Below are 576,716 nucleotides of genomic sequence, written 5' to 3'. Positions count from 1 at the left end.
GAGTATCGATAAGGAATAAGTAGCAACGGTATCATCATTACAGAGTATATAAATGGCGTATTGCGTAATAAACTATTCATATTGTACAACGTAACGTGCGTATATGCTTCGTACAAATAGATACAAGTTTCCCTCGATCGTTCGCCTCTCTCCTTCTCTCATTGAAGAACAGATGAAATGGTTACAGAAAGCATCTTGTAAATGAGAAAACGCGAAATTCTGAAATTCACAGCGACTTGTTTGTTCCCCTGACCCGTATGTCTCCCGAAACTCTTTTATATTCGACCGTGATGTTAATTAATCAACAAATCTAATTATTTTTATATTAAAAGAATGATTACTGTGAGAATAATATTTGACCTACCTGGTTATTAAATTCCAGAACGCAGTCGCCGAGTTGAAAGACGCGAGAAAAATGATGAACGTCGATGAAAAAAGGAAAAAAACGAAGGGAAAAAGAAAAGCAGAAAGTATCGATCGAGTGTCTGTCGAGGTACACGCGATCGAGACGATTCCTCTCGTCCCAGGACATTAATTAACCCGCCTAATATGGCTTCGACCGACTAGGATTCAGCGTCAGATCGTATATATACGGATGACGACTCGAAAGAAACGACGACGATAAATCAAGGAACCTCCTATTCATACATTTCATCGCGTACACCTCCATCAGGCTGTTGCTTAATATATTAAACGTATCTATGTAATTAGACGTTCTAAGGCTTTGGCAGTGAATTAACGTCACGATGATTGCGGTACACGTTCGCCAGTGTGATCGTCGTCGTTTCTTTCGCATTTAGTCGATGTTTCGTCCGATCGTAATTATTACTCGTCACGATTATCGCGGATCAGTCTCGTTGGAGGCAACGAGGCGTTGATTTAGCGTTTAGACGAGCATTTTCATGATGTGCCTTCGCCTCCTTTTAGACGTGCTCAGGTGAGGCCCTCTCGAAGGCAATTGGCCAGCCTCGGTACACGATCGACAACAGAATTTCGCGTAATATTTGTGCGTGCAATATCTGGCCTTCACGATCAGGTCGCACTTCGCGAAGAACGAGTTGTCCTGGCAATTGGGATGAATGAAGATACCTGGGAATGTGAAGAATACAAATTTAGAGAAGAATCGATAAAAGTTCCTTTAAAATGTTGCCAGAGAAACTTACCGGCAACTTGTATGTCCACTGAGGCAAAGGCTGATGAGTAATCGTTGTCCGCTTCGCAACGATATCTGCCAGAATCTTCTCGATTCGCGTCGGTGATTACCAGTCTATTCAAATCTGAACACAGAATTCAGAGGATTCAAGTTACTTTCATTCTTAATCAAAGAAATTATTTAACCTACCGGTAATCTGAATTCTATTGTTCGGATGAATCAAATCGTTATCCTTGAACCACGATACACGAGGAATCGGATAACCATCGACGTTGCAAGCGATGCTAACATCACTGCCTTCGGGGAACTGATTTTGTCCTATCGTTATGTTCGCGGTGACAGGTACTGCGAGAAAATGAATTAATTAATACACCTGTAAGTAACATTCAGGAAACTAAAAAATGAAATTGAAGAAGCAGTTAGCTATGATAAAAAGAAGCCCCATGAAACTTACCTTTATATCCACCTGTATAATTAATAGATTTTTCTCAATTTCACAAATTGATTAATACTCGTGCAAAGTAAGTTAGAAAAACAAGGCATGCAAGAATATTCAAGCATTGGCAATCAAGAATGTAGATATGGAAAAAAAAGAAAAAATATAAAAAGATCCAATTGCATCGTCGCTTAACATAGACAGAAAATATAATAAATAAAGACTTCATATCTATGTTTGGACGTTGCCATTGGATCATCGATATCCAAAATATCCTTTTTTTAATTACCTAAGAATCTGTGACCAGTGTCGAAACTGGTGGTTCTTTCGATAGGACTAACCGTGGGAATATGAGTCGATCTGGATACAGGTGCATAGGTGAACTGGTATTCAGGAGTTTGAGTTCTGTTGGGTCTGTAAGGATACTGAGGTCTCTCTGGTTTCTTAGGGGGCTCGACTAGGTACTTTAAGTACTGCTCGTACTCGGGTCGGACATTGTAAACGGGACCGATTGCTTGCACCGTTATCGACCAAGATGCAGCTCTGCCGATCGCATTGAAAGCTTGACAGGTGTACACGCCTAACGTCGACAGTGTGACCGAACGAATTAGCAAGGTGTAATCGGAATCCTGCTCGTAGATCTCCGAGGAGAGTGGCACCATGCGATCACCCCGCCACCAGGTGACAAACGGCCTTGGCCAACCCCATGCGTAGCAATGAAGGGCTATGGGTGAGTTCATGGTGACCGTGAGCTGAGTGTTAGACTCCCCGATGATGGCCGCGGCTAGCTCTTGCGGTTCTACACAGGATGCAAGAGAACACAGCATGCAGAAGAGAGAAAGATTTTACACACCGTCACCGAGTGCACAGAAACGAGGAAGAAGTACAGTCTGTGCATTGCTATTCTAGATCGTTAGTTCAAACACGAAACTTAGACAAGACATTTTGTTTTTAATTACTCATTTTCATTGCGATACAAGGAACATTCATGAAACACCAAACACATTCGCAAGATAAGTCGAAGTTTTTAAAATTGTTTAATAATCGGTACGTACCTGTAACTACTAATTGGTATTCCGCTCTTACCGGTGGTCCTAAACCATTGTCAGCTGTACAAACGTAAGTTCCACCGTCGTATCTATACAGATTGATGATTTGAAGGGAACCATCGAGCAGTATGCGACGTCTGTTCTCCGATGGTCCAATCTATGATTAACGTTCAATAAAGAAAATTAAGAAAATATAATTTTTCTTAATTTTTCCCGACAATTTTCCTTCTCCGAATCCACTCACCAACGTGGTATCCTTTCTCCACGTGATAGTCGGTTTCGGATTTCCATAAGCCATGCAGTGCAGAGTAACGTGTCCACCCTCTTGCGCGCTAACTTTCGGTTCTTCCGGTTGCTTGATCGCCGCTGGTTCCGCTCCAGCTGGAGGGGAAGTGACCCATGGCCTCGGCGAGGTCACAGGAACTTCTTCTGTTGCGGGTTCGAGACAGGAAGTGCCACAACCAGTGTTGCAACACTTCATTTCTCCGCTGCAATCTGCATCTGTGATGCATTCCTGTTCGCATCTGGTGCTGTTCGACACCCTTGGACAGCGACCTGGTTTCGTAACTGTTGCGCAAACGATTGTATAACAAACAATACCATAGACGTAAATTATTCAATAGTTGCGAAGAAATAGATTACACGGTTACCTGATCTACAGACGGCCTTGTATTCGGTGCCGTCTTTGGTAGCCGTCAAACTAATGGCGCATTTAGTGCCATCGGGACAAATTTGTGTCCTGCAAGGATCAACGCATCGACATCGTTCGCAATCCTGAGCATCCACGAAGGCTTCCTTGCCGTAAGGGCAACGAATTATGCTGCATTCCTCGCGAGCTTCCGCGCAAGGATCCTTCGTATCCTTTCCAGAGTCTACGTCGATCTCGTTAGTAGCTGTGATTGAACGATTTTCACGATTAAACAAACGACAGAAATGAATGAAAAAATAAAATAGAGAAAAACTGCAAGAAAAAAAGCGATATAATACACCTTCGTTACCAGCGAAATTTTAAAGCATCTAATCAATAATAATCAATATTAGCGACGAAAGGATAAGGGTAGGAAAATAATATAAGAAGCCGAGTGAATATTCTCCATCTTTTTCGTATGCTCGCGAAAATATACATCACGAATCGAAGCTGACACTGTTTGATATGCGAAAGGAAAAATAAAAAGAAGGGAAAAAAGATTGTTTGAATTTCTGGAGAACTCGTATTCTCGACTTACTGCTAAAGCAAGTGGTAATGCAAGACTCGAATGTCTTGAATCGATTACGATTCCCACCGCATCCAGTGTAAATGAAAGCTCTACAGGTTTGTTGTTCCTCGTCGAAGTAGAACCGCTTGGTAGAACCGGAAGTGCAAGACCCGATGTCGACCGGTTCTTTGCAAATCGCTGGATCATCATCGTTCAAAACTCGTTATTTCTATCTCGTGTCAATACGAATATCTCGAACATATGCATTTACGAAGTATCTCAAATTTTCAACTGAATTATTTCGTAAGCATTCCGCTTCATAATTTCCCGGCGGATGAAATATTACACGAGCGCAACGGTGGTACTTACACAAACTCGAAAGGCTGGTGTCGTTTCCAGGTGGCACAGGTTCCTCGTGATGAATGCAAATCGATACGCACTCGTTCATCGTGCTGAATCTGTTTGCATTGCCCTCGCAGCCACCGTATATAAATTCGCGACAGATGCGGCTGACCGGGTCGTAATAATATTTGTGGAAAGAGCCTCTGCAGTCGCCTGGATCCACTGGCAGGTTGCAAGTATCTGCAAAAAAGAAAAAAAAAAAAAATATTCAAAATGTTTCACGATACAAAAATTTCATAACTATATTCCTAATAATTTTACCTTTTCCTTGGAATCTTCCGCAAAGTCGTTCACACTGTTCCTCCGTCTGGAATCTATTCGCGTTCCCATCGCAACCGCCATAAATGAACGCTTGACATGCTTGATTCTGTGCATCGTAATAATAAGCGGCGATATCGTTGTTGCAAGTGCCAGGATCAACAGGCGTGTAACAGATCGGGCTCTTAGAGACGGCTTCGACGGAAGGAGCAACCGTGACGGTGACATTTGCGGCTTCCGTTCCACTCGGTCTTCTCTTGCACTTGCTTTCGCAGGATTCTTTGTCCTGGAAGCGGTTCTTGTTGCCCTGACAACCGCTGTACTCGAATTCGTAGCACAAGTCTGCTCGGTGGTCATAATAATATTGTCTGACGATTCCGTTGCAAGGACCGATGACTTTCGGTAACGAACATGGATCTTGAGAAATAAAATAAATAAAAAATGTTAAAGCGACTTTAGTCGAAGCGAGGGTGGTGTTAATTAATGAAAGGGCGAACCTTGTACATCTCCACACCGATATTCGCACTCTTCGTGAGAATTGAAATTGTTTCCATTGCTCTGGCAACCGCCGTATCTAAACTGTTTGCAAACGCCTTCCCTACTGTCGTAGTACCATTTAATTTGGTCCTCGGAACAGGGACCGTGTTCGTCCGGAAGGAAACAGAAGTCTAAAATATTATTCATTTTTTTTTTTTTAATTTTCCTTCTTAAAATTCCAATTTTTCTGCAGCGTATTGAAAATAATACCTGGCCTAAATTCGATCTCCCTTGACGGCGTGGGGGTAGTAATCGTTGTTTGACACCTATTAAGACAATCCTGTTCGGTGACGAAATTGTTTTCGTTTCCACCGCAACCACCATAGTAGAATTGTCTACATTGTTGTTCGTAAGAGTCGTAGTACCATCGTTGGGTATAGTTGTGGCATTCTCCCAAAAGCGCGGGCAAGAGACACGTGTCTTGCTCTACGTTCAAATATAGATAACATTGAAACATAATCGCGATCGAGTATTAGACAATGAAAAATAAAAAATTCCTTAAATGTTAATCAATTGATAATATTCAATTTTTCTCTTTTAAGTCAAAAATCAGTAACGCAAAACCAATCATCAAAGTTCAATTATTCAACGACATTTATAGAATTTTTCATTTCCAATTGTCACGGATTTTCACAATAAAAGCAGAGAATAACATATAAGAATCAATTTTTAAACATTTCACGATTCACGTACACAAAAGAAAGTTTCTTAAGCGCATTCAAACAATTTAGCTGCAATTTACGAATACAAGGTGTAAATAGACAGAGAACATTTGCGTATCGTGCAGAAAGTATTGTAAATAATCTTACATGATTCGACAGAGAAGGACGATCACGATCAGAAGAATAGATTGAAGAAAGTTTGATTGGCTATTGATTAGAGGAAGTCTTACCGATTTTAGCCGGGCAATCGGACTCGCATGCGTCCCTAGATTCGAAATTATTTTTATTTCCACCGCAACCGGTATAATAGAATGGCATGCATCGATTCTCCGACTGATCAAAGTACCATCGAGACTGCTTCTCCCCGCAGTTACCCTCGGCTCGAGGCAGCAAGCAACTATCTGTTAATCGCAGTGATTATTACATCGTGCAAAGTTAAATTTTTTATATTCCAATGTCAATCATTCGCGGTTCCCTTAAAACTCAACAAATTTGAATTTATAATATATCACAGCTTATATAAATATAAAATTAAAAAAAGATACAAGAACCGTAAAAGTTTGACAATCATAGCTGCTATAAAGAAAATGTGTTCCGATTTCCTGAAAATATAAGCATTATTTCCTCCAACAATCATGATGAAACCCCTTTTCAAAACAAAATCGAATGATTCAGTTAATTTCGATCGCTTTGAATGATTCACAATGTTATCAACGAGCATTGTTATCGATGTGATCGCTCGTCGAATACACCATAAAGGAAAAACCATGTTAAAAGTCCTTTTTCCTGTTCCAGGTCGGACAAAAGCGATCGTTTTCATTCGAAAATTCCTCTGCTGTGATACATGAAAATCGAACATCCGATTCGTGTGTTTCGTGCAGTGGTGCATTTTGAACAGAAATGCTTCTACGTGCATAGAGCATTAGAAAGAGGCAACAAGCGTGCTCTCTTTATCAACGACAACAACGAGAAACAACAAAGAACCAGCACCAACGATAATTGTGCATTGTGCACCCTATACAACAACCAACACCAACGAGCTAGAAACGACCCCCTTCATTTTACGTTTCGCAAGTGACGCTGTTATTCATTCAGATGTAAAGCATAGAAGCTCGTTTTTCAACATTTCATTTTTTTGGCTCGGAATTTTTTCCCCCTTTTTTTTTACTGTTCTCTTTTTTTTGTTGCTGTTTTTACTGGTACCTTTTACAGAGCAGCGCTGCTCACAGGCAGCCAGCGTACGGAATCTATTGGCGTTGCCTTTACAACCACCGTAAACAAATTGTTTACACATCTGACGCTTGGCGTCATAAAACCAGCGCAACACCGTGCCCGAACATGGGCCGGGATCTTTCTCCAAGGCGCATACGTCTGTCAGTTTTACTGGAAATATTTGCACGCATTACTGAACGGGTATTTTGTATGAGAATTGATTGTTTTGAGTCGATGACGATGCTTGATGCCGATTAATGTACAGTGGCGCGTGGTAATTGTACAAATTTATATTTCTGTTCGATGAGGTAATATTTTGTTTAAAAAAAAAATCTGTCTCTTTCAATTGCTCGATAATAAAAAAAATAAGTTTTTCTACAGACCTGTTCGCCCATTCGTTATTTCCCTATTTAATTATACCTCCCCCATTAATTCCAAACTAATCACCGCATTAGTTCATATACTATAATTAGGTGATCAACTACTTCTTTCATATTCAACGAAAACCGACTGAAAAAAAAATCATTCAAAAATGAAAAGATAAAATTAACAATCACAAAAAACTGCACACGTGGTGTGTTTCCTTCAAATTGGTTCACTACTAATGATAATCTGTAACACGTTCAAATATGTGTATTGATGGGAAAAATAATTCAAGCAGTAAACGAGCATGATACGTGCGTGTCTCGAATAAAAATGAGAATCATGTTGATTGGACATACCTCGTCGTCTTCCTGGTTGCAGACACTGTTGATGACAAGCGATTTCTGTGGCGAAGTTGTTGTCGTTCGCTTTGCAACCACCGTACCTGAGTTGTTCGCAGGCTTGGTTTCCAGCGTTGAAGAACCACCTGGTGAAGTTACCTTGGCAGGGACCTGGTTCTTTTGGTTGCTCACATGGGTCTAGGGTGAATATATCACTTCTGCGTTACTTGGCAAATTTTAACAAAGTGGGAGAATATGGAAATTTTTATTTTGGAACATTGAAAAAAAATGATAGGGATATTAAAGAAATTAACAACTCACCTAAATCTTCAGGTACAACGCAAAGTTCTTCGCACTCTTCTCTAGTCTTGAATTTATTCGCATTGCCAAGACAGCCACCATAAACAAACTGTCCACATTGTTTCCTACCAGCATCATAGTACCAAGTAGGGAAGTACCCTTCGCAGGGACCAGTGATCTTCGGCAGGAAGCAAGCATCTACGCAGCATAGTTAAAAATCTTTAGAAAGAAGCACAGGATCGAAAGGATCGCCATTTACGACCCATTTACCTTTTCCTTTTGGTTGCACGCACACTTCCTTGCACTCTTCTTGCGTCTTGAATCGGTTATCGTTACCTTCGCAGCCGCCATACCAGAATCGCGAACAACCACCGTACTCGGTGTCGAAGTACCATTTGATAGTGAAGTCTCTGCAAGATCCTCGGTCCCTCTCCAGGGCGCAAGCAGCTCCGGGAGTCGATGGAACAGTGAGACAGCCCTCGAAGTTCTCTCCCTGTGCTTCTTCCGCTCCATCGGGGCAGCATCCGTATTTGGAGGCGTCACAGGTGCAGCCAGCAAAGTTTGACCCTTTGGCTGGAGTTCTGCCGTCGGAACAACACCCGAACTCTGTGTTCTCGCAGCCGCAACCTGTTAAATATGAGAAAAGAATTTTTTTCCTTAAATGGCAACCAACGTTTCCAGACGGGAAGAGTTCGAAATCAGATACCTTGTCCGTGAGGTCCTTTGGCAATGGTAACGCCATCGGGGCAACAGCCAAACTGATAAGTGTAACACGGACAACCCTCGTAATTCGGTCCAGTGGCCGGGGTGAAACGATTCGGGCAACAGCCGTGTGGGGTGTACTTGCATCCGCACCCTTCGTTATTCGGTCCACGTGCCGCTGTGGTGTTATCAGGACAGCATCCGAATCTCGTGTATTGGCAACCGCAACCGTAGAAGTTTGGACCTCGCGCTGGTAGTATGTTATCTGGACAGCATTTGTACGGTGTCGAGAGACAGCAACCCTCTCTGTTCGGCCCGTGAGCGGGGGTGAGCCCGTCCTCGCAACATCCATAGGTGGTGTTCTCGCACGGCATGCGGCAGCCGTAATTATCGGGACCGAGAGCTGTATAATTTTGAATATATCGAATATTTTTAATTATTTATACGACTTTGAACTATTCAAAATTTGTACAAACCTGGTGAAACGCCATCGGGACAGCAGCCAAAGTACGATATGGTACAATTCTCTGTGTTGATAACTCCGCATCCTTCGAAGTTAATCCCAGTAGCTGTAGACACGCTGTCTGGACAACATCCATAGGTAGTGTTCGCGCAATCCTCCTGTACAGTGGTTGTTTCGTATTCCTCAGTGACAGGTGACACGGAAGTAATCTCCTCCTCGCAACCTGCAATTCATTCGTTATTCCACGTATTCTGCAGAATCACAAAATATAATAAAACACGATCACAAGTAAATTCAATGCACCTTCCCCATTCGGTCCGGGAGCTGGTTTGATTCCATCCGGACAGCAACCGAATTCAGTGATGTTGCAACATCCCAAATTATCCATTCCACTGGCTGGAGTTTCGCTATCGGGACAACATCCGAACCTGAAGCATTGAAACAAAAATTTTCGCCAAAAATTCTCAAAACTTTCAGCTCGTCTGCGTATCGAACAACTAACTCTGTCTGATTGCACGGTTTCTTGCATCCTTCGAAGTCGTTGCCTTCAGCAGGAGTGATTCCATCTGGACAGCAACCGAACAGGGTTTCTTCGCAATGAGATTCGGGACATCCTTGGTTCTCCGGACCTGTGGCTGGTGATACACCATCGGTACAGCAACCGAATTTCGTCTCGTTACAAGTGTGCGGCGTGGGACACCCTTGACCGAACGGACCCGTTGCAGCAGTGATTCCATCGTAACAGCAACCGAAGGGTGAACTCTTGCACGTCTTCTTCTTTTTCGGTATCTTGCACACGCGGTGCTTGCGGGTGGTCTCTTCTGGCCCGATTGTTGTCCAGATCTCTGATACTGAAGAAACAAAATAATAAAGATTGTAGATTCCACGAATCTTGCAATAATCTTCAACAACTTACTGTGCGTTTTCTCAGTCATTTCACTCTCTTCCTCTTCAGTCACCGGGGTCAGTCCAGAAACGGTTGTTTCCGTAGTTCCAGACACTGTAGTTTCACCACTTTCCGTGGTTTCTCCAGACTCGGTAGTTTCTCCGGATTCCGTAGTTTCTCCAGAAACTGTTGATCCTTCCGACGTGATTTCAACTGACTCGGTAGTCATTCCAGATTCTGTAGTCATTCCGGATTCTGTTGTCATTCCAGATTCAGTTGTCTCTCCGGATTCCGTAGTTTCTCCAGAAACAGTTGATCCTTCCGTCGTGATTTCAACTGACTCGGTTGTCATTCCAGATTCTGTAGTCATTCCAGACTCTGTGGTCATTCCAGATTCTGTTGTCATTCCAGACTCTGTGGTCATTCCAGATTCTGTAGTCATTCCAGATTCTGTAGTCATTTCAAACTCTGTAGTCATTCCAGATTCGGTAGTTTCAGTGAGGGCAGATTCGGTGGTTTCGGCCGTTGCTCCAGATTCCGTAGTTTCCGTTGCTTCAGATTCCGTCGTAGCCCCGGATTCTGTCGTTGCTCCAGATTCTGTAGATTCTTCGGTGGCTGATACTTCCGTGGACACTGATGGTTCTGTGGGTCCTGATTCAGTAGAGCCTTCGGTGGCACCCGATTCTGTGGTTCCTTCTACGGTAGATGACTCGAGCATGGTCATGGTCGATGCTTCTGTTGTAATTACTCATTAATATTCCTATTTGTCAACAAGAGAAATTATGAATTTTAATTGGACTCACCAGATTCTTGAGTAACAGTGCTCTCAGTTTCCGAGGAAGAGGTGGTTTGACCAGATTCCGTGGACTCTGTCGGACCAGTCACTTCCGTTTCTGTCGATTCTGTCACTGATGAAACCGTACTACCCTCTGTGGCTTCACTTTCAGAGGAAACTGTAGACTCTGGCGATTCGGAAGACAAATCACTCGAGTCCGTAACATCAGCTTCGGTTGTCATATCCGTTTCTGAAGCAAGCAATCAATTTTCTCAAACTAAATAGAACCAAATTTTTCTAATTCTTAATAATTTGAAAATCCCCTCGGTGCAATTCTTATTTTATATTATTCTAAAATATATCATTCAACCCTCTCGAGTTATGTTTCAATAAAAAATGAAAACTCACCGCCGGAAGGTAGGGTTTCCTCGGTCGCCGTTTCGGCTGTCGATTTATCCGTAAAATCTGTAGTCGATCCCTCGTCGGTTTCTTCGGTGACCTCGGATTCCGTGATTCCAGATACGGTGCTGATCTCACCCTCCTCCGTCGTTTCATCGGTTCCGCTACCTTCGAGGGTGGTCTCGAATTCCGACGAGTACGTTCCAGTGAGGAAATCGGTGAAATCCACGCCACTTCCTTCGCCGCTTCCCGTCTCTCCGGGAGATATGTCGCCTCTAGTTTTACCAGCATCGCCAAGCATAATATCGTATATGTCGCTTGCAGTGGAAGAGCCGGTATCTGGTGAACTCAAGGGAGTTGCTTCCGTCAGGTCAGATGCGTCACTGGATTTATCCTGTTGAAAGGATAGAATCCACTTGAATAAACATGTAATCGGTATTTCTTGAGAATCAGTCATTTTACAAAGTACCGTATCTCTTAAAATAATAATTTTATTTAAAAAAATATTTTCATTTACACTAGCTGCAAAGGTGGAAGAAACCGTCACGAAGTCTTCGTCTTCGTACACTTCGCACTCTTCATCCTCATCGGCGAGGTCTTTGATTTTGTCCGGTTGTACTGGTATCACCTCGTCTAAAAATACAAATTAAACGCTGATTTTTAAACGATTCGCGGTGTTCGATCAAATTTTCATTTACTCAAGATCGTCACCTTCTTCGCACGGTTGATCGTTGCAATCTTCCGAGGAGAACATGATCGTGCTGAAATCGCAGGCAGACGGCGGGACCGTCATGTTGTCCTTCATGCAAATCACTTTGCGGCTCATAGTGCCGCTGCCGCATGGTTTCGAGCACTGCAACATGGTAAGGTGATTAATGGAAGAAATTTGAGGCGGACGCTTCTTGCTAGGCTCGTTGCAAAGCCGTCGAAGATATTGAATTTCTTCGACGACCGAGGGAACTCGCGAACATCTCGCCGGAGAGATTCTCTTACAGCTAGTGTTAAAAAAATTTTACAAGAGAAGCAGTTGAATTATTCTATGCAAACCTGGTGCCTCGCGATCGAACACATAAAATTAATTAATTTTACAGATTATTCGAAAAATAATTACCTTGCTCCACGGACCAGCGAACCATTCGCCTTTGCACTCTTCCTCGGCGGTACAGTACTTCGTGTCATTGAATTTCTTGCTCGCGTCACACTTTTCTTCCGATACTTTCTTCACCGTTTCATCGTCGAACGTTCCGCAAAACACTTTGCGCGTCTGCATGCCGGATCCACATTTGACTGAGCACTGTAACAAAGAAATGATCGTTCATTTCCTGAAATGTTCAAAGCAAGCGAAAATTAGAAATATGTAATTAAACTAACTTTGCTCCATTGAGAGGTGAACCACAAGAATTCGCATTCCTTGGTGCTCTCGCATTCTCGGCTCAATTCTGGCTTGTTTTTCGTGTCACACTTTTCGTCCGGATAAACGGTACCATCCTGAGTGGCGCAGCGGGTCGTCCTTGTCTCTTGCGTCAGTCCACATTTATCGTCGCACTGTTTAAAATCGAACGAATACAAAAATATAGGACACTTTTTGTATAAACTTTCACAGCTGTTTGTAGGTAAAAGTAAAAAGTTGAAGTGCCTCCGTAAAATAAAAAGTTGAACCTTAAAACCTTAAGTGGTTAAATCAGAGCAGTGCGTTAAAGTTTGCATGAAGTTGCAAGAAAAAATTGTGAGCTTACTCCACTCCAGTCCGAAGTGACCCAGTCGAGGCCGGCGCAAGGTCTCAATTCGCAAGGTTTCTCACGTTTTGGAACCTCTCCTTCGCAAGTCGAGTCCTCTAGTATTTCAATCTTTCCATCTACCTTCGTGTAGCAGGTAACTCTCCTGATTTGCTTGCCAGGACCGCACAAATGATCGCACTATCGAATAATATAACAGATATTTTACAAAAACGCAAGCTGTGAAATGTAAATTAATCGATGACCTAATTTCGAATAGAAAAATCAGTTATACCGGTTTCCATGGTCCCACGTGAAACTGAGGGCACGGCACGTCCTTGTTACACTCCTGACTAGTCGGCCCTTTTGGTCCCACCTTTTCCAGACACTGACTATCGTCTACCACCGTGGGGATTCCACCAGAGATGACCTGCTCGCATTTGATCTCCCTGGTCTGTTCACCTCCTTCCCCGCAGTGCTTGCTACAAGGACCCCATTCGCCCTCCACCCACACAGGTGGACAAGGGTCCGTGTTACAAGCCTGAGTGTCGTCCGGTTCCATCTGTGGATCACAGAGGCTCTCATCCACCGGTTGATTGTCCCTTCTTCTCACGCAGGCTACGCGTCTCGATTGATAACCTTCAACAAATTATTTCAAACTAAATATCCTATCAAAAGAATATTTTCTTCATATATTGAGCAAGGTGGAAATTTTTGCTGTAAAAGAACATTCGTTGAAATATGTTAGTTGTTGAGAAAATATTTTTATTCTTATTTTGTTGGAAAATGTTTTGTTTAATAAGGGTCCTTGCGAAAAATAGACTTTCAATTACTGGTCTTCGAACATTAAGTACAGTCGTTACTTGTAGTAACATATTACTGGTCATATATAAAGTAGCAAATAACAGAGTCTGTTCTACCGAAAGGGTTAAACGGAACATAAGTCAGGAAGGTGAACAGTTTCTCGCAATTAACCAAGTCCAGAGACTTAAATTTATGACAAAAGTTACACGCGTGGTTTGATATTTAATTTTCTAATTTTCGAAATGAGGAAATTCAAAAGTGGTACATGAATTATCTTCTTGTATCGAGTATGAGAAGCGTAGAAATTTATAAAGAGATCGGATAATAATTAACAAGCCTTCGAATTTAATACAATCCACTTATCGATCCGATAATTGAACACGCGATGGACAGAGAATGATCCGTTCGGCGTACGCCGAATGGGAAGCATATTAATTAATAAACGTTCGTCGAATCTAGAGGCATCGATCGTTCGCAAATTGCCCTATCAAATTTGGAACGCGATACAGCTCGTTCGATTATTAATTACATTCGCCCTCGGTTTAGGCAACGTGATTAATTTTCGAAATATTACCTCCTCCGCAAGACGAACTGCAGCTGGAAAATTCATCGGTTATCCATGTGTAGCTGTCAGCGTCAGTTTGTTGAGAAATTCTTTTTGGTATACTGTATTCGTATTGCACTCCAACGTTATGATCTTGGTATAATAACTATTTGAAAATAAACATATTATAATTACAAGGTATTGTAATTTGTTAATTAAAAGCCCGAATTACGTACCACCACGTAAATTGGCTCGCTTGTCGGTCCCAAGGCGGTAATGGTGTCTGGTGCCGAGAAACCTTGAGGATCTCTTGAATAATGGAATATGGTCCCAGCGAACTTCAAGCTACGCGGAAAATCTATTCTCCAGTTTCCGTTCAGATAGTAATAACCGGAGGTATTTCTAATCGCTGTGAATATAAAACACTTTATTATCCCGTTAACGATAAATCATCTCTAATTTCTGTATCTCTGTGATTCACTAACCCAAATAATTATTCGATGGTTCTATCTCCTTTACCACGACGTTCGTAGCTCCCTCGGGAATCAAGATGATATCAATGTATCCTAAGAAAAATTTTATGAAAAAAATAATGATAGATGAAATACTCAGAAATTAATTTCTTCGATTTTTATACACTCGAATCACAGATCGAATTGTCATGATAATTTATGCCAAGTTATATTATATTAATTTTTTAATTAAATAGGAAATTGATGATCTACCTGCTTGCAGATCATCGGTATCGAATAAACCGGAAACGGTATTGCAATTGGACCCGTCCCCGCCGCATTCTCTGCAAGCATCCTCCCTCACATCGCTTCCTAACATCATATCGCACCCGACATGCTAATTAAAAAACAAAAAATAATTACGGATTTTATTTCAAATTTCTCCTATAATTCCCTTCTTCGACGAATCTTAATTTCTTCAACTTACCATACACTTCCCTCCGACGCAGACGTCGTTCTTCTCTGATTCGCATGGTGTCCCATCGACCACCATCAACTTGTGCCTGTAGAAGAAACGCTCGCCACGGGGCATGCAATTCAATTCGCACTTGTTCGGCCCACCGGTGTAGGGGATCCAACTGCGAACGATTTCGCCCGATTAGTTTCACCATTGAAACCACAGCGATCTCTTGATCGTCAATCTCATGGGGTAACAATTACTTTTGATGGAATTTCGAGGAATGGATTCTTAGGAGTTTCTTGGAAAACACTATCGTCTGCAATGTTCCTGACATTGCTTTAGGAAAAAGTAATTTACTTCATTCTTTTTTTTTTCATTATGGAGTACGTACGTAATTATCTCTTAAATTGTTTGTTTTTGAAAAAATATTATGGACACGATTGTACAATTTTCAACTAGACGAATTTTAACTTGGAGCGACCATTAGTGATTCCTAAAAGGGTCACGAGCCATCCGTTAGAAATGACGTCGACGATAAATCGCATTCACCATTGGAATTCCACCGGGACACGTCATGATACAATTTCCATCACGATGGCTCGATGGAACGCGACATAGGGATGTTTTTCGTATCGGATACTTACTCGTAGTACACTCCTTCGAATGGAACGCCGTTAAATTCGGCGCATTGCTCTGCTCGGAAGTCCTTCGACTCTCCTGGACATTCCTGGACAAAGGGACGTGATATTAAAAAAAATTTCTAAAATTCATTTATTAACAGATGTAGACAGTTGATTTAAGCAGGAAATTTTCAAGTAATGAATAATTTAATACTCGTTTCTCTCTGAAAAGAAAATAAAGCGAAATGAAAAGGTCTGTGAAAATCCGTTTGGTAAGTCGATGGTCGTGGAAAGAAACCCCGTCGTCGTAACTGGAGCATGGTGGTTGACGATAATTACTGGGTCGCAAGTGAACTTCAGGGGAAGAGGGAAAAAAACTGAGATGTGAAAGTACTCGAAAAAGCTTGCGGTCCCGGTTATGAGTGGCCCGTGTGTCGTGCGTTCATGAGTTTTTCTTTCTGCTCCCTTTTGCACGCACCACTGCATTTCGCCCTATACGGATGGAAATAAATTCTGATCGTAACATAGACCTGTCTTCCGAAGAAATATAAACGCGTCTGATCACGACACGTAATGCGAAGGAGGGTGAAATTGGGATACATAAATGTATGGATTTAACAGATTACACTTGCGAACAATTTACTTTACTAAAACAAAATTCTATTCTTCTTAGTAATTAAAATCAATCAATTTAGCGTATAAAATGAAACATTTCTGAGTGAAATCATAAGTAAAGAAAAGGTGTCTCTGGTGTTCAATGAAATCTCTCCCTAGCCATTGTCGAAGACAAACGCGCAACAAGAGTTCCCTCTTATCGATCCGGCAAATCAAACAAGCAAACACCATTTCGATGACCCTCGACATCGCACCCTTGGATCAAGAAAGACACGAGTTTCCGGAATGATCTTGGACGCCCTGCTGTTGGGCTGGTCGCGAAATTAGATTGAAGGAGGGGGAGATTAACGAACGGGAGGGGTGGCTTTCAGGGGAGCCAGGGTGCTCAGGTAATGTCGATAAATCTGGTCAAGTGAAAAAGAAAGAAAAAATATACCAGGAGGTCCGGTACACCTCACACGAGGATTTATGATACTGTGCGGTGTGGTAATACCGGTGATTGGGGAGGGCGAACGGAAATGGAGGCTGCTCGGTGACCGCAAAAGGAAAAAGAAAAAAGAATTTCGAACGCGAAACCTGCGTTCTTGAAACGATGCCAGAGGTCTGGTGACCCCGTTGATTTATGGTGGACCACTTTTTTATCGGGTCGCGATCGACCTTGACGCTTACTCGATTCGACGGGTCACGGAGCCACCATTTTGGGGTCACGAAAATGTGTTCATAAGTCGTACAGAACCATTTGTATTTATAAAATTTCCTTCTAAATACTGCAGAAACAAATACGCGACCCTAATAGTTTCACCATTAGAACCAACTCAATTTCACGCCTTCTTTTCCATGTGATTTATAGGTCCGTAGACAATAAACTACAAGCAATTTCTTAGTAATTTTTCCTTCGCTCGCGGACCATGATGCTAAAAAAAAAACAGCAATATCTCATGTTTCAGACAAACAAGCATATGCGTGACATCGTCTATCTGTTTCAATCTCTTCTGCACCACTTGTCTTTCCCAGGTGTCGTTCAACCCCCAAACATCAGACATCCTCGAGGGAGGAAGAGACATAGCCTTAAAAAATGTTTCCTCCAGATCATTTTTCTTCTTCACTATTAACTTCCTGTATTATTGTATCGTTAACAATTGCAGAGAATGAGAGTCATTTCTGTTAATTTCGCCCTTAACTTAAAATTTCCTTTGATTATCGCGAGAAACCTTCAGAAATAAATAAACAGAAGATAAGAAAGAATATGGATGGAAGAGAGGGTCGGTTTCATAAATCCGTCTGCAGTTTCCGCAATTACAGTGACTCGCAATTAAAGGGCAGCCTCGTTAAAGAAATCCATCTTCTTCAATTCCTTTCCGGTCCCATTTATTTCCTCGTCTCCTGGTTCCACCGGTCTTGGGTTTCGTTCTTCCAAGTCCCCGGAGAGTTTTCGTCGTTCGATAATCTTTGTTTAGCCAGCGGGCATTGTTACTAATTACGAAATGTTTCGCGGCCTCGGACAAAGGGAGGAGAACAATGAGCGGTGTTCGAGAGAATTTTCGCGGTGGTAAGCAGTTCGTAGTTGGAAACTTTACTCGGTTCTTCAACCCTGAGAAATCATACAAAGAATGAATCGCCTGTTTCTTCTGGAAAAAGAAACTTCTAAACGATGAATAATTGAATGATGCACAAGTATCAAAAAAGAAATTGTTTGAAGTAAATCGATAAAGAGGAGAAATGTTTGCTTGCAGTTTAAAGTTGATTATCTCCGGTGAACAAGATGAATCAACTATCAATAGCCGTAGGCTAAGGGTGCATAACAGGAGCGTGGCTTGCGGCTAGTTTCATTTAGTACGTCGCTTTTATACTTTGCGAGTGAGTGCTGTATAATGGCTGGTCGTTCATAAATTTTACCATCTCCGACGTTGCAGCAAGTCGGTATCGGGTGGTCCAATTTCGAAATTATAATATCAATCTTATTTAAAATATAATTGGAGATTAATTTTACAATTTAAAAAAAACTCATACGTTTTTCGAATAAAAGAAGATATCTCGGAAACGTGTCAAGATCTATGCAACTGTTACATCGAAATGATTTAGCGGGAAAGTGATACAAAGAGCGGTGAGTTTCAGGACACGATGGAAATATTTTTACAGCATCTACGTGACTTTCGGAAATACGTTTCCACCGGATGGAAATGCGTGGTTAAACAAGTGGCTCTCTGTGGAGGCAGGATTGAAGCTTCGTGGCTGGAGAAAATTGAATTAAAGCCGAGAGGATCGATGGTTCGATTGACCGAGGTGCTGTTCGCGAAAATTGATACGACAGGGGAAAGAAAAAAAAAATCCCGTTGATCGTGCGCTTCTAAAAAGAATAATTTTAACGTGGTACGAGATCCTTATTCGAACTCTCGCGCAATTTTGTAAAGTTTCCTACGCTCGTTGCAGGGAGTGTAAAAAAGAAGAAAAAAGTTAGGTTCGTTGTTTGTGCCGTGGCATCACTTCAACTGCTAACGATACATTTCGATATATTGAAGTTTGTTATTTCTGTTCGATTGTTCGAGAGGATACACGTAATCGCGAACTTCAATAACTGAATAAAATTGAAGGCAAGTTGAGGTACCTGTTGATTTAACGCTACTCGATAACAATAGGTACTTAGAAATTTTTAATTGAAAATTGTATCGATGAAAACGAGAGAAAAATCATTATTCTATATCTTTATATTTATCATTATTTCATTCGCAATGAGTAAATTTCGTAATTCAAATGAATTAACTTTCAACTCTTGCCTTAATCATCTAATTTATGCTGCTATAGTCTTAAAAAGCAATTAAATTATTCAAATGGCCGGTCTCTAATTAAACCTTCTGAGAACTGGTATAAAGTGAATTCTGTCTCGCTTTGAAAACCCACTACTTAGCGTGTGGCATAATAATAGAAAAGAAGAACGTGGAAGTAACACAATTTCAGGACGTCCTTAAGTCGCACAGAATACTCCCAGAAAATTTGCCTTGCAATTATTATTTTCCAAAAAAATTTGTCACGGATGATCCTGGAAAGGGTTAAAAAACCTCCGGCATGTCCGCCGTAGCAAATCCTTTATTTCTCAAAGCAGAACACCTCGCTTAACGACCAGGATCACGATTACGCGGTCGTATATCAAACGTTCCTTAAAAACAAAAAATTGTCGAATTCTGGTGTTGATGACCACGGTCCAACGAGGACCAGCTAAGCGTCCAGCGTGTTTACGATTGTCGTCTCGAAATCCTGCGGTGGTTTCAACCCGAACGACGTCCTTGAGTAGGATTTACCGGTGGCCCGCAAGAGAAGATCTTTACCACGGTTGTAAAACTTTTAATCCTTTCGACTGGATGTCCAGACGAACCTGTACTGTTTTCGTTAGCGGTCGATGAACGTCGCTTCGTTGCATCGTTTAGTTTACTAAACTTCGTTCTTTACGAGCTTTGTTGGGTACCGCGAGGCTGTTATTCCTTTGTAAACGTGGAATTCCTTAACCAGTCACAACGGGTAATCGCATCGTACCGGTAGAATTAATCCTTGCTCGGGACGGGTCAATCGAATGAGAAGGAATATCATCGAGTCTCATGGTTACCTGTACCTGTACATGGTACCGTGATTTTACGGCGTCCTGGTGACCTCGTATACCCTAACCAGATGGGACGGTGGTCCGGGCACGGTTCCAGGAACCGGTTGCTTGTCAGGGACCGTTTAACCCTTTGTTTCGCTTGGTTATTAATCGACGATTCTATTTTATTCGCACTCCTTGATAATAATACTAATACCGGATTAGATTGACGATTGTTGGAAAAAGTGTCATTAAAAAGAATATTAAACCTTGAATAGCAAAGATCACGACGAGTATTCCTAGAGATTCTTTTCAAGCATTCCACAATTTATCAAATGGATTTTAAACAAAGAACTCAAGGTCTGTACAAGAAATTTGGCAACGGTACCAGTCCGTTTCATAAAATTTAAGTACAATCGACAGGAAGGTTGAATGAAAAATTTCCTTCGATATTGGTCGGAAAATAAATTTTCTATAAAGAAAAGTAAATAAGAAACAATTTTTCCAACGAACGTCAGCGGAGCCGTTTAAACTACTATTTTCCTGAAAGAATAATTGGACGTTAGTGTTCGTGGAGAGTGTACGGAATAATCGATCACCGGATCAATTTGTCAAAAGCAAGTGAACAGAGCGCGAAAAAGAAGAAGGTTTGATTAAGCGGTTTTAAATGAAACTTCGACGTGGTCCGTGGCACGTGTGTCGAGGCGTTAGGAATAACGTCGGATCGATCGAGCCTCGAAAAGGAGATTCACGATCGAGAGACAAAAGTTCTTTTTACTGGGCCACACGTGAACGCGGCAGATAGTCGTCGAATGCCTCGCGGTTCAAAGTTCAACCGGGCTGTGGCTGGCATTTAACGAACCGAATTAAATAATCCTATAAATCATTATGTTGAAGAACGTCGAACCGATCCATGAGAAATTGACCGACATATTTCAAAGGTTAGAGACAGCGGCGTATTCGTGCCGGTTATTTTCTTATAAGAATCGAAGGATCTCTTTATTTATTCATAACATAGCAGAATTTTCTCATAAAATTTGGAATAATATAGTTTAGAATTAATTTTTTTTAATTAGAATATCAACTTACCTGGATATTACAGGAGAAGAAACGTCTTGTTGAACCTGTACACCTGCTGTATCCACTGTCACTGTAACAAAAGATTTTTATAATTATAGATTTGATTTTTTCAGAATAGTAAATGAAGTAATGTGGTCCGAAATAATGAAAAATCGCAAACAAAATTGATGTACATCTATTTCTTTGAAATTGAAAAGTTTACAAGGAAAGGTTTCCCCTTGATTTCAAATCAACACGTTTCTTCTTAATTGATTTCAATCTCGATTATGTGACCGAGATCCAGTAATCGTACACGGAAACGGTGTGGTTCGTATCTGTAATCGGGAATTCACAGTCCGTTGAATAGCACGTCGTTCGTTAACGAGCTTCTTTCGAGGAAACTCGAACGAAACGCCAACCGACGAATTTTCTTACCCTTTAAAGTCTAAAGCATCAACTAGAAAAAAAAGGAAAAACTAAGGAAAATGTGATTTGCTTGTGGAAATTCTAAATAATACCCAAACTCCTTGGGAAACTTTTCACGTAGAAATCAGTCGAACGATTGAAATCAATTATTCTTGTTGGAAAAATTGAAGAAGATTCACTGATACTGTTGAATATTAATATCTTTTGCATAATTCTTCTGCAGTTGAAATAAACTTTTTAATATTAATTAGGAGATAAACACAAACAGACGACAGTGGAGAATGGTGGATTTGAAATTTCAGAGAGGCAGAGAACGCTGCCCCAGGGTAATAGAAAATTAATTTTTCATTTCGTTATTTTCCCACGAAGATGGGTTTGCTTAAATTCAATCTCATCCTGTCGACACCGTCACGCTTCGACGATTTTCTTGCAGAATTTTTTTCACGAAATTTCCAGCAGGAATCGTGGTAAATCGGTGTTATCTGGAAGAGCCGGGAGAATCGAGATTAATCGCGACTACTTGTGAGCTTCTCCTATCTCTAGGAATTTCTCTCGTTCACAGAATGGAACAAGAAGTTTCAAGATCTCTCCTGAATGCTGATCTTCCTAAAGATCTTATAGAATGGACAAATTATGCATTAATCAAAAAATATTCTATAGTAAATCATATTTCTATAAATACTTATAGAAATTCTTTCATTCTTCTATTCTCACGATTTTACGATTTTCCATCTTTGAGAACTGCTTTCACAAAGCCATTACGTAAAACTGGAAAGTAGGAAAATCGGTCGGTGATCAGAGGGGAGAAAATCTGGGCATCGCGCGAGATCGAGAGTGAACAGGTCACTAATAACACGTTCGACGGAACGAGAAAGTTGGCTAATCGTAATGTAAGAGCACTTAACGCGTGGAATAACTTAATGGCATCGAAAGGATCGTGTCGTAGGTCAGGCATGATCGTAGCACGTTTACTATTCTAATATACGATCCGAACGGGCGACTTCCGCGCTTAGCCTTTCGAAATGAAGCACTTTTGCGTGCCGTGTAATTTCTAATTGTAATTTCAACAAGCGTGTTATTACATTCATTTCCAGAGCTGATCGATGAGAAATTTAACTGTAGATACGTTACTTTTAAATAATTCTATTATCTTTTCAACGCTTAAACCACTTCTTCGGTCATTAATGAAAGCCCTCCCCTCATTAAATAATGTAATCGATAATTAAACTTACTCTACGTCGAGACACTGTCTGGTTTGATGAGCGACACCACCCTCGCAGGATCTGGAACAGGAGCTGGGCGACGACCATGGTCCCCACGTTCCTCGTTCAGGCTCGTCCGTGTCCAGCACGAAACTGCTGGGCAGATAACTTTCTCCATGCTGTCGACGATGTCTTTCGTGTCTCAATTTTATATGATGCTGTAAAAAGAAAGGTAACACTCTTTATCATTGTTTTTCAACAATTTTTGATAGAACAGATCAACGCAGGGTAGCTCGAGTATCAGGGTCGCAAAGAAACGTGGGAACGTAAGGATAATCTTCGTTCGGATTAAGTGGCCTTTTATTCACCTGCAGACCACCTGCAGGTCCTGTTCACGAGGTGCAATGGGTGCACTGGTGACCTTCGTGAGCAACAACCCGATCCCCTTATCGGCTCCCTTCGATAAGGTATAGGCTTTTAGCGCTGATAAACGAGGCAACAGGACAACGTTGAAACGTGAATTACGTTATCGTCGGGTGCGGGTGTATTTTCGACGGCTTTATGGTATAGAATAGCGTCCGGCGAGCTTTATGGTGTTTATGGGTGTTTGTTCGCGAGAATGCTGCATCGTTAGAGGTGTTTTCATGGTTGTTGCAGGAAAAATAATATACCGATGCAATTAGATTAATGATATTCGATTATTGTTAACTTTGTTATCCAATTCTTTTAAGTTATTTTCTTTTATTGTTATTTATCCCTTCTTTCCGAATTTAGAGAAGTATAATAGGGTACCCTTTTAGTTAGACTGACCTAGAAAGAAAAGGTTGAGATTAATACCCAAGCAAATGGCGCGACAATCGGACGATCTTGGAAGGCCTCCCGTTCTCGTTCCCATTTATTTCTCTTCTTTCACCCTTAAACCATCCGCACAACGTTCGCCCGGTCGACTATCCTTGGCAGGGCTCCAAAGCAGTTTGCATTCGGGGGTTGTAAAGTGCATACGCCCCTGCTCCCGTTTTTGGATAAAATTATTCGTTGCCACTCTTTGTTGCTCGATCAATCCGATCGGATTTTCATTCTATTACGTGTTTTATCTACAATCTATTAACTCTATTAAACTTTCGAGATTAACCCTTTCACCATGGCGGAGTCAGATAAAGTGCAAAATACTCTCTCGGTTTTCGGCATCGATCAGGGAAGCATTTCTCTCCGGGCACACCCTTTTAAAAATCGCAAAACCAGACGAAAAAAAAAAGAAATGAAACTAAATTCTTTCGAGTCGCGGTGGATGCTTGTGGCGGGCGTGCAATTAAAAACACGCGAAAGAGTCTCTTCGACACGGCGCATCGAAGATCAAAGGGAAAGATCCCTTTTCCACCGGTTGTTCCGACAACTCCTTCGCGGAGGCTACCGAAAAAAAAAAAATATGTAACCAAGTCTGTCAGTCGTAAATAAAGTTTCGTACAGCTGTTAGGTGGATTTTTGTGGAGCGTGGGAGAGCACATGGGGCTGGATAGGCGCGAACCAGCGCAGCGGATAGGAGCTTTTCTTTTGCCCAAGCATCTGCGCGACTACGACGTGTCGCGTGGACCGTAACGTGAGAATATACAACGATAATAATGGCACGTCTGCGACGTGGGTGACTATAAAACCCGTGTACACGCGAATCATGGCTGCGAAACACCTCTCTAAGAGGTCTCCGGGAAAGGCGCAGATTAAAACTCTCGTCGACGGTTTCTTCGCAACGGCGAAAGTAATTTATGCGACGCCGAGCATCGCGCTCTGTCGCGAATCATATTTTCTTGTCTTTGAGCTTCCTGCGCGAGATGAAATATTCATGGTTGAAACGGGCCTTCCGAGCAGAGAGTCGTCCGGGATTCGTCTGAATTGAATTGATTTAAGAGGATTGAAAGTGAGAGGAAAGTAAGAGGAAAGGATAGAAACTTTCGAAGTAAGATTATCGTTGTATCACAAGAGTGAATTGTCAATTTTAACCTGTTATTAAAATTGCAAAGCCGTCAAAGTATCAACCCCCGGACGGCGGACCAGGGAGAGAGCCTGAATTTCAATTTAATTTCGTATCACATATTATCTTAATTTTGCTTTTAACATTATGGTGAAATTAGTGTAACAGCTGTGCAGATTCCACGAGTTTCGAGAATTTCTCAATGACTCACTCGTTCCTCCCTTCGATACCAGGATCGCGTAAAAGGGAGCAGCGCGTACTTACACGCGTCCGAAGGGAAAGAAATGTAGGTCCGCGGCGATTCTCACAGCAATATAAATGGTGATCGCGACTAGACCGCGATAAATCAAGTAATTAAACGGCTTCTTAAGCGGTGACTAACCGTCGCGTGCACGTCCGTCTGGTCGTAAAGCAAAGGCAGCAGCTGTGTAACGCGAGCGAGTTTACATCATCATCGTGCGACACGCGCGCGAAACGATCGGCTATTTCTGCTCGAGACCGGGATCGTGGTCCCGGCTCCGGCTAATTGCAAGGCAACCGTTTACGTGGCAAGTATCGCTACTCCTTGTCGAGTTATTACGCCGACTACCGGCTCCGTTGCCGGCTTTTTGCCTTAATTACCGAATAAAAGACTCGCTGCGTAACCCAGTTCCCGCGCGACATACTAATGCCGTTCCTTTCGTGATCTTTATTTTTGGAACGATGTCGATGACCATTGCTACTCTAGGAATTTCTTCTATTTCACAAAATATGATACAAGCAAATCGTTGCAGTAATTTATAAAAGAGGAAGAATTTCAACAGAACTGGTGAATCATTTTTTTCAATTTTTTTCTAACCCAATTCTAGACCATTTGCGAACTCGTGAATACCGTGCAGCAATTATAAGAATTATGTCATAGGATGCATTTAACTCAAGCAACGTTTACGCGTGTCGTACTGTATTAATACGACGATTGTTCAGCTGCTTCTGACATCAATGCACATACCTTACACAATTGCGGAGGTTTACGACTGCCCGCAAGGGGCAGTCTAATTTATGCTAATACGAGGTGATTATGCGTCGAACAAGTGCAACGTCCGCGACTTTGCGGTTTTACACGTCGTTGTCGGTATTGTTCACGCTTGTAAAGTGGTCAGAAATCGTCATTCAATAGTGTCTTCAAGGAGAAAATCACGAGAATCCAAGAATAGAATAACGAAGTAGATCTCGTTAGAAATAATGCAATGGTGGTTGTACATATTCAACATTCGGACGGCGGACCATGGAGAGAGCCCAAATTTTTATTCAATTTCAAGGGTTAATACGTAAGATAAGAGTTAGATGAACGAAATGAAAATTGGATAAGATCGAAGAGCAGCCATGTCTGGAATACCTTCGATCACGTATGTCCATACGATCGATCCCGCAGTCGATCAGCCGTGGTATTGGCTGCGACGCGTCGCGCGTCTGCCACGGCGAGATACGAAACGTAACCTGTTAACAGCGAAACATAATCCAATACACCGGGGGCAACGATCCGCAGGAGAAGCTTTCTGCGACCGATCGAATAACTCGACCGTGCCACCGCCTCTTCGCGACAAGATTAACATAATCTCGATGACGTTGAATTAAACTGGTCGTTCGTGTACACGCCAAGTCGAGGCAACTGTTGCCCTTCAAGGGAGCAGAGCGCGAAGACAGTGATTTCGGAAGCTGAATTCGATTCTCGCTAATTTCAATACAATTTGGAATAGTCGCAATCTTAAAATTAGAAAAAATTCAATCTAACAGTAAATCTAATTTCCAATTTAACCGTTGTTATTTCAATGTTGTAATGACCGTTTTATGTCGTTTGCGAAGGATAGAAAAAAGAAAAGGCTAAGAAAACGGTACACCACGAAACGACTCATAAAATCCTTTCGCGTTCACTTTACGAGGTGGACGCAACGCAGGAGAATGAAAGAAAGACTCTCGTAAAAGGAGTTCAATTACTTCATCCTTAATCCATGGTGCTTGATAAGCATGGAACTGAACTCCTCGTAAATCCTACGAGCGATGCTCCTTATCTATTTTTTTTTATGTGCATGGATCTCCCTTTGACATAATCAGATCATGGTAATGATAATGAACGTGATAATTAAATAGCTCTGCTTGTAACATAAATTTTTCAGATTTCTTTCTATAACTACCCCTGTCCACGTTAACAGTTTCTAATCGGCCGATTCGATGTTCATTTTCCAGTGGATTCGAAAGAATTACTCGACATCGAAGAAGAACAAGGATCCGTGGAGCGACGAGATTGGCGCGAGCATTTCCAAGATTTCTTCGCCTCCCTAACGGCCACTTAACTCAGATTAGCCACGCAGACTGGCTCGAGGGGATCGTTGATGATGGTAAAAAGACCGCAATAAGTCAGAGCTCGTCCTCTCACCCCGTTTCTCTGCTCCCGTCCTTCCGCGCTGATAATCTGGTTCCCGATACACAGATATCTCGTGTCGGTTTTTCACGTTTAACAGTCTCCGCCGTATCCCCGCGAACTTACAAACGTAATTTCCCCTGCGTCGATTAAAATATCGGCGCGCCTGACGGCCGCGTGACGGCTGCGAAACTGATGCGATTTCGAAATTCGAAATGGACGAGCGACGTGTTCCATCTGCGCTTCGATGTCCTGTCATCGGTGTCGTCGCGCGGCGAAATGTCCTTTCGAGGGATTGTAAATTGGCGTCGATCGTCGAAAAGGAATTTTGTGAAAAATTTCTGACCCATTTTTGAGAACCGTGATTATTAATTCAATATAAAAAATTTCATTCCATTTAAGATAGTTTGACCCAAGGCTGTGCACCTTTGATACTCGAGCAACCACTAATGGACTTATAAAATTTGAAGGAATGCAATTCGGAGTGTTCCGCCAAAGGCGTTATTTTAATTTTATGATCAAAATCGGCGGGCCACCTCGGGTTATAAATTTAATAACAATTCTTAAGTGAAATACTTACATGTTTCGCAAGGGTGTCGTGCACACATAGCCCTATTATAAATACGAGAAGCACCGACCTGTAACAGAGAACAATTAAATTAAATAATCTCTATCTAAATACAAGCTTAATATTAAAGTTAACAAACATCATGATGAAAGACGTGCTAGTGAATCCATCCATCCATCAATCAACCATCAAAGTGTAATACATTAACTACGAAGCGATAATAAGCAAAGTAATCGATCATTCAAGTACCTATCGAGACTACTAATTAACTCATTAGCAGTAGACGGGAACATATTCATTCATCTCTTTCATCGTCAGTAATTATTATCAATCAGCTTACAAACACTGTCAACAATTCCAAGAATATCTTTCTAAAAATATTTTATATTCCTATTGAAATATTTTCTAATATAAGTATGAAAATTTTTGCCAATTATCAGCAAATGAATTGAGCGTTGAAATCGCAAGTAAATGGCGAAGCGCCAGCCATCAAGAGCGTCGTTTCGCGCGATAAATCGAGCGGGAAGAACGTGGTCGAAGCTGGGGGAACACGGCAACATTGACCCAGACTTTGATTCTTGCGTCAACGTGCTCGTTACAGCATTGAAACAAGTTTCACCGCGAACTTGTCCCACAACTCGTTACGTCAGCTGTTAGACAGTTACATGTGTCGTTACGCGAATAAAACACTCCTCGTCTTTTTGCTCCAAGTCCGACTTTCTGTTATTACAACAAATTCCTCCGATCTCTCGATCTCTAAAAAAAAACCATTTTAAATATATGATATAAACAGAAACGTCGAAAGTAACAAAAAACAGACGGATGACGTCTTGAAAGAAGCGATGCCTGAAATCATGAATGAACGTGTTTTTGCGTTGCATCAAAGTTGTTGCGTAAGTTCTTTCAGTTGTTGGGCGTCATTCAACGATTTGGAACGTTGCCCAGCGAGCCATTCAGCTTTCGACCCCCTGCATCTAATATTCCTGTGAAAAATGACCGGCCATTGGTCGGGAACAATACCGGTCGCGGTGCGGTTCAAATGGTGTTCGAACAACGATCTCCTCCGGACGATATAAATTGCTAAAAAGCTTGCTCGTAAATCGTGTAAAGTGACTTCTTTCATTGAATTATTTTCAGTATCATACGGAGAGACTTCCTTGAAATTCTAATGTGATTTTAGTCGAAATGTCTGGGTCACGATGGTAATTAGTTTCAAGCGCGAGGTCCTCGAACGACATTGCTACATGACAGTGAACCGGCAGAAAAATACGGGGGCGTTAATTGGAATGCAGTTTTCAGAGGTCTAATTGCGTCCACGAAATCCCCGTGATATGTCTGTTCACGGTGGCAACCGGTTTCGTTGAAACGCAACGAAGGCTGGTTTATCGCGTTTCACCCTTCATGTCCTCGTGGGTGCGATAATTGGTCCCGGCTGAGTAATTTTAATTGGCTAGCGAACGTGAAATTGATGATAAGTGGAATTAAATGGGTCTACTGGGAAACGATACACGATTCTAGTGATTCCTAATACACATCTAATTATCGAATTATAAAATCTTTTGGAAAATTTTTTTTTCGTCTACGCTTTATTATGTCGACATTTTCAAATGCAACGTTTTCAGGGTGCATGTTGCACCGCGAATCGTTCGTATAGAATTGAATCTCGATAAACGAGTAGGAAAGTAGCGATGGGATCGCGGCCAAAGTGTATCCCAGAGTGGACAACGAGCTCATTAGTAGACCCGACGATACGCAGAATGCACCGAAAGTCAGAGAAAAGTGCAACCGGTGATATCTGATTGCAGTTGCGGAGACTGCACGTGGCTCTCGAGTAGATCTAGCATGCACAGTTCAGTCCAAAGTGCAACGATCCTAGTGACAGAAGAAAAATAAGAGATTTCTCTTTCTTCTCTTGCCGCGGACTTGGAATAATTTTCTTTGCTCAACGATTAACTCGTCATTTTTCACCCAACTACAGAATGCAGCTGTTCCACGGCGCGAACCTGGATATTACCGAGCAATCGAACAAGATCCTGGTGCATCCTGCTTGATGCACCACCTTTCCAACATACCCGTGTCCCGTACAATGGATAGGTGCGCCTTGTCGGCGGCCACGGTCAATTACGATCGTCTGAAAAACAAATGGCCACCATTTCGATAATTAACGACACGGTGATCGGCTCCTCGAGACGTTCCGTATCGCAACGATGAAATATTTCGCGACAATTATCGAGGCGAGGCACTTTGTAACGGTATCCCTTATTCCTTGCCCCTATTATCGTTCCTTCTACACTCCCATCAAGTTTTTACTTTCAAAGAATCCAGACCGGAGCCTCTTCGATCATTCGAAACTCGTTATTTCTTTGGTTCATTTTGAAAATCGGATATTTCCCCGGAGTTTCAAATGGAGATTTGATTTCAGCTTGTTAATCGTAGATACAGTTAACTCATCGATGATCTTGTTACAGGGTGGATCGGTAATCATTAACAGCTTAATTATTTTCAGAAATTAGAAAAATTCAACAGAAATTTTGTAATATTGCAATTGCGTTTTATCGCTCGATGACTTTATGCATCGCTTCTAAAGGTTTCCAAAGGAACCTTTGATCTGCTTGGATTTGAAGGTGTATGATTTTCGAGGTTCGATGCACACACGTACACGTGAGACGTAATTCGATCGTCTGACTGAGACGTGTAATTTTCACGATTGCACCAGGGAAGTTGATCCTTTTTTACCACGAGCTCCACCCTGTGCTTGATTAAGTGTAATTGCTGCAGACAATGCACCGCACGGTGTTAACAGGATGAAGGGTTACGTATCTGCTTCGATAAACACAGTGAGAGTTGCTTTGTAATTTATCCAACATTCTTGTGCAAACACTGTCAAACAGAAAAAAAAATTGCTACAATTTTTTAATTTCTGAATATTGTTAGTTTAACATTTCTCTTTTTCAAAACAATATTGGCAAACGCAGCAACCGCCGATTGCGATCAATCATTTCTCTGGTAATTTGCAATTTCCGGATCCACGAACGCTTTCAGACAAATTGGCCGGCAGTCATTTTTATAAAGTCGAATTTCCAGGGGACGGGAGTCGTTCAATACGTCACAGTTAATTCAAGCGATCCAAGGGTTTTTCGACGCGTCATAATACGAGAACGTCGACGATTTCTTAATGCTCGACTCCCTTAGAATTTGTCGGGAATATAAACGAGAAACGACCACTCTCGCGCTGGAAAATGGCTCGAGACGTGGCATTAGCTTCGAACTCTTAAATGGACAGACGGGAGCCCCGGCTACGTGGCAAGTTTAATATTTTATCAAGCGTTTTCTGGATGCCCGTGGTGCTCGGTTCGGTGTAAATATTAAATGCGCGTGCAATTTTTCTGTCGACGTTGATGAAACTCGCGACTGCTGTCTGGAAGGCTAATTAATAACTTCGAGAGGTATCATTCATAAATTAAAAGGATAAATAAGAATTCATTTCATTTCTTTCGGGAACACTTCAGGATCAATCTTATATTTCTTTCTCGATAATACCTTTCAAAAATTTCAGCTTGCAAAATCATCGACGTTCAACCGGTTATCAAAACAATTTCACGGTGCGAAAGGAATAAGGCCATCCTCCGAGGTAAGTTTGACCCGTGAAAATTTCAGATACCCGATTTCGTGTATCCTTATCTTTCCTAAAGTACGCGTAATCTCTTCATTACAAGGGTCGACTTTTGGTATCCCATTACAGGATTCGAGTCGAACCGGGCCCGCCACGATGATTGCTATCCTATTCGACGAAAAAGAGCGTAAACCTCGGCATTAGCCGGTTATCCGAACTGAGCATCTAGCCGCCAGGCCAATTCTTGGGAACGTGCCAACGTCGATGGCCAGAATCATAATGTCCCGTAAAATCGCGGTTAGAACTCTCTCGTTTAATCGTACTTGGCGAAAGTTCGAGTATCCCATTGGTATTTGCTTTGCAATTAAAGGTATACTTCGTTCGAACTTTTTATATCCTTCAGATCTTATACGGAGAACTACCCAAGTGTTACACTCATTTATTAATGAAACTTTGCCAGCTTGTAGAGCTCGTCGAGCTGAACACGTCTATACCCCGTTTTGTAGGCAGACGGCTAATTGTTTAAAAAATATTAATAATTAATTACATACACTGTAATTTTTATAGAATTGAAGTTATTCAAAATAGAATATAGAATTTTAGTTTAGAATTATATAGAATTTTAGTTATTCAGAAAGAGACAAATTATTATAAAAAAAAAAAAAAAAAAAAATAGGAACCTAGGATTTGAACCGAGGACCTTTAGATTGCGAGTCATGTGTTTAACCACGGAGCGGATCCATGACTCACAATCTGAAGGTCCTCGGTTCAAATCCTTGGTTCCCAACAATTTTTTTTTTTTTTTTTAATGACAATTTTTATGTAATAGTTATTCAAAAACAGACAAATTATCATTAAAAAAAAAAAAAATGTTGGGAACCAAGGATTTGAACCGTGGTTCTCTAGATTGCGAGTCGTATGTGTGAGTCTGTCATACTTCTCAATGTAAGTAGTAACTAACTTTAATTATTAATATCTTTCAAACAATTAGCCGTCTGCCTACAAAACGGGGTATAGGCATGTTCAGCTCGACGAGCTCTACAAGCTGGCAAAGTTTCATTAATAAGCGAGTGTAACACTTGGGTAGTTCCCCCTTTTTAGTACTAACAGTAGACTCTCATTATATTGCCGGGGAAGATCTTTCCTGAGACACGAGACAATATCATCCAATCCGAAAGCGTTTGTCTATGTAATTCTCTGATTTAACCGATTTGATATGAAAGTACGAGGCATGGAACAATGGTTACTGTTCGCCTAATATCGCCGCGATCTACACCAGCGTGACATCCTATTACGAAAATGAGCTCGCGAGGTGCATGCGTGCGGGTCTATCGATCCTAGTCGAATTCCGCAATTACTATTAATCCGAGCATCGTTGACCGGCATCCTCCGAGGAACAATAGCGTATCGAGCCGGTCGATGCGACTTAATACTCATCCCGTGATACAATCGCATTAGGAAATCAACAATATCTCTAACCACGCACCCATCGGGTCAGAGGATCGCGAATGGATTTGTTCTCCAAGCTTACTATCGAATATGTTCAAATCAAATCTGGCTTCGTTGTAAATGAATCCCTTGAGGTTGCTAATTGCTTCCGCTAAATAATCATTATATTGAAGATGAATTTATATTTGAAGAATTAATGCAACTGATGAATGTTTCATTGCGGTAAATACTTAAGGAATCATCAATCATCGATCTCAAGGCTCCTCGAGATGGAAAAATGGATTTTGAAGCAGGTTATAAATCAGATGGCAGACAAACTTGTCGCAAAATGGGACGTCATTATAATAAAGAAGAAGCAATTTATCAACAACACTTCTGCGACGACTAAGAGGCTATTCTCAACCCATTACAGTTTAAATGATGAGTTTCCAATTGTGACGAGTGACCAAAGGATCTTCGAAATGAACTGTATTCTTAATATTCTTAATTCCTTTTCAACTCCGTCAACTGAAAACTCAGGATCTTTCTTAGATATTACGGTACAAGCTTTGTAAACTTTCTTCTTCGAGTTTTCGTTGGTCAAAGAGACAGTGTTTCGACTTCAATCAACCCTTTAACCAGAAGAAGGATCAACAGCCGTCGTATCGGGACTGTCCACAATATTTTTACCGCGATAAAAAGAAGAAAGCTGGGAGCAGCCGGTGGAGGTTCATTGTTGTCTGCAAGACGAGACAAAGAAACCGATTCCAAGGGTTTTTTTACCGAAGGGATGAACGTGCCTCGTGCCTTCCTTTTCCAGCGTAACGCGTCGACTCTGTTCCTCCATTTCGTCCTCCTGTCACCCAATCCTACTCTGGCTGATGAAACTCTCCATTTCCATCCTTATTCCTGGCGCTCTTTGGAGAACCATCGAATCCGTCTGGTCTCGTCTGCTCTCCAGCAAGTATCTTTCCCGATTCATCAAAGATTCCTCGTGTTTGGCGAATATTCCGCAGCGAGGAAAATCGGGAACAATAGCGACGGCAGTAGTCATTATGAATATTACAATGGTCAGAGATGTCGCCGTTATTCGAACACGATAATTTTCAATTTTATTTGCATTTTTATTTATAACAAATCTTGTATATTATTTTCTGTTATCCATTGTTGGATTATTGATAATAATAACGCGTTAGCTGGAAACACTGCGTGTTTCAAAGTTATATTTTCAGACCAGATGTCATTGGACCCATAGGCCTGTGACTGTGACCTAAGGGCCTGGCTAATAGACTGAATGCAGTCCTGGTATCTTTGATTTTATAAGTGGGTAACAGACTTTCTGTCTTGTCCTTACAGGCTTTTCATCACTTCGAGTCAGATTTTCAAGCAGCGAAGACATCCTTCCGAGCCGAGTAATAAAACAGAGTGTGAAAGGAATTCACTGTATTTTGAATTTATTTAACTCATTTCCAATATCCATAATTTCAAGTGCCCAGTATTGCTAATTATGTGAGTGAAAGAATTCTTAATGATATAGATGATGGATTGGTATGGAAAGTGAAGTGCCTATCCACTTATGGATGACACGGTGGTGAATGTATCAAAGATGAAACGCACGGAGGGACGTTGGCTACTCCTGGTTGACTAGTTGCTGAAACCTGCATCCTTTCTTTTTTAAATAACCAACAGTGGCTCCCCGAGGACACGGGCAACTTCTAAGGTTTCAGCATCGTTGGAAAACCGGCTGAGAACTTTGACTTTGTGCCAAGACAGGGCGCTAAGTAATAAACTATCTTGCACCTGAAATTTCTGCCTTATTTTGAACAACATTCAATTTACCAAAAATAAAATTAATCGTTCAACAAAGCTTATCAAAGCTGTATAAAATAATATTCACAAAATGATAAAATTAATCTTTTTCATTTTATATTTCACAGAATTTGTCAATTTATCTATTGTGAGCTTTTTCAAGCAAAATTATCCAGGCAGTGTAATATCGGTTATTATAAAGTAAAAAGTAGCCTTGTATCTTTGATGAATGTTACATAGAATAAATTCAAATCAGTTCCGCGAAACGTTCATTACAGGTTACGAGCTTTTCCATTATACGAAATGCGTTCGGTACGAGGGCTTTGTAATACAGTAAAAAGAGGACACGCGGAATTGCGGCTAACATTATTCACCGGCTTCGAAAGCACGAGCAGTTTCGCGCTCGAATGCCGTAAAAACAAGTGTCCCGAGCACGCCACGTGAAAAGGAAGGAAGAACAAAGGGATGGCTCGCAAATTCTAGACTGGTCGTTGGTGAATAGCTCCGCAAGATATCGACGAACAGCCAGTTTTATATTCCAACCACCGTGAAATATTCTGTGTCTGATCGAAATATTAAAAAGGTATACGAAAATACCGCAAACTAGCGATTTTATAATAACCACCAAGAAAATCGTATTATTAAAATCATTCAATTACAATTTTTATAATTACATTCTTTCTTTGATATGATATCCTTTGAAATGGTCCACGAAAAATTGAACGAGAAACTTTGCAACTTTTGTTCCAAAACTCCAATAAATCCACTGCTTACATTCATTTTCGCTCTCATAATTTTCCCGCCATAACTCCCGTTTAATGCTCACTTTCTCACTCGAAGCTCGCCATCAGCATTTTTTTCGAGCTGCAATAAAACGCAGGAAATAGTATCAACATAAACGAGCCGGGAATAATAAAAAAACAGTGAAAGAAAATAAAAAAATTCCGGCTGTACATCAAATTCCTCGTGTGTCTTGCCAGCTATTATATCGCGTCGAGGAGAAAAAGGGAAAGGAAAAAGAATGATTAGTAGCGCTTTTCTATCAGAAGTAGACCGTCTACTAACGAAACTAGTCGGTAGTCTCTTTGTCTCTACAACGGGTTAATTGAGCGAAGCCGGGTTAGTAGAAGATGGAACAGGCTGTAGAACTTCGATCGACTTCCTTCGCTCCCTCTTCAAAATCTACAGCCGGCTTTGTTTTTTCGCTAGCCCTTTTGGAATTCCTTCGTCGCCGAGAAAGGGTCCCTAGGTTCGCCGCGCGGACCCCTCTATCGGTTCGAAGAATTTGCTACTCCTTCGAGAGGATCCTAAGGATACTTAAGGAACATTTGATTCTTCGTCAACCGAAGAAATTTATATTGTTATCGAATAAGAGATATTTAATCAGCTGTGATGTTACGTTAGATATCTATTTTCCAGCTTATCATTTTCTGTGACGGCTCGTGGAAACCGACGAGGTGGCATGATTAAGGATCTCCTTCAGAGAATTCTGTCATCGACAGTGTATCGACAATCCGGCAGAGTTGCATCTGCAAGCTGTCAGCTACAAGCCAACTGCCTCGAACGGTTCTGGTCAATTCTAATAAATTTTCCAGCGCTTGAATGTTGTCTACGTTTGCGTGCTGTGAAATATCGTAGCTGGAGATAGCGACGCCTCTTAATTGGTGGTCCTTGAAGTGGAACGATGCTTCTAAGAAAGGACCAATGGTTCCTTTCAACGACGGGTTCAATATCCTCGTCTGTGACGTAGAATTTTCAACTCAAACACACGTCACCCGTAAAATATGTCGTGTACAAATAATTGTAGTGATACAAGTCATTTGATTGACAACGCGTTAAGGGTTGAACATGTTCCCGGAAGAAACTCGTAAGTTGGGGATTGGAAGGTCCTCGCGTGGAACACGCAATGGTTCAACGTGAAACACGAAGGACGCGAAATTCCGCCATTTCGGAGGATGATGCGTAGCGAGCACGCGAGGAAATGCGGGGGAAGAGGTGATATCGCTTCAGCATCCGGGATGTTGCTATCTAAACGGACAGAAGCTGATATCGCATCCTACGCAACGCCTGGCGAATAACTACTCAATGAATCGACGATTTCGTTACGTTATTAAGCTTTCTACGCACGAATTACGAATTTCGAATATAATCGATCCGTTCAGCTGCTGGTGATCAAAATTTTGATACGCTTACAAATCGAAAATCTTTTATTCCATTTTGTCTTATTTTCATAAAGTATTCCGAAAAATTCGACAGGAAGAATGAAGGATTTCAATGTATGACCTACTTTTGATCGTTAACTCATTCACGTCGTGTTTATTCCATAAACGTCGAGGACGATGAACAGCTTCTATAATTGTCAGCCGAGGAACTGAGAACTGATAAAAATTGTAGATAAATTTCGACGTGTTTATTAATGTCAATGACGTCGTTTTCCAGATCTAATGTTATTACTTCGACATTTAATAATTAACACTTCGACAGCAGCGTGTTTGATGGAATCTACGCCGTTTATAATTTTATAAAATATGAAATTGTGTCGATTAAAAATTAACATGGAAACAATAAACACGTTTATTATTAATTGCTCCAATTATTTAATTACGAGCTCGTTAGAAAATCTCCTTCGGAGATTTGTCAGGAAAATTTTCTGACACGATTTCATTCGCATTTCGTTCACGCGGTGAAAAGCCGTAATTATAATTAAACCCGAGGCTCGTTTCGTCCGGCCATTAACATAATGACAACGGCATTAGTACGCGGACACCGTTGGACACCGTTTGAACAACCTTTAGCCTCGTGTCGTAGCCGTTGTTCCCGGTAAACAACGAATTACCGATGCACACCGATTCCCGATTTGTATTTGCAATTGCAAACCAACGTTCACCGTGGCAAATGAAATTGTTTCGCGATTTAATTAACGGGGCCGAACCGTTTTCGCGGCGTCGTGTTTTCCTGTCCCATTCATGGTCTCGCGCTTTGATTTCATCCATCCCGAGCCGTGTTTAACGCTTTGTATTCGAACGTGCGCTGCTTGTACCTACAACATTCGGCTCCTCGTTGATTGTCCGATTGTGAATCATGGATTCGATAAACGAATCTCAAGTTAATTTAAAAGAAAGCTTTACAGATGTCTTTGAATTGGAAAATTTCTGTCAACTGCAAATTCTGATATTCGCATATTTATCTATAGAATAAACGAGCGCAAATAGAAAGAGGTGTTAAAAGATCAATGAAAATAGGACGGGCTAATCGATGTCTTGTTGAATCATTAAATTACTAGAGAAAGTTAATGCGCAAACATTTCAATTTTTCGATGTGAATATAATTATACCGTGAATGAGATGTTGGTCTTCATTTTTTGTTATCGTTCAAGGTGATTTATCGATAGGTGCTTATTTGTGAAAAAGAGATCAGTTGGCAAAAATTCGTTCTTTCGTTTGTTCGCCGGTGCAATTACAGCAATTTACGAGGGACGTCGGTGTTTCAGGGACGCCGAAGACCACCCGCGCTAAACCGTACACCAGACGTGGAAGCGTCGACACGTGGGGCCCCGGGAATTTTTCATACTTGTTCGCGTAATGGCAATGAGAGATTTAGTGACGTAATCCTGCAAGACTCTCCTGGCTATTTTTGTCCACGACAGCAACAACACGTGGCGTGTATATGGTGAAATTTGGTGGGCCGTTTCAACGCGAAATCCTGCTCGCACTTTTTGCCCCAATATTCTAGCTCGCGCTCACGAGCTGACGAAAGAGGTTTTTGCAATCCCGCACGCGAATCCGCGATTCACGTTAAATCGTTGTCGCTCGCGTGTCCCGGCTTGGATTGCTCCAGCGGCTTTTTCGCAATCTTTCTTACTCACCGCCCGCGGTTTGCTTTCTTATTCAAACTGTTTGCTCCTCAATTGGGTTTCCTTTTTCCTCTCCTATCCCTTCAGCCTTTTTAGTTCTTTTAGTAATGCAAGATTTATTAAAAAAAAATTCAGCTAATTTAAAATATTTAATTTTTAAGAAAAATTCAAGTGCAGCCTTCAATCAACCGTGTCCTAATTTCTTGACGAACTTTCATTTTTCAATTACAAGTATACCTACGAGTACACGATTGATCGCAAATGTTTACTCGTCCCACTTTTTTTTAATTATTCGATACTTTAAAACAAGAGGTACTGTCAGTTAAATACGAAATTTTATATTTGAACAAAATTTCGTAACATTTTACACATCTTTTTTCAGTTTAAACAAATTCGCTATACGCTACGAGATACCGTGTGATGTACTCCTAGGTACATTTATATTTGGCGTTTTAACACGACTTGATAGCGGGTTGAATGAATTATTGATGACACTGCGGTGGATGTGATCAGCGTGTGTTGCATACGGCTCGTGTGCGTTATGTCATCTCTTTTAATGCATGCAGATGGCCGAAGAGCTACATACGTCATATCGCCGACTTAACTATGACTGAAATTCACTGGATCGGATGATGAAATCGTTCGATGAAGAATTTTTGATAAAAGAAAAGAAACTTGTAGAATATTTTTGGGGAATGTCATGATATAGCATAATTGAATAGCGCACACTCAGAGACACTGAATAATGAAAGTTCAAATATTGTAGAGAACAGCAGACATAGGTGTGCGGAGGTGTAGTGTCGTAAGGTTCAGGAATTCAATAAGCTGAATGGAAACAGCATAAAACTTTTACGATACGGCTGCCGAAAAATATTGGCCAGAGTAATGCAAGCACATTCTGTTTTATGTGTGCCATTTCTTTGCCAAACATGAACATTTCATTACACAAATACCAATACCTCTCTGTTTGTTTAGTTAGCCAATATTGCATTGTTCAATCAAATACGTAATTTACAAGTTGTTTCGCTATTTACTTCGAATTGCTTTCTCGATACTGGTAACCGGGTGTTTGCGAACGATATTGCAAAAATTCGCACCGAGTATCGTTAATTGTTTATTTACACAACTTTTACATCGACACGAGAGAGTTTGGATATTTGGAGAAACTGTTTCCAATCGTTATCGTTAGTATAAGAAACGAGTCATCAATTTAATATAAATACCTCGATTTTTATATTAATCGATTTAACAATTTTTTTTACGTCAATCTAGAGTTTATTAAACATTCGAAAGGGATCGAGGCGATTTTTGATCGAACACTCGTTCGATACTCGCTTCGATTACTCGGCCTCGAGAACAAGGCAACGTGCACGTACGTTTGGAATTAGTTACAGTCCGGATTAGGTCTGGTGGGCGTTTCAATCAGTCACCAAGCGTTTCAATGACAACATTAGCAAAGGCAAGTAACCGAGACACAATAGTTTCCGCTGTGAATATAATCTCGAGACAACACCCCTGAAGAGAATTGAAAAATTTCAAACAATGATAAATTTTAATCCAACATCGAGTACCAGCTAATTCTAATAAAAATGATTAGAATGTAACTGATTAAATCTACCAAGAAACAATTTCTCAATTAAACCATGAATTAAAACCGCAACGTTTAAACATCTTCCTCTATCATCGTATACTCCGAAAGATAAGAACTATGCGTCTCGCGAAATCCCACGTTTTTCGTTCAGAAGAAACTACGTCAATTTCCCCGAACGTGTGAGTAAGAAAAATAACCGGGTACGCTATTCGCAGAATAGGAGATCGGGAAAGGAAGAAAAACGAGGAAGAGCCGATAAATAGACACGATGTGCACGCAATCAGTGGCTGACTACGAGCTTCCGGTTTCCCGTGTCTCCGGCTGGTACTTTTAGAACACCCGATAAACAATCCCCCATAATAGATCTCGCGGTCCGGGCAGAGCCGGTAGATAGACTTTTGATCCCTTAATGGTATGCTGATGGAGTGACGCTCTGCTAACTCCGTCTACCAGCGGATTGCATCGTTCACCCCACTTTTTCCTCTCCTTTTTTCACCCTCGGCCGTACCCGTTCAACCGGACTAATGACACGTGGCACGCGCCATGGAAAACGTACCACGGTAGAACACGTCGGAATTTCCGAGTTTAACGACGTTTAAAGAGGGTTGCTCCGTCGATTTACGAGGATCGAGAATTCGTGTTTGGACGACCAGCCAGAAACACGATCCATTTCTCTGAGAGCGCGCTTTACGAGATTCCACAGATGGATAGAGTGTCTTGATTACGGAATCGAGTGGAAATTGTACATTTTATGAAGTTCCAGGTAGTGTTTGGAGAGGGTTATTTAAAGCATTGTTCGTTGGGTTGATCGATGATGCTGATGGACACAACATATTCGTGGGAAAGGTTGATCGATTAAAATTAAATCGAACTATAACCGTGTGTCTTTATGCAAAATATGTTACTAAATTACAGAATGTAATATAATAATATCTTGCCTATTCCTAAAAGCAAAGTACCGAAGTGTTTAAAAGTCAAATATACGGAAACGTTTCCTCGTTTCAATATTGCCCAACGTCCTGTCGAACCTCGCCCAAAACCGTTCGAAAACGTGCTCGATCGTCAAATAACGGGGGAATTATTAAATTTCAAGAGGTTTAACTCGTGAAACTGATGTCACCCCGGAAAGGCAGCCAAAGGGAATCGAAAGCTGAACAGAACTAGCGCGGAATTTCCTCGGGATGACGACAGTTCGCGACGCTTGCGTCAGGTCTGTTGTTTAAACAGCAGCCTACCGAAGACATTAGCCAATGGAGCTGAGAGCAAAGAGGAATTGAAAAAAAAAAGATTCGGTAATCAAAACGTTCGCTACTTCCGGGCTTTTACTGGCCCGTAGCAACGAGCAGCGTTATTTCTGGCACCCACGAATAAAGGCTCTTCCCGAACGCATTACTTCCAGCCTCGAAATACGACTTTGAAGAAAAAAAAGTGAGGATGCAGTTAAAAGTTCCTTCTGGAGGAGAAGATGGTCCCGTTGATGGGCAACGTTTGGGAAACGGGTTGTCTTGATAAAAGAAAGAGAATCCTTCAGGGAATACTTGGAAATTCTTGGAAAATTAGAAACGAAATTCATTTTTTCTAATTTTTATAAAAGTAGCTATCTGGTTTCTAATGAATACAAATTTAATCCTAAAGCACCTGCTCCAACAAATTAAAAGAAATATACAGCAATTTACTTGTCCTGATAATTTAATGTAAATTATTTAAATTAAGTAACTTTGCTGAATATTAAAATTTCGAAACAGGTAGGAAAGTCTAAAAAGAGAAGGGAGTTACTTGATAAGGTATGTCAGTCGTATCATTTCCATGAAAGCAGCAGTGTAAAAGTGAGTCCCTGAAGGATCCACCGGTGAACATCACTCGGGATGCATCTTCAGGAACGTTGCACTAGATGCGAGTGCACGTTAAGTGGATTTTAAGAACGATACTTCAGGATCTAGTAGAAATGCTTGCTAGCCATATCTGTAATAGGGACAAATGTATGCGTGTGCTCTGCTCTTCAGCGCCCATACAAACCTCGAATTCGAAAAATGTCTTCTTGTATATACAGCATTGAAACGTTTGCTGTAAACTATAAGGAAGATAGTTTCCCTGGAATCTCTCGAGAAACTTGATAAGCTCAATACAGCTTGATTGAATGGATTTTGTTATAGAAAGTTTAGGCCAACAATAATATTTTGAAGTGTCCGACAATATTGTCGAATTAATATTCTGAGATCAAAATTTATCTTCCATTATATATTATAATTTGCAAAATATTATTTTAGTATCAATATTCTTCAAAATTTCAATCTCAATTCTGAACCATCTCTAATTGATTAGCATCTAACGTTCATCTGTTCACATTCGTGTGATGTGCTGCATTAGTAATTACGCATAATGCATCATCGATTATACGCTATACCTATCGATCAGATATATTCAATGGATTATTCGAGACAGCGTCTTGTGGATATCTGTGAACAGCAGATCCTGGAGTATCATCATGAATTAATGAATACATCAATTATTCAGTGGTCCGTCGACAAGATACGAGTCAAATGTTAATTAAACGTCCTTATCACCAGACTGCAAGCTTCGTATCAATTAACATAATTGACATCTCTCACCGCATTTTAATTTGTTACCATTATTTGCCTTTCAAAGCTGTCACTTTCAATTGAGTTGACCCAGATTGAAGATTCGAGACGCAAAGAATAAATCTTATTCATTTTATTACTTAATTTCCCTTGGCTATCTAATTAGGTTAAGGTTAATTTACATAGCTGTTTAAACTTTTCTATCAGAATCTAATTTTCATCTTTACTGATACCATTCATCGAGAAGAAGGAAGTGAATTCATGTCCAAGGTTAATTTAATTGGAAAGAGTAAAGAGACGATGAAGCAAGGAAAAGTAATGATCAAAAGTCATGAAAATTTCACGATGAACTCCGTCGAATGAGACATCTCGTATCAAGCATGCATCTCTACATCCAGCTAAGTCGAGAGGAAAGTGGCGCTTGAAATTTCAGTGTTATCAAGGCCCGCGAATGCCGCTCAAGTAAGACTCCTATCTTTCGGAGGAACGTCAACAGCACTTTAGGGGTTATCCACTCTTTTTTCCCTCTTACTTAATCTACGCGTCTCTCCTCCCTTTCCCTACTTACCTAGAGAATCAAGAGAACACTCTTTCTCTTGAACCCTCAACTCGAGTGCACTCCACCCACGGGGTTATCTTTCACTCTCCATAAGGATTTACACGTGTTGGACACGTTTCACAGGTTCACCTGTTCTTACTTTCGAAGACACTCTTGTTCGTACTAAATAACGACTACTTAATCCACTGAATTTCTTTAACTAAAATTAACGAAAATTACTCTGCTTTGCAAAAACTAAGCTTAACGAGCAAGACCCGAAAGCCGAATGTTTATTTCACGAAATAAGAAGGTGTTGCACGTAAGACGGTGTAAAACAAGAAGAACGTTGTACCGGCGTGGCAGGATCACGCGATACACTTAACCCCGTCCCTTTCTTTTGCACGATAAAGAACGGTCCACGGGGACCTTCCAGGGAGAGGATTCCAAAGGACGTTCCCGGAAGAACGAGGCTCCGTGAGAAACGGGGAAGAAACAAGCAGCTCGTTCGGAAGCTTTTTAAGCTCCGAAAAAGTATGAGCCCAGTCGACCGCGTGAGAAACGAGGCACGCTTGTTTCGGTATTAACATACGCGTACCGAATTCCCCGAGGACCATAACTTCCTAAGGGAATAAAATATCGTCCTGCTCAAGAGCAGTATTTCTCTAACATCGCCCACTGGGATCGGTCTTCGTGGTCGATAAAATTTTTCGGGGCTGTGCAAGTGAACGACTGCAGCTGCTACGGAGCCTTTCAATTTCTCGAGTATCAATAACAAAAAAATAAAAAAATGCATCAAGATCGTAATTGTCTAAATACTCTCTGCTTCGCGTCAACTCGACGCTCAGTTTGCGCGAAGCGAATCCGAGTACTGACAATAAAACAATGAATGAACAAAGTACGAGCTCGTTTGTCCTAGCGTTTCATTCACACGTCGATTACGCCGTAAAACATCATCGAAAACCGGAACTTCACGGTTGAGCCGATGATTTTCCGGCCACTCCGTCGCGAGGCGTGCGATCCTCGTCGCTCGTCAATTCGAACGAATAAAATTTTCATCTGCATCGTTGCGTTTCCACTCTACCCTCTTCTTCTGTCATCTTTTTTTTTTTTTTTTTTTAACTGGTTCCTGTTTCGAACAAAACGGACGCGACTCGTTTACGGGCGTCATACGAGCCGGTAGTTCCCATTGCAATTGAAGGGCGGTCAAAGCCACACACGCGCGCACACGCGCGTATCGTTTATTATTCCATCGCGGCGGAAATTCAATTCGAGATCGTTCTTGACCACAGTTCGCGGCTAATTATTACGTGAAACTCAATGAACCCAATTTCGCGAACGTTCGCGTAATATGCGAATTTATGCAAGAATATCATTCGGAGAGGATTGACCTCGAGCGGGTATCGTTCGAAAGATTACAAGTGAAAAATGCACGTTGAAATTTTATTCCGCGATATCATGTTTCGGAGAAATGTTTGGAAACGAGGTAAAACATTGAGAATTTGCAGTGCTAAGTTCAAGAGCAAACTCTGATATCATCGAGCTTTTTTTAACTTTAACAACGTGCGAACAAGTAGATGAATCATGGTGTATGGTTGCAGAATCGGGAGAACGATTAGTGATTCTTGGATCTGGAGTTTGCCTGTTTTATGTGTTATTGTTTGAACAAAATTATTGTTCAGGATAAACAACTCATATGCAGAGGGTAAAAAAGAATGTCGTAGTGAAAATAAAATTATGTTGATTTTAAATTATTTCGAGCAAGGAAGATTCTATAATAAGATCTACTTCCCTGATTAAAGGGAATCCGTGAAAAATTCGATTCAACCGTACCGATAAATATGAGAGATATATTTCCCACTTTTTCCTGGAACATATTCAAGGCAGCAGTTGGTGCCGAATTTTTAATCAGCTACACGTTGGAATATTAATTTCACCTTTTCTTTCTCGCGCTGATGCAGCCGCTGATTTCTCGAGGAAATATACGAGGCCGGTCAACAAAGCCTTGACGAGAGCTTTGAGAAAGGATTTATAGAAGCCCACCAGAAGGGACTCGGTCGATGAAATGTTTGACAATAATCGTCACGCGGCATCTTTAAACGATATTATCTACTTTATTCTTCCATTTCTACCTGTTCACGGGCTCACCTCGGCCAACGTTTCTGATTAAAGCTCGCGATACCGTAACTGTTCATTCTCCACGAAGATCTACGAAGAAGGTTGCCCCTTGTAAAGTAAAACGGCAATGTCACTTGATATCTTTGTATGTTCGTTTAAAAATTTCCAAAGAGTAAACGAAGAAAATTTGAATAATAAATTTTGAATCGTTATTTCAAGCTATCACTCGATTAATCTTCATAATTCTGATGATATTTATATTTATCTATAGACAAGTGTAGCCTTGCTGAAACTTCCTCTGAACCAGCGATTCTGAATCAAGTCGAGCACTCGGGAATCAACGTTAATTAGATTCACGTGTCAGCGGTGAGACATCGTCTTCGGACTACTGCAACATTCTAACTTACAGGACACGTTTCCGCGGGAACGGCTCGTCCCCGGTTTCCTAGCGGCCCTCGAGGGATGCCGAGGGACGACGAGAGAGGAAAGACAACGATGGCATCTCGAGCGTTCACGAGGATTATCTCCTCGACGAGGATCCTCTCTCGCGTCTCGTTCCTTCTTTCTGATCTTCGGCTGATTGCGGCGGAAGCTCGGAAAAATTAGTCGGATTGTTTGAAACGATGGCTCTCATCCTCTTATAAAGGATTTGTCCTACTTTGTGCATCTTAAACCGGCTGCCTTGTAACGATACGCGCCTATCTTCTCGGCAAACTTTTGTCCTTTTCCTTTTTTTCTTTGCGGCTTTTTAATAAATGGAAGTGGCGAAAGTTGAGTCAACGAGGATGAATTAAATAAAAAAATAAAAATTTAACTTATTATTGTGTTTCGCAACCTCGACAAACCGCAGAATGCTATTCCTCGATACATTAATTAATCACAATTTCAGCGTAACAGTAATGAAACCACGTGTAACCGCAAGTGGAATAAACCACTCAACTAGAATTTCATTACCCGACCCGGCCAATGAAGGAATTTATTTCCTCGCCGTTTCCGATTATGATTCATTATCTTCTTGACCCTGGTACGGTATAAACCGCAGGAAATTAGACGGATTGTTTCCAACGACACTCTCTGTATCCTCTTAAAGGATTTCTCTTCGTTTCTTTTACATCTCGTCCGGCGACGCACGCGTGCTGAGATTACATTGCACATTCGCTTCGAGCCGAGTACTAAGTATTTCCTGATTGCCTCTTTAAATTTATTACACCTTCGAGTAGTGTTACTTACAACGAGGACGGTGATAATCGAGTTTGAGCCGAAGATAATTATCTAACGTCGAGCAATTAGACTTTCAGACACGGTATAACATTATCCCATTACCATGTTAATAAACCTATAAACTATCATTTATTTATGGATTCTATTTCAAAAGGTATTTGAAAAAAAAAAAAATTCCATTCTCTTCACCGAAGGACCTACTTTCCCTCTAATTATATTAGTATTAATTCCTGAGCAAGATTGAAGAGGGATTTCCCTGTGAAGTGATTATGTTCAAACGCGGATCTTTTTTTTCTCGCGCTATTTCCGACGATCACAGCAACCCTTTGTACCGTGTTTATCGCGAACAAGGGCTCGATCTGGTGGCGTGGTCGAAGGAAATTTATGAGAAACACCGTTCCTCCTTGCTGCCGAGCAATTTGCTGTAATCGCGGTGTGGTACGCGTTCGTGGGAGCCTTGTGTCGGACAACGAACAGTAAACATCGATTGGACTTTGCAGGATCGTTTGAGAAAAAATGTGATTGCATCGATGAGAGAGGATTAAAAATGAACGGAAGAGAAAAGAGGGCGGAGGTAACATGAAAGCGTGGAAAATTCATTGAATTATTAATAACCGAAGACGATATCAAAAAGCGTGAATAGAAATTACAACATTGAAATCTTCCAGGGAGAATCTTATAATTCCCGAAATGGGAGAGAAGAGGAATGATGTACTATGAAGCGAAGTCGGTAGGAAAACGAGGCAAGGCGCCGATGGTAGGAAAGAAGCCAGCCAGAAATTCCGGGGAGAAAAGGAGTAAGAAACAAAGAAAAAAGAGGGACAATAGAGTGGGAGGGAAGAAGAGGACCTCTTTAAAAAGCGGGCAGAAGAGAACGCGTTGGACCGCGCGAGCCAGTGCTGAGAGGACGAAGACCGGTCGCTGGTACACGAAGAGCAGGCAGCAACACACAAGAGGAGACAGAAAAATCAAGCAACAAAGAGCAACACACGCCGCCAGTGCTGAATATTGCATTCGCGTTCTCTCGCTGGGTCGTTTTCGTCGTCGTCGACGTCGACGCTGCCGTGTATGAATGCTGCAAACCTGCCTATCTCTCTCTCCCTATCTCTCTCTCTCTTCGTGAAGTCCGCAGTCTTATTTGCTCGGCTACAATATGCAAGCGTGCACGCGGCCGCCTACGAATGCTTATGCATTTTTATGGGAACGGAAACAACGAAAGAATCGACTTTCGACGACGTTATTCGCGTCGGGGATTCCTGAAACCTTCGACGCTTCGCTCGAGGCGGATCGTTGCGCGGAGAATTCGAACCACGGGGATGTTGGAGGGTGGTTCCGTACGGGGGTTGCATTGTTGCGCGATATTAATGTTACGGTGGAGAGAAAGAGACTTTGTTTCCGATCTTTTCATATGGGGATGAATCGGAGGGAAATAATGAATTTTTTTTTTAATGGCAGTTTCAATGATTTCTAGAGACTGATGGTGATTGTCGTAAATTCTATACGATTTTTTTTTCTTTTAATTGCAATGTGTAATAATATAAAATGGTAAAATTTTAATGAGTCGTCTTTAAAATATTGAACTTTTTGTTGTATACTCTGAACAAAAATACAAATTGCTTTTGATTGAGTATTTTAAATCTTCCGCGGCAGGAAGACGGAAAAAAGAAAGTATCTTCAAAGAAAAGCGTCGGAGATTGAATGAAATGGTTGAAAAGTCAGAAGCTTTACAGACGCAATTAGTTTAATCGCTCTTCTTTTGTCTACCGTATCGATTTTCTCTTTGAGATTTACCAGCGAAGAAGAGAACAAGCATTCTAAAGCTGTAATCTTTGACAGGAAAAGAAAAAGGTACACAGAGAATCGTAAAGAAATGACATTTCACCTTCGCGTCGGTGCAGTTAGGATCGAGCGAAACAAATAAGACGAGGAACGGGCAAAGGGAATGAGAAAAGAGCGAAAAAAAAACAAAGAGGAAGATTCACGAAGGGGTGGTTCGAAAGGATCTCTCGAACTGTAATTAATTGCACTGCTGGTATCGAGATAATAGTTACTAATTAACTCGACCGAGGATGCTGTAACCGATCGATTCGAGACCTCGGAGGAAGAGTAGAATTGCGATCGTGAAACGGAAAGGTTCTTGTAAAACTCGATAAGTTTCGAATTGGAACCGTGTCCTCGATGGCAATTTTCTTCGATACTCCATGAAACGTCGATGTCGATACCTGACTAAAATGAACAACCTATCCTATCAGAACCTTTTCCACAAATTCCTTTTCCAATAAAAGATTCTTATCTTTTCCATAATCATATTTCTGAAAAATTTAATCTTAAACGTTTGATACCTACCACTTATTTGCAAAATTTTAGAGAGCTATACCTACAACCTTCTGATACCAAGTATCAAAAATTGCAACTAATTATGTCGCCAATTAATCCAGCAGCAGATTCATGTGGATTCCTGACAAATAAAGAGCACTCACGACTTTCTACCGACTGATTCGAGGCAGTTTTTTCTACAAAGGCGTTGAAATTCCGTCCGAGGCTCGACTGTTGGCTCTTTAAAAGCGACGATAAAGTGACGGGGGGAGGCGGCGTTTGTCGCTGGCCCTTTTTAGAGGGCATCCCTTTAAGCGTCGAATCGCAGGAAAACGAAAGACGGGACTTACCTGAAACAGATAAAAGGAATGTATACGTTAGAGGGTGGCGGTTTTAATTGGGACGACGTCATTTATTGCGAGACACCGGGTCCCGGAGATTCTACGCTCTTTTGTGGCCCGTTAAAAGGGCCGAGAACCTTTTCAGGCCTCGTCGCGATAAATGACGATCGCTCTGGAGTCGAGACTCCATCGCGACACCGGAAACGGACCCTCTCCTCCTTCGATTCGTCGAAATAATGCAACGGGCGTTCGCGGTTTCGCTTATGCTACTCCCTCGGGCACGGAAATCGAATTGAAGGGATTCGATGATGATTGAAGGCGGTTTGCGATCGATTGTCGCATTGAAAAGCCATCGTGGAAATTTACTTGAATAGACATTGATTGTGACTCCTTTTTCAACGAATACCTGGTAAATTGGTATTATAATTGATCACAATGGATGCAGATGAAAAGTTTTGTTAAGTATACAGTGGGTGATAAAATTATCATAATTTTCAAAACAGTTATGATTTTTTTAAATTAATGACAAAATGTACAACGTTTCATAGGACGCTTTAACGTCGTTTAAATTATTTTTTCAATCTCTCTATAATTTTCCACGGTGTTCGGCTTACATAATCAGCGCTAATAGCACGATCTATGGTCGGCCGTAGATCAACAGGATCGATAGAACCAGACCGTGTCTACGGTGGCATTCGAAAGGTTCACGAAAACGTGAGGCACGTGTGCAACGTCCTCGGCTCTCGACGAAGCGGCTTCGATTTTTTGTCAGGGTCCGTGTAACCAAGATTTATCTCGCTACCTCTGCCGGTACGATGTGGCAATTTCAACGGACACCATCTTTCCCCTTTTCGATTAATTAAAACGCCATCTCTTCCCGTTTCGATTAATTAAAACCCGCTCGAAAAACCCACCGTCATGCTGCTTCTCCGGGCAACATTTTACGGGACCATTTTTTTGCGCTCCTATCGATTACTTCGTCACTTCGGGCAGATTTTTTTTTTTTCGACCCTCAGAATGATACCGCATTTTTTCCCCCTGCTTTGTTGACCCTTCAAAGTGGTATCGTAACAATTCAGGATGAAAGGATACTTTAAACTAACACGATTAAATAAATGGACTAATTCTGAAGAACTGTTTGCAAGGATCGGAGAGAGGTTCATCCTCCCCGGTGTCCGAGGTCACCGTAATTCCTCGTTGCGCAATGGAGGGACATGGTCGCGGACGAGCGCCATGCTGTCTGCAGCAACGAGACTGCGAGGCGGCCACGCGATGCACTTGTTGCAACAATGTGCCCCACCGGTTTATCCGCCGCCAGCTAAGTGCAGCCGAGTGATTCATGTCGGCCGCCTATGTGCAAAACCAGCCTGCCTCCGCCTGCACACACTACGGGCCGTCTTTAGCGAGCGGCTGCACGCGTTCGCGTCTGTGTGCGGGAGGTTATGCATACGCGTTACGCGCGTGCATCAGCGCCTGGACCGTAGCGGAGAGGAGATCGTGAGAATGTTTCCTCGAGCGGTATGCGCTTGGTAAGAAGCGTGCGAGCGGTGTTTCGCCGATCGAGGATACTTGTCGAGCGAGTCAGCGATTAATCTGTGGGAATCTTTAGCTACGTTCGAGGGATGATCTATCGACGAAGAGGAATCGATCGATTGAGAATGGTTTAAGATAATGAAAATTTTTTATCCTTATCATTTTTATAAATTTCAGTGAAAAGCATGAAAAATTACACAAAATCGTGTAAAGTATTGCTATTGCAAAGAAGAATAGAGGAAATGGTATGAGCATTTAAAGATGCATGTGCAATGATAATTTTACGTTATAATGCTTTCAAATGTAATTTATGTGGTGTAACGGTACAAGGTTCTGTACTCCTAGAAATATTTTCATCATCGATAACCTTTCTCCTTTCTATGGAGCATCAGTAAAAATTTGAAGCAAAGAGTAACTCGAGTAAATTGCACGTTAAATATTCGGAAATTTGGCAAATTAATTAACTTGAAATCTCATCTGAAGTACCAGTGAAGGTAACAGATACTTACTGTTAGTCGACGCATGCAAAACGCGACATAAAATCAGATCCAGTTTCGGTTCACCCGCTTCTTGCCGCTTCGTCGAGACGAGAAATTCCGCGCAAACAATCGCGACAATATACCCGCTGCACACAGCTCGACGATCCACTTGCATAGGATCGCTGCAGCTACGATTACGTGCACCGAGCTGTTTATAGGTACAGTGAACTTTTCATAACCCACGTAACCCTTCCTTTTCGCGTCACCCATCTTGCTTGCTGTCAGAAACACGTGGAACGATCTGCCTTCTCCATTATGATCCCGTACGCATCCTTCGGGATAGTGCTCTTCCTTGTTCCTCAAACTTTTCTTTGTAGGTACTTAAATTTCTTATGGGTTCCTCCTTTCTCATCCCTATCGTCTTCCTTTTCTTCAGATTTTAAGTTTGTTGGAGAACCGAGCTTAATAACTTGATCTTTAATCAATATAGCACTGATAACGCTTTGAAAATTAAAAATTTATTAAAGTATGAAGAAGTTATAATTTGGAGTTTTTGAAAACATGATTGTTCTAATTTGTTATAAATATTTTTATAATAGGGAAATAGATAATTTATGAAATTGAAAAATTCATAGCTACCTAGTTGAAAAATTATCCAAGAAATGCAGTTAACATTGAAATTGAAAAGAATCCGTCTATTCAACCTTTATCAGGATGAAGCTCTGTCCATCGATTTCACATATCTCGTCCTTTTATTCGACTAGAGGCAGACGTTCCGGCTTTATCTGGACGTGTCCCAGCGTATGTACTTTCCTTAGCTCCCTCGTTTCCATGCATTTTGTCACTATTTTCTCCGTTCCAGCTGGTCTAGCTTTCCCGTTGCATTCTCAGCGTTCTAGCCAGTAAATTCTCGCTTCCTTTTCGCGGCCATGCTAGACGTTCTATTCACGGAGACTCCGCCGCGTCGGAAGCTGGCACGGATGTAGGTTTATGGGTTCGATGGCGTCGACGTTTCCGGAAAATGGAATGCCGTACATCGATCGATAGGAAACGCGTTTTCCGCCTGTATGATCAGGCCGCGTTATAAATATTCCCACCGTGTTATCGGTAATTCGATTTCGGTTAATCTCTCCGGGCGAACGTTAATCGTTTAACTTATGGTGAACCGTTTATCGGATTCTCATAAATTGACGCGGCCTGTCGTGGAACATTTTTGCGGCTCGTTCGTTAGATAATTTATGGGATAATGTGTTGTTTATGATGTAACAGCAGATTAATTTTTATCTACGATACAGTCGATTGTTGCAAAGACACAGTTCCGTTGTTTCATTCATCGACGATGGACCATGGAGAGAGTTCCAATCGTAATTTAATAACAAACACCGCTGTTAAACGGTTAAATTCACTTAAACGAAGTCCTATTTCCACAAAGATGTTCAAAAATTCAGAGCTTGTCGTTTCAATGCGGTACATTCGTGCTTGACAAAGCGAAATTCCTTTTCTCGTCCATCTTTAGTCGACGCGAAAATTTTTATTTCGTCCGTTAAAACGTCGCGCGAATTTCTTTCTCTGTGCCTTTCCTCGAGAAACGTCCTTTTCTTGTCAAGAGAGGAAAGCCAGAGAGATGTACGCGTAGCTACGGCTGAGAATTCCATTCGAAGGTATTCTTCGTGATGCAGAATTCCCGCGTGTATCGAAATCTAGACGCGTGCTGCAAAATGCCAGCTTACGGAGGAAAATCCGCGTCGCTGGATTTCTCCTAGGAGAAAGAGTGTAAGCTTCCATGATTCCTAGATGTTTCTCGTTTCAGCCACCTTCCAGGCGGCTTTTACCACGGTCCGCGTTTTTTTTTTCTTTATTTTCTGAATAAAATACTCGTCGAGGAGGATGTGTTTCGCGAGACGAAACCGCGAAGCTATTTTCATAGCGTTTCCACGCTATGAAGAGAGGAAATCATATATTTTCTAAAGCAACATTTTAATCTTCATTTTATAGCAACTCGGTCGCACAGGTCGGTTAGTTCTGAAACAAGAAACTATACTCGACATCGGCCTCTTTCGTGGCTCACTTTTTGGCCCACAAAGCGGATCAGCAGGGAACTTGGCGAAGCCTCGTTTGAAAGCCGTCGATGGCTCGAATTTCTCGAAAGTTTCGCGAATCGACGTTCGACGAGCGGTGACACAGGAGAGCGGACCAACTTTTCATCCGATCTCGTTGAAAAGTTTCGTTAACCACGAACCATTGACGGCTCAACGTTTAATTGATCGTAATTACCGCATACCGAGATAAATAGTTAGCGTCCACCCTCGAGGAGCATCGCGGCCGGAGGTCGTCGATATCGATTCGTGGCAATCGGAAAACATAATTCGTCGACTAACGAGCCAACCAGCTCGTGTTTCCCCGTGGACGATGCGAATGACGATTACGGTAGCCCGTAACACAGATTTAATTTAATAAAATCCATAAAAATTCACGACGAGACAAAATTTTCTGCAGTGATGTATCGCAAACTTAAATTTATTTAATAATTTCGAGAACTATTTCCAAAAATGATTTGTTATTTTCCTAATGATGTATAATTACGTGTTAAAGCAGATCAGGAAAGGAATTTCGGATCGTAATATTCGATGTGGCGGCTTGCTGCGTGAAATTAAACAGGTCCCAAAGGTGTTCCTCGCTAATTGCTTTTATTTTCGTATCGACCATACACAGGGTGCTCCCGAAATAACATCGAGGCAACGACTCGTGAGAGTTTATGGAGGCGTTCTGGTGTTCGAATCTAATGAGCGAGCATCGATAAATAGGGTCACGAACTGCTTGCTTGGCACATGTAATCGTTTCTGAGTACTAATACGACGATAACTTGGACTTTGACATAACAAACGGTTCCTCTTATCGAACTGATAAGACGCAGAGAATCAACGATATTCATACGAGTAATCATACGGCAATTACTAATTATAATCAACAAGAAACGTTATACATGTTTCGTAAGAAAAGTTCCATTCATTCGTATTGAGCCATTGAAAAATATTGATGTACAGCAACGAAAAGCAATTTTTGTAATTTAAGAGCTTGACAATTTATATCGTTTATTTGGTCGTAGATTGATTATTCATCACATTTTTTGTTTTCGTCGACGTTTCGATAACTTCAACAGGAAAATAAATATTTGATGTTTTTTCATGCTTTTCCCGAACGCATCTATACATCTCTAAATCATCCCAACATCGTTATTTGAGTCTAGATCACAGTCGATCCGTACTAACTGAGCCACCGCCGTCAGCCGATTTAATCTGATTCAGTGGACACCGCGATTTATATTTTAATCAGCGAACTTCGGTCCCGCCCCAGTCTAGCGGTGATTAAATCGCCCGTGCAAATTATTGCCCGACGTATTACCACCTGCTACGTCGAACGGATCCGCTTAGATATTCGATTCGTACCATTCGAACATGTCCAACTTGAAATCATTCGATCGACGTGATGGTCATCATTAATATTCTGGTATTTCTGAACGATCGTCGGTTATGTTTTTTGTAAATAAATTTATGCGGAACTGTGAATATTCAGGGTGTTTCGAGGTATTTTATAATCACCGATGTTACAAATTTAGTTTTGTCAAATAATTGAAATAAATAAATAATTGCTCTATCGCAATGTGATCAAGAGTGACAATTTATTTTGTGACATTTTTTTGCGACCGTGAATATACATTAACGATCACGTCAAGCGCCACGATATAAATAGTTTCACGGACAAATATAGAATTCCGCATGTCTCGCTTGGAGATGTGACATCCGTGAAAGCAACGTGAACAGCATCGTCGTCGGGTCTCGTTTCCGATCGAGAACCGTAACGGGTACTATTAACTATTCTTTTATTGCTATCTCATTACTAATTAAAACGATGACTAATGAAAACTTGAATTTTATGAGCGATAAGGACCACCAAATGCGTAATATGAATTCTGACCATTCAAAAGAATTAACTTTCTAATTCGAATTGGCATGCTTTGAAACTAATTGCCAGAATACGACAGCTATTTCCAAAATTGAAATTAACACGTCAATTACCATATGCGTTATTATTGATTGGCACTTTAAATTGAATATAATGAAATGATTGGAAAAATGAAGAAAAATAATATTAAAGCAGATTGAAACAGTACTTTAAGATTCTTAATACCTATACCATCGTAATCAATCAAAACTGTCTTAATTACATTTCAGGTGCAATATTCATCGCATCGTCGATGAAATATTTCCAGTTATTATACCAAACACAAGATAACAATATTTTCTTCCAATCGATGTCACAATTTTCCCATGGTTAACGCGAAACTTATCCAGTGTCCTGAAGACTCTCGAGAGTATATTTAGGAGCAAAGGGTGCTAGGGAAGCGATAACCAGCCATAACTAGGGATCGCAATTGAGCGTGAAGTCGTGCAGTCGACGGTTTTCCTTATCTCTTTCGTTTTCCAATAGCGTACCAATGGAAGAACGGAAAATAATAAGAAGGAAGTTTCGTAATAAATCGACCGGTGGTTCCGTCGCGGCCGGAAACCGTTCCCGTTCGAACGAACTCGAGAAAATAAATTTCTCGTCCAACAGAGCTATCGTCCGGTGAATTTCAACGTAAGACGAAACTTGGAAAGATTTCCGAAGGAAAATAATCGAAATTACCGAAAGGCACGCGTTCTACACGGGCAACGTGGTCTGTGTCGCCGATGGCCCCCGGAGGAAAATCCGCGAACGGCCTCGGTTAAAGGAGAAATAAACGATGGAGTTTCGCTGGATAAAGACGAGCGTAAGCGCTAGCTAAATTTGACCATGATCTATAAATCGTTCGCAAGCGTATCTGCTATGGGATCGTCTAGCGGCCAGCAAAAACCGACCACCGTGGAGAATTCAACGTGGAGATTTTTCGTTATATAAATATCGTAGACGATCGTTGAGATTGTTCAGTTGCTAGAAATATCGGGGATAATTGATGGAAAGCATAGCTTCAATTAATTTTCTAACCAGTAATACATCTTCAACTTCAAACAGTCGTGAAAGTAATTCAATTGCAGAAGGCAGTGCAAATAAATTTTCTATTAAATTCATTTCTGTACCTACAATTCACATTATTCCGCTGCATTCCGTTTAACCAGGATTCGAAAAAAGGTCTTCGAAGGTTCTTGTTCGAATGAGCTTCAAAGTTCCATCTCACCGAAGCAACAAAATATCCTGGTCGCAAAAGAAGCTATGGGACAAATGAATTTCCATCGCAACGAAAACGTTCATTAATCATGAAACTTCCGTACTATCGGCCGCGCGAGTGGCCAACACGAAATTCGGTTAGTAATTAAGTCAGTCGGCTTGAACCAAGAACACTGACGGCTCGCCATTCGTGGCTTTGTACTTCCGGCCGGTTGCTGGCCGGGTCAGTGATAAATGGATCACGGGAACATCCTCTTCCTTATGGTATTCGGCGAACAAGGAGCGTCAGCAGCAACGGCTGCGCCAAGATATAAGATCCAACCAGCTGGACATACCCGATTGCCTCGAAACCTACGACGATTCTCGCCTCGTCTTCTACTACGCTGTCGAAGACGTCGATTTCGACTGCGAAAACTTTTTAATAAAATATCTCGAAACTCTCTGTCGGTGATACGAGATCTTTCGTACCGAAAAGTTACCGTCCAAAGGAAGATTTTCTACGTTTCCAGTTCGGGAAACTGACAATTTCAGAAGACAGTTACAGGTGTGTTATATCAAGCACGATTTCAGCCGTGTAATTTTGATGAAAGATTCGCTGTAGAAACGAGTAACAAAATTCAAATCAAATTCCCATCGATTTCCCGTCAACCACTACCGTTTGCTTTCCCTGTCAAACTGGTCCGTGTAACCTCTTCGCGGAAGACACTTTGCTGGAACAGAAGGAACGCTTTAACGCGGCTTTCCCGCCTCGTGAAAGGTGTCACCTCTTTTCGCCAAGTGTTTGACTTTTCCATTAACGCCGCGTCGAACGACGACTTTGATGTACGTACAGCGACGTATTAATTAGAGAAACCGGTGGTAACCGTACTTACGCTTAGATTTCCACGCGGGTTCTGCTAATTAACCAGTATGCTTGATTCGCATCGTTCTTAATCGAACTAATAAAAAATTTTGTTCTCTTTGGACCAAAGCAAATTTGGCAGAATTGAAATTTTATTAAAACACCTTGGACGAAATTTTTCATAATCTTACGTATCAAAATTGCGTTCTAAGAAGTATTTAAATTTAAAAAATGAAAAAAGGAAACAGACGTAGGGAAGATATTGAAATTTCGCGGAATCCAGGCAATCGAGGACCCAAAGCAGGCACAAGGGTGTTGGGTCAGTCCGAAAATGACGGCCTACCTAATTTTCAAGATTTTCGTAATGGACAGAGTCCACCCTTTCGATTCCCTTAAAACACGCCGCGGGCAGTAAACTGACTCTGAAGGTGCCGACTTGTTATTAACGTTAGCATAATCGCACGGTCGTATAGCGTGAAATTATTACAGCGCACCGAGTAGTAGTTACGAATGGCTATAAGTCACTCGGTCGTTCGTGTTTCGTGAATATTGTAATTATCGGCTTTTCGACCATCCCCTGTAATGAATTTAATCCACCTTGAATTCTCTACCGAGTTCTCGTTATGCGTTCATCGTCGAAGCCTGATTAATATCGATCACAGGATAATCAATGAGCTGGCTGAATTTTGAAAGAGACGATGTAATGAGATCTTGTAAATGATATAATATTTGCATCACCCCGATTTCAAATCACTACGCTTTCGTAATAAAATATCAATCTTATTAAACATTTATCAGTAAGGAAATCTTACGAACAGCTTTCGAATTCTGTAAAATCATCGAATCATCAATCGATCGGCGCAAATTGAACGAGCCAGTCACCAAATAGATTTCATAGAAAGCAGAACCTGTTCGCTCGATAATTACAACCGTCGAGTAAATGGAGAGAGAGGGCGACTTTTTAATACGGTTAATTAAGATTAATTAAAGGGGGTAACGTTAGCGGGGTACCTGACGGTATTTCAATCACTCGGCTGGTCGTTAGCGGTCGCGCTCGACCTTTGGATCGTTTGAAAAGTCTTTCGCGATCGCGACTACGCTCCTTTCACCGAAGCGGTTTAATAAACGTGTAGAAAGTGGCATGGGAGCTTGTCATGCACCATCGGCGCGCAAAGTAACACGTTCGCCACGTAGAACGATACAGGTAAGGCAATGTCGTGGAACAACACGTACCCTTCGTGCATGTTGAATAAATTTCGCGCTGAATAATCGAACGAGTCATCGGTGCACCGATTTCTTACTACGAAGAAAATCAATTAAATTGCACGTCGTTTATTTTTAATAAAATAATTTCAACGAAATTTGTAACTGGTAACACCGTGACAAGATAAACAACGAATATTTCGTATCTCTGACGGATTCAGTGGCTCGAATCTAATTATTCTGGCAAACTATTGCACGTGGCCCTGTTCTATTGGCCTACTCCTAGCCCTCGAATACCTCCAGTTCTCCGAATACACGGAATACCTACGATTCGTCGACGATTATCCCGCTCTATGCATCAATGTCATCACCTCCGTCCATTGTCTTGGAATTGCATCCCTATAGATACTCGTCCTGACGAGCCGCGATTCGCGATTCCGACGTTATGAACTAATGTTGAATGCAGCCCCGGCGTTATCGTTTTCACCGAGGCAGATGGTTGCAGGGAGGATCGAACGTCGACTACGAAACGAGGATTTATTGCTATCCAAAGCACGTGAAGGAATAGAAATAGTTTCATAGATTTCTACGTCAATCGTTAGACGATCTAGCGTCTAATGAAAATTAAAAGGTTTTTGAAGAATTTTGAAAATTGCCGAGTGATAGAGAAACAGCTTCGAACAGAGAAAGCTCGTTTCAGACGAACCGGCTGAAAACATAGTTTCGGAAGTTGCCCTCTCATCTCGGAACATTTGGTTAAACATACGAGCAGCTTACCGTTTATCGTGTAACCCGCAAACTACCGTCTATGATAACACCGTTGAGATAACAGAAGCCGGATTTTCATGAAACGGCTCCCTTCGAGGGACAAAAATGTTATTCATGGACCTTTATCTCTTATGGAATGGAAGAGCCTGATTTCTGGGACACGTACGAACCAACGAACCAGTTTAAGAGCCGCGAGTGGCGTTTGGAAAAGCGTTTTTTAGTTCATCAAGCAATTTTCTCTCGACTCGTTCGCTATTCGAAAGGTTTGAACTAGAAACGAACGAAGTTGCAAAATTCCTTTTTAGCATTCAATCCTTTCGCTTGCGCCCCCTTTTAGTCGCCTCCTACGACAGGCAGGGGATACCGTGGCTGTATTCTAAACCTCTCAGCCACAGGGGGTTACCTGAATTTCTTTTTTTTTTTTGTTAAAAAAGATGAGTTTCAATATAACTCAGCTATGTTTGTTTTTCACTTGGTTCTCTCAGAACACAACAGCTTTTTCGACAAAGGAAAGTCATCAACCAGCCACCTTGTTCACCAATCTCGCTTCACACGACTTCCGGTTGTTCCCGACACCAAAGAGCTCGGTTAGAAAGATCAACGTTTTCACGACGGTACTACGGATCCGAGCAAACGCGACAACACGTTTCTGGAACAAATGAAAGCCACGGATAGCTCGACTTTCTGCTCCCAACTTTTCGAAGACATTTCGACATCTTTGAAAGTACACGCGAAAAGAATTGTTGTAGGTTCTTACGGACAAGTTTGATAGAGAAACGAGAAAAAGAATCATATTTCTCTCTTTTAAAAAATAAAAATATTACACTGCAAACGATTAAGGGACGAAAAAAATTAGAAAATTAGAAATTACAGAAATCTTGACTTTTTAACGAGGGCTAATAATGTCTGATTTGGTATTCAAAATGTTAATGGTTCTTTTGAAGAAAAAAATGAATCCCTAAAGATTTGAACGTAGAATTAAAACAACCCTTATTCAGGAAAACAGAAACATTACGCTTCACAGAACTTCCGTTTTGTTTTTCCAGTTGCAGACAGTTCCTGTGAACGCGAGAGTCTTTTCCGGTAGAAGGGTTAATAAAGAGCGTAACGACGGTCGAAGAGGATGCTGTTGGCGAAAAAAGGCGCGGACCGACGCGTAAAAATCCGCTTGCACGAAAGCCGGTGATGCGCGAGGACAAAAAGGCTGCGGTTAATTTCAAGTTCGCCCGGCTAACGAGCGATTTTTCTGCGAAGCATCCCCTTTTTACCACCCCTTTGCTCGCGCGTAACGCGTTCTCTACTCAAGAGTTCTCGTAACGAAGAGATAAAGTCAGCCGGTGCACCGACCGCCAGACGATGTCTGAATTTTCCTCGGGGATAAGTCAATTACCTGCTCCAAGACGCGAATCCGCTTCGCTTAGCTTCGTTTCGAGTGGCGTTAAGAAAATTTTCGAGAAGCTCAGGAGGGCTTGTATTAATTAGACCTTCCTTCAGGTACAAGTTTACTGTACATTGCTCTCTTTTCAATCGTTCCTTTTGTTTATTGATCGTTTCAACGAAAAATGAAAGAATGCATTTAATAACAGGTGTTCAAATTAATTTGCTGCATTTAACGTTATTAAATTTCAATATTTTCTTATTTCTTTCATGAATTTTAAATGTCAACGATAATACTTGTATTTCCGGTTTCAATAATCGTCAATAATCCAGAGTTACATCGATCAGAATGGCACCCAGGTTAAACAATGGTCATCGAGACGAGTGTCGAGAACAGCGATCGGAAGAGCGAAAATGGCATCGAAATCGCGTCTGTTCGGCACATTAGTCCGTGCCAAAACACTAATTAATGAAGACAGTGCGGCGACAACTCATGCACAAATGTCGTGTGCAGCCGTGCACGCGTGTTCCACGTGTGCTTGCGCGGGCCACAGGAGATGCCACATCAATTAGATTAATCACGTGTGCCATAACCATTTGGAATCTCTGCTGGTCGAAATGCGGACTGACGTTTGTCCTGATCACCGTGTACCACCGATTAATCATCCACGAGCATCGTTTAACTCGTGTTTTTTTTTCTCCAAACAACTTATCATTCCTTCGTTATACAAATTACGACGATTGCTAGTGTGAACGTTTCTTTGGAGAACAAAAAGATTCTTTAAGATTGGCTACTGTATTCGATACAGGACACAGGATGCAACGTCTTTAAATGAGAAGTGGAAAACAGGTTTCTTAATGCCTCTTGTTTTAGACATAGATGGCCATGTGTTTTCATAATCAGTTAAATTAAAAGGAAAATATCGAGGACGTTATAATGCAAATGAGGAATATCAATTTGTCATCTATGATCGATGCAAGATTTAATAATAAATTTTAAACGAGATCCTTCTACAAGGCTGAAACCACGAAAAGCTTTCAGGATTCATAAAGTCTATCATGAAAAGCATCGTGTCTTGATCGTTTTCAAGTCGAGCATCGGTAAGAAAGAGAAAAGGTAGATGTACGTCGCGAAATGCAAAACACTAAATACACAGTCGTTCATCCTAAATCAATAGTCATCGGAAGATTTGTTTGCCCACTACTCACCGGCAGAAATCTTTTCCGTGGTTATTCCGAGGATTCAGAAGGAATAGTCATCAGTCTATTATTTCAATTCTACGATTCATTAAATATTAGTCAGTAAAAACAAAATCCAATAATCATTCTCAGTATTTCCGCGGCTCGCTAATCACGTCTCAGAGAATCTTGTAAGATTACAAAAATCTTTTACATCATTAGGACTATCTAAAGTAAATAATTTCCAGAAAATTATCAGCCCCATCGATCTATCCCTGAGATTCGTCGCGGCCGAAACCTAGCAGGGAGAACTAATTTGTAGCTAAAAGAGCTTATATCCAGGTGGTCGGAAGGGAAAGGGCTCTTTCTACCTGAAGCGAACGCGAAATTGCTCGTTCGAAAATGACACAAGCAAAATGTTGATGCGGATGAACGTGCCGGGAGGAATGGACCTGCGAAGAATGCACCTGCTACCATGAGGACGAATCGAGGAAAGTCGAGGAAACTCGGTCAGCATTGTTCTCAGCCGTGGAAAGACGGCCAAGAAAATTTTCCCCGTAAATCTTTCGCGTTTTCGTGATAGCCAGATGAGAATAATTAACGCGGCCGCGAAGGAATTAATTAGAGACGAATTTAATTACGGACGAAGAAGCTCCAAGCGAGTTTCACGTTAAACGATGCTTATTTTTCAGTGCACGAACGGGATAGTTTGCATTGAAAATTTCACGAGACTGTAAAATGTATATTGACGCTAAGCAAATAGGATCTTTTTCTGTTTATAGCTTAAATATTTTCTTGCGTGCCTTTTTGCTGTTTTCTTGCAAATTATCGTGCAACCGTTAAACGTTCCATTTGCAGTTTTCACGTCTGCATACGCTTTTTCCATCGAAAATCAGATTATCGTTGAGTTAGATGCATCCTGATAACAGATGCAAAATCTTCTTAAAATCACGTGACATAACGTTTCCACAATGGACTTGGAAATTTTCTGTGTTCAGTAATTTACAATTAAATTATATAATTGTAATCTAATTCGTACGCAGTAATCGTCGAGCACTGAAGCGAGCGGTGTCACCTTCTCTATGAAAGACTGGCGTGCTCGACAGTGTACATTACGTTACATAATTTGATTATATAATTTTTGAAAAAATAAAACAGCAATGCAAACAGCCGGTGTCGTACATTTAATTAGTCCCTCGATAGAGTTGAAGGATCGGCTGGAAAGTATTAAAGCAGGAATGCAACTCGTTCCCAGGTATTTCCCCTGTTGTACAGCCACAGGAACCGGGTGCATATAATCCCAGCGAAATCGAGGAGAAAAAAAAACCACAGACGGCGGCCAAATTAGCTTCGAAACCCTCTCTCTCTCCCTGGTCGGAGCACGGGAATGGTAAAAACGAGCAAGTGGAAGAGGAGAGACGAAAGACGGTATACACAACAAACCGATAGGAGAGGCCGGTGCATAAATCCCGCGCAAATATTGGCAGAAAAACCAATAATGTCATCGAGCCGGACGAATTGTACCATTCACGAAGAAGCCGTCTATTGTCTAAACCGGCTTCAGGGCCAACGACCCTGCAACGAGAGAGTCTTCCACATTTACGATACAACCCAGCCAAGATTTTCATTCACCAGAACCGGCCTGCTTTGTTTCACCCGCGGGCCTGTGTGCATACGGACGATGCAGTCGCGAGTCGAGGCAAATATTTTCTGCCAGTGTCGAAAGCTTTCTGCCTGCGAGGGTGCTTCATTCATGCGAGTCTTCGTATCGAAAACAACGGATGAATCGTCGACAATGCAACGTCAACTACGCTCGCGGAGCTGATGCTGGACTGTAGCCTGAGAACGACTGGACAACACCGCTTGTTTCGCGAGGATTGTATTTTTAACGATATAGTTTCCCGGGGCTGCTTCCGGCGAAACTAGAGTTCTTTGGCTAAGCTAGCTTTGCCTCGACGAGAAAGGTGTCGCTGAAGCGAGGAAATGAAAAGTAAGTCACGAAAGGGTGAGATGTTTGTAGTTTTAGAAAAGACCTCTTTAGTACCTTACTTTGATATTTACAAAGGAACGTTTGTACTATTTTTAGTAAATAATAAAGATTTCATAAAGCCTATGAAGAATCCTTTTTTTTGTCACCCTCTCTGCGAACCTGAAGTCCATCCACAAATGCTGAAACACACCAGCTATAAACTTACTTATTAACCATCGAAATTCTCGGCCAACCGTAATCCTACCGTCAAATAATTCACCGTCTTTCAAAAGCCGACTACACCTAACGTCTAACCTACTTGAGACAATTCACTTGGTCCTGAACCTCGAGGTATCTCCCTTAGCGCTCAAGTTATTATTCAAATTAGTACATACAACCAGTACCTATATGTAACAGGATAATCCGACGGTCCCTGGTGACTCGAAAAACTTTCTAGGATTTTAGGACAGGAAAGGATTAATCCGTTGGCTGGCAACGATGCATCGTAAATCTCAGCCAAATGACACCCGGCACTCGGTTCACGATGCTTTCCAACGACACTCTTCGCAGGGAGAAAAATACCAAACAAATGTCAGCCGTAGACTGACGCAGAATGACGCGAATGATTACGATGAGAGAGCTGAAAGGACGGAGGACTTTCGTGGTTGCAGTTGCAAAGAAGACGTTGCTTTGTCTAAGGCGGTTATGGCGGAAGTGTACTTCGACGAAGCCACGCTAATGCACTCTGCATACAAGAACTTGTCTTCGGGCACGGTAGTCGTGAAAAAAGAAAGTAACGAGAAGCATGGCCTTTCGCGCAAATGCTCGTTATTGCGACCTATCGCGATACACGGGGATTCGTTGGAATATGGGTCGTCACTGCTCCCACGGGACAATGGGTTAGAGACGCGGAGATGTAATTGGGCGAGCTTCGGGCTAAAAGGCACAGGAGCTTCAGGTCGTTTCGTGAACGAAAGGAAATGTCAAAGAAGAAACGAAAATGGTCTGATAAGAAAGAACGTTTAGAAGAGAGTCTTTGTAATAATTTGAATTTTATATAAAAAAAACTTCGATACTCGATGTTATATCGTAAAAAGTAGACGATTCAACTTCCTGGAAATGTTCATACAAGAAGTTACGTAAAATATTCTCATTACGAAGTTAAGGCACAATCGTTTCTTCACCTTGCATGCTTGTACATACTTGCTTTACTTAACGCGTTTACTTAAGCTGTGGATTATAAAATCCTCTTACGTCGCTCTTTCATTTTCTCATATTTGCTATTCGAACTACAACTTCCATGTATCGTTTTTTTATCGCGGCATGATTCAAATATGCGATCGATCGATTACGCGGTCGCGGTAACGGTATTCCAATTAACGAGACAAAGAAGGAAATGCTTCGTGGATATCGACGAGCGATCGGAACCGATTGCACCGGGCCAATAACGAGTTCCCCGCGTGATTTCCGGCGGGCTGGCATGTCAATGCTCTCATAAAATTCGGGAATTCGAATTGACGTCAGAACGAAAGCCACGTAACAGTTTCGATTGAATATCCTCCCAATAAACGTTCCATTTCAGACATTTTGTATCTTAGTTAAAATATCCTATCAATCTTTCATTTCAAAACATATTTGAAAATTTTTGAAATTTTTTAAACAAACTTAGAATATTCTACTTAATTTTTTAAGAATTTAGAAATCATTTCTAGATGGTTTTGATAACAGAATGGGTTATTCACGCGATAGGGATTCGTGATGGAAGTGTTTAGAAAAAAGCGTGCTTCGAAAATGTCTATTTCACCCACGCGTTTCCGTTTCCACTCGATTCGACCCAGTGAAAACGTATCGATCTTCCGTAGGACGCCATAATCCTAGACTCGATCCAAGCTACATCATCATTCGTGGAGAAGCGCACACATCACGAAGAATAGTTTCGTGGGTTCCCAGTCAACAGAATATTACACATTATCTTCCTCCTCGCGCTTTTATTTCGTAATACCATTGACATGGCCTGTTTTTTTGAGCACTCGCTCTCTAAGCCCTTTTGTGGCTTAAACGATCTTAAGTATGAGTGGCTCGCTATTGTACGAAACGTTTCTTTACCTTCAGAATTCTGGTATTTAAAAGTTTGAAATATACAAAATATGGTTGAACAATTTGTATTCGGTGCATGTAATTCTTCAGACGATACAAAAATTGTAGCTTTATTTTGGAAACAACGAATCGGCCATTCGTCAAATGAATGTTTAAAATTTCTATAGAATAACAACTGTCAAAATCGTAAGCGTTTTCATTGAATGAAAACCAATTGATCGACAGCGAATAAAACTAAAATATTGAAAAATTTTATTTCCTCTGAATTGGCTTGTTAACGCCGGTACAGAGAGATCAATCATTCGAATCAAAATCCATACTTCATCGAGATTCATGTTCCAAAAAACTACGAACGCGTGGAAAGAGCGATTATTCAACACGTGGAACAAATGTCAACCTGAAATAGCTTTCACAACTGTCCCTGTTAGCCGAACACAGTTGACACAAGATAAATGTCGAGATCACCGAAAATTGTCTAACTTGAATACTCGAAAAATGTTCAGTCGGCTTTGTTGAAAATCCGAAAACTTGGAAACTGAGTATAATGTTATTTTATCCATAAGTTCAACATCGAGAAGATCGTATTAAAGTTAGGAAATTAATTTTATAATTACTTCGAAAAGGCAAAATCTCTAGGCAAAATAAAGTAAACGGACGAAGATTGAAGGAGCAAATTTTTCATCCTCGTTACGAACGCGTTCCATGAAATGGAAACTGAAAATGGCCCCCAGTTGCCGGCCAGTTATTCGTGGAATGTCGAAAGGATCTTCGTCTTTGTTCGAAAGGATATACCCGTGCGAGTGGTTCGCGTTACAATGGGAATGGGGGTGGTTTAAACAAGTCGTCGGTCGAGTGTGCACTCGGTGAAGCATTGATTCCGAAACTGGACCACAATGAGGGACGTTTCGTGCGAAGGGTACTCGCCTGGGCACGCGAGGGATTCTTGTAATGGCACCTGTGGAATACCGTCTGCGACCACTTTCGTTTCGTGCTTCAAAACCGGAGGATCGTCAAGGACTAACGAACCCTTAAATTCAGTTATAAATGAAGAATACACGCATCCTCGAAAATTAATTAATGAAAATTAATCGAGGATTTCAATTTAATCGGAGATACATCTATAGATCCGGGTTGATTAATTTTCATTTATAATAAAAGAACAGTATTGGAGTTGCAGTTACGGTTAAGTGGTTCGTAAATTATTTATCAAGTTTCAAGTTTATTGATCATGGAATGCTTCGGTGGAAACTCGAGAGTTTCGAAAGTATTTTCGAACAACTTTATTTGTAAAATAAGACTAAGATGCTTCTTCGGTGAATCAAGTAATTTTTTGTAAATAAAAAATTTATGTATAATTCCAAGGAAATAGACAAAAATATTTTCTGACTTCTTTCAATAAAGCATTCAAAAGATCCCACCAATTCGTTTACGTAATGGTTATTTTACGAAAGTTACTTTACATTTCCTGCCTTAGAGCGTAAGTATCTCTATTTACATTTATGTAATTCTTTATTCTTTCATTCTTTATACACCTTAGAGACACTCTCATCTCACCATTTTCATTTTTAACACGTTGTCAACTATTCAAACAGATCTACCTCATTGAACAACCATTTTTTTCAGAGAATTAATATAGCATTAGACCAAACAAGCTTTATATAACTTCCTATTGTATTATAACAAACAGAAATATACAGTGTCCAAAGAGTTAACCGAATAAATTTTACAACATAGATTATTCCGAATCGAAAACACCATCTCTAAAGAGTCTAGGAATAGAATTTTCAATTTATTTATGCAAGTGCACGAATGTGGACTGTGTACACGTCGAGTGAAAAGATTTCTAAGAAAACTTCCTCTCGTCGAGAACCACTGAAAACGACTTCGTCATATCATCGGCTTACGGATGATCGGCTGTAAACCCTACAGCGTGAGTATCTCGATCGCCACAGGGATAAATCGTTTTTTCAAAGCCGAGTCGTTTCTCGATACTACAAATACCGTTTCATTTATCATTCAATGCTTGTCCCATACGCTTGATTGCTACATTGTGACAAATAATGACTTTTATCGAGGAGAAAGTTACCTCTGAAAGGTGAAACGACGGTGTCTAATAAGAATAAAATGAAATCGTTAGGTCAATCACGAAGATATCAAAGAGATAAAGTAAATTTTGCTATTCCTGTACCAAGTTTCCAGTTAATTGCATTCGAAGCAACGAGATGGAAAAGAAGCTAGCTTCGCTTCTAATCGATTGTTCCCTCGTCGAGTTTCCTCTTCGTAACACGTTCGTGACAAACGTCAATTAGGAGAATTGATTAACGGAATGAATTCAAGTAGAATGTAATGGATCGAAGCGTGCAATTGTAGCCTTACAAGTTGTGACATTTTCTTCAAATTCAATCTGTATTCCCAAAATACTAAGAAACTTTAATTATCAATTAATAACTCTAAAACAATTTAATTTGTGAAAATTTCACCGACTTATTAAATATATTAAAATATATTTAACATTGCTTGTTCGATTCGAACGAAAGGGAGGTTGAATATTAAAAAAGAAAATAGAAAATTGATCAATGTCCGACTAAAATACCACATTGCACGAACCCCTTCAACCGAGAACAATTTGATTCGAAGCTCGAGAATAGAGCCGGGTCCGTGCTCGAGGATGAAAGTTCCAGTCTGCTGCGTTCTCATCTTACGACGTTAGATGACTGCGCACCGCGGCTGCAATTGCAATCTATGCACCGGAAGTTCCGCGTAATGAGCGCTGCCTTTAAGGGGACGACGCGTACCATTAAGTACAGCGAGGGCTGAGACGTCGCGCTTCTTCAACGAGCTTCTGAAATACACTTCTACACACCTGGGCCTCGTTTCGACAGCCCATCGAATGAATCTACAAATTTATTTGATCGTCCAACCGTGGACGCTGGGTCGATCGTGACCCAGACTTACAAAAGGCGTTCGCTATTCACAATTAAAATTTTCATCAAAATTACTAATTTCTATCCCGTGATCATAACCCGATTTGAAATCCCGTGATCATAAACCGCAATAATTATCTCAAAATGTTTCCTACAAGATCCTGTTTTACCTTGTAACGTTTTCGAAAGGTAATTACGCGAGGAAGCGTATAAAAGCTGAATTTGTTCGAGGGAGGAATCCTCGTTCAGGAGTTTCGTCCAACGCTTTGGGTGTCCTGCGGTTTTTTTCACCGCAGAACGAAAAGAACAGCTTTACGCCGCAAATCGTCCCAAACTGTCCGCTCTGTTATTAGTCCTCCCGTCCCACGAATGGTCTCGTTTGCGGCGATAGGAGACAAAACTAACGGGTGAAGAATTAAAAAGAAACAAGGAAGAAAGTCGTGTCGGGACGTAGAAAAATATGACCGGTTCGTTTCGTTGTCCGACGACGATAATAATTTTTGAGCGACAGTTATGACTGACGGGACACGTGGAACGGGTATGGAAAAAGCGATTCGAGACAATGGACCAGAGCAGCTGCACATTTTTAAATATGAAATGGCATCGACCGCTTGAAACCCCCTTCTGTGGTTTATTTTCCTACGTGAACTTTTGTAGCTTTAGAGAAAATTATGGAATTTGAAAATTTCTAAATGAAACACAGAGATAATTGACTTTTTCCCATTTGATTAAAGTTTGATACGATCTAATGTACATTTTAGCCTCCATAATTGACTATAAATTTGATCGAGATCTAGGAAACGAGTTTCCAATCGACGTGTTGTAATTTTCACCAAGAATTTAACCACCTGTCCAACACCGTGTCGTAACATTCCGCATACTCGGTGAATTTACGTAAATCGATTTAATTTCTATCGCCGATAAAAATCCATCGAGCCGACACCTCTCGTAAATCGTTACACCTCGCGGTCCTACGTGTCGCAACGATTTGTTCCTGTCAGCCGATATTCATTAAAAATAACAACCGACAATATCGCTCCGATGTACGTACAAATAGTCAGGTGAATTCAATGAAACGTCAGCCACGCAACGTTTTACAACGCGAATGTAAAAATGATCGCAAAGAATTCGGCCGATAGTACACAACGTTCGTTGTATAAACGATTAAACTGAAAATGAAAAAAATTGGCTGGGATGCGCGCAATGCACACGAACTACATAGTAAAATCTTAAGATAATAAACCAGAGATCTCTTGCAATCTTAATCTCGTAGCTGAAGGTCGTAATTAAGACAAGTATGTATAAAGGCTGGTATGTGATGTACATTCTCGTTCATAAGCCACGAGACACCGCGGCAATTGAATCAGGGGGAAAGTTTAAATTGAAGGTATCGAGGGAAAGCGGAAAATTGGAAAATGGAAGGATCGTATTCTGAATAATTGCAATTACAGCGATAACTGGTTCCCTGCGGGTGCTGCGGGTCCACGTAGGTTGTTACCTTGGAAGTATGCATATTAACTGCATACTAATCGATACTAATATTATTTTTATTAATTCAATTCACCCGCTGAACGTCCGCAACCCCCGTCGCAGGGAAAGTGCGACATTTAAGCGCGATTTGTCCCACGACTTATGGATGGGAGTGTATGTAAACGATAAGAAGGTAACCCGGTATGTTACTTCCAACTTTGCACGAGCATTACTTTGAAAGGAAACATCTTTAAATTGAAAGGCGCATTCCGGGAAAGTTAACCAGATTGAAAAAAAAAAGAAAAAGAAAAAAGATAAAGCCACACACAGAGTGAGCGTAGACCGCGCTCTTCTATGGCAGGGAGTATCGGATCAAGGCAGCAGTAGACGGTGGAGGAGGCAAAGCGGTCTCGGAGCGTGTTCGACCCGTTTAGAAGCGTCGTCGTGGTCGCGGTCGGCACGCGGTCGAAAGAAGAACGAGGAAAGCGTCGCGTAGTCGCCGCGAAGAAGGAAGAGAGCGACGTCGAGAAAAGCGTCGATCGCGAACGTGGAGAAGGCGTCGGAGACGAGGCGGAGGATCGACGAGAAAGCTTGATAGGCGTCGTCGACGGTGGGACGAGGACGAGGCGACAGAACGGTGCAACAGAGTGCGACGCGTACGGTCTTCGTGCTACCAGGCGAACATGAAGCTGGCTTGCGTCAAAAGCAGACGAAGGGCGTTCTATCGTTGCCCGGAAAGAGGGAAAAAGACGAGGAACGAGCGGCGTACGAGCGGAAGAAAGAACCCGCCAGCGGGAAAGAGAGCAACGAGACAGACGAACGGGGGAGAGACTGTGTCAATGGAGAGAGAGAGACGCTGCGAACGTCGCGTCGGTCGATTCGAAGAGGAAGAACTCGAATGGGAAGCAACAGGTTGCTGGGACACCAACTACCCCTCGCTTTGGGGATGCTACCCCCGCAGAAATTCCACGCTGCGATAAGCGCGATACAATGCGTCGCGACGCGTCCGATGAAATTAGCAAACACAAGAGGACGTCTAGCTCCTGAAGAGATCGTCCGACCGTGATTACAGAGCAAAGTCTTGGGAGGTCGATTTGGGAGATCGTGTTTGGAAGATGGGGTTGTGACACCTCCGTTATGGCTGCCACGAATAGGGATGGTATCAAGTGCGATATATATATATATATTCACAAATTTGAATCAGCTTCGATTAGAGACCCGAATACTATTCCTAGAATATTCATCTTTAGAAAAGATTGAATCTTGTAAAAATAGTACTTAAATCTCTGCGATGGAACGTATTAATTGATGGTGAGGATATTTTTGCCACAAGTTTTAGAGCAGCGATCGATAATCGACTGATGGCGATGTTTATTATCGGATTGGAAATAATGTGGGGCAGGGCGAAGAAGAAAAATAGATCGAACGTAGATACTGTCTAATGAAAAATGATTTTGATTGCTTCGTAAAAATTTTTTATTCCAATAATTTGGTAGGTTTCTGTTGAAAAAATAACGAGAAAGAACAGAGGCAACAGTAGGGTTGGAAATTCAACAGAGATAGTTTCGCCGGTTCCTGTCTTTTGAATAATTTAAACGCTATCCGATCGGAATATCAGTAACGCAAATGGTTTCAGCTTGTAGACAGAACGTCTGGCTTACGGATCGTGGCTCGTCGCCACGTGAATCATATTTAATGCAACAACAGCGGCGAGCATCAGAAGCGATCGTAAAGCTTGCTGTGCTACGATGGCCAACAACGCACCGTCAATTTTATTTTATTTTATTTTTTTTTTATATGCTCCTCTCTGAAAGAACCCATAGCAGTGCGCGATTCTCCACGGTCATCTGGGTGTTCGTTTCTGATCAGTAGAACCCCTGATCCCTCGATAAACCATGAAGAAACAAAAGTGCTCCTTTAACAACATTCTTCCTTTCCCTTTTATCCGTTCACCAATGTTATATCCTTTGCTTTTAACTCGATCGCGATTGGGGCCTTTTTGTATCACGATGTAGATTAATAGTTAGGAGTCGAAATTTTTGTAATTTTTATTTCACACTGTTAATCAATTTATGAAGTGCAGACACTAATTCCAACATTTTTAATTTGAATTAAAAGTCCTTTTAATTCTATCCAATCATAGTGAAGAGTATTCGATCTAAAATTTTAGAGACTCCATATTCAAGTCTCCCACGTGCAGGATGTTCATTACACCATGCATTTTCTTTTCTCTCCATCACGATTCCATTTTTTTTTTTTTTCAAACATTCCCCTTGAACCTCGCCGAGGATAGAGGGTCGCATCCCTATCGCGGTATTTCATCGAAGTTCCTCCGCAAAAGCGAACAGTCGTTGGTGTGCACTCGTTGTTCTTTTTCCTCGAAGCATCATCATCATCATCCCGACCGCGAAAGAATCACGATGCATGCGCACAGAAGGTTCCAAAGGAACGAGCAAACATTTTCTCTTCGCTTTTATGTCTGCCGCGTGCTCTTTTACTCCCTTTGCCGAGCATCCTCGTAATTACCATGATCAAACAATGCAACAGAGAATCGTATGTTCTTACTCGCGACGATGATCCATGAACGTTGTTGTTGTTACTGTGTTCCTTTAGCAATGCTGACATCAGGAGCACGAGGGATGGAGAATCCTGAGGCCTAAGGACATTCCACGGTAGACCACCATAGAGGTTGCAGATCATTTGTGGTCCCGCGATGCTCTTTGAGCTCTATGCGATAATTCCCGAATGGATATACGGGCGAAAGCCAAAGTGAATCTTGCTGGTACACGTGTGAATTATATTGATAGATAACAAACTTGACAATTACGGAATTGTAATACCTTCGAGAAGTGTAGATTCTATTTCAGCGAAGGATAAAATGCTTCTATTGAATTCGCGATGTTCCTTTTAAAGGAAAAATTAATCTGTACCCTGATATTAATTACCGTTAATAACATTGTGAATCTAATCGTAAGCTTTCAAGTGGATTGACTTCATTACCATTAAGAGAATGATTGAATTACTTTGAACGATCATCCGGTCGAAAGTTCCAAGAATTAATTACCACTCCCTTGGTATCTGACATTGAAAGAGCGGTCAATTAAAAAGCATCCCATGCTAATCAAATTTCTGTTACAAAAAACTTTACAAACTTTTAACCCGAACTTTTTCAGAAGACATCATTTAAAATACGCGAACCAGTTCCACGACTCGTCCATGGAATAAGTGAAATGAAACGGAAGGTCTGGAGGAGGGAGGAAAGAAAAAAATAGGGAGGCGTACGCAACCCTTGACAAGAGGGCAAGAACCAGACGAGCGCAATCGAAAGGGCCATTGTTACGAAGAATCGAGGACAGGATATTACTCGTTAGTTGTGATTCGAACTTTTTATTACGACATTGTTTCTCCCATCCCACCATCCATCCAGCTATTCAAGCCTCAGTGGAAATATTAAAATGCACGGTGCATTAATAGATGGTCTTGAAATTCCTTAATTACTATGACTACGAATCGTGTGAAAAGTAATGGAAAAAATTACTTGGGATGTTAAATGATTTTGTATAAATAAATAAATCATATTCAAATCCAAAGGATCGAATAATAAATATATTAACCTACTTTCTACGTACTTTCTACGATTCCAATCACTCTGACTTGTGATTAAAGAAGAATTAGCGAATTTATGACACGGAGATTCGATATCTTAGGCAGGATTAATGTTTGAAACGTGATCGCGGATACCGAAGGGCTGGCGCACACATGAAAACACCTGCATCAATCCAGTTTTCCCACAAGCCATATCAATCCAGTTCTATAAATAATGGGGAAACTCGGTCCTTCGAGTTCATAAATAATGGAATCCCTACTCGGGCTATTGCCGCAGACAAGAATTGACTGCCGGCTACCACGTCGGAGAATTCGAGGATGCAACGGGGCCCCGGCTATTATTTCACGTGGAGGACCAACCAAGATCTCCCGTTGAATCCACCCTCGTATGTATTTTTAATGGTCGGCCGAGTTACGTGGCTCTCTAATTTATTTACGTTAAGCTATCGCATAAATTTCATACGGCTCGACGAAGAAAAATTACGTTACTCGTCAGAATTCGAAGGAAGCCGATCGGTTTCTTACCGTGAACGATGAATTTTCATTGAAATTTCGAGGGAACACGCTCTCGAATGTATACAGAGAGCAACAAAACCTTCCGCGAGCGCGCTTCGACGAGTAATGGTTTGGCAAACAGTTTTGTTCGACTGAAAAAACATCGGCTATTATGTCTGAAAACACGACGATCCTGTATACCGGAAATTGCGGGCGCAAACGATTATCGACGCGAACTGTGGACCAACGCTAAACCATCGAGAGTGTACAGATCATTGAGCCTCGGCTCGATTAACCCTCGAAAAATGAAAACGTTTGCCACACCTGAAACGGATGCCGAATGATTAATGATCCGAAGGGTGATTTGTTTCTCTTCGTCTCCTCAACTTTTATATACGACATCAACTTCATCCTATTTCTAAGAAAAACCTTATTTTGATTTTACGAAGAACGGAATAAAAATATAATTACTTCAGAAAATTTTTCATTAATTTTCTTTCTTTTTATTATTTAACAAGCCAATATTTATTCGCGATTCTCCACAAACGACACGGTATCCCCAGGAGACCGTAAATTTAATGTCGTTGAGCGTCGAGAGAAGAGGACAGCCGGAAAGGTCGGGCCGGAAAGTCCAGAATGTAATCGACGCGACGCGGCGCGGAGCGTCCTTTTCGACTGACCTTTCTTCTTCGCCGAAAAGCCTCCCTGGGACACACATGTGCGCCCGTTGGAAGTTTAGACGTCGACCGTTGACCTGGCTTTCGAAATTATTCAGCAAGATCCCGACCCTGGGCTACGTCCAACCTCCGACGCGGATATTGGAGTTGTTCCATGAACGGCGGAACTTCCGACTCGAGTAGCAACCGAAACGTGCGATACTTAATTCACGAAACTACGCTTTTATCACTTACACCTATCGAATTCAGTTACGATGCACAAGATAAGTTACCCTTCCCTGTGTTCAGAAATAAAGAAACCACGTAACTTGAACGTGGACTAGATAAAAATCGAATGAATCTTAAAATTCATACCATGGACCATTTTGTATACCGTAATTTCCTTTCGGATAAGTAATACAAATACTGTTAATTTGTATTTGTCATATTAATACAGCATGTAATGGGAATTTTAAATGAGTCAAATGAGGTTTGAATAAATCGCACATAAAATTTAACGGCAAAACGTTGTAATTAATATTCATGACGATGTTATAGTGTAATGTGATAGAATATTACGACGACTCATTAATTCGTCTATTAAGATGTAAAAGTACAGGGTATAATAATATTTCGTAGAAGAACATCCTGTTTAATCATCGTCCATAAAGAACGAAATTTACAGTCGGTTCATTTTGTGAACTTCTACAGTCTTTGTGAATTTCTTATGATACTTGAACTGTTCTCTTTAATCGCGTTTGGGATGATAAGATGAATTACAGTAATGAGTGTTCGGTGTTCATTTCGTTCACAGTGCACTCGGAGTATAGGTGGCAATTAAATGCAGCGCACACATGTGACCGTTGAAGGGACGTTTAGTCGGCTGCATCAAAGAAACACGCAGTCCCTTTTATTAATTCATGCTAATCGCTTACCCTCTAAAAGGGGCTCTCAATCATTTACTAAATCGCTCCATTGAACGTGAAATCCATTATCTTTCGAACACAATGATGCGCTTTCTTTAAATAAAATCCATAGATGTTAATTTCTAAGACCCTTTTATTTCACGTAATTCGTGTAATTTGTCGAAACCAGTTCTTCTTTTTTTTAAATCAATGCAATTACTATTTCGACGATGGTACTCAACGAACAAAGTTGAACGCACGGAAAACAGTAATTTCGCTAAGGCAAACAAGCGACCTGGAGCTACGATAAATAAGCAGCAATACTTTTGCTACGGGACGCAGAAGGAAACCGCAGGAAGGTCTGTTCCCGTGCGTATTAACTTATGGAACAGAAATAACAGTCCTTTCCCTGGGGTGAGCCAAAATAACCCAGTGAAACACGGGATTGTCCGCGACTTACCGGTCTCGTTATTTCCGAGACCGTCCTTCTCGACTTGGGAATTCTGCCTCGATGCATGCTCCTGCCCGTTCCATTTGTTTCACCGAGCTTTTGCTATTATTTATTTCGACGCTCGATCGTTCGAGAACCCTCAACGGATACCCTGTCGTGAGGGAAACGGAAGTTGGAACGACGTAAGATGCATTCGAGACGATGGAACCAAGATCTGTCAAGCTGAAGAAACAATTAACCTTGGCATTCATCGTTTTCATTCTCTCTACAGTAAAAACACGAGTTAACAATTTTAAGCGTTAAATAATTATACGTAAATTTAACATAGAATGGGAAATTAGATAGGTTGATTAGAAGAGAATCGGAATGAAGGAAAGAAATACGAGAAAGATCGAAATAACAGCTCCTTAAAAGCTTCTTCAACTTCTAAGGTAAGTGTTAATTACGGTTCCTACCGGGAGTGGAAGCTTTCAAAGGGTTTCCTCACGGATCCGAACAAGAGGCTTCGAGGATTTTATTTTATTCCACTTTATTTCATTTTATTTCGTTACCACGGTGGTCTCGAGGGCCGTGAGCCAGCACAGATGGAACACAAGCTCGTCGGAATATTACGGAATAAAACGATTCCTCGGCCTTGCCGGCGATACATTCGTGTCGTAAAGGGTACAAAATGGAACCTGTATAGGGAGAGAGACGGAACGATGATCCGAGGCGGGACAAAAATATCTTGGATTACCGAACGTAAGATGATTGATGAGCCTGATTAATGATACGGCTCGTTTGTTGGAAAAATCCTTTGTCGAATCGGAAACTTGACCTACTCCAATGGAAACAGAAGGGAATGCAAATAAAATAACGATGGAAAAGTTGTCGATCCGAGCGCTCTCGCGATAAGACAGGTGGAATTAATCTCATCCCGTGTTACACACTTTTTCTCGATATTACTTTTTTTTTTCTCTATCCCCTTTATTGCTGGTCCGCAAGCTCCGATAGTTAATCTTGCGTTCGCCGCGAGCGTGACCCGGGCTGAATTTTAAATCTGACGTATTACACGCGTAGCCGGTGTACAGCGAGTCGAAAGGACATCTACATAGAGGTAGGAATTAGCATAAGCCATTGTCCTGCCAACGGATCGGCCATGAGAATGGTATCTGAAAGCTCGCCACAATAACCCTTTATAGAGAGCGCAGGTGGAGAGTACTGTTATAACCGTAAATTGTATGAAAACGTATCGCGCGATTTAGCGATTCTATTCGAACGATTTCTCGAAATTACGATTTCCCAATTAACCGATTATTATCGCCGGGCCAGATATTGCCAGCTCTCAATTATATACCACGACGTGTCTTGATAATGCGGGCTAAGCACGATAATCGTCCACCCTCTGCTTGAAATTGATTTAAACAATGGGGCGTAATGGATTATATCGATTATTCGGAAATTTAGTCGATTGGAGAGAATTTTTTACGATTTCTCGAAACCGTTAATTAAATCGATTAATTTTTTCAACATTTATTACACGATAGGATGTTCACTTTACGAAGACGTAATTAGATTACACGAATAAATTATTGTACCTCGATAATGTTCAAAAATTCGATATCTTCTTTAACTGCACGTTATTTGTATAAACGTTACAGAGAAAAGAATTCCGAAAAATAACAGACATACGTTCTCACCGGTCAAACAGAGGAAGAGAAAGAAAACAAACGAGTTGTACCGGGAAACATGATTTGCTAGATCGCATCCAGCAGTTCGACTTTCCTTTATCCACCGTTCGAGCCTCGCTTCAAAGGATGGACGGAAAAATAAACGCGAGAACTTCTGTCACGTTTCATGAGCATTAGAACGGGAGGAATTGCGGTCGAGATGATGCTCGAGCGATTCACGGTACATAGTGCAAAAGGGCAAACGGAGCTTTTCTCGTTAATTGAAAGCGACAAGCAGCTTTTTCTTCCGTTAATCTCGAGAAGGGAAGGAAAGAAAAGAAGAAATCGGCTGGCACATGATGCAAGGCGAACGACGACCGAGTGTGTTTTGACAAATGACAAGTTCTCTCGACAGAGAAAGAGAAAGAGGGAAAGAGGAAAGGCACGCACATGTCCCGAGAGACACACCAGTGGGTCCACCCTTCTCGACATATGCGAATTGTGTGTCAGCAGGATCGTAAAAACGCTCGGAAACAATGGGTTTTTCTGTGAATTTTCACACGAGAAGGTTCTGCCCATTGGGATCGATTAAGTTTTCAAAGCTGAGAACACGTGAAACTACTTTGCCCTTCCAAATCGCGCTTATCTAACGGAAAATGCTTTTCACAGAAAAATACAGGCACGAAGAGAGGATCGTTAAGTATCGACGTTTCAATTAATTGTACCTTTCAAAGGTGTAATTGACTTTTCCATTTCAGGAAAAACAAATAAATGAATCCTAACATGATTTAAAATTCTTAAGATTGTTAAAATACATGATGAAATTGTTTAAAATTGTTTAATAAATAATTTTCTAATAATTTTAATGATTTGAATCAGAATGCAATGAACATTCTGAATATTCTGACCTATTTATAATATATTATCTACACATTATGCGTACACTCTCCGTGTATTAATTAATTAAACTACTGTTCCATTTATCATCTACACTAACGACACACGAAGAAATAATTGTCATTGAATATTATCCAATCAACAAAAAGCACAAACGGGTTCTACGCGTTTAGATGCACTCTCATCCTAGACACAGCGGGAAGAGGAGACTCTTCGAGCCGGGAAGTCTAAAAGACGGAGCCGAAAAATCGGTGAAAGAAGCGGGTAAATGCAGCTCGTTGTCGTTCATTGCCGGCCTCGTAATTATGTCACAATTGTATGCGAGTCGCATATGTGGCGTAATACTTGGATAAGAGGAGTAATGAGTTCGATAAAAATGCGTGAGATGACTATTTATAAAGTTATTTTTTTCATGAATTTTTATCAATAATGAATGAAAACTTCATATTCAGTCGACTAGTAAAAAAACTCGCAAGCTTAATCTTAGCCTAAGCCTAGAAAATAAACCCTGTCAAATGATTATTTGTACTTTTGCACTCCAAAAAATAAGTAATTAAAACTAATTAAACTCGGAAATGTATGCATTTGTAATATATCAAAGCATGCAAAAAGTATATAAAATATTTTTATAAAATATAATTTTATTTTAGACTTCGATGAAATTTCAATAAGAGCCTTATCAATGTTAAATGCATATTTGCATAAACAATCGTAGTTTAATTATAATAAATAAAAATTTTTCCACTAACCACGTGCTGCTAGTGGTCGTCATCCCCGCTGAGGATCGCCGGGGATCACGCAGAGAAACCGGAAAACCCCTCTCGACACTTGTGTTGAACGAACGAGAACGCGCACCACCTTCGCGTACGGGAGTCGGCCACTGACTGAGCGTGACTCTGATTCTCTGGAACCGGGAGGAGGCTGCGTCGACCGGTCAGGGACCACGAGCCTGCGGCCTTCTGACACTCGAGTCACCGTCAATTTCTTCCTATCCCCTCCACCCTATGGGTCTCCTTTAGACCATGTCTTTCACAGACTGTTACGTTTCATTTACACTCTTCGCTATTTCTAAACAGACCTCCTAGGTCTTCCGAGGAGAAACTGGATTATTCGGCCAACACACCATTTGATGCTTATTCACGTGCTCCGCCTTTCAGATTTTAAGAATTTATTGCAGTTGCACTAGGAATGCAACCCTTTCGGGTTTAAGATTTGTAGCCGTACAAATTTACGCGGTTACGTACACAGAATATCAGAAGGGTTAGAAGCATGGAGTGGGGTAAAAAGCGGGTAAGGGGACCGTTTCGTCATGCGTATGTAGAGCGCATGCTTGTTATCCCCTGTAAGTGTCGGATGAGCTGGGGACCTGCTTATCAATAGATCGATAATCACTCTGATCTCTCCGGGCGTCTAGACCACACGCGCTTTGAAAGAGGGATTCCGCATAGCGAAACACGGGACATAACTTAAGTCAAACTGACATTCGAGCGTATAGCAAAACGACTAATACTCGCGGTTATTTTCGCGTCTCAAACTGACGAGTCGGTGATCCAAACAGTATTACGGCACTGCTACGATTTAGAAATAGGAATTTTAATATCTGAAAGATCAGAGTCAAGTAGGGAAATTTCCCGAGTTTTTATAAATATTATGGTAATTTTTCAAAATGAAAAATTAATTGCTGATGGGAGAAAGAAGTTTGAAAAACAATTAAGGCGAGCTGGGAACACGATAACCATAAATTCCTGAGGATCGTTGTTCATTTATCCGTTAGTTAGCTGGAAAGCACTTAGAAACTAAGCTACTTTGCTCCTAAAACTTTGCTCCTTGTATCAACATAATGAAACTCGGAAAAGCCAACTATTTTCCGCTGTTTCTCAGAATATTCTGATCAATAAAATTGAAAAATTAAAAGCGTAATTACTGTCATTGATTTATAATGAAAGAACCTCAAACAACTCAGCTGTTTCTAAAATCAACGGAAACCTCTCCAAAATAAATCCATACATCTTTCATTTAAAAAACAAACTACTGAACAAGTAAAATAATTCTTAAACAATATAGAAAAGGCGGAGCTATTTTAGCAGCTGTGACCCAGTGCGCAAAGTGCACCGTTCAAGGGCGAGTGGACAGGAAGAGCAATGGTTCTGGAAATTCATTCAGCGACTCATTCACTCGCGCTGTGGACGTCTTAATGAAAAGTGAGCTCGCGATTTACGAGCGATCGGTCGGTACGCGCGTTGAAATGGCCGATGAATAATGTAAAGCGTGCTCTGTGGATAGCCCCTTAATAGCAGCGAGCGACACGATTCCCCTTGATGGAATACGCAAACTATCAAACCAGAAGGAGAACCGAACAGAGCTAAAAGCTGTGACGTAAAAAATTTGACCACGTTATATTAATTAAATTTTGATAGGTTCCCTTTCAGTCGCTACGTTAATTCCAATCTACAATGAATTATACCATTCTTACATTTCATCTTTGGTCTTGTTTTTTAAACGACGAAAACATTGAACACTCTTCTTAGAAATGACCAATTAACGTATCGAAAACATTCACGCTAAATCATTAACATCGAAGTTTCCACTGCCACGAATACATTAACGTTCCCATTAACAGGGACTTCGAAAAGCCAAGCAATAATTAATCAACGTGGCTATGAGTTTGAATTCCAACTCGAATCTCACTCTCATCGTTCTATCAAAATATCAATATTATATAGAAAGAAGAATGAAATAATTAATTTCATAGACGTTGCGTTCGCGGTTAATCGGCGATTACGAAACAATTGAAACGCAGGTAAACAAAGAGAACTGATCCATTGTGACTAACCGTGTGCATCGACGGCGCATCGTGATGGATGATAGCACCCCGTCCAGCGGGAATCCTCAACGATAAATCTCCTTTATCCCGATAATTCCTGTTGAATCCTCGACGAAAAAGCAACACCGAGTCGAATCCTCGCGGAAGGACACGCGCGTGCAACTCGCGGGAAGAAACTGACCGAAAGAAGCGCGGACCACGAAGAGAGAACCGACCCCCGATACGAGAACTGCCGCTTTCGGTTTGTCGAGAGGCAAAGCGGGGAGTAGAAGAGTGAAACAGAGAGAAGGAGATGGAATAACGAAAAGTAGCGACAGGGTGGAGGATCGAAAGAGAAGAAGTAAAGATCCAGAGAAGAGAGTGGAAGGGAGAAGATGAAATGGTGGGGGATTCTTACTCATTCATACTTAAACGCCCCCGCAAAATTGCAACCAGTGCCTCGTTCATTCGATGTACGACCAACGCTGACTGATTAACGAATTTACTGCACTTTGCTTGTTCTTGATCAGTTAAACAAGATGTGATTCATTGAGACCCTCTTTGTTTTTATTTAATCGTTTAACGGGTGTTATTATTAATTAATTAGTGACCATAAAGCATTAAAATATCTAATGCATACACATAGACCTTTTATTATTATAAAATTAACAAAAAAAAAATAACTCACCATCCACCTCATGTAGCATAGAAACCATTTCCCGCCAATATTACTGAAGTGTCACCTGACGGCTATCTTGTAAAACAGCATCTTTCATAATCATACTGCAATGACAAATAAAATTGATGAAATATAAGTAAATATAAGTAAAAAAAAAGAATTGTATAAGGAAAATATGAATGAAAATATACCGTGATCATGGTAGCAGATACGAATGTCATGTCAGAGAATGGAAACGTCGCACCAAATTTGTCGGACGCGATTACCGAGGGAACATTAACGCACATTTGGTAATTGGAACGAGCGATTCAATTTCGCCGGAGTTCGATCGACGCCTGATCGCGCACCTTTTATTAATCAACACACTGTTTTGCTAATTATCACTCATTAACGAACTGCCGCGATCGAAACAACGTCCAGCACAGTCGCGGCATGATTTCATACCGAAGGTGGCGCCGCTGACTGCGCCATCGATAAATATCGATCGCGCCCTGTATCGATGTTTCTCGATGTCGGTCGGTAAGGCGGTAAAGTGTTTGAAAATTTAACATTTGATAATCGGGTAACATTCGAGTATCTCAGCGAGTTTGATTGTTACCTGCCAATAGTTGTCGATAAGCTGAATTTAATTAAAAATCTGATCTTCATAAATATAAAATTTTAATAAAGTATCAAATGCAAAAGAGAAATTTCAGCAGCGGTGTAACAAAATTTAGAGATGTTATTTAAATAATCTGACACCATATTTCATACTATCTAGAACACAAAAAGTAACGATACTGTTATATAGAAAAAAGATAAAGAATCTGATACATTTAAAATACACAAATGTACTTGACAGTTACACATTTTCATTATTAACTACAACTACCGAATAAATGAAATCGTATAAATTGTTTGTTAAATTCTGCGTTTCATTTCGCCGGCTTCCCATTTCGATTATTGATATTTAATCAACGACGGTCACATCTCTGTCGCGTGCGCGTTGCTCCCTCGCAGGTAGCACCTGTTATATCGTTCGCGAAATTGCGAAATCTCGGATTATTAGCGATTCGATCGTCGAAAATCCACCACGTGCCGTGGTTTAACCCCTCTAACTGATCGATCTCTAGCTGACGAATTCGCTCGATGATAAATCGAGTCGCACGTCCGACTAACTGATAGCACCGCGAATTTCTATAATCCCTGCGATTCCAAAACCGCGGATGCCCGATTATCGAATGCGATTGCGTCCAGTTAATTGGTACACGCCAATTGTTAGACCGAAGCTGAAATTGTGCGATACCATTGATTTCGCGTTAACAGCAACACCGCTGAGAAAATTAAATGAACAACAGTTTCATAACAAATATTATAAATGATATAGGTTCGATTGGAAGTATTTTGAAAATCGGAATTGTTAAATAGCTTTTGGAGCAACATTATAAAGTGAAGATCGAGGTTGTTGAACTGAGACTCGTGGCTCAGGATATTGTCAAGCGTTACATAAAACTGTAAACATGCAGCTGCTGGCATACGCTTTGATCGACGAGATCAAACGTGGCTGCATCTTGTAAACAAAACAACAAAAATGATGCATAATGTTAAATATTGTAGGAATATTTGTAAACATTAACCATATGAAACTTGGTGTTCACAATATTGACGCATATTCTTTTCAACGTAATAAGTTTTTATTTCCAACGAGGAAAAATGGAAAATTTAATATTCTGCGAAGATTGCATTGATGCACCTTATCTTTGTTTGTCATATCTCAATGTGATTCATTACGATACGAGTATGTAACGTGTATCTAAAAATAAAACTGTTTAAATGACGCGTTGTATATTACTCAGTTTACATCATTTTCATAATATTGACAATATTGCAAATTTTACAAATATTACCATTTATTTCACTCGAGTGTTTTTAATAATATTGATCCTCAATAAATTTTGCAATATGATAAATGATCATAATTTGAATGTTTGAAATATTTACCAAGTTATTAATTTGTTAAGTGCTGAAATGAAATTGCTAATGTTAAATCGTATGAAATAAATCATGGTGCACGTAACAAGAGAAATTAGTCGTGTTGAGGCAAATAAACATTTCTAAAAAGGGGCTGTCCAAACAAACGTGATCTCGTTCGTAAATTTTCATTGAGAACGACGGGAGCGGTGTATTTATTTAAATAAGCGGGTAGATATTTTAGTGAAGTGTTCTCTGGAAGTTCAACGCTTGTAAGTTCGTTAAGTTCCTCTCGTTGAACTAATTTCAAAACCTTTTCGGTGACTGTACAATCTCAGTTATTTTCAGTTCTGTAATTTTCGTTGCGTAATTTTGTATTTCCGCTGTGCGCGAGAACTTTGAAGTTTAATTACAGTTCTCGGAAATTATTGCTCAATTATTGCGAATTTAATTGAAATCGAATGAAATTTGTGCTACAAAGCTGAATCAAATTGATATATGAACTTCTTTGAGGATAGAAAATCGAGTCGACCCGTTCTCTATCACTTTTTCCGAAGGAAGGACACGTGTCCTATTGCACAGAACGAGGGATGGGCGTCAGAGGAAGCAGCTAGTGACCTCGAGAATCAACGTTTCTATTTAGGGCAAACGATAGACGATAATCGTGCTCCAGGATGCAGCCTGATAGAAAGCGGCGCGTGCGATTTAATTTCATTCAGATAGATATGGCCATTCATGTCAGCCGTACATTCATTCTTTCGTCTTCAAGCTGGATTTACATGTTTATACAATTTACACAAATTCAAAGTTTACAATACCGAACAATTTTTCTAACAAAAGAAATTTTCTTAAACCAAAATTTGTTGATTAATGTAAATTTCAAATTTCCATCTGCATGTAAGGATCTACTTGTAATAATTTTTTTTTTTCATATGCGCTAAGTTATTCTTTTTCACGTGATAAAATATTGGTGAATCTTTTTATTCTTAGAATAATCATACTGACTTTTTTATTATTTGAGATACAAATGATATATGCGACATTTCCTATCTCCGTAGTTCATCGTTCCAGGAAACAGAAATCAGGCTGATCAAAAGAGACACGCTTATCATCGAGGTAGGTTTAATTAATTTCGAGTTGATTAGGGAACGTTTTGGGTTCGTTAATATATTTGGGTCATTAGATAACGCTTTCGAAACGGTAGTGATGAAGCTACGCCTTTGAAACGGATGAATGATGCTGATTATGCGTTGAAAATAAAAGAAGAGAAAAAAATAGAAGAGGATCGACATCGTCTGTCAGCGATACGCGATGCTTTTTGTGTTACGATGACAGGATATTAGAGTTCCAATTACGTTCTCGACGGATGATAAAAACTGGGGATATATAATGAGGGATGTATAGATTGTATTCTTGAAATGCATTGAGGGTGAAAATAAATTGATATTAAAATGGCGTATAGTTATAATATCGAAGAGGTACCACCAGATGACATTCCCTGCATCGATCATGATATAAGAAGAGCTAAAAAGTATCTGCAGAAACATAGTCCAGAGTCAGGTGATAGTCTGTGAGTTGACAGATTCGATTCATTGAAAAATTATCATTTAAAAAATTAATAATTTTGCAGTGTATATAGTGAAAGCTCTGAAACATAATTATCTCGGTAATTTATCTTTCATTATAAAAATCAATTGAAAAATATGAAATTGTAGGCGTCAAAGTATTAAATAACATGTTACAAGTTTATCCCATTATTTGATAACACTTCAAATCCGCTTACGAACAATTTTCTATGGATCATAGTTACGATCACTTGACGGAAGTGTTAGCTAAGATACTCGCTGAGAGACCAAGGAATGTGGTGGATATTTTCGAAGAAATCAGCAGGAAAGTGAAGGAAGAGAGGTTTAAAACTGAAGATAATCATCTTCGGGATTTATACGTACCACCCGTGCAGTATAAAGAAGCCAAGAACCTCATAAAGCTGTTCAAAGTATGGATAATCGAAATAGAATTAATGATTCAGATATTTTAATAAGAATTTGATCTTTCTTGCTGCAATTGTAGGATGTGCAAGGTATGGATGCAGGTGAACAAGAGAGGCAGGGTGAAGAAGAGGAAGAAGGAGAAGAAGACAAGAGAAAAAAGAAGCCAAATATGTTGGATCTTCTATATTATTTTGAACAAACCAATGTGGGATTACCTCGTAGCGAGATGGTGGTGCTTAATTTATCTATTAGAAAACTTATGAGCGAAGCTCCTATAGAAAACGTCAGGTACATACAAAATATATCATAAGTGGCAAATTTCAAGGATGACAGATTTTTTGGTCACAGATTTTGGGGAAAAATCCTTGGAAACCCAAAAAATTATTACGTAGTGGAGGCAGATCTGCAACCGGAAGAATTGAATAGCAGACTACAGGCTAGTATAATTCGGAAGTGTACAAAATTTCATAACATGAAATTGTAGAAAATTCATCTGAAATATTGTTAAAATTAACTACCTCGAAGAGAAAGCAAAACATTTTCTGAATCTCGTTAACGTGCCTATAGAAAATAGCAGAAGAGGAAGAACAGAAACGGCAGGAAGAGGAAGCTAAAGCGGAAGAAGCGAGGAAAGTTGCAGAAGAAACTACTGAAACTGTAGAAAAAGAAGCAGAGGGAGATGCTGAAGAAGCTGAAGCAACAGACGAAAAAGAGGAGGGATTAAAGCTTGTCTTTCCACCCCTGCCTACTCATTCGTGGAAACCGCCACCGGAAGTACCTTCAGAGAGAATAGGAAGTGGAGTGAATACTAAAGTATAAACTCGAAAAATCTTTTATCTAAAAAACAGATATAAATTGAACCAGAAACATTATGTTAAATCTTAAACAATAATAAATGTGCGTTATATCGGAAGAGGTTAATATGCAATGCAAAACACGGTGCATGTTTCCATCAAACCCGATGACCCACTTTGTTCCAGGTGTATTTTGTATGCAACGAACCAGGTTTGGACAAGTGGATCGAACTTCCACCAGTTACTCCCCAGCAGATAGTAATTGCCCGACAGATTGTTCGCTATTGCACCGGAAATTTAGATACACCGGTACGTGATCGTTACCGAGGACGTTATTCGGAAACGCTTAAACCTGACTGTTTTTCTTGCAGTTTTACACTTTCCCACCTTTTCCGGGAAAGGAAAAAAATTATCTCCGCGCGCAAATAGCCAGGATCAGCGCAGCTACGTTGGTTTCGCCGATTGGCTTCTACACCTTTGGCGGAGAAGACGAAGAGGAGGAACTAGGAGAGGAAGTTGCAGAAAGTAATACTCTAGAATTCTTTAAATAACGAGAAGATATTATGGAAGTAGTGAATTTTTTTTCCTTGGAAGTATAGCAGGAGCACTATCTGAGAATGTGCACTACGATCCTCGACCTATTAAGGACTTGATTGACCCCTCTATGTCAAACTGGTGTCACCATGCTCCTTATATTTTAAAACAAGGTCGGATTGTTTGGTGGGATCCCCGAAGAGACGATGATCAGGCTAGTCAGAGAACACATTCAACCTTCGAAACTTATAACAGAAGATGAATTAAGAAAATTTTGTATTTTGGTTTTGCTTTGGAAATTATTATTCCTAAACATCATTTCTAGGGAGAGGAAGAGGAATTAGACGAAGAAGAAGAAAGGGAAGAAGAAGAGGGGTTGGGCGGAGTTAAAAAAGAGGTTGGACCACCCCTTTTAACTCCCCTGTCAGAGGATGCTGTTGTAGATACAATAACACCTTGGACAGGAACGCAGTCTTCTCGAATACTGCCAGACCTTGCTGTCGCGTTAATTCGATCGAACATTTGGCCGGGAGCGTTCGCGTTCGCCTCTGGAAGGTGCGTGCACTCTGGCTCGTGTTCAATAATGATTTTCCATTAAGCAGCCCCGTGATATCTACGATATTTATGGCGGTCGACGAATATAAATTCCTGGCTATGTATCGAAGAAACAGAGTACAATGACCCCGCCAGGGTAACGATATTATCGTAGGACGAACTAACGGAGAAAGAAAGGAATTATGGCGCGTTAGAGGGAAATTAATGCGCGGGAAACGACGCTAATGTCAGTTTAATGATGTCGATTCGCAGGCGTGTCGCTAACTTGTACATCGGATGGGCTCAGAAATACACCGCTTACAACTATAGCCCACCATGGATGCCACCTGTCCAGGATCAGTACAAAGTTGGTCCTGAGATTATGGAGATTAAGGATCCCACCTTCGAGGAGGAGGAGGCCTATCGAATTTCAAAATTGCCACCACCACCACCTCCTTTACCAATGGGTAAGAGAATCAATTAAAAATAGTGGGTTTTATGCTGAATTACACGAGCCTGAGTTTCATTTTCAGGTGAAGAAGAAGAAGAGGCATTGGACGAGGAAGAAGAGGAGGAAGAGGATGAAGATGAATGATTCAAGTAATTGCATTACTGATGTAGTAATAATTCAAAACTGGTGGTGGAACAGATTTACATATATATTTTCAGAGAGTAACTTTAAGCACAGACAAAAACAAAGGATAAACTAATTATTTCATGAGAGTCTAAAGTTTGGGGAGGCTATTGTGGCCCTCATGATCCGGAGGATTACTTTGCTCATCAGAATTTTATAACTACTGAATTTATATAGTACTAAGGGAAGACACTATGGTATTGTAAAATAATGAATTTAATAAGCTAAATATTTCTTAAAAGGTATATATTTTAATACGTTTTTAATTGTATATCAAGGCGCGATTTTGAAAATGGTACCACTAGTGCTATCCTATGGTGAGTGGTGAAACTAACGAAACTGAGAATTGTATTTTTTGAGAAATTGACATTTATAAAATGTTTTACAATGATGCATAATGAATTAGAAGGATATATTATGTATTTCCATTTATTCTCATTATGAATTATGAAGTTGATACTTTGTTCTGCAGATTGCTGAAAGATGTCACTGGAGGTACTATTCTCGAACCGCGCGAGAGATAAAATATTTTATATTGTGCCTATGGCAGTCTATGGTACAGGATATTTCTATAGTTTATCACGTGTATTTTTATTTGTGAAAGCCATAACTTTCAGTTAAATAAGTTTAATATGCGTCGAGGCCGAACTTCAAATTCCGCATCGGTAAAACAGCCCATGTTTGATCGAAAATTAAGCTGAACAGAAACTGATTGAAGCGCCACCTCAGTTATTGCATCCAACTAACGGCATACTATACTACGTCACCTTTCACATACACCTAAATGACATGTGTATGCTACGATAGCTATATGTATAAGTACACAATTAAACAATACTGACCATGCATTAATTATTATTTTCTTTCCGTAAAATTGTATTTGCAATGTGGTACACTTCAGAATCTCAAAGGCGTAGTTCCTGAAAAAAAAATATAACAGAGATTAAATAGAAAAAAAAAGCATTTTCGCAGCCAATTTGCTCGTATTATTTGCTGCATAATTAATAAATGTGTCATAGAAATAATGATACAGTTATTAATTAGTCATCAAATAATAACGATTGCCCAGGTCTCACCACGGGGAGGTTGCTGCGGGTGGAGACCCGCCCTACCTCGTCCCATCCACCCTCCATTTATGCAAATTTTTACTATTATTCAATAACATCATCCTCTTGATGCACATTTGCAAAACGTTTCGGCTGTTGTGCAAACGAACAACAAAAGGTGCATTATTTGTATTCACTACCTACCTATCTACTTATCTATACATATATTTACGTAGATTTTTGCTTTTTATTCCTATCGCAACATTTTTTACTTTTGATTTTGATTACAGATCTGTAATTAATAAATATGCAATTGCATATTTGTCCTACATACTTATATTACTAAGAATACCTAACTATACCACCGTTCGTAATTATATTAAAAATTCGCTTAAATCTAACGCTTCCTAATTAAACACTGCAGTGTTTGACGATTATATTCATTCTACAAAACCATAAACTTACAACGTGTTTATATCAAAATTTAAAGGGATATACATAAATAAATAAATACGATGTATTTGTTGATCTTGTTGTCCTCACCAGAATACTTCCTGAAACAAACTACGAAAGATTAGATACAATTTGCAAAAATAATAAGACTCGTATTACCTTAATACTAGAATACTTTTTGAAACAGACTAAAAGGGATTAGATACAATTTTTAAAAATAATAAGACTCGTATTACCTTAATACCAGAATATTTCTTGAAACAAACTAAAAAGGATTAATTACCAAAATATGTCCTGAGATATTTCTCTGCAACAGAAACTTATTAATTGAATCCATATCAAGACAAAAAGTTTAATAGCTAGAAAGAAGATGCATTAGTACGCACAAAATTTCACAAAAATCAGAGTCATTGTTAATGATTCATTTCCAATGAAAAGAAGGAACATCAATACAATTTCAGTACCAAAATAAAGAAAAAAAAAAGATTTAGAAAAATATATCGTCACTGAATAAGTGATTTGATTTAAAAGGATTAATTATTTTTCACTTTATAGTATCTAATATTCGTTCATTTGTTAACAAACAGTACACGATACTTAATTGAAACAACTATCTTTTACTGCAATATACGTATATACAACCAAGACTCTACTTGACTTTATTGCATTATATTATTCAATACACCTTTCAATGCAAATTTATTGTAAGTGGAAAAACTGAAAAGAAAATCACGAGTGGCCTTTGCTTTTCAGGAAAAGAATTTGAAACTTTATAAAAGTACTTTAATTAGCTTCTCCGTAGCTTGAAACGAAACACCACGATTAAAACTTAAAACTGAACAACTCGAACAACAATTATCCACTACTTTCGTTTAAATAAAGTAAAATTAAAATTTAATAAGCTATCTCAAATGAACAAATATTCCTTGAAATAATTTATCACCAATCATCACAAAATAAATTGAACATCCATTTTAAATAAAACTTTGAATAAAGATCTATTTAAAACTTTATCGTATTTAATAATATTCTGAAAATATTAAATTCATATAATATTTAACAGTATTTCCTATAACCGAATGCTCAAAATTTTCAAAATTTAAAAAAGGGAAGAAAAAAGAATGAGGGCGGGGCAGTGGGAGGGAGGGTACAGGGGAACCTGAAAAGAAAAGTTTGACTGCCCATAAGAGCAATCCCTGAGCAAACCCTATAAAACAAACCGAAATCACACGCAACACTAATTTCAAAATTGCAAACATTCTGAACTATGACAAAACATCGGCTGGCAACGAAGGGTTTCACGCCCCCTAGACTTACGCCAGACGCTACATACCACCCACCCCGCCTGGACGTCGTAACGCCAGGACAGAGTGCACCCCTTCGCTAAGAGCGCTACCCGCCCGTCCAACACGTTGCATCCAACGGTGTCAGATTGACGGACGCCCATAGTATAGACAAAAGGACTACAGTTTAGAATATGGTAACATATTTTCATATGTTCCGTATTCTAAAGCTGCGCCTGCAAAGGCCTAGTAATGCATGGGTATATCTCCCAGAGATGGTGTTCACGGTCTTAGGCCGCGGAATCCTTGACTAGCAATGGACTCCCACCGAATGTGAGTCATAGTTACTTCCACTAATTTAATAACAATCGCGAATTCAGTCGCAACACTAATTTCATTAATTATATAATATGTACAAAAGCGTACGCGTGAAGGCTGCTCCATTATGCGCAACGCTAAGCTGAAAAAAAGAAAAAAAGAAAAAACGCGAACTGTAACGCAACACTACTCAAATCTACCGAATTTTGTAAGACGCAACACTAATCTAAAAAAGGGGTACAGCCAATCCACGGCTGTACCACGGCAGCTGGTCCATAGCTGCCTTATGGACCATGGCAACTCCAGTGGATGGTTTTTGGGCATTTCTAATGCAAAACGCGAATATTCATTACCGCAACACTAATTAGCAGGGAACTCTATAAACTAATGCAAAGCAATCGCGTATTTATAAGTCGCAACACTGGGAAACAATCGCGCTGATGTCATTCGCAACGCTATCTTTAACAGACATGCAATTAAAATGCAGAAAAGGGGGATTCTCAAACCGTGAATTTTTTACTCGCAACACTAATTTCATTAATTATATAATATGTACAAAAGCGTACGCGTGAAGGCTGCTCCATTATGCGCAACACTAAGCTGAAAAAAAGAAAAAAAGAGAAAAATCGCGAACTGTAACGCAACACTACTCAAATCTACCGAATTTTGTAAGACGCAACACTAATCTAAAAAAGGGGTACAACCAATCCAAGGCTGTATCACGGCAGCTGGTCCATAGCTGCCTTATGGACCATGGCAACTCCAGTGGATGGTTTTTGGGCATTTCATCATATATCGCAACTCTAATGCAAAACGCGAATATTCATTACCGCAACACTAATTAGCAGGGAACTCTATAAACTAATGCAAAGCAATCGCGTATTTATAAGTCGCAACACTGGGAAACAATCGCGCTAATGTCATTCGCAACGCTATCTTTAAGAGACATACAATTAAAATGCAAAAAAGGGGGATTCTCAAACCGTGAATTTTTTACTCGCAACACGAAAGCAATCAACATTAAAAAGCAAAACTCTCAAAAATCTTAAAGCAATCAACATTGAAAAGTTAAATTCTATTTTAAAGCAATGCAAAAAAGAAACGCGATATTTAAAGTTTGCAACACTAAATGAAAATCACGATAATCATGCATACGCAACATTAAATTGAACCGTGATCGATATTCATTCGCTACACTAAATTGAACCGTGGTCAATATTCGCAACACTAAATTGAAAACGCGATTTGCCCAAAACCATGGGGGTCACGGGCCCCCTCTTCTCCTGCAATTACAAAACTACAACTACAGACAAGCACAGTGACAAAGTAGTAACGATAATGATTTCCCATCCTTTTTTGCAAAAGGATGCAAAATCATTACTAGTTCCCCTCTTGAAAGACAGTTTGTCGGGGCGCTTCGGCATATAGCCACTTCTTTCTTCGGGCGGTCCACCCACCTGAAACTTATATCTAAAGCTCGAGACTTGCAAATTCGCAAAATAAAAAAAAAACAATCAACAAAAAAGAAAAATCGCGAAACTCTAATTGACACGTGGACGAAAAAGGACTTTATATAAGTCGTTGTTCGTGCACACGTGCCGTGCTCGAGCAGAACTTGTGCGTGTCGTGCTATCGCGATCGCGTATGACGACTTATGAAGTCGCCAAAAATTTGAAAAATTGTACAGATAGAATCGAAAGCGAACGGCATACTCCGTTCGTATCGATTGGATCGTCAATTCTTCAAATATATTCCAGGTACAGGTTGATCACGCGAAATCGCGCCTACCCGACCAAGAGACTGTGACAACCTGTCCCGGCCCTACCTACTTACAATCTATCACACACACCAGAAGGTATACTACCTACCTACCTAACGCTATATTTAAAAAAGGCAAAATCACATTCTCACAAAAATTCATTCCACGACCCCCATACACTCCACCCGGGCGCAAGAGCCTAAACTAGGGAGAACGTCCCGGGACGCCTCCGTCACCCGAGTTTCATCTCACATCACACTCTACGGTACGTACCATTTTTCACTGAAATCGTCTGGCAAGGCTAGCAATCATTGCGTATAATGATAATTACAAAATTTAATTAACTACTTTGATATAGAATATTTCATAATAATGGTAATAATCATGGTAATAGTAATGGCAATATAGTAATAGTAATGGTAATAATACTATTTGGTTTGTACGTTCATTGTACATCTTGTTGAATAAAATATTATTTCAAATTAAAAGTTAAATGAAAAAGTTATTAAACCGACGCAATCCCACAGCCTAAAAACACACACACCATATGTGGAAATTACGTCGTGCACGATATACTAACACAATGCCAGCCGCTTATTAATTATTATTCTTATGAACTAGGTCATCGTGCCCATTGCCTCTACCCATCCAAGTAGCACCTGGGCACGTGAATGGGCTTTGGCAATAAACACGGAAGGGGTTAAACCTGAAAATCCTGATCTACAAACATGATTAGTACATAAACATCTAACGGGCTAATATTTCACTATTTTAATAAAAGTGACTCGACTTTGTAAATATAAAGCTTTAAGAACAAATACTGAAAAGTAAAATTGAGCAACTATGACGCAAACATGGTGCACTGCTAATATCAGCTGGCAACGAAGGGTCTCACGCCCCCTAGACTTACGCCAGACGCTACATACCACCCACCCCGCCTGGACGTCGTAACGCCAGGACAGAGTGCACCCCTTCGCTAAGAGCGCTACCCGCCCGTCCAACACGTTGCATCCAACGGTGTCAGATTTGCGGACGCCCATAGTATAGACAAAAGGACTGCAGTTTAGAATATGGTAACATATTTTCATATGTTCCGTATTCTAAAGCTGCGCCTGCAAAGGCCTAGTAATGCATGGGTATATCTCCCAGAGATGGTGTTCACGGTCTTATGCCGCGGAATCCTTGTAACTAATTTGATTAAATAAATAAAATATTGGATTGAGTTTAAAAACCAAAAGGATTCCCACCGAATACTAGTCAGTGCATTGTCATATTTACTCTCGCGTCGGAAATTTCTCGCAACACTAATTTAATAAAGGCAAAACTCTAATAAAAAGGAATTTAATGTCAAAATTGAATTTGATATTTTATTAAAAGCAGAATTAAGAATTCTTTACAATGAAAAAAGAATTTATTCTGAAAATTAATAAGAAATTAAAACATCCTCGGGCGACTCCCTCCTCAGAGTAACTTTTCAAGAATACGCAAAATGTGTTGAAATAGATCACTCTGACTTGGAAATCTACCCGTCACGAATTGTCTTCTTCTACATAAATTGTTCATTTTTCCATGAACGTTTAAATAAGTTAAACTTCGCTATTGAATGAATGAAATTTTAAAAAATTCTCAAATTATATTTGAATTTATAATGTACAAAATGTAATTAAATCAATGTAATAACATCATTAATATGTATATCCTGTATACATATTACATAATACTATCAATATTATATTGCTTTGAATCATCGCAATAACTAAGTCAGATAGTATTTGACTTCTCTATTACAGACAAACTAAATAAAATTGTTTCGGTATTAAAATATTCTAATTCCACATTTAAGAACATTTAAGAGCATTCATGTATCATAAATATCTATTGGAATATGTGGAATTGAAATGATATTAAAACGCGGTGTACAAGAAGACCTAGCCTACACTAAATGAAATGAAACAATAAAAATGTTACTACTCATGGGTATAATCATACCCATGGTCACTATGCTTGTCAACCACGTATACAACCGGTAACCCGTGTCGATTCGGACCATTCGTCCTACGACATGATTGGGCACCAGAGGAACCATAAAACATGCGACTCACCGTTCGCAGATATACTCTTCTTCCGACAGTCAAGTAGGAGGATGGACAACACCAGGTAGGAGGCTGCCTTGTAGGGAAGTCGTGAAGAAAATTCATCTGTAACAAAACAAAAAAGAATTACGGTTAATTTTGCAAATTATCAATTTTTATTCTAATAAAATTATATATGAAATTGAATTTTATAAAATATTAGCAATAGCAATTAAGAAGAACTCTCAATTATCAAGTATTGAAATTGTAAATTATTCTATTTAAATAAAAAACAATTAAGTGACGTACCAAGACGGAAGTCGTGAAGAAAGCCATCATCAGGATATCCAGGATCTCGGCAAAATCAAAAAATTCATCTGTAACAAAACAAAAAAGAATTACGGTTAATTTTGAAAATTATCGATTCTTATTGTAATAAAATTATATCTAAATTTGGATTTTATCAAATATTAACAATGAAAAATAACTCTCAACTATCAAGTGTTGAAATTGTAAATTATTCTACTTGAATTAAAATTAATTAAATAAAGTAATAAGATACTTACACTCTTTCCTCATGGAGCAACGCCCAAGACTCCTCTTCAGTGGTGCACTGACTCTAATACCGGATATATCGAACAATTAAAAAAAAAAATTAAAAATAAAAATATAGATATGAAATACTAGTAACGCGACCGTGAATAATTTCCGGCGAACAATTGTAGTGATTCTACTTTCACGATGAAAAAGGAAAAAGCAGAGCCGCGATACTCTAGAAAATATTTTATAATACGTAGCAAACACTGACTCTACTATCGCGTGATTCCTAATCGTACAAACGCAACTCTATTCAGGGCCAGTTCACCCTTGTCAAAATCAAAACATTGGAAGTACGTGCAAACACTGACTCTACCGACCGCCTTGCGCGCGGCCACAACAATTCCTGGAAGAAAAGCTTAGTGAGCAGGGATGGGCTGGGTGGAAATATACAAAAAAAAAAACAAAACATTCTTCCTATTAAGCATTCGTTGAAGAAATACTGTTATGTGTAAATGGAAATATCAGTGTTCGTGAAATGGATCCTAGATAACATCGTAATAACGAAATGTATTAAATAATTGTTGATAATTATTCCAATGAATATTACAAGGATAAAAAATCATTGTTAAATACATATAATAGACTATTTTATTAAAGTAGAGGATTTCTGTTGTTAAAATTGTAAACATACTAAAGACTATTGAAAATTCTATTACGTTGTAATTTATAAATTGTTCAAATTCTTTTCAATAAGCAAAGTCCAATAATTAATCATGCTTCAACAGCATGTGATTTAAAAACGTAATTCTATTTTAATTTAAACTTGCATCGAAAGCTGGATATTATAATATAATTACTACGATTTAACAAAAGTAGATTGTTTAAAATAATTAATAATTGCAGATGAGAAGCAATCATTTGCAGTAGAATACGAATTATTTCAATTTTGTTCTAATTTAAAACAAATGTATTAAAATACTAGTCGAAATTATTTAATAAAATGAAAAATTAATTATTCTTCTTTTATAAATTCATTAAAGAAAAAAAGGTCTCTAATCTTTTCTTTCTTGGTATCTTGGTTCCAATTAATTATCAAAAATACTTACAATTAACAACGACTCAATGAAAAAAAAGTAATAATAAACGTTAATAATTGATTAGAATAAATTAAAACAATAAATGTTTATAAAATTCTATTTCAAACCCATATCAGCTGTCATGACGTCCTTTCAATATCCATCAAATATCTGTAACAAAAAAGGAACACGAATTTATGTAAATAAAATTTAATCAACAATAATAAAATTATTAATAAACGATCGAACTATAATTGATGCAAAATATTTTAATAAATACAATGCGTACCTTCTAAGTACTTATGCGGAAGGATGCTTTCAATACGTCTTATCACTTCGACGTTCGCGAGGGAAATGGCGAGACCTTCCTTTCCACCGAAGACCGGTCGGCACTGCTTCGGCATTCTTCGGTATATTCCGCTAATGGCCGATACCAAAGCAAGTACACGAACAGGTCTAAACAGGAATAATATTACGATGCTCAAGAACGAACGTTATTAAATTAAAAACAGCAAATTGTGTAACACAGTACTAAAAACATTCAATAATGTTTAGGAACTTAACGATATAAAAGAGAAAATAATTCGGATTCTGCTGTTCTACTCTTATTGTGCATTCGCGGCGAGAGCAAAAATGTTCAACTCGCGTATTTTTGAAGAAAACGCCGAATTAATGTCAAAGATCAAGAATTCAGACTGCTCTTCGATGTTTCTTTCAGCTTTTTGTACTTTTAACACCCGATCGGCAATTTAATTTAAGATTTGAAGATAATTTAGTCTTACCTGTTGCAGACACGTGCCAAACAGACGAAGCTTCGAAGAGAACTGTTACTCTCCACCACACTCCGCGGAACGCACCCTTTAACGATGAATCTGATTGGTCTAAATAAGAGGACGCCATAATGGAGCGACCAATCACAGGTACTGGTAGAAACTTTGAAACTTTAACATTAAAAGAACATAAAGATTCGTTGAAAATTATGAACGCCATATTGAAATAAGGTCGAGATTACTTTTTTCACTTTAAAGCACCGAAATAAGAAAAAAGATAGGAAAATACCTAAGATATTAATGGTATTTAATGAATTATCACCATAAAAGCAGAATAAATGAGAAATATGTTATTTTAATTCGTATCTGTATCGACAAAATAGGGTATAAATTTGCAGCTTACACATTTCTGAAGATATGATGGAAATGATGTCAGCAGTCGTGATTCCGGTCTTCTCTTCAACTTTGTCTTCTGTTTTTTGTATTTTTAATACCTAATACACAATTTAATTTCATACACGAGCTGCGAATGATTGCGTTGTCGAGCATACTAAACGAATGAACTGCGCCCTACAGAAAAATCGAGGAACTAAATTTGTGATCTATTTTACCTTTTTGACGTCTTTCGCGACTGAAAAATTAACGAAATCGTAGTTCTCACTATTTTTCTAAACAAAAGCTTTGTACACCATCCTCTGAGTGCTCGTTTTACTTTCTCCGACCCAAAGAATAACGCTGTAGTCTCTATTTGGACATACTTAACCGTGGCACCGACCGTGGACAGACCCCAATTTCAATATTTGATAATTTTTTGACGATTTGGATAAAATAAGGACCAGAACGCCATTCTTTAGGGCCTCCTGAACATGTCCCCCAAATTTCTTTGCAATCTGTTCAGTAGAAACGAAAAAAGGAGTGTTCTCGTTTCTAGGGATTATTCTAGGGACTGTCGGTAAAGTTTTCAGCGACGCTAGTTGTTCGTAACTGTTTAACCTCTGTGACACTCGTTTCCCGCCAAAATTGTTACACCACGTGTTTTAAATTAAAGGAAAAACAATCATGAGTGAAGACGCTAAAGAAAACGAATTCGTATTGCGACCCATAAATTGCGAATTAAATCAACTTTCTATGCCGGATGGGTCGGCAATGTTAATGCAAGGTAAATTAACTTTAGAACATTTCTAGGAAATGGATCGTTCACCGATTTTGGATACATTATTGAGGTGTTTATTTATTTTTTATTGTTGTATTTTACACTGGGTCTGTACAATAAGTACATATGTATCTCTGTAAAATTAATATAGTTAGACTGTGATTTGTTTCTGTTCATAAGTTTATGAAAAACATACTTAACCATATATTTTTCTTGAAAGTTTACAGCAAATTTTACACAAAAATGCTCCATTTGCTAGAAATATACCTTAACTTTTTATAAATGTTATTGTTTGGTAGTAATGTTTGTATTTTAGGAGATACTGCAGTGGTTGCTGGTGTTTATGGACCAGTGGAACCAAAACCTCAAAAAATGATCTATGACAAAGCATTTGTGGAGGTATCTTATACTCCTATAAAAGGACCTGCTAGTAAGTTGAAGTATCAATAATCTGATTCAAAAATAGAATACCTTATTGATTGGATAATAATCTGAGTCTTTAATTGATTTTTTAAGAGGTGGATGATAGGATGACAGAAATGTATATAAAAGAAACTTGCGAAGCTGCAATAATTGTGACCTTCCATCCAGCCACAGCTATATGTATCAACATACAAGAAGTAGAGGATTCTGGTGGGGTATGGTTCCTCATATAGTTCTATTGAAACATTGATTAAATTTGATCCTAATTTATATAAATTTAAAGTTGTTAGCTTGCATAATCAATGCAGCCTGCCTGGCGCTTATTAATGCTGCAGTTCCAATGAAATTCACTATTGCAGCAGTCTGTTGCATGATACAGGAAAATACTGATAACATTATATTAGATCCTAACAACAATCAATTAGAGGTATGCAAATTAGTATATATATACATACGCAATTTTGAAAAAGAATTCGTAATTTATTATTTTTTGATTAGGATGCTAGAGCAGAGTTCACTTATGCATTCGATAGCATGAACAAAGACGTCATATGCTGTCACACTGTGGGTCAATTCACGGAGGCGGAGTTCTTCGAAACGATGGATAAATGCAAACAGGCTAGTCAACATATATTTGATTTTTACCGAAATCTTGTAAAAAAGTATGCAAATGTAATATAACACTTACACATTTTTATGAAATATACCATTTATTTTTTCCGAAAAGAAGAACAATTAATTAATTATAAGTAAATTCTTATTTCTATAAAAATATTCAGATTTTTCTTTTGTATTATCTGCAAGTAATGTAGAAATTGTGTTCAGTTACAATGTGAATTCATAAATTGTTTCCAGCAAACTCTACAAGAGGGCAATGGAGTAATCTCCAGTAGCTTCTGCCCTCTGCAGAGCAAATTAACAAGTACGACTTGATTCAAAAAACAAAGAACATATAAAAGTTCTGCATATAAATTTTATAATTTTACATTTGCATACTTCAGTTTATCGGGTTCATTATTCAATTCTTCAGATAGAATAATTCTATAGACTATTTTTAATGATTTAAATCCTAAAGTTGGTTCGGCGGTTGTTTACATACCCGCTCCAAATATTTATTTCCAAAATCATATATCATTAGTTCTTAGTAACTAAAAACTTCGAAACTTTCCAATTTTCGTTAAACAAAATATCAAAGAAAAGGTAGGGAATAAGTGACGACTTATCCGTCACATAATAATCCCCATTCCGCGAACCTAAGTTCGTACGTTCGACTGGAAAAAAGGTAAAATTTAAACATGTCCTCGGACGCAGCGGCGTTTAAAGAGAAGCAGGATATCCGTCGGTCGAGCCACGCCCGGTCACCAATCACAGGCAGTACCGAGTATCGACGTGGATCCTTTGTGTCCTCCGGACCCTTTTAAGTCCCTCTTTTCTGGCTCTCGGGAGCTCAGGGACTCGGTGGCCATCTCTGCACGTCCATTAAATACAGAAATGAGCCTTCCAAGATCGCCTCGAACGGGTCGGACCAGATCCTCTTGGTCGGATCCCGAGGATCGTAGGAAAGAGGGAACCGAGAGAAAAATAAAGAGGGAACAAGAATGAAGAAACGAGAATGAAAGGGATAGAGAGAAAGAGAGAGGGGGAGGGGAGGACAGAGTCGGGTCAGACCGGGCCACGTTTAGCTGAGGTCGCCTCGGGCCCCCAGACCATTAACAAGGAGCGGAGCAATTTATGGACCGGCTCGCTCATTTCCACTTTATTATTATTTTCTCATCTCATAGATGGTCTTCTGCATCGTTTTGTTCTCCCTGTACCCTCGTCTCGTTCCTCTCCACGGTTGGCTCTGCTCGTTCCTTCTTCTGTTTCCGTTCGTACCTCTCTTTCCCTCCCGGAATTAATACCCACGGCGGAACCGGGAGAGCCAGTGGCGCGTCACGAGTCGTCGATGAGCCCCGAATGGAACCCATGGCCGGGCAAAAAAATTGCGGAACGCGAAATATTATTGCCTGGCACCGCCTCTTTTCCCTCTCGCCTGGCCAACCGTCGATAATACCTCCATCCCCGACGTTTCTCTTTAGCTAATTTCATCGGGTCGCCCACTCTGGTCGCCCCGGAAGTCGTCCATTTTTTTTCCCTTCGCTCGATCCTTTTCACCTCGTCTCGTACACGATCGCGAATCATCGATCTCGTTTTATCATCCGGTTGTTTGTTTGTAACACGTTGATATTCGCGGCGAGGATCGAATGACCTCTTTCGCCATGATAGCCTAGTAAATGTGACACGGTAGGAGGAAGAGGTGATTCCGTAAGCAACGTGCACGTGATGGTCGAACAGAGTGTGGCTGGCGAGGAACACGCCAGTTGGATCGTGCACGTCGGTACCCGTAAGTAACGTTTCTCCCTGATATAACCTCGCGTGACGGTGCACCGCGGCGCGCCGCGTCGCGCTATGCTCGCCCCGATAAATCCTTGGTACGCGAGTTAATTTTAAGCGGTCACGACTTCCAGCCGCGATGACAACGCGCGTACCCTAAACCTTCCGTATCCCGCTAACAACCTCGCCCTCCGCCATCGTCCACCGTCCACCACCTACGGACGGGCTTCTCCATTTTACGAGTCGCCCGTGTACTCGCGGTTGCCGTACGATACGGCCAAGCTTTCGTTGCCTCTTCACCGGGATGGAAGGTGGACCAGGCTCGTTTAGGCCGTTCGTGTTCTTCTTTTATTTCCTCGTTCGGTCCCTCGCGGCCAGCCGTGCGTCGTTTTCGCTCTTTTCTAAGGCTCGGCTCGCCCATTGGCGCAAGGGTAGTTGTTATGAAATTAGCATGAGCGATCGGGGCCGAGGCTGCGTAGGTAATCGCTTGGAGGGCACCACGCCGGGATTGGAGAAGCCGGTTGGAACCGGATGCTTTGGCTGGTGCCGCCAATCGTGCGCTCGAGACCGTACCCTCGCCACGTCTCATTGGCCTGCCACGATTTACGAGCCTATTGCCCCGAACGTCTTTGCCCCGTCGATGAAGAAGATCTTCCACTCTTTCGACGCTCACCCTCCCCCTCCGGGTGCACCCTTCGCTCGGGTTACTCGTACGGCTTGCAATTAAGACTTCCGATGTCTCAATGGAAGTTGCCGCGAGATTGCGCCGCGGACTCCAGTTGTGTATCTTTGAACGGTCAACTGATTCAAGTAACTAATTGCATTCATTAGGGAATGTCACTCACTGAGAGGATTCTTACGATAGAGAAGGGAGATCTCGCGCGAGGTGTTGGTTGCTCGTTGATAAGTGGACGAAGTGGTAACTTCATGGAACAAGTCTGCTTATGAAATGCAGAATAGCTAGGATTTCACTTTATCCGGAATATAAATAAATAGTAGTACCGTATCATGTCGCTTCACACTTAAGAAACGATATATAAGTACACGTATCTTCTATAATTATACCATTAAGGTAGTTATGAATTCTTCGTTATGTATCGTATAACCAGATTATTTCTTCATCTTAATTTAATAATTGCATTTTTGCAACATCAATACTTTCACTTGCTAGTGTTATACTTAATATGAAATCAAAGTTATCTTTGTACCGAGTTGCCCCCGTGAGCAATCAAGCATTGATCACGAACTTAAGTCCGTTCGATCCGTATCGCGCGTATTTAATTACACGTATCAATAATTATAGGGCCCACGGCGTCCGCGCGACTCTCGGTATCGCTCGTGGATCTCTCCCATCGTCGGATAATATCGTTCGACGAAACTAATTACACGCACCGTGGGCCGCAATTAATACGCGTCGCGGGCCTCGCGGATCCTCCGTCTCTCGATTGAGTCGTCGTCGTCGACGTCGTCGGTGAGCGAATTCGTTTCGCGGCTCTCGTGGAACGAAGATCGGTGAGCGTTGCCGACCCAGAAGAGGCTGCACCTTTTTTGCCACGTACTCGCACCGGTGAAATTCGTCCCGAGGCCCCCGATGGAATCCAGCCACGGGGACCACGGTAGCCGCGGGAGCGATAGAGACGGACAAGATCTCGGGAGCCGGGCGAGAGTCGTTTGACGTTTGACATGACTCGAACTGACAGCCGCCTTGTGTAGGACAGGAATCGTGCGTCTTGAAACCGACACTCGCCGGGGCCTGATCCTGGTGCGTCCGTCAGGGGCCCCGTTTGATTTCGGGACCGTCAGGGATGATGGATTCGCGTCACGTGGACGATCCTCTGCGACCAGACCGATGGAAAGTCTCTGTTGGTTGACCAATCCTCTGGTGCTGAGTTTGCGGAAGATCGAGATGATAACTTCTTCGAAGCATTTCATTTAGTTTATTAGATTCACTGACATTCTGAATAATTGCAATTTTCATCGTAAATTTCTCTTGTACTTCTGGAATCTCCAATTCTTTTTTTTTTTAATTAGTTTGATCAGTATTTGGTTTCTCTCTCAAAATGAGTGAAGGGTTAAAGGTCCTCCTAAGACGTACAGGGAAGCTGAATTTCTGGCGAAACCGGGATTCTTGGTGGCGCGACGTTATCCGAAGGTAGATCAATTAATTTCACGGTAGAAGCGACGCGTTTGACAGCTGACACGACTGAAAGCGACACGCGTACAGGCTCACGCAACGCGCGTATAGAAAACGGTGGGGAGCGTTTTTTCGGTCCGTTTGGGCCCGACGCGACGCTATCCTGGAACGAGGGGCCCGACTCGGATGATGGATTCCCGTCACGTAGCTCGTTCGCTAAACGTCGCGTCGTTCGGAGAAATTCTCATGCCGCGATTTCTACATATGTACGTGCCGCCATAAACGATGTTATTATCGATAATGTTTTATGTAATTCTTCGTCGAATCGATAGCGAAACGGTGACTTTAAAACACGTTGATTGCCATTTCAAAATGTTCTTCAAGAACCAGTAACATTTACAAACCTCGAAGACTATTAAATCACTGGAAACTTTCAAGATTTCAAACTTGCAACAGAGTATCTGAGAGCCGTCATTAATATTTGATGAACAGAGAGTATTAGCAAAGAGGTTGTCGACGCGTCTCGTCTGTCATAATTGATTCATGAATTATTGAACGCGATATCGTCTTTCTACGATCGCTAAATCTCCGCTAAGAAACAGCTTACACCTCGAAATCCAAAGTACACCGACCACATCAAGATCCCCGCAGAGTCGGACCACCCTAAGACGAAGAATAACCTTAATCCTCGTCCCGGTGACGAACCCCTGTAAGAGCGCGTCAAAATCCGTGTCCTCCCCGACAGATCTACCTCGAGGATCGTTCGTAGCCGGCCCTCGAATCCATCGTGGATCCCCGTTGATCCCTGGACCAGGACACGGGTCACGGTAGGGGCGGATGTTTACACAGGAGACAAAAAGCAAGCCCGGGCGCAATGATGACGTTACAGTTCCGTTGTCGATCTGTCAGCCACGCTCACGAGCCATAACGTTCCTTCGGAATGATTAACCGGTCTCTCGTGATCCGATCGACCGTCTGATCGGTTGGGCGAAGGTTTGGACGATATAAAAAAGAAGATCGGTCAGGAAGGAAGGAGAAAAAAGAAATGGAAATGGAAACGAGAGGAGAAGAGAGTTAAAACGAGCTCGAATTGCTTCACGAGGAGAGACAAAACGCGAGGTGGTCGAATCGTTGAGCTACCGACGGTGTTTCTGTACCTGTAAGCATAACGCTGGAAAGAAATGGTAGAAGGGAAAGGGCAACGAACGAAGGAGGAACACGGGATCAGAACCCCGCGGTGCAACGTCGGTGCTCGATCCAATCGGCGAGCAAGATTGATGGTTTCTTAATAACCGAGAAAAACCGGCAAAACGATCGACGCAAAGCGGCACCGCAGGTGGTCACAATACGTGTTACACTCACCAGCGACATGGTTTTTCGCCTGTAGACACCGGGATATTTTCTCCTCCTACGTATTTCTGTCTGGAACCTATCGTACGTTGCTCTCGACGGTGATAGGGAAGGGAGATTCATTGCGGAAGTCCTAGTCGTTTCGAGTGCTTTGTTTGTAGCCTCGTTCTTACAGATTTTCATTCCATTTGACGGGTATAGCTAAAGCAATGCACACACTCTGAGAGAAAAATATCAGAATTTTTACAAGGTTGATTGTACCTTTGATATTTTAAAGGATTCGAATTCCTATAGGGTGATCGTCTTGAAATTGAATCTTCGAAAATCGTGTAGAGCCCATTTGGTAAGATAATCGCGATGCTCGCGCGCATAATTCGTGTCGCAGGACACCGTGTCGTTATCCCTTCTTTATTTTTTCTCCACGGCGCCGAGGGAATAAGAAGAACGAGCAATTTCGTCGCGGTCGCCGCCTACGTCGGTGCTCGAAACGAGGCGGGACAGCGGAGTCAGTTTGGTTCTTGTCACATTCTTGTCAAGCGGGACAGCGTGCCACGTCAATCTTCCGCTCGCTACGCTTCGCCGCCGTTGTCTCTTCCTTTCCTTCGTCTTCGCCAGTTCAGAAAGAGAAGCTGCCGGTCCGTGAAGTCGAACGGGACGGATGGATGGACGGACAGTCGGACAAGCGGTCGATGCGTCAAAGAAAAATATAACCGGCGCCCCTGACGCAGCCAAACTGCCTCATTAGCCCGGTTTACCTGGGAATACGCACCGTTTCGGGATATCTGGTTGAACAGTGGATTCCCTTAGTTCCCTTTGCATTCATTCGAAGGCCTTGTTTATCTTGAACTGTCGCTGTTAATTGTTCCACTTACGGAAACTGTAATTAACAAGTCGAATGCCAATCTTAGGAGAAAATTTATTTTCCTGTCTCATTGAAATTTCCAAGTACTCTAATAATCTGCTATTTGCAAATTAATTCTCAACACACCCCTTCCCCCGAGTATCCATTCACCCTGGATCACAAAGGGTTCAATAATTACGTGGTCGGTAGCCTCATCAACGTGTAGAAAGTGTACTCGAATAGGCGGGGGAAGGGAGGCCGAAAAATACGCCAGCGAGCGGGCCCAATTCATCCCGACTCCTGGGACCATCGATCAATGCATAGCAGTAAGGAAAGGGTGGCAGAAGAAGTAAGGTAGCCGCGCAACGTTGTTCACCGAGGGACATTAATTGACACGCGGCGAGGGCAGGGTAGGGAACGGTGAAACAGGGGCCCGTTCTCTTCATTCGAACTGGTAGGGAACAAGAACGAAAACAACGGCCGGTGGCTGTCCGCAGCAGTAACAACAACAAGAAGAACGTTGAAGAAGAGGAAGAAGAGAGGAGAGAGTATTGTAGGCGGAGCTCGAGCTTTGTGCTTTGGTTTTGCCGCTAAGGTTTCGCATTGGTCACGTTCGAACGGACTTCCGAGCCACAGATCGTCTTCCGTCAGCCACGTGATCGCCGATTGTTTCCCTTTCGATCCAGCTTCCCCTCGTTCGTTCACTTGAAACACGGGACTGTCGTAGACGCCGCTTCTTACCCTTTTCTTTCCTCTTCTTATTCTTCTTCTTCTTCTTCGTCGTCGTCGTCGTCGTCGTCGTCGTCGTCGTTCATAGTCTTCTTAGGCCTTCTGAACTAAGATTTATGCCTGCCGCCAGTTGAGACGTTTGCGCGAAGAGATTGGACGAGATACGGGGGAGGGCCGATACGCCGTGTGCGCAGAAGAGACACCGCCTGGTAACTGGACGATGATAGTGAAATATGTACGGGTCTCCTTTCACCGGGGAATCGCTCCTGTACACCTGTAACGCTTTGTAATCGAACCAGTCCGCCGGCTCGAGATCTTGCCGGAGGTATCGATGCGAGACGTTGATCGGCCACAGTGAAATTTTGATGAACGACCGCGAACCAGCATTCCATCGTACGGTAGCCAAACACTTGCTATTAACCAGAGACGTTGCATCGATGATGTTCGTTAGTTAGATGCTGCTTGAGCTATTTAGAATTCTTCGTGACTAGATAAAGGAAACTTTGATCCAAATAAATCATTTTCAAAGGGATATAAATTTAAAAGTATATGGACCGGAAAATTGATTTTCTAATATTTTCAAATAGTATGAGTAAACGGAATTGTTGATTTTTTGTGAAATAAATACACGAGCCTATCGTATAATTATTTCAACGCCTTAACTATCGAATGATTTATGATCAAAGTAGCGGGAAAGTGATTTAATTGCACGCGAATGTAAACCGCTTGTCAGGAACGTTTAAAATACGCCTCGATTCCGTGTTACCTGGGTTTTCATCGTTTCTGACGTACGCTACCAGTTACCAGAAAATATGAAAGAATTATGTACGGATCGCCCACGGCGACTGGTTCCCATCGCGTCCGTCAGAACCGTCTAAATAACATGTTTCTGTTTAATTTCACTTTACTACTGTAAAATTGCCTGGTAATAACGAAAATGAAACTATTCCGGCCAGACCACTAATAATGGTGATCCTTCTCGTTTCTTCGTCCCGCTGTGGCAATCTTTTCGACCGGTTGCGGTTTCACCATTTTATCTTTCGATAAAAAGTTGTTAATGATCTACCGTGAAGAAATTCCCAGATCCTTCAACAATGAATCATGATTTTAGATTTAATATGGTAATCAAATAACTGCAAGAAAAGAAGGTTATAATTTATTAATTTTGTAAGCACGTGGAAAATTTAAATTGAAAAATGAAACGATTGTTCTAAATTTCTTCAAAAATCCTTCGATGGGAGGATCGAGAGCACGACAAAGGTGCAAATAACGAAATCATCAGGATGACAGGCTGACAACATTAATCAGCGGTTGTCCCGTAGAAAGACCTGAATTTCATTAAGATCTACTCGTGTAACAAACTATACCTTGTTTCGAATGGTTATTAAATCAGTTCCAGTCCGAACAAGCGTCCCATCGTTTACCCATCCATGGTCGCTCCTGTCTCTTTCTTACTCTATCTGCTCATCGATCTCTTTCCCTCGGTATCTGTATCTATAATCGCGCGGTAAACTCGGCTCACGTTCGTTTCGTCGCTAATTATTTTAATTGGCCGGCGCGCATTCAAAAGAGAACTAGCCAGAAGGTAAAGATGGAAGAAGGTCTCCCCAGCAGCGAGAGACCGCTTCGATCATCGACTTCTCCTCGTTCTCCTTTCTTTTATTCCCCCCCTCGTCTCTCGAGCATCCTCCCCTGGAAGGTACGAAATCGCTCGTTAGCATATTGATTGGCGATGACGGGATTACACTGCGGTGGGCCCTGTTCGAGAAAATTAAATGGAATCGCGAATCAATATCGCTCTTCTACTGCTCACGATCGTGATAAAGAACGAAACTGTCCGTGTGTATCAAAGCGATGATCGTAGAAGGACAGGAAGACGAGAAGGATATTTGATTGGAAAATTTCACTCCTTCCTTTTGGCTCATTATTTTCGGGACATTTTGCTAAATTATTCTTTCGTATTCGGCTTACCTCGAGTGGGGTACGATAGTTAAAGGATGCTGGTTCTTTTCAGATGTTTTTAAAAGAGAAGTTTACCGAACAGAAGGAAGGCGAGAGAGAATTTTCTTAGTTGATTTTATCTTTCAATTTACGTGGGTAGCAAGTTTCTTTGAAAACTCGGGGGGGTATGATGTTCGCGGATAATCTCGCGAGTGGTTGCTTCTCTAAATGAAAGAAAATTTTGTTGTTGCTTTTTCGTTCTTCCGATATTTTACAAACTAAAATTACCGAGCTTCGTCAGAAATAGGAGGTAGTTATAAAAAAAATCCTTCGAAAATCGTTGAAAATTTCTGTAGTGTACATTTTCAATTCTAATTACTCCTCGGACACGCGCGTTCGCGTAAATTCAGCATCGATACACGTCGATCGAAATCGACGCGAGAAGTACGAGAATGTAGGAGAAAAGAAACAGAAAGATGGAGCGGACGTCAAAGAAGAAGGAAAGGGTTGAAAACCGGCCAACTCCCTTTAGGCTTCGTTAGTCAGCCAGTGACTTATCAAAGGGCAGGTCTCGGCCGATACAATGGCTGAAAATCCTGCACCGTTGCTCTTCTGTGTAAAAGATGGCCTGGTTGTCTCGTAAATTTACCAAGGACCCGGCACCGTCTGTTTCTACTTTGACAGGCAGCCCCGGCTCTATACGTAAATCTGGCGCTGCGAACTTCCACGCTATTATCCTTCGACGATCCTTCGTGAACGGTCATCGATTACGCAACAATCCTGCCACGATTATCGTAATTTACAATTCTTCATACTTAATTAACGAAGAGCGAATAAGGGAAAGGTCAAAGCATTCGGTGAGAATCTTCGATACGAAAGGGTAAAAAATTTGTACGATCTGAAAATCAGTTCTCGTAGAGGAGAGATTGTCAGCGCTAGTCGACTCGTAGGGTTGGTTAGAGCGACGTTAGGTATATCCTAGATCGAGGGACGTTGACAGGTACGGCGAGGACGGTAGGATCGGACGGGATTCGCGTTCGTCGTCGTTTATTTCGGCGAACGCTTAAAACATTGTCCCGTTGAAGGACTGCTGCCGTTCTCCGGCGAAACCTGACTCGCGTTCGCAACGGCCAGGGCGGCGTTTCATTTATTCAAAGTAAGTTATTGCGATCGGACCGGCCACTATATTACCAACCGAAGACTCTCCTCTGCTCCATCGTCCATTTCTCTTTCACCGTTTCCGTCTTTGTCCCGCTTCTTCGTTCACGGTCGCCGTTCTTCCCGCTCCTGATTTCCAGCTAAGATATTCATCTAATTCCCCCCCGATTAGCTGGCCACGGACGACCGAATGGCAATCCGTACCGCCTCTATAAGCTTCTCAACCATTCGGACAGCTACCACTAACTTCCACCGGCTTCAACGATCCGTTATATCGCGTACGGAAAGGTAACGACAACCTTTAGAACAAACACACGAGTCTGGTGTTCTCCACTCACGATGGATGCCCGTTTTTCTGCACACGATCCGTTTAACCGACGATCCTTCGCTTTTTTCTTCGCCGTTGATTGATCCTTTGGATAGATTTGTCCTCGCAGCTTGTAATTTCTGCGTTCCCCGTGCTCACGGCCAGCCCGATTGTTTCCAACGAAGAATGGAGTTGTCGATACGGGGAATTCTGTTAACGATGGGATTTCCTTCCAGAATGAATCGTTTCGATACGGTTCATTGCGGCTAAAGAGAAGATTACGATTGCTACTCTCTGTCTGGGAGTCTGCCGAACCTTTCTGCTGTTTTGTTTTTCAAGCTGCATGAAATATTCATGAACGTAGTCGATAAAAAGCTTATTGATCTATGCATATAAAGTAGCTGGGATTGGTTCGGCGAATCTGTAATTGTTTCACGAATTCTAGACCTAATTTCAATCGATGCATAGTTTCATAACTTCTTGTGTCTATACCGAAAGGGTAGACGCGATTTTTCCCGAAAATTGTCCGCTCCAAATACGAAAGATCGTTCAATGAGACACGGATGGGAATACAATAGGCCGGACAGAAGGTAGAGCCTTTGGTGGTTCGCGATCCTGGCCTCTCAGTATGCCGGTGAGCATCGAACGAAGACCCCTGGGAAATTTCTTGACAACCGGCCGCGCACAACGTGGGAACAATTTGCAAGCCCGCGGTTCTGAGCACGGTTCGTAACATTCCAAAGCTGAACGGTAGACGGTTATTCGGGACGCGTCCTCGTACGTGCATGTACGGGTAGAACCGGCTCGTATCCCGTGACGACGACGACGACGACGACGACGACGAAGACGCCGGCTGGAATTCCGGAATTCGCCGACGAATTCCGTTCCCTGCGCCCGTCTTTCTCGTCCCGAGCTCGTTCGTCTCTTTGCCCACGGAAGACGATCCTCCCTCTCTGTCTCCCTTTTGTCCGCGCCTCAACCTACGGAACTATGCTGACGTACTTGGAAGAAGAATTTTCGGGTCGCTCTCGAATCGCGGTAAAGTGGCACCATTTTGGAGAATGTTGCGCCGTTTCGCGAATAAAAATTACGTTCAAGAGAGATTCACTTATTCTTTGATTTATTCGAAGAATAAATTTTTTTTTTTCTGTATTTAATTTCATACGTTCGTACGAACAATATAGCAGATTTTTGGCTCGCATTTACGAGCGGCGAGCAAAAGGGAAGCGGAAAGAGGAGGACTGAGATGTCGTAGTCGGGACGGAGAATTGTAAACGTCGCCGCGAGTGACGCGCGTATTTCGAGCACGCGGCAACGAAATCCCCGTCGGTTCTATTTGTGGGGTGGCACTGGTGATGTTTCACATTGACAGGCCGACGAGTCTGTTCAGAAGACACGGTGAATCTTCATAGCCGGGAAAAACTCGAGCCTCTCCCCCTTTTTGCCGATGGAATTTATTCGGGATTCGAGCGATCTACCATCACCACGATTTCTCGTCAATTTTCACTTCTCCCAAAAGAAATCTGTATTTATTATTTCTTACCGATTTTTAGTAGTATCTTCTACTAACTTTGAGTGTTTCCGACGTACTTCCAAAGGTGACGTCTACCTTTTTAAGTGAAAGAGCATTAAGATTATTTACCCACATTTCAACAGGGGGTGTGGACTATTCTTGCCGCGACGGGGTTGATGGCGATTGTTTCGAGAGAGCCGACCAACCAAAGCAATCATATGCTCGTTACGGGGCTCGTGCGGGAAGCCATGGTGAACTCACGGTTCGTATATCCACTGGTGTGAGTGACAGGTAATGCACACCACCTGCGTGGCCATCGTTTGCGTCTATGTACGCGGTTAGTTCGGTCAAGATGGCGATCGTCAGGCCTCTCGTGCCACTAGCTTGTTCATTATACCTCCGTATACCTGTCTTGTTACGCGAAAAACATTGCGCAAATAAGAATCCTACCGTCTTTCGAACGTTAATTAAACGACAGCATCATTGTCTTCGTGATTTTGAAAAATTTGAAATGAATTCAATTCATTTCGAAACCATTCCCCTAATTGCAATTGTTGATAATTAAAAAAAAAAACACACTGGCATTTCTTACAAAGTGGAACCTTTAAAAAAACGCGTATAAGGCGACGAGATGGATGGCGAGAGGCATATCGATCACTCGACTAGTCACGCGAACGTTGGGTGGAGTTCAAGAGAAAAGTACCGGTTCTTTGTAATCAACGCGTCGTTATCGTGCCTCGAATTGTTACCGTAATCCGCGATCATTATGGCGGCCGTTCGAGGTAGAACGTCGAGTTCGAAGAACTTGGTCAACCGAGCGGATTCAAACTCGCGCTCGATTCCACAGGAATTATGGTGGCACAATTCTACCTAGACAGTCAATCCATTAACCTACTCTAAAATGAACTTGTTTCACGTTTTTTGAAATAACGCGCGTGCTGGGATAAATTACTGGAATGTTAGCACAGGTAGTTTAACATCTTGGCTACCACATTTGAATCCACTTCATTTTTTTATTTTTTTTTCTTACGGCGCGATCCTAAAGATAAGATGTACTTTCGTTTTATTACAAAGGGAGACTCGAAACTGTGGTACGATTAAAATCGTTCAATCATCCCTCGAGGATCCGGCAATCCGGTCATTAAAAGAACCTTAGCACCGGTGTTTCACGAATTATCGCGGGCCGAGTGCGTAGCCGAAGAAAGTAGTACGGTTGCTTCATAAATCCGCCGCTTTTTCATCAGCGACCGGTCCTCGTAATTTCGTGGGAAGGGTGGCGAACAGCCGGCGAGAAGAAAAATTTCGGCAGATGCTTCTTTCTTATTTTACGCGGAGGAACACCGAGCTCATTGCTCGACGGAGAAAGAGAAACAACAACGAGCGCAAGTAACGAATTCAGAATTTCATTAGCCGACGAGATTATTTTAAAGAGATACGGAATTACCTGATTAGGAGGGAAAAGGTCGTTAACTTAGGTGAAACTAATTAACGCTAGGCTCGAGGAGGGTAGAACCCTTGCTTCGTTTTTCTGCTTCCTTCAGCTTCGAATGCTTCACGAGATTATCCTCGCGATGAAATCGATCCGACGGTTTGCGGGCCGAGACGTCTGGGAGAAAATGGAACTGCTTATTTGTTAAATTGCAGGGATAATAAATAGATGCTTCCGTATAAGTCGGCTTATGTCTTCTTCTGAAACGAGATTCTTGAATTCTTTGAAAGTTCTTGCTTACGTTGGATTAATTGAACACGAGAATTAATTGGGAAAATTTCATGCTTGAAAGAAAGCGTGAGACGTGGACCTTGTGAAACTAGTTTCTACCGAGTTACAGTAAGAGATTGATATTTGAATAGTTGAGAGAGTGTTGAACTATGTAAGAGATTAAAATTTGATATTGCAATTATTTCAAATGTAATCGTTCCATTTTTCAGTATCAGCTTTTCTCTTGATATCTCAATATCGCTAATTTGTTTTTTCACTTACCGAATTAGATTCGATGATAATGAAAACCATTAACTTAATAATGCATCCACTGGAAAAGCCATAACACCGGTGTGTATATTTTCAAATAAAAATAAAGTAAGAAGTAATCCGTCATAACACTTGCTCGAATAGAAACGTAACATCGTGGTTTACACATTAAGTCAAAATCATAAACCCTTTATTTTTATTCCCTTTGAGAATACTGAAAACTTGCTGTTCCACACGATGAAACAAAAAATATTATGACGTACAGGTAACATCGTGCGGGAAGATTGAACGCGACCGAACCTAATTTCCAACACGTTTCTTTATTACTTCCCGATCAGTTAGATAATCGAAGCAACGCTCGCTGAACAGCTACGGTTCGGCGATCCAATTAGCAACAAAATAAATACATCCGTGCTGGTAATGGGTGCATCAGGCGGTCGTCGAGCATGCATCGAGATTTTTCAATGTACAGATTCCTCTGTCTCTGGTATCGTGCAAACAATGTCGACGAATGCGTTCCGAGGGACTCGTGTATGCAAACCGCTCGACCGTGTCGCTAATTATTGTCTTAACACGTGGATTAACACTTTACCAGCCGGAAGCTGGTGAACAGACAGCCGGGGTCATCGATTATTCGGTGAAAATTAACGGCATTCGAATCAAGAGAAATTTCACAGTGTAGATATATCCTTGAAATTTTTATTTATTTAATGAGATAACGATTATGTAAAGTAGATGAAATAATAATTAAAACTATCGTTACTGATAGAGGAGAAATTAGGTAGAACAAGGTGTTGTTCTATTACAGACTGATCCTTTATGGGATAAATTATATATGTACATACAGAAGTACGCGTTTCCTGGACATTTACACGATTCTGTGCAATTATAACACTGCAATTAAGGGGAATTATCACTGTGAAGGAAAAAATGAGAGCGCATCGTGATGGTTAATGATGCCTACGAGATATCATTAACCGTAGTGTTATATGTAAATGTAACATCTTTATTCCCTTTCGTTCTCTCTTATTAATAACGGAAATACGAGGATATTAAAGATGTATCAGTTTAACAGCTCGATGTTTATGAATGTATCGTAGTAAATGATCCCAGAATTCTGAATATCAACGAGCATTAGTGGGATTAATTCGTGGTAATTGTGCCATTAACGATATTGCAAAATATCTGATGTTGAACGGGAAGAATAATTAATCAGTCCTTCCTCCGCGTTTAATTACCAGCCCTTCATATTTTAATTTATTTTTAAACAAAATTAAGAAGACGCTTGAAATAATTCCAAAATTAACACTTCTCAAAATTGTCCATTAATTAACCCTTAATGAAATTCGAGTGGAAAATAATCCCACGAAGACTCCATAAAATCACACGTATTAAATCAAGTAAATTTCATTCAACAATACAGTTGTTACTGAACGTGGCTTCAAAGAAGTTCGCGATAAAACCGCGCCCATGAACAATAAGATAGTCGCGTTAAGTATTTATTCGAGCTGTATGGCCACCGCAAGGAACCCCTATCATAATCCTTCGTCCATTCGCATCCGTTTCGAATAAATATCTGCTATCTGATCGAGAAACGAATGTTACCATTGCCACGGGACGCGTGTAATTCGCTAATTAAATAAAGACACGGGCCAACGCTCGTGACGGGAGCTGCACAACCTCACCTCGCTTTTAACTCTTCTACCTGGTTACGATGAAAGCAACTGTGATAATGCGTGTACGAACATCACGGCTGACACCCGGCACTCATACCGTGACCATTAACTTCACCAGTTCTAGCGGTACCAATATATTTCGCCATCGAGTTAATCAATATCTGAACTATCTATTTATGTAACGCAGAGATCAGTTAAAATGGTAACTATTCTAAATTTTCTTCGCGAATAACAAAGAAATGGGATAAAAATTTCATTTCTTTGTTTCAACTGGTAAACGAATGAAATTTTCCGCAGAACAAAGTCATGGAATGTTAAAACGTTTGTGATCCCTTTTCGGATAACAAGTAACTGAACTTTTCGAGGCACACCTTTGGACTAACTACTAATCATCCCTTCGGTGTGTTCGTTAAGCGAGAAATTTTTAGAATCTCTCCATAGAGCCCCCATAAAGTTGCGACTAAAGCCGACGACAAAAATCCTCCAAGTTATGGGCTAGCCATTTTAACGTGCAAAGCATGCAGCTCGTTTTTAGCCGTTCGTGGAAGCTCGAGAGGGTTGTTCCTCTCATCCTACCTACTCTTGTGCTTTTTCTTTGTTCCTGTCTATTCTACGCTGCTCCTCTTTCCATGAAATTTACCCTCTTTCTCACCTTCGCCTTTCCTCTTCTGCATGCAATTCCCATGCATATTTGCGCGCTTCTTTACGAGCTACATTTTTCCCCTTGTCATCGCCGTCTTGCTGGATATTCGGCCATGGATAACGCCAGTGCCAAGAGGTACACCTTGCTTACCCTCGATTCATTTTAACCTCATGATTAGGTTAAGAATCCTTGTTCTCCGGACGATTAAGTTCGAAAATACCTACTCTACGTGGTTTAACCTTCTTCTTCTTATCCCGAATGCTCGATGGACGTAACGATGATCGCGGTTACCAGTCAGCTTTATGCATCGTCGAAGCGGAGAATGCAACTTCATCGTGGCTGGCTGGCAGCCGGGCATTCCGGCCAACGTTTACGAACCGGTTTCTCTTTACGATATAACTTACGACGCCAGAAACGAACGGTCGATAAGCTGATAAACAAATCTGCTCGCTACCGAAGGAACGATTATTCTTCGCCGGGTCGCGGCTTGCACGATCGTTACGGCCTTTTAATAGGCGCGAATTTGTTACCGGTTCCCGTTCTCCTTAATTAATAAAAACGTTGATCCGTTGAAAATCACCGATATCCTGGCGGTGATAGTTGAAAATAGAAGAAGGCCATCGGTGCAAACAATTTCGTACCAGGCTTAACGTTACCCACGCTCCCTGTAATCCGACCTCCTGGCAGGGATTAATTAAAAACGGATTAAACGGTGTCTCGTGAACACCGTGATTTACCAAGCAACCACTGCCAGACGATCGATTTTTCTCCATCACTATCGAGAGCAACGCGTTAGCCGGTCCATATTTCCGATATGATTATGGCGTACGCGTGGATGTTAATGGGCTCTCGTTTAGAAACCGTATGGGTTGTTGCGTCCATAATCTAATAAATTAGATTATTCCACGAGCGTTGTACGACGAAATTGCCGCGTCCCAGTGACGGGGATTTTTCTCTGTTCCACGCGCTCGGGTATCGGTCTCGGAAAAATCGAACGGCAATCCAGACGAAATCGACGGTATTTCTCATACGACCCGTGGGTTGCGTAAACCTTCTCTATTCTATTATCGAGATTGCAATTTCGTTCATGAATATTCCATTTGAAAGGGTTAAATGGATAAGAACCTCTGTCAGATCGTTGGACCATGATTACCACAGGAAAAAAAAAAATAGAGAACCTTAAAACTTCGGATTCCTTTTTACCAAGATCATCAACTACTCGAAGGTACCGTAAGAATCCGAACCGTATGGTCCGAAATCGATACGACGCCCTGTGGTCGGCGACTCGTTACGTCTAAGGGAGCACAAAAATCGAGAAAAATCCGCGCGACGAAAGCCGGCCACGTCCTGGTGGACGGTTAAGTGGCCACTAAATATCCGGCTGCGTCGGCTGCAAGGAACACGATGCAAGTTTACGCCCGGTCATATAGGAGGCTGGCGCGTGTAACAGGAAACTTACCTTAACCTCTTCACCCAGGGCGCACTTATTTCGTGGTCGCAGCCCGTTTTCATGGTCTGGCTAGTAAGCGACTCGGAGGGACTACCAGAGACGGTGTATAGTAGCTGCACCAGGCTACGGGAGCACTCAGAAATAGAAGCCGAGCGGTGCTGTCACTGTCAACGCCTAATGAACAATATATATAAGGCGGTGGAACAGCCGGCCAAGAATCCAACATGGCTACCTGTATCCCGAAGGATTGCGAGGGAATCCTGTGATTACATTCCTGCCTCCTTCCAACGCCATCCAACCTCGTCTTCCTTCGAACCATCCTCCTACGCGAAGGATCTACTCGGCACGTTATTTCAAGGAAGACTCTCCCGTGTCCTGGATAGTTTTAGAATATCCTTCAGTGACGAGAGAAACGGTGATCCTTGTTTCACTCGTCCAGGAAATTTCTAAGAAATTATTTATCTATTCCCCGGAGAGCTATTAATAATTCTTTAATTACTGTTTAACAGACAATCGTTCGAGGAACGACTCTCTTTACCAACCAGTCGATAAATTTTCATGGACTATTGAACGCGTTAGTTACGCGATCGCAATTAAATTCTTGACTCCATATATTTATTTACCTGATGGAACGTTCGCGACTCTGAAACGGACATAATCGGTAAAACGGATCGATAAGCTGTCACGAGGAAATAATAACCATAACCGTTCATTAATATGCTGATTATCATGATTTGGAGTTCTTCTGCGATCACGGGTAATAATTGCAACGGGACACCGAATCATTAAATGAAATTATGAAACGTCGAGTTGACGGTGTAATTGATTCATTAAGAAATATGAATTTTAGCAAGGTTTCGCGTACGCGTTCGAGTTATCCTCAGTAAATTTTTCATGGCGAATACGCGACGTAAGAAATGTGTAATTGAAGTCCAATCTATTTCGCTTTTCATCGACATCGTGTCGATTTGGAGTACGATTTAATTTAATGAACTGTCAACGACCGGGTCGAATCGACAGGTGATCTTTTTTTTTTTCAGAAAGCTGAGAATTCTGTGAGCGTTGTTTATACACAGCGATCGATTACATCTGTAATGGAAAAAGGTACCTACTCGATACTGTAAATTACACGTCAACGAGTACAATAATTACAGTATCGACGAGAACTGTACGCGTTTCATTTCCACCGTATCGGATTATTATTTTATATTCTCGTCGGCATCGATGGCCAAACAAAATCGTTCCTTTTCCCTCGTCAATAATTGATTATTTCATTAAGCAGAGAAGCTTGCGCGTGTAAAAAAGAAGGAAAGAGAACAAAATGAATTTCATCGAAATGAATTTTTATTGAAAGCTACACGGCCATTCGATTTACGTGTATCGTGTCAAATCAAAAGCGTTCGCGTTTAGTTTGCCGTGTATATTAATAAATATAATGCCGGTGTCGGGTATGATGAAGCTTTTCAATTTCATTCAACCGATAACACCGTCATAAATATTTCGCATCGATTAAAATAAAAATGGCAGGAAGGAAAAGCGGGATCGAGGGAAAAAAGGAAAGCCGAAAAATAAAAAGCATTACTCATTATAATCACGCGGATATCGACGCACCACTTTGCAAATTGCGTTCATAAATATTCATCGATAACGTTGCCCCGTAACGAAAGCGGCACACCGTCGAAAGGGCTCGAAATTTATCGAACGAGCCGACTCGATCTCGAATCGAGTCGAGATCATCCTCCCCAACGTTTTATTGGTCCGCCTCTCAGCTGAATATCTATACAGTAGAATCGTAGAATATCGTGTATGCATTGAAATGGAGTCATTCAATTATTATCGAGCATGAAAGCGTGATTGGGAATTTCAATATTACATGCCTATAATTTTCTAAAGTATACTGCTGCTTATTCACTGATCCCATGTTTTCTCAAAGTTTGATTTTCGTTCTTCTTACATTAAATGAAATAATCGCACCTGATTGCAAATTTTTCATAAACAAATTCCAATTTTCATTCACTCGTTTCCTGAACAAGAGACAATTATGAAAAATAAAAATAAATCGCATTGCATCAACGAGCAATGACTTCATTGACTTCAGCAAATGTGCCCGATATGAAAAAGAAAAAAAACAAACGGGATTGCGCAAGAAATCCGTTCACCGTGCGGCATCGTCGGTGCATGCGAAAGCGTACGCGAACTGTCCGTTTCGTTTTACGCAATACTAATTATGCAAACGAGAAAGGAACTCGCCGGAAAAATGCACGCCAGGAATAATAATGCTGTCGATCATGCTAATGGCGGAAGTGAAGGCGAGGATAATCGTGGAGGTAATAACAATGGCGTATGCGTCTCCCGCCGCGACCGCTGACTGAGAGCATAGAGGTGATAAGGTTGACGTTAATACATTGCGATCGGAACGTTACACGATCGCAAACAGTTTCGTCGTCTTTCGTGTCTGGCGAGCGGCGATTTCGTCATTTTAGGCACCGCTAGCCGAGGGAAAATGTTGTATAGACGTCGTTAGCCGCGGCTCCGAGGTGACACTGACACCATTACCAACGGAATTGCCGTCGTTAATACACGCCGTCACTAAATCATGGAATTATCATCGACGGTATTAATCATTTCCTTACGCTACATCGCGCGAACAAGGATTTTTAACGATTCTCTTTCTGGCGATGCAGATTTTCTCCAATAATTCCTACTTCAGCGAGTACAAGATAGATATTTTGAAAAATTCGATTTTATTATATTTGCATCAATATTATCTCAGTCTTGTAGTGAAATGAAAAGTTTGAAAATAAGAAGTCGAAGTGAAATCAAAGCAGGCTCGTTTTTATCTAATTTCACCGAGTAGCTGTTATTAAAAGATTCCAGAGGTAACTATGCGAAATAATGCGAACGTACTTTTTTGCTCTACGTCAGATTAAAGTCGACTTTACGAGCGAGCTTGCGAGGCAAAACCGTAACAGAGTCGAAGAAGTTCATCATCATCAAGTCCGCGAACTGTGCTGCGTGACCAGCCAACACTCGAACGTAAAACGAATTTATAACTTTTACGGCTACCACTCGTTAGGTCCACGATTCAATGACCTTTGCTTCTCTTCCACCTTGCAATATTATTTTTCTTAACAAACAATTACAAATAATTTAACATAGTTTTCAGATCGAAAGACATTCGTGTCTATGTTCAATGACGAAACCCTGTCGGTTCGTTGATAGCGCGATAATTATTTCCTCGTCCCTCCGTCTCGCCATTTAAATACAGTAATCTTTGAATTTCTTCGCCGTGTTGTTTATGGTAATCCGTCGGTGGGGCTATAAATATTCCTGCAAATACAAAAATTGCAACCCTCGGCCATAGCACGATCACGATGGCCGCTGCTCACGCCACAGGAAATCACCTGTGGACGTGAAAAAAAAAAAAAAAAAAAATAAAAGAATGAACCCTGTAGAAACTCGGTTACCAGAGGCCACCATGTCGGTGAAATATTTTCGACAAGCGGTTGTTAAGAAACATTGCGAGCCTATTTTTATCAGGGCAAACGTACTGGCATTAAAATTGCATTAAAAGTGGAGTTGGGTGCAAAGTAATTTCTAATATATTAAATTTCATTATTTTTCTTTTAATTATTAAACCACAATTCGTAGTATTTCCGATTACTCCATAGTAATCAAGGTATTATTGACTAATCAGAAGAGAATCGTGCGGGTGTTATGAACGCTAAGCAATGCATATTGCAATTTTCTTTTCATACGGTTCCAGGCACCGATCGTCATTTCGCTTTCCCATTTAGAGCGAGCGGATTCGAGCTCACGACTCGAATCCGAGACGTCGGTAAACACGTTCGTGCTCGCACGATATTTGCGATAGACAGTCCTTAACGAACAGCCTGGGCGAGAAGACAAACGAGTTATCCAGTCGATTATTGTCTCCGCCCACGCTGTGGGCTCGATTCTCTCTCTCCTTTCATCGTTATCTATCCCCTTCGTTCCTGTTACCTGCCTGCTGTTTCGATTCTCTCTCGTTGTCGAGCGTTATCGACCAGCAATGTTAATGTTAGATGAGCGAGGGCACCTGGCGTTCGCGTTGTAGTTATTGTCACGAGTCGTTGAAACTTTAATCGGCTTCCTCACCTGGTTGCCTTTATACTATTTTCTTCGGAGAACGCGCCCGTCTACGTCCTTGTAACTTCAGCCACGCATCTGGTCTTCCTATGAATTTATTATTTTCATTTTCAAAGAACGGCTTCCACGAATTAACCAATTTATACAATTTATAAGAGCCATATGGACTCTTGTATCATTATATCCAACTGCAATCTCGATACCATTGAATCGAGACATTGCAATGGAACCATGGAGCAATTATAAAATTTTAATGAATTACCATTTTTCATTCGTTCTTTTTTGACTTCGAAATTTTAATTAATCAATGGCCTTTATTGGCCGCAATGATTCGTAATCGAGCAACGGATCTAAGAAACGCTAATTATTCGCCAAGGATGTCCGCGCATTCCGATCCAATTATCCAACACGGTCGACAATCTGTCTCGATGCCGGTTAAGTAATCGCATGTATTACAGGTAATTGCCGATCGCGATGTATCGTCGATTTATCGGTCGCGTTTTCAGACGTAGCGCTTAAATTAGCCTCTCGCATAATGAGATAACGCGGTCGTATCATTTGTCTCGATCGCAGGGAACCGAAGCGATGCAATCATCCGCACGCTTATCGCCGCGACCGTATCGCTTCGCCAGACCCGTTATTGGATTATCCTTCCTCGGGAGATGTTCTTTCGTTTTCTAATGATTAATCGTTACACTGAAACAATTCTGTTACGTCTTCGCTATCGGACCGTTCGATGTACACCGGCTATATTCATTCTGTTTTCCATCGATTCATTTTTCAACCGGAACGCCATCGAATTAAGTCCATTTCAGTGGAAAGAAAAAGGTCACGTTCGTCGTGGATCTTTCTTTCGCAGGAAATAAAGGCAGCCTCTTCTAATAACGTCTGCGAAAAGTAAGCTGGCTCGCACGTATGTCACATTTTTCCGCTTAATCGCGGCACGTACGGCGAGGTACGCGCAAGGGTGCCGCGATCAAGAGTGTCCCCCGTGACACGGTGGCAGGAGAGAAGTCAGCGAAAGGGTGGCTCGTTTTCGAGCTGGCGAGAATGTAATTATGAAGCTGAGATCTACGGGAGGAGATAAAGGCCGCGAGCGTGATGGATGTTTTCAGCGTCTGCTCCGCGTCTGCTCCGCGTCTGCTCCGCATTACTGACTTACGAGCTTGCGACTATAGACGCGTCGTCCTTTTTCCACCTCTTCCTCTTTCGAACCTCCCTCTGCCTCGTTCGTCGCTGTTACAAGCTTCTTCTTCCTTCTGCTTCCCCGCCGCCTCCGTCTCCTCTTCTTCTTACCGAAGTCTAATGCCGCCGATATATACGCCCCGGCAGTCGGCCATTCTATGTAAATCACGTCGTAAAAGACCCGACACCACCATCGGACCTTGAGGAGGCCCTACACGTCCTACGGTCCTCCTCCAAAGGACGACGTCGTGGCACGACATTAAAACGGACGACCGCTTTGATCGCGAGGGAAATTAGAGTGCCGCGGTCCGATACTGGGGTGTGTACTTTGAATATCGATTTCTTTTACCTCCTTCGATTGTCCTTTTTTCTTTTACTTTTTATTCGCTCTTATTTTACCCCCTTATTCCGTTCGCTTTATCGCTCCCCGTCGGCATTGTTGCCTCCGCGATGGTATTGATATTGCGGTCGGGACAAGTGGAATCGTTCGATACCTGAATAATCGATGCTCCATATTGAATATTAAATATCCGATGCTCGATACAGTACTTGAATGCTCCGCTAATCGGTATCTTAGTGCTCCTTTAATCGCTGATACGGACATTGAATATTAACGCGGTATGTTTATTTGTGAGACAGGTGAAGAATTCCTTATACGAACAAATGCCCTTGTCATTCGAGGGTTAACGATTATCATTCTGAAATACCTACGCTATTGTTCGAAACTTTTATCCCATCGTGTGGAACCCTATATTTAATTCCAAATCAGATCATTTTTTAATCTCTGAACGGTACCTAAATCATCTGCAAAGATCAGTTTGCCAGAAAATCAACAACGAACTCTGTTCCTTATCGGCGGTTCCCAATGGAACACGTGTTTTCCTGACGAGGAAACGACACGAGGAGAATACTGTGCGTCTATCGAGTCCGTACATCTCGAGCATCCCCCAGAAAGATCGTCCAGAAGGAACGAAATACATATTCCAACAGGCGATTCCTGTTCGGCGAGTCTGCCCCGCATACGCGTCACTGTGTGCACCGGACAAGTTCTCCGGGTCCCGCCCAGGTCTGCCGGCCAATAGTCATTAGCTGGGCCCATTAAACCCCCGGACGTGCACGCACGCACGCACTCGGCGAGCGGGTACGCGAGTTACACGCGGCGCGGGCTCGTTCGAAGGCGTTTTCGTCGAACGAGGACGAAGCGAGGATCGTTGGTGAACGATCGACAAGGATGAGGGAGGAGGATGGTCGAGAAGAGGAAAGGGTAGAAAGCTAAGGAACGAGAGGAAGAACGGAGAGAGAGTGAGAGAGGGGTGAAGTGGAAGAAGGGTAGAAACGAAGTTGGACGATGGAGGGAAGGAGCGAAAGTGAAGAAGCGAAGAGTCTCGGGATGTCGAGCAGTTGAAAATGGAATTGAACAATAGGCGAAGATGTTAAGATTAGCCTGAACGGTTTAAAATGGAGGAGTATTCTTAGGAGTTATCGTGATTTATACTGCCTCCGCTTGATAGATCGTTCCCTTTCAGCCTTTCCTCGCTCTGTTTCTGCATTCTAATTAATCGGATTACAAAAGAGTAGAAAAGTACTTGTTATTCAGGTGCAAACAGCAGAAGACGATAAATTAACATCGAATTAAGATGGAAGAACAAATTAGATGTCAAATTCCACATTTTCCTTCAAAACTTCTGAAATACCACTATAATTTTTTAATTTAAATTACACCCATCTAATCATTGGGGTACCATTGACTTATGACTGAAAATTCAACACCTTCGAGTCCAAGTACCTACTAATTAGCGCCGATTGCACTTAATGAAAACATAGAAAAAGGAAAATCTTCGTCCGATTGTCAGAATGCAAAGGAGCCAGTAGTCGTTAGCGCGACTGCAGAATGGCGTTCCCGTTCGGTTCCGTTTTCGAGCGTGTCCGTGGCTCGCGAACGTCCCACAGTTTCCGGTGAAGGCGAAGCTTCGTGGCCAGCGGCACAGCGGCAGCTTGGCTGACGTCTCCCAGCAAGAGACGGCGAAAACGGTGGGGGATCGCGTACAGGAGGTAGAGGCGGTCCCGAGGAGAGGCGGCTTTAACGCCCGCCTTCCATCGACTTTATAGCGGTTGATAGCGGACAGCGTAATCAAACGGCACTTGCTGCGACGCGAAGCATTATCGCGTTCACCTATAGTATACCTGTACGAGTGTGAACTATCATTGGAAGGAGTAAATCAGACGTCTGCCCGAGGAGGTAGATATTAAGTGGTAATATCTATTCTTTTACTTGATTATCCAGTACATAAATTTCTAAATATACTGGCAATTAAATTCATTGAAACGATAAAACACAAAGTTTTTCTATAAATTAAAATTTTGCTTACCGCTTAACGACTTAACGTCCGATAAAACTGACGAGTTTCGAAACAGTAATTACGTTCTTAGAGATTTCGGGGTTATATTAATTAACGTATTCATATACCACTTAATATATCTTTCGAACAAGCCTCAGTTCACACTTCGGGTAAACTACAGCTCGTACGCATCGACGTGCAAAATGAGTAGATATAATAATGGCCGAAAGTGTACGCGAGAGGAATCGCGTGTACGGGTCCTGCTGTTTTACGCTCGGCGTTAAGTCGACTCGCTTACGAGCTCCCTGTAACCACGGAGCGATGAACCTTTCGCATTGGTATCGGCGATCTTCGGTTTTACGATCCTGCTAGCGGGGCGTGACTTTCTTGCATGACTTCCACAGCTTCGAGACTCTTTCCGCTTCAGCGGCGCGGCAAGTGAATTAGGAGCTTCTTCTTTTTCTTCTTCTTCTTCTTCTTCTTCTTCTTCTTCGCTCGTCGGCTGGAATATCGTTGAATACACAGCGATCGGTTGAAAGCACACTGGAAACACTCGGGAACTCTCGGAACGATTCACGATCCAGTCACTTGCACACGCGAGCACACTTCCACTCGATCGACGTGCCGAGGAAAAACGTAGAAGACGCTTGCACCGCGAGGAACGTCGCCTCCTGGCATCGTGCGAGGAACTGCGGCCGCCTGCAGCCGGCGTGAAGCAGAAGAAGGCAAAGCAAACGGGCAACGAGCGAGCGCGGATATTTCAGCTGCCGGCTCCTGCTGAGATGCGGCGATTATGTTTGTCCATTAATATGCGCCGAGACAAGGCAGGCTCGGTCCTTTATCCGCTCGTCCGCGGCGCGGCGTTCACTGGGTCTCTGGGTCTGCGGGTCTAGGGCCTCCCGGTACGTCCTATCATTTATCAAGCGAGCTTTCACGCACACTTTTCGCCCGTTGCCCTACCTCCATACACGACAGAGACCGTTAGATCTTCTTCCTTTGCCTCTTTCAAACCCGAGCCTCGACCATCTTACCTTTCGCTCTTTCTTGAATTCCACTCGACCGGGATGAACTTTTGTTCCGAAGCGCCAGGTGATCGATGAAGATTGGTTTTCCTTTGAAACTGGCTCGCACCAATCGCAGCAAAGGTGTTGTACTTTTGAGTAATTCTCCTTTGTTTCGACGGAGTGGAATAATTTAGAGGATGAAATTTCAAGTTAAATTTATTAAATTTATACATTTTACTTTATTACCTGTCATGGAAATACAGCATTCGCGAAAAATGGTGAAAAATTAATTTTTCTTCAATATTAATCAGCTATCACTCTCAGTTGAATCTGATAGGTATCCTCTCTACGTATTTATCAAACATTCATTTATTCACGTCGCCCTGTCTGAACAGAAATTATGAACCGATTCCGAGCACAACACTGGTCGGTTTCGATGGACCCGAAGTTTCTGCGAGACCAATAACGGCATTCAACGATAACGATATTACAATAACGAACGAGCGGATAACTTGGACCGGAAGCGACGGGGGTATCGCAAACACGTCAGAAACTGTCTGACAGGATGACGCGTGGATTTCGTGCATCATTCATTATTACCGCAAGTAGCCTGTCTCGGTGGGACACGGTTTCTCTCGTTGTATTTTTATTGTCCGGTCGCAATGAATTGCAAGAAATTCTTAACTGTCACGTAGCCGCTATATTTCGCGAGCGGAAAAACACACAGCGACCAATTTCTTTCTTCGATCCCCGTGTCCCCATCTTTTTTCCCCGTTTCCGTTTCATCCGTCCTAGACGCGACGTGAATGTACGGGACGACGGTAGAAACTATAAATCATCGTTGTTAATTCCATGACAGCATGAATGCAATCGCTTTTTTACATTCGTACACTCGCAATTAGACCATCGTTGATGGAACGACAGTGATATTAACTTTGTGTTACGAAAATTTTAATATTCCTCAATCTCTCCATGCTGTTAACATAATCAGATTCTTAAATAATTTAATATATTATCTAAGAATTCTTGAAAAATTGGATTTTCAATAATTTAGCTGATGTTTCTTCAGAAATACTCTATGTATACAATGTCTGTCGTGTCAACGAGCATTTCCTTCGATTCTCCGAGCCGTTCAGCTGATAATTTACCAATTCTAAATAAAGCAAGAAAAATAATGAACGCCTTGGAAACCGACCTTCCGAATCGATCCAATCAACAGGCAGTCGTTGGAAATTAAAAAGGGACCGGCGCGGCACGGCACGGCGTCCCCTAACGAGATCCATCGTTCCTCGAGATCACAACGAACGGAACAGACGCATTCTGGAGTCGCGGCTGTCAGCTATAAGCCACGGAACGGGCCCAGGTTACCGGTATTAATAACAATTCCAGCTCGAAAACGGTTTCATGCCGGGACCACGGGTGATTTAGTAACTCGACCGTTAACTTGTTTCTTTTTCCACCGTGGCTCGGGTTAGGCCAGCGAACGAAACACCGCGTCAATATGTTAATCCACGGAATATAATCCCCTCGATAGCGGACAGGTACCCGAAGGTTATTAAAGCTCCCGAAAGATTTTCTCTCCTTTTTCTTCGAACGTGTTCCACCCGCTGTACGTCGTCGTAAATATGAAATATCGAAGGACGGATCCACGGATCTTTCGGTTTCGTTCGAATCGCCATACCAGGAGAACGGGGTGATCGTTTCTAGCGTCTCCACCTCCTTCGGTTTTCGAGCCGATTCCATCCCAGCTGCACCCCCGACACCGTTTCGAGCTGCTATGCCAATTAAAAATCTTCCTTTCGGCGATTTTACGAGAGGGAGGACTCGCTTGGCTAGAGACCGTGGGATACCAGCTGATATTCTTTACGTTTCTACGAAATTAACACGTTGGACGGGGTGGGAGACACTGTGGATTTTTTTTTTCATTTCAAGTCACGTTAATTACCTATTTAAATTGAAAATTGGAACGATCAAAGATTTAATATTACAAGGTGGCCTTAATCTTCGACGATAATGAATTTAATTTATAAAACTCCGAGTACGATGTGTTTTTCCACTGGAAAACGATCGCGATGTTGGTAATAATAAACACGAAATTATTTCCGGTCGCGAATGAAAATAGATCGCTTCTGTATGCAACGAAGCAGTGGAAATAATTCCTTATTAAACGAAACTCGAAGTGGAAAAATAGTGAAAACATTAAGACGATAAAAGGCTGTTTCAACTTATTTCTGATTATTATAGTTACATAATGCAAAAACATACATGCATATGTATGTCCTTGATTCTCATGCGATACAGGAGAAACGTATCTTACACTCCGAATGTGTGTGGATAAAAAAAAAAAGTACCGATAATTCGCGAACTCATTTCCTTTTTAATCTTCAATTCTTGAGAAATCGTCTGGCGGATTATCGTAAGCCCATCTTCACAGCGTCATTTAACGTATTAATGAATAATAAATGAATCTTCATATCCGATGCAACGAATCTTCAAATGTGTACCTCGAAATCCATCTGAAAAGAGATCGAATTAAATCTGCAGAGGCTTTGCAGTATTTCCTACGTTCGTTCGTGATCGTAATCGGGGATTAAACAAGAACGAAGCTCGCGATATCTGGCTACTTTGTGCATCGATCGCGATAAATCCCGTCCGATGTAATTGCGCCCCTTCTTCCCTTCCTGCTGCCCCCGGTGGACGGAGAGAAAAAAAATAGAGAGAGAAGCCGCGAAAGAAGTGGAAGACGAAGCACGGGAGGGATCGCAACGAGTGCAGAAGAAGGTTGCGATAATTTAAGTTGCGCGAAGAATTTCAGGCCCGCGAGCGGAGGGGGTAAAAAGTGAAAACAGCACGGTGGCACGACGATCGATAAATTAAAATGTGCAAGGAATTTGAAGGATACAGTCGGATAGAGGGAGAAGCGACTGAGGAAAGAATTAAGGGGTGTGGTATTACAGAGAAAGGAAGAATTACTGTGCACCGAGTTCCGATGGAATTCGTAACAAATTGACGTTGGTACAGAAGGAATTTGAAACGGCCGAAAGAAGAGACAACGGAAGTTGCTACCGAAGCAGAAGCACTTCGGATTCTCGGTGCTTTTATTTTAACACTTTGAGGCTGCGGACCGCGAATTTCAAGGGAATCGCTCTTGCAATTTTTAAATTGTGTACTTAAATAGATAAGTGAATGTTAGAAATTTTTTTAACATTAATACCACCGCGTTCTAAGGCCGACGGAAGTGTCCGACTTGACCAGGGGTAGTTTGTTTCCAAATTAAATATCCCACCAATCGCTATTTCCAACACGAGTAGTCGATTATTGTTCGGGACGAATAAACGCCACGTGGAAGTAATCGCGTTTGAAGAGGAAGGAGAACAGGCTCGATCGAAGGGGATATAATGAGTTCGATCACGTGATCGCAGGTGCATCCGTTGATTACAGGAAGATCGAAGGCGCGAGGGTAAGGAAGAAGGTGAGATTTGTCAAGGTTCTGGTTCTCGCTAATTTCAGATGACGCGCAATAAAATCGTCGCCGAGTGTATCTCACGAGGTAAGGAGGGTTATTTATCGTTCTGAAAATTGCCGAGTGCTTCTGCGGAGTTAATATCGTCAGAATATAATTCTATCTTTATAATGACGACGATCTTTTCTCGCGGACGAGCACGGCCATATTACCGGTAGTTTATTTTCTTCCTGGGAAATTTACGCTTTCTATGCTCTGTTGCTGCCGCTCGACCCTCGGCCGGGGAATTTTCGGTAAACAGCTTCTCGTTACATTTTAATTACTCTCCTCTCCATCCCTGGATTATGTTCACGGGCGTAGCAAATAGGTTACAATATTACTCGGATCAAGACATTTTTCATTCTAAGGTTGATTCTCTAATTATCCGTGAAATATTAAAATTAAAACTTGTCTCAGATGCAATTGAAATTTTCCCAATTTTTATCCTGTCAGTCAACGCGTTAACGAGAGTCTCATTATTCTTTTTTTTGTTGAAACGTTTGTCCATTCGACTGGTCGCTGGCACGATTTTATCTTCGAATTCCGTAACTCGATAAACAACGTCGGGATGTCACGATGCTTCCCTCGCGCTTCTTCTGTTCGAGAGCAGGCACTGTGCAACCCGGTGTCTCGTAAAGATCCCTCTTTATAGCCGCCCCTCTCGTTTCCAGTCCGCTTTTATAATTTCCTTTTTGAAAAATCTCCTTGGAATCGAGCTGACCGAACGGTCAGCGTCGCGCCTTTCTCTGTTGTCCTTTTTCTCGCCAACTTCTCTTCGGTGTTCGCGAGTTTCTTCGACGAAGGAAACGTATCCGATGGAGGCAAAATAAAGAGAGAAAATCGTAGACGTTCTATTTCATTCGAGGATTCCTCTCCATTCAGAAGATCCTCTTCGCGTACCCCTCGCAGCTCGCAGCGTACTCTGTTGCGATCGTATTAAGATGCGAATTCGGGAACGGCTGGCCTCGTTGATCCGAATTTATGGCGACCGATGCGCGCGGATAAATTCCAGTCTTATCGTTGCTTTTCTCTTTCTCTTCATCTTCGATCTCGTCCCCTTCTTCTTCTTCTTCTTTCCCTTTTAACGATTTGGATAACCTCTCTGGAGCTGACTTGTCGTCACCATTCTCTTTCGTTTTAGCTGCCTTCGCTTCATCCTTGTGGTTCTTCTGTTTCAATGTGCCCTTCCTATATTTAATCAGGATACGATATAATTATAATAGTCATATAAGTAATAAATTAATAAGTTATGTTTACACGTTACACCCCATTTGGTTAATAATTTCCGAGAAGTTGGCATGCAGGTATTATTTTCAGAACAACCCTCGTACATTGCAGAATATTCATTGCTAATGAAGAATTGAATATTCATAACTAACAGTGTAGAATATTCATTACTAAGACTATGAGAATGTAGGATTAAAATGAAATTTAATTTCTGATGTACATGTTTGTAATTAATCGCAGAATAGTAATGGGGCGTCGTTGATGATAGCCAGCATTTAACTCGTCGATAATTTGATATTTAAATTAAATAAGTGTACATCGTAGAACCTCTTACAATTACGTCTTTATGAAGAATACCGTCTAACAGTAATTAATTAATTAACGTCGTGTGTGATACCATCTTACTTTCCCTGTTCTCCGGTTAATTAAGTTTACAATATTTCAAGTGTCTTTTTATTGAAGTAACGTATCACGGGACTAATTGGTTACTTTGTCGATAAATTATTAACAAGAATAATTATCAATTAATTAGTTGGTAAGTCTATATTAGTGAAGTTGTTTTCAACTTCTCGAACGGTTATGGGTATGCAAATTCTTGAAGCACCTTTCTTTAACACCCTCTAAAGTTTAGCTTCCATGTAACGAAACAGTAAACAGCTCGTGCATGATTCTCTGGTAGTTGAAGCGACTTCTCAACGCTCGTTGTGACATAATTCTCCATAATCCTGCTTGACGTTCAATTCCTCGCGTTTTTACATCGTCATCGAAAAATTTACCTCGCGTTTCATCTCGCGATTAACGAACAACCTTGCCTTCTAGCCAGGAACGATGAGTACAAATTACAAGCAGCGACATTATAATAATTCCTCCCACAGCGATGGCGGGAACGTCGAGTCCATAAACATGCGGGAGACCTTAATTTATCGAACGATCACCAGAAACGCTTCTGCATTCCTTCGTACCTACGAGTATCGCGATTTCCCGTGTTTCATTACTACTGTTGGACAAAATTCAATTAAATTCACGATTAATGGTTACGTAATTATTAAATCTTTCATTTGCTTCTGTATTAACACAATCTGAAATTGTATTCATTCATTTTATATTATTTTATAAAGAAGAACCGAACGGCCAAATTACAATTTCATATTCGGGCAACATTTCGTTTGATAGGGATCATTTCATAGCATCTGCCCTCGATTTTAAATTCGTCTGTAAACGCGCATCTGTACTGAATTTGCATAATTCACGTATCGATGATCCGGCAATATTACAAGAAGGCAAGAGATATCTCCAAGGTGCATGTCTGAACGAAGATACAGAAAGAACGTGCGGGCAAATATTTAACTCGTGGTAATATTCCGCGTGGCGTGCGCATGGAATCGCGCGAGGAATAATAAAATGGGACGCGTACCGATGTTTTCCACGCTGGAAACATCTGTATACACACTGGCTTATTATTGACGTGGCTCATTAAAGTTTCGGTTAAACCTTACGAAGGCGTTTCCGAAGGCGTGGCTCGTGTCGCAAGCCGAACTTCTTATCAAATTGTGAATAATAAGTTTCAAATAATAGCGTTCGTTTTTCTTTATCGGCGTAATTTAATTACCATAGTAATTCAATTATCTTCACGTTCTAATTAGTAAAGCGTTAAAGATATCTACTTTTTATTATCAAATACGGAAGATTTCGAAAAATCAACCATTCAAGGTTTCAAAGTTTTTGAAAATTCTTGGTAAATTCAACACCAGCGCGTGTTGCATCGTTTACACAGCCACACGGTGGGGTACACGTGCACATGATCGAGCACGAAACGCACGTCAGTTGATTTAGTGTCAGATTGGTCACGGGTTGTCGCCTCACCCTCCGACCTGGAACTTCTCTCGCTTCCTTTCCGCTGCTCAGCCGTTCCCTTCCACTCTCAACACCCGCAATATATGTATATATATATTTTTTCGATTTTTCTATACTTTCTTTCTTCTCGTTTGCCTCTCGACCAGTTCGTAAGGGCGCAGTTCGGGGTCTTTGATCGCCCCGCCGACCATCGAGAACGACCCGATCATCCGCGGTCTCGCGTCGAAAAGAAACCGATCCCCCACGCGTTTTCTTCTTTTTTCTAGCCGTCTTCTTCTTCTTCTTCTTCATGGTCGTTTTCCTTCTTTCCGGCTTCGTGGCCTCTCGGGTAATCCGAAGGGGGCCTCGGATCATTAGTCGGGCTTTCTGCTTCGTCGGACTTTTCAGGATTGTCCAGGACGTTTGTTTACATCCTCGGAAGAATAGATACTTTTTAAGAGTTAAATGTGGAAAATTAGGAATTTTAACAAAAATAGAATTAAGAAATTTATGAAACGAATGGAAAAGCAGCATGAAACATTCTGAGTGCGATGAACTTGAACCATCTTCAGGAACTTCTAAATGTCATAAAGTAGAAGAGAATGTAGTAACAGTAGCGTGAAGGGGGTAAAGAAGCCTCGTTACAACCCCGTAATCACAACGTCGTGTTTCGAAACGACATTGATCGGCTAGAAACGTTTAAACCATCGGCGAGAGCATCGTAATCTTCGCGGTTGGAAAATTTGTTCCGTCGCGTGGCCTACCATTACCACGATTAAACGGTCGAAAACGTTTCGCGGTCGTTCGTAGGCTGCAATTTTCGTGGGGCACAGCTGTGATCCGTTCACGGACAGACTGCTCGTGCCGTGTTCGCCATCACTCACCCCCCCTTTTGTCCATCTCTTTTTTTCCTTCCACGAGGGACCGTTCCTAATGCCTAGGTGTGGAAATGACTTGTGGGATCGGCTGGTAGCGAAACGGCAGAAAAGTGGCACTTTCGAAACGATCCCCTAAATCATGAAATCGAGGGGAAGCGTGCGGCCGGTTTATCGTGAAACCAGATCGACTTTGTTTCTTACTCGAGTTTAGATAATATAAACTGTTAATAACTTCAGTATCATTTAGGTCATTTGTGACTTAGGATGTTTATTAGAATCACAGCTTAAGTTCGTTTTTGTTAATTGGTACCATCGTGAAAAATTTATTGTTAATTAAAGCTTGCATATAAGTATAGTCTGTAATATCCAGAACCCGAAACTAAAATGCAGAATCGAAAGCACGACGTGGTAAATTAACTGAAATCGCAAGGGAAAGGTTGCATCCTCTTAGGAAATCGCCCGAAGATGTCGAAGGATCAAAAGGTATCCTTCACCGTGGCGTTTCGTCAATTGTAATTATGTCCAGGTAGGTGGCTAGAGGAGAGAAGGAAAGGAAAGAGGCCGTGGTCAGGCATGGAAATAAAATGCGAAGAAGGGGGATGACGGCGTGACGGACAGGAGGCGTTCCAGGGCGGAGAAGGCGTTTCCTCTTCTACTCGCTCGTTCACCGGCTGTTTCTGCTCAACTTTATTTTTTCAAATCCATCGAACCCACTTCGAACCGACTGGTACTCCTCGAGAAACCAAAGAAATAATCGAACACGTCCGCGTAACCATTAAAGCAACCCCGAAATTATCGAGCCCCTCGGTCGGTTTCAACCATCCCTCTTCGCTTCCATTTAGACGCGTGACAGCGCGCGATACTTTGAAAAACTCGAGAGTCCGTCGATCGTCCGTCATAATAGGTCACCGAAAAGTAAACGTCGCTCGACAATCTGGCACGAGTTCTCGAGGAAGGAACGATTCGACCGGCGGATGAAGGATGAATGAGCGGTGGTCGAAGATCGGCTGACAAATTATCAATAACTCCGAAGTCCAGCAAGATGCTCGAAGAGGCAAGAAGCGAAGGAGGAAAAGGAAGACTAATGACTAGATTGATGTCAACCGTGTCGCTGTAAAAGAGAACTTAGCGACGAGCCGAAAAGTATCCTCGTATCAGAGATATTTCCTTTGCTTAAGAAATAAAATTATAAATCCAATAAGTGTACCGTGCATCTGAAATATTTATTCGACTGACTGTAACTGAACGTGGAATCCTCGTTATAGTTGAGAACGTTGGTTCTCCTCGTTTTCTTATGTCCAAAGGCTTACTTGATACAAGAAAATCCAAAGAGAAGGCAGAGGCTGAGAGGAATCTCGCAAACAACACGAAGCGAAATCGCTTGGAAAGGATGACGGTAGAGAAGCAGAGAGTAAGCAGCTAAGGCGGTCTCGGTCAGAGTTTCACTTAAACGAGGAGTTTATCCGAAACGAGCTCGTTTCGCGGATTAAAGCGTAGCGCCACGGACAGAACTGTCTGTTGGGCCGCGAACAGATGGCAGGAGACGAGGCCACTCGCCACCAAATTGGCCGGTGAACGTAACCGGCCGCCATGCAAACCGTGTATAATGAGTATGCACGGACCGTGAAATAATAAGGCCGCTACATGGACGACGAAACGTCGCGCCGCGTTCGCGCGGCGTAATTCGACCAAGATTTACACGCGACGCACTTGAACGACCATGCCGGACGAAGAACCACCCTTCTTTGAATTTAGATCCTCTCTCGTCAGGAACAAATCACGAACATAGAAATAAGATTCGGTTAATTGGACGATGATTTTGGAATTTTTGCATTGCTAAATTTATATTTATAATTACCTTGGGAATAATGAAATGCTTCTTAATTGGGTTCTTTTTCTGATGGAAAAGAGAAAAGAAAGGAAATGCTAGAAACGATCAGAAAGGACGTTCGAAACGGACACGGTTCAAGGGACTGAAGCGGTGGGCCGTCCTCGGTTCTTTTGGTTTTGTATCGTTGCGTTTCGGTGATGTACCAGCACGGCTGGTCTGCGAAACCCAGAAGAGGCCGACGGACACGAGTGGTACCAAAGGTGGAGAGAGAAAGAGGGCGAATGAGATTGGATGAGGCTCTCGCGCAGCCTGCGGTATAATTAAAATACAGCCGAGCACCAACTGCTGGCCCGTGCTGCTGTGCTGTTGCTGCCTTCTCCTCTCCTCTTTCATCATCCACCTCTTTCCTCCCTTCCTCAAGCGGCAGCTTCATTTTCCATTCCTCTACCCCGCCATCTTCTACCCGCGAGTTTCTTCTACCTTACGAGACGAGCGTTCGGTTTGATGATTAGTGCTTAAATTTGCCAACTATTTTTCGCAACTTTATTTTTTGCATTAAAACGACGATAACAATTTGTCGTCGAGCAAAGTTTTTTCTGGATATTGAAAATGAATAATTGATGTTTGTATGTACGTTTGCTAATTGTTGGATGGTTACCAGAGTGATTATTATTAATTATTTCAATGAAACGAAAAATCGTCTCGTTCATCTCTCGAGAATTCTGAAACTCTTCTTCTTTTTACTCCTTCTTCTTGAAGGATACACGAAAAGAGGTCACCGAGGGCAAAAATTTTTCATCGTCCCTCTCCGAGGCTCTCGCGGCTCGTTTCATTACGCGTAACGAAGCGATGGTTCATATCGATGCAAAGAGCACGCGGCGAACCGCGTGGATACGCTGCTTCACGCCGGCAGATTACAAATTACGATACCCGGCCGCGTTCTCCGCTACGCCCTGCCCACCCCCTTGTCGTCGTAACCGTTCGCCTCCGTTGGCAAATAATTAATATTCATTACATATTAACGAAGCTATCGCATAAATCGCGCCGCCCGCGGCAAAAATGGTGGAGCGGATAGCCGGCGAGCGTGCAAGCGGATTCTCGATGGAGAACGGCATAGTTCCGTCGTACGCCGTGAGATGTAGCCAGAAGTATCTCTTTCGGTTCAATTGGACGGAAGTGGAGGAACCTTCAAACTTCCGTCTAAATCCTTAATTTTAAAAAAAATCTTCCATTGACGCAATTTCAAAACCGAATTAAAAATATTAAAATTTCTTTCCTTATTCAACCTTCTCAAAATGATGAACTAGTAATCAATTTAATTATTTAGATATACGTCAAATTAAATTTATCTCTTTTCCCTAATTTGTAGAATCATAAAACAAAGTACACCCCAATCAAATCTCCACAAAATTGAACATATTTGACGATGCACCGATGAAGAAGATCGAATCTCCACCTGTTCCCTTCACGCTATCTTTCCAAGCTTTCCCTCGAAAACGACACGGATGCAAACCGTGGGCCGGGCTCATTTTTAACGTCATAAAGGGTCGTTTTATCGGCGCGTTTAAGGGTTATTGTACAATAAAAGCGGTATTATTATCAGTTAGCCAGCGTGAGGTGGAGGGCCAGGAAGGAAAGAATAGAAGAGGGTCGGAGTTGTACTCTTCGGAAGCGACTCGTGAGAAGCACGAGTGACTTTATGACTCGTAAAGAGCTTCAGGTCTCTGTCACTCCCTCCTAGTCTTTTTATCCTTCGTCTCGTCGACGACACGCGCCTTTCCGTTCACCCTAAAATTTTCTCTCGATACCTAGTGGTTTCGTGAAATGTACATCGAATTTCTTAGTCTTCCTCGATAGTCTCGAAACCTTGTCTGGAGGCATTTCAAGATTTCTAGATCAGATACGCTTTCGAGATCGCTGCTGGATACGTCTCGTTGCTTGGCAGGCTGTAATTAACTCTTCCGCGATTTTAAACGCAGCCTCGAATCGCATCGCAGAATTCTGACTTGCTAGATGCACGAAGAATACCGCAAGAATGTCGCGAAGATTGGAAAAAGAGATTACCGTCGTGTCTGTTCGTGATAATCGTTCGCCGAGAAATACCACTCGCTTGTTGAGGATGAATTTATGCAATCGTGTAAGGATAAGTCTTGAAACGTGCGCATTTTCAATGCGAAACGATGATTAACTCGTACGATTGCGAGGATGAATCATGTTGTTAATTGAAAATGTCTGTTCAGTGGGTAAGACGTATTAACCTGTCAGACAAATTTTTATTCTTAACGTTGAAGTACTCTGCACATATCCCAGAAACTGTTTAACGTTACTTCATATCTTATTCTTAAGATCTTGGAATTTTTAATGGAACTATTGTGCATTTTAAATTCCTGAAATAAGTCTCTAAGCTATTATCACCGGATGAGCTGATAAGGAACAGGTTGAAAAAGGTGGGAAGAAATGGAACGAATTAATTCGGGTGTAAAGTGGAAACGCGTGTCCGTGCGTTAAGAGGCACAAGTCTGAGCATTGACCCTGAGCGATCTGACAGTGATCGATCGATATATATCCCGGACAGCCGGCTTATTTCCAGAATTCATAATTCACCAGCTCTCTGTGACGTGTCAACGTTCGCTTTCGCTGACACGATAAATAAAACGTGCAAAGGATATCGGACCACGGAAAGTTAAGTGCCGCGCCAATGACATACGTTGACTAGTCAGTGAACAACATATTCGAGATTTATTTCTTCGATTCGATCATTGTTCCCGTGTCGTAATAAATTTCTCCTTCTAAACATCTGAAATTTTTCTCAACTCCTTTCATCGTGTATCGAAACCTTGTCAACTCCTGTTCGCCAGTTTTCTTTTTCATCATCGATCGACAAACAATGATGAAAAGAGAGCAAATTTTTCTTCATAATTTTATTTCGCAAGTAAAAATATCAACTTATAAAAAGAACAATCATTTCGGACGAATAGACACGAAAATTGAAAGGTTAAATCAATGCGAGATCGTTTCTCGTTGGCCAAGCTTTCGCGTGCGATGAAACGCAATCATCCGATGCTACATTCTTAATGACATCCACGTTTAACCTTCCAATCTGACATTTCGCCTAACCTCCGCCGACGTTTCTCAGAATCACAAGTAGTTTGGTGCTGGCGAAGGTTACGTAAAATGTATGCTATCCTCCATACTTGGCACGGTCCCAATTATGATTCTAATAATTCTGAGCCATCTTGTGCTTGATAAAATTGATCATATCCTTATGAAAATTTTCATAAAAAATCAGGACAGAGCACTTAAGAGAAATGGAAAAATTGTGATAAGGTACGGAACGACATATTTTTCTGTGCTCGAACGAGAGACGTGGCATGTCTGTTGCGTGCAACCGTAGACGAAGGCGTCTCCGGATCGGCGGAAGGGCTGTTTGCGATCCGAATGCGCGATACGTCGGCGATAACGTTTATGTAGCGTGGTTGGTACGAGCGGTCTGGCGCGAGCAAACTTCCTTCCAGGTTGTACCGGAAACTCATTGTAAATCTCGGTAGTCAGCGAGGAGGAGCCACGGACGGCACGGTTGCTGCTCGCCGCCACGGTTTCCGTGTTTCCGTGGTCGAACACGATAACGCGAGCCCGGGAATCCAGGCTTTCTCAAATATTGAAGTTGGCCCCGATTTTCTCCCGTGGCTCGGAGCCACCGCGCCAAAGGTGGCGTCAACGCGATCAGGAAACGCACGGCTGGCGTGTTTGAATTAATCGTTGCAAATCTCACGCGACACCGTCCCTCTCTTTCTCTTGCACGTCGATGACCCTCACTGTCACGAACATGGAAACATACATTCAACCCTTTCGCTAACGATAAATAACCGACCATCAAAGTGTTCGATTCAATGCCGATCAGAAGAAAACTCGCGACGCGTGTACGATGAATTTTTCAGCAAACGAAATCCGGTGGATTCAACGTGAGCGATGCACGCGGAAAGGTAGCCGCGATAATTAACCGCCTTTGCCCGCGGGGCCGAGTAGCCCGGGCACAAAGAGGAAAGAAGACATTGAAGAATGAAAAGCTCGAACGGCGTTCGTATAAAGAAGGATTTTCGATTCAGCCGAGGGAGAAATCCTTATAAGTTGACGCGTCTTGGATCGGTAATCCCCGGCTATCTTGCCAGAAGGACGACGGACAACGTTGACTCCTGATGCACCTCGCCGCTATTTGCATATACTGCAACGTCGTTGACATACACACGGCCGTATGCAAAGTTCTGACGAGAAACAAATACCAACTAGGCCGTGGACGTTCGAAGAGGTGCGTGCAGCTCATTATAAAGCAGCAGCCGGATCCGCGATCAGATGATTCGAATTTACGGTAGCGTTTCTTCGCTTGTCTCTTCGTTTTTTTTTTTTTTCCCATTGATGGAACGTGGAATCATTCTCGACTGATTATTTCTATGGATTAGAAGACTCGGTCGAGACATTGGATAAAGGTTATTAAGATGGTCTAGGTGTTACTCAGTATTTCTCTTCGTAAGAAACTCTTCCATTGCGACCATAACCTTAGCCAATATATTACAGTAAGCGTATCCATTCGAGTTAAGGTTACAATTCCTGATTCAAACGTTCGAGATCGAACGACACGCTTCCCTGGACGTCGAGAAAGCGTAAAGAATCCACGGAATGAAGCGTCTTAGCTACCGCTGCGGTCGGTTGTCGCGAGCAGTGCAACCTGCATCCTGTCGCTGCAGTTCGGTGCATTCGTTGCCCGCGACCTCCTGCAACTCGATCTTCGGAGAGAAAGAGCCCGAAGATCTTATCGCGGGAAACGCAGCCGGTTCGACGTAGCAGAAAGATAAAGAAAAAAAAACAAAAAGAAACGGAACGGGGAAAGGGAAACGAGTAGATCCGCGACATCCCGGTAAATTAACTCCGTCCCCCCTTTTTCGCGTCGCGTTTCGATTCTCCTCCTTCGTTCCCTCTATTTCTTCTTTATACCTTTTGCTCCCTCCGTCTTGTAATTACAGAACGTTTTAAATACTCGAAATGCTTGGTGTCGTAGCTGGTCGGATGGAAAAATTACGAGCAGCTGGGATCGATAAAAAGACGCGATCCATAAATTTTCGAACGAGCGAAATCTAGCCTACCATCTTGTCCCTTATCGTGTGCCTCGGGAATCAAGGGTATACCCGTGTTCGAGAGTCGAGTCGATCTCTGCTGTATCGATGCATCGTGAACGAAAGCCGAGTTAAACGCCCGGTGACTTAGACACAAGGTAGATTGAATGGGAATTTAATTAAGCAATTATTCTGAAGCTTGCTAGGAAAAATAGAAAATATTCAGCCGTGCAACGAACAACCCCGCGAGCCTTTTTGAAACGAACCTCCCTCCTGAACGAACGGCTCCATATTTCACGTAGGAGGCAAGAAACGAACGGTCGATCCTCGATTAAGGAATAACAGGAATAAAAGGAAGGAAAGGAATGGTATCAGAGCGATTGCTCGTGGTTTTGTTTTTCGTGGAAAAAGAACGGGATTCAACAATCTACCGAAGGAAATTGCATAGTTCTCGTTATTGCTGCTCCTAGTAACTCCGCGGATCGTCAACTAATCGCAAGGATATTTTTATACTCATTTTTGGATGTTTTGCAGGAAATCCGTGCGATAACGAGCAACGAATTAATATATCGTCTGGTTCAGGGGTCAGTCGAATATTGCCTCTGCGGATCGATACTTGGTGGGAAGTTTTTGCCCGCTCTGGGTGACTTGGTTCGTCCTGAGGGAGCTCGAAGGAAAGGGGAGGTTGATAGGAGTTGCCTGTTTTGCTCCCGCGATACGAGATTTTCAGAACGGTTTTACTCTGCTTTGTTCTTCCAGCTCTGTTACGTTTGATTAGATATTGGAATCTTGCTGGACGTTTCTTTTTGTTTCTTACCTTTCTGTATTGAGATATTAGAACCCCCGATACTTTAATCCGAAGAAAAGAATAATTTTTATATTTCTTTTTAAACATCGTAACGTCTCGTTTTATACGCGAAGTAAAAGAAATTAACGGAGGCTCTTTAAAATCGGCTGAAATGAGAAGAAGCTTAAGCGTTCCTCTCGCGCTCGACGCGGAGGAAATACCTTGGCGACCACGGGTATTTCCTCCGCAGCCACCCCACGGGGTCGAGCGTTAATGGAGTCTGAATATTTATTAAGAACGTTAATTCGAATTCTCCGGTTTCGTTGCCGGTTAATCGAGCCCTCGAACGGGCCGCGCATTCTCGAATTAGCTGGTCGCCTCGCGGATCCTTGCTCGCGCGATTAAACGCGCTCGTTCGACGACATTCTCCTCCCTTCTGCGAACGGGAATCGATGACGACGATAACCGCGTTCGAACTGCACGATTCTTCATTCAGCTGAGAATGAAACGATGATATCGAACAGAGTGTGTTATTATAACGTGTGTAAATCATTGTGAATTTTATTTTTCGCTTCCAAAAAGTTCATGTATCGAAAGTTGAAAATGATTTTTAGAATCGTTATCCAATAAACAAAGGTTTCCACTGTTCTGTAGAAAATGGTACAAAATATCAAGTGTGATAAATTTAAAAATGGCTATTTCGATCGAGGGTAAATAACACTCTTTCTCTCGATTTAGATTCGAGATTGAGATTTCGTTTCTGAAGTGGAATTTGAAAAGAAAGAATGATAGATACGTTACGGACGTTTGATTGGTGCGTGGTTGTTGGTGAAACAGTGTCTAGCATAACGTTATTCCAACAGGGTTGAGTTATCGTATTGGACTCGAGGGAGGAATGATGTTTTCGCGGGAAAAAGCTTGAACGCCGAATATAATATATGCCCGATGGCTCGAAAATCGTAGGATGCAAAGAGGAAAAGATATTCCCGCGAAATATCCCGTCTCCCTTCCCGGGGGATGTACGATTGCGACGCGAGGGATAGACAGTTCGGTACCCGCGATGTAACTATCGACGAATTTCCCGATGCACCCGTATCCGCTTATGCGTGATTTATTCTACGAGTTATTTTTATAATATAATCTCGCCGATCGTAAGATTTGTAACTGGGATAGCAAGAAAATTGAAATTCAAATTTCTTTCCGTGCTTTGTTTGTGAAAGACTATCGAAAAATGTTCGCTGAGGACAAAATATAATCATGAAAATATTTTAAAGTGCTAAAAAAAAAAAATTAATTACTTTATACACTCTTAAATTAATGAATCGATCAGACCAAATCGGTCACAGCAGTTTCTCTAAGTTTTTCTTCAAAAATCTTTTATCTCCTCAACTTGACGCTTAATGTACTTCTCGGTGATCGAATTTTCCATTGGTCACGGGGAAGTTTGGTGGCACCCATGCACGGTACCAGAGCAGATGGAACGCGAAGCAAGAGCAAAGGTGCGTTCACCGGTCCGCGATCCGGTCAGATAAGGAGTGCAAGTTTTAATGACCCCTGGCCACTCCTCGAGGGGCCAGGCGGTCGTTGGAGCTGGCACGAGAACGACTCGGGTTTTCGCACCTTGCGAGGCCAGGTTATTTCCGGTAATGACGTAAGAGGGTCTGGAGGGAGGAAAGAGGAGCAGAGGGGCAGAGGTGGGGCAACGAGTCGGACGGTTCGCACAGGGCACGATGCTAATTTTCACGCGGCTCGAGCATTAATTCTAATTAAATATGTGCGCACGAGGGGCCAGGCCGAGATAAGCGGGACGAAAGGCAATTTGTACGGGGACGCGGTCGGTTTCCGAGATAAAAATAAACGAACTGGAGAAGAAAAAGTTTCCGCAGAGGAATACCCTCGGCCTTTCTGCTTGTCTCATCCTATACCCTCTTTTAACCTTTCTTCGTTTTCCTTTCTTTCTTTCTGTTGGCCCGATTTTTTCGTTTCGCGCTATGCTGATTATTCCGTTTCAAATGCTTAACCCAGGGAACGAAGAAAATTGTATAGATCATCCGCTGCATTTCGATGCTTCGCCTATCTATCCGCGCGTGTCACGTGGATCCGATCTAATTATCCGTCGCGTCGAAGGCATCGCGCGAACGGTACTGGAACCAAGTGACAATCGCTCTTCTATATCGGGCGAACGATATCGTTGTCCGTGGTTCTGGACTGCTTGGTAGGGTCCGTCAGAGAGAGAGCCAATCCCGTGCCGGAAACCGGAAGCGAAGGAATCTCGGCTGACGGTGTACGTGGCGTACGTGTACGCGTACGTATACGGCTGCTGCGAGCTGTTCTGATTCCCGCTTCTGCGTCCTCGTGAACGTGTATTAGGCCGGAGGAGGGAGGATATTGAGAGCGACTCGCATCGTGCTGGACATAATTTCCGCCCGACGAGATCGGAATTGCTAATGACGTCACTACCGCCTCCGCATCATTCAACAAAGCTGGAAACGCGGCTTCTCCTGCATTCGCCTTCTAGTCACCACCCACCCTCTTGTGCTTCTCTTGTTTCAACCGGGGCTAAAGGGTGGCTAAAATCTTTCTTCGGGCTTTGGACACAGTGCTGTTCGTTTAAATTATTTATCTAATATCAACCTCCGCACCGTCTGGCAGCCAATCGTGCGGCGGACACAGGGTTCAATCAGAGCCATACGAATAAATTTCTATTTTCATCACTGAGTTAATTTTTACTATTTTCTATCTATGCAACTGTGATTTCTAAAAATATTATTATTATCGTTTGCTCAATGTTAACTAAATACTGGCAATGTGTTTCAAGGAGTAGGGAAATAAAATGAGACGCCTGGCGACGTTCGAATGGGCCCTGGTCCGCCTGGCGAGGGTTAAATGAGAAATCAAAGTCGAAGTCAAAGTCGAAATCAAGAACGTCCATCTGCTCGTCGATATTTATCCCGGAACGACGTTTCTTCGCGAATTGCAATCGGCGCTGTCGTTTTCGCTGGCTGTCTTTCTCATTAGCATCACACATACGCCGATGAGGTTTTTCATTAGTCCTGGGGATGCATTCCTGTTAGACAGCCTCGCGGTGCCGCCCCGACGCATCCCGGGGACAAGAGGAGCAGGGAAACAGGGGCGGGAGGGTAGAAAGAGCGGCGGCCGGAAGGGGTCGGGAGACATTTTTAATTACAAGCCGGAGGTACCGGCCTCCCTCGCGCCAACTACTCGCCATCAGCTGCCAAATATTTCCGGCGTGTCACTGGATCCCTCCTCCATCCCCCTCGACCGCCCGTCCACGCTGCTACCCCTTTAACCACCCCACTCTCATCTCCATACTGACGAATTTAGCGAATTACTTTGAATTTTTGTCGCTCCGTCTCCTCATATCGGGGTGAGTTTCTTTTTATAAAACTTAATAGGGATTGAAGGTTGATTGAGTTCATTAACATAACGTTAATGTTATTTAAAATTTTCTATTTCTTACTGGAACTTCCTAAAAATGGAATGCATCGACGTCGAGAGAATAAACGTAATTTTATCGTCGTTTTGCATATTACATAACGAAACGCTTCCATTTATTCGTCTATAAACCCCTGACGTTTCGAATATCTCCACGCAACGTCGGTAATTCCGGCGATAATAAGTCTTGAAACGATACAGCGGAACGTCATCTCGAAAAAACGACGAAGAGCGACCAACGGATAATAGCGAAAAAAGAAATCCACGTTTATATCGAGGCTAACCTTCATATTCGCACAATTTAGCAGTAGCAAGGGAAGAGGGACGAAGAGGAGTGTTCTCCCTTCTGGCCGTTGGTAGGGACCGATTTAATAACGATGCGGTAAATTAAAATGATAGACGTCATCCCTCGACTGGCGGCCACTGAGAGCCCATCAATTAACGGACGCCTCTACTTCATTTGCCTATAAATAAATAATCGTCGAGTGGCGTCGCTCGTACAAGAGGTGTCACTCGGCACCAGGGTAGTACTGGAGAACGTGGGGGGGTGGAGATGTAGGAGGAGAAAGAGGATGAGAAGCAAGCAGGAAGATGGCTTTCAAATATTAATGTCGTCTCGTGGACGTCACATACGTTACACTTGCCTCGACGTTCGAACAGATGCGTACCATTTTTATCTAGCGTTTTTCTCGTTACGCCTGTGCGGAAAATGAGAAAGCTACGCAGAGTTCGATAGGATAAATATTAATGAGAATTCATTGAATGACGATGAATAGTTTCATATAGAATATTTATACAATATTACCATCACTATGATACTTATAGTCTTTAGATATAAATTTAATTAAGTTTAAGTAACTAAGTAAAAATTGACCCCCCCTCCGTTTAATCTATTACACGGTACAGAGTCTTCCTCCGGTTTTTGAAGGAAGTTTTCAGAATGAAATACATTTCTTAAACTTTTCCAATATAACCCAGGATACTAATCGTTCCGCGTTTCCCTGTTTATTCGTTTCTCAGCGAAAGAAAAATCGTAGCAACCCTCTCTCGTCTTAACGCGGACGATGAGACCAAGAGGTCGGCCGGTTGTTTTAATTAGTTTTTAATTTGTTTCTTAATGGCCGGGCGTGCCTTCATAATTCGAGGCATTTTTACCGCACGAGGCGAGCCCTCTCGCACGCGTATCTGTATTCCTGCTGAATAATATTCGGACCGTGAATTCAGTCGTTGCCTCTCAGGGCTCCAGGGACGAGTACATCAACGCGAACTTTCTGCAAATAGGAGAACCACCACGGGGGATGGCGCGGCCCGTTAACCAGAGAGAATTAGTTTACAGTTAAAAACGTATCCTTATCCGTCGCATTGCCACCACTTTTCATTCCTCCGGCTACTTATCTCTTGCCCGCTTGAAAAACGGGCTTGATTAAATTTCCCACCTCCCTATTTTATCGCGACACCTTTGGATTACGATGTTGCGCTAATTTACAATGTTAAAATAAAATAGTAAAGTTCTTTTAAGATATAGAAGAAAAAGATAGGGGGGAATTTGGCGGAACAACCAGTACGAAGTCATCGAGAGCTAGGCGTGGACGGAGCGTCGTAAAACCCCCCAACGGCGAGGTCAAACTTTCCGACCGGGCAGGAGTTAACCTCCCGCGACGAGCGGGTTGCCGTACGTAGTTTCGTGGTGGCGTGGAAAACTGGGCAGACAGAACGGCAGTCGTTGCGGAGTGACGAGGAGGTGGAACGAGCAAGAGGAGCAAGAGTGGCTGGAGTAGAACGAAGGACGCTTTCCGTCGGCGAGTAAGCTCAGGATTTATGGTAGCGTCGCGACGTCCGTCTTCACTCGCCGTGACGCCCTTCCACCACTCGAAAAGTCCAAGGCGAGAGCACCACGGGAAACGACGCGACCGATGTTCTTATCCTTGACTTCTACTTCTCCCTCAAACACCGAAGATCCTACACTCCTCCTAATGTTTCGAACAAGGCAACCTATTTGGAACGTACGTTTCTCGATAGAGAAATCTTCCTGAAGGGAATAGTAAAATTAAAAAAAAAAGAATACAAATGGAACTTAAATTCTGGAAAATCAAAAATTCATATCGTTCAGGATTATTTTCTCTGAAACGTCCAAGTGAAGTCTTAGAGAGAAATTGAAATACACTTGGATCGACGTTGGTCCGGCAAGAACGATCGAACGTGGGCCGAAAGGAACGATCGAGCTAACCGTCGAAGAAGACCGTCCGGGTATAGAGGGGAAAGCCGCCCCCGCGGGCTTATCATCGGGGGTTAATGGTACGAGCGGTACGCGTATATCACGAGCACCTTTCGTGGCGCGGCAGAAAGGCTCCGGCGGAAAGGTTATCCCGGCGTATATATGCGTCCCGAGTATCTGGACTTATGATGGAAACAATTTAGAGGCTTTGCCTGCTAGGCGGACGTGTGCGGCCCAGGTCCGTGCAGCGGACGGGGGATGTGCCCGGGGTGCAAGCGAGCGAACGAGCCGCCGCAAGGACGTATACGATGCCGTGTGTGCCACGCTGGAGGGAGTTAAGCCGCAATAAGTCGAGGGATGAGCGCGAGATGTGGTCGAATCGTAGCTCGCATACTGATACCGTTTTCCATGGATGTTGCGCGAGAAAGAGAGAAAGAGATATCCCACAGCTACGTACTATTTTCGTCCTTTTCCCCTCCCCTATCGTAACCCCCGTCACTGTGCCGCGGTCAGAATTTTCGAGCAATTTCAAACCGGCCATCCCGAGTGTCAACGGTCCGGTTCTCGTCCGGTTCAAAGGTAATCCTATCTTTGGAGATGAACGCTGCGAAAGCAACCGCTACCATCAAACGTATGGCACGACGTTTTAAATCGTCCCGGTAAGTGTTGGTAATTTGAAGTTTCGAGAGATTGTATGATCGAATGCGTTGGGCGTCGACCAGCCGGTTTATCCTGTTCGAAGGTAAGCTTGTTGATTGCTGCTAGGGGAGTGTAGGAATTGATGGAAATTATTTGTCTTTGTATATTGTAGACTTTGTAACTCGTTATTTCTCTTATTGCAATCACACTGCAACATTGAGTATTTATAAAATAAAGGATACCGAGGTGGAAAATTACGTATCAGATTGGCGAACACACGACGCGATGGCCGTGAAAGTGTTAAGTATTACGGCAAGGTTAGCCAATCGAAATGGAGGTTCGCGGAGAAAATTGATGCTGTCGAGACTGGCCATTTCCATTCGAGAGGTTAATGCACGATGAACTTCTGGAACGATACAAATGAATCTTCAAACAGGCTGTGGTGCATCCAAAGGCGTCCGCTCGTTCCGATATGCGTTCGCCAATAAGCCCGCGAAGGCCGTGTACATTTTTATCCTGCCGGTGGCAGAGGACCACCTACCGGCACTTTAATACCTTTGCATCGAAACCGGCAGACCGGATAAACGTCCCGATGCGAGAGCGAGAGTTATGGATCCGGTAGCCCAGCAACCTGGGTCTTTCGCGATGTTCGTCGATCCTTCAAACGATCGAACGTTCCGCTAACGACACAGGGAGAAAGCGGCGAAGACGTTGCTAACGAGTACTTGAAACGAAATTGCTCCATCGATGCGAACGGTGCTTCTTTTATTAATTTAATCGGCGATGCTTAATTCAACGGAACGGTGCTTTTACGCGTACGACGATAACGTCGCTCGTAATACTCGAGGAACGTGATTTGAGAAGGAAATTTATTAAGTAGATACTCTTTTCAATGACTTATTTTGAGAATCGCTCGACGTGAGTCGTATAAAATAAAATTTTAAACCTTTATCAATGCTCTTGATTAGGAAAGCAGAAATAAATTTGGTATATTAATTACCATAGGGTGTCATTAATGACGGTACTCTTAAATTGCGTGTTATAGGATAAAAAAGGAGAATACACTTTTTATTATACTAGTAATATAAGAACATATATTTACAGTTTAAATTGAAAATCTTGAAAAAGGTCATCTTCATATTTTGACCTATTCTACGTGTCTGACCGCTTACTGATTTAAATTACTTGTCTGACCATGCACTGGTCTCTTCTACTTCCCCGCATAGGCACCGACCTATATTATGTTCCTCGTCTGACTATATGTAGATTTGTACTACTTGTCTGGTTACATACTGAATATTTTTATCGTCCATTTATAAAGGGTGTCCTAAAATTCTCTGCAGCCAAACAGATGAAAATCCACCGCAGAGTCCAGAACTTGAATCCCGTGCGTCGCCGACTTTCTGGACGGATTCTTGATCCTTATAGTACTATTTTCCAACTTTTAAGTTCTGATTCGATAATTTTAACCAAATCTAACCAGTATAAAAATCAAACCCGCGATGATATTACTGAAAGTATCATGGACCAGCTCGAATATCAGCCTCGATGCCGGTGGTCGCCGTCGGACGAGGTTCAAGCTCGCGGAAACTTTTCCGTTTACGGGTAACAGCAGGTGGGGCCGTTGCAAAACGGCACTCGGGCAATTCCCCTCTCCGAACCGGTGGCGTCAAAGTGTCGCAATGCGGTACAGAAGATCTCATACGTGTTTTATGGTCGTCGTTGTGTAAACCCCGTATCGGTATAAGCTGGAGCATGGGGTGGGCGGAATGGGATGGTACCGCGTCTACGACGATGGAGTCCGTGTTCCCGTGGAGCTATGGGAACCAGCTGAAAACGAGAAACACGACGGGTTGCTAGCGGTACGTACGGGGCGGGGGGTACGGGGTGGGTCGGACGAGATGATAGCGAGGTCTGATTACGTATTTACTAGAAACGGAGGCAGAAACGGAAGGGAAAATTCGCTCGGTTCCGCGGCTCCACCGACGGCTGTGCGACTGTTTGAATTATGCATGGACACGGCTTGCCTACAATGTGTATTGTTTGCGGTACGCGATTCCGATTCTTGAGGCTTGACGGCTCACGTATGACGCCGCGTCGGGGAAAACGCTGTTGCTCCCACGCTCGCTCGTTCGATCGCAAGTGAAATTGCAATTTAAGCGAAAGTCTCCTTCGATTCCTCCTCGTTCCTGATTTCCGAAAATTTTCAAATTGAAAACTGATGAATTTTTCAACCGTCAAAGGTTTGCTCTGAGAAACACAGCAGACAGGAGAATAAAGAAAGAAGAGCAAGTGAAAAGTGCAAAATTCCAGATTCTCCGGAAAGGGGTGTGTTTCTCGTAGAAGTTTCGCGCGGTCGATCGTCGCGGACGAGCGTACCTTTCCTTTTTGTCAAGCCCGGTGAAAAACGCCGTCGCAGCTGCGGAATGCTAATGTACAACGCCATGCTTCTGTCTTGCGCTTTAAACTGTCGTCCCGCGAAAACTCTTCCCGCGTAAGAGGAAATACACCGGTGGCTCACGGGGTGGATGGGGGAAACCGGGTTGAAAGAGAGAGACGTATTCGAAGCGAGGAGGAAAGCTTTCTCCGACGATTCTAACGGCTGAAGCGGTGCACCGTGAAATTCGACGTAGTAAATTCCGATAGCACGGTGCAAGCTCTGGCTGCTGTCTACCGTTGCTACGCTGTTCCATTTCGGATTCGATATCGGCTATCGATGAGCATTGTTTCACGTTGCAGCCGCGCCACGTTCCTACGGGTAAGTTAACGCCGACACGGGGAACAGCGGAGTAAGGTGTACGTTGAAAACGGCTACCGTTGTTGGAGAATGTAATTTTCGTTCGATCGGCTTTAGTGCAACTACGTGGCAAGCTACAAATGTTTTTGACGTAACTCTGATTTACGAACAAGAAATCGAAAGAATTGCTTTTTGCTCTCGATATTCTATCTTGCAATTCGATTCGTCTATTCGAGCTTTTATAAGGAATCTGTATCAGAACACATTAATTATCATTTAGATGAAATTATAATAGGCTGAGAAAATATTTCAAAGATGATACCAGAATCCATAGAATTTGTTACGATTCGCCTGAAATTTTCAAATCAAATATCGAGAGGAGCCGAAAATCCCAAATGAACCCTCCGATTCTCGTGGCCATTTCACTACCAATAACACCGACCGTATAAAATTCTTCGAATCCCCGTGACTCCCTTGAAAAGTCTTCATTTCGAGAAAGCCCGTTGCGGAGCGTTAATATCGGAACGGGCGAAGATCCCGTTCGGCCATGGGAAACCGCGGGTGGCGCAATTAAGGGAGCCGCGTATATACGAATCTTCTCCCTTTAATTTTCCTAATGGACATTAAAGCATGGCGAGGCCACTTAGCGCGGCGTGACACTTTCATCGGGAGATTTGCAGGGATAAACACGGCTCCTGGCCACGGGAGCCGGCGTAATGGTGCGGTTTTCGAAGCAGTCGCTGCGCAACCTCGTCCTTCGGTAATCCTGTGTGACACATCGCCGATGCATCGGGGCAGGAACGCAGAGACGACGCGAACAGGGAGATGCATTTGCAGCCGATTGTCAGGGCTCAGCGTTTCGACGGAGACGCGAACGACGTCCGTTTCTACACGAGTGAAACGGAGACAGACGAAGGAGGCAGAGAGAGATTTCGTTGCGCGGCTGCCTTAAGTCTGTCGGTTGTTTAAGCCGCGAGACGAATTCCCGAGGACGGCATAGTTTCCTGCTAATGCCGATGCCGTACCTAATCTACCCTCGTCTTTTCCTCGGCCATTTTCGTTTGCAGAGTTCGATAGCTCTTTTTAATTCGTGCAGTTTCATTTCTAATCTCACCCCCCTACTTTCGATCGAACGTTTATCGCACGAATTCTTTAAACACCGCGAAAACGCTCGAAGAAAACGAATGGAAGAGCAACGGGAGGAAAAGACGGATCCGTTCCCGCGGGACGTTATGAAAATTTAGCCAGCAACAGAGTCTTAAATCTCATTAAAACACGGACCTCGCCTGGAGGGTGGTCGAAGGGGTGCAGAGTACAGGAGAAGGTGAAACCGACATAGTTGCAGAGAAAGAAAGAAAGAGATGGAGATAGATTCACAGGGAGACTGACGATGTTCCGAGGGAGCAGTGACTGCAGGGATGCCACCCTAATTACCTTCTGGCTCGATAAAAAAAACGAATTAAAGAAAAGAATGAGGTGGGGCCGAGGGTAGGCTGCTCGTGACAGCCAGCTAATCGGGGTGTTTAAGAGTCTACACTGATCGCTCGGGCCTCGTTAAAACTGGGCAGAGGAAAAGGCTCTCGCCGCCTTATTTTTGCCGGGCGTGATAATGGGGGCTAGAGTAGGGTGGGTACGGGAAAAGGCGTAACGGAGCAGAACGAAAGAATGCTGAATCGGTATGGCCACGCTTGTGATTTACGGGCGTAGACTCGCGCCACTTTGCATACCGATCGACGGAATCATGCCCGACCATTACCGGATGAGAGGCGAACCAGAGGTCATAATGATTCATGCGTTACGTGCAAAAAATTGCTCCGGATAATTTGGATGATAATTAAACAGGCGATCGATGGAACCATTTCGTTCATTTTCAAAGGAAAAATAAGTTGACGAGGGTTAAAGGGGTGCATTAGTTTTCGAAGTATTTATGGATTCTTTAATGGAAAATTGATACCTCAAGCTTAAATAATCTATTCGTTTAATAACGGCACCAAGTGGTTGAGAATTTTCAGAATTTTTCAACCAGGAATTCTAGCATTTAATGCGAGCCAAAGCTTTCTCACAGCTCATGCATAATTCTCTGGTGTTTCGAATAGACGAGCCTCGAATCGAGATCGTCGATTCCGACGTTAATAATGAAAAGAAAGAGAGATAACCGCGCGTCCATTTTCCCAGCCGACGTAAAGGGGAGGTGTCAGGAGTGGAGTGTAATTAAATAAAGTCACCTCCTTCCGTTCTCCATTATCTCTTATCTGACCGTCGCGATGCCGCGACGCCCGACCAAGGCGCGCAAGCCCGATATTTTATTTATTTAGATGCCGAGATGAGAAAAAGTAATCAAGGGTGCGCTAATGGAAGGCCCCGGCTTCTCCCTCGTTTCCACCGTTGAACACTTCTTCTTTTTTTCCTTGTTTCTGTTGCCACCCACGTCCTCCTGTCCCCGGTTCGCCCCATCGTCCACCATAATTACACAGCGAGTGAACTCTCGCGCGCGCCAACTCGCTTCGAATAAATAACGCAAATGAAACTCGCCTGTCTCGATGTTAACGATAGAGGTATTGTGCGTTCGTTTCACTCGAAGAAATGAGAACACCGAGGTGATTAGCGGATTATTTCAAGCAAAGTAATTAATAACAGGTCTATAGAAATGGGTTCTAGTTGTTTTTCCCGAATGACGTTATTTATTGTAAAACAAGGGTGGTGCTTATTATTATTAGACACGTCACAGTATCCAAGAAAAAATTAACCCTGCAATTTTCTTACTCTCTTTCTATCAACCCTACACCCTTTTTTCTTGTCCCGTTTCCTTGTACCCTGTTTCCGTGGTGTAGGGACTATCAGATTGTGCCTGAAGGAAATTGAAACATCCACCGCCTCGAGGCGAAGCGAGACCATGATTTAGGGAACGGTTTTGAGTTATACGTTCTCCTATACCAAAGTATTCCGAATGGAAAGCTATTTCGCGCTCTGATCTTCCAACACTGCCGAGATTTTCCGTAAAAGAATAAGGAAGAAAATAAATATTTAAACATTATTTGAAAAGCGGGCAAGGGTTAATCAGCTGCCAGACAGAGAGGGATACTCTTTCCAGAGAGTATCAACAATATCCTCCCTAATATTGAAAATTCTACCTTCCCCGTCAACTTCTCAATCCTCCGTCAAATCGATATCAAGTAAAACCTCTACTTCCTTCCGTTTCCATCTTAACACCATCGACAATCAGGACCCATAAGCATGACGAGAAAAGGGACGAGTACATCGGTGCTCGTTTGTCCGATCGTCGTCCAAGACGATATCCCGAGGTACGCGAAAGGAAGCGTCACTTTCGAAATCGAATTTGTCTCTAGCGACGATCCATTATCGAACATCCCTGTCCGCCCTTTTGCCTTGTCTCCGCTTCTCGTCGTGACGAGAAGGGAGAACCGGTACACACAGGTAGCTCTCGCAAGCCATGCGACCATCCGGGACGAGGCATGCATTATGTATAATACATCACGTTATTGGTTCTCTCAGTGATTCCACCCTTGCCAGCCTTATCGTGTACCGCGGGCTGGCCTAGTAAAACATAAGCATCGGGAAACGATAAATAAGGGAAACGTGGGCCGCATGCCTCGCCACGCATCCCGTAGGAACCCGTGAGCGGGTAAAATGGTCTCGATCAACCCACCTCCCCTTTCTCCGTCATGTGGGTTGACTTCGTCTGGAGGGTAACGGCAACCCCCGTTGGAGGTAAAACGTCGTCCAGCCTTTCTTCGAGGTTCTTTCGTTCCCTTCAAGAACCACACCAGTCGACCTCGACCCTCGACCTATCACGTATGCACGCTCTCGCAACACCCTCCTGGCGACACGGTTACGTGCTCTCCTCGATATTGCGCCAAATTGTTTAGGTTATTCGTTTGGATTTATCGTGGGAATTGGATGGAATCGAGGGGAGGGGGGTGGCGCGATCGCTGGTTAAAGGGGTGAGGGGATATCGTTATCGTTCAGCCACGCTGAGTTATCGTGCCGCGTTTTGTTATCAGTCGATTTCGTGCTATCAGTTAGCGTAACGTTAATGAGACGGGCTAGAATTATTGGAAATTAATGGCTCGTTCAGCAAAATATTGTAAATAATTGCTGATCTGAATTATCCGGCATCGAGTAGCAAGGGGAAAGTTGAAATTGAAAAATGCTTGGTAAATTTGATTAAAGTTTGTCTTTATTAATAACACAATCACCCATATGAAATAGTTCCACGCGAATATTTTTCTTTTTTTCTATACTAAATGCAACGAGCCGCGTTTCCCTCGAGTCTGCTAGCAGGTAATCGATCATCTCGTCAATGTCGCGACACGGTTACTCGACACTCGATACTCGTCGTTCATCGCCGGCTCCCGATGATGGAACGGGATGAGAAACAGGGGCGGTGGATGGTACACCATCCGAGCTAGTGTACCGCATTCATCACGTTATCAAGTCGCTCGCACACGCAGCGTGTTGATACACAATTATGCGTGGCAACGCGCACCGTGGTCGACGACACCCGTGTCAGGAGTCAACAAGCGAGCGACCGTCTACGGGGAGACGTTCGTTTTCGAAAGCGGGGCCTATCCAACGTTTATCATACCGCGCCGAGTGCCAGCACAGCCGTGATCCATGACTCCTCCGAGAGCGGGAGTCGGAGTTAGGGAAATAGGTTCGGCAACTTGTTTTGCCCCCGTCCCCAGAGCGGTCCGCTCCTTGCCAGGAATACGGAATCGCGCGAAATACCGGACCTCTTGTGATTGCGTGAGAAACCGACACGCTCCTGGTGGTGAAACTTCGATTCGTTTCTTTGAAATTAAGAAATTCGAATCGAGAGATAAACTGCGAACGAGTCTTCGAAAGTGGCCATAAAGTGATGATCGCCCACGAGCGCGAAACGTTTCGTTGAAAGTGCTCACGACCTCGTTCTCGCCATATCTCGAGGACACGCAACGATATCCTTACCGATTCACGGTACGTCGCGTCGTCTCGGGGGCACTTTACATTCCTGTGATTTCCTGTCGTTCGCCGGCCATCTCTCGGACGCGTCCGTTCTGCATTCATCGACGGATCTACCGTATCCGAGCAGCTCCCTGCTCTCGCACGACGACTGACGAATTTATTGCATCCGAAACGGAGCGAAGATTTCGCGGGACCGTGTGAAAGAGGCACGGAACGGGGATGCGGAATCTCATTGGGAATTCATGCGGTACGTACGGGGCGGGAGGTCGGAAGAGGAGATCGTGCTATCGAACGGGAACAGGGTGGTTTGCCGGTGTCGAGAAAGATCCTTGGCTCGAGGGGAGGAAAGGAGAAAGGGAAGCCACGCGGTGACACTCTCATTTCGGGCAGAATTTACAAGCGGTCCCATCGCGTGCCTTGCATAGTCAGACCTAGTCCGACCCGCTATGTAGATGCTTCGAACACAGCCAGCAGTCTGATGTAGCTAAGTGCGCTTCTACTAGGTGTAGCACTTACTGCCTTCGAAATTCATTGAGCGAGCGAGAGGTTCCTTGCTAAATGCTCGCCGGGGATTAAGATGACACCTGTCGGATGCTAAAGCTCGAGCAAACGAGCACCGTGAAATTGATTCTCGTTCCAGGGAGAATTCTTCAGAATCGCGGGAATTGAAATTCTTCTAATTATGAATAAATTTAATTAAGAATTAAGAATATAACTGCAAGGTTTATGAATTAGAAACTATCGTATTAGACACCTACCACGTTCATTCACCCCTTGAATTCACCTTTACCATACCAAACAACAGTCACGAGCGTTCTCACCTGAGGGTAGTAGGGTTGAGTTACAAGCACGATAGAACCACCCCACGGGCCAGCGGAATTAGGTGTGTTGCGGGTACTAGCGTCGGTACCACCCCGGGCCGCCCCTACGTCAACACTGAGTCACCGTTTCTCAACGTGGTATCTTTTTGTCCCTTTCCAACTCAGCTCGGTGTTATCCACTCGACATCGTCATCCACGAAACAGCTGAGTACTGGTCGGCACGCAATCATCGCCAGCTAGCCCCGCGATTCCTTCGCCGTCGGCCACGCCAACGGGATCGTTGCGCCATTACGGGAGTTATGTGGGCGTGCACGATCGCAATTCGCCGGTTGCCAACTTTATTTACGAATCGAATCGGTCGATGGCACGGAAGCACGATCGCCCTGCGTGAAACCTGTTTCTTTCAACGCGCCGCTCTTCCGCCAGGCTGACCGTGAATTTCGAGCTTCGATAACAGAGCAGAATTAACGATTCCTTAACGATCCAAGGTTTATTCGACCCTCTCGCGATTAATGTTTCCAACTGAAAAGATGTATCGCGGCTGCATTGAAAAGGGGATGAAATTGTATTTGGTCTAATCAGCAATCCATCGTATTCCATTTAAAGTTGATTTTCCTATTTTATTTTCCTCGATCAACCACGATACCAAAGGATTCTCGCTTGTAACTAGAAAATTCCACTGCCAGGTGCAATAACTCGGCGGATATCAGGGTCGTCCATCGGCATTCCGGCATTTCGTTGAGGAACGAAAGACGGTGGTCCCGTTTGGAAGCGCAACTTGGTTGCGGTCGGGATTCCAGTCGCGAGGGTGCGGGCTAAGGATATGATAGGATAGGATAGGACAGGGTCGGTACAGGGACGTGCGAGGAGTAGAGAAAGGTACGTGTCGCCGCGGGGAAGCTTACATGCATATCCTGAGGGAGGCCGCGCGGAGCGTAGCAGCGCGGCGTCAGGTTGGCACAAGGGTGGCAGAAGTTACGACGTCTCGACGACGCCACTTCCTAAGTCTGCTCCTTACGGCATTACCTTACCGTCTAACCCCGTATCCGTGGCTCTCTTGGTGCAAACCTATCCTCTTACCGTTCGCTACAGCCTCGACGATGCTAGTCGTGGCCCAGGTGTTGCTTTCCAGCCTGTTAAAGCTACTCCGCCGTTGCTGTCGCGCTTCCGGTAGGCCCGTGTCGTGCCTACGGGGCTTGCCACGAGCTAGACGACTTCTACGACTTCGAGCCGACTTACCGTGTAGAGCACCTGCACCGGGCCCCCGGTGAAACCGACGAACTTGATGCGCCTTCCGGGCTGACGCAAGTTTCCTGAAAGTTTTCCTTCGCCAACGGCGAAAGGGAGCCTGCCAAGGAGAAATTTTAACGCGGCCGGGAATATTAAATTTGTTTAACAAGCCTTTCGTACACCCCCCCTCGCGCTCGACGAGTCGGCTTCGGTTCGGTAACTTTCGGCGGTTCGTCCGACTCGCAAGGGAGGCAGGGGATCGCAAAGGCTGAAATTAAATTTCGTCTAATTAACGAGGACCGAAAGAAGGGAACTGGCATGGTGGCGATAACCTTTCCGTTATTGCCGTTCTGCGAATAGCCGCGGAACTCGGGTCGTAATTTTATCTCTTTTCGATTAAATAATACAACGACAAAGAAGATTGAAATAATAAATTCTTAAATTTGCTTCTTGAAACTCCGTCAAAACTTCCGTGCACGTTAGAATCGAAAGCCCTGAAACGAACGGAATCCAACATACATTATCCCGAACGAGGGAGCAATCAATCCGTTCGCCTAATTACCACTTGGAGCGCATCAATCCGTTCCCGATTCAAAGCATTCTTTCATTGGACTCGCGCATAAAGAAGGAAACGTCGCTAATCCGCCGGCACGACGGACAAAGCCGAGTCTGATCGAGCGACGAACGAAGATCGTACACCGGGATATCTTCATCCATATCAATTACTCCGCGATTAGATGGATGAAGATACGTATGCCGGGGCCCTCCAGGACGGCCAGGCCCGGACAGGACCCTCACGGCGAGCAGAGGTCCCTCGGTGATTGACAACGAGGCTGCCACAGCCAGGCCAGGCCTGATTCTTTGATTGAACGCTGTCACTGGCCCGATAAGAAACGGTCCGGCGAATATCTTAATGAGAGTCGCCCGTGGAGAATCGCGTTCACCGACCAACCGGCCCCGTCGCCGTTTCACGTGGCTAATTAACGTGGCCGGATCTATTTACACCGCAGGATATCGGTCTCCGTTGACGTGGCCAGACGGATCTCGAAGACGCTGCCAATTAACGTTGGACGATCGATCTTTCGCGTGTACCGCTCGCGCGCTCTTATCGTGCGCCTTTTTGTCCGGACGTAAGCGGAAAATCGAGGCCACCGATCGATCGGCAATTAAAGACGCTCGCGTGTTAATCGTTCGAGCGGCGATCGTGGCACCGACAGACGAATAGCGCCGGTTCTTGGTACGAGACACGTTTCTGAATGATGGAAACCGAGGGGCTAGCCCATGAATCGTGGATAGGATTAATGGTAGACGGTAGAAATGGCGGTGTTAATTAGAAATCGGTGTTGTTATTGTAAAAGTATTTACTTCCACGGTTACGTTTGACGAATGTTCGTTAATTAGTATTCACGGTATGTTTTGCGGTGATAAATAAGAGATTCCGTGGAAGCATCGATAGCCTTCTAATTCAACGTCGATAGGGTATGCGCGATCGAGATATCGGTATCGCAAAGGCCGGCTTTCCAGAGCGGGTCCCGGTCCTCGGGACAAGAGGAGGAACAAGGGAGTGAGAGTAACGTCGGTCGAAGGGAAGCGTGGAAGAGTTAAGGAGATGCGGTGCATGTAAGACGCGGCTGTTATCTTGTCGATCAAACAATTAACAATTCCAACCGGTAGAGGCGAAGCGGCAAGGAAGAAGGACCGGCACGCAGGAGGTGCACCTTGATCAAGGCCTCCTCCGCTCGGGAGATACCGGCACGAACAGATAGAAGGGACACAGAGGGCCCCGATCGGGAGCCTTAAGGTAGCAGGCCATCTCGTCGACGTCTCCTTTTCGCAGTGTTACCGTTAATTACCCATTAATTAGCCGTCCCTTAATTGCCAGTGACCGTGCATGGCCGCGTACTAGCTAAAGGATGAGGCAAAGAGGTTCTCTTCAAAGGCTAACGCAGATTCCTTGGATTTTAATTTCTACCATTTTATTCAAATTTTTTGAAGTAAGAGAAAGATACAATTTTTGACAATTCTTTTCGCAAAATAACTATCTACTAGCGAGTGTAACAAGTAGAAAAGGAGAATAATGATTGAAAGAAGGAGGTACGGCGAAGAATGGTCCCACGGTGGTGTAGATAGGCAGCCGCGGCCAGGCTCAAACGGCGAAAAGCGATCGCTTCATAAGTCAACGCCAATCAGGGAAACGTTGTGGTGGTGGTGGCGGTTGGGCGCCGCTTCGGCTCGCTGGATACCAGGAGACCCATGGAACAGGCCGAACACGTCCGGGGGCCGCGAATCGGGCGAACGCGGCGCAACAAGAAATATAGCACGGGCCGCTATTTCAGCCGCTAAAAGAGAACTGGCAGGACGCCCGGCCCGACGAAAGCGGGGTACAGAGGGGCCGGATATAATGGCACAAAGCTTCTTTGAATCTTAGAACCTCGCCGACCAGCGTTGCTCTTTCGCTATCGGCGATCTGCTGCATCGTATGCAAATCCTCCTCCTTATAAATACATCAGCCTCCGCGGATCTTTTAGCTGCCTCTCTTTCAGGCCAACCTCCTTTCTTACGCGCCCCCCTTTTCTCTCCACCTAACCCGCCTTACCATTGACAGTTGACTGGACCTCACTGGATCGCGTCCCATCGCCGACTGGAACGAATATTCGGATCCCCGATGCCAGAGATCAAACGTTACGCGATCAGGGAAGTAGCGTAAGAAGCGAATTAATATAAAAAAAAAATCACAATTTCAAGAACTATATCTAAGAATAATTGTCGGAATCAAGTACTTCCTCGTAAAAGTCACCCTTTCAGAAACCCTCATCGACACCCGCCACGATAAATCTTCCCCAACGACGCGTGTCCCTTTGCTCCTCGCAACGAGGACGCATGGAGATGAGGACCACCTCGAGGATCTCATCTGCGAGCGCGTTTCGATGGTGATTTAATGCAATGGCCCGCAGGTGTGTCGGCCAGGTATCACAAACAGCCCCCTGGACTGTCCACAATGGGAATCGAGCCTGTGACGAGGTGGCGTGCATTTTGATGGAGCCGATCGGCTCCTCGTTCATCCGGCCCTTCGACTGCTTCTCTGGCGGCGTGGTTGCACAATGAGACACGTATCATCCTTATCCTACTGGATCTTGTCACGGCGTCGGCGTACACTGAAGGCGTCGTGTCGATTATAACGATTTGTTCGCGCCGTCGGGGGCAGGCCTGATCGGCATGGCAAACGGGATCAGGCCGATGTTTCGCAGAAAAATTCACCCCCGAAATCGTGATTCTTGTCAGGCCATGACGATTTCGACGGATCGATCGTAATCGCGACTTCGACACCTACCGTTCGCTGATTGAATGGACAAGTAATTTGGTAATTTGCATATTTAATTTGAGAGTCATTATCCTCTTTGCGAATTTTCTAGGAAATGAAATCGTAGCTTATTTGATGTACTTTCTGATCGTTTTCGAGATACGAGAGCGTTTCGACAAAACGGAAGGGATGTCGAAACGCGGCGGATGATTAAAAAGAGACGTTGAAATCTCGGCAGCAGGTTGGCTTCTCCTTTTGCCACGGTTCCGCGGGACGAAATTAATTACCGCGGTACACGTCGACGGCCTCGTTGAACGCAGAAATTACGCGGGAACATTACGCCGCGTTACATTCACCGTATTTCCATATTTTTAATTCTGCCGGCGGACGTAACGAGAAAAATGTTACCTTCGCAATTATAGCGTAACAAATGGTTTGTTTGGTGGCTCGCACTGCCACGCGGCTCGTTATTTCGTACTTGGGAAACGCGAACGGTGGCCGAACAGAGGAGGAAAAAAAAAAGAGGGGCCAGAGAGAGGGACGCGCTAGAGCAATAATGCTGGCCTGGAAAAGCTGAAAAAGAGGGCCAGAAGGGCAGCCATTACTTCCGACGTTTCGCGTCCAAACGATCGCCATTTGTCTCCTCGTGGCCGGTGTTATGCAAAGAGCCCTCTGCCATTCGGTGACTCGCTCCGTGCTGCTAGTGAAAGTTATAAACAAACGGCGACCCTCCGTTTCTTTCCGCTCGTTCCCTGACATACCGCGAAAACAAGGTCAGTTCTCATCCTCCACTAATTTATGAACGTTTCAGGAATTTTTGTGCGTTGCTGAAAACTTGTGTTCCCTGGTACTAATATAAAATCATACTTAACATTTTGATGGTCTCAAATTTCAGGTATTCTTTTAGTACACTGTGAATATTTATCTGAATATTAATATTGCTAAGCTGTTGGAAATTAAAGCCTCAAAATAAGATTGAAACATTGTGAGATTAAAAGTGCCGATAATTTAATTATTTAACAATTTATTTTTTATTTTTCAGAAGGATCATCAGCTCGTACCTTTCGCTAGCTACTGTCCAGCGAAATACGAACGTGATCATATGGAAAGGCGGGTCAAGAGGTGACCAGATGAAGGCGAAGACAATGTACGCCCCTGGCGCTGCTGGACAAAGACATCACAACGCCCTGGACGTGAGTATCCTCGGCGAGGCATCCTCGGGATACCTTTGTCGATAGTAATTTATCGTCTCCGACGTGATTCGTAATCCAATATGACTCGTAATGCAAAATGAACGTAGCGGTACCTTCCGTAAGCAAACGCGTGTATTTTCTTAGATTCTTGATAAGAAAATGAACATTTTTCTTTCATTATCTGCAAATTAATCACTGATATTTTAACTCTTTACTCTAGTTAGTAAACAGTATTACGTTTCGAAGATTTCCCGATTGTTTTCGCGAAAGCAGTTGTTCTCTCGTTGTTCTTCACCAAGTGGACGTATAAAATGTGCGGGAACCGCAGTAGCGAGTCGAGTTACGTGGTAGACGATGGTCGATCCGGCGGCCATTAGCTGCGGGTAAACAGAGCCATACTTTATTCGAGGGGCGTCACTCTTTCTCCAACGCGGTTCCGTTCCTTTTTTCGCCCTGAATCTCGTAATGTTCCCTGTCAGAAATACGTTCGAGGTCGGAACGGCAACGCGGTGTTCGTTTTCGCGTTTGAACGTGGAAAAAACCCGCCGCTGCTTTTTCCACCCTATCATTCGTGAAGAAAAATATCTCTTCTTCCGTCGATCGAGTTTCTTCTTACCTTCCGTTCTTTTCTTGCGATCCAGTAATTTAAGCTCCATAGGTGTTGTTATCGAGAAGAGAACACTGATTTCGAGGAGAAACGAGAGGATATCTTACGCGATATATTAAGCGTTGGATTGTTTGAAAATTTCTTTACACTTTCCACAAAACCGATTACCAAAACAGCTTCTTAAAATCCGTTCGATCTTGGGCGCAATCGGCGAGGAGCGATGTAAAAATAATGTGACACGACGACGAGCAGAAACACGGATGAACGTGATCGCAATAAGAAGGCACCCTTTATTCGGCCATTATCCGTGCGTTCACCTTACCGGCAATTAACCTGTGAGCGTTACTTTGTCCGTCTCGTAAAATCCGTCTCCTCGCGTGCCAGAAGTTTCCGCGAAAGGGAAGACGCGGTCTGCATGTCGTCGATCGACAAGGTCGTTCCTTCGATCGACGCTTCTCGTCTGCCTTCCGAGCTGTTCGCGATGTCTCGCCGTCTGCGAAACTTCCGCTCCCGACGTACCTCCTCGTTTCCGTGCTGACTGCATCATCCGATGACGCTCGTTACTCGTGGAACAGCACACTTCTTTTTTTGATTAGAAAACGAAGGGCGAAGATGGTCCCGGGTAACCAGCATCGAAAGGGTTAATGTAATAAAAATAATTTAAAGGTAAAATAAAAATCGTACGAGGATTAACCGGTGATAAATTCTGTGCCGCGAGGCACGAACAACCCTGGAGCCGATTCGCGACGAGGAAATATAAAAAGCTGATTCCGCGGTCGAGCGGACGAGTTCTCCGGGTATCGAGGGAACCCGAAGGAGTATCCCGAGTCGATAAAAAAGAAAGACGCGTCGAAGCGGCGACTCGATGCGACGAAGACGAGAAGAAAGAAGAAGAAGAAGAAGAAGAAGAAGAAGAAGAAGAAGACCAGACCTCGGGGATAAGGAAGACACGGGGTGACGGGCTGAAGGGGGAGGTTCGTTAAATATACGAGTGTATTGAAATTCCGCCTGGAGACGGAGCGCGATGGGACCCGGTCGTTGTGGAAGGACAAGATCGCATGACGGCTCGAGGGCTTGGGAGCCTCCCGCTGTTTTGAATACGATCCTCCGTTCGTGAGTCCTGCCTCGTGTTCGTTGCAACGTGTGCAAGCGTACCTCTCGTACACACAACCGGCTCCGTTCTGCCCGCAGACGACAACGACCCGACGCGACTCTCCGCCACGCATACCGTCGTCCACTCTAATTTGAATGTAACAACGTTCCGTTCGCCCGCAATCCGATACCATCTACCAGTTTCCTCTTCTCTACCGCCTATGACCATCTTCCTTGGGAGTCCCGATCTCTTCGCCTTTCTCACCCTCTCTACCCTCTCTACGTCTTACCCTTTTGAGATCACGGGTACCCTTCTTAGCGTAGCCGTCGGCATACTGGACAAAGGGTGTTGTTATCGGATAGATGATTATCCTGGTTAGAGTATTGATATTCGAATTGGGTGATTGTTTATTGGAGGAAGTGTGCAGGTATATATGAAATATTAATATCAAAATATTTTTCGTACAATTACAAAATTACCAATGTCTACTTTAAATAGAAGGATATATCTGAATCGAACCGAACGGAGGCTACACGGAGTAATATCCGATTAGTCGTATAAATACGACAGGTAGAGAATGAAACGCGCGTCGATCGTGTCAAGGAGAATCGTTGGGTAGCGAGTAACATTGCACGAATTCAACGTAATTTTGCTTGCAGCGATTCATGTCACCCGTTCAATCGATTCGACAGTCTTCGTTTCTCTCTTCGCATCCCCGGATCGTGCGAAAAAAGACGAGCGAACGATGAAAAGGGTGAAATGTCTCCCGCCAGCTCGATCGTTCATGACAATATTCGGTTACACATGGTCCCGTGTCGTTCGACAACGAACGTTGTTGTTTCCCGTTGCGATGGAAAATTACCTGCAGGCAGTTGTACGTCAACTGTCTCGTTCTTTTTCATTCGTGCCAAATCGAATGATCGGCCAGGTTCGATTGAACCGTGCGCGTGTTCTCAAAACGCTACTTTATACGAAAATTCTGTTCGCCTCTTATCGATGCTGGGTGAAAGGTTGAACGTCAAAATTTTGGGAAATTTCGTATCAATACTGCTATATTAGTCGTTCCCGGTTTCCTATTTCTACTCACGGCTGAAAAGGGATCAGAATTTCTAAATTTACCAACGCCAAGAATTTCTAAACTTCCTAGCACTAATAGAAGCGAAATTTAAGTTCTAAATTCCTAAGTACTCTAAATTTATCAGCACCAAGAGTTTCCAAATTTCCTGGTACTAATAGCGATTAAATTTAGATTTTAAATTACTAAAGTATCCTAAATCTACCGGCACTCAGGATTTCTCAATTTTCTAATATTAAACGCCGCATAACTGTGTTTCTATCAAATTAAATGACACGTATGTATCGTCGCTCTTTGAAGGTACGGTCAGCTGTCAGTTTGCGAACCACTGATCCGAACTCCGGCCCCCTTCGGCCAATAAATACAAAAATCCGAAAGGGCAACGAAACACGGATTGTTTACACGATCGAGCAGCCGGCGGTGTTTGGTTATATTACATGCAGAGTGCGCGATGACGGGGACGTGTCTCTGGATGATTGACGGACGACGGTGCACCATGTCGCATCGCAATGCAGGACGTCGGTCGGCTTCCCGGTAGCCGCATGACGCGAATCCGCAAGTCCTGCTGCGTTTGTGCGTGCCCAGAACGGGAGAAAGATCGTCCGGGGAGCAAATAGAAGAGGAGAAGAAGAAGGATCTCCGTGGCGATTGCGAATGCGTGGACGGGTACGGCAAACGTCGTCGCAAGGACGATCCCTTATCTTCGGTTGCCTTCTCTTCCACGAATCCCCCCGCTGCTTCGCGCCAAATTACTATAAATAGGCATTAATCGATGCTGTGAGAAAAACGACTGAACGTGATTCGAATATCTTTAGAATGTTGATTATAGGGAAAGAGGAACCGTGACCGTCGAGTCTACGACGATTCACTCAATTACAATTTTAATTATCACAAAATATTTCAAACCAAACCAACCGAACCGTCTCGTCAGTCGACGTAGAATTTTAATTTCCGCCCACCAAAGTCAAAAAAAAAATGAGAGTACGATCTCATCGACGTTCACGAGCGACGCAACAATTGCCCCGATAAATCTATACCGACGATAGGAATCTTCCGGCCGGCTGGACCCCGTTAACAGGCTGAATGCAAACCGTGACATTTTCCTTTCCGCCGATGGAGAACGTCGACGTCTACCGTTAATTAGTTCCTGACAAGAGAGACAGAGAAACCCGTCGTCCTGTTACCCTTCACCTCTCCCTTCGTGTCTGGAATCGTTTTTTGTCGTTATAAAGTAACCGAACGTACGTACGTCAAGCGACGCGACTAGACAGGGTAGGAAAAGGCCGCCCCGGTCGATTGGTAAATTGGAAAAAAATACGTAATCCGGCCGACGGTCCGCGGACAGCCGAGGACAGGCTTCAGAAAATGAGTTTGCAAGCGTGTAACATCAAAGAAAAGTCCAGGTTCGGTTCGTATGTGCAATACGTTCGTTGGCGGAACGGAAACGTGTGCGACGGAACGACGGTGTCGATGGTTACCGTGTTCCGGCATCGGTGTCCGTTCTTTGTCTCGAGAAAATAATAATCATCACGTCCGTTCGACGATTCTTTGAGGCAGCCACGTGTTCGATCGGTAGGCAGATGCAAATTAAAATTTGGTATCGGTCCACCGATGCCTCATCCCCGTCGATTGCATTACGACACTTGTGATTGGTTGTCACCCTGTCCCCTGTACAACCCTTTGTGTTGCTCTCCAGTTGAAATTCGTTTTAATCTTGAATACGTAGTTGTTTCATATTTTTTGTATATCCGAGATGTTCGTAGGTGATCTGTTATAAACTTAATGAGAATGAATCCAATTTTCACGGGATATCGTGAAAAAATAATGACGTTTCTTCTGCTGGTCTTCTATTTATTCCTTTATTCCATCATTTGCGTCAATTTCTATAAAATAATTAAGGTCGCGCATTTCAGTCGATCAGATTACCCAATTCGATTGTCAAGTATCCATCGAAATAATATAATCTCGATGATCAGAATCGTGACTGAGACGTATAATTACCTGAGAGACATCCATGACATCTTTTGAAAGTTATTAAAAATCAAAGATAGCTGTATAGGAAATTGTCTTCCTGTTTCTAACGATTATCCCTGTCAGAATCTTCCATCTCATTTAAATTCTTAGACAAGTGTAAATGATTATCCACGAATATCTGTCCATAGGAAATTCTTATTTAGTGTCATACAGAATTTTAATACGTCAGATTTTATATCTTCAACAGCATCGAATGGATGTTCAATAATCACATTTGGATTCTGATTCGTGTAATTAGTTCAGAGGATCATCATATTGAACGTTCTCTTGATGTTTGAATGTTAGAAAGACGATAGTTAGGCTACGATTCAAAGAGGAACACGTGTTATTCAACGAACAGGTCGAAATAACTCGATACACCTGAAGAAATCCTATATGGGCGACGAGATTTCAGATTAGATGAATCACCTTCGACCGAGAGGATGCCGTCTCACGGGGATAAGGTTCCTCGGGCTACAACTTCTAAATCTTCGAAGCATTCGAAGAGGAATGCCTCCATTACGGAATCGACGTCCTCCGAGGAATTTTCGTTACGAAATCGACGTCTAAGAATCCTCTATCAACGCGTTTAATCGATCGAATAACTCTCCTCTATGAGAAATTCTATTCGATGCCCTTTCGATTCAGAATTCTCGTGATAATCAAAAGTTTTATAACATCGACGTTCAGTTTCAACGAATTCCTTACAGTGGCTCTGTTTCAGGAGAAAGAAAATTCGGTCGAAAGGAATACGGAAGGACCTTTGGCCAACGTTTATTTATCGATCGAACGTAAATTTGTTTAGGGGTGGACATCTAAAGGACGAATAACGGAGGACCGTTCACCGTCACGGAACATTTGCCACGAAAAGTGCTTTCATCGTGGCCGCGTACTCGATCTCCTTTCACTTCCGGTGATGTTGAGTTTTAGCAACGTCACCGCGGGAGAGAATGTCTTTCAGGAAATTGGCTGAAACCTGGAATTTGACTGGGTCCGGACATAGTGATAAGGGTTGTTCACCGACCACTCTACCTCCCTTAAAATTTCATCAAATTTTGATACGATGACTGGTAAATATACTTGTCCGTTTTATTTATTCGAAAAAAAAAAAAAAAAACAGAAAAGAAATACAGATGGCGGTAAGATTCGGTCAGTTGAAGAGGCAGTCGTAGGCTGCGAAACGACCAGTCTCGTCGGCAGTTTTATCAATCAGAAAGCCGTAAGGTCGCCGCCATGGGTTACGATATAATAAAAAGGACCATCCCGGAGGTCCACGAGCGAGGAACGTATTTATACGTGATTCTCGGTCGCGTACGGGACACGCGCGTTCCTTCGCGGTAAGGTAAGGAGGACGAGTCGTAAAACTCGGCCATCCGAGGAACATAAGTTCCCCGTTGTAACGCGACACGTGAACGAGAATCTCTCGAGTCCTCGATGACGACGCCCGGTTCCGACCACCTTAGACCCCTCGGAGACATTTTTAGGCTGGAAGCACCGTGGTCACCCTTCCACGATAGAGACGCCTTACCGTCGCGGGTCCCTTTTACGATCGCATCATCCGGATTTCTACTTACTTAGGAAACGCTACCGTACGATCTCACCTTCCCTCCCCGTCTAGAGATCCCTTAAACGTCGTGTTTTCGAGCGTTAACGTTTATGCTTTTCATGTAAAAAATGATAATTGAACATATCAGAGGGATTTTGTACGATTTCAAAAGCAGCAGGCAATATTTCGCACACGTGCATCCGTTGCGGATATAATAACTGCAGCGTTATCACGTTTTTATCGTGCTTCGACGCGCTCATCTTCAGCCAATAAAAACTCGGCCGAATCCCGTTCTATTAATCAACACGGTCACGCCCAGTTCCGGTCCACTCGTTTCCCATAAAAACTTATCGCACAGCGCGTAACGTTTGTTAAGTGATATCCGAGCACAACGAGCACCCTGTAATATTTCCGCCCGTGCCGAACGCATTCCGCGCGCACCGAATCGATCGATCGTTCCACGCGCAGATAGACATAAAGTTTCGACTAGTTGAAGAACATCATGCAGTTCGATCGTACGAATTTTTCGATTCATAAAGGAGTTACGACTAATTCCTAATTAATTTGAAGACTCAAATATTAATCCCTCTTCGAAATACCATTATCTCATACAAGCAACAATCTTTTTCATTTCATCACTGCGGAATGTTTTTTAGCGCTCATAGTTCTAGACAGACGAGACAAAGCTGAAAATCACTCCGCATTCCCAAAAACCATACGTTCAACAACGCAGACGTATCCATTTGACCGAACACCGCGTTTACAATCCCGAAAGCAAACAAACAAAAAAAGAGCCAGCTAACGGAGAAACAACTGTAAAAAAAAAGAAGAAAAAAAACGTGGCGCCCATCGAAAATAAAGCAAACGCACGCGAACGAAAACACCGCGAACGTCCCAGAATTTCTATCAAACCGTGAAATCAAAAATACTCCCGGCAAGTGTTCGCCGGAAACGAGTCGGCAATCATTTAACCCTGCCCGCGGTGCCCAGGGGAGCGGGTATCTGCAAATAAGGTATCGATGGCAACCATTCGGGCACGGCCTGTTATTGAAGGTAGGGGGTGCAGGGAAAGGGGTGGTGTGTGTATGTCGGCAATGGGTGGTAGAGGGGTACTGAAAATTTTGCGTTCGTCCGGGAATCCCTTCCGGCCTTTTTACGCACTCGACGCGGGGATAGGAGGATCGGAGCGCGTAACGGCACCCACAGGTACACACACGCGTCGTCGATTATACGGCGACGCCCCGAAATCGCGGGTCGGTCATTAATTTCGGCGCATAAAAATCAATGAACAGCCCATAAACAACGCCGGCCGGTGTACGCTCTCTCCCATTTTCCAATTTGCAATTGCGAATCGCGTTTTTAATTATAACGAACACAATGGCAGCCGGCCACCGAGCCACCCCCCTCCTCCTCTCAATTCCCTGTTTCCAGCGATTTTTGCCTCTCTTCCTCTCTTTCTCGCTTCGGGTAGCAGTCGTTCTCTTTTGCCCTCGGCGCGAACCACGCACGGTGGAGCATTTGCACCGAAAAGCTGACCAAAACTATTTTATTGGTTTTATCTAAATGAAACACACTTGCAACTGACGTAATATAATTATTTTATATCATTGTAAATAAAAATAAAAAATATGAAAAAAGATAAGCCCATGCAGAAGGGTCAGAAGGGTCGAAACAATGTGGCAATGTAATACTAACTTTCAAGTAGAAAAATAAGAATTGCATGGTAATAATTATCATATTATAAAGAAAATCTTTTTGTTTTTCAATAAAGTTAAAATTTCGTGTTTCGGCCAGCTTTTCGGTGTAAATACTCCACTGTGCGACGCGACCAGGAATGACATCCGGCTGGGCTCACCCATCCCTTCAACCTACCCCGCCAACCCCTCTTGCAACCCCTTCGTTGCCCAGCGAGATATTCCGTTTTCACGATAATTATTGTCGTTCGATTTCTCTCTGACCGTGTTCGTCTCTGTTCTCTTGGTTATTTTCTATTCACCCTCTCTCTTGGTGGACATGTACAGGGTGTCTCAGCTAAGGACGAACCCTTAAATACCTCAAAATTATTTCAAATTTTCTCCTACTTATAATTCACTATGAAATATTTACTGATACATTAATATTCTTCTTCTCTCAAAGAATACTTATAAAAATTTCGATGATCGACGAGGGTTGAGGGTAAGACGAAAACGTAATAAATATAATATAATTATAATTTTTTATAATTAGGCATTCCAATAGAATTCTTATTTAATTTGATGCAATTATCATACATCCCAAATTCCTTGTAATACTTAACTCGTTCACCCTGTATACTTCTCACCCTCCTCCATTCGCCGATTTTCCAGCCACCCATCCGGCGAGAGGAACCGTGTACCAAAAATCGCGGCACCGTGCGATAACCGTTCGTCCGTCGCAACGGCAAACATTTTACGCGTTGATGTTCTCCGTTCTTTCTTCCTTTTTTTACCATCCTTGTTTCGTTCTCCTTTTTGTTCCTCTTCCTCTTCCTCTTTTTTTTCTGCCGCTCCATTCTCATTCGACCATACAGCTTTTTGATCCTGCCATACCCTCACCCTGGTTACCCTATGTTTTCCATTTCGGAACGTTTTTACGAGCCATAAGTGTTTCGAACGCGGACGCCGAATGAATTTTACAGTTCGGTAATTTTTCTGATAATGCTCGACGATTAATTCCGCGTTCTCTCTGCCCCTGCTTTTCCGACATTCGGGATATCGTACTATCTAACGTTTCGACGATGAGGTCGCATTGTTATCTGCGCCCTTTAATTTCCCCGTTCAATTGAACTCACGAATGTAATTTTAATACAAATATTTATATTATTTCAAAGAATATTTGATAATCTGACTGATGGATTCCTATAAAGATTCAAGTGCCACCCTCGTATGGGTGACACGGCAGTCAACGTGATAAATGTTAGTGAAAAAAGATCCGTTTTTTATTGAAACAATGATCGTTCGAAGTGGCGTTCTTGAAAAACTCGCGGAAAATCGTGAAACCATTAATGACACGCACTGACGTCTATTCGAACGTATTATCGGCTGGCAATTGTTCGGTAATACGTTGCGCATTTTATATTCTACATACGTCATACGCATCGACGAGCACGGAAATTTCAACCAGGCCAGCCTGCCGTAGGGGGTTGCGAGGGAGGTTTCGGTGGACGGAAAAGCGAATCAGCTTTCAAATAAAAACGTCGAATTCACACGCGCGGCCGCGTCGAATGCATCCTCTATAATTTAAAACGGCTACGCGAGCGTTGAAGCGTCAAATAAAAACAATCGCGTCACGGGGACATGATGTAACGAACGGGATCGGATTTTCGGCTAATTTTTAATCGCGTTGCTAGCTGCATTTCGCACGCGATCGTCTATCGATATAACCAGCTCGCGCTGCTCGATCGTCGAATTTATATCGTTGCAACGCGCGTGCATCGAGCTTTGTTTAAATATTTATGAAATTCTTTGTCGTACGTGCTGTTCATCCTCTTGTATTATCGTGTAAATTTTTTAATGGATATTTTCCATTGTTCCCGACCCACGGGATCGGCCATCGAACCTGTAAATTTTCAGAGAAGAAGTAATGATACAGACTATATTTTTTGTTTTCAATTTTATTCATTGCTGATTTATAAATTAATGAAATATTTTATTTAAACTGCACACTTTGAATTAGTATTTTTAAGGGAAATGTTTTAATTTATTTCTTTTTTCACAAGAAACGACAGACACCGGAGTAATTTTCACCGTGAAACACTACGATGTTTGGCCCCGGGAAACGTGTTTTTCGGTGCGTTTGAAGTTATAAAGATTCGTATCGGCGGCGATAGTGATTATCCCGGATGGCGACATAATCGTTACGTCGTTAACTCTTAACGGCTCGCGTAAGCCCGTAGCATCGCGCGAGCGGGCACAAAAGCGAGCCGGTGTTTTGTTTTATTGCATCGCGCGGGAGTAGTCTCGTGCCAACACCCTAAAGAGTGTTCTCCTCTCTTTCATCGTCAATTACGCGCGACGTTTACGCGCCCTCTAATCAATTCCGCGTCCCCTTTTCGAATGGACGAAAAATAAAAAAATAAATCGAGAAGCTCTCGCTGTTCTCTCCAGATGTTTTCCATGAAAACTCGTCGATCGTTGAATCATTTATCTGCCTTCTCCGATAAGCAAGATAACGATTGCAATTTTACATTTCTAAATGTACAAAAAATTCAGTAGCAAATTCTCGTATTATCCAAAAGAATCGGTACAAGGATATCCGGAAAGCCGCGGTCGAATTTTTCATTAGCCAGTCCGAGGCTTATCAGGCAGCGACACGTTCGAGGCGAGCCTTACAAGATTACCAGGTCCAGCATGGAATCCAAACGTGAGCCGAGCTGTCGACTTCTCATTTGTTTTCTATCTCCAGCGGCGACGTAGCCGTTTCCACGTAGCCAGCTAGCATAGTGACTTTTCTCCGACGGTATAGGTCGACCAGCATAGAGGTATAAGGGTAATCCCATGGGGTGCTCCGGAGGGAGTTTCATATAGAGGGCCGCCGCGGTGCGGCCTCATATATAAGGATTTATCACGGCTAAGTCTCCCGTATATTGCTACGTACCGATCCCAGGCCCCTTCGTCCACCCAGCTATCCTCCGCTCTCTTTCTCATCCAGGATCCATTCGAGCTTCTCCTTTCAGACAATCTAGCTGTTTGCTCTCCTGGCCTGCTCTTCAACCACGTTACACGTACATACTCGTCTTCTTTCATTATCTGGAACAAGATTCTTTATTTTTCAGAAATAACCTTAATTATTAAGGATAACTATACTTTTAGGTTTCTGTGGCTTGTTCCACTTTTTTTGCTTCATTTGTCAGAAATAACCTTAATTATTAAGGATAACTATACCCTTAAGTTTCGGTCACTGGCTCCATTTTTTTTGCTTCATTTGTCAGAAATAACCTTTTATTAAGGATAACTGTACACTTAGGTGTCTGTCATCTGCTTCACTTGTTTTCTTTCGTTAAAACTTCTTACATGTTGTTATTTGATTTTCCAACGAGAAAATAAAGCATCCAATTGAGAAAATAAAGTTGTTTGAAAACCGCGAAGAGGGTGCATTAAGGGATTGCCACAAGCGTGGGCCGATAAAACCCCTTACGGGTAACCATGACCTTTTCGCGGTATATCCCATGGATACCGCGTCTGTTCCTTTTTCCCTCTCAAGCTAGCAAACTATTTCCTCGCGCCGTTTATTCCGAATCAGATCCCGGATCCGTTCGTATGACGTCGCTTCCGTTCCCCCGGGGATTAGGACGTTTCGCCTCCTTTTCGCCTTATTCGCGCGTTCCCGCAAGAGGGTGGGTTCCGTCTCGGATCTTCCTCGGGGCGGAAAAATAGGGTAGGTTATCGTGAATTTTCCGCTGTTTTCCGCGCGTTTCGGAAGGATGTCGATTTTCTGAAAACCATTGTGAATATCATCCATGGAGAGAAAGCGATCGATGATGAATTTTTTCGATGACTATTTAATTCATCTCTCCCTCGTTTCATTTCCCAGCTTTCTTCCAAGGATTCAATATCATCCGAAGTAATTAAAACGAAATAATCCGCTGGAAATTCCGTCATCCGGTTTTAATCGCGTAGGCGTTCGCGTTCCAGCTTCGTTCCGACAGTTTCGGAATGTCTCGGCGAGAGGTTCGCGGGCGACGCGACGGAATCGCAAATTCCTCGTAGGTGCGGGAACCACGGCATTTTGGCGGGCATTGTCGCTCGTCGTTGCCGTCGTCTTCGTCGTCTTCCTCGTCGTCGCATTAACTCGCGCGGCCACGGCATCGTTAGCGGCATACCTTATCGTTTGGAACTGCACGGCCCAGGCGGTTCGGAATGCGCAAACACTAGTCCGTGTTACTTCCAGGGTGATTCCAGCGGACCCCTTCGTATATGTTAGAGGAGCAGGAATGGTTGTCGTTTAAGGCGAGTTTACAGGAGGAGATTGACTATGGGGGAACGCGTGAATCATCCGTCGTTTGGACAGTTTCATTCGGAAAGTGATTCTGGTTATATGCATAAGTTAATGAGCGATTTAAAGATATGAGTGAGAATTTTCTGTGGATGTGATTTTAGGGCTGAAAAAGTTGAAATTGAAATACTTAAGGATTGTTATTTCAGGGTTGCAAAGGTTGAAATTGAAAAATTTAAGGGTTTAACATTTAAGATGAGTAATTTTTAAATTATAATTTTTAATTACAACTTTAAAATGTCGAAATTTCGAAGCAACGTGGACTAAATTAATCGACAACAGGACGAGGAGAAACACGAAATGTCAGCAGATAGTCCGACAAGCGGTGCGGCGAATTTTATAATGCCTCTTGAGAGCATACCATCAGCGGGAAAGGAGAAAAAAAGAGGATGAAAATGAAGGAAAATATTAACGCGTTGAACGTGCTGAAGAGAATGAAGTTACGACCTTGGGTAAGGTCGAATTGCCCTGCAACGGACGAAACATTTCCGTCCGAGCGTGTAAAGCGGCCTTTAGGCAGAAGCTGGGTTCTATCGCAGTTCGCGAATTCCGTCCTGTCATTTGTAACTGTCGGGCTGCTCATTACAATTCCCCATTCCTCGTCTCTCCTCTCTCTGAACTAACCCCTCCCGCTCAACTCCAACCCCTCTACGTCTCGTTCCTGCTACGAGGGCAACGAAGGGTTCTGGAGTTTCTGCTTTCTCTCTTCGTCTCTTCCTCTCCGCTCTTCCGCTTCGCGTTTATGCGCAAACGCAACCTATTTTACCCCCGTTACTTCTTCGTTACAAGGAAGAACAAGAACGAGATAATGTCTATCATCAGGGAATAAGGAATTTTAGTTTGAAATTGTAGAAAAAGAAATAAAACAAGTGAAAAAGAAGGACTTCTAAACCGTCGATAGGGGTAAATTACGAATTCTCACAAGGATAATTAATTTCGCATAGTAATTACAAGATTTTTAAATAATTTCTGTTTTAGTAATCAACTTGGTTTGTCGATGAGCCTATTTGTAAAGGGGCGAGGGTGCAGAGTAAGAGGACGTTACCAGGTTCGATACGGCAGTGAACGTGACGAATAATGTTTGAAGGTAAGTTCGTCGCAATGGAGAATTTATTGCGGTCAAATATTGGCGTGAAATTCCGAAGGTTGCGGCCCATCGTTGACACCCCCGTAAATTATAAATATGCACGGGTAACCGATAAATCCCATACGCCATGCATCGAAACCAGTTCGACGACTGTTATAACACGTATCGATCCTCCTACCCTTCTAGTCGTTTACTCGATGAATCGGCCAGATCCTTTGAATTAAAGCACGGAACAGATACTCCTTTTAATCTGAAAAAATCCTTGAAATATCGTCGTGGATAAGTTGAAACGTCTCCATTCGTGAGTACAATACAAGCAGCTTTCACGATTCGTCCGACAAAAGTGTCTCACGCAAAATCGAGGCGACTGGTTTGCTTCCCCCTATCCACCCCTGCTCGCCCATTTTCTTTATTACATTCCTTATTTCCTATCCACCAGTCTCTGTAACTGTAATACAAATTCCTATTGTGATTTATGTTGATATCAATGGCAACCCCTCGGTGTCGTCCCGTCCGCTCGCTTCCTCCCTTCCACTCGCGCGAAACGACACCCTCCGCTCACCCTTCGTCCAGATATTATGCTTTATTGAATCAGACTTGTCACTGTTATTGTTGGCTCCGGCTTCTTCGACTCGTTCGTTTCACGGCTGCCACTGCGGATCCGGGGGTGAAACCAACCGACGACAGGGTCTCTCTATGAATTTTATTAATAAAACAACATTGCCGCCCAGCTTCGACAATGAAGCGACTGACAGCCTCTAGCCGCTCTTAACGCTTGTATCTCTGTTCAGAGCGGACGAGCGTGGAAAATTCGCGCGTTTCAAATCCCTCAACCCCTTGCGGAGAAAGGAAGAGGCATCCCGGCGTCGGATTCCGGTTTTCTAAAGCGGGACGCGCAAAGTCAACCCGCTACTTATCGTCGCGGAGGGTGGAGTAGCTTTGTGTCTCGGTTTCAAGAAGCGAACGCTTTGTCCACGAGACGGGGCACGGTTAACTCGACGCCGATAGCGCGAGAGCAACCGCGCCACTTGACTGTCTACCGTTCCGGGGGTGAATTGTTCCGCAGAAGGGTGGCGAATAATGTTTTTTGTTCGACGCTCGAACGGCTATGAGCTGGAAAATTGAGTGCTTGTTTGCGAATGTTTTGATGTCTTTTGACGTTTGCTGATCGAATTTCGTTTACATGTTTTCTCATATTATAACCTGAATTTTAATTGATATTTATAAATTAATATCTTCAAAGCCTGGTATTTTTATCTTTTGATTATTTGACCGAATGAAGCTCGTACTCTTTGAAAGTAAATCAACGATCATGCACGTGCCATTTGAAGCACGAAATTCAGTGGCTCCAGAAATAGAAGTCCGTGAACCATTTACCTGCCCAGTCATCAACCATCCGCACGTTTCGCTTCTCTGAATGGATCTAAGAACCAATACTCCCATTAACGGTCGATTGAAGAGCCGTTCGTAGGCGAAAAACGTGAGAGTATAGAGGAGGAGCAGAGAGAGGCGGAAAGGGAACACACGCGTGCGTTTACACAACGTAGCTACAACAGTGACTTGCGTCAGTGGGCCGCTATAAACGTGATTAATGGTCGCAAGTCGTTTACCATTCTGATACTCTTGCTGCAGCCGGAACAACAAAGTGCTCCTTCACCCACTGTCGCTCTTTTCCCCTTTGTCGTCATCGTTCTCCTCGTCTATGAGTATCTCTTCTCGTCGAACACACGGTATTCTTTGTCAAATAGATACAAGAGGTGAAGTGTTCTTATCGCTAGGGTATAATGAGTCATTTGGAAATAAGAAAATTGTAATTTTGATAATGATTGAATTATCTATATTTCTTTAATAATACATTGACAGTGACAAAATAAATAACTTATTGCTAGGGTTTAATGAATAATTTGGAAACAAAAAATTCTAATTTTGATGACGGTTGAATCATCTATATTTCTTTGATAATATATTGACAGTGACAGAACAAGTGACTTTCAACCCCATGCAGCCCGGTGGCAAGACGAACATCCATTTGGTAACGGATGACAAGTGGCACGGTATGCCCATGAAGCAGTATTCTCTCACGAAGGACAGCGCAAACATTCTCGATTTACACGTTAGCCATTCCATTTGGCTCGAATCGGTTGGAAGCCATTAATATTGGCCAGCGTGAAAGCAACTCGGGCTTCTGGCTCGCCAGTAAAGACAGCCAACCCTTTGCTCTCGATTCCGTGAAACCGTCTAAGGGGGTAAACGTTTCTCCGACCTCTTTCAATCCGTTCGTTTGCTTCTATCATCCATCCTGAACACCCTCGAAATCAATAAATACATATTTGTTCGACACACATCAATGACACTAATACCATTAATCCAGGGCTGACGCAGCAAGCGTATAGAGGCGGATCGTGTTCGTCGACGAAAGAAGCCGCAAAGGGTGTATTCGTGGAAGATAGAGGAGGCAGGAACAAGATAAAGTTACTAATCCTTAACATCACTACATCCTTATATCACTACATTCCCTATATTCCTGCATCTCGTATATTCCGGCATTCCTTTTACCTCGGCATCCCTTACCTTCTTGCATCCCTTACATCTCTGTACCCTTTATATCTCTGTATCCCTTACACTCCTGAATTCTCCCTGCATCTCTTGTATCCTTTCAACCTTTATAATAAATATATTATAAATAATATACTTATGGCCACTGGTTCGAGTAAAGGTAAGTAAAGGTAAGTAAAGTCTCGTGAATTTTAAATTTAAATTTTTGCAAACTTTAGTTCCTTTTTTTACCGGTAGAGGGCGCTGATTAGAAGTCGAAAATTTAGTTCGTAATTTTGCCGCCAGAGGGCCAAAAACTTAGCATGGTTTAGTTCCTTTTTTCAAATCCAGAGGGCGCTGATTCGACGTCGAAAATTTAGTTCGCATTTTTGCCGCCAGAGGGCCAAAAACTTAGCAAGGTTTAGTTCCTTTTTTCAAATCCAGAGGGCGCTGATTCGACGTCGAAAATTTAGTTCGCATTTTTGCCGCCAGGGGGCCAAAATTTCTGCAAAATTTGTTCTGCCAGGTGCGGTGAAACAGAGATTGCTAAAACAGGCACGACTGTCATACCAACTATGCTCTGTATGTGCAGACCTGAACTCACCTGGGGGTAGGTAGCTGGGACTCCCAAAATCATGACCCCTCAAGAACAAAGGCGTGTCCATTCTTTTTGTATCCGCAGTCACTGTCTGCTGATCTCCGTCGAGTCACGTTACAAATGACTGTGGCCGTCTTCCATCCTCGTTATCGAAGTGACATAATCATCTGTAACGCGTGCACCACCTACGCGCGTATCGCGAGCTAGGTGTGCGCGGTGCACAAACCGGAGGCGCCACGCGCCACAGGGTCAACGTCACACCAAATGACATACCGGCGTTTAATAATCCCCGTATCGTCGTCTCTGTCTATCAGAACCGATGACGGCAGCTGAGGGTTCATTAACTGGGAGATACTGGCCTGTCGTGGACCGAAAGATACGCGACTACTCGCTACCAGATGGATACGTAATACCCTCTGGTTATTGTTCATTGTTTCAGCTGAACGAATCGATGATGAGAATGAAAAAATTGAAGGATCGTGTCGATTTTTTGATGGGACTGACTGATTGGTTCTGGTGAGGGATTTGAAATTTGGGTCGAGCTGAAAATACATTTAGCATTAGGAGATGAAATAAATCATTTCATTGGGAAGGTAAAATATACTTCTTTTAGAAATTTATTATTTATAAAATAAATGAAGTTCTGAAAGCTGGATCAGCAGCTTTCTCTAAGACAATTTCAATCTTTTAATCTAGATAAACTACATTTCAGGATAATTCATTTTCAATTAAAGTACCACAATCTCCTTGTACATTAAACGATACCGAAGGAAAATATGGCTAGCAAGTAGCTACAGTGATATAGAGAAAAGAATAATAAAAATCTATAATTGAAATGGCAATAGCTTGAACAGGTTGACAGAAACTGGTTCCTCGATTAACTACAGTTTATAAAGGTATAAACATAAACTGCATGCACGGATGAATAGGAATTGCAGATGTCTTTGAATCGAAGGTCCATTTAATAACGCCGCGTAATTGCCAGTTTCAATTGCAATTAAAAAACAGCAAGGAATAAAGTAAGTAGCCGGCTCGCGACTGCATACGCAACAGCGTCGATTTCGTTTTGCCATCGGTAATCCCGAAGGGGAATAGGAGAACCCCTGTAGGCTTTGATCATAATTTATGGTTATATAAGAATGCGAAAGGGAGTCCCGCCACTGTTTACCGTCCTATACAGGATTACACGTGATACCCGTCCATTAATTTCGGCGACCATCACCTGTCCCTTTTCCTTCTCCTTCGTCTCTATCTCCTCGTTTCTGATCGTTCTCGATTTTCTACGAATCACCAAATCGCTCAACTAATTTTATTATTATTTTAATTCGCTCGATTTTAACATTAATTCAGTCTTAAAAATTAATTTTCTTCAATTTTATTGTCATTAATCTTTACGCATGACACATGTCCACCGAGTTATATGAAACTTCTTGCTGTCAAAACATAGTCCATATCCCACAATACTTACCCCAATTGCAACATCAATTAAACGAAAGAAACATAAATCATCGGTATATCCGTGACACATGTTCACCAAGTTATCCCCAACGATCCCAGAATCGAGAGAGCAGTCTTTTTGTCTGGTTTCAAATGCTAATTCGAAATCCAGCAATAAAAACACCGGCCCTGTTGATCCCGCAGCTCTAAAGTAGAGGAAAATATATTACTCGGTGTGCTCGAGAAACACCTGCTGCTCCCGATCGGGAAAGAGTTCGAGTAAATTACTCCGGGTACGGCAGTTTTCGCGAAGGACGGGGTTCACCCGGTAAACCCGTGGTGGAAAGGGTGTCCCACAATGTGCCACGGTTGCTTTTCTGTGTTCGTGTGCACAGGGCCACGCCATCTGCGCCAATCGCGGTTACTCCGTTACGTTAAAGCCCCTCAGCCAGTTTCCAGTTGGCAGTTCCAGCATGGTCGTTTCCAAAGGGTTTCCGAGTTGTAGATTCAGTCGGTCGGTCGGCCGCCAGCCCGCCATTACTCATTCCGGGGACGCGAATGCACGCCACCCTAGACCGAGCAAACAATTTGTTTCGGCTGAGAGTATCTCGTGGCACGGTCGCGCGACTCTCACGAAAGTGACGACGAAATCGCGGAATGAATCGCCCTGGAATTTGCCTTCGTCGCTTGTCGTCACGGAATTTCGGATCTACCCTATGGATAAGAGACGCGACGTATACGAATGCTTGGATTCTTCCCCCGTTATCTTCACCGCTCGTTTCTTTCACAATGATTTGTTTCATTACCTCCTAGTACCTTTATGATAATTGTGAATAAAATTACGGAAAATTTCAATGACACAGATTTATTTTCTTAGGTACTTGATGTTTGTATCAAATGGTAATAATAAAATTTGATTAGAAAAACATCCCTTAAGACCCTTCAATCGTATTACCTATTTTTAAAAGAGTATCTCTCCAACCTACGACAACCATAAATAATTCTTCTTGAAGTCAAAATCGGAAGTGTAACGTCAGAAACATCATACAGTGAAACTCTTACAGCCATTTTATCTCGTTTCCGACTGGTAGCCAAGGTGATTCCGTTATCGTCTGCCACACTGTCGGCGGCATAAATTGATACAGATGCGAGTTAGCCAGAGTTTTTCGCCGTCATCCCGCGGGAAAAGCGGACGGTAAGCGGCTTCCAACTCTCCGAAGAAGGGGGAACCTTTTGGAAACGAAATATCCTCGCGAAACGTCTGGGTATCGTTGACCCCGATACAGAGTATCTCTCGTCGCGATGACGGTCTTTATCTCGGCGCGAGAACGATTTCAGGTCGAAAGGTAAACCGATAATGGCGAACCACCAGCAGCAGGTTATGAGCGAGCTGAGTAAAGTGGCTTGAAGAAAAGTGGCTTTTACAAATTACCATTAACCGGGGCTAATAGTGATTTAACGGCGGCGGAAGCTGACGTGTTTATTGGGGAAAGGGAATTTTAATCGAGAGTAGCTCTTCGCGTTACTTTCAGTTTACTTAGTAATACTTGTTATTTTAGAATTTTAAATAGCCCCGAGATAGAAGAAACTTTCGATGAAAACTGTTCAACTTTCTTCTTTGCTTTGAGAACAATTTTTGTTACCTCTATTTACTGCTATCCCTTTTCTTTCTCTGGAATCTTAGCTAGTTCGAAAGTAGCTGTTTTCTTATGATTCTTCGAAGTTTTTTTACCTCGCTTCTTGAGCTACATAATATAATCAAGTTTTAACGATACTTCGCAAGTTTCAAGCAGAATCAGATGAAACAATTGGAATGAAAATCTTTGTTCTTAAGCTCTCGCTTGTTATCCATCCACTCTTGAACTGAACGTCACTCGGTTATCCCGTGTAAACAGACAACAAACAGTCGGGGAAGGCTGGATTAGCCGGTAACATCGTGCGGTCGATGTTCAATGCGGTAATTAACGGTACGATGTCAGACGGGGCCTTTAATCTCTCGGGTAACCATTCCCTTGGCCGCGAAGTTCCTTGAAAATTAGCATAATAATATATCGTCGTCTATCTCGGCCAATTAAACGGCCATAAAGCCGGTCGAGCTTTGGCGACGCTCTGGACTGTCACGACGTCGTGCTAGCAGCTGAAGCTATTAATGAATGGTGGTTCCTCGTCGAGGGTGACGGGGTACCATAAACTTGTCCTTGCGCGACTCGACGGACCTTTGATTTCTCTTTTCCTTTGGATACCATTCAACCAATATATACACCAATTTCAATGGAACTAAAAATTTGATCATTTTTAGAAACTTCGCAATTAATTATAAAAATTTCTATAATTTTCCTTTCTTCTTTTTTCTTCTTTAAAGATACGTAACTTCTTGGTATCGGTTTGGTAAAAGACTATCGTCTGTAATGGAACGAGATGACAAATTGATGGTCCTTCTTTCTCGTATCCATCAAAGTAGCGATAACCATCGCGCTACCGTTGCTATCGTACTCACGGGACACTGCGGTTTTCTCGCTCGTCGCTGCGGAAACAGTGGAACATTTAGACCGTGACATCGTTAAACGATCGTTAACCGAAGCTTCTCGGCTCGAACGCGGGACAGATAAAACGATTTGTCAAGATCCGTGACGCGGATCCTGAGAGAATTGTAGCGAAACGTGTCCAGGAGTGTACTATCAAAGATAGTAATAACTCAATAAAGTTGAAAGTCGAATAAAATTACAAATTGAAAGAAAAAGAAAATAAGAGAAAAAACCTCGATCTACCCGTCGATTTTCAACGACATCCGTTCACCATCTTCGCGAGCCACCATGGAGGGTGAAAGTTCATCGGCGCTTAATGCAGCGCGATTAATTGCCGGTCGCTAAGTTGCCCGGAGGTTGTAAGGCCATTTACGGCCGTGGCTCGGTACCGTGTTAGCGATCGCCTACAAATTCGTTCGCACTCGAATTCCATCGAGCCGCGGTCTGGCTCGAATTTATCGTCCTTCCGAGCGGAGGAACCGCGGAAACAGGCGCAGCAGGCCGTTTTGCACGAGCGGACGAGGTACGGACACGAACGGGCACGTCGACGACGACGACGACGACGGAAACCAGGCCTAACCGAACGGCACGAGACACGAGCAGCAACGTCCTCGCGACAACTCTTCTCCATTTCCGTTCGCTCGTGTTCGAGGATCGAGCCGCAATTAGCTACGACCTCTGCTTGACTCGCGCCGGACCTTGATGCGCGAACCAACACGTAGAAGAAGAACCGTGCACGGGAACGGCATTTGAATTGCATTTCGCTCGTGAGAGCGTTGCCTGATTCCCTGTACGCCTTGGCAAGAAATAAGCGTCGGATTAAGGAGGCTTAAACGGCGTCGCGGGACACGCGTAATCAAACGTGCGGACCCATTGCACGGGATACTCTTCGAAGAAAGAAGAAGAATTCGTGACTAGGTACTTTCGAGCGTGATCGAAGCTTGAATCAATTAAAGAGAGAGGGATTAGGAATTTGATTTTTATGGTTGACGATAAGATAATAAATTTCTTGGAAAAATATTTCAAACAATCGTTTAGAATTTCTGAATTTTTCTTTGAATAATTCTAAGGGGATGTTTAGAACGAGGGTAGAGAAAGAAGAATATCCCGTGGAGGTTTCGGTAATGATCGAGCTGGTTACAGCATTACAGCCGCGTGTTTTACAACGCGTCCTCCTGTTCGGCTTTAAATTTCGCGATCGTCGCGACGGTGGTCCGTGGGAAAATTGGCGTGTCCTGTCGGGTGCTCGGGTTGGCAAAAAATTACATGAATTTCTAAAGGGCAAAGGACACAGGGAATTGTCGAACCGAGTGTCGGCCACGGTCCCAGCATGGGTAACGCGATCCTACCGTAATTCACGTTGGTTTTACGCTTTATGCGACACGCGGAACATTGCACGCGGTGCGCTCTCGCGGCCGCGAATTTACGGTGAGGCCGGAACGTTCGAGCGGACAAAACCTTTGCGAGCCGGCCGCTTGATGGACGCCTGGCCGGTATTGGATTAAACGCTTCGAAAAAAGAGGAAAGGAAATAACATCGAGCGCCGGCGAGAGAGCAGCCACGGTGGTCGCTTTTTCTCCGGCTAGCCAAGACTTTCCGACGCGCTTGCTCGCGATACAACGAATAAAAACGCTCGAAATATGCTCTACAGGGTATTATTGTTCCTGGTATGAGAAGAATTCATGACGAAAACGAAAATACTCGTTGCCAGTTTAAATTAGAAATGTGGATCATATGGAAGGGACGTGACGATAAGTTCAGTGAAGATGGTGCGTGTTATAATAATTATTAATTTGATTAAAACATTCATCATGAATGCCAATTTTTCATCGATGGATTCACAATCGATGCAAAATTGTAAAAATGTCGGGAATGGTATCAGGGGTGGGGGGTATGAAAAAGTTCGCACAGGAAATTATTACTAGTACGATTTCAAACGAACGACGTTAATCCATTCTGCAAGCTACGTAACAGCAGCGAGGTTCGTCGATTTTATTATGCGAGTACGTTCATAGTGAAACGCGTTTAAATTTTGTTAATGTTTGGACAACGATACCGGGGGATACCGTGGATAGTAACGTGGCGGGAAAGTACATCGAAAAGTTGCGAATAACCGTTTTTGTATTTACATGGTAATCCGACGATAAATTCGCTGGTACTTTCGTGCTAGGTTCATCGGTGCCGCGCTGCCCGCGTGTTATTTTAAATTTTAATTTCGTGGCGTTCTTTGCCGGCGAAAAATCACGCGTTGTAAATCCACCGACCATTTTTTATTAAGCTTTAGCGTTGTTCATCCGCGAAAATCGTCTCTCTTATCGCGCGATTTTTTTGCGGTTCTTAATTTTTATCGCACCGCGTGCAGACTATTTATCGCAGCTGATCGTGGTTCGTTAAAAAAATAAATTTGAAAATATGGAACAACGATTAGATCGATGCTGGATCATTTGTGCGAAATCGCGAGGACAAAAATCGCTCGTCAACAGGGGATCTTAAGATTCAATGGGCGAGTAGGTATCTTCCGGTAGCTGGCCTTTGTGGAAAGCCCGCGCACGAGTGCTCGCAACAACATCAGGGACGTTGGTTCGTTGGAAAAAGGGTTGAAAGGGTAGCGATAACGGAGGATAGCCAGCCGGAGTGCTCGGTCCACGGAAGAAAAGAGGAAGCCGCGTCGAGGGTAGGGGCGGCCGGCCAAGAGGAAGGGTGAGAGGGTGGTAGTCATGCATTGTATCGCGAAGCTTTTTGAGCGAGCTTGCTCCAGGGACGACGGTACGGTCGTGCTAGTCCTGGCAGAGGGTATTTCGAGAGGGCGAGGGCACGCGAGGGGGTGGAGTGAGCAGAGGGGAAGGGGGTGAGTCGGTTGGTCTGGTGGGCGAACGTCTGTCTGTTGGCTGCCAGCGAACCAGTCAATCATTACGGGCTGCGCAGGCGCCTGCGTGCCACCTTCCTTCTCCTCCGTCCACCCTTTTCGCCCTTCAACCCCTCGACTCGACTCTCTTCCTCTTTCTCCGTCTTCTCGCGATTCCCTTCTCTCTCTTTCTTCGTCGCTTCCTCTCAGCCTCGTTCATCCCCTTCGTTTCCCTCAGTAGCGAGTTCACCCCGTTGCTCCGTGCTACAAGCACGCTACAATGCTGCCCGCCGCCGCCCATCCTGCATATTTAAGCGAACTGTCTTGCTATGCAGCCGTTGCCACCCCGCACCACCTACCAGACCCGGGCCACTTTTCAAATGACATTATTTGAAATATTATTTCAAGCAACGTGCTACTTCATTTTATAATTATTTCGCTTTTTAAATAAAATTGTATTATTCCTTAAGCAACGAAGATAATGCAATAAATTACCCTTATTATCCAAACGCAAGAGAAAATAATTAATAATATAATTCCTGAAATATTCCACCCTCTGTATCGATAGAACAATTATTATATCTCGCGATTACGTTAAAGAAAAACTCACCCTATACCAAATACCACCGGCAAACCGAAATGTCCGCTTCGCCGGAATCAAACGCGCCGCGTCCTCAGGCGCCATCGGCAACGAGGGTGGCAAAAGCCGGAACCCCGTGACGGCAACGAGGAGCATGCGTGAAGTTTGGTGGCGCGACGAGTCGTTTCTGCGGGGGTGTAGGTCGAGGAGCGAGGCCGAGGAACGACGAAAGGGTGGTAGCCCGGTCGTGGAGTAGTGGTGGAAGCCCAGGGGTTGCGTTCTGCCGGAGGAGGGTGGTGGCAGTGGCGCAAAACCGAGGGTTGCCCACGGCTCGCTCACTCGCTCGTACTCGCTCGCTTACGCCGCTACCGGCTGGCCGGGGGTGTTACCATGGATACGGCGCTCGCGCCTTGACATTGACAAATGGCTGACCGAGGGTGAGCCGAACACAGCGCCGCTTTTACATATGCAGGGACACCCATTTGTCCGCGCGGGGGTGCGACGTGGTGGCACGGACGAAAAGGGTGGTGATGGAGCAAGAGGAGATGGAGGAGTACGACCGTCAGCTACGACCGTCTGTCTCTTCTTCTACCACCCCTGAAACGACCGATCGTCGACGCGATCTCTGCTCGATCATCGATCCGCTGTTCTCGGTTTTCACGTTGGCATCGAAAGTCATGATTTTTCACTGTAGGTCATTACGGCACTTTTTACGAGCACAAGAATTAAGGGATGAATTTAATTTTCTAATGGCTGTTTTGTATCGCTTACCTGGTTATTTTTCGAGAAAGGGATGACGGTATTCAAGAAAATTCTTGTCCCGTATATTCTGTTTCTCTGTCTCGGAAAATTCTCTGCGTTTAAAAGTATTCTGATTTATTCGCGAAACGTTGATGCTTATAATGTCCGTGGCGGTCCGGTGAACGGGATGGAATGGAAAAATTGATGTTTATAGAAGGGCGATAAAACTTTTCATTGTTCCGTTCGAAACGCGATTCTGAACAGGAAGGCGGGCGGTGAAAAATAACGCCAGGGAAACGGGAATATGCTCGCTGACCGTGCGAGAACGCCACTTTTAAAAGATATAAACGTACAGCTGACACCGTCGCTGTTGATCCAATCGTCTGCTCGCTATGAAATGGAAATTTGCGATCATAGTTTCGCGAGTTGTCGCTTAACGACACTTTCGTAATGATCAAACAGCTTTCAGATATTTTTCATCTCGAAATTGAAACGTTCGTCTAATAAGAAAGATGCTACGGTGCACGGATTAGGGGGAGGGAAGTTTCGCGGATCAGTCAGTTTGTCGGAAAGTTCTCTCGTCTAACACGGTCGAACGCGTTAGGAAGCAAGCAATACATTAGACGAGAGGCCCAGCGAGCAAACAATCTCGTAATGGCAGCTCGGCACGGCTGACTGGTGGCGCGGTAATGAGATATTAGACTCGAGACCGGCCTGCCAGAAGGGAGTGGCCACTTCGGGGTAGTAATGCGCGATAGGCGGCCGTTTATGCTGTACGAGCTAGAGGGTCATTATTAGGGAGCGCTGCTAAGGGGCTGGTATCGTTTTCTCTCCTGGGACGCGATTAGGATGTTGTTTTCTTTGCTGTCTCTGCCAGGAAAGTCAGGAAGTTCGCTTCTTCCTCGACGAAATGGGGTGTCGTTTAGTGCCATTGATCGAACGGGGTTGAACATCGTTTCCCATAGTCTTACAAATTTATTTCACTGCTAATTTTAAGAAAATTTTTATAATAAACCCTGAAGTAATCAATTTCATCCCTTACGTGTATTTCGATCTGCAGTCGAAGCAACCCCCTGAAATGGGGAGGATGAAAAACAATCGATGAAGCGAAACGTACTGTCTGCGTGGCGGGGTAACGAAAGAAAGGAAATCTCCTGGATCACGATTTGTCTCGTTAGGAGTTGGAAAACGTCGACGGGAGCGTCGAGTCGGCGTTTCCCCGACGCTGACGCCCACCAGTCAGAGAAGCATCGACGGCAGCGAAAATAATTGGTGCCTTCTCCTTGATTCCCGACGCCTCGCGTAACAAGGTCCATTTCCATGGAATAACCATCAACGGTAATTGGCACCTACGCCGGATACGCGGCCCCTATCATATTTCAGAACGAACACGGGGGTAGAGGGTGGACAACGGGGATGGAGAAGAGACAGGAACAGGAACTTCGGTCCGGGGGATGCGTCGTGGATCGCAAATGCGTGTTTTATACAGCCATGGCACCCTTTCGTTTTTCAGTCGTACCTAGGGGGTGACCATCTCTGCGGATAACAAAGCTGACCCATCGACAGCTCGCTAACAACCCTTTGCGTCTACCTTGTCTGGATGTACGCAGCATCGTTTCTATCTCGGTGCTACTGTTATCGAGATTTAATGGTTAACGCTAGATTTTTCATCGAAAAATATGAAATACACTTTTATCTTATGTAGATAATTAATTTTGGAGTTGAACATCTTTTGAATTGAAATTAATTAACTTACCTGCTTCGAGAGAAAGGAAGGTGAGCTTTCAAAGGCTGTCGTAGGCCTAGACGTTTGAAGAACTTTTTTCAAAATCGAATTGGAAATATTGCGGTTGAACGAAATAAAAATTCCTGTGTTGTGCTGAAAACTCGCAGGCGGGATAGAAGGAATTGGACCAGCATCTGGTCGCTGGTGATAAAACGCGACGCGCGCCTGATGCCCTGTCGAAAATTGAAATAATAATTAATAATTTAAAAAAAAAATGAAAGAAAAGAAACATAATATCAGCATCATCGTCGCGCGTTCACGGTTTGTCACGCGAGCGATTCTCAAATAAAACACTGCACACAAAAGGGCGTACACAAGATGTAGCATTTAATGCTCACGTTTCAAAAAAACACTATACAATGGACACTCTCTAACATAGACCACCTTTGACATCGTCCTTCCTTTCATCGTCATCACGTTGCGATCCGTGAGTGTTTTGAACACAATCGATCCGGGCCAATTTCACGCGAATGATCGACTCTGTTCCCTCGTGCTCGAGACGCCTGATCGTCGTCTCTATGCCTCTAACCAGGTCACGCGTGTACGCGCGTGTCCAGCTTTATCTGGACCCGTGTGTCCACGTTTAACCCCACGTTTAATACTAATATTTTACATCGACAGGTATCGGGTCTCCCTTTCGTCACTAATTTCTCTGTTTTACTTCCGGTTGCTCGCGCGTCTCGAGGCGAGAATTATTATTGTTACGTTTGCGCGATGAGAAGAAATCGACGCGCTTCCATCTTGAACGGAAGCAAAAAGCAAACCCCCTCCCTCCCCCCCCTCGGATCAGGTGCAAATCGTCATTTCCGCCTCGTCGCGCTATCACAATCGCGGAACAACGATCGAAGAGCGGTACGATTCATAAACATATAGAACACAGTTCGATTCGATTCGTCTTTTTTATTATTTTTTAATTTATTTGCCGTTCCTCTTGATTTTCTTTTTTTTTTTTTTTTATTTAAGGGTGTCAATAGGTCGTCAATACGCAAACAGTTGAAAAAATCTGATTCCATACCGATATAATAAATTTTTAGCTTACTATACACATCATCGTCATCATCAGCATAATCGTAATCATCATCATATATCAGCATCATCATCATCATCGTCATCATGGTTATCAGCATTACCATCGGCATTATCGTAATCGTTTCACCGGTTGATGATCGTAATGACGTTGGTTCGCGATCTTCAGGCGAACGTTAAGCGTCCAACCCTCGTTACCCTCCTCTCGTCATTATGATCATCGACGCCGACGATGGCGACCCGGTTTGCTAACATCATCATTCTTTCGTAATTACACGTTAATTATGCATTACTTTCCCTATCTTTCTCCGTCACACGCTCGAATCATCATTCTTACCTCTCCTTTCACCCCATCCCCAGTTACACCGTTTTCACACGCTTCACCCCTTTCATTCATTCGGTTTTCTCTCTCGTTGCCCCTATAGCCGCTCGTTTCGACGCTCATAAAATCTTTGTTTGAAGTTTCTTTACCCTCTAACATGATTATTACTTAGATACCTTACTGTTACTTCGTATACATTTTTAAGGCGATGATTCAATCGGGTGAACTCATTTAGAAAAACGAACAGCCAATAAACGTCGTCCGTTCGCCGCCGTCTTCGCATCCTTTCCGCAACCGTCGGAACACTTTCTCGCCTATACAGGTCACATCCCTTGTATAGGCTCTTCTCGTTAATCGTTCGTGCGATCCTGTTTCGTTTTTTATTCCATTTCTAGAAGAGATCGTATATTTTCTATTTGGAGAATAAAAATTTGTTGCATTTGAAAAAATGGTTTGAAATCGAACATGCACTGATTTTACGTTTCGTGGTGTTTGAGTTGACCGAACCGTCGATCCTCGATATGGAAAAATAATTTAATCATTGATAAATCGAGATTCTTTTACTGTTGATAAGCGACGATCCGGTGTGTCATTTGTTAATAATAATTACTTGATCGTAAAACGTCGCTGGAAAGATTCCGGTTGAAATTTCTCCTGTACGCGACGACGATTCGACGCGACGTCGCCGGCGACCAACGGAGCGGACATCAACAAAATTAAACAATATATCGTTCAACAAATAGAATTCGTAAAAACGCGTCGCCCCGTTGGCGATCGTCGCCGACCACGCGCCAAAAACGTCGAGCCGCTTCGTGTTTTCCACCCTCATGATTGTCTCGTACTTGATAATGAGTTACGATTCTTCCGTCGTGCGTCGCGAAATCGTCCTTTTCACTGGCGTCGACGTTCTACTCGATAAAAAACCTTTTCTGCGAACGGTGCAGCTGGTTCGGTAAGCGATAAAAAGGTCTGGGTCCCCGTGTCGTAAAAAGCTTTCACTAAAAACGGTTTGCAAACTCGATCGAGTTAGAAAAGCGTTAAAAAATGTGTCGGACGATTTGCGCGCGGATGCGCGACGTAATTTCGCGTGTCTCTTCGTATACAGCGTGTATCCAGGTAACCAGGTCGTCGAGAAATCTCAACGCCGACGTTCCAGCGACGTTTTTCTTCGAAAAAGTTTTGAATTTCGCGGTAAGGATCGCACGATCGATTGCCGCGCATACGCGAAGAGCAGGCGTGCTCGCTCGCCGATCGACCGATCGATCGATCGAATCGGTCGCGACGCATTTCGACGAGTCTCGGCAATTTCTCCAATTAACCAGAACCTACAACTGACTTTTCTCGCACCTGAGTCGTTCGGTATACGTGGGTTATCATTTTTTTTTTTTCCATTTCAGTATACTAGTACGTCGTGATACCGATGGTGGAAAGATCAATCGTCGTTTTCAGCAGCAGTTCAATTTTTTTTCTTTTTTAAATACACGATTTAAATTGTATTCGAGGGTAGTTTTTGAATACGAAACGAGACGATTGATTTTTCCTTAATTACCACGGTCCACGGCAAGAGCGGTGTGTTTACATTAAAATTTTTATACAAGATTTACGTGTATGCGGGCGTATTGAAAATATCGATAAAATTTGTCTCGTATGCTTTGCGTTTCATCTCGTTCGCTCCCCTTTCTCGCAGTCTGTCTCTATTCTTCCGGTTCTCCCCGTATCCTCTCGTCGATCGAAGCGCGAATGATCGATCGCGTTTCGATCGTCGAAAGTCGATCGCGCGATTTCAAATCTCGCGCTGTTCGTTTAGGGGGATGTTCCGTGTCTACGTTGCGAATTTACTTTGACATATAATCGACGTTTAATTTAATTAAATTTCAACCCTTTCTCCCTTGCTGTCTCTTTCTCTCTCTCCCTCACATTCTCTGGCTTCTTCTCGCGATAAACACGTTCTGCTACGAGGAGTGATCGTTGTAAAAGGCTACACGAAGACTCGTTCTCGTTTTTGTAAATGGGATAAAAATAATTTCCGGAAATAATTTATAATATATTCGAAGAAAATTGCCTTTTGGAAAAGATAATTCGAAAATAATCATATTCACGATGCATATCGAGGATTCGACGAAGCTTCGATCGATCTTGAGCACCGATCGACAGTTTCGTAACGAGATCCTTCGGGAAATGGACGAAATTTCCTCTCGTTTCCAAGCTTGTACTTGGAACTCGAGAAAATTTCAAACCATCGAGGATGCAGTCGATCCTGAATATCCTCACGGTATTCCAATGGAATTTCCTTCAATTCTGATCTTCACCAATCGTGTAGTATCCTTGGAAACTTCTTTATTCTGAATATTTTTCTTTTTTGATGACAAGTCGGAAAAATTGTTAAATAAAGAAATTCGACCCAATTAGCACCCTTAAAGTAATAAGAATTTTTGAAAAATTATTAAATAAAATTTGTAACGCGTTCAACTTCTAATAACAGAAACGGCTAATTTTCATTGCCACTCGTCTTCCTCGATTTTCCTTTCACCCTTCACTGTTTTCCAAATTTTTACCCTTCTGGTCCACAGTACCTCCGATTGTTACCGAATTTTTTTCTATAAGACATGAAAATAGGAAAAAGAATCACAAGGAAACGATAGAAAGACGAGAATTTCTTTTCGAAATAACTTCGTATAGCCCTTTAGATCGAAAATAAACCTCTCACCCTCCTCCCATCTCACGCTCAATTAACTATTTATACGCAATATATTATATCGATAAACTGTAGATCGTGTACTCGTTCGGCTGTTTGGGTTCTTTTAATTAATCCTTTACGGTGCGGGGAGACGGGGCTGGGTTAATGACGCTCATTTCACTCGCGCTTCTGTGTTTAAGTGTATACGTGTATGTATTCTGCGTGTTTCTTTCAGTGACAATTTAGTGTCGAGTCGGATCAGGTGGGGGAGGGGGTGGATCTGACCGCGTCACCGAATCGTGGACGATGAAGAATTGTCTGATCCTCTCGCAGGTATCTATATTTTTGTATTTATATATTTATATATTTATATTTATATTTATATATATATATATATACCTTTTTTTTTCATATATATATAATCCCTCACCACTGTCGTTCGCGTATACTATCATCTTTCTTCCATTCGCACAGTCGCGCAATCATCCTCGAGCCAGTTTCAGCGTATTTTATTTCGCCTCGCGTATTTCTTACGATCTTCCGTACGCACACCGAATACGGCCACAACAACCACCCACCCACTCACTCGCGAAACACACTCGCTCACGCATACACACAGTCACACACGTACCCACATACGCGTGAATAATTATCGTCCCAAAGGTCCAATTAAAATTCGCTCGCTTGTATATATATATTACAACCGGAGGGGTAGGGGGTTGGGGGGCACATGTTACTTCAGTTATGTATATATTTATAATATATAATTACTTCTTCCTTTAATTAGTAAATTCATTTATAATTAATAATAACTGTACAAATTTCAATGTCACCTATATATATATGCAAGTGAATGGAATCGACGCTCGAGTCCGGCACACGCGTCGATCTCCATTCTTCTGTCCTAAAACATTTTCTTTCCCCCCCCTTTTTATCTTTCACCTTTCATTTATTCCGTTAGCTTTCCTTTCTCTTATCGATCGTACCGAATTTTTGTACGCGCCGGTGAGCGTTCACTTTCATTTTTTCTAAAACAAATTTCTCGTTTTCTTCGGCTTCGAAACGCCACCCACCGCGTTTCTAAAAATTCTTCTCCCTATTTATATTTATTTATATACCTCGTATATATTTATACACATCGATGCGTCTCTGCCTGCTCCGTGTTTGCTGCGTGTGTATAATATGTATATATATACATACATACTCGACGATCGTTTTTGTCACACGTTTCATCTCAACGTCGGGTTCCACTTTTATCATTTTTTTCCTGTTTCTTTTTTTTTCTTTTCATTCTCGTATTCGCTTGTTGCACGTGGACATTTCTTATCTATATAAAAATGGAACCGTGCGAGCACCGGGTTCGCCTAATATTTCGTTACCTCTGTTCATCCTCTTAATGTACACATGCCCGCTACGAATTGCCTATTATATATCACTCTCAAGCTTTTATACCCCGTACCACCCTCTCTGTCTTCTCTAGAATCGTTAATTATCATTTAATATTAGCTCGATCGCGATCGTATTAAAATTTAACATTTAAATTCCTCGATCACTACAATATTACACCGCGACATTTGTACACAGAACAATCACATGAATTTTCCTCCCCCGCGGCTCCGAGCCGCGCACTTTCGTATCTTCTTTTTTACCCTCTCGGTTTCTCGCGCATCGACACGCCCTTCGTCGGTCCTTCGTTCCAGTACCGGGCCACATCCGGTCCCGTCTCTTCGACAACTCGTACCTCGAGGTCCTCCGCATCGAGTCAGACCCGGACCGACGCGAGCGTCCATTTCCGCTCGATTTCTCGCGCTCCTGGCTCGACCAGCGTCCGCGACGCACCGTAATGGCTAGGAAATCTTGACTTCCTCTTCGGCGTCGTTCACGTCACGGAGGCGACGAATCGTTCCCCGTTGCCCCCTGCGTGCTGCTCGATCTACGCCAACCGGAGCACGCTGATACGTTTCCCGTTCCGCAAGAACCGTCATTCCATCGTCTAACTTGACTCGCGACTACTGCTGCAACGTGAGAAACCAGCCGAGATTAATGCGACCGCTCGCTCGAGCTGCTATTAGGGGATGATTTATGAAAGATGATTTTTCAGGGTACATATAACGTTTCAGGATCAGCGATTAGGCGAGGCCAGACTTAAGCTTAATTTACATTAACAAGTCTCGAAGAGATTTTTATGAAAATAAAAAATAGAGTTGATTCAAATTGAAATTGTCACGATATTAGAATTGACCGATTTATTAACGTTGAATTGAAATCTGTTAGAATCAAGCGGGTTTATTTCCCACGTACCTTTATAAGTGATGTCCGTAGTACTCTGGCGGGTAATGGTACTGATTGTGGAAGGTAGGATCACCTGGCGGTCTGTGCATCATGCTCGCCGCCTGTCCGTCCATCATGTAGCCCATCGTCGCATCCGGACTGTACGCCCCGCTTGGACCTGCGGACAATGGCGGGAACACTACACGTTACTATGGTTAGATCACTGTCCCGTAATTGGCGGGCGTGTGTTGGAAATGCTCGCTGGTTCCCTTGGAAAATATCCATCCAGTTCTTGATCCTCTTTTGGAAGACAATCGAGAACAAAGATCCAGCGAGCTGTGTATCGTGATTGATTGATCGATGTCGCGTTAATCGGAGGTTCCTCAGAAAACAGAGATCAAGATTGATCTATTTCTCCAACACGACCTATACCAAAGATCCTCTCATTTCCTAAATAAATTGCAATTAATTTTAGTGTATTCGCGACATCGACCAGTTTGATGTCACTAATTTCATATCACTAATCAATTTTAATAAATCGATGCGTCGAAACTTGAGAAAATAATTGACACCTCCTATAACCGGAAGTTTTATTTATTCGTTTCAAGCGAGTAGTTCTCGTCACAGCATCCCGAATCAAAGAGATTGAATGTTGGTTCGGGATGGAATCGGTTCGGTGGCGACGCGACGACAGCTCTTCTCTCTTTTCGTACGCGGTAATGGAGGCCGGAATCCACGGGAGGCTCCCCTAGTTTTAATGTCGGTATCTTAATGTATATTGCCGCGATAAATCAAGGCCACTGATTGCGTCCTACCCTCCGGCACCGATACGACGGGAACGAGACGCGAAGAGGGAGAGAGAGAGCGGGGAGTCATCGAAATCTCGAACTCGATCCCGACCATTGTCGAGCCGCTCTTCTAAGCCTTTCTTATGCTAAATCTGACCGGACTTATCTGTCGTGGAGCGATATTGCAACTGCACGCTCGTTTATTGCCTGTCGAATGGCGGCTCGTTTCGCGAGCTCTGTTGCGTCAGGTCTTGCTTCTTGGTTAAACGAGCCCCCCCTGTTTCGCACGAATGTGAGTAATTGTTCCGTGCACTGATAAATTGCGATACGGATGGTGCACGAGTTGCAGGAGATTATGGTACTGTGGTACTGGGTCGTTCTGATGCAACGGTAATTTTCAACGTTCCTGCACCAAGGAAATTATCGTTTCAACTGTTCCGAGCTGAGCGGATTAGTCGAAGAAAATGAAACAATTAGAAAGGTGGAGATCGTTGCTTTCATTAAGAAATTTTTAATTAGTCGGATGGTGTATGTTTTTAACAAATATTCATTGCTAACAATTCGATTAGAACGCACGTTTCATATTCAGGTGTTCAATGAATATTTGATCAGTCATTAAGAAGCAAGAAGAGCCTCCATTTCTTCTTCTTCCCTCAGTCATTTCTGTCCCTTTTCTCTACAAATAGCAGCAACTTCCTGGCTCTGACAGCGACGCGTTTCAAACAAACTTGCCGAATCGTAAATCACAATTATTGCGAACGTTCTTTGCCTTCCTTGGACTCGTGTTTTTCCACCATGAATTCCATGCTCCGTCGGATTTTTCCACCACCCGCCGGTGGGGGTGGAACTCGAGGAATTGCTGACCAACGTACAAAGTCGGGCTAATAATTTTCAGACAACTTTCTTACGGTCCGTGGCACGGTATCGAGCTACTTTCATGAAATATCGACGAAAATTTGTATGTTAAAAAAGAGGAAACTGTTAAGAATTGGTTAGAAAAATTTCAGGCAAAAATTGAAGTAGAATTATAAAGAAAACTTCCCATATTGTGCCCGATCCCGAGCATCCTGCGACGTCCTGCTGCGTTATAGCGTGCTTTAATCACGCTACAAGCGCGCAACCCTCGTTAGCGGAATATCGTGGTGGCTATAACGCGAGGTTACATTCCTGCGAGCTCGGTAAGGCCGCGAGAAAACGCTCGACTCCTCTCGCGGGATCCAACCTTTTTATTGGATCCGAGATAATCGTCCGAGCAGCCGTGATTGGTGGAAAACGGTTCTGCTGATCCTTTTCGCTCGCAGGAAAAGGAATAATAGCGCTTCCAATGCACCATCTCTTTCCTTTCCTATCGACCAGTTCCGTTTTTCTTCCATTCATTTCTTTTCCTTCTCTCCCGACTCGGTTAAACGTGCTTCGTAAGGAGATTCGAGGTGGTGTAAGGAATCGTTGAATCGTGCGTTTGCTTGTTTAACATCATTGTCTGGGTATTTTATTATAGAATTAAAGTTTTTCTCTTTTCAAAGTACCTCGAATTATTAAATATCATCCTCTGTAAATCAACCGTACCTCGAACAATTAACTCTACGCAACCATCATCCCCGCCACCACTTAGCTTCTTCTTTCTTCTATCGACAAGAACAAAAGAATCGATGGTATCTGATCGGATGGTCAGATTCTTATCGAGGCCCCGAGGATTCGCCATCGGCAAGAAAGTCCGCAGCTCGACCACGAAGCCTCTCCCTCTCGTCCCTCTCAGCGCGCTTTAATAAACGAAGACGAACCATCGGGAGATATGATCGCCGCCTTAATGGCACTTCTTACGGCGCCTTTGAGTCTCGTGAAGATAGCACTTCAGAGTCGTACAGGGAGTTCGTTAGCCGGCTTCCTCCATCACGATCTTACTTTTCGACCTTCCTAAGGGTGACCAGGGATGTTTCTGTAACGAATGCTCCGAGGAGAAAGTCGATGTAACGTAAGAAAATTGACCAATTCAACTGTACACCCTCGAATCCACGTAGCTAATTGTTTGGCTACCCTTCTGGACCTATTCGCGAGGATGAAAGTAGCACCAGAGGTATCGTGGTGGTTTGTGGTTTATTTAGAATTGCTTCTGATGGTGTGATAACGAAGGGTAAGAAATAATGGTAAAAAGGCATCGGGGAATAATTTAGAAGGTATCAGTTCGAGCAATAAAGGTACGAACTGGCCGTAGGGGTGTCAATATTTCGTTTCCTCTGTTACACGGCGATTTATAGAATTGAATAACGATGAAATTAACAGCGATTACAAATTGGTCGGCCGCGTAATAAATAGCCGGGGAATTGATTAATAAGGCCGCGTTAAACTGTGCATCATTATAATCGACGATAAATTATGCGATCCAGCGTGAACGCAGAAACGACTGGCGAAATTTATGAGACGATTCTCGAGGCGTATGTAACCGAACGAAGAGGAATAAAATGAAATTTTTCGACGCGAATAAAAGCGAATGAAAAACGAAACTTTTGTCTTTCCATGGTGCAGCATCGGTAAACAAAACTTTCCACGGAACAGCTGTTCGCCGGCGTTAATATAACGCAATAATTCCCTTCTATCCGCAACTTTCCAGCCGCATCCGCGATTACCTTTAATCAGCGTGCTCGAGCAAGCCGCAAAACACGGAAAGACACCTTCGAGCAGCCACTAAAGCGTATCTATTATACCGACGAAGATAATCCCCTTGGAAACGAGGTAAAACTTCGAAATCCGTTTTGCGAAAGGGGCAGGTTGCCGTTGGGTCTCTTTCGCTCTCGCGCGTTACGCCAGCCCGCCAACACGGCAACAACATTAGTAACTTATGGTTGCGGCCTAACCGGATGCCTGGCTGCGTTTCAGACGTAGATCCAGAGGTACGGAAGCGTGGTTAAGGTCGAACATAGAGAAAGAGAGAGAGTGAGGGAGAGGAACATGGGATCTCCTTGGAGAGGGTGGCGGAAGGCGGCAAGCCAAGCTTCGGAACTTAGTTGGCGGCGACATCGTGAGTTTCTGCCGGAGTTCCAGAGGAGTTCCAGAGGAGTTCCCTTGTCGCTGGTCGGGCATAACACGAGCCAACGCGTCCCCGAGTTTGCCAGGGGGGGCTTTCAACGGTGGAACGGTGTGAAAACCGCGGCAGGAACGGGCGAAGAGAAGGACCGTGAGAGCGCCGTGATAAATATGAGCAGTCCAAGTAACAAGCATCTGTTCTTGGAGAGTTCGCAGCGTGGCCGAGTGTAGTAACGAACTTCCGGTAAGATTTAAAGGAGAGACGGCAAGTTCGAGACCTACCCAACTCCCTACTCTGGTCGCCCGTTTCGAATTGACGGCTTAATTAGCGACTGCAATAGGTTGTGAACCATCGAAATCCAAGATACTAATTATGCTGAACGATAAGCTGTTATATTAAAAAGACTTTGTACCAATGGTCCGTCCGGAAGTTCGGCGATGCACGGTACTTATACGGAGAACTACCCAAGTGTTACACTCACTTATTAATGAATCTTTGCCAGCTTGTAGAGCTCGTCGAGCTGAACACGCTGTGCTATAATCATTGCATTTATTAATAGCTAATTACATACACTGCAATTTTTATAGAATTTAAATTATTCAAAACAGAATATAGAATTTTAGTTTAGAATTATATAGAATTTTAGTTATTCAAAAAGAGACAAATTATCATTAGAAAATAAAAAAAAAAAAAAAAAAATGGGAACCAAGGAATTGAACCGAGGACCTTTAGATTGCGAGTCATGTGTTTAACCACGGAGCGGATCCATGACTCGCAATCTGAAGGTCGTTGGTTCAAATCCTCGGTTTTCAAAAAAATTTTTTTTTTTTTTATGATAATTTTTATGTAATAGTTATTCAAAAAGAGACAAATTATCATTAAAAAACAAAAAAAAATGTTGGGAACCAAGGATTTGAACCGTGGTTCTCTAGATTGCGAGTTGTATGTGTGAGTTTGTCATACTTCAGAATGTAAGGAGTAACTAACTCTAATTGTTAATATCTTTTAACGAATTAGCCGTCTGCCCCCAAAAGGGGGTATAGGCGTGTTCAGCTTGACGAGCTCTACAAGCTGACAAAGTCTCATTAATAAGTGAGTGTAACACTTGGGTAGTTCCTTGTTAGACTCTAGTCCCTCTGTCTCGGCAACGATAATATCCATCGAGAAGCAAACTACCCTCGAGTCCGAGGGATATGGAATGAGTCAAGGAAAATCGTCACGGTTAGTGGATAGGGGTGGTAGCCAAAAGTAACCCCTCTCTGATGCCACCGCGTAGCCCCCGGGTTTCAGGGACAAGCAAATTCCGAGAGATCGAGTCGAGTTACATGGAAGAAGAAGAAGAAGAGGCAAGGGGAACGGTGGCTGATTCGTCGAGCGGAAACCGGAAATGTGCTCCGGAACCTTCAACAATCCCTCGATGAAACTATTGGTCATCCGCGACGCAATACCGGATACGCCGGATCTAATAACTCATCCGCCTGCTGCCTTCTCTTTCCCTCTCTCTCTCTTACACACCGTTTCTAACGTAGTTTTTCCCCGCTTATTTTTTTCACTCTATTATCGTTGTCTCTGTCTTGTTCTCGTGTCGTCTGCCGTTTCCTAGCATTGTTCGTTGTTCGATGACGAACCGAGATAATGTTGCCCGTAGCCCAGGAGAATAATATCGGTGTCACGGGGAACGCGTATGTTCATTGTGACGATTGTACAATGAAATTTCTGCCGAATCGGCAGCTACCATTGTCGCCGCTTAGTCGAATCCGTAAATGGTGTATGATTAAAACGGCTAATGGAAACAATTGCGGAAACCGGCTGACATCGTCACGCGCCGTTTGCTCCGGCTAGCCTTTACATTCGTATTGTCAAAACGCGGCCGCAGACGGTAATTTACGTCGACCTGGTAGCACGCGCGTCTGCGGTCATCACGCTCGATGAAAGTGTCCGCGGCTCGTTTCTGCGGACAGAAATCACCATAGACGGGTGAAGCTTACCGGAGAGATTCGAGGAACTTATTTTCAATTTGATGAAAGTCGTACATCCGACCACCGGTTACTTAACGTCGTATGTCCAAGATATAGGGAGCCGGTGTGACAAAATCGTCCCGAGGACTTAAAACGATCTCTCCTGGGGATGCTCGCCAGGGTGATATACGACACGACGTAATTGCAGGAATTTAATCAATCAGAGATATATCTTAGCGCGAATACAAGCTAGCCTAGCCCGACTAAGCCCTCGGGGGAGTCTCATTTAAGATAAACCCAGAGAACCCGGAACCGAAAGACGTCGTGGTAGAAACCGAAGGACCGCAAACACAGGCCATCGTTGTCCTTCGCTCGGATGATGAAACGGTAGGACTACTATCCTAGATTCACCGTACATTCTCCGTCCTTTTTCCTACTTCGAACCTACCCTCATCTTCGCGTGTTCGTGGTTGTTCAAGTACGTGCACGAACGTCCAAGCGGAGTGGAAACGGGCACACGGAAAGCCTTCGACTACCCCTCGCGACCCTCTGATATATAGCCCCTTGGAGGTCGATGACTTCCGCTATTTTTCTTCCGCTGTCTCCAGCAAGCAACTTCCCTTTCCTAACCTGCACTCCGCCCGACCGTCGTTTCGCTTCTTTCCTACGCTCCTGGTCTCGGCGGACACCGATCGAGCAGCCGACTATTACACGGAACCAAAAACGATATCGTGGAACGCCGGCGGAATCTCCTGGAAACCAACTTCGATCGTGCCTCCACGTGAAACTGGAATAGGGAAATCGAGGGAAGATCGGAGGAAATGATCTTCTCTTGTTCCGTTTTCCTTATGGAATTTCTATTCCATCTATATTCTATGGAATACGTATTATTTCTATGAAATTATTCTGTATTCTGCAATAGCGAAAGGGTTAAACAGATTGTAAAACAGATACTTGGTATACACAGAGTTATCGATTGGCTCGAAACGACGATCAACCGAGTGCTTATTTACGAATGCATAAGCAACGAGCATTACAGGGCAGATTTTTGTCGTACAAGATGCGAAGCGATGCGAGAACGAGAGAGAGAGAGAGAGAGAGGAGCATACGAAGGCGGATAAGGGGCAGAGCAAAGAAGCTACTGCATTTATGGATGTCCTCCCGGTGACAAGCCGAAATTAATTTACCCCCTTCCCGTACGCGGCGGCGTTGGCATATTTTAACCCAGTTCTTCAGCCTCCGTGTTTTTTTTTTTTGTTTTTTTTTTAATTCTTCATTCGCCCCCGCCTCGTCACCAGTGCACATAAATTTCTATCGAGCGGACAGTCGAATCGAGATTCGCTAAATCTGACCGACGATTCGATAAAACCCGAGCAGCGCTCGCGGCTGACTGGCTCCTTAGTTGACGCGATAAATAATTAATGATCGAACGAAGAAGGACGAGGAGAGGGTATTACGAGGCCGTGGTCCATAAAACATTTAATATTTATAAGGTACGAAGCGGTCGAGACGGCAGAGGAGGGGGAGGAAGAGAACGCCTGCCCCGTGCTATTCATTATATATTATCGGATCTTATGCGGCCTATACGGTATTTAGATATTTTAATTAACCGATCGGCTATAAATTATGATAATTAAGGAGATAGAGCCGGACCCCGTCCCTCGATACTGTCCACACTCTCGCGTTTCGTGTTCTTTTACTGCACTGGCTCTATCAGGAGATTGACATGTGCGAGACGTGAACGATCAGCTCGAACGGATTCGTCTCGAATCCGGGGATTAGAGATCGTTTGAGGAATTTCTGCGCTCCGTTTAGACGACATATGGTAAGAGGAACGTAATAGACGTTTGGGAATGAAGGCGAAAGAAACTGGTGATCGTTAGCCTGGAATTCGATCGTTTCTTTCGATATTCCTTTGAAAAGATTTTGGATCTCGTTTATAACAACCGCTGACAGGGAATAAAAAATCATTTGATCGTTTTAATTTGTTACGCTATGATCGTAACACGCTAACGCAAAGACATCCCGCAAACAGAAGGGACACTTGAACAAAAGTGAACTGGTAGCCACCAATCGGCACCCCATCCGGCTGTTCAATTAATCAAGTTGAACGTCAGCGCAATTCCGTTCAATGTAACATCAGTTCAGAAGGAGTCGCGAGCATTGGAATAATAACGGGCTGGTAAAGGTGGACAGGGAGATCAGGATTATAACGAGACGAGCGGATGCAACAGTCCAAAGTGGCCATCCATGGATTACAGAAAGCATTCTTAACAGTGTCAATAAACGGAGGTTATGAGGGCCACAAACGTCGGAAGTGTCTCTCCTTACGACGGGCATAAATAAGCCGTGCAACGGCTGGCTGGTCGTTTAAACGTCGCGAACTAACTGCGACCGTTCAGCCGGTTCGACGTTCTCGCGACCGTCGAAGAGGTCGTTCTTCTTGCTGCATGAGCTCACGTTCGTCCATCGTGGCAGACCGATATTACGGGACGTAATCACTTAACGTTCAATTTCTTAATCGAACCACCGTGGACGATTTTTATTTCCTGCTTGAAACGTTCGCCCGATAAATCATCGAAGTTTACAGAGGTAGACGAATCTACGAAAAATTTCAACCAACTCGACCTTCTGTATCTTGAATTGTGCCAAAGTATAAATTATTATTTTTCATCTAACTTGGATCGAATAAAATTTTATCGATCCAATTAGAGAGACTGAAAGGCAGAATAATCGGAAGAGTTTAGCAAGGTGACAGTGAGAAAAAATACAAGTCGTACTCGGTCGAATACGCGTCGCTCTGTAGCCGTTCTCCGATCGACGATAAAACGACTTAACAGCCAGGCAACGAGGTCGATGCGTTTCCACGATACCATCCCTCCTGGCCTGAAGCGAGCCAGGTTTCTTCCTGGCCGCCATTACCACGGCGGAGCCTCGATGGCGAAAGTGGTCTAAGGGGCAAACGGTCAACGAGACTGGAGATGAGATAGAACAGGCCATTATGGCTACGCCGATAAGATAGGTCCACCCCTCGGTGATACGTGGTAGCCAGTGCACAGCTACGTTCCCGGGTACGGTTTGATACACCGGACGCGATCCACGCCATGAAAAATCTAGTTGGAAGAGACGAGAATAGGACGAGGGGTTGGAGAAACGGAGACAAGAGCGGTGAACGGGAAGCAGAGGGCAGTGTCCAAGCACACCCCCCTCGACAACTCGGACCTTATCTTTTCATAGCGATCGTGACCGTCCAAGACTTCATTTCCGTGCTCGAGAAACCACCCCAGCCTCGGTTTATACGCGTACCTACACAAGTAACGGAATGGACCTCTTGGCTCGTTTACATGGGAACGGATTTCGCTGGAGGAAATTAGTCGACGCCGTTCGCGTTCGATTAACGAGCACGATACTCCTTTCGAATTTAGAATCAACCGGTACTTCATTCATTTCCATATGATGCTTTAAGAATAATGTAAAAATTGAAAAGCTAAAAATCTGATTCGATTTTACCTTTTATCACTGGACAGTTTTTAGGAGATCGTCGCTTGAACAGGACGAAACGCAATTTCCTCGGTTAAGCTCGTACTGGCTGTGTTCACCCCTCCCGACAAATAATAACATTTCTATAAGTCGGTCGTTTGTATTCGACGACTGGCGCGCATGCACCCCATTTCAATTAACGTATGATCTATGTCGTATAAGGAGCGGTATCCGGCACCTTTCAAACGTTAGGGCCGTAATGCGCTGGGGATCGCCACTCTAAGTAACTCTATATCACGTCTACGTGACACGAAACGCAGAGAAAAAAATCTTATATCGCCGAAAGGAGCTGGTAAAGGGGCAGAAATCGTCCTCGTCTTTAACTGCCCCCTCGGTTGCGATACTTCTTTCCCGGACTGCTTGAAATATCGTCTCTTGTTTGTCAAAAAATGTGTTAGAACGAGTGCTCGAACGCGTAGAATAGAATAAAAATGTTCGAAGACGAATATTTTGAAATTTTCTTAAAATCAAGTAGTCGATATCAATATTATAGCGGACAGAATCGTTAATTACCAAGTTTTCTTTGTATGATTATTATAAATATTCTTATCTGTGCTATGGACAATCGGACGCAGCTAACGCGACCCTAAAACGCCATCGATGACATTCCAAGTTCACCGTGGAAGCGTAACGGAGGGGGTGTTCGCAATTTCTCCCGATTCCCGACCCCAGGACATCCATTTTATTTAGCGCACCGGTGGACCACGAGCAAGATGGGAGAAGCGAAGCAGCAAGGGGCTTTCTCTTTTTCTCTATCTACCGATATCCCATCAGCGACGGCAGTAGGAACGTTTACAGCGAGCTGGTGTCCAGCTACCGGCGGGTACACGGAGAGAAAGAGAAAAGAGAAAGGATCTCCTTCACCGTCCATCCCCCTGGCTCGACGATCCGGCGAGTTAGCCAGATATAGAGTGGCGCGGAGATCGAACCGCACCGCAGGGGTGGCGAGACGGAAGAAGGGAGAGGCAGACGTGGGATGGGGTGTCTGGACCTCTCTCCCGAGATGGACACAGAGAATCGCCATTACAAATTGACAACCTTGATTGATGGTCAGCGCGGAAGGGACGACGCTGGCCGATCCGTTGGTTGGATAGAAAAGGACGAAGGATCGGTTCGAAAGAAGGACGAGAAAAGGGGAATCGGATGTGTTCGAGACCAAGGGGGTTGGAGACGACGGGCCACGGCGTAAGGGGATGAGGTCGACCGAGAGATGGAGTGGATGTACTACAGGGTGTCCACGCTAAAGTCATACAGTCCCGTTATTTTACAATTATATTATAGATATTTATATAATTAGAAGATACAAAATATGCAAAATATATGCAACGATACGAGTATATATTTTGTTTAGTAGAAATTTTGTTTTACATTAATAAAGTATCTATACAAAAATGATAAGTATCAATTTTTTATTTCAATCACCAATACCAGAGTTGATTATATGCATTTATATAAAGAATTCTTTACATTACCAATGATTATGAGATAGTTAAATTGAATCTCTTTAATGCGAACACCCTGTATATCAGTTAAATTGAACGCTGGGCTGAGTTCCCAGGGACTTCTATGGTCAGCTAGAGTTCCGCGCGTTTCTGTAATAGGAATGATAGCAAAGAGGGGTAAGGGGTAGATGCGTTATCAACCTAGACCTCTCAGCAAGTGCGTGACGAATGGTTCGCAAAGGATCCCTGGTTTTGCCTTTCAATTGGAATATTCGATGACCACCGAAGGATCTTTGATCTTGAACGGTTCGTTAAGACGAGAATTCTTGGATCAATTGGATCAGGGTTAACATTTGAGGGAGAACAGGTTGTGGTAAGTCTAAAATTGATTTTGGATTTCTTTGATTTTCAAACAGAAAGCAATTTTAAAAATAACTTTATACAATTATAAAAATATTTTACTAAAATTCTTGCGACAATGATCCTACTAATTAAGAGATAAAAGTCTGAATAGAAGGAAAGAAAAGTTTCCCCTTGTTCCAACTCGTCTGTCCAAACAATCCTCACCAAACCCTATCCGATTAGTCCGACAGTAACGCGATTACGATGCTCGCATGCGAACGATCGAATTAAAAACAAGTTGGCCAATTAAACACTAATCGCCGGATGCAGGGGAAGCCGCGGCGTAAGAGGATGGAAGGCGATTACCAGTCAACGTTCACGGATGTTCGCGTCGATCTTTGACAGCGGTGGAAAACGAGCAGGCGATCGTAAATGACAATCGAGCTTCTGCGAAAGTGAACGTCGAGAGGAAGAGAACGATAGAAAGAAAAGAGCCAGACACGAACGGCAGGAGGGATAGAGAGAAAGAGCCGTCGAGCAAGCCGACCTTTTCACCGTGATCTATGGCTCTGAACTCCCATAGCTCGCGTTGACCCCCGGCTACCGACCAATGCCGGGAATAATAAGCAAAACCGGCAATTAAGATATCTTCGATGGACACCAAGCGGCTTCTCTCCGCTTCCTTTGCCCTTTTTTGCCGGCTGCCGTTTCTGCGTACGCGTAAATCGAACAGCGCCTGCCGTCTCGTAAAATCTTCTCGGATCGCGGGGGTAGAAATGTTTATTAGGATTGTGGTCGACAACGATTCCCGGTAAATCGTTCAGGAGTTTCTAGTATTCCAAGAATTCCATCACCTTATTATATTACATTTGAAACAAAATCAATGAAAAACTACCCTTAACACGGTGAAAAACACTTTCGGAAAAGAAGAAAGAAAGAATCTCGAAGAACCGCCGTTCCCGTCGCAAAGAACACAATTAATCGTTGCCATTTTCCCCGGAGTCGCGGGAATGTCCTGTTTCCAGGAATGTTCGATAGAATTCGCGCTATCGAAAACAACTTGTTCTCGACCGGCGAACGCGTTCACCGTCGAGGAAAGAACACGAGCAGCTCGTAGGACGCCTTTTATCGCGGCATCGTTACGAAATGCACCGTACGGTCACAGCTTTACGGTACTTCGGGGCCGATGTTACGTTTTTACTGCGTCGTTCCGTGAACACGCGAAGGGACGACGATTCCAGCTACGTTACCGGTAACTGTTTACCGTCCGTGTGCTGGCGTCGGAACGCCCGACACCGTCTGAACCCAACAGAGAAACACGCGAAACTTTCGGATAAGAAACGAAGCTTTTCATCCACCGTTTGAACGAGATCTCTGCTTTCGACTAAAATTCGCTCGTATCAAATCAAGAACGGAATAACTGTTCGAAAAATGGATATTTTTTTGTATAATTATTGGTGTGAACAAAATCAAATAAAAAGATAATTAATAATTGCGAGAGTACAGTGTTGGTGAAATTTTGATGTTCACCACTGATAAGAATTCGAAAATCAATTTTATCAATGACAGAAAATTTAATATCATCTCGTTTTTTAATTCCGTTAATTGCCCGGATCGTCAATCTTTCACAGACGGCAGGTTTATTTATCCGTTGGAAGATCGTTGTTTTCCAATCAACGGATTGTGTTGCTTTGATTCCATTAACTGGTCGTAATCGAATTCAATTTGCACGCTGACCGGCCGATTTGAAAGTGTAATGTAATATTTTAAGGGAGAAGAGTGCCGGTGTTTTTGAGCGGCGCGGCGCACAAACGCGGAATCCCCTAATGGGAATTGGCGGCGCAACGTATCAAAAAACAGCCGTCGTTACGATCGTAAAGCGGCGTCGAAATTTTACATTGTGCCACACGTTACAAATTGGATGGATTCTGAGAAAGCACGCCCGCGTCGGACAGTAAGCGTCGCGGCGAAATTGACGGAGTAGCGTCGCGGCATTAAATGGACGCGATACTAAACAGAAGTTCCAGAAGGAACCCCTCCCTTCGAACGTTCCGTGGAAATCGCGTAACTTTACCACTTACCGTGTAAACGTTTCGCTATCTGCTTATTTATGCGCGGGTTCAACGTTACCGAATGATTAACGTTCGGACGAAATGATTAAAAAGTACATTTTCAATTGTACGAGCGAAAGAGAGGGGCGTTCCTTTGATCGTAGAATCGTGGAATGACACCCGGATGGACGTAGAGCTAATAGAATTCGAATGATGGAGACACGGAAGCTACTTGTACGTCGTAAAACGATGCATCGTCGCTTTATGCTTTATAGTTCGAGTGGTCGACCGTCTGTGTAGTATACGCACGATCGAGCAGGGCAAGGATTTAAAAGGGATCGCGGTTTTACGGGCGGTATTAGGAGAACGGTAACGCTAAAACCCCCTCGCGATGTTTTTACTACCCTCGCGTTCGTGCGTGAGCACAGCTAATTTAACACTAATTTTGAGGACAAAATCTTGAAGCAAGTGGATTCCTGTAAATCCATTTTTGGACCGGTAACATCTTACCCCTTATAATTAACGAGAAAATCACGCCAAAATCCAATCTCATCAAGAATCCCGCGGCTCTAATCACGCTACGCACGAGTTACATCATTTCTCAGGTTATTTTATCCGGAAATATTACCATCCACCAAAGACGAAAGAAGAAGCGAGAGGTCGTTCGAATTATATTAGGTGGCGGGTCTGCTAATTCAGAACACGTTCCGAGTCGACGTGGTTACAAGTTGAAGGGAAAGAGAGAAATGCTCGCGCTTCTTCGTGTCGAGCTAATGACGCGCGTCGGCTCGATCATCAATCATACTTTCATTACACGGATCGCAGCTGCTCCGCATTGACTCCGCGTGGCCCGCGGCCCATTGTTATTATTCCCGGCCACCTCCTTTTCCCTCCGTCGGCCTCGTGCCCTCGACGACCAGGCCTGTTCTTGCTCCACGATAACGACAGAACCAGTGCAATCAGTGATTTCATGCCTCGCATCTGCCCGATAACGATTCTTCACCGTGCGGTCGGACAACCGCCGAATAAAGCTGATTCGGTGCGAGTGTACCTTGTTCTTGCTCTAATTTCGTTCCGCGTTGATTAATTCTCTGATGATAACGATCTAAACTCTAAGCCTTCCGATGGTACTTGGACTACGATTAGACATTGAAACTTTCAGATGAAAGAATTTGAGAAAAATTGCAAGCACTTCGAGGCAAAGACAATTATCGATCTTTCGCAGGAAATGAAACATCTCACCTGGCCAGCAAAGGCTGTCGAGGAGAGGGTGGTCGGTTCGCCGATCCACGGGGGACCAGCAGCATTTGAAAGACACATTTATCTCGCTTCCGGACGAGCAAAATCTGCCCAGGGGCCTAATGCTTCGGCTATTAAGCTTTAATGGACTGCTGATCGTCCGAGCAGGGAGCAAGGGTGAACGCTGGCGGGACTGGGTCTCGCAGGAATTGGAAAAATGAACGTGAACGAAGGGCAGCTCGGCAAATTCCGCGTGATCTCGTGAATTTTTCTTCTACACTACGGTCGTTCCTACGAAAACATTATTTATGCTTTTTCTCGAGATTTCAATCTTCAGAAGAAACCAAGACGGAAGGGTGTAGGATTCGGAGGTGCGAGAGAAAAGGGGTTGTTCCGGGGGTGAGTTGGTCGTGATCAGGATTGACTCGGGATGACAATCTAACGTACACGGCTTTCCACTTTGCTCTTGATGCAGGCAACACAATTTTGGCTCGTTAGTTCTACTCCCCTTCCCCTATTTCTCCTCGAAAACTACCCCTTGCCAAACGTACGCTCGCTCTTGAAGTGCTACTATTTTTTATCATGGCGGAGGATACTTAAAATTTTGTAAAAAATCATCGGAAACAACCTGCGGGTGATTTATAGAATGAGAAGCTCTAGATTTCTTGACATCTTTGGAACAAAGTAACCGAAAAGTCGGTTTATTCCGCGAAAAAACAGCTCTCGACCCGGTGAGCATTTATGAGGGAGGTGAGTCGTAAAAATACGAGCCCTATCGAGTTCTCTACGCGGCTCGTTTCGACCGTTTAACCAAGAACCACCCTCTCGCGACAGCTTGTTCTTTCGTTGAAACAAAGGAACGGTAACGAGAGAAAGGTCGGAAAAGACAGCGGTTCGAAGGGGATGCAGAGGGGTGAGAGGCATGTTGCCGGCTCGTAAAACTCGGTCTGATCACCGCTACCAATTATCCCGCCGTTATCCGAACGTTATCCGGAACGTTATCCACCTTCGCCCACCCTGGGCCTTCACGAAACAACCCTGCCGCCATCATCCGAATCACTAGCGAACCCTTGAACCCCAACAGCAGAGAAGCCGAAGAGCAACGCTACTTCCAACCCCTAACCCGGCTAGGTAACCGTTGTTGTCGCCTTTTACTGCAAACGAAGTGATTCCCTCCTCGTAAACGCGACGTCTTTACAGATTACACCGGCCGGAAACTGGGGGGGTGGATGTTTTTCTTCCCCTCTGTTAACTTCATCTTTCTTTCGTTTTTTTTTTCGCTGATCGAACATTGGGGTGAAGATTGCAACGTTAAATTAGTCGTAATTATACTTTGGCGACTTCGTGTTATAACTAATTTCTAATTTTTTAAATATTTACGTAAGAAATTTAAAAAAAGAATGAACAGAAGAAATTGCTATTTAGGTAATACGTTTATCGATTAAAAAAGGGGATACACGATACACGAATTGCACGGGCAACGTTCGCTTGCCAGTTTTCCAAATCTAATAAATCAAGTATTCAAATAAACATCAAATCTTACGCCTAGGAAAAGATAAAACGAAATAAACTAGAATTAAAAATCTGTCATTAGAGTACAATAAAATTCCTATAAAATATAAAGAACGTTTTTTTTTAAATATAGAAACTGTTTCTAAAATATTCTAAAGTAGCAACATTGTTATGATCATAGAATATATAAGGAATATAGTAATTGATTAGACTATAAAAGAATAAAAGTTGTACGTTTCGTTGAACAACGTATATCTAAAATAATATTCGCTCCCGTTAAAATAAATTCAGTTTAATAAAGGATGCAACATTAATGGAGTATTTATCGGGAGCATTGAATTCCTTCGTTTCGACGCATCGATCTACGTCAACCGATAAGGACCGGGCGTGTAACCCTCGTGATAAGCCGGATAAACGTATCCGTGATGCATGCCCGGCACAGGTGACATGAAATTATACGCGTCTTCGGTGTTGTACGTGTGTGTGTAAGGGTCTGTTGACAGAATTGGGCTCGTCTTACCGGCTCGATTGCTCTGGTCGATCATCGGTTGGACGATTCTACGCCTCGCGTTGATGAACCTGAAACAAATGGAAGGTATCGATTAGAGAAACATTCAATTACCTGAGAAAAATTTTATTCAAACAAATATCGTGTTACCATAGACCGCACATACATTTCAGGGCATGTATGTAACTCCCTTCAAAGCGCAAGGGTTAACAAAAGAAAAGGTGAATTTACATTTAAAAGAAAAATTCTAATCTGTGCAAAAAGAAAATTTTCTATACAAAGGCTATTTCTTCAACGACGAAAGAGAATCAAGAACGAGCACAGTCAACCCTCTTTGATCTCGTTCCTCCGGACAAGATTAATTCTCGAAAGAAAAATTACACCAGCAAAGAGCTGTAAGGTCGTTCGGCAATCTAAAGGTAGGATCGTTCATTTCGCCTGGCAAGCCTCTGAAACCGAGTGCTCCTAGCAAGAAATCTATTCGGGTAATCAGAGATAACGATAGCAGTCAGGTAGCCAGACGTATTCATGACTCATTATGTAGATCAGTGGATCATGGGCAACGGGCATTAGGCGATCGGTGTGATAAGGTCGAAAGCTCGGTCAGAACGCAACGTACGTAGCTACGTACGTCGATGTATCGTTCATCTCAATTTGGCCGTGCAGCCCGGCATCGTCGATATTTCATCGGCGTAAGGTCGGTAATTGTCGGACATAATTTCCGGCCGAATCGTGTATGTTAATTTGACGAAGTGGTCGAGTGAAATGCATGCGCGAAAGAGGGCTACAGGTTGCGCCCGGCTACCAAGCGAAATCGAACTTTCCACCTATCATCGATCGTACCTGTTTGTTCGAGCTTGCGACCTCGAAATTTCGTTGCTCCTAATGTAACGAGACATTCTGACCATTTCGTGTAAGATGAGAAAAAATTGAGCCATTTAAAAATGAATATTCAATAACTTAATTAACACCGTAATATTTCACGAGTGTGCTTTAGTCTGCCCAATCATAGACCTGTTCTACTGAAAATGACAGATCCATCAGTACTTGTATCAAAAAAAGTACTTACATCAGAAAAATTGTATGAATTGTTTAAGACTTATCCCAGACGTGCAGTGTATCTCCTTCAATTAAATCTTTTCTTTCCAACAAGCAAGGACCGAAGTCTGAAATACATTTTTCAGGAAGTAGCCCCAGGGCTCAACTTCACCCTCGCATCCACCGCCACCTATTATCTCGCTAACGATGGAGAAAGGGGGTGGTCTGTTATCAGAAAGAGAAAGAATGACGAGGCAAGAAGCTAGCTGGCATTCTCGATACGTCATTAGCCACGCCGAAGAAGCTTCCGTGCGAGCGCTTTCCAAACAATAGATCTGCGGTCTATTTCGTGGCTGGGAGAGGTCCAAAGGGGGTGGCGGTGAGCAGGCCAACCGTAGGAGAGGAGAACGAGCTCCTTGGACGGTGGGGATGGTGGAAGGAAGACAGGCGAAAGGGCGTACGTCAGCCGACGTCAGCGTCGCGGCGCCCTAATGGGCGCAGACGCCGGAAGTGATTGGGTTTCTGCTCGACTGACTCGAGAGAACACCCCCTTCTCGTCGTAGAAAACCGTGCTTCCGATGGCCGAAGAGGGCGCAGCCACAGGGTGGAACGCGACGCCGGCTACCCTCTTGTTTCGTAGAGCATCTTTCTTGCTTTAGTCTCACGCCTGGCCGGCTACCAACGGTGTCTTATGAATAATAATTATTAAAGTCAACGCTTGCTGCGATCAGTCAGCCGCGACCGATCGGACCAACAAGCTGGAACTCGCGCGATACTCGAGGACGTTGTATAATAAGGCGGTGGTGATGGATAAAAGTTCCTGAACCATCGTATTTCATTGTCGTAAACATCCTATTTTTCTTACGGTTGAATTTTAATAATAAATTTCTAACAAACGACTATTAAAACAGAATAAAATAAACGTCGATAGAAGCATGCAACAGTACAAACGTATAGAATGATCGCAACACGGTTTCCTTTCAAAGTCAAGGCCTCGGCTATCGTTGGATGAAAGAATATCCCCGCTTGTATAAACCGAGGGCCCCTTCCCAGCCCCCAAACGCTCCTAAACGCCTCTGGTTCCCCTTTGGCGGCGTAGGCAGCGTGTCACAGCCAGCTGACTACCGGCGTACACCCCCGCGTCTACCCGTGCTGGCAACCACCCCCGTGGCTGAAATATCGCCCGAACAATAGCGCGCAACCCCTGGCCAGAGGAGAAGAGAGATGGAAATGGAGACAGAGGAGAGGCAGAAGCAGTGGCAACTGCCCAACCTTTTCTCTCTTTCTCCCATTTTTTTTTCTTTTTTTTTCAGAACCAGCGGGGTGAGAACCGGCAAAAATATCTTCGCCACCGGAAAACTTAAGCCCGCCGCGCTCAGAACGGACAGGATGAAATTTTACAGTCGAGGTAGCGGCTGGCAAACGGTCTTCCCATTCCTCGCCGCTGTATGAATACAATCGTGGGGGATGGTTTCGCGAATCGCGTGTAAATTCATGGCCAGAAAACAATACTGTTTCGTACGTTTAAATTCATGAATTAAATTCATAAGTACAATTAAATTCACTTACAATCTCTGTAAAACTACCAAAGTCCCGTGCGTCGCCGACTCTCCGGACGGATCCTTTTCTATCTACTCATAAACCCTCAGATTTCTTAGCCGCTTTGAAACGACATGTGCCACGATAACAGAGGGAAGAAGTACCCTCGATAAGAAGCAGAGGATCGATTTTACGATCGCGTTAAAAACCACGAAGCCACCGAACGAGCAGCAATTAAACCGACCGTTCTCCACCGGTCTTCCGATCCTCTTCCTGTTTCTCTGGAAAGACGTACACGAGCGGCCCCATTTATAAACTCTCGAACGATGGTAGACACATCGAGACGCAGCGGGCATCGTGCGCCAAACGGGAAATTAGTTTTTACGGTTATTATCCCGATCGAGGAGGTGAGAAAAAAAGCGGGGGTTGCAATTAAACGCGCGAGCCGGTGTATTCGCGTTCAGATGCGCTTTTTTACGGCTATATTATCGCTCGCTATCGTAACGACCCTGTAAAATTATCGGTTTACGATCCGTACTCGCGACGTACCGCCTCTTCTCTTTCGTCACGAGGCGAGGAAAAGGGAGGCGAGGCATATTGTTGCAGGGTAGCCACCCTCTGGATGACAAAACACTTTTCATCGCGCCCTCGTCGCCGCTTTCAGGATTTTAATGCAGTTTTGATTATGAAAAGGGAGTATCTCGGTTTCGCGCGAAACAAACTCCGTCACGCGAGAATTTTGTTAAGTGCCGCCTCGTCATCGCTCGGGATTCGAATTTCAATTTCTCACGAATCTCTTCTCTTATCAATTTCGTTTCGAGTTAATCCGATTCGAAATATGGGGCAAAAGAGTCTCGGGAAAGGATCGAACTGACAAATCAGTGAGACTGGGTGATCAGAGAGGTTTCGAAGATCTCGTCGTTACTTTTTACGGCGATGGAACAGCACATGACACGCTTCGGCCGCAGAAATAGGCATAAAAGTAGATTTGCGACGGGGGTGTCTACGGCATGACCTTCCAACAGCGTGACGAAATTTAGTGCGCCCCGATGCATGCATGAATAATGCCTCGAATTTGCTTGCGCTCTCGCCTGCGTGCTTTCGATTCCCATGGTTTCGGGCACGCTTTCGAGTCGAGTGGATATCGAGAAACTCGGCAGCCGTTTTCGTAAGAAATGGGACCATTCGACGCGGCGAATTGCGAGAATAAAGTGACTCCGCTTCCGACCAACGACTTCCCTCGGAATGCATTGCCGTTGAAACGTCAGAGAAACTTTCATCTCGAACGAATACCTCATGATTTTACCTTTTTCGATGGTATTCTATAAAAAAGCAAAAGTTTCTATTTACGAAAAGAAAATGATCTTCTACGTGTACAGTTAGGGAGAAGAATATCTTGGAACGCAAGAAACGATTTACTCGTAGGACGAAAATGGCAATCGAGATCCTCTAAACGCGGCGCGGATTCGTTTTGCGACGCGGCGGAACAGCGGTAACGATGATTACTGTCGCGCTGGCAACATTTACTCTCCGGCGGCGTTCGCAATTATCGGAGAGCTTCCATTAGTTAACTGCAGTCGATACGCGCGGTGCACCGGGGTCCTCGCATCAAAACATCATTACTGCACGGGACACGGGAACGCGAGAGTCAGCTAGCTAGCTGGTATTGGTAATCAATTTCGCCGGTGTACAGAGTGCCGTGCAGCCTAATGCGACGCGAACGACGAGCTTTCGCATTAGCGAGGATCGAACAGCCGTCCTGGTGATCATTGCCCATTATAGAACGAATCGAATCGGGGAGGGGAAAACGTGCTAACGGTCTACTAAAGAATCGCTTCTTGGACGTTGCTTGATCGATTATACGTTTCACGCCTTTAAATGCAGCTGGCTGATTCGAAGGCTGAAACCTATAACAGTAAAGAAATTTATTTTCTAATTGAATATTCTCGGTCGTCTGTCATTTAAAATATCAATTATAAATTTTCAATAGAACTTCAGGGATATTCAGTGACACTCGAATTCGCAAACGGCAACGAGAAAAGGTAAAACATAAATGCAATCGGCAATTTCTAACCGCTCCGGGCAATAGAGTCATAAAGAAGATTCTTCTTCGAATTTTTATGCGGCCATTCGAATCGCGTGCCTCTCGGGACGATTTTGTTGCAGCATCGAAGAGATGAGGATCGGGTGCACGCGAGGCTAGCAAAGAGGACACCGAGCAAGCGGTTGTAAATCGAACCGCTCATAAGCCGGCGATGCTCGCTGCTACATTTACGATCGATAAAATCATTTTATCCGAATATAATGCGAGCTCGATTCGCGCGCCGTTCCTATCTACCTCTTTCTCTACCTTCGATCTCCATTCATTTCGCTCTCTCCGTGCCTTTGTCCTCTCTCTTTCGCCGATTCGTTCCATCCTCCTTTTTCAACGAACGTTTCGATCGAGATCGCGATTTCATTGTAATGCATTCGAGCGATCGGTTCGCACTGGGACCCCGAATCTTTACTGTCCTCCCCCCTTCCTTCGCACCCTCACCGCCCTTCTGCTCCGTTCGCGATACATAATTCCCGTTCGACAAATTCAATGAGCATTGTAGGCCGTGGAGCATCCTTCCAGCGTGTAATCGGGTTTCCTGCCGGCGTTGCGGGCAAAATCGCGGCCACCCCCGCGCCAGCCAACGGTATTTAGGGGTTGGCCCGCGCGGCCACCTCGAAAATTTCTATCTCCGCCTACCCCACCCACGATTTTATCAATACTTTATGACCTGTTTAGCGGCGATACCCGGCCGCGTATATTGAAAAACTTGCCCACCCTCATTTTGCCTCTTCGATAAACCATCACGGTCGATCCCTTCTGGTTTCGTTATAAATAAAGCACTAAGAAAGCATCGATCTCTCTTCGATAATAAAAATCAACCGCAAACGGGAAATTAATTTCTCGTCGCCTATATTTCCAAAACCGTTTGAAAAACGACTACAAAGATTGAATAAAATCCGCTCTCGTTGGACGCGTAAACTAGCGTCGAACCGAAAAAGCCAAAAATAAAAAAAAAAAAAAGGACAGTCCGAATCAGAGAACGAGCGCATAAAAGGTGGGAAGGAAAAAATGCGCGAAGCGAATTTCTCGTAGCCTCGAGGGGTATAACAGGTCGCGCGTTTTCCCAGTTTCGAGCTATGAGAGTGCGCGCGGGCGCTCGTATCGGATACGCGTAGACAGGTTATGTGTGTCAACAAAGCGATTTAACACGCGACGTGTCACTGATAGCTGCCGCCGCTCGTTGCCACCGCAGCCGCACGGCCGCGACGCATCGACGTGTGCAGCTCGGCTGCGTTTAATCTATGGCCGTGGTGCAACGGTTTTTCCGAAAATTTCGACCTCCGTGGCGAGAGGAGCGTCCGCGCCCTCGTACCTCCACCCCTCGTGGCCCGGCCACGGGTCTGGAATTTATATAATTGTTTTGCCGGGGTCGCCACTAAATCGTGTTCCGAAGCGCGATAGCGCCGGCGCGTCGTTTCGCGCTGATGTTGATGGGCGGTTCGACGATCCCGCCAATAAAAGGACCCCCCCGTCCCCCCCGCGGAAAAAAAATGTTCCACGTCCGACGCGCTCGTCTGCCTGATTTTCCACGCTCTTTCGATGACTCTTGCCGTGTGATCGATTTTTCTTTTTTTTATTGTTCGTTCGCTTTGTTTTATGCCTTTGGATTTTATTCAACGCCACAACTGAGCGATCAGAATGATCCACGTATGATTGAAACGAAATTTTAGATCAAGAGTTGATTAAGCGTTACTAGATTAATTCGAAGCGAAGGAAATCAGGGTCGGTGCAGGCAGGATGCCGTTCGTAATGGAGTAAGAACGTCGAGGGCCAGGTTGCCGTCGTTTCGAGCCCTTTTCGCGTCGCGAGGGCAAGTTATTGGGTCCACAGCTGTCGCAACCCTCCCCGGTTATGGGGTAGTGGGTACTCGAACCGATTGTCACCGGCTACCTCGTCGTCGGGGTCAGACTCATCTCGTCGACGGGTCGAGGGTTGATACCCGAGCTGCTTTGCACCCAACACCCTCTCCTGCCCTCTATTTTCCTCCTTCTCGACGTGTTCCCCGTCTGCCCCCTTATAGCCCGATTTTCACCCCATCTCCGTCTGCCCCCGACGAAGGCGTCAGCTTGTAACAGTCTCTTAAACTCCGGCACCGGAGCCACTATATGTAGCAACTGCTGACGCCGTTATAAACTGCCGACCCACCACCACCACCCTCGTCTTCGTGGCCCTCGCAATCGTGGGACCAGACGCACCATCTCGGCAAACGTGAAAATAACGATCACCACGAGTGTTAACGCGGATGCTCGTTATCGATGATCAAATTTCTTCTATTTTAAAATGAAATAAAAAAGAAATAATAAATTATTGTTGATAAAGGGGTGATAAAAATTCAGAAAAAAAAATTAAATCGCATAAGCTTGATATTAGAGGTTCGCGATTATATTAAATTTAAAAAATGTAAATATTTATGTCATATAAATATCATGTCATTTGATATATGGTGTTCTAATAGAATGGCAAGGCGCGGTCTGACCAATCGTTGACTCAGACTACTAGGCCACCGAATTTCGAGGCACGTGGCGACCTTAAAAAGCAGACGCGGCACTAAGCACGCCGTTGCCGAGGCAAATGCGGTTGTTTAGGCATCTAAAAACATGCTCGTACCATCCATCCCCTTTGCGGTGGCCCGGAGGAAAAGGAACCCATTACTCCCGATCTCGGCGATCTCTGTGTTTCACTCGAGTAACCGCTTTTTATTCAGATTTCAAGCGAGGAAAAAGCCTGTCGTAGAGGCTGGCTCGCGGAGAAGATAAGGGGTCGTTTAGATTGACCGTTCGTCCTCTGGATGGCCCTAAAGCGTCCCGTTTACCATCTCTACGCGCCATGAAATCTTTTCCCTACATCTTCTCGTCCGGTCGTGCACGTGGAAGCGTTATGTGTACATCCAAGGATGTCTCTCATTCCGGCGTTCCTTTGAACAATGTGCACGTTTTGGGAACGTGTCTTTTGCGTCTTCCTGGCACGTTTTTCGCTACCGAAGAATTAATCCCTGGCGTAAAAATGAGGAGAAAGAATGCTAATCTTCGAGTACTTCCGTTACTTGGATGAATCTTAGAAAATTTCAGTAAGTTTTACGTTTCGATTCGCTAGGAATTCAGAAGCAGGAAACAGTAAAAGGTTAACAACGAGAGAATGGAACTCGAAGTTTTATCCAGTGGCACCTTTCACTTCGTACAAGAGATTAATAAACCTTGCGATTGGTAATTACCGAGGGAAAAATCCTGGAGAACATTACCGTTGAACCACGAGAAAAGCTATTATAGTGGACAGAATGATCGACGGACAGGCGAAGAAAAATCTGAAGAACACTCGTTATTATCTTTATCTAAAGATAGTAAATTCCAACTGAAACCTTCGATTATGGAATAATTTTAGGGAAACGTTCGAAACGATTGAAAACGAGTAGAATAATCGAATACGAAAATATTTCATCGATAACCGCGCGAGACCGGTGAAAGAAAGGGAGTAACAGGAGAGATGAAAACGAGGTAGGAAGGAAGGTAGTGGAAAGGGAGATCGAAATTTTTATCCGCGAGAAATAGAATACGCGAGTGGTTTATGGGTTTACGCCGCGGGAGGATTCACGGGGTCCGGCCGGCATTTTTTATATTCCTACGGTCTTTCTCTCGTTTCTCCGAGCTCTCCTCCCTCAGCCGCGCCGTGGGGGCTCGCCGTGTGCGCGGAATTTGAATCCTCTTGTAATAAAATCCGGGCTTTATGCGACGGCTGGTACCCCCGGTACTCTCGCGTCCCGAGACCGCTTGCATTTACCTACGAAAAGGTGAAACGTATACAGAGATAGGTAGATCTCTGCGACACCTATACAACCGTGTCGTTGATCAGGTATAAAGCGTCGTTGACCACGAGCTGACCACCGTGTCCCGCGGCAAAAGATGTAAATAATACCACGAAATTGCTACCAGCCTCCGTCTTTTTCGCTTCGCCTTCCTCCCTTCGTTTCCCTCCATCTTTGCCGCGTTTCTGCGCCTGGAAGCGTCGAATCCGCTTCTCGAGAACGCTCGATGATATTACTCTTGTAAATATCCGTATGTAGAATAGCAAAATTTCTTTTGCAAACAAGTTGGCTGGCTTCGATACGCCTCGTTTGGCATCCTTGTTCCGAGTGCCTCGTTTCGCTCGAGACTTTTATATTTCACGGGACAAACGAATCGAACGATAGCTTTCTTACGGGTCAAACGTAGGAGATGAAAAAACAAGTGAAATCGTGAGAAATGGAAATATCGTTTCGTTTGGTGCACCGTACTGAATCGCGACGTGTTTGAGTGGCGTGAGGGGATGGAAAGGGAGAGAGGAGGGAAGGAGCGAGGCCGGTGCAACGGTACGAGTCCTCCGGTAATTTGTAATTCGCAGGTGGGAAGCGGAGAGATGCGAGATACCGGGAAGATTTAGTGGAGAGGAGCACGGCGAACGAACAGACAAGCCGTGGCTTGTCCGGCCTTTTTGCAAACGATGTACCGATGTCGTGCGTGACTTTAACGAGGCGACATTTAGAAACTGCCCGTGGAATTTTTCCACTGCTCGTTTTCCGTGCCCTTCGTGCATCCCGTGTAACCGATGTCGGAATCTGTCGAAAGTTCTATAGTTACTTCGAATTGCATCCTTGTAAATATCCAATATAATTTTAGATATTTTATTTAAAAAAATATCAAATATTTATATCCGTCGAAAGTCAATCGATCGTCGAGGAAATCGGATCGCCTAATCTCTCGTTAAGCGTCGAACGTTAGTAAAGGGGTGCCATGCTGGTGTATAATTAGCCGAAACGGGGCGGAGGCTGTGACGTTGATAGCGAAGTCGAAGTAAATCGGATTACTCGGATATCATCTGCGTAATGTATGTATGCAGGCATGTATACATATACAACGGGGTGGTGCGTCGGAAAGTAGCGGGGTGCGCGCCTCGTACGCGCTCGAGGGAAATAAGGGTGGCCCCGGGTAGAGATAAAGGGTGCACTGCACGCGCGGGAAATGCCCCGGCTACGACATGTTTTTCTAGACAATTTGTTCGGCAACATTAATCACCGGGAACGCCACGAAATACTCGAAGGGGTGCGGGCGTGCCAAGGGGGATGCTCGATGCACACAGGACGTCATGCTTCCTGTCCTTTATCCTTGCTCTCCTAGCAGAATGCAGCAGCATCGACGGGCAATGAATTGTCGATTAGTCGACTCGCGCGAGAATGACGCGTTTCATCCCCTTACTTCGTACATGGGGATGTGTTATATTGTTGTTGATTGAAATCAGATTATGACAGCGTCATTTCATTCTCTCCCTGTCAGGTGTTTTATGTTACATCGTAATTTTTAATGAAACTAATAAAGAGAATAATATAGGGTGTCTCCAAAAACGAGTAAGATTCCTATATAATATATGCGAAAATTTCCTCATTGAACACGACCTCTCAACTCCATATTAATCCTCGTACACTGGCCTGGTTCACGAAGCAGCTGCACCGACCGCATCCTCGAAGCAGCTCCACCTTCGCATCCACCCCTTTGCCCTCGTCCAGGAAACTACGCGACGCGACACACAATACCGTGAGATGATTATCTGGAAAACTAATTTCACCGTGGCGCGCGCGCGTGTTATTACTGTTGCCACCCCCAGCCAAGCATTGCTCTTCACCCCCTAACCACTTCGCTGTAAATTCGCTAGCTCCGTGTGGCTGGTTTCGTTGCAGTTAGAAAAATAAATTATTTTTACTAAGTTTTCTAAATATTCTTCGATACTGAGCTACATTATTACTCCACCCTTCGATGCACGTTTATCCCAGGATAAAACGAGCAGGAAGACCGGTCGCAATTCCACGAAATCAACCGTGAAGGGTGGTCCATGGCCAATCTACTTATCGGCACTTCGAATGTATTCCACGCGATGGCTTCTTGCTTCCCGCCCAGTTTTCCCCCATCAACCCTCGACAAATATAACGGCCGACAATTTCCTATAAGTCCAACCCGCGGCGTGCTACTTCGGTCCAGCCTTAAGGTCCAGGGAAACTCTGAATTTCCCCGCGCATACGTCCGTACACGCACGTACCACGCTGGGCTATTTGTAATTTTCATTATCTCCGTGTAAAGGGGAACATTTAGCCGCCGCGGCACGTAGAGAGTTAATAGGGGAACCGGCCCTCGGGGGTGCGCCTTCGTTTTTGGCATCTCGGTTCGGCTACGTTACGCCCTCTCGGGCCAGGTGATTCTACGCTCGAATCGAACCACGTTGCACAGTCTCCTTCTGCTTCGTTTCAGATCGATCGTTTCCTGTTTTGATCATTCGGCCGCAGCTGATGCATGGTCCTCCTTGGGAAATACTGCGATTGCTTTTACCGGGCTGCTTTGATTCGGGGATTTATCGGCCCCTGGCTACCGGCGAAACGCGAGCTGAATCTCTATCCATTGTGCGCGCTCGCAATAACGCCGGTTAGTTTGATCGTATCGTACGAAACGGTTCGCGTTAAGTCTGCTGGTGAACGCCAGATTAGGATAACTTGCAATTAGTAATAGCGGTTGATATACCGTTCGACGTAATCCTTAATCACTTTTCGGTAAAAAGCTAGCGCGAGATGCTTGAATCACACTTGCAAGGAGTAAACGTCGATCGGATATCAACATCGTTAAAGCATCGAGAGGAAAGATCGACAGCGTATCGGTGGCAGTTGAAAGCTCGCCGGATTTACGAGCTCGCGAAATCCATAGGAAGGAAAGATAGCATCGGATCGGTTGCGTTTAGATTGCCAGCGTGCCCGTACGTCAAACGATCGAGACGGCGCTCGTGACTTCCGACGATGCCCGTTTGTTGATTCAGCACGCGGCATCGACGCCCGGGTTTCTGGACGTAACAACAATTTCCTGAAATCTGACGAAATTGGCCCCGTAGGCCGTGCAGGGAAGCGGGCGGCCTACGAACGCCGCGTAACGCCGTTTATTGGCTACTTTAAGGCAGTTTCTATGCGCGACACATTGTCGCTAAATAACGCACGCGTGCGAAACAGAGGAGGAGAACCGCTCCCTTGGCAACCTACACTCGTATAGGACTCCCTTTTTCTCGACGTATACGGTCCATCACGTATATACCGTACGTGTGGGACGAGAAAAGCTTCTGTGGGTGATACGAGTCGGCCAATATGCGGGCCAAAGCCTTTGAGATTCGACCAAAGGCGATTGGAACGAACGAGTCGATGACCAGCTACTATCTTCCCATGCTGGGTCGTGAACGGATTAGGCGAACATGGAGAAAAGAATTGCGAAGCTCGATATTTGCATCGACCGGCCATAAATCTAATATATATTTTTCCTCTATCAACTCGATTCCGGAATATCTCGATACGAATATCAACGAAATCTGATGTTGGAATTTTTCTGTCAATTCATAGTCGATGTAAATTTACATTATTGTAATGTTCCAAGAAAATAAAATGTCTTAATAAGAAATCTGGTGAGAATTTCTTCCTCCTGACACAATTTCCTCGAAAGGAAACCCTCCGGCCCGGATGTATTAAGAACCGGAGCGTAAAGCAATTTTCTATCCATTGTTCCCCTTCGTCGACCATTATCCGAGGATGCGACGACACCTATCCCACACACGAACGGAGACGCGTGACGGCGTGCCAGTGAAAGGGTTGAGGACTATGCTCGATCCCTTCTTGCTCGGTTTCCACGCGAGCGGAGAAAGGGATCGGGAGAGGAAGGGAGACGAAAGTCAGGGGGTGTAATTCTCATTTGGGTGTAATCGCGCTCGCAAAACTCCATCACACTTTCCTAATAGAGCCCACGAGGGATCAGGCGGACGGAATGGCTCTTTGGACGGTTCGACGTTACGTTTGTTGTGCACGTGTGTGTGTGAGCCGACCTGCATCCGGGGGAGCGTAATACGAGGGACACGCATTGATAATAGAGATGACAGCCGAGATGCTGTGTTCCGAGGCAGAGGAACGATCGGTTAAACGGGGAAAATGCCACGGGGAATTAGTCGTCGTTGGGCGATGCATTAAATTATGCAAGATGACTTAGATAAATTGCAGAAAATATTAATATCGCACGACGAAAGGATAATAATTTCAATTTCAATCGCTTTCATATGGAAAAGTGCATCGTGTTTGCAGAGAAAATTTTCAGCCCAAGCTTGGGAAAGGCTGGTTGGAATCAAATTTCGGTTGCGACGCCACGCGAGAACCTGGAGATCATAATTTTCCCGGCCATCTCATTTGAGAGCGGAGCTGGGGGTGGCGGGGTTAAACAGGGAAACGGGAAACAAGAAATGCAGCAGCGTACGTGCAACGTGCGCCTGGCTTTCGTGTTTTACATATTTCTTCCCTGAGGCTCGCGCTATTTTTACGCGGTTCCCGTGGAGAGAGAGAGAGAGAGAGAGAGAGAGAAGTGGAAAGAAAGGGAGAAGGGAGAGAGACGCAGGTGCGGCGGGGCCAGGATCGAGATTATCGGCGAAGAACCGAACCGGAAACCGGTATCCCGGGCACGAAGCTCCTCCATCACTCTACGTGGAGCGGGTTACGCCGCCATTGCTCGCACGACGTGTACGTAGCAAACATCCGCGCGCAGTTTCCGGAACGGTGCTCTCCACCACGTCCTTCTCCACCTCTTCTACCACCTCCACCATCCTGTACTCCTCCTACAACCACCTTCGGACCCATCCAATGGATACAACCACCGACACGGCCCACCTATAACCAAATCTAACAGCACCATGAAAAATGTACCGAGGGACGAAAACGTTGCCACTGGTCTTTGACACATTCGTTACTGAAATCTCACACGAGAGCATTGATTTGGGACGAAACCAAGAAACTTGGGGAAAGAAAACGAAAAATTTCATATTATATGGATACATATCTTTGCTCGAGTTTATTTGATCAAAGAAAGAACTCTGGGTGATTGTTGTTTTTCTTTTAGAGAGAATTATTTAAAGAAATATTTTCGGGATGTTTTCTTGGACGAGAAAACTAAAGGGGATGTTTTTAGTGGTCGTTTATATAATACATTGGGGAGGAAAATTTGGTGACACTCATTTTTCTGCATAATATATAATGCTGAAAGAAATTCCAAGATTGTAGTGTTAAATAAATCCTACGAGATTCGAAGATACGTTTCAGTTTCGCTCTTGAAAACATCCCTTTCCAGCCTCGAAGAAACATTGCCAGACGAAATCGCAATTTTCCCGGCCGTGGAAAACGAAAAGCATTCCAGACGGACGCTCGTGTAAAGGAAAAAGAGAAACTCCAGACGTCGCAATTACAGGACAAAGATCAGCAGACCGGAAGGGATAACGAGCCCCAGAAAGGGGTAGTTGTGTAGCGGAGGGTGGTACCGTCGCGCAAGTAAATAGGCGAATTCGGTCGGGCGTGGATGGCTTAGTTGCCGCGATGGCACACCTGTGGAGCAAATTTACGAAATGTTTACGACCGTCTGAAGGGGCGTCCAACCCCGACCTCGTCCCTACCACCCCCCCGTAGAAGCATCCCCTTCGAGAGCACAATGCCGCGTCATTCGGTATTATTACATCGTCGCTATCACGATCCCGCGAAAGCAACGAGCAACCCCGAATCTACTCTTTTCTTATCTTCTCTGTCACTCCTTTCCTTCTTAGAGCATGGTGGCGGGGGATGGTATCGAGTAAAGATACTAGGTGAAAATACAATTTAAAATTCTACAACCGATCCACTCTCTATCATCGTGGCACGATTATTTATTTACGGAGGGAAGAATTGAAAATGTTGTACCTAGCGGGCAGGTTTTATTCGAGGGAAAAAACGCGACGTGTATATAGCTGTATCAATTACAACGGTGTACTCTTGCGCCAGAGAAGATTGGCCGTCTCTCGTTTCTCTTCTCTGCCGGCCGGCTTTTTCTCTGCCCGTTCTCCTTCCACCCTGAGTTATGAATGTGCCCAATTACATCTTAAAAGCTGTGCTCCATTAATTTTCACAGCTGCTGCCGCTTAATTGGGAGCCCGGCCTGATAATAAACCCCGGAGCTTGCACCCGGGGCCCACTACTGCGTTTATGGTCTGCGAGATGGAGGGTGAAGAGTGAAAAAGAGAGAGAGAATACTACTTGGCGTCTTTGCGGACGATTGCATCGATCCGCCATCGGTACACCCTTCATCCATCCGTGTCGTTTGCTTTTACGACTCTGACCTTGATTCCTGTCCTAGTCACGATGGCTAACCGCGAAATCTTTGCCCCTTTCAATGTACAATAAGAGAAAACAGATAATAGGGTCGTGGGAAATTAGGAACTTAATATCATCAAAAATGTTTTACTTATAAAAAGACAAATAAGATACATCATTTTCAACGCATCCATCCGCTATAAAACCTGTCCGTGTCCGAAACAAAACCAACAACGTCTCACCTATCTCCAACCCCGTCCAACAAGCTATACCTGTCGCTTTTAACGACGGCCTATCAATTCAGACGATTCGATCGCCGTGGCAGAGAATAAATTCACCCGAAATCCTTACGAAGCAACGTCTATGGGAACCAGGGGTACAGCTCTATCCCCGTAAAATCTCGTCGAACAACACCGAGTCGTCGAATAATCCACGGTGACGACGTCGAAGCTCGCATTTCCATAGATCATTTTCAACGGACCGCGGACCAGCAGGATCGTCGAGCCCGACCGCGGCTACGAAGCAACAATGACGCGCGATGGTTGGTACGAGCGTTCCATAAATCGACGCGGCGGGGCCCTTTTCAATAGGAATCGTTAACATCGGCAACGTTATTCCATAAAGTTTTGCCCGCGATACCAAGAGCGGGAGGTCGAGCGTGGAGACGGATAAATCCGTTGGTTGGCGGAGTGCGGTATCAAGCGTCGAGCATTAAAAATAACTGATAGGGTCGTGGCAGCGATTTGCATGCGCTCGTTATTCGAACCAGCTCCTCTCTGTGGCGGTGGAAAAACGTAGGAAAAAAAGAAAGGACAGAGAAGAGAAACGCGAACGGAGCGATGTTCGAAGCATCATCGCATACCTACTAATACCGGCGAATATCTTTGTCCTGGTCGTCGAGAGGAGCTTGGAAACTGGCGCTGACTGAATGTAACTTCGCAAGCGCGAAAGCGAAGCGAACGTTCGGGTCGTCGTGACGATCGTTTGTGTGCGTTCGTTCTCCACCCACCGTGGCTAAACATCTCTCGGTTCGCTTGCAAAACGTCTCGCGGTAATATTACCCGAAGCAAACGACCAGGTAAAGCCGTGGCCCGCCACCCAAGTGGACCTTGTTAGCACGGATATCCTGGGACGACGCACCACCCAGAAACCGGAGGAGAGTGAACACAAATGCGTAGAGTAACGAGAGAGAAAGAGAGAGGCGGGTAAATAGAGGGCTCTCCTTTGTGGCTTCATTATCGAGATAAAGCCGCGACGGAACCGGTGAATGAGTCTATTGTGAACACGCCTCGCGAGGGTGAGAGGTCCGCTCGATCGAGAACTGGGAGAGAAAAGTGGTCCAGCGATTGTTCGAATACAATTTTTTCCTTATTCTTTTCTACCAAAATTTTTTAATTTATAATTTTCAACTGAATTTCTTTAGTAATAGACCTTCGGAGAACTCTAGCACCCTAAATCACTGGGAACGTAGACGTAGTAAGCGCAAGAAAAACGCTTCGATAACAAGAAATTTGCTTCGAAACGACGTAAAGAAAGAAGGGGTTCGGTTTGGTTGCCGTTACGGGCACCATGATTGATGCATGGGGTTGTCGCGCGTTGAGTCATGTGTCATTGGGCCGGTAGGAATCGGGAATCCAGGGTAAGTACGGCGTTTCTTCTCTGCAACCTCCCTCTTATTCCCGTGGAATCGAGAAGGAACGAGGGCCCGCGATCAACGGAAAGAAGAAAAAGGAAAAGCCGAAAAGGGGAGGTGGGGCAATGGTCCGTGAACCACCGTCACGACGTAATGACGCGGCTCTCCTTTCAAAGATTGCATCGCAGGAAAAGCTTCGTGCGAGAACCTCCCCTTCGTCCCTCGCCACGTTCCCCTTCGCCCACGTGCGCCCACCCTTGCCGCTTGATTCCTCCTTGCGGCAATCGATACGATGGCTCCAGCAATCCGGGGGGTTTTACGTTAAAATACAGAGAAAAATAATGGCTCGATATATTTTATCTCCTCCAATAAATTGGTGCCGCTTTTTTTTACTTTATCCTTGAACTATTTTAAAATGTAAAATTTCCATTAAAAATCTGCAGGAACAATCTAATATTTTTTATCGTACAATTTCGTTCCCTTTTCTCTTCTTTCTCTCTCTCTCTCTCTCTCTGTCTACTTGATTGAACGACGATCCACCGAATTACCATGCACAAGGAGTGCATCCCTCTAATTGCTCCTCCGGTTCGAGATCGGCTGCAGGAAATTGGTGGGAAGGTAATTCATCCCGAAACCGAGATAACGGACACGGACAGGCTCGAAAGATCCTGGAAACGGACCGCGGAGAAGCCGTGGATCAGCGTGATTTCGCAGAATCGAATCACGATAACGCGGCTGTCACGAAACCCTTTCGTGAGCGTCAGCGATCTGTCAAGCCCGGTGACGACACCGGTTGATCCTTGGCAAAGGACGACTCCCTTTTAACGTGTCTGACGTTTGAAACTGTTGCACCCATGGGAAGTAATTTTCTATAATTACTGTCTGATTTTTTAAGAAGATCGTTGCCAGCGAAAAGTACCTGGAGCTTGTATTTCGAATCGAGGAGGAAGAAAAAGGAATAGAAGATATATCGTACGATTAGGATGAAACTTTAATGGCACCATCTTCTCTGCATTGGCTATTTCAATTAAAAACTTAAGGAAAACACTGTTCTAAACAACGAGGAAAGAAACAGAAAGAGCAGCAGATAACGCGAAACTTTTAAGACGCCTCTGATTTGATTCCGCGCGAGCCTTGTCCCCGGGTATTCAAAGTTATAAGAAGCAATTTAAAAATTCGCTGCCGCCTGTGCTGCTGGGTGGGAAGCGAGCCACGCATCCATCCAAAAGTTAAATCCCGTAATCTTAGTTAAAAGAGGCAATTATAGAGCGGAGTACAAGCGAAGATACGAGTGGACCGATAAGGGAAACTGATCGCTCGCTCGAACTCCCTCATCCCCTTTTCATTCTCTCTTTCCTTTTTTCCTCTTTTCTCATTTTGTGTTGCCGGCTGGAAAATAGGAACGGTTCCTCTCTCGAAACGATCTCGCGCGTTCTTTATTTGGCGCGGGTGAACCTGAAACGGGGAACTTTTACGCGTATCAGCGGGAAGACGTAAATGCAACCGTGACAAAAGCTCTTCTCTGCTCGCACCCTTCGTACTTCACCCCCTGGGCAATGCAATAATAGGTGTTGCTATTCTTGGCCGAGCTGCCGTTAGCCTTCTTTACAGACTTCTGGTTCCATCGTGAGATGTTTATTTGCGCTATCTATCACGGCCAAGATAACGAGACTGTCGCGGAACTATGCTGGCAAAGTAATTACGCGGGAAATCGAAAGTGACGTACGGCAAAGCGGATTCGCCTCGAGGCTCTTCGACGCCGCGAATTTCGTGCTTTCGTCTCTGGCAACGTCTATAGTAAGATCGTTTGAAATCTATCCTCTTTGTCAACTTCTCAGGCGATGGCAATGATTTGTATCGTAAGTAATTTGCATTTTGAAATTTTTAACAAAACATTCGATACTCATTTGACCAGAATTTCTCCTTTAACGAACCGTACTATTTGTCAGCATGATCTATTTCTACCTACCAGCTTCTCTCTGTTTCCTTGCAGGGAAACGCCTCGGTGAATCCCCGAATTCGGCAGCGTTTCGGGCCTAATTTTCAGCAGCCGGTGATCGATCACGTCACCGTCACGTTCCAGCCCGGCAAACACCGCCACGTGCATACATTTCCACGGCCCCGAAACGAGCCCCGGGCTTTCAGACCCCCCTTTTCCCGATCGTCCCTTCGTGGATACGCGGAAAAAGGCAACGCCGAAATTCACCCCCCAAGAATGCCTGTTTCCTTATCGGCACCGACCGATTTCTCCTGTTTACCAACGATGGCGATACATCAGCCGTAAAACGTTACGCACGCCACCGATGTTTATATGTATAAGACGCGTGCGACCACTTCCTGATTCAAGTTACCTCGATACGTTCAAGAAATCGATAAAAATAACGATTCTCTAAATTTTAACTTAAAAAAAAAAAGAAAATTCCGACTCGCGTCTGATTCGAGGGTTGAACATTTCGTTCCATTTCGTCAGGGCGGTTCGTCATCCCGTTGGAAACGGAGTAACGCAGAGACGAAGGACGTAGAGAGAAAGCGGAATGGTGGTCGGGAAGGTGGGGAAGATTCGTGGATAGCGTTAGGTTGAACGGACAGGACGAGGGGTTAGGCGGTGTGTGGATGCTGGCAGAAGAGGATGAGGGTGCGAGAGGAGGGCAGCAGCGTGTTTGCAGATCCTCTATCGGCCGCTTCAGCCCCCGATCTGGCATCCCCATTCCCGGTAGCCGAGCTTCGCCTCCACCAGCAGCTCCATCCGCCCCTGGAGCTCGAATGGTTTGGGGTAGAGCGGCAGGCGGCGCGAGGCAGATAAGAGAATTGCACTGTCAAGCCGGAATGATATATTTGACCAACATTTCCATATAACCCCAGCAGAGGCGCTCTAGCAGCCATCACTCCGCTCTCTTACTCTCGGATTCTTCTCCTTCGTTTCTTCCCTTCTTTTTCTATCCCCTTCCATCCCTCTTTCTCTCCCCCTCTGTCTCACATCAGCCGTTCGTTCTATCCCTTTTTTTTCACCGTTCAAGCAACCCTCTCTCATTCGATTTGTTCGATTCGTTTCTCGCTCTTCTCCAACGATTCGTTTCATTCCTCTTTCCACACCGACTCCTGGTCCTCTATCCTCCACGCCATCTTTCTCCTCTCGTTCTACGCTTTTCATCCTCTATTTCGATTCCCGGCCAGCTGCCGTCGTTGCAACGCCGAGAGACGCTCCGAAATTACGTTTGGGGTCAGCGCGCTTATTGACAGTTTTATACGCCGACATTCTTATTACAAATCCGGCCCCGTCCTATAACCTGCGTCGCTGGAATCTTCGTCTCGATACCGCGCACACCCCCATCCACATCCCCGACTATGTTACAGATCCGATTTTCTGCTACGAGCTTGGAACCAGCGACGCGGAAAAATCGAGAGGAATTCGTGCACCTACGGGCTATGTGAAATCTTGAGAAAGTAACGTTTTCTCAAGAGATTCTACTCGATTCTCTTTCCTTTATAATTGAGAAGAATTTGAAGATAACGATCAATGAGTAAATTAGGAAGAAAAGGAAGGTGGTTTACGGTGATCGAAATAAAGGGTAGAACCGTGCTGTTACCAATCGCGTGTTCGCCAACCCGAATAAAGGGCAATACAATTTAGATAATTAAACAGATATCAGGGAATCGTTATCCGGTGCGTGGATGTAAAACAGTTCTATTCCATTGTCTGCGGAAATCTCTTCCGTTTGCTCCACCCTTTCCTTGAAAATTAACTGACGACCTCCGCCCTAATTTCTACCGTTTCGCGTTAAATTTATACCCTCGCGATATCTGTAAAATTCGATGAAATAAATATTTTTAAAAAAATCATATAATTTGCTACCGACTGAACATCTTAAATAAACGTAATTAAATACAGAGGAAATATTGTTGAAACCTAGCGAAGAGATTAGAGAGCGTAATCTGGTTTAGACAAGGGCGAAAGAATTAATTGCAACGGGATTCGGATTGAAAATTAATCCTCACTGACTTACGGGGTGTCTAAACGATCGCAATCAATTCACCGGCGATCCTTTAGCTGGCGCGAATCAGATCGAAATCAGCCAGAAGAAACTCGCTTACTGAAATCAGCCGAATCACGCTGACGTAGCTGTTTATACCCGGACAGTTCTTCCCGGCAACGATCTATCACCCTCGCGTACACGATCGCAGGTGCACAGTTCATGAAACGTGATTTATCCTTACAGGGTCGATCTTATTTACACGATTCCTAACCCGTTCGAGAAGCGATTTCACGGAATTCCTATTTATTCGAAAACATTTTCATTATTCCGGTATCAGGGACATAGCGCAGGGAGGAAAAGGTTCGCGAAAACCGATAGTAAAATCGAGCGCGACGCGCGATGATCGCACCTGGAAACGTAATATTCCGCCCGGCTTGTTCGTTGCCCGCGTCACTACCGGTCTCGTGAAATCGTACAATGATCGTTTAATCGAGCGTACGGCGAACAATCGCCGCTTGCCGATCCCGTGAACGAGTACGAGCCGATTCAAAACCGGTGCCGCGTCCGCTCGTCTTCCGCGCGAAACGCTCCGGCGAGTATTTGATCGGCCGTGCTGCCTGCCGCGTGTTCCGCAATACGCGACCCGTTCTCGTCGCACGTATCGACCGGAAGCGCGAGATCGGTAAATCGGCCGGCTGAAAACTGTGTACAATGGAAACGCGATTGATCGCTGTACGTGAAATTCAGCGGCAATTTCAACGATCTATGAAAAATAACATATCAGCAGATTTTTTTTTTTTATGTTCCTCAAACGTGATTATCATTGAAATTGCGGTAGTAATTAAAAACGGCAAATCAAGGTATTAGATTAAATTAAAAAATTAATTCTCGATACCTTTAATAATTCATATTACCGTGCACGATATCAGACATTCTGGATCTTAAAAGCAAGTGGAATTTTATAAATAGAATCATTTTATATTCCTGTCGGCTCTGTAAGTCAAGTACCACGAAATTAGTTCACGGATGCTTTTTACTTGAAGTCCGTCACGCTAAAGGGGTTAATAACTTCTGATCTAACAGATTGAATTAATTCAGACAGAGTGGCTTACATCAACGCGCATATTCGTAACTTTAATTGTAATAACAGACATAGTTTCATTTGTCTCAATAAAACCGCGCTTACACCGTCGAAGAAATTCAAACGATTTTCAAACGATTCTGCATGGAAATACATCATTTCGATGCTTTCCACTTTTCCTGCTTATGAATCATAATATCCCACCGGTTACATGCAATAAATATGTTAATCGATCGCATTAATCATTTTAATCGCATCTTCTACGTGTCGTCGCGACATTATTATCTCTGTATGGTGCACAGCAAATATAATCCATCTTACTGTTCCAAAAGAATTGCTCCGAGACGATTAAGATACAGCATCGCGCGAGAACGCATTCTCAGAATATGAGAAACTGTTGCGACACCATCTATCATTTCATTGATAAAAAGAAAAATAGGAAAAGATGTAACGGAAAGTTTCTCATGTTAGAAAATGTAACGATCGTGGAAAATGTTTGAGGGTAATAATTCTCCGTGGCATAAGGTCGCGACCGAGCGTATTCGCGTTTCCGGCGACGTGTTCGAGCGGCAGGCGAACAACGAAGGGCAAGCGACGATGATTCAGAGATTATTTATGGGGTGCAGAGTGTTGCCGCGCGAGCCAGAAGAGGCCTAACGCGTATGCTCGAGCAGAATTACACGATGTCGCCGATGATATAACGCGTCTATCCTCTAGCGTTTTCCCTCTGAAAACAAGTCCCGACACATTGCGCGTTAGATTACGAGAATTCCATCGGATGGAAAATCATTTTTCTCTTAAATAACATTTCGATACCATGAATATTTATCACCTGTAGGTCAACGTTCACGAAACGTTCTCGCCTACGTTGCGACGGAGGAACTCGGAATAACTTCGTCCGAATTCCCCGTGTCCACCCACCCAGCTGCCAGGAACAAGGCTTCTGTCGGTAGATTCTGATCTAGGAAACTCGAGAAACGTGCCGAACGAACGGCTGGATTAAATTAATCTCGATCGGGTATGATCGACGGGGTCGATACACGACCGGCATCGCGAATGTTCCCTGGCTTTTCTAGGCCGTCACAGAATCGGGAGACAACAATGGATAACTAATAAATGACTAATGGGGCGTCACTGATACGCCGAGGATCGCGTTCGAAAGGTGATTAGGAAACGTAGGCGCGTTCGCGAAAAAGTTTCATCGGGTTCGCTTTCGTTTCCTTTCATTTTTCGAAGAAGGGAAAGTATCGGCGCGCCTAGTTTCATTGTCATAATTGTATTTAGCCCGCCTTTGGAATTTTTACAATTGCGTCTGTCGGAGCTAACTATTCACCGGTGGTTGCGTTAAAGAAAGTTGAAATATATATATACAGTTTAGACGTGGAAAGGAAGCGTGAGCAGGAGAGTCGACGATTAGGAGACGGATCGTGGCTCACTGGGACGCGTACACGGGCACAGGGGTCGACCACTGACTTCCTTTATCGACATTTTGATACAAAATGGCTGCTCGCCGCGGGGTGTCGCCGCGTAATCTCTCTCGATTCAAATTAACACACGCAGCGCCCGCCGGGGGGCCAGGACCGTGGCACAGGGAACTTGCGCCGCGGTATGGAAGAGATAATATCGCCGTGGTACCAGAGTTTCTTTGTCTTTCTTTTCGAGAACCCCTCGGTCCATCCTCGTCCTTTTTCTTTTTTTTTTTTTTTTCTCATTCGCCTGCCCTCCACCTCTCCTATCCACGTTAACGATCGCACGGTAAAGAGACGAATGACAGGCGCCACGCCGGTTTTGACAAATCGCTGGCGACGGGGGATACCAGTCGGTGGATATTCGAGAGGGCCTTCTTCGAAAAACTACGTCTTCTTCCGCGAGCTCTTGCTGTACGATCCTCCGGAGGATTCCTACGTCGTTACGTTGTTTCCGCTGCTTTTTCTACGCTACATCCGTCCCGGAACGTGGAATCGTTTGACTCGCGTACGAGCGGTGTGAAATTCAAGAAATTTTCAGGGGATAGGGATTGCCAAGTGTATTGGGTTGCTTGGAAATTTAATCACACGTCAAAGTGCAATCTTTATGTAATCAAATACTATGTTACGCGATGTTTACCAAGATTTCCACCGGTGAAATCACATTTCCCTAACGAGAATCCTATTAATTCCACGACTGGAGTATAGAAATCTAAATCTCGCTTCATCATTTGCTAAAATCATTTTTCATCAATCCTAAAATCTCTAACCCAAATCTCATTCGTCTTGGCGCGATCACCTGATTGCCTGATTGTTCGCGACCAACTGGTCGAACCGGAAAAGAGCATACGTGTTCGTTACCTTTCGTTACCAAGAGACCAGGCGAAAGAACAGCAGCATCCAAATGGTACTCACCTGTAACAGAGAAAGAGAACGATCTAGGTTAGTAAACATTCAAAGGAGCACGCGTCAATTACGCTTCGAGGGAACGATCTTAACGAGCGTTATCAGTTCCAGCGACGCGAATTTATCGCGATTCCGAGAAGCATAAACAGCGGCAGGTTGTCTCGATGTCCTGTCCACGTATCGGCCGAGCGGAGATGAAATCTCGATCCCTTTTTACGAGAGAAGCTTTCTTACAGCGAGCCAACCGACGAAAGAGTTGTACACAACTCGGCGAAAGGCGTAACCCGAACCGAAGGGAAAGGGCGCGAGCGATCGCGGCGGATATCAGCTAGCAACGTGCCCGTATTATTACGTTCAGCCGTGCCAACGAACACTCTGCTGTCAGATGAAATCTCTCCTCGAGTGTCCCGTTCGAAAGCATCCAGCCAAAGGAAGGAATAAAAAGTTGGAAAGAAATATGAATCAAAGAACGCGAGTTAAATCAAAATTAAAAATGAAATTTTCCAAAAAATCCTTGGTCATTCGAGGTCAAAAACACTGAAGATCCGCAAGATATATCTTTCACTCGATCCACGGACGACCCTTTTGATGGAGCTTCGGAGTTTTACGAGTGTTCCTTCTAACAGGACACACAGGCAACTCGAAATGAAGGTTGCAGCAGAGGATGAGGTTCGAAAGGGAAAGAAAAAAGGAAGAATTATTCGAGAGTCGTACTTGGGCAAATTCGCGAGATGCCTGGCCTCTCTGGCGGATTCTCGTATCAGGTTGCACGGCGCGGTAGGTACGCTAGCCTATCGCGATCTTCGACATTCCATCTGGTCGAGCCGAAGTGTTCGTCTTCCACGAAACGGCACCGGCCACGTTCGAAAACACCGGCGACGCGACGGGCCAGCCTCGTTATTCCGGAATTATTCCGGCAACCGCTGTGACAACCCGAATAAAACACCGTGAAACTCGTTTTTATTGAGCGCCAATCTTCGAGTCGCGTTTACGGTGAAGATCTAGCGGGGTAATTTACCTGGAGATTTCTACCGCGTTGGGATCAAGCTGTCGATCAAGGCCAGTGATTAATTATTGATTAACAGTGATTCAATTATAAACGTATATTTTAAACCCTTTTTAATCGAGGCTTATTTATCGATCTAACCCTTCCGACAACGGCCGAGGGTCGTCCATCGTCGGGTAAAGAGTTTCGAGGCTGGAGATCGCGTATCTGCCAGCGTGAAACAGCGACTCGCGTTGCTCGCGATTCATAGATTCACCTACGCTGCTGGCTCGAATTTACGGTGTTCGATGCTCGCACTAAATTATCGCGACTCGCGTTATAACTCTGGCCAAGCTGGCAGCTTGCACCGTGTCCGACGACCGATAATCTTCGAGCGCGTGCACATAGTAAATAGAGAACCCTTTCCGCGTTCCTCGAGGCATTAATATTTCTGGACCTCGCGAAAGGTTGCCCGCCTACGAGCGGACCTGTTCGATCGTAGGGACAGCTGCTGTGACACCCTCTTCCGCTCGAATTCGTCGATAGAATCATAGAGACAAAAGTCGTCGCGCCTCTCACCTGCCTCTGCATAATGCGCCAACGAAAATTTAGCAACGTCGAGCAGTTAGGAATTAAACGAAACGAATTCGATCGGACGCGAAGAGACTCGTAGCCGGCGAAAGAAGGCGGTTCATAAATAATCTCAAATGAGACGCGTACCGTGTACCGGAATCGCGGAACGCGTCGGAGATATTTATTGGCCGCCTGCGTCCGCGTGCCTCTTATCGATACCAGTCTGATCAATTACTGGAACGTTGCGAAACGATCGCCTGGTCGGGAAAGGAAATCTTGCGGGATTGCCGGGAGATACGGGAGGATAAATTATTTGGGAGATTTCCGTGTTATCATTGCAATCTGTTGAAACACAAGGATATTTAAGAAAAAATTCTTTTCAATTCATCAAGGTATTCGGCCAAGTTCTCCAATAACGCTCTTCCCCAAAATGAGCCGCGAATTTCGCATGACTTTCAACAACTCACCACCCCGTGGAAAGGGGTTGAAAAAGGCGGCGCTCGGTAATCAGGCTTGGCCGTTCGCGCGAGAGGATAGAATTCCGCTCATTCCCTGAATAATTGCCGCCGCTCCGAAGGCGGAATCGCGGGCGAAACTTCGCGTCTATTATTACCACGATCGCAAGAATGCGGCGGCGAGCGTGCGGAAGAAGTGGCGGAGGCGTAGGGAATCTCGCGAGGGAGGCAAGAAGCAGACGGGGGCAGGCGGCGAGGGCAGAGGAAAAAGAAAGCGGTGAGGAAAGAGAGTAGAGCGCGGAGCGGAAACGAGGAAGGGTGTGCAACCCCCTACTTACGTAATTTTAAATTAAACTGTGACGTTTTCAAATTAACGTTTTTGCTCGAGCCGTTCTTCCTCTCCGTCCCTGCGGCGCTTCGGCGCGAAACCGGCGCTAGGCGAGTCGAGAGAGCGAGAGGGAGAAAAGTTGCGATATTACAGCGGACTTTTTTCCTCTTTCTATTCCCCTGCAGGTGGGTGGCGGGCGCGGAAGCGCGCGTAATTTAGGTACCAGGAAATTGGTTTTCTCGGTGCTGAAATAGAAGAATGCGATGCGCGACGACGAGGGCCCGCCGCGAAAGAAACAGGAACGGAGCGGAAGAGGAAAGACGTGGAAGAGAATCGCGCGTCACGATCATCCTCTCTGTTCATTGGAAATTTCGCTTCGAAAAAGAAGGTAATCGTTGAATTTGGGCTTGGCTGAAGGTCCGATTTTCACGGCTCGGTTTCATTAGAACACGAGGAGTACGTCGTGGTTCGGCGACGTTCCATTCATGGAAATTTCATCGTCGTGGAGAACGGGACGGTACGAGGCGGAAGGCAGCCATTGTTCTAGAGCGACACGGAAAAAGACAGCGACAACGACGCCACTAAAAGTCATGACGTACTGGAAATCCACTTCCGCATCCTAATTTCGGGAACAAAGGCTCGACGACGGGCGTTAATCCCTGGGAAACCGAGCGGAGAGTCGAAAACGCGAACGCGAAACCGGCCAACTTTTCAGAAGGATTCGTTTAGCGGTCCAATTATTCGCGGTGACGGGTCGTCTCGAATTCCCGTTCTATTCTCTTCCTCCTTTTTTTTTTTATATCTTTTCCCTTACTTTCTGTTCCGCCGTCGCGAACCACCACAATGGCTGTGCAGAAGGGTTGAAAGGAACGAAGCTCGCGGGATGGAATGAGCCGCGTTTGGACGCTCCAACTCGTACGTCCTTTACGAGGGCGTTTTCTTTTTTAAGCTTAATTAAGGGAACTGAGACGGGGTTCCTGTCTCGCGACCAGAAACGATGAAACGGAACTCGTTTCGTTACAAATGTTGGGGTTGAAGTCGAGAGAACTAATGTATCAAAAATCTTGAAGACAGCCACAAATGCAATACTTTTAAAATACTGCAGCAGAAGCACGGTCACCGATAAGCAAGGAAAGATTATCAAACGAGCAAAGTCGCGCATCGTTGAGCACGTTCGACGATAATTACCGGTCGCCCTCGCACAATCGAAGTATCCTGCAGCGAATCCTGCGTCCGCATCCTGTGCGATGCGTGCCCGCCAGGGCCAAACGCGGAACGCTGGTAATTGTTCGGTCGTCGGGGCCATTGAATAAAATACAAGCTACCGGTCGCGTTGTCTGTCAGTCCGTCAGGCCTGTCTGTCCGTCACGCTGACGTGGGAAGACGCCGCGTGGTTCCACCCCGGAACGCCCGCTACCGAAAGCTAGTTACGATTGTTGTCGAGAAACCCGGAGTCATGCAACCCTCCCCCTTCAAGCCCCTTCCTCTGTTTCTACCGCCACCGCCCTCGCCCCGGGCAATTTCACAGTCATGCAATCATAATCAACCCGAGATAATAGTTTTCTCGGCCGGCCAAGCCGCGGCCCGAAGGCGCCTCCGCGCATGGGACGGGACGTTCGAGGACTTCCGGTCGGGCAGCTCCTTTTCTTACGACTTGTAAGGATGTTTCACGAGAAAATTATTTTCCACTCATTTCTCTATCTTAATAAAGTATTCCTATGCTTGAATTGAAAGTTTTGTTATTGAAACCACGGGTAATTTCGTCTAATTAAGCGTATCGTTGTTCGCGAGAGGGCAAGAAACTCTGGAACGGACGTGGACGTCGGTGGCTGTCGTGTGGCAAATTCGAGAGCGGAGGTGGGCGAAAACAAAAGCAACGCTTCCGGCGATTTCCTTACGACCGATTAACCACCAACGTCATCGAGATATCGCGAGCTCGTTCTAAGACGATCGCGTAATTTGCCACGTCCTGTTCCAATTACGAGCATCTGTTCCATGCATGCACGATTTCTTTCCACCTTCGCTTCTTCCAATCGGTCTACACGAAACCGAATCTCTTTATGGTCATGTGATTTCTAGATAACCGCAACTTAACGAATGCAAATCAACGACATAATGGTGCTCGAAAAAACGAGCGGCAAAGTCAAAATATGTCAATGGACAGGTCCGATTGCGGTACACCGCATAAACAGTTACGCGGTGTTTCCAACCCTGAAGAAACAGGGGTTGCCTTGAGTCATGCAAGCTGACGTGTCGACAAGCCAAACCCTGCGCTATCGCAGTGTCGTCGAGCGTTTCGTTTAAAGAAGGAACAACGACCATCGTTTCCTTTGAAATTAAAAAGAAGGATACTCGAGTTTTGCCCGGAAATCACGAGTTAACGAGTGCCATATTGAAGAGTAGGAAATTAGGAAACCACAAATTGGAGGCCTTCGCCGAACACGCAGATTTAAAATATAAAATAAGTTAAATAAAAACTTCAGCCACCCCTGTATTACATATTCCACGAAAGGGCTCGTTGTCGATGCCATTCAATTTTCAAAGAAAATATCCGTAGGAGCGGAACCACCGGTGGATGCATTAGCCTAATCTAATGACGCAAAGAACTAATAAGCGAAGCCTGGCTGAATCCGTTTCCCATTCGGGGATCCCCATCCTCCGCGTGTTCTCGTCGTTCCATCAAGGTCCTTTCCTTCGCGGCCTCTCCACCTTCGTAAACCTTCCACCCTCTGGATAAGCTATCTGGTGCCCGTAGGGCTAATGCATCGCACAATAGATCAATTACATACATTAGTGGCTCCGTGGATGGCTAAGGGTGTCTATAAGCTTTCCCTCCTATCTCTCTCGCTCCGTTCCGTTACGAAGCCCGTGTCCCCCGTTGTACCCTGCGACTCTGTCCTGGCGGGATATCGATATCTCGAGTGAACATCGATGCGGAGGCGCGAGTATGAACCGAGCTTTAACTGGTCATTCGCCGTGACGCGAGCGTAGGCTTACCAGACGTATCCCGCGGTGTAATGAAGCTTTATTATTAATACTCTTTCGGCTCCGCGATCCGCTCGAGGGTTTAATGATTTTCGGTGTGCCAGTTAGTTACCGGCCTCTTTGTCTTGGAGAAACGGTGGACGCTGGAGATGAACGGCGATGAATCACGCTGTTTCTTGCGATATACGCACGTTCAATTCGTTACTGACAATTCTGTTTAATTTTTCTAAGAAATAATCAAATTTTAACCCATTAACCCGTTACATAATTCCTCGCTCAATGTTTGTACAAGTATGAAAAACCTTGGAGTTCTTGTAAATAGATCGCTCGCTTACCTTTGATTCGGTATTTTTACACGAACTATTGGTCACTTCAAAAATCCTCGCACTCTTTTGGTCATTTACTAGTCCATCATCCTGGAGATAATTAAACAAAGATTCTTCCGGTTTTTATCCTTCAAGTCCGGTAATCCCATGGGATACGATTGTTACGACTATAGTCTCGAAAATACATATTCTTGAAAATAGGTGCACTATTACTGAAATATGTCTTCTGAATATTGACACGCACGATGGACTGTTCGGCACTTACTGAACTAAACTGTGCGTTCCGCATCGAGCATCTCTGCTACTACTGTTTGTTTACACTTGCGTGTATACCTTCTTCTCTTGCTGTGAACCGTTCCTGTGTCTTCTTATTACAAATTTTTCCAACTATCACTCCTCGGGTCCTTACGTATGCACTTATGGTTGACAATCATACAATTTAATATATATCATGTAATTTAAATAAATAAATAGATAAACCCTCCTCATTAATGATCGAGTAAAGTACAATGGTACTTAGAACGCGACAGGATGTTTCGCAAAATTTCGAAGCTCGGAGGATCGAGTCAGAGTTCATCGAAGGGCTGGAACCTTCTCGCGGCAATGAAGCGGGGAATTTATGCTCGGGAGGAAATTTCGCTGCCGAACGAAGCAGCGGATAATCTACGAGGCACAGGTAAGCCGTGAGCGTCGCCGCCGGCGCCGGTATCGCCCAACAACGGCAGCAACAACACGGCAGCAAGAAGAAGAAGAAGAAGAAGCAACAGAACGACGAGCAGCAGGACGACGACGACGACGACGACGGCGACGGCGAAGAAGAAGAGAAAGAGGAGAAAGACGACGGGAAACGTCTCAAGCAAGGCGAAAGCCAACGGCACGGGCATGCGAGGGAATCGTAAGTTAAGGTGGGACGGCGAAGGAGGAAGGTTAGCCGGCGCAAACATAAAGTTCCAGACTTACGACGCGAGATCCCCGATAGCTCGTCCGCGGTGGGCATAAAAGCATTAAAAAGCGGCGAGGCAAAAACGCAAGTGCATACATACTGGACATGTACACACGTTTAGATACGATTCTTAGCGTGTGGGTGAGAGGAGAGCTTATACCGGGTGACCCATGTGTTAGAATTCTATCAAATTAATTTTTAATAAGATTCCCATTCAACGCGTCAAATAATATTCAGTGAAACTTGCTCCGAAATTCAGTTGATGCATTCCTTTGCATCGGTGCATTCGAAAAGTGCAATTGCACCTTTATGCAATTTTCAGATGCACCGATGCATACGAATGCATCTACTTAATTACAGAGTATATTTCATTCAGTACTATTTATCTTGGTCTTAGGATATAATTTTTCTTTATTTTTAATTGTTTCGAAGATAAAATTTGTCTCGGGACACCCAGTATAGGTGCATCGAAGAGCGTGCGAGAGACTGGCGCTGGCCTGTCTTCTTCTTCTTCTTCTTCTACTTCTGCTCGTTGCTTGCATGCGTTCCTCGCAGTAGACCCCCGCGGCGACCAACCTGTCTTTCCAACACCGTTCCCCCCGCTATCACGCCGTGGATATCCCCGATAATACTCGACCGCGTCTAAATTCTTTTATAAACCTCGAGGGCCCGACGCTCGACGAGGGAGCACGCATCCAACGGGCGATAACGATAATCGACGAGCGTGAAGCAACCGTCCGCGTTCCGTTTGCGTTGGATTACTGCGATGCACGCCTTTGATTGTATTTTCTTTTTCTGCATCTCGCTGCACTGACGCGATAACGCTTGATCGGTCGGCTAGTTTTTCACCAGCGACCGGACACTCACTGATTTTCCAGCGATATAATCGTTGATTCATCGATGATTCGACTCGTGGATGATCAAACGCCGACTTTCTCCGCGTGAAAATAAGAAAATCAAGTGAGACCAAGAAAGTATCTTTCCTACGGCGAGGGATATAAAGTCCATTAAGGTCATCGACCTCTTGCATAGTGTCACGAATTGATGACGCGTCAATCGCAATTGAGGACAAAGCATCAAACGGTAATAAACGTACGAAGTAATCAGATACAACGACTCGTGAGAGTAATAAAACGAATATTATCTCGACCTCTAGCGGAGGGTGGCAAATTAAACGCAGAACCCATTCGACTCCGACATTAATAGTAGACATCCAGTTAATAGTATCTGCGCGCGAATTCAAATGCTCAAGAATTTTCCAACCGAATCCCGTAAATAGTAGGAGGATCGAGGGAGGAGGTCCGTGTCCGAAGTGACGGTGGACAAGCGTAAAGAGGCGAACGGCGTGCCCTTTGAAATATAGGCTCCCCCGGCGATAATGATGAACCGTGTTTACACTGGAGGCAGCTTCGAGGGGCGCCTCGTCAGCCATCACTGGGAAGAGGGATGGGGAGGGGGTTCGGGGGTCGGGCAACAGGGTGGAAAAGGAGGAGGCGACTGCTTTCTCATGTAAATACGATGTAGCCGCGTGTAAAGGCGGCTGACCGGTCCGTGTATGTGGCACAATGTTGGCTGCTGGCCCCATCGCGGGCCAACGTTGATGCAGCCTCGATGCACCGGGGAAGAATATGCGGCCCGTCGCCGATGCTGGCTGAGAAGAGGGCGAAGAAGTGGAGGTGGAGGACGAGACCGCCCGTAAAATATATCAGCCGCTGTGTGACTTCTCGGGGCAGCCACAAATCACGCGACTCCCCGTCGCGTCCCACCGTGCACCGTGTGGGTGTACCTCATGCACCACGTTGCAAGTCAGAGTGCACCTTCCTCGAACGAAGGTGGTGGGTGATCGCGATCCGCCGAGTGGCCAGCACCGTGTTTCCTTCGTTCGGGTCAACGTTTGATTGGATACACATTCGTGGGATTCTTTCCATACGGGTTGTTACAGAAGTATAAAATTTTTCAAATTAGATTCTGGATGGCCAACCGAAGGATTCAACGTAGATTATAAGTTCAAAATTCTAGCGAAAGTATGTCACATCTAGGACTACTTAGTCATCGAGTACCAAGGGTCAAACATCCCCTCCTCACCTAGGAAATCTAAGATAAAGGAATTAGTTCATCATTGACTGTTTCTGCGTTATTGAATCCGAAGTTGTGCATCTTAAACGTTCCGAAATATATTTGTAATTATAAAACTGAAACGCATCGACATTCACCCTGTGGCAAAATCAAGCGTAGCACTTGCTACTCGAACGACAAAGAGCCGCAAAGTCTCGACAAAAGGAATAGCAAAGCAGAGAATCCAGGGAACGACTGGTCCGAAACGACGAAGAGCACGCGCGCGAGGAACCCGTGGCGGCCTCCTAATCCGGCCGACCCATGTATCATCCGAAGTTCGTTAGAAACTTTAAATGCGTTATCCGGTCGAGTTGGATCGGGGAAAAAGGAGAAGAAGGGTATCGTCTCGTAACCGAGAAGCGGGTATACAACGCGATCAAGCTGGAATCTTCTCCGTTGAATACTATTAATGAGGCTCGTCCGGGTACGAGGAGCAGAAGAAACGGGGAAGGCAGAGAAAAGACGGCGAAGCAGCTGGTGCAGAGGGAGGCGAAGGGGGTGAGTTGCTTTTGAAAGAAGCTGCCTTTTGTTGGTCCGCGCAGCGAGCGGAGGAAATAATGCTCCGTGGAATGTGACCCGTACAACCTCGTCGACCGACCCTCTCTGGATCAACGAGCTCGATCCTGGTGAACACGCGTGAACCGTTATTGTATGGATAGAACGAAGATGCTAGTTCGAACGATGACGCGTTCGAGAAAGATGATCCGAAGGGTGAATGTCGCGGAGGATCTAACGATAGGAGCGCAAAATCAAAAGATAAGATACATGTTTTAACGAAGAAATGTCATCGCCAGTCGCGGCCAGCTGCGGTACGAATCGAATGGTTCGCGGGGGGAAAAAAAGGAATCTGCGAGATGGAGTACGAGACGAAAGCAAAGGGTCATTTATAACCCCGAGAGGCACGTGATTAGAAGTACCAAATGACCAGCGAAGAAAGAGGAGAAGAGGATCATCGAAAAGAACAGCATCGTCTCTTCTTCCCCCTTTTATATCTTCCCTTTCCTTCTCTCCCGCGACGAAGGAATGTTTTAAATTTTAACCGGTAGCGAGCTGGATCATTATAATGATTCGAATCTACCAGAAGGAGATGCGAGCGAAGCAAGCGAACAAGCAACCGCTTCTCCGCTTCGTTGGCTCGCTCGTTATTAATATCGAATAACGAGATGCTGGGCGCTCGCGAACGCCAATGGTATGCGTTGCAGCCCAAGGCGTATTCTTTATTAACGACGCACCACCGTTCCCTCCGCCGGATCGTCCTACCAAAAAATTCACCTGACGCCGCAGACCGGACTCCGCTTCCAGCTGATCGCTCGACGGAGAACGATCCCGCTCGAAATGGGCCTAGCAAAAAGGGATTGAAGTTTCTTTGCGTTGATGGACTGCTCCTTTCTTATGGTACACCTAACTTGCTAATGCGCGACCTGTACAACTATTACGAGATTTTTAATATCCGCAAGGAATTACGTTGTAAAGAAAATTACTGGTTGCACGAAAAGTTACAAACGATTTTAACAATACAATTTTTCCTGCAACTTTTTCCACACTCGTCAGGGAGAAGCGTGGGCATGAAACCAAAGACGAGTCTAGTTTATCGGAGGAGAGAATCCATAAGGCCGGTTCGAGATGTCATAATTCATACCCAAAGCGACTTAATTCGGAGTCGGCTTCTTCTCCTCTCTCGCTTCCATTCCGCGGCAATCCGCGCTTCATAAATTTTCATTTGAGAACCAGCATCCCTCCGCCGTACGCATCCAGTGACAAGATAAATGTCTCGCGTAATAACAACCGCGAGAAGGACCTTATCCTCTCTTTTCGATAACCTCCACGGTTTTATTAATACGTGCTCATTGATCGCACGCGTCTTCCCCGCCGACACCTCGTTTTCGACTTTGGTCACCGAGATCACTTTCGTTCGACAAACGCGTTTATAATTGCAACAGAACCTAATGGTTATGGATGGCGAGTTTCGCACCGGAACCACCCTCGTTCGTTTGTCCAGGATCGCGTTCTACGCGATGGAAGCGATGCGAGAAAGGACGATACCGTCGGCCACCGACCCCCCATCGCACACAACTTGATTCACCACGGGGCCACTGACGCTCGTTGCAGCGCCGCTTCCTTTTTGCTCGAGCCGATCTCATAGGCGATCCTCGAGCCCAATAAAAATGCACCAGACCCCGCAAGAAATCAAGAGGAACGCCTATCGCACGGAGGAATCGAGGGACCGTTCCATGGTTCCATAGAAGAACACAACCCGAGACGTTTTAATCGGTTTTGATCGAAAATTTTGCAAATTTTAATATTGTAGGAGGAATAGAAAAAGCGGGGCGTTAGGATTCTGAAAAATTCCAAGTCCTAGTATGGTTCGCTGAAGTGCCATGTCTACTCTTGCTTGCACCCCCTGGTTGGCCACGAATCCCGCTATTTTGCGATTCTGCCTCGTCGATGTCCGAAAAATAAAATACTACGGGCTCGAGCAGTTTTTCCCCAACCTCCCGCCTACAATATCAAACGAAGCTTTATTCTAATTGCAACCGGGTCGCAATAATTTGACCTAGTGAAACGAAAAAGCAAATATCCGGTCACTGAGTCACCGTATTATTTTCGCGTGTTCTTCATGGCCTCGGCACGGTCATCGGACGATGACACGACAGAATCGAGTTCCTGTTCGCGTAAGGCGATCGCCGCCGGCCGGTCGGTGTAAAAGGGTGGCTAAGGTTATTCCGGCATTGTCCAGGTGTACGTGGAACGCTAATTACGCGGGACCGTTTCGCGTAGGTGGCGTGCATAATCGGGTATGTGTGGTCGCGGACTGGCGAAAGAAACGCTAATGGCGACTCGATCGGGCCTCGATTAAAGCAAAGCGAAAGAATCGTCGACGGGGCGCACAATGCGCTATGAAAGCGAGCGGGGTCGCCGCTAAAGACGCTGCCACGGGCGCTTTAATTACTTTCTTATCTGAACTCTTTGGCCGGCCGTTCCTCTAATGGCGTTCGTTTTTGCGTGATTTAATGGCGAACGCTGCGAGCGAGCACGGAACCTATGGGAAAAATCGTTTAACCGGGCACTGGCTGCTCGTTACCCTCGCAACCGGGCTAAAGTATTTCCTTTGCCGCTCGATCGTGAGTAACGAGTTGATCGATACGTTCGATCGGAATGGATGGAAATATACCTGGCAGTGGAATTACATTGCATCGAGACACTTTGAAAAATATAATAATGCAGGGTATCGATTTGAAAAATTACTGAAAAAACTTAGGAAACGGTTAATTAAAATACCAAATAGTCGAGGAAGGAAATCGCGAAAAGAGGGTAGTTTTAAAACCTCTGGAGGAAGAGTTCCGAAAGGATAAGCGAGGCAATGTTCGAATCCGACAGCGGAATTCGCCCCTGCCATCGCGAACGCCAGTCATATCGATAACCCCTGCTCGGATAATTGAACTTAACGAAGTGTCTGGCAGCGTGGAAACGAAATTCGTCGACGAAGCTGGGTCGCGAGGCGCGTTCTCTCGCTCGTCCGCTTCACCCCCGGGCGGCAGTTGCGACGACGATCCAAATCCAATCTTCCAATCGGAGTCAATTACAGGCTGACAATGCCCGGACTAGCTGGCTGCCTAAATGTCAGGCCCATACGAAGAGCGACGGTGTCATTTCGTATACAAACGGGATTACGCGATCTAATTCACGGGCTGACAAAAGGCCGACAAAGAAAGCCGCGAAAGTGGAGTCTGTCCCCCTCGATGCTGTCTTTCCATTTTCTCCTTTCTCGTCTGCCCGATTTCACCGACTGATTTCACGATGATGTCCGTGAATTGACGGAATTCCGAGCCTTTATCGAAAATCGTATTCGACAGGGTGGTTTCAACGTCGCCGTCGCCTATCGTATTTTCCCTTCGAGAATGAAAAATTTTAAACTAAATCTTAAACGCTGATTTACTTTGATCTCTCGTTTCGTGCACCGATCGTTCCCGGAACGCGAGTCGGAGGACAATAAGAATTGAAGAAGGAATTTGTACGGAGAAATCTGCGTCGGACGGGTGATTAGTCTCGTCAGTTCGTTTGCGAGCCGATCTCGTCGCCCCGATAAAACGTTAGTCGCGGGTACAAGCGCGATGCAAAACGCTCCGATGCACTTCCATGTCGACGGTGGGTGCGCGCGGTCTCCAGCGCGTATAATACGAGCGTCGATGTAAGACAATGCCGCGATTAACTATCCGGCTGCCTTGTAAGGGGGATTGTACCACGTAGAGAGAGAGAGAGAAGGTATCCCGTGGCTTGTCGACACGGCTGCGGCCACCTAAGACATTCTATTAACATGCGGACCGGACTTAAGTGTCTCGACCTGAACGCTGCGCTCAAACTCTGCGCTATCATACCGGGACGAGCTAAAGAAAAAAATACAGTATGTTTTGCTATTCCATTAAGGTCGCCGCCCAATTTCAAACGTTTACGAGAAGAGGATCGAGGGTCGTCACAGTTACAAGTCAATCGAAATGAATTATTTCTACCCCTGACGTGACAACGTCAAGGAATGCGGCAATTTTGTCCGGTTGTTTCATCGTTCCCCTCGCGCGTTTCCACCGTCGAAACGAGAGATGGTAAATATTGCAGCATGCACTCAACGCGAAGACAGGACACGGAACAAGCCCGCCATGGGCTAACATCTGTGCATTAGCATCCGCATATATAATTTCGCGGCATTGCAGAGCTGACCTGGCGTCTACCGATTCGCGTACAACAGAGGCTCGAGGTGGCACCTGCAGGTACCAGGTTCACCTGATTGGGATTCTGAACGCGTGCACGATCGAACAGTGACAGATATCAGAGAAAGTTTCCGAGAGATACGTATTAGTTGGTCGGTTAAAAGACGATGATTGAAGGGTGGTTTTAGGGGGTGGGCAAAGTTGCCGCGAGTACGATCGTGATGGGTGATCGCACTGTCACGGATGGAAAGTTCGATTCGAAGTTGCTATGTTGTTGGATTTGAATCGTACATTGTTATACAATCATAGAACAGAGTTAATTTTTAATTGAAACACTTTTCAATGGGAATAAAGATATTTCATACGAAAACTGAATGTTTTAATTAATTAAAAATTCCAAATTCCACAACAATCCTCACCCTTCGAGAAAGTAAAATTTGTTCGATACCGATGGCGTCGTCGATAAAGAATAACCAAGAGTCTGACGCGAGGGTGATCGTGCTTTCACGAAAACCGCGGTCGCTTAGCGGGTCCGTTTCGGGCAGAAAGCGTCATAAATAACGGGCAAAGTTCGGATACTCTCTTGTTCTCTCTTTCGATGCTCTTCTGCCACCCCTGACCACCCACCCCTTCTTTTTGCTCGACGCTGTCTCGGTTGCCCGGATATCGAAGCGTGGTCGCTTGCTCGCCGTTTCCAGGGATGTAATGCTCGATTTCTGACTGGCGAGTAAAAAGCTACGAATAAGAGGGTCGACGACGGTGTGTTACATTCATAAATAACGGCAACCGTGACAAGCGAGACGAGTGGCGTCGCCGTGTTAACCCCGTCTCGTGCGTGCTCACGCTGCACGCTGTTTTCGCGCAGCCTCGCGACGGGGATGAAGAACCCCTTGGTTCAGCCTCGCGTGCAGACAAACCCGCGAGATGTTTCCGACAGAATACCTTGTCCTCGTTTTGTCGAAAATTCCGAGATGATATTTCGAGTATCTACCATGGAAAAATGGTTGCCTGTTTGCTTTTCCATACCATGAAAGGATGCTTCTTTAGTCTAACGTATTTAAAAATGAAGAATCATTATTCGTGGGTATTTTACGAGTTTTTCTCGCTTGTTTTCGATGGTCAAATAGGTTCAATTCTAGCTTCGTTTTCTGAACCCGCGGCCGAACCGCAGCCACCTTCGCCAGACGTCGCGAAATACGCGCGCGAAAGGGATGGTCAGTTGGTCGGCCCGTTTAATCCCTTATCCCTTTAAGCGTTGTGTATTATCCTCGTAAAAACTAATACAGGAGCGACGTTGGTCCGGCTCCGCCTAAAGCCTGCTCTACCCTCGAGCGAGGGACGTATAAAAAGGAAAAAGCAGGGGAGGAACGAGAAAAAAGAAGGAGAGAGGGAAGAAAAAAAAAAATAGACGAGTCCGGCAGCGTCGGCCCCCGGGGCTCGAAAATACGTCGAGCTCGCCTCGTACTCCAGCCAGAGGAAGAAGCGGAAAAAGAGGATGGAAAGAGAGATTCGCTCGCAAGAGGGGCGATATATCACCAGGCGACGAAACAACCAACCCCCGACGAGAGTTGCATTTGCATCGACGGACCGACGTTACTTCCACAACGGCATCGCGAAACCAGACAGACACACGAACGTCCGCACACATTCCCGTGGGCACCGATCGGCACCTCGCCACCCTCTTCTTTCAGCGTCGACCTCTTCTCGAAAGGCGCGAACTCGGTTCGCCATCCACCCCGCCCTAAAACCCCGACCGTCTGATTTACATTTTCTTTCGTGCCGCGGACTCCCGTTCCACTCGATAAGAGGAAACGCCTCGATCCGACGGTATTTCAACCCTTGCGAACGAGAGATTTCTGCTCGGTTCCGAGGGAAAACGAGAAGAAAAAGAAGAGGGCTGGGTTGCTTCGATCGTGAGAAGCGTAATAAAGCGGAAAATGCGACAACGACATCGTTGTTTTTCACGCTGATTTCTAAGGGTGAATCTGTTGTTGGTTTCTTCGCATTCGACGTACGCTTCTAAGCGTTCATAGTAACGAATTCACGCAAACGAAAGATCAAAGGGACATTGTAGAACAAAGAGAAGAAGAGTCTTTCAATAGCGCGGTCTGCGAAATCGGATTCGTACACGATCCTCCGTGTCGTCAGCGACGAGGTGTCAACGCGACAGGTTAGCCCTAGTCGCGGGATAAAAGGTTCGTCTATACTTTGAAGATCACAGGGCTGGCACGAGCCTCTTTCCATTCTCTGCCACCCATTTTCCATCATTCCTATCCCTCTTCACTCACCCGTTTCCTTTCTCGGTTTACGCTCTATAAACGGAGCAGCCGAGAAGCGGCGCCGTTACACGATCACTGAATCATTGTTGGTGATAGATAGCGCAGCTGTTGCGCGCGAGATCACACGATCTCGAAATAGTTTGCAACAATACGCGTCGGCCAGGCTTCTCGCCTACGGGTTACACCGCGTTCCACCTCGAGATTTAACGAACCACCAAAGCCAGCGGTTCCGCAATGCCCAAAGGTCGATACCTGACCGTTGGCCAGGGCTTTATCTTTAGTCGCTTGGCGAGAATAATTGCGAGCAATCGTGTTCTCCGCCCGATTGCCACTTGGCTGGCTTCGCTTCCAAACGTTTCGTTAAGAACATTTGGAATTTTTTAAATTCGTGTAAGCGAATAGCGACAGGAAAGTTGCGTTGAAATTGATGATGCGTCGAAAGGAATTTCTTCGGAAATGGCGAACTATCGAAAAGCGTCGGCCTGGCAGCGGAGGACAGCCGTAAATAGAAACGCGCGCGAAAGTGCGTTTAAGTGGCGGACGATTAGCCTGATTCATCGCCGGCAGCTCTCGGCCGAAGTTGAAATTTATACCAACTGTTTAGTCTGCGCCCATACGAGATCTCTTTTTTTCTCCACTGGCGCTTCGGTCCTTTGCGAGTCTAATCCTACGTTGAAAATTTACTATCGCGATCGCGAAACTACATCTCGGTACTTGAGGTTTTAAAACCAAAAAGGAAAATTTTACATATCACTTTTGCGAGGAGAAAGGAATATTTCGTAATGATAATAAAACAGATCTCGCTTGTTTATTTTCTAGAAATTCTTGAAACGCGTCAAGAACCGACATAACGAGGCGATTACGCGAGCCCTGCTATCACCCTTGGGTCCTCCTCTTCCCTCTTCGACGAGGCTTCCGCGGATTTCGGTCAGGCCGCACGAGGAAGTCGCCCGAAGGCAATAACGCGTCATCTCCGGAAGGGGCGTTCGTGTAATTATACGGTAGCTAGCGACTACCTTCTCTCTCCTTGCCTTTCTCCTAAACCGTAAACTCGTTGGTCCCACCGGCTACCGGTCTTCCCTATAATACGCCCTATCCCTCATAACGTAATAACGGCATGGGGAAGCAAACGAGTGGCTGTAACTTTGTCCTCCTTCTCCTCGTCTCGCCGCGAATTTCGGCAATTACTCAAATTCATCGGCCATTTTGAACGATCTTCGATGGCGTTCCTTACGTGAAAGAATACTATTTATTTCTATTAATTTAACGACCTATTTACGTTAAATATTGTATTAACAAAGGTACTTAAGAACAAAAATTCGAAAGGAAAACTGATTCAGAGTCGATGAATGAAACAATTTACATTCTATGCGCGACAAATATCTCTTCTCCCGAAGATTAATGATCGAACCGCCGGATAAATCTTGCAGGTTTTAACCACGGTCGCAACGACATTCGTACGGAACGCGATTGAGGCTCCTTTAAAAAATGCAATCGCGTCCACATTCCGTGGCAGCGGGAAATTTAATTTCTCTACCGTCGGCCACGGACGAGCCAAGGCAAGAATTAATGCGGTCGTTTCTCAATCCGGAACGTATTAAATCGTACGATTTGTATAAAGTAATATCCAAACGAACGATCCACATTCTCGAGTCGCACCTTTAATGCCCTTCTTCTTTGAACGAGTCCCTTCAGGCTTTATTGCAATCGCCCGGGTTCGTTCATGCCGACCTCTCTCTTTCCCTCCACCTGGTCCCCACCCGGTGATAAATGGCCTTGTTCCATCCACCCTCGCCGTCGTCCTTCGAGAAGGTCTTATCAATTCGGACGTGCACCTACTCGCACGCAGAAAGCCCATTTTCCTTCTGAAAATTCCCTTCGTGCCGGCTCGAACTCGTTCTGATTGCATTTAAGATTTCCAACTTGTAATTCCCTTTTCAAGAACAAATGGCGACTATTATCGTATTAAATTATTGTGACTATATAAAATACTTTTACTATTTTTGCAAAGCTTATAAAGAAAATGGTACACGGGACGACCATTCGATGACATTTTCTTTTTCTCGTTTCCACCGGAACGGGCTGACCTGGCTAGCTTAGCACCAGCGTAATGCCCGTGCTGAATCCGTGGTCCCGCAGCCGGTGGTACAGGGGATGAGAAATCGTGGCCAGGAACGGGACGAGGGAGGAAAGAAATGGCCCCCGGAGGAGTGATAGAGGCTACCTAATAGCTCACGGAATTGCCTCTGAAACACCTTTTTAATGAACTATTGCTACGGGAAATGAAAACAGGGGAGACGACAAGATACCTCTCTCCGTTTCACCGGCTGAAAACTTTCTTCGGATAAACTCGCGAATTGCCTCTGTTCTTCTTTGTAATTGACCGATCTTCGCTTTGATAAGAGAAAGTTTGCGACGTGGTAATTCGAGGAAATGGGATCATCGATTAACAGTTGCTATTTTTAACTTCTGATATCGTTCCAATAGGGTTCGTTAATACGCCCTTATCATTCTATCGAAAACGAGCGATAATAAAATAAAAGGAGCAAGTTTCTAATTAAGAAATCCTAAATATACCGCCTTGGCCAGTTTCTCACGATTCACAAATCATGCCGGCGTTCGAGGATCCCGAGACGACACGTGGAATTCGCAGATACCATCCGCCGACGTATCTATTCGCGGGATCACAAATAAATTCGACACACGGGACGCGGAGGGTGAGTAAAGAAGAGGCAACGAAACGCAGGAAGAAAATTCTCGCATGGACGGAGGCAAGCTGAGCGCAGCGAGACGTCGGCCGAAAACACATTCCGGGGAATTAGACGCGGAGACCCGGCAGGAGATGAAGAAGAAAAGAAAAGAAGAAGAAATAAAAAAGAAAAGGGAGAGGATCGAAACGAAGAGACGAAGAACAGGGACGATTTGTCAAAACGCGCATCGCTGCCCGCGTCTCTTCCACCCTCTCCGTGCCTGTTCGCTCTTTCCCTCTCATTGTTATGCTAAACACGATCATAGACGGTGGTGGTTCGGAGAACGAAAACCGCCAGGCCTGGTCGAGACTGAAATTCGCTCCGACATGAATAGAAAATCAGTCTACTCGCTCGCTAGACGATTTCCACCCTGTTCATCGTTTCGTCGCGGGTAAAACGTCGAACGCGTATCGTCGGCTGTTTTCAATGATTCCTTTTTGTCCCGCGGGATATCGGATCGGCATCGAATTCGGTCGCGTTGCATTTTGCAGTTGTCCGCTCGACGAGCGCGGGTAAAGTCCGATGACGTCACACGGAGTACAGGGTGAACAGCGCCCGTGGGAATCGAAACGCCAACCACCTGACCCATTAAGGGGTGACTCGAAGCTAGCCGGATCTCTTGGTGGTTTCTGGTCAGCTGTAAGGGTTTGGATTATGGCTGTAGCCCGCGGTGTTTACGAGTCCACGAAGGCCGATTACAGTCCGTTCGTCCGGTTAGGTGATCGTTTTACGGGAAATAGGTTTCCCCTTAAAGTCTTTACGCCCCGGCCACCGTCGAATGTCGAACGTGCTGGAAATGCGAACTTTCCCATCTGCCCTCTTTAACTCAACGAACGATTGGAATTTTCAATAAGAAAGAAAAAAAAAGGAAACGAAATTGCCGATCGAGGAATACAAAAATCAAGTAAGACAGGAATCGTTTCTCAAAGCGTTTCACTGTTATTTCGCTGCCGCTCCGAATTAGCCCTCGATTCTTTGTTCTACTCCTCGAACGTAAGCAATACACTTCCCTCTCAACCCCTTGCTCGGTTTTTTCAACCCTCGACAGGCAAGCTTTCTCGGCACCGGGCCCGATTTCATTTCTTTTACAAGCGCCGCGTCATCATTTTTCATAGACCCTGCACGGTTCGCTCGCTCACCCTCGCCCTCCTTCGAGGGAGAAAGAGTTTTCACGATACCACCGCCGCGAACCCTCGACACATTTTGCACACCGGCAACAGTACACCCTGCGTGTCGCCCTGGAAAGGACAAGGGTGAGGAGTAATGCCCCTTATTCTTTACCACCGTGAACCGCATTGGCACTTTTAAACGACTCGACCAATAACGCCGCGTCATCGCCGCTAACGGGCTAAACCTATGCCTGATGGTTCTTACGGTACGCCTTTTTATTCTTGGAAAAGTTATATCGAGCAGAAAAGAAACGTCGCGTTAGGACGATCATGAATTTCAACGATATCCTTTCTACAAAAATACAACCAAGTTGCATAGCATTCTCGTTGCGCAAATTCTGATTACAAAATTGCAATCGGATGCGATTCTGAAACGATGTCTCGACACTTTGGCGCAACCTCAGGTGTCGCTTAATCACCTCGAATCAGCTCGCGGTTAATTATTCGTCCCGCTCTCAATGAATTGTCAGAAGAGAGATCAATCTTCCTCAGCGTCCAAGCTAAACAGAGAATTTCGCCAGCGCTCGTCTCTCCCGGATCTCGTTCTCAAACTAAACCGACAATTCAAAGCTGCAGCTCGACATTCTTGCCACGGGTAGATCCAACGTCGCGTAAGTCGGTACCGGAGGCCATGAAATATTTTCGATGCAATCCAACAAATTCACGATGAAATATTCACGGTTCAGCCGAGAGCAACGGGAGCAACGTACGTACGAGACGAGAGGAGAGAAATGAGAAAGAGAGAGAGAGAGAGGTGCAGTCAACCGGCCACCGGCAGTCGTGAACTCGTAAACAAGGAATGACGTGGAACAAGGACGCGAACATGACACCGACGACAGCGGGAACGACGGGTCCGGGGGCCCCTGACGAAGAAGACGGCGACGACGAGCAAGTGATTTAGAATATTCGGTGGCGGATGTCAGCTATTGCTCGCCCACCGGGACGTCATTATGTCATCATCATTCTCCTTCGCGCCGACCTATCCCGTTGACGGGAGGCGCGCGCCTGGACATCACTCACCCGGTCCAACGTGGCCACGACGAACCCTGGCTTCACTTACCAGCTCCTCTCCTCTCCTCTCCCGTCCGACAAGGCTAAACAATATTTATCATGTAGCGAGGGCCCCTGGCCACGGTGAATTGGAGTTCCGGTGCCACCCACGGTAACCCGTAACCCTGACACAGCCTATGCATAATCCTTCCCGAACGAGATACGACCGCGTCGATTCTCTGGGAAGCTCCGAACCATTCCGCTGGACCCTATCAAATTTGTTTAACGCGTCGCAAAGCGGCGTTAATCAACGCAAGTTGAACAGATTTTGCTGAATTTCATCAAATCGTCTCGCGTCTAAACACACAGGTAGAATAGTTTCGAAATGTAACTGGCAGGTTCGAGATGCAACGCGAGCGTAGAGTTAGACGCGGTCCGCGATAAAGTTGCCGGAACAATGCGTAAAGTTCGCGGATGCGCGAGGAATAATTCGCTTTTAACGATTCCAATTTCACCGTTCTCCGTACCGTGCTTTTTTCCCTCCCTCTCGCTACGGAACGACCGAAGTCTCCGAGGAAATCATTGAATATGCAACTTAAGGAAATCCTCGGATATTGCGCTTTATTATAAACGGGCTTGTTCCCCCGTCCGGCTTTCGCGAAGATCCCCTGGCATTCGGAAGACTTTGCATATTCCCGAATCTGAAAATATTCGCATGCAAAGTCCCGCGGGAGGGCAGATACCCGGGCTATATTTTTCCACCGGGTACACGGTTCACGTGCAAGCCGCTTCGAAGACTCTCCTTCTCGGGGATATCGCCGCGGAATCAATTTGCATAAATAAAACGTCGATAATCAACGTTCGAGCGTAAGCGGTCCTCTTCGATATCCTAGGAAAATAATACCTGAATAGATATTTATGAGCTGAATTTATTATTGTTTTCAAGTAATGAAATAAAAGAAAATTTTAGAAATGTACTAATAACGATGGTGTAGCTGTTAATCATCGCAACGTCCCCGAGAAGCAATGGAACACCAGGTTCACCGTAACTAACTCGACGGTCCATTAAAAACTTGGCCGGAAAGTTCGAATCCCGCTCGACTTCCGGCGACTTCGTCATCCACGCGGACCAATAAGAGTCATCATGCAGAAATAGCCGAGGGAATCGAATCGGAATGAAAGTGGGTCGGAGCTGTCCGTGGCGTTATGGGAAAACGGAGAACGGTAGCTTCGCGTACGTTGCAATTTCACGAGGAACCGGAAGTACCTAGGTAAAGCCCTGGTGTGCACGAGCAATAACACGTACACGCTCTCGTGGAAGCTTCATTATAAATGGCGTCCCTCTGCGCATCCTACGAAACCAAAGAGAAGAGCTTCGAAGGAGGGACGCAAGAGGGTGGCGTGCCGAGAGATTCGGGGGTTGAAGGAAGGATAGGTCGGATGTATAATTAGGCAGCGTTTGTAATTAGCGTAAATTGTTTCCCAGTAAGAGGGCCCGTGGATCCAACACCGGGCGGGAGGTGAAAACTATGATAAATTTAATATAATGCAATCCAGTTAGCCGTGCACCCGACCGGGGCAAAGGGGTAATTAATAAAGGCGAAGTAGCGCGGTGCGAAATGGGTGACGAAGTCGTGTTAAAAGAGGAAATTAATCGTCTGAATATTAATATCGAACACAATTGAACAATTCTACATATTAAAATACGTGGCAATAAACTGTAGACTTTAGACACCAACGAGACAAAAACCATCATCAGCCCGTATAATATACGGTTCAATAAAGACATAGTTATCTCTTCGGGTAGCATCGTACAGGTGGAATGAAATGCGAGCGGAATCCGTAAAATCGTACGTTTTTAACAACGTTTCCCTGGCGTCGTTATCAAACGCGTGGTCAACGGCGCTGTAAGAAGCTGGCTAACGATACGAGACGTCGTCTCGGCGCAATAATGGCTACACGAGCCATCAAACGAGCTTCCGAATGGCGTAGCAAGGACTTCGGAAGCGCCGTAATACAGGATCTTCTTCCTTTCCCTCGTACCAGATAGCGAGCCTTGTCTCGGTGTCCTTTACGACGACTAAAACACCCAACTCTGGTTACAATCTTCGTAGCAACAGCTGCGTTCAAACTTTGCAACGCGAATAAAAATGGACGTTTCATCGTTAGAATAAAAATTGCCAAGTTCACAGACAACATCGTAATAACCTACTCTTGATGAAGACGAAGTCTTTGATAACAAAGGATAACTGTTAAACTATGCAGACGAGAGTTAAATCAACCAAGTCCGTGCATCGCGGAGTAATACGAAGAGCGAGGAAGCGAAACTTCTGCAATATATATAGACAGCGATGGAGTCGGAAATTAGAATCAGCTTTCTTCGAAGGAAATTAAAAGTTACCACAGCGAACGGAGGGGAAGAGTTAAGAAGCGGCTTAGGCAACGTCTACGTCCAGCGAAATGGAACTCGTCGCGCGAGAAAATGGTTGAAATAAGAAGCTGAGGAAGAAACGAAAAGTTTGGATCGCAAAGTTCCCTTAATGGGAGATTGGAAAAATAATTTCGTTAGTGGAAATTGAAAATTGAAAAAATCATTCGTGGACCACACGCAACTGGAGTAGAGCACCCTTTTCCCGAACAAGGTGACGAGGATATCGTTGTGTATTAAGGCAACACGTGCAACCGGTGCAAAATAATCAGTCGAGCCTCGTCGCGGAGGCATATGCTCACTTGAGGCGGATCACGAAAAGGCTGAAGGGTTCCGTGTGTTTTGGTTCACCATCCAAGCAACCGCTCGGAGGGTGGCAGATTGTTTGATGGTTGATTGTAGCGTACCGCTTCGGGGGTCGTCTGATTGGGTCGCCGCGAAACATCTGCCGGCCTCCCGCGGGGCTCCACGACGACAATCATCCTACAATCGCGAGGTAATACACCGAAAGATGTCTTCATTCGTGGAGGGAGAGTCGGATGAAAACGGAGGATTTGTCAGATCGAAATGGAGAAGTCGGATGGCGTGTCGCGTGATAAACGAGTACCCGCGATTAGCGTGTTCCGTTGTACACGAAATCATTTCCACCTCGAACGAAAGTGGAACGATGCTTTATACACGATTGCGAAAGATTTTATATCTTAAAGTTCCATGTTTTCAGAAACTGTGCTGTTTTATTCTATTTACATTATAGAAAAATTTACATTATAGCTGCAAATATTTTTACTTAGGAACAACAGTCAAAGTAACAAGAGGAGAACTTTTGAAAAAATTGAGAGAAGAGTATCAAGGCGATACTCTGATTCCCGAAATTAAGAGAAGTATCGATAACTTTTTAAAGGTTCTTAAGCGAATGTGGGATCTTTGCTGTCGAAATTTTTCGTATAAATGGTAACACTGAAATCACGCGCCGCTTTAAATTTATACCCCAGAGGATATTTGATTAAATTTTAGTTTGCAACCGCCCCTACGAGCAGAGATCATTCAGAACAGGAGTTCCAAGAGAGGAGCAGTAACCGAGCAGGTATAAAAAGAGCGAAAAGCTTCGGTGGTATTGTGACAACGAATTAGAATCAAAAGCGATCCCCTTTGCTTTTCAACCGATACGACGACTTTGTCCTCTCGACGACTTTCTGCAGAGTCGGTGCTCATTCCACGGCCGGTCTCTCGTGCGCGTCATCTACCTAAAGCGCACATAATCGCGGCACAAGCGAACAGAGAGAGATAGAGAGAAAGAAAGAAGAGCGTTTCTGCCTTTTAAAAATGCGGCACCGAGGGACAAGCAGATAGAGAGAGAGAGAGAGAGAGAACTAGTGGAAGGAGGAGGAGGAGGAACCGGCAAAGAACGGAAAGGAAGAAGGGACTTTTACAAAACTCATCCATCCCCCAACCCTGGCCACGTAGAGACACTGATACCTACCGGCTGACGGTACCCACCTACAACCCGACGACAATGGATCCTTTGCAGGCAAAAAAGCGTAAAAAGAAAGGGGTAAGAGGGAGAGATAGAGGGCAAAAGAGAACTCGGTCCACCTCCGGCACGGGGAATGAAAGAAAGAGCGGCAATGATGAAAGCATTGTCCCTGTTCAACGGGCTCTTCTCCGAGCCTTCGAGGCGGCCAGCCCATCTTCTCCACCTTACCCGGCACACCATCAGCTACGCCACCGTCCGAGTGCTTCTTCTTCCTTTGCATCTGATTCCTCCTCCCTTACCTCCGTTCGAGATGACGTTTAAGATTATTTAAACGGCCCTCTTCGAGCCTGACCAACTAGGACGCTTGCCAACCGGGTGAATCTCCGTGTCTCTTGCCATCCTTCCTAGGGAAACGAGGATCGTTCGGACCAAAGATTCTTTGATCGCTCGATTTTCAATGACCCGATGAAATTATCCAACCAATCGATCATTCGATTTCCAGTTTGACGCGAGCATACGTGAGTCACACGATCCATCAAAAATTGCTGACAATGAAAACCGCACTCGACAATGGCAAACACCGAGGCACGAATTAGCGAAAGGGTAATTACTCGTTCCGCTCGGTCCTCGACGATGTCGGACACGTGTCCGTTCCGGGCGAGCATCCACGAAGATTACGAGACGTCGAACCCCAATTCAGGAATGTAATTCGAGAATCCAAGTGTTTGCGTGTCTTGGGAACCGATCCCAGCACCCTTGACTCGTCCCGCGTAATAACGCGATAATCTTCTCGCGCAAAACAAATAACGGGGGTTACCCGCCCCCTTTGGCTAACTTCAACCCTTTCACTGGACGGAGCGGGGAAAGAGAGAGAAAGGAAGAGCAATCCCCGATGATCGATCACAATCGGCTCCTTTCGTTCGAGGGTGTTCTTCGTAACGTTGACGCTCGATGAGAATAGAGGCTATACAAGGGTTTAGGGTTACGACCCCTACGCAGCCGACGCTGTTATTCTTCGAGCGAAAACTATTTACAAAGTCGGGGCTAATGGCATCAAGAGATTTCGTTCCATATGCCTCGACGCCCCTGCCCAAAGTTTCACTCGTTCGCTTTCTCTTCATATCACATTAGCGTACTGTTTCTAACCGGATCTCCTCTGATCGCAGTGGCGTATGATACTCTTCGATGAAAAATTTTTTGGATGTTCTCGTTGAAGATTCGATAGAGTTTAAAAGTGTCATCTCTGCCTACGCCATTGACAATGTTCCTCAACGAGTATTAAGCGAGCCCGAAGAAGGGGCAAATGCACGTGTGGAGCCTAATGCAATAAAAGTTTGTCGAGTGGGTCGAAACGTATGCATATTGACCCGGTCAATCTCGTAACGCTACCGATCTTCCTCCTCCAACCTTCCCCCTTCACGGTCCCTCGAATCACCGTCTCTTTGCTCTGCTCGTTGCGTAGGTGTGATCCATTAATTGGGAGCGAGTGGTATAATTTGCAGCTGTTTCGAAATTCAGACACGTCGCGATTCTAGCTTAATCAAATTACAACGTTGAAACGATCGTCACCGTCTATCATCCCCCGTGTATCGATTGCTCCGCTCGTTAATTTATTCGAGAATCAACAGCGATAATTAGAAACGCGGTGGAAGATAATTCAACAGGGTGAAATTTATTCTGGAAATACCGACATTCGTTTGACGAGAAGAATTTTCGTGAGGGCTGTTAGGTCTACGAAAACACCGTCTCATTGTGAGGATTTAATTGACCGGAAGCTCGACAATCCCAATCTCGAAAGTACCAACGGGTCTGGGATCGTGGAACAACGTTGATCCACGAGCACACCCCTTTTCTCTCGACTTTGGTACCCCTTTTCACTCGTGTACACCACTTTCCACCCTCTCTCTGTACCGGCCGCCACGAATGCCGCTATTCTTCTCGCGTTCTCTCGCCGTTGCAACCCCCCTCTGTCGCCCCTTCCGAGGCCGGGGTTCTTCTCCCTTTCGCACAGCCGAGCGCGCGCAACTCGCACAAATGGAAAACGGATTGATTAATCGTAGTAATTACCGATCAGCCCCCGCTAATTAGATATCCGACTCCTGGCCACCCCACGGCCCCCAGAGGGTTTGCTGCTTCGCTATACGGGACTCGATGCTGACGGTGGTGTGCTCGTAGCACCGAGGGGACTTTCCAGGCGGACGAGCGGCTTGATGAGAGAGAAACGCCGTCAGGGTGAGAGGTCGGCGAGGTCGGGGAGAGGGCGGTGAGCAAGGCTAAATGAGATTGTTACACGAAGCCAGCCAATGAGTCCGAATCACCGGCGTGTACTACACGATTTCGGATTTCTCGTCGGGACCGAATGCTCCCGGGGCTGCGTTTGCTTCCTGTCGTTTGTCGAAAGTGGCGCGCAACCCTTGGACTACCTTACTTCGCCATCGAGAATTCGATCGATCAAATAATAATTACACTGAAATAATGATAATAAAAAATACCAATTCGAACAAAAGACTTTCGAAGCATCCACCTGCGATCGCAAAGCACTGGCAAGCAGCGTGCCTCCCTTCGGTTCATTTTTATCCACGCGCCATTAATCGTGCGAGTCGCGCGAACTCCCGCAGGCCCTCGAAGCGTCGCGGATCAAGCTCGACGGTGCACAGGCTCGTTTGTACGTTGTAAGAGCAGGTGATGCGAGGGACCGTAAGTCAGCCGGGTGTACGGTGTCACCGGTGCACCTTGGTATCGCGTCACTCCATCACCTCGCGACCCTTTCTCGCGCCATGCCGCTCGAGCGCCTTATACGGCCGCTTCAAGATTTTCGACTCGACCGAGCGTGAGCTCCCGAGGCTTCGGTTACCCTCCACAATTTCAGAAGCGACCACCGGACGATCACGCTACGATCTTTAGATCGACACGTCGAGAATCGGAATCATAGCTGAATCAGGACAAGGTGGGTCGGCAAGAGATAGTTGATCAAATATCCTCAAGAATTTAATTACAAGCAAAGATTGATCTTCGAATGTCTAACTAAACGGAAGAAAGCAATTTCTTAGTTACACCTCGAGATCCAGCAGCTCCTTCCGTTCGTCGTAACAGAGCATTCGTTTCCCAGAACGAGCTCATTTGCGGTGAATCCACCGTTTCCTTCCTCTCGCGTCTAATCGAACCCTCTTATCCCTATCCGATTCGAATCCGATCGCTCCTTAACCCCGAATGCAAACGACTCTACCCGATTCTCCCTCTCGGAAGGTAGAAAAATTCCCGGAGAAAGGAACCTTTACGATGTCGGAACTGGATCGAAGCGAAGGGAAACGCGTGTTCTATTCAATTACCACGTCTTATTTAACCCTGCGGGCAACAACGATGGCTAACCCAGTGAACGAAACACGTTGCCAGCTGAATGATTTAGCGGCCATCGTTCCACGTCCCACTGACAGAGCTCGTACGTTCAGGCCGCTGCGTTTTCGCGGAACGCGTAAAAGAGATTAGTTCGAGGCCGGCCGCAGAAGTGACGTTTAACGGCCATTGCGCTCAAAACTGCGACATCCACGCGCGGTGCAACAATATTTGCGAACGCGGGAAAGTAGGCGCGGGTATGGCGAGGGACGGGTAAGTTCGTTCGGTGGGGATATTAACATCCGGTCCCGGGATTTACGGCCCCATTCGCGTGGCTCCCGGCTCTCGGACGATTTTGTAAAACGAAATGTCTTGTTAGCAAGTCGCTTATAGCCGAACGGCTATATACAAGGTGTCAGGTGAACTATGTTAAACATCCCTCTGTGACAAGTAAATTGATTCACTACCCCAAGTCAGACATTTATAAAAAAAAAAAATTCAATATTGAAATTGAACAGACATTTAGTGTTGTTATCTAACGAGACTTGTCGAATACGTTGATAGATATTTGTTGGATCATCGAACACCCGGTATACACAGGAATATATATATGTGCAAACATGCATCCATATGTTTATAACGCACGTACCCAGTAACGCGGACCCGGTCCGTGGTTTTACAGCGGTCTAAATTACCCGGGCGACGTATAGTTATGATGTTAACGATCCGCTCGAGGAGCCAGAATATCGCCGCAAAAGAGAGGTGGTTGCTTTGTATACCGTGCCACAGGTCAGTCCTTGCACGCGAGATCGTTCCCTGGACGATGCTCGAGGGTGAAGCGTGTCGCGAAAAAATATCTTGCTCGAGGAGGTATAGTGTAACGGGGTGGCGATAATAATCGTGTCAGGTTCGTTAGCGGTATCGATAATGCGATGCAGGATTGATATATCGGGAAAAATGAAGATGCAACGAGATGTTTCGACGGGAGGATCGTTAGAAGATCGTCGAGGCAAGCTGTTCTCCCCCTTCTCGGGGAACAGCCGAATCCGGAGGACGGTAAATTTCGCCCGGTGATTAAGCGTCGTCTCGTGGGCTTAAGCGAAATCGCTCTTCGTCTCCGTTAACATCGAAATCCTCTTAAGACACCGGTCTACGGCGTCGCGGCGCGTTGCAGCTGTAAGTGATAAAATTATTTCGACCTCCCTTGAAAGAGAGCAAATCGAAGCGCAACGGTAGCGCGGGGGTATGGAACGCGCGAAGAAAAACACCTTGACGGACTCGACGACGAGCACGCGGGGAGGGTGCGAGGGAATAAATGGCCCGGCCGATAAAATTATTTCGGACGCGATGTTAAGAAAGGAAGTCGGCCAGCGGCGCCGCGACACTCGACGACGGGACGCCCTGGAGAAATGAGCAAAACGACGATTACCGGCTGGAAATTCATTGACCCGTTGATTGCTGTTGCAAATTCGATCGAATTAAATATATAAAAAGAGGAATGAAAACTTTTATACGCTCAGGAATTGCGCAACGTTGTCCGGGATATCCGCGCGGAACACGCGTCGTCGGAGACTGATAAAATTATTTCAAGCGTGACTCGAACGAGGAGGAACAACATCGACGAAACGTACGGCCTAAGCGATAAAATTATTTCGACCGCGGCTGAAATAGAGCAAAATAGCGAGCGAGGAAAAATGCGCCGGACGCGACATCGAGATAAACGAGCCAAGTGGCAGCCACCACGGTCGGGGGATGGGCGAGCCGATAAATAACCTGCGCTTTATTAGCGAGATACGCGACGGCGCGGGGAAAGCGGAGAAATTAGCGAGAATATTAGTACGTATTTGCGACGCTCGTCGGGCGTGCTTCGAGAAGCGGTGTTGGTGGTGTTGGATGGAAATAGGGAAGGTTCTGTACGATGCTTTACAAACAAGAAATAAATTAATATACTTGAGAACCTTTCCGAAAATACGAAGCGTGCTTGAATTTCAATAATTATCTTTAATGATCCTCATTATACTGTGCCGTGTTACGTACGGTTATTTCTATTGCATCGTTCAACGTTTCAATAACGTCCAACTATTTAGAGGCGTTCATTTTTCACTCTGACAGTTGATCTGTTTCACGAGTTAAATATTATTCAATAGAAATAACGACGGTGATCCGTTCGTCGAAGACAGTTTGTCTTGAACTATATTCGCGAGCGGTTCCATCCCCGCGGCACCACGATTCCGCGTAAGTTAGCGCGCGTACACGGTACAACGAGGTCCGCACAAGGGTTACACACGGTAACAAGCTGGCAACGGTTCTAACTACTGTCCAGCTTGATATATGTGACGGAAAATTGTGGGCGAAGGTAGGGAGAAAGAGAAGGAGCGAAAGGGAAAGAGACAAAACGAGAGAAGAAAACAAACGGAGAAAAGGGGGATGGAGAAAGAGAAACGAGGAGTTGTTGGTTAGAGAAAACTGACTTATTCTTGAAACGCGCACAACAACCAGAAGAAACATTTTATTCACGAATTATTTCATTTGTCCGGGGTATTCTAATTAGACCGGTTATTTCTAAACGTAGCGACGTCGGTGTCGTCGTTGTCGTCGGCGTCGCCCCCGAACGCAGCCCTCCGTCCGAGGCAACGTTCCACGGTGCAACGGCCACGCTCTAATTGCATTACGGAAACATGAGTTTCCCCCGACGAAATATATCACGAAACTTATCGCGCCGCGAAGAAATTGCGGTGGCTCTCGCATACGCTTCGCCGCGCAAGTGCAAGCCGCGCTTGCTAAGCTCCGGGGTCCGCCTACGAGCGCCCTTACGCCTGCCCACCCACGCGAAGCATACATCACGAACTGCACTCTCGTCGAGCGAGAAAAAAAACCACCCTTTTAGTTCTTACCTCGGCCAGGTACGTTTGGAAAAGTTTCACGAAAATCCTGGGAAAATTCCGCAGAGTCTTCGCGATTTCAATTAGAACAGGATGAATTTTGAACGTCAATGGTGGATACGGGTGGCTGGTTATTAACACAAGGCTTAATTAACCTCCAGTCAGCGTGGAATGCGAGCGAACGAGCATCGTGCACGAGGTTATTTTTGAAGGAATCGAGGGAAAAGTTATGCGCTACTAATTTGCGCGTGGGCACAGGTTACGGCCGGTTAATTACGAGGCGGGTACGCGAGCGAGACGTCAACGATATGGACAGATGCCTGAGAAAATATCACGCGACAACCGGGGGGTAGCGCGTAAACACGGAGGAACGATGCCAAAAATTCCGTGCCACTGCGAATTGTTGCGTGTGTTTTTCACGGTTGCGTCGTCCGGGACGCAATTAACACCGTTCGAGACGGCGGATACGCAATTATCGTGGCAGAGCGTGGGCGTAGCTGGTACGCGAACGAAATAAATACTACAGCGTTCGGCGATGAGAAAAATCCCGATCGCCAGAGGCCTCCTTAAACTTGATTTGTGCACAATTACCGGAGTTCCAACGTCCGACCACCAACCCCCGTCGTCGTTCTGGAATCTCTCTCTTATTATAAAGCTGCCGGCGAACGCGCGTACGTCGTGACGATTTTATTTATACGCGCGGCAAACCACCCGCGTCTCTGTTGGCCGAACGGACCAACCGCGTGCAACAAGAGAAACGAGCAGGGAATACTTCGGGCAATTCGTTTCGCATTTTATATCCGGTCGCGAGAACCCAACTGATTCACGACCGCGAACGATACCGAACGAGAACGAGGATTATTTCGATCCTCCTTGGGGTGAAAGCAAACACGAAGGAATTGCTTTCGGGTTGAATTCAAGATACGAATATTTTTCAGGTACGTCGTTGCGGAACAATCGTACACCGGGAGACGAGGTTTCGTTAATTCAAGGATTTTCCTAACGCTTCCGTTCAACAACGAAAGGATGAAAGGGGGTGCTTAAACGTGACGGTAAACAGGGGTCGCTGTAATTCGGATGCTGGCGCAGGTGGCACGCGGAAACATCTATCAAGATGGCTAGATAGGAGAGCAAGGGAAACGCGTTCCTTCCTCTGTAAAGAGAAAAGGGAGGAGCCGAGACACGAAGGAACGGTGGATCAACTCGAAGAAACGGGGGATTTCACGGGACAGGACACACTAAGCTTCGGAAAGGGTGCTCTCTGCCTCGTCTTAACCCTTTCCCTGGTACCGGATCACGTGGAATTAACTTTTCTCTACGACGTGCGACTCTTCGAGAAGTTTGTCGACAAGTATCTTCCGATCTGTCGCGGATCAACCCCCTTCGAATTTCCGTCCAATGTTTGCTGTCTGATTTATAACGCTACTCATCGTTAAATCAAGCTTCATAAAAAAATATTGAATACCAAATTTGTATATTAAATATAAGATATTACAAATAAAAGAAATATTCTATTCAATAATCTTAAGGAAGCGTTTCTTTTCATACCCATTCCGGAATCCCTCGAAATTATCGATTCGTCGTAAAAGCAGTTCCATCGATTACGTTGCTTCCGTTTAAAACTCCAAACTAACGTGGATGCACGCGTGCCACTCCCATTCGAAAGTCGAACGTCCAGAGTGGCGATAATCCCCGAAATCACGTTGCCAATTAAATCCCGCGAAGCTAATCCCGGTACCCGTCATAAACACCGGTCGAACGATTAACCGTATCATTATGAATCATCAAAGAATCTCGAAGGCAACGGGTCTTATTAATTGCAATCGTTACCTGTGCCGCGAAATCGCCGTAAGGTAACGCGAACACTCGTAAAATCTGGCTCCGGCTATCAGCCTGAAATCTCGAGCGTGTTCACCTTTTTATTCACCGGTGAACGTGACAAAAAAAAAAAAAAAAAGAAATGAAAAAGAAAGAAGGCTGGCCAGCTTTAAACAGGAGACACCGACAACCTTTCGTAACCCGTTCTCGTACACTGGAAATACGTGTACTCGTGGTTCACGGAATATTTGCGTAGATTACGACACCGCGGTCGGTATATCGAAACAGAAGATAGCAGATAAGTAGCTAATAGGTTGGAACGATGCTGAGGAGTATTTAAATACAAGCCCGACACGTCGGGGATCGTACGCGTGTGCGCGCAAAACGAAATACCTTTGTTTCTGAATGTATCCAGCCGACTGCATTCCTGTCAGCCGCTATCTCTCTACTTCAGTTTCAAAATTTTCCCGGTTTATTGGCCGCACCTGCAGCCGCATTCTAAGCGGATGCAGCCACCTACAGGATCCGGTTAACCTGTTCCCCGTCGAACGTGTCCCTCGACGCGACACGGTTAACAATCCCCTTGATGACGCGTGTTGGACCGGCAATTGGTTCCTCGAGTTCTCTCGTATATATTTCGCTATCGCCTTTACGGCGAATCGAGCCGAAAATCTTTGGCCGAGTACACGCGAATCCGTGAGTGCGTTTATCGGTAGCGTCCGTGCAACGTGAAAATTTACGGTACTTGCAGGTTTCCAACGGATCCAGAAAGACGAGGAGAAGAAAAAGGCGAGCCAGAGTGTGTTACTTGTCCTTCTCGGTACGCTGACACGGCCCAGATACGAAAATCGTAAAGTCGCTACATAATAGCGACTGGTATAATCCGGTAAGGCACTTCGCGCCGAGATTAAAGGTGCATAAAGCGGTCTGGCGTAAACGTTTTACAAGCTGCTCGCCTACCTGGCTGGCAAGCGTGCAAGAGAACGAGATATTATTTTCAACGTCGCTTCGTTACGTCGCTGCCAACATTCGACAGCGTTACGGTTTTATCCCGACCGTATCCCGAGTTATTTGTTCCGGAGCGGAGTATGATCAACGGACGACAATCGGAATCCTTCAGAAAGTTGATACTAATTGCCGTTTGCTCTTGGATGATGGATGCTCCGCGAGTGACGGTTCAGATGGATACTTACTCCTTTCGACGTCTTAATTAAATCTTGCTAATGTAACGTTTATATTTATGGTAGCTTGAATTATCCGATGTGCATTAAGTGCATCTAAGATAAATTTAGATTAAAATAAATTTTCATTCATTTTCTTTCTGTGGTCGAGTCGAAATGAGCCCGCATCCGCTGTACGAGAGTTTACTTTACTCGTCACGGACGATTAAGAAAATAATTTTAAAATTTTCTATACATGCGTCATCTGATAACGAGCACCCATTAGCAGAAGCGAATAAAAATATCAATGTACCGATTCTATCAATTACTTCCCTAGAATTTATTGTATAAGCTACTGTGGTGGAATCTGCGAACGCTTTGATTAATGCAAAGAATCTCATTACATATGCCGGTTTCGCAGGCACATATGAAAATAGCGAGCGAGCGGTGCAATTTTGAGAGAAACTAGAAGAACGCGGCGAAGTGTGCTCGTTTAATTTCCACAAAGGTAGAAAAATATCTCGCGCTCCGTTGGTAGGATAGAAAATTCTTGAGATTCGTGCCGTCACCGGAACACTAGTAATCTTCATTAAACCTGGCTACGAAGGAAGGAAAAAATGGAACGCGTTCATACGTTAAATTCTTTTGCGCTCGGCTTTTCCATCGATCGGAACGCGACGCGAAAATCCATTGAAACGGCAAGTATAATTTTATCTTCGATACATGGGCACGTCAGGAATCTCATGGGCCCGACAGATCCGTCTCAAAGAAACCAATAAAGAAAGAAAAAAAAAAAGAAAAATAATTTCATGATGTAATAAATACTTCTCGGTTAAATTGTTTGTTTATCGGAGAACATACATCGTTTCCTGTCCTATTGTTGCTATGATGTAAGACGAAACTTATGGCATCACGCTTTTACTGATAAATCATGCAAATTAATTGTATGCACTCACCAGTTGTTAACTTGAAGGATCGTCAACCCCGTGTCCTGAGCCAACTGCTTCTTCTGGTCTTCCGAAGGGTAGGGATGCTGCAACAGACAAGATAACACTTAATTTAGCAATTTTCTTGATACCGATTGAAACATCGAAACACAGCTGCTCTGTGTTACTTTATCCAACGGAAAGATCGAAGCGAACGAAGCGGTTTTCCTTCGTTTTTCCAATATTCGAAAACGACCGCCCACCCGCATTGCCAATTTCGCGTGTTACCGTTCTTACTGCACGAGAAGTTGCGCGTTATTTACGACGACACCATTCGACGAGCGGGAAAAGCCAGCCATTTCCCGGCAGTCCGTGCTTTTAAACAATTTATCGAGTGATTTATCGCGTAACAGGTAAGTGCATAGCGCGCGTCTACGCGCGACGACGTTTATCGTGTTCCCGTGGACCCAGCTGCGAAATATTATTTATTATCGAGCAACAACAAGGATAATAGAAATATGAGAAAAAAAAAAGAAACGAAGATGGAGTAGGGAAAAAATGCCACTGCGAACGTTATTGCTGATTAATAGGTATGAATCGGAAAGATTGATTTAACCCTTCTAACTTTTCTAAATTACAAAAATTGTAATATTTATCACGCTATATTTTTACCGAGAATTGTCTTAGCAGTGATGCGTTTTCATGAAAATGAGGTAGCGAACGAGGTTCGCGATTTGTTTGCCCAAGCGACGGCTTTAATAAGGGATGAAAATTAAGATGCACGATGCGTTGTCCCCGTGGGATCGGCGTTTCGCGTAGCTGCTAATATAATTAACGCGATTATCCACGGATCGCGTGTCTTACTCTTTTCTTCTTTATTTTTTTAACGTTCCTCCGAGCCCGACCGTTTCTCATCCATAATACAGAGAGAGATTGTATCCTGACAGGGCGCAAGGCAACAGCCACCCTTCGCTTCGAGTCTCGTTTCGAGTCTGCTTAAAAATTGATTGGACTACGTGTAAGACGTCCATCATCTCGCTCCATCTTCGTACACTTGATAGCTCTTCGTGATCGAAGTAAAACGGTTTATCGAAAACTTTGTTGAACCTCTCGCGATACCGAGCATCCCTCAAATTAAATGGAACTTTATATCGTGATTATCCATAAAAACCGATAAATCGGTGACAAAATTGTGAATAAGAGAGACGAACAACGATGTTTAAGCAATTCTCACCTCCGGACAGTATCAATTAATCAGTTCATTCAACACGTGGCAAATAATGTGTACACAACACCGGCTACATCCAACGAGCGTGTATCCTCTTCAATTAGTCCCCGCGACGTTAAATCATTCCAAGAACAGAGAGACGGATAGTGATCGATCGATCAATCATGATCCTTTCATGCCTATTTACCCCTTTTTCCTAACCAATTTCTCCGAGTCGCATTCGCGAGCCACCTTTGAAGTGGCACAGTTTATTCCCGGATGAATAGATTAATACCGCGTGCAGATTGATATCATCCTCTTGAACCAAGACGTTTCGCGTTCGTGTTCCGATTCGCACGTGCGTAAAATCACCCGCGTCCCGTTCGTCTTCCTGTTGCTCTCCTCGGTGCCGAGGCGCGGGAAATTAATGCTAGCAGTAACTTGCCCCGAAGAACGATGAGATTTATACACGAATTTATGAACTAGCGCGGCAACACCGATAGAATAACAGACCTGTGCATCGTTTATACATCTGGACCCAGTATTCGCTATTCGCATTTTGAGCCTCTGCCAATATTTCTTTTCTCTTTTCGATAACTCTGTCGCAACGTTGCATCTCATAGAGAAATATTTTAATAAATTTTGTAAGATAGCGAGTGAAAATTTCCAATCGACTATTTTCTATCCCTACTATCAAAAGGCAAATGGAACTTTGGCACACAGCTAATAAACAGCCTCGCTATCGTTCCAACCTGCAGCGTTCAGCTCGCGCAGAATTTCCTTGGTGGACAATCGGGAAAAGTTATTCGCCTTGGAGCAAAGTACCGTGCCACGGCGGTCGATTAAATCAGGCCCGTTTACGCGACCGCCGCGACACGCTCGACCGTAATTCACGGCCACGATACGGGAACATTAAATTCGACGTGGAATCGGGCCCGAACCGATGCCAAGCGTTCATCCAGTATGCGAGAGGGAGAGAGAGAGAGAGAGAGAGTGAGAGCTGGCGACACGAACGGATCCGGCTGCGCATAAAAGCCCGCGGCTGCACCGCAAGCGGCCGAACCGCATCATATTTTTACATAATTAGCACGTGGCGCTCCGCGGTATTACGTTCCACGGTCCCTGGTGTTTCCACCCCTCGCCACCCTGCTCGTTACTTTTTGCCGAAGCCTGCGGTATTTTTGGAAACCACCGTGGCCCGCAGATCCCTATACCTCCTCCTCCTCCTCCACCCTTCTCTCGCCCTTCTGTATATCATGTTTCTTGGAGGCGAGCCACGGTACACACGCAACAGAAGGCTTCGTGTACACCTCCACCCCTATACCCTACCGGCAGCCCATTGTACGGCCGTGTATACGCGATCCAACCGATTCTTATCCTAATTAAATCGGTCGAGAGCATTGTCTGGGCGTAGAGTTTCTATCGGATCTCGCCTGGTTACCAGGCAGCTTCCCTGTTACAATGTAACGTCATATCGAGCCGCGGTAGATTGAGACGTGCTCCACTCTGTACGGATTTAAAGGGGATCGATCATCGATCCGGATCTCTAGACTGCGTTATGTAATCGTGACACAGTAATGGAACCTTGTTCCTTTCCGTTTCTTTCAATTCTTTCGTGGAGAATTTGCTAGGACAGTCACGGCTGCTAACAAACTACCAGAAATTGAGAAAACTCGAGGAGACATATTGCTAGCTCGTAATTCGTCGGCAAATCTAAGGATCGCCAGACTTTTCTCTGCAAAGCCGGCTCGTGTCGAGTCCGCTCGTCGGTGTATGCATAAAACAATCAAGATAATTGTTGAAGGTACACGGGGACCGACTGGCTGACTGCTTTCCACCCTCTTCTGGGATCGAGCTAGCTGCCGGAACGGGCGGGCGGAAGTAAAATGGACAAAGAGTGAAAGAGAGAAAGCGGCAGCTATCCAATTACATTGAAAACAATAGTCTTAAGTGCTCGCGGCGGTCCGTTCTGGCCTGTTCCCCGACGCTTTTCCACGAGGGTCGTCCATCCCCCCACGGGAACAACCGTGACGATGCACAAGTTTGACTCGGTAAAAGTATTACCGCGAGAAAGTTGCAGGTAACACTCTCGGAATTGAATGAATCTCTCGGACTACGTTGAGCAACCCTTGGTTAATCCCCCTCCAATCCATATTCGGTGAATTTTCACCCAAGATTATAAATAATTATAAATAATTATTACATTTATTTTTGCAACCTTTCTATTCTATATAATAGGATCTATGTAAAAGAATGTTGAAGTTTACGAAAGACTATCCAGCGAAGCCATCGAAGCGGCACGGTAAGCGCGAGAAAGCAAATGGAATCCCTTAATGGCGCCCGTTTCGGCCAGGGAATCAGAACGAAAGAGATAGACGGAGGGAATCGTCGAGGCGGACGACTCGAGTCGACGGCCAAACAAGCGATAAAATGAAAATGAGCGATAAAAAGACAATATGAAAACCGTTTGCGCTCTCAGCCGTTGGATGGAGAGGGGTAGAAACGAGCGAGCCGGAAGCCGGGCTAAGTGTGTAAATGAGTTCGTAGTTTAGCCCGATTGCCTGGAGACGACCCCTTTTCGTGGTACGCTAACCTCATCCATGGCTCGCCACCTTGATACCAAAGACGTAGCTGAAATAACCGACGCCTTTTCGGCGAGAGAATTGCTCCCTCAGACAATTCTTGAGACAATGAGATCGTTCGTGACCCAAATTCAAATCAGTACAAACTGGTGAGCTATCTTTTCTCGGAAGGGGTTTGTTTCTTCGACTGAAAACGATCGACATCCACAGGTGTGCCCGACAGCGAACATGTTCACTAAACGATCCTCTATTCCTATATAATTATTATCTATATTTCACTTCGTACGAACATCGTGTTGCACGAGCAGTTTATGTCTGTAAATAAATAAATAAACGACGAGTTAACGAAGGGGACGTTAATTAAAGAATCCGATACTCTAGTACACCCACGACGTACAAGATCTCTGAGAAGAAGAAAACCGATCTCACCGTCTATTAATATTCAATGTACGCGCATTAGCATCGCGCAATGTTTCAACTTGTAACCTGTTCGTAGCCCGAGTAGCCGGCCAGCAGTCGATAAATCATAGGTAAGCGTGAAGCAAAACGAGCCTGTTATTAATCGTGCTCGATAAGCAACCGGGTTCCCGCGGTATCGCCAAAGTCGCAAGTAGGATAAACGCGACACCCTCCGGTGTATCATCCTCTGATCGGGCCAATTGCGCACGTAGCCCTCGTTACGATCGAGCACGACGATACAGCGAAACGGTTGACGACGAAGAAGGAGGTGTTCTCGACGCTACCCACGCGTACGACGACAATTCGCCGATTCCCGATGCTGCGTCAGGTTCGTCGATGTCGAATGGGCGGTCGCCTGCCGGTGGAAATCTCCGTTCGTGTACTTGCTCGACGCTCGTTCCGGGTTCTCTTTCGATAATCAGGCTTCTCGGTGCCGAATGACACGTCGATGACGACCGCTGCTGACTCCGGCTAACGAGCGGGGCGTTTGGGGCGTGGGAGCCAGCAGAGATCGCGCCTCGTCATCGCGCGGCTCGATTCCCGCCCTCCACCGTTAGGATCGGTGTCGCGTGACTCGTGGGGAAAATGCACGAATCGTATCGGAGGACTTCCCGATGAAAACTACCCCTATCGAAAATTCATCGTTCCTTAGATTTTTATTTTGAAAACGTAATTCTTCGAAGAGCGAACCTAAGGGTGGAAGTTAAAATCAATTGGTTCGAGGAGGGCATGAAAAGCAACCGATCGTTTAGAAGCTATCTAGCAAGGAAACTGCCTCGGTCGGCCAATTCGAAGGGTGCCGGTGCTCTTTGCTGATGCGAGAGCCAGCAGCAACGAGGAAACGAGGACGAGCGAGAAGGAGGAGCAAAGAGGTGGAGACAAAATAGGCGACGTCAGCGCGTCAGTCATCCCTAATACCTTCATTCCGACTGTCTCCTACCATCGGTGGGATAGCTATATAAGGCATTTCCATGAGCGGGCATAACTTCGTTACCGCCTCCGGGGGGTTATTCAATTTCGGCGTTAAAATCCTCTAATGTGCCGTTATTGCAGTCGGCCCGGCCGCGGGAGGAGAGGCAACGCGGAGGTAATGGCTGGCGCACGTCGAAAGGACTTCCACGGGATTTCCTTTAAGAGGAGAGAGAGGATCGTCTGAGAGAAGATTCGAGGGGCTGAATATTACGGGACCGGGCCCGTCTGGCGAATGCAACTCTCTCACCTTTGAACCACGAATGAGAGAGTTAAAAAAGCAATCCCGTGTTCTTCCAACAAATTACTTCGACATCCTTGACGTTGATGGACGTTAATATTTAAATGGTGATCATCGAAATAACTAAATTTACTATTGAATTCGATAAACCTGCAAATAAGCTGGCACAGATTTGAGAAAGTATGTACCCTACCGTAAGAATGCTGTAAACCAACCCTTCTTCCGATGAAACGTTAATAAATCTACCTGGCCCGTCAACCCTCCGAAGGTTCGACTCGTATTTCGAACGTTCGAATGTCGACGATGCGACACGTTTCGTTGGATGCATGCGGTTGATTGGAATCAGACCAAGGGGACGCATTCTCTGCGCGACGAACGAAGACGCGCCACGTCCCTTTCGGTGTAATTACAGACGAAACACAATGGAATGTATGGAGGTATGCAGGAGGACGCGCCTGCAGCTATTCGTGGCAAGCACGAACGATATGAGATAAGCCGAGCCCAAAGATGGTATGCTGTCCCGATGTCGAAGCGTGCTGGAACAGCACCGGGACGGGAACCGAGCAAACGCGGGCCTCCATCTGCCAGATAGATATCGTTGCTGAATCTGCTTCGTCATTGCAACGGCCGAGGTTGCTTGCGTTCGATAATCAGCCATTGCTGCTTGATGCGTTGCATTCCGGCCTCGATGGCGCGAACAACCCTAACTTTGCCACGGGTTTGTTGGAATAAAAGTAGTCGGTGAACATCGGCTTTTCTTTTACAACTTTCGAACTGTCCACGTATGAACCTTGAACCTAATTGCCCCAATTAGTGCACGATCAACTACACGACTCCGGATCGTAATTTATGCAAATGGCTAGGAATAAACGAGCAGGGTGATCTCGGATCTTTTCGAAAGGGCAAGTTGGCCTCTTACGAAGCAAAGAGCAGCCGGATCAACGGACTGGTCGAGGAATCGATGCGAATTGGTACGGCGACTTGCAGGGCGTGGTCGAACCGGGTCTCTGTGACACGGCCACCTCAATCACCGTGCGACGCCCAGGCCTGTCATTATCACGCGACCCCGTCTACCATGGGGTCTACTCGCGCCCATACACCGACCTCGAACATCGAACATCGAACGTGCCTAACCGGGTCTGTGTTCGGCTGGACCGTAGCCACGTGTGTCAGAGATCTCCCACGATCCGAGCGATCGCCAAGAACAAGCCCGATGGGTGCGTAAGGAGGGGACCACTAGGAACGTGACGACGCGACACACCTACCTCATTGTGTTCGTTTCGTGGTAGCGTTAGACTCGAGAAGGAGGATGAGGTTCTACGATCGTAGGTTCAATCGCCGCCAGGAACGATGACCGTTGACCCCGGCTTTGCCTCCCAATTTCATTGATTAGGCCTCGCTACGCGGTACAAGGATCGTCCAGGGGCCGTATCGGCTGATTGGACCGTGCTAATGAAACGACTGACGGTTGCCCTGGACTAATCTCGGACAGGGAGACATCCGTGGATCCACGCCACTGGTCTCTATTAACTGGCTGGCTTAATGGTCCCAGGGAAACTGTCCCTCTTGTCATTTTGTTCTGCCCTTTTGCTTTCTGCCATACCGATTTACTTCAGTTGCAACAATATTTGACAAATTTTCAATAAAGATTTCTATAATACATCGTCATTAAGTAGCTTGATTATGCCTGATGGTTATTTGAGTCGATCAGAAAGTCGAAGCCTTTTGGCCGGCGAATTCTACAAAGTCATCGACGCGGCACTGACAAAATCCTCTTTTCCTGGCCGGCCGCGCCAATCCCGGTTTCCTCGCCGCGTCAATCGAAACGTAGCTGGGACCGTGACTTGTGGGAATCAGGATAATTATAACGTTTCCGTTCGGTTTAGACGGCACGTCGCGGAGGTGGTGGAGGGAGCGTACGCAATAACGAAACCTCCTCCTCTTCAAAGGGCCCCCGGGCGGCAATTCCACGCTCATGCTCGCGCCGCTACCCAGCAATCATCCCCGCTCGAGTCTTTCAGTCAGTTTCGTTGCTATTTAATTATCCATTTAAACCGTATAATCTTCTGCTACGGGGCACCGATTCTCACTCGTTCGCCTCTCTCCTTTCTCTCCGTCGAGCTAGGCGACAGCCGGGAACCGGCACGGCGAATCGAGACCGAGATCCGTACGGTCAGCCTCGCGTCGGCGGAAACGTGGGATCGCGCGTGCACACGCGAATCGAACGACCGGTCAACTGGCATCGTTACATCGGTATCGGTACGTAGATAAGGATGCTAGGCAACCTTGTTGCGAAACGAACCTTTCTAGGCCACCGCTACGTGATACGTCGACGTTTTCGCAAGGCTTGATTTATTGGCAACCGATCGGAGCCGCGTTGCGATTAGACCGTGTTTTGCGTTGCTAGTAAATACAATTATCTCTTCGGTAGGTGTTTCTGCGAACTAGGAATCGCTTGGAATAATTTCTAGAATGTTTTTACAAAAAAAAAATTAAACGAACTAAAAATAGTATCGGATCAATATGGCCCTGTTCTATGTCGTTTCTAAGAAAAGAGAAGAAAGAAGTAATTGGATCAGAAGAGGAGGTAAGATACACGGCAACAGGAAGCGTGGGAGTTGCATCGTGTGTATACATACGCGTCGAGGCTGGCAGCGCGGGAATGGCCGTGCTCGTCGTTACCGGTATCGGTAACAAGGATACGCTTCGCGGCGAGTGACCATTTCGTTGGAAGGTTTACTGTCCAACCGAAGGTTCGACGCGGTGGCGATACAAGAAGGGAGAGAAGATTAGAATCGACTTGGATTCGCGAACGTTCCTCCTCCAGTTCTCCGCCAAGTTCCGAGATCGTAATTTAGATGATTATACGATACCTGTGGTATTTACGCCGCGGCGAACCGGGCGAAAAATCGCAGAAATTACGGCCGAGGGCGAACCACCCCGTACGACAGAACATCCGCGGCTCGATAAATTATGAGGAACGTGTATTCGAACACGGGCTGAAGTTTCTATCAAATTACCATTCGATAGGATAACGAGGCACGTATTTCGTTCCTTTTCCTTGAACGTTTTAAAAGGAGCGGAGACTTATTAATAATTACAGCAGCTATTATTAATTTTCCAAACAAACCCTGATAGTTTCTTTAGAGAAACACGCGTAACTCAAAAATGAAAATCCCGGTTCGCGATCGAAGCAAATCGTTCCCTCCCGAACACGAGATAATAAAAGAAGGTTCTCGGGGTAGGAGCGAAGAAAGGAGGCGAGAAACAGGCGTCGTCAAACAAGAGGGGCAGCTCGACGGATTTCCTTGTAACCCGTATAGCCCATTTCGGGCTCGCGTATATGACGCCATTCGCACGATACCCGACGACTAAACGAACGAACACGGACGAAGGAAGGGCTGCCAGGGAAAAGGGGTTGGATGCCCTGCACGAGGTTACAAGACGAAATAAATACAATATTATGCAAACGGGCGGGGGCTGATCGCGCACGGCAAAGCCTCGGGAATCTCGGGAATCCCGAATAAATTGACACTAAACGTGGAAAGGGTCTGTCGGTTCCCCCGGAGCCCTTTTCGCAGCGTTTCCTTCTACGGTGCAAGAGCAAGCAAGCCATCCACCTACGCTCGTCGGATCGCTAGGAGCGACGGGGAACCGCCGGAAATATATATCGATGCTCCCGCAACACGCCGTATCCCAATATCACCTAACAGCTATTTCGTTTATACGGCCGTTGCGAACCGGGGGGTTAGGGAGACCCGGAATGTGTTTTTCCGGAATCTATGCATAGCCGACGCGTGGAATGATAGAGGGGTGATCGTGCTATGATTCTCTTTTCCTTCCCATTCTTTCGTTCGACGATTTTTCCTTTACATCCCGCGATTACGTACAAACACTGTGATATCTCTGCTCGTTAATGAAAAAAACAACCCCAACACTGTATCTAATTATATCAAAACTTTACTCCATCAACTCTCTATAAAATCTAGTAACAGATGCTCAAGAATATCGAGGCTATTCCGTTCGGTTTCTCTCGGCCGCGGATAGAGACGTTACGTTAAGTCGCTAAAAAGGAGCCGGGCAAAGGGTAGGAAAGAAAGGGAAGAAGGAAGAGAGAGCTAGAGAAAGAAGAAGAAAAAAAAGAGAATTGCTCGGTCGGCCACAGCCTATGAAACGGCGAGCGGTTAAATATTCAAATTAATACGGCACGCTCGCGATACGGCCGATAACGGGCCGTCCGACTTTAGCGATTCGGCTTATCGAGCCTCGGCCGCTCCTCGCGATGGATACGAATGTTTGCGTGCTTATTCATGAAAGGAACGAGCGATAACGGCCGCCTCCTGTCATTCTTTATCGCCGCAACCACGCCGTTACCTCGGCTTCAATAATTCCGGCCGCTGTCGTGGCCGACAACATTAACGTTGTCAGGTAGGTGTTTTCTCAAGTACGTTTTCAGCGTTCCGCTACGTCATCGGGATCGCGGCACGGCTCCGCGAAACTAGCAGTACGAATAAAAATTATTAACACCATTGTCCTTCTTGCGCAATCGCAGTGAAAAAATACTAAGATCTCAGCTCTTCAAACTTGGACATACAATGTCCCTTCGATTATTTTCTTAGGAACAGTCCTACTTTGGTCGTGGAATACTTTCTGCCATCAGAGCTCGTAAGGCGATGTCTGTATCTTGCTCGAGGTGTCAATCAATTATTGCGAAGGTGTTCGGAAAGAGAAGGTGGACAAGAATAGAAATAAAGGGCACATATGATCGCGTTTCCTTTTGAAAATATACACTTCAAAGAGTGTAACTTATAGAATCATCAAGTTTATATCACGGTTCTATAGCATCAAAAATTAAATTCTCAATCGAACAAGTGAACGAGTACAGAAAATGCAAATTCCAATCAACGTGTCGACGAAAGTAACATGTGGCAGTCGGGGCTAAAAGCCGAGAACAAATTGCATCGAACATAAATTACACGTTCAATTCTAACCCGACCGTCATTTTCTCTTCTGCAAAATTACACTTCGAATTCATAGGTGAAATTATTCGAAGCCGTCAAATCATCATCCTCTAACGAGACGAATAACAAAGAACGCATGGAAACAGCAGAAATTAACGTTCGTTCGTCGACGATCAAACGTGGACGTAACAATGATCGAAAAAAAGGGCGATCGTTCGAGGGAATGAAAAAAAAATAAAGAGAGAAGACACCGGCCGATCATAAAATACAATATTCATAATGAGCTTGAGCGCGGTTGTTGTATCGCGGGGGTGGTTCGCGCATCGATAACCCCGGTGTCGAAGAGTTTGAGTGATTGACGCGATCGAATGGAACAGATCGTGATGCAGCGCAGGAGAAAAGTGTTGACCGCTCGTTCCGGCCGAAGCGTACGCCCGCTGTTTCGACCCATTGACAGCTGCATAACGCTTTCAAACAAATAGGAACAAATTTCTCTGTCTCTCTTACTTGAACGTTCAGCGTCGTTCTTTCGCGAGAGGGAATACGTTTTTAAAGCTAGCTCGTGCCAGGCCAATAAATATCGACCAACGAGCACCTGCGGGCCCGTCAACGAAATATACGTATTTATTAAAGATATTTATATCGGCTTGTTTGTCGCTTGTAATGTTCAATAAAATTAATTTCGAAACGCGAAAGCCTTGCATGAAATCCGGGCACCTAAATTTCCAGTTAGATACCAAGCAATTGAAACTTCGGTGGAAAGTAAACGCAGCGACGATTAGATCTCGGAAAGACAAGCGTCTACGCGGAAGTTAACCGTCCCGAGCACCGTGTCGGCACAGGGATTAACCGATGCTTTCTGCTACCGCAAGATACAGTTGGAGAGAATAAAAAGGAATAATTAGCAAAGACAGGATTAGAAATTGACTTGGTTACCGTGAAAGTTTGTCGAAAGTAGAAACGGGAGGGAATCGGAGGCTCGATAAACGCGTGATTACAGCGATGGAAACGAGCGTACGAAACGGGACGTTCCGAGGCGAGTGGCCGATGTAAACGTGCCGTCGAGAGGCCAGTTCGTAAAATCGAATGGACTCTGTCGTTTTTATATCCGGTGCTACACGGAGTCGTTGACAGCGTTTAATTTTCCGCGTTATGAAGCCCGGCTGATCACGTACACCTTCTTCCATTTCCCCCTTTTACGCTCCTTAAGTATTTTAATTCGCTACCGTCGATGATCATCGCGGCTGTTATACTTTAAATTATTATCCGTTTGCCGTTTATTATCATCGATATTGCCGCAATATCGTATCGGAATACCCGATCCGAGATACCTCGATATTTGTGACTCAATCTTATTGATTATCGAATGATCGTCGCTTGTACTGTTGCTTCGGTTGATTGCTTTAACGGGTACTTCCAATTAGTCTCCTCGTTTAATTTATCTGCATCGTACGGTATACGTGGGATTGATGCGACCGATGTACTTGCGATAATTGACCACGTTGATTGCCGGGAGGGTCACGATTTTAATTTAATCGCGTCGATGATAAAGAAAAGAAGGAAATTACGCTCAATATTTTTAACACCTTGATTGCCATTATAATCACCGATGACTGACGTTAGGAATCTTCCTATTTCGCTAATTCATCGAAATAATTGTCGGGAATCTTAAATATTAAGATGTCGCCGTGCGTCGCCGACCTTCCGGACAAATCTTCGAAGCTTGTTGAGGAAGAAATTTCTAAGTCTCTATTTTGTCTCTACGTGTTAACCACAATACCCTCATCAAAATCGAGGAATCTAACGTGAAACGGTATTCAACGACCACCAGCTTCGCATCGTGTCCTCTTCAACGCCGAGGGCGATAATTCTTACAAATTAACGAATATCAGACAGGAGGCGAGGATTTTGTAACTGTGCCTGATCACCTGGACAAGCTACTGCATGCAACACGAATGATCATCGTCATTCCCACGAACATCCGGGAACTTTTTTGCCGATTCGCACCCCGGGGCCGTCGACAAGCGTGCACGTCAGCGTTCGGTTCGAAACATCGACAATGTACTACGTAGAATTTTCGTTATTCCCGTGCGAGCCGACGCTCTATGAAGATCTCCCGGCGTCGCCCGAAGCACTGACAATCACCTGTCCAAGCTGGTTCTGCTTGCATTCAGCGTCTCGCGGCTGGTACACCTGCACGCCTGGTACCTGGCCCAATAGACACGGTTACAGAACGAAAACGTTACTTCGAGACCGAAATTAACGTTAATCGTTGACAGGCTAATGATCGGTGGTGCAACAAACTATGAACCGAAGAAAAGATGCTTTCACGGATATGCAAATTACTTACAGTTAGCTATTACAGAACAAGCGAGATTTGATTTTAAAAACAGAAAGAACTAGCGTTAACGAAGGCATTGAGGATAAACGGAAGAAATTAGTATACTCTTTTGACGGAGGTATCCTGTTTGGCCGCGCAGCAGCAAGGTGTTACCCGGATTCGTCCAGGATAGCTTAATTACCCGCGATCCATAATTCAAACGTCCTTAGAGTAGCGCGGACCGCGAGCAGCGAGTAATGATTATCGCTGTCCAAGTAGCTGACGCTCGCGTTCGGATCGATCGATCATCTTGTCTTATCGACGATCTGCGGAGTAATTACTAAAAACAGAATACCCAGTCTCGATCGCGTAGGAAACGTGTGATCTCGTTGCTTCCGCCGTTACCTCTTTATCCGATGCGCGTTCATCCATCGCGAACAAATCGGTTAATTTATCGTTATTTGTTGAAACGCTAATCCGAAAAGATTATTTATAACACCCCTAAATTCGGAACTCCCTCGAAATCCTCAGAATCGTTGCCCGAACACGAGTCTCTCGCAATTCCGTGTCAGAATATCGATCTCGGCCAGCGTATCGCGAAGATCGTAACAGGGGTGGAACAATAGGGAGGAAGAGGGTCCGCACCGCAAAAGGAAGTCGATTATTTCGGCGGTCAGAGCACGGTCCGATGTTCCGGTCAATTAAGTTGAGAAAATTTCGCCGTATAAATTCGCGCGATTCGTCTTGGTCGAGCGGCGATCGTGCGATGGACGATGGACAACGAGCCAATCCCGTCATCGTGGGCGATTCGACCGGGCAAAAAACCGCCCCGTTGACGGCGTCATTATCGTTATTTAATATCCCGGTCATTAGCGCGTCCCGCCGTGCCACTCGACAGTGTTGTTTATGTACTCGTGCCAGCTTTCAGAGAGCGAGCCGCAGCCAATCTCGCGAGACGATCGGTTTGCGCGCTTTTTGCCCTAGCGTGACGCTCCACCGGGCTTTGAAGTCTCTCTTTCGTACGGTCGAAACGGGGCGCGAGCTTTTGTACCCGGTTAAATAGCGCGAGTCACCGGGACCGGACGATGGTTTAATTATCGTCGTCCGGAATTGCGCTGCTCCTACGGGGGATGCTCTCACGAGAAGCAGAGGTTATATATCGACTACCGGTATGCCGGTCGGGAATCGTTAGCTCGGGAACGAGCGATCGCGGCGAGCTAGAAGAAGCGGACCTCTGGCAGCAGGAAGGTGGGCGTCGGATTTAAGGAAGCAAAAACGCACCCTGGAAAAAGCGTAACAAGCGGTACCGCTCGGTTGGTTAAGATGGGAAGCGGAATCATTGTATCCAGAAAGGAACTCTTCGTTTTCGTTTTTTTTTTAAAGATATTCCTCGTTTCGCGATTGCAAGCGATTTATCGAACGATGTACAGATAGCAAGCGATAGGCGTGCAAGCACCGGGCACGGATTGACGCGCGGATATTTTTACGCGAAGCCCCGCTCGATAATCCGCGAGCTGTTTTATGGCTGCGGTGACGTTACGCGTAATGCATGAATTTCCATCGATGGCTACCGGGTTCAAGCTCCTCCATCTCGCACATCGCGGAATCTCGTTTCCGCCGTGCACGCCACCCCCGGTGCACGCGTGTGCAAGCTCGTAACGCGTGCACCTAGCAGGTTCGGTAAAATTTAGCGCACCTCTAACCGGGCGCATCGCCTGTCCCTTTCTCTCCGCTTTCCCGCTGTTTTCCCCTGTCTTTCTCATTTTTTATCGACGCGGTTATTGACAGATGATGCTTTTCCCCGATCGCGATACACGCTCCGACCTCTCGGCGGTCTACCGCGCCGCGGTCATAAAAATCAACGACACCCTTTCTCGAACCCACTGTTCCCTCGAGATATTTATAAGCTGATAATAATTAGGAGAACGTTTTTTTCAAAAAAAAAATAAAAAGGCACGCCTCGATCGGGATAGCGTCGCGAAGGACGGAGAAGAATCGTAGCAAGGAGAGGTTTGATTCGTTTATGCGAGCCGCCGCAGCGACTACAGGCTGGCAACCCACACCGTGCTCCTCCACCGATATGGCTGGTTATGCAAACAAGACGGACGCAAGGTAGACAGAATCGCGCGGAGTCGCGTTACCATTATTTATCTCCCTGCGGGGCCGGAAAGAAGGGTATCCGAGCTAACACGTATCCTCCGGCCAACAAAGACCCCCACGCAGAAATTTGCATCGCTCCGCGGACGTTTTACGCGCGTACCCTACACCCCCGGTGGGAGCGAGCCAGCGTTCTCGGCTTGATGAAGATCCGATTTAAGTCGCGTAACTTACGGGTCGCCACCACCGCGTGGGAAAGCACGAAAACGGGCCTGGTGGAAAAGATTAGCCCGCGACCAACCGCGTGCTCTGACCACCAACTATGCGACCGGGTGGAAGACCGCCAGGAAATGACGGCTAAACGAATGTAAATAACCATTTGACATGCTGTAAATTCAAGGTACCAGGAGAGAAGCTACTAACCCGTTCAAACGCCGAGAATTATCGGCGATATAAAGGCAAGCTGTTTTACAAGGACCATTAACCCCTTAACGCTTAGATCTTTTTTCAAATTTATCGTCATAAAATGCGGAAAATTCATATTCCGTTGATGTTACGTGTCGTTTTTTGCGTTTAAAGAGCAACAAGAAAAATTTTAATTAATCCAGGAGTGGAAGGAATTTGTTAAAACGCGCGCGTTTTTCAGACGGGAAGCAGTGGAACGGACGCAATTGCGCGGCTGGTAGCAATTCGCCGGAACCGTGGACCTTTGTCGGTGATGTAAGATACTAGCTCGGCAATGTCTACGTCGATTTATAGACGCGCAGCTGGATAAAGAAATTCGTGGGGAGCAGGTGTTCGCTAGGCGGACGTTTATTTAGACCCGGCTCGGAAATAAAGCGACGCTCGCGAGAACCACGCGTCCCGCCTAGCTCGGAATCGTCCACTACCCGATACTCGCTACTTCGATTCTCTTTCAATAATGTAAATTTTTAACTCCTCGAACAGCTAAAAATCAAGATAACGCCCCTGTAGATGGAACTCGTAATCCGTAACCTATAATTAAATCCCGTGGCACGGAGTTTGCGTGATCATCCCCGAACGCGATAAACTCGACGCGCAAGTAAGTAGCGAGAAGAAAGGATAAAAAGTTTCATCGAAAGAAGCGGACGAGCTGCAATTTCGAGGTTCGTGAAACCGGCCATTGAGAGCGAGCCGGCAATCTGTAATTAATAAGCGTATTACCGAGTCACGCTGGTTGTACTTGAAATATTCGAGCAGAGCGGGTTAACTTTAAACGGAGCTTGCACGCGAGGCGCAATTTTGATAATCGAACGACTACGTATCGAGATCGAAGGATCTGTAATTAGTCGACGAAGAGGAAAGTCGAATGAAATGAAAAACGAAAGAAATTTCGGAAAAGAGAAGAAAAAGTAAACGTTAAATAAAAGGGATATAAAAGGTACAGAATCGTTATCGAGCCACTTTGTAGACGACACTCGGGTAAACCGCCACGACAGGATGTTCGAGACTTGGAGCAGAATGCGCAATCTCTCGAACGACGCAAAGTGGTCGTCGTTGTGGGTATACATACCTAAGGCTATTTACGGGGGTGGCAGGACGAGCTGTTACGGCTCGCGGACGTTCACTGTAGGTTTGTACGAACAGACGTGATACGGAATATATGAATAATAATGGGTCGAGCGTAACGCGAAATCCGCCGGCTACGTCGCTCGTTGCACACTCGTCACAAGCAACCCCTCGCGACCACCCCCCGGTTGCCCGAGAGCGTGATGTAGTGTGCGAGACCGCGATACGGCATGATTCGCTCTGATTAGCGATATCTCTAACGATAGTCACCCCATGCTTTCATTGTAATCAGCCGACGACCACCTCGACCGGAGTAAATATTCTAACGATCATTATTCTCCCTCCTACGAATGATTTATTTTTCCCGGATTACGTACCTGGAATGGAAGCTCCTTTCAGCAAGACTACCAACGATGTAATTGGATCGGCGCGTGATATAGAAACTGAATCGAACGTCGACGAGACACGGGTTGCTCTTTCTTGCGTTCCGTCCGATTCGCAACGCCGATAACCGCTTCATAAATATGCTAGGAGGTGGCGGACCTCGCTTGCGTTAACCTTAATATTTCATTACTTTTAAAGGACGGAACAAGACCGAGCTAACGAATGCACCGACGTTCCCGAACGTCGTACGATCATCGATCGAACAGAATCTACCTTGTAGCTATCCCGGGACTTTTCACATAATCAGTACACCCCTGCCGATCGGTCAACACTCGACCCCCCACCTCTTCCGCAGGATATATTACAGGACGAAGCGTTATAAATATGGTTTATAGGAGCGTGCTGGCGCACGCGGTGCATTAATACGCCTGATTGCCCGTACATCACGATGCTCGGCTCGCATAGGTCCTCCCTTTCTCTCTTTTCACATCTGGTACCCGATCACTCGGATGCTGGTGCAGGTTAGCCGGGCTTTATTAAAATATTGGGTCAGCCTGCTGGCTGGACATCGGTGCGTGTTCGAGCTTATACAAGCCGCGTCGCGAGGACGGCCCGAAGGCGCGATACCGCAACCGAGCCGCGGTTCGAGTTTCGCGAGGGTGGGGTGTGCTCGTTACGGGGCTCCTTTCAGGGCTTCTAAGTGGACGTCGAGTTCGTTAGAGGGGCCCTTCCAGCGGATCGCAGAAGATGAACAGGGTGAAGGCGGGAGATGCATGGGCTCGTGTTTCCACAAAGAGATATGGCTCTCGCTTAGACGGCAATGAGGCGCGAATCCAGCCTCTCTCGCTTCTTTCTTCGCTAAGTCTCGCCGTCCTCGTTGAACCGGGTGTACGCTTCCTCTGGTATATTACCAAGACCACACTTGTTCCGTTTGATTACCCGCGAATAATGACGCGAACGCCGGAGAGTTTGCCATCCAAGTGTCGCTGGTTTAATTAAGGACTCTCGATTTCGAGTTGCAAACGTTACGTCGAAAAGATTTCTTTCTACGCGACTGGAATCCTCCAGAGATTTACCTCGAAATCGTTGAAGAAAATTTATCATCCACGTTTGGATCAAAGAGAATTTTCCGAAGACATGAACTTTTGTAATATTTTAATAACCTCTGACATCATTTAACAGCTGCTCGTCAAGCGAACGTGCAGCGTGGAATTTGCAGAAAATCTCGTGTCAAAAGTGAACGATCCATTTAAATCACTCGGTATCCAGCGACTTCAAAGAACTTCCGCGCTCGTTCGTTAAGCACCCTGGCCTCCGCTCGATCATAATTAAGGAGAGATTGTTTTTCCCGCGCAGACTTCACGTGCGCGGGCGCAGAAACTTTCCGTGCAGGAGTCATCCTATATATCACCGTCATCCGGAAATTACTTGCCCCGCGGAGTTGCTAGACGATGAAGGGAACACGTGAAAGGGGTAAACTTACGAATCCCGGAATTATGCTGTTGCATTTCGAGCTGCATCGACTGATCGAACAGGAATTCATTCGAACAGAATTTTAATGAAATAAAGTCAAATACAAATACCTCGTTTAACCGACTAATTAATTCTTGAAAGTCAGGATAAGAATACAACAGAGAGTTGTCTAAACGATTCATTGATTCATTGTCTACCATAAAACCGTGTAATAGTCTATTTACGTATCAACGATTTTCAGCGTACTGATTTAGATCAAGCCACAAAGGGAGCATAACTCACGTCTTCTTACGTAACTATGACAGTATCGCGAAAAAAAAAAAAACACGCAACAACAGGCCTGTATAATTCATGAGGCTCGTTCATGAATTGCATTGAATGGAAGAGTTATAGTATAGTTTCGCCGAGTGACGACAGTGCGTTTTACACCTCGCGGTTCGAGGAAAAAAGATTCTTTCATTCGGCCTACGTATAGTTACGAGAAAACATTCCGCGCGCTGAACCATTATTTAATAATGCATTTAAAATTAAAAATTCAGCCGAAAAATTAACGAGCCAATTCGCGGTGATAAAATGTGAAACATTTACATGAAAGAAAATGAAACAGGACAAGGAACCGGAAATGGCCGAGACGACGGTAGCCAGAAAACACGTGCAACGAGTTCAGGGTGCGAAACGCGTCGGCGTCTAATGCCAACGATGCGTGTAAGCTTTGATACATTGCGAGGGCTCAACAGCGCAGAATGTCACCGTGGAGTCTCGTCATGTCTTAACATTTCACTTTACACGACCGCTAATCATGTCTACGACGCAGAAGCTTCCCTACTAAACGGAAATAGACCGTTCGCGTCCGTTTCCGTGCGCGACCAATAAAAGAGCCTGGACGCTTTACGCGAAATTCCGCGACGCGCTTTCAATTACCCTTCTACCTTCTCGCGAATAGGTTTTCCACCAATTACCGGCTCCACGAGCTCCCTTGTAATCGTAATTCAAACTGTCTGCCACGTATCGCCGTCTAACCGCTTTACAAACGTGTAACCAACTTAACAACTTTATCTAGGAAGCTTTCGAAGAGATTGCTCGAAGATTTATTAAAGGAGAATTCTAGGAATTTAAAATTTAATGAAATTTTTTTAAAAAATCACGCGAATCTCTGTACGGTGAGGTGTAATAAATAAATGAAATTTATCCAGCTTTTATTTCATCCACGTCGAGGTATTGAAGACGCCAAGACGAAGTAGTCTCGATAAAGAAAAAAAAAAAAAAAAGTGATAGCGACGACGCAAGTATGTCCTAAGTGCATTTAACGATTATTTTATATTAACGGGTGAATTTATTAGCGGCCTCCATTATCGGGCTTCGTTGGCCCCAAGGCGACCGTCCTTACTCGTTTTTACCAAGAAAGCCAAGATGGAAGAAGAAGAGTCGAAGAAGGAAAGACACCAAGGTACGTGGGTTAACGGAGCTGTTCGCGTCTTTATTCGCAGCTCGTGGACCGTCTTTTGTTCCTAGTCTCGTGAATACTTCAGAAGACGTCCGGACCCCGACTGGTTACCGATACGAAACTTGCTTTGTAAATAAATTTCACGAACACGTACCTACCGCGAGAAAATTGCGGTCAGACATCTTTTCGATAAAAAGTTTTTCTTCTGAAGAGAAATAAAACATCTCCTCGACTAAGCAATTCGATGTATACTGAACGCTTTTCTCCGGGAACTTTTCACCCCCTTGCGAAGGTAACCGGGCAAAAATCGTAAACGAGGGTAAGAAGAAAAAAAAAAAGAAAGTTAAGTTCCCCGCGGTATCGGGGAACGGGAAATTAATAACGAGTTCCTGCAGGGGTAGTGCCCTTCGCGGAGAATACGAAAATTCATTCTATTCGCGAACACGGTCGGGTCTCTGGTGGGTAACTAAGACCTCTTTTCAATCCCCGCGAACGAGACGAGGGCGGCGGTTTTTCGAGAACGCCGCCACCTCCGCGGAGACTCGACGAACAAGAAACAAGAAGATAAAGAAGAAGAAGATCTTCTGGATTCTCCGGTCGGTGTCGGAGACCGCAAGAGGTGCTTTCGAGACACGGACCAAGAAGAGGGCAGAAAAAGGGGGCAGGGCTGGTGTTATGCTGCCCCTGGGACAAACCCTGATGGGGTTATGAGCCTCCGAGGCCTACTCTTTCCACGTCGGTTTCTACATCCCGTTTTCCTTCCATTCTATTCCATAATACGCCGGGAGATGTATACGTCCTGCAGGACGGCCGCAAAATGCGTTCTAGATTGCATTCGGATATAGGGAGATTCACGAGCGAAGAGAGAGAGAGGGAGAGAGACGAAGTTTTTCGAAGGAGGAAAAAAGAAAACAGACCGGCACAATCCTTGCTGGAAAGATCGAGCTGGGATTTGCGAGGGTGTCCCGATTACTTTTCGCATCGGTGATTCGTCGTATTCTAAGAATCGAATGGCCCTGATCAGCCAGAAATCGCATGCTTCTACTTACGTCCCTTGCACGTGTACTGCGGAATTCGATTCCGTTCCCGCGGGAACTGCGATTATGGAAATTGGATGTTTTGGTACTCACCTGAAACAGAAAAGGAATATGATTAATCGTAACGATGCTAAAGGAAACTTCGTAACTTTTAAACTACGATTGACCCTGATTCTTAAATACACATCGAACTCGAACCCATCCCCGTCCTACCCGAGGTTTTCTAACGACAATCACCTTATCGTCCTCCATCTCGTGGTCGTCCTTGCGAATAATAACTCGCTATCAAGCTTGTTACTCCGTAATAACTAGGTGCGGACGCGGGTACGTGTAGTTTGCGGTGAAATAAAGCGGGTACGTCCGACGGTGCCTCTCTTCAAGCAAGCACAAGCAGAGATTTATGTTGTACTCGAGAAAAGGAGGGAAAAAAGTGCATCCCCTGGTTGTAGCGTGGAATCGAGAACGAAATCTTGTAGCGGTCCGCTCGAGCGTAAGGGACGACGATGAACGGGGGTGAGACGGTGTAATTAATAAACCGGTATGCTAATTTCGCGAGGACAGAACTCGGTGTTTTCTGCTCGGTCGGCGTGCTCTGGTACGACCGTGGTCCTCCGGTATCGACAAGAAAGATGTAAATCGTGGCGGCGAATTAAAGTTCCTGCTCGAATATCGACCTCCCGTTCCATCGACAACCGAACGATCGTGTAATTAAATTATTAAGCCGCTGATACGCGCGCTCCTCTCCTTTCCTTTCTAGAGACATCAAAACGGACGTTCTAGAAATCGCGATTATTTATGTACCATAAATAAATAATAGGTCTTTAATTCTTGCTATAATTTTTGGCCGATTTAATATCCGTCATCGATAATAGAATCATCGGAACTCCTTGTAAATTTCAAATTACATTTACGATATGTTTATTCCTGTCGCGGAAGTATGTTTGTTCAAAGAGGCGAATAACTAAATTCCATGGTAAAAAGTAACAAATTTGACAAGGCACAACTCGACGCAGGTATGCTTGTAACATTCGTGATACAAGAGAGAAGGAGACACGGGGATAGAGCGAGCGTGTAGACAAGCAGCGTCGCTAGTCCGGCGGTAAATCAAAACTGTACGACTTGCCGATGCGAGGCAACGAATCGGGAGAAGAGGAGAACGCGGAAGGTTGAGAAAATAGAGGGACACGTCGAGGACACGACGAGTTTTCCGGCGACGAGCAGCCAGCAACGAGCTTTGTATCGTTGGCAAAGGGTGCTTCTCGCGGCAGCCGGAGGGTGTAACCCCGGCTTATTCATACGCAGGAAACGACGAACGAAGGAAACGCGTCGCTGGTCGTCCGGACGATAATAACGTCGCTCTTACAAAATGAATAAACGAATTGCTTCGAAAAATCTATTTAAGGCATAATATCGTAGACCACACGCGGCCGAAGAAGTCGTATTAAAACGAGTCGTCGCGTCGCCCCGCGTCGTTTCAGCTCTTCGGCTGAAAAACGAAGATAATTACCGGCGGCGATAGCTCCCGGTGACAGAGATCGAGTCGGTGCAGGGAACGGGAGGAAGCCACCTTCTGCGAGTCGATAACACCCGGCCGTAAATTAAGATCTGAGACAAAGAGGGAGAAAGCAGCAAGGAGGAGGTGGAGGATCGAGCAACGATATCGATCGACGACGCCTTTGGTCGAATTCGCAAAAAAGAGAACTCGAACGACTCGGAGGAGGCGTGCTGTGTGCGGGCAACCTCGCGATCGCCGCGAGTACACGGTACGTTCGTTAATATCCACCGAGAAACAGGTACACCGGCAAGCTCTCCGATGGGGTTCCTGTTTTTTTCCCCCGTTTCTTCTCCTCACCGGGAAGCGGAGAAACCGCGAAACCGCTTGCTGGATCAACCGACACCCCATCGACTCCTCCATGTAAACGCTCCTTATCACGGAAACGATACTGTACCGTTTGATAAATGCGCGCGTGATCTCGCCCGTTTCCGCGTTTATCAAATTCTAGCCTCGGTATTATCTATGATGATTGCGATTCTCGTTTAAGGTTACTTCCGTGAGAAACCGAAACGTCTTGTACGAATAAAAAGTTCAATTTCACCTGCGAACTCATCCCACATCCTACGATCTCGTTGAATACACCGTGGCGACGATTTAAAATTATAAATTCCTCCCGTTCAGCTACGATAGTAATTTCGCGGAATCGTACGAGCGTCTCGAGAGTCGTCGCGATTCCTGAAGGAGCGATCGCGAGTCGCGAAACGGAAAGAGAGTAAGATCGTATTGGAAGATTTGGTTTTCCCTGAGACGGGACCTCTTCCTTCTGCCGTTTCGACTCCCTTTCGCATCTCGCTACCGGGAAACGAGTTGGCCCGTGGTAAAGTTTATGGAAACCGAGGTAGGGACGCGATGCGTCGCCCTTGTAAAACCATTTTCAGATAACGCATCGCGTCCATTACGATCTGACACGCGCATCCTCGCCGACCCAGCTTGCTCCGCTCTCTTACGTCCTACATTATGCATACCTATATCCACGCACCGCCAGCTCCTTCGCTATAATACGCACCGACCTCGTATCGTTTCCCCGATCGGTTTATGGGCCGACGTTTCTGTCAGGGTTTTACAATGATTGGAAATGCCGCGAATAGATACGCCAACGCGAAACTTTTGACCTATTTCATACTCGACTTTGATCACTTACGCCCGATGGTTGATCGATTGGAAACAGCAAGGTTCAATCTATCGGTGTTGTACACTTTTGTTGCAATTTTTGAAAATATAAAACCTACTAGTGCAACCTTTGAAATATGAACTTTTAAAATATTTTGCAATAAAATCAAGTAACCAGAAAAATTCAATTTTCCTCGTTTCCGAGATGGGCGAAACTTTTACGCTCGAACGTCTGAAAAAGGATGAAGATGAACGAAACGAAATGGGGTCCAGCGACGATATCGCGCAAAGCGTTTACGTGGCTTCACAGCACGATGGTGGGAATCGGCGGAGAGTCATCAAAATTGCATAAGCAGCTCTTAGGAAACGATCGAGCGCGGTATCCCGCGGGAACGGTGGCGCGTGTGTGTCCTGCAGGAGGCATTCGGCTCGATTACCACGGGGAGAACCGTCACCTTTTTTTTCGTCGATATGGACGCCGCTTATAAACCGACGGGACAAGATCGCCGGGCACACACGGGACGGATCGAACTTGTTACGTTAAGTGGCTCAACGTGACTCACGAGACCGGACCATGAACGAGTGTTCAGCAGCCCTTCTCGATCTTGTAAGCTGTTTACCGTTTGATCCTACCACTTTTTCCATCAGCTATCACACTTATGGGTTCAAGAATTATTTATCAAATAAAATGACGATAAAAATATCGAAAAATATGATTGCGTGGGTGGGTTGACTTATTCGCGATCGCATATGCATAGATGGTACACGAATATATACGGGCTGTCTGGGCGCGAGAGACGGGACAGAGGGTGTAGAAAGCCGCTCTTCTTCGCGAGAAGGCGGCCTGGTTGACTTGTAGATTTATTGACGAATTTGGCCGCACATTTGTTCGCCAGGATTTCAATACAATTGAAGGGTTTCGCCATTGTTGCCCCCGCGGCGAGACGTCGTCGCCGCGCGTTCACCGCCGCGCAAAGGACGAAGAATAAGGTTGGTAGGCAAGAGAGGGAGAATCGACATTTGGTATTGTAATGGCGCCTCGTCCCCGATCCTCGTCCCCGTCGATCGGGCATCAAGCAGGATTTTTCTGACGGGCCGAGGAGATTCGCACGTTTCGCGAGTTCTCGTATCCATTAACGTCCTGTCCACTGGGGGTTTGACTGAATTATCTTGCGAACGATTCCGTGGGAACATAAATTCGATATCAAGCCAGAGTTTACCAGAAGATAATTCTTCTTTTTGAATGTCTTGAACTTTGAATATTGCACTTCTTGCCATTTAAAGCAGCACCCATCGGTGTGGGAAGAAGTGTAATCTAGTTCTATCGAATATTCTATTCGCAATACTAAATTAATTTCAATCTAGCGACCGTTAGATTCACCGTGAAAATGTTAACGATATTCTAAAAATAAATACACGTTCTTATTACTCGTTGCATTTTGCTCGACGATCGATCATTTCGTCGGAGCCCATTTTGTCCTGATGGTGCGGTTGTCAATAAGGAGAAGGCGAGGAACGTCTGCGGGAAGATGCAAGAAGAGAGCGACGAAATCGGGCTCGAAAAGGAAGGAGGTTAGCCAGAGGCCGGTACGCGATGCGTACGAAAGATAGCGGCGTCGCGTATAGCGAACGGCCGCCACGCCGCGCCGTATCGAATAATTGGCTCCTGCGGCAAGTGCACATCCCGCCCATTATGTGCATCACTGCACCGTGCACTGGGATGCCGGACCACGGACGGGTATCGCCGACGATGCACTTCCCTGTCCCCTTTCCTCTCGCGTCACCCTACGCAACGTCGCGTCGCGTCGTCTCGCGTATCCTCCTCTTTCAATTACCGGCCAACCATCGAATTTCACGGCCGATTTTTTCCTTGTTCCGCTTCTAATTGATCGATTTCGCTGGCGGTTCATCGACGGACAGGACCGTCGAAGAATGCTCGTTAATTCGAACGATCCCGCGAGACGTCCTTCTTCCCGTGTATCAACTCGCTCGTTCGAGCGGAACGCGCGGAGAGACGCGAAGGAACGCGGCGTCGCGACGTGCAGAGTGCAGTCGACCATAATTTCATCAACGGCACGACTGTGTGCGCGGCGGTTGTTAGGTATATGCATTTGAATTTGATTAGTGGTGCAACGAGGGTGGGGGGTGGCGGTCGAAGGGTGGACTGGTGACACCCTTTGCCACAGCAACCCCAACCGAACAGCCAGCCAGCACCGCCGCCACCACGGCTGCACGGTCGTGGCTGCAACTACTGCAATTATCCGCACACGTCATACGCGTGCATTACGCCAAACCCTGCGCGCCGTGGCTGCGGTCACCTCGCGCCTCTGACCAACCGACCCACCCCACCTAACGAAACCTCGCACACCCCCGCACCGACAGCTCGCCACCTTCCGCCGGAGATATAATTTTAAACTACCAACTGTCGGACTACTTTGGCTACGTTCCGATCGGGAACTCTGAAATCCTCGTGGCGGAGAATAATTTCATTGGTGGTCGTCGGCAAATTGCGTCCAATTTGTTTCAATTTCAAATCGAGAATAAAGAGATCTATCTTCGAATTTCACCTTTCGTCGAAATGTTGAAATTTCACAGATTTTTCAAGGATCGACCAATCAATTTCAGGTTAATAGTCAGCCCGGTAAGTTGAGACCAGTGATAAATTGGACTTAGGTTTTCAAAAGAAGGAGTACGCGGTTCATCCCCCCGGAAAGCCGCAGCAGATTGAACGGTGCGGCGCGGCGAGAGGCACGGAGTCGTGAACGCCCGAAGGATCCCATTCGCCTTTCTGTTATATCGTAATTTCTGCCCTTCACGGGGCTCACGCGATCGTTTGGCCGATTCTCTCGGCGGCGCAGCAAATTACGATGGTCGACGATGCCTCGATACCACGACATCGATCACTCGATACGACCGGTGATCGGTGCAACGCACACGATCGCGTTAAGCCGAGTCTGCTTCGAATCGAGACGAGTTAGCGAGCGATCTCCGACTCACCTCGGCAGTAAACGATCTTTACGAGCTTTCCTGCCTGTTTACCGCCGCGACCGAGCGCAGCTTTTCTCTTTTTTCTTCCATCTTTTCCCTCCGTCTTCCTTTCTTCCTCGTCCCATTTTTCCCTTTTCATTCTTTTTTAATCGAACTCCATAGCGACCGAGAAAAAATAGAAACCGAGAGGGACGGATACCGAGCAACGAAATGCTCGCGTATACCTACGTATATATTTTATCGCCGCCAGTCTCGTACGGCCGAGTCGGCAGGCCCGCCCCCTCGCTCGCTCCGAGTTAGGTTTAATTAAAACCTAAATCGTATTTAACTGCGCCGTAAAACAAACCCGATGTCTTTCGTACGGGCAACGCGGTAGCTACCAAACGACTCGCGCCAGCTCTCTGCTCTCGATCGTCCTGGTCGATATCCTTTTTCGTCGCCGCGATGTTCGTTCGCTACGAAACCGATGAACTCGCCTAATATATATTCCGCCAGCTTTCTTTTATGATCCATATTTCTCCTTTCGTCAGCTATAAATTGTTGGAAAGTCACGGTCACCCTATTCCACGGCCAGCAAAGTCCCACCGTCGTCCGCCACGGGGATATATTTACAAATTGGACGAGCGTAATTAGAAACGAGCATCACTTGGAAATTAGAACGTATAAAGACCGAAGCAACGGTACGGAACGGAATGAAAAGTAACGTCTCGCGAATATGGCTCGTTCCCGATGCGCTTCCCAGCGTGCGAGCTCTTTCAGTATCCCTCTAGATGTCCAATATGGCGTCGATTCCAGCGGAAGGATTCCCATCCGACCAATCTCTCTTCTTCTCATACCTCGCGCACCACCATTTCGCCGACGAAGAACGAGAAGGTCGGCGATGGAAGAGGAGAACGCGAGGCGGTCCGCGTGCGTTACGACGAGGATGGAAGACGAGCGGCAATAACGGCGAGCACCAGACGCTAATAACAGACCGTACTGGCTGCCCATAGGCCATCCTCGTGCAATGAAATGGGACCAAATAAAAATCACCGGGGAATTATTATGGTGGTCGCTAACGCGGCTCCACAGAAGAAGCTCTCCACCACCGAGCTTTACCCAGGCCCGCGTCCTCTCTTCTCTCTGTTTCCACGAGTTTTTCCGCTCGAACGATTTTACGAGAAATCGTCGTCCAATTATGCTAGCGTGACTTCGATTGATCCGCGCCCGTTCTCCATGTTACTCTTGTTAATACTTAATGGAAGGCGATCGACTCGTTTCCTCGGGAAACATTAACCAGCCCAGGCGTGCTCTTCGCGTACACGATTTTACGATAAACGACGACCAACATTCGCGTACCGAGCGAATGCTCTTGGAATATTTCAGGCCGGGACGCGAGCGGTATTTGTCAATCCTCGGGCGAATTAACTACTCGAGTGGAAATGACAGGTTTTCTAGGACAAACTTATTCGTAATCAGCTACAATCGATGCGATATTTAAATCTCGTTCACTTATCGCGATGCTTTGTTCGAGCCAGCTTTTGATAACTAAAAAGAGAAATGAAAGGATAAGGTAAGAGCAAGACGTTGAAGAACGATCATCGTGAAAAGTCAGTAAAGATTTCCAGCAAGTTGTGCAATCATCGTTCCCGTGGGAAATCCTCGACATCGAAGCCTCGTTTTGATTAGACTCTTCGAGTATACGGGGAAGGTTTCGACCTTCGCGTACACGCATCGTTGCCCTTAGGTCGTATCGGTCGACTGATCGTGGAGGACCATGGAGGGCCGAGGACGAGGCGAGAGGGTGGCGAACGCGAAAGAGGAAAAGAAAGAACGCGCGAAGGCATCAGGTGGAGCCGGGACGAGGCAAGGTGAGGTCTGGGAGAGAAGAATGGCCGACCGCAATGAAGATTTTAACTGGTACCCTCTCGAGCTGGCCAGGCGGTTCGCTCTTTTTGTTATTGTTTCTTTCTGCTTCCCTCTGCCCCCCTCTCTCTCTGTCTTCTCGAAAACGATTTACCGAGGCCATTCCGGCGAAGCTACGATCGCCGAGGTTATTTGTATACCGGCGAACATTCGCGGAAATTGCGGCGACGCGTACGAGCGGTGCGTTATGCAATCGCGATAACCGCAGGATGAAATAGGAAATGGCGAACCACCGGGGGAAAATCACATTGCTATCGATAATCTTTCTTCTTCGTTGCTCGCATTTCACGACCAACTGGGTCATCGAAAGACCATTGAAAAAATGAAATAAAAATAAAGAAACCGAGGTGTTTTTTTTCTTCATTTGGAATTCGAACGACGGTAGATACGATCGAAAGGTTGGCCCCGGTGGATCGAGACAGAAATCGGACACATGGTTGAGCCCGCGTGACACGTGCAATTATCCGCGCGATTTCATTCGTACGCGGCGCGTTGATCAACGTGACGTCTCCTCGAGACGCTCGTCCGTCGAGCGTGTCGTCATCGCGGTAATTATGCGCGATCCCGAGTTTCAGATATCGCTTACCTTCGGCGCGGACAAAAGATGCCCGTACGCGACGAATACATACCACGGGGATAAAAGTCGATTCGGGGACGAGCGTAGAGAGATGTCGAGCGTCGAACAAGCTCACGATCTCCACGATCACAATCCTCTTGTCCCGATATCGGCTCGCCGCCAATTACGGCCAACATCGGCGGAATTTATGCGGAGGCATGCGTACCGGATGCCGGCTACTCGCGCCATCCCGCTTGATTAGAGAAGGGCGAGCGATACCGGAGGAAGATCGATCGCTTGTCTTTGACCTACTTTTTGTCAGCTTCCACGACGTAGAAAGACGAACGATCGGTTGCAACGGTTTCTAACCAATCATCCATCGAGCGGGTTGAAGAAAAGCGAAAGTTCTTGGAAAATTTGTCTTGGAAAAACGGGGAGCACAAAGTTGCAACGATCGTAGATTCTACGAAATATGTTTGACAAGTTGCTACCGATAGAGACTACTGCGAAGAGTCAGGTATTCCTCGCGTAAGAAATCCTGTTCACTTAGAACGGTAAGGATGATTTTCAACGAGGATCAGCTAAAAGGATAAGTATCATTCGAATGAACACAATCAACCAGGAAGAATCTTCTTGTTCGTTTGCCAGCAAAACTAAAGATAGTGGTCATGGTCGCTTAGAAGTAGCAAGAATCAACTAATCCTGCGTGGAAGCGTACAGTTAAGTCGATATGCGGATCGCGATACAATTGCCCCGACAATGCGAGCGCCCATGAAGAAAGGAGCCCGAGCACGATGTTTACAAGACGCGTGTGTTTAAGTGTACGCACGCACGCGCACACGCGCATTTCCACGAAGCGTGCACGCATACACGCGTGCGAACGCACGCCCACACGGTGTGCCGGCACACACGTCCGGCGAAACACGCGAGAGACGGGAGGCAGGTGCTCTGCGCGCCATTGGCCACCTCACCAACATGGCCGTACCCCTTTTCCTCACCAACACCATCGCGAAACACCGTGTTAACGCAACCCACCGAGATGTCTGGACGGTTTAAGCCGAACGCGCCGCGACGCGAACGCGGTTATTGTCGAGGATGCGTCGCCGAGACGCTTCGGGAAAACTTTGTCCCAACCATTCGAATTCTTCGGATACCCTTTGAATTTGATTTAACAATTATTTTGAAAGACGTTTCCAGAGGGTCTGATTGAAAATACTGTAAAAGGGTAGTTTCCTAAATCTAATTTAACGAAATTCATTTCAACCCCCTATAATCAACGTGCTAATTAATAAGAAATTTTTATGAGTACTTGCAATCATCTTCAGAATACAAGGAGCACTCAAGAACGGCTAACTATAGTCACCTCCGTTACCGAAAGGGTAAATGAATGAATGAATTAAAATTTGTAGTGTCAATCATCGATAACTCTCATGAAAGTCCAAGTTCCCTTCGCTTAGCTCGTTCAAGGAATATTCTTTAAAACAGCGAAGAAGCAGATTTGGCCGGGGTCCAACTCCCTCCACTGTCCGGATAGAGTCATCCAACCTCGGTCCTTCGACGAATCCTCGAATCCTTGCTACGATGCAAGCCCGAGAGGGACGTCTACCCGTTGCCGGGTATAACTTCCATAATTATTAGTTTGAGGAGCGATTTCGAGCGTGCGTTTCGTCCATCCAGTCGCGTCGATAAACGCGCGTACACGAATGCCGAGGGTGCGCATGGGTGCAGGCTGCAATACAGAGATACGCGATCTTCGTTCAGCCGGTAATGGTAGACTCGGAGCAGACCGAGGCAATTAGAAGTACGAGGTAAACACAGAGGAGCGTGCCCTCGAACACCGAGCCATTCCGAGACCGTGGTCCCCGCCGCGTTATTTTCTTCCCGGTCTTGTAGCCCGCGCGAAGGCTGTAATTAAATATTCCTGAAGAAGGGTGGCGCGTCCCGAACAGACGACTCTCGCGGTTCCTTCCTTCCCTCTTCTTCGTTCAACCCGCTCTCAGAACGGGCCCGTTCCGTTCGCTACACATCCACTCGATTCTCTGGTTGATGGAGAAAAGATAGATAGACACAAGCGGCTCGTTTCGTTGTCCGCGTACAAGAGGCGAAAGGGAACGGAGCTGCCCGGTGAGACGAGAGAGCCCCAGGGATTTAAGTTTCTATAAATCATCTGGCTCTCTCGAAACTCGGCCCCGTATTTACGACCCTTCGACCTTAGCCAACCGGCTGACCTAGCCAGACCTCGTCTCGTCTCGTCTCATTTCTCGACTTCTTTGTATCTCGAATAGGAAACCGTTTAACGACCCGCCATCACGACAAAGTATTCCCTCGATTTCGACTAAGTTTCTATTCCCGTCCTAGGCCAAACTTCTCCTCTGTCGTAGGCATAAATTACCGCAAGCGCGAACCCGTTCGCGGACCCGCTTTACTACCGGTTCCTGGAACGAATATTGAATATTCCAAAAGGAGAAATCGTTTCTGGCCAACCGGACACGAAGCTTCGCCGACTGGACGTACGAGATTATTATTAGACGGAAGAGGTTCTTGTCGAGACGCGTACACTCACGCGATCGTCGAGGATTCGTCGTTCGGCGGGAAATAAGACGTTTCCGGCTGGCGAATCGGTCGGAGGATAACGCGTCCCAATTACGATTGCGTAAGTCCCCTTGGTTATCGACGATTCATCTAGACCTCCCCGGTTCGTGATCGATTCCCGATAGCGGCAATTAATTCGACAGGCGAGCATTACGCGACGATTATCGACGCGTTCGATTCAGCTGGAGGAAGTGAGAGGAAAATCTCGGTTGAAAACGATGCAGCTACGCCTCCGCTCGAGCAGTTTCCTAGTTGCTCGCGAGAACTAGCGCGTGCTCCCGCTAAACCCGCTGGCAATAACAGGCTTTTCGGTAATGCAAAGAGTAATTAACATTCCTGTTTTAATTACAGCCTCCAAACCCGCCACGTCCACCCTCTCTTTATTTTCACCACCCTTTCCGTGCCATTAGCCGACGTTCGTGCTTTGTAGACACCGACACACCTACGAAACCCGCTTTCAACTCGCACCACCGTGTCGCGCAGGCTCGAAAAATCAAGCTTTTCCGCGCAAGAGGTAGCCGCACCTGTTATTCGCGTAAGCGAAAGAGGACCGCCCGCGGCTCGGTGCCTCGCAATTAGCGGAATTAATATCGGCTACTTTCTATTTATCGCACACGCGCGCTTTTGATGTACGCGGTGCACAGGCTGCCAGCGTGCCGGAAGCGGAGTCGACCGACCAAAAAAGTCCTTGCTCCCCGCCGCGCGGACACGAACGTTTCGCGCGCGATCTGCGCCCCGGATACCGACCGGATTTCCGCGCGCCAACGCGCCCCTACGACCTTGTGTGCATTTCACCGGGACGTGTGTTCGGTTCGAAACGTGTGTCCTCCTCGTATCGATCCTGCACCCCCGTTCCCTTGATGCTTCGTGACCGCGCGCGATCCAGGCGCGTTCGAAGCCGTTCATGCTTCGAAATTCGATTAAGACCGGCACGTTGCTAGATTTAAGGATAGCCAAACAGGATTAACGCTCGAGCGAAGTAAATTTCCGGTTAAAATATGGTCAGAGTCCCGGGGTATTTTTCTTCTTTTTTGTCGCTCATTTGTTGTTGGGAAGATTTACAGATGCGAGAGATAACGTCTAGAATCCTCGGAATAAATAGGCAAAGAGAAACAGGTGTGAATTTTCCCAAGTAACTTAACGATCATCGTTCGAAGATAAGTCGAGATTTCATGTAGACGATGATTTTTAATAATATAAAAGGAAAACATCGGACGATGCATGTTCGAGGTGTTTCCAAGGCTTCGCGAGTGGCGTGTTCGCGATGAAATATGAAGGCTCGGCCCGAGAATGGCACAGATCCGGCCGGATCGTTTATCGGATCTGGTTGGCGGGAGCAATCGATTAAACGGCATCTTTCCGAAAGACTATCATTTTCTGGCGATCAGGGAATCAAATCGAGCGGGGCTGTATATCACCGGCATTCCCGATCCCCGACGCGGCTCTCTCCAACCGAGACAAGATCTCCCTGTTCGTTCTTTCGTGTCCTTCGTTCCCGGAGTCAGAAGGACGAGAGATGCGGAGAGCCTCGTCCCGTCGCCCGAGGGCGCTCGAGAGGATCTCGTCCGGATCCTCCCGGGCCGATCATTAATCTCCCGAATCGAATCTCGAGTGCCTCGGGACGATTGGAAAAGGTGGATACGTCCTTCTGTCCTATCCGTACGCGTTCGCTTTTTCACGCTTTTCCGTTCCCAGTATTTCTACGACGATCGGGCTCTTATAAACTCTGGCACACCTTTTTCTACTAGGTAGAACATTTCGACGTGGCGATGCTCGTGGTTGGAATCGAGCGAAGAAAAGTTCGTGGAGGTCGGAACCGGTGGCTCGTCGAGAGGGATGAAACGGGAAAGCAAAGCGTGTAGAATAGGGTGGTAGGGAAGGTGGTAGGGGGTCGGTCGGTCGGTCGGTCGGAGGTTCCATTTTGTTTCTCTGCCGGCGTGTGGCGGCGCGATAGCAGCGGCACTCTGTCAGACCGTGACGTTATCACGACACCCCTTCTACTACCTAGCCAGGGGGTGCCCCGCACCCCTTTCCATCCACGGGTACAACGTGGATCAAGCTAGGGGTTGCCTGACTGGTTGCCGTACCTTCTCCTCTCCCTTTCTCTTTATCTCCTTCCCTCGATTTCTCTCGTCGTCGTCCTCGTCGTCCTCGTCGTCGTCGTTCCCTCTCTGCCGGGGTAACCGTCCTAAGGCGGCTGCGAGCCCCCCCACCCCCGACTACGAACCAAGGGAAACGAGAAGGTAGCAGGAAAGCCGGCAGCGGTGCCACGATAAGATTGTGTAACGGCTCGAAAGGGGTTAGAATTTCAGCGTGAAACGCGCGCGGAAAAGGTTTTTGCATTCTACCCGACTACCTGTTCTCTTCGTGCACAGTCCCGCCGTGCGATCTAGCACGAAACACCTCGCAACACGCGCTCCACCACCGACCGGATAGTCCCGTCCCGATCCTCCACCAACGATTTCATATTCGCTCCTGCTACGCGAGATAACCCGACCGTCGAAAGATACCGATGTCTCCGCGTTATTGTCCGCGATCCTCGCGCGAATCTAGCCGATTCGTCACGGCCGACGAGCACGTTCGCGCGACGATAATGCAATTATCGGCTGCGTGCCGACGACTGGGTCAATTAAACGGTGAAACGGTGATCGTTGATCGACGGGCGCGCGGAAAAATCGGGAGGCTCGCGGTCACCGACTGGTTTCGAAACCGCGGCCAGCCGGTTCGACGCTGTAATCGGAGCCGTAACGAGATGCGCGTCCGCGATCAATCGCGACCGTCCACGATTATAATTAGCGCGAGTTTATAAATGAAACGGTGAGAAAAGGAGGCAAATCGCGATGTGGCGGCCGTCAACGATAGGCGGTCGAGGACGATAAACGCGACGCCAGCAGGCCAGAGAGGGAAACAGGGAGAGCAGAGAAAGGGATGAAAGCAGTAGTATATGATTTCGGATCGGAGCCAAGAACATTTCAGAGATCCCTCTCGGATCTAACCAGGTATGCAGGCAGCGGGTTGAAAATAAGCAGCGACACGCCATCAACATAGCATCGCATAGCGAAGGGAGCCTCGCGTTTGACTTTTTTGCCAGCTGGCAGCCTGTTATAGCGGCAGATGATCTCCGAGTCGAGTTCTCCTCCTCCTTCCTCTTCGTCCTTCTTCCCTACCGCTACCATCACCTCCTCCTCTTCTTCTTCGTCGTCGTCGTCGTCGTCGCCGTCGTCTTCGTCATCTTCTTCTTCTTCTTCTTCTTCTTCCTCTTTTCTTCTCTACCCTTCGCTTCCTTCCTTTTATTTCGACTGCTTATTTCCTGCGCGCGGCAACGAAGGCGACTCCATCATTTCTCAGAGAGCCGTACGCTCCGTGCCTCCTCGTCTAATCGTAAAAACGCGCCACTTTTGCGTCCCCCCCAGGGATAATATCGTCGGCCATGTAAGTCTTGTTCAAAGTAGACGTAAATGCTTGTTCGAGAGCAAAGTAACCAGATCGGATCGTATGAACGGTTCGTCATTATCGAGGACAAACGGATCGCCTATTCGATCCGTCGAGTCGCGGAAGAAACGCGAAACGATACCCTGACGATTACGCAACGTTGTTACAAGGCCTTGCTCGATACGCGTTCCATCGTCAAGTAGAAACAGGGATCTTTGGGATTATGCGATTCCAGCGATCACCAACGGAGGAAGTTTCTTCTGTTCCGAGAATCTGTCTGGTCCGCGATGGTTGTTAGTTTCGGGTTTAAACAAAAATAATTAATCAGCTCGGCTGGGCCGTTTCGCCGGCGGCTCCTCGACGTCGTTCCTTTTCCCTTTAACCATCACCCACTCCGTCATTCTCTCTTTTTCTCTCCCCTTGTGTCCCGGTATCCATTACATTATACATCACCGCGGATACTCGAATTCTAATTTATTCACGGGACGACTGTTCGAGACGAAACTTTCGTCCGCTTCGATCCCCGGTCTTCTCTCCTCCCGTTTCTACGCTCTTTTTCTCCCTCCCCGCCGTGCCTATAAATCTCCCGGGCGTCCCGTAATTGTCGCGATCCCCGTTCGAGAATGGACCCCTCGGAGAGGAGGAAAAAAGAGATTTTTAAGTCGCTGCTACCAGCACCGCGATCCTCTCTTCCACTTTTGCGGCTCCGTTCAATACCCGCCCGTGATTGATTCGACGGCCTATTATCCTCTTTTTCCTAGCACTAGTACTCAATCGACCATTCGCCTGTTCGGGAGAAAAATAAGGGTGGGCCAAAAAATAAAAAGCAATCACCGCTAAGAGTGAAAGAATTGCAACAAGGATCGTGTTGCAGAAGCGATCGTACGACAGCTGGATAGAGAACGGACCGCGTGCTCGCGATGAATTATCGCGTACGCGTGGAATACGCGGAGTGACGTGCGGAAATAGGGGAGGAGGGAATGGTATCGCCTAATTCCAACGCGATTCCCGAGCACGACTATATGGAGCAGCCGGTGGCCGCTATCAAGGCTGATTCGCAGAGGTGGTTCTGGGGCTGGTTCAGACACTAAGCCTGTAGACGCGGAGAAGCACCTGTGTCCCTGCTCCGCCCCCGGCCGAACCGACGACTAGATCGATGCCAGAGCTCTGTTCTCCCTTCTCCATTCCTCTCTGCTCTCTCATCGCGCTTCTCTCTACCCTCATCCCACACCCTTTCCACTCTCCTCTCTCTCTCTCTCTCTCTCTCATTCTCTTCTGCTCTTCCGTTGCTAAACCCGCTCGCTCATGTCTCTTCTCTCTGTCTCTATCTATCTCTTGGCAATATCTCTCCGCGCATCTCCGCGGTCTGCGTTCTCACGGCAAACAATGCACCGCGCGACGCCCTCGAAAACATCCACTTCTCTTGTCGCGGCGAGGGATAGAGCCGCGTGTCGCTTTCGAAATTTATTTCCCGCAAAAGCACTCCCGATGCATCGAATACCCTGGCCCGTCACCGCCGGACCCGTCCGGACGTACCCTGAAACGCCCGACAACAACGTCCACTCGTCGAAACTTATTCACCTGCGCCGAGCCGAGCCGTTTCCGATCGCAAGCTGCTCCAGCTGGGTGTTATTACCAATGCTCGACGACAACTCCTTTCTTGTCCTTTTCCATAAAGCGAAACGTTAGGTACACACGTTTCTATCGAAATTTTACCTTACATACTACCTTCTATCGCGTTTCAGACTCGACGAATAAGGGTTGCTCTACTCTAGTCCCTTTTTCGGCAATCAGGTGGCAATGGTTGTGAACGCACGGAGTATTTATCCGCCGTCATCTGGCGACTTCGGAGAACGGAATTTGATTGGCCGTTTGCCATAACTATCGCCGAGAGTTGGCCGGTCTGCTTGTCAACGTTCTTCGCCCCATGCGCGTGTCCATTCTCCTCTCGATTCCTCCATTTTCTCCCCGTTCCGTCGTAACGCGCACGCACGTGCGTGACACGGCCCTGGATTAGCACGTTTTCGCGGGGAAAATACAGAAATGCAAATGAAGTCGATACGGCCCTTATCAGGCCGCGCAATAACCCGGAACATTAGATCGTAATAACAAGCTGGCGTCGAATTAAAACACCTCATCGGCAACACCTCGGTGCAATTTTACATTTCCATATATAACTGTATTTTGAAAAATATTTGAATAAAAGAATTTGAAACAACAGATGTTTTGTCTCTTTATTTATCGAATGACCCGTGTATTTATCGCACCCATTCGGATGGTTCGGTAGTTCATGGATCGTTGAATAATAACCTCGAGAAGCCGGACACGGTTTACATTCGCGGAGCTGACCAATTCCAAGGATTCGAAGCGTATCTACGGCGCAAGATCTATCGACGAGGAACCTCCCTCGAGAGCCTGCCCCTTCCTTTCCAACCCCCGTCGATACCGTCTCCGCGTACGGGATAAACCAGGATAAATGTCTCGGAAATATAGTGGGCCAACGGCTGGCGGCCACCGGAAATGGAAGCTTGTGGTCGGATGCGGATATGTATTTCGTTTGGCTCGGCGAATTTTTTTTCCATCGTTCTCGCCCTCGCAACAGTTTTTCATATCCGGAGGGTGCCATTCGCGTGTACTCTAATCCTAATCCAACGTTTTCTTCCTTCTTATTCAAAGATTTATTTTAATTTAATTTGAAAAAACGTTTCAGAAAAATCTCGCGCAATTAATTTCGAAGCGAAATCACAACGAGCGGAGTTCACGGTTTACTATTGTGCGCAATGGAGAACGTGTTTCTCGCGTGTCCACGACACCCACGCGTTCGCCCGTGACGAGGCACAAAGGGGTGCCTCCCTTGGCGGATCAACGCTGGACAAAGGACCGGTTGTCGAAACGAAAATTCGCGTCGTACGCAGAAAAGTGAGACGATCGGGGAAGCGACAGGATCGCGAAACAGGTGGTGCTCGATGCCAGAACGTCGCGTGGACTCTACGATCGATCCACGCCCGATGATCGATCGATCCGTTCTCGTGTCGAATTCCGTCTGGAACACGGCTCCGGATACTCCCGGGATCGTTTCCGTAACCTGAACTCTCGCCGACGATCGGTGAAAACGGATCCGACCAGCGTGAGAGCCCCTTGATCGCGATTTCTCTGCACCGAGGAACGCGTGACAAATTGCTCGTTATTTAAAACTTCATCCTTTATGAATAAAAATGAAAAAGAATAGAAATTTATAAGATACTATAAACATTCACTGTCTGTGATTCCAATAAAGATTTCGCTCGAATACCACAAAGTTTCCAAACAACTCGCAAGTGTACATTACACCAGTAAAAACAACCCGCTAACTTTCTGACGTTTCAAGTTTTCGTCGTCTGAGAAAAAATAATATTCCAAGAAACTCGAGGAACAATTTCTAAAGTAGAATCCTCGTCGAGTGGATCGAACGCGTCCACCGCCCGTTCCCTCATCTCGTCTGAAATACGACGACCATTTCTACCGCGAGGCGCGTTTTCACGCGATCGTTGGCAAGTGTCGGCCGGCACGATAGCCGCAAGCCGGCCACTCCGGGTCCCTTACGAGAATCGTTCTCGATTCGCCGACGAACGGCATAAAACTCTCGTTACACAGGTTTGCACGCGCCGCTTTCGCCAGGTAGATCGAGAGGATTTAGCGGGAAACGGCACGACCAGCCGCGTCGTTGCGTTGCGTTCCGTATCTTTACGAGGCGCGATAAACGAGAGAACGAGCAAAGATGGAAGAAACCGCGAGGGTGGCGCGATTAAAAGTCCTTCAGAGAATAGCGTGGATACACAGCTGGCGAGAGGTAATTGCGCCACGTGACTGTTTCTCTACTGCTGCGTGCACCGAGCAACCCCTCTGCCCCTCGACGAAAGCCCCTTTTGGACGATTCTACCTTTCCTTCGTCGCCGGCACACCGGTGTGTCTCGAACAACGTCGAACCCCCGTGCGAGTCCCGCTCGGTTCCCCGGTCCCTTCCACACCCCTCGAGGAACGAGCAACGAGCAATTTCATTACTGCTTAACGCCTGTCATAAATCTCCAGGAGCACCCTCTTCCCCGCTTCGTCCCTCTTTCGCTTGTTTCTACCTACCACCCGCTTCAAGCCCACCCTCCATCTTCCTCTCTGTCTCTCCTCGACGGTTTCACCTCCCTCTTCGCTACAAACTTTTCTCTCCTCGTTTCTCCAGCATGTTTCCACGTATCGTTTTCTTCCTTGCCCAGGAGCTTGTTGGCCCGCTCGCTTGCACATCTGCGTTCAGGGGACAAGGCGAAAGGGACACGGAACGTCCATCTCTACAGTCTCGTCGCTTAAGCAGAAGTAACGAGTCACGCGTGTTTTCGGCTCCTCTCGGCTACACTTCGTCCCTAGCATCGCGTCTCGTGACCTAATCTTCGAGGTTCGCCGAGGGGCAGAGGGTATTCACGGAGGAAAAAGGGGCTAGGAACTCGTGGTGACGGAAGGAAAACTCCCTCGGCGACCTACGCTACCCGTCTGTCTTTTGTCGCAGCTTTCCTCGCGAGCGAGATTGTCGTTAGACGCTTCATTTACGATTGCTCGCTGAAACTCCGCGTCGTATAGATAAATCTTCCGTCCCTGGTTTAAACGCCACGGCTCCGAGTTTTTCCCCATTTTTCCCCCGTGTCTTATCCTCGATGCGCGTTCCTTCGGGTTCACTGAACTCGACGCGAGAAGAGCCGTCTTGCCGATTATCCTTTCGAACGAAAACCGCGTGGAAAATGCTCGAAATATTTATCCTTAAGACGAGAATTATAATTTTCTTCTTCGCTTCGGGAATAGAACAAAAAGGACGAATCTAAACCCCTTTCTCCCAGATAAATTTCTCGTTTCCTCGATAAATCGTGCGAGCGGCAAAAAGCCGGGGACAGGGAACATTAAAGCGGAATTCATCAAGCCCGCACACTTTGGTCGGCGGGCGTTCGAACCGGACGCGGCGAGGACAAAATCGCGTCATTTCGGGCAGCGTGAGAGGAGAAGAAGTAAGAAAGCTCGGATCGTGGAGATGCGGCACGGTCGGCTCTCTCGCCCACAGGATCGGAATGCAGATGGCATTGTCCCGGGGCGCCAATGGGTTTCGCAGCGGAGCCGGAGGCGTTGATGAGCCAGCGCGGGCCACGGATGTTTTCTACGCTATCTCTCCGTCACTCTCTCGTCCCTCGACTTCCCCGGCTGTTCGTAGCCCGTAGCTGCTCATTCTCGCCCGTGAAAGACACTGGAATGCGATTCGCCGAGTCCTGGTCCGGCCAACAATCGCGACAAGCGACCGCAAAAAACCCGGCCCCTCGGACCTCGGCGTCGTTTCTGCGCTGGGTGCCGCGAGCCTCGAGGTTTCTCTCGTTTCATCGAGGTGCGAGACAGGCTCGCGAACGTCGAAGGTCGCTATGCAAATCGAAGAAAGAACGCGATTCGCTAAGATGACGACGTGTTCGAGCGCGATCGATGGCGGCACGCTCGCGCGGATCCGAGACGAGTCCATGGTCGCTTCCAGCGGTAATCCGACACGGTTCGTGTAATATAATGTAGAGAGGAGGCTGCGTAAGGGGCCGAGCTATCTCGGCTTCGCCGCTCGCCTGTATAAGGTTACCCACCTTCTCCAGCCTGACTTGACTCCCTTTTCTCGATCCCGACTACCCAATAAGCCTTACATTCGAGCACGATGATCGATAAAAAAAAAAGTCACCGGGGGGGACACGCGTGAATCCGGGATTACACGATCGGTCGAATAGCCACGCGATTTCCCTCAACAAATTCCGATGCCTTTCCGTGGACACCTGGGACCTCGACGCGGTTTCAGTTCCGCGGACACCGAATAACGCCGGTAAATCATACCGAGGTTCGAGCGGTGCTGGTAGATAGCTGGGAGATAAGAAGGAAGATCGTCGAGCGTGTCTCTCGGCTCGGCTCTCGCGTGTATCAAAGAACTCCATCTGCCCGAAGGGTACAAGCTCGCGTCCAGCGAACGGCGTCAATGTCAACGGCCTAATCATGACTAATGGTTCTTTCCCGACCGTTCTCCTCTTCTTCTCTCTGCCGGCAGAGTCTAGCCACGCCGGAGAGTCGCGACTCGAAGCGGGCAAGAAGTACGCGCACACCTAGGTAGACACGGCCACACGTACTCGAGTCGCACGTACGCGGATAATGCGCCGGCATAATCGTGCGTGCAGCGAGAAAAAGCGAATGAAACGGCGAGGGTTTCGCCGCGGAGTGGAGAAAAGGACCGGGGGTCGAGATAGGCACTTTGTAAAATCGTTACTCCTCGTTTCCAACGGCGAGTCGAGGAGAGGCGAGGCGGTTAGCCACGGCTTGTACGCGAGTACCTTACCTACAGTGACGCTCACGAGGAGCGAAAGCCGATCCCTATCTCGTCGTGTTCCCTCTACGCCCCGAGATCCGCGCCGATCGGTTCAACGTGGCTTCGTGAAAGTCCGGGGAACCGGGGGGGCGGGCGGGTTGATTTTTGTCCAATTAGCATGCACCGCGTCGCGGAATCTTTTAGCCGATGTAATCTGCTCGCGAACGAGGCCTGCGTCCTCGCGATATTACGATTAACGCGATCCGACGTCGGCATTCCGAGCGAATACGCGAGTCTATTTCATCCGGCCAGACGCGATATCTGCTTCGATCGTTCGCTGAACAACCAGCAGGATCTGCTTCGTTGCTGAGATACGAGCCGAGGATCTTTCAAGTGTACGGATAACGCGTGATCGCGTCTCATCTTGCCAAGTAAAATGAGTTCTTTACCGGTAGGATCGTTTGTATTCCCGTTGCGTTTGTCCGATCTTCCTCGACCGTGACTACTAGCTGATAGAGAACGTTGCTCCATAATGGAATGAATGATCGTAAATAAAGCAACGGCCTACCTATCTCAGAATGCTAACCATTAACATCTCAAATTTATAGCTGTTCATTTAATATTAATAAAGAGATTACACCGTAACTAATCAGACCTAATCCTTTCACCAATCAACTCGTCATCTCTGTTCGAAACTAATCATAACGAGGAAAGTTTGGAGAAGAAAAATAAGGTAGTGATCGGTACGCTCCAATTTCCATCACGGGGATTTTGCCGCGGCGATAAAAGAAAGTAGCAAATTACGGGGGCAGAATTGCGTAATTCCGGCGCATTAGCGGAGAGGAAATGTTTCTGGATTCCCAGCAGATCGAACAGCAACGCTACCGGCAATTCGGATGAGCCGGGCCGAAGGGCGGGACTGCTTATATAGAGATGGCCGTCGGTGATATAAGATCCAGCGGATCCCGTAGGAAATCCCGGGAACGGATCTATCTTATCCCGTGGGAGGGCGGCGCGGTGCGCGGGGACGGGATGGAATTCACCTGTCAGCCTGAATTAAAGGATGGTCGGATGGGACGCGTGCGAGAGAACCGCTACCAGCGTGTTCGCTTCCAGCAATTGAAGCGTCTTCCGGAGGATCCGGCCAACTCCCATTTCGAGCGACCGTAAAGAGGATACCGGTGTTTCGACGTCCGTGCGAAAACCACCCACGAGGCTCGTATCGCGTAGATTTCCGAAAATCCTGCAAGACTGCTACCGTAATACGTTAATGGAAGGAACGCGAAGATTCTTGGGATTCGTAAGGAACTCTCGATGAGAACGTTACCTTTTCACCTTTTGACGTTCGAAAAGCTCTTTCGCCTTAGGATTAACCCTTTAAATATAAACAAAAAACTATCTACACCCTTGGTAAACTTTACTCGGTACAAGATGTTTGAACGAAACGTGAAAAGTAAAAAGGCACGGAGCATCGCAAGCGTAAAGTATGCCGGCGGAAGAATCGAGCGGAACGCGAAACGGCTCCTCTGTGAGAAGTCGCGTAAGAACGAGAAAAGAAAGAAGGTGGGAAAGGTGAAGGAGGAAAGATGCGAGTATGGTCGAGGAACGATACTGCCTGAAGACCGTGAAATCCGGATCCGCCGTAAGCCCCGTATACGCTCGGTAAAGCGACCCTCTTTTCTCTACCTTTCTCTGTCCTCTGGATGCCCAATCCGATAAGAGGAGGACGCGCGAAGAGAAGCGCGAAGAGAACCGCGTGGCGAATCGTCGCGGCGATTCGTTCGCCTCGCTGTGGTTCGTTAACCGTCCAATCGCGATGACGCCGCAAAGGTGCCGCAAAAATCGCGAGATTTCTTCGCTCGAGCCTCGCCTCGTTCGGTTGGCACGCGTGGATGCTCCAGCGATTCGTGAAAGAAACACCAGCTCGAAAAACGTCCGGCGATTCGAAAGGTTTTACGCCGAATTGCGCGTGCTACCGTTCCAACGATTATTAATTAACAACTGATTAAATTAAAATTCTTTATAATTATTACGATCGAATTGTAGCATCGTACTGTCATTTTCTCCAATTATTTCTCTGTTCCTAATTATCAATTAACGTTTTCGTTAATTACACGCCGTAGATAGAAATCCGCGAATAGAATGCAACGGAATCGAATAGAATGAGAGCGCAACGCGCAATGACGTTTGTCCGCTCTTCCGGCGGATAATTCGTTGGCTAGCCGCAGTTCGATCGCGAATAATTTATACCTTGTTCCGCTGTTTTGTTCGCCGCCTTTATTATCGATTGAAAACGTTCGATGATGTTTTGTTAACGTAATTAATGTTCCGCCGGAGAGCTTTGCATCGGTGGCGGTGCACTCTCGGAACTATGCAGAAAGAATGCACGAGATCGGCAGAAATAATCGGCTACCTGGCTACGAATCATCCTCTAGCGACAAGAGGGAAAGAGTATACGCCTTTCGCGCTGCTCTGAAAGCGTTCACTGTATTGTGAGTAATATAATCGATGAGACAGCTTTCCGCTACTCTGACCGTACACTCGCGAACAGTCATCCCACGTTCTGATGGCGTACCGATCAGAGAGAGAGAGAAGGGTGGAGAAAAACAAAAACAGGGAATAAGATAGATAGATGCGGAAGAGGAGAAGACATCGGGTATTGATGCCATTGCTGTATACGCACAGGTACGCGTCGATAGCTGACCAACGCTAAAACAGTCGCACACATGTACACCAGAATGCTCTAATGCTCGTTGGGTACAAGCATCGGCTGCACTCTCCTTAATGGGGTGCCAGCGATATCCTGAACGCTTCAACGTTCGCTCGAAACCCAAACACGGACTAGCCATCGAATCTACACGTTTTCCAGAGCTTGCGTCTCGCGATCCCTCTTCCGTCTTCGGTTCACCGTGAACCTAGACGCTCGGAAAGAATTTACAGGTCTACCGGGAATCGCGGATAACGCCGGCTTAATGGGATCGCCGTTCGCAGAACGATCATTAACGTTCGCCGGGCGGATACGGGGTTCGTTGCTGTACGAGGAGCAGTCACGTTTTGTCCGCGGAGCATCCGTTCGAGTCTAGTTCAGGGACGGCGACGGTGCGGCTTTGGTCCGCTCATAAATCCACCGCCGACTCCCGTGGGACGGTACGCGGCTACACGCTTACGGAGCCGCGATAACTGTGGGGACCTTCGAGCGGTTATCAACCGAGTCCTCTTAACCCGTAATCAAGCTTCGGCTCGATGAAAATTCAGACTTCTGAAGAGTATCTTTTCGAAGATCAACGAAAAGATTACATTCGGAGAACAGTGATTTTGGTCGGTTGATCGAGCAGTCAGACGACAAATCGATCCTCAAGGTGTTCGAACAAGAACCGCCACGTAAATTTCAGCGTGCCGGATCCTTTCGAAATCGCCGTGACTAATCCCTGCCGCCGCTAGGACGCTTTGCATATGGATGACGGCGCGGACCTTACGTCCATTATTCGGCTTAAACCTTTAAAGTCCGCGGCGGAGCGCGACGTGAAACGAGAGGGGAGAGAGAGAGAGAGAGAGAACGCGATCGTTCGGCTTTGCCCGCTTTGCTCGGCATGCATAATTGGATTAATTTAAACTGTAACGAAAGCACCGTCCCTGACGGATCCTCGACGCGTTTCGCACCTTGAAGACATCGAAAGCGATACCTACACCTTTTCGCAGAGCCGATATATCGAACTACAGAGTGAGCGTGGATCGTATACGTGGTTAATCGAATAAAATTACTCATCGACACGGAGAGTGCTCGATTTGGAGCATCTCGAACGACGATGATACCGGCCCGGAAGTAGCGAGGTCGCGGCGTCAAAGTTAAGCCTGGCAGGTCGTGCGGGATGGACGCGAGATTACGCGGAGCGACAAGTAGGAGCAGAAAGGCTAATGAGTGGCCGAGCTAATACCCGGGCTCTGCGGGCCGCTTAACGCGTGCTGAGGACGAGAACGAATACACATACACACACACACGGCCGCACCCGCTTACGTTTCCCTCTTCCCCTGGGTGTGCTTGGTCCTCGACGACGGGATATACGCGAGCGAGCCCCGCTTTAAACCTACGAATGCATATTCAAGATACGAATGTTTTAAATCCCGGCCGGATTACCGGTCGACAAGCTAGTCCGCTTGAAAGAGCCCAGGCGCTGCCGCCGCCGCGTCAACGGGGCGCAGACCGCGGCTGCGACTATAAAGACGCGGCATTTTATTATTTTTCATATCGACAGGAGGTGGAGGAGCGCGAGCGACAGCGAAGAGACGAACGGGTACGAGGAGAGAGGAAAGAGGAGGACGAAAAAAGCGGAGAGGACGCGGACGAGCCGAACAACGGGCACGATGGCGAGGACGTCGAGGACGGAGGAGGGCGAAGAGGGCGAGGGATTAACGGCGATAAATTTCGTAAAAATAGGGGCTTAGCCTGTCGTGGGGCGACAGTCTAATCCTCGGTCCGCGTACCACCCCCTTTTTACGTAGACAAGGATACCAGTCGACAGTGAACCCGTTGGTTGCAGCTACGCCACCCCATAGCTACGCTCTGCCTCTCTAACCGCTTACAGTTTTTGCAATTATCCGCTCGGCTCTTAAGAATTCTCTTCCTTTTTTTAATCGTCCCGATTCCAGCCTTGGCTACCCGGAGCTTCGTCGACGATTAATCTCCGGGAAATCGAGCTCCCGATTAATTTCGCACGGGGATCAATATACATATATATATATATATATGGTTTGCTTTGAAAATTGAACGATCGATCGTTTCTCGCACTTTTTTCACTCGTTCCTGATGGAAAACTGTGCAAGTACAAACTGGACGAACGTTCTCGTAGCGAGGCTGTGCTTGTTGTCCGGTTTCGGTAAAACGCATCAAGGATACAAGAATAATCTTCTCGGTTTCTCTCGCCATGTCGGCGGCGTGGGCGAGAGAGGAGAGGCCGTTTGAAAGAGGGAAAGAAGGAGATTCGGCATTCAGCCGAGCGTCCAGGATGGACGCAACAATGGCCGCGCATCAACATAATTACAGTTCGCTTCGGTTGCCGGGACGCACGGTCGACGAGGGCCAAGCATTATATTCAAATGCGAGCCGAGGCGGCGCCAGTGAGCACGAACCAAAGGCAGAAGGGGTTGCCGTATCCCGGGGCCAACCGGAGAAGGTTGAAGGTTGTAGGTTGACCGTAGGGACGAGCCATGAAACGGGGATACCTTTCACCGACGGTGCAAGGACAACCGAGAGGGCGAGGAAAATGTCGCTTCGAGCGAATTGCTACCCTTCCGCAAAAGAGGAAATTACCTGTTCCTCTCTGACCCGTCCAACGCGATCCCCATTGACTTCCCTTTCTTTCAGAAACGAATTAGGTCGATACGAAATTAACGTTTCGAAAGAACTTGCTTCGATCCACCGAGAAAAATCAATTCGACAATTGTATCAACGAAAATCCCTGCGCGGGCAGATCGTAAAACGAAGAATAACAAAGAGGGTGAAGGAGAATCGGTCGATGGCGGAAGCGGCGAGAATAAGAGAGGAAAAGCATTAACTTCTCGACAGGGTGGAAAGAAGGGCAGCATAAACGCGTAGCGAGGATTTGTTCGAGCGGAAAACTGCCGGTCGATGTATGCAAACGTCTCCTTCGTGTCCTTTCGAGCCGATAGGGTGACAACGGGGCGCGTCGTGTCTCTGGCACAAGTTGCCTTCCTCCACCGACCGGGAAACAATTGTCCTCGCCGTATTTCTCGGCTAAGAAACTCGTCAAACGGTCGTTGGACCGCGTTTGCGCGAGCAGACACGCTGCCTCCGTAGACCTTGACCCAGCGACGGGCAAGGACGAGCAGCCGGGACCGGAAGCGAGACGGTTAAACGAGCGATGCAGGGGTGGCGAGGGGACAATAGATATCAGCCGGTATACGCGGACAGCACGACGGGACCGAGATAGGAGATCTAAGTGGGCCATGCCGCGCTACGGTTATGGCGGCATAAAACGCTCCGGCGCGGCGAAGAGGGCGGCCAGGGCTGTGGCAACCAGTCAGCCAGCTGCCGTGATCGTGCCAGTCGACTCGAGTGCCGTCGAGAGCCCCCTTTACGGCCGAAAAAACGGCCGCTACGATTGTCTATGCAAATTGTTTAAAATATCCCGAGCTCGGGTCGTTCTTTCGTGGGTGGCTGCCGTTTCGTGAAAACCACCTTTGGCAAACCATCTAATAACAGCATCGACTTCGATCCACCCTCTACAATTTAAAACGACGGCTAAAAATCATGTTTCGATTCGAGGGGATTAAACGGCCGAGAAAAAATCGTGACAAGGGAACGCGAACGCGCGTGGAAGTGTAATGGATTCGCAATTCTCTATCGGGCCCGAGAGGAAAAAGGCTCCTCGGTTCGAATTATGGCGGTTTACAAGGCGAGAGAAGTCGTACGACGTGGAAGAATGCCGCGCCACGCGTCAGATCGATCTCGCGTTTTTGTTCGCAGCTTCACGCTGCGTCGCCGATACGATGGTCCCGCGAGATACGGATGAATTAAAGATCGCGGCAAAGATATATGTTAGAATGGCAGCGAGCAATACGCTAAATGAAACGTGGTTCATTATCGATCTTGATGAAACTACGCTCGCGTCTCTCGGTCACGCTGTATACGTGTACCAGCACGCGTGTACCTAACGTACGTGTGCGCAGATAATGGCACTGCCGGTTTGCGGTTTGTACCGTAGCAGCATTACCTGCCTTAGATGGCTTATTGATTGCCTCGACTACGCTCCGTTCTCGTGTTACAACATGGAACATCGAATAAGAATCGCCTCGTTTCGAGACGCTCGTTCTCTCGCGCGATCTCTGCTTAGAATCGAATTTATCCTTTCTCTAATTTCCACGTGAATCCCCCAGCAGGTGACCAGAAACCCATTAAAGCTCGATCGCGGTAGATTTAATCAAGATTTTTACCGATGAAATTCGTGCCGAACGCTCATAGAGCACGCTAAGAAACGATTCCGATAGCAAAATTAGTTTTCCTCCCGCGGTTTTGTTGCGATTTATTCGCTCGAAGGAGAGAGAGGGAAAGGAGAAAAAAAAATGAAAGAGCGAAAACGGGGGATGAGATTCCGAGGCGCCAGTCGATTCGCGAAACGGAACTGCACGGCACGAGCAGAACTGGCAAATGTAATTTCGTGAAATGCTTCCATTGATATAAGAAGACCACCGGTGTCTGGGAATAAGGACGCCGAAGAGGCAGCTAGAAGAAGAATCGCGGGAGCAGCGGAAAAAGGCAGAGGTAGAAAATGAAGGAACGAGAGGAAGCAGGGAACGAAGTCGCGGGAAACTGCAAGCTAGACGGATATATCTTCCGAGTAAATTAAAATGGATTATATATGTCGACTCCATCTTCAATCTTCCTTCGTTCTCCATTCCCTCCCCGTACACTCCGGACCATCGGATTATCGTTCGAGCGGCTGGCCGCGAGCAACTGTTGGTCGACGGAAACTTTCGTAATGAATTTTCATTCTTTCGCTAAGATCCTCGTTGGTTAAGCAAGCACAAAGAGTAATCTCTTAACATGCTAACTCTCGCACCACCGACCGCTGGATCGCGGTACATAGTTTCTAATAAGCATCCGAACGATCCAACCGCGGCTCGAAACTTGGCTACAACGTCGTATGAAAATTTCATTCGCTTCGCGTAGGTGAACTCGCGAAACGACTTCCGATGCGGGTAAGAACCTTTTCAAAATTCTACGCGTATCCTACGGACGTTTAATTAGATTTCTACCAAGAGATACACTTGAAAAGTACGCTAGCTAAATCAGAGCGGCAGAGGGTTCTATTTAAACTTCAAGCTTGTTTTCCTATCACGCGACACGTTTTAACCGAGGGAGTCTTTGCCTGGGTTCCGTGGTACACGCTGGGACAAGGACAATTGTACAAGAGACGCGTCGTTTGAAACATTGTTGCTGAAGCAAGAGGCAAGGAAGCGGGTAGAGGGAAGGGGTAGTAGGTCGGCGGGCAGAATTCTGGAAAGGGCAAGTTGGCTGGCGTGGAAGGTCGGCACACCGGAGTCGACCATGATGTATGCTCCTCTTCCGTCTAATTAAACTTGGGGAGGGTCGCAGAGTTGGTTCGTTGGTTGGTTGGTCGGTCAGGTTGGTACGCTGGCTGGTCGGACGGACGTACGTACGGCGTAGGGGTGGTTCGTCGGATGGCTTTCAAAATGACAACCAAGGAGCAACGGAGAAGGAGCGAACAAAGGACCGAGAGAAAGACGTCTCTCCGGGCTCTTTCAACATTCTTGTATCGAATTAACTTCGAACCCTGTTCGATCAAAATGACGATCGAAAGTAAAATCCAACAGATTAACCCTTAAGAAGAAACCGCGTTGTTTACGAAATAATTTAAACGAATAATTTTCACCGATGCTCGCGACTTTTCCGCTCGGATTTTCACGCCGAGTCTCAACATTCCCAGCCACTATTACGAGGCTAAAGACGAACGAGAGGAAGCTTAACAGCGAGGACGATGCGAAGCGTATAAAGCAACTACTCCGCCTCCATCAAATTAATTTAATTTATACGCGCTCGTAGAAGATGCCTCGCGATTTGCTCTCCTCATCGCGCTACCCTCGTATTCGTCTCCTTTGATCTAAACGTCAGCCGAAACACGGCTCCTTTTCTTTCCATTTTCTTCGTCTGCGAACGCGTCTGCGGCTAGCAACGACCGTTCATCTCGTTCCACGTTCGATTCCGGCCATCTATCTATGCTGTTGCCTGAGCTATGCGTCGCTTTCTCAGTGCCCAGCGTCAACGGGGAACGCGGCTCGCGGATCAGAGCCGACTTTCACGAACGGGGACAGCTTATTGGCGAGCCCCGACGAATTCCTTGGCGCGAGTCGCGTCGCGATTCCGAAATGTTTCAGGGACCGGGTGAAATGATATACCTAGCTAGTCTAGTCTACAACCGGTCGAATTATCCCGGTGACTCGTTAGTTTTCCGGTAGATAAATTTCAATTTCGTCAACGAGCACCGATGATAAACGGGAATGATAGAGAATTTTTCAGGAAAATACGCTTTAAGGTTTGCATAGCAAGAAATCTTGTAAGATATCGTCCGGAACATCTGTTCCGTGATAATTAACGAAACGTTGGTAAGAACGTTAGATGCTCGTGGCGGTAAGTCATCAGGGTAGAAAGATTGGGGCGTTAAATCAAGTGCGTCGAGGTCGTAATTCGTTTGGTGGATAAAAAGAACAAGAAAAAAAGAAAAAGAAAAAATGAAGAACGGTAGGTAGGGGCTGTTTTAAGAGGCTGGCACTCGGCTGAATACACACGCTTGGCTCGAGTCAGTTACTCTTTTAGGGCGTAATATGTATCCAGCGCGCCGAATGAATTCCGGTTCACGGTGTACTCGCTTAATCGCTCGTAATAACGGCGAGACGAATGCCCGCGAGACGACTGTCGCGAAAAACCGCTGTAATTTCTGGCAGCGGATACCGGCAGTAACAGCGCGACGAGACCAACCGCGATCATGCTGTTCGTTTCATTCTTATTCCCCGATTGTTACTAATTTATCGGCGCCACGAGCAAGGCTATCGGTAGAGATTCAACGAGAAACGTTTGTGATTTCGAATGATATTCTTCAAAAATACGAAAAATATTGTAACACGTTTTGAAGAAGCAAAAGGAACGCAATCCGCTCGACTTACATTAAAATCCTTTCAAGTCGAATCGTTCTGGAGGATACGATTAACGGAGGAGGAAGGAGGAGACGCATCGTATCGGTACAGCAGCAGGTTCGAGCTCGTCTTTTCAACAGCCAGCGCGATATCGTCATCGAGCAAACAGCGTATATGCATTAAACCATGAACCCACTATCCCCGACGTCATATCCAATACACGTTGTTAGGGGGGTTGCTGAAGCCGGAGCTAGAGAAGCGCGGTGCGACGCGGCGGGATCACCGGAGGGGGTGGTTTGCGGGCTGGTTTCAAGGGTGGCTGCCAACCCAACCCCCCTTGTGCGGTAATGGCATTAACCGAGCTGCAATATGATTACCGCTCTCGCAAGGTAACCTGATCACACCCGAAATCTATGGGGTGTCTGTAGCGCGGGGGACAATGTACCGTGCTTCGAATTGCTCTGCAACGTTACGCAACCGCGGCTACCATCCCCCTCTTCGTTCCTCCACAAGTTGAAATATAAATTCAAATTTCGTCTGGAATCTTAATTTAGCTTTGTCTTCTAACGAAATTCCTTTTATCACCTTCTACGTCAAAAATTTCTTTTTTAACCCCGTCTATAATCGATAAGCCTAAATTGGAATTTGAATTTCTTCCTCGAGTCTATTTCTTTCTATCCCTCTTCCATCCCTTTAATCGCGTTGCGTTTTTTTGCAGCTCAGATTACCCGTGAATCATTAGATGGCCGGCCCCCGTTAGAATCGGAAAACGGCATCGTGGCACCGCTCCTTATCTCGGCATTAGAAGATTAGTGTACCCTCTCTTCGTCAACGAACGCGTTTTTCCGTCCTCGCGTTCTTTCCGTTTCGACCTTTAACTCCCATCGGCCGGGATAAAAGCAATTTAGGAAATGTTTCCTTTTTGCCCGCTCGATTTCGTTCAGTCGTTTGTCTTGGTCGTATTAAGCGCGGCTCGATAAGCGAATGACCGCCGATAAAGGCTGTACTCGAAGATTGTACCGAAGATTAAAAGAACGGAGAATGATTTTTCCAATTATTTTCACCCAAGAAAAAGAGACGGATTCTTGATGAAGGACGAGCTAGAGTGTACAGTTACGTGGACAATAGACGATGAAAAACAACTGTAGACACTTACCGTGAGGTGTTGAAACAGCCACGCCCTGAGGATGTTGGTCGCCACCTTGGGGAAGATACCTCTCTTCTTCTGGTTCTTCTTACCCGACGAATCGTCGTCTTCCTCCCCGGTGCCCTCGCCGCTTCCGATACTCGCGTTACTCGCGTCACCTGCAATCAATTAAAATATTGTTCATTTTACAATTTACAATGGTCGCAGTATTAAAGCAGAAGGGTTGACGACAAAAGTGATAAGAAAATTTCACAAGGCGATCTTCGACGAAATTCCCGTATGTATATTATTAAGGGTGAGATTTTCGAGAGGTTTAAAGCAAGCGCCCGATTTTCGGTGCAAAGTAGACTGAGCGATAACTACCTCACCCCCTAGGCCGGTTCCCATGCATACAAACACCATTAAGCCACCCGCAATCACCCTGTCCCTCTTTCGTTCAACCACCCCCCTGTAAACGTTCTAGCCCCGATTCCGAGGCTGCCGCCTCTTTTCCTCCCTTATTTTCCAACCCCCAGAGCGCATTAATTCCCCGTCATTTATCAATCTTAGCTTTTTAATTGCACGGTCACCGGGGACTCGAGCAGCGAGACGGTAATGAGAGATATTAAGACGGCTTACGGTCACGCTTTACCGAGGCAAATATCATTTTTATAAATTATCGTACCGGAGTCATTTCCAGGTACACCCCTGCCCCTTCGAACCCATTTCCCGTCAGATCCATTCAGCTCGCATTAATTAAGACAGGAGTTGATGAACTCGTCGGATGCCAAACTTTTTGTACGATATCTAATACAAATTTTGTTCAATTCTTTCAATATCTAAAAAAGAAAGGATTCTTACGGAAGTGTATAGAAATGAAATCGATAGTTAACGAAGACGGTGATGATCGAAATTCACCTGGTGTGCCGGCCGATCGATCTCGTTAGAACGGCCGGAAGTTCGAGGTTCCCTTTGTTCCTTTCTCTCTCTCTCTGTCGATCGGCGCGAAAGGAATACGGCAGGCTACTTACGCCGACGGATTATAAATGACCGAGCCTTATCGTGCTGCCCAAGGCTCCGGTTCCCAAGGTTCTATCGTAACAGAGAGATCAGGGTGAGCCCGGTGCTCCCAGGGGTTTCACGATGACAGGTCGCCCGGGGGCGCCGGCCAGCCAGCCCTCCCTCCCTCTCCCCGAAGAACGGACTCGTGGCCGAGATTAACTTTGAATTCGTCGAGCGAAAAAGGGTGGTCGGTCGAGGCACGTCGAAAAGAGGAGGAAAAATTTGTCCGTCGTTGCGACGGACGGAGCGGAACGACGGGAGATCGATGGAAATCCGAGCCGAACGCGACGTTCTCCTGGACCGACTTAAGGCCGGGGAAAATCGAGGGAAAACGATCGACTTCGATCAGACTTCCTGCGACCACCTGCCATCCCGATTCGACGAGATTTGCAATCTGATCGAATACTACGGACCGATGGGATTAACGGTGCGTTTCAATGTCAAATCCCTGATAGGAATTTTACTTTCTGTTTCAAATCTTCCTAAATCGATGATCTACGAAATATTCATTAAAAAATGACAGAAGCGTTTTCGAGGAGGAATCGTTGGCGTAATAACGACCGAGAAATCACGTCATCCCGATGAATCCTCACGGTCGGTTGAACAAGGAGCCAGGAATCTCGGCGTCAATCCGTTTCCCTCTCTCGAGGTGGTTGTTTTCGTCCAATGGACAAGAGTGCCGTTTGCGGTGGTCCTTGCTGCTCGCAACAAAAACGACGTCAGATCCTCTTCCTTCTCCACCCTCGTCTGTTCCAGCCTCGTAATGGCGAGCCTGTGCAAGCGAATAAACGCGGTCTAGAGGCGCGCGGAACGGCCGGCAGCCGGCTAGCGGAATAACGGAATGGCCAGCGGAGCGTCCCCCTGATTGCAGTTAATTTACTCGGTGAATCGAGTTAATGTAGCGTGCCGATCGTACGCTGCCGTTACCCGTGCCCTGACGTATCGGTCGAAGAAGCAACGTTGCTGGCCTGCACGTCAGGAATTTCTCATTTCCGCGAGAGAAACTAATCCGAAACGAAAAACGAAGCTCCTCGTGCTGGGCAAGAAACGGAAGATGAAGAGATACGGTGTCGAAGGAGGCTGGTACGCGTCGATGCTTCTTTGGGACAAATCTGGTGCACGAAACGAGGAAGAGAAGATTTGTGACCGAGGCTCTTCCGATAAAAGCACCGCTAACACGTGGGTTACCGATACAGAAACATCAGTTCAACTCATTCGCAGTTATTTCGCTTAGATTTTTAACGAGCATTCGCCTGGTTCCTAATTAACTTACAAAGTTTTATCAAAGTTTACGCGCCCTGCTATGACAAGGTAATCCAAACAAGAGATTTTGATTCCTATCGAACATCCTGCGATAAATTTCCACCTATCTAATTTACCCGAGTCCGTACAACGATTTCATCTAACGTACGATGTATCTAGTTTCCCGCCACGTCGAAGCAACAAATTACAATTAAGAATCCCACCTGATCGTGCGCGTAATCCGGCTGCGCTGTTACTCGCGCGTGACCGATAAGGGGAACCGGTGTTTCTCAGCCCTGGCAACTCGATCAAGATCGACGAGTCACGGTGTATCCTGAGATAGAGTCTCTCTAGCGCGACCATTAGAAAACACACGGGACGTTAGAAAACAATTTCCACCGTCCTGCGTGTACGGGACGAGTTCGTCGTAGTTCGTCGGAAACGAAAGGGATCGCGCGGCTGGTTGAAATTTAGCGGGGCGATAAATCGCGAGAGGAAAAGTCGCGAAAATTGTGCGCGGCATCGGGCGTTGCGCGCGTGTACTCTCGGCCCGTACGACGCGTTTACGAGTCGGTCGCAACAGAGGGGCACCGCCATCCAAGCCATATCGTACTCGTGTTGATTTACGCGGCGCACCGCGCATTTTTACTGCCGCGTTATAGAGATTTAAGTGCAGCCAATTATACGTTTACACCGTTTCTCCCCTACGGAGATCAGACGCGAAGAGAATCAACCAGGTCCTCCTGTCGACCAACGCGGACGTCGAGAGGAGAATACCATTCTCTGTCTCTCCTCGTGCTTCTTTCTTTCGAGCTGTCGCGGGCTATACTTAGCCGATGGGTCAAGAATAAGCCGAGTCTCACGGCGGCCTGACTATTCGCTATTTCGAGAGGTCGAACGACGCGGACGCGAACGAAACGCGCGCCCTGGAAAGCGTCTTTTGCTATCAATGAAAATACTCGGTGGTTGTCGCGGTTCGATAAAACTTTCTAACGTCTGATCGTGGCAGAATCGGAATGAGAAGAGCCGGCAGCGTGGACGCTCGAGCGAGCACCACCGCGGTTGGTCGTGGAAATAATAAGCGGCAATGATGGTAATAATCGTGATCGGAAACCAATGAAGCGGACGTACGTGATCATTAGCGAGAAAAGTACGCCACGGGCAGGCGTAAACGCCACGATAACACGATTATTCAGTGGATAGCAGGTAGCAATTAACGTCACGCCTCGCGAGCCGTCATTTTTACCGGCGACCCACGAGTGCAGCTCGGACAAAAGGGATCCTCCGGCCGATGACGACAGCCAAACGAACGGAGGCTCGACCATCGAACACTATACGTGTTCCTTGGATCTCTAGCTCTATTTGGTGTGGCCGACGCGGACCGTCGAAATAAACTGCGCATATGGCCACCGAAAATAAACTCCTTATTCCCATCCCGTCGAACCGAGGACCCTGTTCCCGTCGGCTTCTTCCCTTTCTTCCTTTCCTCTCGCGCCACCTCATCCCTGTGCCATCGTACAACCGCGTGGATCCGCTTCGAACCCATCGACCCGCGCGAGTACAGCGTGAAACCGTCCCGATCTTGCACCACCGTCGCGGAGGTAGAGAATGCATACCGGATACCGGGACATTTATTTGCTGCCACCCGCGGAAGAACGAAAGAGGAAACGAAGGAGAATAAGTACGGTACACCTCTGCGGATATCATGTTTCAACGCGTCGCATGGGTTTCTTTTCGTGCGAGGGTGCGCTGCTAATTTTGGATTTTTCTATCGGCTGTCGCGGGAATTATTAATAGTATCGATTTGATATCATTCCAATCATTACCTAAAGCAAACGGAAAGTTTAGTAAAATTTTCCGTGTACATCAGAAGTTTTGGCAACCGACTTGGCAGTGGACGATAGCGGGATTACTTCTAAGTATAATTCAGCGTGGAAGGCAACTATATCGGCGGATTATTTTCAGGCAAATTGCAACGAGTAACGTCGTTGAAATTTGACAAAATATCACCGTTAAAGCTCGGGATTTATTTATTGATATTAGAGGATGTGAAATATGAAAGGGGTTAAATCAAGCCCCCGATATGTATGCACGCATATTTCATTTTTCAAAACACACGGTGAACGTCACGCCGAAAAAAAAAAATAAATAAATAAAACGCGCAACAAAGAACGAGACTCGTTAAGTGGAAAATTTAATATCCCATGCTTTTGTATGATGTAATATACGCAATAAAACGTTCCTAGCGTTTTTACCTGGTTTTTTACGCGCCCAGGCTACAAAATATAGTCATTCCCCTGTATGTTTTAGATTCGAGCGCTATAAAATCACCCTTCGTTGAAACTCTCACCCACCTTTGTTAAGTTCAGAATCATTCGAAATTACACCCTCTGTAAGTAGAGAAATGACCTAGTAAATGGTGGACTGAGATAGAAAAGCTCCTCAAGGAAATAGAAAAATGTTTCTCAAGCAACTGAAAGTCTCGAAAGGGGTCAACGGACCAAAACACGCGTATTCGTTCGGCCTCGACAAGCTAGCACGGGCAGAGGCCTCGTTCGACGATTCCAAAACTATTTTCGTCGATGAGAAATGCAGCTCGACGGATCGTGGCCCACCCTGTACTCCCTGCGTGGTTGGTTCCCTCTTTTTTTTTTTTCATACGAGAGCCAGCCCTCTTCCGGCGGTCGCGCGGTTGAACATCGCCTCGGTCGATTTGCCGTGGCGTGAACGTATCTCGAGCGGTCGCGGTCGCGGCACGATGCGACAAGGCCGACAAGCCGCTTAATCCGAGAATCTGCTTAACCGAAAGATTAATCGGCGATCGTGGGAGAGACGAGGCGTCCGCGGTGTCGCGGTGACGGCGTCCCGCGGCAACAAAATCGGCCCGCGTCGCCGTGCACAGCGGCGCGCACACTTTGTAGGAGTTTGTCTTACAAATGAGCCGAGCGACGGGGATAATTTAGTATGCTGCGGCCGCCAGCGTTAACCTTTCGCCGTGCGACACTCGGACACGCTCGTTACGCTTTGCTTAGTATCCTGGCTATGCCTTGTCCCACCTAGACACCGGCTGATTATCCATCGCTGAAGAAACGATTGCGCTCTCCCACCACCGTGAAACCGAACATTTCTCTCATTAAAATAAGCTATATAGCATGGGTAGTGCGAATAATCGTCTCTCGAAATAGGTCTCTCTTCTTGGTCCGCCATCGGGCGAGTTTTCACGAAATTCCTGTAGCCCCGATGACGCAAGAGATCGTCGCCAGGGAATGAGAGCCGACTCGAAGACGAAAATACCGACCTATCGTGAAACGGTCGCGGAGAACGCGAGTCGAAGGGTCGAAGGAAAGAAGGAGGATACCGAATTTGTACGGATTAACGAGCAGAGTTGCTGGATTCCTGGAATACCGAGCCTCGTCCGAGCGTGTTTTGTGATTTTTCGAAAAACGCTCCGAAACGTCCCCGGTGATCGAACGTGCTCCGATTTTCATCATTGTTTACACAAACTTGGGAAAACGTTGAAACGAAACGGCGAACGGTCCAAGTGGTCGAAAGAGAAACACGCGTTTTTCGACACCTGACGCTACTCGTCAACCGGTAAACGTCGGATGTCCGCCGTTTATTTATCAAGTCGAAATAGAAACTATTAATAGATCTCGTAAGGGACCAAGTCTTCGTTTCTCGAAATTATTTGGCACTTCATGCTCCGTCGAACGCGTTCAACGTGCGGCTGACAACGCTCGAAGAATTACGATGCACTTTTCTCGAACGGGCCAACAATGTAGCTCGGCTGTAAAATATAGCCCGTAATTAACAGACAAACCAGAGTACCTTCTTAGTTTGTAATAATCTAAATGACCGTACGAAATAGAATTTCCAGTTGGTATTCTGAAACCTTTTATTGCGAATTAATTGGCAAATAAATTACCACGTAGTTTGGTTCGAAGTAAGAAATGATAAGTATCTGAATCTAACAAAGCATCGAAGCCGATCGTATCAAACGCTGTTCACTTCTACTTTACATAATCAAGGAATGTTACCGTATGAATCTTTTAATTATTTATCAACGGTATCTCGTTGCGCTTTACCTTCTCAATTATCGATACTCGCAACTACCGTTTCTCAATCGTGTTGCAATCACGATAAAGGCTTTAGCTCCTATCTACGATCTTACTGAATCCTCGATGACGAAAGCCAGCTTACGTAACTTTGAAAAAAAAACATCTACGATTCCGTCTCATCGAGTAGTCTAACAATATTGAAAATCTTGCAATAGGAAATACCTTTACGACAAAAATAGATAAAAGGTTGAGCCAGCAAAGTGTGCGGTAGTCAAAGGTTAACGCGCCTTTTGCCGTACCCTTCAATTTATAGATCCAAAGTGTATAATTTAAATTTCACTTTGTGTAACCACTGCTCGTCAATTATAACAAAGAAAATAATAAAAACGGAGCTGGCAAACGACGAAGAAAAAGTTTGAAGATACACCTGGAAAGAAAGCGATCGGGGACGAGAAAAGGGGCTAGCTGAGGATCGAGCGAGCGGTTGATTGAGACATCGACGGAGCGGCTGTGACAGTTATCTGATTCATGGACATGCCGAGTATATTTTATGCCGTACGACCTATGAATACAGATCGATCGGACGCGGGACAGCGGCGAATGCGGTGGCGGCCGCTTCGCTGGCCCCGACGAGATCATAGGTGCCTCCTCCTCGTATACGGATATATCAATTACGCGCGCGTACGCGAACCTCGCGACACGTAGCAACGCGAAGAAGAAGCGACCGAGCGTCGCGGTTAGACGGACCGCTCCGCGGGGAACATCGCATTACGATTCATCAGGCGTCCGGCCTACCAGTTCCGCCAGGATCCGCCGAGATACTTATCCGCTAACAATCCACGTGATAAATCGCCGATTTGTATCGACGTTTCCCCGTCGGCCCTATAGAAAACGACACGGATTAAAGGAGCTACGTCGTCTGAAGTTCCAAAGGAAACCAACTCGACGCTTCGAATTAGTGCCATTATCAATTTCCTCCTTCGATTTTACATCTACCGGACTATTATTCGTGGTACACTTTATCACGATCGAAGATGCCGAAAAAAAAATCCTAGGCTAGCAAATAACGATCAGGACTTAGTTAACGCGAGCATTAACGTTGTCGGTGGTAACGCGATATCTCGGCTGACGTTTCGACGACGAGGAGGACGCGAAATTATCGCGGCATGCAAATCGAGAAGAGGAGATTCGAATCTTGAGACGCGCGATCCTCGCGACCGATACACGGTTAAGCTTGTCTACCGGCGCAGCGTCCGTAATGGAAGGTGAAACGTAACGAGAAACGTAGAAAGCAACGAGAGATATCAGAGTGTGGCCGATGCTGGCAGCCAAGCACGTACGGAGATTGCGCTAATTAATGCCACGGGAGCGAGAGGACGGTTGCTGCGGGTTCGCTGATGTGCTGCCGTTGCGAACGACGCTGTTACAATGATAATTACCGGCGGAACGTGAGGCTCCGTCTTAATTGGGACTACCGGGGCGAATTAATAACGCGACACGCCAACGATGACCCCTTACGCGACACCTTCGTGAGACATCGAACGCTCGCTCTTCGTCGTTTCATCCACGAGACGGACACGACTTGCTCGAACGTTCATTAAGGGAAATGTAATTTCTATGCTAAGCGAAGTTGCATTTGATCGCGATGTAAAAATCGGGAATGCGAAGCACCGCATTCGATTATCGTTTCGAGTCGTCTCGAAGTGGAAACGTTCGTTCGTGGAATAGGCGATAAAATCGGTCTGGTAGAAATAAAAGTGTTGCCGGAGCGATGGACCACCGGTGGATAGACGCTCGGCGACGTCGCGGCGCTCTACTCACGAACCTCTTCTTCCTTCTGCATCTTGACTTACGGGGATCCGACGCTTTCTCTACATGTGACGAGCACGTGTCTCGAACTTGTACATATCGGCTTTCGTCTTGGAATTAGTGAGCAGAGAAAGAGAGAAAGACGGCGGAGTTTCGAGACGAACGGAAGGGTTTACTTTTTGTCACCGTGTGCGGTGTCGCGACGCGTTTAAACTTTTCGTCATGCATCACGACGCGTTAACTCCCGTTTATTTCCAGTGGCCCTTCTGCCACATATTTATAACCTAATCGGGTGCGAACGCGTCGAAACTCCCCCTCGAACGGTCGCTATCTATATTTACTAGAGACGCGATCCAACTTGTGTACCAATATCGCGACCATCTTACAATCTCGTTTGATTATCGTCAATGGTACACGAATATACAGCGAAACAAAAGCGCGTTCTCTTCAAAATTGATTTCCTTGAATATAACAAAGTTTCATGAAATTGCCAAGAAGATCAATGCGCCCGTTCGTTCGCGGACCGCTCCATTAACCGGCTAATTATCGCACCGAGAGAAAGGTGTAGAACCGCGAAAGTCTTAATATCAGCGATCAGTCAAGTCGGCTAGAAATTCGTCCCCGAAGCCTGCACCGATACGAACGCGGGTTCTTGGCCCGGCCGAAAGAGAAACAGCAACAGGAGCGAGCGTAACGAAGAGGGAGTAAAGAGAAATGGGCGCCGGTGGCCAGTAATGAGCCAGAAAACTGGCGACAGCTCTGCTATGCCCCTCTATATCCTATCCAAACGAGACGAAGCGCGATATTGTACGACGACGCGACGTTCTCTCGCGTCTACCATCCGCTCGCACACATTGTGTCGGTGGTGCACACGCGGGCCCATAACTCACCGCTGCTGGCCCGCAGGCCCGTCTTGTTAGCGCCCTGCAGAAACCGAACCGAGAAGGACCTCTGCTAACTATCATACCGTCTGTTCCACCGATATACGCAGAACCCGCTCGAAACGGGACGAGAAACAACAGAAGAAAAAGGAGGAAGCGAACGAGACGGGATTGCAAACTTGAAATTTTAGACTTTTTATCACAGGAAACAAAATAAATCTTTTGAAAAGAATCAAATTTTCCAAATTTCAGATCAAAGAAGAAATTGGTAAACCTAGCAAATGGGGGTTAGAAGCAGTTGAATGAGAAAGGAAGAACCATACCTCCCGCTTTTTCTTCCTCCATCCATGATCCTCTGCCTCCGCCAACGCGCATAAATGCATAGCTATCTCCGACCGCATCTTCCCCGGCGGAACGAGCGAACGAAAAGAGTGCGTTATCGGTGCCTTCGACCTGATAAATCCCCCCACCGAAAGAATAATGAGTCGACATTATTCATGCTGACCCGTCAGCGTCGCTCGACCGGTCCACCACTGTTCTGCCATCTTTCTCATTCCTTTTGCTCGGAGCCCGACGTTTTCGACGCATCGCCATTAGGGGTTCCTCGGGATCGACAACGGGGCCCCCGGCGATATTAGGATGCGAGCTTAGGCTGGATCGAATGGAATTTGCTTCGACCACGAGAAGTTTGGTCGATATCACGACCGAGACTTTTCGTATCAACGGCCATCGCGGGGTCATAAATTATCAGGGAACACGGAAGGACAACGCGACTGTAATGTCCCACGGTCACGAGGATGAGACACTGTTAGCCGAGAATGATTATCGAGGACATTAGTTTCTTTAGAGGATACCCGACGACACGCGTAATTGGGTTAAGTTGTGATAAACTTATTTTGGAATTTGAGAGGAAAAAATATGGTGGGAAATCAATATCCGTCTGGATGGACGATGATCGCTAGCTTCAGCTAGTCGCAGCCGAGTCGAGCGACAGTTGTAACTGTTTCGATGCAATTTCCGCTCTCGGTCAGAAACAAAACTCTCGCTATTCCGCTACGACTAGAATCGAACCATCGTCCCACACGCATCTATCCGTGACGTTGAGTGACACGTTTAGCGCTCGCCGTCCGTTTTATTACGGTACCCGTTTCGCAAACCACCCCCTGCCCCTTTCAATTCTCCCGTATAATAAAACACTGGCCGACAAATTCGCCGCTGGAAAGCAGGCATCAGAAAGCTCGGCATCGTTCGAGCGACGATGATGACGCGACTTTGCTCTCCGCTCGAACTGCCCTTAATTTCCCATAAACCCGTCGATAACTTCGGCGAACGTTGTAAACGTGATTTACCGTTCACCCTTTCTATTTCCATAGTCTCTTGTTTCCGTCTGATTAACACGCTTTGCTTTTTCCTCCTGTCCATGGACGACCGACGGGTATACGAAGAAAAATTTCAACCACGAGGGAGCCGAATGGGAAGAGGACGATGTAGAAAAAGGTAGTTTGTTGCCGCCCGTCTTTTGGACGCGCCGCGTTATTCAGCGGCTAGTCTGGACTCGCTTAAGTGCTCCGGTGACTTACATCCCTGTGGGGCAAGGGCGCGTTATGGGGGCGTGACCGTGTATCGTCCCGTCAGGGATCGGACGTGTAATGGAAAGTTTGTCGAAAGCCAGAAAGGTCGACCCCGTCCTATCCTCCATTGGGGAAAATAAATTATTCTTTATTTTACTTTACTTCTATTTCACGAAAAATCATTAACTCCAATGAAAATTCCAAAATCATTTTACAACAATCTTCGACGAAGCAATCTTTCGGATGATGGAAAGGGGTGGTGTACGAAACAGCTTGTAGCGGATATCGAATGGCTGCTCGAATCTCAAGGGTGCTCGAACGGGAAGCGGCGCGGTACCGAGAGTCGAAACGGGTACTTACGATCAACTGGCGCAGCGAGGCATCGCCGGCGATACATCATCCGGAGTACGCTTATCTCTGCCGGATCTGCCATCTCGACGGACCCTCGGTTTCTATCGAACAATACCTGGCGCGAGATTGTACCCTGGTCGCAGGAGATCGTGGCCGAGTTACCGCGTTTTAAGCCATTAAAATTTTTGCGAGAACGCAGCTATTATACAACAGGTTCGCGAAAGGTGAAGGTGTACGACGAAAACTTTCGTCAAATAACTCTTCGCGAAGGCTTAATAACAGCGTGGTCCTAATACGAGCATACACAGAGACACCGAGAACCCATAAGGATACGCGAAGTGGCGTCGGTGATTGGAAAGCTGTCTAGGAATCCGCGGACGTTCGTCTAATCAGCTCGGCGCGATTATTATCTCCATTTGAAGCGTACGCGCGGAACGTTTCGCGGCGCATATACGACCGCCTAATATGGCGGTACGTCTCATTGGCTGCCTTAGGTGGATACGGATCGTTCTTTCCTTCGTTCCCCGCTGTTCCAGAGACTCTTTGGTCGGCTCTCGAAAGCGCGAGAGTCGTCTTAACACAGGCTCGCACACATATGTTTCAGTGAAGGTGGGAGAGAGGTGCTGAACATCCCGTGAAGAGAGGAACGGGAGGAAAGAAGTTAGAGGAGGGCCGTGCGTGTTCGTGGGATGGAGGCAGCATTCCATCAAACCAGACTCCATCTTACGTACGTCTAACCTCCGGGCAACGCGTATCTCCCAGCTTCTGTCTCCTTTCTACTCTCTTCGTTACACGTTCCTCTTTTTCCGTCCTTCCTCTTGTCTCTCAATTCGATCGAGCGTTTTTTCTCCGCACCGTGTAAAGTCCGGGTGGGATCAAGGGATCGCCGATCGGTAGGACAGAGGCGAACGATTAGTTTCTATTATTTTCGTACGACTGAAAAGTGGATGGTCGCGACGGGACGCGAAGAAGGCACCCTCGAAAACTGAAATAGCCGAACGACGAATAACCGTCGATTCCGTCCGCGATGTATATCCGACGAATGATGCAACAGAGAAAAGAAAAGGAACGGTCGGGTCGGATACTTCTCGGGAAGAGTCACGGTGTGACACGTTGAACGTCAACGATGAAGAAGCATCCGTGTTGAAGAGGATGCCGAGGAAAGGTCGACGACGCGACGGCGAATGAGCACGTTGACGCGTCCCGATGGATGCATTTTTAACGGCACGAAAATAGCGGCAAAAACAAGGCGTTCGGCTTGGTTGCCGCGAGCCTTAGCCACGGCAGAAGCTCATCGCAGACAAAACAGCGACAGCTGCGACAAAAACGAGCACCATGTAAACGGCCACGACGACAACCAGTCGGATACCGAAATTTTCTCTTCCCCTTTCTTTCTTCGCCGCGCGAGAATCGTCCCCGTCTTTGACTCGACGCATAAGTCACCCCGAAGAGTAGCTACTCCCTTTAAACCGTCGATTTCCCTCTTACCAAAGTGAACGCTGAACCGGTGAGTAACTTTGAAACAGATTTCCAACGAGTAAATAGCCGAAGACAGGATGCACGGATGTGGAAGGAGCGAGGTCAGGCAAGCTGGAAACGACACGACCACGACGAGGTGAACGACGACGATATCGACACCCGGCTCGGCTCGTAAACCTAACCCCTTATGGCGGTATGGAACGGCTCGCACGGCACGTAGCTATCTCACGAGAGGCCGAAACGAGCGGATCGCAAGAAAACGGGAAGGGAAAGAGGCTCGTGCTGGCCGATATGCAGATAGAAGAAGTAGGTGTTCGACGAATATGCAGCGTCGCGTGGGCGAGACCTTCCGTTACTTTACGATTATTTTACCGCCTTCCCTCGACTCGATGTCGCTGAAATCGCGGCGAAAAAAAGTTCCCGGGGACTCGCCGAGTCGACACGGGAAACACGGGAAACGATGATCGTTTACGACGGATCCGATACCCCCTGGGATAATCAGTATAGAATTTTATTCGAATCCGCGCGGCTCGGTTAACTGTTGAGAAGGATTGAAAAGGATTGATAAACTTGAAGAGTAGATCCAGCGCGTGGTCAGAGGATCGAACTTGAAATGGACAGAAAGTATTATAAATAGCCCTCGTTAAAAATTAACGCTCCTTGCAATATAATTAGAAACAGATATTACAGAAACAGCCCTATTAAAATGGTCGATAGAGGACGTTGATCTTCACCGCGTCAACGTTCCACGAGTTACATAAAAGTTATTTTCGACCCGCGACCCCTGTCTCATCGTGATTAATGAATACGACGAATTTATAAACGTTCCGATTCCGAGCTGGGCCAAGGTCATTACCTTGCCGTTTCGTAGAGGTTTCGCAAGGGTACCGCGAAGGATTCTTCGTCAGGGATACCCGGTTGATACCCGATTAAACGAAACGAAGGAACAAGGAGGAAATTTATCGAGGATGAATATTCAAGCGTATCGAAAACTCGGCCCGCGTACCCGCTACTTTTCCCGGTGCGGCCAAATGATCGACCGTGTAAAGCGATCAAAGAGGAAATTTGCATGGAGTTTCAGCGCGGCAATTTGTAGCGGCGCGAATAACTGCGCGGAGAATGCGAAAAGAGCGACGACGCCGAGGTAACGACGACCACGGACCGTCGGTCCTCGTGTATGTAAATGCGCGGAGGCACCTGCAGTGATAAATTGATTATCCCTCTTCTCCTCCTCGTCTCTTCCCTCTCTTTCACTCGCGTCGGGATGCTCTTCGTGCTGGAGGGCCCTCGAACAACGCGGTCGGCTCGATCGGCCTGAGTCTGGATCGCATTATAATAAATACATAATATCGGTACTTTACATGTTGGCCGGGATAGAGGGCTTAAAGAACGCGGTAAGTGGTGGCCTCGAGCGAGGGCCCTGCTGCAATTTCGAGAATTTTTTACGCCGCCTACGATGATGCGAAACGTTCGCGGATATAAATATGCCCGGATGCCCCAGATGGTAGCTGTCTTCCATTACCACGCCCCCGATTCTCTGGATTCCCTTAATGCATAGAGCACCGGCATACTATTTCATCGATATTGGCATCTTTATCACGGTTACCCGGTTGCCAGTGGAGAATTGGAATTTCCAATTATAACGTAGAAAAAAAAGAAATATTTACGCGTACTGAAAATGAGAGCATAAGGAAGGGAAGAATCGTATTGTTTCTCGAACGCACTCGAGTCCAGCGTTGGCTCCTTCGAGTCGATTCTCGTCGAGTGGTCAGGACTTCCCCATGCACCCTCGAATCAACCCTCGAAACAGCAACGGAAACCCCCCCTCAGACCGTGCGCGCACCCTCGAAACGCCGACAATTAGTTTCCCATTGACCTATACCGCGGACCCCTTCACGGTACGCCTCGCGAAAGAATCAAACCAGAACAACAAACAAACAGAAGAGCGATTACTCGAAGGGGGGTCCCGACGTTTGGGGGATGATTCGTGAGAGCTTGCGCGTCAACTAGCGGCTACGCTCTTGATAGATTCACAAACAACCAGGAGAAAGTAGACACTCTCTTTTGGAGGACAGAAAAATATTACCTGTATTAAAAAATAATCAACGAATCCACGGTAGAATTTAAATTTCAACCGCTGTAGCCTCATTATCGGATCGGGAAGCTGATCGATCGAGGCGACGAGCCGCGTATACCTGCTTTACCTTGGCTGATAGCGGCGATACCAGCCGATACGTGTTAGTCGGTGTGTCGTATCGGGCAGGTAGTCTCGGAGCGTGTAGCACACGCGCTCGACCCTCTCCTAACCCCCGTTTCTCTCCGTCTCTCGTATACCCCGGTTGTAATTAAACGGCGAGGATGCTGCCGGAATAAAACTCGAGTGGCACGGCTAATTAACGACGCCGAGGTGTTGAAATCGAGTCGCAGTATTTCAACCGGGCTCCCGGTCAACCTTTCGTCGGAGGACGAGCGTGTCGCGGGGCCGAGGAAACGAGCCACGAGGACGACAGAAAAAACGCAGAACGCGTCCGTATGGATCCTCTGGACACGAAGAACTAATAGGGCGGCCTGAGAAACACGCCGGCGAAACAGATAACGAAACGGAGTAATAAGTTCCGAGTACCTTGTTCTCGCACCTTTGATGAAAGCTGACTATTAAACCGCAATTTAGCTCCGTTTCAAAAATATTCTCCTGATTTTATTCAAAGACAAATTGTGTACCACTTTTCAGGAGTATCTGAAAATTCCTCAGATAAATCACGTTGAAAGAAAGAACCACGATTTATTAAGAAGAACAATGCAACTGCGAGGAAACAGCAAAGTCACCTGCATCGAATGGTGAATTACGACGCGGAGTATCGTTTCTAATAATAAACGCGATTTATCGACGTGGGCGAGGCTGCCGCGCAACAGGACGGAATAAAACAATAATAAAACGAATGAAAAGTAGACAAGGAGAGCTAGGACCGTTATTTGGTCAAAGGATCGACGAGCATCGATAAGAATTTTTTTTCAAGGAGTGTCCAACGTTGAGTGCACGACCGATCGTCGACGAGAAGAATGGAAAGCGTGGTCGCGCAGAACCGTCCAATGGTCCAGGTACGAGGAGGAGAAAAAAAGGCGGAACAACGAGGATCATTGTACCCGGGGATCGAACGCGACGGATTCCGTGTACGATGGAATGTAACGCCGTAATAACACGACCGACGGTACCGGTAATATCGGCTGAGGTATATGCGACGCTCTCTTGTACGACGATGTAAACGCATCAAGTACGTTCTAATAGATATACCTCTCTCGCGCCAGTACCCCTCGGCAATTCAGCATCGTACATACTTTAGTCGAACGTCGAACAGGACTGGAATGACTATTCGATGCGGTCGGTACTCGGTCCCGACTACGCTCGGCTTGTGTACACTGGCTCAAAGAACCTGCAGGCAGTTACTTCTTGAAAAGCTTGTTCCTGTCTGTTGCGCGTTTCAAGAATACGCCTGAAGAATTCCTTTTAGAATTTCCATAGCCGATTGTCACGCGGCGACGTAACCGTCGCTGTACCGTTTTCCGTGTAAACGGATACACCGTTGAAATTTATCCCTGACATTTATAGTTTCTTCGACGAGACGAAGGATAGAGGAGAGACGCGTTAATTATCCGTATCGAACCGACATGGGCCGACTTCTTAACAGTTTGCCCATAGTTTCGCTCTATTTTCCAGTCAAACCGAAGAGTATACCGAGCTCCGTTGTTTCCAGCCTCTCGGCTCTCTATCCTCCGCCTCTTCAGCTTCGCCGTCCATTGTGTACTCGAGGATGCCAGTGCGCGCATTGTGCTCCGACACAATAATAATTGCGCTAATGATCGCGCTCGAAAAGCGCTTTGTAATCGGTGGTCGGAGCCTCTTTAGTCATCCTTCAAAGTATCCAGGAGAAAAGTTGAAAGTTCCATCAAACCCGTTAAATATACCTCCGAAAAAATGCAACTTGAATATACATCGACGGATCGTATGATTCTCATTTCCTACTGTTCGAAAAAAAAATTGAGAAAAACCTCGACGTACCTTTGTCGAGCAATTTCGCGGAGCTTCGATCGACAGAGAGAACAATTACAGACGAATTAGCAGGAGAGAAAAAAAAAAAAATGAATCTATCCAGACGCGGACAAAATTAAAAGGGGGCCGAGGGGTTGGGGGGGTATAATGAAAGGACGAACGAAAATGAAAGAGACGAAGGCAGGAGCAGCGACCTCCGTTGAACCCGGTGCTCGTCACACAGGCCAGGGGTCCGCATGTACACGTTAAAGGGATAACGTGGACACGCGTGTGAGAACAGAACGTACATTCCTAGGACGCGCGTTAACGTACATAGGAAAGCGGGTAGGATACGCCACGCGGGGGCACTCTCTTCATTTCCAGGCTGTCAAGAGCAGAAGAAGATTCGGCCTGCGTTTGACAGCCCCAGGGTCTGGGTTGGGTGCTGCTGCTGCTGCTGCTGCTGCTGCCGGGGCTGGGCCGTAGGTTGGGAGAACTCCGTGCAGGGGCACGTTCGAGGTGAATGTGGGTGTGGAGGTGGAGAAAGAGAACACAGGAAGACGAAAATGAAAGAGGAAGAGAGATAGTACAAGTTGGCGTGTGCCCATGTGCCGGTACCACCGATTGTACCGTGCTGTACCGTGCTACATCGAGAAACCACCCTTCCCTCCTGCCACCCTCTATTCCATATAGCTTTCGCTCACCCTCTGCTAGCACACTTTCAAGCTATATTCCTCTCTTCCACAATTTTTTTTTTTTTTTTTGTCTCTCCGCTTCTCCGTGTGTATTTTCCTGGCGCTCGTTCCTCCACCTCCGCGTGTCCTCTCTTTCTCTCACTCTTCTTTGTCCGCTCCGATGACGCAGCCGGCAAACTCGCTCAGCCCCTTCGTAAATTCCACGTTTTAATTATTCCACCGTGTTTTTCTTTGTTCCATGCCCGCGCGGGTGCTAGCGATACTCGAACGGATCTCCCCGTCGCGTCGGTTTACGAAACGCACCACTTCTAGGGGTAGAGCTTTTAAAATCGTCCAACTGCGACTACGAAGACGAACGCGTGGCGACTACGATATAGTTACGAAGATATTCTTAGGAAAAATGATTCATTTTCTTGAGAAGCGCGTGTAGGTTGCCATTACGCGCAGCTGCTGCAAGGACCATCATCCCCGTGGTCCCGCGGATTTTCATATTTCGAAATATATCGCCCAACAAACGGCAATGTTTCTGTCGTTGCCAGGGAAAATATAAAGATTCCAGCAACCAGTCGATAACCGGTGGGAAGTTTGGAACGTAGGTGAAATTCGAAGACCACGGTAGACTCCGGTCCATTCTAGATGGTAACACGCGTGCGGAGCAAACGGGAAACGCAGATGCAACGACGGCTGCTGTTTAATATCGCTGCCGCACATGGGCACGCTTCGAGACACATTTCACTAATATTGCATCCCGGCCCAACCACCGAGAAGCGAGAACAGAGTCGCGGGTGGCTCCCAGTCAAACACGCTTTACATATCTCTTGGCGCATTAATATATTCAACGCGTATGAATATTGTAGAGAGAGAGGATAGAATATTCGTGTTACTGAATATTTCAAAATCAAGAAGTTGAATTTATATTATTTCGAAACCGACTACTAAAATCTTAATAGATTGATAATAAAAAATAGCACGAACTTATTGGACAATCTGATAGATACCGAACGGGAGAACAGAGATAGAGAGAGAAGTGGTGGCATTCTCGCGAGCTAAACCATTGTGCCTATCTTCGACTTCATGAAATCTGCAGTTCACCCTCCCTCTATCTCTCTCTTCCTCTCGCGGCTATCACTGTTATGTATGGCTACACCTCTCGCTCCTCTCTCACTCACCCCCTGCTATCTCTCATTGTTCCGCGACAGAGCTTTGTGCTTTGTGCCTCCCGCAACTCCGGAACTATTTCCGTGCCTTTGAGTAAGGAACTAATGAATACGGACCGTGGATAGCAGCAGGCAGCACGGCTGTGTGTATATCCCGCGACGTGTATCACGTTTATCGGCCTGTCGCCTTCCTTCTTCGTCTCCTTACTTCCTTTCGCTTTCCTATGTTCTTTTCTCTTTTTAACTCGCCGTATCATCACGCGACGGCTCGATTGTTCCAACCACCACTATTCTACCCGTTCTGCTTTACCCGTATCTCTACCCCTCTGTGCCTTTAATCCCGCTGACGTTCCAGCTTTCTTCTTTACCTTTTTCGCCCCTCCTTTCTTTTTGATACTTGCATCAACTACGAAACTCGTTGGGAAACAGAGGAATAACAGTTTGATCGTTGATTTCGGGTGATTCGTGAGAAATTGGATTCCCTTATTTTTATCTGAATTTTTCTGCTTTAAATTATGCGCGTTTATCGTCCATCGAATCACTTTTCCAACAAACGCTCATTCACCTTTGCCTCTCAAGTTCTTTCTCTGTCCGGGTCCGCATTACCTTCGAGCCAGTGTTCAACGCATGCAGTTTCGACGAGACGTTTTCAAGCGAGCCGTTTTCTGCCTCCATGGGAACCAATTACCCTCCCACCCTTTTCGCGAGAATGGCCGCCCCTTTGGGCGATGGTCGCCGGTATGCGACTCGCCGCTCTGTTCCCTGTTGCTGAGTGACCGAGTACGCGCGTTCGCCATGTAAGCGAATGGAATAACGAAAAATCTTCAAAATAAACGCAAGAATTTTGGAAATTCAATAGAGGGAAACAAGAAACCGTTCGATTCTTAATCAAGCAACTCGAAAAATCGAGAAGAGTGGAACATTGTTCCCTGTACTTTGTACTCCTCGAATACTTCTCCTGCTGGCTTTCATGTATTTACCTGTGTACGTACACGTGGTACACACGTAGCGACGCGCATACATAGGCGGATGGAACGTATGTCCGGTTCCACCGTAAGAGAGGTTCCAGAGGAAACGAGCGGAGGACGAGACGAGGAAAGAGAGGGCAGAGACGCGAGAGAAAGAGACGAGGGCCGGTGATGGATCGTCCAATCAGTGCCGCGAGATGGAGCACGAGAGAAACGGAAAGGGAACGTAGAGAGAATGAAAGAGCCGGAGAATCTTCTCCACCTATGGCATGGTACGCAGGCCGAAGAAGAGAAGAGAAGAGAAGAGAAGAGAAGAGGAGAGGAGAGAGGTCATGGTCGGGTCGGTCTGCTGCTAATCGAAGAACACGAGGTGGCCCTGCGCGGCCTCACCGTAGAAACCCTCCTGCCTGAAACTTCTTCCTTCCCTGCCACGGACTATCGGTTATAACCCGCTGCCCGACGACCACGATGATGATTTCACACCGACGGAATGACGTTTCGATCGTCGACGTATCAGCCGACCGAGCCGGGGATGCGTCGAAGGAAATTACCAAGACACCGTTTCGCTAACACCTTCTGCCACGGCTATTCGAAATCAGCCCGGTAATACAAAGGGGCTTTTTCAGCGTGCAATTAGAACGGTGGAAGCTCGCTTTTAAGGCGAGCTAATTATAAGACCGCATCGATCACCGGCCGAGACAGCGTTCCACCGTGTAGAATCGCACGATGTACCGGCTAGAACGGGTAAAGAGAGAACTGCGGTTGCGAGGGGTTGAACCGAAAAGGGTCGCGAGCTTGAACATCGTTCAAACCACTGTGTACAATAGCGCAGGGGTTGACGGAGATCCGCGTTACCAAGAGACTCCGTACGAACGAGTGTTTCCACGCGGAACAAAGCGCAAAAGCGTAGCTGGAAGTTCGATTCCAAGTTCGCGAATCTAAGTCGACAATTTCTCTAATTTAAACATCGTTTCGCTGAAAGATCGTGGAAGGAAGAAAATAAATTTTCGCTCGAGGGGAAAGCAGGAAACCGTGAACTGTCGCATTATTCTTAACACGTTATTGCTTTACGGAGTCTTCGATCTTTGTGTACATATATATACTATATATGGTCGTCGGGTATTCGAGAGGTAACGAAAAAAGGGTAAAAAATGCCTCCCTATTGGACGGAATCGACTACGCCACTGGCCGTAGAGAAGAGCGAAAGAGGGAAAGAGAGTGGAGAGAGGGCGGCTAACAATGGCCGCCAACCAAAACATCCGATAAATCTAACCGGCCTGGACCTCAAGCCCCGAGGGGTTTTAAACTCTCTCACCCCCCCCGGAACACCGCCGACGCGGGAGCAACCCTTACATTACGCTACACTCACCGGAAAAGGGAGCCATGCCGTGTGCCATTGCAGCGTGAGCTCCAAGGGTGGCGAAGGAGGAGAGGGTTAGCCTGGAGCACCGATCCCGGGATGATGCGCGACCCACGAAAAACCAAACAGAGACAATTTCCACCCTTTATACCCTTTCCTCTAAACCCTTGAATCTCTTGTACCTTTCAGACCAACCTACTGGATACGCGTAACGAGATTTGATGGAAGCGAATGGTCAACTTGCCTTTCGACGAGAATTGAGCAAAGTGATCCATTTACTTGCACCCTGGTTACGTTGCCATTCCGGAGAGTGGAAAAAGAGGGAAATTTAAGCAACTAAGAATAACCAACACAATTCGAACGCGATAAATGAGATGAAGAGAGGGAGAGGAAAAAACATGGAAACGGTTCACGTAATCAAGTCTATTTTCTCGAATCTGATTCTATCCCATGAAGATAAACAGAATAACCGGGATTGACGTCAGGGATCTCGAATCCCGTCTAAACTGGTCGAAAAAAAAAAAAAGATAAAGAATGAACCAATGAAGAAAGCGAAGGGGAGGAAAGGAATTAGAACGAGGTCGCGAAACGAGCTCGTCGATCCGTTTCGCGACGCTAATCTGCTCGATTCTGTAGACGTCGCGTTCCATCGTGTTCCGTCGCTCGGTTCGAAGAGGAACGCCTCTTCGTCGCGTAACTTAACGAAACTGAAAATAACAACGGCACCGCATTAAGGAGGCCCACGTACGGCCGGCCGGTAATTGATGGTTCGACGAAAATATATTATCGGGGATAACGCGAACGAGGTAACCTCGTCGTCGACGCAGAAACTCGATTCTCAGTTCAGCGACGTATCGAGAGGAATACCGAGATTCCTCCTCGACGGTCATACATAATCAACCTCGCGAACTTGCTCCAAGTCCCTGGGATATCTGCTCTCTCGCGCCTCGTCGAACGCCGGTACCAGCCACGTTTCCGCGTCGAAGAATGTCGATAGCTTTTAAACTGCCCCGCGCCCTCTGCACGGCCACGCATCCGCGGCTTTTTCAACGTACCGTGCCGTCCGCGTTCCTCTCGGTCTCCGAGAGAGGAGATTCAAAGCGCGCGGACTCGCGTCTCGGTAATTTTAAACCGGCAACTTTTACATCGGTTTTGCGAACCACGCACGTTCGATCGGTTCTGGGAAACGTTTGTCTCCGAACGCTGCTAAAGGGACGGTGAAATTATGCGGCGTACCGAGCGCGAAAATTTCACACAAAGCGAGGTACGCGCGTAAATTGCAATCGTTGTTGCGGTCCTATTAACGAACTGCTAGGAAATAGTCGTTATTAATAACCGGCGTATCCTGCGACAAAATTTATCCCGAGCTTCCGGTCGGTCGTTTAATTCAGTCACCGATATCGGTCGCGTTCAAAAACACGCATCCGGAACAACGCGAGTATGTGCAACGGGATATGGGGCGGGGGAGGTGGAGTCGGTCGGGGTATGATCTAGCCACAGAGAGACGGGTCCGGGGGAAAGATTATGAACGCATAAATCAAAAATTAGCATTAACGATTCATTATTAACAGTCGAGGTACGCGCGACCGAGATAAAATTTATCCCCCGTTTCCGCGTTTCGATTAATTAATACGACCCCGCGGCTCTTTTTATTATTAAACAACCGCGTTAACGCAACGCCGCGGAACAAGCTGACGTTTTAACGAATTGAAACCGGCACCAGAGACCGGGAGAAACGAAGCACACGTGAAACAGAGAAACGCCTTCGAATTTATCAGTTCATCGTTAACTATGAATGTTATGGCAACGAGATAGCCAGCTATCGTTTCGCTTTATATATTATTTCCTGTAAAATTTTTTCAGCTATTCCGTGTCATTAATTTTCCCCTAAATAATTACAATCGTTCGTGCGAATCAATGAGTTTTCCTGATTCAGAAGAGCAACTTTGCCGGTAGCTTGTACCGCGATTCTAATTAAACTTCTATGATTCCTTTCTCATTCATTAGCCTCTCAGTCGATTGAGTAGCATAGAAAGACGTGCTATCGCTACTCCTATTATCGTGGTTAAAAGAAGAGAGGAATAAAAGGGGAGGAGGGTTGGGAGGTAGGTGGAAGAAGAAGCAAGAGGAAGCAGCAGCTTTCTCCAGAGCGCAGATCCAAGTGCGCTCCACCTTTTCTTCGCGGATCCCGTCGGTGCTGGTGGTTCTCATACCGTGGGCGGAAGGAAGAGGTACAGATGAGAGAGGAGAACACGAGGAGGACGAGGGTACCAGAAAAGAGGGACAGACAGGTCGGTCCGAGAGAGGAACCCGTGGCTGCCATGGTTACCGTCGCATTCCCGCCTCGCCTCGTTGCCATGGAGACGCCACGTGGATTTCTCTCTTTCACCTTCGGCTTTCCCCACTGTCTATCTTCTTCGTCCTGTCGGAGTCTCTAGCACCCAACCCTTCCCTTCGCCCTCCAGGACTCCCTCTTCTCTGTCTGGCTCCTTCTCGGCCCTGACTCGCCGCCGCCGAGCTCTTCTCTTCTTCTTCTACCTCTCTGGCATTCGCTCATATTCCCTCCGTTTCCTTCGAATCCACAGGAAGAGGAGCAAAGAGGAACCGCGATAGGGAGGAAAGAGGGAAGCTGGTGCGCGAGCATGCGCGATATACCCGCGTCGTCTTTCCACCGACCAACTGAACCTCCTGGACGTCTCTCGGAATCGTTCGATTACTTATCGACTGAAAGTGATTTACGTCCCCTTATCGGGGCCCACCTTGGCGGTCGCGTAATTTAATTAAAGGAGAAATCGTGGATAGACAGGATCGCGATCCCTTCCGCGTGAATTAGACGGGTATCGATAGCTATCGGACGCTCGACTTTCCGCGGCTACCGATCCACAGTAAACTCTCGCGTTATCGATTTCAACAGAAGAATTAACAGTTTTCAAGCTTTCTTCTCTAAGATCGCTGTTATAATAATTACCGTGATGGTTGCAATATCTTAAAATTCTTTACGTGATTTTAAATATCGCAACCAAGTACCACCTTCCTTGGTTTACGTTTCAAGGCTGGAAATAATACTTTTGCGCGACGTAACGCGCGATGATGAAATAGGTGACGCGCGTGCACGTCGCGCGATAGACAGGCGGGTGTGTAAGCGGCTTGCTTTATAAGCCCCGATTCTGATTGGCCGGTCGCGTCGGCCGATATCAATATTTATTCAACCCGGCGAATGCCCGAGGCACGATTAAAACTTGTTTATGCCGCGAACGATTGCGCTCCACCCACTGGGAGCAAGGTAAATCGCGTGTACTATGCACGCGCTGCTGGTGCTGTCCGCACACGCAACACAGCACCGTACTCTGCCTTTCGTATTCGTCATGATTCTTCGTTTCTCGAGCTTCTTCTTCTTCCACCTGGTCCGTGACGATCAATCGACATCGAAATTCACGTACCTGTACGCGACGCTTAACGACGCTTGTAACGACGCGGGTATTAAGCAGCTGAACGCGAGCGCTTTAATTAAGGATAACGTACGAGTGGGTAAAATTGAAGCGGGGAATGCGCGCTAGCTCGGTACGCTCGTATTTCGCCAAGATATTCAATTTAGAGAAGGGTGAAAGTTTTGAGAGAATTGAGAAGAGAGAAGTTGGTAAGACTTACCGGGACTACCGAGGAAGACGGAAGAGTAAAGAACGCCGCGACGCGCGTCGCTCGCCGCTCGTTGCGCGTCTGGCGGCGAACTCCATTCCCTACGCGGACACCATTTACCTGAAGCAAAGAAAAACATCGATTTCTCCGTTAATCACTATTTCCAACCTCAAAAAATACATTTATATACACAAATAAACGCCTCGACACCTCGATCGAATTTGACAAGAAGAAACATAAATTCCTGGAAAAAGAAAAATGGAAACCAGCGATGGTTGGTTACGCGGAACGGCTCGATTCGCGGTGTATAAAAATAAAGGAACGATCCGGTGCAAAATACCAACGATTATTACGCGAACGACGCAGAGTACGGATGCGTGGAAAGAATTCAGCGATTGCCGATACACAAAGGATGGAAAGAATTCGTGATCGTTCGCATCACGACTTCGACCGGCAGGAGATTCTATCGTGTGCCGCTCCATATATATCCCGTTGCTTCTTTTCATTTATTTTCTACCAGGCCCAACAGACTGCGAGGCATGGGATCTCGCCCTGTGCCACGGTTCCTTCGACCAAGAATAATCGTGCAATTATAATAATTAGATAAACGCGCGAGGAGCTTGTTGCGTTAAGAACCGGCACTCGCTCAACCAGCTTTGCCCGCCTACCGGAATGCATCGAGCGGATCGCTGGCGACAAGGAAACACGAGATCGAGTGTTTCCTGATTAAATTGTCGTTCGATTAACACGATGCGAGGAAAGGGGAAAATATTCGGTAGTTTTCGCGATAAAATCAGTGACGAGGAAATGGAAAATTTTGCGTCGCGATTAACGCGGTAGCAGAGTTTTAGACTGATTTATAAGGACGAAATAGGAGGACACCCGGTGGCGGAGGTATTGCAATTTTCCGGATGCGAAAATAGGAAAGGTATCTACTTTATTTCCAGGGAGATCCCGGCTGAATGAGGATACACGGTAAGAAAGGGTGGCACCGGGGGATAAGAGTAAGCCCGCGAAACGAAGTAATTTCACACGAGAGAGTAGGGTCTCTGTCGGGCGTACAGTAGATCCTAACGGGCAAGCTGTAGTCTTATCTCGGAAATATACCGACCATCCCCCTTCCTGTTTGACGAAAATTATATTCTCGACAAACAGAAAATTGCTTCGACCCGATGAACCATCGCGCATCAAACCCACGTGCCGAAATAATAAACCTTTTCCTCAATTAATTAAAACGAGCGAACTTGTAGGAAACGACGATGAAAAAGCGCGTTTGCATGAAAAATATCGTTGTAACCCGTAATTCCTTGGCTGGATGTTTGATGGATATAAAAAAAAAAAAGTACCCGGTCAAGATTCTAACTGCAGGGCCCGAGATGGAAGGTGCGTTTAACCGAACGTTACGGTTATGGTTAGTCGCGTTAATTTGTGGCCTGGCCAAATGACAGGGCCGAACCAGTGATTCGAAAGTAATGGTTATCCCACAGCTCGAGGGACAGCTGGATTCGCGTTAATGACAAGGAGATTAGAGATCCGACAACGCGTAGGATTCACGAATCCTAGTAACCGAGCGACCCGAGTGAATTCCTATCTATGATACACCTGATCGTTCGGAATAATAGAAACCAGAAACGAGACGGGATATGTTTCGGAGAAAGCGAAGATGCGAGCGTTCCCGTCGATGGAATCCCGCCTTTCTACGCTCGAAGCAGCATCGAGCGAGTAAACGATACATCAGGATTATTCGGAGTCGCTCGCCTTTGCCGACCCATTAAACGCTGGCAGACCGTGCGTCACGGTTATCCCCGAAGTCCTCGATGAAACGGGACCCCGAGAATACCTGTAGAATCCTAGAACGAAGGTGGATAGCGAGCGTGAAGAAATTTATAGCCTCTAAGAGACAGGGTGTAATCATACGCGTCACCCTGTCAACCCTGTAACCGTGATTTATCGTGAGAATTTTCAACATCTCGGCATTCCTCTCCGTGCACGTGTAATTTAGCAATGCAAATTTGTAATCGTAACCTAGGCACACATCGGATAATTACTAAAGCGTAAATTTCATTTTCGTTCCCTTTGCTCGGAACTATTATAAACCAATGACATTACCAATTTTATGTTACACTGATTAAATGACGAACGATAGACGAATAACGAACTCGTGTAATTGAATTCGAGGAAAGTCCAAGGCAGCTGAAGCGACGATTCGAATGAATTCATTGAAAGGCCCGAACCGAGTCATGAATTATTCCGCCCCTGAAACTTTAATCACGACCGATTCCGTGTTCGCGAGAAGAGCAATCGTCGCATCTGGAAACGGAGCACGAGCCGAGTCAGTCGGGGATTCGTTAAGTGGCATCAAGCGAGACGTCTCTTTTGAACGATCGTTCTGCGGCTAAATTGCGGGTTAACTTCGGGGTTCTTGCGTTAGCGACGATAGCGGCCACGCGTTCGAGTCCGTGTTTCAGGATGAAATCAGAGATTGAAACGAAATGATCGGTCCACCATATTTAAATCAAACTCCACGTAATCAGAAAACGAGATCAACGACAGAAACTTGGTCGTTTTCTTCATTCTCGACCTCGAAACGACAACATTCGAAACGTTATATCGGGAAGATTTTATTCCCGATGATACAGAAGACGTTTCTTATCCGTCTCTGGTAATTGAGATAAGCTCGCGAGGCGTCGACGTCGGAGGATTATTCGAAAATAATTTCGTACGAGTAACGACACGCCCGGTTTATCCGTTGATCTACGGATTACCTTCGAACGAGAGGAGACGCGCGAGGGGTGGGCAGAGAAAGATTGAGGATACCCGCGCCGAATAAATTTTGTGCCGGTAACGCCGATCCTTGGTATGGGATGGCGTTAAGGTTAGACGAAGGTTACCAACGAAAGAAAGAGGTAGCAAGAGAGAGAGAGAAAGGGAGGGAGAAAGTAGAAGCGAAGAGAGATACAAGCGGTGGCGGCGGCAACGGCAGCAGAAGGAGAGCAGGTGCAAAGTTGGCCTGTCAGGAAGTCGCTTACAGCTCGAGGACAAAAGCTTCCCGAGGGACTCGTGCACGGCTGGAAGCGGGACTAGGGACGAAGGTCGGTCTGGATAGAGAAGATGCCAGCGAGGAATAAGGTTGAAGGTGGCGCGCTAGCTGGGGTGAGACGAGCCTAACTGTGAAATAACAGGGTGGCCTCCTCAACCCTCGTTTCGACGATGCGAGTCTCATACGTCACTTCCTTACGGCGAAAGAGGGCGGCGTCTGAGGGAGGTAGCGGGTTATATTGATTTATTTATACCGAGGACGCAACCCCAATACGATCGGGTTATTGGGAATGTATCTATATCCGAGGTATAACCTCGTCTACGTTCTTCCTCGCTGGATGGATCCTGGCGTTGCGTTACGCCCACCTCTTACATTCCTACCGCCAGATTCTCTAACCATCTTCATAAATAACATTTCGTTGATTCAAGAGAAATTACGAAAGCAACGGATTCCCATGACTAAAAATACTAAATAAACAATGGAAGATCACAGGTGATAAAGTAAATGAAAAATTTTCCACGATCGTCTCGTGACGTTTTCGCGGTACCAAGTAACCGGTGTCTTTCTCGCCACGAGGTAGGAGAGGAAAGAAGAGAAGGGTCGTTCACAGATGTTCGAGACGCCGGATGATTAATGACGCCCGATAAACGTAATTTGTTGCGGAGTCGCGGACTCGTCGTCGTCCCGGCACGTCTTTCGAATTCAAATTGATAAACAGGACGCGGTTTGTAAATAGCTAGTGGTACGCGTTGCCGCGGGACGACTCGCTGTCGGATCGAGCGGACAACTTCACTGACCGACCGTTATAGTAATTAATTTTAAGCACCGGGTTAAGCGATCTTCCCCGTTTACCCATTGTCATCGGAGTATAACTATTAATAATTTTCTCAAGAATTCATAAGACAAATCAAATATTTATCAATACTTTTGAACCGTACGTTTCAACGAGAAATTCTGGAAGTACGTTGAAAAAAGGCAAACGGCGTGGCGTAAACGAGGCGGTTAACCAGCGCGAAATGAAAACGCGAACGGACGTTATTAAGAGAAATAAAGATAAGGAAGGACCAGCGAGCAGTTCTGCTTCGTTTCGGATACGTAGGCGCGTACACGCGCTAACAAACGCGGCGAAACGGGGCCCGACGTGTCGTCGTGAACGCGCGATTACCATTAAACGCGTAATGGAAACGAGCCCGAAGGAACCCTGGCCACCGACGATAAGATCGAACAAAGGTGTTAACGTAACTCAACGGCGACAGGTGAGAGCACCGGGCTTCGGTGTTGAGCTCGCGACCACTACGCTTCCGCGACTTCCTCCATAAAACGCAAATCCACAATTAACGCTCTCCACCCGACCACGCTCGAATTTACATTGCCACTTAGCGGTCGTGGTCGCGATCCTCCACCACCTTTCGCCACCGACCGACCCATCCACCGCCGGCCGTTCGATGGAATTTTTAACGCGACGATAAACGCTTTCGAACGGAAGTAAGAGCAACCTGCGTGTCGTTTCGTTAAGAGCGTGCAACTTTGCTCGTTCCTCCAATTAGCCCCGACCGAATCGGACCGATTATCGCGTTGTTTTATCGGCCACGTTCAATCGTGAGAATCCTCCTCTAGCTTTAATTTCCCGCCGTTTGCGCGGTCTTCGAATTACCCTGTATCGTCGAACGTTCTGCATCAACGAGCGAGAGAACATCGAGGCAGGAATCTTAAAATAACAATCCTGGCAAAAGAAATATTCTGCTCGACGATCCGTGAGCACAGAGTTGCGACGAATAGATTATCCCCGACGAAAAGCGTGTACCATTAGGAGAACGATGTTTCCGCTTTTAGAATGTACTCTCGGGGATACGTAAATAGCAGAAGCTGAAAAGCTATCGGGAAACGCGTTCCTATAAAGAGAGCCGAATTTAGTCGGCCAAGTATGTCCCATGCCCCTAGATATCCTATCCTTTGGATCAGCATGAGATTCAGTTATTTTTACGTGCAAACTGTGGGAGTTGGACAGGGACGTCTATCTATTCCAGATTCGCGAGAAGCAGCGTCGAAATCGCTTGTCCGTACGCGTTTCATTGTAACAACAAACGAAAGGGTGAATTATCGTCGCGTCGACGGAAGAAAACAGGCCGAGGTGAAATTTTCCTCGGATCGGCAAGCTCTGCCTCCCTGTACGTATCCACGTCCGATTGTTCGCCGAGTTATAAACGTAGCCCGTAGCAGTAGCAGCAGCAGCAGCCAGTGGAGGCCGTTTGATCGATGGCAGCCAAAAGCCAGCGGAGGCTTTCGTAGCCAGAGGTGGAGGGACGAAAACGGTTCGAGCAACGAAGAGGGAAACGTAGCGAGCGGGTACGAGGAGCAGAATAGAACACAGAAGGTGGACGAGTAGGTGGTTGGGAGCGCGCGGAGGTGGTTAGGAATCACGGAGCGATGTCAGCTCGTGACTCGTGACACGCGCTGGTTTAATTAGCGCTACAATGCCGAATCCGTGTGCATGTGCAGCCAGAAGGTGGAAACCCGGCGAGAGAAAGAGGAGGTGCACGAGACGGAGAACGGTGAAATCGGACTGCGGAGAACGCAAAGCACACTATACCACACCTGAATCGATACTAGTAAATACGAATATGTATTAAATACCTTTCATACTGATATTTTGATTGCAACATTGAAATAATTCACATATTTTGTGATGACTTCAATAATAGTAGAATGCACCCCTTTCTAATGTATAGATGATTTGAAGATATTTTTCGAAACGATCATAATCAATAATATAATCACCCATTGTATTAGTAAAAAAGATCATTACATCAATTGCGATAGAATATAAGTAGATAGGAATAATTTGGAAATCAAGTAAGAAGAGATATTTTTATTTGATACGCGTAATGAGTAAAAGTATCGATACCCACTTTGGCGGTATCGATTCAACCCTAACCACAGCACATCGCACACGGTGTACCCGGTTCTCTCGACCACGATTCTCTTCTCTCTTTCTCTATCCTCTGGCACTCTGCCTGCCGACCTACGACCCGCCCCCGGGACCCCGGGACCACGTTCTCCGAATTACCGGTCCCGTCGCTGCAACACCGGTGCACTTAGCGTAAATTCAGGGCGAATCGACGCCGCTTGACGTCCCCTTTCCCAGACCCCTCAATTTCATCCCCCTCTGGACGCCTTTCCCCCCCCGTTCCCAACGCCGGGATCGTGTCTATATCTCGCTTATATACCGATCGTCGAGACGCTTTCCTCTCTCGGCCGGCCTGGAATTAATGTTACGTGAAAACGGACGCGGAGAAGGAGAGAGAATTTGCGACGGACGCGGGAGTAGCCTCGATACTTTTAGAACGGAACGCTTTTATAACCCCCACCCCTATTACTCTCGTTTCTTCGGAGGAAAGTTCATTCCGTTCGCTGCCGATCGATCCTTATTTTCCAGATTTTCCTCCCGTAAAATCCATGGATATCTTTTCTCAATCCTAGCCTTATTATTTATAAACGGGATCAGTAGAGGTGAAAGATACAGACTTTTCCTTGAACGCTTAGAAGGTTCGCGGGATGACGTGGTTATGCGAGCACGTATGTCCTCGAGCATCGCGACACAGGCCGAGATAGGAGAGATTTAAAATGTTGCGGCAGGTCGGGAGGACTAAATGATGATAAACTATCTCCCTGGTCCCGGTAGACTGACCCTGACGCCGGCTTGAATTACAGCCAAAAAGAAAGCCAAACCACTGGTCGTCGTTTCGAGGGAACAAGTAAAACACATCAGCGCTGACCGTAGCAAGACGCGAAATACTAAAAACGTTGCCTTTCTATGATTTTTTATTTGTTCAACTGTTTTGAAAATGTTCGTTAATCAAATGATATTGAATCACGTTGTCGCACTCTTATTCTCATTTGTAACTACAAAGCGTTGCAGTACCTACATTTGTATCTTCAAGATCGGAGCAAGATTCAAACTCCATTTGCAACGAGCGCGATTTATCAACAACAGCCTTGGTAGCCGTTCGATTGGATTGTAAACACAACCCTGGCTGCTTTCCTCTCTGTTCGATTCCCTACCGTTCCCCTCGCCTCCGTGAGCTGTCGCACTCTTTCTACCGGATTATTAATTCCCTCGTTAAAATCCGACCCGCGGCGTCGCCACGGTTTGTTATTTACGAACGAAAATTGTAAATACGACCGGCACCGCCAGGGCTTGGAGGGTAGGGGGTGGCGTATCGACGCGAGACCATTCCCGTTGCCGCGGGCAATTAATAATCGCATCGAAGCTAATTAAATCCGGAAAACATGCAAATGCACTGTGTTTATATTTCAAAGGGACAACCGATCGGTTCCATGGTACCGCTTCGATGACGTAGAACCGGTGAGAGAGAAGAGACTGGACCGCCCACGGGATTCGGTTACAAATTGCCCATAAAAATGCATAAAACACGATTATGCTTTATTAATTACTTTTTTACGAGACTGCCGCTCGAATTAATAACCAAATTCGAAAAAGCAAACGGAACTGGCGAGTTCGAATGAAAGCACGTGCTGCGTCCGCCATTTTGTTGCTTCGTTCAAGAAAACCATCGCAATTATAACCTTACGATTTTAAACTTTCTACTTTATGTATATATGATTAAACAATTGTGGAAGTTATTTAGTCGTGGCCAATATTAACACATTGTTGACTAGTCACGAATTAATTCATGTTTTCATGCTCAAACGTTGTTGATCGATCACAAGTTAATTCGTGTTGCATTGAATACTTTCATTTTCGACGCTCAGGGTAATATAGAATATTATAAAATCTTTCTTCGTGTTCAATCGCGAAATAATAACCGGTGACATGAGATAGCTTCACAATGTGTTAAATCGCCTTCAATACAAGGTCAAACGAGAGAAAATATGTTTTCTTTGGCCGGACATGTTATTTAATACGAGAAAATAGCTACGCTTTAACCTACATGCATACACACATACGGAATTAACAGTAATAATTGTTACCTTTTGGAAGTTACTGGACTGTAGTCAACGCACTGAATCGCCTCTAATTTCCACACCACACGAAACGAATTAGCACACATTTAACCGCACAACTGTTAATATAAACTCCGAAATTTTTAGCATTCCTGCTTGCAACCGAACCGAGTCGCGCCTTGCCAGTGCTGCCAACTAGTAATCCGCTCCGTAACCATTTGCTGATCGAGCCTGTGCGCCGCCAATCGGAGACCGCCCGAACTAATGTGTTTCTCTCCCATCGTTCCTTCTGATCATTACGTTATGTGTGTAGATTGACATATACAATTTAATACAAACTAAGCCCTTTTCAGTGAAATGAAAATATAAAGAAAAGAATGTTCGATTATTCTCCTTATTTATCCATATTCTTTATCTACAAAGCTTATAGGTTCCTATATTAAACTCCCCTAGATTCTCCCTAGGATCTGCCTAGACTAAATGCAAATTAAGAAGCGTAAATTAATCTTGGATATATATGTTTCGTTGGCAAAAATGAAAAGCCACAAAGTTCAGGATGAAAATTGAAGAAAAAGATAGAATAAAAGAGATGGAACTGTAATCCGTCCAACGAGACGAGTCAGGATATATTTACAAATTCACGCGCTCGATGCAGGGTCGAACTTAGTTGTTTCCAGCTCTTCAAAAGTTTCGATCAAGGTACATATATGTACTGTGAGCCAAGACTGCTTCGAGTACGTGAATTTGTACCTATTTACTGTCTCCTCTCGTTGGATGGAATATAAGTCTGACAACTGATTCGCCTGTATATTGGTTCCTCAAGCCATCAATGAGCACGGTTGCTATTAATACCCAAAAAAAGATCGAAGAACAGTCTCGTTTACGGCACTGCCATTTTATCACGGTGTATTGATCCACGACGATGGAAATGGAGGGCTACGGTTGGCTATGGGAGGCCAGAAAGAAAGAGAGAGGAAAGAGAAAGCTGGCCAAGCAGCATGAAAAAGATGGGTACGAGAAATAGGGATGGCGAGCAAAAAGACAGCAGTGACAACGCTTTGCTTAGATCGAGATCTCCTCCCGTTTCTCTATTAACGAGTTTCCCGACAGCGATAAACTGGTTGATGAATATTTAACAGCCAGCCAAAATGGTGTTCGATAAACATCTGATGAAAAAAATCTATCCGACCTCTTGGAACTGATTCTAAGAGACTTGTGTTCCATTTCTGTAGAAGAGGATGCCTGTGAACAGTTATTTGGCGATTTCTTAACGCGCAAACATCCGAAGATATTATTAGGAAAAAAGCGGTTGTCCCTTCGCGAGGACGGCGGCCGAGTCGTCAAAGGGGAAGGACTACCATTCAAGGTAGTAAGTGGCGGCCATAAAAAGTGCATATCGAGGCGGGTGCATAAGGTGCACGCACGCTACGCAAGGTATTACACACGAGGTGCACCGTGTATTGGCAGGTAAGCAGGAGAAGCAGTGGGGAGGGTAAATACGTAGCTGCGGAGCGGAAGAGAAAGAGAGAGGAAGAGAGGTGGGTGCACTTGAACGGACATGGCGGCACAGCGGCGAATCAAACGATATCAGGCTTCTGGATTAATTTATGCACCGTGGCTCGTTAAAACGCGAGACACAAAGGCCTCGCCGACGCTGCTGCATTCTTATGCCTCGCTATAGGCCCACCCGTCAATCGATTCGCTTCGCCTCTATTTTTCGTACACTTATTCGCGCGTATAATAACGCTTAACCGTTATGAAATTACAGTGGATTTTTTTCGACAGTAATTTTTGGAAAATTGTTTCAAAACGAGGAAAGACGAGGAACTATGCGTGAGTTCGTTCGAAACGGTAGGTGTATAGGTATTCGAGTGGAAAACGGGTGCAAGCGGTGTATCGGGGGCGATATCGGAATGGGACTTCCGGGCAAAGAAACATAAAGAAAACGGGGGTGCTCGCCTCCTGGGCAAAACAGCTGACGCCATGGCTGCCGCCAACCTCGTTCTTTCTCCTCCTCCAGCTCCGTCCTCTCTTTCTTCCATTCCTCTCTGTGTTTTCTTTTTCTCTGCTACGCTTTTCTCCTGGTTCCGCCGTGGTGCCGCCCGAGGGATTTAAAAACAATTCGGTAAATTGCATCCCGCCGAGAGAAACGGAGAAATCGGGCTGAAAGAAGACGACTGGTAGAGAGCTGGAAGGATGGTAGAGCAAGAGGATTGTGGGAACGAGAAAGAGAGAGCGCACAGTCTGTATCGTCGTTGCAGCGGCGCGATATCGCTCCGGATCCTTTCTGCCACGAAAGTAATTAATGCTGGCAAAGATACACGGAGGAGGAGGTGGTAGAGGTGGTGGTGGATTCCCTCGCGAAAGAACGGCCATCGTTAAAAATCCCGCGGCGCTTTTTAGATCAGGAAACGAAGGAAGGGATCACCGTGAGTTCCGGTGCGCCACGATCAGGACCGAAGATACCGCGAGGAACATTGATAAAGTGTCTATACTATTTGTACCGACGGTCTGTCGGAAATAAATAGTCTTCGAGGTTTTCTTCCTCGCCACGATGCGGGGAAAAAGTAACCTGCTAGTTAAAAATCGTTGAATTCCAACGGGTAAAATAATACCAGCACCATTAAGAGCTACGATTAATTTTCTGACTCGTTGACAAGGCTAACGAGACGGCGTAGATGCAGCTTGTCTGGATTTTAGAAAATTCGCAACTTCCACTTGAACTCATGAAATTTGTATTCAACGCAAGATATTTTAGACGAAAGAAATGTAATCCAAACGTCGCGTCACGTTTGTTCCCGAGACTTGTACAATTTCGCTAAATAGACCCGTGTCTCTGGACACGCGTGCACAAGTCCATCACGTGACTGACACGGGACATTAAGTCGCGCGTCGGCTATCAGCGAGGCGACACGACAGGTGCGCGTCGATAACGGCGTCGACAATAATTGCAAATCGTAGCCGGTCACCGTGGCTCGTCGCGTCGATCAAGATCCGAATAATATGGTCGAACGACGTCGGCAACGTTTCCATTATGTAACGAACGATAAACGGTTCGACCCGTGGATTCCTTGCCGCATATAGACATCGGATTATTGTCTTTCCGATGGTACACGAAACATCTTCCATCTTTCATCTTATCACAAAGCGATTGACTTAGCCGAGGAAATGAATTGATTGCGAAGAAAGGAAAGCAGTAACGGTCGTGCGAGTGTTAAAACCTGAAAATAGCAGCATTAAGTTGGAAAGCGTCGGTCGTCGAAGCAGCCTGGTTCCGCAGGGTGGAGACGAGCCGACAGAGGGAAGACGAAGAGGGGTATAGGTAGCGGGTAACAGTAACGACGTCGACAGGGTTGCGCGGAGGGAAACTCCCGTTGGAGTCTCCTCCGGCAGCGAAGAGGGATGGAAACGGGAATACGATTGGTTTGTGAGGGTCGCCATTCACGGGGGTCGCCGGTGCCGTTTGGAGTCTGCGCTCTTCCTTGATCCTGAGAGAAGCATTTCGCTCGTTTCAGCCGAGAGACAGGAGGAAAGAGAGACGGGGCTGAAACGTGGAGGAGGTGGAAGATTCTCTTCGATGAAAGAGAGAGAGTAAGAGGTATACAGGTTAACGAGCGAAACGGAGAACGAGATATCCGGATGGTGGACCAACCGGCGTAGCTTGACGGACGTCGCGACGCCCTACGTCACCTTTATCGCCGACGCCCTTCTCCGCCGCTTCTTATTTCTTCTTCTTGTTCCCTCTAAATGGCAGAAAGGAACGGATCCCGTGTGCTTTTTACGTCGCTTAGATTCCAACAAAGCTTTCGTTTGCTCTTCTACCTCACCATTCTCCTATTGGCTGAATCGAGAGCATCGGATCGTTGGGACAAAGATAAGGTACCAAAAAGGAGAAGAACGAAAGACTGCCGAGGTGTCTGTTGATGCTTTGTTGCTGATGGAAATTACAGCCGCACAATGTCGAGAACGATGTTTCGAATTCTTTTATTGCTCGTTTATTCCTAGGTGCAAGGACTTCCCTCGTAGGTCGGTCATGTTCTCGACAGAGGGTCGACGCCGTGACGCTACACTTAAGACGTTATTTATGACGCCATTTCGCTGCTAACGTTTCAGTTGAGCCAGGTCGGGGACGATACGCTCTTCCCGATATGTTTACGAGGATACTGTTCGACCAAGGGTTCCGGCACATTACCGGGATCGGACGTTGATCAAAGAAGGGTAAGGAAGGAAATCCGGGAAATGGTATACGTGTAGATGTAGCAATTTTAAAAGAGGAGACAATTTCTCCAGCTTTTTCATTTACATTCCCACGAAATCGAGGTGCAATTTTCATTCCACGTCAAGAAGAGAGAGAAAAAAAGGGAAACGAGAAATGATATGCACTTACAAGTTCATTACCTCGACCCTCGTTTAATTAACCCTCTATATAATCGCGCAAAGAAGCATCGCGAGTTTCAGACGGAATTCTCACGAGGTACCACGCGATTCGATTGGCCGAAAACAGCAAGCCAGGAATTATATCCAGCTGGTCACGTGAGTCTATTGACTTCGGCATTGTTTTCGCGTGGCCTGCAATTACCCCGGGAGTTACGAACAGTGGGTGGCAAATAGGTGGCCCCCGTTGGCTTTCAAAGAGACGAGTCAGCGAGGAGGAGGGACCACGGGCGACAGGTGGGGGGGACGAGAAGGCGCTGCTATGCTCGAGCTGTGTATTTAAATTTAAATATAATGCAAATCGAGCCAGATAAGACGAATAATAATTGTAACGACGGGGATGGGGTGAGTGTACCGTGAGGAAGAAGCCTCGTCGTTGATAAGACAACGAAGTTAGTGGAAACCTTGCAACTACCGATGGTCTATGATGATCGGATATAAAGATACGGATGAGGTTTCGAGTTTTATTTGAAACACGTTCTAAAAATACGCGTGAATAGTCCATGCTATTCTTTTCGTTCCATTATACCACGATTATTCTCACTTTTTTCCATGGGACGACAGAAAAATCGTACCACGTCGGGTTTTAAATCAAGCTACGTTCATTGATCGGTTTCAACTCGCATTCATCATTCATCGTGTTGCCGCAAAAGTTCCCTTTATAGCTACATTAGATGCAGTTGGCTTTCTTCGCACCGCGCCTGGTGTACCATTACAATGTAACGTCGATTGACTCGACAACAACAAAGTTTCTCCGCAAAGTTGCGACAGTAATGAACAATCGATGCGCGCGAAAGCAACGCTATAAACAGGTGGCAAGAACTGGAACGTGGCTCAAAGTTTAATGCACCGTGTAACTTTGTCCGCGAAGAGTCTGACAGTTTTGACGAACTTAACCGGGCCCGGCGAACGTGTTGCCGCGAGTTGCAACGTGTCTCCAGATAGAAATAACACAACTCCGTGAAAAGTTGAAACAGCAAAGAACCTTCGATTTCGCGCGAAACTTTTCTTCTCGTCGCGACCTGTTAGTTTGAAAGAAAAAAAAAAGCAACGGAAGTGGAAAACAAAAATGCACGGTGATCTCGTTATCAGGGATAATTAAAACATTAACGAAACTGAATGCTACCCGGTGAAGATATAATCGAATTATAAAGACAGCTACGATTCCTCGAGCGCAATTCCCTACAAGGCAGCAAATTAATTCTCCGATCGAGATTAAAATCTCCCCGTCGACGCGACGTTGCGTATCGAGTCGATGCACGGTTACCGCGCCGCTAGTTTTTCCGACGGTAGAGAAAAACCGAATCGAAAAGCCGGGCTCGCGGACGGGTTCGTTAAGTGTATCGAACCGGTGCACGGTATACGAGGTGAAGTTCTTTAAGGAAAATGGCAATGTGGGAGAAGGAGGTCCCATAAAGCGCGAGCAATCGGTGCCGGTCGATCGACGACGCGCGACCGTTCGAACAAGGAATGACTCGGGGATCCGATGCGTCGGGGCTTTACGCTCTCTAAAAACGTGCCTCGATATTATTCCGCCGCGGAATATCTCCATTCGACCCGGCAGCTCGACCGGCAAAAAGGTGAAATACGAAGAACCGAATGAAAGAGTAGGAGGAGTTGGTGCAGAGAAGGAGAGGGCACGATCGGGTTGGAACGTGTGAAAGAAAGAGACCGAGAGGGCTGCACACGCCGTCACGGGACCAGGCGCACAACAATGCACCCAGACTGGACGGTAGATACGTAGATATCCGATTAATTCCCATTGAATGTCTTTATTGTATTTAATACCGCGAGTTGCTCGAGCAACTTGGCAGGCAGTAGAGAAGGAAAGAATACGGTGTAAGGCGAAGGAAAGAAAGGACGAAAGAGAAAGAGATAAGAGGAAGGTTGCGTACCGGGTCTCGTAGGAAGGTAGGCAGATATGGTACCGGCCATATACAATACACGTGACCGTGCACCGAATGCACGGTGCAGTTGCGTCGGCAGGTATCTCCCGGGCACGTGAGGACGTTGTTCGTGTGAGTCCGTCTCTCTCGGCCAGGGTAGCATGCCTTGCCTGAGTTACATGTATATTTATAATATAATCGCGGATACCGATCTCTCCGTGGAGAAACGAAAAACTCGGCATCAAGGACGAGAGAGGGTTGAGAAAGGGACAGAAAGAGATTCTGAAATAGGAACGAAGGAAGTAACGCTTTTCTTTCTTCGCTGAATCAGGTACAGGATTTCGCTCCGATCTTTTCCACGAGCCACGAGGCTCCTTTTTGCCGGCGGTGCCCGGTCTAGGTGCGAAGCGGCCACTTCCCGTCGCGAATTCCTTTCCAAAGCGCGAGCACGTCAGACCTGTCGAGGGCGACGCGTTAATTACTCTCGCCGCGAGGCTCGACGTGCGAACGCCTGTTACCGTTGCCAGCTCGCGTGATTCTGCGCTATTTTTCACTCGACCGCCGTACTCGGACAAATTTTTATCGGTCCAATCGTTCGAGCGGAGCTTTAACCGGGGTGCAACGCACCCTGCCTTCCAACTCGCGATTTCAAGTCGCTGTTCCTTTTTTTTCTCTCTCTCTCTCTCTCTACTTTTTGTGTAGCCTGTGTGCTTTCGAGAGCCGATCGATATCAGCGTGAGAAACGAAGCGGTTTAAAGAAAGTCAGACCAGCGATCGATCCAGCTGGCTGCTTCCAAAAGTAACGAGACTGTGTTTTTAAGAATCACAGTGGTTCCCCTGGGATAAGATGCATCGATGGGGAATTTTTTACCATTCCCTGAGACAATGTAGCAAGTCTTTATCATTTTGAACATTTGATTGGCCTTTTAATTTTTTGTTATCCCACCTTATTGGATAAAAAGAATATTGTTGGACTAATTAAAGAATAACAGCAAGAATTCGTATACATCTACTATCTGTTTACCGATTGATTTTTAAAGAAACTATGTACTTAAAGTGCGATCGTATTTGTAGCCGGAAGAAAGGGTTGTTTTTGGACGTCCATAGATTTCAGTCGGCTCGGGAGCAAGCAACGCAGCGACGGAATGAGAGAGGGAGAGACAGAGTTCAGGGTCGAGGCATACAGGTGGTCCATAACATAACAGTCACTGCGTTTTATCCGGCAGTAAACCGGCGGCAGGCGCTCTGGCTCTATGATTTAATACCCCAAACCCTTCCCTCTGCAACATCACCCGCGCACCCCTTACGACCGACCCCTCCTCCCTCGACTACCGGCATCCTCTCTCTCCTCCTCTCGGTTTCTCCGCTCTCAACCCTTCCTCCTCGACGTTGCACCCGCGTGCTTGCACTAACCCAGTGCCGCGGAATCGCATTATCAACCGGATGCATGACACTGCAAGAGTCGAACGAGCCTTGGACAAAAAGTATGTAGCACACGCGCTAATTTTCATGAATCTACAGACAGGGGAGAATTTAATGATCGCGCCGGGAACAATGCGAAAAATGACGACGGGGGTTTCGTTGACGAAAGGATGGAATTCAAAGCTGGCACACTCTGTATACGAATGGTATTCCATCGAGTTCAGATCTCGTGACAGATTATGGCATTGCCGATAATCAGCGTTCGTGACGAGTCACCACTCCCACGCTGTCCGACTTAATTACCTTATTAGTCCCACGCATGTCATGCTTATGAAAAAATATTCGCTACATTTTCCTGATACAAACTGTCTTCCCGTGAATCAAAATACTCGGTCAAAATATTTATTTATTTAAATCATACGGGACGAACATTTTTATGGTACGTGATATATAATAAATTGTGTGAATGTCTACCTAAAGTGCATACACGTAAGGACCCGAGGAGTAATAGTGAATGGAAAGTTTGTGATAAGAAGACACACGAATATTTGATAAGGGAAGAAGGTATAGTGTAAACAAGCAGTAGGAGCAGGGATGCTAGAGTATAGTAGCATTATTGTGATTGAAGAATCGTGAAAATATCTGGAACGCAAACCGCATAGACGGGCGAGCGAGCATTGACACAGGGGCCAAAGCCACAGAGACGTTCGCAAGTTGGTAAACCGCATAACTCGAAGCTCGAGCTGTGCAGAAGCTCCGGTAACTCTGTTAATTCATATCTAGAAAGTTGGCCGTCGCTCGGAAGAGAAACGAGGGAGGAAGGAAGGGCTGTTCGACGGGATTGTAGGTGGGCGGAAGACGGGGGTGGCTGAGAGAGGGCTGAGTTAGCCGGCACGGTCGCCCGGGGGTGGTTGAAGGCAGAGGAAGCTGAAGAGAGGGGGTATGGGGGTTGGTTTCCTTGCCTGGCATCGAGGAATCGATACGCTAGTGGGAGCCCAGCGCCACCAACGCCTCCGACGCCCTACGTCATTGCACTTCGACGACCGAAGCACCCCTTCCTACTACTTTTGCACCCCGACTCACCTACGCGCCGCTCTTCTCACCCTCCAACCACGTTCTCTTTCTATCTTCTATCCACCAAAATATTCATTTCGTTTCATTGTTTCGCGAGCAGGAATGAATCTGAAGGGTTGCAACTTTCGAGGATGTTTGTCCAAGACTCGCGTAACACCGCGAGGAAGCACCAGGGATGCGAATTATCGCGACGAGGGTGTGGGAGGTTTAAAGCAGATCGTGCACGAGCGGAATGGTCGATCGTCTGCTTCATCTAATGCTATCGTATCTGTGCGAATTTTTAGACATTGATCTAGTCATTAGTTCCTGCGTTTAACAAAATAATACTTCGCCTCGGTGTAATTGCAAAATCGTGGAACACCGGAGACTTTGTTACTCGAATCATGCTTTTTTTAAGCGTTCCGTTCGTCCTCGACGCGGCATCGTAACTAATTCATCGAGCTTTATGCATCATCGGCGACAACGGAAGGTCGCGCGCAACGTAATCGCGTGCAATTTTAAAATGCATCGAATCCGTCCCGATCCAGGCTTACGATAGCCAAGTTACCGGAAGGTAACGGGGTGGGACGGGGTTAAAGAGACGTAGAAATGACACGGCGAGCTTAACTTCTGCCACTTCCCGATGCTAATGCCGCGGAAGAGCGTGTTGAACGTCAGAGTGTTAGGAAAAGTTGATGTCCCCGGTGGATTCCACCTTCGTTTCTCTCAGTTATTCATATTGTACTCCACTCTTCTACCTATATTTCTTCCACTTTATTCTCTGTTTTTCTAATCTCATTCTCTCGTTAATCGAACGTAGTATTTGGAATATTGTGTGCCACTCGGGACGAAAGGGTTAATGGCACAAAGGATCGATACTTGAGCGGCGGGCACGTGGAAAACGGTTTTATTTATAACACTGCGAGGAAGCATTATAAATGGCAAATATATCCGCGGCACGAGTTTAATCGGCATTAAATAAATTTCAGATGAAAATCGATGCTTGTTACTCAAAATCTTGTTTTTCAGTGGCCACGGCACGCGGAACGCGGCTGTATAATTGGCCGAAAGTAGTGATTTATCGTGTCGAGCGTACTTGACAGGGTATCAGCGATTTATTTGCCTACTTTTATTGGATCGATCGCAATGCCGTCCGTTAATTAGAAACTACTACATATTGTGGAATCGAGTCGCGCGCGTATTACCTATCGCCGCGCGAATCGACACGCCGGCAATGCGTATTAATTAACGCGGCCGATGCACGATTTAATTTCGTTTCGTTCCTGCCGCGAAACTGAAGCCGGGATTAGCGGAAATTCGGCGACGGCGAATTTCATTTCCTGCTATGCGTTATGAACGAATACCTCGTCGGCGAGTAATTCGAAAAAATCGTTGAAAAACAATCGAAAGATCGGCTAGAGGGAGCAAAGGAAGCTGGATCGGAAAGAAATAACGAATAACGATAAAAATAATGAAGGACCTCGAGACATCGTGAACCGTTAGTTAAATGGCATGTAATAACAAAAGTCGGCTAGCCGAAGAAGCGCAGCCCGCAATACCGTTACCATCGTCGTGACTGGTAAACAACGTCCGATCGCTAATTAATAGCGTGTCTTCCGTCGTAATTTGCAACGTACGATCAAACTGACATTACCGCGGTCGCATCACGACTCTATCTCCTCGCTGCGCCCCGTAATAACAACTCTGACATTAGATAATGAGCCACCAAAGCAGCTTTTCACAAGCGTAAACACACGTCATTACGTTTAACAATGTGTTGCGATGCGAGTACACCAGTGGAAAACTTCCTAGGACCGAATCTATCGTGTCAGCCTTGACTGTCGAATAATTCTATCGATCGATCAGTCGACGAAGATAACACGTACGTTTCTGATAGATTTGTGAATGAATTAACGGACCGATCGTCGCCTGTTCGTCACTCTTCCGATTCGATCCTTTTTGTCAAATGAATCATCTGTCTACTGGGTAATAACCGCGGATTCGATCTAATGTTCCGGTCGCGTGACCCCCGATTTCATTACACAGCCACTCGAGCTCCTTTACACCCTCTTCAATCATATCCCGTAATCGGAGTCCCGTACTTCTGCTTTCTTAGCGTTAATCGTGCGCTCTCTAATGTTGACATTAGATTAAAAGTGATAATTCAAACAACGCTGAAATTCTTAGGATAAAGCGTGGAAAGAATCTGGAGGTTGCAGAGTAAACAGGCGCATCCTGTTATCAGAACACGCGGCGGAAGGGACATATCAGTGTAAACTTCCGTTGCACAGTAGGATATTTGCATAGAAAGACTACTGAAAAGAGAACTTCAAAAATTTTATCAGGTCGTAACTGATATCGTTTCTCAAAATTTTGAAAATTATATCCACAAAAATATCCCATCGTGCGCTGTGAAGATCCGCGAAACCCGTCGAGGTGAACGATGCCGAACAACTTAATCCTAAAACTCACTGCGATAGTATACGCCTTGAATGGAGTCGCCAAAACTTACCTGAAACACACAGAGTAAAAAAACAAATCAGTACGAAAGACAAGATAGATAAAAAGGGGGGAAATTAGTTGCATCGTTGGAGGTTAATCTATAATTCGTTTCGCTCGCAAATGATGCGGCGTGGGTCGCACGGGAGCTGAAAGATCGATCGTCGAAGCGGCGAATCGATATGTCGCCGATAGGACGCGTGAACGCTTATTGTCCCTGCGGGGTTGAAACGGGGTGATAGTCCACCCCCGGAGCCATCAGCGCGTGTGCGGTCGCAGCGATTTCGCGCGTTTCCATCTACCTGTGCAGAGAATTGCACGCGTGTCGGCAGGTGCACACGCGCGACCCTTGTGTGCGTACAGTCGACGGGCATACATCATCGAGCGACTAATTTCCACGATAAATATTTTACGGACGGCCATTACGCGGGGACCGCGTGTTCGTGCGATATAAACTATGGACGACTAGGGGCTCGCGGGTGTAACGTCGAGCCGTTGCACAGAGAGACAGGAGAAGAGGAGGAGGTGGTGAACGAAGGGGGTGGAACCGAGAGCTTTGACGGCCGTAAAATTTCCGGAAATCGCCATCGTGCGATTCCAGCGTGCCGTTTTGCTCATTAAAATCTGTTTGTACGCGAGATAGCGAAAAGCACGGAGGCTTTCAAAGCCCCCACACCCTGGTCGCAACATGGTGGCGCAGGGTGAAATAGTGGCGCACCCCATCGACGAGAATCTCCCGTGGGAGCAACGTTAACGCGATAGTCGTGTATCCTCGACGAAAAATTGCCTTTCCGCGAAGGGCCGTCAATATCAAGATGCAAAAGCATCGAACGCCCTTGCGCGGATGCATCTTTTCGGCTGTCGCGTCGCCCTAATGCATTTCGTTGAGCAAACACGGGAAACGTATCGTTCACCGAAGTACTCTACGTTTCTGACAAGGACAACTCCCCGAGCGTCACTGTCGGATTTTAATGAGCTTTTATGCGCTTATGGATGGTTTGAAACATTGAAACTCATTAAAATCTAAGAGGGGACTGTCGAGGAATTTTTCCGTAACATTTTTCAAGCTTCGTTTACATAGGTGCCCTTCCCGCTGGTCGTTGCACGCGGTTCCCTAATTTATGTGGGACGGAAAGAAATTTCTTTCACAGGGTGACGGAGGGTGCTTTCACAGACGAGGACGCTTCGATGACAAGTGACTTCACGCGCAACATGGAAAGTCACCGAATTGAAAAAAAAAAAAAAAAAAAAAAGGAGCATCCCTTCGTTCCACGAGGCTCTTGTCGGGTTTCCATTTAGAAGCGGCTTGTATTCGAGGAAAGATTAGTGAGACGAATCGCGCGTCGCATAGACCCATTCAGCTGTTCCTGTTCGAAGGAGCAGGTGGTGGTCGGCTCTGACTACGCGGTCTGCCGCGTCCGCTACAAGAAGAAGACCCGAAAAAATATTTCGGCGAGGGCGTGGCGAGTAACGCACTGTCGCCTCGCGTTCCCTTTCACGGCTGGCATTGATTCGATATACGAGTCTCTCACCGTTCACAATCGTCTCGTTGCTATTGTATCTCTCATTGTTCGCAGCAGTCGGATCCGTAATGGCGTCGTTGGCGTTGCCACGAGGCCAGATTACGCGCCGCTAATTACGTGGCAACGCACTCGATGGCCGAGCAACATCTGCCTTGAATCGGGCTAACTGTTGACAACCGACGATGCTTCTTATGATGTGTATACGCGACGACACCTAGAGACAATTGCGTCTAGAGCAGTGTCTATGGCGTCAACGTATATCGGAATTTCTGAAGCTAGAGCTATGTCACACGCTCGTGTCCAGATCAAATGGCAGAAAGCACTGTTGCATGTCTAACGCGGCACGGTCTATGTACTTTATCTAGGTACAAAAGTGTCATCTATGTTTCTCCAGGTGATAGTAAATTGCGGCTTTTATGTCACCAAATGTCATAACCTTTGTCTAGGTGAATACTGTTCGATTAGAAAAATATAGATCTAGCACTGGTATCCTCGGGTTAGATACGATTCCTGGTAGAATAGACCGAATTCAGTGTCACAGATTGCAATTTTTAATCTTCCGGCAATTTTTTGCCAACGAATAGTCGTTCGACAAGATTACAATTTAAAGCACCGTCGCAGTTGCACGCGGGTATTTTGATTTATCTGTTTGGTCAGTAAACGCGCGAGTTATCCGAAGGTTCGGCTCGATAAATATTCATTACCGCAAAATTTCCCCGGTCCCAAAGTAATTGAACTTGAATTACACAGCTGTAGAGCATAAATTAGCGACTGACAAATAATAAATAACTAAACGCGATTACCATTTTCGAGGGGAACGAAGGTGGCCAATTCCGGTGAGTTTTAATTAAAATTACCGCGCGAGGAAAAGCTGTCGGACGCGTTCGCAAGGTTTCACCGGGGCCGACTTTCGAATCGCCCGTGTCCTTTTTATCATCGCGCCACGCGTAAAGAAGCGTCGCCTAGCGTTGAAAAATTGCGGAACAAGAGGATAAGAGGAGGGAAAAAAAAATGCGTCGGCCAAGTCGGTGGGAAATAGAGACGCGGAATGTTTTCCGTTCCCATAGCAGGTGCAGGGAAAAACGCGGCCACGGGAAAAGGACGGCGTCAGGAAGAGGTGCTCGCAATTGGATAAAACGCGTAATTGAGTTCTTATCGCGTGCGGCCCGAGCAATTGGTTGGCAAAACTTTTTCCAACCGTTTCCTACGTGCCTTCGAAGCGTAGGGAACGATGTTGTTAACGAGGTCGCGCGTTCGTCTCCACCTGCGTCTCGCTTAATTACACCAACGGCACCGAGTGAAATTCAAGAGCTCTTCGGAGATCGCATACTACACTTTGTAATCGTAAGCATCGTTACGCGATACAACGTACAGCTAATTAATCGCGTTATTCGAGTATCGTCTATCGAGCCGAGGTAAAAGATAATTACGCGTCAAAGTCAGTAATGAGCGACACTGGCTGTCAATCTGTTCACGCGTCCAATAAATAGCCGATAACAAAGTAGAACCGGTAGTCAGACAAAATTCAAGTCATTCCATAGATCTGTCATAAGAGATAAATAGCTTCGGTGTAAATAATCTTGAATCGCTACATTCCTCAGATTTCTATCCCCCTTTTTATAAATTCATCCCCCAGCCGCGATTGTATCTGTACAGATATACACGATTGCTGATATCTCGAGGAACTGAACTTGACTTGGAAACAGGAAACCGAGCACGGATTCGTGTCACGGACGTACTTGCTCGATCGCAGTCAAGAACAAACCTTGAAGTCGCGCAATGCGTGAAAGTCAACGTCGATCTTTGTACCAACTACGCTTTGAAAATGAAGAAAAAAAAAAACAAATGAAAGAATGAAAAAGAACGGAAGAGACACATGGAAGCATAGTCTCGCGAATAGAAGGCAAGATTTAAGTGAGAATAATCATGGGTGGCGCGAGTGGCGTTAAATAATAATTAGCCTTATTAATTCGTCTACAGAGTCATAACCGGTGCCGGTCCTGTGTGTTTTTTCATCGTTTTTATCCCGTTTTACGGGGCGATTTATCGCGACACTAATTTTAATTAATACCATTCGCTTATCGCGACCTATTACGAGAGCAATTAACTGCGATTGGCGCAAAATAGTGGCCGGTCGTTATACTTATATTACGTATAATGTATGCCAGCTACGTGATGGCAAGAAGGAAACGAGTTCCTTCGACGAGCCGCGCCGTTGTCGAACAACTCGGGGTGTAACGAGGACGAGCAATATTAAATATTGGCCGCTTCACGGGGGAAGAAGCCCTGGGGTTGCACCTGCGGGTGGCTTCTTCCCCCGGTTCGGGTCGGTTCGGTTGGTAAAGCAGGGATTACCCGCGCTAAGAGGCCGAGGAGGGCTTCGCGCCTCATCGTCTGGAAAATGGCTTACTGCTTACATTTACCCACCCTCCTCTCCCACCCTTTCTCTCTATTTCATATAAAATAGCCCGGGTTAATAAAAATTTCTACTTTATAATTTTAATATCGTGTTGCGTATGATCGCCGTGCAAACGGATCCTTTAATTCAGACTACCCTCTTTTCGTTTCTCCTTCGTTCTTTTATTGCAGAAATAGAGTTCGAAATGTGACACTTGGATGTCATTCGTGTCAGCCACTTTTATTTTACACCGTTCAAAAATTGATTATCAATTATTCTGTCTTGTGGAAAATAAAAAAAGGCCAACTGATTAATACGGTTAGTCCCGTGTTAAATTACGTAACGCCGCCAGACAACTACGAAACACTCCCAAGGAGGACAGGGAGCAGAAGGAGTGATTTATGCGAGCTCGGGTATAAGGAAAGGGAGGACGGAAGCGCAGGGTGGATTGGACTTCCTATTCCCGCAGGAAGAGCCATCCAAACCCCTCCTTAACTTCACTCGAGTTGGCTTCGTCGTCGCGTTACCAGAACGCCGTCCATTTACAAGCGTCCAGGAGAACCCATGGATCCGCAAATACGAGCGAAGCTGCACATACAGACCGTTTCAGATCGCTCGTTCGCATCCCCCCATTATCGTGTGTGGTTCATAAAGCTCGGCCACTTCGTCGCTCGAGTGGGTTCTCGATAACCCTCTTCTGAAACTTTCCTGCAACTACCCTTCACTTCCTCCCCTTTTCATGAAAATTTTCTCTCCTGCAGCCAAGGGGGAGAAAATTCGATCGAGGAAGAAAATTAATTGATTGATTTAGAAAAATAAAAGATAAATTTTCATGGACGAATACCGACGACGAAGAGTTTCTCAATCTTTCGTTAAAATAAAAACGTGGAATCGCGAAAGGTTGCACGGATGTTCGGATAAAAATACTCGGGCCTAGGTGCTCGAGGCTAACACGAACGATTCAAGCAGGAAATCCGAGATTAATACCGCGTTCCCGATGAAATTAAGCATCGTGCAAGACACGTGTTTCTCCACGCCCACGAACAGTCGAGAGATATTCGAAGCGTCGAGATGCGAATGATACCGCTCCACCCCCGGTCGATTTGCAGGGTGTCAGGTGTCCTGAAATCTATATGACCTTCGCCAACCCACCCCTAAACTCATTTTACCGGTATCGCGTTTCGCGTCGTCTTCAGCGGCACGCCACGATGAAAGTAGCTGGATTTTTCTGTCGAGGGAAACGAATGTACAAACTTGCTCGCGATTACCTCGAACGCGTCGAATCGGATGTTTCTTTTTCTTTCCTTGTACGGTCAAAACGAATCAACGGCAAGAATTTGATGTTATACAAAATGCAATGGTAATCTTGCATTTTAAGCCATCAATTTCTTCGGCTCAACGATCATCGCGAAGCGGATTCGAAATCCGAATACGACACGATTCGGAGCCCTTGCCGAGCGGAGGCTGACGGGTTCATCGCCGCGGCAGGGCGTAGGTGGATCGTGCGGGCTCCGCGATAATATGTAAATATTCCGTTATCTACGTCGACGCGGCCCTACGAAGTTTCCCGGCCGGCTGCGCCGATTATTCGCACCGCGTAGTAACTGTGCAATTACGCGGCTTACGACAAATCGATAGCTTTTAATTACGTTCCGTGGATATTTACGAGCGCACGACTATCGCTCGCCCCCTTAGGATCCTTGCCGACCCTCGTGCCCGATAATCGAACTCCCTTTCGCCTAATACGCGATTCTTTTTTCCTTATTCGTAATCAATCACCCCTACCAAATTACGGGTATTTACATCGATACATTAAATACTGTCCTCTCTATTTCATCGCCAATCATGAAATACAATTTTTAAATTAAAATTCACCTTGTTGGTCGACAATTTTCTTATCCGATATATGTAGACCAGGTGTAAAGAGAGGGGAGTTTCTTCACTCGCTTCAATTTTCATCGAATAAAACGATCTCGTTTATTATCCTCGTGTTGCTTTAATTCGCCACCAAGCTGCCGCAAGTAATTCCCCGACACTTCACTGTTGCACTTGTTGATGCATACCTACTCTCCTCCTCCCCGTTTCTACACCGCAATTACAATCGATTTATAAACATTCCCCGCTTTCCTCCAGTTCGATTCGCTTATCCGACGGATCTAGTTTTATTTCGCCGAGTAAACGCAGGTTATTATTAAGATGCACGCGGGGAGGATGAGGTGGAGCACAGAGGCCGGAGATACGGTAGCGGAGTTGCTCGTCGGAAGCTGCTCCTTTCTCCGCAGAATTGCGGAGGAAGAAGAAGAAGGAGCCAGGGAAAATGATTAGTTATTAAAATGCCGATAATTATATATAATCAAGTGGCTGGGAGTGTCCTACGCATACGCTTACCGCGGTTGCACGGGTAAACGTTGCAGGAGCTTCTTTTTTCTTCTCCTTCTACTCTTTCGTCCCGCTTCGATTCACCCTGTTCGGCATGCCCTCTTCTTCTCTCACGGTACCAGCTCGATGGTTAGCTGGCCTTCTGGTAGGTGGTTGCCGCGAACCGAATGAGAAACGAAGAGGAAACATCGTCTCGGGAACGGGAAAGAGAAGAGAAGAGAGGTACGCGCGCATTATAAAAAGCCCCTAATAACTGTTATCCACGATCTTGGCCGACGAGCGGGAGTATCGAGGCAGAGAGTAGAAGTCGCTACTCTAGTAGGCGGACCACGGTAGGTAATGGTTCCGACGACGAGTCAAAAAGAAGAGTAGCACGCGATTCAGCAGCTCGTTGCCGCTACGCGTCGTTTAGTCGGTAGAATTTTAATCGTTAATGAAATATTACCGAATTCCAACGGTGTTCGATCGAAGAAGCCAATCGTTGACGTTCGAGGAAACTCCGTCGGTTCATGAATCGAATCTAATGGCGAAAGGTTAAACATGCTTGCAGTAGGTGCGCAAGGGTTAATGCACACGGCGTGGAACGAATTAGCGGTACAAATCGGTGCGAACCGTCTAAATCAGTAGCCGAGATCGGAATTAACGCCATATTTCACGGCCGGTCGGGATTATTCGCGGTGCCGAGCGAGCAACGTTACGCGCAACCGAGGCGAGCCAGTTCCTCGATAAGTTCATTCGGTCGAACGGTTGATAAGCCACGTGGTCGGAATACATTATAGACGCGGCCTGTGTATCGCCGCTCCGCTTCGTACCGCCGCGAAAATTATTAAAGCCGACCAATTCGGATGCGACACGTTCGCCTGTCCTTTCACGCTTGCGATTCCCACTCATTAGCGGCGAAAGTGTCATTCAACTTTCCAATCATCCTTCGAGAAACGTCCCACGATACAACGAGCAACTTTCTTTCATTTTTCCTTTTCTATTACCTGTTCAATTAATGCCGTCGGGCAACGCGACGCGTTAAGGTGATTCATTTTTATGTATCATGTAAATGATGGACGTTTTTGGACGTTCACCTCTATTTATTTAAATGAACCCCCGGCGTTAATGACATGGAAATTTCAAAGATTCTAAATTCTTTGGTACAAAGGACGAACCAGTGGCATTGGCAAGGACCAGTAGCGTGAGGGAAGCCGAATGGAGCTGAAACTACCAGATGAGCCGGAATATAGAACGTGAATCCTGTGAATGGAGGAGCGACGAGGAACCGCGTCAATGAGCCGCGTCCATCAAACTGGTCAGGCACGTATCGCTACTACGTTGGGCCCTGATTTACAACGTGCCACGCGACCAGAATTCGATCGCAGAGTCGTACAACCATATTCCAGGTCAACGGTTCACGACGCGTGTTCTCCAAAACCAGGCGGAGAACGTAAAAATATGTATAAAGACGGAACAGGATGAGTAATTTAGGTGCGAGTTCCAAAGTCGACCTGTGGACGCGTAACGGGAATCGAAGCCGATTCCATCGAGCCGGTACTCGCTCGAACGTAACGCGAACGCGCGAAAATCGGACCGGGCAAAAAGCCAGTAGCGTAATTAAAATCAGTCGGACCGCTCGTTTCCCTTCACGGGCCGCGGCGCGTGACGCGTTTAATCCGATTCCGCGAAGAAGAACGTCGAACGGGCCCGATAACTCATCCGCGTCCAGGTGAGACGCGATTATCAGCCTTTTTTTCCGCTTCCTCCGGCTGCGTGGCCGACCAAAGACCGACCTTCCTCGTCGCTCGTTTCCTTCCCCTTAACGCGCCACGATAAAGAAACGACGATCGTCCCTCGAGATAAACTCCTCCTACCACGACTAATTACGCGGATATCCATTATTTGCCTGCCACACAGAATTAAAGAATACAATTTAAAAAAAGAAAAAAAAATCGTTTCCCACCGTGCTAATTGCTCAATAGAGATAGAAAATGGGGATTCTGATTCGAATCGCGTGGTATCGCGTAACGCGATCGTTCTTTTCACGATCTTTAGGCACGGTTGACGTCATTCTGAGAATTAGGCAGGCCCGTATCAAGGACGGATAAGAACGGTTTTTTTCCATCAACCGCAGACCCATTCTGTGGCCACAAAATTCGTCCCGTAACCAACCCAACCTTCTGCGTACGACCGTGAAAAAATGGCGTGGCAGATTTCTAGACGTTTCATAAAATTTCTATGATCATGAGAACATTTTTCCAATCTTAAGATCTCTCCACCGCTTAACCTTGACTATCGATTATACGCTTATCCAGCAACCATTCACCCACGGCAATCATCTCGACGATTTCCATCGTGTGACACGGTTAATCAGGAATTAACTCCATCCGCGTGCAAGCTAATCGATTCTATCGGCCGATTCCTGGAAGAATCAGAGAGATCGGGACCGATAGCAGGCAGGCTAATAAGAATTTCGTGGAACTCGTTAATCGACTCGCGACGCGGACGTCGAGAGCGTAGTCGGTTTTAATTCCTCAGACGATTTAATTAGCATTCGACCACGCGCGATCGCTTCATCGAGCGGTTACGCGCGTCGATCGGACGCGAGGAAAGCGAGGCGTTGGCGCGATCCGCGATCACCGTTTATCGGCCACCGAAGTCCGCGGCACCGCGAAAGTTACGCTAACGATCCGCTTTCACCTCGCGCACACGTATCCCCGCATTCTTCGAGCCTCTCCTTCTGGACCTGCAGCCTCCAGCCAGGCCGGTGGAAAGAGGCTGGAAAAGAAAGAGACGGAGAAGAAAGACAGCTTGCGAAAAGGAAGAAGAAAGAAGCGAGAGGGTGTAGAGAAAGGGTAGAGAAGGAGGGAAAGAGATTGTGGCAAGATAGGCCGCTTGCCGCCGTCAAAACTGGTAGGCCTTGAAGAATTATGCGAACTATTCTTGCCAGTTTGTCCGTCGAGAATTTACGAACGGAGCGTTGACGCGGTGCGCGCAGCCACCGAGAACAGCTTGTACAATCCTGGGGCGTGACCAAGGAAGGATGAAGAGGGGCCCAGCGATCCTTCGAGATCTCGACCTGTCCTGGCGGGATCCGTTCCTCGATCCGCGTCCATCGATGATCCCCCGAACGATCGTTACGCCGACCGGTCCGCGATTTAATTCGCGCGCCCGCAGCAGCAAGCTTCGAAGACGATGAACGTTTATCGCGATAACGTGCTACGTCGTTAAGCTTCGAACAATGTTGGTGCCGATCGTTTGGGATACAGGGACCGATCCTCGGCCCGTTCCGACGATTATCGTTCGGAATTAATTAATTTCAGGGGAATTACCGGCAATCAACGCGCGTCGTTATTGAAACGGAATATAATAACACGGCGTGTCATCGTTAAGTTTTTAATACGTCGCTAACGGGTTGGAACGGATGCAAATCGGTTCGACGAGGATGGCCGCGAGATTATTGGTCGCTCGTAAAAAATCGAAACGAGGGAATCGACGTGCATCGATGGAATAACGGAATTATAATAAATCCCCATTACTCGTATCCGCGTTGCTCCTGTCCCCGATGATAAGAATCGATTGCACCGCTGCTCACCGTGGCTACCTAAGATCGTCACTTCCCGTTTGCAACAAGCCGATTTCCCCGGCAATGATTTATCTCCGATAACTGCCACGATCCACGTCGATGCACGGAGCGCGTGTCACCGTTGCACTCCCTTTTCCCTGCATCCTCGTGTACCTCGAATTGCGCAACGTGCTTCTGCAGAAATAAACGAGCAGGCCCGTCTCTCTCTCTCCCCTCTTATTCCTCCTCCACCCATTTGCTTCTTCTTCTTCTTCTTCTTCTTCTTCTTCTTCATCGTTCCCGCGGTTTCTCCTCTTTGCCCCTTCGCGCGTGCTTCCGACGCTCGTGCATCATCGTGCCTCGTCCCTTTCGCGAACGATCCGGTAACGAAGAGATCAAGCCGCGTCACGCTGCGCTCCCGTGCAACTGCATCCACCATGGTGCACGTTCACCTGTCACTCGGTGATTTGCATCGAGCGTTACATCGACCGGCCGATCTATCGACTCGCGGCGGGCAAAAATTCATCGCGACCGCGTACACGAACGAATCCTCGACGATCAGAGAGCCGGTTTATTTTATAATTCTCTCCTTTGATTTTGTTTCGTGGATCGAACATCGTTGTTTGGTATTTAAGAGGATTTCGAGTTACACGGAGGCGTAAGGCGGATTTGGAGCAAAGGAGGGAAACGATCGCGGATGCGAAGCACGGGAGCCACTAAAATGTCTGAGAGGAAGAGCGCTCGACCGGTGGCTGAAGACGAGCCATCACGTGAATTCTAAAACGTTCGCTCCTTTTCTCCCCCGTCTCGCGTCTCTTTCCACCCTCGGCGGGCCATTTCTAAATGCATCGGTCGCGGAACGCACGATCCGCCAGATGGCCGGCGAGCGGACCTCGAAACGCGCCGACACTGCCCGAGAATTCGAATGAAATTTCGATAGCGGATGGAATTTGAATTGAGGCGCCTGCGACCTTGGACACACGTACCCAATTATGGGTAAAATTCGCGGTCTGAATTTCCTTAAATCACCGACCGATTTCGGATGCAGCCGGCGAGTGCTGCGATGACGATCGGGGTTGCATTTTAAACTCGATGCTACTAGTGGCGAACAAAGCGCATGAAATTGTCAAATCCCCCCGGCAGAAATGGAAAAAATTAAACAAAACTTAATCTTATCTTCGCGGAAGCGTTGTTTCCGCTTCGAATGTTGCATCCGCGAGGAACATTAGCCTAAGATATTAATCACGACGATTCTAATCGGAACCGAGGCAACGTTACCCGACAAAAATAGTCTCCGGTTTTGTTTCAAGGATGTAAAAACAATAGACCTCGTTCTTGCTTCACGTTTTTTGCTTTTCAAATCACGGACGTTCAGCGACAAATTGAGATGCAGGGTTGCATTTCAATACCCCGGCTAAATCGAGTCAAACATCAAGGCAAACATACGTAACAAGGAAAACACGTACAGGCGAGAATGACGAGTCTTTTGTAGCGAAAAGCCGACAGCGCTCATTATCCGCGACCGTCTTTAAAGCACGCTACGATTATCTCGCACAGTAACGTCGTGTCACCTGAGGACGTGCGTTGCACGCCTATGAATCGAGCATTATCCACCAGCCACGAAACAGACGAAAGATAGCTTATTATAGTATATGCACACGGTTTATTGCCTATCCTTGTGTCCCGCAGTCGAGCGCGTGACGCCATTGTGCACGTGGATGCATCGTTTGTTCGCGCCATCAGCTGGGAAGCGATTCAAATCGTTCGATAATAATTCATCAACAAACTATTTATCACTAATAATTTACGATTCGTTCGTATCCTTTCAATCTTCTTATACCGGGAATTCTATGACTCGAAATAAGAAGAAAATGAAGGATAAGAGAACCTCTTCAGGTTTCTTCAATCCTTTCAGATCGCGGGAGTCGAAGGAAATGAAAAAGAGTTAAAAGGAAAAATGGAAAATCGCGCGGAATCGAGGGCAGATTTCGCGACAGAGATCCGCGAATGGCCGACGTTCCAGGTCTTAGCATCGGATCGTTCGTCTCCTCCTTCGCCTTCCTGTCTCGCGTGAGAGACCTCGAGACAGCGGATCGTGTCCGGTGCAATTATCCCCCTTCGCCCTGCGGGGCTGTACCCTTCGGTTCCACCACGTCCGCTCGGTTTCCATCGAGGCCAGGCGGAGGAGGAGCGGCTATCGGGAGACGCGGTTGCGAACGGTATCGCGCGGACGGTGGACGGCGGGCAGGCATTCCCTATTCCTCGCGCGGACGGCCATCGACAAAGCGAAACGGCTCATGAAATATTACACGGTGAGAATTTACGCGTACGCGGGCGTGCGGCCTTTTCCTTTGATCAGAACCCGAGGAAATCGTCCGTTCCGGTCCCAAGGGGAACCCGTCGTGGACCCTGGTCAACGATGCAACGCCCTGCGTATCGATTCGAAAGCATCTCCTTTCTTCTTCTTCTCTTTTCTTTTTTCTTTTTTTTCTTATTCCCGCTTCGTCGCGTGCTCCCTTTCGTTCTTCTTTGTTCGATGCACCTCTTCTTCTTCTCTCGTGTCCATGGACACGATCATATACCTTATGTACAGCACGCCATCGTCATCCGCAGGGCGGACAGTCGTTCGTTTGGTATTCGACGCTGACCACTCGCCACTTTCGTGCGGATCTGATCCCCCATACCCGTCTATATATACGTACGTGCTCCTTGTACGTGGTCCAGAGAATTCGCCTCGACTCCGCTTCGATCCAACGGGCTGTGGCATCTACGTACGTGCCATGCACGGGGAAAAATGTTTTTTTACGCGGACCCTGCACCGACTCGGTACATTTGTTTCGGGGCCACGAGGGTCGCGTGGGACGAATCGTTGGATCGTGAACCGTGTAGGATGATCGCTATGGCGTTTGGGAAATTTCCTTATGAAGGAGCGTTCCGGGGCAATGATAAGCTCATTGAGACATTGAATTATCTATGCTCCTCATTTGGAAATTAATCATTTTTCAGAGGTGTTCATTGCAAGGGTGCAGTCTGAGAGCGACCAACGCGATGGGATCGTTACGAAAAACAGAATGTATTTAAATATCTAACTAATGTTGCAGGAAATTACAGTTATCGTTTCGAGATCGAATCTGTCTCGCCCCTATAAATATAATTTATAGGAATTTGAACGGGTCGAACGAATCGATCGTAACTCAAACGTTTACGACCCTCCCGTCCGATTTCCTAGTCGCTCCTCGTGGCTATAAATTTTTCCCGCCATCCTATCGCTTGTTTATTTAAGCGTTCAATCGTGTATTGGAAATTAGTAGATTCATTAGCAGATACCGGCTGCACGCGTGCCTTGACACCTTTGTTGCCCCGCTGCGCTGATTCGAATACTCTCATCTTTTCATTTTAAATATATTTTTTTATCATTCATCAGTTAATAATTTGTCACGACGATAAGAAACAAAACCTTCCCCCGGACTAAACATGGCCGATAAGTGTAAATTTATTCACAGCAAAGAGAATAGCGATTACAAATAGAACTTCATAGGAATACGATAATCGCGCCACTAAATTTTCCGTCCCGTTCGCTCTTTCATCGGGCAATTTACAATAACCGAGGGGAACACGATAAATCGCGTGACGCCGGCCAATAACAGCCCTACCTACCGAATCTCCTTTTGCCTCGATGATGGCGGGTACGCGATCAGCTTCGCGGTACGTACTTACACGTAAGTACGTATGCCTCGTCTCGAACCAGATTCCGCGCTGACGAGCGCGCATAAAACGGCCGATCGAGAACTGCTTATTAAGTTGCAAGACGCGTTTCGACGACGATACCGGCGGTCCGATCTACGGAGACGCCGCGGTAGATGTCATTAAACCGGTCGTCCGGGTTATACGCTACCTTTTCGGGTTTATGTTCTGCCGCGTGGCCGGATAAACGGTGCTAATTGTACGATAAATTGTCCGTTGAGTAGCCGTTTCCCACCCCACTGCCCGATCGCGATCCGAGACCGACCACGTTCGAGGATCGCGACCGTACCAAGTACTCGCGATAAGAAAGTCGTTAATTCCTTTATGGATAATGGAGCCGATAATGGTGCGCGCGATTCGAACACACTGAACCATTTCTGTTCCCTGCACGCGCGATTGAGGAGCTATTTACCTGATTGCAAAAAACCATGTCCGTCGTGGATCAAAGATCCCTGCTAAAACTCCGACAGTGATTCCTGAGACCGAGATTTTAGAAAGTAATTTTGTATGAAAAATGGTAACAAATATTAACCGATAAAAATTGGTCTACGATAACCTGCTTTTGATATTCAACGGGTTAACGGTAATAACTTCGTAGTTAATAAGACTGATTTCTCTGTGAGTTAAAACAGTTTTTCTCGAACGAGGCGTTGACAAATTGCATTGTACATCCGTCTGACATTTATCACGTAAATGAATTACGACGCCGATCGATGATTGCTGCTACCAAAGAAATTATTCAAGATTTATGAATTGCACTACAATCCATTAGAAACACCTTGCAGAAACGAGCAATTTTCTTATTCTTCTTTATTAAAAAGTCTTAACGACCGTGTAGCCGGTGGATTCGTTCAGTTTGTTCACCCACGGCGTATCAATCAACCCTGCAGTTAAGCTCGATCGCGAGCTGCCATAAAATTTCGCGACACGATTCGACACGGTCTCGGGCAAAGGGCCGGCACTCGCGAAATTTCTCTCGATCCCGTTACAAAGGGCACCGAACCGAGGCAGCGTGCTGTTTTCCACCCACGCAGAGCCCTTTGAACGAACGCGTTCGCGGTTAGGCGAAACAAGAATCGATCGATTCGACACGACGCGACGCGGAAGAGGGCCGTAGGAACCGCGAGCCAAAACGGCCAGGGCATTCGCCCTCTCATAAATCATATTAATAAACCGAGCCGCCTCACGGATAAGACTCTTTCCACCAGGTCTCTGACCAACCAGTTATTCTTCTTCGATACGATTCTTCTCGCACGAAATTACAATCCCTTGATTGTAAAATTTTAGAAGAGACTTAATTATCTAACGAATCTCGCGATACTTGAAGTATTAGAATGAAAAACGCGATCTGTGAAGAGAGTCGCGCGTGAACGACTGCCAGGAATTCCATCGGGAACGGTATCAGAGTGACGATTCCCTGATCAGCGGAGGATCTGTTGGGCAACGGTGCACCCTTCAAGATCGATCACCGATAAAGGCCCGAAAGGGCCACGGACTCGAGACATTCCGTTCGGTAGCGTCGAAATCCGCGTCCGTTGGCGCGGAATGAAGCGATGCATCTTTCGGCGGAGAGAAGACACAGAAAAAGGCGGAGCACACGGAGCGGTACACGGGCCGGAAAAAGAAGAGGGTACACGGCAGGAGATTGGTAGGGGTACGGTGAAGGGCCAAGCCGGGATACTTGATGGCGCGATAGTTCCCTAAAGACGGATGGAGGACGAGTCATGATCGTCGAAAGTTATGCGACCGTTCTTGCTTGTCCGAGGGAGAAACGCGAGCAACGGACATGCCTGTTCTCTTCCGCGGCCCTGATATTATCCCCTTGTAATCGCGGGCCCCCGCGAAATGCCACGAACGAGGATGAACGCGGCTGATACTTCTCTTTTGCTCGACCCCTTTTATACGGGATACGTGCGAGCATCCGCTCGGGACCGATGCTCAAATATGCCCAATTAGCCCGGTCTGACATAATAAGTAGATAAACAACTCTAAATCCTTCTCGCGCGGTAAGATCACAGGCGCGAAGTTTTTCTGAGGGGAGCCGGGGGCTGTGACAAGAACAGGCCAAGGTGCTTTCTCTTTCTTCGTCTCTCTTTCCTCACCTGTACGAGATCCCGTCCACTATTTCACCAGCGGACGATCCTCTCCAACGTTTCTTTCCTCTCTGTTCGGTTCATCCGGCACGCCGGGTCGCCTCGTGTCTCTTTGTGCCGGGCGACGGTACTACTTTAGGGTCGATTTAGTCACCCGTCCGTCAAGAACGTTCTGCTTTTTCGCGACGGTTCCACTCGTTTTGCCGGTAAATCGTGCCGCTGGAACTGTTCTTCTACTCGACCGGGCATGCCGATCGGACTACGGACACAGAGGGCTACGAGGGGGCCGGAGATTTATCGGAGAACCACAGCCGACGTTGGTTCCCTGTCAAATTTCGAGTCCGATCGAAGCTGGACTCGCTGATTATCGCGTTGAGGAACGAGCTTAACTTTCCTTTTTGAAGGATTAATTTCGTGCAACGTTGAAGAGGATGGTTTGAATATTTTAGAAACGAAGATTAAATAAATTTTTGTTAAAAGATGCAAAGATTTTCAACACCCCGAATTACGTCTCGAGCGTTGTCTGCGAACCAGATCGTTCCATGAGGAATAATTAAACCGTAGGACGTAATTGGGCAGCGTGGCGGAAAGGGTGTCCTCATCGGGAATTAAAATCTGTGGAGAATACGGTCGGCCATTTGAAAGTAAAATCCGTCGGACAGCCAGCGATGGTTACGCTTACACGAGCGTCCATGAGAGAGACACGACAATTACCGGTTACGTTCCCGTTGATAATTAACATTTTCTTTCTTTTTTTTTTTTTTTTTTCACCAGCCCCAGGCAATCGGTTGGCTGGACTCTCAGATTTTCATAATCCGTCGACACGGGAAAAAAACCTCTTATCGTTCGACGATCATCGACTGAATCGCGCGTGAACGTTCTCTAATGAAGCGCCTCTATCCCCGCCCGTATATACGTGTTGCTCAACTTTCATCGTTCTGGCAAATAAACAACCTTAATGACGAACGACGTGCGATCATGCTAATGGGGAATTAAGTCTGCGAATCACTTACGCGGGCTTGTTCGAGCGATCGTGATTGATTTCACGACGAATCTTAATGCATTCCAAAAACGTTCAACTTTAACATGATCTATTTAGAATCTAAACGCGATTTAGAGTAATCAGGTTTAATTATCACGTCTAATAGATTTCAACTCTGATCCGTCTAATTATTATAATTCCAGTGACATTCTAATCCGGTTTCGAATAATTCTGAATTATAGTAATTTCTTTTTTTTTCACCGAAAGATACATATTTAGCAGTCACAGATTTTCGTATCTCGGCGTCCAATTTTCATATACGCTGTTTGAAACGAAAGGAAAGGGACGGCGCGTTATCTCGGCGCGATTAAACGCCAGGCTGAATCGAGTTATTACGGCTAATCTATGCCTGGTCGACGAATCGCGTCGACTTCGTCTCCACCGCTTCGATGGCTTCCACGTCGGTTGAATCTTAATGCCGGCCCCTCTTCGTTCCCCTGTTTCGCGTGGCATACGGCAATACGGGCGTAGATTTAATAATGGAATGGTTAGTGGATCTCGAGCTAACGCGTTGCAATTTTTGGGAGAGAACAGGACGAAGGGATGGTCCGCGTCCCGGTGGATGAGTACGTGAGTAGCGTGTGCGACGAGCAACCCCGTGGAAAATCCTCGACGAGCACGTAATCTATTTGTTGAGCGACCGCAAGTTCGTTCGCGAGGGAGGACGCGTGTCCCACCGGAAACGCGGCGAGCTTTGCGAGGGTGACGAGAAATTAGAGACGAAAATTCGAAGCGGTTCGGCGATTTTTTATTTTAGACAGAAGATAATAATATAGATCCTAATTCTCTTCCTCTTCGAGACGCGCAGAAATCTTCCCGCTGCGTCGAGTTTTTGCTCCTTAATTAGTTGCGTTTTTTTACGATCCATTGCACACAGCGAGATACAAAGGAAGAGGAAGAGTTAATTTTGAAAGCTGATGATTCGTCTGCATTCTGCCGATTTTTCAGCGACGTTCATCTGATCCTTTAACAGACACGTGTACGTGGTAATTAGCGCGAAACACGTCGCCCGTTTAAACATAATTACCGGTCATGCTTCTAAGTATTAATTAACGCTCGTGTCCCTTGTGGGAGCGACGTGTTAGATCGATGCCGCGCGGAACTCTTCTGCATTGTGTCGAATTAGTCGCGACTCGATCATCCCGTCACTTGGAGAGGATAATTAAAAGACCATCTCAGGAGTTGGTGTTAATGATCCTGGGAAAATGAACGACTTACGTCGTTCACTAGGAACACTGACTTCTATCTCGTGTTATCTCTTTTGAAATTCGTTGAAAGAAGAAACATTCGTACTCTGAATAATTACAACTAACCGTACGTTACTTTGTCCCGTCGATGGAACCATCGCCTTCTCGAAAAAGGATCGTTATCTTGAAACGAGCAAACAGTCCGTTTATCGAGTTCGCTTGGCTGCGAAACGAGCAATCCCGAACGATAAGCGAAGGGGCCAGAAACGGCATCTCGAGCAGAGCAATTTGAGAAACGGTGACATTACGCGCGCAGTATAACACCCTCGATCGACTTTAGGGCTCCATTTAAGAGCGTTTCACGGTCACCGCGATACTTTCTCCCCTGTAACACCTGCCTGTCCATCCTCCACGCACGATTGGACGTGTGACTTTCACCGAGGAACCATCCGCCTGGATACACTCTATTACTTAAACGGACCGTTAAATCTGCATAACGGAAGCGGTTGATCGTGGCTCGGCGGGCGGGGGTTAATTAAAAAATTCAGTAGCCAAGGTAAATGAGGAAAATTAAATTTTATGGGCGCGAGCGGTTAATCGGGCACGATGCGAGCACGTATTTATCGGCTACCAGCGAACCTTCGATCGGGTTTGACGTAATGGGAACGATTTTCGGGAAGGACCATGGTCCCGCGATAAGATAAGCATCCTTCGTCGCACGCTTCTCTCTCTGGTTTATGATCACTCGTATATACCCGTCCACGTTCTTCGACACCTCGGTCCATCCTGCTCGCCCATCATCGGCCAGCCCCCTCGATTTCCTGCGGCCCGAGTGAATGGCGGATCGCGCTACAATTAGAATGCAAATCTACTCTAGCTTCCCGACGCGCGTAAAACTCCTGCTTCCGAATTAAATCAGCTAGATGAAAATTAGTGTAAAGTTTGTGGCTTTGATGAATCTCGTTTGAAGAGGGTAACAAGGATCTGGCGAACGAGTGACAAAGAATGCAACAAAGATTGTTACGAGCGCAAATACGACGGCATTAAAGTCGCTTTTACATCGTATTCAGAAACGGATACGAGCCGGTTAACGTCGATCGTACAGCGGGGATTTTCCTCGCGTTCCCATCCCTCGACCCCCTGCGGATTTACCCTAATAGCGATTCTTACGAGTTTCCAGGCATCGCGGACCTTTCCCGATGCCCGAACGGACCCTCAAACGACTCTTTCCTCGGCTTACCTCGCGAACTCGTCTGTAAACCGCATCGTAATATTTATTAGCTGATAAAGCCGCGGACGAGAGGGAAAGAAGCATTCTTCAGACGTAACTCATACCTTTCTACGTGTTAACTAACAATTATTTCAATTCTATTGATTCTATACGATCGTCCTTATGTATCTCGAGCGATCAGCGAGGATTTTGATGTATCAAAGTCCGCTTCTAGCCGATTTCTTCGCAGTTCAGTCAGAAATTATCGCCCGTATAATCCGCTCTTTCTATTCCTCGAGATTATCCGACACGGCAGAGCGTCGTTACCCGGCTCGTTTTATACCGGCGGAATAATGCAATGCATAAATATTTATAGAAGCCCGTTGCCGGGCACCAGCTTTCGCCATTTATATATTAATTGCGATCCTGATATACGGGCGAATGAATAATCCGCGATAATTCGTACGCCTCGGGGGTGTTTCTTCGTCGAAGGCGCGCGAAAGACGCGATGCAACGCGACGCTCTTGACGCGGATTCGTAACAATGTATGCATGCGCGCGCGACACTCGCGCCACGTTGCATAAATATTCATGGACTCGGTGCTCGAGACGTCGATATTAATTACGGAACCGACGAGGCTGACCGATCTACGATCTTTCTCTCGAAAGACGCCGCGAAATTCGACGCTGAAAAATACCGACAGGCCGCGCTGTTGCGATCTATAACGAAGAATGCACCGGTCGATCTGTCGCATACATATTTATAGGCCGAGCCGACTGTCCGGCAGACAGATTTTACAGTTTACATATTAATTACATCGTTAAGAATTCCATGGCGTCGCGTACCGCGCGATAGATTACGTTGTTGATATACGATTTGGTAAAATTAGCATGCGACTCGATGCTGACGAGCGACCAATATCCAGAACACGGAAAACCTATTTATAGATACGCGAGACAGGAAAGAGCTGACAAAAATTAGGATGAAAAATATATTTTTCCACCGAAAGGATATCGCATAAATTATCAATGTTCTTTATAATTAGAAACCATCAAAACTTACAATCCTCATTCTTCCCATTAGCATAAGTTAATCGCTTTAGCGGATTCGTCGTCAGCATTAATAACCATAGATTTTCTAATAGATGCAGATGTTTCGAGTCGATAATTCACGATAGAGAATGCACCGAGTGCAGTCGCAGCAGGAAGTAATCAGCGAGCAATATTCAAGATATCAAGAGATAGAGATTTAGCGACGCGTTCTGCTTGCGAAAAGCGAGGATGACGCGCTTAGAAATGAAAATGTAACGTCAACGAAGACGATCACGACAGATCTCGGAACGCGCGATCCGCCTCGGCTGCAATCTAATTAATCTAATTAAGCCGGCTGGAGTTGCTCGTTACCGAGGCGCGCGCCTAGCCGTCCGCGAAAGCCAACACCGGGAAGAGAAACGGATCGGCACTCGCACAGATTGTTGCTGTCATTCTTCAGGGAACGAGCAAGAACCAGTTTCCTCCTTTCAATTGATTCGTGAGCAAAGTGTTGCACTTTTTCTAACTGAATCGTACAACAATTATCATCAGTTGCGATGATTCAGATCAGATATTATAATAAACATAAATAGGAACCTTCTTTTTCTGCGCCTTCTGTTCCAGAATGAAAAATTTGTCCTATGTCAAATGGAAATGGGTAACCTATTTTAATCACAAGTTTGACAAGTTTTCTCGAGCAGGGCTAAGAAGGAGGTATGAAAACTGACCGAACCGGCGCGGAGAAACGCGAGAGTTACAAGTGTAACAAACCGCCTCGTTAATTACGATCATTAAAGTGCGTGCTGGGCGATTGCACGACGGGATTTCTGTGTACCGAAAGGATCGTGTCGAGTTCGCCGACGACCTGGATTATTAGAAATCGATCTTTTTTATTCCTCTGATCCATGCTCGAATAATTCATCTTTTTCCAAAATCATTCTCTGGAAGAAATATCCCCTCGATATCCGTTCACACGACACGGAACACCGTTTCGCTCCGGCTGTTTCAAGGAATCGCGTTAATTAGGGCAATTAATCGAGAAGAAGGGTCCAGCGTGGCGAAGTGTCGGCGGTGGATGGTGGCGCAGGTCGTACAGTAGGTCCAAGTGAGACGTTAAGTGCGCCTCGTACGTTTCACTGGTCTCACAAATTCCCATTAGGCGCGATCCACGAGACCCCTCGATTCTTTGGACGGTGTTAAAACGGCGTCCAGGGTTTTTCGTCGGTTCGGTCGGCGTGTTGGATTCGGCGGATTCCATCCGTCCGGTAGCCCCCATTGTCACCGTTCGTCCATATTAGCGCTCGCTTCACCATCGGGAGGGGCCGTGGAGATTAATTAGGGACGATGTTTTAGCGGCAAAAATGAGCCGGGACAAGAAAGCGGCACCATCGACGGCCGCCTCCAGTCGCGCTAACTAACCAACGCCAGCGACCGATCCGAGAGGCTCCTCGCTCGTCACCCTCGGCCGCAAGAACGTGCTACAAATTAAGCCCAGATCGGCAGAAACCATCTCGAAAATTCGGCCTGTTCGTTCCTCTTTCGTCTCGATCGAGAGAGTCGGTACGCGTCCGGTCCAAGAATTCCCAACGACCAGATCGAACCGTGAGATTCGAACGTTTAATTGGTCCTTATCCGTAGCGTGTCGGCTGCGAAAAATGTCCTTAATGTTTTCACTCGAACGGGAAGAGCATCGTTTATGCGGCTGAAATTGCTGAGCTTCGACCACTGAGCAATTGCTGCTTCATTTAAATCTATCTCGTTTCTTTTTTCAAAAATACTTTTTATTCATTTTCTTCTTCGAACGATTGAATCAGACGTTATTTAAAATTTCTGTAACTTCAAACATTGTATACTAAAAATCTTCCTTGTTCCTGAAAAGTATCAACATTCTTGTCTAAAGTTGCCAGAAGCGAGTAAAAAAATATTTCGACGGCGATTTCGAAACGGTTGGTCAGAGATGATCCACGAGTACATCGACGCTCATACGTCGCGACGCGGCGCTCAGACGGGCCTCACTTTTGGCAGCGTCGGAACGATTACCCGCCGGATTTATCGCGCTCGTTCCGTGTCATCGTGTCATTCATCGCGCGGTCTATTCGGATCCGCGCGTCATTTTATAGACGCTCCGCCAATTTTCACCCCCCCGGCTTGTCTTCATAACTTCCGTCTATATTTAAGCACACTTTACATTCGTTCCACAGCCTCCACGAGAGTTCTCCCTTTCCGGAGAAAGCGAATTATCGCGGCGATTTATCCTCGCGACAACGTCGTCAGTTGCCCGGTACCTTTAATTAACCGTTGATTCTTTTGTTTCCGAGCTGGAAACTTTTAATATTCTCCGCTATCTTCCTACGCGTACGCGATATATTGTTATCCTAATAGCGAAAGGGTTAGAGAAGTAAACGGTAAATCGTTCCAAGTACACCATTGTTGCATTTTCGAAGAAAGAAAAAAATTTACACGCTCGTAAAGAAGCCGAGGATCGTAGAGTAAGCTACGAGCAGGAGCGAAGAGAAGCGGACAGGAAGCGTTTGCCGGCGCCTTTATCGATCGATTCTCCGTGTCGATCGGCAGCCAAGGCGCTAATGGGTTAGTCAGCTCGAACACGACTCGGCCCGTGCAACGAGCCGAGCTGGATGGAGCGTGCGAAAAATTCGTGCTCCTTCTCCCTCTCGGGCTAGAGCAGTGCCCGCAACATATGTAAATGGCATGGTGTACGCGAGCTGTGGCAACGGAACGCAACGAGGGGTTCTTTCTCTTTCTCCACGCTCCTCTCGCGTGTTCTTGGACCCGTTTCGAGCGGGCACGTTGCACGCCGAGCTATCTCGCTCGCGGAGACACCGAGTCGCGCCTACGAATAATAAATAGAGATAGACGAAGGCAGATAGCTAGGAGGCCGCGTGTCCTGCCCACGCAGAGATTATCTCGCGGGGAATTATGAGTGACCGCTCAGGCTTCTAGGTTATGCAAACTCTTGACTATGGACACCGTTTGTCCGTGAATCGATCCATCGTTTCTATATCCATATTTCATAAAACAATTTTACAACAATTCAGTGTCTTAACATAGGATCCTAGATTCCACGTCGACGGAAATGATTATCGCTTTCGAGCTACAATGTCAGTACATCCTGTTTCATTAAGTACGTTTTCCACGCTAGTTTTCTTTTTTTAATTCAACGATACACGATCGATCTTTATCCTACAATGGATTTGACAACCAATTTCCATCAATATCCGAACCAGTCACGTTCCATTGTGGTTCTGTAACATGTTAGACGTCTCCTTCGTCGATCAGGTCTCGGTGTATTTCTTTCAATTACCACACTTTATGAGATTGTTCTCGATGGTAACAATAGAGGAAAGAAGCCGTGCACCGCGACGTCAGTCGTCCGTGAAATGCACCAGCGACGCCGCGTTTAACACTCGTTACCTTATTATTACGTTCTCTGCCAGGATCGTGAGCTTATTTTGTAATTGCTCGGTATCGCGTTCAACGATCGTTGCTGGAGCAACAACGATCTAACACACGTTGATATCAGAGAGTATATCCCATCACTCAGTCAGTGTTTCGAGCTCAGTCTTGCTACATTACAACAATAAGAGGAGTAGCAAAGGAAGGTTGATCCAACTCTTTCCTCAACACCAAATATGACGGCTCCACCATCAAAACCGGTGGGGCAGTCAGGGCTGCTGACTCCAGGAGTGGGGGCTCTTGGCGCTTTTGTACGCGGCCCAAGAAGACGGACCAGGGTTGCAACCCCCGGTGGCGGCCACATTGTAGGCAGCAGGGGGAGGTCTCAATTTGGACCTCCCCCGAGATGGGCACCTGTGTGCCATGCGTGGAGGCCTTCCAGAGTCCTTCCAGAGCCCTTCTTTAGCTTCAGTGCCGGTCGCCGTGGTTTGTGTTACAATTATTTTAATAATGTTTCGATCTTGTACTAGTTTTAATTGATTTATAAAAAATAGATTCGGAAAGAATTAAAATTGTATCTTCTTAGTAGTCTCGGCAAGGTGCAGTAAAAAAGGGACTGATAAAACAGGCAGAACCTAACTGTGCCTTTGGATGTCTGGGACTCCAAAATCATCACCCCTCGCGAACAAAGGCATGTCCAATTTCCTTGTATCTGTAGTCACTGATAATCGAGACGAGAAGAGATCGTTTCCTCGAGAAACGTCTGCAGCGGTCTCTCCTCTCGATCGCTTCATTTTGTCCCTCGGCCGAGATTCAGGTTCGTTTCTTCGGTGGAAAAACAAGCGCATCGACTCGCCTCTCGTCATCGTACGTTTCAATTAGACGCAACAAAAGGCGTAGCCTGCGAAGAAACGGATTTTCGCATTTTTGCAACGGTAATTGCGTCTTTCAGCCGACCGTATGGCGGATCGACGTTCGACAAGAATGCCATTCGCACTCTTAATTCCCTTTTGCACGGGTCCACGGAAAGTGAGTTTTTCGTCCTGAAACGCTCTTTAACGCCAAGAGGCAATTAACCCGGAATTAGCCGTGCATTCTGCTGCCTCTTCCCTCTACGGTTTCTTCTTCTTCTTCTTTCAGCATAAAGTCATTCGACGGCCGGTTTCTTATCCGGTTGGAGCGATCGAGAAACGAGGAAGCGATACTAGACTCTTAACTGAGTAGCTCAGAGTAGTATGTAACTTTCATAGAACATCTGTTTCGTTTGCACTTAATGGTGAAGAACAGAAAAGTATCAGTGTTCCTTAACGCAATTTCGAAATTACTCACCAAAATAGGAATTGGTTAGCGATTTGATGCGAGATGCACGTGTCTGACGGTGATAAGAAATCTCAGCTTCGGAAAGTCAGCCGTTTGGTTGCAAGAAAGTTCCCATGGACGGACGCGCGGCTGCTGGCTATGGCTGCCACCTAGTCGGATGTCCAGAGGAGGACTCGGTCGGCTCGGGTATAGGAAAAGCACGAAGACGAAGGAAGGATCGTCGGTCGGTCTGAGGGCCGAAAGACACGGTGAAACGCGAGCACGTCGATCCGCGCGCGCTTAAAGGGGGTCGCCGCAGATCGCAAAAAGACAAGCACGAAGCGCTCGGGCTCCAGTTCCTTTTTAAGTCTCGCTAAGCTAGCGCCGCTCGTTTCTGCTATCCCGTGCCTCCAATTCCCGGGAGTCAATCAACCGAGTCAGCCGCGACCGGCTTCAACTCCTATATACGCCACCACGGGAACCAGCCGCTCGGACACGAAGGGACGAGAGAAAGGGAATCGCCACTTATTCTCTTTACATTCCCCTTAACAAATTTCCAACGGCAAAAACTCGTTATGCCCGTTCGAGGCCCGACGCCTCCCCGTCCGCGCCGACCCGAGGCTCGGCCTCGAGAAACCGTCGCGGGAACCTCCCGTTTCCGCTCCGAAATTTTACCCTGCTTTTCCAATCGCAACTCCATTTTTCATCAATTTCGAAACTTTCAATTAGCCGAATGCAGTTCGTGTTTTCAGTGTATTTAGAAATAGAAGAATGTTTCGCAGACTTCCGCCTCGAATAGAAGTAGTTTTCGCACTCTGAGCGTGTAAGGTCAAGAACCTGGATATTAAGAAAAATCCTGTAGCTACGTGGGTGATCCTGATACCAGCATGGAAAACTGGAGGCTCTAATACGCGTAATTAATGCGATCTAGCCATCGTGTTCGTCGAAGCACGACAAGCGACAAGGACTCTGTAAGTGGCGTCCCTCTTACTGCTTCATTACCTTCTTTCTCGCGATCGACGCTCTAACAGCTTCGGGAATTTTTCAAATTCACCGATCGTGTATGCTCTACTTGCAAACGTTAACGCGAAGCAACAGGTCGAAGGATCTACTTCCTGGCATCTTCAATTTAATTTACAATAAATGTTAAGAATAATCTAAAGAAGACTTCAAGTGGCAACGAACGTCGAGAGGATAATTATTTAGCGATGAGAGATGCATCGCTCTTCCAAGAAACCGGCGATATAAAGAGAATCATGGGGAAGCAAGAAGCGGAGGAACCGCTAGCTGGAACGAGTCTAAACTCGCGAACAAAACTAGGTCGACTTTTTCGACGATCCATCCGAGAGCAGACAACGGGCCGGGTAGGGGAGAGGGTGTCGATGAACGGTTAATTGCTGTTCTATGAATTTGACGGCGATTACCGCGAAACAAAAGGGGTAGCCGGTGGCCAGACGGTCAGGCTCGGTCGTTTCTTGCGCGTCGAACCGCGAGACAGAAGGGACCGTAGAGACTCGGCTCGGCTCCCACCGTGGAATTTTAATTATAAATTAGTTGATTAACTCAATAGCGTTTTTGCCGGTGGCGACAGTGTCCTCGGGTTGGTACGCGTACACGTTTTGCGCTTGTGTGCGAGACTCGCGAAGAAACGTCGACCGACCAGGGATTCTCTTCGAGCTTCTGGCCTTCGATTTCTTCGGTTTAAGGCGAACCGTTGGGGAGAGAATCGCGCGGACGTACATCGGCGGGGCGACAAGAAACGCGGCAAAGAAACGCGACGATTAATAGCTGCTTGCGCGAGTTAAAACGAGTAGCGTTAGACGTTTGCTATTAGCGGCTTTCAAAATCGACAAAAAATATAATTGCACATGAATAGTCATTGGTCCATGCATATTACGCGCGTTAATTTTTATTTCCATCGAATTCCAACACGTCCTCCGATTGGATCCTGCATGATTAATATCAAATTGATTAAAAATAAATCATATACGCGTCAAAGTAATAATTATCCTTCATCGGGGAACGAATGATTGGCAATTTCAAAGACAGGTGCCAGCAATTCTTTATCCCTATCAACTGTTACCGTCGCGAAAACCGGTGAAAACCCTCGACGAGGTTGAGAACCCGCGACGATCCGCAGATACCTACGTCCGAGAGCGGGCAAACAGGAGAAACACAATGGCCGCGAGAGGATGCGGCCGCGTCGATGCCCTCTTCGTCGTCGTTGGCACGCACAGCACGCGGGAATGCGTTTTATTTCATATTAAATAAAATTTTCGACCGGACCGGCCTCCGACATTTGGCGAACGCGCCTCGATCGAACGACCGATGCCGATTCTCGATAACTCGATCGCTTCGATGGATACGTCTTGATAATATCCTCTTGGTCGATCGTTATATACTCCGTTCGAAAAGCAGTTTCTTGCGCGTACAGGCCATTTCTGCAACTGGTTCACAAAGATCGAACGTTGCGTTTCAATTGCGCTAACAATCAGCTTGGACACGGTGTGACGCAACGCGGAACGCTGGTACGCGAACGCGTTGAATGCAGATTGCAGGAAAGCATGCATATGCAAGCGCTTCGAAGTATCTCGGGATCGACCGTGAGCAGGAGAAATAAATTGAATCGATATCGACACTTGGATTGCTTCTAATCAACGTTCCTTCGTTCGGAAAGAAAGGATCGACAGAAGAAATTAAGATTTGCGACCGACCGTTCGAATAGGTTTAACGAAGGTAAAAGGTCGACGGCCGAGGACGCGCGAATGAAATGACGAAATCTTGAACAAATTGATTAACGTCAGTGGTTTAAGAACGCTTATGAAAATTAAGATGAAATTGCGTTTAGAGATGATCGTTTCGCAAGACTTATTTTACTGGCTTTTTCAATTTACTGTTAAGAGTTCTCTGGCAAGGATATAACGTTCTCCAAGGAATCGACGAGGAACGAATCGAAACGCTCGCTACGATCGTCAAGAGGTTGTAATCGACTGTAACTACTAATTAAGCTAAAGCACGTATCCATTCGAGTTGCGCAACGCCTGCCCGTTCAGCATTCGTGTTATTAATTTCGTAAATTGGTTGGAAGCATTATTTTATCCTTGCTCTTGGCGATTGGTTGGTTCGATTGCCGGGGCGAAATTGGGTCGTATCAGTTTTCCCTTCTGAAAAGGTGCTACCCTTTATTGAAATTTCTCTTTTGTTGAAATATACCGGATACTTAAAAACGCCTAGTAATTGCGGTAGCAAGTTTCTGAAAAATATCCGGAAACGAGAGACGGTGAACGGTCCCGGGCAATATAGTAGACGGCGGCGCGTCCGGAGACGAACGGAATCACAAATTAGGCAGGAGGACCTCGCGGGTCAAAAGATGTCCTGGCTCGCATACCGAGAGACGCCGCCGCCGCAGCAGCAGCCGCACTCGCCACGACCGCAACCGCACTGTCGCTCCAAGCACCGAAGAAAAAAGTAGAAAACTGGTGACCCGGCTGCGGGCCCCGGTTCTGCCGTTTCGTTCGCCTCCGAACCACCATACTTTTTGCCGACACTCCGCGTGTACGAGAACGAACTGTGTCCGGGCGCAAACGTCAGCAGAATGTAAAATATGCAACGCGCCGTATGTTTCTCTACGCGCGGCAGCCTCCGTCTGACACGAGAAGGATTTTACCGTACCGCGATCCTACGTGAAATGTTCGCAAAATTCGCTAAATTTCAGTGATCTTAGGTCAATCGTGACCCAGACTAAAATTTTGAATAATTACAATTACAACGTGTCATCGAGACTTTTGTCCCGGATGCTAATTAAAGTATTCAGAGCTGATTAATTTTCAATTGGTAGACACACGACTAATTCAACAGACGTCTCGTCTAGGGTATCTCGGTTTGGACCACTTCACGGGATCACTTGGTATTCCGAGATAAATCGTTTCGGACGGAAGGCTCACTATTTTTTGCCAACACATCCTGTAACAGATGTAGCCAGTTTTTGCGCGGACTGCAGCATGAATACCTAATGCGAAATATATGGATACCGGTCGTTCCGCGAAGACTTTTATTCTTCTCTCTATACGGGTCTCCCGTCGTTGCCGTAAAACGGTGTCAGAAACACATTAAAGATACACAAACAATGAAGAAATCAGCCTCTTCCCTGAAACGGTCTAGCTGAAGGATACCAAAAGGAAATTTCCGGAATTTCGTGTTAAATCGTTTATACGAGACTGTCGGGTTTGCCAGTTAACTCGAATCCTGGTAAGAAATCGCAAATTACAGTGAATTTTTTCCAGTTGAAAAACCGTTTCGTCCTCGGCTTCTGGGAACGCGGGACACGGATAAATAAGAAATCAATTATAGCGGCGTTAGTGCGAAAATACCAAGGTGATCGCTGGTATCGTCGCATACTCCGAATTTATACGCGAGATTCGCTCCAAACCGGGCATCGAAGAATCTTGGGCCGCGAACGCGGCGAACACGCTCGCCTAGCCAGCGCGATTCCATCGCGCGCGACGATTTTGCTAGCATTCCATGCGTGTCTGCTTGCGCTAACCGCTCTCGGCGAGAGGAATCCGCGCTCCACGCTGGTACAAGCGAGAGGCTCGAACGTCGACGAGGGAGGAACCCGAAGGGAGGCAACTAGTTTCTTCCTTCGCGTTATTATCTCCGGACCGGTGCGTGTCCGGTAAGTGGCGAGCCGAGCGGCGCGGTCGGCCTACCAACGGACGCTTACAAGACGCGTCCGCTTAGTTATGCGGGATACTTGTACGTTGTATACTAATGATTCCCGGAGACGTTCTTTACGATTCGGAAGTTTTACGAGCGACCGTTTTTTCGCCATCGCGCGGCTCGTAACGAACCGTGAGCGCGATCCTCGCTCGGCAAGGATCCTCTCGAAACGGGATATCGAATTGGCCGACGATCGAGGAGGCAATTAGCAGCGAGACTCCAGCGGCTGGCTAACGATCGCGATCAACCTTTTCCGCGATTTGGAAATTTTACGACGCTGCTTCTGTGCTCGAGAAACTCCGTGGTCGCAGCTCCTGGCTAGCGAACGATTAGGAAAGCATCGCGAAGATTCATTCAACTCGCGTCTTCGTGAATCCTCTCCGAGAATAAACGAACGTCGAATCGTTCGAATGCAAATGCCGTCGATCAGGCTCCTCGTGCCGAGTTCCCCGGGATCGATCACCCTGTTCGACTCGATAAATTCTATCGCGGCGAGGAGAAGATCGAGGTTGGCTGGCGGAGTAGCCGTTGACGTGACGGTGAAACGATCGCGAGCCGGAACAAAGGCGTTCGCTCTACTCGCTAGCATCCTCTTCGTCTTATCTTCGCGAACGCTACACCCACGCCACGGCCATTCCGCTTGATGGTGGCCATACCATTACATGACTTTTGATCGCCGGCCGTTACCCCGGGTATTCCCAGTAGGGAATTTGCATACCTAGTTTGTCAATGTTGCATACATCGTTCCTTAAGCGACTGGCGGTGCGCGCGTACCGGCATCGTCACGATGACGACGCGAGGACGACGACGCGGATGACGGGAGAGAGCGCCTATCTCGGTAACGAGATACCGAGCCGATTTCACACGCGCGTGCAAATCCATCGGTTCGGTATCGACCAGTTGGGTCGACACTCTCCTGGCCACGGTCAACAACCAAACGATCCTCTCGTCGTTCGTGGAAAGAGAGAAGAACGACAGGTCGAGCGGAGGCGAAAAAAAAAAAATAAAAAAAAAAAATAAAGAAACGACCCCAGCGCTGACACGCCTCGCTTTCTGCTCGGATAGATATTATCCGGTCTGACCGTGGGAAACGACGCTTTTCACCGTCACTTCGAACCGTTCGACGATAACTATGCGTGTCTCGACGTAGACGTCCAGTGAATCTTAGCCATAACTGATCCAGGAAGACATATTCATTCGGAGATCGGTATTCATTTGCGAATCGATAGAAACCCTGACAAAAATATCAGTGAAAAATAGAGAAAAGTTGGCAGAGATTCATAAAATATTTTCATAGAAAGTCACCGCCGTAAGGGTTCCCCGATGTCCCCAGGTCGCGTCGAGTCGGTTCTGATCGGTTTGACGATAATACCGAGGACAAGCGGACGCACCGTGAATAAGAGGAACGACCAGTATTCTCGCGGTCCTCTCGATCCTTCCTCGACGATCTGGCGACGAACGAGGGAGAGGCGAGCGGGGGAGGAGCGAGAGGAGACGGGTTATCATTAAGTGAAATGCCGTGTCCACTATCTCTCGCCTCTCACGCGGGCTCCGTCGCGAACGGCACTCGTTTCCTTCGTTTCTGGATATCGTTGCTAGCAGGATAATCCCTCGGACGCGGAGGTTATTAATAAGACCGTCGCTATCTAACGCAATTAGACGGCGAGTCCTGCGACTGCAGGATATCGCGAACGTTCCCTCGCTTTCGCCACTCTCGGGGACGCTATTTACGCGGATCGCGTCTTGATTTACGATCCTCGCTCGAGCCACTCAACCAATAAAAGGCTTTTTCTATTCTACGTTTATCTGAAAATTCGTGTTTTACCGCCTCTATCTCCAACGTCACCCACCGACGTTCCATCGAGTTCCTATTTCTTTTCGTATCCCGTCTTCACGCCCGATCCAGATGACGCTTGCAGAATCAACTTTGTCTGAAGATTCTTCAAAGTTACCCTTTTAATTAAATTTCTCCTCGGAACTTGGAGGGAATTGAAATTCTCCGGTTGAAATTCCTAAGTTCCGGTTTGCTGTTGGAACGTTTCGCTACGCAAGAGGCTGCGGATGAGAGCTCCACTGTCTTGGAAGCGAAAAGAATCTGAAATAATCGGAGGCTGTCTCGCGGAGATCGAGATACAACGTGCGCGGAACGATCATCGTTGTCCGCGTCATCGAGCAGATACGATCTCGCGACAGAGAGGAGCCGTTCACGCGCGACCTTGCCACTGGCGGGGCCGAAGACGCGAGAGGCGAACGCTCGATTCGCTTCCACTCGGGGGTAATTAACGTGGGATCCTACTGACAGCCTGTTATTGACAAAAAGATGGACACTCGAATCGTTTCGAAGACTGATAGGATCTCCTCGATGCCGTTAGAACCTAACATGGACCTGTAACTAGGAGATCTATAAATGTTAACGCCTTGACGAACGTGTGGCTCTTTCCCCAACGAGATTTTTATGAATAAATTATACAGCGATAATGATTCCTCTATTTAATTCATCTTGAAATTCTTGAAACCTTGTTGAGCAGTAATACCATCAGTGATCGAAGATCGTTCGAACTTAATCCAAACCGATATTATCAAATTATTAGATTAATTCTGAGAAGTGTACTCTGATGAAATGAGATTCTATATTTTCGTTTAGGGTGGAAAATAGAACTTGGAGTAGAAATTGGAGAGTGATGTAAGAAACAAATTTCATCTTATTTTCTCACTCGAAGACCAAAATAGCAAGTACTACCCTATCGTGTTCTTCGAATAAAACTGTTCGGTTGATACTTGAATAAAAAACAAAAATTTAATGAACCTCCAGCAATGTTAAATAGAATCGAGAAGTCTTCGTCAAATGCCCTGTCGATTATTTAGCCAAGAACGAGGCAGCAAAAGCAATCAGACCCGTTCGCCGAAGGATATTGACGAACGAACGCACAGGCCAGTCGAGCAGAAGAGCAAAGAGGAGGAGAAGAGGCAATACGAGGAACAGGAGGGCAGGCAAAAAGACGAAAAGACATTTCTAGCGCATCATTACGACGAAGCCGCGAGTGGAGAGCTAGTTACCGGAGGTGTCTCCTCGTAAACACTCAGGCATTTACATAACGAGTGACATCTGCCGACCCAATCATACATACTGCCGAGAGGTTAATGCCACACTGTCTGTCTTTAGTTAGTCTTTCAATTTTCGTTGCTACTTTCGTCGTCAACTGAGAATTTCAAGTTTACTCTCCCATAAAAATGTTCATAATTCAAGAAGAAAAGCTGAAATTTTAAGAAATTTTAAGTAATATGTAACTCTTAACTAGACTTAACATTTCCTTCAATTTTTCACCAAGGTTCAGCCATTAAAAAGCTGAAGTAAAGTGGAAGCTCCTAAAGCAGAATCAAAGACGATCTCTACTCGATCATACAGCGGATTCTCTCAAGGACTCTGGATCGTCCCTGACCAAGGATGGTCCGGTAGAAGATCATCCCGCGATCGAATCGAAGCGTATATATATATATTCGATCGCGATCGTTATAGCCACGTAGCAGACGCGACCTAATTTGTCGGTAGAGGTCGGTTAATTGGAGACAAAGGCCGAGCAAGGAGGGATTCCTTTCTTTTTCTCGTTCCTCGTGTCCCATTCCGTGCAGCTTTCTTCCTTTTACCAGACCGGGTATCAACGTTTTCTCCGCGACGATGGTCTTCTTGTTTTCGCGCAGCAACTCGATCATTTCGATCGGGATGCTCTCTCATCGGAACAAGTATGAAACACACCGCCTCTTTCGTAATCCTGGAGACGGTGACTTTTTGCCAGTGTCACCTGTCGCACGGGCAACCGCCCTCGATCCTTTATTCCGATCATCGGCCCCGATCCGCTGTCATATTTCTTGCTGTGCGTCGTGCACGACAGGCCAATTTAGCGGACGCTGCTGGACGCTGCATCGCCGTTCGAAATTCTTCGCCCTTCTATACATATAACCAATTACTCGATTTTCGTTGTCTTTACAATCGAAACTTTACACCGTTCCTTTAAACAGGGGGATGAAATCTCAGTCCCTAATCAGATGATAGAAACGCGTCGCGATTACGCTCGAGCCTATCGTGCGCGCCACTGTGCGCGATATAGCTCGAGGGGAAAGAGTTAAAGTACGAGCGGGTTGAATGCCGCGTGAGCGCGAAGACACGCGAGAGAAATTACGAGCAGATTTACCGCGAGTGGCCGGCTGAAAATAAACATCGAGCCGCTGCAAATCCTCCTCCTCCTCCTCTTTCCCCTCGATGATCCGTGTCGTAGAAGCACGCATCGGGGTAGGGAGGATCCGACGCGACGCGACGGCCGGGTGTGGCAACATATAATTACAGTAATTAGCGGACAAGTAATTAATTAGGATCGCACGTCGTTTGTTATTTCCCGTGGCAGCGGCGCTTACGTATCGGCGCGTATAAAACGTCCCTGTGTGCGTGATCCAGAGAAGGCAGACGCGGTGTACCTGTGGGATACGTGTAACTACCGCGGCATGTCCCTATACGTCCGCGTGCTCGAGGGGTTACGTCTTGATCCCAATTAACGAGCGATTTTTTGCCAGCTCCTGGCCAGTCCCCTGGCCGAGAGGGCCGCGTGGTGGGGCGACAGCACGAGCAGCGATCCTGCAAATTGTGCGACGTCCGATCGATCGATCGCGGATCCGATCTGGCCACGCCGCGTTCACCGCATTGGGTGGTATTGATGGATCGATATTTGTTGCTGCTGCACGTCGAAAGAATGCGCTCCATCGCGAGGGACGTGTACGAGCCGCGGGCCAGATTTTTATCGCCCCGCGTAAATGCAACACGGGGTTACCCTTTCGATTTTCAAATTTTTCCGTCAGCCAAAATGAACAGCCAATTTCCTTTCGTAGCGCTAACTCGTAAGAGTGTAAGAAATAATGCTACCTTGCCGTTAAAGCGTAAATACGAGCAGTACGGATACTCCAAATTGGAATGTAAATGCAATTGACACTAGCAGGTGGTTTGACCAAAAGTAGATAAAAAGGCAACGTCAATCGGAACGATCAAAAGTTGCTTAATGCAAACGCCGTTTAAAGAGTGACACGATCCACCTTGCAGACGAACGGGTTGTCCACGCACGGTCAGTTTCGCTGGTAATAAACATTAATGGCGAGTCGTTAATTAAGTGGATTTTCAATCAAGATTCAATCAGTATCGTTGTAAATGTAAATGCACCGGTCCAGCTTACGCCAGCTCTCTTATACCTTTTCTCCTTCTTTTCAACTTCCTCCGGTGAGTTTATTTGCCCGAAGGTGTGAGAAACTTTTCGACATTTGCTTCATCGCTTTCCGATGTAAAATTGTTGTTCAAGCGGCACGTCAAGCCTGTTTATTTATCATCGTTTTCCATCCACGAGACGTTCGGATAAGCTAACTAAACGCGAGTGTTATCGAAAGCTTTCAGAAGATACTTTAAGGAACTTTGAGAAACTTTGTACACACAAACGGACGATGCACGCATCGCTAACAATCGGCCACACCTTTAACTCTCGTTGCTCCGACGCGTAACGACCGCGTCAAACGGTACGCGGCTTGAATAATGACGAAGTCTTCTCGCGGCGGCTAAGACGCGTCTGGAATTACCAGTTCCGAGCATTTTTGCAGACGAGCCGCGTTACGCCTTCGCGGACAGGATTTTCGCCGGATCGTGGCAAACATTTCTTGGCAGTAAAATTCGAACGATCCTTGCGATCCGGTCAACGTTTCGCGCGAACGAAACAAGCGGGAAACGAGAAGAAATCGTGACCGTTCTCGCGATAATGAGATCGCGAAATGGAGCACCGGTCGATCCTTTCAGATACGGTATGCAAGGAGCAGTTGGTCGCGATACGTATTTATCAGCGACGTGTACGCGCATCGTAACGCCATAATTCGCGGCCTCGTAAAAAGATTCGAGCGGCACGGCTCGCGATTGCATTTGCGAACGTGGCGGATATGCAAATGTCTGGTCGGAACGCGGCTGGGGGTCCCGCGACGTCGAGACAAAGTCGCAGCGGGATCCATTCTGTCTCGATCCTCCTGTCTCGTCCTCCCTCTCCCCCCTCTGCCCCATCTCCGCCTCCTCTCCACGATGAAATTTTCCACGACATTGCGTTCGAATGCGATTAAAGCGCGTACACCGAGCTGATACTCCTATCCGTGGAAACGGATGGAAAACGACGCCCCAGCTTCTGTGTCCCTTCTCGCTGTTACCTTCTCTACTATCTCCCATCCTTTCTCTTTACCGCCCTTCCAACAGTTCCTCCGTCCTCGTCCTGGCTCACGAAATCGAATTGCAACTTGTAGCGGAACCCCACGCGGCCAGGACACGCGTGATTCATCGACGAGCGACGCGGAACGCAGGCTGATTACTTTCGGTTATCGATTCGACGGATGCTTTCACCAATGGGTCATCCCTAAAGATTCTCGCGGATGATTCTCGATAGAAATATTTGAAAAAGCATCGCGGACGGAATACGAAAGTGGAAAGTTTCAATTTTGTTTGCCCGGATAGAGACGTTGGCGGTAGTCGTCAGGATGACAGTGATGGACGGACACCTACACCTGACGTCAACGCGTCTCCTTCACGGAAAAACTCCATCCGCCACGGCGGTTGTTGTTCGCGACCCACCCTCGAGCTCACCCACGTTCCAGGTTGGTGCAAACGAGTGTGAGTCGAGCGTGGAAAACAAAAGCTCGGTGGGCGAGGAACACGGTTTCCTGTCTGGACAGAAAATGAATCTGGATTTGCGGGGCGATCGAATATTACTAAAACTGAATGATCATTACCGTTGCAATGAAATGTTGAAAGAAGAAAAGAATTTAGACTCTCCTTGAAACTTTCGCTCACATTCTAACCATCCTTGGATATACTTTCTATCCCTCCGTGGGTAGAACCATAGTTCGGCTCCGTCACGAAAACTTTGCGGCACGGTGGCAAGGGGATCCTAGAAATAAGCGACGACGTGGATATAGGATCGTATGGGGATAGAGTGGCTCGCGACTGTTCACCGTTCACCGAGAGCAATATACGCGTCATATATCACCTGGCTGTAGCTAATGCTGGCGGAGAAGGAAGGTGTGCGTGAGGCTATCTGGGCGCCATAAAACACTCGCGTTCTGCTCCAGGAGGGGTTGCTGGAGCCACGGTGGCGAGTGTCACCACAGGTGTGGACATTCTCATCATAAATACTCTGGCCCGGCTACACCCGTAAACTGTCTGCTGAACCTAATTGGGGCGTGGTTGTGGTTACACCTTCGCAGACTTTGCGTTTCTCTATCTTATCCCCCTTCGCTCTTTGTTGAAATCGCGCGAAGATTGCTCTTGATCATTGTCAAGATTAGACGGTATATCGAAATTCGACGATAATTCTGAACCAGAAAGAAGGCGAAAAAGGGACGATAGTCGTCCTCGAATAAGAACGAGGACGAACAAACGGCTCGTCCTGTTTCGCGTGGGTGGATGGGATCCAAGAATCGCGAGAGATCGGAAGAAACGTCGATTTACGTGGCAATGAGCGGTACCCCCAAAAACGTGGGAAGGTCCTGTCTCTCCAGGGAACGTGTTCACCGCGCTCGGCCCACCTCTTCGCGCTCGAACGAAATGCCAGCTGAATCGAAACAGCTTGTCCCGCGCAAAAACTGTCAGAATGCATTCTGTGTTTTCGTGTAAGCCTCGAAACCTGCCGAATTTACAAACGCGGGATATCGATGGTGAATATCAGCTACGTCGGAACTCCGAGGAATTAGCTACGATTCAAAGTTTCGAATATTTTTCTACCTTAAAATATCTCGAGAGATCTTTCCTAAAAATAACTCTTTCAAACGAGGATATCACCTTAAATATTGTCAACTTTAATTTGTAACTGATCTAAAATTTGTGTCTAATCTGTAAATGGTGAAGTAAGGAAGATAGGAAGAAAGATCTTCGAAGCGATCAAAGTAACCCCATAGATGACGAATCAAGGTGTTTCCCCATAATGGACAGCGTGCGTGTTTCAACGCGCAGGGGTGGCTGCGGGAAGAGAGCGTTAAAAGGTAGGCCGGTTCAGGCACACCTCTCCGTTTAACCGGCCCGAATCGTTTCGCAGCCCACCCCTCTTTCCCTCCCCCTGATCCTTGTCCTCTCTTTATATCAGTCGAATTTATAGCGTCGAGGATCCAGCGGACCAGGCACCTTAACTGTCCGCTGGCATGAACCTGCGAACGATAACGAGCGCCAGGAGCATGGGTGCGATCTCTTCCTCTCTTTCTCTTCGTCTCCTCTCCGAAAGGCCAGGTGAACGTAACGGTAAGAGGACGATGCGTACTCTTTGCACTGGCGTAACCGAGCAAATCGACCTTTTGCGCCTCGATCACTTCGAGAATAGAGGAACGTCTACTCGACGATGTCTTACAAGCCAGGGTGTGAAACATCCTACGAAGCTGAAATGTTTAGTGTCGAGCTAACATTCCAATTAATGATTCGAGAATTAATCAAACGTATACGTATATAGAAATATGCTGAATTGTTAAATAAATATGAAATATTATCAATCATCCCCGAGTCATTTGAATGATAATTCCTGTTTATACCATTCGTAACAAGCGCCAGTTCGTTCGCACGTAATACACGGAAGTTACGCCCGCAAATTCTGTGTGAAAATGAACTTCGAGTTCAGCACGCTTTCGGCTAAGCATAGTTTTGAAAGTAAACAATATGCTAAACGTTTGTTTCTCCTTAGAGCATATATGAACTAACAAGAACGCCGCTCGAGTCGTAATCCCGTACAACTTCCGAAAGTCGTTTCGTTTCATCGCGGGTTGTAAACTCCAAAGTCGATTAGCTTGCCAAAAATTCTCAGTTCCATCGATAATATCGGAAATTATTCATCGATACGAGTCGCAAGTCATTTTGGAAGCTATGAAACAGAAGTGCGGCTTATCCCAGACTATTCCTAACTAGACGCTATAACTTCTCCTTAACAAACAAACAACTAAAAAGCATCGATGGAAACATTGAAACGGGTTTCGTCGGGAATCAACAGCTTCCTCGTTGTCTACGCTGCTGGCGAGTGAAAAAGGTAGAGGAGCAATTCGTGTCGCGAGTCGGGACGAAAATTATTCTCGGCTCGGTAAGCTTCGTACGTATGCACGTCCCGGTTCACCGGGAATCCTTAATTATTATCGTCGTTCCGCGACGAAGAGAGTGGCGCGAGAATGTAGCACGCGCGATAACCAGAGACGGGGCCGGAGAGTGTCGCGCGAGACTCTTTACGAGACTTCCTCGTCGAGAGAGTGGCTGGAAGACAGCTACGAGATGGCGAGGCATGCGGCTCGATGGCGCTCACTTCACCGTCCTCCTCGCCGTATACCGTATGCCAGGGACACGGCATTTGCGTTTTGATTAAATCTGCCGCGAACGCGTGAGAGAGTACGTTTCCGTGTTGGCGAGCTGGCTGATATTTTTTCTCACCGCTCGTGAATCAACCGAGAAGGAGCTTCGTTTCGAGCAGTGATTATCAACGCTTGTAGGGGCATCTCGAAGCTTTCGAGCTTGAAAACAGGTAAGAAATGAGAGAAGTCGCGTTAAAGGGACGAAGGTTCGCTGGGCCAAGCGTTGCTCCATTTTCCTTTTTATTTAAATTCCTTGGTATTTCAATATTTATACGAAGGATCTTCTAATTTTAGTCAAAATGTAAGTTTCGCAGGTCTGGATTACGATTGACCCGGCTCTGCTGTTCGAGGGTCAACAGAGATCGTGTCCACCCGGATGATATCCCCATGGTACACAATCTCGCGCGAGATTCTCGATGGTTGAAACGGAGTATCGTCGCGTCGAGGTGTGTACAGCCGCGTGTCGCGGAAATATACACAGGAGGAAGTCGTCGGCGACAACGAGCGAGCCAACAAGCAGCAAAAGCTCGCACGGTTAACAGGGTAAACAAGAAACCAGTTAACCGATCAAATATTTGTACCTGCCCGTTATCTCGACGCAGCGCACCAGCTTCTACGGCTCGTCCCCCGTGTCTGAGGTGAAACGAACGGGGTTGATTCACCGAGCCAGGTTGTCGCGAGTCGTTGGTTGCTATTAATGAAAGGGCCCTTTTTCATGGCCCAAGAGACCGGAGACAATAAAAACGTGGCCGTGGACGCTTCCACAGGGCGAAGCGACGATTTCCTGTTTCCTACCAGCGATAATCTAATCTACGTTTACGACGGAGGCGAGCTGGAGGAGAACGGTGCCGTTGTTTTCGCTCGGATCGTCGCGGATGGACGTAATCTAAAGCTTGCCCCGGCTCGCCGTGAGAATCGTCTCGCCCTTGCGAACGCCCTGCGGATCTCGGCCGGAAGACGTTTCGGATGGTTAAACTTCCGTTGTCGATCGAGCGGGTCCCGCTGCATTCGATGGTCCTTGTTTAAAAGCTTTGCTGGTATCCCAAGTACCAAACGAAATGTTGAATCTTTGATTACAATCTCGTCGCAAGATAAAATTAGAAAAAGATGAATGAACGTTCTATCCCTGGCAAACATTCACGTCTAGACAACTGCATAACGAGGAGGGGCATAGCAGCCAAGAAAAATCAATTCCTCTGATTCGGCAACGTTTCCCAGGACCGGGCAAGCCTCGATCAACAGGAAACAGGGGGTGGAAGGATAAATCGCGGTTATTAGCGCGAGATTACGCGGGTTTGCGCTCAGATTGGTTGACGGACCGGGGGTGAAATCCAAAATCTATACATGCCGTGGAGGCATCGACTGCCACGTCGGTGGCCAGAAACTGTGTCTCTCTTATTCTATCTCAGACGGTTTTGCTGGAAGGAGGAATAAGGACGAGAAAGCACGAGAGCAGGAAGCACAAGGGGAATGTAAGAAGATTCCGACGCGTGCACATTGTTAGGGGAATCAGATTAGCCGAGGAGCCTGATGTATGTGCTTTCGGTGGTAACGCACTATGCCGAACTCGTACCACGTTTCTATCTCTCTTTATTTCACCCGCTGGCTCTATCCCACGAATGATGGAAGCTAATACCCCGATACACCGAAGCGGCAGCGAAGCTCGCTGGATTAAGATCGATCTGGCTCTAAGTAACTCCTAAGCACCGTCCATCGTCGTAATACTTCTTTTCACGGCGCCAGACACGCAGCCCCGTCCCCCTGCGACCCGATTCTACGCGTACGTCCACCTACGGGGCAATTACGCCATGGATAATCCCGTCGACAACGAGCCGGAACCACGAAACACGTCGCGAAGATACGAGTAATCCTTGAATTCAAAGGGGAACTACCCAAGTGTTACACTCACTTATTAATGAAACTTTGCCAGTTTGTAGAGCTCGTCGAGCTGAACACGCCTGTACCCCCTTTTGGGGGCAGACGGCTAATTGTTTAAAAGATATTAACAAACTCCTTACATTCCGAAGTATGACGAACTCAGACATACAACTCGCAATCTAGAGATCCACGGTTCAAATCATTGGTCCCAACATTTCTTTTTTTTTTTTAATGATAATTTGCCCCTTTTTGAATAACTATTACATAAAAATTATCATAAAAAAAAAAAAAAAAAAATTGTTGGGAACCAAGGATTTGAACCGCGGACTTTTGGATTGCGGGTCATGTGTTTAACCACGGAGTGGATCCTGAGTCGTAATCTGAAGGTCCTCGGTTCAAATCCTTGGTTTCCAACAATTTTTTTTTTTTTTTTTATGATAATTTTTATGTAATAGTTATTCAAAAAGAGACAAATTATCATTAAAAAAAGAAAAAAAGTGTTGGGAACCAAGGATTTAAACCCTGGACCTCTAGATTGCGAGTTGTATGTGTGTAACATGTGTAACACTTGGGTAGTTCTCCGTATCAGTGTCAAAGATCGCCAAGGAAATTAAGAAATTCTCATTGTATCCCAAATTTTGTACTCCTAAATTCTAAGTCCTAAAATCTAATTAAACCAAACAGTGGTAGAGTTTTCTGTTTCTTCTGAAGGGATGGAAAACCGGCTAATAAATTATCTAACGCGATTGTCCCGAGGCTCCTTTAAACGTGACTGCCGCGGCACCGTTCCTCATGTAACAGTGGCCGATGTTAATTTAATTGGACGTGCGATCCGTGTAAATACTCGCCGATTTACAGCTCTCCTCTTTGGCATCTCCGACACGAGTGTTCGTGCCTTGTAAATCTATCTATAATCCCGAATCCACGATCACCGTTCAGCGATAATGATTTATTCACATTCGCTACCGCGAGTGATACGCTTCTGCTGCGAATTAGTCATTGTCAGTTTGCTTTTGAGATAATGGTTAAAAATAACGAATAAGCCGATTGAATTTCCTACTAATTTATCATGGGAGTGTTAAACGGTCCGTTTAGATAATTCTCTTGTTCCTCGGTGCTTACACGCATCTGCGCCTTCAATTACTCTTTAAAAATGAACCCGTGCACCATCAGCGAACGAGTGGATGCACGTGTCGCGTCCCACACGCGTCTCGGGGACGCGAAAAGATGGATTCTTAGCGAGGAAACGTGGGAACAGATCGACGATTTGCTCGGTGCCGAGGATGGTACACCTGAACCACGACGCGGGAGTAGCTTCTTACTTCTCACGAGAGGATCCCGTGTGGGTAGGATCAATTACTCGGCTCCCGACGACGACGCGACGACGACACCTGGACGCGGCGTCGGCGTCGTTAACATTTAAACCTGGTACACCTACGGCGATCCGGGACCGGATGAAATTCGATAAATCTTTGCGGAATTGTGATGGAATAATGGTAACAGGAGCGCTAACAACGTCGTTAGACGAGGAAAACGGGGGATACTTGCCAGCCGCTTTGCACGCTTGATCGATAGATCTTTCCATACGCGCGATTATTGTGCAACTTGTGCAAACCAACGGCCCGGCGAGTTTATCGGTAAGCATTGTTTCCTTTGATTAATGAGGCCAATTACGTGCGATCCTAACTGTGTATAAATTCAGTGTATTCAGTGTATAAATTCTCTGCGTTAATAAAGATGCGACAAGAAATATAATTTTCCAGAACAGTTTTCTCTATCATCATATTTATAATAAATAAAAAATTTCTCTCGCACCCTTTAACGACAATGCAAGCAGTAATCAAAGCATTTAGAATTCCGCCAGACATCTCAATGAACACCTATCGATCTAAAACCAAGCTGAGTAATTTACAAGGAAAAATTGCTTTTTACATTAAAAACGATCGTATCGAATTTCTGAAGAAAAACGAATATTTCTGTTTCGCTGCCGTTTGTTAGAAGCGCGTGTACACGAGCCGAAATCGCTGCCAGTCGAGTCTGGATGCAATTACAACGACATCGAATGACTAATGTGTTTTTTATCTGGTCGTCGGCCTCCCCTCGCGTCGCGTCATTACGGGTCGTTAATGTATCGCGCGCGTCTGCTGGTACTCGTAGACCGCCCTCGTTTCGCGGCTCGAGACCAACCCCCGTAGTCACAGCCCCTGCTACGAAACGCCGTGATTTCGTATACGCGTTCGTATTCTCAACCCGGGTTTTAAGTTGCGCCGCCGGTTATCGGTTAATGAAATCAGCTCGGATGAGCGTCCAAGTTAAATGCGATCAGGAGGCCAGCACCCCTCGAAGGCGAAGGGTGCCGTTCGCGCCAAGGGTGAGAGATCGTTCGTTCGCGCGTACCTCGAATCGCATTTTAATTTCCGACTGCCATTAGGACTTCGACGGGAAGTCGATCGCGCTGTCGTTTCTTTGAACCGCCATCGGCTGAGAATTACGATCGTAGCCGAAGAATTTCACCCCTCCAAGTTGTTCCTTCGACTATTAGTCATCCCAAAAGCGAAACCTCTGATTCTATTGTTGCTCCTTCGTTTTATACTTTACTCGAGCAAAATCGATAGGGTTAACTGTCGGTTTAACACCTTCCAGGTTTGAATTTTAATAAAAGAAATCGCGCTGACAACGAACGTGCGAACGATCCGATCTTCCAGCCCGATTATTTTGCGAACGGTACACGCGTGTTATCGCGTGAAAAATTTAAATTTTCTCGCTAACGATACACATGTACGGAAATACGGTGAGTTGATTCGATTAAGAAGAAGATTGTATATAATGTTAGATGAACGATAGAATGGCGGCGATGATCGCAGGAAAATGGACACGGCGATCAACGTATTATGTTCAATTGTAATAACACCGGCTACTCACACGATTCATAGGAGTCACGATGCATGCTTGCTCGGAACAAAGTCATTCACACTCACCTGAAACAAAAGAGAATTACTCGGTTAGTTACGCGATCAGCAGATACATTGGCCGCGGAACGGGCAGATTTAATCTGACCGTACCGGACATGGTTTTATTTAATTAGCGTGCAACCACGACTCGCAACAACTTCCCTATCTACAATCTATCAATTCCTGTTATTTCCTCTTTTAATGCTAATCCTAATTACTTGCCAAAGACTCGTGGTTTTTAACCGTTACCACCGAAAACTTGAAGAGTCACGCGTGTTCACGCGTACAGAAAATCATCCCCTGTTCGTACACAGGGAAACCGGTGCTTCCCTTCCGTTAATGGTACTCCCTGGCAAGACTCTTTTGTGGCGCGAGAACGGTATTGTCTTTTTACGGCCTTCGCAGGGCGGAGACGTTGCCCGACACCCGAGGGATCCTCCGCCTTCGGCTGCCGGCATTATCCGGCCGAGATCACCTTTTTACCGCTCGTTGCGACCTCGTCATTCCTCCCTTATCTCGAGATACCCCCTCAGCAGAGTGAGAGTCAAGAAAGAAGAAGCAACGGATAGAAGGATCTCTGGATCGAAGCGGGGTGCTGAAGAAGGGAGACGGAACACCGTGACGCGGTCGTCAAATCCGTGGGTCGATTGAAAATTATACAGGGATCAAGTTTACGAGTGGGACGCTTTAGTCGTCGCGACGAGCCACCTGCGATATCTCCGCGACCCTGGAGACCCAACGATCCTCTCTGCTTTATGAACCGTACGCCTCTCGCGTGCCATCCACTGCTGTCTTTTACAGTCCTTCGAGAAGACTGGGTCACTGGAACATTTGTATTTTTCTTACCTTTCCAAATGAAATTTCGTTGAAACTTCTCCAAAATTTAGATAGCATAATGTTCGAAGGAAACAGATTGTATCGTCAATAAAATCATGTTTCCCGCCCGCGTTATTACCATATTCCTCCTTACGTGTCCAGCGAAACCATAAAGATTACCGAACCGAGGGGGCAATGGACAATTAGCAATGGACAGGTGGATCCGCGTAACGGCTCGCTCGATCCCTCGTCCAACGGGATAATTGGTCGTTCCCGTGGACGCGATAGGATTATAAATAACGAATTATGTAGCCGCGTGCAGCGTCGTAAACGACGTGCTGTCGCGACGAGACTCGCGGGACAGCGTATAAACGCGAGCCGTGAGCTGCTTGCGCTGTCTCGTTAGACACTCGGGCTCGCGTTGTCGATTTATTCGCGGCTTGTCGCGACCACCGCTATAACCGCTCCATTAGCCCGCGCCAACGTATACAAATAACCGATGTCTCTGGAACGTTAATCTCGATTTGATGGCCGGACAGCAACCGAACGACGTGTCGCGTCTCGACGACGGTCTAACGAGCTTGTTCGCGGCGGACGATCGTTTGAGTTTGGCGAATAACTTCCACCGAATACGATCGAACCGTAAGTTCGAAGGGCTATCGAATCGGGAGATACGATTCAAGTTTTTCCAAAGTCAATCTAGGTAATTTCAAAGCGAGGAATAAAACAAAGGCCGTTCGTATATTTGAACGCGTGATAATGAAGCGCTAATAGCCGACAGGGTTCGCACGATTTTCGCCATAAGACTACTATTTTTTTCCTTTTTTTTTTTTTCATTTGCCGCACTCGAAGGTATGAAAACGTCACGAACAGGAGGCGGCGAGTACCTCTCGTCGTTTTGAACGGCTTCTTCGCGCCCTGTCGACGTGACGGCCTCGTCAATGACGGCACGTGGTTCGCGCGTGCATAAATAATTCACGCTGTCACGCGCACGCGAGCTTCGCTCTCAATTAAGTTATCCGCATCGTCTACGCGACGAGCAAGGCATGCGGAGGAAAAAACGTGACGACAATGAGCGTTGAAAATATTCGTCATCTCGACAGCCTTTTGTCACGTACTTTCAATACATTTTTTTTTTTTTAATTTTCATCCTATTATATTCATCCAAATATCGTGAAAATGATTTTTCTAGAGAAATTATCCTCGGGTCTTGTCGATTTCAATATCGAACAAACGAAAGAACATAAATTTTCCGAAATTGGTGGTCGATCCGTTGCAGAAGGAGGGGTTGCGATGGTCTACTTCAGATTTTCATCCGGACGAAGGAAACGCGGGTGCAAGAGGAAAGTTAATGCCTGCCGCGGTAATGGGGTGGCTCTGTAAGTAAAGCCCTCACCTCCCTCCTAGAACCACCCTCTCTTCTCCATTACAACGTTGCGGAGACCGGCGGACTCCATACGTTAGCCGCGCAGACAGCCTCAAATTGCTTCATTAGCCGCGCGATATTTTATATAAATTGGCCGGTTAAATTACCCGGCGGTCGGCATCGGCGAAAAATTCGTAATTAGAGCAGGTAAAACGCGGGGACGCGAGCCGAGCGGAATTGGAAGTCGAGGAAAAAAGAGGAATAGAGATCTGGAGGCAACGGTGCAGCCAGGTCAGAGCTATTTCATAATTATTTACGCGCCACCGTGCAGCAGCATTGTTCGTTTCCGGCGCGTAAACCGTACCGAATCGCGGCTGCCTTTTGCCACTCGTTCCTGATTCAACGAGCGATCTCCTCGTCGCTCCGTGAACGAACTAATTACCATTCAGTGGCATGGAGACTCATTAACAAATACAGTAAAGAAATAATGATTTACTAACATTTTTACAAAATCTCTTTTAATTATTTCCCTTCCAATTGCCTAAACACTTTTTATTGTTTTTTAATTTAATCCTACAATCCGACTTGGAAGATTCACATGAGTATTAGTTAAAATGGAACGCAGAAATCTCCGAATAATTGATTCCCAGAGGACCTTGTTCAACAACGAATCAGAAAATCTTTCCAATTGAAGAACCTACTCAAAGATTTCTGGGTACAACCCCTAATCGAGTCTCGAAGGCTCATTAAGATCCCCCAAAGTTGTGTACTCCTTTATCGCTTCTCAATGCAAGAAAAATTTTCCGCGATTGAAAACCCTTCCCTGTCGAAAACGCGTACACGATTTAAGCGAGCGAACAGCTAGTAGCGGAGAGACAAAAGCGAGGCGGATCCCCGGGCGGTCGAGCGAGAGGCGACGTTCAAAAAGAGGGTTGGTCGGTCGCTTTTACTTAATTTCCTTGGCGGACGAGAAGAACTTCTTATTATTATCTCGGCTCGTTCCGAGTTTTTTTTTTCCTCCTCTCTCGTCCTTGGTCCCCTGTGAAACAAAAGGCAGCTCGGATCTCGCGCTAGCCAAGCAAAGTTCACGGGGTGGGAACGAGGACCGAAATGAATTGGCAACTTTTAATTAAGATAGTATCGTCGCCGCTTTGTCCCGCCCCACCTTCATGCTCTCCTTTCCGGAAAATCGACAGAGAAACCCGGAACGGTTCTAGGGGGTCGCGGAGGGTGGTTTCGAGAGAAGAGGGACGCGGTTAGCATTCTTTTTGTTCATGCCAACTATTCATCATGGGTGACACTTCTCGAGATAGAGGGAACCGTGTCTCTTCCTTCTCTTTCTTCGCCAGACACTTCTCTCCTTCGTTGCTCCGGGGGGTTCCTAATGGACCTTGACTACAACCAGCCCCTTTTCCAACCCCCTCTCCACGGTACGCTATCTTTTGCTGCAACGCGAGAACTCCGTCTACTCTGTAACGCATCGACGCGACGACTGCTACGAGGGTGGTTTTAATTTGCCGATTTATAAGAACGCTTTTTGGCGATAATTCGAATCGGGCGACGTTCCAGTATGTAAATTTGCGAGGTAGAACCACGAGTTTGGCTCGTTCGCGAACAGTAAGCGCGATCGGTAGTTCGCTCAGTTGATCCTGGGCGGAGGCCAAACGCGTCCGCTCGAACTTTCCTTTCGATCATTTCGCTTGAAATGTTTGGAGATAAGCGGTTACCGGGAGATGTCTTGTCGCTTCGCGTTCCATTTTCGATCGCTGAATGAAATCGCAACGAGAGAACGTGGATATTTTAGTCCCCTTTCGTTCACCTTGATTCTTTTTCCAAGAATCCAAGGTGTTTCGCTTACAAAGTGGTGTCTTTTTTATATGGGATCCGAAAGAAAGGAGAAACGAACATGACGCGAACGAGGGTATCGCGGGTATGAATAATAAAGGCGCGTCGCGAAAGCACGCGAAAAAATAACGTAATCATGGGAAGCGCGACGTGTGACACGCGTGCCATTTTTCCCTTCGCACGTCCGTCTCTCGGCGAAAGGCTTTTCCAGTCGACGTTTCGGTCCCCCGAGGAGAGCCGGGTAGACCGCGTACTCTCTTCTCGTGGTCCCTGAGAGGGTGAAAAAAAAAAAGGAAAGGAGACGCGTACACGAGTGGAGACCGGCAGGTGGCTGTTAGCGTCCCCCGGGAGTTTCTGATAAAAACAAATGGTGGCGCGAAGGTAAGACGGAACGAAGAGGGTTTTCTCCACTCCCTTGCACCGTCGTCGGAGAAAGAAATAAAGAAATTACTCGGCGCCGCGCCCCCGTGTAAACAGAGCCGATAAATGGGAGAGGAACCGCCTGTAGGGGAATTTTTTTCCTCTGCTCCTGGCAGACTTTAATCGTGCTACGCGAAATTGAGGCCCTTCGCGAAAACCACCCCTCGATTATTTTCAACGACGCCACTGTTGGATGATCGGAAACAGGATTATTTAAAATAATAAATATAATTCACTATCCGAGAATGATTTGCGAATTTCGAAAGTGTCGATGCAAAAGTAATTTACATTTTATATTACATCCCCCTTGAAAATACGACTCCATCATTTTATCCGGTCCGATCCAATAACCACGGTAAAACTAATCCCCGTGTCCCCGACTGCTGGCGAGATCAAGAGATTCAAAGGGCAATATTTTCAAGAAACAAACTTCCTTAAAAAAAGATCATCCCCTGACAGGCTAAGCAACCGAGGAACCAGGTTTCTCCCGACTACCGTGGCCGTTAATAAAGTTAGAATTGTCCCGCTCAGTAGGGAGGATGACTCGCCTCGAAGATGGCAATATAAAGTCGTCGTTCGTCCTCGTAACGATGCTTTATATAACTGTATCAAAGAGAGCGACCGCGCCCCCGGTGTTCACCGCCTCGTCACTCCATAGAATATTTAAGCTTCAATTTCATACCTTCGCGGCTGGGTGGGTGGTTGTCTTCGCGCGACCGTCTCGGCGCATATTAAAAAAAAAAAAAGAAAAAGAAAAGGAAGAAAGAGAGGACGTAATAAAAGCGGAACGATCGAAGAGGAAAAGGTGAGGGCGGTTAACTCGGAGCGGACGTGGTGGAAAGCAAAAGAAACGAGCTGTGTCGTCGATGGTCGTCGAGGAGGGCACAATGGGAGTGTCGCATCCCCCATGCTAGCGTACACCTTTCATCCAGCGACATTATATGCGATTATTATTCATTATGCGAACTCTGCTCGCGTTCTGACTCGTACGGGCAAAAGGGAACCGACCAGAGTCTCGTACGCGTGCGACTCGCACAGCGTTGAATTGCAAATCGCGCGAGAGACAAGAAGGGATCCTATCCTCGCTAAGGAAGGGCTGTTTCTGCGAGGCGGTGAAAAGAGGAACGGAGCGGGCGGACGAAAGAAGGCCGGCCCGAAAACCGGCCAGAATTTTTCACCTACGTGACACACAACCTCGCACCCTTCCTGTCTTTTCGACACGATTTTGCATACGTTCGTACCTACAGATATACACACACACACACGCCTCTACTCGTCGCCTTTTTCTCCCCTTTTCTCTTCCTTAAGCTCGTAGCTCTCTCGCTGGCGTATCGTTACGGTTATGATATTAGGCATACGAGGCAAACTACAAACGGTTATTCCATCGAAACGACCCCGTAGTCGGTTCTTACCGGAAAACGCTTTCTTCCCTCGCGTAGCTGGCTCGGATGATAAGGGACGAGAGGACGACGCTCGAATTTTTCGCATCAAGAAAGGGGAATGTTTCGGTGTGATACTATTTTGAAGAATTGATACTTCTTATAATTAAAAATCTACTTTCAGTTCCACTGTATAGTGAAAATAATACGATCGATTTCCTTAAACAAACAATCATCGAACTTGAAGAAGATGCTGAGAAAGCAATCATAGGATCGGATAATCGATTCTTCAGGATGACGTTCGTGCGATGCAACGAAACGATCCTCCGGTAGCTACCGAGTGACCCCAAAGGGTAATGCTAACCGGAGGCTGGTCTTTCGATTAGGTCCGCGCTTCAGCAACGGGATCATCGTTACACCGCGCCGCGTCATTTGTTTTACTCCCGCTATTTCGCTTTTTATTACGTTCGCTTAGCCGACTAGTTAAAGCCGCGACTGCCTCTGGCGTTCACCTAATGACTTGGCGAGTAGAGACAAAGGGTTCATTTGCCAGCCGGCAGGTGTACGCACCGTTCAACGACTCGACGAAACCCGCTTTCCTTATCTTTTTCTTTTCCTTTTCCATTCGTCTATCTTACTTCAACCGTACTGATATTACAAGTCACTGCTATCCTCCTCCCCTTCGCCGTTTATTCCCGCGGATAAAACGCATCTGGCTTTCCGGAAATCGAGCTTCGACGACGGGTAAACGTTGGGAAAGGACGGTACGAGTAATTAACCGTAGAGAGAAAGAAGAAGAAGAAGAAAAAAAAAGGAACGGTTTTATTGCGCGATCATTAAGCGTTCTTTGTGCATGAATTCGCGGATCGTGATTGCAATCTCCGCGGAAGGTAATCAAAGGATCAACCGAGCCAGCTTTTTAACCGCGGTTTCGCTTCTTGCGAGAGGTCGTGGTCGATGACTCGCGAGTAGTGGCTTCGATTTCGATAGGATGTTTCTTTCGTTCGAGGTATTGTGACGTCTTAATTACGGGGAAACGTTTCTTCCTTTTTCTCGCCTCGAAGTAAATCAAGGTATCCTGCTTACAGCCGCGTGAAATTTAAAACTCAGCGGAATCGGATACGGAAATGATCTAGAATTAAACTAAAAGCATCCCATCGTTCGAGGATCAAATCTCGCGGAGGACCGACTGTCAACCAAAGGTGTCCTCTTCGTCGGATCCTCGACACCAAGGATTTAGCCCAGTAACCCTGACGAATCTTCGTCTTCGCGGAACAAACGCTTAACAAGCCGTCCTCTCTTCGACATCCCCTTGGACCACCCCCGTGTCGCGGTACCTCTCGTCCGACCTTAAGATATTAAGTACTTTACCCGCGATTAGATCTCTCATTGTGCCGCGCCGTGTCAGACAAGCGGGTTCGTTAGGCCCCCGGGGAGAGCGAGAAGCGGACAGAGAGGGAAATAGATGATTCTCTGGAAGACAATGCCGGTCTAAGAGACAATTGCTCGCGAGCAGAGAGACGAAGAGAAAGAGAGGCCTCGCGTCTAACTGCTGTATAATTTCCTGCAACGACACCTTCATTGTGAACCCCGCCGTTTCATTCTTATCGCACCGTTTCAGGGTGAGAGAAGGTTGCCAGGTCGGGCCACGCTGTTTCCAGCTGAATCAGAGCGAAACGCGAGCAGGAACTTGAAAGTTCAAGGATTCTCTAACTAGATGAAGTTTTCTTAAATTTTCAAGAATAGAAATATCGGTTACGATTCAATTACTGGATGATTGAAGAAACGAAAACTGGAATTAAAATATGAACTCTTGCTCTTGAACCATCTACGGAGTCCATGGAATTGCATACAATTGCAGGCAAGGATTCTTGCTCCATTGAGGACCCAATTAGCGGCGCGTTTCGCATGGGACACGTGAGAAAAGGTGCGATAACGAGAGCGCGGCAAATTTATACAGATATTATCTCGCGAGCTGCGTACATCGACGTAGAGTTTTTTCAAACTTACATCCAAATATTTAAGAATATCTTGAAAAATGAGAAACGTTAAGGAGAGTAGAATATATCGAAAGATAGTTCTCAGCCCTCTGGCAAAGGAATTTCGAGGGCATCGTCAAGGCTGTCTCCCACGATCGGAAGAGGGACAGGATCGCGCACGCACTTGAAAACCCTCAATGGACCCAATCACGACCCGTTGTGATCCAGCGTTGTCCCCTTTGGAATCAGGGGACCCTCTCCCCCTATCCAGAGAAAGAGAAACACCGAGGCCAGACCAGATTCATGGTTTGTTTTCTCAGCAAAGGCAAACCTGGCAGGATCCACTCGAGCCACGCTCGATTACTCGACACAACAAACATCGTCGTTGCGTCTCCTTCCTTTTTCCGCTTTATGATCGAGGGAACCAGGTGAAGGAACAACTCGACGACAAAGAAGAACGGTACTCGGACTTGCTCGCGCGATCACCTGGAATTATCGAGACTGAAACGACCACGCGTGCCCACTTATGCAAGCCTCCAGGTGATAATTACGTAATTGATAAATGCCCGGTTTCAAGTTTCCGCTGGATGTGTAACTGCTGATACGACGAGTGATTTATGAATCGATCATCTTTAAAGGAGTATCTTTCGTAACGGTAAGAAAAAAGAATGGTGGGAGTTGAAATATTAGTACGACGTTGGTATCTCTTTGACGATTCTCTATTTGTTCATCGAAGGCTAATATTCCTCGAGACTAATGATATTAGTATAATATTCTCCATGACTAATACTCCTCAATTTAAAATGGTAAATTTCAAATCTCCCTTCCGTAGGTCTAAATCGAAGGAAGAGCAGGAAAATAAGAGAAGATGGAAGCAGGGAATAGAAGAGAGAGATAGAGAACGTCGAATTTTCGAGGGACAGAAAGGGAACGAAGGGACGAGTCGAGTTTTTGCGAATTCGCTACGCAAGCCGACCGCAAAATCAGAAATGAATGAAGAAGTGACACAATGCAACGTTTGCAGCCAGAGGCCTAGCACCCGGGTATCGCCAACCCCCTTTTCCGCCTCAGACCCGTCCCCCTATGCGCACCGTCGAAACCATTCACCTCGAGCGGAGAAAGAGGGAGGAAAAGAAGGGCTAAAAAATAAAAAGAGAGAAAAGGGCAGACAAGAGAGCGTAGAGAAGAAGCACAAGTCGCTTTAAAGAGAGCGCTGATGCGTGGCCAGAACCAACTGGGTGGTGCTTCCCCCTTGTACATTGTATCGAGATCGGCGTTGTGCAAGAGGCGAGCGAGAGACTAGCATAGAATTGGATCTGCATGTGACGGATCGTGGTGGCAGCCTTCCCTCAGGAGTCAACGGGATCCGTTCTCTTGCTATTTTTCTGTTACGACCACCCACGACAGCGTCGCGTTCAATTTGTTGCGGAAACGACGCTCTAATCTCTGATTTAGGATTTTTTTTTTTTAACATCAAGCGTTCAATTTTCTATAAAAATAACGCTCTAATTGCTAGAATTTTTGTACCAACGCTTAGTCAATAAAGCTTAGTGAAATCACTAATTTTAGTTGATAATTACCTAATCCTCCGAAAAGTGAACGTCAGCGTTTCTTCGCTATTTCTCCACTATCTGGCCATAAGAGAGGGAAAAAAGCGGCGAAATGGCGTGTAAAAGTGTGAAAGGTGTGATACCCCGAGACGAAAGGTGGTAAAAGACCGTTTACCCGCGCGACTCGCGAGAGAAGGCGTTTAGCAGTCCGTTTGTTCGCGCCTTGTCACGAATCAATCGAGGGAAACGAGCCGTGACCACCGCCGACGTTTCTGCTTTTTTCCGTCCGTTAAATCGCTCGACGAAACAAGCCCGACGAAAAAGCCCGGTGACTAATGAAATTTCTCTTTCGCGCGGGAACCTTCCGCGCCTCTGATTTCTTTCTCTTATCGAAATAAATCGTCCTGCTCTAATAATCAGAAGAACCCTGCGAACGCTGTTATGTTTGATGCAAAATCCCATCGCCCGTCGTCGAAAGACGGCGTTTCGTTGAAAAATTTAGGGAACCGTCGGAAAAAATGGCGCGATAAGCGCGGAAAAAAAAAACGCAATTACCTAACAGCATTACGGGGACGGTAATGGTGCGGGTGGGTCGTTCTTCGCTCGGCGTCGACCCTCCTCGTCGAGCCATTTCACCGGGTCCCCGGCGTTTTCAATCATACACATCGCTGACTTTCATTATTACCGAGTTTAGAGGCATTCTTCGACGCGTTCTCCTTTTTAGAGACACCAGTTCGCTTCCTGGCTAAGAGGGCAACAAGTCTCCGCGTGATCGATAAATGTTCCACCCTCATCCCCTTCCGGGTCAATACAAGCACGCTTGATGTCCAAGTAAATTAAGGCCGTGTCATATCAACGGCAACTACTTCGCCAGGCTAACTTCCGTTATTGTCTTCCATTTAGATTGGTCTTTGATGAGAAAACTGGCATTAGAGTATCCGTCGTTGATGAGTTAAAAGCTTTTCCAGATAAAGAAACTTTTTCAATATTTCCTTTTCCTTTCCTCTGTCGTCATTTCGGGAAAAAAGGTGAACGTTATGATATTTTATAAATAACGAACGAATAAAAATTCACTGATTTAACCGCAACAGATTCCAAACATATGTTCCAAGAAACTTTAAACAGCAGAGATCCTTTTATTCCTTGTTCGTCGAAACCGCAAAGTACAATAAAATCCTGCGACCACGAGTTCCCCGAGATCTTGTCCCACGAGGCGAGCATAATTTCCATGCAACTGCAACAGTGTTACCAGCGACTGATCGAGAGCGTATCATTTACCGGACGCGTCATCGGCGTCGGAAACCGCAAGGAAGGCGTCGCGAACGGAGCAGCCGGGAGAAAGATTGTTCGAGGACAAAAGGGTCCGTTCAGGGTGTTTCGTTTGGGAAACGGGGCCCAGATGGTGTATCGACTCGTTAGCTTCTGCCGTACGGATTTAACGAGATAAAGCCACGTTGCTGCTCTCGCCTCTCGACGCCGCGCGTTTACGCCGTACACGCAATAAAAGTCACGACCGTCGACGAGGGACGAGAGGCAAAAAATATCAGCCCACGACCAGGGAGCACCCTGGGATCATCCTCTCTTTCTAATCTTATTTTTCTCTCTTTCCGTCGCTTTCGTTCCGTCTTATTCAGCGAGCGTGTCTCGCACCCCTTGCCGAAAACGCGCACGAGGCCCTCATTTACGATCGTACTTTGTGGTTTTCAAAGTTCCTCGGGTTCTGCCACAAATTGGAACGAGACACAGACTTAAGAAACATCAAGATGCTTCGTTTTCTATATTATTCTTCTTTTTATTTCTTGCTTAACCTCGACTAAACACCAAATTATGAAACCACGAGTGTTCGTCTGTGAGCGATAGTCCGGTCGTGACTCGAACATTTGTTTACAGCTATAAAGCATCATTTACAAATCCACGAGCACGTTTAAAGAGTAATTGAATCTTTTATCTGTATGATAACGTTTCTTCGAAACGGATCTTCTGGGTTTCTTAGAAAACCATCATTTTTATTCGACATCGAATAGAGATAATACGAAGGCTGACGAAAGGTAGGATTTCAGCATGAATTTGGTTTTGTATAAAGCTGATAATTTAAGAAATGCAGAAGATATTATTGAATGAACGTCGATTCTCCATCGAGAATTCGTTGAATTATCTTAGGTCGATGTGTTGGACGTTATCTGTGGAGAAGGCGCGTGAACTTTGTCTTTCGGTTATCATTTCGCCTTCCGTATTTCGAAACGCGAGCAATTTGTTTTCGCGGACCCGTGATGAGCACGTTCCTCGGGCAAATGACCCCTTTCTTATCTGTTTCGCGTTTAAAACGCCGCGTTAACACGTACACTAATTACGCTATTACTAATTCCGTAACGTATTCGCTCGTAACGAAAATTCCACTCGTCCAGAGAAATCTAACCTACTTGCCAGCTACCTCTTAAACAATTACCAACGATGCGCTATTAATAATCATAGCGTAATCACCGCGTTATCTTAAGGTTAATGAAAGACCGAATGCTTCGAGAAGCGTTGCAATTCAACAAGTAAATGACCTATCATGATTTCAATTTCAAACACATTCACTCCGCTAAAATGAATCGTTCGCTTATTAATTATTCACACTTGTGTCAATAATCAAAATTATCTGCTTCGTTATTGTTTCAATTGTTTCCTTGCAAAATTCAACGCACCGTTCAAACGTTCGTACTAAAAGGTATAAAATCACAATTATTTGAATGGACACGGGTTGGAAGCGCAAGTCGAGGAAGGGTTGCCACCCTCTTCCTGTAGCCGCGCGCTTAAGCACGCGTCGCGTGTTGTACGCGCGCGTCTATTTTGCGCGCACCGAGCAGAACGTAATCACGCGCTTACGCACACGTACGCGACACGAACAACACACGCCTTCGAGCGGTGAGTTCTGCGGTTATTTTAACAACCTGGCAACCTCTTTGTAGACCGCACGCTTGTAAACCAAGAATGAAGTCTGTTCGGCAGCGAGGAAAAAAAGAACCGATTCCCTCGCGAACGATCTTGTCTTTCTCGCTGCTAGAACGTCGTTTACCTTCCTCGATTTTCCTACGTTTCTCAAGATCATTCGCTCGCCTTCCCTTCTATTCCAAAGAATTCAATCGTTCTGCGGTTTCGTGCCGCATCCAACCCCTTCCTGCTCGACGCGACGTTTCGAGTGTCGATCCGCCTGCGATCCTCTCGTTTTGTCCTCGTTCCGCATCCCGATACAACCTGCCATACGATACACCGACCTATCGGTGGATCTCGTTTCGAGAGTGTCGTTCCAGACGACTCGCGAACAGCCCTCGACTACACGCGGGAATTGGGTTACAAATTTGGAGCCGAACAACGATAGCGTCCTTGGCACGAAGGTTTCTTAACCGATGAATTTCAATGGAAGTTGCGGTTTAACCCTTTGTCTCATAATATCGAGTCACGTTTGTGACGTAACTTGAAACTAAGGGATGAAATATCAATTAACGTTCTATCGATTACCAGATCCGGGTTCTTCGCTGACGGTGAAATAACCAGCGGATTTCAAGCTAACTTAATGGAAGGTGAGCGCGGATAATGCTCGCCGAGTTCCTCGTAACGAGGCGAAGAGGACGACACTCTGGTGTCTGTATTTTTGCACAACTCCTTTCCTCTTCTCTTTCCTCTCGATTCTGCTCATCTTCGTGAGTCACGCTCTATATTTAGAAGCTCGTAGACGCGTACTCGCCCTCGAGTCGGTTCGCTCGTTCGCAAAAATATGTCATATAACCCGTCTTTATATCCGCACCGCGATCCGTCCCTTCGTCCTTATCCCGACCGCGATGTGTGGTCTACAGCCAAAGTCCTGCGACGAGATGCCAGCGAGGCTGGGAAGTTAGCGAGCGATCACCTGGTCGCGAGTTACCGGTCTAAAAGTCGATGCAGTGCCACGCTGTTGAAGACCAACCCGGAGGAATTTCAGACAGCCAGTCACGAAAGTAACGTCACGTTTCTCTCGTCAAGCCTCGGGAAAATTGTTGGGAAAGAACCTCTGAACCTTCGTGTGCAGGCTGAATCGTTCGAACCGTGACAACGCGTTCAGTTTCATTCAACGATCAGAGAGAAACAATGAGTCTATTTAACCGTTCGCGCGACGGATATTCGTCGATAACTCTTCGAAACGAATAACTCTAAACGTTTGGTATCGACTGTTCTTCTGCAGCGAATGAAAATAAAAGTACATGATCGATCTGGCCAGAAGAAACCGAAGCAACGTAGTAAAAATCGAGAGTAAGAGAGCGTCACTGGTGGTCGTTCGTTTAAAAGCAGAAACGCCTCGCGGAAACGGAATGGCGGAGCGGCCTCAGAGGGGTGGGTTTTAGAGGCGAACGGCGTGACAACCCCTCTTTCTCGTCACGGCAAAGTTTCATCACCGACGCGACGCAAACTCATTCCCAACCCCTCTCCGACTGAACTTCGACCAACAACTTCGGGTCTCCTCCTCGTTTATTCCGGGTGACTGCACTTTCGTTCCATCGTGAACGCGCTCGGTCCCTCTCCTTCTTACCCTCCCAGCGTGTCCCGATATTTCCTCCAGCCAAGCAATTTTGTTCGATGGTCGTACACACGGAGGATGGAAAATCTGGCACGTTCTCGCTCGTTCCGGGGAATGCTAAAGCGTGCGTCTCGAGACGAGTCGGCCTTACTCGCGCCACGCCGCGCATCTTTACGAGCCCCGATGCTGATGCTCTTTTCTCTTCTCCGCCTATTTTCGCACGATTTTCTGCGCTCGATTACGAGCATTCTACAGTGTACTCGCTATTCCCGGATGAAAAAACAGCCACGATTTTCGTGGTAGGTGAAATCCGAGGCCACAGGTGGCTGCTCCAGATGAATTTGATAGATGTTCTTTCGAAAGTAACGATAACGATAAGATACTAATACAGAAATAGTGATCGAATGAAATCTGTCACCCCTTCTGTAGATGATTTTTATAAGATGAACTATGAATCTTTAGACCAGTTTCATCAACTCTGAACGACATGGACACGAATTTTCAAGAAGAACGGGAAATAAATGAGCCGCCTTGGGAAAAGACGTGCTCAGGTTCGTCCTTGATTTCCGAAGGATACGAGAATCGGTCCTCGAGCCGCAAACAGCATTTTCCAAGAGAGTCTGAGTCGCTGTAAGCTTTTCCGCAAGGATTCACCGGGCGGTTCGGGTCGGCTTGAGTGGCCACCCCTTTTACCATCGTTCTTTCTTCGCCAGCCCTGAAGGTTCCCCAACGCGAAAAGAGCCCTATCTATGCTTCCATCTTCTCCGCATTCCTTGGGGTATTACACGGACGGGCGTAGCACGGTTTTCCTCGAAGCTTCTTCGCGAACTCGACGCTTTGTTGCCCGCTTGCCTCGTCTTTCGACGGCTCGAAGCGAGTCGCGGCCGGGCCGCAAACTCGTTCAAATCCCGATGCGGCCCCGGGAACACCAGAAACCCATTACGGATTCATCGTGCGCCATTAGCTAATTCTTCCCTGCTCCTAACGTCTTCCTTTCCTCGCTCCCTTTTACCGTTACCGTCCCGCTGCGGTTTCCCTCGCATCTTACCCTCATCTCGCGCTCTCTTATTCGCTTCGATCCTATTTTCCGCTTTCTCTCTTTATCCCGAAGGAGCCTTCAGTCAGCTCCTACGAGCCCTTTCAGCGACTGCTCTTTGCGTTTGCGCGCTCCAGACTGGAAAACGCTAGATTAATTCGACGATTCCGAGACGATACTTCCTTTTCTTTCGATCAAAGAGTTTACGAATTGAAATTTAGAGACGGAATCGTGTCACGTTAGTGCTTTGAAACGCTATCACCTTCGCGTTATCAGAATTTCAATCTCAATAATATAGAATACAAGATGAAGAGAGCATCGTATCTGAACTCGGAATAGATAACATAAATACTATCAGCATCAGAGAACTGCAAATTAGAATCCTCGTTCGGAGCTAACAAGATCGGCAATGTAGCAGCTGCATTTTCACGATTTCGTCGCGGCAAACCTACGCGACGTGGCAACGCGATGTCGTCCCGGAATTGGCAGTTGCCGATGAAATGTGGAAGCCGTATTTTCACGGAAGGTTCGCTGGATTATCGAAGCAGGTCTGTACCGGCCGCAACGGGATAAGATTTTACTGTCAGCACGGGCATAAACTCGAGAAGAATACGTTTCGACGAGGTGTCGCGCGAGAAGTCCCTGGAGGAGCGTGCAACGATTTATGAGCGGCCTCTTTAAGTATCCGTGACGATTTCTAGCGCACGCTCGCGACCAGCTCACCGCAAGAAATCGTTAAATCAAAGTCGTGGCCAAGCTTGTTCTGGCTTGTGTAACAAGACGAGAGAGCGTTGACACGGTCCGCTCGTAGCAGCGTTATCGTCGCGGCAGTTGCAACAGCCTCCTCCATTGTCGATCGCGTTTCATCGCGTTTCGCGCCACGCCTGCATGTTTGTCCGCGAGAATATCGACAACCAGCCGTGTGAAAAAGCGAGAGAGAAAGAGGGGGAGGGAGGCTCGATTACACGGAATGACTTGTTTATTCGACTGAGATACTAACAGTGTGCGTTGCACGGTTCAAAGGTGGCCTCCTCTGCTTAACTTCGTCAATGAAATCCCCTTGTCAGATGGCCATTTTGCGCGATGTTACTTGGTGGGAAAATTAATGAAAATCGTTGATTTTGAAAACTCTTACAGCTTCGTGACGAAAAAATTGCAAAGGCTGATATCGGATGCATCGAACTGACAGCTAATGCAACGGTGCATCAATATGTGAGTGCGATGGTAAGAAATGATAAGGCTATTTTTGAAATGTTTTCGAGGACATGGAATAATTTCTCGCAACTTTCGAAGTAGAAATGCTTGTAACATCGCCACGTTACAAATGCCCGATCATTCTCTCGTTAAATTTCCAGTAACCGATTAATTAACACCGATTCCTCCAGATATTCCAGCATCGAGCACTCTCCCCGTTTCCAACAGATGAAATCGAGGACAGAATAGAGTGGGTTGGAAAACGTGGACCGTTTGCGGGGAATCGATATCGGTGACGGTCAATTTTCCGATTTCGAGTCTAATTAGCGTGGAACAGAGTCGGTTAAGCGCAAGGAGACCGATTTGAGACCGCCACCGTTGCGATTGCAATCGTCCTCGGCAGAGAGAGAAGGAACGTTCGCAATCGATTCCCTAATTACCATATAAAACTCGCGTGCATGCGAGAGACCGTTCGGTTTCCTCCGTGCCACGATCCTACGGAAAAAAAAAATATTGCATAACCCCACGGTGGTATGCTAATTATATTAATAGCGACCGCGTCTGCGTCACTGCGCTCGGCTCATTAGCATACGATAAAACGGACAAAACACATCTCCGACGCCGATCGCGAGGCGCACGAAACGATACCAAACGACGCTGGTTGGCGCGTGGAAATAGACGACGACGCGAGGTACGCCTGCCAAGCATAGAGAAATTTTTCTTACTTTCTTCTTCGATATTCCGTGATTTATTAAGCGAAATACAGATCCATTAATTATTTCATAGAAATCCTTTAATGCAACAGATTTTCCTCGGTTAATGATCGAAATACTCCTCGTGCGCCCCGACGGAATCGCGGTACCATTTTCTCGGCTCTCGCGTGCCTGACTTTTCGAGGAACCCGACCAAGGGCCAGGCAAAGTTTCACAGTAATTCGTGACCGATCTACTAACCGGCTGACAGGAAGAAAGAATCCCGCTGCTTCCGAGAAGACAATCAAAGGGAGCTAGGCGGTGGCATAGCCTGGCCATTTGGGCATGACGACTTAAAAAATACAAACTACGTCAATACGCACGCGAGCAGAGACGAGCAGAGGCGAGTTAGGTTATCTTACGTGCTTGGAACAGCTGTCGGTTAGAGGTGCTCAACCACCATCTAATAAATCAAGCTAACTGTTTCAAAATTCCTTAGAAACATCGTTCAAATCTGATGCCACCTTGCTTTTCTGCTCTCCGAAAAATCTCGGCCATATTTTTATTTCAAGAATGAAATAGAAAATTTATTCCCTCGAAAGAAACTGCGAGAGAATCCCTTGCGAAGCAGAGACGGAGGAAATGGAGGCTGAAACGCGAGCCTGATGCGGAATAAAAACAACAAGAAATCGCGAATCGATTGAAAAACCCTCGCGACACGAGTGCCCGTAAAAAACGATCGGGACCGGTCGAAATCGTCGTTCACGATTCGTAGCGCAGGGAGAATAAAAGTCGTGGAAACGTCTGTACGACGAGGGCGCGATGAAAAACCTACTAGCTTCGTTATTCGCAGCGTTTTGCTCGGGTATTATACTTTCCAACGACGAATCGAGATTGGCGATCTAGCAAGACAAGGTGATCGGTGATCAAAGCGACCGACGGTGTCGCGAATCCAGGTACAGGTGCATGCGTCGTCCTGGGATGTTCTCGGGCGAATCGATAACACGCGCGTGATCAGCGCTCTTTTTCCCGCGCTCCTGTCAGCATTGTGTGTTAATCAACGCAACACGCGCCAAGGGACAGCGAGAGGATTCCTTTCTTGGAACACGAGGTTCGCAAACAAAGCGGACAAAAATCGCGCGACCAAATTGGACGGCGTTCCGCGAACGCGACATAGCCAACCTTGCTCGACATTTCAACCCATCCGGTCCGCCCTATGTTACTTCGACAAATCTCCTCCTCGTCGAACCACGGCCGAACGTTCATTTCCTTCTTTCCACTCGGTATTGCCAATTTTATGGAAGTACTGAAAACTCGAGCGATGAACTCCAGCTTTCCCCTTTTTGTATCGACGCGACGTCAAGATTACTCTTGACGTATTTTTAGATCGCTTTTATCCACTACTGGTCTATCATCGGTCGAGAGAACGCAAGTGTTCTTCGAGATTATGAAACTATGCATTTCTTATTCTTACTATTTTCTTTACCCGACCGATAAAAATAATCAATTCCTATAAATGATATCATAGATGAAAAATTTTGATAAAAATTTAAATATTTTCATAAGTTTCGAAATTACAAACGTTCCTCTTGTTTCTCTATTCCCCCCCTCCAGACACAAGTTTATTGCACGACTCAAAATTCATCCTGCAGACTAATTGCAGCTCGTGCACGCGTGCACGTATAACTGCGGCAATAATTAACAAAACTAAATACAACGGGAGCTGCATTATTTATCGGCCCGGCCTGGCTCGCAGCAAATTTCCGAATATTTACCTCCGCGCGGCCCGTTTCATCGGCATCCTAATAAACGTCCGTATATTCCGGCACGATTTAAAAATACTCGTAAATACGGCTCTCACCCTGTATGGCGAGCCAGCTAGCCAACCGACCAGCCAGCCGGCGAGAGAAAAATCAATTAAGCCGCTTATGTGAAATATCGATGCAATTACGTGCGATTGCCAAATCTAGCCGGGGCTATCGATGGTCGCATTATCGAGCGTCCGGCCATCGCAGGTGAAACCGGCGCTGCGATCCAGCCCGCGCCCTCTCGTCATTTTTTCATCCGTCGTTGCACTCCGCGCTTTTTTTTTTTTTTTTTTTCATTATTCGATCCGCGAACCTACTATCTCGCCGTGCCACGATCCGGACAATCCGGATCCATGGTACGAGCCGCGAGATTTATCGAAATCCGTGTGTCGAACGGTAACTTCTGTCGCTGTTTCGACCTGTTCGATACGGTAAGGCGCGATATCCATCGATATTTGTTTGGGAATTTTTAGCGTTCCCTTTTTCGGGCCACTTAACCGAGTCGTTTGTCAATTAGAATGCTTTCCATTTTGTTCGTGCAATGCAAAGCGGATAATCGATAGTCGCAGAGTGGATAAACGTAACGCGAAATTTAATACCGCAACTATGTAACAAATGAAAGTAATTTAACGAAGAAGACGAGAGGAGGGTAGAAATCGAATTTCGAAACAGCAATAGCATCGAGGTCCGCCGATTGCCGTGTTTCAAGTGGCTGGAATCTTGAATCCACTTACCGAAGAATCCGTGGTCCGCGATTCTCGCTTGCGATAAGCGAATTTTTCAGCACGGTGGACCGACGTTTTACCAAGAACCGACCGAGGAAGCGCGATAAACGAGAATTATTCAAATCGATGAACTCTGACAGGCAGCCGGGACGAGAGGGGGAGGGAAATATCAGAGATTAAACGCATAGTAAACAGTAATATTAATGAGACTTCCACCGGCTGTCATGTCCGGCTATCGAACCGAACCGCGCGAGCAATCGATACCACGTCAGTGACGCAAAGTTTATTATTCATTAACGCATCGATTAACTCCAGTGTCGTCGCGGTACCACCTACGACACTTTGTTCCTACATCTCCGTTTACTTTGCATGCATTCGCTATACTCTGATATGTTCAGATATAAATTATTACTACTTCGATTATTTCATTTAATTACAAGATAACGACGTAGATAGAATCACAGTTCCCTACTCTTTTTTTAAAAGAACCAAGACATCGACCAGTAAAAACTCGCACGGAGATCAAAGTATCGAGTTTTCAAGCGACAAGTAAGAAATACGCGCGTAAAGGGAGCCGGACAGTGCACGGGGACCATGTTCGACGAGGTTTTACGCGGGACCAAGAAAAAGGGGGTACAAGGCGCAGAAGTTCACGACATGAAGGCCTCATTATGCCGCGAGAGGGAAAGATTCCGTGGTACGGGGGCGGAAGATGGTACAAGAAAGCGAGAAAGAGAAAGAAGAGAGGCGGATGAAAGGAAAAAAAGAAAAGGAGAAAAAAAAAAGAAGGCACAGCCCGATAACCGACCGATACCGCCGCTCGCTGAAAACACAGAAAACAGAGAATCAGCCTCATTACTTCTATCTTCCTCCTTCTCTCTGCCCTCCCTCTCCAACGTGAGCCGATTTCCAGGAATTCTCCGTGATCTTTGGTCCCCGTACACGCTTTAACACGCTCTCAACCCTCCGCCTCCCCCGTCGCCTGTATCGCTCTCGATCCTCTCTTCATTTATTTCTTTCTATCCGACCGTTCTCTTCAACCGTTCAGCCCAGATAGTTGTCAGAAACCGGAGGATATCTGGTCTCCAACCTTTTTCCCTCCTTTTTCTCCGATGGAACAACCAGGAGGGAGGCGGTAGAGTCGACGAACCGTCGATTAAGGATCTCGAGAAGCACGAAAACTCTGGCAACTCGAAGGTTGTTACCAGAACGTAGTCCAGAAACGTGGAGAAAGGGACAGGGAACGGAAGGGAGAAAGGAGGCAGACCTGGACGACGGGGCTTCGTTGACAGGACTCGTTCCTGCCGAATCGAGAGGGTCGATCTACTCTGTAAAGTCCCGAGGATCGAAGGAAAAAACGATCGCCGCTTACCCCTTTCAACGAGCGCGACCCGATGCAGATAGAGGGATCGATAGAGAGTCCTAAAGATTCTTTCGAGGATTCAGGACGAGTTCGTTTCACCATTTTAGATCGTAGATCGATGTCTTGTTGTTAAACTAACGAACCTCTTTTCGGCCCGCGTTCAGATAAGGAAAGAACGATAATTAATTGAAATTTTAACAAATATCACTTGGATGCTCGAATAAACGAACATATTATATAGAATTGTAATTTCTTTTTAATCAAAGTGTTAACACCTTTCGAAAAGGTATTTAGGGCGGTCTCGAACAGTCTGACGCGAATCACTGATGAACTTTCAAATGATTACGATTGTTCGAAGCGTCGATCGACGAATCGTGTTCTCACGATCATCGACAACTGCGATGAGAATCGAATGGCAGTTTCTTTGGAGGATGTATCGCGATCGAGCAGCTAGAATCGACGAGATAGAATCTGGCTGTAAGCCTCGACGGGTAGAACGAACGTGTTTATCCGCGCGAGCGATTGCCACACGATATGTTAATGCCCGGGGCTGCGCTCTTCCCACGTGACGCTGACACGCGTTTCCAGCACGTCCTGGAAAAATATTCCGCCCTAACGACCGGAATCGGATATGTAAAAACACGTGCATCAGAGAGCTCGTTAATACTTCATGAGCCAGAATCGTACTGTCTCGATGAGAAATCTCCTATCCTCGATTCACCTTTTCAACCGTTTCTATTGCCGCTCTAAATCGAAGTGTTATCAAGATTTGAAAAAAAAAAGGAAAAAAAAATTGCATTCTTTTAATCGTAGAATTTTCTTAAACCGATCAGCTACAATTCCTTTCAGACGAATTACGTTCGAACTAGGTCACGATGAAAAATTCCCTACCTTCGATTAATCAAACTGATCGCAACTTTAAATTGAAATTTTATCAAGATTTAAAAAAGGAAAAAAGAAAAATTGCTTTAATCGGAGTTTCTACAATTGCAGGAGCTTCGATTGTATTTTTTTCCAGATAAATTATGCGATTTCTTTTTGTTCAAGTTTCTATATGTTCAAGAGCTTAGGTTGCATTTCTATGCCGAGCAACAGAGGACAATCGTCGATCGGTCGTTTGGTCGGACGACAGAAATTAGGTTCAACTGGCGAGGTTTCACGGTCGCGGACAAGGCCAGCGCGGAGCCCGTCGAAGATGATATCTGACGGCAAACAAGCCGGCACGTTAACGAGCCCGTGCTCCGGTGGAGGGAAACGACGAAAAGGTCCGATAGATGGGTCGAAAACGACGGAGGAAAGCGACGAAGGGCGTCGAGCAAATGCCTCCTTCGACGGTGACAGGTTCGATGAGAGGACGATGCTATCTACCACGTTAGCTAACCAAACTCGAGTCCCCGAGGCTCGTGTACCGAATGCAAGCAAACGATCCATTGCACTCGGCGTCTTTTGATATATCAACGATTCAACGTGTCGTTGGTAAAAATCCAAAGGAATAATCCTATCACGATACACGAGAAATTTATGTAATAAGGGTTATTCAGAAAATTCTGAGCCAACGATCTTGCAAAGGTCTATTGCAAGCGCACGAGCGATTTGAGTCGCGGTGTACGCTTCCAGAAACGCGACTCGCCTCGTTTAAAGTATAAACAATACTATAATTGAGAATTAACGAGAGAATAGCATGCAGAGTGGTCCCTCGTTTACCGAGGGGAATCGATTCGTTGAACAGCGTTTAGCAGTGGTTCTCAGAGTCAACTGGAGATGAGTTTCTTAATTTTAAAATTCTCTGCCCTTTCGAGAGCTCGCGCGAAAATTTCTATCGTCTTCGACGTTGATCGCGTGCCTCTGGATTTCCACGCGATTGAATTCGCGCCGTTCTCGCGACAGATCACGGCGTCGAGATCGGTATCCGCGAGCGTACGCTCGCGAGCCAGCTGGTGATCGAAGATGGCCAGGCTGCTTCCCGGCGATTTCATTGTAGCCGAGCTCGGTTAATGAGATAACGATCGCGTTATTTCCCGACATAGCAGCGACTCGTTTAGATACGTTCACGGATAAACGTAGCCGAGCAACGGTGTTCCGTGCTGATCGCTCGAACGCGACGACGTTTGATCCGAGGTGTTGCGTTACCGTTTAAATGCGGTTTAATTAATACCGAGCGAGCAGAAGTCGCGAGCTACGGGCGCCGATCGAAATCTCGTCACGAACCGTTTCTCATGCGATGAATGCTAAAACGCGACGACAAATACGCGACCGGCAATCGAGCAACTCTGTTTCCATCGAGAAGAATCCTCTCGTGACATCATCCAGCGTTGGCAAGGTAAGACTACTTAAGGACAACTTTGTCGTTTCTGCTCGAGCGTGAGACGCGTTAATGCAAGCTGAATGCAAGGACATTAATGAGGCCAGGTAAATGTATCACTACCATTAACTTTTTCTATTTCAGAAGAAAACCTGGAAAACGTATCGATTGTTATCGGTCAAAAGTTTTGTCTGTGTCGCCTGGAAAAAATGAAAGAACGAACAGGAGGAACACACGTATACGCGATACACGCGCAGCGTTTTCAAGCGAACTGGCACGCCACGCGGCTCTATAACGCTGCCACGACACAACGAATATAGAGCCACGGCGGACCTTAATGAATCTTTATGGGATGGTGTCGTGAACTTGTGTACCCTTCGCTGACTGACTGAACCCGACCGCGCAAACCATTGGCGCGAAACGTTTCTATGGGGGGGAAAAAATTGAGGAAACTTTGCGTTTTAACTCTCCGACGACAGAGATGCATAGACGAAAGATTGAACTATATACGAAGCTTATGATTCTCAATTTAAAATTCTAAATTAAAATTTTTCAAAGATAAAACAACGTATGTTTCGTGGAAGTTTCTGAATAATTCCAGTGATCGATTGGAGCATCAAGAAGAATGAAATAAACGAGGAATCTTATTTTTCAGAAACAAAGTTTCTAAGAGAAAAAGAATGTAGAAGTACGCCAATGCGACGAGGCGCTCATTAGCCTGGATGATGGCGTTACCGCGGCTTTGATAGTGTCGACGTTCGCGTTGGTGTTGGTAAAATTTGAAGGGTGTGCAGAAGGTCCGTGGGGTCCCGACGAGTCGCGTCTTGATTGTCATCGAGCCGTTGCTCGTCGCGTGATATTGTCATTAGCGCGTCCACCGTCAGACCTCTGTCCGTCTTCTCTTTCCACTTTACATATTGTCGATCGATCCGATTCGGTTCGGAAACCTCGGCACGATCGCGGTATAAACATTAATTAAACGCGAGAAATATAAAATAAAGATCCTCTCAGCTGTCGCGAGTATTCGAGTCGAAATTGCACTTGATTCGAAATTCGAATATAAAATATAATAAAAATAAAATATTAGTTCGACTTACCGGGATCCGACGAGTCCAGGCTGGTGGGCGCTTGTTGGCTAAGGGGTCCTGGTGTGCCCCCGCTTCCGGGGCTACGCGCGTCCTCGTTGCCGCCCGCACCGGGGTACGACAGTGACGAGGAGGGTGGCCTCTGAAACGAACATCAACAGCGATCGGTCAAACGGCGTATGTATTCGAATGGTTAACACTTTCGTTTTCACGTTGAAAATCAACGCGCATGAAATCGCACGACACGATCCGATCGGTTCGCACACGGATCAGGCACGTCACGTTCTCACGGAGGGTTGTTTTAAGGTGGCGTTCACGGTACCGTTGCGTATCTTCCACGGAATACAATTGACGAGGCCGATTTCGATCTCGATTAAAGGCGGAGCACACGTAGCTACGTTCGAAAATGCTGACGGCATAAATGATTCGAGCGACGCGCACCTCCTACGAATCGATGGATATCCCATCGCGTACCACGCTTATTCCGCGGGTGTAGCCGCGTCGATAATCGCGGACACATCGAGAAAAACGTTCGACAAATTGCCACTCTGTGCCGTGCGATGAATACGCTACGACTGGCCCGTGCTCCTCGAAACGAGCCTAATTGTTCCGTATCCCGTCCGAAGTAAACACTCCCGAGGAATTTGACGTACTAATCCGGGATCAAAACAGAACTGACTCAACTGCACCTCTCGCGCTCAGAAATTCATGTTTTAATTCGTCGAATTTGTGATTCAAGTTTATCACATTGGAACTTGAGCGACGTTATTATCATAATATAATTTTCACAAAAAATGCAAAATTATTCGATTTCGTAATAGAATTTTCCACCGACCTATCGATCAAGGAAACCAATGACAGTTAACAAAATAACTGTCAGATTGTTTCGACATTTCGAACGCGTTTGGCCCCGCGGAAACAATGGCCAATAAAAGACGATATTTACTCCGTAATAGAATTATCAAGATTCCGATCCCTATGACATTATAAATGCATTCTACAAACGCGTGATTTAATAACAGAATAAACGAACGGTTCGACAATAGCCGGCACGGTTTCGTGTGCCCACGCTCGGTGAACATTTATTTACGCGAAAAGCATGGTTATCGATCGTGACCCGGGGTCGTAGGATAAGAATTCCAGGCAGCCGGGGTATCACGGAGCGGAATGTCTGGATATATCAGGTCTGCCGGAGCAACAATGAGTGACAGCTACTCCCACATGCTGTCACAGGCGTCATCTTCGCGATAATGTACCGGCTCGATCTCCCCCTCTCGATTGACCACTCTCGTATCTGGTTAAAATCGTTACACGGTCAAATCTATAGGACCTTCCTGCGCGGAGACGCGCGGTAACGAGCGTATTTCGTGCGCTCCTCGACTGTACAGAGACACGCGATCATCCCGAAACTATATTCGAGATACGACGATCAGAATTTTGTCAGTGGACGATCAGAAATATTTTACCACTGATTCGGTACGGTGTGATTAATTTCGCGTAACACTGGCACGGAACGTCTTAATTTTCGTTTGAGGATGGGGGGAATCGGGGCGAACACGCGCAGAGGATACACACGCGTAGTTGGAGCGAGTACGAGAGTGGTAACAAGCGAAGGGGGGACATTAATAATGCATCGGTTGTCGCTGGATTGCTTCCTACTGGCAGCAACTACGAAACAAAGGGCGATGCTTGTCATTGTCACCTTCGTAGCGAAGATCATCTTGTCGTTTGAAGCGGGCGACCGCGTGGGAGACTGACTTAAGCGTCGCGACGAATCGATTACATATTTTTATGTCACGCGAATGCAACAATGTCGCGGAATCGAGTAGAAATTTATACGCGTGAGATGCGTGAATTTGAAAAATTTACGATGCTGATCTAGACGAGCTATAAATCATAGGTCTGGGTCAGGAATAACCAGATTCCACCGTTCGAGGGAGTTTTATAGCACCGATTATTAAATTGAAATTTTCGAATAGCAAAGAAGAGGAAAAAGAATGAAACAGCGAAAGGTGACCCAGATTTGGCGACACGGTGACACGGTAGATCCTCGCCAGTGACGTCATTTCCTACTAAAGAGCCCCGACCCGATCCTTTTCGTTTTTTTAAATGGACACGAAGGGTCCCTGGCTGCGTGACTTGTGTCGATGCAATGATAAACGGTTAACGGGTCGACGCGGTCTCGTTCCGTTTCGTCTCTCTCCACTCATCTCACTTTTTATCTGCCACTCCGTCTACAGGCGCTCTTAAAGCGTAATTCGACAAACCGGATGTCTGGTCTGCCCCTTAAATAAATCAGTTGCCCGCATCTCGTATTCCACCCCCGCTACCAGTTTCGACTCCGTGCTTTGGACAACCGTAGGGAAAATACTGCTTCGAAATCGTGTATTATCGAGAAAAAAGAAAAGTGTGGAGACCACGTAACGTTGTTGTCGACGAGATTTCTCGAGAAGGAAGCGGATGGTTAGCTAAGGCTGCTGATGCAAAATGGCAAAAAATAAGCACGAGAAAAATAATACAATTACGCAGAAGAGTCGCGGAGAGTTACATAAGATCGCGATCATGGATCTTGATCGGCGATGTTCTGCGTAGTAGAGGCGTGTAATGAATGAGCAAAGACTGAGGACCTTAAATGATCGATGATCCATCAATTAACAGCTGCGCCGCTTTGGACCATTAGGAAACGACGCTTCTCGACAGCTCGAGGAAGTATCGCGAACGGGTGATCTGAATCTTTCAATTCAAACTGCATTTCCGTAAAACGGAAGATAATAAAAATATACTCTTGAAATACAATCCGGATAGCATTGAATATGCATTCTGTATGAGCATGTAATTGAATTAGAAATATATTATGCAACAAAGTCGGACGAATCGTTCATGAATAATGAACTCATCGAAACGAGTAATACCGCGGTTATTTTAGTACTTCGTTCGTCGAATATTTGTAACTTTGTGTATTCCATTAAAATTCTTTCGAATAAAAGTTTCATTTTGAAAAAAAAATAAATAAATAAATTAATTAATTTAGTATTTTTTTTCCCGTTCCCGAAATGAAACCTTCGTTAGATAGCCGACTGCTAATGCAAGGGTAGAATGATGTTTAAGCACGATTGAAAGACAAACGTAAGATAGTACCGTGTCGATCGCGAGCGGAATAAGGACAATAAATTATAAGCCGGCGATGGTAGCGCGGTATCGGTCGAGAGATCGCGAGCCGATGACTTACGCGCTCGATTCGCCCGCGCTAGCCTGAGCGCCTTCGAGTCATTGTACCCACGTATTAATTGGTCGTCGTAACATAATGCCGTATAATTATGTAATTAGTGGCCGAGCATTAGTCTTGCTGACTGGTTTACGGGCGAGATACGTAAATCTCCGCAATTAATTTATTGGTGCTCGTTCCGGAGAAAAGCGACCAGACGTCGCGCGACTCGGTGCGACGAGGAGGGGAAAAAAGGGAAAAGAGAGAGCTTTACAAAGTCGACAGAGAGGAGAGATACGTCGAATGGAACGATCGACAGAGAGGCGTGTAAAAGAGGCGAGATTATAGAAGCGAGAAAGCGCGAACTGCGAGCCTCTGCCCATCGAGCCAGTTGAAGATTCATCGAGACCGCTCTTCGGCTCAGCTAGGTCGTTTCGACGAGGAGAAAGAGGCGGAGAAATGGCAACGATAGCGAGAGCTAAGCGGAATAATCCTCGTCGAGCGAGTAACAGAGAAGAGTTCCGGTCCCTGTTGATTGCTCGCTCTTGAATTTCTCCACGATATCGGCCACGCGGCGATCGTAAATTACGATTTATGGAGGAGCCAGCGCCTCCGCTCGACGGATTATCGCGCGGTTATGTCAGCGCGATGCAATTGTATTTACATTTTCCAACGTAATGGAATTCCGGCCCCTTTCGCGGCGTACTTCCTGCCGGAACGAGGAATTTTCAGGGTAGCCGATCGAGCTGCTCGAACGGTAGCTCGACTTCCGCTGCAAAACCGAGCTGAATTAAGAGAAATTTGTACAAGAATTGGGAAAATCACGATTTCCCGCATTTTTCATTGTATCGTCGTAATAGTTTTCGATCGAAAGATAAAGGGGAAAGAAAGACACGACACGGGTGATACGAATGCCAGAGCAATTACGTATTGACAGTCGACGCGTGTTCGAGCGTGTACATAATCTTTGCTCGCCAGCAAACGTCGTGTTTCGAGCCGTTACCTACGTGGAATACAGAATCGATATGGAGATGATGGGCTCGACGACAGACGTGGCATATTTTCCATTTAATTTAGAATAATTTAAGCCGTCCCACAAATTTCTCGACTCCCGAACGAAATCCTATAATTACATCCTGACGCGAACTTTCATTAACATTTTTGTAATATTTAAAAAATTCCAAAGGAAACTCACGCGAGTCTCGTGAAAGAGAGTTCAGAAACACGAAAGAGTCTCTCGAGTGTAGGTCAGACGAGAGTTTCAAGAAGGTTCAGAGGAAAGAAGGAGGGCCAACACTCGACCAGCTGATGGATCTAATCAACATTCCTCCCTAATCACAATATACTTCCATCTCTCTTTTTCCCGAGGATCGACCGGTCGCTCCTCTTTTTCCTCGCGCCTGAGAGGTTCCTGCTTCGACCAAGAGATTCGCAGATGCGTCCATCCGACGCATTCGTTTTAATTTAGCCGCCGTATAAATTAGACTCCCAAATGATCGCGGTCCTTCAAAAAACCACGACGGACAGTGAAAAACCTGGATCCTCCGGGTATCCGAGACTCCTTCCTTCAATTTCGTCTCGTGATTATCGATGCAAAGACAGTCGTTCTCATCGGTGTTTGCAATTAAATATTTTTCGAAAAAAATCACGTATATCGTTTCCTACCATTGCCACTAGGGTACTCTCCTAAGATGACATCATCCACCGCGTCTGGTGCATGGGGAAAAAGGGTTAAGAAAAAAGTAAAGGAAAGAAGACAGACAGGAGGCAAGAAAGAAATGTAGCCGCATGAAGGTGGTATCTCGACAGGCAAGCAGCCACCACTGGGACGGTTCTGTCTGGCAGAAAGGAAGAGAGGATTTTAAGCGACACGGATCGACGTCCATGGGGTTTTGCAGGTAACGATAGCAGGAACCAGATCGTTGGTAAGAACGCGGTCGAACCGGCAGCTCGAACGAATACGGTACGAAGCTTGCTCTCGTATCTAGTGGCACGGTGGCGGCGTTCCTCGGCTAATTGGTTTCCCGTGTTACCCTCGTCTCCCTCGGGATAAGACGACCCCCTTATACCTCCCTTTTGCCTCGTTTCACCTTGTTCTATTGCGGCCAGCCTTCCTCACGTCCTACGCCGCTTCTAATACCTTTTCCTTTATTTTTCTTAATGCGCCAAACGCCACGATGTTGGTAATGAGGATGTTTCAGAATCATATTCTGCAATAGCACTTCTCGAGTATACCAAAGCTTTTTTCTCGACTCTATTCCTTTCACCAATGAGATCCATCTTAACGAGGAAGCAGATAGAACGATACCGACAAATTTACAATGCAAACTGTGCATTCGACGATGAGGAGGGGATCGATAGATCGCGAAAGGGACATCGGATTTTGATCGCACGCGTGCGAATCGAGCGTCGGGACGCGTGCGTACGAGTCGAGCGGACTGCTAACGATCACCGAGAGGCGAGCATCTTATCGTGAACTGCGATCGCATTAAGCGTGGACAGTGACACCTAGCTTCTGCTGCTATTATATACCTTCGTTAGCGAGAAATAATCGAGCCGGTCCCAGTTTCAGTTCGTTAAAGACACGAACGAGGAAAGAATACTCTACTCGTTTCGCCTTTACAACAAATGGTAACCGTAACGTCTCGATACCGTGCGACAAAACGATATAAAATTACTATTTCTTCCACGGTCTACTTTGTTCGAAGTGGCATTTGTGAGAACCACTGTTTGACAGAGAGCGAGTCAGAAGCGAAGCGAGACAAACCGGACGAACGAAGCCTTGATAGCGACCACTCTACCCACATATGTTAACGCGTTCATATAGACAGCGCGTGACACACGCTCGTCTACGCATACGGCGGACACATGATCGGCTGAAGAAAACACCGAAATTGTCCCAAAATCCGTCAGCCTCTGAAAACGTTAGGGACCGTTCCATGGAAATCGTCTTCTATTCGCTTATCGCCAAAAATTATATATAAAATAATATTAAGAAATTTCAATAGTGGTCCATCATCGAAGGGTTAATCGTTTATCTATGACAAGGGAAGTCGGTTACCAAAACGTTGCAGCATGGTGAATTTTCCTGGCTCGACTACGACGTCAGCGAAGCCGCAACCCCTAAGCGAGGGGTGTATTCGATAGAGAGGCGCGATAAGGCGGACCAGAAAGGCCATGACATGCGGTTCGCCGTCTGTCAGTTGGTTTCGTCCGCGTCCGGGATATTCACCGGTTGCCACACCCGCGTCACGTGCTCCCCTTTCTCGGAATATGGATCCGCGTCAAATGCATCCATATTTAACGAGAAGCCAGCGATGCAAATTGTTACGAAAGCCTGGCATACGGCCGCGTCTTCGAAACCGAAGGGAACGACGTGCTCTCGCCAGTCCGTTCACCGTCACCACACGACCCACGGTGTGTCTTTCTATCGTTTTACTCGGCTCAGGTCCCACGAGTGATCAAATATAGATTCGCGCCGCATGCGGGAACACTTTTTGGGGAGAGACTCGTATTTCGTGGCTTGAAACGCTTTTGCCTCCAGAGGAATATCAGGAAGAAAATGGTAAACGATGCTCTTAGAAACTGTTATTTTTGTACAGTAATTGGAAGAAAGTGTTTCTGAATCTCATCGAGCAATATCCTAATTAATTTCGCGATTCGTACGTATCGTTTCCATGGACGAGAATCGAGCCGGGTCGATCGAGAGACAGAAGTCGGGGCAGGCCGTGTGTCGAGATAAACGGTCATTATTGCCCGGCCATGCGTTTCGTTATCACGGCAGAGCGGCGAATAATGAGCGGCGACTGGAGTAGCACGCTAATAATAAAGGCCGTAATTGAGCGGTCGAGTTCTCGAGGCGGGCAGCGTTGTAGGAAGAACAGAAACGGCCGAGGGTTTCGCGTTCGTGTCGCAACGGGACGAATGAATGGACCGTCGTCGTATAACAGGGCCGGTCGTTGCTTCCGGTTTCGTCTCGGTAATTGAGAGCGTGCTTAACAGTTCTGCCCTTCGTGAGAATATCGCCAAGATTTGTTAATTATTTCACAAAATAATTTCACTTTCCGTTCTTGGATATTCTCGGATAATTTCGCAGCTTGCATATTTAACCCTTTGAAATTCAAATTTGCGAAAATCTAAATTGTTCACTTTGAGAGGATCCCGCGGCAGAAGGTGATTGTTAGAAGAGGAAATGCCTTTTAAATAGGGAGTGTCTGGTGGAACGGTGAGAGTACCGGGGTTGCCCGCTTTCTCGCTCGCCTCCTGTCCTTACATCCGTCATTGAAAACACGCAACACACTCTGCCACTCTGTTATTACTCCGACCACGAGGGCCGAGCGTGTTTGCGTATCTTTTCAAGCGGGGCGCGAGAAAGCGGCGTCAGAAAAGCCGCAAACCAGGTAAACATCGTTCGCCACTAACAGGTGCGTACTCTCCTGGCGAACGTTAATTCGATTCCGCGGCATCCGCTCGTGTTTCCGCGTTCGATTCACAATCGGCGAGCCGATTTTTTTCTTTCCGATCGTAACCGTGCCCGATCTGAACGCCAGCTCCGTTTTTAGCGTGAAAACGCGAGGGACGAAATTCATGGACGACTCGAGCCGACTGTCACGCTTTCTAATTCCTCTCCCTTTATAGAAACATACATGCAGCGACAGATTGTTGGTTTTCACTTGACCCCACGATCACCGCGGCGGCTCGCTTTTCCGTTTACTCTCTCGAGATTCTATTGCTGCGAATCTAATATTCTTTTCCGTCGATCAGTTTCAAAATATTGATACCTTTACCGGAATAATTGTTAGGTGTACGCAAAAGTAATAACTCTTTTCCTATTGCAAATTGGTATCGGTTGAAAAAAAATTATGATTAAAATATTAGCTAGGTATTTTCTTATTGTAAATTACTACCGATTTCAAATCGCTAGTATATACACATAAATTGTCATAACAAAATTATCATAAATTGTTATTGCCTTTAAAAAACTGCTACACTATTATTTGCTTAAAATATATAGAACGACTTAATACAAGAATCTATTATACTTGATTAATAGACTTTTCAACAAGATACGCTCCACTCACATTTATCCTCTTCGCACCTAACAAGATTTTCAACAAATATGTTGTCAACACGCGAGAGATATAATAAATTGAACCCGAACCACTGACTTATTTATCAATACTATATTATGTAGAAACGAAATAGAAATATCAACTATAAGGTAACGTATCTCGTTCTAGATGATCGACGATAACGCGACTGTAGATGGACAGATAACGTCAGCGAAATGAATGTCGTTGAAAAGATCGATGGAAACAAATTCATGTATACACCATGGAGAGTTTTCAAAAGCAGCTAATTAAACGCTTATTTAAAAATTAGATCATCCAGCAATTTAATAAATCATCCTCCATCATAGCAGAATCAAATCTTTATCATGGTAGATCTTATGGAATTCAAAGAAGAGCAGCGTTTCCTTAATTCGATCGTTTGTCCGTTTCTTCTCGATCGAATCACGCGCGTACCGTACGCGGAAAAAGCGCAAACGAGGCGAAAGAGACGGTGTCTCTTCTCTGTCGGCGTGCAACGCGTGGAAAACGGTCGTCCATCAGCGGCAATGTAAAAGCCGATTGGTCATTACTGAAAACGACGCGAATCGCGCGGCGAAGGCTAGCGAGGATCGTCGCCGAAAGCGCGGGAAACGCTTCTGAGTGTCCGCTTGACAAACGAGGCTGGCGCGCGCGATTTGTTATCGAGATGGGCCGAGCGAGAGACGCTCTTATTTCTCGTCTAATATTCCTAACGAGCTTTCGTTCCTCGAATACGCTTTCGAAATGGACATTCGAGATGTTGGCTGCTCTCGTTTTCTTCCCTCCGAGATACTTCCTTCGCTTCGTTTTGGAAATATTAATTTGACGAAAAATTGATGCAAAGAAAAAGTTTCATTTTCGCGTATTCCTTGCCGCGGTTTTTTCCCCCCTTCGAATGTCCAATGGATGCACCGCGGTAAAATTCCACGGGATCAGCCCGCAGCAATTGTTGCGACACGCCGATAATTCGGCCCGCCGCATTACAACACCGCAGCCGGTGGCTTTTATTATTGAGCAAACACACTCGGCTTGATAAACCGAGAGCGCCGCTTTATTACCCGTCTCGCCGTTCCTTCTAGCGCGACGATTCGCGCTATCAAACTCAACCTTTCCCACAGTGTTAATAATGTCTCATTTTCTAATTCGGTCATTAGCACACTCTAACAAAAAAATGATCGTCACCGATCGTCGAGGGTTTGCAGTTTAACCCAGTGACCGACAGCACCCACGGTCCACAGTAACGACAGTGAGAGAGAGAGAGAGAGCAAGAGAGAATTTGCGCCGGCAACGAGAGCCGAGACGGAATTGGGGGACGCGTAGACGGTTGGGCGGATGCGTCGAGTAATGTACTTCCGGTTATTGAACGTCGTCTGAAGGCTGACGGGAATTTCGGAGTTCCGCTCTACCCGCCACCTGGACCCCCGCTCCGGTCCTCTCGACACCATCGGGAAATACGGTACCCCCGTACCCTGGATATGGTCCTGATTAAACAGAAACCATCTGCTCCTGTCGTCGCCGAATTTTCGACCCATCCCGGTGGTAAATGAGAAGAAAACAAGAAAATTTCTTCAATTTTCCTATATAGTTGAAATTCAAATTTTCGAATAATACAATCCCTAAATGGTTAATTTAAATAATCTTCTCCCGTGTCGTCATTTTTCCTCCTTTAGTGCCGCCACGAGAGGAAGGTAAACGGAAAGGAAGCGTCGGTAGCGAAGGCAAAGAGAAGAAAAAAGGAACGGGTAACATTAACGCGTTCGACGATATCTTTCGAGGGCGATTCACGCGAGAGGAGGTCCACTTGCTTCTTTTCAACGGGTTGTTCCGCAATTTTTGGCTGCTAAATGGGCCCTGCTCCGCGGCCGTTTTAGCATTCCCTCTCATTAAGGCGCCCAGGAGAACGTTATTTCCCCGTTCTCGATCGGGAGATGCGCGTAATTAAAACAAGTCAAAGCGGAGACGCCGACGTTGAAAAGGAAACCGATGGAAATCTCGTGGATTCTTTTTCTTTCTCAACTATTCTAACTTTGTATCATTCCCTCGGTGTTATTACCACGGGGAAAATAGTCGGAGGTTTAACTTAGGCCATTAAAAGGCCATAAAGAAAGTGTCGTGTAAAACTGGCTGGTCGAATCGAGGGCATTATCATTCCTTCGGGAAAAAAAGGGGAACGAAGATTCGCGCTTTATTTCTGCCCGACAGACTCGCGGTAGACCGTTTTCTTCAGTTCCAGCATTAACCTCAATCGACTTGGGCGATTTGCAGCCGGTATTCCCGCACGACTTCCGCAAAACGCGGTTTTCCCTTTGGCTAGCAACGAGCCAGGTCGTTACCGAAAAGACGCATCAAGACTGCACGCCGTTTAATGACGATATAATGACACGCTCGAGTCGGCGTAATGGTCTCGACGCGTGCATCAGTTCGTTGCTTCGCTCGTGTCTATTCCGAGACAAGTAGTAGAACTTTAAAGAAGACGTTTTTTTTTTTTTTTTTTCAGTCGGTATCAACGATTATGGGGCCAATTATCTAAATCGTCCATGTCGACGGCAAGCAGAATCACTGATAGACGACTCATCCATCTTGATATTAGCTAACTGTCGCTACCTCATTTTTGTCTATTCCGAAGTCAAGTTTTAAAAACCTCCAGCATTAAGGAAGACGCTTTTTCAAATGACATCGATGATTAATCAATTATCTAAATTGTCGGTGCGAAAGAACTGTTAAACGAGTCAATTAGCTAAACGATGTCACCTGACTGGTGTCTCTTTTAGGACGTTCTTCGAAAGCTTCAATGTTTAAGGAAAATGATCCCTCAATTATTTAAATCACTCCTGTCGACAGGTAATGCAGGAAGTGTTAAATAGTCGATTATTTAGCTATCAAAATACTAGGGATTCGGAATGAGATCTTCGTTCTAAGGGTTCATTGCCATCGTAAGGCGAATCAATGCAACAATCAGAGTCACATGAGATAACCATTTGTTCTCCGGCGAGGATCGGACGAGCGAGCGAACGGATATCTCTCGTTTTGCAACGCGGATCGTTCGTAAAGGGCTCGTAAACTCGGCCAGACGGTTTCTAATGCTCGTACCTTTTCTTAGAAAGTCTCGTAAACCGCTGCCGCGAAGAATCGTTTACGATTCACTCTCCAACCGGCTGCGATTTAATAAATGCTCGCAAGCAAACGAGCAAGCATCGTTAGATCATCGCATTCCATCATTCTACCCCTTCAAGATATCTGATCGCTGGCTAACCTATTTTTCATTCGAATTTATGCAAATCGTCGATTCATCGAAGCTTTCGCTAGGAAAATTTTCCTCGAAGAATGTTTCGTAACTGTTGCACCGGTTATAATTAGAGCAACGTTCAAATGAGTTAAATCCAAATCTCTTCTAATCACCTTATACCCGTCAGATTTTCCGTTTCCAAAAATACACCGCAACAATTTAATTAGTCGGAACATAAATTGCTAGATAATTGCACTAATTTCAACAAGGATCCAGATAAACACGCGAAGGTAAGTTTCACGGAATTCTTGATATTTTCACGAGCTCCAACCGGAGAGATAAGTGTTCTCGCGGTATGCAGAAAATATTAATTATAATGATCCGCAGAAACAGGTTGGACTGCAACAACCAGTTTGCTATTTTTGATATCCTTCCTGCAGTGATGTCATCTCCTCGTGGATACTTTGTCTTCAACTTGTACAGGGTGTTCTATTTTAATCTATCCAATTGAAATTTCGGGAGAATCGACTCGCCCGTTCGTACGCCCGCGCACGTCACATTAGGCTCATTTTCCACACGCGGTTTTACACGCGGGGCAATTAGAATAATAACAGGCCTCCGCGGCTCGTTTTGCCAGCCCGCGACCACTGCCCACTTACACTCGCCCTTTTGTCCGTTTCACGAAATTGATTTAACGTATTCATTAACCTATGCAAATCGTTCTGACGATGCACGATCGACCTACGAATTCTGACTAACGGTTTTCTATTTTCTTTTCACTCTCCCGGGGAAAGTTTACGGGTGAACATTTCCTGATTACGGTTCACGAAACGATCGAAGCGATTATTTTTCAATTAAGACCGAGATCTGCTGAACGTTCTGAAAAAGTTAAGTGCCCGAAGTATTGATTCATATGTTTATACGAATAGAAACTGAGAAAGGGTGCCGAGAGGGTTAATTATTCTCCAATTAGGAAAGAACAGGATTGAAGATCGCGAGAACTGTCAGTATTCAATTTGACGTGAAACAACGTCGTCATCCGAGGTGTTAAAAAGACGGTAAAAAGAACAGTGTAATCTAGAAATATTTTCCAACGCACACAGAACATCGTAACAATCCGTACAAACACTTTTCCGATATATCTGTCCCGCGACACTTTAATTGCAACGTGTCAATAACAGGTTCATTATCGATGATGTATGAACATTGCTCCAATTATTAAACAGCCAGTTAATGCCTACAATTTTCATCGCTGCAATCTCGTTACCTCCTTCGCGTAATTTATGGTCCCGTAAAAACAAGAAGGAAAGTTTGATTTTTAAAAATCACCCGACATCAATCTCTCCCGCGAAAGGAAGAATCTAAGCGAGCGAAAGAGACAAGAAAGGAGAAGAATCATTGAAAAAGAGAGGAAAGGCACGCGGTGTGCGGTATGCAAAGTCTCTCGTTCCTTTAACGAGGGAAACGAATCTCGAAGACGACCGGCGAGCCCTTTTTCGCGTGCACCGATCGAGAAGCCGTTCTTCGCGTCCATATGCCGAGTTCCGGACGGGAATAAGGAAAGGAAACCGAGAAAGAGGAGAAGTCGTTCCTCTTTGTCGCCCTGCAGCTGCTTCGAAAAACTCCTCCGAGTCAGCCCTTAAAAACTGCTCTGCCTAACGAACCATCGCCCGTGTTCCTGCTCAACGCGTTCTGGAAGCGAACGTTCGTCGAGCGATGAAAATAAATCAAACTAATCGATTCACGTTGAGATCCATGTTTTGTCACATTTTTCACATACTCCCAGAGATACATGGTTTCTTCAAGTATGCAAGAAGTTGCGATAGAAATTAAACCGATTCTTCGTGCCAACGAACGAAGCACACGAGCGTGAAAACGGAACGTTCTTATCGGGCAACGGGCGCGACTTCGGGAACTGGATTTTAATGAGATACCCCGGGCTCGTTAGATAAACGGCCGTGTACGGCTTATCGGTCGGAATTTAATATTTTATTAAGTGTACCTACGCCTCGCGGTATCATAACTCAATATTAGCCGGGAACATTTTACGGCCAGCTCGTAACATAGTCTCGAGGCGCCGCTCGACGGAGTCGCGCTACCGCGTTTGAATCGAAAGTCCCGGGTTTGTCTCGATTAAGGAGAATTATTCACCTTTGATAACAAGATAAGCGCGTACTTATAACGCTCGGGCTGTTCAGCTTAGAGAAAATTGCGTATCTCTTGTGTACGTTTGCAACGATTACTTTGATAGCGGTCATTAATGATCTTGATCTAAAGAGCAATCGTCGCGACATTTCGCCGTCCTTCGTCGCGTTTCCATCTCGAGCCAGATTTAATCGCGCCCCGATAAACGAACCGTAGGATCGTTGCACCTTCGAAAATTGACAAAGCGGTTTTCCCTTGATAAATTTAACCACGATACAAAGCCCGGTCAGAACGATCTCGTTGCAACCTGTTGCGTCCTCGGTGTCCGCGAAGTAGCTCGATTTTTCTAAATATTTCAACGAGCCGAATGAACGACTTCGTTTCGGGGTGGACGAACACGAATAAGAAAGAGGGAGGCGAGCATTAAACGAGTCGCTTTCGTGGATGGCACGTGCCCCGTCGCCAGGAATGGAACACCTGTCCCCTCCCCCGACAGTTATAAACGTTTACACCGGCAACATAAACTTTAATTAATTCCCGATTACCGTAGTGTAGGCTCAGCCACGATCCTTTTCTCCGTACGGCCTCGTTCGTGCCGCTTAACGAGCCAACCAGACACAGAACGAGCATCTCGATTGTAAAGGCTATCCTCGATATTGAACAAAGACGACGAGTAAATGGTGAAGATGGACGAAACGTAGGAGCCGTGTCTGGTCCCGTGTAAATTTACGGATTCCGCAAAAAACCGTGCTGCCTTTAATGCGCGCGACAATTAAGCACCAACGATCGGCCACCGAACCAGGAATGTATAATTACATCGTTAAGATACAGTGTACGAAGGAAAGGCGGTGTGGTTGGAGAGAAATAAAGAGCGAACCCGAGAGAGAAAGAGAGAGAGAGACTTCATCGAGATTTCTACTTACACACGATTAACGTCGATTCGTTAACGAGCTCTTTCGCGAAATCGTTCTCGAATTTCACGCTATCTTTTCCCTTTCGATTCGTTCGCCGCTAAGCCGCTTCCTCCGCGCCGCCATATCGGAATCTTTATTATCGAACCATGCATTAACCACCCTCGCTGTTACGAACGTAAAACAGCCGGGACCGGGTCTCTCTAATTGAAGATTCATCGAAGTAATTGAGCCGACCTTTACGAGGCGAGATACGCCGGATCGGCCAACTTGTGGGGCCAGGCTCACCTTTTCCCCGTCGTTTTCTTCGGGCAAGAAGTTGAATATCATCCCTCTACCCTCTGCTTTTTCAACAGCCACCAGAGCCGCTGGTTAACGACAACGTTACATTGTTCGACGCCGAAAGCTACTCGCCGTGGCTACTTGTAATTAATTTTAGGGGCGTCCCGGGGGCGTTCTCGCGATCACGATCTTGCTACCTTATAAAGGGGGTGAATACTTTACGAACAAGGTGTTACATTATTTTCAACGATCTCATATTGATAAATAGCTGCTCGCGGAGAATTATTTACAAACACATTAAAGTAGTAAAATTTTTGAAAAAGAAAATGAAAGAGATAAAGGTCGTTGAAGTAATATAATTTCATACCTAACCGCGTGCAGGAAGAAGTCTAATGAAAGTCGCGAACACCTGCCTTCCTCGCTAGTCCTCGGATCTTATCCGCACGCTGTGTTTACCATTTTTACAACGAGCGAAAAAAAGCACACAGGCCACCCTGCTAGCTCGATCCACCTGATCGCCGACGCAAACGAGCCGCAATTTCGATATGAAACGTCGCCTTTCCGTTATCGTCCTCTGAAACGGGACCGAGGCGTCGATAAAAGCGTCGATCATCGAATTTGCGTACGGCCTTTTATGAGGAGAAACCGCGATAAACGAGCAGAGCCCTCCGTACCACTGCTATTAACCGTGGAATGTGACCACCTCCGCTGTTGACACGTGAAATTTACGGCCGATTCCCTTTGATTCCGAGAGAAAGTGTCGCGAAAGCGTGGAACCGAGCTCGCTCCCTTTCTTGCGTCGATCGAAATCGTTGATTGAGCAATACAAAGTAAAAGTAACATTTTAAATTAAAAAATATAGAGAAGCAGATCCATCTGTTTAAAATCTAATTTAGAATTTCCTAGATCCTGTTAAAATTAATTAGCAAATAATAAAAGAAAATATTTTTGACCACAAAGGGTTGTTCACCCCGCTCTGAGAAATCTACAACCGAGCTATAAATAAAATATTATCGAACCATTGATTTAAGAAGACATTTACGAGCGTTCCTAAAAGTAGTCCATGAAAGCCCAGACACCATAAGATCGCAAGATTACCGGGAACGAAGGGAAAGCATCGGCTTTCCTCTAGTTCCAGAGAGTGCGAAAGGCGAGGCATCGGTCGACAGCTTTATGTTCTCACCGGTGGACCGTCACGCGATAATAACAGGTAGTGGGTCGTCCTGGGAACAACAAAAACCAGTACAACGAGCATACTGGACGGGCGAAAGGGGTCGCGGGAAAAAGTTTGCGTCGGAAATTAGAACGTTTCCGGGGAGAAGGTCCGATTGCGTTCACCGCAGACAGGATTTTTTATGGTCCACACCCGTGGACGGGTTGAAAGGAGCCGCGTGTAATAATTGCAGGTTGGCCACGCGCCTCTTGAACGGGACAGGCCAGGATTTGATCGAGAAAGGGAACCGTGTCCGGGGAACACGCGAGGCGGACACTTTTTCCTCGCTTCTTTCGCTCGCTCGAAATATAGCTGGGCAATCCATGCGTAATGGTCCGAATAACGACGCTTCTTCCTTCAATTAATTATCAAACGGCAAAAATTTTGAAGGAAACAAAATATCCCGTTCCTCGACGATTCGAAGCGAAGCTTTTCCCTGGAATCGGGCTTCTTAATTAGCCGCAGGCAAAGCCAGCTCCCTTCGGACCGTTGTATATTGTTCCAGGAGGGCCGCAGGAATATTTTCCCGTTTTACCCCCGGAGGACCCGTAACCAAACACCCTTTTGCTCGCCGGGGACGACGGTGCACACGACGTTGAAAAGCCACGTGGGCCCCCCGTGGGGTAAAAGTCTTTCTCCCGACTGTGGATGCTCGTTTGTTCGCCATGTGTTTCGAGAGAGTCGACTGACAGGCCCTCCTCGTCCTCGATGCTACCACTTCTTGAAAAATGTCCCGCAGAAGAAGAAGAAGGAGGTGGAGGAGTCCTGTGGCCCGGAAGAGGAGCTTGGATTTCACGCTCGTTACGACCGCTAGCAAGCGGCTATAAAAGCGACATAAAGATCGGCTATTTTGACAATCCTTGGAGAAAGAGTGACGTTCGTCTCTGTTCAACCTGTGCTATTTCGTCGTCTTTCCTCTCGCTTTCTGACGCGACGATAAACTTTACGAGGGCTCGTTCCTTCGCTACGAGCATCGAACTTCGCCTCTTAAATCGCGCGATCTTTTTTTCCATCGTTACACCCTGACACCGGCGCAGTTTCCAATCTCTGGAATCGTGTACACTAATTTCGAGATCCTGTCGAACGGAAGGAATACACCTGCGATGATTTAGGACCTTGTGGGTAGTCGCGGTTGGCAGTAAAGTTAGTTTGATGGGGGATGAACCATCAGGGACGAGAAGAACTTTGTCGCCCGTACCTTTTTATATTAAGGTTTATTAAGTTTTCTGATACGCGTTTGGGGGCTGGAGTTTGAATAGTTTCGAAGAAAGAAATTATTCGAATAACGACGTGAACCGTGTTTGGAACGTCGATCAATGGACGAGAAGGAAATCGAGGAGTAGGCTGTGAAAATTCAGTTGGTCGTAGGCCAGTCGACGATTCAGGAGACGAAAGAGAGACAGGAAGAAAGAGAGTGGTGGGTCATCGCGACGCGGAGGGTGCAGAATGCAAGTCACGCCAGGTAATTGCACCGTGCGATCATTACCTCGCGTACGCCTCGGCTTCGTAGACGAAGGTTGGCTCGTAGGTGGCGTACCTTTCAGCCATCGTTTTGCCATTCCGCTCGCGTTCCTCTCGGTCGCTGAACGCTCTTTCGCCAAATAAATGAACTTCCAAAGTACCTCGGAGACGTAACAATTCTACTGCCAAATAAAATGTACGAATAGTTGGGTTAGAAAATAAACTTATCTAAGCCAACGACGATCAAATCTCTAAATCAAAATTCTATTTGTTATACCAACAAGCTTCGGTCGAAGAAAAAATAACCAAAATCCTTGGCGTCTCGAGGTTTTCCCGGGAAAAATATATAACGATTTCTCTCTGATCGATGTACACCGGCAAATCGTTAAACCTTCCACGACGAGCGTCGATAAACATCGAGGAGAAGTTCAACAAGCACGCGCCTCCGTCTTTGAGGCAGATTTAATCGTCGGGGCTGGTAGAAACGGTACGCCGCGATTAATAACGAAAAGCCACGGCAGGAGGGACGGAGGCACGCGTGTGCATGACCAATGACTATTTGGAAAATGTGCTCGGCCCCGATAAGAAGCTCGCTCTCGAGCGCCAGCATAAACCGGAAGCAGCTATCCAAGGTCCTACGCGCGCGCCTCGTGTAAATATTATTCTCAAACAGTTCGAAACGTTAAACATCTCCGCGGCGATAGCGGAGGACAGCGTGTTTGTGTACAGAAGTACATTGGGCCAACGTGTCCCTTCCTCCCTTGGTCCCTTCGATGCTTTTCAAGCCGGAGCTCGGATAAACGCGACCATCCACCGTGCGATGCCTACCTGGCCCGCAAAAACTCGGCTAAATCGATTTAAAACGGCAAAAGGAATGCCCCTACTAGCTGCGGCTGGATTTGCGAAGAAAGCAGCTGACTGAAACTGTTTTCCTCCCCTCCGGGTGATCCCGGAGGATCATTTCCTACCACCTTTTTCGCAAACTATTCGCTTATTTTTCAGCTTCGCGATGGCCGTGGTTAAAATTTTCTTTCGGTAAAATTCCCCGTATGAAAATGCACAGCGAAGCGCGAAGAAAAAAGAGATAAAGGCCCTTCTGTTTCGTATCCCAGGGTGGCGATGCATTGAACGCGAAGCGGAAAGCGTCGATGCGTAACGAGACACGGGGTCTAAGGCGAATTAAGCTCGCATTATTTGCGTCGATAATGAAATTTGACGACATTGTGCACTTTACCGGTGGCTTGTAACCCAGGCTATTGTGAAAAAATTGTGGCCGCGTGGCTGGCCGACCACCGCCTCGGCAATGGTTCTATTATTATGGGATCGCGCGTTATTCGAACGGGACGGTTCGTTCGAACGAGTTGCACGCGCGTGAAATCTGCTGGTCGTTACACGTTTTGTTAATCTTGACGCCGATAGCAAGCGCAACGGCGGGAACGCGAGTTTCCTGCTCACGCTGGTTGATATTAAACGCGCCAGATGAATATCTCGGTACGTTTAATTTCCGTGGACGGTACTCGACGACATTCGACGAACGGTGACCGGAGACAACGGCCTTTCGATCGATCAGGAATGATCGATGCCCGATCGAGATTTCAGGGTTGCGTTGATGGCTTCGCAACTGCTTTCCGAAGGGTCGGTCATTTTCCCGTTGAATACGAGAAGTTAACAAATCCGCGACGAAATTTCAGATTGCTGTAAAGGATTTTCACGTCGACGAAGACGTAGCCGCGATCGTCTAACCGCAGGGTGCCTGCAAAAGACGACACTGCTCGTTTGTTGATCCAGAAGGAAGAAGAAGAAGCGGGAGCGGCCGATAAGCAGCGGCTTCCGCGAAGTGAACCGCTCCTGGCCCGGTTATAAAAGAGAAAATTCCGGCTTCGTTTGTTTGCCAGTCGACCAGCCTCGTGGAAACGTTCTTCCACGTCCGATCGCAGGAATCCTTTTATTGTCCGTGTGGAAATGAAACGCGCAGCCTAGAACGATCTCGTTTCGGCTAGCTTTTGCGGCCCGGGCCAAGACACTCGTCGTCGACGTGTGTGGCCGCTCGTTCGTGCCTCTTTATTGAGTTTACACGGCAATACGGAGCCACAAAGAAAAATATATTATCCGACCACTGTAATGCTCCCCTCGTGAAAACCGCACGTTACGAGATTCCTTTTTCTACCTACTGTTCTCAACCTCCATCGACAAATCAAAAACTTTCCTTATCGTAAGATGATTTAGGTTTTGAAAATTAAATTTTCATTTTCCTAAGGAAAAGATTATAAATTTTCTCGAAATAAAAGACGAGTGTTCTTGTAATTGATGCACCTAAGCGTAACACGTTCTCACCGTCGATTTCACCGCGAAGAAAAAAAAAATACGAAGGCTAATTAAAAGCAGTAGCCCTCCGTGTAATTAAAACGCTTCGCTGTCAGGAGGGGATCTCCCGGTTCGTGGCTTATCGATGAGATTTCCTGAGCTGGCGTTGAGCCGCTACGTGATTGGAATACGGTGAAATTGTTCCCAAAGCAGTCGTTTTCCATTCCCGGGAAAAGAACTCGCTCCATGAAAGGCACCTGCAACGAGCTGGCCTACATAATGAAGACGTAAGGGCAGCACCGCTTAGCTCGGCTAATTAATCGCGATGCACCGACTTCCGCTCGGGTCGGCCGATTATCTAGGAAAGCGCCGCTTTGAACAGCTTTCCTTTTCGAGAGTGATGAAAAAAAAGGGGGGAAAGAAAAATTAGTTTAGCATTTCTGACGACGTTTACGTAGCACGTAATTGAATTACTCCCGACGATTTGCAATTTAAATTTGAAAATGAACAAGGGCTAGTTTCACCAGAGGTAACTCGTTCCATGTCACAGTTCATGATAATTAATATAAATAACCGTAGAAAATAAAGAAAAAAAAAGAACATCAGCGAACGAAGGAAGGGAAGGAAAGGCTCGGTTGGTAATAAAAATTCATCCCCCCCTACCGTTGGTGGCAAGTGGAAAATCCGTGGCCGCCGTTTCAGGGTGGCGCGAATAAGTTAACCAGAAGCACCCTTGACTCCTCTCACCGGGGGCACGTGGATATTGTTTTTAAAAACACCATTAACGAGGATGACTGTCAATCGCCTGAAGCACCGAACGACGCGCGTTGCACGCTCGTGTAATCACATTAAGCGGTGGATAGAAGAGGAGAGAAAGAGGCTGACCCGAGCCAGGCTTCGTTCGCTTTACGTTCCTCTCGTCGGCTCACAATGGCCGCTGTTTTTCTAGTGTGCTCACGGCAGCCATTGTTACGTGATTATTCGCGTCCTGCGCTAGGGGCAACGCGAAACGACGGGTAACTATAGCAGGATCCTGCTTGTCGTTTGAATCAAACAGACCTGCCCCTGTTCCACGTGGAAAGAAGGGTGCTCCACAACCCTGTGTGTTCCTATCGAACGTGTATGTATCCGTCTGTGTACACCGAAGGTGTTACCTCGTCGAACGTAACGTCGGGGGATGGTAAAAGGGGAGGGTACCGGTTTCCTTTTTTTTTTTTTTTATCCTCGACGCACCGCTCGATCGTACGTGGACCAGAACGGAATCGTTTCTTACCGAGGCCTCGCGATCCACCGGCGGAACAATGGACGAAGCCTCGAGGAAAAAAGGAATGTTTGCCGGCGCGCAACCGACTTTTCCGTGACAGCTGCGGACACTCGAAGGGAACGAAAATGGCCGTGAAACGAACCGCGGTACCGAGCGTGTAACGCGCCAACATTCTGTGTTCTCCTCCGGAACGTCGAGTGGCTCGGTTATCCCTTTAACGTCGATGGGGTTCAATGGGAATTTTTTTGATCAAATATAAAGAGGTTCGAAAAGCGATTTTTTAAAGTGGAAATTGAAAGAATACACGTACCAGAAGTTCTGCTAAAAATAATGAAAAATAAAGAAATTTCAATTTAGAAGATCGAATGGAGTCTACGACAATAAAATCGTGCCGAGTGATATGAAAATACTCCGCAGAATTCCAAACGATACCACCAGTCAGAGAAACTAGGAGGACGAAGGCAAACGCGCCACCCGTCGCGTCGTTTCTTACGGGGGATTGCGCTTCGTTAGTCTCGAATAAATCGGCAGGAAATGTAATATCGTGTCGACTTGACCCTCGACTCGGTCCCGGGCGGTCTGCCCTGTCACTCGACTCGTCGTTTCACGTTGACGCGGGGTTGCTGGTCGCATCAGTCACCCATCTGGCATTGCCTGGGACCTGGACCATCCATGCGTGCCGCTTTTACACCGTACCCTGTTATGCATTTGACTATCGACAATGCGCGCAACATGTCGAGAACGTGGAGGGTGCATAAACTAGGAAGCTCGAAATGGAGGATGGTGGGGTGAGACGTGTATCGCTGGTCCACGAGTCGGTTTCCATAGATGAAATTAAGTCGCAAGAAGAGATTTAGTTAAAATTCTACTCGTTTCTCATTTCCACGTCATCGCCTCGGTTTATTTTCCTCCCCTCTTCCTTACGGGCCGGATCGAACCGTATTGGTTAGTCCGAGAATAACGTTGCTCGAGTATGCAGATTTTAAAGAAGAATTTCCGTCGAGGAGAATACGTAACCGCGGATGTTTGTCTATTTTCGGAGCCTGCGAGAACAGGCTGAAGCACGTTGCCGGTGCTTTCAGTCGGTCATTAACACAGCGAGGAAATTGGGAACTTTCTGGAGACTGGAGTATCGAGTGGTTCGGATAAAACGAACAGAATCGTTCTAAATTGACTCGCTATTTAAGCTTAATGAAATCTATCAGCGATATTTTATTCCATTTTATCTTGATTGCCTTTGGATTATGTAACAAAGAGTATCGAATTCTATCGATTTCATTATTATTCATGAAATATAGATTAAATTTAATTACCCTTAAATCTGTCTTATTATACATCAAATTGAAAGTGTTACACTTGAAGCGTAATGGACTTAAATGTCATTTTTTCAGACAATGAAAGAACCATGAGCAATTTTCTTCGAACTTAACAGAGACGAATAGACAGCAAGCATATTCGATCGAGTTTTAGAGGAAAGCAAGATAGTTCGCGGTGGTGAAATCGAATTTTCCCGAAGAACGCATTCAAATCGAATGAAACCCCTTCGAAAGTGGCACTCGACTCGCGCGAAAGCGAATGGGACCGGCGTCCACTTTTCAAACGGCAGCCAAGCTAACAGGATAAGAGCGTAGACCGCGAAGAAGACGAGGGACGACCGCAAATCGAGCATTCGCCGGCCGCTCGAGTCAATTGGTATTATTAGATTGGCAACGGCGGGGGGTGGCGAACATCCCCCGGTTACCAAGCACCCTCGGAAGTCGGGCTCGTGCTACGTTACTGGGCTACGTGCGTGATGGTCGGCGGTAAATTTCATTCGAGGAATTATCATGATTGAATCAGCTTCTACGCTTCGCTCCGACGCCACTTTGCTCCACGAGCTGGATTCTCGACCCTCCTGCACCCCCTACAACCCCCTTCCTGCTCGCGTTTCTAAATTCAAGCTTGAAATTTTTCTTGAATGTAAAAAGATCGTTGGAAGAAAAATAAATATATCGTAGAATTAAATCGTATTTTCATTACCTACCCCTAAATTAATTTCGCAAAATTTTTTAATCTGACAGTGAAATATTCGAGCAACATCAGATAAAATGAAGCAAAATATAATAATTTATAGTATAATAAAATAAATCACGATTTCACATAGCGTGAGCGCCTTTTGATTGAACATTGCGGAATGATTAAGAGAGCCGGAATGATAAACGAATTCTTATGTTTATTAACTTCATAAGCATTCCTCCTGCATACCGGAAGTTACAAATGCATAATATTTGAAAGAGAAGAGAGGCACGCGAAAACAGATGGTTACGTAGGCTCGTTTTTGAACGCAATGTCTCGCGCGTTACGTCGGCGAAGCTTCTCTTAGGCGGCAAGAGTGATTTATGCACGGCCATGTCACGGCCAACTTGATACAGTTACAAGCCTCTAACTCGTTTTGTGCCTACTGTCAGACGTCTGTAATTCGAGCGACTTTTTCGGAGCCCGGATTGACTGCCATTGAATCCTCTGCAAAGATAGCATCTCGAAAAAGGATCAATTCGAGAAGTCATGAAATTTTGTACAATTCATCGCCACCTGGTCTTATGATTCTAATCGATGATTATGATTTTACATCGTTCCTCTTAATCTCTTGTAATTTCTTTTTGCCAGCCAACTTTAAGACACATTAAGGTCATAAATTTAATTTAAAAAAAAAAAATTCATGATATTTAAAGTCTGTACGAGCTTTAGAGTATCGATACATCAATCGTACTTTGTCACCTTTCAAGTGTCATTAATTATATCTTTCACGAGGATCAAAATAAAATTTTATCTCTAAATTCTCATCAAATCACCGCGTATATAAATTTCAATACTATTAGAAGTGTCCTATTCCAAACTATCACCAAAAATGAATACTATTGAAAAATAGAACGATATAGAAAACGTCATCGTGAAGCGACTGGTATCGATAATTATCTGATCTTGATTAAATCCGGAAGACGTCAAAGATAACGAGTGCAGTGTACGCGTCAGCGATGAAAACAATCGGTTCCGATCGACGGAGAGATTCTATTGGAATCCTTGTTTATTTCCATCGATTATGCACGAAATTTAATATTCAACGAACGTGCAGCTGTAGGTGATCGTATCGTTTCCAAGAAACGCGAAACACGAATCAAATTACTCGTTCGTTTAATTTTTTTTTATGCATCGTTACTGGCGTCCCGAGTTATTATCAGCTCGATTAGATAACGGAGAGAGATCGATTGATATCTGACTTTCCTCGCTTATCGGTCACGGCTATGTTTCAGGAAAATCTCGTCGAGGATCACGCGACACGTTGCACCAGCTGTTGATCCCCGATGTTGATACGCGAAATCGATCGACTTCAACCGTCACGCGGTTCAACATGTTCCCGAGTCATTGAGGAATTGATGAAAATTTTGAGCAATCTCGCATCGAGAAAGAGAGATATTTGATTATACGCGAAATTATTCTGGGAATCATTCGAATTCACGCGAAAACCTTGTGATTCATAGGAACATTCATAAATGATTCGTCATAGCGTTAGATTGCAGAATGGTATAGAGATATTTTAAATTAAAAATTGAAATACTGCATATTGAAAGACACGAGGAAGTAACTACAGGATTGCAGTAACTGCAGTGCAATCGAAGGGGGTGAAATCGATCGATCTTGGGGAGAGAAGATGCAAATCGAAGCGATAAGACAGCGGTGCTCGATCCTTGTTTGCGGTGCTAAGCCATAGGACGCGGCTTACGACGTCGCCACAATGGCGCAATAACAATTACGGGCCATTCTCAAATTCATAGTCGCGTCGGCTAATGCGATCGACGATACACGTTACGGGTGGCTCCGCAAACACCAAGGGTGGCTGTCAAGCCACCGGGGTTCAAACTCGAAGGGGTCGTGCCGGATCCACGGATACCGTCAGCCCTTGGGATCCGTTGAAAAAGAAAAAAAAAAAAAAACGCCGGCCAAATCAAAGGGCGACGACAATGGAACCACCCCTGTGTGTGAGAAACGCTCGCGACGTTGTTCCACGCGCCGCCCTTACGCTTGTCTGTCGGTGACTTTTGTAAACAGTCAGTAGACACCGTCTACGCATCCTTAATATAAAGAAATTGTTCGATAAGAATATCCTGAGATAATATTTTTAATTAAACAGCGATCGAGTATCAGCTGACGAGACTTCATCGAATCAGATCTAATTACTTATCTCTATCGAATTTGAATTATAAGCTACGAATTTATCGACGAAAGATCGTGGAGAAAGGCAATTTCGTGTGGTAATTGGCGAAACACAGCGTTCTAGCTTGATCGTTTCAACAACAGAGCTTACGGCTTAGAAATCCGCCCCGATCTCCCCGTCCCTATTCAACCCCCTTCGAAGGCTGGTATTACTGATTACAGAACCGCAGAGACGGCAGCACGTGGCCCACGTCTGCACCCGTCACAGTCACACCGGCCAATTTGCGTTTCCGTAATTTCCGTCTGACAATGGGCCACCCTGTACGTAATCGCGCGCACTGGATAATCCTCGCCGGGAGATCAGGGCTGAACGTAGTCAGTTTCGTACACGCCTCGTAGAATTTGCGATTTCGTGTACTTTTCGCACGGTAATTTTTTTTCCCTTTCATTCGGAATCGTCAGTCTGTAATATCCGCCAAGAACAATTTCCATGGAAAAGTCAAGAATACCACAACAAAGTCCATTCTAATTCGACCACCTTTCACGGAAAGACACCGAAGCCGGGTGAATCCTGGCAAGAACGGTCGGTCCCTTTTTCAAAATCCTTTCCAAGATCGGAAATCACAAACCCAGAAGCAGGTAGAGCATCGTGTCGCAGCTTAGCCGCGTCGGGAAAGCAGGCCAGGAAAAAGGTACACGAACAATGGGACGCACAGCGGGGGTGTTCCAAGGCCCATTTTCGTCCCGTCTATTTTCCCGTAGGAATCCTTCCAAGAATTTTCCGGTTCGACAAAAGGCCGGGCAACGCGGGGACAAAACCAGGGCCCCGTTTCCTTCGTTGACCCCTCGCCAACTGTGTTGACAATCCCGTGAAAGCCGGACCGGAGGGGGTGGAATCGAGAAACACTTCACGCAGGCAAACGATTTCGCACAATGGCATTAGAGATACGGTGCTAGGAAAATCCGTTTAGACTCGCTTCCACGGACGAGAACCGCCACGATTTTACCTCTGAATACACGGAACGACGAGGAACACCGAGCTGCAGCAAGAGTTATCCCGCTCGCGGGTGTGTTGTGACGAACGATCAACGCGAACGAAGGGAAGTCGATGCCCGGTCGAACTACCGACGTCAATGGAACCCCGCTGCGTGTCACGGAAGTCGATGGTCGAAGGATCTAGGAACGAGCAGAGTGCAACGGGAGCAATGATGCAATTGGAGAAGTCTAGGCTGAATTTCAAGTGGTTTTTTCTCGAGAGGAAAGACTTCTGCGTTGCTTTCCTTTCGAGCTGCCGTTACTTGAGGACAGACGTCTACAAAGGGTCTTAAATTTTCTACAATATAATCGAATTATTCGAAATAATATTTCAAGGAGTGTCATTAGAAAAGTGGCCAGGTCTGTCAGCTACCCCCTTTGCCTGTGAATGTGTACGCTGCCGCGTACCTGTCCTCTCGTACGCGTGCGTACGCGGTTCCTCTGTTGGTCGAGGCTCGCGCTGCTTCGCACATGCAACAGGCCTGGAGCCGGATCGCAGAGGCTCTTTATTTAACTGGAGCACAGAAGATGTGAATGCCTGGCCGCGGATTGAAAGCAGCGCACAAACGGAGGGTGGATAGAGAGAACGTACGAACGAGATAGAAACGCCGAGCGTTCGTATGAAGGAAGAGAGAGAGAGAAAACGAGCGAGTTCTGGAGAGGATCATTTGAATGAGTAATACTACACCTCGCACACCCACCCACACTTCTATGGAAGTGCCGTGCGCGCAGCAGCTTTGTTTGATACGGTGCATTGTGCTGGCTGCCACCGGTTCACTTTATACCCCTGTACACACAGGTACGCGTGCGTACGCCAGCTATGCCTCTCTTTCTCCGCAAACCCTGTTCCGTACCTCGTTTCCCTTACAGTCACCGTGTCTTTCTTTCCCTTTCCTTCATTTTTTTTTTTTTTTTTTACGCTGTGTGCCTGGCTCTCGGCTTCAACTACTGAAAATTGTATTATAATGCGGCCCGGCTCGACAATGAGGGAGCGGCTCGGTCAAGTTGCCTTATGCCAATCTCGGAGCGGAGGCGGTTACGATTTCAATGAGGAGGAACCGAGCACGGGGAAAACTGCGTGAAAGAGTTCTCGATCTACTTATTCCCCTTGCACACCCCCGTTATGAGGGGTCCTTCCTTCTTTTGGCAGCGCGCGACGTTCGTTAGGAATGATTGTTCGAATTCTGATGAAACCTTTTCGAGGTACGGTTCGATGGAGTTGGTGAAATTGTACCGTTTACGGGTACAATGGGTCAGGGACAGTTACCTTGGTTTCATGTTCGAAGAGGTATTCAATGACACCCTTTCAAGTGAACCCTTTCTGCCGAGAATTTTCAGTTGCGAGAAAGGAAAATATTTTTATACATTTATGTATAAAGTTATGGACGAGTTTGATTATTAATTTTCATAGATTTTCGCGCGATTAGTGGAAACTAGACGATGGATATAGAGGGTTGCATCGGGACACTCGCTGCAGCGACGCCGATAACGGGATGCACTATTCGCACGAACCTAATCCGCGGGTCCTGCGAAATTTATCTGGCAGACAAGGGCAGATAAGAACCCTCCTTTATCCCAGCCCAGTTAATAGTGATCTCGGTAAGCTCTCCGGCGAAAGGTAGGTTAGGTACCCCGCGACACGTTCAGGTAAACGTGAATTTCGATTAATCGAGACTGTGTAATCCTGCGTCCGGTTGTGCTCTGTAATGGAGGAACAATTTCGTTTTCGTTCAGATATTACCTTCTCCGAAACGATTTTCTGCGTTTGATAAATGAATTTGTCGTGCGATAAACTTGCAAAGAAATTTTACCTAAAGGAACATATAATTTGTACGATTGTAGTTCGAACACGAGAACACAGAACGAAGGGAAGAAATTGTTTCTCGAGTCACGGAAAAGCAAGGTTCGGTTCGATTTTCGAGAGGAAGAAAGCAATCGGGGTAAACCGAGGTAAATTCCGGCACGATATCTACGATCTGGATAAGCCCGCCATAAGAAGCGAAGATAGGGCGGCTGCTACAAGAAAGGGATAAACGTGAATTTCGATTAATCGAAGGGACAACAAGTTGTTATAATCTCGGGTATAGCCGAATAAACGAGGGACCCCTTGTAATCTGGGGGTTGAAACCGGAAATCACGTTCAACCCGGAACGTTTCATTAGCCGAAGGACTTATAAACAATAATGACAATAATGTCTCGGGTTAAATCGTTGGGCGTTCGTGATTTCAACCGGTACCACGTTGAAATACGAATTTACCTGACAATTTGTCACGCTATTCCATTATTTTTTATATCGACTATATTTCAAAAAGTCCAATTTACCAAAGGCGTTCGTTTGACGGTTCGGAGAAGCATGTTCCGCGGATTTTCAAGGAAAGAAGAAAATGAAGGAAACCGAGGTCGAAGGCTTAGAGGGCTTGCGAGAGATAGGTGAAGTTAGACAACAAGGAGGATGCGCGGCGGGCTTTATCGCAGACAGCAGGATAATTAAATTTGTCGGGGTGATTTATGGCGTAACACGAAGGGGCTGGGTGATGCTGGGCCGAGGTCGGGGGAGGACAGGGGTTGATATGCCTCGGTTCCTTGCACTGCACGACGCGACGCCCAGCTTTGGCGACCCCCTTTTGCTCTCTTCTTTTATCCTTTACCTAGCTACCGGCGAACAGGCCAAGAAAGATGGACCGAAATTACTTGCAAGGTTTACTTTACTACCATGGGAAATTGCACGGCCAAGAGAAATATTCTGTCGCTATATGAGGGTGGAAAAAAAATTGTGACCAGAAGATAGAAAGTATCGCGATCCTTGGGGTTAATCTTCGACCTGAAAGGTGTATCATTTTTACAGAAATATGCGTTGAATATTTTTCCATATTAAAAGAGGAATATTGTCATCGTCTACGGTCTATTAAAATTACGGTTCACCTATCTCTAAAGAATCTTCTTTAATTTTAATTTAATTATCAAGTAACGCGTGAAAACCGCACAGCTGAACAAGTGGAAAGAAGAGAAGGGACGAGTGAAATTTTAACGAAGGACACGTTGCGGTAACGGGACGTACAAAACGCGTGGATGTATTAAAAGGAACAGCTTGCTGAATAATTCAGCCACTTTAGCGACTCGAAGCCGGGTACGTCCCGGTGGTCGGTGTAAAGCCGTGGCGACACGTAGCGAACAGATAAGACCGATATCGTCGCCTCTGTTCCCCGTGAAAAGAAGGAGAAACTCGCCACCCCTATAGCGTATCGGGAAAATCGAGGCGAAAAGAATTAGGGGTGGATATATACCTCCGGGGAGGAGGAACGAACAGACCTCCAACTTCTTTTAGACCCCTCCGGTGCCAAGTGTTGCCGTACTTGTTAAATATTCAAGCCTGTAATACAATATCCAGCGTGTCGGAGAGCCGCTACAACAGCGGGATAAACGATTTGCGAGCCTAAGGGGGAGGCTCTAGCACGAACACGACCGCCAAACAGCGCCACTTTCCGCTGGTACAGAAATCGTCTTCGCTCGTTAATCCTTTCATCGCGTGTACTTTTCCAGAAGGGATCGCGATTCTTCGAGCGAGGATTTGAAAGGAATTAAGTCGTACGACGAATCGATAACACGATGATTCGCGATTCCGTTATCGGGGGATATCCACACGGGGATCGCGTGGAGGAAAAGTCCGATATTTCGAAGGATTATGGAATTTTGATGTTAATGATTTGTAATTTTGTCGGTGGCAATGTTTTTGGTACGTTGATACTTTGATGGACCTTGCGAACATCGGACGATACCGTCATCAATTAACCCCACCCGATAAAGGAGCAATCACACGATATTTGATACTCGAGATAAAAAATGAATCCCGGTGGCTCGTTAACCAGCGTAATTGCTGGCTCGGTAATAGGTAAACAAACAACGTGGCGTGTCAGCGACGCGTGACACGTCGATAGACCCGTGAAACGATAAAAAATAACGCTTGCGACCTAGGGGAGGTTATCTTTTCGCGGTTGATTGCTTCAGGGCTCGAGGTGCCGGATACCGAAAGGGCAGGAAATTTGCAATATTTTTCAATGGAGGGAAAACGTTACGAAGACTATGAATGAAAAAGAGGGATTTCTAGACGAGGGTAGCGACCGTTTACTCCGTTCTTTCAGAAATCTCGATCGGTGTGAATTCTTGAATAAAACATTCATGTTCAAAGGTGCCTAATCATCGCGATTCATTTAGAATGTAGTTTTCTTAATTCGACAGTAAATTCGAATAGTAAATTTGTGTTACCCAAGGCCAATTTCTTAATGAACCCATCCTAAAGCTGCCACGTGCCACCGCTTTTATCTCACACGCGTCAAATTCAGTCTATTGTTGACTACGATATCGGCACAAAGCTCGCGTTTTACGTTACCATTCACCTAATTCCGCTAATTAAACAGCCGCGAGCAAACACACAAAGATAATCGAATAGTAGAAGAATCACGTTATCCTTGAATACTACGAGTCTCTAACGTCAACTATGACACCTAACACAATTACATTCCATCTAATCAATCCCCAAATCTCACCATCAAGGTACATACTATACTGAAATTTTGTAATTTCTCTTAACAAGAATCGGAAATCGCTGGAAAATGGCTCGGAACGAGGCGTTTTCGAATTGGCGATGCCAGAGAACGCGTCAGGCAGCGGGCAAACGCGAGCGAAGAGGAGAAGAGGAAAGGGATCGCGAGCTAAGTTGGCGAGGGCCGGTTATTTTAATAACGTTATAATAAGACGTCGGGATTGATGCTGAACTATTCGCTGGCAGAGGAACGGCGCGGCGGCTCGAAGACACGGTACAGAAGAGACGTCTAGATCTAAAGGCTGTCGCCTACGAGTCATTAACATACTTACTGCCGGTGTGCTCGTAGTCACCGCGGAACTCCCTTTTTTCGTTGATAAAATTAAACCCGTCCGATTTCTGGAGCACCAAGGTTCCCTCAATCTCTCCCTCATACATCGTATAATAATATAATTTTCCCCCTTAGTATGTTAATTAACATCGTAGAATAATAATTAACGAAGGGCGAAATTAAATGTAACTAATCTGTAACGTCCAAGATGAGGGCGTTTTCAAGTGCAAAATACAACCGATTGATCGCAAGGACACGAAACTGGTCCCAGTAACGACTCGATTCTCGATTCGCATCAATCGACAAGTATCTAGTATCCATCGAGCAGCGTAGGCTTGTTTGAACGGCACCGAGGCACGAGTGGCAAGGTGCAAAAGGCGTGACCGATTGGCCAGAAGCGGCGATCAGATTTACATCCGACCGATCCACGGATCGTCCTGGCGAGTTTAGAGGGGCAATAAAGAGAGGATGTTGAAGCACGAGGGCGCTCGTCCGGCCTCCGGGGTCTCCTCGTCCTCTCGGCTAATCGTTTCCTCCCACCAGTGTCGATAGAAGTGATCGTGCCCGATGACTTTACGGGCGTCGTCGATCCTCGTTCCATTGATTTACGACGCCCCTAACCTTCGCCGCGTTACCTACATTGTTTCCTTCCCCGCACCACTTTCCCTTTACACGCGCTGTTCCTCGTGCCTCCTCGAGCGGAGCCGACCGGCGACCTCGACCTCGCACGGCTAACGGGCTACGTACATACACCTTCCTTGAGACACGACAAGATAGCGAGGCAACGGGCAGCAATGGAAAATCTGACAGGTGTTTTCTGTGTAAAATGAAATTTTTTGAATAAAAAAAATGAAATGAATAAAAGTCAATTAGAGGGAGGACGTTAAATTATCCATTACTGTATATGGAAACCCAATAACGATTCAGGGATCTCGTGGTCATTATTATTTTAACCTTTGTTCTTTTCGAAGCCGGGTACAGCTGCGCCCGCACACGGAAACGGAAAGGTGCATCAACGCGGAGAGGAACCCTCGAGTTTCTCGTCTTTCAACGTGCGTTTCTATTTTTTTCGAGAACGCCAGGGGCCAGGTGGTCCGAAAGTGGCGCGCGTAAAGGGGAATACCTCTTGGCAAATCGGATGCCACCAAACGACTGAATTACGAGCGGCTCTGTCATAAAACGCCCCGGGACTACGCATTGCCGGACAACAACTTAATTACTCGTCGAGTGTTCAGAGTAATTGTCGGGGGATCTAACAGTTGCTTGCTTCGTTAGAATAACTTCGTTCTCGTGCAATCTTGTGTACTCTTGTTAAACGACGGGTAAGAATTCGCGCTTCACTCTGATAGAGCGGGAAAATCGCGATGACGAAACGGTTGAAAACGTTTTTCCACGTGGTTGATCGCGAGATGCACGCCAACAGATAGCAAGCTGGCCAGTCGGACAGGGCTAGATGTTGTTTTGCAGAGCCGGAATAGATATCGGTGGTGGCTGGCGCGGAGACAGGGAACCGCCACTATTTCTGACAAGAAGCTTCTTGCCCTGTCCTCTGGTCTACAGGGGAGAAAGGGGGCGAGTCGCGTTAGAGAACGCTCGCGTTAATAGAGGGCAGACGTTGAAGCGGCCAGGAATAACCATCGGGGTGTCACACTTCCATACAGACATCGACTGCGAACAGTCTTACTCGATGATCTCGTTTGCTACTCCTTCTTTCACTCTCTCACCCCTTTTTCTTCTTTTTTATTTTGTGTCGTTATCGAATATTTTGGAGAAGTCAAAGATGTTCTTAGAAAAATAAGAAAATTTTACATTATGAATTTTCACAGAGTGTGAATGATAAATTATGGGCACGATATTGTCACCGTCGAGAATAAGAACGAAATCATGTAATAATCTGGAATAACAGGGAAGTTCGAGAACAATTTCGCGGTTGAAATTCTGAAGATGACTCGGTGGATCTAAGCTTCAACAATCGATCACGGAGAAGGAAGCCGAACAACCGTGGCCAAGATGAATGAAAGAGCGAGCAGTTCTGAATGAATCCGAGATTTATGAATCCGACTGGCATCCTCCGTCGTGTTTATCTTAGCACCGATTCATATTTTCTTCGCCCCCATTGTACCTGGCCTACGTGAATGAAGAAATTCCTCTATCGATGAATTTCCTTTGGCCAACTTTTTCATAGCTCTACACCGTTCAGTAGGATGGAAACTTCGTTAGGTTTTCTACCTACGATTTACGATCTACAAAGAGACCAACAGGTAACCCGGCAATTAAGGCAAAACCAACAATTCTTTATCGCTTGATATCCACACTAGTATCAGCTAGAGCAATTACAAAACTGTTACAGAAGGAAGAGTTATGAAATGAACTGATGCTAATCAGAAAATTGACACTATGAATTTAATTCAATTGGATAATATATCTCATTGAATTTACGATCCTTGTAAATTCACCTTCCCTTTTCTATCGATAATTATTGATAAATTTATATTTGACAGTTTCTGATACTGTAAGCCAAATTACCACCTTTCGAAGCTATAATTTGTGAACGATAGGATACACGACACTGGTCATTAAAGCGTTAAGAAACGAAAGCAGTAGAATAGTTCTAATTTGAAAATAAAATCAAGTGTCACACAAAGAAATGATCGATACTCGAAAAAGCAGCACACTCTCGAAAACTATAATTATTCGAGGCAAGGATTACGCTTCTTCTCGACGCGAGCGCGTATAAATCCTCAATTAACAAGGACTTACGATTCACTGTACGCGCGGATACGATGAAAGGAGCCGCTGACTTCGTAGGCGGAGGGTGTCGTCGCGCGAAAGCGGCTTGGAAAAAGAAAAGGGGAAATCGCAAGAGGCGATCTGCCGCGAGGGCGCGACAAGTATTTCACAAAGAGGATAGATGCGTGCACGCGTAGCTACGCGAGTTAAGAAGACGACCGGGCATTCTAAGTTGCGTTACTAAGTTTATCCTAAGCCGGTTGTCACGCGAACGAGCAGTTAACGAAATGAAAGAAGCCAAGTTAACAACCAGTCCAGGCACCTGCCTCGGTGCACGCTATCTTTCCACCGAACAGATTTCAGAATTCCTTCGAGCATGTTTTTCTTCCATGCGAGTTTTGTAATTTGTCTGCTAGATACCAGTGTAGATTGCACGCGACAATGAATCGTTAGCCCGACGCCGTTTTCTTTAACATTCTAGAGAACAGAATTCATTTTCACGTTAATTGCTCTCTTCAGCAGGATCTTCGTTTTGTTCTTGATCCACTGGAAGATGCGTAAGAACGGATAGACCGGAGATAATTCCTTCTCCCTTTTTTAATCTAAGATTGTGAACATGCTGGGTAAACTTAAGAATCATTTCAGATTCGTCCTTATCTCTTTATCTTTCGTAATGGGACGTTTGTTGAATTTTACCGAGGATTTGTAAAGGAGTAGTTAAATAATAAGTTGGTACAATATTCATAAGAATACCATTGACGCGAGACAAGTCGGAAAGAAATTCTTCAATTTTCCCTCGGTTCACAGCCATGAAGAGCCCTCCCTCGACCGACTCAAGTTATCAGCCTAATCGCAGATGCTGAGCCCATTGTCGAAGAAGATAAGCGAAGGCAAAACGCTTCGACGCCTGTCCGTCCCTTTCCTTCTCGCCCTGATGACCACCCAAGATCCAGAGTCTACCCGTGAATGACAAATATGTCTTCGCGACGCAACAACGTTCGTAAACCGTTCGAGGGATGCAATCATTGTGGGAACTTAGTTGCGTGTCTTTTCGAACAATTCATTTCAGACACTTTGTTGCACATCAATTTTTGTCTCTTAAAGTTTCAAACAAAACGAGATGAAAATATCAAATTTGTAATAAAAATTTATTAATACACCCGAAAATTCCTCTTCATCCCCAATATAAAAGAATTTCGAGAAAACGAGGAGCACAGCTCGTACGAAGAAAAACCATGAACCAATCTACAGTGAAAAACATGGTCAAAGCTATCTGGCTGAATTATGAAACTGGTATAGATATCATAGAGTAGCAGATAAGGAGGGGCAGATAAGCGAGAGAAAGGTCCTTTTCGTGGTCTCGACAAAGGAACGAGTTCTTCGAAGAAAGGAATGAAAAAGGATAGAGGCCCACGCCCACACGCGACGCCGACAGAAAGAAAAAGATCGTGTCGCGATGTGGACGTGGTTCGCACCAGCCTGGCTGACTGATCCTCTCAGCGGCGCGTCTTTCAATACGCGCGCGGACCAACGCTGATTGCCATCGTTCGTGCGACGCTACGCGCCGTGCCGCCGCGTTTTGCTCTGTCTTTTGTCGCCAAATCGGCGAGACGTCTCTCGGACGACTCCCGCGGCGATCCACGACCGATTACCCGCTCGCCAATTGACGCCAGTTGCCATTTCATCGGGCAATGGAACCTACGGGGTGACGGAGGAAATCAAAGTCCTCCTGGTATCTCGAGAATTCACCAAGAAATTCTCTAAACTTGAAAATTCAATTATGACTCGAAGAATCCTTACGAACTCGATGCGAATGGTACTTTTGGCACTGAAAAGCGTGTACAAAAAGGATTCTACAAAATAATGAACAAAAGGTCGGGCTCGTAAATTTGTCATCGACAAAATTACTCTGTGAAATGAAGTTGGAAGAAAACAATGGATGCAAAACGAAGAAGAAGAGCAAGAGAAGTTAATTGCGGCGATTCTATTCGGGAAAGCGAGCCCAAGGGTAAGGTCGCGATCGTCGTACTTATTTTCTTTCGGTCCGCGGGCCATCGTAATGCAAATCGACGAGAGCCGCTGTCGAACCGTCCCGACGGTTGACACGGGCGTCGCGACGCGGCCTGAACTCCACCCGTGAAATCAGGGTGCGCTGACGTGTTACAAGACAGCGCCACGCAGAGGGCAAACGTACCACTTAACACCAGCGCGTCGTCGAGCTCTCGAGACGCGCTGATTATCTGGCCGATCGACTCGCGAAGAATTCGATCGATTAAACCGGCACGATAAAATGAAACGAGGAAAATCAGCCTTTCTATAATATTAACGATGACTTATTTCTATTAAAAATGGGTACTTTTTGGATCCAATAAAGCAGTTAAAAATTAGAATGCTATAGATGAAATAGCTAGTCATTTTGTATTAAAAACTTCATTAACCAGGGTTCTGACAATTTAGATTAATTTAACGTCTCGTCTAATGAAATTTCATTACTTTTTATCACATCTACTTTTGAAGTATTTGAAATTTCACTGCTGTAGATGTATATACATATTTTGAATTTCATTCAAATTTACCAGAGTCGCGTCGACGTTCGCTCGCTCCCTTTTTCAGGCCGAACGAATTCTGAAGCGGCGACCAGGGTTAAATTTAGCCCGGGCTGAGGTCGAAAAACGAACTCATCGCGACTCACGAAGCCACCGGCACTCGCGCGGGGAACGTGGTTACGGTTATCGCTCGCTCGACGAGAAAAACATCGGAGGGATTGGAAATAATTTACGGCCAGGACAGGATTCCCGAAATACCGTCTTTCCATTTCGGAAACAGCGAACACTTTGCGTCGACGATCCCCGAACGACTAGGAACCCTGTTCCTTCACTATCTCTGATAAAATAATTGAATTTACGAGTTCGAGGAGAGGGAAAGATGAACGCTTTACGCGATTAAATCTTCGACGGATTTGAAATCCAAAGGTATATGATTTTAGAAGCTAAGGAAAAGAAGGTGTTCATTTCTGAACAACAGAGAAAAGAAGAGAATCTGTGATGTAATTTTGCTCTTTACGAAATACGAGGTTAAAATTATCTTTCTGTAATGATAGATCAAAAAAATTGTTTAAATAATTCTTCAAAGTAGAAGAAATACGTAAAAAAATAAACGTGTGCAGAATTTCATCTCTTGAGGAACATTTAACGCGGGACAAGGAGGTCAGGAACAAGCTGACGAAAGAAATTGAAACTTCTCGAGATGAAAATAACGTTCGGAATCCTCTTGGAGTGCGATCGAATCACGAAACGGTCGGGTTACGGGGTGGAAATCGAGCGTCGCTCGTTTTTCGATTCCTCCAGGAAGTCGTAGGATCTCGTATTCGAGGAGGGTCGTTCTGCCGGTCGATTTAGCCGAACGCATCCGGTTGTGTCGCGTCGCCGAGGCGTCGCCCTCGCGAAACGGTACCCGCGAAACGAAAAGAAGAGGGAGCGAGGGTGCACGCGTGTTCGCACGTACCACGGCGACGAGCTGATCCTCTCTAATAGGATTTATGCGAGCCGGCTCGCGATTACACGCCGCCTCGAACCCGCAAAATCGCATTCTCCGCGAACCACCGAGGCGTTCGTCGCGTTAATTTCCCGACGCGTTCGATTAATCGGCCGTGTAAAAAGGGTGCACGACAGTCGAACGTGACCGAGATGAGGAAGAGGCTTCGATTCGGCGTCGGACGTTGGACAAAAACGGGACACGACAAGCGGGGAAGCTGGAATGCACGCGAAACCGCTCGTACCAGCGGGATGCGCCCGCGTAGAAAAATCCCAAGGAGAACGTTGCCGTGGCGGAATCCTACTCGGCTCGGACAAAAAACGAGCGAACACGTACGATCAACACCGAACACGATTCTTTTGGAAGAAAATCGCTAACGCACAGCTCGCCCTTTCCTCTCAAACTATACGGCAATAACGATAAAGTCTGAACGTTGAAGCATCTCCGTGTTCGCAACCGACTCACGTACCCGAGCGAGGTTCTTCTCGCGCGATCGTATATCTAACGGCGTGTCTCGCGGCAAAAATCTTCGGCAAATAGTTTACTTCGCACCTCTTACCTTCCCTCTTACTCCGCGAATGAAGAGAGGAAGGACGATCGAGATGCCGAGACGTTTCTGCCTGTTTATATGCAGCTCCTGCGAGAGAGATCCGCCAGGAGGATAATGCGGCGAGACTGGAGACAGAAGAAACTCAGGCGTTACCGGTTTCCGCTTTTGAGCAAACTCTCCGCGTCGCGTGTACACCGGGAACGTGCGTCTATCCTCCGCTTCGGTCCGTTTGTTGAAAACCGCAGGGATCCATACTGGTCCGATACGTTAACATTTTCTTATTCTCTTCGCGAAAGATGAAAATTCATTTCTAGTCTTCTATTTTATACAAATAAATAAAATTAAAATTCGTTTTCTTCGAAATTTACGTTCCTGTATACGAATGAAACGTTCCGGTCCATTGTGGTCGAGGGATTTCTTCTCTTTTTCGCGGCCCACTGGCTGGCCGGCGCGCGAGCAAACGCGGTCCGCTTCGATTCTCTTATTTGGCGGTCCAGGCCGAACCGAGTGGATCGAAGGACGAACACGAGCAGCAGCGAGAAAGCAACCGAAGAAAGACGACGAGACATCGAACGAACGGAGGGAAGAGACAAAGGTGGAGAATCAAGAGGGACGAGAGAGAGAGAGAGAGAGAAGGAACAGCGATCTGCCGCTTGCTCCACCTCTTGCTCCTCTTCCTTTCATGCGAGCCGGCCCGTTAATCCTCCACGGATCCCGCCAGGATCCCACGGAGATGCACCGAGGGAATTTGCATACAAGATCTCCTGGCATCTCCTCCCCCGCCCTTCTCTTCTCGACAGCCTCTTCTCCGTCTGCTTCGCTACCACGATCGACACATGGTCGCCATTGCGACCCTCTTCTACCGCTATTCCCGCTTCCACTTTTTCCCTTTGGCTCCTTTTTTTTTAATCCTACTCGCGGAGGCTCGTCCCTTCGGCTGAAACTCGCGGAGGAACTTTGTGTGTTCGTCCTCCGTGTGACAAGGTTCCTGCCGATCCACCGTGGAACAATGGGACCGAGGATTGTCCGAATTCGGCCTCCTTGGCGACCTTGGAGACGATCGAGAAGTTTCGGAAGATGGGATAGATTCGATACCAGGTGGAGAATTTGCAAGGGAATGTTTTGCAGGCGAACAATTTTATCCGAAAATCGTTCTATACAAAAAATTATGTTTGAACCTATGTTCGGCGAGTGTGAAGGAACCCAATTACCTCAACGTTTCGTTCAATTACAGATGAATTACACGATCAGCGTCGTAGACGTTCTCGTCGAGGGTGAGTTAGATCCGGAGGTCGGCAATTTTCCGGAAGCGACGCGCGGCCACATCGAACAAAGGCTTACGGGCTGGCGGTAATCCCGTAGGAAAACTCATTCGATCCGATAACCCCGAAGAATTTGACGCGGGGCTCTCGCTTCCCCTTCGAAGTTAATCCGAGCCATATACGCGAGCGATTACCGTTAATTATATTTTCCTAGCGGCCTCTCACGAGCGCGCAAACACACCAACACCCTCTCGCCGCCCCCTCTGTTTGCGCGTTTCTCCCGCTCATCCCTCTTCTCGGCGCGAAAGCACGTGGCGTGGCGGAGGCCTCGCGTTTACCCCGGTTCTGACTGCGTGCGTGTTTTTCCTCGTGGAACAACCGTGGTGGATAAGGGGTGGCTGGAAACCACCGGGGCGCGTGGGAAGGGTGCGGACCAACTCTAGCGAATCGGCCACCCTACTCGGCTCCCGTACCTCCCTTACCGTTAATACAGGCTACGCCGGGCGAAGGGCAGGATTAAATTGGCACCAATTACCAGCAAAACACCCTCCACGCACTTTCCACCCCCGTCTTCCTGCCTCGCCCCTTCCCCTCTTCCCACGGATCTCCCTGCTGTTGACGCCCGCTGTGCGTGGCATCCGCTCCACGGCCACCCTTCCAGAAAGAAAGTCCACCCCTAAGTGGCGCAACGATATTACATTATGAAAATATACCATCCCCCAGCTGACGTAGCTTTGCTGGTGCGACGTTATTATCGGCTGTCTCGCGTTTCGCGGCCACGAGTTTCTCGCTTATCCAAGGGTGTATACTTAGTGTACCGAGGGTTTACTTCGGGTCGTTCGATTTAGAAAAATTATAAATATTCCGGTTACGCGTTATTAAAAATATATTCAACGGAAAAACGGATGAAATACAACATCTACCGCATTTATCTCGATTCCTAGACGAAAGGCACGTGTACCTGAATTATTCAGCAGGTCTTCGACTATCGGTAATTTTCCACAAGGCAAGAGTATTACGAGCTGCATCGCGTGACGACGCATCGAATCACGGAAACGAATAAGAAAACGAAAAGGACGTCGTCGACGATGCGAGCGCGGTTTACCACCACGGATGGGCGGTTCCAAGACGAGCAATGCCACGTGCTGCAATTGGTCGGCCGTCTCGTTACACTTATCGCCGCGTAGCTCGCGAGCGTGCATCTGAACGTATGGTGCGTGGGCGTGGGAACACGATCCCGTGCGTGGAAATTCCATTTGCATGTCGCGAGTCAAACTTTACCTCGCGACGAGGAAAGACCGATTCCCGCCATCGTCGAGCCCCGAATCGCGTCGAACTGGTCCAATAAATGGTTCCCAAGAAACCGACACCGTCCTCGCGATATAATCGCCGCCTGTCCTCGCGATTATCGTCCCAGGGACACGGGTGTGCCAGGGTGTCTTGTATCGCGTTACCACGCGACGCGTACGCGAGTATCATCTCGGTACGTCGGATAAAAAAGAAGAAAGGGGAATAAGAAACGGTGAAAGTGAAGGCGTACGATAAAGCGAGAAGGCGAAACGGAAGAAGACGAGAGGGGAAGAGGGATAATTTATTATGCTGTCAGTATGTCGCTCACAATGACCGCCTCCTCGATTTTAGTGACACGGCGATTATCGTCGCGGCCGATCTCAGCCGATCATCGTTAGCATGAATAACGTGACAATGGTAATCCCTTTCGTGAAAGTGCTAACGGCCATATACGTGCCACGACACCAGATGTCGTCCTGAGAATGTAGAAGAGATCGTCGCGAACCAAGGGGACCCTCAAGAGTAGTAAGAAGAAGAAGAAGACGAAGAAGAAGAAGAAGAAGCAGGAGGAGGAGGAGGAGAAGCGCGAGGACATTCACCACGAAACACGAACGGCCCTCGACACGTGGCGTGTATACGTTCGTCACCCGATGAAACGCTTCTAAAAATATTTTGCGACAGTGCGAAGAGAGGGGCTAGGGGGAGTAAAGTGAAAAAAATAAAGGGGACAGGGCTTGGTTTTAATTTGGCCAATGAAACGCGATGATTCGTGCTGATTTCCTTTGTAGGATATCATTTATGATTCCACCTCTCTCTCTGTTAATTAAACTACTCTTACTAATTGCAAGTGTACTCGAACAATCCATAAATATTTAACGATTCATCAAATAATCGTCTCGGTAATATCAATAAAATCAACTCCCAAGCATAGCGGAAAAAATGATTATCTCAGACGTGAGAACCGTCCAGGGATAAACAGAGGGTTGTAAAAGGGCGATCGCGATACGTAAAGGAACATTCTCTCGCGTGTAGACGCGTTTTCTCGAGAAAGGAATCTGTCCCTCGGCGTTCCTCGGAGACGGCGAGATATTCTCGAGGCACTTTCCAAGGGTTGATCGCGGTTCGAATGGCGAAGGGGTCGACGTAGGCGGCTCGAAAACCGGGGGTGGTTTTCGGGGATGGAAAGTGGCCCCGTTACAAGTTTTACTGCAGTTTTGCGGCTCGGAACAGCGAGCGCGTAACGGCCAGGCAATTGAATTTAAATATTCAATTATGCGATGTGTAAATGAAATAGAAGTCTTATGCAAATCGCTACACGCGCCGAGGGTTGTTGCAAATTTAAAGGGTTAAATATTTATTAGCAGAGGGTTAACCGAGATTTATGACCGACTAGTTGACCGCTTCTCCTAATATTCCCTTGCTCCTCGACGACGGAACGCGTCAGTCCCTTCGGGAATATCATTCTACTTCCCTTAATGATTCCACAGATCCACATTCGTCCTAAAACATTTCCCAAACTCTTGTTCATCAAGATCATCGCGTCTTGTCTTAATTAATATTTCGCGACCGTAACGACTATGTCGATCGCTCCACTAATTACCCTATACTCGCGATTCTTCATTACGTTTCACGCTCTCCAATCGAATCGTCATCGAGAGAGAAAGACGTTCCTTGTTCGAGTTCGATGATGACCGCGATTCGGTCGCATTTAATTAAACCAATCGCAATTACGAGGACGATGATGAGAATGATGACGATGAGGACGATGAGGACGATGAGGACGATGATGAGGACGACGACGACGACGACGACGACGACGACGACGACGACGACGACGAAGTAGTAGGCAGTCGGTCCGCGTTATCTGCGAGCATGGTTGACGCTCGTCCAGGTCGGCGTTGACGCTTTAATTAAAAAGGACACGAAGGTGTTCTGCATGCACAGGAAAAGGAGCTAGAGGCTCTATCTCGAGCGGAGATCTCGTGTCGGTATATCGGTGTTTCTCATGGAAATTACCACAGGCAATGAAATATTCTTCTCTCTTGTTCATATCTTTTCATTCTTCATTTTTTTTTAACTCAACAAGGCTAACATTTATTTATAATGAAAATACGTTGATTGAGACAATAGTTTAAACAAGTATCATTATCGGTAATATATTATCGCTATGTAATGCTAGTCGTATACAATGTTCGGTTGAGTGTTTCATTTCCTTTTCTTATTAATTGTTTTTTTTTTTTTCTCGGTTTCGCCCATTTTTTGTTTCTTTATAATCTCCATCGTTTCCATTCGTTTCTCTGTTTGTCCAGATTGTTCCTTAAGCCTATAGTAAAAGTTGTAATCGTAAACACACATACATGCACAAATGTCCGTCGACGCGTACGAGAAACTCTCTTTCCCTCGTTTCTCCTGGCGCGCGTCTATAATTATGCACCACGGTTAATTGAAACAGCATGCGCGTGTCTGTCGCTCGATATATGCGTGGCTGTGTGTATGAGTGCGTGTGCGTGCCGTGCACGCGTGTATGTGTCCTCTCTCTTCGTGTCTCTGCTACCGAAGTGTCCGTACGTGATTCATAAACTCATCGGAGAATCTTCATCGAAGCGTGTTCTTCGATTTCTCGCGTCTCGGCTTCGTGTGCAAAACCGTTTGTAACAACCGCGCGAAAAGCGATTCCATGACAAAATAAAATAAACGAAAAAGACACGCGACATTTCAGCGTAACGAACGTTGCACTCGTCTGGGTGCCTCGAAATTCGTCCACGTCACGCGAGCACCAGGCGGAAAATAAAGAATTTACGGGAATATTTCCGCGATAACGATTCAACCGTGATTATATGAACACTTTAATTATTGAAAAATTAAAATACTTTAAATCGACGAATCACGGGTTGAATTCGTTACGACGCAAGAAGCGATTTACGCGATGAAAACTAATCCCGATCGAACGGAGCATCGATGAATACGCGATCGTTCTCGCCGATAAATTAAGTACGCGGTCCGAGCGTACGCTCCGCACCTATGGCACTAATTATTCACGTCAACTTCGTCTCGCGAACACGCTCGACAAGATGCTCCGCTACGCATCCCGCGGCTCGTTCGATAAGCGTAATTCAAGCGAATTCTCGAGCGTTTTAAGTACACAGGCTTTAAAAGAACTCGTCGAGAGAGAGAGAGAAGAACGCGGAAACGTTGCAACGAAGAAAGAAAATTTAAAAGAAAGAAAGCAACAAGGACGCGTCGCGTTTCGTCTCGTAATCAACGACATCGTTAATATAATATATAATTTTCGGCAAAGTCTCGTAAACGTAACAATTAAAAAGGCGATTCGTGCTCGCGCCTTATGGAAGACAAACGCAACAAACAAGAACGGAACAATCGCAAAAAACACGTGAAAAATGTACAATTCCCGGTACGAACGAACAAGAAGAAGAAGAAAGAAAAATAGTTACAATATAAACGTGGCGGAGAACGTAATAGTCGCGTGTAATACGTTCTCCATTTCTCTCCGTCCCCTCTTCGACATCCGTCTGCGTTTCCTCGTCCATCGACACTCCACCGTGTGTCGTATCCTTTAGCTGGGGTTAGTTAAAAAGCCGAGAGAGCCCTGGTACCCAAGGTTCCCTCGACCCCTAGGTTCGGCACTCGTAACTAGGGTTCCGACCGACTGGTGCCGAAGCCCACCTTCCGATCTCCGTACACCCTTGCCCTTCTCCTTCTTTACCAATTCGTTCAATCTCTCTGATTCTAATCTCGCCGCCATGTACATGTCGGCTAAACGAATCTTACGATCAGCTGACCGGGAAGGAGGAGCCTCGTGACGATCGTTCTCCTTTGGTCTGGTGCCCTTTGCCCCTTCACCCTGTTCCCGTGTTACGTACCTGTCTCGTGCAGGGTCGACATTCGTTCCCCGTGGACCCTGTACGATCTACGCATCGTGTAGGTACCATCCCTGTACAATGTGTGTGTGTGTGTCTGTATTTCCGCGTACACCAGTGTACCCGGCTAACGGACACTCGCGAAACATTTCGGTTGGAACGGTCGCGCGTGTCCGCGTGTAAAAAGTGTACGCGTGTGTCTGGTGTACACGCGAGAGTCAGTGTTGTTTGGTTCGCGTGTAGGAAATGCTAATGTGTTCCAGGGTCAAGGAGCTCCGAGGAGCTCGAGGCTTGTACGATCCGGGCACCAGCTGGGGAGCTCGTGTTCGGCTCCTCCTCTCCTGCCTCTTGATTCGTTTTCATACAATTTTTCTCGTTTTTCTTTTTTGTTTTTTTTTTCAGCAGAATTTTCAAGGGTTATTAAGTACGGGGATTGGGGGTGGACCTCGCGCGCCCTGCCGGCCAGGACTTGTACCTCACACAACTCCCTAGTTACGAGTACCGAGACCTAGTGTAGCGAAGATAGGGGTTTTTTTTATTCTTCACTTTTCCTGATCGCGTACGGCTTCTGGGCATCTCGCTCGGTTCCGCTTCACTTCGTCCCGGTTTCATCGAACGCGCTGAACCCTGCTCGATACGACTCGATAGATCGTCAATCGACGAAGGATAATTGAAAACGCTCGAAACGATCGTGTTTCGTGGTCCGATGAAATGAAAAAATAACTAAAATTGTACGTGTCAAATAATCGACGAAGATCTATCGGTGTATTTGAAGCAGGGTGAGAATACTCGCTCCGCTTTGCAGTTACTGAACAGTTAGCTAAACGTCCTCCTTCGTGTCCTTTTTTTTTTTTTTTTTCAATCAGCCGCGTAAATCGCGCTCGAATCCGCCCGTTAATCGAAGCTAGTAATAAATTAAAAACTAGATGATCGTACGTCTAAACGATTATCACGAACCAGTGGATCCACACACTCTCTCGTCTTTCACGCGCACACTCTCACCGGCGCGAATCTTAAATTAGAAGAACTCGAACAAGTACCCGCTTTTAAAAATAGACACAAAAGTTCATCTCGTCACGCGTAATTAAGCCTTACAATCTATTACGTATATCCTGATCACGATTAATAGTTTCTCGGTTCGCCGGCAATGAATCGCATCGCTCGCGACCGCGTCTCGTCCTTTTCATTCGTCCTCATCTCTCGAACGCGCCTCGTCTTTTCATTTTCCTCCCGTTTTATTCATCGACCATGATGCACCACGCGTCCCTCCGTACCGATGAGCAAGCTATTTAAAAAGCAGACGCGACGTAGACGACATAACGCCTGTCGTAAACACGCCTACCTCGCGCGCGATAATATCGATTGTAATCCGCGCGACGCGTTACGTCCTTGTAACTTGTAAAACAGACAAGTAAACGAGACCAGATGAAGAACTTCCGCGCGATTATTCGTCGATCGATTTAAAATAAAAAACTAACCCTCTGTCGTAGCTGTAAAACGACCCCCTTCAGAAAGGGTGGTCCCAGCGTTGAAATAAAAAATGAAAAATCTCATTGTCCGATTTCGTAAAATCTGCGCGAAGCCTAAACATACGGCCTACTATGATTTATCGTGTTCGATCGTTTCACCCTCGAACGCGTGTTCCTCGCCTGACAACCTCTCTTCCGGCAGCCCCGTATCGCCCCGCGGAAACGCGGCCTTCTTCCAATTAATGCCCGTGTATTGTTTCGCGAAACCGCGTCGTGTGCCGCAACCGCGAGAACAGACCTTGAAGGAAACAGAAGGGGAAGATAGATGACGAAGAAGATCGCGCGGGTTTGGTTGCAACCACGTGGTCAACGAACGCACGTGTATCGCTTCCGGTGAAGAGAAGCGAGCGACCACGAAGACGATTGCAAGTATTCCGATTCGCTTCTCGAAAAGACGTCCTGTCTCCCCTGTTGGAGGGGCGAGGACAACGGCGAACGTGTTTTGCAAGCGGAAAGCTAGCTGAAAATCGATGTCATCGGACGGTGTCTGGTGTCTGGCTCGAGACGAATTTAGAAGCATTCTTCCTCGCTAGCACGCCGCGATCTTACGTAATTGATCAAGCTGATTTCTCTGTTAGTCCGAATGGAGCTGCCCGATGGAGAACGCTTCCCCTTTACAGGAAGAAGTTCAAGCATGAATCGCTTCGAACGAGAAGACCTCGACGGAGAATATGAGTGACGTTTGAACGTGTGTAATTATGTACATACGATGTGAATCGGTTCGCTACGGCTGCTGAGCAACATTTAACAAAGAGAGAGAGAGATAGAGAAAGAGAGAAGAAAATAATAGTGACAAAGTGGCAGAGAAATAGGGGGGAGATGTAAAGAAAATAAAAGAAATAATAAAGAAAGAGACAGTTCGTGAATGAACTCAAAAGCCAGCCAAGTGCCAAACAGAGTAACACTCGTCCTTCGCTCGGAACAGTACGAGACACTGATTAGCAACGTACTGGAAATGCCGACAAGTAGCGCCAGTCCAACAATTCGCGACCTAACACGACCCATCGAGACACTTTGGCCCTTGCAACCCTCGAGACGCGGTGTCGGTAAAACAACCCCGCAAATACTGTTACCACGAGCTACGTATTTTTTTCGACGATGACACTTCTACCCGTACCGCGTACACTCATGTGTACACGTAGGTGACTTCGAGCCACGTAGAGAAGTCGAGAGAGGACTCTTTGATCAGTCGCGATCCCACGATTAGCCCGTTTCAGAAGAAACAGACACACCATGAACGACCGGCTTCCTGACCGACTGGATGATGAACGAAGAGAGAGGTTCACCATGAGGAGCAACGAGGGTGGCTGAACGCACCAATTAGGAGGAGGATCGTAAGAAGAAGAAGAAGAAGAAGAAGAAGTAATAACAATAGCAGCAAAGTGGAAGAAGTGGGCAAGAGGGGGTGGATTGGCGGTAATAGATAAGAAGAGTAGAAAAAAAAAAAAAAAAGAAAAAAAAAAGGTCTCGCGGTATCGGCACGGAAGTCGCGTGGTCTATTACGAGCACGGATATACGGCCGAGCTGATGCTGTGGTAGGCGGCGAGGGCGGCGTGCGCGTGCGCTGGGGGCGCGGATGCGGCTGCGTGCGGCGAGGTGGCCATCGCGGATGCCGCCGCGGCTGCCATCATCATCTGTTGGTGCGTACGCTTTAGGGAGTTGGGAGTTGTGGCGGCGCTACTTGGGGTAATAGCAGTAGTAGTGGTGGTGTTCGACTGCGGCGCAGGGTGGTGGTTTTGGCTTTGGTTTTGGCTCAGTTGCAAGGGGGTGGTAGTGGCGGTACTGCCGATACCGGCGTGATTATTATTATTGTTATTATTATTCTGGCTCTGGTGGTGATGGTGGTGGTGATGGTGATGGTGGTGATGGGGGGTGATCGCGTCGTGCGGATAGTAAGACGTTGACGATGGTGAGGTACTCACGACGTCCGGCGTGCTGGCTCCGTCCGTGTGACTGGTACTGTCCGCGGTGCTCCTTGGTCCACCGCCGTCCAATCCGTTACCGATTTCCGGCGGTTTCGAGCTCTCCCTGTCGTCGATCACTAGGTCGATCGGCATCTTGCCCTTCAAGCAGCTGATGTATCGATGGCAAAAGTTGTCGCACAACTCGTGAACCTGAAAAACGAGCACACACACGTTCTGCGTTAGTTACAATCGATGCTCAAAGCGCATTTCCTTTGCAAGGCACAAGATTAACATTTTAACTATGAATTGATCCGAGGACGGTTTTCCCGGTCACCCGGTATTTTCACCTCGAAACGAAGGTACCGAAAGGAACGCGCGGGATGGCAAGGTCCGATACGAACGCTGGTATCGATACACAAAGATGGAGGAGGCCTGGTTGCATCTCGAGGCCGTGGAAGCGGTCCGGCAGCGAGCGACGAGACGCGCCGCGCGGACTCTGCCCGGTCGAAGAGAGAAGGAAAGAGGAGGTCTGACCGGTGTCCAGTCGACCAGAATGTTATGTATGCAAATGAGGTCTGACAGGCCTATAGGATACCCGGTCCTCCAGCGTCCTCCTCACGGTTCATCCTCCACCCGTTCCCTTGCTGTCCTCCCGTCCCACCCTCGCCCCCTATTCCACCCTTCTCCCTCGGTCGACTCGACTCGGCCTGTTCGCTCGATTCGGTTTAGAAAAAATGTATTATATAAGCAAAAGCAAATAAAAACGCTTATCTTGTTATATGTAAATCGACGGGGAGGACGGTCTCGAGGCCCGGCGCATTACGAGGCGGCGCGGCGTGTCTCCTCTCGTTGCAAGCGCGTACACGCGGTTTCTCTTCACCGCCTGTTCTCCACGGGCTTGCACGGCCGCTGCCTGCCTGCCTGCCGGCAACCTATCCACCTAGCAGATACTTACGACGTTCTTCTTATTAGGCATTTATATGTAATAGAGAAGACGGCCATCTTTGCCGTAGGCGGCACCGTCCAATGGTGGAAGCCCTTGCTCGACACCGACCACCGTAGACAATGCACGCGTTTATCATGCGTTAAGCGTATGCGATAGGACGGCTGATCTGAACCCAGGACCGAATCGCGGAACCACTTCAGCTAACACTAAAATGACGATACGTTCGATGAACCGCGTTACATTCGATACATCGCCATAACCGTACGGGGTTCTATGAGAAAATCGCGGACCAAGAAGAAGCGACAAAGACGAGTATCGGTTCAGCTTCAGCTTTGGTTCTCATACGCGAACCCGGCTAGGGTTCGCCAGAATTTTCTCCGAAGTACCAACCGTGCCACGGAACCCGGTAACACAATGCCTCCACGAGATGACTAGACTCTCTTTAACGCGGGGACCAAAAGGGCGACGAGAGGGGCCGAAGGAGCTCGAAGGACAGCGGCTATAATGCCGGACTGGTTAGAATTTGATCCGCCGGGAGTCGAGTCGAACCGGCCGACAATGCTCACCGAAGAAAAGAAACGTGGGTCCAATCTCTCCTTCCCTCTTTCTCTCTCTCTCTCTCTCTTTCCCGCTCGCAAGATCACCGAAAGGAGTCCGCTCTCGCTGAAAGTGTTCACCCACACCAACGCGAGGCTCCCCCAACGCGCGGGAACACGGATATCGAGCCATTTTTTAGGGCTCTTACGTGTTTCCTCCACCCTTCCCCTGCTTCCAATTCGCAAAAATCATTTTTCTAACGGTCCTACAACGCGAAACGCGAATCGTTCGTCGAAAAAGTACGCGAACGTCGAAAGGTGGAATGGCTACTCGTTGAAAAATCGACACCGAAACCGATGCGCCCTCGCCCAAAACCTCTCCAGTGTTCGGCTCATGATCTAGAACATGATACGATGCACCGCGGACGCAAGTTTTTGCAATCTATCGGACCCTTTGAATCGAGTCATCCTACACCGCAGACGATCATCTCGACCGAGCTGACACTGGATCCAACGGCTCCTCCACGACATGGATCTCTTTGACTCCTACTAGATCGAGCGTATTCTCTTCTCCGATTCATGGATCGCTTGGTACCAAAATCAAAAGACAAGAAAAATATTTTCCAAAGAAGAGTATGTAATGGACGATCAAATAAAATGGTTTCAATGGAAATATGAATTCTATATTCCTCCACCTTTCCTGATCCATCATATCCTTTCACCGTTCGCACGGTTGACACAATATCCCGGTGTCCTAGAGGTAAGGATACGCTAGATGGAACGGCACTTCGTTGGTATCTAATTCATCCAAGCGGGGACCAGCTTCTCGGATTTTCTGATACGAGGAACGTTAGCGCGACGCGGGGGAGGAAGAAGGGTAGGTATGGAAAATATCGAGTGTCTCAAAGGATCGCCGTTTCCGCCTCGGCTCGATTGCGGCTCTCTTCCCTCCGTTCCTTAAACACAGAAACCATTTTCTTGCCGTTCCTACCCAGTGGAATTATTCGTCAAAGCGGTGGCCCATTTTAATTTCCATTGGATTGTATATTTTCCTCGACCAACTCGGAATAAAAAGAGTATACGCTCGCGAGTGGAGTATCGCTTACGTTCAGTCCCCGTGAATGGTTCTCGTGTTCCTCCGTGGGTACACGCGACACCGGAGGCAACGCCATTACCGGAAGGAGCCTCTCCTCCGGTACAAGCGCCGGTAGAGATACTCGATGACCGCTTGGTACCGGCTCGCGACGCTGTCGACTGTAACTCGAGATTATTCCCATTTTATGGCCGATTTAACAAGCTCCGCGAACGGGGGTGTCGGTTCGTAACTGGCGCACCAACGCCGGAGATATTGCCGGCTAGATTTCACCCTCTCCGTTTCTACAGCTTCGGTTTAGTTGTGGAAGAAAGACGATCGAAAGAATGCGCTAAAGTAGATGTACCAAAAGGGTTAAACATTAGACGAGGCAGGGTGTTCTTCCCGCGTTTTCTTCGCCTCAGAGAATTGCAGTTCGTGTGCAGCGCTACCGGGCAACGCGGAGAAGCGTGTCGTCGAAGCAGAACGCCGCGGGGCCCTGCACTTGGAACGAGTTTCTCGATTCAAAGACTTCTTAAACGTCCCGTTGTCCCATCTTCCTTTCTCTGCCTGTTATCTCCTCCCCCTCGATCGCGCGAACACGGATATTATAGACGCTTCTTCCTCCCGGCACCCCTGTTCCCGGTTCGACCCCGAAATTACAGGAGAGTTTACGCAAAACGGAGGAAGGACGACGAGCGGCCAGCAAGTGTCTCCCTCGTCCTTCCCTCGCGCCGCTCCTTCCGACGTCCTCCCTCTGTTGACGGCCTCTCGGAAAGGTAAGCGGCTCGAAGAATGGAACCGATCCAGGGTACACGGAGGAACAGCGTGGAAAGGAGAAGTAGGAGAAAAAAAAAAAAAAGGGAGCGCAGAGCGAACCCCATTTACGGCACAATGGGCTCCTTTGAAGCCGAAGGTAATGAAGGTTTTGGGGTGTCTGTCTCGGTCCCTCTACTGTGGCCCGATTCACAACCTGATCACCCCTTACGGCACGCACACTATACCTATATACCGGGTGTGTACCTACGAACCATCCTTTTTCTCCCTTTCCTCTAGGCCTCTCTCGATTATGTTTTACGCTTCTGGAACACGGCATTCTTCTTTTCGCTTCGTCATCGCGAACTGTCTTTCCAGAAGATCCTACAGCTACTTGGGTGATAACTGACCGCTGTCTACGACGATAATTTAATCTTGTCATCGAGTTTCAGTTTAGTCTTGAAATCACTTTGATACCATGAAAATTCATTTATTTCGATTTCGATTTCCCTTTTATCCAAGAGAAAAGAGTTGAAGAATGTCCCTAGCGGACTAGGAATAACTTAGAACCAGTTTCCCCTATGTAGAAGAGGCGGAGGGTGGGTCGTCCGCGTGTCGAGCCGGTATGAATCCCGTTGGTATGCACTGTGCGCCATAATACCCCATAAGAAATTTACCGCTCTCTGTAACCGACGATGGCGTGTAGTCGTAGCGTGCCACGGCTACAAGCTCACGGACGAGAGAAAGAGAGAAGGAGAGAGGAAAAGGCGACGAGGAGACAGAGATGCCGGTTACAGGCTGTAACTCGGAAAAGATCGACGTGGAACGAGAAGCTGACGGAGAAGGGAACAGCGAGATAGAGGGAGAAAAGGAAAGAACTGGCCCTTCCTTCCGCGCACCGGGCCCCTGCAAAACGTAATTATGCTAATACGCGATTGGCTCGAAAATGTTAAATGCACGAAGCGCAGTACCGCGGGCTACCATGCTTCTTTCCCCATTGGTCATCTTTCTCCCTCTCTCTGTTACTCCCTCTATCCACATGGAACAGTAAAATTGAACCGGTAAAATCATTTTTTCTAAAATTATTATCTACCTGTAATAACTGAACCTATACATAATTATGCAATTAGTCTAGCTTTAAAAATAATGTGTTAATTTTTATTACATTTAGTTTGATCCCATCAATTTTTATACGAACAATAATTTTGGGAAAAATGATATTATTAATTCTTTACGGGCTTGGTTTCTCTCTCTCTCTCCCCCTATTGCACTTGCAACGTTCAGAGAACAGATATTTATGGAATCTTCTTGATCGCGCGTTCGCTGCATTCCGCTTTGCTTGCCGGTTCGCTCGCGTCTCAGCTCGTCTCCGGGGGCCCTAGGGACCGGGGAACGTTTCAATCTTCATTACCGTCGATGCCAGAGCACGGCGCACACCGTGCCAAATTGCGACCAGGTTTTGTCGCGGCTTTTCGAGACCCTCCGATATCTCGGCGAGGATCTTGACGAAATAAATCGCCCCGACGACCGCATCGAAATCGTAGAATCCGGAATCCGTGCAGGGAAAAAGCTACGATCCGATGGAATATCGCTGCTCCCTTGATCCTTATGGGACACTTGTTCCATGATGGACAACGATTTTCGCGTTTAACGGCCCTTCCAGCTCGATTATACGATTCCTTGACCATGCTAGTGGCGTTTCGCTGACTGATCATGAAGATGTTGAAAAATCGGAAAAATTCTTTCGACCTTTCGAACGAGATTTTTTTTCTTAATCAACCGAGTAATGGGAAATAATTTTTCTATTTTATATTTAGCTAGAGAAAAAAATCTTAGGCTCGAACTTAAGCAAAACTGAATAAAAATTTGCCAACGTTAATCGAGGCAATGCTAACACATGTATCTCGGTCCTCGTGTGCACGCCGCTCGAATTCGCCCGGTAGGGTATCCCCGGCCCTTTATAATAATGTAATCGCGGCAAATGAGGAAAATTGCTATAAAATTGCAGGATCGACCGGTCGATCCAGGCGGGCCTGTCGAGAGAGAGCAACTAAGGGGCAGGCAGCGGCTCGTCTTCGTTCACCGTCCAATGGCTGCCCCGCCACGTCAGCTGCCATTTCGATGGAAATGCGATGGATGTCCGCTATTTCGTATGATAAAATATCGCTGCAAAAACCGTCTGGCAAACCGGGCCCGCCCCGGTATTCTGAGGCCGCGCAAAGAGCCCTCGAAAACTTTCGATGCTTCTCCACTTACCGGGCCGAACGGTTATCAATCGTTAACGGTGGAAAAACCGAGCCGAAACGACGCTCTTCTAATGCAATATTTATTTACCGTGGTCCCTGCGAGACGCGAGAACGATCGCGGAATATTAACCAACCATTCGCTTCAATTAATCCTGACTCCTGTTTCTCGTGTCGTCGATTGAACCGCGACACGAAATGGCAAACGTTTTTTTCCAAGTCCCTTGGCTATTGGAATGCTGTACCCTTCGTCTAAATTAGAATTCGCGTGCAGTTCGAATAGAGGGTTGTTTCGAAAACTACCCTGAATTATGGTTGCGATGGTAGTGCGATTGAGATAAGAAAATAGGTAATTGACCTGGTTCGTTTTAATAAAAATGTAAAGAAAATAATTTCAAAGCAAAATTGAAAAATGTAGAAATTCAGAAGAATCGTGGTTTCTGGTGAGAAAGATGGCCGTTCGAACTCGAACAATTCGAAGCGTGCAACAACGCGTTCTCGACCATTGGACAGCTAAATGACGCCACTTACGCTACAACTCGAACCGGGTAAACCGTCAAGGATACGACGACGACGACTGCAACGGCGACGAGAGGTTGCAAGCTTTCACTACAATTACGGAAAATTGCATTCCGCTCGTAACAGTTGTTTTTCGAGCGTTACGGACGGCTTATCTACCACGATGTTGGTAATAACTAACAATCGAACATTCGGTATCCGGATTTTAACGTGCCTCCTCTATATCCTTAGAAATAAGTGAAGGGGATATTTAACCCTTCGAGTGTTAAGGTACTGTGACTCACCTTTTCAAGCTCGAGGAGGTGAAACCGGAGGACTTGGATCGCCTGGACCATCTGAAACAAGAAAAGAAAATTCATGTGAATTGAGAAATAGATGAAAAGAAACAATTGGTGCAGATCAAGGAAATATCATAAGAAATTATAAATAAATTCCAAGAACTATTTAAACAGTCCCTCCCACGCATGGTCTCCGAGAGAACCGATATCTCACAATTTTCTCCCGATACCATTTTCAGAATCTTTCTGGACTGTTGCATTATCTTCCCTCTGGACCACGTTGTATATAACATGTTTCTTTTTTCCTGGTGCATACCGCGACCACAGCCATCGGCATAATTTTCCGATAGGATGCAACGTTTGCAGCCACCTCGAAGAAAGCTAAAGCAATCTTCCACCTTCTCGTTCTCTCACGTGTGCGAACGAAACGCGGCAGGGAAACACGGACGAACCTTTTGCTAGCAGAAGCGGCGATTCAATTAGGCAAAGCGACAATCTTAATTGTTAATTAACATTATATTTATGCAATTATGGTCCATTATGATTCCGGCCGAACGATAACGAAGCGACCGCGATGAGTGCTCCCTTAGATAGCGACTACTCGAAAGGCAGCCCTCCCTCTCTCTACTCATCCTCCTTCGTTTCTCGATGCACCTTCTTCTTCACCTTCTTCTGGCCTGCTGCTCCCCGGTTGTACGAGACACGAACACACGGGTCATCGACTGACGGAACTGCTATCGCGGTAAATACACGCGAGTGCATTTCGATACGAACAATTCGCAATCAGTCTCTAATGGAACGAGCTCGGTTCGCCTCTCGATCGTCGAACTCTCGAGTCCAACGTAAAGAACACAATCGTGTTTATGGATGATTTTTAACACCATCTCTGATGATTTTTACAGAAATTATAATTTTCACAAATTCTCAAGAAAATAACCATGCCATAGAATCGTGAGTGTCTCTCAAGAATTGAATTAACACAAAACACAAGTGAAATATAACAGAGCAAATAATCATCGATGCCTCTTCAATCGCACTTAATGCCAGCTGAATCGACTTTCAGAAACAAATCGAAGCATTGAAAGTGCTTTCGATTCCTGCAGCCAGATCTCCGAACGAAATCGAGCAAAGTGTTCGACGCACTCGATGCTTCGCGCCTCGGAAAGAAGGGCGGCAAGATGTAACTGGGGGGGAAAAAAGAAAAACGCGCGAAGGCACGTCGTTGCGAAGCGAGAAGAAGAAGAGGAAGAGGAGGTAGAAGAAGAAGAAGAAAAAGAAAAGATGCTATCAGAACGAGTAACGAACTGGCAGAGCGACGGCGAACGGTTCGAGTTGACGAGATGGTGCGAGCGTAGCAGCCGATTCGCCGCCACTCGCACAATGTCTCCACTATATTCGCTTTCGCTTTTCTTGCTCTTTTACTCTCGTCTCGCGAAATCATGCCCCGCTTTTCTCTGACGTTTCATCCTCCTTCACGTTTCCCTCCGCGTCTAAGCGTCGCGGAACGCTCGCTATTCGATCGAACAGATGCGCGATCCTACGGGATCCACATCGCGAAATTCTCATCGACCTTACTCTTACTTCGAGCACAATATCTCCTCTGTAAGCTCGAAACATCGGCTCTTCTTCCTCGTCGTCGCGAGCCGAGGTTTTGCCACGATCGTTCATCACGTGATATTAATTAGGCTTGCAATGGCGGCCGAGTAACCCTCGCGAATCGCGGGCTTCGTGCACATCGAGCGAGCCGAGAGAGAAGAGGAAGAGAAAAACTGCGAAACGCGCGAAGAAACGGGGAGATGGTGTTATTTATAAGCGGACAGGGACGACGCGGTCGGAAGCGACGCCCGACGACGCTTCTCCCCTACTCTCAGAATCCTTCTTTCTCTCCTCCGTTTGCCAGCGACGCTTTGCATCGCATCACGATGCACCCGCTCGTATTCGATGCATGACCGAGATACAAACGCGACCAAGTACGCGCGTTTCCTTCTTGTTTTTTATTTTTTAAATATATTTATGAAATTATTTTTAGCTATCTTGAAGCCTCTAATTGATACGCCGTAAGTGGTATTTCGCGGTACTCTTCCGTCATCAAATTGCGTCAGAGATAATATGTTTGATATTTCGAAATCGGTCATTAAATATGCGACAACTTTAGACGTCTTCGACAGCGAGACCGAGATTTTCGAAACTTTTCGCGATCGATGGAACACGATACTCTGGATGAGATCGATCGTGACAGTAGCATTGAATTATTCAAGATTTCGTTGCTTCCAGTCGGACAAACCAAGGATAAAGGTAACAAGATAATTGATTTTCAAAGGAAATTTTTCCAAGGTTCAGCCGCGCGAAACGATTCGAAGATCAGCAGCTCGAAGGAGACGGTTCGGAAACTTTTGGCGGACAGTGTACCGGTTCAATGCCAACTAATTTGCCCGAATTAAAGAGAACGAGACGGATCATGAAGCTTCAGAATTAGATACGCCGCTCAAAATAATTGGTGGATCGGCTGCTCGAACGACACCCAGCTTTCCCTAACGTATATGTGGTTGTTATAAAATTTCTCGCTCGAACGCTGCTTGTACAAACGTAAAAAAAAAGATGTATCTGTATGAACAAAAAGAGGACGCAAAATTTAACTATGCGTTGATTTAATGAATTTCACTGAACACTGATTACACAGGTCTGATTATTGTATCAGGTAATAAAGAACATAGAATGAAACAGGATGTTTCACGCGCGATAAATTTTATTACTTAAGAAATTGTTGAAAATGTTTGCTATGCTGTCAAATACACGATTATGTTGCTCTTAATTAAATTTTTTATGAACACTTTGTAACATGTTCGGTAGTTTTATTTTATCAATAAAATCGTTCCATGCTTGTAATCCCATCAAACTACAGAATTGATTTATTATTTCACATAAAATCATTCTCATCCGGCAGTTTTCAATTTGTCGAGAATAGTTCAAAAATATATCGACCTAATTATTTGAAGAGAGTTCAGTATCTCAGAAGGAAGGATAGAAAGGAGTCGCAATAATGCTCCAAAATTGCTGGCACGATGGTTCAATCTAATTAAGGCCCGTCTAAAGAGACTTGACCGCAAATTAGGTATCGCGACAACGACGCCCATTAATCTGCGCCAATGAACTCCGTCATTCTTGACACCTAGCACGATCTGTCCCGGCTGAATCATTTTATCGATCATTCCCGCTTGGAAATCGTCGTACCACGAAACGTTCTATAAACGTTAATTTATTTCTAACTAGAAAGATTCCTAATCTTCTTCATTAACACATTTCATATGTTAGATGATATCTTTAACGTTACTATTTCTCAATTATGAAAGATATGATAATAAAATATAGTGCATAATTCATGTAAAAAAAGTCTCTATTGTATCAAATAATGATTCATAAATCAATCTAGACCTAAAAAAGAAATTTCAATTTTGTTAGAAAATATCTAATCAACGTAATCAATAGATAATAAAAAAGAGATGTATAGAAGGTGGGGAAGAGAACAAGCTATTGAGTCGATGTTGAACGGAATTTCCAGTCGGTCGACAGTGTAAGAGGTCATAAATCTCGCGGTTGACTATGTGATACTAAATAGAAATATGGATAACCGGCGTGGAAGGCGAAAGAAGCGAAATAAATTACAACGATGCCTTCCCTCCTCCTTCTGTCCCATCGTGCTACCCACCAGCCGTAAGCAGGCTCGATGATTTAATAATTGTAACCGATAAACGAGCCATCGTCTGCTGCTAATTGAATCGCGCCAACATTTTCGTATCGTACAGTTCTTCGATCCCGTAGCTCGGTTTTATCGAGCATCGACAATCGCGTGAGCAGCCGATTCGCGACAAATCGTTTCGCAACGAGACGGCTAACAAGGGGCGGGAAACATTGTCGAACGTCTATCGTAGGCAAATAGAAGACAACGAAAATGGTTCAAGAATATCCCTAGACGAAACATCGGACACGATAGCAGCACCGCGAGCGTCAGAACATGAATAGATAACGCAAGATATTGTTTTTCTTTTTACAGAGAACTCTCGAAGCTCAACTTGGATATTCCTTTATTGTTGTGAGATTGCACACTGAAGTTTATATTATTAAGTAGCTTTTATTATTTGGATGTTTGATATCCATACAGAAGCATACTGCGAGGAGAATATTAACGAAAGGAAATATTTTTATGTCCCAACATGAAGAACTTAAGACCCGTGCGTCGCCGACTCTCCGGACGGATTCTTGGTATCTATAGGAAAGCATATTTTCTTTAAAATTTTCAGAAAATTTCAGAAACACGATTTGGGATGTTAAACAGTTAAATCGAAAGAGTAGCCACGATCCACTCGAAGAGGACAAAGCTAATCGCGTGACAAGAGGAGCAACACACCTCGTTGCATCTTCTCTGGTTTCGTCCATCTATACGTGTGTGCACGAGCGGCGACTCTAATGAATGGTCGTTAATTGTATCAATTATTAACGAGGGACATCGCGCGGACGCCGCGACGACTCTTATCGATGTCCAGTGATTTACGAGCCGAGCATCCTCTTCTCCCTCGCTTTCTCTCTTTCTTCTCTCCGTCTTCCTCCTCAGCACGAACCCGCCACCGTGTCCGTCTTTTTCCTTTTCCAAACGATTCGACTTGTACGCGTCGATTCACGACCGTTCGACGTTCGACCGCTTCATTATCAGCTGTGGCTCGCGTCGAAAATATTGCGCGACGTCTCGCGCCACCGACGTCGCTCTGTCCCCCGTCGTATTTCGTGGTAATTAATTTCCGACCGGCCGATCCCGGCCACTGTCACGATCGCGTGTGACTTATTCATTGGCCATTTGCTCGGCTGCCTTATCGGCTTCCTCCACTTCGCCTGCGCTTCTCTCCTTCTCATACGAAATCGTATTTCTTCTTATATACCTTTAATTAACTTATCGTGAATTTATGAAAGACACGTGCACGAATTAACAAATCCAACAGTTTCGGTTTTATTCAAAAATCGAGTAAATAATTAAAGATCAAATTTATATATAATACTTTTCTGTCGTTTGACTGTTTTGATTTGTTTTCAACTAGTTAGTCAGAATTATTCTGAGCTAAGAGAAGGAAAAAACGCGCGTGCTCGTAAGTTTCTAAATGAAACTGTTCACGAGGGAGGAAAGGCAAACGAACCCTTCGAGGAGGATGTCGATGGTGCTTTCGGCTCGGAATGACGGACATCGTTTTCGTCTGTGTATACAGGAGAAAAAGGTTGAAGATGCTGCGGTACACGGTAGCCAAGAGCGTTGTGCAAGCAAGGGACGGTTTATCTACGACCCTCCGTGGCACGTTCGACGCGTCCAGACACTCCAGGCGACAATATTTAAATATTGTTAAGCCGTGTGATACTCGCCGTGAACAAACACCAGCTCCTTACCGATTCGGAGACGAATCGAACCGCTATTCGATCCGTTTAACGATTACAACAAAGCCCCAAAAATGATTTTAATTAAATATGAGTATTCTAATAAGAATTCGGGTCATTAAATTTGTTAGGTAGTCCCGAAATAAATTAGTCGAGGGACGATTTTTAGAAACTGTACATACTTTGGTCCCTCCAGCGGGTAACTTGTGGCGCGCGCGTAACCACACATTAAGATGATAGTGCGTCCTGGGCACGGGCCATCAAAACGAGGAACTGCCGTCTTAATAGCCGGAGATTTATAGCCCCGACGAGTCGACGTAACGTCACAGGCAAAGCAGAAGAGAAGAGGGCTAGAACGTCGTAACCTAACCCAATGCCGAGCGAAAGCCAAGGACCACGTAGTAGAAAGAACGAGCAGAAGCGTAGGTATATATAGGGAGAAGAAACTCGAGGAGATCCGGCGACGAGGACGAGGAAAGACCTCGCCACCGAAGGAGAAACGAACAGAAGAAAGCGGAGACGAGGAAAAAGGAGAAAAGGAAAGGGAGGAAAGAAGTTATCGCGCGCGCGTAACGCAACTACCCTGGGTGGTCTTAGAAGAAACGTCATTTTTTTCTTTATTTAAAGAAGTTGAATAGCAGTGAATTTTAATCTTGATCGAAGATACCAGATGAAAGAGGATAACAAACGGAAGCCAGAAAAATTTATTCGTGCAGGGTGGAGGGCGGATCGGTAGCCGGTGTTTTTTTCGTCGATTTCGCAAATTTTCAATTTCCCATTCGTACAGATTAGAGCGTAGAGATACGACAGAAACGAACGCGAGCCCGTTCGAGCCGGCAATTACGTTAATCGCCGTTTGATTTACGATAACCGAACGAGAATACGTGTAACGAGCACGCGTGCCGACCGGATCGGGCACCTCATGTTTTTCCAAATATTTTCGACCCTATTAACGTCTTAACATTCCGTCCTCGTTCAATTATTTTTCAAACGATCAAATCATCGATTAATTAATTAAAATTTTGATGGTCAGAAACGTTCCGTTGGAAAAGACTAACGAATGTTCGGAACGTCTTCGACCAAGGCAAGAATCAAATTTTTCACGAACGTAAATATATCGCACGAGCTGCGAGATTTCATATGCATCGAGGAGCGGAAAATTCCAAGCAACGCATGTCGATCGTACATCGAGAGCCTATTTTTCAAACCGTCCGACGCGTCTAGACGTGCCGATTTAAGGATCGGTATTGCTTATCTATCGCCATCGAACGGGCCGAAATTCAATCGATGTTGAAAAACAACAAGTTTTCCTTCGCTGACACGTGATGTTACGCGTTCGGCAAATCGGACAGATGACGTGCCGTTTCACTCTGCGTTTTCAGAATTTCAATTGCAAGTTTATAGAGAAAAATTAGCATCAATTCCGAGGCAGGCACGTTGCGTCACAAAGTCGCGAGAAACGTTGGTCCAGGTCGCCGAGAGGACCGGTATAATGGACCACCAGCGTGGCAGTGTTCGCCAGTCCCTCTGTTACGTTATACTTTACACATGCTTCTCCGTGGTCCGCCACCCCTCGGGACGCTTCTTTTTCTCTCGGCCCTCTCGTCGAACAGTCTCCGCGTGGCACACCTCCTACGAACCCGCGGACAGCTTTTTATTTCTAACTCGCGCACCCAGACGTCTCAGGGAGCGGAACGAACAGTGGCGTGGGCGTGAAGATTTTTGCTGATAGATAAATCGTCGATATTTACATTTTTATGCTGATAATTAGGAAAATTGATGGTAACAGTACAATAAATCTCTCAGATGCAGGGGATATTAAAGCGACGACACGATTGATGACAACTTTTCTCTTGTAACGAGCTATATGATAGAACAGTGATTACAAACAGGGAGTAAGCTGGTCACGATAGCTTATCGATATTGAAAAATTGAAATGTTCGTGAAAGGGATGTTGAAACTAATAGCAGAGATTCAAGTGCAATTTAGCTGTGTTTTATTGAAGATCTCGTTGATTTTTTTTTTGCAAACGAAACGATGCCGCTACTGTAAATAATCTTTTATAATTGGATGAATGATGATAAGATTGGAAATAATACCGTGTCACGATACGAATGTTACAAGAGCTTCGGTCAAGATTTTCTAAACGACACGTCGCGTTTCAAGATATTTCCATACCCTTATTCTGTGCAATTATAGCCAGAAAGAAAACACAAATAAGTTATGCAAAGGTTCTTCTAGCCGTTCGTTCTTGTTAACAGTCATTAATATTCAATTATGATGTTCGTTACGAAAGCAGCTTAATTGAAAATCATATGAAAAGAAATCACATTTCAACAGATTTACATACGGTTATTGTGTAATTACAATACAAATAAGTTGTTGTAAAGATTTCCTTATTTGCATAAACGTTAATTAATATTCAATTATTTCCTTTGCGTCACTCATTACTCGGCAATTTTACACCAAGTTATATATAATATTCGATACTTTTTACAAGTATTAATTTTTCTTTTATGAAATATGCAACGATACGGGTGCGAATGAAAATCCTTTAAATCTCTAAGTGCAGGGTTAAACGTTGGAAAAATCATTGAAAATGGGAGCTCGATGATCAGCTCTGATTTTGACAAACGTGTTCGCTGAAGATTGCGAGAAAATTTCGCCAATTTGGAGCGTAGACGGAAGAATGAAACGAGGAAGAAGGCGTGAACGCGCGTTAATCGCGCGACGATGAAGGTTTGAGACGATACGCGCGTGCAACGATCTACGATCCGAAGAAAAAGAGACGCAAAGGTTTCGTTCTCCCTGATCCTTGCAGCACAAGTTCGGCTATCCTTGGCTTCCAAGGTACCGTTACCGTGCGTTCTTCTTGTACCAGCTCGAACAGAGAAGCAGCAGGAGCAGCACCAGGCGTTTTGTCGCTTTTGTTTGGCTCGGTTCGACGCAAGGTTGCAGAAACCGCTCGTACGGAGACGCGTACCTGCCCGCCATCTCGTCCTACCCGGTTTATTCATGGAAATAGAGCAGATGCGAAACAAAACGAGAGGGTATAGCTTTACTCGCCGGTGAAAAAGAGGTTTCTTAAGTTTCCTCGCTTCATCCTTCTTCCTTCTTATCCGCGGATCTTCCTCACCCCTTCTTCGATACAGTTTTTCCTCGCTTCCCGCGACACGCGCGTTAATCGATTTGTAATTTCAAAGTAAGAAGTTGATTTATTAAAGGCAGTCTTATTCTCGAGACGATCAGATTGGTCGGTGAGACTGATCAAGGTAGATGATTTAAGAAATGGAAATCTTTACTCTGTTCGTAAGAAAACATTCGATTCTTGTTTGTAAGAAAAATTTTATATTCTATTTAACCCGGCACAATCCTGGGAAGCTTACAATTAGTATCCCGTCACTGAGCTCATTATCGCGACGCTAAAATTTTTTACTTCCGACAGTGATAGTGCAACTGCTTGTTTACCTTTATTTTCAGCAAACTGACAAAAAGTGCATCAACGTTGGCAATTAGCATCTCAATAATTATTGATTGCCTAATTAAAAATTCTATTTATCACAGTAAATATGAAGAGTTTCAATTATCATTCTAGAGTACACAGTTAAATTTGTTTTAAGAATAAATTATGACACTCTACCTTGTTTATATTGAAACGGTTATTCTTAATTAACGCATCGAGCTTCAAAATAAGTGGTATCTTAAAAAAATGTACAAAAGACTTCATTTTCCGGTTGCCTTCTAAAAACTGTTTCCGTATGATGTTGCATAAACTATGTAGAATAAAATGGCGAGCTGAATCTCGTCGTGTCGTTCAAAGAGGCAGGAAGTTTTGCGTGCAACTTTGTCGGAGGACCGTGAATGAAAAGTCAATTAATAAATATTCAATCGCAACAACGTGTAACTAATTGATAGACAGTGGTGGCGGGGTAGTGTATGAATAAAAGATCCACGCCGGAAGTCATTGGTTCCCGTTCGAAGCACGTTTTATGCGTTCGATGGAAAATCACTGCGTTCCTTTCCACGTCATCGCGTTCCATTTCTTATTTTTATTCGTTCAATTTCCCATCCACGTACGATGAAAATCGATCAAAATATTTCTCCAATTTCACACGGCAAACTATGACTATCCTTTGATTATTTGGAAAAGATCGCATCGATAATGAACATTGGAAAGAAAACAGAAATACGTTGAATAGTGAATGATAATTAGCAAAACACGGAAGGAAGTAGATGTTTGTATTTGCATGAAATACGAGAGGCTCAATTCATCTATTAACATATATCTGTTTTTACATGATAAATATGCATACGTACAGACCGGTCGACCTTATTTCGCTGTCTTGTTATACACACTGTTTGCGATCGATCTCTGGCCTTTAATTAAATTTACACCGTTTCATTTGACAAGTAATTGTCAATGAAATAATACAAGGAGGATTTCAGTGGAATTATTTTCCATAAAGAAATTCAATACCCAAAATAATCGATAAATTAAAATATTTCCTCGCCGAAAGAAGATGGTTTTTCGAGGAAACGAGCTTCCACCGTTACATGGAGGAACAAGAGCGTGTCGTGTAAAAAAATTCGCCGACGAATCGCGTCTCATGAACGTCGTCGTTCAGGCAGTGGGCAACGTCCGAAAGTCAAGTACCCTCCTGGTAATAATTATTCTCGAAACGCGAGAGCGGCAATTAGCATCTCATTGGCTCATTTCTCGCTTATGCTAATGGGAATATTATTAAAGCGCGTGTGCGACCGAGGGCAGATCCCCGTTTGCTTCCAACGAGCAGAGGCCTCGCGTGTTTGCTCGTTCGTTTGCTTTGCTCTCTTCCGCGACTTCACGGCCATCTTTTTTCCGCTCCTCGTTTCGTACGCGCGTTCGCCAAGAACCTGGACCCCACCTTTTGTTCGCCCACCGAACACCGCTTCGATCTCTCGACCGAGTTCGTGAACCTCCAATTTCGAATACTGAAACTTCATTTACTCGCTCCAAAAGAAAGAAGTAAATAACGGGATAAAAGATTCGACCGAATTAGAGAGCTTTAGAAAAAGGATATTACTAGATAATGTATACCGATGGAAAACCATGGATTCCAATGTGGAACAGAGAGGGCAGACAAGATTCGCGGATGGCGAGGAGCGAGGATTCTCGCTTTTAACCCCGAGGAAACCCTTGACCCCCCTGAATTGAGAGAAGGAGCTCGTTACACGCCTCCTCTTCATCTGTGCAACAGCTTCTACTCTCTTTTGCATGTTCTCGCTGATGGTTAAAAGCGCAAAGATATTAAATATAAAAAAAGAATCTAAGGAGTAATCGTTTGGAATTCCCGAAATAAAGATTGGTGCATGACGTGGAAGAATCAATTGAACCACAAATCACAAGATTCGAGAACACGCAACAGTTCCCATTGTAACAGAAAACCCATCGAAAGCCACCGTTTTCAGTCTTTCTCCACAGGTTTGCAGCTGCATCGAATTTTCCGCGGGCTCGAGCCCTTTCGTGTTCACCGTTTCGTGTCACCGTTGCTCTCGAAAGCAGCAGCTTTCCAATCAAGAGAGCCTTCCCGACCACCAGGAATTCGCAATCGAGAATTTTTCACGATACGAAACTATCGGCAAAAAGCAGCTGGCTTCTGTCGATCGACGGCCATCATCTCGCGAGACGCGGAAGAGGGAAGAGGAGGTTCGGGAAGCAAAGAAACGAGAGGGGTGTGAAGGGCAAAAAGCATGCACGTTACATGCTCGTTCTTTACGATAGAAGCTCATTGCTCGTAGACTGCAATTTGCCATGGATGTAATGAAGCGACGATGGAAGCTGCTAAACTGATCTCACGATTACGATTTTCGATTCTATGCCTTCGCCTCCTGGCTTTTGTGAATTTTCTAGCGAATTAGATTCAGCCGTTTTTCTCCCAGTTAGAACCATCGTTCTATAAAACCTGTTCTTTGAAAAACCGAAACAGGAATCGCGTACGTTAAATCGGAAATGAAAGAAATTGAAGAACGATGAGTTTGAAACTATGATAATTAATTAATTAATTAATTAAACTCGTGGGAAAATGATGTATTGAGATTTAAGAAAAGGTTTCAAACGACAGTGTTTGTAGCAACAGGTGCAATAATGGATACCGCGAACGGATCAATGACGGTCTGACCGTAATAATTAGTAATTTGAATGCTGGAATGGAACAACTTTTTTAATTTATCACCTTATAAATTAAAATTATGATTCAGAAGCGTAGAAAAGATGTAGCCAAGTTATTGAAATGGGTGGCATATAAAAGATGTTGAATTTTCAGACGCAGAATCCCGAAGAAAATTCGAAGAACGCACAATACCAAGGAACGTGTCGTTTCAAGAAAATCGGCGAACCGTCCGCGTCGCATTTCCATTTAAAATTCCGTCAGAATGCGTTCCTGTCGAACATCGTTCCTGCCTACATTTCTTTAATGTCGCGGATGCATAATTTTGATGCAACCATCCGATGACGAATCTCTGCAACACGCCAGCCGTGCAACTACATAATATATCTCGCGTTTTCCGCGTCGGGTTACGTCGCATTTCTCTGGCTTTTTTTTTTATTTTCCATTTCGTATTGTTGTTTCTTCTTTTTGTTGCTGTTGTTGTTGCTGTTTCGTTTCATTTTTTCGTCTGTTTCAGCAGATCGACAGAGGCCGAGCGACAGTTGTGACAACGGGCACGAGATGCGAGTGGGTACACCTTGCGTACACGCGGATGTTTGCGCGCGGACCGATGCCGTCCTGACAGCTCAGATAACGGGCGTGACATTTTGAAAAATTGAGGCCAACGATGCGAACAACGTCAACGAAATGCATCCCCGTCGTCCGTTTTCCTTCTCTCCCTTTTTCCGCCACCGTTCCACAGGGAGAGGACGAAAAAAAAGGCCGCGCTGGAACAACGTACATCGGTTCACCATTAACACGCTCGATATATCCGATTTTGAGTTACGATCGAAATATTCGAAAATTTGTGACCCTGCTAGCGGAATAATGTTGAGCCGGAGACAGGTTTTGCGTTTTACCCTGGCATTTTCTCTCTACTTTGTTGCTTGACAAGAGACAAATGTAAAATGGAACGAGAAAGAAGAATATAATAATGGTAATGAATTCCATCGCAAACTTTTCAAACATTTCACAGCAATATTCCGAGACGCGTCCTCGAAAGTTCGTCTACCTGTTTCATACACGCCGGACGCGATAGCCTAATTGTTCCCGAGGCATGGTACATGCAAAACGTCGTGGAACGAGTAAAAATCAATGGTCAGAACAGCAAGGACAACGGTCTGGCAGAAGGAATCCATAATGGCAGGTCGACGTTGAGGCGAGCATCGGCTCGGGCCGCGTGCACCTCCTCGTCCGGCAAGGAATACACCCGAGTTATTTAAAAAGCCCACTATCCGTTATCTCGATCGGAGAACGCGAAGGGTCGTTTGAAATATTTCTTCCTCCGGTGTTTCGAAGGTCTGCCATTCGAATGGCTGCCTGGCCAGACTCGGCCTGACCACGAAGAAACAAAGGCTGCGGAACACGTCGAATCCTCGCCACTCTTTCTCTATCTTTTTTTTTTTCTTTTTCTTTTAATTACCACCTCCCTATCTTTGCATACTCTCCGTACGATTCATCCGACCAACCAGACGCTACGTTTGCAACAGCAAACTGATATGAAATGAAATTTAGATTTATATTACAACGCACGAAACGAGAGGGTAGAAATCGTTGTATCGTGTTGGCCATTTTTCAACGCTTCGTTCGGTCTGATTTTTCAACTATACCACCGCTAATTTCCATCGACAATTAAACGCTTCCCGTTGCCGACGGATTCACTTTTCCATCGTCATTCCTCGAAATGAACGCACCGGGTGGTCAGCGCGCGATCTCGCCAGATAAAACTGAACGATTAGGCGCAAACGAGGCGAGCGTACGGCAGGGTAAACATGGAATAATGATCGTTACGCGGGCAAAAAGGAGGGCGACAATATACTGGGTGTCGTGTTTCGAAACAGATCGACTATAGATTTAACTTCAACACGGTCACATCTAACCGTATACATTTTCGTCTGATATTTCCCTGTTGCACCGCCAGTAATCACATCCTGTATGTACATATATGAAACGAAAAAGGAAAAAAGAAAAAAATACTCACCAGCGAGTCCACCTCCGGGTCCGCGATGTAGTAGGGTTTTTCTTGTCTGATCTGTAACACACGAGCACACACGCGTTAAAGCTTTAATAATTAGACACGGCGGTAATTGCGGTATTAAAACTATAAGAACGATCCTATCTCGAACACCTGCATACGCGTACTTCTATCTCAATCTCTTTCCCTCTCTCTCTCTTTCTTCCTCCCTATTGTTCAATCACTATCTCGTCTCCTACCTTTATTTCTCCCTGAAATCTCTCGACGAGCTTGGCCAAGAGCAGGCCTGTTCCAGTCCAGTCTTTCTCTAAGCGATTTCCTTCGCGTGCTTCCTCTTAATTGGACCCCCACTGTTCAATTCGTACGTATAGAAACGGAAACGCGTCGGTGAACGCGATGGAATTCTATCCACGGACACGAGCGAGCTTCAACTCTACGGAGATACATAAGGATAGAAGGGTTAAGGAGAGGGAAGAACCGATGAGATTCTCAAGCATTTTCATGGCGCCGCGTAGTGGCGATCAGAATGGAAACAAAACGCAGGATGAGAACGATGCCTCGTTCGCTCTTAATTGGACCCACGAGTTCTTACTGAAAGCACGCGGCCCGAAAGGAAGGGGAAAAAACGAGACGGACGACAAATCTCGATGGAAGTACTGGTTAATCTCGTGGAATCCACCGGAGGACCAGCGGTTGATTATGCTTTCTCTCCTTCTTTCTCCTTTACCCGACACCGAGAGCCATGCTATCTGATTAGAAGGACTCGTCCCGGACCGGGAACGAATATCGTTAAAATTCTTCCCTCCTGGACCCCGATATTAGTCGCTTCGATCGGCTCGATACAGAGGAAACTTTGCGTTCGATTAAACTTCCTGGATAGTTTAGCTTTGGTTTCAAAGATACACGAAAATATATTTTCCACAGCATATATTATGTTGTTCCAAGGTGTTTCATAGGCCATAACTCTAATATATGAATCACATGTACTGTTAGGTCATAGCTTCTAAGAATTGCCTAACGTTCGTTTACTTTTCGTATTTCTAGAGCGCTTTTGGCGGCAAACCAGAACAAATATTTCATAGTAATGTTGACTACATAGCTAAAATTTTGTTTCAAGATCACTGTAACTCTATTTTACATAATTAACTAAATTTCTTTGAAAAAAACCTTCTTGTTTATTCTTCTCTCTCTCTTTTTCTCTCGAAGAAGTCTAGTATTAAAGGTTCCATTTCTCCCAAAGGATTGCAGCGTTTAAATAACCCCATCGAGTGCGAGTACGAGACGTAAGAATCGAGTTACGAAACCCAAAGGACCGCGAGAATTCTGAGAACGGGACCAAGCCGCGTATTCATGAGCCTGAATTCTGAATGGGCGCTCCTCTTTCGCATCGGGTGTATAGGTAATGAAGGCGTCTCGTACACCGCACAAAAATACTGTCAACTCTTGGTAGAAGGGGGAGCTAGTTCTTGCAGACTCCTGTCACCATGCTTTTTCGACGATCCCCGAGCGACCTAGCGCCGTTCAGGTAGCAACGTCGATTACAAATTGTAAGCAGCCCCGAAAGGCATCGTTTTGCCTCTTTCGGCTTCTCCTTTCTCCATCTTCCATATTGTTAACAATCCTTTCCGCCATTTTAACGACGACAAAAAGCAAAGGAAAACGAGTTCATTTGTTCTAATAAACGAGCATCGATATTGTATCAATTTTGTTAGGTAAGAAATTTTTCAAACGATCGCAATTTCACTGCTACATTTAAAGTGTTAAATGAACGCATCGTTTTCATAAGATGAACGTTTCGATAAGCGAAAGTTCTCGTCTTCGATCGCGAGCCATTTGAACGTCCTCATCGTGCTGATTAGAGGCAGGTCAGGAGAGCTGCGAGTGACAGTTAATTGAGCTCATGCATATGTATAAAGCGATACGATTGCTATTGATGCGACACACTGTTCGATGTTAAATATTCGTGACCATTTATATTTATCGTGCTTCGTGGCTTGAATGAAACGAAAATACGTCCAACCCGATGATCGTTTCATTGACAATGCTCGTTCCTTCGAACTTCGAAAAGAATTCTAATCAAATATTAAACAGTCGAACATTTTTTTTCTAATAAAAATAGAAATTTTGATACAAGTATGCTGCGATATTGTTGGAGCGATAAGGTTTTATATAATTATTAGGTGAAGAAAAAGAGGAACACAGTTTGCTGGTCGAGTTTAACGCACGTACAGCTCGGGATAAAAATATTAAGCGATAATATTTAGAGAATGCTCTCGTTTCGGCACGGAGCACGTCTGTTTAGGACAGCCAGTATGCATGCTGTTCGTGGTGTGCGACGATCCTGTCGAGAGATATACGAAGCAGCTGCTCTACGTGGCTGTTGCTTCTGCTGTTTCATCCATCGCCTGTTCCAACCTATCGAAACGTTCACCATCTTCTACCCAAGAGTTTTAATTCGATCCCAACCGCCACGTTGGCCGTGGAAATTTTCTAACGAATTTCTGCCGCGTCGAAACACATTTTCGATGAATTAACATTTAGATTTCGTTAACGTTCGAGGAGGTAAGGAGTCGTTCAGAGAGCGAAACACGATTGTCTCCGGGCGCAGTAAAACGAATTGCATCCAACGTAAACTTTACGACACTCTCCACCCCGGATCGTCCCATGGAAATGGTGGCGAGCCTACTTTCTTTCGAAACGCTCTCGAGGAAAAGGCAAGCAGTAAAACAATACGCGGCCCGTCTCACGAACAAAGTATTCACGAATTTTGTGGGGGACGTAAAGTTTCACGTCCGTTTGACTTTCCTCGGGGACCTTGACTTCACGAATACCCAAACGGTGCTGACCTGGCACGAAGGGGTCGTAAAAACTCGGCCAGGAAACTGTCTCGGGTCTGAAGAACGCGCGGGAAAATCGTACAAGGAGTTGGAGTCAGGGGTTGTAAAGGGAAATTTTCTTTACAACCAGGTGAAAGCTAATTACCACGGAGAGCAGCTGTAATTGTAAACGTTGTGTTGCAGAGAAAAATTTTGGTTTTTCTAAGAAGATGATAGAAATGGAGTTTCTCTTAAAACCTATGTATACAAGCTTATCTAATAGGGTTAAGGGTTAAGTTTATTTTCGTGACATTATCATCACACACATTGATAAATGAAAACAAAAAAGAAAGAATGGAAGTTTCAAGTTTAATAAACCTAATGACAGAGAATCCTCATTCTAAAATAAAAAATTGAAAATTAATAAAAATTTCAAGATATAGATAAGGTAGGTGGTAATATAGTGTGTAGGTAAAAACGCGTTCTAGCTTCGAGAAGATAACGATTAAACGATTAGTAAAGGCGATGGAGGGGAAGCCAGGTGAGAAAGGAGCATATGGACGAGGCGTAGAAACCGTTCGAAACCGGACAGGTCAGCGGACGGACAGTTCGTCGACGACAACGAGGAGCAACGTCACGAAACCGGTCCAATGAGAGCGCGCACCAGGGGATAAGCTCGGGCGAAACGACCTTACGGTTTGCTCGCGCAAGTTTCGTTTCGTTAATTAGCTCCGAATCGACCGTTTGTAAAGTATCGATACGCGGCTGCATCGTTTCTCGATCGTTCAACGGCCCGGAATTCCGTGTAATCGCCTTTAATTGCGTCCATTCCCAAAAGGAGCAATCGAGGGACCAGTTAAGCCCGACGGTGTATTAAATTTTCTTTGCGCAAATTCGTAAAATAACAGAATTGATTTGAAAAGAGGAGAAAACCGGTAGCGAGGATATGTCGATCATTCAGCAGAGACTACGATCACCGCTTGTAACTACCGCAGAAAACAGACATCGCGGGTGTTATCGCGATTACGATAATCCAATTTTACGATCGTTTACACTGCAATCATAACAGTGAGAAAGAGATAGCAGGCAGGATGGAGCAGGCTCGATCGTCTCGTTATCGGAATGGGAATCGTTAAAAATCATTAGCGCGAGAATATCCGACGCGTTTAACATCTTGAAACGATGCTCGTTCACGGATCCTTGATTGGGACAACGTATTCCCTGTAATAACGTTTCAGCTCGTAAAAAAAAGCGATCCTATAAACTCATAGGCAACGATGTCCACACCCTGAAGGTGGGAAAGCAGGTAGCGTGAGTTCTCGGACGCGTTTGTCTCGTGGTCGCATTAGTCAGGCCCGTCAGTGCGGGGGCCAACGTTTTACAAGGGTTTAATGCCCCCGGAGGTGCATTTTAATTGCGCCAATAAATCCCAACGGGTCCTTGTTCCTCGTTTCCTGGTCATCTCCTTTCTGCCAGTCTATACCTATCGGGCCAGACACCGTCCACGTTTACGGAGACCAGGTTGCAAGTACCGTTTTGCCACTTCGAAACGCGATTACCACGTGGTTTGCGTGACCACGCAAAAGTGCCTCCTCGATGCCGGTGAAGCAACGAAAATTTCGGTCGAACGAGTTTCGGGGTTCGCCGCAAAAGAGCGTCGATGCTCCCTTGGACGAGCGATTAATTTCGGCGCAGCGAAGCGCGACACGGCGCACCGGGACGCCAACGAAAGCGAAATTTTCGCAGCGGAGCGCCTACGGTGGCCACGAAAACTGGGACGAGCGATCCATCTGGTAAAAAAGGGCACAACAATGCGCGTAACGTGGCGCAGCGGGATGCTCCTGCGGTGCGAGCGTTGCTACGTCGCAGGCAGAGCAGAGCCGAGTATCGGAGCCGAAAGGCGAAGCTGCAAGGCAGCGGGCAAAAAGGGAGCGGAGGCCGGGGCTTGCGTGGAATGTATCGAGGCCCCATAGGGCACACACGATGCGTGGACCGCACGGGATAATGCCGGGCCCCATTGAATAGATCAATTTACAATGGCAGAAAATGAGCAGCGCTCCACCGGCTGTGAAGCACCCCATATACGAGCCCCCTCCATCGGTCTAGCTCACGCCACGGTTCGCCGCTTCTCACGGCTAGTAACAAACTATCAACCATTTCCAATCGCGTCAAATATAAATAAGTGCAGAAACTTTGAAATTTTTTATGAATTTACCTGATGACTTACAAGACTCGCGATTCGATGGCAGCGATAGTCGTGCCGCGACTGAAACTGCGCGTGCGTCGTGTTACGGAAACCAATGGTAGCGCATGCGGGGTGAACGGAAATAATGAAAAGCGGAATAATCCGTAGGCGAGGCGCGCCGCGGCCCTTTTGTCGCGCGTATCGTACGAGTATCGACGGGGTGTAAAAGGGCACGAACCACACGCCTCGAAAACCGCCGCAAGAGGATTCTCACCTGCTTATCTTTTCGCGTGTGCGTGCGGTACCCCTCCAACGTTCTCTGCCGTTATGGGGAACCAGCTTTGGACATCGACGACAACAGATCGATAGGAAATGAGGAACAAGTGGGCGAGGCGACACGGATTTGCCTATAATCACCGGTATAATCTGCTCGCCGATGACAGCGAAGCGAGCCTCGCGACGCACAAAGAAGGATAAGACGATCGTGGACAAGATAATACGTGCAGAGAAAATTTCGCAACGCCTGCGACGCGATATCAAAATTCATTATCTGTCCCCGTGGATGGGGGGGGGGGGCCGTGTTCCCCTCGACAATTTGTTTATCCGCTCGTGGGGACGGCGCGTAATCTTTGAATTAGCGAGACGCGTTGCACATAGGCTGCGATATAGGGTAAATTTTTCCTTCTTTCTCCAACACTACAGCATCGATGGTGATGAATTATTTGTGCTACATCGCTTCCTCGTTGCGTCCGAGGATTTCTGCCATCTTGGAGTAGAGGCGTGAGACCGCGAGAGCTCGTCTAACGATCTTCCAAAAGGGAAATTAATTGCGCCGATAATGCAAGTGAAATACGAGCGCGTCGACTATCGTGTGTATAAAAGCAACGTTTAGATACGTTTTACCGTGGTAAGAAAGGAAAACGGTCAGGCAAAAGGCGACGCTATTCACCGTCAGATCTGAAGAAACGCCACAGAGAGCGTTCGTGTATCCTTCTTTATTTCCGTCCCGCCACTCCGCCTGTCCCTTACCCCCTCGTAATTCTATGCGCCTTATTAAGATGCAAATGTCATGTCAATTTCGCAATCCTAACGGACTCTCCGTGAGTACGCGCGGTTGTTTCTCCCTCTCTCCCTGCCGGCGTAATGTCGACACGCCGTGGATAAATAATAGAACGAGCGAGCGATTTAACGAGAACGATCGACCGTCTATCGGCGACGAGGAAAATAGGGTGCTCTGAATCTCTGCTGTTTAAGCGTTTCGTAATCTTAAAACTTGAAGAAATCAAAATTCTCCATTTTTCGCTTTCCTTTCTTTTTTTTCTTTTTTCAAAATTTGTTTTCTGCCGGATCTCTAAATGAGAGGTGAATTAACGCACGACTATCGCACCTTATCCCACCTTACCGCGAGGCTTAACTCTTATCGTTATCTCGGCGTGGCGTTGCTCGGCCTGGTTGCTACTGTGTTACCGCGGCTCTATATTTAGACGTTACGATCGGGGCTTGATTTTTCGACTGGTGGCCCTCGGAACTGAGACAGAGCTTAGCCGGCTGCCGGTTCGCGAATAATTACCGCGCAAATGGAGAGACAGAGGTCTGTTCCGACGAAGGTGGACGGACAATTTTATGCAAAGATAAGCTCGACTAACGTTGCGCGGATATCTCGAGCGTATTACGATATACGGCACTCGTCGATAATCCTAAATCTAAATGTGCTGCATTCGTTTGCATCGACTAACCAAGGCAACGTTTTTATCGTAAATGTCGGCTCGACCGAAACCGCCTTCGCTTTGTTTCCACGTGTAAATATCCATCGGAAAGTCGGTATCCGTGGTATCCTAGCTAAATTCAATCAACGAAACGAAATTTAGGTTCCGTTTCGAAATCAACTTCCTGGAAGGTACACCGAGGAAACACGGTCACGGATGTATACCTGACGAGGAACGCGAAGACTCGTATTTAAAAGGGCCAAATCGCTTGGCGGTACAAAGGGTATACCTTCTCCGGTTACCCACGCGTGTGTCCTTCGGAGGACTCGCCCCGGGTGAGTTACAAAGAGGAACGAAAAGGTAAGCCGTGACAGGGAAATGAAGCTAGAGAGACAGAGAACGTAAATGCAACAACGAAAATACGAGTTTTCTTCCGGTTGATCGCGTCAAACGGAGAACAGGACCCTGAACGATCTCCCGCTCGAAACTTGTCGCGTCTTCTACTCTGTTCGCTGGAATTCCTAAAAATAAGTCCCACGAACGGTCCTTCGGACCCTAAACATTCGTGGCTGCGTCGAGAGAGCTGGAGAGGAACGCGTCGAGAGTCGTGACTCATTTGGAGCGGTTCGAAATCGTTGCCTGCACGGGGACCGGCCCCTTTCTGGCCTTCCCTTACGAAACTAACATGCGACAAGGCTTCAAATTTAGATGAAACTAGTGGAAAAGAGGAATTCCTTTTCCGTGAGCTCACGAGTGTTATTTTCTCAAAAAGGGGAACGATTCGTGTGTTTGGGGGTTAGAAGGAATATTATTCAATTTCTACCCTTATAAGGTAAAATTTGGGAAATAGTGAAATTTCTTACCTGTTTGGAGAAGACAGCGATGTCCTCGTTGAAGCTTTCTGACGAGCACACGTCACCACCCGCGACACCAGGTTCTCGAGGTGTACACGTCGCCAGCTCGCACTTCTCGAAGATCAACGCGAGAAGTGGGAATAAGGGGTGTCTGTAACAAGAGAAAAAAGAATTGGGTGATAAGCGTCGGGAAACAAATATTTCGCCAGGCATGTTAATTGACCGACCGATCGAACGCCATTTATTTTCGACCTCTTCCGTCCGCACGTTTCTTCAGGAACGTGGAAAACGAGCAAAGATCGCGGTTTATCTGAGGCGCAATAAATTAATCCGCGCGATCGGTCAACGATATCGCTGATTGGAACACGATTATTGGACAAGTGGCAGGATCCGAGCAAACGACCACCGAGAAAAAGGAGAAAGAGATTTTAACACTTACAAGGGAGAACGAATCGGTTGAATCCTTGTACGGTAAACACGTGTCAGAGGCGTGCAAAAATGTGAGATATGCAAAATGATGAATTAAGGGAAACATCGTACATGCATAGCTCGATTTTAATATTTAATGAAATTTTAACTTTATTCACCGTGACAAAAATATATTATTGAGTGTAAAAAAAATGAATATTCGAACATTTCTGATTAAATAAAAAATATGCATACGTCCTTAGTAACGTAGGAAAAATAAGAGAGTTACGAGAGCTATATATTTTCACTGTATAATAGTCGTGTGTTATTATTTAAAATTAACGTTATCATTAAAGGTTACACGTTGCAAATTTCTCAACTGCAAATTCCAAAACAATTAATCCTGCTACAACCGATCAATTTTTCACGATTTTAAAATTTGAAACTCTATAATGTTTTTTTATTAAGCCAACGGTAAACACGAGAAATTTGTAACGAAAAAATATTAAGAAGGTAATTACACAAATATTCGAGATAAAGAAATTTGCAAGTCAAGAAGTTACGTGTAGTAACACACCAGCAATCGCGAATATGTTAACTAAAACATAATTCACTGGAAGGTAATTTATATTTCCAGTTCCACTACAGTTCGAAGTAACCCGTTCGCGATCCGACGGCGATCGATTCTCTTCGATCAATTCGCCAACTTCTAACCTATTCGTTCCCGTACCTCGACACGTGCTTTTTTGCCCGCTGTTAACCGCAATATTTTCCCGACACTCTTCTAATTGAGTAATTGCTGCTCAAGAGGCAATCAACGTCAAGCTAGAAAAAAAAAAACCGACGGCAATTAACGAAGGTGTCCGATCTATCCATAAGAATCTCGCGATACTATGTTTTCCGTTCGACGCGTTAATTACCGGCTCGATGAATCGATTCGCTCGTAAACGTAGCTTCTTTCGTCGCCGTTTACAAGAAAAGAATATTTTCACTGTGCTCTCGGTCGTGTTACACGCGGAACACGGTTACCGTGGCATTAGGAGGATCCCTGGATAAGATAAGATTAGACGAGGCCGATGCAACCGAAACGGACTACACTTGTGATTTAAAAAACGCCTCTGATATGTTCGTAACCGAGGTATTTGCTGATTTTGGGGGAAGAAAGAAAAAAAAACACAAATACAAGATCGACGCTTATATGCGTACAGATCCACTTGACGCGATAAATCACGAAAAAAATGCGTTTATACGTCGCGTCGTTCGTGCCAATTGAAATCTATGAGAGCTGGCACGTGCCGCTCGAAAATCACTTTATCGCGACGCTAATAAAATATCACCGATATTACCGATATCGTACAATTTTCGATACCAGTTTTCGAGGTTCGCGCGATCGGCGAAGCTTGTGCCGTGCACAGTTGCATTTCCATGCAGAGTGCAATAACAATAATATTGTTTCATTATAATTTCTAGCACAGTTTTGGCGGGAAATCCTCGCGGTGTTCCTTATGAATATAATTTTCTGTAGGAAATATAGTCCTTTCATTTGCTTCTAAAGATTCTCCAGCACCAGCATTAGTAATCGCTCAATTAATTCGCTCTAATGGTGAAACAATTCTCAGACGAGAAACAGAAGGATTTCTCGGTGTAGGTGCATCGCGATACCGTGAACCTTCTCTGTTTCGGCAGAGGGAGCAATTTTTACGCATCCTCGGACGGTGTCGAGACGAATCGTCGAAGAAACGGTTCGGGAACGAGCCTTGAGGATAGGTGGTAACGTTATGGGCACACGGGTATTGTGTACGCATGGTAGCGGATCGCGTCTCGCGGCGTGGCGGACATAAAACGATTCGGAACGAATTTCGACAAATTGACGTGGCCGCTGTTCGAGCAACCACTCTGCGAACCGAACGCGGCCCACCTAGTCGATCGGCAGAAAAAAGGGCTTCCCTTGTGCCTTCTTGTCCTCCGAAAGGAACCGAGTCGAACCCTATTTTCGAAGCCCGTTTCATCTTCGTACGCGTTCCGCGCCGCTTTCTACGCGATCTTCCATCTCCCTCGATCGGTGTTGCCTAGAGAATTTCTATTTTCACCTATTAGCCTAATTGTACCCGGCCAGAAGTGGCTGTGAATCGGTGAAGAAGAAAAGGAGGACTCGTCGACGTGGATGCACCTGGTGCCTGGTTCTATGGCGAACGGTAATCGTTGCGTAACTGGCGAACGATTATCGCTGCCTGTGAATTCATTCGAGAGCATAGAGTTAATCGGCGAAGCCCGGTGTTCCTTGGGAGACAGGCGAATTAATGAGCGACAGTAATGTTTTAATTGGGGATCCAAGATGAAAGCGAAGGTTATTTTGCCGGAATTTATTCGATCGTCTTTGGGTATAATTGGGTGTTTAATCGCGAAGCGAATGATAAAGGAACGTATGCAAATTTTGATGTACTTCGGTGCACCAGGAACTGATGATTACTGTCTATTTATTCCCTCTGAAAAATGCACGGGTAATACGAGAAAGTATGTTTACATTAAAGATTGCTTTCCACGCGGTAGAAACGTTCGATCAATGGCATACGCTGTGAAAAAACGTATAAATATTGAATGATCGCTTTCACCTCGAGTATGGACGCCAGAGGATCAATCTTACTATTTTATCGTCGAAAATCAAGCCCGCTTTCCCAATTGTAAACGTAATCGCAAATAAACTTTTCACTTCCTGTTTCATATATTCAGAAATAAAAAAAATCCAAGTGGAATGACATTGAATATGTAAATGTTCAAAGAAGAAACGCGCCCCATAAGGTACGATTCATGTGCGTTTCGTGCAACGAGGAAAACCGCGGGCATGAGCGAAGCGCAGTTAAAGTGCAGGCTTCTTAAGCGGTCGCGGTGCAGCAAAGTGCAACGTCGATGACAAATGACGGGTCGAAACGAGGTGTCAGAATGACGGGACCGCAAAAGGTAATGATATGATTGTCCGTTGGACGCGGAGGATGTTTGCGGTTTTGTGGTTTCCGCCCTCGACTCGGTGCCCCTCCAATCCTCTTTGCCCTTAAGCCGGCCCTTTTTATACGTGGTCATTGGTAATTGCTTGTTGCGATCGAAGAAGAGTGAAAAACGAATCCGTAATACAAATCTAGCTATTATCAACACTTCGATTAATCACTCGAAAACTAAAATTCGTTTCATTCACTGTTCGAGAATGAAAACGAAAAAAAAAATAGATGAATCCTTCGTGCATCGAACATGACACAGGAAATAAAATGTCGAGAGATCCTGTTTTCCCGGGTGGCTGTCCGATCGCAATACGTATGATGTAATCACGATCCTGCGCGCACCAATCAATTCCATTAAACAGCGCATTAATATTCATTAGCCGCTCGTCTGCTGAAACGTCACTCTAATGCACTAATTATCGTCGAGCAGAAAAATGGAATATTAAACAGGCCCGGGTACGTTGTGCGCGTGTCAAATCGAGACAACTTCCTGCGGGTGCTGCCGCGTTTCTATACGTTAACACAAGCGTGTGCTTGTGCGGTGTCGCCGTGTTTCACCGTGGAGATTTGCGTAAGACGTTTAATCCATAAATGACTCGGCCAATCATGCTCCTTGCATAAGGGATCTCAGATACACCGGTGATTGGCAGATTCGCCTGTGCGTTACGTCTGCCCGGTTCTTTACTTACGTAAAACTGAACAATCACCGTTCCTTTCCAACGATTTTTCTCTTCCACTCGATCTTTCAACGATAACGCCCGATTTATGCATGTTTAATCGGCTTACACTTACGAGAGACATTATCCAGCTGTTCACTACCGATTTCCTTGATCTCGAAACACGTTATTAAATGATTAACCGTGCTGAGTATGAAGACGTACTCTATACTGATGTAATTAGAGTAACTTTGTATTGAAAAATGAAAGCTTGCTGCTTGTTAGAGAAAAATCTTGATCCTTCCAGTATTCATTCATATTTATACAATAGCTACGCAGATGGAACTAACAAGCTTGAATTAGGAGTGCGATTGTCGAATGAAATTGACAAACTAGAGAAGGAATTCCCATTTTTGAAAATGAGTAATAATCGTTTGCTGTTCGAAAGGTACGAATACGGTTACGCAGTTCGCGGTGGTGAACGCAATTCGACGGATAAGGTAAACATCCAGCGAGCGCTGTAAAAGCGATTCGAGTCGATCGACGATTTCGATCGCGATCAGGATAGAAACGAGCTCGGCGACGATGGTAAAAATAGTAGTAGGCAGCCAACGAAAACGGCAGCGGTGTACGATTTCACCTGGACGACTCAATCGAGACTGTGCACAGAGAGATCGGTTTTGTAAACAGGAGTTTATCAAACGGCCGAAGGAAATGAACGGTTCGCCGTTTTGCCGTCCGCCTCGGAACGACCCCCGAGATGAAGAGGACCGTTGCGTTCCGAGAATGCTGAGGAATCCGCTCAGCCTCGGCCGGGGCACACGACGAGTGGACAAATTACAGGGTGCACGAAATAATGAGGCTCCCGTTCTAGGATGTATACCAGAAATCGGGCCATCTCGCGGCTATAAATCACCGGAACACGGCCGAGCCGCTTCGTAAAACGGCCAATTGACGAGTTTCAGCTCGGTAGAAGCGTGCCACGAGGCACCAATCGTCAGAAACGAGCTTCTCTTTCATTTTACTCTCTCGTCGATCCTTCTTCGCGTTAAACGCGACCCTATGCGTACGAAAAGCGTGAAAAATGATCGAGAAAAGCTAGCCCTACGAAATTCGTTTAGTCCATTTGCCTTTTCGAAGGAACTTGAAACTAGTTACTCTAGTTCCTGTAACTGCGATATCTGAGAAACATTTACTGAAACAAGTTATTGGTCTATTATAAACAATTTACATGCTTTAATACGCTAGCCGAGTTAGGTATTCGAATAGTTAATACGTTTTATCTTTTATAACCCTCTTCCGTTCTACATATTTTCTAATTTCATACCATCTATATAATCCTGCTTTATCGTGCGATTACGCCGTTGTAATATTTTCTACACGTTGCTCCGCCTTTAATTACTCTCCTCAACGCGATACTCAAGTTAAGATCGTTATTACATCGAGTGTACGGTGTTTCCTACGTTCGGAACTTGGAACGCCTCTTTTTCTTCCCGATTTCTTTCATTCCTCCCATTTACATGAACTCGATGTTCAGTAAAAAATATTATCAATAGAAACTGCAACGTTTTTTCTAATCGATACTAAAGGAATTTCTAACATGTTAACACTGTACCATTCTAAGCATCAGAACGCTTGGCAAGAAACAGCAAAGAGGTCAAACAAAAGCATGACGTTGAATGACTGGAAAATTTTCATTTCTTTCCCATTAATTGGAATTACGAACTGAAGGTAATAATAATTATTATGTAATAAATATATGTCCTAAATACTGCATTGTATTTTATATTATACTATAAAGTGTCACATTATTATTTACATCAAGAGGTCCATGAACGAATAAGAAAATAAAATTTCACTCACCCATAGATCGCGTCCTTGTCGCGTTTATGGACATCGGGTACCGCAGATGCTGCAGCCGCGGCTGCCGCCGCGAGTACGTGTTGGGGTGGTTGTGGCGGGGGTGGTGGGTATTGGGGGTGTGCTGGCCCCATACCGCCGAGGTGTGGACTGTGATGTAGGCCCGGTACACCTCGGGCGCTCCCGTGCGGATCGTACAGCCCTGCGCCACCGCCGCCACCTCCGCCCTCGAGGTAACCCCCGTGCAGCCCGCCATCGTCATACTGAAACCACCACAAAGCAAAAAAAGAAAAAATTAGCGTGAATTATCGATCGTCGCTCGTAACGTGCTTGTAATTAACGCGGACCATTCATCGGCAGATGTTCGTACGGTCCTGAGAAAACGCGACCGAACGAACGCTATCGACCCAAGGAAATTTACGATCGATGCCTACCATCACTTCCGCTCGAGCAATCCTCCTCGTACACTATATCTCTATCTACAAGCTTAAAAAGAAAGAACAATTGCTAATCGAACGTAATTACGCTTTCTATCGCCATCGTCGTGCCAACCCTTTTGTAAGAAATTGAGTTTTTTAATCAAAAGGGTGATTAGCTTATAAAGCCTAAAAATAGGGTAGACGAGGGGTGTAAAGCAACCTTATAGACAGATTTTATTATACCGTTCCGCAGAAGTGGGCGCATAGTGTTATCGATCATTATTATCCCGCATTAACAGGCCTCGATAATCGCGATAACTGACCACGTCAATTCAGATACCGAAGTAACACCGTGTTCACAGTTTAAGTCGTAACGTTTTTTTCTCTTTGATACGAGAGAACGAGAATGAGACACGCATCGATTTTACCCTATTAAAAATAGAAGGTGCGAACGTCCTTGTTCCGAGTCGCAAATCGTCCGTCGAACGATCGCGTAAAAATAGGCAAAATTTATTTCCGCTCACTTCGAGACACTAATGTCAACGGAATTGGACGCACGACCAAAAATACACCGGTTACGAATCGTAAAAATAATTGCAGCCGAAGGATTTACAGAGAAATAATGTTCTTTTCCTCGTTGAAATTTTCGATAGAGAATATCTCGAACATATCGGAGCGAAAGGGTTGAAATTCTTCAAAATGAATTCGAATTCAATTACAAAGAATATAATCGGCAAAAGGATAATTGATGTGTGAATTTTATAAGATCAACAGTAAACGGAGGAGAAATTCGTTGAAGGAATGCTCGTGCGAATCGAGAGGACACGAGGGATCAGGAACGAGGAAGGCAATGATTTTCTTGTCAAGGCATCGCGGAAACGAAAGCGAACTGATTATTATCGTTAATTACGCGGCTCGGTCGTCAGGCTGAGGGCCGGACGGTAATTTTATCAGGGTAGCGAAACACGAAAAACAAAAGGGAGAAAAAGGATATTATTCGTGGTTATCGAGACCCGATGTGCGTGTGCCTCTCGAAACGAACGGGGACACAAGTCGACGTGCATCGTAATCGAGAATCCTTAATTACAACCGTTAGCCAAGGTGACATCGCGAAAACGTCCAGCAAAGTTTCCATTTTCTACAACTCCTTTTACGATTTCGCTTGTTGCTCACCTTTGGGCATACCAGTGTTTCGAACAAGAGAAAAAAATCAAATATTTAACTTTATGTGAATGAATTTTCATTTATCCCATTAAAAGTGTTAAACAACTGATCGAGTCGATGCATGATTTATCGTGGCAATATATCGCGCGATAAAAATTGAAAATAAAACAGGCGAATTGAAATGATATCAATCTCGATACCTTCACATTTTTCCAATATTTATCCAGTCATAAAACCACCTCTCTTCCTCGACGCACAAACACCAAAATGTAAAATAAATTACCAAAAAGGAACAACAAATTCAACGTGCTTTTCCATCAAAAATTTTTATGAAAAAGGAGAGAAGAATTCTATTCAATGAAATTTTTCCATCACCATAGATATCCGGGTTCCATCATTTTAATTCATTCACCGTTGTAGGTCGAGGATTAAAGTTCGTTCACAACTAAGGCAAATTATTTGGCAGGAATTTTCACGGTGCGCTTTGGCACAACCGTGATGAAATATTCATGAGAGACTGAACAGCTTCGAAGCGTCTCAACGACGTGAACGATTTGCAAAAAAATTCTAAGCGATAATTTCAAATTAAATTCTATCCCTTTAAATATTATTTCTTAATGTACTTAATACTGTAAGAAGCTTCAAAACGAGCGAGTTTCCAATATAAATTAGATTACAAAGATCCTTGTACGAATCAGTTAGCTGGAGATAATTAAACTAAAGAAGTAATTAGAGGAGGTAATTGAGCCACGCAGTAGGAAAACAATAGCGCGTACATCATACCGTGTAACCTTTTCCGAATATTCAATTCGCCTAATAGCCAGCCGATTTTCAAAATATTTACAAGTCTCCTTATCTGATTACCCCACAGCAAGCGTACATTAATGTTCAGAAATATTATGAATTAATTTGGGTATTAGTATGGTATCCCTGAGACTCAAAGGAAAAGGATGAATCTCATATGCCCTGATCTTAATATAATTAATTGATTAACACTAAAATCGAACGATTCGAGAAACGTAGCTCATTTACGAGCGGATAGGTGAAGCGAAGTGTGTTTAAACGTCTCGATATAAATCAAGGCAGGAAGAAAAGGGACCACGAGGCGGAAGAAACTACCTTTCTCGATCAATATTACCAGCAACAGAGCGCTCGATTACTCCCGGTAGGAAATATAAATCGACGAAAAACCAGAGGAGGTAGAAAATTAGTCGATGATCGAAGAGCAGCCGTCGGCGGATTTTTCGAAGCGTCGAGGTAAACAGCCGTGATAACCCGTTCTCTCTATCTCTGTCTGGCTTCACCCTTGCCGTCAAAATCAATTTCGAAATCGTGGAACATCGAGGCCCTCTCCGCCCGGCTATTAATTATCGAACGTCATTAAGATTCGAGGGAGAGCGTCTGAGCGACTCGGTTCTTCAATTTCAGAAACACAAATTGATCTATGTATATTTGTAAATGTGGCAATTAAATCGGGAAGGGATTTCAATAATAATAAGGGAAGAATCTTTATATACAATTTCATTCAGATTGTAGGAAGTAATTGGAAAAAGTTAATTTTCTATTTTCTGTATTTTAATCAATATTACGATAAATGTGCATGGAATAAATAAAAATTCGTTTCATCGTCGCGTGTTGTATCGTGCACACGAAGTTAGTGTCCTATATTAACACACTGGCTACCCCGGGGGTCGTCGACACCGCTGAGCTTACAGGCTTACTTCTAATGCTCGTATAAACTTCTGATCGACGCTAATGTGATGAAACGTAATGCAAAATAGATATTCAAACGCGTCTGATAAGCATCCGTGGACTGCGACGATGACAGCAGGACGGATTAAGGGAATCGCGGTTATGGGGTGAAAACGTGCGGTGTTTTCGATTGGACAACGATGCATTCAAATTCTTCCTCTCGTTATAAAAGTGTCGATAATTTTCCATGTAACACGACTAACATATGATTTTAATTTAATTATTCGTTTCAAGCGTTTCATCTTTTTTTTCCAGTGAAACATTTTATACTTATGGTTAATATAATTACATTAAATACAGCAATTCATTAAACAATTTTACACGATTCTTTATCCATATTTCAAAGCGATAGCGTTAACTTATCATTGTATATTAAGAAATTGTTTTACTCATGTACATAAATAAGTAAGTTTAAAATGGATGAGTTTCCACGATTTAATAAGGGGATGATTAACTGATCTAGTACGAGATGTATACACGATCTAATTTTAGTAGAAAATACTGGAAACGATGGAAAACGTTTTCACGGGAATAATGTACGAATCTTATGAATATTTATTTAGCAGAGTTCATCAATTCTTCCGCATCTATCGAATTAACATCGTGAAGCTTTAATCATAAATTCGGTGCTTCAAGGGAAAGCCTTATTTCCAGCAACTCGTTGAAGAAAATCAACGTAACATGTATTACGGATTTTCATTCGATCAATTTGCTCCAATTAATATCGATTGTGTATCGCGTTTCACAGTAATTGCTTATTAATCGTTCGAGGAAATTTATACGGGTAGAAGCAGTTGTGAATGGAGCCTAAGGATGAGGACGAGAGTGGTCGCAGAAATATGGTTGGGATTCCTGGACGAAGAAAGAAGCTGACAGAAAGAGGGAGAAAGGGTTTTACCGAGACTATTCGTTATTTTCTGATTGATGTCGACATTTGGAAAACATCGCGACGTACACGCGTGCATTCGGACACCGCCATGTGCCTGCTTGTATCTGGAAGAAGCATCGAACTCACTCTTTTTCTCACTCTTAAGCTCTGAATTGCTCAAACGAATCGACAGATTAATGAGAATTCGGAATTAAAACGCTTCTACTATTTACCAGCTAAATAAATAATCTGAAAATTCTTCATAATTTTATGCCAACAATTTTTAACTTAATTTTTATTTGCATTTTGAAGTGGATAGGTGAAATTCATTTGGTGATACGCTACTGAAAGGTATACGAATGACTGAAAACGAAAGTAGGGTAAATGTTGTTTGGAATTACCCACGTTCATGGTATACCGTTTATACAGGTAACCCAGTTTTTCGAGTCTACGTTGAATTACTTGCAGACTCATAAACATACTATGGGACATTGATTTCAAACGAACTATACCCTTTTTCTTATTGTACTACAACCCAAATTTCAATTGTCGATCTTTTTCCATGGATTCCAAATTCTAAATTCATTATTCCGCGCAGAAGGCTTCGAACATTGAAATAATCCTCGAAAACACGGAAATTTCTTAAGCAACTTTCTTTTCGCTCGACTCGTTTTCCATCATCGAACGTGAGCACCGTTAACCGAGGATCCACCGTGAGGACTGTCGAAGTCTATTCAAAACCGAAGATCAGACAGAGAAAAAAAGGATATCGTCTCTGTTGGAGCGAATGGAACGCACGAGAAATCGATACGACTTTAATCCGCGGGCTAAAGGCCGATATCCATGGCGATCGGGAGAGCGAAAGTGATTGATGGACGCCGGTAAATACATAATCGCTGTGGGTTCGACGCGACAAGGGAAGGGGGAGAAAAATCGAAGCTGCTCGATGTTATTCATAGAGACTAAGAATTTTTAATACTTGAAAGAAGAGGAAAGAATATCACCTGATAAATGCTTCAAGTTGACGAATTACGTTTTTGCAATTTCGGGGAAGGGGGTTAAGAAATTCGCACGCGTGCACGAACGAGTACACGCAGCTCTTTCCCCGGGCAATTTAGCGAGTGCAACGCGCGGTAAAATTGAGCGCATCGCCATTCGAGAAGACCGATTGAGACGCCGTCGATGCACCGTGTTATTTGGACGAACGGACCAATCCGTGCCTCTTATTATTTCCACGCTGGCCTGGACTCGCGCAATTAAACGCACAGAAGCCTCCCCGTCAGCGCTTCCGCTTCTACACGGAACGATGGCTACCTTGCACATTTGTTTCCCATCTTTTTTCTCCTCCCCACGTTTGCAATTCGAGTGCAATATGCAGAAAATATGCACCATTAAATATATTCCAATGCGATGAAAATTGTCTGAAGAATGATGGAAAATTTTGCATACCTCCTGCCTGGCGTTTATGAATGAAATTTTGTGAGTTCAATGTTTCACGACTCGGTGGTCCGTTTTAAATCATTGTCGCGACTCGAAAGACAAATAGATTGCGCGAACGGATTGGAACGATGGTGTTGAAACAACTAGCATTCGCTGGTGCGACCAATACTGGATAGTTTTTTCCTGTTATCGATCATGGTCGCGGTTTGACGGGTATCAAGAGGTAACGTGGTGAGTTATGTTTTAATTAAAGTCTGTAGTGGACGATGACCAACGTGGAAACGATTCGAGGGGACACGTATGATCCGATGGTGAATAACGAAAAGAAACAAACGGTGGGAGGGAAAAAATGTCTCAGTCGAGGAATCTATCATTACTCCGCAAGTTTCCGTAAAAACTTTGTCAGATACGTGGTTTGCAGATAGAAATAAAACTGAATTGTCGTATTGCAAAAAATTCTTACATGATTTATTGGACGACTGAAACAAAGGTATGAAACGTAAGGTAAACGTTGCGTCTATGAATGCATTTTCAAGTATTTACTTTTATTGATGCAAACTTGATATTTACGTAATATTGAATTTTTTACTTATACACTCCTTTATATGAAATTTTTATCGAATTTTTATGGTTATTCATGTGTTATTTATATGAAACTTTTCTGCGACGAATACTTCATCAAATTGCGTATTATGGAAATTGATTTTCTATGTCAATACTTAGAAACTGGTAATCGAACGTAACAAAAATATAACACTTGATGCGTGTATTCGATTCACCTGCGCAAAATCATTCAGATAAAATTGTCTGTATTTAGCACCGAGCTTCGAATTACGCATTCGACACGTAAGCCATTTCTATTCAAATACCTCTGAGAGGCCGGATAAATCACAATACGCTATCGAAGCGTGACAACACGATTTTCTACAAACTTCTATATATTCTACATACATATTAGAATATTAACTTGTGACGTCTTTCATTTTGCACGGTGCACATGCGCTACGAAACACATATTCCTTAATAACTTTCCACAAAATTACTTCGATTAACAAAAGATTTGAATCATTTAGCAAAATTGATTTCTGACGACCTAATACACAAAGTGTGTCAAAATTATAGAATAGAAGAAAGTTTAATTATTGAAATTACTCGATTGACTGTTCTGCTCCAAAACACATAACACTCAGAATATTGAAAAATATTTGTAATATTAACACTTATTTTGAGAAACACTCGATTCACTGAAGAAACACACTATGAATAAATTTTTTTTTTTTTTTTAATCACTCGTTCTACGAATCGACTCCAAAATGCCCAAATTTCATTTGAATAATGCTAATAAACGAAGTCATTAATTAATAATTCTGAATTCATAAGAAGATGAGGAAACTGTTCCATCGAAATAGAAGAAATCCGACGGTAGATCGGGTTGAACAAGAGGTGCGTTCCGTCACTTGAAAATCGGCTGGCACGCGAGCGATTGACGCTTATCGGCGATCTCGTAAAGCTCTTTATCAACACCGATACCGTTTTCACTTGGTCGAGCTTGATAAAAACGTGAATGTCCCTGGAATCCGAGAAAAACCTGATCAGCTAACCCTTATACAAGGACGATACATCGTGATTCTCGATTTGCATCATTACACGGTTGAAAAAATGCAAAGAAACTCACTTATTTATCACTAAGTTTTCAACACTTTAACTGTTGTCGAAATTTGCACTGCACCAATTTAAACTTCCACGTCGACGTTTATCGTTGTTTCACGAAGGAAATCATTTTCTAAACGATGGTTATTCTCGTATATAAATATACTTATGAGAAGTACCAGTATTGGAGAATGTTTGGGTAGTCGATTAGCATGCTCATAAACGGAAGAGCCCGAGACCATAATTCATATTCGTTAAGGACTAAGGACGATACGATAACACGAGGATCGACGGAGCTTGTATCGCTCGCGTGGAAGAACTTTGTTCGTAAACGATAACACTCATTTTCAAATACACTGAATTAAACTAGGAGGAAGAAGGGTTTATGTTATTTAACACTTTGACTATCGTGCTGAAACTATAATTCCAAGCTAGAAAATTTTTTATAATATGACAACTGGATTCCTATGAAAATTCAAACGACGTTCACGTACAAATGATAGCTAACGCGTTGAAGTATTAATAATGAAAAAATTCTCAACTTTCATTTCCCTATATTGCCACGATGCATTTGAAATCCAAACTTCGAACACTGATATTCCTTTTAAAAATTCGTATAAAAGCGAAGATGAAGGAAAAATATTCCATCGAGTGGATGTCTCTTATGTCCGACGGTCGGAATGTTTCTCTGCTCCATTTCGATTCACCTATCGAGACGGCACAAGTGGAAATCGGGATGGCGTTCGAGTAACCGGTGGCCTGGAATCGAGCGATCCTTGCGTGAACAAAATCGCCACGTCGATGACAAGAATCGTAATCAATTCCTCGAACGGCAGTATCTGCGAGCTGCACTCTCGCGTATCGATTCGAACCGTGCATCTCGACGGCACGCCAATCGGGGCTGAACGCGATATTCATGTAAAATGATAATTTCGGGTTGTCCAATTGCAGGAAAGTTTCTCCAGGACGGATCGTTTGGAAACGAGTTTCCAAGAGATCGACGACCACTTCTCCCGCGCGCAAATATACTTCGCTCCATTGCTCTTTTGTCAACTATTTTCTCGTCATACGTATATCGTAGCAAAAATTTCGACCAAGCAACTTTGTCGTTTCCATCAATCGCTATGCTAATAACTAAGTGTTTTGTAAGATACCTCGTGAAAGTATGTAGATGAATGTATAAAATATATCGCTCGACAAAATTAATGGGGCTATTCTGCGCGACAAATCTTCAGACATTAACACGGTGGATTTTGTACTTTGTCCAAGATATCAGAGTGAAGACAACGACTGTTGTAAAATACAAGCGTGAATTTTCATATTACCAATGTTGTAATTTTCAAAGGTGTTGATCTGTTTGCACCCTCAGAAGATTCGTGAAATCTTGAAGAGTTTTATGCAGAAAATTCGAGAAGAAGTTAACGCGAAGAATTCCTGCGATTATGAATATCAATTTGTTTCAATAATTTGGAACCTTACTATACGCGGCAAAATTCGTATACGTAAACAATAAAGTCCTTTCGAGGTACGTTCGAATCTGTGTACAAATCCAGTGAACCGAACGGGCTGTTCGCGCGACACCTCGAAACACTCGAGGGTTCCTTGTCGCCGGTTTCGAACTCGATTTAACCCGAGCCACCGGCTGTTCGATGGGATCCCGTTACACTCGCACCTTTCCTACTAAGAAGCACCTCCAACATCTATCTCTACATCGATTGATAGAAAATTTGATAACCTCCCATCGAACAGTTCCCAAGTAGACCGACGGACACAAACTTTCAAGCGCGCGCTATTAACCCACTGTTACTACGAAACTATACCCTTCGCTGGGCAAGAAAGGATTCGTATTAGCATCGCACTTAACCCTTTCAGTGCTAAATACTTTTCATTATATTCAAACGAAGCATTCGTAACACTGTTATTCACGGTGGCTACTTCTGATTTATGAATTAAACGCTGGCCAATTGCAAGAACAAGACCCAAAATTCACCCAAAATAATGTTCGAAGCACTGGAATGAAGGAATTTCGCGGCGATTCACAGGAGTAACGTTGGAAACACTCGAATAAGATATCGCGCGAACTTAGCTCGCACCAGGTGAACACGGTAGAGCACTCAAAGGTTTAAGAATCGAAGATGGTATTGAAAGAGGTAAAAATGATAAGTGAATCGACGTACCCTTGGCTGCGCCATGAACGCCCTGGCCGCGCCGGGGAACTCTGCGTGCTGAGCCACCGTAGCGGCTGTATTTTCCCACAGTATAACCAAGTAACCTCGAACACTTCACACACACCGCTTTCACAGTGGTTTCCTCACTTGTCGATTCGCCTTATCGCGGCGATCGGTTTTAGCCCGTATATATCCCGGTTCGTCGCACTACAGGCTCGTACCGGAGGTTACACACCGACCGAGAGAGCAATCAGCGAATTACTTTGCCGTCGGCGGACGATCAGGAACAAACGGATAGAAGGGTTGTTTCAAGTTTCGAACGGTCGGCTGGTAGCCGACGGTGTCTGTGTTAAAAATCAGGTCCTCGCGTCTGCCGTCGACGATCGGGCTGAGAGAAAAGCGTCGTCTAAGTCGGAGCACGGTGTTGATGGGTAGATGCTTCCCGACGATCCCCGGATCCGAGTCGACCGGCGACGAGACGCTGTGACGGCGAGAAATCGAAGCGACCGAGCGTCAGCAGAGCTCGGCACGCGTGCTTGAACGTTGCAACAGGACCACGGCTACGGCCGGACACACGTGCTTCCTCATCGTCGCGGTCAAACCGCCGGAAGTTCCGCTGACCAAACGGTCAGAGAGCGTAGCTGGCCTCTTCGTGGCTCGTCAGTATCGCGACATTATCCTCGTCTCTTCTTGTCCAGCACGTGGTCCCTTTCCTTGCACGCTGTTTATCGTATACTTGGTATCTATTGCGATCCGTTTTCAAAACGTTTCAATCGAGTTCCTTTATTTCTCTCTCTCTCTCTCTCTCTCTCTCTCTCGGTTGAGTAATGCGCGACGATATAACGATCACACGAACGAGATCGCACGCGAACCACGCGGATACACGATAACACGACTGACAACTAGAATCTGGTATCTCGTTGAACCCGACGGACGACTCGTCACGATCACGCTGCTCCAAAGGATTACGGAACCGACGATACGTACAGATCACCACGGACACGACTATTCCCTGCTCTTTTTTGTTCACTCGACTTCCTATTTGGTTCGCCGTCGGACAACTCGGTTGACCGTTGATTTTTCACTCTTGTTTTCACATATAACGACACGAGTAAACACCTGGTGGACGTATGTCACTGACGGAACCAAAACACGTTTGCATCCTTTTCCCGACGTAGTTTCGTTGCCGAGCGAAACGGAGCAGAGCTCGGAGGGATGGCGGCGCGCGCGCGCCAAACACTGTGGCCCCCGTTCCACGTAACGTAACACGCGTAAACCGTAGACAAAGAGGGATTTCTCGAGGATGCTCGTGCAGTCGTAGGTGCGGGCAAACGAACTGTTCTCACTGGGGCCGATTCGGGCAGCCAGAGAGGATCTATGCCGCGCTGATCGGCGCGACAACGCGCCCGACACGAGCGAAATGTCGAGCGACGGTGAGGCGACGTTGCCACGACCGATTCCTCGGTTGTCCCGCGTCGATAGATCTCCGAGGTTGCCGTTCCTTGAAACGTGGCCACACGATACAGAGGGCACACACCGGGCGTTCGCGTTCAAACTGATAAACGAAACGGCGTTTAATGATACGCGTGTTGCGTCGAACGGAGTCGCGGAAGAAGAAGCGCGTTCCTCCTCGCGGCGATTACTGAACGAACGTACGTACGAACGAACGAACGAACCAACACCGGTCACGCAGTGAGGAGAGAGAAGAGGAGACGCGCCAGAGAGAGAACTGTCCGCGAGACGGCGGGCGACCCTCCTCCCTAACCGTAACTACTACTGCGTGTGCCACTCGTCGTAACTCCGGCGGACAGAAGGTGGAAGGTTGTTGGTTGGTGTAGGTATATGTTGCGCGCGGGCCGGCGGGCAAAGGCAGCAGCCACGGGAATATGCGTGTTTCGAGTTCTTCCCCCACGAAAAAGCACCGGTAGTATATCCACGGGAAAGAGAAGAGCGGACCGAGCGAGCGTGGAGAGCAGCGCCTAGCGCGGTTTTAGATCCTGCGCCGTCCGCAGTCGTTCGCCAACTGTCAATCAGCGCCGCGCTACGCCAAGGAGTGGGAGGCGGACGGGCACGCCCACCGAGCGCGGCCAATGCGCCCCCTGGTACCGCCTATATCCCCACCACTAAACCCTACGATCGCAACGCCGTCACGGCGAATTCGCGAACCACGGGATTCTCCGCCATCGCTACACCACTACCAACGAGACCGCCGACGAACGATCATGACGACGACGACGACGCCGCCGCCGCCGCCGCCACCGCCGCTACTGACCGACGTCGAGAGGACGACGAGCACCAGAATATAACGAACTCGTATTTTAGAATCGTTCCTCCATGTAACGCGATTGAGAACCTCTATCATCTCACGTGGCCGTGATACGACGAATAAGTGTTACCACGTATGACGCGAGTCTCCTTTCTAAGGAATACGTGCAACGAATTCTTGACCTGTGATGTCTTGATGTATTCTACGAGATTGTTTCATCGACACCATGAAACACAGTGCCATTACGTGGACATCGTCTACGTCAATGCCACCTACAGATCCTCGAGTGCTCTACAAATTTCTCCCGCGGCTCTGGCGAGGGACCGCGCGCGTATCGCGCCAAAAATAGTAGAATACCCGCGGGATAGGGCACGAGGTAACGTGCCGTGGCTCTTGGCAGAGGAATTCGGAGCGATTGCTCGATGTCTTAAATAACGAGACCAAACGCTGGCCGTCGGACGGTTCCAAAGTTTGACGAAATAGTCGAAAGTACGATTCGGAGCACCGCTATATCGCCAGTGTCGCTTTCGATCACACGCATCGTTATTCCATCGACAGAGGAGACCGAGGGTGGAAAGCCCTCGACTTTCTCCTGCTAAATATCGTTTCGTTTTATTGTTGCTTCTTCTTTTTTTTTATTCCCATCGTTATTAACGCAACGCGTACGGCCACAGAACGACCAACCGGCGTCGGTCGATCGAACTTTGAATGAACCGAACGAACAGCTGACTCCGGGCAGGAATTGGGTCGCGAACGTGCGGTTTCGAACTTTGAATGGTATTCGGCGTTGGGTGAGTAATAGCGACAGGAGGCGGCGGAGGCGGAGAAGGGCAGGGAGGCGGCTGTCACCGACATCACTCAGTGTCTCCCTCGTGGCGTTCACTTCGCTCGATTTTATGACTCTCTCTCATCCCGCTCCGCACTTTCACCCCCGCCTTCTCGCCACCACCACCTACCTACCCTGCGAGTGTTGCCACAGTGGCGCGTACACACGCGTCCCTTCGAATCCGCATAATCTCGCGATTCGACGTATTCGTTCCGTTTCCTTCTTTTTTTTTCTTCCTTTTAATCCTGCATCTACTTTTTATTTTTTTATTTTCATCGTGACGGTGATAGCTGTTCACCGTGGGCCGAAGGATGCCGTCACCGGCGAAATATGGGAGGACGAGAACGTGAATCTGGTTAATATTCGGTCGGATTAAAGGATGGGCCCAGACGTCGCTGATTTTACGCTTAATCCTCGACACGCTTCTTCTTCTTCTTCTTCTTCTTCCACTCGCTTTCGCAGTTCTCCTTTTTTCCCTGGATAACTCTTTCGTTTTCTTCTCGGCTGCCGAGCACTCCGAGTCTACCTCGAAGCATGGAATTCGCTCGATGAAAAATATTTTTCCACCTGGTACGCGACGAAAGCACGAGCTCGTTGAACGGTTCGTTTTTACCCGCGATACGCATCGTTGGATTTTTCGCGGTGGTTTATTCAAATTACGCCGCGACCTCGATTATCCGACCCAAACGGTCGGACACTTTGCACGGATAATTGAACGCGATTACGTTTTAACGAAGCGAAGATCGTTCGTGGCATTGATAAACCGACGGCGAAAAACCGTGCCACCCCGGTTTCGTCGAAAAATCTGCGCCTTTTTATATTACTTTCAACGTTTGCAAAGTATTGCATTTACACTGTCTATATTCCTTAAAAAATGCATGCTTCGTTAACTAAATAGAACATAAATGAGCTGCCTATAATCACAGTAATTTGTTCAATTTTATCGACAAATAAGGAAGACTGTTTTAACTTTCCTTATTTAACTACAATCAAGACGATGCAGTATATCATCAGATTTCCGAATAAATTCATCAACAGGGTGACAAGTTGTCAAGATTACGTTCCGTTCGATAGGATGTATAATATTTTCTAGAATCGTAAAGTAAACGGTATTTTGAATAATTGCAAAGGGTAGAATGATGGCGGAACGAGGAGTGTTTGAACGGCAGTCAGGGAGGATGAAAATCGCACGGTCACCGAGCGGATCTCTCGCTGGAAGCACCATTTATCCGGTTAATTCGTAGGTGTTCCGGACATTGTCGGGGCTTTACCTGGCACGGGACACTTCGAGCCTGTTATTTCGCAATAAATCACCACTGCGAGATGGAAGCTAGCTTGTCGATAGTAACGAGGGATTCTCCCCAGACCGAATCGCTCCCTCTCAGAGTAAACAGCCACGAGCCATTAAACTCCGCGTAATACCCGAAGATGATCGATTCTTACGTAACGTCGAAGCTGTATGGCTCGTCCTTGGCAAGAGAACCACGAGATGCTATTCAAGGGACGAAGCGTAAATGTTGATTGAATTTTCTGCCTTAAAATCTTTGTTGTACAAAGGATCTTAAAATGTCACCTTTCGAATCTCTACCGGTAGCTGATCAATAACTGCTTTGATATTCAAAGCAATTCGATAGAACCCATATTGATGAATTGAAAATTATCCTGCCAATTCAATTAAAATTTTAATACCTACACACGCCTATATTACAATGCTCTAATTGAAGATACCAGCAGATAGGAATACCCGCATAAATAATTAAACCTTCATTAGCAACTTTATTTTCAATCAGCAGAGTGTTTGCTCGCTTAATTACAAACCTTCTCGAAGATGCCACCCTGCTTGAATTCGTTGTAATATAACCTCGGCTTCATGGAAATCGACTCGTATTAAGACGAAAGACGTTTCCAAACGCTACACCGGTTACAATGCAGCAACGAGGCGTTGATACAATGGGCTATGCGACCTAACCCGTCCACTGTCCCTACGTAATTCTGCGAAACACCCCTGCTGTCTTCTCTATTGTGCCCCGAGGCATAACAATGTCAATGTCTATACCGTTAAGCCGTCGACGAAACGTGTACGCGGCGTACCCCAATTATTCCTTTCCCGCGAAACAGTTACAGGGCTACGCTTGCTAGCCTATCTGTTTAATATTTAACATACTTGTACGTGGTATTTGAAAACTGGAAAATGAACCAGTTTTATAACCATCAAAATTAAATCGAAAGTGGATTCTCACGTAATTGCTCCTCTGTCTGATTATCCAATACGAAACACTGTCGTAAGACGTTATAATTATCAGAGACTAATAAGATTTCACGTCGATGTTAAATTACTTATCGTTTCATGTTACTTTCACTCGATCAAGATAAACCGTGTGGTGATTCATCATCGCGATCGTTAGCAGACCGAATCATCGAGTATCCGCTTCGATTCCTCGCGAATCAGTCGAAGTGTCGTTCTTGCGAACCCGAAGAAACTCGCGGTCTCGAGACGATCCGCCGGCAAACAGCCAAAACTCCTGCCCCCTCGTTGAAGACACCACCACTTTCGATTTCTCCGGGTAAATTGATCGAACAAGAAGAAGACGAACCTCGTAGTAGAAGGAGGAGATGAAGAAGAGTAGAGAAAATAAGGGGAGAGAATTCAAAGTTGGTTGCTTCGAGGTTTATCCGGTAATCTGAACGAGCAGAGAACCTACCGAGATCAACGAAATGAATTACAACCCTTTAAGCAACCGAGATTAACCCCCTGGGCTGGGTTCTTCTCGACTTTCGATTCACCCAGTCCAACTGTTTTTTTTTTCTTCTTCTTTCCAATCATACGACGTGTATTTAATACTCACGGTACGAAGGGGAGTGTACGGGATTATATCAGAGCAGCGTATCAAATATATTGAGTTTTAAGAGAAGGTCCGTGAAGCGGTCGATGAGGTGCAAGATTCATTTATATTTATACTTTTCAATTTATACGTAATAAGAATTGCGGTCGAGTGTCCTCGGTGTATCGTTTCAAGACATGTACATTTTAATAACACTGCCAAACATGGTAGACTTGCATCAGAGTTAATCAACACGGTACTCGACAATACTGGCGCCTCTTAAGCGTCGAAAAACGTCTCGTCAATAAAATATTTCTACGCTAAATACAACAGCTCCTTTCATTCCTAATCTATGGTACACAATTCCCATCGTTGATGTACGATGTAAAACATTTATAATTCATTTACACCGCTCAAGTATACGCCGATAGATTCAAAGAAAAATAAAAAGAATCCCACGATCTTGCCGCAATCGCCAATTACATTTTCTCGTAATTATCAAGCCGTTCGATGAAAACGCTTATCGACTCGTTACGCCAATTTTCCGCTCGCGTGTATCCCGAAGGAGGGGGATGGGATAAAAACAGCTGATCCCCTGTAACGAGGCCAGGAGGATTCGAAGGAGTCCTGGCCGTGATTTGTCAGGCTCGCGAAACGCGACACTGATCCGATTATGCTTCTCGAATTACCAAATTCTCGGCTCTCTTTTCCTAAACTCTTCGCGCTACGGCCGCGTTCACGTTACGTGTGTGTGTTTATGCCTTTTAGTGGAGCACCGTGTGTTCATGGGGTTCGCGACGGCACCGCGGTAACCGGGACCCCAAAGCTCGTGAGAAAAAACGTCTGTTTGGTAAACAGACACGAATGAATTCAACATGGTGTAAGCAAACTCGAGAGTCCAAGAGAACGGAGTAAAATCGTGTAGAAAGAAATTGAGCTCCATTTTTATTTTTTCCAAACTATCTATAAAATAAAATAGCGAAATAAAATTATTGAAAAGTTGAGAACCTACGTAAATTGTATCAACCTGTTAATGGAATTCGATATCCAGTGTATAAAAAAGTGGAATACACGTTTTTTCCCCGTACTTCTTAGAACTCTGCTCCATTGTAAGTTCAGTCGTTCGCTTCGTCTCTCTCATTTCATTCACCGTTCATGCGTATTCTTTGAACGAGCTGTTTTTTTTTTTTTTTTTCTCTTACGCTCAAGCGCCGTGTACGAGCTCGTTCCTCGCGTTTCGTTCTTTCTTTTCGCCCAACAGATTCCGGGAAGCGATAGTTTTTTCTGCCTGGCCGCTCGAGCCGAAGAATCGTGTCTTTTTCTCTCTTCCATTCGTTCCGTCTCCGTCGAAGCGATAAGATACCGCGGTTAAACGATTGTTTTTTTTTAGACGCAGACGTCAATTGCGTGCATCCGCGCGGATACAACGATGCTGTTCGCACCTTGTTCGCGATGATACATATAGATATTGGCTACGAGGTTGTTCTTTTTTTTTTTTCTTACAAGGAGGATAGGATTACACGGTGGCGCTCGGCATCGTGGCGGATGGAAAAAAAATACTCTCTCGTCCATTCATTGTTCTAGCTGTTTAATTCTTTAACTACCCGCCCGTTAACGGAGGTTCTCGTGTCGATAATTCCGATATTTTCGAATAGAGAATAAAGAATCAACTAGTAACTACACGCGTTGTTGCGACAAGGGTAATTAATTATTCGTAAAAATGCTAACTAACGCGGCACCGCTCACGCCCATCCGTCTCTTCGTATTAACGCTCTGAAACTAGATAATGATAGCTTCAGCCATCGCAACAAGACACGCACGAACCTTCGTAGCAAATTTCTCGTTCAATTATTCCGGATCGTGTCGAACATCGATCGAGTGAAACGTAATCTTTCATGGCAAAAGTCCGATCGGGCACGATTATACCTTTTCGCACGTTTCCCATGCAGATCGTCGAATAACAAAGTCACGACCGCTGGTGATCGTCGATACAAATTTTATTCATGGTAAACACGGCGACCCGGTGCACCGTGACTGATGCCTTTCAGAAATTGATCGTCGCCTACGTCGTCGACGTGGAACTCGACGATCCGGGGTCGCCGTGCATACGGGGTGGCGTATTATAACAGGCTAAGGGCGGATAACCCGTGATCGATCACTCGACGTGAATGCGACACCCCTACGAACACATATCCGCGCCCCATTAAGCCCGCCCTTACCAACGACGTGCGCGCATCTATCGCGAGACGAGCCTCCCAGAAGATCCTATCGAATCGTCCAGGCTTTTATTTTTTTTTTCTTTTTCACCCTGTAACGGGAAATAATTGAGCGTAACGCCGGCCGGGTCGTGTAACATTCGAATGAATTCGATTTCGATAAGTTGGTACTTCGGTTAAAAGGGTAAATTTACTTGATCAGGAAAGTTGATCAAGGTTGTAAAAATTGCAATAATTTATCGCGTTTCGTTCTCTGCCGTTATCCATGGAATCTGTCGAGCGTGCCTCTCACGGTCGTCCCGTTGGCGATAATAGTGATAGACAGGCAACGAAGTTAACGTGGGCGTCTTAGCGAGGCACGAGCACTGGACCCGGCATAAATTACCATTGAAAATGAAGCTCGGAAATCTGATCTCGTCATTAAACGCTCCTCCGCGATACCAAAATTCCCTGGATAGCATGTAATTGCGCGTTAAGCGTTAAAAGCAAGCAACGCCGTCGTAAAAATGCGACAGAGTTTCTCTCGCGTTTGCTAATGAAACGGCACGTTTCTCGTTACTCCTTCCGCCCTCGCTCGGCGACCAATAATCGCGAGCACAATGTTCTCTTATCGACCCAAGGCTAATTGTTCCCTCCCCCCCAACCTTTACCAGCTCATTCCTGCCGACGAAAATTCAACCAATCATGATATTCTTATTTAAACCAATGACGATCGAATTCCTATATTTTATAAAATTTATAATACTTCTGGTTTTATGTTCCTTTCAATGTACGTAGAAGATTGCTAATTAAAATACGCGTGGCAAATTGGTTATTAGTATAATGATACGGTAGACATGAGGTACTGTAAACGTAACGAATACATAACGATGTTGCGAAAGTGATAAGAAAATTCAATACTCAATTTATACGTCAATCATGTCTCTATGAAAATCACATTGTAGCAGAGGTGAAGTTGATCGAGTGATCGAATGAGCTTCAATTTAACCCTTACACAGTTCTACCACGAATTGCACTTAATTATTGTACAAGCACCTAGTAATATCACGTAATGTTTATCGCCAAAAGGGTTTTGCGATGTTTCAATTACCGGTGTTTCATTTCAAAACCTACTTCAAATGACAATTATTATCTACCCATCCTGTAACATTTATCTACTGTTACACGTGTCTGTTTTCACTGTGGTAATCAAGTAAAAAACATAATAAATCAGAACGACGGTAACGTCACTCGAATGCCGGAGATGTTTAATTAAACGCTTGAGGCGACACCGAGCAACCCCTTTTCGTTAGCCGAAGCCCGAAGGTCTCACGCCTACGAGTTGCAAGGCGCATCAAAACAGAATAGTTTGGGTCTAACGAGTCCGGAATACCACGATCGTGGATCGGGCGAGGATTCGGTGCCGATGGAACTCGGCGAATTCCACGGAGGGACGGAGGAATTCCGTCGCTCGGTGCGTTCCGAAGCCGACTGGTTACAGAGAGGAGACACGATCGAGCAAAGGACGAGGGCAGAAATCCTCCAACGAAATTCCACTGTGACTAAACCCCCGTGGATGACTGGCAGGCCGGCTGCACACGGGATGCAACCGAGGGTTGGGGTCGTCTCACCGGTATCGCCGTCGGAAGATCTCTTCGAGTCCTTTGCCCCTCTCGTTCGAGAATACTCGAAGACCAAGGGGAACACGGGCAGGCAACATGGAAAAAGAAAGTCGGGAGAGATGATGCATCGGGACGATCGTTCCAAGGTATAGCCGTCCGAACGTTCGACTTTCGAACCATATTCTGGTTAATTCCACGAGACAAGATATTGGGGAGGGTATTTTTCTTCGAACCCGAAGAATCTTCTTGATAATTTGATTGACGCACAATTTCCAAAAATAAGAAAATGATTCACTTATCAAACGAGTAGCTAATAATAAAAATTTCTGACGATCAAATTTGCATTCAGACGTTGTTTGAAAAAGCAACGCAAACAGCGGCAGATCAACTTTCTTTCACGGCTCTTTTTCGCGTTTCCTCCGCATTCTCTGATCGACAATCATGACGGGACATCCGTCACCGTTGCAGCGGGAGCACGCGCGGCCTGATTTACGACAGAAAATGACGAACGATCCAACGGCGACGTTATTGTTTGTACACACCGCGAGATCTGAATCTCGATGGACAGTGGAGGATCGTTCAGTATGCAAGCCGGCTCCTCTCATTACGTCCTCTTGGGTCGCTGTCAAAGCAACCCAACAGAGTAGTTCCTCGGCGAGTCGAAGGAAAAGGAGGCCAGAGGAGGAGGAAGAAAAGAAAAAGAGAAAAAAGGGACTGCTTCGTTGGGCCTTTCCAGCACTTTCGGTCACTCTGTTCGTTTCTGGTGACGGTAATGCCCGTTCGTAGGCTACCTTATCTCGACTGGTGCACCGCGGACTGGTTAGATGCATTTCGTGTAAGGTCGGACCATAGATTTTCTAAAAAGACCGAATTACCTGACCCCTTGTCTGTTCGCCCACCGGCGCGGCGGTCGCCTTTCACGCCGTGAAATATATTTATACACTTTATCTGGACGCGGGCTACCTGACGTCGAACAAAATTTCAATTCCGCTTGCGATACCAGGCGAAGGCGTTTGAAATTTTTGTGAAATTGGTAACATTTAAAAATAATCTCTGTCTTATTAAACAGATGGCCGAACGCCCAATGCATAAGATAGAAAGTGTTAAGATACTCTCTCATAACAATTATATAACGTTCTATGTAACTTTCTGAATCATTTGATCGAATTAAGTTTCGAGGGTGATCGATGAATCCGAAAACTAGGAGTAAAGCGGTTACTCAACAATCTTTAATCACAATGAATTCAGCGAGCGTTAAAACTGCTCGAGCCGATCGAAGACCATCGTAATACTTACATAAGCAGTTACAAAGAACACGAACGTAACAACGTTAGAGCGATGAGCGTGAACAAGGCTGAAATGAATTCGTCAGTGAAACGAGGATGTTTCTTTTCAGAAAGGAAAATCGAACAGCGTTTGCCTGACAATGGAAGACGCGCACCCATCTACATACATATACATAACACTGGCGGCCGATGACACGCGAGAAATCCCAACCCCCGTGTTGCATCTTCCTGTCGTCACCTGCAAATGCATAGAAATTCAACGCGCGACCAAACGACAAAGGATAACGAACCTAATCGCGCTATTTCCCTCCGACAACATACATTTTCTTCATAATTTTCTTTATTGAAAAATTAACTTTCCTTTGTCTGTCGTTAAGTCGTTTCTTGACAGGTACTTCAATCTTTATTAGCGCTCGCCGTAAACCTCTCCAGCTTTTTTGCAAGACGATGCGCTTTCCTTGCTTCGCGTCAACTATCCTAAATCAATTAACACTGAAAGTTTCATGCGAGTTAATTGACGAAATTTCTTCTGTCTTTGATCGTCTACCGTCCGAAATTGATTGAAAGGAATTTTCTATGCAAATCGTAGAGACACGTTTCATAATTCTTATAAATGATTCGAGAGATAGTAGGAGAAATATTTCAATTTTTGTTTCGAATAAAAATTCGAATAGTTTTGTATGAGAGAAAAAGGTAGAATGGAAAAAAAATCGCGATGTCAGAGCGTGACTGGGTCCGCGTGATCTACGATCACGATCCAACTGGCCCTCGAACGATCTACGAGGCTTTTATTCGAAAAATGTTCGAGCCACGTTCGACAACCACTTAGCGGTCCGTTCGAGGATCCCGAAAACGCGAACTCATCCTGACTTGAACGCTCCCATGGTTATCGAGAGCTGGAGGGCTGATCCTTCGCTAGACAATCCGACGCGGCATTTACAGATCCATCGATCTGACAGTGTCGTTCGACGTGAAGATCGGAGATCCACGGGTAGGTGAGACGGTACAACGTTTCAATCTGCCCAACTGCTTCGGCTCGTTCGCTCGGTTATTAATTATCCTTCGAGGGATCAATAAGAATAACGACTCAATTGTCGCGTGCGGTAATTCGACACCGGTGCTTCTACTTCATTCTCATCTACCCACAGAAACGTTTCATTACAATAGGGGAATATTCAACTCGTATTAATCGCAAGTTTAAAAGAAATGTAATTGTAAGATTTTAAATGTCACCTCCTCTGATCCACTTTACTAATTACCTAATTATAAATAAATTTATCAAGTATCGTAAAATGTAACGTTATAAAATCTATGAAAAAGTTACCGAAGGTGGCATCAGATAAGGGTGTAAAACAGTAGCCCCTTATTACCGAAACATTTCACCCCCTCCTCGTGCTCCAGATCTATGACTGGCTCTGACAACATGAAAGAACACCGCATTATCATCAGCAACAGGAGGAAGCAACAAGATCATAAATTGTCGAAGCATCGCTACCCGGCTCGATCCCCGGTCAATGGATGCGGATGAACATCGAACTCGTTCGCAAACACCATGCTACCCGCAATAAGGATCCTGTATCCCGTACAACCGACTTAAGATGTTATTTCAGTTATTTACGAGATGTCTCGGAACAGGTGACACGCGCCCTATACCTGCCACGGGTAAACGGCCTCGCAACCACGCTTTACGAACGCGACTGGTGAACGTGGAAGCGAACGGCGAGGAAGAGAGAAAGAGAGAAAAGGGGGAGGAGAACGATAGACACCCTGTAATTACGCGAGGGTGAGTTATGGGTGCCGTGGTTGCTCTGCAACTCGGACAAATACCGTTTCAGTCGATGACACGGGGGCCAAACTCTTCCGTGAGAGAAATGATAAATCTATCGGTCTTTGAACACGTTGAAAGCGTGTAACTTTAGGGACCTTCGTTCTTCTAATGAAGCGAAATTAAGAGCCATTAGGCTACTCAGGGGTTATTTACTACTTCATCTATGAAGGGATTAAATATCGAGTTTTAGGATAATAATGAAGAATATATAGCATTTTTGGCAGAAATTCAAACGCGATCGATCCACGGGAACCGAGTCAAGGATATTTTTTTTTCCCAGCCGTGAAATTTAGGGCACGGTCAGTGTAGCCCTCTATCCTGGAGGATCGTTGAAAGGCGAAGGTAACCGAGCCGTGATTTGCGCAAAGTCCGGGACGAAGGAGCCCGCTGAAAACGGGCGTTTTTTGCCAGCCTCGCTGGATCCGTGACACGGTCCTTTGTTTTGACGCGACCGGACAAGTGAGTTATCTTCCGCGGCAGGACGATCGTTCTTCTTGGCCCACCGACACGTCGCGGAAGTTCCTTCCCGAAAAAGATCCCATCCGGGCCCCCGCTCGGTGTAAACACAGCCGATAAAACGACGAGGAAAGGGCGCAGCCTTAAGCGGCGGAGAAGAATGATGCGCCGCGGGAAACCATTCTTTAAAACCCTGCACAGCCCTTTTCGTTGCAACCACGACCCACCTCGACCGGTAAAAACCGCTCGACAGCCTCCTATAAAATCAACTACCATCACCATTTTTATCAAAGTAAGCTTTCTGCTAACGTCCAACTTTCCTTTCTACGATGTACGATGGAATTTTTTTAATTGATATGGTGGTCGAAGGTTCGAAGACATATTTTTAATATTAATATTGAAAATAATTCATAATATTCGCAGTGAAAAAGTTCTAAATTATGTAAATGTACAATTTCCAATACCAAAACCTGAAAAGTAAACGCGTAGCTCGTAAATTCACACGAGAAAGAGAAATAGAAAAAATTCCATCGCGACAAGAAAACAGTGTACAGCAAAGAGGCGTGAGATCCTGTCCAACGACGGAGTGGAACAAAAACAAGCCTAAATCTAATCGCGACGATAATAAAATCGTTAAATGGCCGGACGTGGCGGGAAAAGAAGCGGCACGGCCACGAGCGGAGGAGAAGCGTCCAGAAAAACGTTGCTGAAAGAAGAGCTGGTCCCGGAAACCGGGGGAAGATTTCTCGAGACGAGTCGGCCATGCAGTCGGGGCCAAGACGAGCCAGGACATCAGTCAGTCAGTCGGTCGGTCGAACAGTCAGTCAACGGGGACGTTTGGTCACACGCGACGGGACATTATCGCATTAAATATCGACAGCCGGCTTTCAGCGGGGACGAGATGCACCGAAATCCGGAGAAAAATGCCTGAATCCGTTCACGTCTCTTTCCTTGCTTAGGCTACGTTTCCACGTGACATTTTTTAGGATGGGCCATTCTTTGTAAGCTATCCTCGCTAGAATTTTCAATCGGGGTTCATTAAATATCAAATACGACGGCTCTAATTTATATAACTAAATGGTTAAATTAAGAAAATACGCAAAATTATCCCAAAGTATAAATTATTCTAATATTCTAATATATTAAAGGTTCTAGGGCGATAGTATCAGGCCGCAGGAGCGATGGCGGGTTAAATGTCGCGATTTACTGTCACGTGAAAACGTACCCTTAAACTGGTCTCGACTCGGCTTCGGTAAGCATCCACCGCAATCCGTGTCCACCCACACCCGCTGCGCTCATAATAGGCTCTACGAAGCTAAGCCTCTCTAATTCCTCTTTTTCCCTCCCCGTGCCTTCACCTGACCGTACCATCCCGATCTATCCTCCTCCCTCGTCCTTCTTTCCGTTTCTCCTCATCCATCCCCAAACGTGCAACGTGCCTTTGACTGGGGTTCCCATAGATTATTATTAGAATGCGCGTTTGTGCCCTGGTCGCGGCCAGGTAGATGGACAGTGCTCCGCCCCAACAGAAGAAGAAGAAGAAGAAGAAGAAGATGATGAAGAAGAAGAAGAAGAAAAAAGGAAGGAGCCTTGTGCAGCCTTATGCGGCTGCAACTCGTGCTTCCCGTGACCTATCTCTCTTCTACCTGACCAACGAATTCCTCGATGAGAATCGAGCGAGTGACTCCGTCCGGCTAGCCTGGACGGGTTACACGAGCCGGGGACACGAACCGAGCCATTCGGGAATTATTTTCGGGAAAACAAGTTTCCTACAAGCTCGTTCGCGACCACCAGGGGGCGCAAGGTTTCTGGTTACCCAGCTGAATTGTGGCGAGCGTTCCTTCGTTAGGCGACATTATCGCGGCTAATCGAGGGGAAAATGACGAGTTTGGCGGTCAACGGGAGCCGAATGAATTCCCATGAAACTTTTGCTGCGATATTATCGCGCCGGTTTCGGGAAAGAGACGCTAAGAAAAGAGTTAGCCCGGTTCCTCTGGTCCGCGAAATAGAATTTATCGCTGGCTCCATTACCACCGATTACATTGCCTTTCCAACCGTCCAGAATGTCGACGGTAGCCTGCTAGACGAGTTGCATAACACGTTACCGGTTCGTTGTCTTCGGGAAAAGTCAAAGGTCGAGGACTTCCGAAAGTTCTTCGTCGAATCTACCAGAAGGCAACGCGTCACCCTAGCTACGTCCTTTCCATCGAACCACCCACAATCTACCGCCTTTTTTCTTACGTCCCTCGTTTGTATCGTTCTCTCAGGTTATCCTTTCTCGTAGCGCGTCCTTTTCTCTTTGCTGTCGCTGCTGACAGTCGGCAATATCTTGCCGCCACGATTTTCTGGCCCGCCAATAGCGGAGCAGCCAGCGGAAAAGATAAATCGTTTGTTTTCAAGCAACATCCTACTACGATCTCGCGGATGCCCATTCGAATTTCCCCTGGCTATCTCTTAATTCGATGGGGAACAAGATTATCCTCCGGGCTGGTTCGTCTTTTGAAAAAGTACTTCTCTCTGGTATGCAAAAAATGATGGTCGTAAGTCATCGAACAGAATTCTGTTTTTCAGCAACAACTGGAAACATGTTTTTCCCAAGTTTTTACCATAATTTCGATAATATTGCTTGACATATAGGTCTCCTTCGAACGTTGTATTTTCTCTTTTTCGCAAAAATTTCCGAAAGATCACATAGCGGTTCTTTGGTGAAACGATAAATCTCCAGGACAATCGTTGATATCGCCGTTTCTTTTCTCGACGATTTTCATCGGCGGACCGCTAGCGGATTCGTTTGGACACGCGTGCAAAGTGATGAATCGTCGTCGCGAATAGGTTCGCGCGAGCTCGTAATATATATCGACCACCGGGCAAGTTTCCATTAATTATTATCGTTCCTCGTGGCCCGGTAGCCGGGCCCGCGTTCGCATAAATATCTCCTTCCTTCTCTGCTACGACTCTATTTGCCAGCCAACCGTTCGGAAGTTTTCTAAATAACGACCGTTTTACGGCCGTGATAATGAAATTCCGAGGCTATCGATAATCGGGACATTGATCGGTGGCCGTCACGGCCCCGTCGTAAGTTACGCGCTCGAACTGGGTGAACCGAGTTTGGTTCAATGTCAACTTCGGCTATCCCGGATTTCGTCGAATCAGAATTCGCCACCTTTGCATCGACTACCGTGACGCAAATATAACGTCACTATATATTATAACAAACGTTGGACGTTATTCGAAGTACAAACGCACGATGCATGAAACATACGTGTTTCGTTTCAGCTCCCTGGGATATCTTTTTTGCAAAAGACAACTTTTTCTATGTTTCCAAATGGGAGAATGCAGCTACATAAACAGTGGTGTTTGTGAAGAGCAAGTTTGCTTTTACAAGAGATCTACGATTGTAAATAGCGTTAATACCGTATAAATAGTTAAATAGAGGGAGAAGTCGAAATTCTGGGATTTACAAGATTCTTCGTTTACTCGAAGCTTGCTTCTGGCCTCTTGAGTTCTTCCTTCTGTGTCATATGAAAGCAATAATTCTCCTTTCAGAAAACAATCTCCGGTTGGTGAGGAGAAATAGAAATTTACAGAACTTCATTCAGAATAATTTGTCTCTAACGCTAATATACCCCCTCTCAAGGGTTAAATTAATTTTTAATAAGAAAATCAAATGTTTCTATTTTAGAGAACTTAAAGGGCATCTTGCTGCCACCTCTCGACAGCAAGCGAAACCGTCCTCGCTCAGCCGATACTTCTCGCCACCCTTATCACTTCGGATGACCCTAAGGTCATCGTTCTCCAGCTAGAATTCAACCTTATCGTACGTCCATCAAACGACGAAGGATCCAGTGATTGGTTGTCGGCAGTCAACGACGGAAAGTACATTCTGTTCGTTTCCTCGAGAATCGTACTGACGTATCCTCGATTGATTAAGCCGGCTAACGTGATAACGTTATCAGTGGACAAGAACGAGCTTGGTCCTGGCGCGGTCCGTTTCGAGGTGACGCGAGGATCGTAAAATATTCATAACTTTTCGAAATCCCGTCAATATGCAAATGGGAAAATGCTAATCGAGTCCTGTTCGCGCCTACGACGAAGGCTATCGTTCTGTTGACACTCGACCGTCAAGATTTTTGTTTTTCAAATGTCCCACTGGGAAGCGCGTGATTTCGACGAGAAGGATCGCGCCACGACGTTCAAGGAGATCTTTCGATCGCTCGATCAACGAAAAACGAATTAGTTACCGATCGGTGAACACGAGTAGACGTTTTAATACGACGTGTTTCGTATTAATCCTGAGATTTCTGCAAAGGTTACCAAAAAAATGATAAACTGATGGCTTCTTTATTCTATTTTTATGCGATTTAAGAGACGTTGGTAGAAAGAAGTTAAAGAACGTTTCCTAAATAGCTACTTATCATTACTTTTTTGCAGTAATTTGTTAATCAAAATGACTTCAGCTTCAAATACTCTTTTAATGTCAAAAGATCCACGATCGCGTTTCAGAGAATCATTAAGCATACGTAATTGCACAAACTCTCTCTTCAAAAACCACCCAATTACCAGGTATTATACGATCACGATAAATTCGCGATAAGTTCATGAACGCGCTTGGGTTCGATCGATTTTCGACGATCATCGGTGTTCGAAAACGAGCAACGACGAACAGACGTAACGTCGGCGAGTACAAAGGATCGCCTCGGACAAATTAAAAGCCGATTAAAAAAAGAGACGAGTCTGGTACTGCAATTTATGGAGCCAGCTCGGTGGATACCGCGTGAAGCATCGGTACCGGTTGTTGTCGCTAATTGCTCCCCGTGCCGTTTTGTGCAAGCAAAAATTGTGCAATTACTTCGAAATATTAAAACACGGGCCCCGATCAATCTACGCTACCCTTTTTATTTCAACAATGTTTCGACCTTCGCGGAATAAACTGTACACTTTGATGTAAACGGGACAGGAAAACGCGAGGGAAATAAAGAAATCTACGTGACTGTGTTTCAGCTGGTCGGGAAACCGCGAGGGCGGACCTGTGCACGGGTTGAGGCCGCGTTAGCCTCTTTAATCGCGCCGCGAATAATTAGCGGATGGCGATTAGGGTGATTAAGGGCGAGGGACCGAGTCACCGGGACGATGCAATTAGCCGACGAATCACTTAACGGGTCGGTCGACGGGTGTAAGGCATCACGCCGGACATAGAAATCGTCTGGTGGTCGTATTCCCATGGAACCGGAACAAAATTCCATCGAAGCTTAATAATTTCAAAATATTTCAAAAATTCCCAAACCCTTAATGTCTAAATGGAGAGTAATAAATTTATCTTATTGTATAACAAATATTTAGTGTAATATTTTGAAACAGCACAAACGATGTTAAACGATATTTGGGTATCTGCAAGGATTTCTGGAAATCCTCGCATTACCTTCCCTATTAAGGAGAATCGAATAACTCGGATTTCCTCGGCGCATCGATTATTTTATTAAAACGAGAACATAATTAGCAATTCGCGTGGAAGATTATATGTAAATCCGATCGGAAGGCGAGCATCGAAACAGTGTATCTTAGCAAAGTTATACATGTTATTAACCGTAAGGAAATGAATATCCCATAAGAGGGAGGAAAAGGTGACGAGTCGAAGTTGTAAAGAGGATATAATTCCTATACGTATGTAAGAGAGAAACGGAGCCGTTATCGCTTGCGAAATATACGATAACGTTGCTCTCCTAATTTCACGACCGACATAAAGTCGCCGTTGCTCGATTCCCCTCTCGATTCCGATGATTTACGAAATTGTACGCGTTTAAAAAACAGCCTCTCGCCGAATCGAACGTTAATTTCTCGCCGGTTTAATCTTCTACTTTTTGTCCCCCTCCTTGGTGCATCGTTTCCCGACCCTCCCGATATTTATGCGAAACGAAACAACCTGCTGCTTATTCCCTTTTCCTTGCCGATTCGCGCGAGAATCGGTGAATCCTCGCCGCCGACGTGGACGACGACGGTCCCAGTCCTTCGGGGCCCTCGTTCACTCATCTACATAAACATCTTGGTAGTCGGTGCAACGTGGAAGGGTTCTCGAACAAGAGAGAATGGCCCCTCCCATTCTCCTCGTTCTTTCCCTGTGCACCGTGTTCCAGGGCTCGGTTATGCTCATCTGCATGAGCCCATTCGCTGCAACTAGCCTCAAGGATGTTCCCCGTGCTTCGAACGCCACTCTTTGTCGGTCCGACCATTTTAAAGGTCGCCGCCGTTCTCGACACTGGACGATCGTTTGCCTTTTCGAACGTTTCATTGCAAGTTCCATGGGTAATTAGAACTCGATTTTTGGTACACGGATTCAGAGGGCGGCAGAAATAATTTACTTAATATCTAATTAATTATTCGAACAGCAATAAGTTTCACGCATCGGTGATTCTTCTAATAAAAAGAAGAAATGAAAAATGAAGAATCTAACGGACGAAATTTAATCATTCGAGGATAGAAGCCGTACGAGATAGCTTTTATAAAATCTTGTTTAGCTTGATACCTGCTTTGAAACTGTTTGCCAGCCATTCTCGATTCCTTTCATCCTTTGCCCGCCCACCTCGCTCCCACTGCGAAGATTAAACATCTCTCCGTGGAAATTATACGCGGATCGTTTTATCAAACTGGCTGAAAGTTGGTGAACGCGTGTGCCTATACGCGGCTCGTCTCCCGCGCTTGTAGCCGACTCTAGTGCAAACAACTGGAGCAGATAGTGGCACGGTAGCAACGTCAAGAGATTAGGATTTGTTTTACAGCGAGCGGTAAAGCTGTCGCGAACTCCGCTGCCGTATTTAAACACGGGTCTTCCTGCTTCGAGCTGGGTTCTTTCGAGCCTCGAATTCTAACAGAAAACCGAAAATAAAAAGGTGACGAATCTTCAACGATCAATGATTCAAACGAGTACGAAGCTTAAGCGGCTCGAAATGAACTCCGACAAGCGATCGGCGATAAAACGCGAGGAACGAGAAACGGAATATGTACAAAAGTGTATCGCGTCGCTGGAAGGTTATTCCACAACTGAGAAAACACAATTAAGAAGCAATGAAAATAGACGCGTGGCGCAAGGGGGTGCGTCACGTCGACACGTCTGTCGAGCGCAAACATTGGCGCGGCCGTCTACGTTTCCGATGCAGCTGCTGGCGAGTGTCATTCCTCGAAACGAACCGTTTCGAATCGAACCCACTGTACCCGTGTGTTCAAAGGTTTATCTTGTACAGGTGAACGAATGTAATATACCTTCTCTGTACGCTCGTTAAGTCTCGAAAACGAATTCAACTTGTGTTCAACCCCTTCCAACGCCGACCAAATATGTTTCTACAATGACATCTTTTAAGAGCCTCTAATTTTTCATCTCTAATAATAGATGAATTCTAGTTTAGAAAAATTGGGTTAGATCTAGGGAATGTCCCTTGCGCTTTGGAAAATGAATATACTGGTCCCAGGATCAGTATCTGATCGTGAGTCAACGAAGGTCAGCTGCGTGTCGAGGCGACAAAAAAAATGGCCGAAGAGGTCAAAGTGGATCCTATCCTTGGCAAGGATGACAGGTGCAGCCGACACCTGGCAGGATTTATAACGCGTTACCCATCGATCGACGTCGACCTACCGAAGTCGCGTGCAACGATAAGTCGCGGTCACATTGTATCACCTGACCTATCTTCTCCATCTGTTTCTTTAATTAATTTCGACCAGTGACGTATAAAGTTTGAATTCCTCCTTAGGGGCTGTTTCTTTATTTTCAAGGATCCAGAGTGTTATTCTGCGATTGAAACCCCTGAATCAGCCGATTTGGATTGGAAATTTCAAATGGATCTAAATTACCGATATCATGTCTCGTTATGTTTACACTAACCAATGGAGTTTTCCGTGGAATTTACTCGATCCTGGACGAATCGAGTTGGCTACGCGCTCGACAATCACGAGATTACGCACGGCCGTGTGTGTACACACGAGAAGAGTCCGCGTCTCCATCCCCCGAGAGCCGACAAAACCCCTTTTCCAGAGATGAAATATGTGAGACGGGGACCGCCTCGCGGGATAATTCTGAATTATGTTTGTCCTCGTCAGTTGCGTCGCTTCCAGTGAATCGCGCGTTCGCCTCCTCCTCGGCTTTGTCAGGCTCGCGCGGGACCCGAGGGTCACCGGCGTCCACCCTCGTATCTTTCACCTTTCGATTCGTTCCCGATCCGTCTCCGTGCGCTCGGAAGAATGCGCGTCGCCGCTTCGTCGATCTTTGATCCTCCCCCCTCGCTCCTCCGCCCTCTTTCCTTTCTTTACGGTCAAATATTTTTGAAAATTCGTGAAGGAGATGCCGCTCGATCCTCGAGGATATTCTCAGTGATAAATATCGACCTGCTCGATGTCCTTTCTCTCGATTTTCAACGATTCATTAATCTCCGATCGCACCATGTATTCTGAAATATCCTTTTGTTACGGCAACGTTCGATAATACACGCTAATTTAAGTTTGTAACCAATGGTTTCTCGGAGTACAATCGTTTCATTTTCCACTTGAAATCTTCCATTCGCCACTTCGGGTATTTCGAGTTAATAAGTTCGATAGCGATATTCGAAGAAGGCTCGTTTAGAGACGAAGAGATTGCAGATAATGTTGATAGCACCGTTCCTCACGAAACCATCAATAACTCCTAACGACTTTATCATCTGCGAGGGGAGAATCAGAAGTGGATGTGCAATTTATCAAGTCTTAAATACGTTATACTGATTTAAAGCTGTTCCGTACTTTATTAAGATGTTAAGTGCATTAGAGACACATAAAGAACCTGTGATTTCCGCTCGACACTTGCTATTCATGAAATATAGATCGCAATCTGATAGAATTCCTTCGAGTTATGTGAATTTCATTCGCTATGGGAAATGCCGATGTAAAACGCGCATTGTTGGTGGAAAATTTATAACACCGTGGACCAGTTTCGAGCATCGCGGCGCGCGAAGAGGAATCCGTCGGCGCGAAGGTTCGAGCTTGATCCACATATTCGTGGAAGAGGAACCTCTCGATTCGTCTTTGGATCTCTGCGGGTCTTTCCGGTCCCCGTTCGATGCTACGTTTCGTCTTCTCCCGTGGCGGACAATTATTTAAAGGGGGCTCGAAATCCACCGGCGAAACGAAACGAAACGAAAAGGATGGTAGGCAAAACGAGGAGTTCCCTGACTGGCAGCGAACGAACCGAGGGAACAGCAGCAGGCGAAAGAGAGGAGAGATCGGTTCCAGCCTCGAAGAAGAAGAGAAAAGAGGGAAAAGAAGAGAAGTAAAAAAAAAGAAAAAAAAGAGCACACACCACCACCCGCTGGGTAGATGGGACGCATGCGTGCGATCCCATGCCCATGGCGTTCCATGCTTCCATGCTTCTTCCTCTCGTTCCTCTCATCCCCTTTTCGATTTCCTTTACCCTCCCTTTTTTCGTTCTTCCAGCTTTCTCCCGAACATTTCCACGTGTTTCGACTCCTCTGAACTTTCCCGAAAGCCCATGGTATTCTAGGAAACCGCGCGAGTCTAGTCCATGGGAAAGGGATAGAAAAAAGGAACGAGTCGTCGAGGGTGGATGGTGGATATCGAGAATCTCTTGTATCGTCGCGACACCATCGTTTTTCCTTGTTTCATTTTTTCCTTTCTCATCGGTTTTGTTCGTTCGAACGAACGCGTAGGACGTGGCGAACGGCTTAACTCGTCGAACGAATCGCGAAAGGACGATGTCTAGATAAAAAAGGCATTTACATATTTTTCGAATAGTTCTACTCGGCTCCGTCTCTCGATATTCAAATTCTTGACGCCATTGTTGCCAGGTGATTCCTTCTTTTTTTTTTTATTTATTCGTCGTCCGAGGAATCGAGAGAGAAATCTCTTTAAGACTTCTTCTCGTCCACACTGTACTTCCTTATATTTTTACATGAAATTCGCAACAATCGATCGCTAATGGAAACAGTCATCTCAATTGCTAATCTGTTCGAGAAATCCGCGGAGTTGAGTCAATTTGTTTTGAAAGAGTACGAATTTCTGCGTGGAGATCCAGCGTTTTGCACGTGGAATAACCAGCGGAATAAGTAGCAAATATTTCCGGGAATTTATTTCACTTGTGCCGTACACGTTGCAATGGAATATTATTTATAGAGCCCGGAGCGTGCACGAGATAAACTTTCTGCTCTTTCCTATCCGCTATCTGAAACACTATTTTACCGGGCTTTACACAGCCACGCCGAAGTTTATTCTAATGAATTCAACTCGCGGACTACAATTTTACGCGGATTTACATAGATATAATTCGTCGTGAATGTATGTACATGTCTTTATTTTAATTGCGGACGCCCGATCGACGTAAGATTCGATAACGATTACGGGAATAGAAATAGCAAGCCGGTTTAGCGCTTTCTATGAGAAAGCAGGAAAATTGATAATTTAGAATTCAATTATAGCTAGGTCATAGAAAATTTAATCTTCTCCTATCTTAAATGGTGTCGAAATAAAAAGAAAGAAATACATTATGATAATTGACTCATAAAAAATTTTCATTAACTCCAAATTTTCTGAAAAATTACTAAAACAAGTGAAAAGAAAGGAAGAAAAACTCTTGAGCAAATCTATGATGGTTGAAACGAAACGAAAGGAGAAAATCGAGGCGTAAAAGGACAGAACGACAATGAAGGGTCCCACAAAAGGAGCAGAGGAAAGTTATCCCTTTTCCTCGCGCCGTTTTTCCGGCCGGTCCTTCGACCAGATTGTGCCTCGATAATTTACGACGTTGCAATGGCCATGACAAATCGTGTATGCAAACACTGTAAGGAGGTAGCTCGATAAAAACGGTACCTTCCCGGTCTCGTTCGACGCTAATGCAATAAAACTAAACTACTCTCTGGTTCTCTTTCACGCGGTACAATGTCTCCGAGCGGACACAAACGGCCGTTCGAATGCCTCCTCGGGAGTCATAAAGCCGACAAGATGCAACCCTAAATGCCTGAAATCCTGCACTTCTGTCACCGTGACCATAAACATCGGCATTTTTTTCCGTACCTCTGAGAGAACTTTAAAAATGTACCGCGATGTCCACAAAATTCTTATTTATTTCAATTTATTGTCGCTAATTTTACCTCTCGATCAATTAATTCTCATTTCTTTTTCAAGCCCCTTAAAATTGATGATCAATTTTCGAAATTTTTCTCCACCAAAATAACGGTCGGCTAATGAATCCGATAAAGTCCGCGCGAAATTAATCGACCGGCTAAATAAAAACAATTATCGCGCACCGCGTCGTTGCGCTCACCGAACGCTCGCGTGGTTCGAATTATTTATGAACTCTCGGCTTCGTTGTTCCGCTTTATTATCCCCGCTGTATCGTCCGAGACGGAGGGAAAAAAATGGATGGTCAGCGGAGACGAAGAAGGGTTGGAAGGAGCGTATCGTTGTCCCGACATCGGGACTAATTATTATCTTGTCCCCGCAGGTACACCTGTAGCTTCGAGACATGAGAAATCGCGCCACCGTTCCTCGTTCGAACACGACCACGGATCGTCTCGTTTCTCACTTTAGACCGGCTGATATACAACCGTCAACCCTTTTATGACACGACCGAGGCGGTATGCCATCGACCGAGAAACCGAAACTGTTTCGCGTTCAACCACTCTTTCGTCACGCCATTGAAAGTGGCGCGTTTAAGTATAACGTTCGCGCGTTTGCCTGCCATTACGAGGAAAGCATCGAAACCGGGCCACCGATGCTCGGAAGTCTCTATTAAGGGGACACCATACGACCATAAATTTTCAACGGATACTCGTACCCTTGCGAAAGGGTTAATGGTATCATACCGGCGCGTTAACCCTTTCAAATGATATTTTTCTTGTTCCCGGCGGGGGTATTTAGAAGAGAAATTAAGTTTTTCTTAGATATTTCAAACTGGCAGGTTTCTATGAATTTATGTTAATTAAAAATCACAGGTAGTCGACTGACAGTATGGTGCATTGACGTGAAAACAGAGGAGAAAAGGGAAACTGAAAGAGCAGGTCAACTGCTCGAGGACTCGTACATATTCATGCAGGATTAAAGTCGGTCTCTGAAACGAAGGGAGAAAAAAAAGGAGAGCAAAGGGGAGCCACGGGAAGGATCCCGATTATTCATGACACCGAACCTGGAGTTGGTTTGTTTGGACGACGGGAAACGTGCGCGCGAGCGCATTCGCCGATTCTGTTGTTTGCTCTTTCGCAGATAAGATTCGTTTCCGGTACCTGGTGCTCAGATTACCAAGGTGGAAAAAAGGGAATGGGAGGCTGCGCGGCGACTAATCAATTCCAAGAGGAAATCCTGCTAGCCCCCGGAAACGGTTACGGAAAATGCTTTACGATTTTCAAAGTGTTTCACTCTGATAGACATTCATCTTGGATAAACGAATAGAATAAGCTATGGTTTATTTAACATTTTTTAATTAAAATCAAACAATTATTGGTAAATATTAATCTCTCCCCTCCTCGTTAATTAAACAAGAAAAATGACATTATCTATTGGTCTAATATATTCAAAGGGCGAACAAGAAAATCATTGTTGTAATTATCAATGTTTCTGTTGCATTAGTCGTTTACTTAAGAAATACCGGCTTCTTCTCAAACACCTGATATTGCGAATACAATTGGACACTTCCTGGCTCGGCGCATTTTTATCTCAACCAAATAACCTTTGGTAGTACAACAATCTCATTGTTCTCGAGAAACGCTAGACAATTTGTAATTCTAGCCGAATATTGCCGAAGGAAAATCACTCGCTATAGTTCCTTCCAATTAACCAAAGTAAACATTGACTGGAGCGATAAATTAAATTCAGCAGGAGGTCGGTTCGCAGCTGACGAATTGGACAGGAGAAGCGACATTGCTGTCTCGTATTTCTCACGCGGGTTTCTCCCAGCTATCTTATGATTAATTGTCTCCGTATATTCGGAGGGGTCACGCGGCTACAGGTCACAGAAACTCTCCCTCTTGTCTCGACTCGTAAGCAGGGGTTGCTTACGCACACACTTGATCTTTTTCTTCTTTCTTTTAACCACGACAAACCCCTGTTCGCCGCGGAAAACTTTCAATTCGATCCATATTTCACGCGCACGGGTATTTTTAAACAGAACCGAGAATGACTAATGGCGAAAGCACTCCTTTTCCCGACCCCAGGCCTCCGAATATAGCTACGTGTACGGAACCAATCGTTTCGCATCGAACACCTTGTGTATCGAAAGCGAAAAAGAATACTGATTGGAATTTCTAATCCAATCACTGTTTCTTAAAAATTGCAAAATACAAAATTTGAATATTTAATAAAATTTCGTGCCTGGCAACGAAAACAGAAAGCAAGGGAGCTGAACGATAGGTAAAGGTAACGATTTTCCCTTTTTCCCGGGAAAATCTTTGACTTTATGTCAAAAGGGTCTACTGGTTGGAAGCAGGTAAAATTTCGTAGGTCGAATGTTAGCAAGGAGGGTTGAATTGCGCGAGGGTTTACAATGGCTCGCGGGGCGTGCGCGCTTTTCAGCCGTTAAAGGCACGCCATAATCCAATTTACAATTGGAATTGCGACCCGCCTAATCCCATTATAAAGTCGCATTTTCAAGGGACCATGCGTGCTGCTCGACGATTCGCTGACCATCGGTTACCTTCTAGGTAGCCTAGGAAAGTTTCTCTTAAAATGTAAGCAAAATTTGACAACACGTTTCAGAAATACTGTGTTATTTCGCAGGATCCATGGATAATTAATTAGATTTCATTTGACGAGATACGAGCGAATGTAGCAATTAATAAAGATTCTTCCTCGAAGACGCAACAGTTGTCTACGAATTCGATTCCATCTGTTCTCTCGTATTGATTATTGATCGACTTCATTATTTTATACCTGTAATAATTAATAGCCGACGAAATTACATATGGAAATTGCCGATATTCAAATATCGGTGGAACGAGAGAATCCGCGTTATTTACGGTTCGAAGCATTAATTTTTCGTGCTGACTGGCCAAATATAATTCGTTCCTCGATCTCGCAGGTACCAGTTGATCGAAAGGAACTCGAGGAATTCCTAGACATCGCGACGACGTGTTTTCAACAGGTGTGCCCGTTCGTCGGCACGAGAATAACGAAGTATCGGCCGAAGTAATCGGTAATTACAGGTTTCTCTTCTACTCCGAGCAACAGATTTCGAACGATCCTTCTATTTCTGACTCTTCGTATCTCATTACGAGACACTGCTTCGAAATTTTCGATCGATTTGCTCCCTATAAACTTAACACCTTAACGACCACATATTTCAAGTAACTCCTTTAGTTTCCAATTTTTCTTTACATCTAGAAAAAGATCACTGGAAAATGAAACTAAAATATATTCATAAGACACATAACTTGTCCTAATTTCCCTAACAATGAGACCCTTTTCCAGCGATCCGGTATCTAAAATCTTTTCCTAATCTCCTTTAATTTTCCCAGCAAGCCGAGGCCTAAAAATCCGAAAAAAGAAAAGGACAAAATGAGCCGGTAGAGGAGCGAGAGTGCCAGGTCGAGAGATACGTGGAAAGATCACATTCTATCTATCCGAGGCGAGCGCACGACTTCATAAAAGGATACAATGCGACGGACGAAACGGAGAAAAGAGGCATGGGTTTAGGGGAGGAGGGATGTTAGAGGGAAGAAAAGAAACAAAAAGCTCGCGGAGGGGCGCGGGTTCGGCAGAAAGGAAAGATGGAAGGGTCGGAGAAGAGAAAGCAGCGCCGTAGGGATCACCCGCAGGGCCGAATAATGCCCGGCAAAATGCGCCGGGCCACCCCTTGCCACGCTTTTTAAAACTGCGCCAGATCGAGGGGCTAACCGTGGTGGTCGAGCGGACAGAGAAGAGGGACGGAGAACGAGGGGAACGGTGAAGATTTCAGTTTAAGTGGCCGGAGGTAACCCGCAGCCGTCAAATGTGGGCGGACGTGGCGCGTTTCACCTGCTGTCAGGGTAACCCACCCCTGCAGCCCTTGGATTTCACTAATTCCTTCGGACGTGGCCTGTTTTCGCTGCTAAACTCGGAATATCAGGGTTCCGTGTCTCTCTCACCCCGGCTTATTATGTCGATACCCTAGCCGCGAGGTATCGTTACGATTCGATGAAGAAAACGTACCGTTTGATCGCCGTCAAATTGAATTTTCTCGATGATTATTCCATTAGAAAGTTGTCAGCCGCTAATACGCGTACATCATGCTTTCGAATTTAAATATCTCCTGTTCTTGCATCAACGGAATGTACATAGAGGAATAATAGTTCACGTTTCTCCTCGATTTGGTAGCATTTTTTTCAAGAAACTGGAATTCACAAGCCCCTTTAACGACCCATACGCGGATCTCTTGGACGTTCTTCAAGTACCGTGATTTGTTTCCTAGCCGAACGATGATTAATGATACTCCCACGATCCAGCGGACAGAGCCGTGTCATCGGAACCCCGAGGATAAACCTAAACAACTCCATTGAACTCGTTTCGTCAAACCGTGAACCCTGCTCGTTCGATTATTAATGGAAGTTTAACGATCCCGAATGCTTCCTCGCGTTCGTTTTCGTTTCTCATTAAACGACACGTGGAAAGTCGATAACACAAAAGAAGATCTGCAAACAGGCGCGACGCGTCGAACAACGCACGGTCCGAGAAGTAACGAGCGGCTCGTTTAATAAGCATCATACTCGCGCCGGAGATGATATTTTCCGCAAGTATGCAAATACGCTCGGCGAGACGTTATCGCAATTAGAGTCGCAGCTGCAATACTCGCGCGAGTACGTAGTAACTTCGACGAACGGTCGTTCCATCGTAACCGAACACGATCTTAAAACGAGAATGCTTTACAGTGTAGAGTTTACACTCTGGATGAACTCCGTCCGATGCGCTAAGTGGCGTACACATTCTTTGGAGAAATTGAATTAAATGAACGATTGAGGAGGCGGGATTTATTGGCCGGAAATTGGATCGTCTAATAATTAACACGTCGACCATGATAGGTGATTGACGAATGAAATTTTATATAATTAGTACAGATTATTTTGTTAATTTTCACAATTAACTCAGATTATGAATCACATCGCCATTACAATAAACATTACATTATTATTCCGATTATGTTTGAGAAAATTAAAAATTTTCAAGTGAAGATTATAAAATATTCCCATTTATATAGTAAATTCCATTGTACATACCTGGTCGTTAAAATGTAAAAAGTTGCAATACGAATGCTTGAAATAAAATAAGGAAGAAAATTAGGGCCATCATGTAAGACACGGGTCCCGTTAGAAGAGAAAAGGGTGAAAGGACAACACGGATACCGGTGACCCGTGAGAGAACGCGGCTCGCGAAACTTTCGACCCGTGAACCCGCCGACGCCGTTGCAGCATAAGAGATCGTCCTGGCGATGGTGTCGCGTCGTTTCTCTTCGTTCCTCCCCCGTCGCGCGTAATAACGAGCGGGACCCAAGCGACTCGAACAAATATCAGGCAGCGCGCTACGTTACGCTCGTTCTCACATTTTATGCTTCGTTAGCGTGCATTACGGCGCGGCTCGATTTCGCCTTGTAACCGACACCGGTGTTGCGCCACCAGTGGCACAAGCTTGTCCCCCGTAAAAACCGAGGAAAAATTCGCGATCCCGATCGATATCCTAATAATTTTCTGGTAATCGTGCTGACCTATCGCGACCATATCCTGCACCTCGTGTAACGCCGAACAGAAAGAGAGAAGTTACCTTCGTGCGGATACACGAAGCCTCATTTGCGCCACCGGACAGCCTACCGCGACTACGTATCCTCGTATTATTATGATAAAATATTTTTTCGCTCATAAATACACGTCCAGGACCGGGTAGACCCCCGTCGTGAGGCCCACCCGACACACGTAGCCCGTTGCAACCGCGATAAACGCTCGCATTATGAATAAGCCTTGACGACGAAACCGCCTGACCCCTTGAAACGTTTTCCATCGAGAAACGAGCACCGTTTACCGCGATAACGCGTTTAACGGTCAATGCTATGAAGGTATACACCTACTATGAGATGCTTGCTCTCGGGGTTATGGTAATATTCGCGTTTATGAATGGGATATTCGGATAGAACGTTTTCTCTTTAACACCGTTTTAAAGGCCAATTTCTGGATACTTTTGTCGATTCAAAGAGTAATCGTTGCTTTAACGATTTGATCGTCGCGTTAAAGTTCGAAGAGATAACATTTTTCAGATACAATAAGAAGCGTTTTATTTTGAAAACGCTTCTGTTCAATTGTGGGTGGGGACTGGAATTGGAATCCAATTAAAAGGAAAAAATACGCGAATCGAACATCGTAACGAGTCTCGTGATTCCCGCATGACAATGTCTATCTGGCTCTCGATTATTCCACGGGACAAAATGATTTATTGCATTTCCAAGGCGGTTTCGTCGAATCAGATAAGAAGTCGGCACACGATCGCAGAGATAAAGTCGCTCGGAGACAAGGGATCACCGAATCGACTAGCAAATTTTCTCCATTGTAATTTCAATGCTTCGTGAAACCGATCTCTCGATCGCAAAATTTCCACTTGACCACGACGCTACAATAAAAACTTGCGATCTTACGATTAATCGTCTTAATGAATCTAATCTTGCCACGTGGCGATACAAAACTATTCCTCCATTATTTCATAGAAAAAGTATTCGAACAGTGGTGTTGAGTTAATTTTCTTTAAAAAGTATGATAATTGATCGCACGACACTTGTCCTTCCTCTACACCGGGCTCTAATTCGCGGCCAAACGATCCACGCGCGTAAGAAAACGCGGCCCGGTTTATTTAACCAAAGGGTTTACATCAGACGATCGAATCCGTGGCACGGTTGGCCGAGCCCAGGCTGGCCAAACATTCGGCGACTCGTGTTTACACCGCAGGTATTTATGGGCCACGATACGCCCACGAGGAGCACGGTCTCGGTTTTCGGAATTCGGAGCATCCCCGCCGCGAGCGGATCGAGCAGGATCTCTTCTGCTTCCGATCCCTGCCGATTCGCCCTGCTTCTATGTAGAACCCTGAGAACGCGAGTAAAATGGTGGTCCAATGAACACGAAACTAACGTCTAATCAGACTTTAGACGCGATGCTGAAATTTCCGCAAGGAACACTCATACAGATCTCGATATTTCCACCTTTTTTTTCCCCCGATTCATAAATCACGGGATTTCGGGCAAGTTTTTCGAGTCGTAAGTCATCCATGTAAAAAACGCCAGTTTTTGACAGAATAGAGAGAAAGCGAAGAGGAGAGGAACACGAGGGAGATAGGTCGATTTCGAGCGGAACAGCAATTTGGCTGATGGGAAAAACAGATGAGTTATGTAGGAGATAATAGCTCGAAGATGGATGCGTTGGCCTGGCTGTTTCCAACTATTTGACGCGTGCGTCCACGCGTGTACGCGAATATATACGTGTAGAGAGAGACGTGCGAGTGTGTACGGGCGAAAAAGCCTGGAAAAATGTTTATTTTAACCCGGTAGCCACCTAGACGGACGAACAAAATTTCTAACGGCAAAGAAAACAAATCACTCCGAATTCGATCTGTATATTTTGTCGGGTTACGCAAACACCGGGGTTTCGAGCGGCGGACCGGCGCATTCCGAGTGGATACGATACTAAATTACAAAAGCATCGTTCGAACATCGTGTTTTGCTGTTAATGACGTTCCATAACGACTTTGATACAAGACTCCCGGGTTGAGGGACGAAAAAAATTTATGTATTTATATGGAAATTTGCAACGCTGTCTCGTAATAGAGATGCGCTACCACACTTTAACAAGAAATAAATATTTGATTTTGGAAAATGATCGCAACTATCACAAAAAAAGGTACTGTTTAGACATATTTTTCAATATCTCAGCCTGACTGAAAGAAGTCTTATCAGAATACACGAGATGCACCGAAATCTCGGCGTCGCATTGATAATACTAAATGATATTTATAATTCTATTATCTCTGTTTGTGGAAAGGAGTTGATATACGAGCGGAAAAGGGTGAGTTTGAACCGAACAAATGTAACACGTCACCTATCTCGTTTAGGATTTGAATCTAGTAAGTACAACTATTGCCTCTCTTTCGAATCTCGGTCTACTCGCATCGAATCCCCGAGTTCCCACTTAATTGATTCGTAAGCAACCCGTGGAATTCCCATGGAGCGAAACGCCACCATGCGTACAGAACGTTTACGTCCTATAATTGCATCCGTGCACGGCGGGTACTATACGTTCGTGCAATTATCCCGGCTCTCTTTCGCTCGCCGGCAAGATGTATGGGACAGTTGACGCGGTCTCGAAGGCGAAATACAATCGCGCCGGCGGCCGCGACTTCGGAGCCGGCAATTACACGCGATCCGCGTAATCGTAAAACGAAAACGTTAAGCATGGAGTTGTTATTTTCCGAGTCGACGCGAAACGTAGCCGGTAACGGGGCGTAAATCAACCGGAACCTAGACGACCATACAGGGAAACTCGAGTGGACGAGCATCCTAGTAATTACCCTGTGTCCACCTCGCCAAATAATTCATTCGAACGTTGCCTATGCACCCTGTTCAACGTACTCCGAGAACACCACCCATACGGGATGATGAAGTTAAGCTCGCTGGAAACAGCGTACGGGAAGGTTGCTGGTTTCATAAGTTCTTTCTTCGCTACCAAGGCAAAAGGGGTCGCGGTCTCGAGATACCAACCGCGTTACGTCACCGGTCACAGGTGCAGTACGGGTGCGACTTGCGATCGGTTCGCCCCGAAGGAGCGTAACGCGAGCTCGGACAAGAGGAACAAGGAATGCGAATCGAAAGAAGGAGAATAAGAAAAGGAAATGAAAAAAATTGAAAAGACAAGAAGAAGTCGAGGACACGGGTCGTTCGCGAAGAAGGAGGCAAACGAGAGAGGAACGGAAGAGAAGTTTACTCCGAATGTAAAAAGGAGAGAGAGAGAGAAAGAGAGAGGGACACACACACGGTGTACCGCGCTCCGCCCCAGGTACACGAGCAACATGGCCGCTGAGGGACGGATTGGCGGAGGCCAGCCACGATACCGACGTCGTCGTGACGCCCGCGCTTCACTCAGCTCGACTCAAACTCAACGGTCTTCGCTCCCATCGGCCCCAACGGCACTCCTCCGCTTAAAACGGTCGACGCCCACCCTATACTTCTCTCCCCACAGACCAACTGTTCCTCCCTCTCCTCTTGTCCCTCTTTGCGTTTGTTTCTTCTCTCTTTCTCTCTCTCTTAACCTCTCCTTCCAACTTCTTATCATTCTCTTCGAACGCGTGTCCGTCTCTCTCTAGCAAAGGGTTCCTTAATAGAACACCCTCTCCGTGGACACCCACGCGATACGACACAAGTTGGTGCACGCACACCGCACCCGGTGGATGTAAGCTCGGATAATCGTAGGTAAGTTTGCGACAAGGTTGCAAATTACCATACAAGGACGTTGCACGAATTTTTATGGAAAATTGCAGATGTACTGAGAAATGGTAGTTAGGATTGTGAATGGTCCTTGTTATTGCGCGCTTTAATCCCCTGATAACCTCAAAGTACCCGAGTGCCTATTTGTACATTTTCTTTAATAATTTTCTATATTCTTATTTATGCTTATAAAGTAAAAAGTTTGAATATTAATGCTTCTATGGATATCCGATTAGCTACCAAAGGGGTACGCGCCCCTTCCTAGTAGAGCCATTAGAATACCATTCTGAATACACGCTCGATATTGACTATTGAATAGTAGCACAATTAGTAAGGAAACACGCCTACAGAAATATATTGTTAACGTGTCATTGCGGTAGTTACCTACTTGTTACATAAGGAGTACTTTTATAGGGAATCAATAAATTTTCAAGATATGACACGTAAAAATGTTCATTCCCTCGATATAATGCATGCATTAAAAGAGGGGATCACAGGTGCCTATGAAACCTTAAATTGCCTATTATGCGGTTCGTCTGAAGCCAACCATGGAAATTGATGTTACCGAAATGATTGACACAGCTGAGTCAGCGATTCGTCGCGCCACTCAAGCTATCGCGATGGAAGAGGAAACTAACGAAACACTTGCATAATAATTCATTGTGTCCAATAGACAAGGAGACAATAGACGTAGCTGTTAGAATGGCGTACATAGCGTTTCCTAAAGTCGTATCGAAAGTTTACTGTAATTGTGTTCACGACTGCTATGGTGGAAGCTACACGACTATGATCGTATATGTCCGCGAAACTGAAGTTATATTGCATGGCCGACTAACGGAGTCGAGAAGCTACTTGTTGATCGTTGCCTACTTTTTCATATTTATAAAATAATACAAAAATACAGTCACGTTTAATTTCAGCTTCCCTTAGTTAAAAGGAAGTTCACCATGTTGTTATATTGTGATATGATACCACTTGTAAGAGTGCGAACTTTGGCAGCACTGTCTAAAAAACCGTTAATACTATGTATAAGGAGCACGTGTGCAATAAAAACGATATCTGAAAATACGTGTCAAGATTCTTTCTAAAATCCATATACATCCACGCATATTAATACCAAATAAGTACATATTTGAAACTATCACGCTTGTTTGTTCATATTCTTTACATGCAAAAGTCAAATGCAAATGGCGGGCGGCGCTTCAAATAGTAGATTGCAAAAACTTACCCTCTCAGGTACCAGAACTTATTTGATGTACAGTGGTCCTTCCCGCTGCATCGTGGCCATTAGTAATGGTAGCACTGGTAACCTGAAGATGCACAGTGTTTTTGAGATGTAATTATAATGTATAACACACTAATTTTGCAAAAATTAAACGGAATATTTAGGCGCGCACGGAACATCGAACCAACGTTTCGAAACTACTACTGGTTGCGCGAGGGCAGCACCTGCTAGATCAGTGCTTTGCACCATCTGCAGTTGAATCACAGAACTAAAGGAGTCAGTATAATCGATAGACTTGGTTTTATCTGTTAGGAGCTGCATATAGAGGGTACAGAGATCTTATTCTAAGTATCCAAAGCTTTTAGGGGAATATCGAAAGTGTTGGTGAACCTGGTTCTCATATCTTCTTATAAATTACACTTTTTTTATTAACATCGTAAAATTTATTCTTGTACAATAAATACTTATTGTAATTTTCTATATTTTTATTACCTTGTTGAATGAAATGAATTTGAAGTAATTATGTTAGAGATAAAAAAATCTATGTGTGCATTGACGCCTTCTCGTGGGTCTTGAAGAAAGTAAAATCAGCTGACCCTGTCTACTAAGCGTCAAATGCGTATTTATAAATAACGTGGCGTTTGAGTTCGTCCTAAACTTGAGTTATTTTTCATAAACAACGCGTCAAAATGGTAGATATGAAAAGTAACGTTAGTTTTTGTTGTCAACGATGTTTACAGCCTCTAAGACTGGATCCAAGTTTCTTGGATCATCTCGGGGAACACACGTTAGCAGAACTTTCACGTAGGTAATTTCTATTTCAAAGTAATATGATTTTATGACAGGGCTTATTATTTATTTTGCCTTCTCCTCGGAGTACCGATAACGCGTTCCCTTTTTAAGTGTTATTACACGGGATACGATTGAAACATAAACGACTTTTTTGTTCTGTCATTTAATGTATTTTTTACGATATTATGCGATTTCTAATACGCTATTTACGTCGAAACGATTGATATAAATTAAGTAATTTAATCTTTTATGATAGTTCCAATTCAACAGCAAGTGGTAGGAGAAATAGAACCTCAAAGTGGAAGTATGGAACATTTGGTTCCACCATTTAGACTAACTGAGTCTGCAAATGGAACTAATGGATTTATGCTAGTTGGAGATTCTGGAGAAACAGAAAGTCTCAGTCACCATTTAAAGGTATTTATAATCTTCTATGTTGAATTATCATGAATGTTAATGTAATTTATTTATTGAAGGTACGGGCAACATTGTTTGATATTCTTAGTAGCAGTAGCTCTGCTGATCACCCTCTCTGTGATGAATGCACAGATAATCTTTTATGGTCAATGGATCAACAATTAAGAATGACAGAAGGAGAATGGTCAGACTACAATGAATACTTAAAAAAATTAGAACTAGAACAACAACAGGGAAATGAGGACATAGAAATGGAAAGTCTTACAAAAGAATTACAAGATGTGAAAGCAGAAGAAAAAAGAATGATCAGTGAATTGGAAGCTCTGAGAAAAGAAGAAATTGCTACCAGGAATGCTATATCACAACAAGAAAGAGAAAGGGAGAAGCTTCAAAGCGAAGAAGAAAGGTATTGGAAGGAATATTCAAAACATAAAAGAGATCTTATATTAGCAGAAGATGAGTATCGTAGGTAATAATGACATGTTATTGCATTTGATGCACTCTCTATAGTTCGTTTTCATTAACATTGACAATTTGTTTAGTTTGGAATGCCAATTAGCCTATGCAGCTTCACAGCTAGAGAGACTGAAGAAAACGAATGTTTTCAATGCCACATTTCATATTTGGCATTCAGGACACTTTGGAACTATAAATTCCTTTCGTTTAGGCCGTTTGCCAAGTGCGCCGGTAGATTGGAGCGAGATAAATGCCGCTTGGGGACAAACTACCTTACTGTTAACAGCTCTGGCTAGAAAAATGAATCTTACGTTCAAACGGTTTCGTTTAGTGCCGTTTGGTAATCACAGTTATATTGAAGCCTTAGACCAACATAGAGAGTTACCTCTCTATGGAAGTGGGGGATTCAAATTTCTGTGGGATACCAAATTTGATGCAGCAATGGTAGCATTCCTTGATTGCTTACAGCAATTTAAGGAACAAGTGGAAAAAGGAGATAGTGGATTCTGTCTCCCATATAGAATGGATCGGGGTAAAATAGAAGATTCTGCTACAGGCAACTCTTACTCAATCAAGTATGTTCCATTATATTGCAACTTATTTTTAGTCAAGGTTATATAAAATATCTTGTTTCTATTTCAGAATTCAATTTAACTCTGAGGAACAGTGGACCAAGGCACTCAAATTCTTATTGACCAATCTAAAATGGGGTCTTGCATGGGTTAGTTCCCAATTCACAAAAGATGAGACTGAACATTAACTTTATAGTATGCAGATTCATCCAGTCTTAATCATACGTCTTTTTCACATTCACTTATGTACATACATGTTATTTGTAAATAAAATCAGTTAAAGGATAAACCTTTTATTTAGAGTTTGAACAAATTTTAAAGGAATTTAATTTTAAATTATTAACAATATTTAGATTTATTAGCTAAGAACCAGGTTATACCGTATAGTAAACACGGGGGACTTTCTACTTCCTTAGAATTGATGTATTGTTTTACCTCTGGGATGCTTAGTTCCACCAGTTCGATCAGTTCCCCTTCAGATGCAGCACCCCCTCCTTTAATTTTATGAATTGCTCAAGTTTAAAGATAATGAACAGGATTTTTTTAAGTACTTTATTGAACATTATAAAATCACTTTTGGGTCTATTATTTAATAAGACTATATTAAAAAAGAACTATAGTTATATTTATTAGCTTACCAGGATAAGTATGCATTTCATCTGTAACTTCCACATAGAAGAGTGTATGCTTGCAGACTGAAGTGGAAACATATCTATAATCAATCCACAACAAGATAATCAGCATTTTATAAAAAGTAAACTTATTTATTTTCTCAAAATGACATACTTTACAATGGATTGAATATAAAAATGCATGCAGTTATAAAAATGATATGACACGAATAGGTACGCATGACATGACAACTTATGACAGAACGGAACATGACATTTCTTTGCGTCATGAGTTACACAAAACATTACGCTAGATAAATTAATATTTAGTTATTGACACACCTGAAAGTAATGACATATTCAAAAGAGTTCAGCGGAGCATCGTATCCACATTCTTCTTTGAGCTCGTCCTTTGCTATTTCGGCTAATGATTTATCTTTATCCACGATACCGGCGCAAAGTTCTAAGGTCAACCCTAACCTCGGTGGATACTGTTTTAGATCCACCGGTCCGTGTTTCTCCGGAAGGAATGTGTAGAAGTAGGCAGGACGAAATTGTCGGACAAACACGAGTTTCTTGCGGCTTGTATTGAACACAACTATACTGACACCGTCGTGTGCCCTTACCACGTCCCAGTCTCGTTGGTGACCATCTTGTTGGTAATGTATTCGAACAGGTCTAATCCACGGTGAGTTAGAAGGACATTCTGCTATTTGTATTTGTTGCACGTCGAGCATTCGTTCTCGAATATTTTCATTTTGTTTCTCTTGTTCCTTGACATCCATTTCTTCCAAAGATTATAGAAAATGACGTTTACACTGATTTCAACTGTTTAACTCCTGTCGGTAATCTTGTAGAAGTGCAAGCGAGAGTACCACCAGAAGATGCCGCGCCCAGCACTGTGCAGCACTGAACTAACTGCTTTTGCGCAGACGCAGGCACGTGATCGGTACCGCGTTTTGTGTCGAGTGTGGTATCATTCTGCTATTTACAAACATTTACAAGCTAAGGTATGTGAAATTTTCCTTGAATTAGTAGATAAATGAAACTCCAACTGATAACTTCTAATCTCTCCTAGAAGTTTCTACAATCATATTCGCATGTTTCACGTATCACGTATTCAAAGTAGTAATTTAACAACCTCTAATCGCCATTTTTATTTCTTAGCTTTTCTTTCCTTCTTTGCCGAGTCTTTCTTTTTATCTTTTGCCGATTTAGAATCCATTTCTTGCTGTTTCTTATCTCCTTTCTTACCAGAGTCAGTTCTAGGCGTATCTGTAACATTCTGTTTTCTTTTATCCTTCTTTTTAGTAAGTTGCGCTTTAATCGCATCCAGAATTTCTTGCTGACGAACCTGCGTATCGACATGAACGACATCTGGCTTTTTGCGGTACCTACTGACAGCGGCAGGAGGCGAAAATTCAATTTCCATGTCAGACGCTGTTGAACTAGACGCAACCGAAGCATCGTCTTTGTTCTTGACAATTTTGAATTGAAGCGGTTTCATGGGTTCGGTTAGACGTGCCTCACCGGGTGATTCTTGTCTGATGGGATACATTGTCACGTAGTAAGTACCATCTTTCCTATGAATGTGTAAAGTTGGCGGAGATTCCATATCCTCTTCCTCGTCCTCCATGTTCATTTGCTCCATCGTTTGGAAACCTCTGGTTTTATCATCTCGTCTTCTGGGCGAGCCCTTTCCCCCCCTTGATGGTGCTGATCTGGTACGATCAGTCGCATCTCGCGTTCTTCCTCGATCAGTTCTACTTCTTTCGCGTTCCGGTTTTCCGCGTATCATTCTCGTTCTACCGCGATCTGCTCCTCCTCTTCCACGATCAGCGCCCCCTTTTCCACGATCGGTTTTTCCCCTGGTTCTTGTTAAGCTCGTAATGGAATCGTCAGAAGCTAATGTATTCTCTTTTGCTTCTTGCAGCATTTCGTATAGATAACGACCAATGGCTCCAGGTTTCCAACCGATACGTGGCTTCAATTTTCCTGCCGTGGCCATGCTGTTCCATAACCAACCCATGTTTGCTGGCACCCTCATAGGTACGTCGATACAGTTCTTATGACCGTACACTATTCCGGGGTAGTAATCGCCGACGAAGTAAACGTATCGCATTACTCGTCTGCTGACGGTGATTTCGGGGTGCGAAATAGGGTTGAGATCACCACCGGGTCCTGGAGAAATTTCTTTGGGGCGGTTGTACATACCCTTTTCGACTTCTCTGTAGTCAGTCTTCCCACGAGGAATGTTTCCAATTTTCTGGTGTTTGCCGGATGGACTGGTTTGTGGACTGCCAGATGGACTTCCAGATGGACTCCCAGATTGATCTCCACGACGACCTTTCTTTCCTTTTCCTTTAGCCGCCTTTCCCTTGCGACGCGACTTGGGTTTCTTCTTCGCACCGGCTCGAGCTTTCGTGGAGATGGAAATAGCACTTTGGCTTACGCTCGCTGTATCCCCAGGCTTCTTCCTCCTAGATTTGCACCTAGGTTCACCGCAAGGTCCCACTTCCACGTCTATCGGCGCAGGTAATTTAGGATCGAGCTCCTTGTGCTTGTCTCCCTTTTCATCCCTCTTCTCGTGCGCCTTTCTCTGTTTTACGCTTCCGGCCGTTGAACCGGCCTCAGGTAAAACAGGTATCGCTTCCCGTACAATTCCCAAGCGTGGAGGTATCTGTAACCCTACGGTAGTGGCAGGTGTATAGGGCGCAGGCATTCGAGTACGAATATCATCGGGTGGTTTGGTTACTGGCAAACTGCAGGGACCAGTGCATCTTGGAGTTGAAGCTTCTGCTTTTTGCGGAGTCCCAGATTGCGCCTTCTTTTTCTGAGGTTCCTGCGACTGTTCTTGAGTAACATAGTCCTTGTCAATGTCCCGGCCAAAGTAAGGGCTCTCCGATGGATCCATTAGACCAAGTCCAGGCAGACCTGGCACCTTTCCAATCGAATTGACGAATTCCTGAGCATCCTCGAAAGCTCGTATCAAACAATCTATCCCCATACACGGTTTCTTCATGCATCGAGCAGCACCCCTAGGCCAAGTTGGTGTTTCCTTTCCTGGGCAAATGCAAGTGGGCTTCGGTCCAGTCGGTGTTATACGAGGCTTGCAAGCATCAAAAGTGGTTACCATGTCTCTGCCCTTGGACGACGATGATCTAAGCGGAACTGGCACCGTGCCACCGGAACAAGTGCAGCTGGACATGTTGATTTCTCCTCCCCCTTCCAGTCGGGGTTCAGTATTATATTTCTCATCGTACCAGGTGTAATCTGTTTCATTGTCGGTCCATTTCATGCTAGTAGGACCTATGTACAGCTGTTCAAGGTCGCCACCACCTCTCAATCTAGTCGGGTTATCACATGTTCTATCTTCTTCCGGTATAGGCAAGTGATCTCTGACACAATAAGTTTTAGCCAATGTGTTATTAACACGTTTGCCTTTTTGCGTGGTCAGTATATTGGGATTCCTTAGCCTCATACAGCAAGGACGAGTGCAACCTGAACGACATTTCATAGGATGCGTCGACCGATTCGGTGGTAGACAGGAGCAAGTTGGTTCGTTTGGATACGCTCTGTAAATTGACTCTCTATACTCAGGATCGTTTAATTTTTCCGCTGAGGTCAAAGTTTTAAAGACAGGATCTTTCATTGTGACTCGTGGCGGAGATTCTGGTCTCTTCAGCAAAGGTTTATCATCTTCATTCTTCGGATCTTTCTCGTTGTTTTTATCTTCAGGTGAAAGATAAGGACACAGAAATTTCTGCAGCGGCGAATCCTCCAGGACAAAAGACTTTTCGTTTAACGAGAACTGTTTAACGATAGAGCTACCGAAACAGGACAATCGGAGAACCACAGATACGCTACCAAACACTTTGCTACCAGGATCAATTAGGTCAAACGTATCTTTCTGTTCGCACGGTGTGGACGACGCTTTGTTTTCTTTTGGAACTTTCGCCACGTAATTGCACATACAGGCAGGCAAGGATATCTTCACTGTACCTAGAAGAACACGATCTTCCTTCGTGGAAGAGGTCCCTTTGTGATACACTTCCAAGCACAAAGGTGACCATCTCATAGCTCTGATAAGGCAGCTGGGTGTTTTACTAAACAAACACGTTTTCCCATACCCAAAATCATCGGAATTACCATCTTCAGCGACTTTCTTAGGCTCGATCTCCTTGATAGGAACACTTATCTCGCATTCTGGTAGATCACTGAATCTCACGCAAATGATCAAATCCTCGATATTAATGTCCGATGTTTGTTCAGGATTCAAAGTTATCTTATCGATCATTACCTCGAGCATATAAAGTTGTTCTCCTTGCGACTTCGTGCTTCGTTTCTTCAAAGCCATTTTCAGTCCTGTTTGATGTTCTCTGCACGGGAATTTAGATAAAAATAGGGAACTCGCGAGGGCTTTTAAAAAGACACCTCACTCGAAACGTGCCATTAATTTAGTGGTTGTTTTATGGCCATGGAGTGTGATTTAACCGCACCAACGCTTCGAACCTGTCAATTTCCTGTCTGATATATCGCATATAGTTACCATGGCAACCATAAATGCTGTACAGGGTGATCAACTTGCACAGTCGAGGAAAACTATCTCTTGCCTTTCTTTTTACCCTTTCCGCCCTTTCCGCCTTTTCCTTTTTCTTTTTTCCCCTTTTTCCCCTTTTTCCCCTTTTTCTGTGGTCCTTTCGTTATTCCTTTCAATTCGTCCAATGTCGTCCTATCAGGATACTGCGAGACGTCCTTACTAGGGGGCACCAGACGTCTGACTACGAACTCTCGTTCTTTACCGTCGTTCCTGAAGGCGAAGAATTTCGGGTGCAACTCGTAATGGGTCATGATCGATCGACCAACGCAGGTCATTCTTAATTCCATTTCTATTGTACCGGATGGATTGTCACCGGGATCTATCAGGTTGTAACTACCCTTCACCATGAAGGGTTTCGGTAGATTCGCCGCGTCGTTCTGCGCCATGGCCACTTGATCGCATAGACACCCTGGCAGGGTCATTTCCGTTTCGGCGGTGGGGAACGTGTCTCCAACTCGAAACACACCGACCATCAACTTAGTAGATTGTAATTCTCTGACCAGGTCCTTGGGTTGTTTCACGAATACGCAACTTCTGCCTATCATGAAATGCAGGGTGCCATCTTCCTCCGGGGGTGTAGGTTTCAGCGAGTAAAAGTCGTCGCGAGTTATCTCGAATACGGGAAAGTCGAGGAACTTGATCTTCACACCGACGGGATGCTCACCTATGTCTTTTATCTTGTTCTTTGTCAGGGTCAGTTTGTGGATCAGCATCTCGACTACGTAAATCTGCTCGTCGCGTCCACCGAAGCAGGTCATCTTAGAAGAGGATGGTTCGAGAGGACAGTTTCAGTACGGGGTGCAGGAATGGGTGCGCGGTGTTCCGGATCCGGGGGTAAGTGATTTAATACGATGAATTTTTTTTTGAGGTTTTGATTTTGAAATCGAAAGTGACAGATCACACGTGACAATCGCATGGAAAATATTCTATTGTTACAATGTAATATAAATAATTGTACCGTGGGTTGGTTAATAGCGTCTTTCTGCTAGATGGCTATAGTAATCAAGTCTGTGGGATGAATTTCTTATTTGATTTTCGATTTTGACGCTTTAACTGACTCATGGTTACCACAGAATATTCTACGATCTGCAATAATGCATGAAAGTTGCTTATTTAAAAAAAAATTCAATTTTGCATTTGCTTCATTTCTGCGCTCACTGGTAGATGTCGCTACCAATGCCACTTTTAAAACGCGCAAACATACAGATTCATTTGAAAGATATAAAGATGAGGCTGGCACAGTATTTATATATTATGAAATTAATTATTTTACAATAATATGATTCGTTGCAAATATTGCACAAGAATTAAGTGCACACAGTACTGTACTTATTGGGGGGTGCAAATACCTATAACATTAATGAAATTCAAAAATTCTAAGATAACTTTCTCAATTTCATTTTATTTCCCTAAATGGGACGAAAACATTTTCCACCCGTTCTAACGAAAAACCGATATGCAAAAACTCGTCGATAAACCCGCGTTGCATCAATAGACCTCTCTTTACCAGCACCCAGAGTGAAACATCCTTAATCCTGCGGTGCAAAACAGTATTCCAGAACCGTTACGAAAATCTTAAGGAAAGGCCCCTGGCAAATCCGTCCCTTTTCCTGTTATTCATCGCGATAATCCCGCTACACCGACATACTGTTCATCCGAAATACGATAATCCCAGTACCATTCACCATTCCTCTTCCTCTTACGATGACTAATCGCTGGCAGAACGAGCTGTGCTCGCGGAACGAGCCACCATGATTCTATTGAAGCGGATGTCCGCGATTTAACGAATCTCTCTGCAAGCTTCCTCCGTCGCGTTGCAAACGATACGCGAATCCGTGCCCTTCGAACGATCCGTCCCATTCCGTGGACGCGGTTTCTGTTCGATTCTGGCCACCGAAAGCAACGTTCGGCCAGCCGAACACCGAGGGGCCGAAGTATGCGCTAATTGGTACGGGTGCGGGCGCACAGACACGCGTGCACACGTACACGAAGAGGAGGATAGGAAACGTGTACGAGGATAGAAAGAGGATGGCTCGTAGAAGAAGAGAAAAGAGATATCGTGGACGTAGTGGCGTCTGCGGCTTCGAAAGGACGCTGGAAGCCGGACCGGGCTGAAGTAAAATTCCGGGCCGGGCGACACGGCGGCTCGTTAAAATGCTTCTGGGGGTTTCGGGCGCGGGACGCTCCAGGTAATTGGCGATTAGCGATTAAAACGAACGGTTCTCTCTTTCCCTCTTAAACGAGAGACTTTCGTCCCTCTTTTCTTCGATGTCCTTGGCCGCGTGGACAAAGTAACGTTCGTATAAAGCGCCTTTTATCGACTCGCCCTAGTCCGTAGATTGGCCGATTTTATCTTCTACCTGGACACGATGACACCCGGCCCGGTCCGGCTCGTTTTTGAAGCCTCCTCGAGGGGAACGGAGCTGATCGTGCGACTCGAAACGGTTGACGATCGCTTTCCGGACCGAGATTGGGAGACGTTTCTTGCCGGATCCCCTGGGAATCTGAATGCGGTCCGGGAACCGTGCGGCATCTGGACGGGGCCGGAAATACATACCGAACTCAGCGTCCTTGTTAACCGGAGAACTCATGATTCTTAATCACTTTTTCTGAGAGATGGCGAAATATTTGATATTCGACGATAATAATGTTCTTTGCATCGATTTCTAGTACCGTTTTTATTTGCTGATCGAAATCGATGTTTCTATACCGTTCCAAAGTGAATAGAGAAATTACAGGATCGTTGTCCTTGTTAGAGAGTAACTCCCGTTAAATCGTGGAAACCGGGGACCTGCCATTTACCTGAGATTCTCGGAGGAAGTCTTTTGTTCGCAGCTGGGTATCGGCTCGGTATCGGAATTATATGGCGAAAACAACGAGCGCCCCGAGTGAAATTAAATGCCGCAGCAACCGCTTAAGGTACGAGCATTGTGATTTGCGATTTTTACCACGGTAGCGGTCTCGAACTCGACTAGGTTAATTTGCCTTCTCGCCAATAACCGTTATTTCGGTATTGACTCGAAAGTGGTTACCCTTGTCCCGATCACCGCTATCGGGATTAGTCATCCGGCTAATCCGTGATGAGCGTGTACACGCAAACTAGTCAGCGATATTCTTCGGATAGGTACATATTGTTTTTCAACTCCGATATCGTTGAAATACCTGCTTGAATGATCAGCTTACGGTATTTCCATGAGATTCCATGAAACATGTGAACAAATACAAGGACCATATTTTAATCATTGTAATTATAGCGTGTTCTACTACACAGAGTTGTTTCGCATGCACCATTCAACGTGTTAAGGGTTAATTCTCAATTTCCCCCAACATTTAACCGACACGTAACACGGTAGTTTGATTACACGCGAAACGATCTCACGACATTATTTCCAACACCTCGTTGTTTCCAGTAGTTCTACCTCGCGCACCGCGTTGCGCTTCTACGTACTTGTTACAGCCGCTCGCCGCGGAATACTGTACCGAGCGGCGAGTTCATCGGCAATTTGAATAATTCCCTCTCGAAAGGAACGGTTTCTCATCTCGAATTCGCCTAACGTCCGATGTTTTTGTTGCACCGGCTACCTCGCTTGGCTATTTACCTCGGAATGCGAGTGCTTCTGCTCCGTGCCACTTTGTAAATGTTCCATTCCCACGGGGAAAAGTCCGCGAGACTAATCCCGGTTCCGCGTTTCGTCCGATTTTCGTTTTCCAGGTAAAACGGTCCATTCGTGTTCTCCATTAACGCATCGATCGTCGGGGTAACGGATAATTTTTTAATCAATGGTTTTGCACGGAGGAACATGAAGCGACCTCCAATTTCGATGGAATCAAAGATAAACACAACTCTCTCTCTTTCTCTCTTGAAATGCTGTTCATGAACGACAGTGACCGTCTGCTCTCATCGTTTGCGATTCGTTCGAGCGGGTTTCACGCGACCGGGGCCCGCCGTCTCGGATTTTCGATGATCTAGATCTCCGGGTAGCACCAGGAAGTCGGGATCGAAGGGAAAATTACCGGTGCCGATGGAAGGAGGTCTGGTTCGCTCGGCTCGAGAGGTCAGAGGGCGATAGCGGTACCTTCTTCAGGCTTGATCCTCTTCGTTCTACCACACTATCGCGATAGTCTGCTCTACACGCTCCGCTACGAACCTTCCACGAACGTGCTCGCGCGTTGCTGCACGTGCACATGCACATGCACATGCACGCACCGGCTTGTTCATAGAGCGAGGGAAAAGTGGTCGCGTAACGAATACGAGAAAGGATGGCCAACGGCGTCAGAGGACCGACTGCCGTGCTCCGTGAACGAGCACAGCCCAGAGGAATAGGGCGAGAGGGAGACGGCGATGATGGAACAAGGAAGAACCAGGCTGGTAGAGGATATTAGAAGGCACTCTCCCGCGGCGCTAGACGAAATTTGTCAAACAACCTGGCGGGCCCCAATTTGTTCAACCGCGTGTCCGTGCCACGATGAAAGAGCCGTAGGTGGTTTCCAGACCCCTTTCCTTCAACGATGAGTGGATGGCTGGTATCGTTGCTACCAGCCTCCTTATTAGGTTATTAAAACCTCCACGATTAATGTTTCACCCATCTGTTCGTTCACGGTGACACGTTCGCGGTTCAGACGTTGTCACCCTTGTGTTATCTCGTATAGAATCGAAGGATGAATTTAGTAATTGGAAATCGTTGAATTAATCAGCGGAATCAGAGAAAAAGCATCGCGGTGCAGGGCGTTAACGTAATGTTATTTCAATTTGCACGGTCGCGGGTAATCGCGTTCCCAGGACTAATTTAGCAGCGGCGTATCGGCCGGGACACGGTCCGCGATCGCGAGCGGATAGCATTGCAGATGATTATCGGACGACGCGATTTCTTGCTCGCCGGAAGCCGTAAGTATGCGTGTAGTCGGCTTAGTCCGCGCGTCAGATGGCTGCCACAAATTAGCCACCTATTATTTACCGCTTGACACTGTTAAGTATCGTACAGGTTGGCGCCCGTTACCATTGCGTGTACGCCATTGTATGGTAATACTCGACGAAATATGGAGAAAAAAAAAGTAAAAGGAAAAAGGAAGGTTACGCAATTCATGTTGCCGGGTTGATGTTCATTCAACGTCATAGAGGGAGCAGGGTTGACACGTGGGATATACGAAGGAGATAACGCTTCCAGATTCTCTCATTCGGTTGTGCCACAAATTAACAGAATTAATGAGCAACACCGTGACTGGTGACGACAACGTGCGCGAAGGACGAGAGGGTAATTGCGTTAAAGCTTGACGTTTATTTCACGACGGTCCTTCGTGCACGGTTAACCCGGACCTGACGATCATTTCTCGTCCGTACACGTTGAAAGAGTTTTCGTCTCAAGGTGATTGCGTTAGGACACGATTTCGAAAACGTTGTTATATTTTTACCGATTTTTCAAACGCCAACTTTCCATGTCGTCTTTAAATAATTCTTCTTCAAAATGTTTGTGAAGCTTCAAAGAGCCTGACAAAACGTGAGACCGTAAGATTCTTCCGGCAGAAATGGTATCGTTACAGGAGCAAAGAAACTCGAATAGAAAATATTTGAATTTCTTTCGACGAGTTAGCATCGATCCGATACCACAGAACACTTTTTACCATTACGATCCAATTGATTCCTGGAAGATAACCGTTATGATCTGCACTCGTCGTTGCTTCATGCTTCTTCTCGAACTCGGACTCGACGTTTCTTTTCGTACCTTCGAAAGCGAGCGAGGAGGAATCGTTTCCTTCGACAGGGTACGATATTCGAGTAGCTTCCGATAAAATTAATCTCTTCGACTTCTTTTTTCGCCGGTTGAAAACCCAGGTCGACGATTTACGTCGCTCGTAGAGTCGTTCGAGCACTGTTCGCTTTCGAAAATTATGCGGCTACAGGAACATTCAGGGAAGGGTTTCGCGTGTATGCACGTGCAGTTCGCGTTTAAATCGTGTAAGCTATCGGAAAAGATCGTTACCGGGAAGCATAAGAGGCAGCCACGTCGGCACGAGACACGCGGGATGAATCGTCGAGAACCGGGTTAGCAACGACCGTTCTAGCTGGTGAAGTGCAACTCGGTATCCGGAGACGAGGCAGTTTGCCGAAGAAAACGGCCGAGCACCCACTTCTAGAACCTCTAAAACACTTTAAAGGGGGAATGAAACTAGTCGTAAGGGATATAGACTATCGTTGCAACGCAACCACAATGCTGCGAGTCTTGGAAATGGCGTAGCCGACCTACGGGATACCACCGGCTTATCCATTAGACTATTATTTAGACAATGTCTTAAAGGCTGTTGCGAGAACACCGCAGCCTGGCAACTCGCAGCCGGGGCAGTTTGTAATTTGAAAATTACCGCGGCACCCTTCTTCGCCTTTGGAAAATTAATACAGAACGGTGCGAAAATCACCAGGGAGTATCAAATAATTACAACTCCTTTGCTTTGGAATTTTTTCCATTTCTTTGATGAAATTTCGTATGAAAAATTGAACAAAATTCTCAAATCAATTTCTCGATTAAGCGACTATTAGATCAGCAAACTCGGTAGCGAAGAAATTCGCGTAATCCAATGTGTTCGACGACGAGGAGCTCGATTATATTCCGTTTACTAGATGGAAGTGGAACGTAGGTTAATCGTAGTCAAGAGAAATTAAACGGCTGTACGACTAGGTGATCCCTCCGCGGAATGGAACAACTGACTCTCCTTCTTCTCCTTCGGGTACACGTTGCTACACGTTCCCGCATGATTAAGCTCTTCCGATCGCGGAGTTCGTGATCACCAGCCTCTCCACGTTACATAGGTACATCCATACGTATGCGAGCTCTCCTCGAAAATCAGGGCAAGCTCTTCCTCGCGGGAACCTAGCGGGCCTTCGTCGTCGGAGAAGAGCATCCTCTCTCCGTTTCCCAAGAATCGTTGCAACCGTTCGCCGATCCATCGACAACCGACATAATTAATAAAACTCGCGCGACGTTACAAAGTAAGTCAGGTATCCGCGTCCACTCCGATTACTCTTCAAGATTCGCAAACGAAATAGTAATTTGATAATTCGTGACGAAACGTCACGAACTTATCGAACGACCTAATATCTCCACTGCCATTGGTCATCGGTCGCCTGTAACGAGACTGCCTAAGAATAGACAATGTGGATCCTGAGGAGCAGCAAGAGGAAGGCGGGCGAGCAGCGAGTAAGCAAAGGGAGCCGGGTTAGGTAAAGCATAAAGGCAAGAGAAGGGAGGGTAAAAATGTTTGGAGAAAAAGAACAGAAGGGAGAGACAGAGAGGGACGAGGAAGGCGAAGAAGGCTGAAGAGAAGGAAGAAGAAGAAGAAGAAGAAGGGTGAAGAGGAAGAGGGAGTGGACCACGTTGAGGTCGCGACCCGTAGCCCGCAGGCCCCAGTGAAAGGCCCAACGGCGATCCGCATCCGCGGGGCCCTGAGCGACCGAGAGACGGTTCTCCTTGCGAGAGAGCAAGCCAGAGAAACCAAGATGGACGGAGAAGGCTGCCACAAGCAGGCACCGTGAGCCGTTTCTTAAGATCGCGTTCTTCTTAGCAAGCCCACTGCCATTATGGCGCACTTAAAGTGGCAATCGTGTGGAAGGCAGCACCGCCGCGCAATAGCCACGGGTTGCGCAACCTTCGCTGACCCCACCCCGTGGTAAGCACACGGTGAATCTCGATCGGCCGAGTAGCTGGTGGTTCCAACGTTTGATAACTAATAAATCGGTCAGCTGATGGCGGACCAGAGAGAGAGACTGGTGAATGGTAAAAAGGTGTTCGAACAGGGTGGTTGGAAGTTACCCCACGTTACCAACCTTGCCTTCCTACATATGATACTTTCATCCTCTTATAATTAGCAAGAATTCGTTTGTATTTATTGTACCTAAATGGTCCCAGATAGTCATCGAAATTTGGAGATCCGAAGTAGGGTTAAACATCCATTTGTAGATTTGACACCAAGTTAGGATCTAATAGAGGGAGATTACTCAGATTACGTTGGATATCATTAGGATATACAGATATCTTTTTATAGTGGTCCGTCTATCGAGGTTCTCGTTGGTGGTTAGGGCTTCCACCAGCCATGGATACAGCTCTGATCGAACGATAATTGGATAGATTACGCGGAACCTCCTCCGTCTGCGATAACATCGCGTTTATGCGCCCGTTTTATGTGTTATACAGCCTGTGTTCCTGTGGAACGTGTATATTCGAGTACAATACGTTCACGTGGTTCGGTGTCTGCGGACACGGTACAGTGGTCGGTATGAGAACTTTTTACGTGTCAGTGATGCTTAAGAACCACGAAGAATAATCGTATTGGCTCTTTAACTTCTGAATCTGTTTGCTACTGTCCTTTACCGTTTCCATTTGCTTCTTTGAATATTAAACGAATTCAAGTTTTGAACTTGGACATTTTCGCCTCTGAATGTTTCAAAACGGAAGCATCCTTGGTATGTGATTAAAAAGGATCAGGGAAATGGTAGTCCAAGGCGGACGATAGTTCTAATAGCGATAAGGAAGCCTTCGTTCCTTAGGATCGAACTCGTGAAAACATGAAGGAGGCGCGATCACGCGATCGCATAAAATTTCAGGCGCCGTATCCTACGATTTAGACGCCGTGGAGAATCTTCGTGGAACTCTAGATTCTTACCGGCACTGTTTCACAACGGGCGTGTATCATATTTCAAGTCTATTTATTCGATTACACTTGCGAAAAAGGATCCGAAGAATAAAATGTAAAACAAGGGGGATCGTTCGAAGGTACGTTTCCACGCGTTCGCGAGAAAATCTCGGCTGAGCAGGCTCGATCGTGCGGACGAATGAATGCAGGCAAGAAAATCCGATGGCGAGGAAAAAGTATTGATTGTTTGCGATCTGATCGATAATAACGCGAATCGTCGAACGGCTAGATCGACCGCGAATCGATCGATTTTTATCCATCGCTCGAGAACGAGCATTCTCTCCGGCTTAATTATACGTTGGCAAGCGTAACGAGGGTGTATCCGAGCGATCAGAACGCGTACAACGCTGATAATTAGCAGGTACGCGACGTTTGACGTGCTGTGCGTATTCGAGACAAGACGAAACATCGGCTACCGTACTGTTCGATAGGTCCGATTAATTGATTCCCGTGTCAACTTTAATTCGTATCTGCTCCATGTCGGATACGATTCGCTAATTGAACTTGCTTACATGTCGATATTAGACTTTAATTAATAGGGTTGGAAGAGATGAAAGATTGTTGGTATATTCAAACTTTGCCTTAAGACATTCGTTTTTATGGCTGGGTCTGTAAGTCATTTAGTTTCTTTGGTACATTGACATGTACTTGGAAGTTGGAAATTGAAAATTGAAAAATAAAAAATAAAAAATTGGAAGTTACCAGTTGGTAGTTGGAAGCTGGAAGTTTGTAATGTCTTACCAAGTAATGTGTCTGACCACATACGCCAGCTTTCACTGTGGCAATCAACGTGTTAATAACCACACCACGTATGTCTTATCGCACACGTCAGTTTCCAGTGCACCGGTCAATACTCTTGCACCCAAGAAGAAATGTTAATAGAAATAATAATTTTAACAGTTCGAATCACCTTCGAAGCTCCGTCTGTTGGTTCCCGAGGGTTTGTCAAAAAATCAGAAAAAATGAAACGATCGAAGGCTACGAAAAACGATAAGAAGAACAATTCTAGAATCGTAGGTAGCTAACTGTGGGAAAACGATGGAGGCTAGCAAAAGAAGGCCCACAGGCACGATAAAAAGCGTTAAACTCGTGATTAGACGCGGATTCGCGCATGCCCTCGCTCGCGTCGAATTCCTCTTTGTATCCAGCATCTATCTTAGTCGTCGTCCTCGCTTCTTCTTCTTCTCCTCATGTTTTTTCGTATCCACGAGTTCGTTCCATGTCGTCGCGACGAAGAAAACGATTTTCGAGCCGTTCATCGTGATCCTCGAACCGTGACGATCCTTAGCGAACTTAATTTAACCCTTTAAGTATTACACTGGGTTCTGATTTTAAACGATTTTTCAAATCTAATCACCGCTAGACTGGTCATCTTCTTTTTCTATCTAGATCTACTGAACATCTAGCTGTTCCTCGTTTCTATCATTTATCCGAATATTTTGTACATTCGAGTAATTATCACTTCATACGATACATAATTTAATATTTTTTCTTAATGCGAAGGAACGACGATTCATTCTAATATTTCGATTTCACGGAGAATTTGAGGGATGCGCTATTAAAAACGCGATTGGATTTAAGAAACTCATCGCACGTGCTCGAAAAGACGGATGAAAAAGAGGGAGGAAGTAGTTTAAGGCACGTACCGTGAGCCAAACCCGTGACAAATTCATCGTGTCACGGAGTCTCACGTGCTTCGAAGATCGTGGACCACCTTCGGGAGGATATAACGAAACGCAATCGCACCACCAGAGACCTATACAATTCTCGACTAGAAGAAACACGGCTATTAACGCGGCCATTAACGGATCTGACC

The 576,716-nt window shown here is 45.6% G+C and overlaps 9 protein-coding genes across 32 annotated transcripts in view; 3 read left to right on the top strand and 6 right to left on the bottom strand.

Annotated features, from left to right (window-relative positions):
- Ppn (proteoglycan-like sulfated glycoprotein papilin) overlaps positions 1–81,679 on the bottom strand; it is an 83,101-nt gene extending 1,422 nt beyond the window's left edge. The window contains exons 1-39 of one of the 8 annotated variants that reach the window (XM_034321832.2): positions 81,476–81,679; positions 27,547–27,604; positions 22,633–22,820; positions 21,005–21,065; positions 15,754–15,836; positions 15,137–15,287; positions 14,923–15,046; positions 14,683–14,763; positions 14,434–14,606; positions 14,228–14,363; positions 13,145–13,488; positions 12,871–13,050; positions 12,506–12,679; positions 12,246–12,428; positions 11,846–11,987; positions 11,652–11,767; positions 11,144–11,528; positions 10,764–10,985; positions 9,991–10,695; positions 9,577–9,925; positions 9,378–9,502; positions 9,088–9,297; positions 8,616–9,014; positions 8,180–8,536; positions 7,931–8,107; positions 7,628–7,807; positions 6,897–7,076; positions 5,242–5,457; positions 4,992–5,162; positions 4,498–4,911; positions 4,204–4,416; positions 3,865–4,032; positions 3,289–3,531; positions 2,883–3,205; positions 2,645–2,795; positions 1,879–2,388; positions 1,343–1,498; positions 1,164–1,277; positions 1–1,089 (exon numbers count right to left, since the gene is read on the bottom strand). The exon at positions 1–1,089 is cut by the window's left edge and continues 1,422 nt beyond it. In XM_034321832.2, coding sequence (XP_034177723.2) covers positions 887–1,089; positions 1,164–1,277; positions 1,343–1,498; positions 1,879–2,388; positions 2,645–2,795; positions 2,883–3,205; positions 3,289–3,531; positions 3,865–4,032; positions 4,204–4,416; positions 4,498–4,911; positions 4,992–5,162; positions 5,242–5,457; positions 6,897–7,076; positions 7,628–7,807; positions 7,931–8,107; positions 8,180–8,536; positions 8,616–9,014; positions 9,088–9,297; positions 9,378–9,502; positions 9,577–9,925; positions 9,991–10,695; positions 10,764–10,985; positions 11,144–11,528; positions 11,652–11,767; positions 11,846–11,987; positions 12,246–12,428; positions 12,506–12,679; positions 12,871–13,050; positions 13,145–13,488; positions 14,228–14,363; positions 14,434–14,606; positions 14,683–14,763; positions 14,923–15,046; positions 15,137–15,287; positions 15,754–15,836; positions 21,005–21,065; positions 22,633–22,820; positions 27,547–27,604; positions 81,476–81,495 — 8,385 coding nt within the window. In that variant the 5' untranslated portion in view covers positions 81,496–81,679 and the 3' untranslated portion in view covers positions 1–886. Of the gene's footprint in view, positions 1,090–1,163; positions 1,278–1,342; positions 1,499–1,878; positions 2,389–2,644; positions 2,796–2,882; positions 3,206–3,288; positions 3,532–3,864; positions 4,033–4,203; positions 4,417–4,497; positions 4,912–4,991; positions 5,163–5,241; positions 5,458–5,923; positions 6,095–6,896; positions 7,077–7,627; positions 7,808–7,930; positions 8,108–8,179; positions 8,537–8,615; positions 9,015–9,087; positions 9,298–9,377; positions 9,503–9,576; positions 9,926–9,990; positions 10,696–10,763; positions 10,986–11,143; positions 11,529–11,651; positions 11,768–11,845; positions 11,988–12,245; positions 12,429–12,505; positions 12,680–12,870; positions 13,051–13,144; positions 13,489–14,227; positions 14,364–14,433; positions 14,607–14,682; positions 14,764–14,922; positions 15,047–15,136; positions 15,288–15,753; positions 15,837–21,004; positions 21,066–22,632; positions 22,821–27,546; positions 27,605–48,761; positions 48,839–79,391; positions 79,636–81,475 lie in introns of those variants that run through there. The other 7 variants (XM_034321831.2, XM_034321833.2, XM_034321834.2 and 4 more) reach the window with 7 other exon arrangements.
- A 3,315-nt stretch (positions 81,680–84,994) lies between these two features.
- Positions 84,995–88,919, top strand: Rsph4a (Radial spoke head protein 4a). 2 transcript variants are annotated; one of them, XM_034321279.2, is made up of 12 exons: positions 84,996–85,644; positions 85,881–86,070; positions 86,145–86,353; positions 86,414–86,501; positions 86,633–86,878; positions 87,046–87,168; positions 87,231–87,384; positions 87,459–87,607; positions 87,719–87,948; positions 88,201–88,394; positions 88,461–88,527; positions 88,597–88,919. In XM_034321279.2, the coding sequence occupies exons 1-11, from the start codon at positions 85,526–85,528 to the stop codon at positions 88,520–88,522; spliced, it is 1,764 nt and encodes a 587-aa protein (XP_034177170.2). In that variant the 5' UTR covers positions 84,996–85,525; the 3' UTR covers positions 88,523–88,527; positions 88,597–88,919. The 2 variants fall into 2 exon arrangements, with proteins under 2 accessions (XP_034177169.2, XP_034177170.2); XM_034321278.2 differs by having other exon boundaries at positions 84,995–85,644; positions 88,461–88,919.
- A 6,394-nt stretch (positions 88,920–95,313) lies between these two features.
- LOC143305938 (uncharacterized) lies at positions 95,314–96,551 on the bottom strand. Its single transcript, XM_076691267.1, has 3 exons — positions 96,059–96,551; positions 95,802–95,869; positions 95,314–95,618 (listed from the first exon to the last, which is right to left on the bottom strand). Exons 1-3 carry the CDS (start codon positions 96,069–96,071, stop codon positions 95,388–95,390), a joined length of 312 nt encoding a protein of 103 aa, XP_076547382.1. The 5' UTR covers positions 96,072–96,551; the 3' UTR covers positions 95,314–95,387.
- Positions 96,552–98,450: 1,899 nt separating this feature from the next.
- On the top strand, positions 98,451–181,645 carry Rrp46 (exosome complex component Rrp46). Of its 9 annotated transcripts, none has more exons than XR_004581061.2 (8): positions 98,451–98,830; positions 98,927–99,037; positions 99,348–99,461; positions 99,548–99,669; positions 99,738–99,881; positions 99,953–100,072; positions 161,767–161,917; positions 175,242–181,645. XR_004581061.2 is itself a non-coding variant. In XM_034321381.2 (5 exons), the coding sequence occupies exons 1-5, from the start codon at positions 98,938–98,940 to the stop codon at positions 100,133–100,135; spliced, it is 663 nt and encodes a 220-aa protein (XP_034177272.1). In that variant the 5' UTR covers positions 98,861–98,937; the 3' UTR covers positions 100,136–100,174. The 9 variants fall into 9 exon arrangements, 1 of the variants encoding a protein (XP_034177272.1); XR_004581062.2 differs by having other exon boundaries at positions 98,451–98,854; XR_013063124.1 differs by lacking the exon at positions 98,451–98,830 and having other exon boundaries at positions 98,861–99,037; positions 175,242–175,350; positions 178,923–181,645.
- Positions 181,646–189,332: 7,687 nt separating this feature from the next.
- Positions 189,333–558,885, bottom strand: hth (Meis homeobox homothorax). 6 transcript variants are annotated; one of them, XM_034321378.2, is made up of 13 exons: positions 558,774–558,885; positions 514,338–514,597; positions 508,427–508,568; positions 500,863–500,913; positions 487,288–487,338; positions 480,950–481,141; positions 433,068–433,197; positions 345,879–345,986; positions 321,601–321,749; positions 269,627–269,703; positions 211,108–211,166; positions 194,724–194,892; positions 189,333–194,437 (listed from the first exon to the last, which is right to left on the bottom strand). In XM_034321378.2, exons 2-12 carry the CDS (start codon positions 514,466–514,468, stop codon positions 194,726–194,728), a joined length of 1,257 nt encoding a protein of 418 aa, XP_034177269.1. In that variant the 5' UTR covers positions 514,469–514,597; positions 558,774–558,885; the 3' UTR covers positions 189,333–194,437; positions 194,724–194,725. The 6 variants fall into 6 exon arrangements, with proteins under 6 accessions (XP_034177269.1, XP_034177267.1, XP_034177266.1 ...); XM_034321376.2 differs by lacking the exon at positions 558,774–558,885 and adding an exon at positions 523,805–526,292 and having other exon boundaries at positions 194,724–194,871; XM_034321375.2 differs by lacking the exon at positions 558,774–558,885 and adding an exon at positions 523,805–526,291 and having other exon boundaries at positions 189,333–194,434.
- A 266-nt stretch (positions 558,886–559,151) lies between these two features.
- On the top strand, positions 559,152–561,218 carry Atg6 (Beclin-1-like Atg6). 3 transcript variants are annotated; one of them, XM_034321015.2, is made up of 5 exons: positions 559,152–559,574; positions 559,819–559,979; positions 560,039–560,385; positions 560,522–561,010; positions 561,078–561,218. In XM_034321015.2, the coding sequence occupies exons 1-5, from the start codon at positions 559,460–559,462 to the stop codon at positions 561,193–561,195; spliced, it is 1,230 nt and encodes a 409-aa protein (XP_034176906.1). In that variant the 5' UTR covers positions 559,152–559,459; the 3' UTR covers positions 561,196–561,218. The 3 variants fall into 3 exon arrangements, with proteins under 3 accessions (XP_034176906.1, XP_034176908.1, XP_034176905.1); XM_034321017.2 differs by having other exon boundaries at positions 559,160–559,578; positions 560,039–560,448; XM_034321014.2 differs by having other exon boundaries at positions 559,161–559,574; positions 560,039–560,448.
- A 128-nt stretch (positions 561,219–561,346) lies between these two features.
- LOC117602702 (uridine diphosphate glucose pyrophosphatase NUDT14) lies at positions 561,347–562,862 on the bottom strand. Its single transcript, XM_034321019.2, has 3 exons — positions 561,961–562,862; positions 561,646–561,719; positions 561,347–561,501 (listed from the first exon to the last, which is right to left on the bottom strand). Exons 1-3 carry the CDS (start codon positions 562,401–562,403, stop codon positions 561,347–561,349), a joined length of 672 nt encoding a protein of 223 aa, XP_034176910.1. The 5' UTR covers positions 562,404–562,862.
- Positions 562,775–566,165, bottom strand: LOC117602699 (uncharacterized). Its single transcript, XM_034321013.2, has one exon. The coding sequence runs from the start codon at positions 565,973–565,975 to the stop codon at positions 562,775–562,777; it is 3,201 nt and encodes a 1,066-aa protein (XP_034176904.2). The 5' UTR covers positions 565,976–566,165.
- A 55-nt stretch (positions 566,166–566,220) lies between these two features.
- Positions 566,221–567,484, bottom strand: LOC117602701 (uncharacterized). The gene has a single exon (XM_034321018.2). The coding sequence runs from the start codon at positions 566,974–566,976 to the stop codon at positions 566,221–566,223; it is 756 nt and encodes a 251-aa protein (XP_034176909.1). The 5' UTR covers positions 566,977–567,484.
- Between the last annotated feature and the right edge of the window lie 9,232 nt (positions 567,485–576,716).

The sequence above is a fragment of the Osmia lignaria genome, chromosome 12, assembly GCF_051020975.1.
Source record: "Osmia lignaria lignaria isolate PbOS001 chromosome 12, iyOsmLign1, whole genome shotgun sequence".
Classification (NCBI taxonomy): Eukaryota; Metazoa; Arthropoda; class Insecta; order Hymenoptera; family Megachilidae; genus Osmia; species Osmia lignaria.
Note: the sequence above shows the minus strand (reverse complement) of the source record. Positions and strands in the feature narration are given on the sequence as shown.

Bases quoted from the DNA above. Each gene is read 5' to 3' on its own strand.
- Rsph4a (XM_034321278.2), top strand. From the start codon at position 85,526: ATGGCGTATAGTTATAATATCGAAGAGGTACCACCAGATGACATTCCC. The intron at 86,354-86,413 runs GTACATACAAAA...TTTTGGTCACAG, and splicing joins GCTCCTATAGAAAACGTCAG to ATTTTGGGGAAAAATCCTTG. The intron at 87,608-87,718 runs GCTAGTCAGAGA...CATCATTTCTAG, and splicing joins CCCGAAGAGACGATGATCAG to GGAGAGGAAGAGGAATTAGA.
- LOC143305938 (XM_076691267.1), bottom strand. The intron at 95,619-95,801 runs GTACGTCACTTA...GTTTTGTTACAG, and splicing joins TCTTCACGACTTCCGTCTTG to ATGAATTTTCTTCACGACTT.
- Rrp46 (XM_034321381.2), top strand. From the start codon at position 98,938: ATGAGTGAAGACGCTAAAGAAAACGAATTCGTATTGCGACCCATAAAT. The intron at 99,670-99,737 runs GTATGGTTCCTC...ATAAATTTAAAG, and splicing joins AAGTAGAGGATTCTGGTGGG to TTGTTAGCTTGCATAATCAA. The intron at 99,882-99,952 runs GTATGCAAATTA...TTTTTTGATTAG, and splicing joins CTAACAACAATCAATTAGAG to GATGCTAGAGCAGAGTTCAC.
- hth (XM_034321375.2), bottom strand. The intron at 500,914-508,426 runs GTAAGAAATTTC...CGTGTGTTACAG, and splicing joins TCGCTGTCTTCTCCAAACAG to ATCAGACAAGAAAAACCCTA. The intron at 345,987-433,067 runs GTAAGTCGAACT...TCTTTGCTTCAG, and splicing joins CCTGGACTCGTCGGATCCCG to GTAAATGGTGTCCGCGTAGG.
- Atg6 (XM_034321014.2), top strand. From the start codon at position 559,460: ATGGTAGATATGAAAAGTAACGTTAGTTTTTGTTGTCAACGATGTTTA. The intron at 559,980-560,038 runs GTATTTATAATC...TATTTATTGAAG, and splicing joins GTCTCAGTCACCATTTAAAG to GTACGGGCAACATTGTTTGA. The intron at 561,011-561,077 runs GTATGTTCCATT...TTTCTATTTCAG, and splicing joins GGCAACTCTTACTCAATCAA to AATTCAATTTAACTCTGAGG.
- LOC117602702 (XM_034321019.2), bottom strand. From the start codon at position 562,403: ATGGATGTCAAGGAACAAGAGAAACAAAATGAAAATATTCGAGAACGA. The intron at 561,720-561,960 runs GTGTGTCAATAA...GATTGATTATAG, and splicing joins GAATATGTCATTACTTTCAG to ATATGTTTCCACTTCAGTCT. The intron at 561,502-561,645 runs GTAAGCTAATAA...ATAAAATTAAAG, and splicing joins TGAAATGCATACTTATCCTG to GAGGGGGTGCTGCATCTGAA.
- LOC117602699 (XM_034321013.2), bottom strand. From the start codon at position 565,975: ATGGCTTTGAAGAAACGAAGCACGAAGTCGCAAGGAGAACAACTTTAT.
- LOC117602701 (XM_034321018.2), bottom strand. From the start codon at position 566,976: ATGACCTGCTTCGGTGGACGCGACGAGCAGATTTACGTAGTCGAGATG.